The sequence below is a fragment of the Botrytis byssoidea genome (genome assembly GCF_014898295.1).
Source record: "Botrytis byssoidea strain MUCL 94 chromosome Unknown BBYS_007, whole genome shotgun sequence".
NCBI classification, from domain to species: Eukaryota; Fungi; Ascomycota; class Leotiomycetes; order Helotiales; family Sclerotiniaceae; genus Botrytis; species Botrytis byssoidea.
The window spans coordinates 883,803-1,418,799 of record NW_024065848.1 but is presented as its reverse complement, the minus strand read 5'-3'; the positions used below and the strand labels follow the sequence as shown (position 1 = coordinate 1,418,799).

Sequence of the window (534,997 nt, the reverse complement as noted above, 5' to 3'; positions counted from 1 at the left end):
CCAACATGTCTGAGCAAAGTCATGAGTATATGGTTTATTCCGTAGTTGTAGCCCATAGAATATCTGTACTTTATCGGAACACTAGATCCGTATACAGGAGGGTGTAGAATGTGGATGAAACTCCGATTATATCCGTACTGTATAGGCCAATCTTTCAATACCTGGATACTGTTAAGTCAAATTTGGCTCAGTTTGAATGGAGTTTTGAACTCAATCAACCTTGGACGAGATCAGAAACCTTCGCAACAATAAGTTCAACTTAATATTGGCCAATAACACTAACGCTCAGAGCGTCTTCTCGCTAATATACTTGCAACTAGCAATTAACACACAAGAGTTACTCATTCCAATTCGACGCCGGAACTTAGCTCCAAGATTCCTACTGTCAGAGAAAAGCTCGTATCTGCCCTCGAGAAAGAGTTTCTTCGTTGTAACAAACAATGGAAAACAATTGAGACCTGTAGAACTCTTAGAAATATCGTTTTCCGGACACCTGCTCGAGTATTTGTTGGTCCAGATCTTTGCTGTAATGGGAATTGGCTCGACTCCATGATACTTCTTCAATCAGAGATGTACCATGTTCAGTAGTAATGTATACATAGTAGACTGGATATGTTGTATACTGCAGCTTTAAAGTATAGATAGATTGTGATGTGGAATTTTTCACCAGCTGGAATTCGATATTAAGTCACGTGCAAATATGTATTATTGCATCACATTCCTCCAATCTATGGGAATGAATAACAGAATAAATAGCCATACCATTCATTCATTACCTACCTACACAGATAAGCAATGTGGGATACCTACCGACCCATATTGAGTGAATGTTGTAAGGCTGTATACTCTTGAACTGTAGAACCATACCTTTGTGTCATTGGAGTAGAGATTTAATTTGGTACGATGACCGCATACAATTACCTAGGTAATTGTGCAGCACTCATCCGTTGATTGGATTCAATTTGACCGTATTACGAGTAGGAGTAGTTGTTGCAGTAGCATGGGGACGTATGTATATTGAATGCCTCAGGAATCAAACAAATCAAATTTCTCTCCTGCCGCTTAACATCGCGCCGTACAGACATCAATTTATTTACATAGTCGCCATTTTCTTTACAACTCGAGTCTCTTCTATTCTATCCCCATTCTATTCACAATTATTTCGACAATCACGATAAAAACGCGACATCTCGTTTTTCAATCAATCTTAGGTCTGAAGAATACTACATGCTTAGATAAATTACTCCAAGTCTTCGCAGTCGCCCACATTTTTTCCCTTTCCCATGCGACATCCTTAAATACCCAATACTCATTTGATGACAACTTCTTCATCTCGAGTTTGCGCAATATTCTGACAACACTTCCAACAATCTCGCTTCCCTGCCGATTCAAGATTTATCGACTCCATCCGAGAGGACGCGACAATCATTGTAATCATTGATCCTCGGTCCTGTCGATCACCAAGTCGCGTCATCTAAATTCTCAGCCTTACCTTCGCGATGAATTCGCCGCAACAAGCAAATGCTGCTCAGCTGGCAGCACGCACCATCAAGGCGAAACCTAGAGGCAGATTGGCAGGTCAAAAAACTAGTGGCTTCCCACCAATACAAAACAACAACCATAATAATAATGCTGCCGTTGGCGGTGGAAGCAGTGGTGGTCTGTTTGGTGGAAGTGTAGCTGCGCCCGGTGCATTCAACTTTTCAGCGCCGGCTGGAACACCATCTTTCAGTCCTTCATTTGGAGACTCGACGCCAAATCCGTTCGCACAATCCGCTGCATCAACCAACCACGATGACCCACGTGCAGATACAACAGGTGAAGAAGCTCTACGAAAAAGCAAGGTATTCAGCGGTGGCTTTAGAGCAGCTGGTGAAGATGAGGAAGCCTTATTTGCTTCACACTCTCCATTCCATCATAACAATCAACAACAGCAATCAAATACTTTAGGTTCTTCCAATAATACACAACCACAAAATATGTTCGGTGCAACAAACGCGACACAGTCGAACGCAGGTGGATTCCAGTTTGGATCTTCAACTTCGCAGAATCAAACATCAAGTTCAGGTTTCGGTGGCTTCAATTTTACACCTACGTCTCAAGCGGCAGATAATAGTAATTCTGCTTTTGCCTTTGGTTCCTCGACACAGGCTCCAGTGAATAACAGCACGCCAGCCTTCAATTTCGGTGCGACAAATTCAGCTTCGGCAGAAAATTCTTTGAATTTTGGTGCAAATTCACTTTCAAAGGCACAAAATCCTCTCGCCCTTGAAAACCAAAAAGCAAGTAATTCTTATTCCGATCCTTCTCAAGTTCTCTTTGGTTCCAATAACACCCCAACAAACTTTTCTAATTACCAACCCGACAATTCAACCTTTAACCAACAGTTCATTCATTCAAACAAAGACGCTGGAAACATGTTTGGCAACTACAAAGTCGAGTATTCTTCAGAAGCTGGGCAAGCGCCGGTACAACCTACTCAAAGTCACTATCCAGTGGGCCATCTAGGATTGTCCGCCGACATGAATTATCGTGGAACTTTCTCAGCCAGACCAACGGATTCCCTCTTTGGCAATGGTCATATGCTTGCGGACTATCGTGCTAACCAGAATCAATTTGTACAGGAAAATTCGAGTACCTCATTCGGACAGAACAAGACCAACAATTCTTTTGGTGCGCAAAACAACTCATTTGGCGGTTCCTTTGGCGGTGGCTTCGGTAATCAAGCCAATACGAGTTTTACCGGTCTCAGTTCTACCAATGCTGCACCTTCAAACTCTCAGAGCTTGTTCGGCAACACTACTGCAACCACATCTGCTCCGTCTTCCTCTTTCACCTCATCTTTCCCTGCAACTTCAGCTGCTCCAAGCACCACGAATTTGTTTGGAAGCACTTCTGCTTCATTCCCCACTACATCAGCACCAACCACAACCAATTTGTTTGGCAATGTCAACTCGTCATTTCCTCCTGCGACTGCCTCAAACACTCCACTTTTTGGTGCTGCTAAGCCTGCCGATGCTACCCCAGCTGCTTCGAGCAACTCATTTTTCGGTAGTGTCAAACCTGTAGAGTCGACGCCATCCACTTCAAGCACTTCCTTCTTTGGTAGTGTCAAACCCGCTGAGTCAGCTCCAACAGCTCCAAGCAACTCAATGTTTGGTAGCCCTAAGCCTGCTGAGTCGACTCCTTCAACTTCAAGCAATTCACTCTTTGGTGGGTTCAAGCCTACTGATTCGAGTACGTCGAATCTTTTCGCCAACCCCCTAGCAACGCCTGCCTCTTCAACACCTTTCACCGGCTTTGGCAAACCAGCAGAATCCACTCCAAATCTCTTCAACCCTAATAACCAGGCCAATGGCCAAAGCAACAATCTATTTGGATCAAAATCTGCAGAAGAGCCAAAAGACAAGCAAACTCTTGATCTGTTCAGTCCCAACAGACCGGCCGGCCAACAATTGTTCGAGTCAAATGCCACGAACAGTTCGCCAGAGAAGGCATCTGCCCAGACTCCAAATGCTCTCTTCGCAAGCTTTGGCAAGCCAAATTCTTCAACAGAACACCAACTGGGTGGCGCAACCAAAGAACAAGCTGTAAGTTTCTTTCCTGATTCATCGAATGATGAATCAATTCAAGCTAACATTTCACAGTTCGCTGCTCCATCCACTAGCCAATCTGAATCTTCATTCAAGATTCGCGGCACCGCTGAGACGTCTAGTTTCAACAAAGCTTCTTCTCCTTTCAAATCAGTAGACACCCCAACAGACGCAGCACAACCCGTTACAAGCAACCTGTTTGGTGGCTTCTCTTCCAAATCACAAGATGCTCACCCCTCTAACGGATCTTTGAGCAACGGCTCCGATTCAAATTCAATGGCTCTCACTGCTCCTACAGACTCATCTTCGCAATCTCCACCCTCCAACAACAAGGCACTTGCTCCTGTTAAGAGAGCACTTGCTCCTGGTAGATTGTCCGATTTTGAGTTCCAAGTCTCTGAACCTACAGACATGGAGATGGATACCAATATGCCTGTCAACTTTAACACGGTTCAAAGAAAAGAATTCAAGGCACTTTGGCGCATTGCATCTGTGCAAAGATCAATGGCAGCTTACTTCCAACATTTACCTCCTGGAGCAGACCCATCTAAAGGATTGGCATGGATGGAAGCCAAAAAGAGAGAGATTCTTGCAGAATATAACATTGATCACATTTCCAACAAGCGAGACAGAGCACAAGCTGATCTTGAGAATGACGAGAACCAAGAAAACATGAGCCCTCAAAAGCGAGTTAGACAAGATAGAGAACGCTCACATCGTACTTCCAGCCCAGAAAAGCGATCGCGAAGTACTCGTAGTCCAGAAAGACAACGCTCACGTGCGATAAACGATTCCGAGTCTGAGATCAACGGCAATTCGGTATTGAAAGCACCAAAACTTCAGCCCGGTCGTTCATCCAGTCCAGGTAAATCGCCTTCCAGAAGTGCAGCTCCAGAACCAACTCCAAGCAAGAAGAGAAGAAGTGAAACTCAATCTGAAATTGGTGGAGAAAGTAGTGGGCACAAGAAGAGAAGACCTGAACAGTTGAACAACAACGAAGGAGTTAACAGTGGTAACAGCAAGAAGAACGAGGAAGTTGACACTGGTAGCAGCAAGAAGAGAAGAGCCGAGGTTTATTTGACTCAAAATGACCCTGAAGGTATTGAAGATGGCAAGAACAGCAATAAGAAAACTTTAAATGGTTCTAGTTCAAGCACCTCTAATATGTTCAAGAACATTTTGGACAGCCCAGATAAATCAACGAGATCTATCAGCCCAGAGAGAAAGACTCGGGCATTGCCTGGAGCTACTAAGGAAGCTGCATCAGTACCACCAGCAGCACCTGTTTCAAACCCATTTGGAAATTTGGCAGGTGCTTCTCCCATCAAGTCTAATACCGCTGCAACCTCTACTACGCCAAGCAAGCCTCCAGTCTTCACATTCGCACCTACATCTACCACGCCTACTACCTCTCCAACCAAACCACCTACATTTACTGGTACTAGCGGTATTAAACCACCTACCTTTGCCGGCGCCCCTACTGGTGGTATTAAGCCACCAACTTTTGGCAGTGCACCCGTTAATTTCCTGGCCCAATTTGGAAAAAAGGCCGTTGAATATGCAGAAGACAACGAAAAGATTTTGATGCAAAAAGCTAAGGATGAAGATTTTGATTCTGAGGACGACGATGAGGCTGAGTGGGAGGCCAAGTACAAGAAGAAGAGAGCTGCGGAGCTTAAAGAATTGGAAGAGCTTGCACAGGCCAAGGCTCCTTCTTTCCTCGTCAAATCCACCGATACCCCAAAAGCCACCGAGCCCAAAGAGACTGTAAAACCAGCGGCTACAAACATGTTCACACCAGTCGCCACCACTACTTCTACCTCATTATTCGGACAAACTAAACCCGTTACTGGCGTTGCTGAGAGCATTTTCAATTCGGCAAATACCTCGAGAGCAACCACTCCTAACTTGTTCTCTAGCACTGGATCCGTCCTTGATGGTGCTGCAGGTGCTCCAGGAAAGACCCCTTCATTTTCTGGTAACCCATTTGCGCACCTCTCTGATGCAGAATCCAAGAATCAGAATGACGAGGACGATGGAAGTTCTGATGGTGGTTCTAACAGCGACGGAGAGGGTGAAAAGAAAGATCCAAGTTACCAACCAAACCAAAGCAAGGCCACTACAAGTACACCTAGTATTCCTGCTTCTGAGGGTGGCTCTAACATTCTCTCAAAAACAGCACTTACTGAACCACCAAAGTTCAATATTTTTGGTTCAGCTGCCAAGACTGATGCCGCCACACCCACTCCTGGTACTGGCGGAAGTCTTTCTAGTCGTATGAGTTTTGGTGCTGCGCCGGAAGAGAAAGAGGATTCGGCGTCAAAGCCAGCTACAAATATATTCGGTAGCTCTTTTGGCGCAACTTCTAGTACTCCTGAAGATAAAACCTGGAAACCAAACACACCAATCAAATTTGGTAGTGATGCACCATCTGCGCCAGTTTTCAACTTCACTAGTGCTACACCATCCTCTTCTACCCCAACTAAACCGACAACCAACTCATCGGGGGGACTGTTTGGTAGTTCTGGAACCTCGGCTTCTACTCTCTTCGGTGGATCTACCAATACTACAGGATTCCAGTTCGGCGGTCCATCATCTGCCCCAGCTTCTTCATTCCCTTCAGCAGATGCATCTCGGGCTAACTCACCTGGTGCGACTACCGATGGCGCTGATGATAACGATCCTGAAAAGGTTCATGCTCAGGTGAACCTTTTGGAATCTAGTCCAGGTGAAGAACATGAAGACGCCGTCTATTCCGTTCGAACTAGAGCTTTAAAGTTCAATCCAGCAAAGGCCGGTGAAGAAAAATCTAGTCCTTGGGATACCAAAGGTGTTGGACCATTGAAAGTCCTTTGCCATAAAGAGACGAAGGCTACTCGAATTGTTTTGCGAAGTGACCCATCAGGATCTATCATCATCAATAGATCACTTCTTTCGCAATTCAAATATGAGGCCAGTGGCAAGACTGTCAAGCTTAATACTGTTGGGGACGATGGAAAGTTGGAAACATGGGTTCTTCAACTCAAAAATGTTGAACTAGCGGAAGAATTTGCCAAGTCGTTGGAGGAAAACAAGATCAACAACAAGTAAGGGTCACTTATATCACTTTATATCATACTTTTTTTCAGCGGGAAACGATAACATGTTCATGGAAATAATTTGGGCGTTTGCATTGCATAGCGCGGAATGGGAAAAAGAAGATTACGATTGTACTTGTATTGCGACTTTGATTTTGTTCTTAACTTTCTCCTTTCAATATTCTCAACGTTAATGGAAATGGAAGGAAGGAGGAGTAATTTATGAGCATATTATTCAGCGGCTCCAGTCTATTCGAAACACTTCACACATTTTCGTGCAATGGATAACATCACTTTGTGGGTGGGGAACTACGACTTTGGGATTTTGATAAGGGTTGTATATTGATTGGGCTGTGACCCCTTCTCTTTTCAAAATTTCCATGGGGCATATAGAACCTTGATATTGATGGACATGTGGTTCAGGAAACTCGAATCTGATCGGAAAGGATTGTAAATAGTATAGGGTCAACCTTCAGTACATTTGTACGAGTATATAACGAAAACATTAAATTTTATTTGTTCATTGCGTTTGTTGGTGTATGTGTGAGTATAGTTTTTTCATTCGGTATGAACGTAATAAGTATATGGCCTACTATTACTCCCTCCAAGGAACTTCTCTCTGTCCCTTAAAATTGGAGAAAATTATAGCACAATTTGAGTATGTTAGCCAAAAAAGAGGCTTACATTGAAGTTTCAACTCGAGGCAGGTCCTGGAAATCTCTCACTGGTTCAATAGTCTGCTTTCCTTTTGCTTATTTTTTGACACCTAGATAACTTCTTGTCCTCCACCATCAAGTCTTTGTGGGCACCACCTCCTAGGACTATCCTGTTACACTTTTGTCTTTAAGTGATTCTTTTATCTTTTTCATTGTATTTTTCATATCAAGGAGCATAAGCTCCGTACTTACTAGGTTTCTAACTTACAAAAATATCAAAGCACCACGAGCACGACTAATAAATTATCAACATCGCGTGGGGGCATAGCACGTGCTGTAATACAAGTCCACCTTCATCAAAATCCTCTCGCAGTCGAGTCGAATACTATACTATACAACGCAGATAAGCCTCCCAGATAATTCCTACATCATATGTTCAATCACGAATGCACAATCTCCACTCTCCCAGAATTGTTACATGGTGGCTTGCTCTCGCATGCAAAAGCGAGGCACCAATGTCGTCGTCGCTCTGCGGTAGAAATTTCTCGAAATGTCGCGAATCTTTTTGTCCCACCTGTTTTTGAATCCCCACATCTTGAGGCTTCATGTGTTCCGTGATAATGGATTGTGCTGTGTCCCCCCGTTTCTTCTTGATATATATAAAGAGATGAGCTCCGATGGATTGGGTTGTGTTATGTATGGTATTGATCGACGAGAAGGTTGTTAACTTTATTGGTTTCTACTGATTTTTAGACGTCTGCGACTAAATTTATTATTTCTATGATCTTTTGTTGCGAGTGGTAGTCGGTGGCTGTGTTGCATATCAGCGACTGGACGAGCTACCATATTCTTATTCGTATTTTCATCGGTTGAGATATAACATACATTTTGTTTATTGCTGAAGAGAGAAACAATGTCTTCAGCACCGTCGGATCTCTCTCTAAACCCGGATCAGAGATATGATAATGATCAAATGATTATGGCTTGGATAGCGGCTTTGGTCGCTGCAGGATGTCCACCTTTCGCATTGGCTTATGATACGACATCCTCGACTTATATGTCAAATCCTGAGGGAGAAGAGACGGTGTAGGCTACCCTAAAAGGTGGGCTCTGTGTGAGTATAATATTAGATGTTAGGGTTTGTGTGGGCTGAATTGATGCGCTTACGGGAATCCGATTGAGGAATTCTGCAACGCTATTTTTTGTTTATCGCAATTCCCTTTGTTGGCGTCGGTTTAGACATAGGAGCTTGACATGGAGGCCAACTCCGCTTGGTCTATTACGCACTTTCTTTTTCCTTCTATTCTATCGGCTTTCGTACGGATTTACCGGCACTGCAGCACTTGGTTGCACCAACGCAAAAACCATCACGACTTATGAATCTACATACCTCCACTTTCGCATTTAGGCATCTGGGAAAAGAGAGATTAGTTGGAGGCTGGTTCCCTATCGCTATATCCCGGCCGAAGATCCACAAACGAGCAAGTGGAGAAAGCATCTTGACTTCAGATTTACGTCTCGAAATCTCAGAGGACCCCTGTATGGGGAGAAGTACAATGATCGTAGATGCTGCCATCCAATCAAAACCCTTGAGTGGAAGAAGGGTAATGCGTATGCCAACTTCAATTTATTGATGTATTAGTAGTACTGAAGAGAATAGGGCTTTGTGGGATCTCCCCGTCAAAAACGGAGGATAATACAGTATCGGCTTGGGATTTCAGAGGTTGATGTCTCATTGCAAGACACGCCTCTCCGAAACTCCTGAGAAAAGGCTGATTATTTCTTGTGGAGGGTGTGAGGAAACTTTTCTTGCTCAAAAACCGCACACATACATATCTGGGTATGAATCTCATCTGTCTCGCCTATGTAGGAAAAAAGGGAAACATGGTAATGAATGACAGACACAGTACGGTGGAATCCTTTAAACTTCACACTTCGTCATCCAATCCCAAAATCTTTCACCCATATCAATATTCATTCATGTACTATACATAATATTATTTCTCAATGCACTATGCAAGTAATTATGCAATAAAACACAATAAATACACCATGACACTTGTCACTTGTCACTTGGCACTTAACACCTCCGACCTAAAACCTGACCCTGCCCACTCCAGAAACGATCATTTGATAATAAGTAAGGTGACTGGATAATGAGCACCTATCTCTTCTCGCAAAATACACACTGTATCCAGGTTTCGCTAACGTAACCTACCCCCTACCAGCGAAATTGAAGAGTCGGTCGTCCATCCATCCATCCGTTAATCCATGTCATATCTAGAATCTAGATAGAGCAATAGCAAATATGATGTATGTTGAGGGATTGTCTTTCGTATCCCCTTCTCTCCTTCTCTGCCTTTATTTGTGAGATCCTGCATACCTAATAAGCTGTTGGCTAGCTATAAATATGAAAGTTAATGGTATTATTGATGCCGCTAGGGGTATGGCGAGGAAGAGGGTAGCATGTTTAAAAGTCATTGATTGAATGACTTTGCTAGCTAGGAGTGGAGAGGGACGAGAATTTGTATTTGATCGTGGTGATGTGAGGAGATTTTGATATGGATGTGCTTGATGGATAGATTAGATAGATTGACTTGTCCTGTTTTGAATCTTTGATTTTGGGTTTGCAATAATGTATACGGTATAGTAATGCAAGATCACGTTTATTCCTACTATCCCACACAATCATAATGTGGTGATCAACTGTCTCACTAATTGAAGAGAAACCACAATGAGGAATACGTATCCTTACAATGAATGCCCATCAGACGAAGTGACGATTTGACAAATGCTCAAGAGATCATATGTGTATATTTTGTATATATTTGGCACGAGTACATGGATAGTGCTAGTGATTTCAGACGTTCGGATAGAGAGAAGCAAGCAAGCCTTCAAGCGAATGTAGATACTCCATCTCTATCCATGAATCCTTAATCTCGTAGTATACAGTTTCTGTCGATCAAATGTTGTATGCTACATACGAGTACTGTATCCAGGGCTCCTCAGATTTATGAACCTTTCTATTTGCACATTTTCATTAGCCAGTGTTCTCTCCACTTGCTCAATTGCCCCCAAACAAAGCAATGAGTCGACAAACAACAAAAGGGGTGAATGAAAAAAGGAAGGAAAAAACTCACTCCACCCCTCTCATCCTCCATCCCAATGACCGGACCCATCTTTGCCCCCTTTGGAAACTCAATCTGGACCTTCTTCTTCTCCTCCTTACTCTGTCCACTGGATTTCTCCTCTAATCCCGCACTGCCACTATCGCCCTTTGCTCTCTCCTCCTTACTCTTCTGCGACTGATCATGTTGCACATTATGTTTCTCCGTCTGCTCATCCGTGCCGGCGTTTTCGGACGCGGGACGACCTGTCCAAGGTGTACGGTAGGCGGTACTGGTGGAGTAGGAGCGACGACGTGGAAGAGAAGAGGCGGCTCGTTGGACGGAGGATGCTTGGGTGCGAGAAGTAGTGGGAGTGTGGCGGAAGAATTGGAGATGGAGACGGGGGCTGGGGGTTAGGTGACGGATGCGCGAGGCGGGGGAGGTGGAGAGCGCGGGGGACATGGTGGAGTGATTGGTGGTGATTGTGGTTGAGAGAGTTGGAGATGAGAATTATGGATGGATGGATGGATTGATTGATTGATTGATTGATTGATTGATTGATTGATTTGTATTAATAAGTATTGCAAGTATGAACCAGCCAGATACGTGAATTCCTTTATCTCGAGAATGTCGAAAGAAAATGTGAGAGGAATACTCGAAAAGAAAAAGAAATTCCAGATGCTCAGAATGCGATTGTGCGAGAAACCATATAGATAATCTACCTAGCGAGAAGAGAAATGCTATTACATAGCTTCCACAGCTTAGATCAATAGTTCACTATGGAACTTTCTCCTTCCTTAGCTAATCGATCAATTCTGCATTAGTGTTTACTTGGCAGACGGTAATTGTATTGGATTGGACTTGATGGGTCGATCAGCTCAATCGATGTCGTCACAACTCTTTATCGAGATCTAGAATGCGGGGTATGTGTTGTGGAAACGTTCGCCTCCCTTTTACCGGATGAATTAATTATGACGATTGTGGTTGACTGATTGGTCAATTCGTGCTTGTACTATCCATATATATATATGCCTTAGGATCGGAGAATACCTGCCTAAGTATGTAACAAATATTATAATTTTTAAGCGATCGTTTTCTAGTATGGAGACTTAGAGCTGAGAGTTTAAGCTAACACATGCAGTTTCTTGATTGTGCTAGAAAATATCGTGGAAAGGTAGAAATGATCAATGGGTATTGATCCATTCGCTTATGGATTGTTGAGATATTATTTACTGCTAAGGGAAATCTGCGGGTATATAATCTCATGACAACAATAATTTGGCACAAATTCAATACCTGAACGAAGGAACATGCTTGACGTATGTCAACAAGACATAACTCAAGAAAATCTCAAATATATTCAATCTTGAATATGACCTCATGAACGCCATTTGCTATGCTAGATCCTTCTTCCTAAAACGCCAGGCCCATAGCACCATGAATATATTTTGAAATGAAGATTGTAAGCTTCTCATGCTCTACCGACTCTGAAGGAGAGGATCTGGTAGTTGTTAGTGAAGTTTCTTTCAGCATAAAAGGGAATTATACGCACATCATTATGACCAACAGAAACAATAGCATCTTCTGAAACTCTTACTCCACCAGCTCCTTCAACATAAGCCAAAGGAGCATCCCCCATAACTTTTCTCGCACACTCCGCGACTGTAGTATTTTTCTTCACCAATACACAATCCCTGAATACCTTTTCACTTCCAGATCCACCACTTCCTGCTATTAAACTTCCTACGTTCCTTACAGGAAATACTGGTACTAAACCTAGTAATTCTGCTGCTCGAGAAAGTACTTGTACTACTCCCGTACTTCCAAATCTGTAAAGAACCATATCCTTCAAATTCTCAATTCTGTTTTTGAGCTTTTCATCCAATTCTTTCAGACCTCCTCCAGTTTCATCGCCATCGGCGATTAAATCCTCCCTCGTATCCACGAACTCACTTCCCTCTGTATACTTCACAAAGCCTTGTTTAGCCAATCTCCTCAAGAAAACCTCCGAAACAGCACTGCATAGCACTATACTCTTTGGATCCTGCATCTTTGCAATCTTACTTATGTTCTTATCCGCATCCGCATGGTCAATCTTATTGAGCGCAATGACCGTTGGGAACTTCTCATCCGTAAAAGCATTCACCACTAAGTCAATTGTTTCATCAGACCAATGTTCCAAAGGCTCCTTCAACGCCAGTTTATCCAGCGTCCGTGCAACCACCGCACTTGTACTTCCATATCCAGAGAATTGCCCCTGTAATGTCTCGACAGCCGTAGCTTTCACAGCGACGTGTCTCCGTTTTATCGATCCCCATTTTTGCATCAAATTTCCTCGAATCCATGCTACTATTTCTGAACGCAACCACACAATGTCATAACTAGGGTCATAGCCTCTTGTTGCTTTTCCTTCCGCATCGGTTGTACCACTTACGTCTACGACATGAATGAGTGCATCTGCATGACGTAAATCGTCAAGAAACTTATTTCCGAGACCTTTTCCTTCGTGCGCGCCAGGGACTAGACCAGCTACATCAAGGAGTTCGATAGGAACGGAGCGACGACCATCAATACAGGAGCCGTAGTTGGGTTTGCAACGTGATTGAAGATTATAGCGAGCGCAGGCGCAGTCGATTTGGAGATATCCGATTGCGCGTTGAGGGTCGATGGTTGTGAATCTGGAAGTGGCTCAGTATTTTGTCTTTCTCTCTCTGATCTTGTGCGATTGCTCTAGTTTCTTGTATGGGATGGTGGGTATTTGCGCATATAGTTAATAGAGTGAGTGCTTACGGAAAATTGCCTGTACGAGGGGAAAATGTAAGTAAATGGAGGGGTAATTTTGAGTCGGATGAAATGATATGGGGGGGTATTTACGTACCAACTTTGGAGGTAGCATCTGTAAGACTGTTAAGTGTCGTACTCTTCCCTGAAGAGGGTTTGCCTACGAGGCCGATGAGAGGATCTCGTGGCATATCGTGTGGTGGTTATGAGATGGGATGAAGAGGATGTTCTTTGGACGTGCATAAACATAAAATTTGTGTAGGGATACGCCGAGCATGGTGGGGTGGAAACCTAAGGCATGATGAAAAGGTCATCGTCACAGGACAGGATAGCTCTCGGATCTGTATATTATTTTCTACAATTGCTTCTTATCATTAATAAGTTATGTACTAGAAACTTCTAACAAAGCTTTACAGATTCAGGTATCTTTCCTCTCGGGCTGAGAATCTGTTCAGTCCAGGCCATTAAAAATCCCAAGTATTATATTGACATTTTGAAGATTGTATGTTTTTAAAGTACCAGTCCAACTAAAGGGTCGGATGAACATCTTTGAACTCCAAGCCTTCATGGCCAATGGCAACAAGATGACATTATTAGTATCGCCCGAGGATGAATAGAAGAACGCTCATCGTGTATCCCAGGTTACCATATTCACTTGACAGATTGATATTTCCAGACCATATCTTCATCCAAGACCCAGCATAGGCAATGATGTGTGCTTGTACCCTTCAGCCCCAACTTGATACATAACATGGATATTCATATGTCTCATACGAAACTGTACCTAAGAAATGTGGCTCCTTGTTCACTTGAATGTGCAATACAATTATTAGGTTAGTCATGAACTTCTCAAAGCACTCGTGCATAAGCTAAACGGTCGAGATCTTTCTAGAACATTGTGTAACAATTCAGTATGATCTTGGGGGGAAGGGGTTACTTCGACTACCTATGTGTAAGTACAGTCAAGCTACAATGAAATGTGAATCAATGCATCTTCTCACAAACCTATTATGTGCGATCTTTTGTGCTGATACCGTGACACCGTTTGTGCTAATATTCAGCCACATAGCAGATCAAATAGACCAAGCTTTGTAAATGCAGGATCTAGAGTCTAGACATCGCTTTGACTCGTGTAGCCTTATACAGCACCAATACGCACCAATAAGCACCAATACGCGTTTACCCAAGAAATACTAGGATTCTTTCTTTGCAGTACACAACCCAGCCTCGTCATTTCATGGTGGCTTTGAATTTGGAAAAAATCGGGATTCGGAACATCGAAGATAATCAATTGGAAGAATCGATCAATCACAAGATGAAGTTGACAGCCAAGAAATTCCGAATGTTCCATGTACATAACCTTTGCCGTGTATGCGGCTTAGCAAAGTGTAGATGAAAAGAGAGAGACGAATAAGAGACTGAATTTACAATCACATGAAGTTATTCCCCAAACCGCCACAGCTCAGCCACAGAGCCACAACTGAAGGTCCCCGCAACAGAAAAAGAAACCAATCGGGATGCATGCGGCATTGAGAAAAGTCAATTTCCGACACTCCCGGCAACTACCATGATGCTACTTCGTACTTTATGTTTTGTCATCCATTATTGTTGAATGGTCGCAAAATGCACGAGAACCATACAACCTTGGAAAATCTATTCGTTGAACACAAGAATTTTAATTTTCATGCAGGTTCCTAGATGTGCATTTATCATGCTTCAGATTCAATTATTTCCATAGGTAAGATTGGCTGACTGGTGTTTTAATTTCCCCTTGGAAGACGAAAACCCGTGATGGCTGAAGCAAGTGAAGCAAGTGAAGCAAGTGAAGGGAGAAATGAAAAAGATATTATGACGTAATGTGGTTTAACAATTTACTGGTCACAGTGGTTGGTCTTGCAAATAGAATTTCTTGGTTGGGCCACACTTCACCACAATTCAAAGGGATCTAATCTATTTTCAGCCATGATAGTGCCAACTCTTTTCTTGCTGGTTAATAATAAGAGATGAAATAAGGTAAATTAGTGACGTTGTACTTCCGACTCAAGCAAAATCGGGAAATCGTACCATTCAAGTTCCACAAGTCCAAAGCCCAAAGTTCTTCTCACTGCTCATACATAAAGGTCCACTTTCCCTTTGGTTAGCTACTTTCTTCTGCAAACATACATTCCAATCTTCTCTACATTACATCGAACATCGAGCATCGAACATCAAGACAAAGAATAAGAACTCTTCGTTTTCCAAGACATCCATCAACCTTTTACCAATTAAATCCAACATCATGCCTTTCACAGCAAGGTAAGAATCATTCTCCATCCCAATCACTTTAGACTTTGTCGCACGGCAATCTAGTCAATCATACCAACGATGATCAAATACTAACATTCCACAACAGCGATATCTGCAAGATTATTCTCGCCGTCATCTTACCACCTCTTGGTGTATTCCTTGAGAGAGGTTGCGGTGCCGATTTGCTCATTAACAGTAAGACTATCCATACATTGCGATTGCAAATAATCAAAATACTAACATGCTTCATAGTCCTTCTCACCATCCTTGGATATATCCCCGGTATCATCCACGCTCTATACATCATTCTGAAGTATTAAGCTTCTCACGATAACGACTTTCCTCAAACTCAAAATAAACGATATACCGTACTCGACTTCGATCACACGATACCCCAATCTTCCTACCTCTTTCACATCTTCCCGAAATCAGGCCTGACCAATACGGTTCATGCTCAGACATATTAATGAATAATCAACTTCTTGGCATCGGAAGAGTCGGCTGCTGAATACTTCTCGGCTTGAAATCATGATGGCTCGGGAGTTAGACATAAACGTGCATGGGCATGGGTCATTTGGGAAGTTTTTGATTTTTTGATTTATACTTTTTCTTGCGCATTTCATACATGGGGTTTTTATGGAATGGTTCTTTTCGTCGGGTTTTTGGCAGCATGTCTACGGACTTGCGGTGCAATATGGGTCTTCAGGGGGGGAAATGTACAGAGCAATGGGGTGGATGGATAATATAATGAATGATTACAATCCGATTACAATCATTTTTTAGAGCATGAAATATTTGGGAATATGCACGTCGTGATAATCGCTGTGTTGTCAACTTTTCAATACAATCATGTACCCGTTGACCGATTGAGGCATACTAAGGTGGATTGAATGTTTTATATTACTCTCACCGACATGAAAAATGCAGTAGCCAAGCCGTTGTAGCAAATTGAAGCTTCCCGCTCTTGGAGAGATCGACTTCATGAGTACTTATTCAATACCTAGCTGGCCTAGCGGGTTCTTCATGATGAACAACAAATGCCGAACCTGAGTAACTTGACTATTGAAGCTTCGTTCTCCACTTTCAGCCCTCTCAAATAGATGCCTTCTTATTGAGGCACGATTCCTTGGGAGTGAGCTCTATATTACATAATCGATAAGCGACTCAAACTCTTGGCGGCCCACACAGAAAATTTCATATTTTCGAACCTCCTACTTCAATCCTCATCAACATTCAACTCGGCGTAGGATAACCATTTCTTTGCGACCTCACGAAAATCAATCAAAATGCCTGCCAAAGTACGTCCATGAATAAGAACCGCTTTGCTGTTGGCCCGCTCTACCGCAGAGTTATGGCGTGATACAGTAGGCTAACTTATTTTCTCTCAAATAGGCCGGAAACAAGAAGGGACCAGTCGTCAAGCGCAAGTTCGTTATCGACTGCAAGCAACCTGCCAACGACAAGATCTTCGATACCGCTGCCTTCGAGAAGTTCCTTCAAGACAACCTTAAAGTCGATGGATTGAAGAGCAACTTGGGCGACAAGGTCACCATCGCCAAGGAGGGAGAGAGCATCAAGATCGAGACCTCTGTCAACTCTGGTCACTACCTCAAGTACTTGTAAGTTTTATCCTATGAATTTTAATTCATATCTCTATTGGCCCGAGAATATATACTAATTCGCGGCGATGATAGGACCAAGAAGTTCCTCAAGAAGAACCAATTGAGAGATTGGCTCCGTGTTGTTTCCACCTCCAAGGGCGTTTACGAATTGAGATTCTTCAACGTTGTTGGTGATGAGGCTGAGGAGGATGATGAATAGATGGTTACATATAACATCTAGGATTGATAAATGATACCCATGATGGACTGGACTACGGACCAGAAGATCGTGAGGAGGGTTGGGATCTAGCAGTGGTAGAAATAATCAATGCTATATTACTGCTCTCTCAATCTGTTTGACTTTGAATATTGATGTGTGACTATGAGGTTCTCAATGTTGCTATTCGATTTTGGTGGAATTACATGCGCAGCTTCGGATCTATCGAAAAATTGTGGTCTACAGCGGAGCAGTGCTTTCTTTCTCGCAATATCCCTTTCAACATGCCGTGGAAAGTTCCAGTGTATAATACACGATGAACTAAGAATGAGGCACAACTCAAATGACATACACGAAGATGCCTTTCTAGTCCTTGGGAAGTATTCTCTCATTAAGCAACAAGGAAGAAAGCCATGTCCTCTTAAGCTAAATTTCATTCCTATCAAATATTCTCAAGCTTCGTAAAGCCCTTTCGCTAGAGACGGACAGTCCTTGTTCATTGCTACAGCCTCCCGCAGTGAAAGTCCTATCTATCCATTTCGGCTTCCACTTAAATCGAGCGAATTACTAGTCGTGCAATTTGTGAAAAGTCTAGGAGCCACATTGTTGGAGGCGCTTTTGATGATGGTCAAGAAATATGGTGTGGGATGTTTGACGTCAACTTTTGATTCTTCTTCTTCTTCCTCATCCAGGAACTTCACTTGTTCATGACGGTTAACAGAGTCTGTATTATTTAAAAGCAACAGAATTTTCTGGGCTACCGCAACAACCCACGTCCCATAGTCTCTATTCAGTGCATATGCACGGTCAAAGTCACCCCAGCATCAATGATGATTCCCGTGCCCGTTACATAATATGAATTTGCAGAGCCCACGTTTAAAATGACTCCGCGTCCAATATTTCGCTCGCCGCTTCGGCTCGTAATCTTGCGAGTTTCTTGCGCGAGCATGGCGTTGATTTCGGCGCGCACACATAGCATTAGGCCTTTGGTATTGACACTCATCACTCTATCGAAGTCTTCGATTGATGCTTCTGCGAATGGTTCGTTGGAGAGATGATCGATCTTGTAGTTTGGAAGTTGTTAGTTCATATATGTATGTATGGATGGATTTCTTCCTCTTCCACACTCCCTGAGATCGAGGAAGTACCAAAAGAAAGAAAAAGAATAAGAACTTCGTACCCCAGCCCCATTAACAGCATAATCAATGCGTCTAAATTCTTTTACCGTAACATCAATCATCTTCTGCACACTCTCCGCATCTGCAACATCGACCTCGATAATCAGCGTCCGAAAATCAGGGTGAGTGGCATATTGCCTGGCAGTCTCGGCAGCCTTTTGGGAATTTCTTTCATTGATGTCCGCGAGAGCTATAGCGCGGGCTCCTGCTTCGGCAAAGGAGTATACGGCTTGTTGGCCGATTCCTCCGCCCGCCTGTGGGAAGGGGTGAATGGGTTAGCTTGGTGATTATGAATGTTCGTAATGATGAGATGGGGTGAGGAGATGAGAAAGTTGTTTACTCCAGTAATGAGAACTACGCCGTCGATTGAATTTTTTGCCATGGTGGGAAATTTGAATATTTGAGTTGGAAATGGTGGGAAGTGTTTCCGCCTTTGACAATGAGGAATAGAATGAGACGACGTCTGGGAAACACCGAGATATATCTGATAACCTCTGAAGTCCCAGATCAAGTTTACAAGTTGAGACTGTGTCGCTCGTCAGATGTGAAGTGAGCTCATCCCACACCGGATCAATATTCCGAAACAACATGAATACCGTGTTATGCATGGAACCAGTGAACTTCGCGGTAGACACCTGCGCTCATGTGGCGCGGAGCGGCGGGTGTGCGTTGGATGGGGAGTTTGGAGATGGAATTTCTGCGGTTGTGAGGCGCGGCTGGGATTGTGCTTTTGGGGTTGGGTGTGTGGTTGGTGGTATGGTGTTGCTGCCTCTTTGAGTTGTGGACTAATGATGTCTGATTTGTAGGGTTGTTTTGGAAGAATATTGATGTAGAATGCATCAATCAAGGTCGAAATGGAGAGGTAATATTTGGATCAAAGTTTGATATACCTCAGATAGACAAATTTATAACATGGTGGCAGCTCTATCACCTCTAAACCTTTGCTTTGAAAAATTCAGATGCGCACGCTACAGAAAGTTCTTCATTCATGTTCGATACTTAGGTCAACTCGCGGTGCGATATTTATGAACGCGATTCGAGAAGCTGGGGTATTAAATACCTGCCAAGTGGTCTAGGGAAATCTCTCCACCGAACTGAAGAACTTTAAGTTAGGTCCACGTCAAGATTTGCGAGATCTAGCTGGCAGGTAGAACTTTCAGGTTGTAGCAGTGAAAAGCTCTGGAACTTCGATATACTTGTCAGATAAAGTAGGGGATATGTTAGAACTCACGCTGAAATTCACTGGCTAGTTAAGGCGCGGACGCAATGGATCTGGTCTGATGGACAAAGGACTGAATGTTTCATATGTTGTTCCTGAATACCAACTCAATCTTTCTCTCCCTTCGTAAAGATAGTGCAATGAGCAAGCTTAGTATCCCTTGACGCTTTCCTCTTTCACTCGCTCGTTTAATTGTCTAACATGTATTCATAATTGGTGATGGAAGAATATAGTGCAGAGACGTATCCATCTATAACTGAATACAGAAAATAGCTCGGCTCCATAGCATCGGATAACTTCGAGTCTTTGCTGCTTTAATATCTTAAAATGGGGGCTTCTGACTGAAATCTAAAGTTTTGTATCGAGATCTGCTATTCATTCATCGAAAATGCGTTATTTCGAAAAGCTACTATAAGGCTCTCAATGGCTAAATAAAATCTTGCTATCACACAAAAGCAATACTAAAGATCATTTCCTGCGGAAAGCTCAGATGACTGAGATAGTTAATTGTGTTGCGTGTATACATACCTAGGTAGTCAACATTATTTGCAGTGATATACATGAGGGCCGAAAACAATTGAGACGAGCTCAAATTAGAGAGCTAGTTAAGGTGATATGTTTGTTCTCACTGGATACCTTGAACACTCTGCTGGTTCCTCAAACACATGCAATATAGACGTCGCGAAGCTAGTAATGCGGCGACGTTGACCGCACCAAAACGATAAATTGAATTCGATACTCTGGTAACTCACGCCCAGTACTGGGTATCATAAAGCCAACAATTGCACTTCATCTCAAAAAGTGGAACCAAAACAAGTGAATACAACACTCATCACGTCGCGCACGAAAAAATCTCAAGATCAAAAACGAATCAATCCCAAACCGAAACCATCAACTCTCCAACTACACCACCCCATCACTCACCTTCCACTTCATATAGTCTCCTGCCCTTCAGTCTTCAACACAATGTGTCCAACCGGTCTTTATGGCCGAGTTGGTAGGAAAGCATAACGTACTGGCGAGTCCGAGAATGTAGGACGGACCTTTGCGGGCCTTCATACAGGTATACTGAGGAAACTGTAACAACCTACGGGTGAGACCACGGCGCCTCGGGGGAACTTGATCGCTATGATTACCTTTTTGCCATTTTGTTCTTTGGGAGGAAGGTGTGGTGAGGCGCGGCGCGGCTTTGGTGGGTTTAGGGAATGAACAGAGGAAGTGAATTAATATCATTGTTTTTGAGGCTTTGGGATGAACTAAGTTGACGCTGATAGCTTGATTGCGCCCTTGCACAATCGCGCATTAAATCATCAAGTCTTCAACAGAAGTACAAGAAATGCAGAGTGAGGAAAGGAAAGGAAGCCTTTCATCTGAATATCAACTCAACGTTTTTGTTTTATTGCTCTAAACCAGATATTCTTCTTATATCGAATTTGCACTCACCTTACATATGGAATTCAGGCAATATAACCAAAAAACAAATCTTGCAGGAAATAGAGAGGATGGAGGTGGTTGCATGCTAGGTAGATATTCGGCAGTGGTTTGCGCGCGCTCGCGCGGTAAGTAGAGAGCGCTTCTTGGTGTTTAAGTGGGGCTCAAGGTCACACCGCGTGATTTGTGGTAGAGGTTTCATCGACGGTGCAAACACTTTTGAGATCTTTGCAAGCTAGAATAAAGCTGAACTGGCTGTCTGATGATAACTTCATAACGTTTTATCGCACCGCGGATCTAGGTCGCTATTGAATAAAAGAGTATCACACTCATTGCCGCCTTGAACTTCGCTTTCCATCAACTGATCAGACTGCTATGGCTGATAATACATATGCTGTTGAAGTTCATCAATATGAAAAGTGGACGATTATAACGATGAATCAAGTATTAAGTTATTTGTTCGGGGCTTTGGAGCTCGTTTCGAAATACAATACCTACCGAGAAATCTCAAGGCATCATCCTATCAGTGGGCACAATACGAGAAGTCGTTGAGAATCTTGGCACTCGGAGATATGGGATGTAGTAATTGGGATGGATGTTATGAATGTGATAGAGGAAGCTAATAAACTCAAAGAACCATTCCGAGCTTTGATGGATTTTCTATTAATCAAACAAGCGACACCGATACCACCATATTGTACCGCTCGCGATTACCTACAGGCGACAGTATATGTCCTTGAAGCCAAGTTTGATGAAGATACTAGAAAGACTGATGCCCTTTTGCCAACTCTTAAAGGACTATTTCCCCGACAGGTAGTTTCTCTTCCCGGTCCACCTCTAGAGCCCATGGGTGGTTGGTCCATGGCTCATCGATTTTGAGGGCGGTTATACACCAAGTTGAGCGGAAAAGGAAAATGAGGAGACACAAATGGAGATTGGCAAGGGGCTCAGAGAATCAAGGAGTGGTTGTTAGAATGTAAAGGAAGACCGTTGAGACGTTTTGTCCATGTCAATTGATCTCTTTGATGACTTCATTTGTACATAGGAAGATGTAGTAAGTCTCGAAATCGAACGTGTTGACTTTTTCATTTGTGCACAGTAACTATCAACTATTGATCCAACTGTAGCACTCCAAATGCTCATAAGTTCGTCTGCGAATATGCGCTAGTTATTGATATAGGATAGGTAGGTAAGAGAGAAGATCTGTATTTTAGGGGAGGAGGGGGTTGATCAGTTTTAGCTAATGAAGAGTGAATAGATGATCCTCATATACACGTTTTGGTTGATATTGAATTTGAACATCGCTTTTAATAAATCTCACTCTCTTAAAGTTCACTATTAACCCTCACTATTAAAGCTCACTTTCAACTAGCGCGATTCTCCTAATAAAAACCCCCTCCATCTTGGCTTCTTGTTGCAAACTTTCTTCTCCTCTAAACAAACAAACACCAACTCAGAAATTCAACAGATTGTGGTTTGTATTTACAATTCATACATCTTTTCTTACCTCGAGATCGAATCAGAAGCTCTACAACACTTGAGCTCTTGTTCCTTTCATCCAAGACTCGAAACGAAAAAAGGACCTCTCAAAACCTCTCCCTTTAGCCTCATATCAAGCTTCAAGACGGAAAGAGGCGCAACGGGTCACCCAAAGAGTTCCCCCTCACTGCTTCGTCTCTGTATTGAGGTTCTACAATTCAAAAGTTTCTTCCAGTTTCCAAGCACGTTAAAAAATAGTAAGTAACTCTCGTATTTCTTGGTATATCAGACACTCTATTGCTAGCGCTGCGCTTTCTTGAGTGTATATGAATCCAGGACATTCAGTTCTCTTCTCACATATTCCCTCTTCACTGAATACTAACTTGTAAAGATCCGATACAATGAACGTCTCACCATTATTCGGACAGCACCAAAGCTTATGGACAGTCTTCCTTTTACGGACGGCGATCGACAAGCTGGCCAGAAAGAACTACAACATCGCTCGAGCCAGACCAGGGGAGAGTAAGCAATGCCTCTACTTTCGACTCGAAGCTCTGCAACAAGAACTTACGCAAGAACAACTTGCTTCTATAATTGCAGAATTCCGGGCCTGCCAGTATGGACCTGCAGATGTGGGTTGTGCCCCACAGCAAGAATGCAATCCGCAGGGCCAGCAACAACAACCCCCACCAAAAAATGCGGAGATTGGTGCAAGGAATGATGAGGCACAGGATGATGATTCGAGAGACCGCATGTTAAGGCTGGAACTGATGTTTGAAGATTTTCAAGAGCACGCCTTAGTGCAGGAAACACGAATCGAGCGCCTTGTAAATCGCAACACAGAGTTACAAGCACAATACAATGAGTCCCAGAATCTCGTCACAGAACTGAGAATGCAAAGCGATAACTCTGAGACTCGCGTCACAGAGCTAGAGGCAAATGTTACCCGCCAAAACGCTCGTCTGGCTAGACAAAGGGTCCAGCGTAGGATTCGATCGAACAGGAAAAGAGCTCGTTTGAGAAGAGCAGGCCGAAGACTTAGACGACAGAGTCAACGGTTGTTTGATGCAGCGCAAGATGTACACGGCTTGGCTGATGGATGGAGATGGATCTGATCACATGATTCGTACGATATTATGGAAGATGATAGGAGCGGGGGGGATGGGTTATAACTGGATGAAAAGAATTATCACGTGGAAAGAGTGAAGCATTGGCGAGTTTATCAATCGCGAGATGCAAAGGTCAAGAAAGTGTCGATGCCAGAAGGAGAGTATCTATCGTACAGTGGGTGAATCGGCCATGCAATGATTCCATGAGGGTTTATATCTATGAGTTAGCTCATTAATTAGTTTAGCGTTCATTCGCAATCAAAAGTGCTTTCATCGATAATTGAAATTCCATAGTGCGTATAAAAGGGAGGTATTAAGTGTTACTAGATAAACTTCATATTTAAGTATACATATATATGCAAATATTTAACAAAAAAGGTTTCCTTATACCCTCCCCAAAAGAGAATCAGCTTTTTCTCAGGAGTTCTGTTATGAAATCATCGTTTCTGGAGTAGGCGAAGACAGGACAGGTTCTAGATAGGATATCCGTGTATCACGTTGTCCATATAACCGATATCCCTACATCTTGCACAACCCTGCATCTTGCACACTTTTATTTCTTTTGAAAATAATATTCTAAAAATGATATATAATCAACCAATCATTGAATTCTATTAAAAATAAAAATGAGAATACTATAATATTATTTCTTTTATATAAAATAATAAAATTATAATTATAATTGATAATTGAATAGAAATCTCGATATCAAAACTATTAATATAAAATTATTATATATTAATTTATTTAATAATAGAAATAATAAAAGTTTGTTTTTAGAATATATTCTATAAATTTGAAGATTTTTTAATATATGGAATCAAAAAAAGTGTGACGAACCCAACGAGCGTTTAGAGATCAATCTTAGAATTAAAAGTTATAGAACTAAAGAGAGTGTACTACAAACTATATATATAATCAGCTTCGAGCTTAGTGCTGTATTAGCCTGATTGAATGTGATTATATGTATATTGTGATATTACCCTTCCCTTTTGAAAAATTTACTTCAAATTTGTTTTAAATAAATAGCTTAAGTATAAAACATAATTAGTAATTATTTTCCTTTTTATTATTAATATTATCATTTTCTTTATTATTTTTATATAAAACACTTCGAAATACTAAGTACATAATAATCAATTGGAAAGTATTACAAGAAATATTTGCATCTTCTAAATAATCTTCAAAGTATCAGCTATTGATTACCTCATTTAGATCCTTACCATTATTATTATTATAATTAAAGTCAATAGAAATAATTATAGTTGCAATAGGTTCTTTTTGGTTTCAAATACTTTGGTATGAATTAAGTGGGTAGATTTATATTTAATAAAAAGTATTTTTATATTAGATATATTTGTTTTATTTGTGTAACAAAGTTTTTTTAATAGGAAAAAACTTGGGTATATAAAAATGAAATAGAATTGGAATAGAATTGATTTAAATTTTAAGAGAATTAAAGGTATTAATAATATTAAGATTATTAATATTCATTGGATTATGGTTTTAAAAATGAAATGAATTCTATAGTATATATAGAGTTTTAGGTTTATTAGAATGGAATGATATAAAGAATTTATTTGTTATTTGTATAACTAATTATTGTATAATTTAAACAAAATTGGGATAAAAGTAGGGAAAAAAAAGTTATTAAAAAAAACGATTTTTAAGAGTTATATTAAATCTATTATAAAAGGTTAAGATTTTATTTGAATTGGGTTAATTCTATTCTTTGATTTTATAAAAAATTCTTTTGAATTTTGTAATATAAGTATATAAAAAATCGATTTTTTATTTAAAATTAAATAATTTATTTTTGGTTTTCTGAATTTTATTTAGATTATTATAGATATATATGAGTTGGTTTAGAATTATTATATAATCTAAGGAAATATTTTGATTAAAAGAAAAAAGCTGAAATAATATTATAGTTTGTATATAAGATTCGAGATTGAAATAAATATAGTAAAATTGAGTTATAGAATTATTAATCACAATATTATTTATTTATAGTTTTGCTTGGATTGAAGATAATCATATATCAAATTTCTAAAAGCTATTATTAAATTTTTCAAAATCAGAAAAAAAGGATTTTAATTAAAATAATATATATAATATAAAAAAGCATTTAAGGATTAAAGAATATAAAAAAAAGATTTTATTATATTATTAAATCATTTTACTACAAAATTCCTCAATTATATAAAAAATCTCAATTTTTATAGTTAAGAAATTAAGAATAAAAAAAAAAATAATACTTTTAATTAAAATCAAGAAGATTTATATATAGATAAGAGAACAAAAGTAGTATATTTAAATAAAAGTAAGTGAAATATATATAAGAATTTTATTTATAAATATATACAGATATTATTCTATTTTTTATTTGAAAAAGCTTTTAATAATATAACAAACCTAATAAGTGTTTAGAGATTAATCTTAGAATTAAAAGCTATAGAACTAAAGAGAGTGTGCTACAAATTATATATACAATCGGCTTTAAGCTTAGTACCGCACTAGCCCGATCGGACGCGATCACGTGTATATCGTGATAAAAAGCTAATTTTAATATCAAAAATTCGAAATTATATTAATATATAATAAGAGTTTTAATAAATAATTTGTTTTAAAACAAAAATCTTTTATAACTTAAGTATTAATTATATTCTGAATATAATTTAATTATATAATATATTATTTATATATTAATATTGATAATTAAATAATAAAATACTATATTTTATTATATATTAATATATATAATTATTTATTTTAAAAATATTAATATTTAAAAATTAAAATTATATAATCAATAATAAAGAATTTTTATTCAAATATTTTTTGAAAGAAAATCTTGATTTAAATTTAAATTTAAAACTAATAATTAGTATTAAATATTATAAAATAAATTTGAAATTGAATATAAACTATAAAATTCTTAGAAATATTATAAAATTTAAAAACTTTTTTTTAGAAATAAAATTCTTTTAAAAAAGGAACTACAATATTTTTGATTAAAAAAAAATATATAATAAACTTTTCAATTGAAATATAAAGATTAATTATTTTAATTATTATTTTTTCTTATTTATATTATTTTATAATATAATTAATTATAATTTCTAAATAATATATTATTTTAATATTATTTATTATTATTATATTATATATTTTCTAATATATAAAAATATAGTTTTATAAATTAAATTAAAATATTAATTTTACTTTTCTAAAATCTCGAAATAAATATTTTATCATATTTTAAAAAGTATTTTTAAATTATTTTCTTTTTTTTAAAACTATATAAAAATTTAAAACTTAATATAAAACTTGATTATTGATATTTTTCGAAATTTCAAACTTTTGATTAATAATAATAATAATAATAAATACAAAAAACTATTTTTCAACTATATACATTCACTCTAATATAGGTTTTTATTTTATTATTAATATTTTAAAATATTATTACTCAAAATCAATTAATATTCAAGTGAATATTTCAAATCTTTCAAATTCCTGAAATTATTTTTTAATAAATATAAGATTCTATTATACAAATTTTAAAATCATTATAATAATATTTGAATTTAATATCGATTTTTAGTTTAATAAATCAAATTGTGCAAGATACAGGGTTGTGCAAGATACAGGGATATCGGTTAGCTAGGCACCACTTCAAATTTTGCGCTACTGATCTGATTACACCGAAGTTTATCCATATCAACAACATCGAAACCAAGTACTGGTTCTACCTAATTATAAGAGCTCTAGTTCAAGATATCTTGAAAGTGTATGTTGAGCTAGGAGCAATTCAAAAGTCCTATCTCATTTGTTTTGGTGAAGTCAACATACAGTTAGTAAAGTACAAGTTAGCTGCTATCTGTATACCTACACTAGGTAGATGAATGACTATCAATCGAATGGAGCTTCCGTGAGTTTCTACAAGCATTTCCAATAGTAGACGAATCAAATAAGTCTTTATATTTTCATATCAAGTTTTCTGGTGTATTTATGCATATCTTCATATTTCATCAAGATACTTAGAACAAGTAATTACTTCTATTAAGAAATCACATTAAATCGATAATCCCTCTGAGTTTGATATCATTTCTGTCGTATGAATAGAAATGAACTTGGGATTCATGCTAGGTTCAGATATCTACGCATGCTCTCGCAATTCTACCTTTCAGCGAATACAATAGCCCTGGAGATCTATGAGCACTCCAAGAAAGCTTCATTCAACTCCCCCGTTTTTCATCTAATATAGAGTGGCAAACTACTGGCTAGATAGTTCTGTGGTCACAAGAAATTTGAGACGCGACGACACTACATAACTGGCACCCTCTTCTTCTAGGTGATTGTGACATAGTTTTGCAACGGGCGTTGAGGAATTCGTCTAGTGATCGAAATGGCAGAGTGACGATGTAGCTCCAGTATTCTCCGGTTCTTACAGTCTTTCCGATCCGGGTAGATTTTACATCGAACTTTAGAATTATTTCCGACTACTTGTGTTACTGAAGTCACTATGATACATACTATCAATGACTAAAGACATCATTATCTCGATTACTCATTTCTTCTTCACATACATAAACATCCTTTAAGTCTTTCCAAGCGTGTGAATCGTTAAGATCGCCATTCCAAAGAGAAAAATAAGTTGTGTACATATGAAATCTACATGATCGGAAGCATCCAAGAAGAACGAAGCAACAGAAAACACCCAAACCCCATGCACTTGAACTTTGTGAGAACATCTCCCTCATCCAACCAGTCAAACACCAGAGGAAGTATCCGAGAGAAAAAATCAACAGAAAACACCCACATCCCATGCACCTGAGCTTCGTGAGAACATCTCCATCTCCAGATATACTTGATAGGTACAAGTCCTAACATAAAGTTCACACCCAAACAGACGACTTTGCAGCGAATCAAAAAGCTACGACGTGGGAGTTTGAAGGTGCAGAAGCATGTATGTAATATGGAGATGTCTGGAGACGACAATAAGATAACTTTGCAGTATTTGACCAGATTCGCGATAGGCAATTTACTGAAAAAGTACTCCATGAATTCAGACAATGGGATTAAGAGAAGTAAGAAACCAGAGGTTTAATCATTCCACATCGAATAGAGATCGGGAGAGAGTAGAGATCCCCGCCATGAAACATGAGCGGCAACTCAACGATCAAATTGAGTGGGATAACTCAATTGAATTTTATCCAGAATTTCATCGCTGCATGAATCCCGCAGCTGCGTGGAAACTAATGGAGTGAGCCAAATGAGCATACATAAGCCAGATCATACGAGAAAGCCCCCCTTTTCTTTTAAAGAGAGGAAGGGAAACAAGCGAGTGAAGTTGAGATGCACTTAGTTGGATGCGGGACAGAATTACATGGACCTGCATTTTCTAGAATTAAGCAAATGTGTGAAATAAGCAAACTATGCAAAATTCAACGCATCGACTTTCAATGCTATCCAGAAGAATCGTATGCAATAGTAGAATAACAAAACAAAAACGATAACACATCTCTCATTCCCTGTCTGAAGATATCAAAACAAATATGGTTCTACTAGCCAAGTCTTCTCACCCGGCAGATCCGCACGCATTCTATCCTGCTACCAAAAGTCAAAACTAATCTATCCAAGCCGATTCTCGTTTCTCCGGTCGAAAGGTAAGCAAGAATATCGCTTCAAATCAGATCTATCGACTCAACATCTAACCCCCCATTACAAAGCGCAGAAAACCCGGGCTCTCATTCTCCGTCCCCTTCCCCATTCACACCAGCACCCACCCATCTACAACTTCGCCTTCACACCTCCTTGCGCCTTCTTCAAAATCGGCTCCATCTTCGTCGCCTTCATCACATCTCCCTTGACCTTCAGTTTTCCCCCCATAAAAAGTCTCTGAGCATTCGCCTTTCCCGCGACCAATTTTCCGAAATCCTCATCGCTCAGACTCAATGTGACTGTTGGTTTTTCTCCAAGTCCTGTTCCGACTTTGCCCTCCTTCTTCAAATCGATGTGCCAGTCGGCTGTTTCGCCCGCTTTGTTCTTGAGAGTGAAGGCAAAGACGGCATTGCCTTGTTTGATGGCGTCGGCGCGGTCGGTGGGAGATGATTCGAGGGAGGAGGAGATGGCGTCGAAGGCTGCGGAGGAGGGGAATGCGTCTGCAGATTGATGGGTTAGTAAAGGGACAGTGTGGAAAGGTAAGGTCCGGAAATGAAGGAGCTTACCGTTCTTGAGAGACATGATTGTAATTGCTGTATTGATAGAGTAGTCTTGCTTTAGTTTTGACTTATTTCAACTATGTGATGTAAGAAGTATCGATCGATAATTTGAACAGATTTTTAGATTCGCCAAATGGTAAATGATATAATTGTATTCAACAAATTCAGGTACGGGAGTAAGGTACTTAAATGAAGTCCGCAAGCAGTAACGGTTGTTCACGAGTCGCAGGGTCGCATCCACACTAGCATGTGATAATGACCGAGGTCCGGCGAATGACACTAGTCTTGTTTCGGTAAAATCCGGGGAAGCTCATGACATGCGCGATATTCACGAGGAAATTTATGATTTGAGATTCCAGTTGGGATTGTGGGGAAGAAAGTTCGACTATTTAGGAAAGTAGAAACGTTTAGTGTCATAGACTTTTCGTGGGTAATATATATAGGGCCGAGGTGCATGTATCATTCGTGTTAGAGGATTGAGCCAATAGACATTTTAAGGAACACATTAAATTTTAGCGAGCCTGGTTTGAATTTTAGTTTGATATTTATATTTTCTATCTAGTTTCTAAGTACCAATCTATCAAAGTTGGAATAAGCACATAAGTGCATGTAGCTCCGAACTAAGTGCACCAAGTGACGTGAGTACCCCAAGTAGTAACGAAAGTAGCTATCGATCATCAACGCCTTAACAACCACCAATTCTTGCCCAGACCACGCCAGCCCATTCATAGGATCAAATTGTAAATCTCGCCCCTCCCAGTATTGAACGCCAATCTCACACTCATGTGGGTATTCTCGAGACACAACACAGCATAACCTCTCCCATAATAAGACTAACAAGACGCCAAGGGTATTCAAAAAGACGAGTGCTTAAGAATACTGCATGAGTTGAAGTATGTATTCATCACAATGTGGCAATGACTCGTGTATGTACTGTGTGTTTCCGTTCATTCCAAGATCACTAGTGGATAGTTCGTCACCGGAACTATGACTCTCCCCACTAAAACTTAATACACTCTGTGCAGGTCCGGGATTTGTCAAGGGATCGTGAACATTTGCAGAAGCCATATCGTCCCAAAAGGTAGTTGAAGACCAATCCTCATAACTCGAATTTGAAGGTGCACTTTGAGTCGTCCCCGTCAGACTAGGCGGTGGTCCACCATAGATAGCACTGTGTATGTTGCTTTCACCACTTTCTAGGGAAGCGAGTATAGCCCATTCGTTTTGTTGATTATCAATCTTGCTGTACATTAGGTGAGAGCTGTGAGAGCTTGATACTGGAGGAGCAGTGCGCGAAATCGTTGGTGAAGATTGTTGTGAAGTAATTGGCGTATTGCTCAAGGATAAATAATCCAGATTCGGTGGTTTTGTATTTGTGTTATATCGAGGCTTTACTAGTTGGGAGAGGGAGCTGCGATTTTCGCGTTTGGTCATCGGAGAATCGGTCCTTGTTCCGTCATAGGATGATCGAGCCGATGCCTGGTTTTGTGAAGTGTGATTGTATAAATTTGGTAACGTAGCTCGTCGAATCTTCTCTTGTTGTGCTAATATGTCATTCTCGCTCATGCTAGCATTAATATGTGTATATGGGTGTTGTTGATTATTTTTTCTTGGAAAGACCGAGGTGGATGGTGTTGGCTTTGAAATTTTTGGGGCAGACATAGCCGAAGAAGTGCGTAATAGTGCCGACTTGGTTCTACAGTCTAGACTTTGACTGTCCAAAGTAATCAAAGACGAGGCAAGTCTCTTAAAGTCGGTTGCACCAGGAGCATTGGCCTTTTCTAGGAATCTGATAACCGTTTTGATGAGTCGTTGACTTTCTTGCATCAGCTTACCTTCCTGTTTAATATCGAGACCTTGATACAGAAGGCTTAGGCCACACAATGTAAGCATTGCGTTTTTATTTATGCAGAATGAGAAAGTCATATTTCTTTCTTCGAGGAGCTGTGTGATTTGTATGAGATGTTTGCTAGAATCAGCCAAAGCAATGACGGATGGTGAAGTTTTAGATCCCAGGGAGGAACCAATAGCAGGGCGGTGAATCAACGATCGAATATAATAAAAAGCAAGAGACTATGATTTGGTTAGAGTAAACTCAAATTTACACGCCATTGTTTGACTTACCAATAAAGCTGATCGACTGCCTGTAATATCTGTTGATGGTTTATCTTGAACAAATGTAAGCTTCAGATGAGTCGGTAAACTATCAGACCATTCGTTCAAGTCAGCCACCAGAGCAAAAAGTGTCTGCAACGATAGGTCATGAGTTGCAGCTGAGGGATAAATTTGCTCCAAGACTTTAGACAGGATGCGTGAGCATCGGAACAGAGCAAGAGCACTAGAAATTCTAGTAGGTTCCCCTGGAAGCATGGGTTGATATCCTTTCTCATTCATATGTTCATCATCTATATCCGAGGGATACTCCGCGTAGATATCGTCTTCCCTTAACAATTTAGGGAGGCCAAGGAGGGAAGCAGAAAAGCTATAGGAGATTAGCATTGCAATACAACCTCTAGCATAGTTCTTACCAATCAACAGTATACAAAGTCCAAAACACCCTCTTTCTCGTCTCAGCAGTCAACAAATCAAAAGAGAATCGCTTTTGACTTTGATGTAAACCGAGTCTGTGCGAAAGACCAACAGCAATTCCTTTGTAATGCTGTAGGCTATTATAGTCCCCCTTTTGAATGCAGTAAATAAGTGCTAAAATCAAACACTGCAGTGTTGAGATGTTGTTCTCCATCAAAATAATGTTGAGCGCTGTGCGCCATTGGTTCTCACATAATGATATTTGTTCCTTATCGGGACAATCGGTAGAGAGACCAGCGATACTAAAGACAAGGTGTAACTGAGCCAATTTATGTTGGTCTTTCACTTGATGCGGATTTGATGAATATTCATCGTATAGAGTTAAGAAACTATGTTTGTGTATGACGGGAAACAATGGTGCCCATTCTTGGAAAAAGACGTTTAGACATTTGTCTGAGAATAAGCGTGGGGGAGCGAAACTTGAGGCAGGTGTAATCGTTGATAACGAGGTGGATTCATTTTGGGGGTTCAAAAATGTTTCTGTGTCAAATCCTACGAAAGACTTGCCGCTGTCTTGGATTTTACGCTTGCAGATATCTAGAAAGATATTAGCGAGGTAAACCTTACATGATTTTTTGAAGTGATTTCCTACCGACAAAAGATCTTCCACTTGATGCTCCCATGAAATATAAGTTGGAACGATCGCCTTCCAATAAATGGGGTGAAGCTTGGACCTTAAACATGTCTTCCTTCGGAGGTGATGACTCTTTTCGACTTTCGACAGGAGGTGAAGCTGACGTTGAAGACAGTGAAGTACGTCGATTGTCGTGCATCTTCGAGAGCATATCTATCTTCTCATCCTTTCCATCAAGTAATTCTTTCATCTCCCTTATTTCTCCCTCTAACGTACGAACTCTCTCCTCTAAAGACTCAGTACTACAAGACTGGAAGTCAGCAATTGTGGACGGAAGATTGTTCATAGAGAAGGAGGAACCAATGCTATGCTAGACAATCAAATACCGAGAAAGATATGGGTAACGACCGTAGGTATGAAAGACGGTTAAACTCACTATCCTCTAGGAAATGCTCGTCGACTCAATTTATCGCTTGTCTTACATTCGAACCCAACACCAGAACACTGTGAACAACATGGTCGAATGCCATCGCAGCGTATCTTTTTGCTTCGACATCTATCGCAGGCTTGGGCAATCCGACTTTGCGAACTCGACGAGCCCACCTTTATGATCTTCATGGGCAAGATTCCGGGCATTTCGAGGATAATTTTCCGCCCTCTTTCAATGTTGTGTTGTTGAGCAAGAAGTGGTAAATGTTATTTGCGTCTTGAAGAATAGGTTTCGGTACGTTTTCGGCGATGCCGATATGCTCAACGTTGGTATGTTCAGCTTATCTTTTTTTGCGATCGGGGGTCAATTATCCAATGTAACATTGAGCGGCTTCGTGATAAACCTTAACATTCATTGAGAGGACTGATTTGCCAATCGTGAATGGAGTGGAGATAGTGGAGATGTGATACCTGTATGTGATGTTCTAGGTATGTTCTATGTCGTTAGATGAAGAAATACTCGCTCGGATAAGAGGGTGAAGGGGTTGCATATAAACGTGTTTGAAGGCAACTAAACTGAAAGGGCCGGATCCTTATAACAAATGGGCATGGAGAAGGGATCTGGGGCAAGGTACTTTGGTACACTGTCGGTGTTCATTCATCCGTCCAATAACAAACTACTTTATTGACGGTCGTATGATTGTGATTGGGTGGTAAAATGATTGACTGCATAACCGGCCGGTGGATTATCCACAAAGTCAGAAACCCTCAGACTAAAGAGAAAGTTTTTTGCGGGGATGATCTGGAGGAAGGTACGCACAGAGGCACGGTACCTACAGGGTGTACAGGTAACACGATGGGTCATCTTGGCTATCACCAAAGCGGCCAAACGAGCATGATGATTTCCTTAGATCTGGGTAGGTGACCTATTTTGGATGTGTCGGTTTTGCATGGCTTGCGGTTTGGTACAATCTTGAAGATTTGCGAGAGGCATCGATATAGATACCAATGTCTACATAGGTATATTTATCAACTTTCTTCTTGGCGATCGTTGCACTACAACGACTTGAGCACTTAGCAGTCACTATCGAAACTTAGTTGTACCGGTACGTCAACAAGCACACATACCGATTGAAGAGAAAAGAAAAGTATTTGAATTCAGACTTTTCAAGGTGGACTAAACGTACCAAAAAGTATTGCCATCGTTCCAAACTACCTATGTGAGGTTAGTAAGTTACCCCAGAAAAGGTTATTCGATTAGTGTTATAGGTCTACTGTTATATCTCCTCGTAAATTTCTTTGCGGGGTTTATAGCAAGATGTTAATGCGAGGGTTCCGACAATCATACAGTCCTTCGCTAGCAAGATTAGGTAAGATATACTACATAACGTCGACGTTAACACCCGAATTTCGGACCTCATCACCCTATCTATATATTGAACATCAAGAGGCGGCTGATTACACCTTGATATAAAATAACAATAATACAGAGTTATTACGATTCTCCCCCATATTCTCTAATTAGGCTAATTGCGTCATATCTCAAACTCCGAAAATGTTAAATACCTGTTAAAAGAACAGCGTCATGTGAACCATTTGTTGACCCTTCATTTGAAAATGAACTTTGACTTTCATGGCTAGTAAGGAAAGATCAGCAATGCCCGAATCCTTGGGAACATCATTAATGGTACTAGTTTTTAGTTGTTAAGCAATTGGCAGGTTGGCAGGCTAGCAAGGAGGCACAGAGGAAATAATCGCACACGCACGCTTATCTTATACGCTTTACAGATGCCGTCTTGTTCCAACAATTATAGATGTCCGCAGATATCTCTTGGTCGAGCATTAGACAAATACTCTCGTAATAATTGCCGACGCCTTGACTCGTGCTGATATTAGTTGGATTCGGCGATATACGGAATTGATTGCGCCTCAAATCCCACTAATCTCACTAGCATTCAAATCATAGGCCAACTCGTGCTCCCCGAAATCGAGGTTCTGGAATTCTTCTCTGATAATTGGTACAAAAATGCGGTGTATTTACCGCATTTTACTACTAGTTTACATATATGATACGAATGCTTGACCCCTCCGGACATTATCCAGAATCCGAACTATAATCGTATATTCACCCTTCGCACATAAACGTAAATCGTTCCGAAAGAACAATAATAACTAATTGGATTTCTATCCAATAAAAGATGTCTCTATCTCACGTCGTTTGTCGAATTCACAGGCCCTTCCAGGATATATTTCTCAGCATGCGGGAGAACTGTAGTTGGGAGACAATGTGTAACTTTTTCAACTAAAGTCGTCCTCTTCGTTGCTTTCTGCGCTGGGATCATCATGTTTCGTATCCACTTGCACCGATGTCAGAAGTTGAGAAATACTTGAGACTTTGGACAGATTTGATATCTATGAGCACTATTAGCATATCTAGAAGACAACAAACACAAACAAATACAACAAACCTCTTCATTGATAGCCCCATAAGCAACGCCTAATACGTCGGTCTCTATCTGTCTCAACTCCAATGCATTGGCTTGAGTATTGGGGTCGACCGTCTCCCCGTCCAATAATGTTTCCACTATTTCTTCGCTTGCTTGAAGACGCTCTAATTGCAATTCAATCCTATCTCGCATCAAATTTAGCGCTCGAAACTTGAGAATATCCTCGCGTTTGTGACCACTAATTAAGCTCTCAAATTTATCAGTAGATTCTGTGACGTCTACATCTTGCCAGAAAACCTTCAACGATTGTGAGCCATCAACTTCCTGCACAGTTTTGAACTCCAAGCCGTCTTCTTCGTTCAAACACGCAAGGTAAACAAATGGACAATCCCATGAAGTTTCTCCGTTCGAATGGCCAAAGATACGAACGGATGGGCGTTTTCCAAATGCAGCAACCTTCGCTACACGCAAAGGATCAGTTGCTATTGGCTCTACGTCCAGAATTAATGATGTCAAGGGAACTTCTGAGTCGATAAAACCATAATTGAAGAGATTCTCGGCATCACTCTTGACTCCATAACTAATGGTTATTTCACTTCCTTCATCCAAGAGTATATCTGATGCAAGGACAAGTAAGGCATTGCCATTCGTCGTGTGTTCCCAATGTGCATTGGGTGTGAATGAGTGATTAACCATGTCAAGAACAGGCACCATCACTTCTTCACCATTTTCAATTTCTAGACTTCTTGATCTGTACCAAGCATCAACTCGTATCCAGTCTGACAGTAGTAACGGTTGTAATGGACCATCTTCTTTCCACCAACACGAGTGACACCATGGTATTTGGATGGTCTTCTCGCGCAGATTTTCAAAATCTCGTGATAACGCGACCATTTTGTTAGCAAGAGAGTTCTGAGAAAACAATTAGCAAGTCCCACGATGGCAATCATTGTTCGTTTTTATCATACTTCTAGAGACGTTCCACTCAAAAAAGTTTTCTCTTCTTCAGTCCACATGGTTGGAACTGGGATCTTCTCTGGCAAGAACCTTATATATTCTGACCACGGATTGTTCACCCCGACATTGAGGGCAGTTGCTGACTGCACATTCGTATTATTCCTTGCAATAGTCATCTGTAGCAATAAGAATAACCTCGCGTCTTCTCTAATCGACTTTCCCCCAACTGCTTCTCTCAACTGTTTGAAATGGAGATCTACCCTCTCCATTTCTAACAGAAAATCTTTACCTAGGATAAGGTCACTAGGGATGTCGAGTAACGTGGGCAGATCATGCGCATCTACTGAGCTCAGCGTTTTTGTAGTGATAATACCATTTGGCAGGCTGGTGTTTTCTCCTTGTATGCATATCTTAGATGAGGAAACAAGAGTATCGAGGAAATCTACATTGTTCAACTTGCACCAGGCAGGTAAGGAAGAAAGAGGAAGAGGAGCAAAATGCATTTTCGCCGGACGTGTATTTAACGTAGCAGTAAAGTTATTTGATAGCAATTTGCTTGAATAACTTTCATTCGATTTCTGAAACAATGAAGGACAGTAGTCTAGTGCTTGTTTGTTTGTTATAGTATTGCAATTTCTATCATTAGAGTGTTCCTGCCGCCAAAATCTCAATTGTTTTGCCAGAAGGCGGTGAAATGGCTTGTTCTAATTCCTCCACTCCAGATTGGGACAATTGATCGTCTCCAGGGCTCTCCGCCGTTCACCATCTTCGACGAGACCTGGCAAGTAGAAAGTATTCATCAGCATCTATATCGATCGGCTACTATGCAATTCTCCCTCCTATACATCTCATTTGTGCATCAAATCATCCCATCCTCACTCAAGCTTACCCAGCATCTCTACTCTCATAATACGATAGTCTAGTACACCTCATTATCCAACAATCTCATGCTCAGATCCTTTCAATCAAACACGCCCCTCTATAACACTCTCCTGATAGTGACTCGTCCAAAGAATGAAACGACAATCACTTCCCCGTCCGAACCTTCATATCAATACCCATGCACCTTTTCCCTCCCCCTTCCAGTTCACTAATCCTTCTTATCCAAACTCATCTCACCCCCCCAACTCCAAGCCTCTCAATAAGTGGCCTTCCACGACGAGCCGCCCAGCTCTACCCCTCATCAACAAGCCCGCCACTCCCTTAAGCGTAGTTCACCAATTCACACCTGGGCAATCCATGGCTCCACAACCATCATCACCTAGCCGAAGCCTTCGTCCAAGAAAAGCCACCCGCCCAGCCCTCAACGGGATCAGCACAATGGAGAATCTACTTCTCGCTAGGCCTTTCCTTCCCCGTTCCGCCCCCCATGCAGGACTCGGATTGGAATGCAGTGTCGTGTACGTAGAAGATGACGAGATGTTGAGATAGATGATGCATATCAAGTAGAAAAAGAATTCATACGTATTTCCACAACTCTACTGTGTTGATTAACCCCCAGTGCTGCTGCAGTCAAGCCTTTCATTTTCTTTACAAAATGAAGACCCAGATGTGAGGAATTCGACTTTATTCGGAGCCCTCTCCGATCATCTTGCCATCACACCTCAAATTACTTTCCCTTCCCTCCTCACCTCTCCCAAGCCCAGGCCGAAGCCCAGGCCCAAGCCTAAGCCCAAGCAATGCCATGTACGTATCTAATCTCACCAGACCAGGCAGAAGCTTTAAAACACATGAGTTTCCGCTCTACCCGAATTTTGAATTACTTATCCCGCGATACTACTATATGCAATGTAACAGTACTGAATATGCAAGGAAAAATGGCAGGTATGGTGGACCGTTGAGATAACATAAGGTATGATAAGCGCAACAGGGTTAGTTGCAATGAGGAATGGATAGACGTGAAAATTTAGATACTATGATACAGAAACGACATTCAGATGGACGCATGAGTAATTTAAGATAATGATAAGTACTAGGTAGTGTATGAACTAGACGAGTGTAGAGAGCAGAAATTCTTCAGGTCTGAGTGCTTCAATAACCATTGTAATCTGCAATGGTTTATTCAGCATTGATAGTAGATGTGGACCCCTCAAACCGTATCCAAATACCCAAGTCAAATTCTCGTGCCAGATCACGTCAGATCTCCCATACAAAGTATCTAAATTGTATTTTCTTCCATTTCTTTTCCATACGCCCATGTAAGTGCGAAAATAACCTAAACCTCTCTATCCATCACCATCATATCCCAAGCGCCGCCCCTTGTATCGTATAATATACCTTCCTATTACCCCTACCTCTTCCCCTCACCCTCTACTCAAACTCAATTCTCTTTCCCCTCAACCCCGCGAACCCTCCAACAAACTTCCCAACCACATACCCCCCAAATGCTCCAGTGACAACGGTAACAGGCCATTTCTGCCATTCCCTATCCCAATCCAAAGGAATAGGTACTGCACCCAACCAAGCACCAAGCGCACATCCTAATGCCGCACCGAAAACTTCATCAATTGGCGCATACAATGATGCTACTTCGAGCCATCGAACTGAATCCACACCATGGATGTAGTAGAGGGGGAAGAGTGCTAGAAGCGAGATGTGGGCGGAAGAAAGAAGTGTATGTTCGATGTGGGTGGTGAAGGGAGCGCCAAAGAGGATTTGCAGAGCTGTGACGGCAGGGACGGTTGTGGCTGTTAGAATGAGAGCGAATATGGTAGTCTATTAGGCAAGAATATTAGTAATTGTACAATCATATCACTTGCAGCCAATATTCAAAAAGAAAGACGTACAAATATCTTATGATTATACTCTCCGCCCTCCAATCCCTTTCGCTTCTCTCCCGGCTTCAATTTCTTCGCCATATTTGACCCAGCAGCTGGTAAACATACAACGGCATAGGCTACCTGCAACAATGCGACAGGCAACAGCGAGTGTAATAAGGTGTGTACTGGGTCTGCGACCAATGCATTGAATCGGAAATAATATGCAGATAAAAGGATAGCTGGCTGGATGTGGGTGACGATACGAGCCATATCTGAAGAAAGGAACTCTGTGGGGAATGATTTGGATTTGGAGGTATCTCCAGATACTGGGTTGATTCCGGACATGGTGACAGGATCGATCAATGGCATTTCTGGTGTTGTCAATTTCGAGATGTAATTTATTTTTGGGATTACGAGCTTCGTGTTTTAGAGCTCCGTCACTAGCGTCGGCATTTTTCGGTAGGGTGCCGAAGAAGTTTTAATATTGGAATTTAAATGCACCATAAAGTAGGTACTAGTAGGTAGTAGCTTGGAGATATTGTAATTTGAGAATATTCATGATTTATTCTGGCCATTTTTTATATTTTTTGGAAGCTTTGGAGCCAATGTTGCGACACTCAGGCAACCCTTTGCTTCTTGACATAGCTCGTAACATTCGTAATAGCAATAATTTACCCAGCTCCCTCCCTTCTCGTGATATCGCAGAACCTTACAAGTAATCTTGAAGTACTTCTCCCTACTCTCAAGATCTTGTCCATGTATAGCAACTTCTTAGCAGCAGGAATCTTCAGATCTGCCTTCTTCTTGTGATATCGAGGAACCATCCAAGCAACATTTCAACCGATCATCCATCGCTCAAGATGAAGATTCAGGTCTAGCCACCAAATTTCTCAACGAAAGATCATAGACAATATCCTCAATCTTCTTCACATTGTACTTGATACCATCACTTCTTCTCCTCAGAACATCATTCTTCAAATTGAGAATCTGGAATCCTGCATGTAAATCCTTAACGAATTGACTGATTTGTAGAGGTCTCTGGTAATCTCCGAGAGTAACGGAATTGATAGCCAGTCGTGAAAGCTCTTCGATCAAGGAAATGAGGGAGAGGAGGTATTCTTCGATACTGATGTGGAATGCGTCTCGGTCTTTGAGGTTGACGGGGACTATTATCTCGTTAGCTGTGCTATTCATAGAGAATCTGTGTGCAAAGTACCTTGGAGAATCTCTCCTACTTCCTCAATGGTGAGAAGTCTTCCTGACCGAGCAGGCTTTCCATCTTTGTTCAAACCCCCCAGCCATCCGCAGAGAAGAATGGCAAAGATCACATTCTGCACATCTCTTGTCCAGATCCCATTATACCTATTCTTGTTAGTGAGGCATTTCATCGTAGAATCCGCAGCGCATACTTGTAATATGGATGGTTTGAAGCAATGCCCGCAAGCTTTTGAATACTTTCAGCTTCTTCCTTTATGGCATTCTCTGCAGAGACAAGAACGGGCTGCACTATGAAATATTAGATGAATGGGTTTTAAACAGCCAGCTTGGGAAGACTTACAGTGAGAAGCAGGTGTGGAATGAGCTCGAGATAAAACTGACTGAGCATTTCTGCATTGCCTCTCCAATGTTTGTAGAATAGCTTTCAGTTGATCTCTTACTTCCGCATCTTCATCAATCTTAGTTTGTAGATCTTCAAAGATCTTTGGGTCAACCATTCCATTGAGATCCGACATTTTACTTGAAGATTATTGGAGGGGTAATGTGGTGGGGGTTTACTTTGTAGATTTGCTTGAAAGGTTGAGCTTTGAAGAATAAATTTCACGTCACACAAGCAAAATATTTTACCATCAATACGAATAGTACATTTCACAACGCGTCAGTCATGGCATCAATATCGCGTACGCGGGTTTGAACGCAACGCAACGCATACGATAGAGATAGAAAGGTTCAAGATAAGATTTATCATGATTCGTGATGATATTAGATTTTACATGCAACTACAGCTACGAGATTCAACACATGCCAGTTGCCAGAACAGCATTTGAACCCACATAACTGATCAATAGCGCGCGTCAAATAATCTCATTACCGCGACTCTTGATAGAAAGCATTCTATTCAAAAGAATTTACCACTTCCATAAACACAGCTGAAGACCAAATCACTAATACTCTTCTTTACAGTCCAGGCAAGCCCAAATTTGTAATGAAAAGAAGTTGTTCGCTTCACCTGGAGGCAGTGTAATACCAGGGAAACTGTGGGAATGATCATGCGCAAGCACAGCGGACCAATCCCGAGGGACAAAAATAAGTATAATCAATGTGACCGTCTATGACGATCTTTCAGAGATTAAACTGAAAAGAACAGATACTACACTTGATCTAAGCCTATAGAGAGAAAGTCTTGTTAGCAAAAGACTCATGAATATGAAGAAGAGTGTAAAAAGTAGGGCGTTACTTACCAATAGGCAAAGAGAGCTAAGGAAAAAAAAAAAAGATGAATCAGGGAGAGAGAAGACGTTTATATAGATGCTGGGTAGTGGCCTGTGCGCACTAAAGAAGAGGCCAGTTGGTGCAAACATGTTTGACGAAGTAACAAATGTGACAAACAGCCTTGACCGCCCGTTCTGCCGTATGGACGTGTATGGTGCACGTACTAGGCAGCAAAAAAGACCTCTTTCTGTCAACAACCTTTGGTCAACCTCTCCATTCGAAATGATCCGCTTCGTATGTGGTGTAATGAGAAAGTTATACTGTATGGACTACCTCATGTGTATACCTAGGCCCTTACTAGGTAAGTAAATCATGTTCAACTGAACTGCTCAAGAAGAATTATACAACCTCATTCATTCTACTCGATTTACTCCTTACGAGCCTACTAGTAGTTCAGCTACAAAAACCGCGATGAAGCTGGAGCTCGTAGTACCTATTTGGATGCAGAGTCCTTCGAATGCGCATCCCCAGTCAGATGATATATGAGCTTCACGTGATTAAGATTGATGGAGTCCACATCTACAACAACCTTTGCATGCAGACTTTGTACACTGCTTATTAGATAAGTTACTGATGAATATCCATTTCAATTTCATATGTACGATTGATCTGTTTCCGTAAAGTTGCTCGCCAGGAGGCTGCCCAGTTTGATTTCATTGGCGTAAGGCAGAGGTAATATCTATTGGATTTGCAGACACCATAATAAAAACTAATCTCTGTCTCAATTGCTCGTTGCTATAAGCATTCCGATACCCGCAGACCAATTATGCTTGGTCATGATATTCTATTTTGTATCTATCACCTTCATCAGTTACAAAAAGAGTTGTCTCTCGTCCTTTTCAAAATGATTTGATTCGCATACCTTCTCAGATTCACCAGCAAAGCGTCTCGACCTCCCCCACTTCTCCGCTACCACGCCTAGTATCTTCTTGAAGATGTGTATTAATATTGGCACCATTATATCTCTATTGTCTTCTTCTACTTCATGAATCCCGCTTTTCACCTTCCACATTCTCCCACTCCAGATTTGCTTTCTTTCTATTTACCTGGCACATTGAAGCCAAACTCATCTCGACGTTGAGATCACGTAGTTCTCAACCGGACTCAGACACTGCATTAGTTGAGACGCTAAGTGTAGTAATGAAAGTTGGTATCAAAGGTTGCTGGTCACTTTGCTCTCTCCACGTTCAACACCTATCATATCTCAATGCGTATTTCCAATGGTAGCCTTGTTAAGTGAAGAGTCAGTCATACTTAGGTAGATTCTTCATAAGACATTTCGACCGAGAGATCGACCTCTTCCTCTCCAAACCCCGCAGATTTCCAATAGTTCAGGCTAGCGGGCTGGGTAACCCTCTCCACCAGTATGAGCCACTGCAACATCCAGAATCTATTTGGAGTTTTGTTCGGTCTGAATATTGGAATTAAATTCAAACATTGAAAGTCATCGATTGTCGGACTGCAGCCTGGACCCTGCTTGTACAATCGCTGCAGTAGTTCTTGCATCTCCTTCTATATTATTAGAAGTAGGCGTTGATGGAATTGATTTTATAATCTCCATCTTTTCGTTTTATATCGTCGTATGACCAGCCATGACAAAATATTTTCTGAACTTCTCATGCTTTCATTCCATATTTTGGTTCATTCCTTCCCATTATCTCGCCCGTTCTCAATTTCACCTTTCATAACACTTGCTTTGATAGGCTCACTGTGTTCGAGTGTTTTTAAAGGTTTCTGTCAGATCAGTTTTTGGTACGATGCCAGATGTAGTACTCATTCAAGAAATTGCATTTTCTTTACTATCAAACCTTCAGCTCTCCCAAGATAGCATCTTCCGTTTCCAGTGCTATGAAAAATTCTATTCTTCTGTCAATTCTAGAAGCATAGTTTCATACACAATCAAAAGTGAAAAATGCATAATTATGTTTACTTCCGAGGGACAATCGTTCGCCAGTCACCCTATTTAGATTATTCAGAATAATTTATTTCGACTTATTGTCTCACTGGTTGACACCGAGATCTGGTTATATTTTCGGGATTCACTTTTACGCAAATGAGAATCTGGAGAGCTCTTGAGGATGATAGGGTTGATCGCTAGTACTGATAATCAGGTAAATCAAACCTCATTATTTCGTCTTTTTTTATATTTCGGCTATTGCAATTTGAAGTCAGTTTAGCTCGAGGTTTCTACGATTGATTCATCATTAAAACGAAGATATATGCTTTATCGCTTATCACACTCTATAATTTATAGTATGAGTTTTTGAACAAATTTAAAACACAAATCATTAACATGAAATCTGCCGGTGTTATCGATGAGTTTCGGTTTGAAAAGACGTTTGAGTTGACGGGCGTTTTTAACAACCTAGGCGGAACCAATTAGGATTCGAGCAGCTGTGAAGTAGAATTCCATGAAGAATTGAGAAAAACTCTAAGGATACTCGACCTCAAATACTATACGCTAAGGGTGACATCTGACATCATATAACCTGAGAGGCCTCGCTTCCCAATGCGTCTCTGCTGATAGCAAGTCTGATCGAGTAGAGTACAGATGGAGCAGCACTTACGCCTAAATGCCAATACGATATGATACTCTGTCCAGAGAGCTACTCTGTGGATGTGTAGGGTTAAGCAATCTTGGCTCAGTGCTCTCGCTTAGTCTACTGAATAAATGGCTCAAGGAAATTCATCTACCTACTTATGACATGATGATTTTCTCTCTACCTCTAGGGAATTTATCGTTGAAAGTGATCTATATATCAGGTTTCATCAAACTTCACTTTCAATCAACTCAATCTTTCAATCATGAAATATCCCTCATCAGTGAACCCATTTACAAAATTTTCATTAGAAGTGGATTTGAATATCACTTTCAATCATCACTTCGGTTAATCGAATTTTCCTGCTCATAAATAGCCTTCCCTCTCTGATTTCTTTTCACAAAATTTCTTCTCCTCTACACAGACAACCATCGATCCAACAATTCGATTGATCGTGGTTTGCATACACGACTCATACATTCTTCATCAATTCGAGATTGAAAGAGAAGCTTTTGAACACCTGAGGCCTTCTCCAATTCGATTCAAAAAAAAATCTGCAATCAGGACCTCTCTCTTTTCTGGCAGGTTTACCTCAATAACAAAACTAAACGTCGAAGAAGGCTCCTCGATAGTCTTCACTTTCTTTCAGTTGCCAAGCAAGAGAAAGATACATCCAGTAAGTGTCTCTTGAATTTCTTTTAACAAATACTCTTCAAGTAGCGCTATGCGTTAATGAGGATGTTGGGGTCTTAAATCTTCTACCTTTACCTCATTGCTTATCGGTTGCATACTAATGTTGCAAACATGATAGACAACATGACTTCAGAAATTCCTTTATTGCTCGGCCTTCCTCGAGACCGATGGACTCTCAACCTTTTAAGGGGCACTATTCAGGAGTTGGCCAGAGAGAATTACCGTATCGAGCTACATCGGCTAGGGGAAGCGAGACCGGTCCTTATGAGTCGGCTGGACAACCTACTGGACAGACTTAGACCAGATACTGTCAATATGCTCACCGAAAGACATAGGCAAAGAAACTGGCGTCAGGAAGATATCGTCAGAAATAGACGTGCTGCACGACCTATTGCTAGAAGAGTAGTACGTCGTCGTCGTCGTGTCGCAGTTAGAGCCAACAGACTTCAACCGCGAATCAGATTGAACCTTAGAAATAAGGAACCGCCTCTACCAGCAGGGGCTGGGGTACTGAACAACGCGATGCAGAATCCTTGCGCACAATCGGAGCTGTCTCTAGACGCACAGGCAGCGCGCACTTCACAAATACTACGGGCTGTTAGCGGACTTGTCGAACAACTTAGGGAACGCATCTCGGAGTTGGAGGCGATGAATGATAGATTGACGACCCAGTCTGCTTCTGCAGCCACGGCACGAGGAATAGAGGCTGATGGATTGATGGGACGTATTTCATAGTTGGAAGCGGCTAATAATAGATTGACAACCCAATCTGCAGAGGCAGAGACGAGACGAGCAGTAGAGAGGCCTATAGATTGATGGGAAGCATCTCAGAATTGGAGGCTGCTACAATCAGTATGCAGGAAGATAATATGCGCTTCGACGAGGGGACGGTCGGTGTTTCGGAATCCGCGCTGAGGGAATTGGTTGAAATCAATCGAGAGAAGAACGATAGATGGGCATTGTCTCGAGATGTGTTGCGTGGGCTTCTCAGTGATCGAATAAAAGTGCAATTGCTCGATGAGGTAGTCCGAGAATGGAATAGGGCTATTGCTGAGAGAAACGCTCGGAGACAGAGGGGACACCAGTAGTCGATGGGTCACGGGAGAGTGACTCAGTTCGGTCGATGAAGCAAGCTTTGGCGAGTTTATTTCAGCATTCATCGAGATTTTCATTATTGCATGGCTGGTCATTATGCTTGTTTACTAGTAATACAAGCAATGACTAGCTGGATAGATATATCACGTGGTTCGCTGGGTGGAATTTCTGCTTTCTGTCTCCTCAAGGGCTGCGAAGGATAGGTATGGCAATATTATGCACAAAAAGGAGAGTTTATATCATACAATGGATTAATCGCATCGACGATTTATCCACGGGAGCTTATATCAATGAGTTAGCTCGTCTATTAGTTTAGCTTCCAAGTTTAATAAAAGTGCTCTTATCGTTAATCGAAAACTCAAGATCAATTACAAATTATGCAGCTCCGAGTTGAAAATTCGGGTCTACCCCTCGCTGACTCACTTTGAGCTAAAAAAAAAATTAGTATTACTGCGTCTACCACGATACTTCAGGCTGCAGATATAGTCAGACTACCCGGTTCATCGATATTAGAAGCCTGTTGAAATCATCCATGGTGTCCATAGATCTCCTAAGCTTATCAAGGAATGGAGCACCACAGCCTACCTGGACGTTTAAATACAGCACAGATCATAAGGTTGTTTCATGCTCGGGCAACACAGCTAATATCAAGTTTGGCGAGAGTGTAGGTTTATACGACTACTTAATGGAAGTAATCATTCATTCTAAGCATTCTAAGGAGACTCGGACTTGAAGACGCACAGATTTGATTTATCTACCATTGGATGCGGTCGTAGAATCCCCTGGAAGCTCCAATTGGTCTCCAGTCCACCCCATTCTTGCATAATCCAGCTTCCTCGACTGTCGAGCTTGAATACCCTGTTTAAAATCATTCATTTAGTAACTATGGTCGAAGCAAATATTGTGATAAACGAACCTTTTCCACGGTATCCTCTACAATATATCTGAATATCTTGACATCCCTGTTCTGACCAATTCTTTGAACCCGGGCGATCGCTTGAGCTTCAACCATTGGATTCCACTGTGGCTCTAGTATGTATACATAATTGGCGACTGTAATATTGAGACTATGAATGTTAGTCTGCGGAGTTTACTCGGGAACCTAGAGAAACATACCCCTCTGCCCCTGTTCCAGTTGTCATTATGAGTATCCGTATATTTTCATCTGTGGTGTATCTTTGTAGGACGTCATATCTTTGTGCACGGGTACAACTCCCGTCTATTCGTTCGAAGGGCAGCCCGCAGAGCTTAAGATGATGCCCAACAAGGTCTAGCGATGTAGTCCAACAGGAAAATATGATACTGATGTTGTGTTAGTTCTGCATTTATACTGGGCTAGGTCGTCTTTCATACCTCTTGCCTCCTGTCTGATTTCGGTTTACATCCTTCAGAAGTTCTTTCATTTTGGATGCGATTCCCGTGCTCTCGAATTTGCTTGATGATGTCAATGAATGAGCCTTGCGTTTGTTTCCGACCTCATCGGCAAAGCAGACATTGTTGATCAATATCTGGGCACATAATGAACAACGTGAGTGAATATCATCTTTATCTGTAATGAGGGAGTTCCTGTATACAGAAACACAATCAAAGCATAAAAGATGTCCACAAGTAGTGAAGCGGCCACGATGGATGACACTACTGCCGAAGCCTTCGATCTCTACACTGCAATAGTGGCATTTAGACTCGTTCTTCTCTTGCAATAGTCCAAGGGCTTGCTCAGGATCAAACTGCGTATCAGTTTGAGAAATGGAAGAACATCTCTTCAGAAACGTGCCATGATTACAAAGCCGCCGCAGTTGTAATTGCAGCTGGAAGATTCCAAAGTAGCCTTTTTTATTTCTGCCTTGACTATCTTGTTGTTTCACGGCCTGTATTTCTTCTCGTCGCGTCGAATCATACAGCGAATTTTCTTCGAAAGAGAAGTAGACTGGCCGATATATCTCTACTATACTTGGTAGGTTTAGTAACTTTTTGGTACGTCGTAAGCAGATTGAGTCCAACAATGTTCGAAGATTGACAGCGCCTTCATCCTTTTCTTTCAGAAGTGGATTTATAATGTACTTCCGGAACACTGGAAGTTCATCTAGGGGCGAGGAACGAATAAAAGAAACCAAGGCCGCGAGGTCATCCAAACTGTTTTGAATAGGGGTACCTGTTAGACACCATCTTATGTTTGCAGAAAGTTGACTCATTGCTCGAAATAGCTTCGTCTTCATGTTGCGAATCCTGTGAGCTAAGAGATGGTAAATTAGCAAGAAGTCTACTACAGCCTGCCGGACATTGATCAAGTACCTTCGTCAAGAACAAGACGGAACCATTCAATACCATAGACTGGACTTTCTGGATCTAACGATTCCGCAGAGATTGTATCATATGTACTCAGTACGATGTCCGCTTCGATTAGGGGCTTACGGCTTGTCTCGCGCCCACGACCATGGTATATGTTAATGTTCACATATCCCCGACAGTGTCTATTGATTTAGCTTGAGTCTGGATGATTGAGCCCAGGTGATGTCTTACTTGGCGATTTCCTCTCTCCATCCATCGATGAGTACTATATCTATCAACTGGGGACAATTTGTGAAAGCAAAAGGTAGACGACATACAAGATGTTTGCACGATAACGAGTGTCGATTTTGAACGAACCTTGTATTTGAAGTTTTTGTCGTGCTCAAAGTCTCGAGGAGAATTATCAAAGAAGTCCTCCGCTTCTTTAGATGTCTGCATAATACTGGCAAGTACTGTCAGTGTCTTTCCGAGGCCCATGTCATCTGCCAGAATCCCCCCACCGCATTCGGTCGGACTATCGCCACGTTTGTGACCTGATATCCTGTGCTGATAACTCCAATATAGTTAGAATAGGAGAGGCCACGGTCTTATAACAACTTGATCAGAATCGGCTCACCAAATCTGGTTTTCGTATCTTTGCAAAGTCCACAAAGAATATTCATCAGGAATTGGACCAAGTTCCCTCTGCGCTATGAAGTCTAGTGCTTCTGCCTGGTGTCTACTCATTCGAACTCAATGATTACTAAAGGCAGTCACAAATAAAGGGAAAATAGCGTACTGCAGCAGGGGCGTTATTATCTTGATGCTTGCCTCGATCCTTTTCAGGTTCTGACCCCTTGTCAACGAATTCAAAATCTTTGTGACCTTCTTGTGAAGTTTTGGTTGAAGTCTATTATCGTCCCTAGCATCTATGTCGATGCCCAGAGAATATTCGTTTGTCGAATCGATAGCATGTGACTGTTCACTTTCCACAATCATGCTCCTAGGTGCCTTATCGAACCTCAAGAAATGGGGGTTTTGATATTCGGCATATTTCTCGATTTGTGTCGTCTCAGGATGCTGCAAGTAAATTTTTGCGGTCGACAACAGTGTACTAACGGCATTACATATATTCTTAGGACCAGCCACTGTGACATCAACATAAATATACATCTTTCTCTCGGCTGCTAATTCATGATTGAGTTCAGCTGTTGAAGGAAGTGTCTCAAAATGACAACCTAGATTTTTCATCTGGCAAAGTAGTTGGCCGGTCTTCTCATTGAGAATTGCAAAATCTGACTGGGAATATGATTCATCAAGAGCAGAGGTCGTCAGATAAACAACTTCACTCTCAGGCTGAAAGCGAAGCTTGAGCGACGGCGTATCTTTTGAGTTAGTGCCGATGGCATCACTCCCTAAAGCCTCCTGTGTCGTGGAATCGAGGAGTTTTGTTTGTATGTTATGAATCTGATTTTTCTCAACAAGACTCGCTATTTTGTTTCTTTCTTGTGGAGTACTTACAAGCCCAAAGCATGCGAGATTGCTATATCCAGAACTATTCCGTGTTCCTATAAATGAATTGGGTAGTGATATGGGGGGCAAGTCAAACTCTGAATCAGCAGCAAATGATCCAACATGATCAGAGTTCTCATCGTTTTGAGTCCCTGAATGGGAAACAGGATCTCTCCTTGTCTTTTTGTAGGAATGAAAAGCCCAAGTCCTACGATTTTTTGTGTTAGCCACCAAGTTATAGGTTAAGTATATAAACTTTATGTCCCTCTTTAACTTACGGTCCATCGGGATCAAATGAGGGTTCGAGGATATCAGGTAGACCCCTTTTATTCTTCTGATGTGAATGTGCCTCTCCATTGGGAGAAGACATTGCTGTGATTTATCAATGAGAAGGCGCTGTACATTGTTGTTATTTGGATGCACAGAACGAACTGACTATCTGATATTTAATAACGAATTGCAAAATACAAACACTCTGCAGAGGATTTCAAACAATTGAAAACCAAGAGCATGTGGTTTTGTACTACAATGCCGATGAATGCTGCGCCCCGACGAGGCAACGAGGCTCTGTTCAGATCACATGGCTTGTAGAATTGCATATGCAGGAGGTTAGGCTGATATTTTCATGAGATAAGCAAGTAATTTGGTATTCACAGTCATTGATTTGTTTTTGTGAAGGATGAGCTGCATTATGGGGCAGTGCGTGTTGATTTGAGACCAAGTTGTCAATGTTCTGGATTCGTGAGAGGGTTGGAATACTGTAGGTTGTCAGGTGCCCAGTTGAGGTGCAGAATACTAAGCCACATCCATCAACCAATTGTGGCTAAACCATGAATCTTACCTACCTACTTCTCTGACTTGTTACACGTCATTTTTCCAATCCAGGTCAATAATCTGGACTGTATTTTGACAATAAGAGGAATTTGGACCCTTTAAATCAATTTAACCACTCAACTCATCTGGAGCGTTGAATAGTTTTCGAACATTGACAGTTTCTTCAGCATTACAGTCATGGCCGACTCATTTCAAATTGCGTTGGCAAGCTTCAAAAAACGGTTGACCCAAGAGGAGCAGTTGCGATTTCAAACCACAACTCTGGACGAAGTAAAGACCGCAATACTGAAGATACAAGATGACCAAAGCCGTCGTAAAAGCATGATGAATCTCTCTCGTGTCAAAGCCTTCATCGAAGCGTTTGAACAATATTCAAATGTTGTCGAAGTTTTCCTCAACACGTCTTCAGTATTGTGTTTCATTTGGGGCCCTATGAAATTTTGTCTTCAGGTTGCAAGCTCATGGGCCGAGTCTTTCGACACACTATTGGACGCATATCAGCAACTTGCGGAAAACATACCTCTCCTCGAGCAATATGGTGACCTATTCAAAGGCAATTCGTATATGGTTAACGTACTTGCATTGTTCTATGAAGACATGCTCGACTTTCACCGAGCGGCTCTCAGGGTTTTCAGCAAATCAAGTAAGTTTATTCTGCAACCTATCAACTAACAACTTGTTTGAAATTTCCGAACGAAGCGCTACTTGATTTCAAGTGTTGAGATTATCTGAATCCTCAAAATACTAAAAATGATTTCTTATTTATAAATCTCCGAATATGCTATTGCCCCGTATCCGACCTTTTAGGTTTCGATCGCTTATGTCTCAGCGTGGAAACAAATATTTAGGGCGACTTGGAAAGACTTCAACAGCAAATTTCGGCATATACTAGAGGGTTTGGCCCGACATAAAGCTCTAGTAGAAAGTCAAGCGACGATTCTTCAATTCGAAAGGCAGCAAAAAGATTTCACCAAAGCCGAAACTTCGATTTCAATGATCCAAGAATCAATTATTCGTATTCAAGAATATCAGAGGGTGCACCTGAATCACAAAAAGCAGTTCGAGGCTATCGAGAAGGAAGATACCAAGCGTCAACGACTAGCTTTGCTAGATTGGCTCGCTTCCACCGATCCGATACCTGACCATGAGTTTGCGGTCTTTATGCGAGCCGATTATCCCTCCTCCGGCAACTGGATTTTGCAAGAGAATAAGATAAAAGCGTGGCTTGATCCTCAACAATTAACCGTCCCACTTCTCTGGATTAATGGTATTCCCGGAGCAGGTAAGCATTACAGAATCGCATAATACTAGCTTCATGGGCTAATTGAACTAGGAAAAACCATATTGACATCCGTGATCATTGGAGAATGCATGAAGAACAGCTCATCGTCGACAATATTCTTTTACTGCAAATATGACGATAAACAGAGAGACACTTTCATAGCCGTGGCTCGGGCTATGCTCTCTCAACTGCTGAAGCAAAACGAAGTTCTTCTACCTTACCTCTATAGCGAATGTATCAACAGTCATTCTGTTTCACTTGCCTCGCATGAGATGTGTACGAAGCTACTCGAGGTGTGCTTTGAAACTGTATCCAAATACGAAAGGACGTATTTGATAATTGATGGGCTGGATGAATGCGAGCCAGTGCAGAGGAGACTCTTGCTCTCTACTCTGGTCTCTATTGTACAAAAGACTTTGTACCCAGGAATGCTTCGCTTACTGATTGTCAGTCAAAATGAGCCTGATATAAAGAGACAGCTTCGGCAATGCTCAGATGTACGGTTGTCAAGCTCCTGCAACAGATCTGATATTGAAGTCTATTCTCGAGTGTGGGCAGAGAAAATACAGCAGAAGTTTTTCGTATCAGATGATACAAAGACACACATCATAAAGGCTGTGTCTGAAGGGGCAGATGGTAAGTGCTCTCCAGTACCTCACTGTTTTAATCTAACCGGTCTCAGGGATGTTCTTATATGCAAAGCTAATCCTCACTAATCTTTATGCACAAACATGCCGTGAAAAGCTGTACGAGGAACTTCGGCCGGGAACATTTCCAGTTGGCTTTGAGCAAGCGTGAGCGAAAGAACCTTGGGAAAAAATCGAAATTGTTTATCATTGCTGACAATTCAGATACTCGAGGATTGTGTGTCGAGTGTATCAGAACCCCAACGAGTCAGAGCGAGCTACCGCAGGAAGATTATTGGGCTGGATTTCATGTGCTAAGCGGCCCATGCGATGGCATGAAATGCAAGCTGCAGTATCAATTAACATGGATGATGAGGATGTGAACTTTGAGGGTACGTTAATTGATCAAACCCCCGCGCCCCTGTATGAAATCCATGATGGAATTATTTGTCTTGATTCAGGACCAAGTTGACCTTTTCAGACCGCCAGCTACGAGCTCATATTCAGGATCTATGTGGGTCTCTCGTGGAAGTCCTTCCAGGGGACCGAGTGCAACTCGTGCACAGCACCGCAAAATCGTACGTTAAAAATATATGACACAATGTGCTGGCTGAATATCTCCAAATAACTGATGATACGAGAAATAGTTACTTGGTTGATAAGAGCTATGTAAGAATTATTCTAGAAGAGCAGAAACTGGCAGTAATGTGCCTACGTTACCTACTTTTCCAATGCTTTGACCCGACTACACCTGACGATCAAATCCACCACTATGTCAATGAAGGTTATTATGCATTCCAGGAATATGCAATTGTATATTGGGTTGATCATCTAGAGTCTCTGATTGAAAAATTATCACCATCAGACCTTGAAAACTCAGAACTATGCGACCTTGGGTCTGCCATTGCGGAATTTTACGAGATTTTTGGGGTGCAAAGCACAAAAAGGTCGGATGTCCCCTCCTTCTTAGAAGATCGATGTACTCATCTTGTTGGGTCCGACCAACTAGATTCACTTCTTCTTCTGCTGAGCCATACTAGAAAAGTTCGGGCTGCTCAAGATGAACTGACAGAGCCAAAGGAGTTAAAAATAATTCTCGAGAAAGTACGATCGCACTTAACCAGACTGTCCAAATCAAAAAACTTGACGATTGTGGAAAAGCAAAAGCTCAATACTTATTACGGTCCAAAATGGATCAAATGTCCTCGCCATGCATGTTTCTACTTCCATGAGGGGTTTCCTGATGAATCTAGTCGTGATAAGCACCTTCTACGACACGAGAAGCCTTTCTTATGCACAGATCTAAGTTGCCTGAGGAAACACTGGGGATACAGTACCGAGAAGGAACTCAAAAGACACATATTATTAGAGCATCCTGATCCAGCAGCTTTCGGAGGTAAATTTCCGAAGGTCAAGAAAGAACCAGTGAAGCATCAATGTAATATATGCGGAAGCTCATATACAAGGTCATCAGGTCTAAAGATTCACCAACGAAAACATGATGGAACAAGACCGTTCAAGTGCGAATCTCCTGGCTGTTCAGCGGCATTTCTGAGGAGATGGGATCGGGATAGACATACGAGGTCTGCTCATTCAGGAATGGGAAATGCTAGTGGATCGCAATCACCACAATCCACGCCAGTTCAAAGTCTGCCATAGCTAAAGTGTTTCTCGACAACGTATTTGAACGAAAGACCCTGGATAACTTTCCTTCATGGAAAGCCAAAGCCGATGGGTAGAACAGCATCAACATTCTCTATTCTTGACTGGAGAATCTTCTGATATTGTATGACTAGGTTAATAGAGTGGATAATTGAAAGCACGATTCCTAGTATCATCATTCCAACTCTGATCCACATTCGAGTGCAGACTTTGAGTTACGCAGCCCTTCTTATCTTTGCAGTTGAAGACTTGACACCATTCGATCGGTGCATAGCCATAACATAGTATTGTCTTCATATCTGAGCCTTATTTATCTGCGTGGTATATTTTCTCAGTGTTCATCGTATGAATAGCATGACATTCGTCATGAGGATACCCTTAGCAATGATAGAAAGATAGAAACAGCATTGCAATTGCAATGCGAGGAATTTTTAGATCTCGTGAAAAAGAAATGATGCAACGGATTTTTCGTGTTTTTTATCCGCTTTTGCTAATGTCATATAGCCATATGGTGCTTTTCGGGGGCTCCTCATAATCGTGACTAAATAGAGTGGCTATAAATGATTCTAAAATATTCAGCCTCATCATTTTCCCTTAGGAAATTTTACTAGTACCCATATCACTTTTCATTTGAAAAGTCAAATATCAGACCGAACATAGATAGTAGGACGCGTGGTGATCGGCTCAGAAGGTTTACACGTGATACACTTACGTGCATACCACCAAATGCCTTTGCGGCTCTTATATTAGCAAGAAAAGATAATTTTCAGCTTAAGCAGGCTGAACGAGCGGTGCAAGAAAAAACAGGCTCTTCGTTGAGTAGTTGTCGCTTGATCTCCCAATACATTTCGTCTGACGGAAGTCAGACATGACGCTTTCCTTCTTCTGGAAAGTGCTCTCCACTTTGTAATGCCTACAATCTTACCGTTGTGTGCTATTTTGAGCTGCATGAATTGCGAATGGAACTAGGGTTGGGCAAATTATATAATCTGACTGAGGATTACATATTCTTATATTATAACGTTTTTTGATTGATATAAAATATTACGCCAAGATTATGCACGTGATTTGACAGCCAATCAATTCCTTAGAATGAATAAAAATGGGAAAAATTTGAAGGCATTCTCCGATAAATTATCAAAAAAGCTATTATGGATTTTTATATCACATGATACTAACTATCAGAATCATGTGATTTCAGGAAAAAATCTTATTTTCAAGGATTTCGACCGAATTTTTCTTTCAAATTTATTATATAGAAAAAATCGATATAATTTGTTGACCAATACATTCAAAAATTATATTATATATGCCCAACCCTAGGTGGAACCTATAAGAAATGGAGGACTTTCGGCGTTACTTATCTCATTCTCAGACCACGCGGTGATTACATAATTTGAAGCCTTGATTTCGAGGCAGGAGCCTCCCGAAGGTTAGAAGATGAGGAGATAAATGTCCCCCCGATCCCTGATTGACTGAAAAAAAAATCGATCATTAGTAAGCAGCCAACAACACCAATACCAAAAAGATCAACATATATCAATAAGAAACGTTCTATCGACGAAGAGGGTCTGAATATTGAGATAACGAATTTCCAAAGTGGTTAACTAGACGGAAAGCCTTTTCACAAAGTTCAGGTAGTTCCACTTAAAATGAGCATCATAGATCATAGATCACGAGACCGACAGCCCAATCACAGAGTTGATTCGCTGATTGGATGTGAATTTGGGAAAGACATGACACTGCATTCGCTTACTTGTCTAGGTAGTGCCTGGAATAGCCAGTCAATATTCATGTGAATAAGCAGTCCATTTCATAAGCAGCTCTATCGAAATTGCGACGATTAGACTAAGAATGATCAGTTGGAAATTCAGTTGGAACTTTCTTCAAGCAACGAACGATCCAATCGTTGTTTTTGTATTTGAGTGTGTTGATACCTCTCCCAACAAACGATAGATTTGAAAACGAAAATAGAGAGTAACTCTTTCTACAAGTCCCTTCCAGGCTTACATATCCAACCAGAGATCCAACTCTATGTCTCCCCATCAAGACAACTATCAACACTTGCCGGCGAATATCGGTGTGTTCCACTCCGAGCGCCTCCTCGACTTTTCTGACGAAAGTATCAATATTGGCGTTCAAAAATCACAGAAACAACTTGCATGCGCAAAATTTCATACCCAAAAGCTACGATGTGTTCGGAAGTCATCTGGTGAACATGCCTGTGATCGTTGCCAGGCTACCAACGTCGAGTGCGTTGCCAGACAGCTACAGCGTATGGGCAGACCAGCAGACTACTGTCGCCGCAAGAATCATAATGGCAGCGCCAGCATAAATGGTGCTCGGTACAAAAATAAATACCAATATGGCGGTGCAAGTCGTAAAATTGTTAGCACGACAAGTTCCGGGAGTGAATCGAGACATTTGTCCGTGGTGGATAGTGATTGCGGGGTTGTAGCGTTGTCTCCTTCAGCTGACGGTGACTCCACATCTAGCTGTAGGGGTGCCGGCGCTGGTGTTGAATTCGCTGAACTATCTCCGAATAATATTGGTGTTGCCATGTGCCCGCCTGTGGACGTATCTGTGGAGAAAAACAAAAACGTGGGTAAAAGTAGCAGCAATGATAGCAGCAGCAGTACTATTGTGACACAAATCACTCCAACCTCATACACGGGTTCGGATCTTGATATTTGGTCGTCGTGGGCAGTCCCAAATCAACTAAATTCTTATGCGAATTCTCCCTTTGCTGGGCTAGAAAATTCAAACTCTTTGTTCCCACAGTACAACGATTTGCCGGCAAGCTTCTTTGCTCATGGTGTTGATACGACTATCATCGGAGCAAGCACAGAACCAGATAGCATCACAGATTTACAGTCACAACTTGACGATACGCCCAACGATCCAGTCGAACAACTCACCAAGCTACACCTCGAATTATATCGCTGTCTCACCTCTGTCAAAGCCGTAGAAAACAGCTAAGAAAGATAAAATGCTCAATCCGTCCAAAAAAGATGGTAGCATTGACACCAGTTGGTTACAGCAATTATTCCAAACCACAGAACGATTCATCGATGCCTTAACAAGCTATGTCGACAAGAACCTACCTCCAAGCAATACTGAAGCCGTGTCAGCTAGCCTCATCAGCAGTTCAGATAACCAGGAGCTAATGACCACCGACGAAGCCGACACAGCCACAGGTCTCATGATCGTAAGCTGCTACAGTCAGTATAATCTGCTCACCAATTCCTGTGTTCTTAATACACTGCCTGTTCTCCGAATTGCATTCACTTTTCCCTTCCAAGGATGTATTCTCCTTTTGTTTTCTAACACAGCTTTATCTCCTCACTTTCTTTCAAGTCTTGCTACAGCAGGAAGTACTGACTCCCAGATCTTCCAGTGCGTCTCCTCCAAATTTTCGACGTCGTGGTCTTCATCATTGAAACCCACCGCGATTTCCAATGTCCAGGGAAGTTATGTCGAGATACGCTTTGGGTCTTTCGCAGCTAAAACTGATCGCATGCTCTCGGCCCGCTTGCTCGGTCAATATTTACTGCATCTTCTTTGTGGAATTTCTGAGGCAGTTAAAAAAGCTATCGCCTCCCGCCAGCCGTATGCTCGTGCGATTGTCGATGCGCGGAGAGTGGAGGCGAAGTTAAAAGAGCGCATTGCGATTACATTCCACGATCCTTGAGGGAAAAGAATTTGTTTAGACAAGCATCTCGTTTTTGGATCGAAGAACTTCCGTTGAGGTAGATCCAAGGACTTGAGAGAGGTTGAAATGTTCGTCAGATGATGCATCTTTTGCGCAAAGGGTATTCTACGGGATACTGCAAGGCCGAAAATGCTGGGAAGAGCGTAACATCTTGTTTAGAATTTATTTATTTCTACCTTTCATCTTATGCTAGTGCTCAACGAATTCCTAGGATTCAATCTGTTCAAATTCTATGTGATCTCAACCCATTTAGTTGTTATCAAAGTGCTAAATCACGTACGTTTGTGCCTATGTGATCTATCTTTTCTTCTATTGAAGTACTTTCCAACTTCAATCTGTTCGAATGTTGCAAGATATCTTGCCTTTTCTCCCCTGGAAGGATCCCCTAAACACCTCATCCTCACTTTGTTAGATTATTTGTGTCTACTAAATTCCACCCCATTCACAACTGCTTGGTTTGTTCCTAACATTACCGACAAGACTTGATCTACTGCGGCAGTAGTGACAGGAAGATTCAGTACCATGGACTGGATATTTGGAGGTGGAAGCTCGTCTGAACTCGGGTTGCTTCCCGCCTCTTTATCCAGCGGAGTCAACAATAGCTAAAAACGACGTCGACGATGAGACATCACCGTCAGCAGGCAGAGCATGAATTCTGGTCATAGATATCACTGCCCAATTGTATCGGGGTAGTTAGCCTTCAAATATTTAGGCCACTGCATGACAGGCGCTCAGCGAACTCGAGAATCCGGCGAGAGGTGCCGTACAGTCACGTGTTTGACTTCAAACCGTCACGTTTTCACGTCACATGAGATTTTCGAACGAAGTGAGGATCGGGGACTTGAGGGCATAGATAACTCGGTATTTTACACTACTATGCTATTTGCTCTCTTTCGGTGAATCAGATTGAGTTGCAAGGATAATTAATAATTCGGATACTTCCATTTTGGTAAAGTATCCGAGCCCGAACGAGGGCCGCAGCGTCCTTTCTTTTCCGAGCCTTTTAGATAGGTTATGTCCTCTCAATTTACTCCCGCGTCTAACTTTTTGTCGAGAGGCAATACTTTGGTCAATTCGAGATATATCTTAAACCCTCAATTTATTATCGATATAAATCCACATATGTTATTAGAACAAGGACTTATACATGGCTTCTATTACAAACGAGCCTCTAGATAAATCAGAGAATCTGATGGATCTTCACCGTACCGCAGACTTTAATAGCGATCGCACTAGTCCTCCAGCGCCTCGAGAGAATGTGCCTGATACTCCTGATATGAGTAAAGGCAAACTTGCTCTATGTCTCTCGGTCTTTCTCGCAGCCATAGACGCGGTCCTTATAACTCCAGCTTTGCCTGATCGCCGCATTATCGCACAGTGTAAGCATGCTCATAGCTGCACGTGCTTTGCAGGGGCTCGGTGGAGGTGGCATTATAACTCTTGTTGAGATTTCTGTAGGAGATATGTTCAGTCAAAGGTATGTTTCATTTGAACAGCCACGTTGTAACCAAACTTTCAATTCTTCCCCAATACTAGGGTGCTTGATCAACCTTTTGCTGATACATCTATCCTCCAGACAAAGAGGAATTTTCTATGGTATATATGGAGCTGTTTGGGCATTTGCAACTGCAATTGGACCTATCATTGGTGGTGCATTTACCGAATATGTATCATGGAGATGGTGCTTTTGGTTCAATTTGCCATTTGATGGACTATCCCTTATCATTACATTTCTCTTTCTCCATATCCACAATCCGAAGACTCCTCTTGTCGCAGGCCTCAAGGCCATTGATTGGATTGGATCGATACTCATCGTTGGCGCAACTCTCATGTTCCTGTTCGGCTTGGACTTCGGAGGCGTGACCTATCCCTGGAAGTCTGCACTTGCCATCTGCCTCATCGTTTTCGGACTTGTGACTTATGCTGTTTTCGGGATATACGAACGTTTTGCCAAGTATCCAATTATTCCTCGCCGTATCTTCGGAAATGTATCACTCATCTCCACATTTGCCGTTGTTTTCTGTCACAGCGCTTGCTTTATCGCACCTGTCTTCTTCCTTCCGCTATACTTTCAAAGTGTTCTTGGAGCTACACCAATTCTTTCCAGTGTCTGGCTACTTCCTATCGCTCTTTCATTTACGGCCTCTGGAATCATCATGGGTATTCTAATTCAACGCACCGGACAATATCTGTGGATTATCCGGGGAACAATGGCACTTTTGAATCTGGCACTTGGCATCATGATTACATTCGGTCCTACTCGCAGCTGGGGCAAAATCGTCGTCTTTCAAATCCTGCTTGCGTGGGGAATTGGCGCTAATATGCAAACTCTTGTAATTTGCGTGCAAGCTCTCGTCGCGCCGGAGGATATCGGGGTAGCAACCGGTACTTTGAATTTTATCCGAAATCTTGCTACTGCGAATAGTGTTGTGCTTGGTCAGGTGGTCTTCCAGGGCATTCTCAAACACCATAAGGGAGAATTGCTCGCAGTTGGTATACCTGAGGATAGTGTGTCAAAACTTCTGAATGGCGGTGTTATAGGTGGTTCTAATATTGCAAGTACTTTCACCTCAGCACAGAGTTCCGCTTACAGAAGTGTAGTTGCAGATGCACTGTCCAAAATGTGGATTTTGTATACTTGTATCTGTTTTCTTGGCTTAGTCATTTCATTTGGTATCCAAAAGAAAGAGCTCATGACGGTGCATGAGATAACTAAGACGGGCCTGGAGGCGGAGGAGGAGAAGAGACAGAAGAACTTGGGGGCTAAATCAAGAGAAGAACCTTAATTGAGATGTCTACAGCTATGCATATGTAAGACGGCAATGAATACGCTCACTAGTCTACTTTGCCGCATCAACTGAATGAAATCTTATATTTGAATTGCAGCTATAATCACCTCATAATCTCCCTTCGTAGTCAAAGGAAGGGTAGGCGTCGTCCAATTCCTCGCCTCGCCCATCATCCGCTCTTCAATATCCTCTGCCGACCGGTGCACACGGTATCTACTGCTCGGAAATATGACTAAGGTCAGAGGAACTTCATCTATCACCAAGGTTCTCGAAACCTGCAAATGCCTTCAATCCTGAGACCTCGCGTGATTCTGAGCCGGTCATAGCACTAGCGCAATTTACGTAGTTTCTGTGCAAAGAGAATTCACTGAGGCCGTCAAGCTTTAGAACTTTGAGAAGAGCCTTGGAAGTATCATCACTGATAATGTGTTCGCAGAGTGGATATTCGTAGACCTGGCATCTTCTGACCAAGGTCATTGTGATTTTCCGGGCCTAGTTAAACACACACACGAGCGTATTAGTACTTTGAACACCATCTGCTAGTATGGCGACCGCCATCTCTGGTATTATAAATCTTCGTGGCACTCGAGCCTCACCATAAGCTTCTTGTATCTAAATTTTTGACAAGTCGCTGGCACATTGTACGCTGCGCAAATGTCCAGAACATCTCGAGGATTATTCTACATCGTCGAGCGCTGTAGGAGCAAGCGGAACCTTGGGGAAATGGATAAAAAGGTCAAGTGCGTCCACAGATCGTTTTATTGCTGACAGTTGTTGCTGAAATAGCAGAGAAAGGTCTTCAAACATGATTCCTTCAAGCCACACTATGCCATCTCAACCCACCGGCTCTAAAAGAGACCTTGCTGCAGTGAGATCACTATTCTCCAAACATATCAAAAGGTCATATTTCAAAAGATTTCTTCTGCCACCCTGCAGTGCTCTTACCTCGTATTCCCAGTTTTTGAAAACAGCGGTTTCTCCTCTCTCAGGCTCCTCCAATAATCAGTCGACCTAAATAACCCCTCACAGCCCCTAATAACCCACGCCCAATTTCTGGCAAAAGTTTCAGTAACCTCCCAACCGCTCTCATCCCATGGATCTCGCCATACGATAATCCCATTTCTTCTCCCCAACTTCGCACTCTTGACTCCTCTCATTTCTCGACATAGCTCTACTTCATCAAATTGATTATTCCTCCGCAGTAAATTATCGCGTAGCTGAGGAATCGGTAAGAGATCTATCCACGGATGATGAGGAATCTCACGTTGAAGGGGTGTCGGGTGAAGAGATAAGGGCAAGGAAGATAGATCAATAGTTAAAGATGTTTTTCCTGCTGTGAGATCCACAAAGAATCGAGAGCACGCTGTTCGGGCCATAGAGGAAGTTGTTAGACCAAGAGTTTGAGCGTTGGCTACAAAAGCTCGGGCGGTGTTAAACTGGATCAACATCATTGCGTTATCCGTTGACGGGGATGAATGGAGGTAGTTTCGGTAGGCACGGGTGGAGAAATGTAAGAGGAAGGATTGTGTTTCCGGGGAGTCGGGTCGACATGCTTGAATTAAGTCGATGTCTTCAATAACAGTTGAATTTGTGTGTGGAAGAGTTTGAGGTGGGCCTTTTTGTTGTGCAGTAGTTCTGTATGTTTCGAGGGCTTGATGATCACCATGCGAGAAGGGAAATTGCCGTGATAGTTGAGTAGAGATTGGTTCGGAACCTCCATTGTGGAGTTGGGACTGCCCCTCTTTCTCTTGTACTTTAAAATTCAAAAGCTTCCGCTTTCCTGCAAGTTACCACCGCATTAGCCCACACGTAACGACCGGATAGTGAAGAAATCTCACTCGTGATCCTCTGATTCAACCGATCTTGAATCTTTTTTCTTCGGCGTTTGTCAGTTATACCCGTCCAATCATCTTCTACAGATAAAATGCCATCCTGATGAGGCATAAGCTGCAAAGGAATGAGATTTTGCTCCATATTTTAGGTCGCATGTATCATATGTAGTCGACTGACTTCTTCACTCCTATCAGACTGTAGTCCAAACCCAAGTTTCTGTGAATAATGTGAATGGAGAGTAGTTCTGCAGGGCTTCAGAATTGATTAAATAATCTGCAAGTCACTGACTTACACGCTAGCTTTACCACTTTTGAGTTTGCCTGGAATGCTGTATGAGGTTAGAACTGACTACTAAGGTACGAAGCATGGTGGTGAAAGGGTCTCAAGGTACGGCCCATAACCACCGAAAAATCATAGAGATCGAAAACATGGAAAGTGCCCAAAGCTCATGATTCGCTTAAGGCCTAATTAGCTTGAGGTCTGTGGATCTCACCCCACGTAACCTACAATAGAATTTGGCTACACCGGACTGGATATACTGGAAAAATTTCCTCATTTGATCACTTTTCATATAGCAATACCGGAATCTTAAGCAAAACCGAAATACCGAATTAATTTTTTGCAAATCTGATAAAAGTTTTGATAATAGATTTCACTGAATAAGCCTTTTCTTTTGATTAATAAACTCGATTATCTATAATCACATATTTTTATATAAAATTATTTAATCTCGAAATTCAACTTCAATATAAATTTCACTAAAACATTTGGACCACATGATTTATACCGGAATCCTCTTTATACCGAATTTGATTAATCTCATTCTGATATAACCAAGTTCTACTATACATACTATTTCTCGAGCGTACCGCATAGGACCGTTACTTGTACCGTTCGAATAATGTATTAAAGTTACTTGTGACGGCTCATCGGGACATGTGAACGAAGTTTAGTTTCCTCCTTACACTGATAGGTGATATTGGTTTGGCACGTCTAAGCTGAGGCTGACTACCTATAATTTCTGATAGGGGTATTTTGATCATTCAATTAAACAAAATCTATGAAATTTCTCCCAGAAGAGAATACCAGTCGGTACTTGAGATATTTCCTCCAGAGTGACGCCATGGTTCCCAAACAATCAATTGTAAATTACACATTCTTTAAAGTTTTATCATGATAATATGGAGAACAAATGTGGAGTCGTATCAATAAGTTTTACGCTAATGCAACTGACTGACAACTGCCTACTCTCATTTTAGCTAGGAGGTAAGTTTAACTCCGCGCGACATAACTCCGTGCTTTCTTGCAATATCTGCTGATGATGAAGCATCACGGTTGTGCACACATGAAGCACTTCAGGCGGTGCTCTAGAATTCAAAGTGCCTAAACACATTACAACCCCCCAAAAGACTAGTTGAAGTGTCAATTTTTAGTAATCAAGTGTGATATGACGAAAGCAAAAGTATTGCAGAAGTGATACATTTGCATGATATAAGAAAGAAAGATTGTCGTTCAATTCCTTCCTTCGTGTCTTTAAATACCTAGATACTCGTCACATTAGCAAGAAAACTCAACGCTTCAACATCCCTCTCATCTCAATTTCTCTACCTAAACATGGCTCAAAATAAAGCAGCATGGATCAAGACTTCTGGCGCAAACCCATTGGTTATTGAAGACGCCCCTATACCTCATCCTGGCCCGGGAGAGCTGGTTATTAAGAATTCGGTGGTGGCTATCGTATGTTAACACAATCTTCTTTTGGTGTAGATAGAAGGATTCAATCAATAACAATTATTTGATGAGCAGAATCCTGTGGATTGGAAGATTCAGTAAGCTTGTTTATGCCAAGTGTCCAGCTTGTAAAGTATGAAGACTTCTAAGAAAATATAGGGATCATGGTCGCTATCTCAACAAATATCCATTCATCCTAGGAGAAGATACTGCAGGTACAGTTGAAGCTGTCGGCGAAGGTGTTGTAGGTTTCCAGAAAGGTCAAAGGGTTATTGCGTATGTAAACCACTCCAGAAAGTCTCAAATATCATATTTCAGCCAAATTCGGTGCACAAAGTGTCATGATACCTAACAAAGCACACACAGGCATTGCCACGGCCTTATGACTCGCGATCTCTCCCACTCCGCCTTCCAAAACTACACTGTTGTCACGGAAAAGCTCACTTCAGCACTCCCTGACTCTCTCTCTTTTGCACAAGGAGCAGTCCTTCCATTGGCTATTTCCACGGCATCAGCAGGTCTCTTTCAGAAAGATACTCTGAATCTTCTCCTCCCTTCCGCCACCAGCAAGATCGAAACAGACAACGAAAAAACAGTCCTAATATGGGGAGGAGCATCTTCCGTTGGAGCCAGCGCCATTCAACTTGCCGTCGCCGCAGGAGCAAAAGTCATTACCACCGCCTCTGCTCAAAATCATGACCTTGTCAAATCAATTGGCGCACAAATTGTGATTGATTACAAGTCCCCCAACGTAGTAGAAGAAGTAGCAAACACAATTCGCGGTAGCCAGTTCGCTGGGGTATTCGACGCTATCTCCGAGACCAGGAGTTTCGAAACCGTGCTCAAGGTTCTGGAGAATCTGGATGTGTTTCCCAGGGTAGCGAGTGTACTTCCGTATGACAAGCCCACGGAGAAATTCTCGCCCAAGTATGGTACGCATTGACACCTTTTTTGTCTTTTGAGTAGCATTTTCTCGACTAACTTTTTGATCTTCTGTGCTTTAGTCACCGCTTTTACGATTATTCAGGAACCGAATGAATATGTTGGAGAAGCTGTTTGGAAGAAGCTTGTACCAGAGGGTTTGGCAAATGGAAAGCTGCAAGCAAAGCCTGAGCCGTATATTGTAGGTTATGGGTTGGAGGACCTTCAGAAAGCATTGGATATTCAAAGGAAGGGGGTTTCGGCAAAGAAGGTGGTTGTTACCTTGTAAATTTAGTTCTTGATTAAGTCACGTAACTTTCAGTTTGGGCCTTCAGAAAACCAAATATAAGAGCAACAATCAGAAACGCATAAAATGGTTGTTAATATGAAGAAAAGAATGTGGTGCTAAATTGCTAGTATAGTAGTAAACGAGCTTACCTCCACCTATTTGAAGGAGATACTCTTGAGATATAGCTGCAGACTTCTGTTTACGACATCAAAAGTAAAAGTTATCAATTTGATCAACAATAAAGAACTACGTAAAGTGTTCAAAATGTTGTGTTACCGACAATAACTTCACCACTTCACTATATCTAAGCATTGAAAGTAGAAAACCCGATTGAACACTTCGGTTCCTTATCTTCATTCCGATAATTATCTGATCTGGTAACCTTATGTACGACGCTCAGTGGCAAACTTTCTTTATTCTTAACAACACAGCTGGGTTATTCAAAGTTTCACTCTAACATTGCTCGGGATACCTATAAGTAGATCAAATAATACCTGACTATTTGTCATCCAAACCCACTAAAAATAAACTATCAAGCCCCTTCATCCCAATAGAATCTACTCAAAACCCAAGCTTTGATCCGCAAGCGGAAGGTTCTGCAAAGTATGGCGTCTTAAAAACTGCTCCATAGTAACATTTCCCACTTGAGGATACTTGGAATTATCAAGATTACTGCTCTCTTCCCCTAAATACGCTTTTCCATTTGTGCACCAGAATGCAAATCCTCTATTGCTCTGATTAGTTTTTGGAAGATCATGCGTGGAGATCAGGGTATAATGTGGAATTGCTTACAGTGCGCCCCATTGGGATGTATCTTCGCCATGTGTTTTCACCGCCCCTTCGAGCTTCTGTTCGAGTTCAATTAAGAGTCCATGAGACTTTAGATGAAGCGGAGTGGAATAGACGGTTTGAAAGAGTGATTGGAGTTCACGGGGGGATTTTCGATCCTCTAGGACTGTGATTCTCTCTTGTCAGTTTGCTGTCTCGAAGGAAAACACAATTGAAGATGAAGTGGAAATCGAACAACATACATCTGAAAATCCCCACAGCATTTTCATCCAATGCAACCGCGGCCGTGTAATCAGCTGCGGTCTGATATGTAGTAAACTCCCATTTTTCATCGCCAGCTCCCCAGTACGAGAGAGTTTGAGAGGAGGAATCATATAGCTGGAAGAATTCCGCCCAGAAAGTCTCCATTAATGCGCCATTAAAAATATGCACCCCCTTAACTGTTTTCTTGGTAGAAAGATATTCCATAATTTTCGCAGTTGGTTTGGGGAAGAGATGAAGACGTGAAGACGGAATGAGCGTGTGATCAACAGAGAAATCTCCGGCTATGTAGCGGGGTACTTTTGCCGCTTCGCAGGCATTGATGAGGTATTTCTGGCTGTTGTTCATTACCTCTGTCGAGGCAAAATAACAGCATATGACGACGGAGGTACCAGAAACGAATTTCTGGATTGAGGTTATGTCGTCGTAGGATCCTGTCACGATCTTGATTCGGGGGTGAGTGGTCAATATCGTGGGAAGTTTGGACGCGTTGCGACAATAACCTTTGATATGGACTGATGGGTTGAGGAGGAGGGATTTGATTATACATTGAGCGAACTTGCCGCTTATGCCGGCGATGCCTATGGTTTTTGCTTCAGAAGAGGACATTTTGGATGCTTGGGTTGTAGAGAATTTAGACTTTAAGTATTAAGAAATTGGGTGATGATGTCTATGTTTGAGTATAAATATCAAAGATAACATTAGAAGGTGCGCCTGTAGGTGTATATATAATTTCAAAAGATTACAAACCAAGGTGTTACCAGGAATAAGTGATAGGACTTTTCTCTCCCTTAGAATAGGGAGAATATTCCTTGGATATATGATACTGAAACTAAATAATTCTATGTGATGATTTGTAAAATTACAACGTTCATCTTGCATTTCAAAGATTTAAGAGTTACTAGCGCGGTAGGATTGTCAGTCGCATGCAGTTGACTAATTTAGCGAAATCGCTTCAGGAGGCTAAACCCGTGCACTAAGAATTAGTGTTTCGGAGCTTTTGTTCGGAGCATGTAAGTCACTGACATGCACGAATTTTCTATCCAAATTTTGCTGCTTTATAATTCGTCCGGAAGTTATTTTCATGTACTTAGAGTTATTAACGTGGGCGAACAGCCCGGCACTTCGAGATAGTTAACTCCGGGTATTTGAAACTCAGAAAGATGCAACGGGAACCATAGTATAGAGAAGTCGAAATTAGTAGACATTGCTTGGTAATAGTAGATAACGGTCGAAAAATTAATTGCAAATTCAATGTCAGTATGAAGAGGGCAAAGAGAAACAGGTATAAATAGAGTTTACTTTCCACTTGAAGGGGGTACACTTAACATTCAGTGCTTAGGTTCACACGACAAATTGACAAGCAAATCTTAAGAATACTTTCCGTTCAATTATCTACTACCACTCGTTCAAGATGTCATCTCTCGGAACTGTGTATTCTTACCCCAACAACCCTCGTACAATGAAGGTCAGTCAAGGACCTGGAAGTCCGAGTACAGATACCTTATACCATACCCTTGATCTAACATACCATCTTCCAGATCCAAGCTGCAGCCGCCTTCAATAACAAGACCATCGACATGTTCCCCGATTTCGTCATGTTCGAAACCAACCGAACTCCCGAATTTCTCTCAGACTTCCCACTTGGTCGTGTCCCAGTATTCAAGGATGCCACCTCCTCTTTCAAACTCTTCGAATCGGATTCTATTGCCCAGTATGCCGCCGAAAGTGGCCCTGCTGTGAACCAATTACTAGTATCAAACATCAAAGAACGCGCGGCCATTCGTCCATGGATATCTTTTGCTAACAATGAGATCTTTGAACCTATCACCACGCTTATCTTTTGGAGATATGGATTTGTGCCTTTTGAGAAAAGAGCAGAGGATGAAGCTATGGGGAAATTGGAGATTGTATTGAACGTTTTGGAGAGTCAGTTGAGGAAGCATGTGTATGTGTCTGGTACGGAAGATATTAGCTTGGCGGATATTTCTGCTGCTGCTGCTTTGTATTGGGGATTTGATCAGGTCATCGATGTAGAGATGAGAGGGAAGTTCCTTAAAGTTGCGAGGTGGTATGAGAGTACTATTAAACATGAACATCTTAGCCCTTTCTGGGGAGAACAGAAGTTCGTTGAGAAGAGATGAGAGGGGGCGAATATCTAACCCTAACCCCAAATTAGATGAGTATGTAAATTGTTAATAATAAGCATGTACTAAAGTTTTCATAGAGAAGAGAACAGTGTAGGCAATAGTATACTACAGTAAAACTGTGGCGTGTATTAACATATTGATATTGCAGCTAATACGTTTAGAACGGAGATTATACCATTCTCGTATATATTTATATATCTGAAGAATACTAGCAATATATTGAATTCCAATACTTCAGTATATTGCTAATAATATCGAAAGTTTAAATAATATTAAATATCTTTAGTGGTATCGAATTCAATATTATGTACGTACATATTTCGAAAAAAAATCGATACGCACCACTAAACTAGCCCGTATACGAAATACGGGAAATACTATTGCCTACACTGGAAGAGAATGGAGCGATCTAATAACTTGTCTCGAGGCTTGAGACTCGATTTAAAGGAATATCGAGACTACTGGAATAGTATATAAGAGAGTAGTTTTGGTCAGTTGGACTCCAGCTGGAGGAAATCACTGGCACACCAAATTTTAATCTCGCCAAAATTCGAAAGAGTGTAAATCAATATCATTTCGACGTCAAATAATACCATCAAAAAAACATTTCAGATATACCTAAGAAAGTATAAATCATAAACTGCAAATTCGCTATATTTTTATCCATATAATAGTTCTAAATATCGAAAAATCAAATTAACAACAAATACCAGAAATCTCTTAACTATTCACCCACCAACACTCACAATCCAAGCCTCCAAATCACGAGACCTCGCGCAATAAAATTCCACTCTCAAACGCACAGACCACCCATCAAACTCTGTTCCTCCCCCTCACATATGCAAGAAAAGAAGCGCACATTCATATACGATTTTGAGTTCATAACCTAGTCATCCTCACTAGGTATCGACGGGTATCCAAGCTTTTCTCCATCCCGCCTATTCCAATTCTAAGTCCCTTGTCTATCAACGCCCCGATCCCGAGCCGAGTCGTCCGAGCAAATCTCCCGAGAGAAAGATTCACAATGGTATAGCTAATCACCCCTCCCAAACTAACACCCGCGAGAAAAGCATATCAGAACTTCATTTCTCTCAATTCACCTGATCAAAAAACGCCAACTAATGCTCCATTCCTAAACCCACAGGTACACGCCGACTCATCGACTTTCAAAGCCGATATCAGCAAAGCGGAAGCTTATGCGCAGGTATTAGACGAAGCGAGGGGATTAATCGATGGGCAGAGGAATTGGGTATGTTTTCCTCCTTCTTCTTTTCTTTGTTGGGAAACTGGGATCGTCGATATTGGAGGAGCGAGTAAAACGAATATGAGTAGGTACTAATGGTGTATAGGTGTGGTAAATATTCAAATTTTTCGATTCGTTATATCAAGTGATATGATATGATCTAGTCAGAAAACATATATAAGAACATTGAATAACGAAATGGACATAGTAATTTATCAAACGCAGCGTCATTACTATGGCACGCATATAAATCACTCCCCTCCCCCTCTTCAGAGGTAAACTGGGCTGGTTCGTCTCTCTCCTTCTTTACCTTTTCCCAAAAAAACACCAACTTACCTATTCCAGGATTCTACACTCTGGATCCCTCATCCACCTCCTCTAAGCCTTCCTTAATCCTCGGCCCCTTCCAAGGAAAAGTTGCTTGTCAAACCATCGCCTTTTCCCGCGGTGTATGTGGCACCGCCGCTTCGACTCAAACGACGCAGCTTGTTCCCGATGTGGAGAAGTTTCCGGGTCATATTGCATGTGATGCCGCTAGTCAGAGTGAGATTGTGGTGCCAATTGTGGTGGATGGGGTGGTGAAGGCGATTATTGATGTAGATTGTGGGGTCAAGGAGGGGTTTGATGAGGTGGATCGGAAGTGGTTGGAGGAATTGGCGGGGGTTCTGGCGGAGGGGTGTGATTGGTAGTTGAGTAGAGGGTTTGGGAGGTGAGGTTTTGAATTTGTCTATATTTTCCTGCAATCTTCTGGATGAAGTTGCACTGTGTTGTATATGGATATAGAATTTAGATGAGAGAAACATAGAGCACTTGCTGTAAATTCTACATCCGCCAGCAGGCAAATCTGCATACTTAGCAAGTAGATGAAGAATCATCTTTGAGAAAGAAAAAATATAAAGTTTCGAAATTCGAGGATGCCCAGATGTCGAGCCCTGGCACCGGGTGAGAAGCATTCTCTACTCAAGATAAATCGCAAGAGTCTGACATGACGAATGGGGGAGGAGAGGATTGACTGTAGAAGATATTTCAACCAGTCGGCCACTCCCCCCTCACTTTTCCCAAGCCGCCATTTTCACTCCTCGACTGAGGAAGGATAATTGAAACTACTATCTGGTAGTGACGCCTTTTGGTATACACTTCGTCGCAAATGAAAACACAGCGTGCGATAGTGATATCTAGTACCAAAAACCTGCTTTGAACTCCCATCCATCCCTCCATTCCACCAAAATTATAAAACCTCTTCAAAAGTTCAACCCACCACATTCAAAAACCATTTCATCCATGTCATAATCCAATTTACAACCCACAAACCACAAACCTCTTGGAAAGGAAAAAAGAAAAGGAACAAGAAAAGGAAACGAAACTTTGAGACAAAACAAACCACTTTTCATCATCATCATCATCATCATCATCATCATCATCTCCATTATACCCAGTAATCTTGTACAACACAACACAACGCTGAACTTCACACATACATACATCAGAAACCACCCAGCCACCCACTCACCCACCCACTCAATAAATCATCAAATGAAACCCCGATAACAATAACAATCAATCAAAGCACCTATCTACCTACCTACTTATTAGCTACTCCACACCCAGTACCCAGTATCCAATAATAGTAGCGAGTTCATCACCCGCCCGGTATGGTACGGCATGACATGACATAGCACGGCAGAGCACGTATGGTATACTTATTTATCAAGATAGGTAGGTAGATATCTGTATATCTTTCCAAACATCTTTATCTATCGATATATCTCTCATACATACAGCATCCATCATACCAAGCTTCCAAGCTTCCCTCCCCCCTCCCAACCCACCAATCCAACCTCCCAACCTCGCCTCCCAATCCGATCCAATCCAATCCAATCCAAATCAATCCAAAGCGAACCAAGAATATATTTTTCCTGGAATAGAAAAATTCGCTTATATCATATATATCGGGTGTAGATATACTTCCAGCTACCTCCAGCTATCTACTTCCAGCTATCTACCACCAGCTACACATTTCCAACTACATACCTAGATATATACTATACTAATAACTAACTACTCTGTATACTCTACAGCAATAGTAGTATCTAAATAGATGTTGTAATCATGAGATGCGATCGGATGAGATGTAATGAGATGTAATGAGATATATAACCTCAAGCCTACTCTACCCTCTACCTACCCTCTATTCTATCTACGTTATAAAAGATTGTAAAAAATATCTATATAGGAAAGATATAAAGTAGATAGATAGATATATAGAGTATGTATAGAATACTACTCGAATATTTATTATTCACTCATTCATTCATTCATCCATCCATCCACTCACTCACTCACTCACTCAGCACCCCAAGACCCCAAGAGAACCCCCAAGAGAAACCACAAGGCCCAAGAAAAAATCCTACAAACCCCAAGGAAAAAAAAAATCAAGGAACACTAATAAGAATGAGAATGAGAATTGTAAGAATCCTACGATAAGATATTCATGGGATGAATTTTTGTCTTCTATTTATTGATTTACTTCATTTGTAAATTGATTTTTTTCATGTTCTATCTATTTATATATCTCCTTGATTATTATTTATCTATCTATTGATTGGTATATAGACACCCACCCACCCACCTACCTACCTACCTACCTGATCATGTCAATCTCCATCTCCATCTCCATCGGTATCCAAGCAAGCCAAGTTTCATCCAAGTATATCCAAGGATATCCAAGGTAATAGGTAAACAAGCAGACAAGAAATTCAGTTCTTGGAGTACAGCACGGCATGATATGATATGGTACGGTAGGTATATATAGTAAGGTATTCATTCTGTGGACTTGCTTGCTTGCTTGGAGATTTGTAGTGAGTGTAATTAATATTGGTATTTACGATGAATGATAATGTTAGGTATTTATTATGGAGTGAGATAGATAGGCTCAAAGTAGGTAAATATGAAACGCGACTAAATCAAACAGTTTGTTGATCTTCATCTATGAGAGATGATTCAAAATCTCGTTGTTTCTTTCTTTCTTTCTTTCTTTCTTTCTTTCATTCTTTATTATTCATGTGAAATTTCGAATTTTCAATTTTGAATGTATTTGAGTCGCATGTACCTACCTAGCTGGTTAAGTAGTTTGTGTATAAGAATAGAAATCCGCTTCTAGAAGCCATAGAATATTAATCCTTTGATATTATGGCATATCAGCTCAAATCAAAATTAAATGATGGAGTAATCAATACGACCCATAAAATCAGCTGTTACCTCGTATCAGAGAAGTTAGAAAATCAAACCCCTTTGAAGATCGGAGGACGGAAAGGAAATGAACATGTAACATGTAACGTCAATCCTTTGCGGGAAGGAATCGGCAATTCGTTTATTGGAATTGGGGATTCGGGAGAAGGAGTAGGGATTGGAGTGGTTGGGTTGGGTTGGATGTGGAAGGAATATATATCGTAATCATTTTGTTGTAGGTTGTAATCAGGAATTTACGCGCTGAGAAGTATCATTTTGAATAACACAACCAACAGATAGGTACTGGAAGTGACCTTGATTTGATGTGTTATATTTGGCCTGTAGGAATTGTTTGTTAGTTGTTGGGGTCAAGTAGGATTATAAGTTTGTTGGTTGATTGATTTGTGGTTGAATTTGAGGAGTGAAATGATGATTGCCTTGTGGTGGGTTGATTTTGAGGTTTGGATGGATGGAGATGGGGATGGAGATGGAGATGAAATTGGAGATGAAATTGGAGATGAAATTGGAGATGAAATTGGAGATGAAATTGGAGATGAAATTGGAGATGAAATTGGAGATGAAATTGGAGAAGATGATTATCATTATGATTTGATGATGGAATGTTTGAGAATTGAGAATTTCAGAGTCAGGATGTGGATACCGAGTATGAGAGTGGAGACCCAATTCGAGTTGAATCGTTTGATGATTGATGATTTGATCTTGGATCCCGATGCGCTCTGCTTCTTTTCTTGGGGAATTATGGAGAGAAGAGAGAGAGAGAGAGAGAGAGAGAGAGTGTGTGTGTGTGTGTGGATTGGAGTGGAGATGAAAAGAATGGAGTCGTGTTTTATGTTTAGTTTGAAATTGAGTGATTGGAGTGATTGTTTGGTTATGATGATGATGATGATTGTTGTGATGATGATGTTCAATGCTTTGGGGGGGGGAGGCCAGATGGTTTGATGATGATGTGATGTTGTATGATTTGAGATGAAAGTTCGATTGATGAATGTGAATGGGAAGATGATGGTGACGATGAAGATAATGGCGATGATGGTGATGATGGTGATGATGTTGATGTTGATGTTGATATCTTTTGATAGATGATATGATATATTTAGAGAGGAATGAAACAATTGTATTTACCTAGTAGTCAATACCGTATATCATCAATACGAGAGATGGATTGATGAGTAATAATAAGTTAAGTTACTTTTGTTATAGATTATCAAAATAATCAATCAACTAACTACTACCTAGGTAGGTAATAAAACCATGATAATGAATACATACATCAATATAGAATTAAATTTAAGCTTCAATTCCAAAAGCGAGGCACGGAAGTATTGAGGCAGTGCTCATTCATTACATGAATTAGTTGTAAGATAACGAGAGACATCTTCTCACATCTTTTTACTCCGTATACCTCTCTCTACCTACTTCTCTACTTCGTACATAATAAATACTTTTTCACGCTTCACTCTCTCCCGTACGTACCCTCGTACCCATCTCTCAAAATAAACCTCAACCTCAACACGAGCCTTTCCCGACCCAGCTGTCCAATCAAAGTAAAGTGAAGTGATGATTGGCTGTAAATAATCCTGGCGCGTTATAAAGTTCGGACCCATTGAATAACTTTAAACCTTGAATGCCAAGCGTAAACTCCTGATTATCACTATGATCGGGAAAGATCTATACTTCATTGGGATTAGCGTCTCTCAAAAAGTATGGAAGGTATGGCCTTCGAACTTCGAACTTCGAATGGGAACGAATCCAAGCCCTGTTGCACATTTGTAGGTTCAGAAGTAGGTAATTAGGTAATCTTGGCTACGAATTATTCCAGATCTTCTGGACACATCCCTTTTTAAAACTCTCTTCTCTGTCTCTCTCTTTCCATTCTCTTTTCTTCTTCCATTAATACATCAACCCTTTCTTCTCCAACCTCTCCAACCTTCTTCCATTTACTTTTTGGCACTGTCGTTCGTTGTAGTTGCCATTTTCTTAACAATCTTCTAATTGGATCCTTCTTGAACTGCTTCTCACTCACTTTGGAGCATTCACCAAATCTTTTACACTTGTAACCATTTTTCCCTTGACCTCACTCGATTTCTCTTGACCGTCAACTTCTTTCGTATCTCTCCAACACTTCGACATCGAATCCATTCAAAAGATTAAATTCAAAATGAAGACTTTCAACACAATCGCTACTTTGGCCGCTGCTGGCTCTGCTTTGGCTGCTCCATCTCCAGTGGAGAATTTGGCACCAAGAGCTTCATCTTCATCTCTTACTGCCATCACAACCAAGGGGAATGGTAAGATTGTGTGGATTCCATGGACTCGAGATCAATTTACTAATCTGCCATAGCTTTCTTCGCTGGTAACGACAGATTTTACATCCGTGGAGTCGATTATCAACCAGGAGGATCTTCCAAAATCATTGACCCTATTGCCGACAAGTCCACTTGCACCCGTGACATTGCAAAGTTCAAGGAACTCGGTATCAACACTGTTCGTGTTTACTCCGTTGACAACACTGCCAACCACGATGACTGTATGACGGCTTTGGCCGATGCAGGAATTTACTTGGTTCTCGATGTCAACACACCATTATACTCCCTTAACCGTGCTACCCCAGCTCCTTCTTACAACTCCGTCTACCTCCAGAACATCTTTGCCACCATCGATGCGTTTGCCAACTACACCAACGTCTTGGCATTCTTCTCAGGAAATGAGGTTATCAACGATGACACCACCACCAGTGCTGCTCCATACGTCAAGGCAGTTACCCGTGATATGAGACAATATATCGGAAGCCGTGGATACCGTTCCATCCCAGTCGGTTACTCTGCAGCCGATGTTGATTCCAACAGATTGGAGATGGCTCAATACATGAACTGCGGTACCGATGACGAGCGTAGTGATTTCTTCGCTTTCAACGATTACTCCTGGTGTGATCCATCTTCATTCACAACCTCTGGTTGGGATCAAAAGGTCAAGAACTTCACTGATTATGGACTTCCTATTTTGTAAGTACTCGCTTTCTGATTCAAAAATTCCAAACTAACGCGGTGTAGCCTTTCCGAGTATGGTTGCAACACCAACACCCGTGCATTCGAAGAAGTCAAATCTCTCTACGGCACTGATATGACTGCCGTCTACTCTGGTGGTCTCGTTTACGAATACTCTGAGGAAGGATCCAAGTACGGTCTCGTAAAGATCGATGGCGATACCGTCACCGATAAAGATGATTTCACCGCTCTCAAGTCTGCTTTCGCCGGAACCGCCAACCCAACTGGAGATGGTGGATACAGCTCTACCAACAAGGCTTCTGACTGCCCAGCTCAATCATCTACCTGGAACGTTACCTCTAATGCTCTCCCCGCTATCCCATCTGGTGCCGCTGAACTCATGACAAAGGGTGCTGGTAAGGGTGCTGGTTTGACTGGTGCTGGATCCCAAAACGCTGGAGGAACCTCTACCGGAACTGCCTCTGCTGGATCTGGATCAGTCACCGCTGTTGCCAATGGTGCTAGCTCTGCTACTGGTACTACCAAGGCCAGTGCAGGTAACTCATTGAGCCCAATGGATAAGACCCCAATGATCCTTGGTGGATTGATTGCTAGTTTGACCTTTGTCGGTGCCGCACTTTTGTAGATTTAAGGTGGTGTGTATAATTTAATGGTTGGGATGGATGCATAAGATTAAGGTGAAGTTGGATTGGATTGTATGTTTCGAATCAGAAATTAAGTTTTTAGAGAAGTTGATAAATTGAGAGGATAACATATGGTCAGTCGTAGTATGATTGGTACCTTTACTCTTCTACATGATGGATGGGATAAAAGAATGTAAAACAAATTCTAAACAAAACACTTTATATTTCCTTTGTTTTCTATTGTTTTGGGGTTCTTGGTTTGTGTTTGTGTGCTTTTTTGTTTTGGATTGTATGGTAATTATATTTACTTTTTTGAATCTTGAATCTTGAAGTGAGAAGAAACGATATTTATTACTCTGGCTGGGGGATATAAGCCTCAATGACAACAGTAACAGTAGCAACAAACTTAAACTCAAATCCAACTTTGAGATAGAATCTAATGAAAGACTCTCATTGCTGGCGGAAAAGCAGGAAAGTAGTAAAGATGCTAGATGGTGAGTGAAGTCTAGGTAGGTTAGATAGATAAATGATTCAAAAAAGGAGAGGGTTCTTTTGATTGGAAGTTGGGGGAATGTTGATGGGGTTGGATGTGATGAGGATGTGAGGGTTTGATGAGAGGGGAAGGGGAAGGGAAGGAGAAGGGAAGGGAGTTTTTATTTTATTTTTTTGATTGTTTGGGTTTGTGGATGCTTTTGTTTTTTATTTTCAAGGTTAGTTTGTTTGTATTGTTTTATTTTATTGGGAGAGATGGGATGGGATGGGATGGGATGAGATGAGATAGAAGGGAGGGTTAGGTTTATATAAAAAAGAGCTTTATATTGGATGTGTATACTGCGTGGAGTTGTTGATGTATTTGTTGGTTTGTTGGTTGATTTGTTGGCTGGGTGATTTGTTTGTATTTTTTAAGATGTAGAGTTTGAAAGGAAGTTGGGGGGCCGGTGGAGAGGTAGAGATAGGCAGAGATAGGCAGGTAGAGAGAAGTTGAGATAGAGGGAGAGGGCTGTTGTGAAGGGGGGAGAGGGGAGATGGGGATGGGGATGCGGATGCGGATGAATGGAGGGGTGGGATGAAATAGAGGGTTGGGATGGAATTATGTGAGCTAGGTCTTGTTTCTAGGATTTGATATTTGATATTTGCTTCAGATTAGGTAGCTAGGTAGGTAGGTAAGTAGGTAGGTAGGTAGGTAGGTAGGTAGGTAGATAGGTAGGTAGGTAGATAGGTGGGTATGTGTGATGATTTATATCTCGTGAGAAAAGAGAAAAGAGAAGAGAGGTTGTGGATAATCCTCATTTGCGAAAAACGTATGGTCTGACTGTATATTTATGTATGTGTGTGTGTGTGTGTGATATGCATTTCTGTATGTGTATTTAATATGCATTCTGCGCAGTGGAAATTCGAGTTATGGATTCGTTTAATCTTGATTCTTTAATAGTAATGATTTTCTGTGTGTATTCTTGTGGTTTGTTGGGTTCGGGTTTGGGAAATGGTTTATGTGAATAAATGAGGGAGGATATTTCTGAGGGGGAGCGGGAGGGGGAGGGAAAGAGAAAGAGGGAGAAGGGGAAAGAGGAGGAGGTTTGGGATAGAAGGGAGTTTGGAGGTGAGAGATGAGGAGGAGGGGCGTGAGGACGAGGGCAGGGGAAGGAGGAAGAATTTTTTAGATGAATAGGTTTACAGAATATGTTGGTTGGAGAAGGATTTGAAAAATGCGAATTGAGGTGGTTTTTTTTAGGAGGGGGGTTGTGATTCTGGGTGTGGTTTGAGTAAGGGTGAGGGAGATGTTAATGAAATTGAGCAAGAGGGGAAGGGAGAGGAAGGGGGAGATAGATGAGAGAAAAATGTTATTCGAGGTGAAGAATACCCAAGAAGGAGAAGGAAATGAAGAGGTGGGAGATTGAAGATAGAAGAACTGAGGGATTGTAGCTTCTTTTTCTGGAGATAGTAAGGGAGGGGAGAGGAGGGATAATATCGATTTAGGGGGTATTGTGTTATGCTATTTGTATCGCTATTTGTATCGCTATTTTTATTGTTATTGCAATTGTTATGTTGAATCAGATTATAATAGCGGAATGAATATCACCTTTTGGGTATATGAATGTACGTACAAAACTAAAAACCAAAAATAAAAATAAAGAAGAGATGAAGGGAGTATAATTGATTATATTTTCGAAAAATAAGCGAGAGATGGACTCTTCTTTCTCTAAATCGTCTATCTATCGAGGTGTAGGAAGTGAAGAGGAGTTTTGCCTTTTGATAGGTACCTAGGTATGTGGGTAGTTATTAGTTGAGTGACTATTCGCAGAATTTATCAGTTACAAGTGACGAGGTGATTAGATGTGAGAATGACAATGAGATTGTAGAGCTAGATGTGTTTTTGAATGCAAAATAAGAAGAACAAATATCACATGGAGATTCAATAAAATCATAACGTGTTTTATCACCGAGTGAATTATATTACTGAATGAATTATTCAATTTATATACAAAATTCGTCTGTATATAGCTATACATTTTCTTTATTTATGAATAAAATCTTTTAAAAATTTAATATATAAAATCCATTTATAGAAGTATTATGAAAATCTAATTTTTTCTCGAATATTCAAATTAACATAAGAATTATTATATAAATAGTTTTTTTGTAATGAAAATTGTGACATTTTTAATTTTTTATTGAATATAAAAGAAATATTTATATAAAAGTTGAATTTCTAAGAAATTGAATTTTTATTATTATATAAAATCCTGTTAATTTTCAGAAATAATAATTTGTTATTAAAATAAGAATATTTGAAAATAGCTAATTTTGATGTATTTTTAAATGATCCGCTCGCTGATAAACTACGTTATATTATCTTGCTTAACGTGGTTTATTAGTGAGCAGGTTATATTAATGAATAGATTACTTATTTTAAATACAAAATTCATTTATATATAACTATACACTTTCTTTATTTATAAATATAATTTTCTGAAAATTTGATACAAAATATTTGAATATAAAATAATTTTAAAAATCTAATTTGTTTTAAGAAACTCGAATTTATAAAATTATTATTATAAAAATAGTTTTTTTGTAATAAAAATCGTAATAATTTCCTTTTTTTTAAGAAAATAATAAAATTATTTTATAAAAATTAGATTAATAGAAAATCTATATTTCAATTATTTTTTAAGATCTTTTATTCAAGAAAATAATAATTGATTATTAAAATATTAATATTTTAAAAAGCTTGATTTAAATAGTTTTCGAAATGATTCGTTTATTGATATAACTCATTCACTAATAAACCACGTTATATAAATCATTATCAGTTATTAATCTGAGCCTATATCTCATTAAAATTAAAATTCCTAGTCTTATTCTTTTATAAATCAAATTCACTATATACTCATGACCTACGATAGTTTTTATAGATACTCCTCATTAAACCAGGCCATAAAGATTGGAAATAGTTAAACTCACAATGACTCTGCTATTCAATCAGCGATGGTCTGGAGTACTGAATTATGCCGCATTAGTCGCGGTTCTATGTAAACTAGACCGCTGGCCAAGCCGCTCAGTATTTACACCCCCGTTCTTTTACAACCCCCAAAATTTGCACTTCATCAATCTTGTGGTCTTCAAAAGTGGTGACTAAAAATGAGCTTGATGTATTGTGATATTATTAATCGTTAGTATAACATGCTTTCCAGATTGAAAAGATTGTTGTTATCAGCCCAATCCAATATTCCGTTTGTAGTAGGGGCTGTAAGGTACTATTATACAACCATCCAAATCATCATGCAAATCGACCGATTTGAGAGTCGACATGTGAGAAAATTCGAAACGGTCATTCGCACTGCTCATGATCGAGAAATACTACTGAGATCGGTGTATTCTGATGAGGGGAAGTGCTTGTAATGGTTGTACTTGGGTATAATCTGAAATGAGAGTTGTAGGACTGACAATTTCAGTTTTGCAACTACAAGGAATCATTTTATGGATAAACCGAAGCTGGGCGTATTCTTTGTAGTCAGTATATTAAAAAGAGGGCGATGATATAATATGTTCATTAATATACAGAATGTACTACCGTATGCAGCATGAAGATGCGTGGGATCGGATATCGAGTAGGGTTTCCCGAGGTGGGAATGCTGACATGGTACGGATCTACTACCGAGGCTAACGCTAAATAGTGGGACGTTATAGTAGTATCAATTACAAATAACAATCAAGATATTGAAATAATGCTTTCATTTAGTTAATGATTGAAATTTGGAAATATATAGTTTGAAAATCTTTATCTTATCCTATGTATTTATTACTTTTTGTTCAGTTCAAATTGACTTCAATAAAACAATTTAAATGATTTCGTTAATTATTCTTTACGTTTTACTATAAAGTTGAGGAAGTTAATATTAGACTTGATACAAGGTAACGATTAGTATAAATATAAGCCTAGAATAAGACTTTTCATTAATTCCTTTAAACCCTTTTTCTGAAATTATATATATATATATAAATTCTTTAGTATTAAAATAATATTAGCTTAATAATTGTTGGTTCGAGTAGAATACGGAAGACGTAGCACCCATGTGTTCGTAGGTCCTATATATCTAATTATATTCTATCTGAAGAGCTAGCTATATAGGAAAGTAGTAGACCTTATATAGACACTATTGAAAAAGCTAGTTTCTTTTGTATTTGCTTATTTCCCTTTAATACAATAGTTATTATATTGAAGTCATTCCCTTGAAATAAATACTCTTGTTTATACACTCGGAACTCTTTTTTATGACTTTGAATATAATAGTTTAAAAGAAATTTATTAAATTATTAAAATCCTCCATCTATTAATTTAAAATTCCTAATCTTTTATTAATAAAATCAATTCCTTTTTTAATCCTTTTTCACCCATTTTATTACTTTAATATCAATTTTATTTGTATTAATTAGATTAGTAAAAGCTTGGTATAGTTTTTCTTTTATTATTATATTAATTAAATTAATTAATTTATTAATTCAGATCATCTCAATAATCTCTTTTTACTTATAGAATTAATGTAATATTATAATATCAATTATTAATTTCTTCTCACTAGTTGTTTCTGGTTTTGTAAGTAGATTATATAGTAATTTAGAATTAGTATATAAAACTAATAAAATCTCTTTATCGAGAATAGTATTAATTATAAAAATAATTACTATATCAATATTAAATCCTTAAATTAATTCGTATAGCTTTGAGGCTAGAATATTATATATAACTTTCTTATATTTGATAAATAACCAATAAATAATATTAATATTATTATATTTATTTATTATAACGATTATATAGTCTATTTGGAAGAAATAGTCCTTATTATTTACAAAGAAGATATCAGCAAAGATAATAATCTTAAGTGAATCCGAATCAAATAATATATAATTAAATCTTCTAGTAGAGTTTTGTTTTTACTATTTAATATATTTGTTTAATATTATAATATTATTCTTATTAGATTAAATCATTTATACTATTATAGACAAATCAAAAAATACCTTAGGTTAATATATAATTGTAATATAGGCTTTATAAGCTTGTTGTATAATATATTACTTATATATAAAAGCATGTTTCCGAATCTTATTATATATACTATATATATCTATAAATCCTATTGATATTAACTATAAATTATTATATTATTTTTATTAATTAAAATAAATATTATCTCCTTTAAATATAAAAGTGATATTATTAAATTTTAATGGATAATCGAAAGTTAGTTTTTCGTAATTCTTAGCTATAAAGTCTACTTTCTTAAATTACTTATCTTTAATCTATATAAACGCATTATCCCTAATAATAAATATATCATTTATTTAAAACTTTATAATACCAAATTTAGTTTTTTTATTATTAATATATAAAAAACAAAAGTTATATATGAATTATTATATTCTAAGTTTTTTATAATAATAAATATAATATATTTTAAATTAATAATTTTCTATTTCTGAAATACTGTATAATAATTTAATAATAAATAGAATTATATTAATTAGCAAATCTATTTTTTTTTGGAATATGGGTATAAAAAGTATGATATAGATTCGAAATTGATTGAGTATATACTTAAATAATATTTTGAATATATATGCCTATATTATTCTTTTAAGTATTTATAATAAAAGAGATTAAAATATATTAATACAATTATTGAATTATTAATAATTATATCAAAATAATTGTTTTATTAATATTATTATATATTTAAATAACTAATCTTGATTTATAGAACTTAATACTCATATTTTCATTCTTAATCTCATTAATGAATTATAACTTGAAAATATATATACCTAAAGAAATATCTAATAATAATATAATCTCGAATATATTTTTAGTTATTAGTTTATTAATCTCCTTTTTCCTAAATTCTTTATATATAATTGAATTCTTGAAATTAGTAACAAAATAATTAAAATATTAATTTTATATATAAGCTTGAATCTAAAATATAACTATTTATAAAAAAAAATATTAATATAAATATTCGATTATTTTTAGATAAATTCAAAAGAGATTCTTTAGGATTTATAGTATATATAATTAGTATATTAAAAATGGATGATTGATCATTACTAGATCCTAACAAAGTTATCTTAGATTAACCTGAAATTTAGTTGATTTAATTAATTTAATCAATTTAATCATATTTATAATATAATTTTATTAATATAAATTTAAATCTTATAGATTCATAAAATAAATTAAATATACATATCTTTTCTTCCATATTAAGAAATAAGAAAAATCCTTTTCATTCCCTAATAGTTATTTCATTACCCTCTTTCCAAATCAAAATAATACTATTTAATAGCAAATCATAAAGTATAATTATAAAAAAACCATTATATATATTCAAAGTTTCTCATATCTACATAAAGCTATATAATTTACAGACTTCTATTATAACTTTAGAAATCATAATAACTCATTATTAAATAATAAATATTGAAAAACTGTTCTTAATAATGCAAAGGAATATACCAAAAATAAATAAGATAAATACTAAACCATTTAATTTAGTAATATTATTAATAGCTTTTACAATTATTTAAAGTATAATCACTCTATTAATATCTAATTTATAAACTTTATCATAAATGATTTTATAAGATCTATATAATAGTATATGAAATCTCTCAATAATATTAATAGAATAATATACTTTTATAGAAACTATTTTTATTTAAATAAATATTAATATAACATATTATTAGAATTCTTTTTCAACAAAATTGATATTAGTATCATAAATAATATATTCTAGTGATTCTATATATATATCAATTCAGTATTCATAAAGCTTATCCCATATATATTTCGCAAATATATTATTTAATCATCAAATAACTTAAAAGCGTATAGCTTTATCAATAATATATAAAATAAAATCGTTTTTGATATAAAATATATTAATAAATATAATATAATTGAATTCAAAATCTTTGTTGAATAAAAAAAACTTGAATTTGTTAGGTGACTTATTATAAACTTAATAATAATGATAGAATTTGATAAGTTGTTTAATAGCCTCAAAATCCTTATTATATTCAAAACATTTAGTATCTTATAGAACTTATAGGTAAATCAATAATCAAATCAATAATGAATTTATTATAATTCGATTTCGGTAAAATAGTATTCTCTATTATTAATAAAATAATTAATCAATTTCTAAATATTAATATTTTATAATAAAAATGTATAGTCGAATTATTAATATATAAAATAAATACTTTTAAATATAATAATAATATTATTAAGATTATTATATTTAAACTTGAATCTATTTATATCTATTAAATAGAGTAAAAATAGAATATTAATCTTTATTATATTCTATTTTATATTTTTGAATAAAAGTTTTATATAAAATAAATTAATCAAAGTAATTATATTAATATTATATTAAATTATTATTTAATTAGTAGTAGTTTTATTATATTTGATATTCTTAATCTTTTTCTATACTAAATATTAGTTGTATTCAATAATCAATCTCTAAATTATACCTATATTAATTATAATATCGAAGAACTTATTATTACTATATTATTTATTATTTATAATAAATACTTTAACTATTAGTATATAAGTAATTATAGTATTATTGAGATCTGTTAAAAGATCACATATGAGTTGTATTAGAGTAGATACTAGCAATGAATCAACTAGGTGAAATATAGCACAAAGACTTTTCATTAATTCTTCTAAACTTATGAAAACTATACAATTTATATATGTGTGCGGGCTCCCTTCGGCACACGGTAGGCCCGAGGGCTTACTATCACGTGCCTAATGGAGCCCTTTAGTCCATGACCGTGACAAGTTGGTGGAAAAGCCTTAATATTATTAAGTTCTACATAGAGATACGATATATATGTGTGGACTCGACAGAGTCACATGCGGGCTAATCCCGATACAGCATAGCGTAGTATGCGGTATAAGCACCTTTTCTAACAAGATCAGCTATTATTGAAAAATCATTATAAATATTTATTAATATAAAGAACATCCTGGAAATCTCTTTAAAACTACTTATATCAATAAAATATTAATTAATAAAATAATAATAATTATTATTATTATTATCTTAATTATTCTCTTATTCGATATCAGTAAGAAATTAATTATATTATTTTGTAAAACTTTTATTATCAAAATTATTATACTTAATATAATAATTCAACTTAAATCAGTTTTTTTTCTTTTATATATACTTATAATATCTATAGTTCTTTTTTTTGTAACCAAGGAAGTAATAATTATTCTTGTCTTTATTAAATAATATAGAAAAGAATTATCTATTAATATATTTATTATAAAGTTTTTGAAAAAAGAAATTTAAGAATCTCAAAACTTTATTATTATAGAAATATTGATTTGTAAGAAATATTTTAGTTAATATATTTTATCTTAAAAATATCTTTCAATAAAAGTCAATAATCTACTTAATTTGATTAATAAGATCTGAAATATTCAAATAAGGATTATATATTACAAAATAATATTCTGGGATATTATTATAAATAAATAAAATCTTGATATAAAATAATTGAGAATTATATATAATTATAATTTTTATTATTTCTATTATCTTTATTATCTTTATTATCTTTATTATTTTTATTATTAAAAGATTGAGTGGAAGAGGCCTCTATATTGATTATATTGCTATGCGTGTAAGTATATTGATCCTCCTATAGTATTATATAAAGGGATTAATATATCTATTTATGGTTTGTTTAATCTAGTCCATTTAGGTAATTGTATTATTAATTATTATATATGTTTAGTATTGATAACTTTTATTCCTTTTAATATTCTCTTATAGGAGTTATTATCTTTGATTTTCTTGATTTTCCATACTTCTATAATCTTAATCTTAATATATCCTTAAATCTTTCGAATACTATTTTTGTTAAAGGTTTAATTATTTCATTTGTTATTATATTTAATATATTAATATAATTAATTATTATTTTTTTCTTTTCAATAAGATTTTTAATAAAGTAATAATATATATCAATATACTTTGATTATTTATATAAATATAAATTCTTGATTAAAACTATTATTCCTTGATTATTATTTAATAATTGAACAATATCTCCACATATAAATACATATTCTATCTTTCTAAAATCTTTGAGTATTTGGGCTAACTATCTCCTTTGTTTAGTGAATATTGCTATTAATATATATTCGGATTCAGTATTCAAAATTACTACTGAATTCTATTTCTTATTAGCCTACAATATCAATTTTTTATAAAATATAATAACTCTCTTAGAAATACTTTTTCAATTATATTGATTATTTGTTTAGTTTGTATTAATAAAGATTTTTATAATATTTATTAATAAATTATACTCCTTTACAATTTAGTATTATATTCCTTCAAACCTATATTTAAATTTCTAAATAATCATAATTCTTAAATATTACATTAAATTCTTTATTCCTATTCTATAATATTTCACTAGTTTTGTTATATACTATAATAATCGGCTTAGTATAAAAAAGATATTTAATCTTGTATATATTATTAAATGAATAAGGCTATTTATAACTTATTGATATTCAATAATATTAATCAATTCATTGTTTTTTATAATTGGTTGTAGATATAAGTAATTAATAACAAATATCTTTTTAGTATAATATTAAACATATAAGATTCCGAATTTTATAAGCATAACTTTCAGATATTCTTCCTAATCCAATATGAGTAATCTATTTGCTTAATCTCTTATAACCCTAATACCTAGAATCTTACTAATTTCTTTTAGATTCTTGATATTAAAACACAAAAAGAGTATTATAAAAAATCAATTAAATTAATCTTTTGAGATCAAAAAAATTATTATATTATCAATATAAACTAATAAATTGAATTATTAAATAATATAAATATACAAATATAAATCGACGAAACTTTAAGTAAAGCCCCAATTGATCAATTCAGACTTTAAAAATTGATTTTAATCTCGTTTAGTTTGCTTAAAGCTATACAAATTCCATAATGCATATAAGATATATCCATTTAATATATTAACTTTTTAAGGTGGTGTAAAGTATATCTCTTTTTTAAAATAGAATTCTATAAAAGTATTCTTTATATCGAAATGCTAGCACTCCAAGTTTTTCTTTACAATAATTACTAAAAATAAACAAAATATATCGAGTCGTATTATAGAAGCGAAGGTTTTATTATAATTTTTTCTAAGAATTTAACTAAAACCTTTTATTATTAATTGTACTTTAAATCTCTCAATCTTATTGTTCTTTGTTTTTATTATGAATATCTATTTTATTGAAATAAGATTCCCTTTTTTCGATAAAATATACTTTTTTCAAATATTATTTCTGATTAATAAGCTGATTTCCTCTTGGATAGTTTACTTCTATTTTTCACTATATTCAGAATCCGAAACTACCTAATTATATATGATAAAAATAAGGATTCCTAGAATCTACTCTATAAGAAAAACTATATCCTTATTTATAAAGCTCCCCAAAATCATTTAAAGATTTTCAAATATTTTTATCTTAACATTTAAATTGATTCTTAATATAAGGGATATAGAGATTATAATATATTCAATAGTATTTTTATTTAGATCTATTAAAAGTATTATTATTATTACTCGGATTAGTTTTTGAATATACTCATTTGACTTATTATTATTTCACTTACATTTTCGAAAAGAGTATTTTTTAGGGGGGTCTATATTTATAAATATAATTAGGATTTTTATTAAAAATTTATTAATTTCAAATATTATATTTAATATCTCTATCTCTTTCATTTCTAGAAATAGAATCAATTCTATAAATAAATTAATCTTTATAATATTCCCTTTATTATTTTTATTGAATTTTTGAATATTATTGATTTTGAATATATTAGAAATTATAATTTTTGGGGATTTAGAAATAATAATATTCTGTAAAAATTCAGATAAAGATTTTTATACTTTTAATATCTTATAAAATCTATCTCTAAATCTTCTATCAGAAATAATATTCTTTATATCTTAAGGTTCTAATACAAAATTTCTTATTCTCAAATCTAAATCTCCCCTTCTTTTGAATTCATTTATAATCACTTAGTTTATTTATATAATATAATCTAACTCTAGCAAATACACTCTAACATACCTATTAATTATATATAAATATCCCATAAAGATATTTATTCAAACTATATCTCATAATTTATCATACTATTAATCCTTTAGGATTATCTTTGAATTAATATATATATAGTATTTGCTTTCCCATATTCTATAATAATTAATATTCAGGATTGATCCTATAAATACTTCAATCGAACTAATAATATTGTTATTAATAATTGGTTTAATATTTATTCTATTCCTGTAATATATATCATATTCAATAGTTTTGTTTTAGAATTCTAATAGTAATCTAATTTCTTTTAATATAATTCTCATATTAGCTTTGGTAATATTAATATTTCTTTTGACAACTCTATTTTAATAAAATGATGCTATGGTAGTCAATTCTGATTGAATCCCAGAATTCTATTCTTTAATAACTTAAATTAATTTTAATATATTATCAATTCAAACAACTATTATTTTATCACTAATATCAAATTTTAATTTAGTTTTTTATTTCTTTAATCTTAATATAACTTTGTTTTTTGTTTTCAAAATCAAAATCTAATTTATTTTTGTTTAGCTATCTATAATTAATAAAAAATAATGATTTCCTTGTAAGGATTTTGGGAATGGATTAGTAATATTGAAATAAATAAGCTTTAATCTTTTTATTTTATAAAAACTAAATTATTTCGAGATTAAATTCTTTATTTTGATAAATATATATATTTTATATATAAAAATCTTAAATGGAATTTTGATTGGTTTTTCTAATATTATAATTTTATAGAGATTCTATATTTTCTTTAAGTCAAAATAATTGAATTATTTATATCATAATAAATAAATTTCTAGATCCTTTTTAATCTTATCTAAAAAGATATCTAAAATGATTTCATTTGGCTTAATATTATCAATAATCTTTGTACTCTATAAAACAATATTTTTATATTCTTTTACGATATTCAAGATTATATAAATTCCTTTATCCATTTTTGTTTTAATAATATTTATTTTATTCTTTTGAAAGTATATATAATCTGAATTAAATTTATTTTTAAATTCAATTTTTTAGATTTTCTTATTAAAGAGGAAATTGATTTCTAATCCTGATATATACAATATTTTTGAGAATAAAATTATACTACCATTTTTTAGTTTTATTATAATAGTATTTATCCAATCACAATATATAACTTCTTTATTGATTTTTATTGTTTTTCTTTTTATTTTTTTGATATCTCTAAGAAAAGAAAGTTGATCAGATATATATGAGGAAACACTAATATCTATATATTAATAAAAAGGAATAATTTTATGAATAAGCTTTTTGGATATATAGTACTCTTTATTATCAGATTTTTCTTTGCTTTTTGATAAATCAAAATTAATTGGAAGGCTCTTGCCATCTACAAAATAAACTTAATTGCTCTTCTTAGAAAATAATATTTTAATTGTCTTTTTAAGTATTATTCTTTGTTACTAGATTTTATAATATTTGTGGATTAGAACTTATACAAATAAAAGATTTTTATAATCGCATAAAAAATATCCTTCTTACTCATACAAATGATAAGCAAACAACTTTATATTATTATCTTGTTTTTGTTTTTCAAATAGATTTGATTTTTTATATTCTTCTTATTGATTCGGGATTATATATTTTCTATTAATAATATAAACTTATTCTGTTTTTTTAATACTAAATTCTTTAACTATAAAATACTTAATTTTGTTTTTTATTGTTAATATACTTTGAATGTTTATAACATCAATTATTATTTAGTATTTATTTGATAGATTTTTAATTAAGATTAAAAATAGGGTTTTATCTTTATATAAATCTTTAAATATAAGATTAGCAATATTAAATTTATATCAATATTCTTTTAGTTTATCCCAAACTTCAATAATAATTATTTCTGAATAATTGATGGGTTTAAAGGTAAATATTTGAATTATTATTAAATATATATTGGTTATAATATTATTAGTTTTTAAATATTTTAATTTCAAATAATTCTATAATATCCATACTATATCATATTCGTCAATAAACGTTTCATTATTATTATTAAATAATTTACATATATATAATAATATATTAATTTTATTTTTTAAATATTTAGTCTTTTTATCAAGATTGAATTTGATATTTATGATTTTGTTTCCTTTAAGAATTGGGAAAACTTTAGTATTATCAATTTCCATTCCAATTTCTCTAATTTTAGTATATTTTTACAATATGGATTTAATTATATAAAATCAATCTTTTTCTTTTAATTATATTTTCATTTATTGAAATCATTAATTATAAATCTCTTAAATAAAATTCAGAATGTTTTTTATTTGTTTTTTGGTTTTGTCCATTTTGATATTTATACAAAGAATTTATAAGGTTTTCTTTCCCTTTTTCTATATAAATAAATCCATATAGATTATAAATATAAATATAATTAGTATTATGTACTTTTTTTTGTACTATATATATATTTATTTATAAATAATATTATATACTCTTTCAACTCCACAAGTTAGTGGTAATAGTGATTATAGTATTGTATACTATTTATAGAGTAGTATTGTGTATTTTTCAATTCCATAAATTGGATTATAATAATAATTATATCAATTATATTTAGAGGTTGTGTTAATTGGGTTTTATAACCTATTAAAAGATTAAATGAAAAAAGCTTTTATATTGATTATATTGCTATGTGTATAAATATATTAATCCTCTTATAGTATTATATGAGGGAATCAATATATTTATCTATGGTTTGTCTAATCTAGCCCGTTTAGATAACTATATTACTAATCACTACACATGCTTAGCACCAGTAAATTCTATTCCTTTTAACATTTATTATCTTTATTATTTCTATTACCTTTTCTACCTCCATTACTACTAATATCATTTCAATTATTATTAAAGTTATTTAGATTATTATTATTATTATTATCAAATTATTCTATAGAAATCTTTTGGAATAGTATTTATATATCCTTAAAGTATATATCGAAAAAAACAGAAGTAATTAAATTAATTAGATAATTATTTGAGCTATTATCTAAAAATTTGATAGAAAAGTTGATAAATAATTTGTTTTACGGATCCCTATTAAATTCAATAAAAAAATTGATTTATTTTATAAATATAAATAATTATATCTTATTAATCTAATATTCTAGAAATTATTCTTTAATTCATTTATAATATTTCTTATACAAAAATATCTCTATAAGAATATTATTAATATTTAAACTGGGATTAATATATATCTTATAATATTATAGGAATCTTTCAAAGTTGTATAATATTAGCTTATTAGTATTTTTGATTTAGAATTATTAAATAACTTTAAAGTTATATATAATTATTTTCTAAAGGAATATATTAGTAACTCTTATTTTTGAGTATATAATAATTCTATACTAAAAGTAACTATTAATATAATACTTAATTATAAATCGAAATATAAATTCTTTATAAAACTATTTAATTATAAAAAGATCCTTTAAAAAGAAAAAATCCTAAGGTATTCTTTTGAATTTTGAATCTATTAAATTATTCTGGAATTCCCTTTTGAACTTTGTATCCTTTTGATTCTTTTTTCTCTTATTATTATTAAAAGAAAAATAACAGGAGACACTTATTATATTTCTATAAAGAATATAATTATTATTTTATAATGGATTAATATTCTTAATATTGTTATAGAATCCTATAGTTTTAGGTATGGATTTGTTAGATTATTTTCTAGCTTGATTGAAGCTAATACTAAATATAATAGAAAAAAAAACAAGAATAAAAAGGGTTTTCGAATAATTGAGTAATTTATAATATTACTAATTAGTATTAATTCGAATAGAATATGAAAAATATAGTATCTATGTATTAATAGATTCTATATATTTAATTATATTTTATTTAAAGAGCTAGCTATGTAGGAAAGTAGTAGGTCTTATATAGACACTACTAAAAAGAGCTAGTTTTTTTTCGCATTCGCTTAATCCCTTTGATACAATAGTCATTATATTGAAGTCATTCCTTTAAAGTGAATACTCTTGTTCACACAGTAATAATATTAAATCATATAGAATTGAATTAGAAATAAAAAAGATTTTAATTTTTTAATTAATAATATCAAAAAAAATTATTATGAACTACTGTTTAAGAAAAATTCAAGTATTTATCTCTTTAATTGAAGATTTATCTCCTTTACATTCTTATTATTTACGAGGATTATTAGTATTATATATATACGCGAAAAAGAAAGTTTTGCCTAGCGAGACTCGATTTAAGCGATATAAATATCTAGTCTATACTATTTTAACTATTACGAGCATCGATGTAGAACCGGTATCGGGCCGATATTATTCCGATGCTGAAGAATTTTCATATATATATAGCTTCAAAAAGAGGTTTTAAAGAAATCAATAAAAAGTCTTATTCTAGGCTTATATCTATATTCATACTAGTTGTTATTTTACACTCACTCTAACATTTAAAGAGAAGAGCTTTATTATAAATATTGATATGAAATTATTATTGTGTAAACAAGAATATTCACTTTAAAGGAATGACTTCAATATAATGACTATTGTATCAAAGGGATTAAGCGAATGCGAAAAAAAACTAGCTCTTTTTAATAGTGTCTATATAAGACCTACTACTTTCCTATATAACTAGCTCTTTAGATAGAATACAATTAGACATATAGAACCTATAATACGTAGGTGCTACGTCTTTTATATCCTTCTCGAATCAACAATTGCGAATAAATTAGCTTTAATATTCAACATCCTTGTCATTTTGATGATTCCTTCGAAGAACTGTCATGCCTAGACCCCTGTCTAGTGAATGACGAATAGATAGTCACGTGATCAACCCCTATATAGAGGTTTATCCATTAGGAAGGCCTTTCCTCCTTAGCATAGTTCTTTTATCTGATTGTTGATCTTTGAAGCTATTCCCATATTTCCTCTTGTGAGACGTGTGACAAGAAGAAAAGGATTCCTATAAACTCGTATCGTTGATACTATTCCAGATTTGGAGACAGCGAGGCCTATATACACGCGATGTGCGCTAGCGCACATCGCGTGCACATCATTGCATCGCAACAACAACATATACTAGTGTGTGAGCACAAATTAATACAGCATTTGGAAATGAAGAATCACTATGACAGATCAAACTCCTGACACAGCAGAGTCATATTTGAAATGGGGGAATGATTGTGGAACTACATATTTTTTGAGAGGGGATAAGACCTAATAGGCTTGGATGCATACAGAGCTGGGTAGATTAAGAGAGAAGCAACAATCTTGGATTCATATGTAAATAAATCGATATCACGAATGAGATACTTGATACAGCAGAATTAGATTTGAAATACGAGGTTGATTGTAGGACTACATATTGTAAGAGGGGATAAAACCTAATGGAGTTGGATGCGTGCGGGGTCATCGGGATAGGAGAAGAGCAATGGTTTCTCATTGGGATGTGCTCGGGTACGCAATATGTTCTCCCATCTTGGCAGAGAAATCAGATGGGCTGGTTGTGAAAGGCGTCAACGTCAACAAGGTCAGATTATCCAGAGTGGCATTTTATTTGGGTACATGTTATTGTTACTGTGATACTCTCAAAAAGGAGAAAGAAAATCCATAACATGTGAATACCATATCCTGACATCCGTCTTTCTACATATAAATACCTGAATTCACTCCTTCAAAATATTATTACTTTTCCTAACCAAGCGAACAGATCCATCTCATTACCCATCCCAACAAACATCATATCCAAATCAAAACCCAAGCTTCCTTACAGAATGCCCAACCAAACCCGCGACTATGGAGACCTGAGAGTCACCATGACGGCAGACTACCATTGGGCTTGGGACAATAATGAATACGGAACCCATCGAGGATGCACTTTCTGGAACCCTACACCACAGGGAGATATGCGTACATTAGGTACAGTCTGCGTAAACAAGCAAAATTACTGGGCGAGAAATTGGAGAGCTACAATATTGTTTGGACCCAACCCAAATTCGACGAATCCAAATCCGGCAGTCAAGAGACCGACTGATTATACTAGATTGTGGTGGGAGTCTAATGATCATTCTTGGCATATGGGTTCTGTCTGGCGTCCGTAAGTAATGTCTTTAGCCGTCTTGATTTTGTTTCTATTCTGAAGCAAAAGGTGGCATAAAATGAGGAGTAATCATACACTGACTCGGTCATTCACTTTCATAGAATTGCTCCAACTGGCTATGTTGCCCTTGGAGATTTAATGGTCAACAGTGTCGACAAACCAAGTCTCGACTACCTCTGGTGCTTACGAGCCGATCTCGTCAAACCCGCCAACTACTGGCCCGCTGATATATGGAATGACCGAGGATCCGGAAGATCCGCAGACATCTCTATCTGGGCGGTAGTCCCTGAGCCTTTGGGCGTAAATGGCAGCGCAAAAATTCCCCTCTTCGCCGACACATTCATCCACTCCAATAACTACAGTCCACCTCACACCGGACTCGCATTCGTACCGGTCCTAGACCTAGGGAACGAATTCCAAGAGTTTGATCAATCCGTTCCCACTTTCTCAAAAACTTCCATCCCAAACACGGGAAAAACTTATGCCGTGGTTGAACAAGCCGCCGTCACTCTCCCCATGCGCTGCTTCTTCTGGTCCGAAGACCCCCGTACCATTGCCCAGATTGAAAAGCCTTTTATATCAATTAGCAAAGCGATCGCCTGGTATGTTGAAGGTGTGTACGAAAACGGTGGGAGTGGGAGTTTCACACGCGAACAACGCATCAAATCCGGTATCTCCAAAACACAGACGGAAACTATGGAACATCAAGTTGGCATTACGATTACTGCTTCCCATGGTTTCAAACTCGCCGAAATGTCAGTTACGTTGAATTATCAGTTTACACATACACAATCAACGAGTTTTACTGAGTTTACGGAAACGGAGATTACGCAGAGATTTGAAGTGCTACCCAAAACTTGTACGGTGCTTTTTAGTAAGCATGTTTATATGAAGGGAACGATGAATAACGGCGGAACTATTTTGAGTGAGATTGAGGCGGTGGCAAATGAAGATGTGCATCTCGGTGGTTGCACTCTTTGATAGATTTATATGTGATGGTGATGGTGTATGGCAGTCTGTGACTTGGTGAGTTATTTCTATCTCTTCTCCAAATTCCTCAAAATCGTCATTGCTAATGGTCTCATGGAAACTCAGATCATAGTCAGCAAGATAACACACACCCAGTATTTCCTCTCTCATTATTTCCTTTCTTTTACTACCACTTGTTGTAAGCAGCTTCATAGTTGTTATATCATATCAAATCGGATCAGATCAAACAAATTCAGGCTAAGCGGGAAAAAAGTCGGAAAAAAAAGTCGGAAAAAAAGTTATCGTTTTCTTCTCAAGTATTCCTAGTATTGCATTAATCTTTCAACCGAACGGTTTTCTATTCTTAACTAGTTATCTTGCCTGGACAGATTGAATACAAATGCTTCGCAACGATTATGTTATGAGATCTTCTTATGTGACTTTGATTTGCATACAAACAAGTGCGTTTCAGGTGCATATAACGTTTTATGTCACACTAGTTCGTTTACTTGCTTTCCGACATCGCATCTTCTTAGTACACACTTGTATCTAGATTCTCGGATCCTTATGATCCTCTTGCTTCCTTGCGAACAACTTGTCAATTCAAATTATTATCGTCGTGTCGTAGTCTCATGATACTTTTGTATGTCGGCCAAGTCTGAAGAGGCTCACTTGTTACAAGATGATCGGTTGACGGCCCAAATTAGATCTGCTTGCTATTTGAACCCAAGGCAGATAGCTTGTACATGTGTATTAGTGAATACTAGTATATAATATCGTTGTTAATAAGCAGACTTTGTAAGGTGTACCTAGGTATGTATACATGTAAAATATGTAACATGATTTATCAGCGAGTCGTCACTATTAGTAAATCGCTAACCGATATTTCTAGTTGCGATCTAAATTGTAAAGCTCTTATCTGTATTTCTTTCAATTTTTTTAAGTCAAGATAAATGTTCCTTCCACCATTGAGGCTTGTCATCGTCATTTTTGTTCCCCAGCCTTCCATCTTCCATGTTTCAAAGCCTAGAGAGTATTCCTTTTTCATTAGAAAAATAAGTTCCATTCAAAATATAGGATCATACCTCCATCGGATCTCTTCTTTTTCAAGAATCTTATCATATTGATTTCCAAATATCCTTCGCAGCAGCGACATCTCATATTTATTACCCCAAACACCAAAGCTCGCGTGTGTAAATTCCCAATGTTCCGGCTTAAATCCAGCGCACTCCCAATCAATGATACCACAGAATCGCCCCTGGTCCACCAACAAATTGGAATAGTGTAAATCGGAATGTGTAAATACTGACTGGTAGCCATGAGGTATATTTTCTTCCCCATCATATATCTCTGCAAGTGATTGACCCTCGTCTACCTCACTGTACATATATGTGTGGAGATCGAACTCGGTATTGAAAGGACCGCCAATTCGATTCGGTATGAGATGATCATACATAGGACCACCCAGCGTGTCAGAAAAAAGATAAGGAGTAGTCTTTGGGATCTTCCTTAATTGTGTGACACAGTTTCCGATATCATCCATAAATTGATTTCTTTCCGCATATGACATTAGATGAAACAAACGTCGAAAACTCTCCCCGCTTAGGCGTGTCATAACTAAGAAGGTAATACCTTGGCTTGAGTCTTCCACAACATCGACGCTTCGAGGGGCTGGGATAGAGGTGTATCGCTCAACCATATTGAGAGCATTTGATTCATTCCATGAGGTCCCCCGTGTTCTTTTGATATAAAGACCGAAAGGAACTCTTCTGGCCCATACAACCATTTTCCAATGGTCCACATATGACGATAACAGCGCAATCGTATCGAGTCTGGTACCCACAACCACAAATTGTGAAAAGTTCGTTTGAAAGTTGTGATGGGAGATCTAAATACTTTCTGTAAGATGCTACTAGTTTGCTTAGGCCAGCCACGACGAATTTGATCCTCGATGCTGAAAAGGTGAAGAGCAGTGGTGAAACGGCGGTGGATATCGAAAAGAAATTTGCTTGGCAAAGGAAGATCCGTAGGATTTGTTGTAGATATCTCAAACCATTCTAGAGATCCGGAAAAGTGAAATCCATTTCCAAAGAAGAGATTTTTGAGTGGCTCGGGATACTTGTATGCCAATTTATACTAAGATCAAAATCAACAATTACAATAAACTCGTGTTCAAAATCATTCTACTCACCATCTCCAATTGCATAGCCCCGGTATCTACGTCTTCAGAATCGTCGACACTCTTCCGCACTTCTATGTGACCAGCCCGAAAAGCCTTATGCACACTCGGTGAAAGTAACCAAAGATTACGCAAAGCAATTGCATTATTTTGAATCTGACTAGAAAGCAATGTGTTCAACCGATCCACATTAGGTGAAGAAACAAAAGTTTCAAGGATGCGAAGTAAGCTTCCCTATAACTAAACATGTGGAATTATTTTACTACACAATTTCCTTTCACAAACTCACCTCTTCCGCGGACTCGATGTCTCGAAGAAGAGAGGGTGGTATCACGTGAGCAGACTCAACCGATGTCGGCACCGGCCTTGTATTGCCTTCTCGAAACATTGACATGGTGCAATATGGCCCATCTCTTTCTCTAACCAAAGCGTCAAGTGGCTTAGAGATAGGCTCAACAACCGTTACTATCAATTATCAGCATGGTTCAAAGACTGGTCATCTTACTAACACCGGCCAGCCAACTTTCTCCAATCTTTTTTGAATCGGCGTAGATTGTTCTCCACATTGCTTTTATCTTGGTCAACTATTGACTTTATGAATTGAGCAGCAAGTTTGGGCTCAACTGCTTCTTCGATAAAATGCTTCAGTAGTGAATGTTCAGTTGGTTATAGATCTGCAGACGAGATTGCGTCTAAGGCAGAATTGATATCAGCCATAGGTTAAGACGAATTGAAGGACATCTAATATATATGCTCAGCGCAAAGCAGTTGAATAGAATGTGAGAGAATTGGAAACCGTTGGTGGTTAATGATAGTTGAATTGTTGACAGTTCTGTTAGTGTGGACAAAGTAGATAATCAATTTATGGAGGAGTCGTCTATGGCGGCTAGTTGCCAGTGCACAAAACACCTTGCGCGTTAGTGGGGCTTATTTCTGATCAAGTAGTCACACCTTCTCTCGGTATCTAATGAGCAATGGTAGATTAGCGCTCACTGAGATTAGATCATATCTGGTGCCACCCAAGTTTCGGTTTAAACATTTATTCGTTTATCCATAGGCTATCATAGGACGCTTCTAACTTGGGACTTGAGTGTCCGAGTATATTGCTGTTGGTAATAATGATCATAGAATACCCAGGCACCTTGATATAAATAGGAAGATATTCTCCAGATGAAATTGATTGTTTGGTACAAGTATATCTTACATTATTCAGACCGAACAAACACTTTCATTGAAACTATCTCATTACATTTTAATTCAACTTTTCTTTCAGCACTTGTTTTGTCGAATTTACAACTATTTTGTCTGAGCAACTCTTATCAAACCCATTAGACTTATCCTCAATACAGCACGCCTCATTCACCCAGATCATCCTCCATTGTTTCACCACCCGTGTCATTAGATAATTCAACTCTAGGAAAACCATATCTTTCTCAAGACTTGACCCATTACCACTGGAGCCCGAAAGCTTGTATATCACACTAAGCGATATCGGTGACAAGACTGAATTCCATTGGGCATTATATCTTGCCAAAAATCCTGAAGCAGAGAAGGATACGGGCTTTCCATATCATGCTACTAACAGGACTGTCTTGAAAAAAATTCAGATTTCAAGTGAGGCACGATTACAATCCCAACGTGTCTGTAATTTTTCTCACAGCAGTGAGAATTGCTGTTATACACCCAGACCTTTGGGATAGCCTAGGAAATGTATTGAGTCCGCCAGATGAGCATTCAGATGGAAGTCTTCCCATTGACGAGTCAACTACATGTCGTACCTGGGTATTCAGGGCACTTCAGATCCTTGATGATTTTTGATATATCAAGCTGAAGGACGATGCTCTCCAAAAAGTTGAGAAGCAATGCTTAAAAATTGCACAACAGAATCTGATCGGGAAAGATAGAACTGTTCAAAGAAGCTTTTACAGTATTGCTTGATCACCGATGCTTGTATGGGTTCTTAGAAAGCGGGAAGGGGGAGTTTTCGCGACTGGTTCATGCGCAATATGTTTTGGAATTACAGATTTGAAAACAGCTTGGATTGTTGAATTGAATTGAATTGAATTGAATTGAATTGAAAGTTGGAACAATTTAGGAGACCAGATATCCTTATGATACAAATTTGCCAAAATATTAGTAGTAATAATGAAAGCTTTGAGTAGGAAGTAGAGGAGACCCTACTTCTGCATTGTTGGCACATACTTGTCTTTATTGCATTTGGATATAGAGCGAGTAGCTGCAAGGTTCAAAATGAACCCACGCATTTTTCAATAGTCTGCTGCTCAATGTTAACATGTGGTAGCTGTTGGATCTTCCGCCAACAAAAATTGCCTAATTATCAAGATTTCAAACCACTCACGAGCACCGGGTTGCCTCTCAAAACCTCACAGGTAACTTATCTTAGGTTTCCAGCTTCAGAACCCGACTCTTCAAATTTAACAACCAAAAGGGGTCATCTCCCACAACTTCATTTCGGCCTTCAATTCGTTCTCATACTTGTTCCCAAATGCCCTTCTTATAAGTTCCATCTTATCCTTGTGCAGCAAGATTTTATACATAGCCTTAGTAAACTCCCAATATTCTGGCATAAATCCTGCGCATTCCCAATCTATAATACCAGACAGCTTTCCTTGATCTACCAAGATATTCGACCAATGAAGATTTGAATGTGTGGATACGGAACGATGATTTCTCGGCACATTTTCTTCCCCGAGAGCTCTAGCAGGTATAGAGTCTACGTGACTAACAAGGAAATTGTTAAAGTCGGCTTCTGTATTAGAAGGACCTCCAATTTCATTATTGGGAATACGATGATCGAATAGTGGGCCTCCCAATGTGTCACTTATCATATATGCCGTAGGGTTGGGAATCTTCCTTAACTGTGCAACATAATCGGTCAAGTCATCTGCAAGGCAATCACGTTCAGTGTAAGACATCAAGTGATAAACGTGTCGAAGCAGTTGACCACGGACGCGTGTCATCACGAGATAATGGTCATCCCCGTGTTCTGCGACATCGACGAAACGTGGTGCAGGGATGGATATAAACTCTTCAATAAGTTTGAGGGCATTAGGTTCGTTCAGGCCAGAACGTGTGGTTTGCTTGATGTAAAGCCCAAGAGGGATTCGAGTAACTGATATCGCTCCAGTGGGTCCATAAAGCCATCCCCCGAATCGTAACAAGTAGTGATAGCAGTATACACGGGCTGCAGACGGTAGACGCAGCCATAAATTACAGAAAATCTGCCTGATTGGGGAAAAGGGAAAATCTGAGAGTAATCCCAAGCGCTGACCCTTTGGCCAACCTTTAGAAATTTTGTCATCAACAAAAAATTGATGTAATGCAGTGGCGAATCGAGAATGAACCTCAAAGAGATGACAGCTCGGTAGTGGAAGGCGTTTCATATCTGGTGTGGATATTTGCGTAAGCAATATATTATCTTCCCATTCTGTGCCATCTCCAAGGAAAAGACCGTAGCAGTCTTCTGGGAAGAGCCTGTACAGCCCGTACTGTTTAACACATCTCAATACAGAACTCAATTTGTGGATATTATTGCTCACCATCTCCTTTTCTTCAGCTCGCTTGACACTCCGGTAGGTCTTTAAGTTCATTGCAACATGTCCCCCCCGAAAAGCCCTATGCATACTCGGGGTGAGGAGCCACAAATTTTTGAGATAGCTTTCGTCATTTTTCACTTGGTCTGAGAGTATGTTACGCAGCCGTGCCACATAAGAAGGTGACAGAAATGCCTCTAAGATTCGAAGAAGGCGTCCCTGATGCTTGTTAGCAGTGATATGTGATTTTTTCTAATCATGAGTGTAGTAACTGTAACCCACTTCATTGGCGGATTCAATCCCGTCAAGCATGGTTGGGGGGATCACGTGCGCCGATTCTACAGGTGAAATCGAATCCTTATGTCGCATTTTGGTCAAGGAACAGCGGGAACCGTCTCGCTCATGGAGCAGATCTTCAAAACGCTTAAGTATCGGATCAGATGTTGTTATTGGATGTTGTCAGTTCTATCAAACAAGGGGAAATTGTTTTACATTGGGACACCCACGCCTCTGCCAGCTTTCTCCAGTCCAGTAAGAATCGAATAAGTTGGGGCTCGACATCCTGATTAAGATTCAGTATCGAGATCAAATAGCTTGCTGCTAATTCCGAATCGACTGCCCCTTCGATGAAGTACTTTAGGAGTAAGTGGTTGTTTGGTGATAGAGTGCTTCTCGATATTATTTCAAGCGCATGGTCAGTGGCCATTTTTTGAAGTCGGAGATATATGGATCTTCCAGGCGATGAAAGCACAGTCTAATAAAGAAGTCGCAGAAGATTGGTGGGTTTTCTTTTTGGTATCGATTCTAGTACTAGCTTGTGGATTTCAATTACTTTGTTAAAGGTACTGGTTCATGAGGTTGTCCAGGCGTTGTACAAGTGAGTGAAGTTTGACACGAAACTCGCATGCAAGGTTGACAGGACCGGTGAAGTGGGGCACGGTGAACCCTATCACAAATAAAGTAGAACTCTATTGGATATGCGCATATGGGAGAATGCCAGCATTAAATCATTTATCTCAAGTTGACTAATTATCTGCGCACGTATGATGCCACGCATCTACCTAAGAAAAGGATATTTTCCACAAGCGAAATCAGTATTGATTCAATAGCACGCAACATTCCACATAAACCTCACAACCAGCCCTGTGTCTTTGCTCATTCAATTTCTCGTACAGAACAGTCGGTTCGATAAATTGACATGTCACACATAACTCTTAGAAGCATCAAGGACCCTCAACGAGGAAGATCAAACAGGAGGCCTTGAATCAGACCAATGAAAGCTCACTTCGGGAGGACGTGACAATTGCCGCGAGGGCCTGAAGCCAGATGTATCATACTTAGTCTTTTGAATGGGTTGATTTCCGAGGTTGAAGCTGTGCGGGCGATCTTCAACGTGGTACTTATTTGGTCATTAGTAACCTTCGAGGAATGCATATGTAACATCCCGAGTATGGCAAACTCCGTCGGATCCAGAACTTTATATACTGGGTAGGCAAGGAAAGCTGCTCTTACGAATCGGAGTATAGATAGCACGCCAACCCCATTAACTTTAGGCACCGGCTACTGTAGGTGCGCCCGTTAGCAGCCGTATCGTATTTACTAGTTTAGTCTGATTGGTCCTTTGTGTATAATCAGCTAAGATGAGAACAGCATCACAGCCATCAACAACAATAGTGAAGTAGATTCCACACTCGATTACACACATCGCGTACACGCAAACATGAACATAAATACAGATCGAGGTGAAGGAGTGCCTTCTTTGATACACAGGGCGTTGGGGACATGTCAGTGCATAAAATGGAAGACATATTTTTTTACTTAGGAATCCTCGTGTTATCCACACAGGCTCAAACTGATCGTCGAAAGAACATAGATAAAAAGCTATGATATGCAAAAATCAAAATGAAACAAACAGAAAGAATGAAAAAAATGAAAGTTAATGTAGTCTCCCGACTAGGCATAGAGAACTCCGTTTAATTTGCAGGCATATACGTCTGTGGATGCTACTTCCCACCCACCTGGTTTCTCGTTTGATAACGAGACCACTCGAAACATACTGTTCGCTGCAGAGCGCTTCTTCTGTTCAGCCATTCAATTAGGTACCAACGTTTGGCTTGAATTAATCGTCGGATATGGTGTCAGAAGAAGCCGCCATCAAATGAACATCTCATCCTGTTTGAGCTGATTGGTTTGAGGGGTCGTGTGTAGTATAAACCTGAAGGCTGGGTAACGCCAAGAATTTTCCGTTTGCTGCGTTACGCGTTTGTGATTCCGCCATGTGCGCGATGAATTCGTTCAATGATCCGACACCAATTGAACTTATTTGTGTCTCACGGGCTTGCAAGTGCCGGGAGCCTAACATGATGAATCGTAAAGCAATTCGATGAGACCCTGGTCGACACTGAACCCCTACTCCCACACTCTTCATTTTGCTCCAAAAAAGCAAGTCACTTATGTCTTGCTGGAACTTTCATGAGGCGTCCATAGTAGTTGGATAAATAAATAGAGCAATCCAGTCTGTGCCAACTGGATCTAAACTGATGGCCGAACCATATTAAGGTAAAACTTGAAACCTAGAAATATTTGATACTTAATTATCTTCATGATGAAATCTAAGGAGTTTCCTAAAAACTTTCTTTTCGGCAGCCGTGAAGATTACATCCTCAAAACACAACTTGAAAGCATATCTGCCCAGAGAGAAGGAAACGTGGAATTCACCGCCCAGAATACTCAGTCGATGCATTCCACCTTAGCCCCTCCAAATACTCCTTGGTCCCCCGAAGGCGCATCTCAAGATCACCAAGACTCACACAATTGTCCAGAAACCCGTCAGAATATTGAGAATGGACATCATTCAAGTATCAAGTCCCAATCTAGAATGGCTTCATTCTCGGAAGAAAGTTTTGAACACTGGAAAACGATCGCCATCATCTCTCAGAAAGAGAACGGGAACCTGAAGTCTCAGCTTATCGAAGTCAAGGCCCAAAACACAAATTTAATCGATGCACGGAACCGACGAGAAATCAGCAAAGGTTCAACTGAGACCATTTGGTACGCCCTTCTACAGCAAAATTGGCAACAAGTTCAACGAATCAAAGAGTTGGAGAAAGATGCAAGCTTCAGAAATCTGGGCGGGCAGCTTGAAGTTCGACTGAGTTCCAAACAAATCGATTCATTCATGGAAAAAATGAGACTGGCCTTGGAGTCCATAATGCACAAGAACGGTATCATCCTACGCACCAATATGGATATTAGAGACATCAATACTGATCTCCAGCATCTTTTCCATCTTTTATATGGTGCCGAATCGAATTTACGAATTGAGAAACTCATGAAGAATCTAGATCCACAGCTCTTGCTTCGTGGTCTCGCATTGGCAGCGGTGAAGCAGTGGGTTTTCATGACAGACTTTCCAGTATTCAAGGAAAATCGCTTGTCATTGGCGCAAATGAAAGTTGTCTCACAAAAAGGTATATCGCGAAGTCCCCTTCATTTATTGCAGCACGCTGATCGGTCAATACTTCAATCTTCAAGGTGACTGGAAATGTGCTCGCAAACTTGCACTGGAGAGCTACATTAGTATAATACGGGATCCCTCTTTTTCGGAGAATGACTTGCGCGAGGAAACACAGAATCTTGTATCGAGATTTTCCAAGGCCATTGCTCCTCTTTGCAAACCTCCACATAATTCTGAAAAAATTCTCAGTAATATATGGGTCGATTCAGAAGGCACAGTCGGAACGTTGTTTATAACAGCCTTGACGTTCAAGGCGAGTACTGTTGCCACTGGACAGCAGTATGAACTTGTTGTATACCCACCAGGAACGGCAACAAGTGAAGCTATGCCGGTTTCTAAAGGCATTGTTGCATCCGAACAACCGGGAAAAGACTTGACTTGCGAAGTTTGGAGACATGCTTCTCTATTTGTTTATGAAACAGAGACTGCTTCAAAATGGAATGATCCTGCGGGTATGATGAACAAACCAAACAATTTCATTATCCATGAAGCGGGAGTGCGCGAGAAGAAATCTTGCCTCACAAGTGAACTAGTAGTTTCAAAGAGTAAGACAACAATCATTTTAATGAAAAATCATGGACAGGGCTGACAACTGCTCAGAATTCGACGAGATCCGTTGTGATGCCAATGAAGAAATCATTTTACGATCGAAAACTGGACTCGGGAAAAAAGAAAAAGCCAAAAAAGATGTAAAGGGCCATCAGATCACTGCAAAAGTGGGTGATGCGGCAAATATTAGGAACTTCTCCACGAAAAATGGATTGCAGCGGGGTATTGGACCATCAATAATTGACCAAACAGGTAGATATTCTCAGGAATCACCAAAGAAGTGCGGTGAGACGCCTAGAGATTCATCATCTCATTGCTCGACCTGCTTGAACTTGTACCCAGAAGCAATCCTCGAAGAGCACCTGAAGAAAAGTAAGTTACCTTGTGTTCGAACTAATAGATCTAATAGAATGCAGGACCTGTATGGTGTCAATCTCCTTGCTCTATATGCAGTGAGAAATATACTCGAATGTCGGACATTGCTAAGCATAAACAACACCAAAAGAATCAAAGATTCGATGCAGAATTCAGCGGTACCAAAAAGATAAAAGCATCTCCCCTTGAATTTTTAGTAGAAGTCGCAAAAAAGAAAATTGATGCCGATCGGGTGACAACAGTTGCGAAAGCAGGATTGCCACAAAAGACGTCTGGTAAATCGAGACAAAGATCCAACAGGAGATCAACGCGGCTGAATGGACAAGAAGGCGGAGTTGTTGAAGTAGAAGATGAAGTGCCACCCGAAGTGATGGACGACAGTTCTCCCAAGACGAGTTGCAAAGTTCCTCTTGACGTGGAAGCTGAGGATCTCTGCGACACCTCTGCAGTCGACGAAACTGAAACAAGACCAGTGATACCGGAGTTTCCAAGTTGTGAAAAGTGTGGGGCGACGTTGACATCTCGTGAGGGCGTCGTCAGACACCAAAGAATGAAAGGTATGGTAGAGCCATGTACTATGTTGAGCCATGAGCTAACCAACGAACTTAGTTTGTAAGGCGTGCCCTGCCTGTGGAAATTGGTTTGGCCGCAAGCAGTTGCTCAGACATAGTTGCAACCAACAAAAAAACGTAAATCCAGACTGCGACAAAACGGCCATTACTGAGCCCCATGGGCTTGGTGGGGATGAAATATCTGCTGCAGCTACGCAGGCTAGTCGTCAATCGTCAGAAGATCCGGAAACAGAGAGCCTGAAAATATCAAATGACGATTGCCATGAGTTACAAGTAGATGCAATTTGTAGCCAAACAAGCTCTCTTCTCTCCGAGTTTGAAAAGTCTCCTGTCCTTGCAATAACTCCGGCACGAGATCCACCAAAGCGACCAAGGCTCCATAGTGACCAAGATACAGAAGAGCTGCAGGCACAGAAGGATATTTTTGGTTCTGGAGAAACCGAAGACATGCGGTCAACTAAATTGCGTAAGTGAAAATTGATTGTTACGAAAACAATAGCTGACAAAATCAGGTCGATTGGATGCCACGCATGAAGCGGCTACAATGACAAACCTCCCAAGTTTCTCCGATCAGAAAACACTCGAATTCAATGGCCATCATGTACAAGCACCGATTCCTTCTCCATCTACCACTTTCGAGTTTGAAAAATGGCAGACTGTTACTCCCATGGAATCCGATGAGCGGGGATCGGGATCGGATTTTAAAAGTCTCAACTTTGACAACTCTGCAGGCCCTCGGAACGCCTGGGATTTTCGAAGCGATTATATTGCCTTCGATTCTCATCACGATACTTTCTTGGGTTCACTGGAAGATTGCCAAAATCCTTTCAGCATCCCTCAGGACTTCCACAATAACGATCTTGTGCCTTCCTCAAGGTCAGCAGTGTGTGTGAACGGGTCTCGAGCTCTCAATTTTCCTGCCCAGCCCCTTGCTTATGAAAATCATCACACCGTACCGAGAAGACAGCCCCAGGGATCAACACACCCGGCGGTATACAATGTGACAAGAGAGGGAGATTTTGGTAATCCTCAGCAAAAGTCTGGTAACGCTATTGCCGATATTCTTAATGCCGACCTTTTGAATGCCGAGGGAATCAGCTATAATTATTGATCGGGGGCTCTCATATGTGTGCAAGCGAGGTTGTTGGCAAACAGTCAGTTTCTTGCTTTATTTGACGTGCGAACTGAGTTGAGTTCTATGTGTGTACGACCCAAAAATCTCCACTCCTTATTATGAGGAGCTGTGAGGAAAATTGCGGAGGGAAAAGACATTATCAAGCAAGCATTAATGATCGGCGATGGACACAAATCTTTGTACGTCTAGTTGTATACTTAGGTATCTATGCTTTTGTCTCCTGCAACAAGTCGCTTACCTAGATAATGACTTGAACTTCTGTTCTGAAGCGTGATAAACAAGTATTCTGTCAGATAAGATTGAGACAAGAGTCTTATTATCTTCGGGGCACCAACCTTTATGCATCAGGTCAGTTTCGAACGGACTTGTGAAACTGCAACAAAGCCATATCAGGTCCAAAGATGCGTAAGCAGTAAGCATAATGAAACAATAGAAGTGATGGATGAGATGCAAAAGCCTGAAGTTTTGTAGATAGGAAAATTAAGCTTTTCGCTTCTGGCAATGCTTAACTTAACGTGGCAAGGTTTATATATTGTTGATGTTTGTATGGTTCACGAAGAAGATAATAAGAGATCTTCAAGCAGTGCAGTCAAACATGAAAGCATACTAGGTAGCTGGAGGTACTACTTCGTAGGTAACTCCATTCTTCATGGCGGTTAGGCCAAGTCTGGTTACATCCTCCGCATCCATGACCACGACCACGACCTCTCTTGCGCCCAAGTTCCAAACCCTGTCCGATAAGACAATGCTGACATCTTTTGGAAAGACTTCATAAATCCATATACCACACTCACACCCACAGGTGCAACAATCCTTAGAATCAATAATTGACATTAAATAATTGATACATTTACTATGCTTCTTGTTTGTTTTGAATTCGAGAACAAAATCGGCAGTTCGTCGCATTGATTGATTCCTTCTCACTTTATTTATCTATCGCGGTCAGACAATACTAACAAACATATACGGCTCCCGCGCCTACTTTCACATCTGCGGATCCCATCGTGTACTCGATTTAATTGAAGGACTACCTAGGTGGATTCTGTACATCGCTGCTACCTACCTCAGCACTATTTCACGCATTATTTGGAAACTTGTTGTATACGACTGTTCCATCACATACTGCCATTCTGGGGTTTGGAAAATTGAAAAACTGTCAGAACTATCTATAATATCGATCACCATTCCTTCTGAAGTCTGCGAAAACGAAATTGCTAAAAAACGTGATCGTCTTATCGAATTACGATATCATCACTCATGTACATGGGTTGCCAAAATTCAAGCTCATCACTTATCTTCATCCAGGATTAAGGTTTTCGACTTCCTGCAACGACTTCCTGTATCGATTGAAGCGGCCCGCAGTTAACACTACACATCTTTGCCATTCATATCTCAGCCTACTGAGTATCAATCTTGCGAACAACTTATCTGCAAACTTAGAATTGGAAAACCACAAGCTTTGTCGCAGGAGAAAATGGAGGTTCCTCATTGTAAGTTATTTGCTTGAGGATCCTCAGAATCATGGCTAATATCGCGCAAGCAACTTTCACATTAGCCAAACCGGATCAGCGCGGTCGAACATTCCCGCAAGCTATTGCACACCGAGGGTACAAAGCTGCGCATCCAGAAAATACAATGGGCGCATTCAGAGGTGCTGTCGAAATAGGCGCGCATGCGATAGAAACCGATTTACACATTACAAAGGACGGGGTCTTGGTTATCTCACATGTGTGTTGTAACCTTAAGGATGACGTTTCTCGCTGAGAACGATGGCTAACACGCCTCTCAAGGATCCAAGCCTTAAGAGATGTTTTGGCAAAAACGCAAAGATTATAGATTGCGACTGGTCATATATATCTACCCTTCGCACTGTCCAGGCCCCCCACGAACCTATGCCTCGCCTTGCCGATCTATTAGAATACCTCACTACACCTGGGTTAGAAGATATATGGATATTGTTAGATATCAAGGTAAATTTGCCGCTATAACAACGTTAGGAGATAATTCGAGCTAACGAGAGTAAAAAGCTGGATAATGATGCAGACCAATTGATGAGTTTAATCGCTTCATCGATTAGAGAGGTGAAGCCAACAAGACCTTGGAATCAGAGAGTTCTACTAGGCTGCTGGGCAGTAAGTCATTCATTTATTCCGACTCAAACCTTTCCTTATCAATTATCTTTCTGCGCATTTTGTAGGGTTACTGACGGACATTCATGTAGGCCAAGTATATTCCTCTGTGCGCTAAATACCTTCCCGATTTCCCCATAACGCACATTGGATTTTCAATAGGGTATGCGAGAGAGTTTTTATCCATACCTAATATAAATTTCAATATGCTACGGCAGATTCTAGTCGGACCTGGTGGTTCTAAATTTATGGCCGATGCCAAAGCTGCAAAACGATCCATGTTAGCGTGGACTGTTAATGAAGAGCAATGGATGAGATGGTGTATCAAAAATAAGATAGACGGGGTTATCTCTGATGACCCCAAGAAGTATCTGGAAGTGTGTGAGAAATACGATTCTGCAAATTCGAAGGAGCCTGGATTCGGGCTCAAAGATTGGGCATTGATTATATGGTTTAATTTATTGGCCATGCTATTTTCAAGGCTATTCAGGTACAGGTATGGCTTTAAAATAGACAAGAAAAGGGTTAAAGAAGGCTACGAGACATCGAAGCGCAATGCGGAATTGTCTTCGTGACATATCAACTCCAGAATATCTCGGAATTAAACAATACGCACGAGTTTTTGCCGACTTTTCATCATAATCTGTCGAATGACGATGGTTGGCTCGAGATGTTCTGCCTGACGCCATTGGAAACGCGAAATGTGATTCAATATCAATAGCACAAGTGTACTCGTTCCTTCATTTGCATCTATTGTTATTGGTTTCTTTACAGCAAATGACCCTTTACTCTTTGAATCACCAGTCTCCCAGATCCAATCATCATTTCTTTTAGTAAAAAATCATACTCGCGTTTGAATATATGTAATTTATCACTTGCAATATGTCTTCAAACTCTTCTTCTTATTTAATCTACGCAAGAACCAGAGATGTGCAATACATACACGATAATTCTAAAGTGTAACCACAAACAAAATTACACTTACCGCTGTCCCTTATACCTTAGTTCACCTCAACAAAAGTGCGTTAAAACCCCTCCAACTATTGCTCATTACTTTGTGAGCTGCCGCAAGTGCCGGGGCCAGGATAGTGACGACTTTGTGGTACACTGGGTGGAGAGGGAAAACGAGTCTACTAGTGATACTGTTGGTGGAAAGGAAGGGACCTGGAGAAAGGGTGAGGATATCAACTATATGTTGGCCATAGGGACCTTTGAAATTGTGGCAAATGGAGATGACACTGGCAGGGTGAAGGGCGTTAGGGTATATGAGAATGGAACGGAAGAGGCACGACGCGAGAAGAAAGGGTTGAAGAATGTTTCTCTAGATCTTTCTGGAACAAATAAGGCAAGCTTTGACGCTGGATCATCGCACGATATATACGATCAGAAAAATGCAAGCACGCAAGAGCTCAAGCTTGACGGGTTGAGAACGCAAAATCTTTCGATAAAGGGCAAACCCAAAAAACCCAACGTATTTGGTAGCTTACGGAAAATGATCGTTCGGCCGAGGAGTGAGCAGGACACCGCAGCAACAGGTGAGCATAAATCGCCCACACAGGGTACTGTCAAAACAAAACTCAATAGGTTCAATACGATCACTGGCGGTTTCCGAGGAGGCAAGAAGAGCGAAGACATGGAAGAAGAGGGTTCTCTGTCTGCATCGGCAGATGATTGGAGGGTTGATGATGCTACAGGGTACGAGTATCTTACGCCAAAAGAATTTCTCGACCTTCATTTTAAAGGTGTAGTTTCAGGCAGCAGTGGTACAGATGCTACGGTATTAAATGCGATTTCGGCACCTATTGATATACCTCTAAAACGTCAAGGTGATAGATCACAGAAGCGGACTGCCGAGAAGCGTGCTGGAGAATATATGAGTGAAATCGGTCGAAATCCCTTTGCGGACAATTCAGCAGTTGTCGACTCCTTCGTCAGGGACTCTGCAATCTCTGACGTTGAAAACAGTTACCAGGAACGGACATCAGATCGATGGAGCCATGATACTCACTCAAGTGGACGAGGAAGAATGAGCCTGGAAACCGAATTTTCTCAGGCCGATGAGGAACGAATGGAAAACATCACCGAGGCAGTCGATGGAGATACAATTAATATAACGCCGGGCAATATCGATGATGTACTTGCAGTTTGGAAAGGAAGGTTTGGCACTTCAACGGCTTCGTCACCTATTCGCATACCTCCTCGGCCTCATGCTTTGAGTCATTCGGTACACTCTCGCAGTATTGAAGCTTTGCCGATCTCTATACCTTTTCGGTCTCAAGGTTCAAGTTTAGATGTCACAGGCTGTAGTGCGAGCTTACCAAATACTCATGGGGACGAGAAGAGAATCATCAAAACTCAGTGGGTGCAAGAGAATGCTTCCGAAAAAGTATCTTCCTCGCCTTGTGCAACGTTACAGCCTGCCGTGGAATTTGTTAAGCCGCCGGGGTGTTTTGATATGCAGCAGGAAAACAACACGATGAAAGAACATTTTCGGGAATTTGCTTTACCTAAGAGGAGCAATACGGGAGATGCACCACATGCTCGATGCCCCCCAGACCTATCAGAGGAATTTCCTTCTCAGGGTTTCGCTTTTCCCAAAAGAAGTAATACAGGAGATGTACCATATCCTCGACAACTCTTGGACAAGACGAATGAACTTCCACACGGTTTTTCTTTCCCCAAAAGGAGTAACACAGAGAACGGTCCACATTCTCGACATCCTCTAGCTCATGAAATCACCCGCAACAACACCCTCACCAGTAGCCCCCTATCTCCAACAAGAAACCAACCCGCATTACCAGATATACAAGAGCCTGCACAGGAAACCATCGCTGGCACACGATACTCTTTTCTGCCCTCATCTCCTACGATTGTATCCCCACCCCGGAAAGGCAAACAAAGCGAGCAAGGTCGCCAATCACCTCGAATCTGGAATAGGAAAGGTACACCCATATCAAAGTCCGAACCTCGTACTAATCTACTGGTACCAGAGAGAACAATCGACAGAATGTCTACCATGACAACGATTTCACAGTTCATACCTTCGCGAAACGAAGGGGCTGATGAGGAAATTACGACGAATTTTGTGTCTCCTTCTAAGACCATTATTAAAGCGCCTCGACGACGAATGGGCAGTCCAAATGTGCAGCCTCGTCTTCAAAATCCTATAATATTTGTTCCCGAAGTCCCTGCCATTCCAAAAACATACGCGAAACACGTCGCTGTTCTTCCTAAGATTGGTAGAGATGCAAGTGGCAGATTTTCCGTAGAGCATATCAGAGAAGACGAGCCAGCGCACACAGGTGGTAAGGAGGAACTTGGAGAAGTATTAGAGGAAAAACAAGGAGAAGATTCGGTAGATATATACGCGAACCACACGATAGGGACTTGGGATGCTGTGTTGAGGAATAGTCCGGGCGATGTGAGTCCTCTTAGTTCGTGCGAGGATTTGAATAGGGTTGTGAGTCCGGTTAGTCCTGTTGAGGGAAATGTGGGCGGAAAGGCTCGGGATGGGGAGGGGAGGGATGGATATCTGAGTGGAGAGATGTGTGAAGAGAGCCCGGGTTTATTATCACGGCTTATACATCCGTCTACAGTCTCTCCCTCTCAGAATCTACCTCTCTCTATCCTCACTCCGCCACAATCTCCTCAGTCTCTTCACCCACCACAACAACACCTCCACTCTCCCTCTCCCTGTCAATCTCAATCTCCACCATTTCTAAAACGCACTCCCCAGTCAACCCTCTCAAACACAATCCCCCCCATTCCCCCCCTCCACATCGACCCCAGCGTCCCCCTCATCCGGCCTCTCCAAATCAGAAAAAAGATCCCAGCACCTGCATCAAGGAGAACAGAAACGGAGAATTTGGAAGAGATCGAGGCGCGGAGGAGACAGAGAGAGCGGATGGAAGAGGAATTTAGGAGGGCGGATGAGAGGTTGAGGAGGTTGAGGGATGGGAGGGGAGGTTTGTGAGGGGGTTTTGGCTTGAAACTGGGAGTTGGGAATTGGGAGTTGAAGGATTGGGTAGCAGAGAGGATAGTATATTATGATATTATAGATATGATATTTGGCCAGGAGAAATGTGTACGGGAGTAAATAGTCAATAATGGCAGCTTGGGAGTAGATCACATCCGATCCGATCAGATTGGAACTGGAATTGGATACTGGGAATGATGGTTTGGTATACATGCTCAGGATGTAGGATATTGGAATACGGTGTTATGAAGCTATGCAAGGTTATGGATGGATGGATGGATAATATAATGATATTGCTACTGCTACTGCTATACTGGCTGGTGCTGACCGGAGTGGATGATGTGTTGGTTGGTTGATTATTTTTACAATGGGAATTTAAATTTGGTCGAGTTTGAGTTTTTTGTGTTTTTGCTGCGTGGATTTGGGTATGTGAGGTGAAGTAAAGTGAGTGCAGTGACACGTACGAGACTCTTTTCAAGGGGCCAGGAAAGAAAACTGTGGTGCTATCTATGGGTTTGGTGGTGGGTAGATAGATGGGTAGACAAGTGGATAGATATATGAGTGAAGAGATGCATACAAATCGAGTCCTTGAAATGGGAATTTACTTCGAAATGCCATGTACTTTGTTACAATTACTTCTTAAATACAAACTGCAGTATTGTACGGAGATTTCCCCATCAACATCGATTATTTACACTACATGAGTGTTTACAAGTAGGTCTGGCTGCACGTACTGAATTCCACGTTCGATGGATACTGGAATGATGCATATAACATGCTTCTCCATCCTTTCAATTCGAGTACTTTCGATTCCTGATTCTCAACCCGTAGGAGCGATCCCACTAAGGAAAGACACAAAGACACATGAGCCATAAGCACACAATCGCGATTTCCAATACTATGAATCCCGCCTTGGAAGTTGGCAAAGAGTAAAATGTCACTTGCACCATTCCTGTGATAGCCTATGGTTTCCTAGTCTCTCTAGATCCATGAAATACGTATCTAAAGAAGCAATAGAAGTACGCCACGGCTGCTTGCGCTGAGAGGTGAAGAAAATATACCTAGCTAACTTCCCGTGCAAATCAAGTGTATCAATCCTTCTCGCCACCCACCCACACCATCCTTACTCAGACACATGCCACAAACTTAGGATGACACTTCATCAAATCCCAAACCAAATTCAATAGTCAACATCCAACATTCAACACTTGACACTTGCAAGTCATTGAGAAAAGTGAAACATCGTAAATCGAGAACATCTTTGAAGAATCAATAATTCCGCGAAGTGGATGGGAATATTCTCCAACACGATGATAGCCTATCCGCAAACGAATCTCAAGTAAGTGGAGTGAGTACTTCACCCCGATCCCCTCGCTACATTTCGATTTGAGCGAGCATTTCCCCCTGATCAATTGCACCTTCCATCGCCACCCGAAAAGTTTCTCGAACGGGAGAATCCTTGCGAGCTCTTTGGGGGAATGTCTTGGGCAGGAGCAGCAGGTGAGAAGTTGGGTATACATGCGGTGTACTATTCCTGATTCCTTGTGGAGAATTGTACGAGGAACTGTGCGAGGACAGGAAAGAAAAGGAGTCACCGTCTGTTAGGTGTGCTGGAGATTTGAGTTTTCGTGGTCTCCATTGTCGTCGTCAAAGCGTTCAGCTTCGAATAAAGACCGATTTGCGAAACAACAGCTGAGATCCATGCCAAGTTTTCAACAACACATCAATATTGGAACACTAATATCCATTCAGATGTAATAATGTCAAGGGTGAGGAAAGTGTATTGACCAAAAATTCATGTCCTGACGTTCCTTCGTTCATTTCCTTCGAAGTGTGATTATATTCTTCTCATTGCAGGTTTAGCGGCGTCTGCGTGGTGGCATTTTGCATATGGGGTGTGTGAATAAAGGGAATTGAGAGGGAATTATAAGCCATGCAGAACAGTTAAAAAAAAGGGAGCGTGGTTGATCTCCCATGCCTGTTTAGGTTGATTATCGCTTTTCCTTTCAGGTAGCGGGGAAGAAGCAGTCTGTGCGCATATTGAATGTCCACTTGAACACTAATCCATAGCTAATGATGATCGAGAAAAGATGTAATCAAGCCTTCTTGTAAACTTTGTGATTGTAACTGTGATTTAAGTACTCCGTGTGGTTTAAAAAGCTTAATTAGAAAGACTGCACGTACCCATGAGCAAGAGAAGGGTCCGCATACTATACGACGTATAACTAGGTGGATAGGTATGTAGGTAGGTAGGTAGGTAGGTATGTATCCAAAAGCTGTGACCATCAATATTTCACGCCGACTATTAGTAAGCCCCTGAATATCAGACTGATATTTTGTAAATATTTTGTAATAGACGAGATATATGAAATACTACCTACCTATATGGAGGAATATCCAATTATTAAAAATACTTTTGCACTTAATAAATATATCAATTTGTTATACGGAATATTTGATCTGAATCCCCAATTGTAACTTGGAGTGTAGGTCGCGAGCCGCGATGTACTCTTGGTGAACTGAGCTCCAATTCTCAGCCCCTGAATTATTCCACATTTTGTACCCCGGTGACCTACGGATCTCCATTGATACATTCCACCAGATCCGAAGAATTTGAATCTGTGAAACTGGTTAACATTACTTCCGAGCAATTATTCCTAGCAAACATTATCGCCATCGAACTTTTTCAAGCAATCGACTCCTAGCGATCGCTAGCGGAAGCTGAACAATGTCCGTCGATCGACATGGTGTCTCGGCAGTAAAGTACCACTAGTAGCAGATCCTTTCTCCACCCTTCAGGACCCTAATCACACTTTATCTGAATACATATGCAACTAGAAAATACGCTCGTGACTCAGAATTCACGCGGCTGATCCGCACTCGCGAGGAACAAGATCTTTCTATTGATCGGTGTACAAGATATGCAAGGAAAGATCATCGAAGGATGAAAGAAGTATTTCTTGAGAGTTTTCAGCCACGCAGCCACGGAACAATTATGAGACCATTCGGAGGTTTAATGTTTTTTATGTCCTGCACACAGTGTCATCAAAATATTGAAAATAAATATTCTTTGAAGTCGCAATTTAGGGCGGCAAGCTCATCAAAGAGAAATGGATTTTTGGACGAAGGGTGGAAGGACGCAAGGAGAAGAGGGAAGGAAAATTGTAAAGGCTAGACATTTTGAAACTGTTTACAATCCGGAAACTTCCAGACTTGAACAAGATCAAATGACATGATGGTTCTTTTTGATTGAGTTCAGCCTTTCGCTGTTCGTCCACGCGTCTAACGGTTTGAACAACGGCTTGCGGGCAAGACATAAAGAGGTACGATAAGAAAGTATACTTTCGAACTGGTGTCAACGTTCTCTTGACTTGAGACACGGGCCCGAGAGAATCATGCAGGCGGATAAGAGACAATATGATACATTCCTGACATCGTGTCGTGAAGCGCTTAATAGCGAGACATTCGTAAGCCACCCTCGGCAAAAATACTCGTAATCACATGAAATTGGCATACGGACTTTTCATATGAACAACAAGAGCCAATCTTTGAACAAATCTGATGAATCCAAGCCCTCTACTCTAAACGACAGACGGTCCGTCACGAGCTTCCTTGCTTTAATCATTTTCTTGAGGAGAAAAAGAAAACATACCGCACGGTGGCGTTGCCACGATGATTCTTTCATACGCCACAAAACGTGAAGACTCACATATGCCACCTTTGTATTTCCCTCAACGTCGTGTTCAAAATACACGTTTATATGCATCTAATAGTTTGAAAGCTGACTGAACCATTCTCGTCCGCACACATCACTTGACATTGCTAAAAATAGAATTTCTTTTGTCGACGTTTGCTACCGGTGAAGCTCCTGTATTGGGACGAGAATGCAGATGAAACAATTCCGTACCTACCTATATCACACACCTTAAACTTTCAGATCATTCAGATCGAATGATTAGCTACTAGGTACCTAGGTAGGTATGTAAGTTGAAAGCAATTGAAAGACTCGCGGTTATTCTTCACTGAATCGTGTCGCAATTTATTGGAAGCTGGCAGGAAAAGAAAAAGTGATTACAACGTGAAGATCCAAGAAGCAAATACGATGGCCAACTAACTTGGCCTTTTGGTGCCACGTGAGGCTTTTTTCCCTCCTTACTGCGGAGGTTGAACCTTCCGTATTCTGCAATCGTGCCGGACTTGATGTGATGAGAACCAGTAAGGTGATACAGTATGTCATTGTATCCCTCGTAAATCTAGGCGCATAATTGCGGAAGTACAAAAGTCCGGTTTATATAAGATGAGATGGTAAGATGACAGGAAATCTTTGAGATCTTAATCTGTTAGATACCCGTTCACCCACACCTGCAGATGTAAGCGCGAGACAATCTTCCGCAAAGGTAATCTTTCACATTTTTAGTATAACGATGCAATCGGGTGATGATACACTGTGAGGGGTGAAAAGGGCTCCAGATGATATCTTGGTAAGCTAGTCAGGTAATATGCAATATCCCAACCATGATCGTATCAATGGATGGAGGCTGGGTCATCTATCAGAAAGTAAGCACATATACTTGATTTTGGGTGATCTTCATAGATGGATTTCATCTTGACATCAATAAACATGGGGAATCCAGTCGAACCCCTGGTCAAACTGCGGAATGGCCCATTCAGATATGAAGATCGATATTTCAATATTCATTGTAGGCTTCGCCCAATGTCATCCTGTTATCCTCTTGTGCTGTTGTGCTCTTGTGCTGCAGTGCATATGTTAGGGCTCTGTGAGGCTGGTACTGGTAGTTTGTTGAAAAGCGGAACTAAAGGTGGGATTGGGGATTGGACCACTGTACGAGCCAAACTCAGCTCGGTGAGCAGAACCCCGCAGGTTCTAAGCATATATTCATTATCTCAAGTCTACTCTTTTTGCGCCCGTGATTTACCTGCAGTGTGGGAGTTTGTCGAACCCGAGTCAAGAAGGAATACAGGACAGGGAGCTAAGTTGAAGATGAGCAGATCTTAGATGAAGCTTACATCTCCCTATGCGAGAGTTTTGCGAGGGCCAGGATATAATCAATTCTGTGGTTTGAGGTTTCTGGATAATGAAAAATCTGCATGTCTCTAGATCCTCGTCTGTGACATACTTGGGGTAAAAAAAACGGCTGCTGTGCCGTAAGCCACAATATTAATGATTGAACGGCACTGCATTTCAATATCGATATATTGGGCCACCAAATCCGGATAAGTAGAGACCCAGTTAGATATCATGCCACGCCCAGAAATTTCATTAGATCTGATGCTTCGTAGGATTGATTTAATGATAGCTCGCGCAGCGAAATCACTTGGAGAGTCTCTACAACTCCTGGTCACTTTCTGGATTCCTTTACTGGGGTAAAAGTCTCAAGTGGGGAAAACAATGAGAAGTGATTGTTTCTTGCATGCACCACAACAACCAGGATTTCTGCGTTGCAATACAAGGCTAATAAATGGTAGTGTCGTATAAACAATTCTTCCGGGAGAATGATGCACACCGTCCGGCCAGGTCGTGACTTGAATGGAGTACCGATAGAAGGGTTCGGTCGGAAATCTCAAGATCATCTTAGCAATATCTCCATGGGAACAAGACACTATTCCAAGCAAGCATCATGGTTTCAGTATGCATGAGATCGGTCGATTATCTTTCCCATTTCGATGCGATACGGTGTTCTCGCCTCGACTTTTTAGGAAATATGGAGTGTAATATAGGTTGCAACTTGCAATAGCTTGTGGGACGGTGATGGTGATGAGCAGCAGCGTTATAGTGTTCATGTGTTTATCTTGACCGTCAGATAATAACTTGTTATTAGATCTTCGACAAAAAGGAATTGCCCTAAGATAAAAGGAGTAACACTCCGAAATAAAGATACACAATCGAGGTGACGATGCGGATATGAATGAGAAGATCCGCACGCAAAAGAATGGGGAGGCTCGAAAGGGAGCTTGGGGAAACTGACTCGACCTAATCGGTAATTTTCTACGGAGTATACGGTAACGGGCACAAAGATGAACTCGCTCGATCGACGGATTATTAGACTTTTTCGAATCTCACGATCTATTATCTTAGTCCTTCGTAGATTCTTGCTGACCACGGTGACATGAGTCAACAACTTTTTTATCATACGTTGGCGCTCCCGCTCCCGCAAGCCTCAAACCCCTCGGTAAGGAATAATCGTACGACTTCCCTCCTTTCACCAATAATTTAAACATTCTCTCCGAACTCTAGATAGATCATTTGAAGTCCCTTGTCATATCAGAAGTCTCGAGCGCTTATAAGGTTGTGCGACCTGAATTAGTTGCGATGTTCAAAATCTCCGTACCTAAGACTGATTGGGCTTAATTGTGACTAATTACTGTGACGGGAGAAACAACTGTCAACTCAATGAACTCAAAAATTCAGGGAAAGACCACGTGAAGGGGCAGTTTGAAACGGGCAAACGGCAAAAGCCCTTTGCTAGAAGCCTCGATGGGGCCCACCAATATACAATAAGAAGTTATATCTGACGAAGATCCCGTCCGAGCCCAAGCATCCACTATATCATTCCTGGCTTTGGTGTCCGCCTTGTCTAAATTTTGCCAAATGAGACGCTTCATGTGTGTTCATCTCGGAGGAAGTTTTGAGATGCAGACATCGATCGAGCTATAAATGTGGCTGACTTGACTAGGAGATTTCCCCATTTATTATCCTGAGTTATGGTTAAGCCACCATTTGATTTAGTGGATAAAATTCAGCATTTGGGTATCAACGAAAGACTACCTTGGAAACAAAAGAAAGAGTTTCGAAGGCCCGTATTGAGTTAAGAGGTGGAGAGGAAGGTTCTTTGACAGTTACCTCTATCGTAGTCTCCAAACTACTGCGAATATTAACATTTTGACTAGAATCTCATCGTAATCTGTGTAATTTAGGTACGCATCGTGTTGTTAGTACAAGCACTAATCATCCTTTTTCTGTGAATTTTTCTGGATCCGACACGGTGGGGAGGATTTAGATCTTTGTCTACGGGGCACAAGGGTATTTATTAATCGGCGATCCAGTGGCCTTGTCATCCATGAATGATGCGTGTGCGCGACCGTAAGATTTTGGGGAGTCGAATGAAAGTGTAAGAAAATGTGCAACGATGTGCATGATCAGGGGGCCTTTGTGCATCGTGAAGCTCAACGAGGAAAGTTTGCTCCGCTGTCTTCATCAACGAGGAGAAGGACAAAGTCGTACCAAGCAAGTCCTCAGTGAATATTATTGTGCGTCTATCGAACATATCTTATTATTAAAACAAAAATACTAGATACTGAATCCTAGCAATCATCCCATTAGACTCAAGAGAAGAAAACCGTTGCGCTTGTAGCAAGGCCTATCCATGATTTTCACGTGGCGATGATGAACCTCCTTGTTCTGGAAAGACATAATCTTGGATCTGGATGGGTCTAACTTAAAATCTCTGCTAAGATTATTCGAATCTTGGATCATTCCGATGGGATCAGTTCGTGTTCGGGGAATATGTCACCAGGAGGATCATCACCCATTTTAAACCCCCCCCTGGTAATAGCAGTCCTCATATGATTTCGATCTTCAGAGCAGTCATGATTGTAGACATGATTGCATCCTGTTTTCTTATTGTTTTATTTTATATCAAAAATCGGGACAGTCTCAAGTCTCAGGTCTTGCATGATGTTGGAAATGTTGAAAATAGTTCCAGAATTATGACATAACATTGGTCTTGATGTAGTTTAATGGCTCGCTCATGTTCTATGATGATGCAGCGTTTGATCTAAGCCACTAGGGTTCGCTTGCCAACAGAGAGAGCCATATATATCATGCTCACCGAGTCACCAAAGACATACGTGCGCATCGAATTCTGCGAGCGTAGACGTTGAAATCCCCACAGGCGGTAAGGTAATGATGGTGTTGGCCAAGACTCAAGAGGGAAGACTGTAGATGGATGGATGGAAGCGGATCGCTTGGATGTGGGATCCCGAAACATGCAGCTGTCAAGATATTTACTGGAACCCTCCAGATTTCTCAACTGTTTGAGGGCTGTTCTGAAATGAGATCTGAAGGTATCGTCAAGGATTTAAATTGCTTGAGAAGAGGGAGAATATCCAACATTCTGAAGCAACACTCTGCTGGAATTCTGGGAGGGATCCGAGCTCTGAAATGTTCAACGTTTTTCCGTAAATGTGGACACTTCGACAGTTCAAACTTCATTTTGGGTTCTTTGCGGCACAACTATAAAGTTTGACTTCCAACTTTTGGATCAACAAGCTGAATGAAAATCCTTCTGGATCATCTTGGCAAGGGAATCTTTTGGGCACCGTAAGAGGCTAAACTTGCAGTATCTCCGTCGGCAAAGTACCTCGATGCGACGAATTGGGATTATTAGACAGCAGCACAACGATACCCGTGGCCCCAAGCTATCAGGGGTGAAAATATGCCGATGTCTGAATTAGGAAGATCTTCAATGCAATCTCTGTATCATCAAGGGTTTGAATACCAACAAAGGGAAAGAACTGTTGGTGTCGAGTCCCAAAATGGCCGACGTGTTATGGGAACAATTTTTCTTAGTGTATGAGTGCATGAGCTTATGACTGCCGTGATAGGTTTCATCGAAGCAATCAGTATTTTTGAGGTTAATAAGTAGCAGTATGCGAGTATAGCACCTTAGAACCTGCAGTTAATTAGTGAATGTCACACATTCGCCCTCCAGATTTAGTGAGAATTCTAGGCTATGGCCCATGGCCTCATCCCTTTTTTCTATCAGCCGACGTTTTCTTAGCAAAGCTCTCCGTGAGACCATTAGCACTGAAAAGCTTGACGGCTGTAAAGGAAAAATTGAAGTTAGCAACATCATAAATGGAAGTGATCTGCCGTGTAGCCTTGTAGAAATTGACCTCTATTCTGCAATTAATAGACCTAAGAGATTTGGGGGGATTTCGGCTTAAAGGGGACGAGCCACTATGTGCTCCTCAATCGAGAATCCAGAATTCACGAGAACAAAGGTTTTATTCTGTAGACATACATGTGGAGGAGAAGATTCAACGTTCCAGCTTCCGTGAGATTAGAAGGTAAGATGAACAAGATTGAACGAAGTGGGCAAAGGCCCCGGTGGGTTCGTGTTCCATGGCAATGGTGAAGGCGGCAGGTTGCGGCAGGATATGGCGACTACCCGAATCTATGATGAAAGAGAAGTTGGTAGCACAAAGGCATGACAAGTTGTACAATATGCAAATTGAGGATAAATAACATGCACTTGTGATTTGTCCGTCAGCATTTGATACGGATCATGCAGAGGTTACCTCCTGGATAATTAGGTAAAGATAATCACGAAAGGGTCGACAGAATACGATACGTATCGAAGTGGGGACAAGCAGCAAAAAGTCACTGTACATTATAATCCAAGTAACACGATCTCATAATTTGTGGCCGCGTATCTGGATACTGCACGTGGTGCAGTAGGAGATGTGGGAGCTGTGGGAGGTGTAGGAATTTGGGAATTTGATAGGCAACAATGCCAACGATATAAAATACCGGCACTGCTTGCTGTACGATGACCAGATGTAGGTATCATACTTACGTGACTTCTATCTCATCGAGAGATGGCCACGAAGAACAGCCAAGTAATTGTGAGACAGAAAAATGAGTGCATCATCCAGGGTCCCGATCTAGGGTGCATTAGTCCAGTGTGATTTGCTGGGGCCACCCACGAATAAATGGCTATTCCGTCTGTACTGTAGATTTTAATACTCGTAGCGAGTTGCAGGCTGGTAACGATCGGAAAACTTTAAACTGGCGACGGGATTATCGCAAGTAAAATGGGATTCATGATAGGTAACAACGTGAAGACATATATGTACAGTATTTGTAATGATGAAACTGGCGATCGGCCCCTGAATGTGATCTTGAAGTACAGATCTTAGTGATGATCTCGGCGATGTGATACGGGGACTTCTCTGGAGATTTGATTTTGTTCCCGACGGTTCGTGCCATAAAGATAGGGAGGTACTGTATCACTAGTATCTGGTTAGGTAGATATGCTTGAACTTGAGCTACGAGATAACGCCACGGATTTACTCCGATGTTGTCATAACAATAAGCGATCTTGATCGCGAACAGTTAAGGTATGTAGCGTATACATATATCACTTTGGATTTAACGTCAAATCCGGTCTAAAAATTGACCTACCTCGCCTACATCAGATCGGACTTCATCAGAGAAAACTCTTGTCTTAAGCACTATGGCTAGATTCATTATTACCCCATGAAGACGTTGTTCTATATCATCTATATTATGATCACAGGGCGATTAAGTTACTAGAGAGAAATATACTTGGATTCCACTACGATACTTATTTTTCTATAGGGCTATTGATTGTTCGTCCTACGCGAGCAAAATCTACGAATGAAGGGGCTATGGGATGGGGTCAATCTATGGAAGCCAATCTATGGAACATTTAATTAACTTAAATATTCTCTCTTCTTGTGACTGTTAATATTCTTGGTCTCAGTAAGCCCTAAACACTTTCGCAGCCATTATCATTTTCGTCCTCGAGACATCTATACCCTATGTCAAATCCCCTACTAGTTGGATTTGTTTCATCACCTTCTGCTATTTTGACCACCCCACGACCCACAAATAAACCCCTCCCATCTATCTTTTTTCTCTCCCAGACCCTCCAGTCACCCATTACTTTGGAGATCCATTTTAGCAATATGGGCCGACCCATGGTGAACGTATACAAGGATATGTAGTCTGCCACATCCACGTATCTTATTTAGAATCCCTGCTGGCTCATCGTAAACTCGCAAATCTCAAGATTAGCTTGCCCCTCGTCTGGTCCAAAGATATCCGGATTTTATTAGATGCCATATCGTTCATCCACTTTGAATAACGACCCACCGGCGATTCAACCTAGATGTTGATTAATCTGTATCTAGATACAGATTGATGCAGATTTGTAAGGCTAGCTCATCCATGGTAGTCCGAGATACTACTCGATATAGATCTGATTTTCTCTCCAACTAGCTGCTGCTAGCTGGTGCTAGCTGGCAGATTTTACCTGTAACAAATCACAATACTAATAAAAGAGAATCGATATGATCCATACCACCCACCCATCTCCCTTGTCGATAGTGCCTTATTCTTTCCTGCTTTGCCGCTACTACCTTGATCCTTGGCGACGGTTTGGGTTTGCCTTAGCTACGACTCTGTATCTTCCTAATCTTCGATCCATTATTATTATCATTGATATTTAGCCATGACATTATCCATCTCATAGTCGAACCTAAAAAAGAAATTATACCCAAGTAAAAGTACCGGAAACTAAAAGATCTCCTCCCTTCGACTAGCTGACTAGCTCTATAAGGCTAAGAATCTCACGGTCAAACCATCGCTAGCTTGACAAGTGACGGCTCGAATCCGCTCGATCAAAAGTTAGTAGGTTAGAACTTAGCAGGCTGGCAGGTCGCACAGCACGATGCTGCCGCTTCCTCCCACTCATCCCGCTCCACTAACTTTACCTCTAGTCACAACTTCAACTACGACCACAACTACAATTAGTCCTACTCTTCTCATAATTTACTAAATATTTCTTATTCAGCAGCTCAACCAAACTTGTCTTATTATTCCCATCTACATTCTTACTTGTTTCTTTTTATCTTTGCTGTCTTCCCACCCTTTGTGCTTCTTATCTTATACTCCTACAGTTATCCTATCATTTGCCTTACCAAACTTCGAGAAGCTCACCTGCCCTGTTGTGTACCTCGTTCCTCCTTCCACACTTCCACAAGCTTTTACACCGAGCGAGACCCTAATCAAGCAAAAAGTTAGAGCAAGCTACAGTCTACTGCTTTCTTCCTTTCTTCACTCCTTCCATCCTTCAACATCATCGAAACATTGATCTCAATCTTTGCTCACGAAACATACCGTGCGATCTTGCAATCCTCATACTTGGAATTTTCACATTCAATCCGATCAACACAGACACAGAGTCAATTGGATTATTTTTCACCTTCAGTTTATGGACGTCGAGCTTTTATCTAAATTCTAAACCTCTATATAGCTACAGAAAACTTCTGGTTCAAATCGAAAAAAAGTCTCACTAGAATTAGACGGGCTTTTCCCCTCCAATCTCCCCTCTGTGTAGTTCAGCCTCATTCTGGTCGAGTAAATATATCGGGATAGCCGCGCTCAATTCAAATTCTTGGAACGAATCTGCTGGACGTTCTCACCATTTCCGCCGCTCAAAATAAACTACATACACAAAAATCTGTGGTTGGCGAAAAGGCCCACTCACGTAACGCATCGATTGCCTCACTTTGAGACCTTTGATGGGACAGTCGACAGCAATCGATCGAGTGTATATACATAGCCACGAGCCGCAGAATACAAATTCAACTTCTTTTGATAATTCGATCCTCAGTCGTCAAATTTTAGCTAGAGCAATCTGGAAGGCTTAAATCCTTTCTTTCAGCCGCACTCCAATTAGTCGTTCTGCCTCTTCATCCTCATCGATTTGCATTGCGGCCAGTGCTCAAGCAACACCAAAGAAATAGCACGGAAATACTCGAGCTGAGGGAGATTCGTAGATGCTTAGGTGAACAGGTGTTACGGTAGCACAAACGTCGGAACCGGAAGAGCACGATATCATTCCACGCATGTTCCCAAGCATCTAATCTGTTCAGATTCGAGCGAAATATTCCCCAGATCTTGCAATGGAGGGTGCGGAAAGCGGCAGTAGGTCAAGGTCAGTTTTCCTTTTCTCATTCAGACCACTGCGTTCTTTTCAAGCTAATGCAAGTTCAACACAACACAAGCTGACATTCATATAATATTAGTGGCATCCTCTCCATCATGAACCGTGAACACTTCGAGCGCATAAATACAGACACGAGATATATACAATCAAATCCAATGGCTGCACCACCAATTGCCAGTCCTGCGTCTGCTCACTACCCAAACGGTGCACCATACTCCGCAGGATGGCCCAGTACTTCGCATAGCGGCTTGATATCTCCTCCAGAGTCGCGGAGGACGTCGAATGACAAAGCGCACCCGCATCCGTTGCAGACCAACACTCATCGACAATCTTTACCATCGATACAGGAAGCTCTGAGCAGCACTTCTACTAAGCCCGGTCCTTATGCTTCGCCTGTATCCGCCTCTGCACCGCCATCGCATCCGCAGAGTTCCTATGCACAATCGCAAGTGCTGCCACCACCACGAACACATGAGCAGGGCGGAGGATTTCAGTCATCTCGATCGCGGCAACCTTCACCTCCGATGCCTATTCAACCGCCGCCTTTCTCACGCCCAGACTTAGATTCAAGGAGCTTTGCGGAGCCAAGGAGACCATCATTGTTACATCCTTCGATTCCACAACCTCCACCTGCAAACTCATACCCACCGCCTAGATATGAGGCTCCTAGGTATGAACAGGAGCCCAGGGCCAGCGAAAGATTCGTTGAGAGGTCAATGAATGACTATGGCCAACCATCTCCTTTACACAATCAACATCCATATGGAAACGCTCCAGCGCAACCGGTTCACCCTTCTCATCCTCCACCTCATGGGCAAGGTTACCCTCAACCACCTTATCCACCACGGGATGAAAGGGATTTAGGCGGTGCTGGGTTTAAGAATTATAAGACTCAACCGGAGCCATTTAATCAGGGCTTAAAGCGACAGCTTGAGGTGTGGGACGTGGATAATAATTTAGCTCAAGTTTGTCATCCATTCTTTTTATTTTAGTCAAATTCGCTAACTTAATGAACCAAAGATCAACGTTTCTAGCAATGCTTTACAGGATTGGTCGCGTCATTTCCACGCAATAAGTCAAGAACAACCACGCTCTCACATTGCAATCCCGGAAAGATCACCCGACCGCAGGGCCATTGAGGAGATGTTGGTTCACGGTAATCGAGTTGTATCTTGCCTTCACCGCATGTTGGATACTGTTGTACAGCAGCAGCATGCAGCCGACGAGCAATCTCGCGGTGCCAGATTAGCTACTGACTACGATGATGAGAGCGTCTATGGCGACGATAGACACCATCAAAATTTTGGTGGACCGGATAATAAAAAACGCCGAGGAGTATGTATTCACTTAATTTGCCCTGTACGAAAGTTTCTAACAATTGGATAGCGCGCTGCTCCACCAGGCAGATGTCACAGCTGTAACAGAGCGGAGACTCCCGAATGGAGAAGGGGGCCAGATGGAGCCCGTACGCTTTGCAACGCATGTGGGTTACATTATGCGAAACTTACCCGCAAAAATACGATGAAGCAGTCACAAGGTTCAACCGGATCATCACTTCGCCCCAAATCTTCGGAAGATCACTCACCACGGTCATAACCTTCTTAGCAGTACCTATAAGTGAAAGATATCACCAAAGCACAAATTTAATGTATAAAGTATTCAGCGTTACAGAGCATGAAGATCTTTAGCGATCTTCATCATGGAGTTACGGAGAGTTTTGATCGGAGGATCACGGGAATAGGAAAAGTCGCATAATTACACGTCTTTCAGGGCGGAGAGAACACATATTGGCTTTGTTCGAGGGTCACGTATACCAGGGGCATTTTGGCATTTTGGTACTCAACTTCAAAGAAAGGCTTTTATTTAGTTTTGGTAGCAGAAGCATAAGGAAAATTTGCTTCCAGGCGTTTTGGTTTGATTTTGATAGCTACGGCTATGGGTACAACAACGAGCTTTGAGACTCTGGTTTGGCATCTGCATAAGATGGCGTTTTGTTATATTCCCTCTTACCAGATGTGGATTTTTGAGTAGCACTGAAATATGTGGATATCTCGGATCGTGGGATCTGGACTTGGGCTGGGATATCATTTTATACCATTTTGTACCATTTTTTTATACCTATTGCTTTTCTTTTCTACAATATATGATTTTTGGCACCCGGTTTCTGGAAGATGCGCACATTCTGTTATTGGATTTCTTCCCAGGGGAGTCATCACCATGTGGATACCTAGGCACATTTATCAGGATCGAGCTGGGCTTACGGTGGAGGCGGGAACAAAGCCAAGTAAGGATACACATTGTGGAATAGGCTGGGTTGGCTTGGATACTTCAAGAATTGTGAGATTTGGTAGCAGGGGGGGAGGATCCAAATCCAGCAAAAAGGCATGCATCTCAGCGGACGTTGTTCGGAGGCGCAATGTAGAAATGGCTGGATAGAAGGGAACGGAAGGGACGGCTGATCTTGCATCTGAATCTGATCTGATCTAACTCTGATCCTAAGCTCTTAATTGCTTGTCAGATGAGTGGTCCACGGATCGTAGATGCTCTTGGTAGTGTACAAATATTTTTTAATCTAGTTACAATCAAATCGGCTGGGATAAATCAGGAGATAGTATTGGACAGAGCAAGACAAGACGGCAATGAAAGAAATTAAGATAATACCTGCAAATTTTCCGCTGCCTCATACATTTTTGTGTATGCACTATGCGCTGTGCGCTGTATTGTGCTGTGTCGTGTTGTATTGTGAGTTTTGTTTGAAGTTTTTGTGCATGGGATGGTAGGGTGGGTATCTGTTTGGTGGTGATTATACTCACTGGCCTCGATCGTCAGCATATGTGAGACAGGGCCACAGATCGATCCTTTTGAGGCGTTGGGGGATGTGCGCATCGTGAGTACAAAAATGGAGCCAAACTCGGGGGACAGGACCAAAGCGGCGGGACCTAGTTCCTTTGACACTGGCGTACATGCAATTTCGCCGACTGGGATGGGTATGCAAGCTTGCTTGTTGAGAAGACCGTGAACAAACATGTGAAGCTAAGAAGCTAGGATGGTTGTGATAGTTGTGATGAGATAGGCGATGATCACGTGTGGGCGAGGGGGGTGGAGATCGAGAATTTTGAACGCGCAGGGTATGGCAGGGGGGTGATACAAATTCTGTAGAATGGACTCCGTACGGAGAGTTATTAATATGTTGTAGGTACCGTATATGGTTGCTACCTGCATGCGCTACGCTGGTCGGATTCTGCTGTTTTTCTTCGGGGAAATGAAGATGGTCGTGTGCATGTTGATTGCAGGTTGGGCTTGGATACTACGTCACTTCAGTCACTAAGCTGTGCGGTATGGTGAGAATGTATGGCTACGATAGTGGCAGGGAGTTAGAGCGCAGTGTAGTGATACCTAGATATCTGCAAATTTTGTCAGATGCATTGCAATTACTTGGCTGTGAGTGAAATGTTATTTGTGTACAAGTAGATATCTGAATTTCCTGATTTATAGACACGATTGGTGGAAATGATCGAAGTATAACATGTATACTAGATAGCATCATCGTGCAGATTCTTCATTGCCAGATACTGTGTGTTCACGAATGAATACGTATCGGTGGACTTATAGATATCTGTTTTGACGTTCCATGACCACTTGAATGTACAAGCATGACCAGCCAGTTGAGAAAAGAACATTCTGACTGAGACCAGTCTTTTTCAAGGAGCCATGGTTCTGTGATACTTGAGTGACATTCCCATATTAAATCGAGAAGGCATTATAAGTATAATATTGACATGCGTACACGGCATCGTGTTGGAGATACCATCATGACGATAGTAAATGCTTGATATGTACACAATTTGAATACCACTGCACATGCAGTTTTAGCTGTGCGTGTGACGTTGGGTTTCGAGGATATCGGTATATACATTGGTAAACATGCGCATATCCGGATGATGAGCTGCAGAAACGGAGAGGCGATAAAGCTTTATTTTTCTGATGTATGTAATGGGATCGATCGGATCGGAGAGGAAGATTCTGTGTGAGGGATGTGCTGTGGTTTTAATGTTGTGAAACGGTCTAGTAAGGTTAAGGAAAATAGGTGAGGGGTAGAATGGTAATTGTTAATAGGAAATTATGTAGTGAAGGGCTATATTGGCTTGTGATGAAGGAGAGCCAAAAAGATAAAAGAATTTTGGGCCTTGTATTCGCAATTGATTCATCTGGATAATATGGGAATAATCAAAGCTAGTGGACAGGAAAAGTTCGATGAAAATGTGTACACCAGTGGTGGTTTCTTCGCACTTGACATTCAGGTAATTACCAATCAGAACTTTTTCATGGAACACTTCTCAAAGTGCGATAAACACCAAACAAAAAGAGTTTAGGGTCTCGGATGTGGAGGTACACAGCATACCTCGTACCTGGGCATATCTACTTGGATAAGCCACACTCGGCGAATCTATGTAAACTACACCTGAGACTACAGACACACTCGCGTATTATATCCGCACTCTTGCATATGCTTTGCAACTTCAGGAAATTAAACGTGATTCTGTAGGCTCTTTGTGTGCAGATGCAGATGAACACGAGGTTTATCGTATGTGTAGAGACGGTTAGGTGCGAAGCCGGCAATCTGCATCAGGTGGGAACACGTGTCGATGGAATTTGCGGAGACTTCGGAAGACTTTGAGATCGGGGATCTGAGTTCGTGCCACTGAGCGTTGTACAGAGATACGGTATGTTTGCTGGGCTGGTGATTTGAGAGGATCAAACTGAGTAATGAACATACTCGTGATCTACTTTGATAGATGTAGTGGATTTTTTTCGGAGATCTAAAATTTACACTAAATCATGTATAGATTCTCCGGGTGCATACATCTAGCGGTTGCGTTGAAGCCAATACGTAGGTCGATCTGAATGTATTTCCCGCAGAAGATCAGTAGTAGCTGACAGAAGCATTCTGGCGGGGCACCAAATCCTTTTCTGGCCATGGATCTTCGACTCTGAAAATTCCATGATTCATGGTAGTACACAGTGTATCTGAACGGTACAACTTGATCTCTCTAGGTGTCAGTATGATATCAAGTACCTAGGTAGTTGAAGTCAGGTTGCATGTTTTTAGACAGTTTTCTTGCTTCGGTTGTCTCCGGCTCTTTCATGTCCTCGAATGCTCCCAATCTCGAAATTGTGTAGATTTAGTTTTAGATTGTACCAGATCTGCATGTAGTACTAGTGCTACTTTGAAGGTTCCTTCGCCTAAAGTTGATTGACTCTTCTTGTCTTAGATCGTTTGTCTCGGATCTAAGACTTCGACGTGAGTAATTGTTATTCCCATCGTTGAGCCAGGAGGGATCTAATCTATCATAGTAATATGTATCTTGGATACACCCTTTGAACTGGCTTCAAGGGCAGCGACAGCTAGCAACCCCAGAGCACTCTTCGCATATTGGAGAGGAAGCATAACAACGGTATCTGTCGCTGCGCCATCTTCGATTGCCATGGGTAGCTTGGGAAAAAGTTAGGATTGACTCAGCATCATTTGAAATTGATGATGTTGCCTTCCGAGACATTATCTCCGCCTCATCTTGGTACTTACTTGCAGTTGGTTGTACACTAAAACGATTCAATCTTCAAGGTATCGAGATTATTTAGACGTGAATTCCAAGGGAATGCTTTGCCAGGAGAGTACATCCGAAATTCTTAGTATTTAAGTGAATATTTTCTAACCCGATTGATATATCGCATCGTGCTGAGAATGAACAACCTGGAAAGCGTCGATCATCTGGTTCATCTTTAACACCAGATTTGTCAATACACTAAATCCCACCAGGCTGGAAGCTTCCGTGTATACTAGATGCTGTCAAACACCTGGGCTGTGGGTACCTGAGACATCTTTCGATGCTTTTCTGAGCCTGATTTACCAAAAGCCAGTTGGAAAGAAGAGTGATGGTTTCGGGATTACGAAGTTATGATTAAATGTGTAAAACCAACTGTTTTGATCACTTAAGATTTTAAACATGGATTTAGGAACTACCCACACATGAAATGAATCATGCAGGATTTTCCCTGGATTTACACGAACTCCAAATACCGCTGATTGAATGCAAGATCGGTATCAGAAAATGAAATTTTGGCACAGTGAGCGCCGAAGTTTTATGGAAAATCAATTCACGGTACGTGTTTTGAAGCTTCTGCCACGAACATACGCCAGAGGCAGTGATTAAAGCCTGTCAGGAGAGATAACTTTCAAACATCACTAGCAATGCCCGTGGCGGTTGACAAAGAGCGGCGTGAGTTGCGCGCGAGTGTATAGGAGCATATGAGCTGAGATTTCCAAGTGTGTGGACAACGCAATCGCGCCGTACAGATGTGTACTCAATGAACTAGAACGATCAAGTGGGTAAAGATTGCTCGAGTGACAAGGCTGTAAGTGGTCATTTTAAGCTTGAAAGACAGTCGAAGTTTGAATGACGATCATATCAACAGATGAGATAGATATTCGCGGGGCTCAGTGCTTCAGATCATTGACTAATGAATTGATGAACCATGAAATTTGACATGATTTTCGGTTCTAAATATCTGCTATCTCCTCGCGTATGTCAATTCGGCTATAATTTCCCAAGGTGGTTCTCACATGTCGTACTTGGCATGTACTGCCTTTTGAGGCTGATGGGAAAAGATTCAGGATTGATCCCTAATTTTTCTGTTTTAGAAAATCATGTATGCCGTGCTGTCCACTCTGAAGACTGTTCAAGCGTGATATCATGGGGTAAAACCCAACTCTGCAGCCTAAGCACTTGCCTGGGGGTTAGAACAATCATAAAATCAAACGAAAAACCCATCGTTCAATTCATAGTTCAAGGCGGAGTCACCAGCAATTTGCCTCTTCGGTTGGCAGGCATAGACGGAACCAAAAGCCTGAATCTCGAAGAAACATCCGATAATCTACATCGTACCATCATCATGACGATGCGTTGGCGGATTCGAAAGGCCCAGAGCCCATAATTAGCTATTCTCTGATAGCTAAAAACGTAGTGAACACCTGTAGAGCTCGTACTTCAAGAATCTCGATTTGGGCTTGAACGTCTCAGAAAAACCCCTATACCATATCGCATCGACTGAAGAGGAAATCGCAATCTTGAGTATAGTGGTCGAGAGTCGAATTCCAATAGCATTTCGACGCCGTCCTAGTTCCTACTGGGTCAAGACGTAAATCAAAACGTAGATTACAAAGTGATATGAGTATCTAGTATCGAATGGCATTTAGAAGGGATTCGATGGTACCGTAACAAGAAGCGTACGATGTATTCAATTCTTGTAGTAATGGCACCTGCAACCAATTGAATTTGATCTTCCGTTGATTTGAAGCATCAGCCACACTAGCCACAAGAGGCTCACGCGACCTAACCTTATTCAAGCTGCTACAGCACATCTGCCCAGACTTCGAGACCAACACCCCACTGTACCATCACAATTAGTAAACAGCCTTACAAATACATCGTACGCTAAACTGGTCTCCCGTTGAGGCTGTAGAGTTTTTCTTTTGGAAAATCTGTTGGAAGCATCGACTAGGAGAAAGAAGTCATTGAATACCTTTTCTTAAGGGCAAAGTTCGAGTCCGATATTGTAAATTTTACAACTGATAAGGATTGAGGGGATCATGAAGCTGTGATAACGCCATACAAAGTGGGGGCATCGAGTCCTAGACATAAGGATATAAGGAATATCGCAACGCATTAGCAATCGATTGGGAGTTTTCCACTATCCTGACAAGTTTTACGTGTGTCAATCGAGTCTTGAGACATGGGTCTTCTGTAAGTATTCGCGGCACAATACTCAACATCCAATTGATGCTAATATGTGTTATAAGTGCATTAGGAACACCACTTGAGTGGCCGGAAGCCAAACAGAATGCACAAATAGTCAGGGAATGGGGCATACAGGTACGACTAGAAGGGCTGGTTACATGGCGAGAGACTTTGCTCATAAGATTCAATATAGCAACTACTAGCGATATGGAATCGAGCGAAGGGGAAAGAGCGAGATGCCCTACTATGGGGTGACGAGGTCAGCAGATACTCATTCATTCATGGATGGAAGATGGTCGCTAAACTTTTTCAGGTCGAATATTTGGTCGTGAACTACAAGGATGATGATCAGAAAGTAACTTTGTCCTTGAGACAGGCAGATATCCTGACCGCGTTAGCCCAAGACGAGAAACTGCGTACGAATGGAGGATGCGTACCAGCATTACAAGACGTCACTAATACCAAGTGGGTCTATCAGATTGAGTTGAGGGAAACCGCTAACAATCCCAAGGGGTAGCGCATTACCGGTTTTCCATCCCGAATTCGGACGGTTTATGCTTGAAGCTACACCTGGAAGACCTTGGGGGATTGGGTTCAAGGATTTATTGGACGTCGAACCTAACATGAAGTGGAGGTGTGTTATATAAACTTGAAAGCGAGTTGATGGAGCTGATGTTGTGAAGGCGTAAACTCGCTAAAGAGCACATGAATGCTGAAGAGTATCCAATTACTTTGACAACCTATCCTCGATTAGGATCACCCGGCATATTTACGTCCCCTTTCTTCCCACCTTCTGGAGAGAAATTACGGTCACAATTCGTTCCTGATGAGATTGCTAATCCACACATTCGATTTCCTACTCTGGCAGCCAACATTCGTGCAAGAAGAGGCCGGAAAGTTCAGGTAAATGTACCTGTATTCAGAGATGAAAACACTTCATGGCCTTGGAAGGATCCGACTGTCAATTACGACATGCACAATTGGCCAGAGGATGATGATGTTCGGAATGGTGCTGCTCCTGACAATTTTATTCATATGGACGCAATGGCTTTCGGCATGGGCAGCTGTTGCTTGCAAATTACCTTTCAAGCCAAAAATATCACAGAAGGAAGACGAATGTATGATCAATTAAGTCCTCTGGCTCCGATTCTCCTCGCCTTAACTGCAGCAACTCCAATCTACAAAGGCTTTTTAGCCGACACGGACGTCCGATGGAATCAGATCAGTCGGGCTGTAGACGATCGAACTCCAGAAGAGTTAGGAGAGAAGGTTAGTGGAGCTATACTCAATGCATGTACAACACTAATTCTAGTAGCCCCTATTACATGATCGATGGCGCATACCCAAGTCACGCTATGCCTCTAATTCTACGTATATTTCGGAAGATTCGCGGTTACGCAAAGAGTACTTGGACCCAGATCTTGTCACCGATCCCGAAGTCAAACAAGAGCTGATGAATGGAGGCATGGATGACCGATTAGCTACCCACTTTGCCCATCTTTTCATTCGTGATCCGATTGTCATTTTTGCTGAAGATTTGAAAGAACTTGACCTATCTAAGACGGATCATTTCGAAAACCTCCAGTCAACTAATTGGCAACATATGCGCTTTAAGCCGCCGCCAACAGGAAACGACATTGGTTGGAGAGTAGAATTTAGGCCAATGGAAATTCAGATCACTGATTTCGAAAATGCTGCCTTTTCGGTATTCATCGTGCTTATAACGCGAGCTATCCTCTCCTTCGACCTCAATTTTTATATACCTATCACCAAAGTAAGTGAAAATATGGAAACGGCACATGCACGAGATGCAGTCTTGGAAGAGAAGTTTTACTTTCGAAAGAATCCATTTCCAACTCGTGCGCCGCGACCATATTCCTCGAATGGTGGAGCGTCTGGTAGGGCATCGGGTACCAACACTCCGCTCAGTATTTCAAGGCCATCCACACCATCTGGCCCCGTGGAAGATGAATATGCTCCTATGTCCATCGACGAAATTATGAACGGCAGCAAGAGTGATTCAGAAAATAACTTCCCAGGCTTGATACCATTAGTCGAATCATATCTCGACAGTGTCAATATTGATGTACAGACCAGGTGTGAGCTAGCCTCTTATTTGGATTTGATCAGAAAAAGGGCAGACGGAAGATTGTGGACAGCAGCGAAATGGATAAGAACTTTTGTTGCGAGTCATGAGGATTACAAGAAGGATAGTGTCGTAAACGAAAAGATCAATCATGACTTGATAAAGACAGTCATTGAATTAGGAGAAGAATGCACAAAGGGCGTCAAAGATGTGGAGAAATTTCTGGGTCGAGAGAGATGTGGAAATTGCTGAAGAAGCAGACAGTATAAAAGCATAAATAGCATTAGAACAATAGTCTTTGGCAAGAAGACATCTGGTCACAATTATTGAGGATGGCCGCCTCCACTAGTCGAAATCCCTAGGATTCAATTCATTTCTTACTACACCTAACCTAAATGCCTATCCAGCACGCAACAAAAGTATATATATCATTTTGAGAATGTCAATTTTCTGTGTTCAATGAGGTATATCTCAAGTGCCAAATCGGACCGAGAACCCCCATTCAATTTCTAATACATCTCTTTAGACGAGACACTAATAACAAATATACAACTCGTAAATTACATCTTTTTAAGTTTCTGATGCTCAGAATTGATACCCACCAGCTACCTACTTGGATTAGTCAGCTGACCATCATGAAACTTTCGCTGCCGGTATAGACAACATTCTTATTGGCATTGAGAATGTCGCACAAATGTAAAAAATGACAAATGAAGGTCCATAAATTCCCAAAATGGACAACTCTACGCGGAAACAAGAACCCCCGGTCGCAAAAACGAACACCTCATCCCAACCACGACTCTCCATCTCGCAAACCCACATCGCTCTTCCACTCCTCGTTACTTCCAGTTAGGTTTTTTAGTCTAACTAATCGTTTTGTCTCTTCGGTTTGTTTCGGGAATATGGAATACCATTCAGAACCTGACACTGACCCGAATACTGGTGATAGCCTTATTGATGGTCGAAATGGGATTGAAGAGGATCTGATTGCTTCGACGTCTGGAGAAGGACTCAATGAGACTGTAGAGGATTTATGTAGTGACACTTCAGAGTCGAATGTTGGAAACGAGGATGATGAAAGCAATGCAGGGGAGAAAGGAAGAAACGTGATAGTAACACCAAGAACATACCAACTGGAAATGTTGGAAGAAAGTTTGAAGAGGAATGTCATCGTTGCGGTAAGTATGTCTTATAGTGTTGGTAGCACCTGGTGCTAAGAGTCGTAGATGGATACAGGAAGTGGCAAGACACATGTGTAAGTCTTTCTTACCTTGGAGTCAAGATTGGAATCTATGGAGAAGAGATTGAGTTCCAGCTATTATACTATAGACAAGGTCTTTTGAAATCGAGTACTGGTAGACGGTGGTATCTACATCATGAGTCACAGGCATATTTTCTTCCGGAAGCTTGTCATAACCTGACCATTCAATCATTTAGGGCTGTTCTCCGAATGCTAGCAGAACTCGAGCGGATGAAGCCCGACAAGGTGGGAAGAAAGTTGTAATTCCTCGTTTTTCTCTTCCTGATCTTGTCATTGCAGATAATATGGTTTCTTGCACCTACCGTTGCGCTCTGTGCTCAGCACCACGAATATCTCCAGCTGAATATTCCCTCGGTTTTGATCAAAATGCTTGTTGGCGCTGATGGCGTGGATCGATGGACAGAGCAGAGACAGTGGGATGCGATCTTGAAAGATGTTAAAGTAGTCGTATCTCCCTATCAAGTTCTCTTGGATGCCCTCACGCACGGGTTCGTACGCATGGGGCGTCTCTCCTTGATCATTTTTGACGAAGGTGAGTATCATGCACGTCACTACTTGCTGAGCAAGACATCTTCTCAAACTCCGCTGAATGATTATAGCACATAATTGTGTAAACAAAGCTCCAGGAGCTAAGATTATGAAATCTTTTTATCATCCGTATAAGTCGACATCCCCACTTCCTCACATTCTGGGCCTTTCGGCCAGCCCTGTCATGAGATCTAGTCCGCAATCTTTGAGTGATATCGAAGAGACTTTGGATGCCGTTTGTCGCACGCCAAAGTTACATCAAGCAGATCTTCGACTTCGAGTAAAGCTGCCACTGCTATCTATTATTTACTACACCCCAGTGTCAAATATCATCATGACGAAGACTGTGGCGAGCCTAAGAAATGTTGTACAAAGTCTCAACATTTTTGAAGACCCTTACGTGTTGACACTAAAGAGGAGTGATAGCGAAAAAAGCCAGCGTGAGCTAGCAAAAGTTCTCAAGAGCTTCAAGACATATAGTCAAGTTCAATTGAAGTCAATTAACAAAACTAGCAGTGAGATTATCCTTGTCGAGCTAGGCCCCTGGGCTGCAGATTACTATATCTCAGCAGTGGTGACGAGATACTTGAAGGCAGTGTCGGCAAAAGACACCTTCGCTATTGAAGATTCACCAGCTGCCGAGAAGCTATATATCGCCAAGGCTCTCAGACAAGTCGAAATTTCCCCTTTAATTCTCTCAGACACAGACAAAATTTCTAACAAGGTTAAAAAGCTACTGGAGGTAATTGTGCAACAGAAGCCCCCCTTTTCTGCTATCATCTTTGTCCAAGAAAGAGCTACGGTCTCTGTACTAGCCCATCTATTATCGCATCATCCATTAACAAAAGAGCGTTTTAAGATTGGGACTATGGTAGGTACATCCTCAAACAGAAATCGTACAGACCAAATAGGAGAGCTTGTAGATATTAAACAACAAAAAGACACTTTGTCAAGTTTCAAGAGTGGAAAGATTGGTATCCTTATAGCTACGAATGTGCTGGAAGAGGGAATCGATGTTCGTGCCTGCAATCTGGTGATATGCTTTAGGTAAGTTTAATGGAATATCTGACATGTCACTCCTAGACATTGTGTGTAGACCCTCATCTTTCGCGTCTTCTTCATTCCCCGCGCAGCCTTGGTACCGCATTGTACCCCGGAATATCCTTTCACGAGCAATTACTGACTCCCTGATGAAATAGTAAACCAGCAAATCTCAAATCTTTCATACAAAGAAGAGGGCGGGCGAGACAGCAAGACTCCAAGCTTATTCTGCTTGATGCTTCAGGCGATAAAGTGACAAATTGGCGCGAGCTTGAACGAAACATGCGAGAGGAGTACGAAAAAGAAATGCGAGAGTTAAAGCATATCTACGAAATAGAGACAGCTGATGAACAGTCGGAGGATGATAGGGTTTTGCGAGTAGAAAGCACTGGTGCTCAATTAGATCTTGATAGCGCTTTGGCGCATCTCTATCATTTTTGTGCAGTCTTGACTACAAAAGATTTCGTTGATCTCAGGCCCGATTTTATCTACTCCTCCAGTCTGGGATCTAAATATGTTCGGGCAAAGGTCATTCTGCCCGGATCGGTTTCTCAAAGTCTGCGGGTTCATGAAAGCCGCGGAGCGTGGTTGAGCGAGAAATCAGCTGCAAAGGATGCAGCTTTTGAGGCGTATTTAGCGTTATACAAGGGAGGTTTAGTGAATGATAACTTGCTACCCTTAATGGTGCACGACAAAGTCATCGATGACTTGACTTCAAAGCCCGTGGATACTCGCGCGTCTCTCCTGGAGGTGAAGGAGAGATTGGATCCATGGTTTGACATTGCTAGAGCATGGCAAGAGGCAGAACACCATGCTGGAATCGTTCGCACATCGGTTATGAGCTTTAATGGGATGAAATTGGAACTTTGTCTTCCCATTGAGCCACCGGCAATACCCCCATTAAAACTTTACTGGGATTCTGATACTGACTTTTTCGTTGACTTTACAAACGATATCGAGATCGGTACTAGCGAGAATATGTTGGCGCAGGCGTTGAACGATACCAATCTACTGTTATCAGATCGTGGCCGTAAAGTTCACATCCAGCCACGTCGAACAGTCGTGCAATTTCTTTTGCTTCAAGATGTGGGCTCACTCAGCTCAGATTGTGTTCCAGTTGATCTTAATGGCGATATTAAAAATACAGGATTTATCAGAGAGGTCGGCAAACTAGAATCGCCCTATGTTTTTGAAAAGTGGTTGCCTAGTAAGCCAGCGATTAATCAAGTCAAGAACCCTTATCCAGACTATTCAGATGCCCCGGAACATGTCCCACATCTAGCTGTGGTTAAAGTAAGTCGTCGTGTAGACTTTATGCACAAGGTACAGAATGCAAACCCCTCATCATCTTCGAAACAATTTTCCTCTGTGCTACCTGCTTCGAAATGTGTGCAAGATGTAATGTCCGCACAGTTATCTCAATTTGGAATGATGATTCCTTCCATCACACATCACATTGAGGTGCAACTCGTCGTAGATCGCCTATCCAGAACCATCCTCAGAGATCTTGAAATCAGCGATCGGAGCCTTATTCAGACCGCTATCACACATGCTAGTTACTCATTAGACTCAAACTATCAACGTCTTGAATTTCTAGGTGACTCGATTCTCAAACTATGCACGTCGGTACAGTTGGTTGCAGCGCATCTAGATTGGCACGAAGGATATTTGTCGGCTATGAAGGATCGTATCGTATCCAATTCACGGTCATCAAGAGCAGCGGCCGAGCTCGGTCTAGACGAGTACATAATGACCAAGAAGTTCACCGGCGCAAAATGGCGTCCAATGTATGTCGAAGATCTGGTCATCGCAGAACAAAAAACCAGAGAAATGTCCTCCAAAATCCTTTCCGATGTTGTGGAAGCACTCATCGGCGCATGCATGGTCGATGGCGGTATTCCCAAAGCCCTCAAATCTCTACAATTATTCTTCCCCGAACTCGACTGGCTCCCTCTAGAAACCCGACAGATGTCTCTCTACCAACAAGCTCCCGATAACCTCAATCTCCCCATTACTCTCCGCCCCGTCGAACACATCCTCGGCTATACCTTCACCAAAAAATCTCTCCTTATCGAAGCCATGACGCACCCCTCCTACACCAGCGGCGCGCAATCCCTCGAGCGACTCGAATTCCTCGGCGACTCCATCCTCGACAACATCATCGTTACCGCCATGTGGTCCCACCCCGTCCCCCTCTCCCACTTCCACATGCATCTCCTGCGCTCCGCGCTCGTCAACGCAGATTTTCTCGCTTTTCTCTGCATGGAAATGAGTATCCACCAAAACATCACCCATCTCATCGAAGGAAACAACCACCACATCCACGAAACCCACTCGCGACGCCGCGTCTCCCTCGTGAGTTTCCTCCGTCACTCAAGCGTATCTTTCTCTATCTATCAAAAAGAGGCTCTGGCGCGCCACGCGGAATTGCGCGAACAGATTCTCGAGGTGATATATACTGGGGATCGATTTCCCTGGGCCCTATTATCGCGATTGGATGCGCGAAAGTTTTTCTCCGATATGATTGAGAGTTTGCTGGGCGCGGTATGGATTGATAGCGGGTCGATGGAGGTATGCACGCAGTTATTGGAACGAATGGGGGTACTTAAATACATGCGACGAATTTTGAAAGAAGGAGTGCGGATTATGCATCCGAAGGAGGAGTTGGGTATCGTGGCCGATGCTGAAAACGTCAAGTACGTTTTGCGGCGTGAGAAGATGGGCGGAGATGATACGAATGCGGATGATGATGCAGATGGAGAGGTGCGCGCGGAGTATCGGTGCACGGTATTTGTGGGCGGGGAAGAGATTGTAGAGGTGGGGGGCGGAGTGAGGAAAGAGGAGATTCAGGCGAGGGCTGCGGAGGAAGCGGTGCGAATTTTGAAGGCAAGGGGTCACGGGAGGGGGAATGCGGGGGAGGGGAAAAAGAGAAAGTTGTTTGATGGACAGAGGGTATCTGCAAGGGGAGGAGAAAACATTGAGGGGGAAGACAAGATGGACCTTGATTAATCCATTTCTTGACATCAGGTTACCAGTTGTGAATTACGGTTGACACTACTACTTGGGTATGTTTTCTTGGCTTATAGTCAATCACAAAATAGATTATCAAATGAGATAGTTATTTCGATTGCTTAATACTTAAAATTAGTTGAGTAAAATCTCAAAAATTCTGAAAAGCTTCCGAGCTGCTAAAAAGTCACCGGGACGAGAATATCACGAAGAAGCCAAGTCTTCACCTGGGAACTACCTAAGATCAACAAATGATCATCATGTTACACTATCATCTATGCGGTAATCATGCCAAGCGAGCCGCCAGTTCTTGGGGGTGGAGCGCTTGGAATAGGGGGCCGGATTGCCATATCCCTATCGAGATCTAGATGGTATCGATATGATACATTAATGCAATGAAGGTTTTGAAAATGATATTCCACCTGATTGATCATTATTGGCATGCACGTTCCTGCGGGATCATGGTAAATAATTGTAACATATAGTCTATATATTTAGTAGCTAGCAAGGAGACGAATAGTTCAAACGCATTCCGCCTTCTCTTTACCATTCTCCTTCTCGTGTCCATGTATCATAATTGCAAAGAAACGATGTTTCTTGGATTGTGCTAAGAGGTCTCCAGCTTCGACAGCCAATTGATAATCATCATGGCTTGAACCATTGCAACTTTTTCCCCATATCTTTCTCCGTCCGTACTACTTGCCTGTATTGTCAGATTCCAAAGTCGAAGGATATCCATGTGTTTGTCAGGGGCAATTCTGTTTAGCTCGTCTTGATACTTCCATATCTCCATATTTCCCTCATTACCGAATTCCTTTGAAACGCCGTAGGCAGTAGGACCAAGAAGAAGTATTGGAACATTGCGCTCAGCGCCGTTGGTGATACCTATCCACTCATTTATTGAATCGATGGAGAACTTCATATCGTGAGAATATTTATGGCCAAGAGAAAAGATAACCGGAGTAGGCCGCCAAGGATCTGGTTTTTGGTATGCTAATGACTTAAAGGTAGCTATAGCGGCGAACGAAGCAGGCGTGGTCGTGAATGGTATGTAAGCATGGGGAATTCCTAAATTTTATGTTAGAGTGCTGTCATACAGAATATTCAAATTACCCTTACTTTGACAAGCGTATGGGCTTCCTTTTGGATCATTCGCTTCATTTTTGACAACTTCCTCGGAGCTCTTCACAGAATATCCGAGACAATTGTTGTCCAAGAATTGAGCGTCGCATTTACATGCAATCCGCTCATCATCTGTCATCAACCATTCTTGGAGGCCGCCATGCGATATATCTTCTCTTAGAAACACATTGAGAGCAGCATATATAGTTTGCGCAGTCTCATCACCAAGGAAAACAATAGCGCTAAATCTTTCGAGTATCATGCATACTTCGGAAGTCGAAAACCATCGATATGTGCAACCTATCTCGATGAGCTGCATTCACAAACATGGGCAAAAGTGTATTCTCACCTTTGCCAACATATGGTTCATCGAATCCGTGTCTACCTCCACTGCTCAAAGCTTCGAGAAGTGTTGCTCTGTTTTTGCAGAAGGGTGAGACGTTGGATTTGGTGGGGTATGGTACATGGTAGATATCTGATTGTGTGATTCCACAGTCTTTGCTTCCTAGATACTGTTTGATGGCACTTCTCGTAGTTAGAATAGCTATATCCTTGCTCAATTGAAGATATTACCTCTCTCCAGGCTCAATCACCTTCGATTTAGATGAGACCACGACATTCTCAGATACAAACCCCTTGAATGGAGACCAGACTGCATAAATGAAGACAAATACGACTAGACATATGCCTCCGAGACGGTAGTTGCTTGAAGAAATCATTATCAGCTTAATTAAACTTAATTTATGGAAGATATTTGAAGCTGCAATTGACGATAATTTCATCGAAGGGGTCTTGTCATTCTGGTACAGTTGGGTTTTCGCTCAAGAAAGAAAAGAAAGATTGATGTTGAAGCGGGCAGATCAGCCAGCGGGTAGTTGCATCTTCCTGATTGAGTTATCAAATCGCTCTTTCCCCGTTTGTTGTTTTTGTGACACGCCAAAAGGTCGTCATGTTTCGTGGTCGAAGATATCAAATTCATACTTTCGATAAGGAATATGGTTTAACAGAAACAGCCAAAACTTTGGATGCTCATTTCATATACCGGAATTCCTTCATCCTTCTTTCTTCAATCTTCATTCTCTGTTCTCGATATGCTTGTTTTCCATTCTCTAGTTTTGATCAGGTCGATCTTGCAAAATAAAGTAGAAATATCAAACTGTACCAAGTCGCTCTTTACATAGAGCGACTTCGATGCAAGTCCTGAATTCAATACTACCTCATCTGTCTTTTGCTCTTTTGCTCTCTTGCTGTTTTGAAATTCGCAGATCATATTGGCGTGAGAGTCCAGACTGTAGATGTGTCACGTGTTTCATGCCCCTCCACTCATTTCGACTTATCCATCTCCACATCAGATGGAACCTCAGAAGAGCCCAAGGAAAAGTTGAGAGAATAAATATGAATTCCAAGACTCAGCTCATTCACAAAGTAAAAGTTTATCTGCCTACCAATTTCTTGTCAATTTCTTGTCAATTTCTTGTCAATCCCTTGCTATTTATTTTCTCCGCCAATGACAATTGTCAGTATCCTTCCCGCAGGTATCCGTAAGATTGAGTTTTCCGGATTGGTCCATGGTTTAACATCCGAGGTAATTGTCGATGCTTGATGTATAGAATATGGCGACATGCATGTTGCGAAAGGAAGATTGACATCTTCTTCCCAAGATTATTAGGTTGACTCAGCTGTCAATGCCAATAGTGCAATACCAAGAATATATAGTAAGACGGACACAACATAAGACCATTCTAAGCAAGACTGCCGTATAGGAAATTGAGAAGATCGTCGTGACTCTACACACCCATAGCGTCTATTGTCATTTTGCAGGTTTTCGGCTAGAAACGAGCAGGACACAGTATGTATGTACCTAGTATAGACGGTGTAGTTGAAGATGGTGTATGTTGTTGAACGTGATGTGTAAGTTCAGCAAGCCAGAGAAAGATCCGAATTACCTTTCTAGCAAGGGCGGGGAAATGCTCAATGACAAACAGCGTTGCAACGTGGGTGATATATGGTGCATCGTCGGTAAGGTTATCTCGGTCGTTCGGAAACAAGGGGGATGATGGAGGAGCTTTCGGTACTCAGAGACACACATCCATACAATACATACATACATACATACATACATCCATATATCCATACATGCCTAGCCTTTCTTCCATTTGCTGCAGATTATCTTGTACCAGTAATATAGCACTTTTTTATACGATGAGAACTTGACTATTTTTCATCTAATCATTGTACATGTGCACACGATCAATTTTCAATTAGAGAAAAATAAGATTTGCATTTGTTTGCAAACAATCAATTGATAACGATTTCTTTCTTCCTTCTCTCTATCTCTCCCTCCTTACCTATCTTTACTATTTCCAATTGTCAATTCACCAATCACCGCCTGCGTTTTGCCTCGGTAGCATTTGGTTAGCTCTGCGTCATCTGAGTAAAGGTACTCACTCAACTCCCAGGATATCACGAACGCGGGGAGAAAACTCAACAATTATTCAAACATCGTAAAGATTTCAATCCCGCCAACGACACCTCATGTTAGACTGAAAGACGAGATATTTGAAGGGGTTAAGATCACATTTTAGGGGCCCTAGGGCCAAAGGAATTAAACAAGATGTCGTGGAAGACAACTGAGATGTTGATGGATACCATCAAACATTATTCACACTTCCCAGCTACGGGTGTGAGTCTGAGGCAGATGGTACAATTTGGAGAGAGGCCATCTACAGGTAAGCTATTAGATTATATTCTAGGGACTAGGGGGGGGTTCTGCCATTGTTCCTAAGCTAATAAAGTATTGCTCCACGAACAGGTACACTTTTCCGAGCATCACAATTCCTCTCTGAAGAACTACCAATACGACTTGCGCATCGAGTGCAAGAACTATCAGACTTACCAGATGGCCTCAATGAGATGCCCTCCATCAAGAGGGTGAAGGATTGGTATGCACAGTCATTTGAGGTATGATTCTTTATCCACCCACAAATGCCGACGTGAATTGACATGTGAAAGGAAATTACCACACTCCCTCGACCACAATTATCATCAGATGTTAAGGAAAGACTTATGAAGCCTGCGAAAATAAATGGAAAGCAATCCAAAATTCTTGCCGAAGCAACACAAAACCCGAGCGTAATGAGGGGCCAGTACAGCTCTAATGGAAATGGAAAAGAATCAAAGTCAGCCGCAGCAAGAAGATATTTTGCCACAGTAGAAGATAGTACAGACTGGCCCCCAGAGCTTCATGATTATAACCAGAGATTTGCACAAACCCTTAACCACATCAAGAGGCGGCACGACGGAGTTGTCACAACCGTTGCGCAAGGAATACTCGAATATAAGCGGAAACGGCAACGCATGCAGATCGACAATAACATACAATCCTTCCTTGACCGTTTCTACATGTCCCGTATTGGCATAAGAATGCTGATTGGACAACACATAGCACTCACAGATCAAAGTCACGATAAAGATCCTAATTATGTAGGAATTATATGCACGAAAACCAATGTTCGAGATCTTGCGGAAGAAGCAATCGAGAACGCTAGATTTGTCTGCGAAGACCATTATGGACTTTTTGATGCGCCAAAGATTCAACTCGTGTGCCCTCCAAATCTCCATTTTATGTATGTACCGGGCCATCTTTCGCATATGCTCTTCGAAACTCTCAAAAATTCCCTTCGAGCTGTTGTCGAAACACATGGACAGGACAAACAAGATTTTCCCGTCACAAAAGTCGTCGTTGCGGAGGGAAAAGAGGATATTACCATCAAAATCTCGGACGAGGGTGGCGGAATACCTAGAAGTTCTATACCTTTAGTTTGGACCTATATGTATACCACCGTGGACAGTACACCCAGCCTAGATCCAGACTTTGATAAGAGTGATTTCAAAGCTCCAATGGCAGGATTTGGTTACGGTCTCCCAATTTCAAGATTATATGCTAGATATTTTGGAGGAGATTTGAAGTTGATTAGTATGGAGGGGTACGTTTGACAACTTTTTCTTTAATATTCCTTTTTCTACAAATATGCAATGAACTAACCAGCACTACTACGAAATAGCTACGGAACAGATGTATACCTTCACCTAAACCGACTTTCCTCGAGTTCGGAGCCTCTCCAATAACAATCAGCAGTCATGAGGGATACCTGGAAAACACAGTCCCCTCCCGATATTGGCGGCGCGCGCTCAAGGGGGGGAGACGGTATATCCCGAGGATTGACGCTGGGTCTAGGACATAAACAAATGAATTTGAAATTAGGCAAAGGAAAAGCAGGAATGGGAATGCGAGAGGTTTCGGAACGCAAACAAGTCGGTGATGCGGAAAGTATGATTAATGAGGGAAGAGGAGGGAGCGGAATGGAAGGAGTTTTTATGGGTGAAGGGGGGGAGGTCTAGAGAGAGAGAGAGCGAGAAGAGAGAGAAAAAAGAATATGGTGTTGTAGACAAGAAAAGAGGTGTGAAAACTTGCGGCGATACTAGATTGAGCGGGTTTAGATCGGATAGCATGGGATGGGATGGGTGGAATAGGGGAAGAAACAGAAATGATGGAGTTGGTTGGAGACTTTTGTATATATTTGGATATGCACAACACTGTGTTCATGTCCCTTTCGTCATGAAACGTGGATGATTGCGAACCTCGAAACTTCGAAACTTGAGAGCGAGAGCGAGATGCGCACAAGAATGAGGATGAGAATGGGCATGAGAATAAGCATGAGATTGGGTGGATGGCTGGCTGGCTTAATTTATATGTTACGTATGTACCTAGGTATGGATGGTATGGTATGGTATCGATTATGAATAAAATAAAGTAAATGAGATAAGATGAGATGATATACTATAGAAGATGAGGAGATGAGATGGCGTGTGACGATGTGATGATTTAATGAGATATATTAGTTTGAATTGCATTGGATTGGATTGATATGATATATGGAAGGAGAAGTTGTGATACAGGTGCCTAGTGATATCGATATATATATACATGGCTCTCTCTATATATATATTTACATATACATTATATAAATAAAGCAGAAAGCAGAATTTCCTTATATCCACCCTCTCTCCCCCCTCCATCCTCCATCCATTCATCCATCCATTCATACATCCCCCCTCTTCTCTTTTTTATTTCCTCTACTCGCTAGCTAGCTAGCCCCTCGCCTCTTCCCAGACCTCCCTCCCAGAACATAACATCCATCACCCATAAATAAAATCATCGCATGCCGAACCCCACAGCTATATGTATGTAGGTATGCATACTATAATATAACACGATATAACACGATACAAACTCCGCATCCCAACACACACAAATGACATCATATCCATCCATCCATTCACATCGCATCACACTAAATCAAATCTCAAATTCAGAAAACCCGAAACCAAAACCCAAAGCCAAAGCCAAAGTCAAAAAACATAAATCTCATAAAATAAATTCTGATAATGGTATCGTACTTGCTAACCTGCATAACCCTAAGAACCTCAACGCTAAAAGACAAAAACACATACATCCAATATGAATTGATAATGTTACCAAGAAACCATTCCATTCCATTCCATCCCTTTCCTAGCCCCTAAATATTCAAAATCCAAAAGTCCATTTCCTAATTCCATATCTTATCCCTATCCTTTGCCTATAATAGAAGCGAGAACCAGTGATTTTCCAGATCCAAAAACGACCGCATCCAAACATAAAGTGACAACGTCAATATCAATCCATAAACTTCATCTCTCATCTTTCATCATCATATGATATCATATCATCAATAAAAAATCATTCGTTAATATAATCCCCAGAAGTTTCAGTACTTCCCCCACGATACATCAGTAATACATACTATTCCTCATACTCTTATCCAGCCCACTACCTCGATACCAATCCTCGTAATCAGCGCCAACTGTGGGTTCCATATACGAGCTCCTAGTTGTGTGTTCGCTATATGCGGAGCCCGTAGATTTAGTGGGACGATCACGGTCATAATCGCTACTTCTTGAATCTAGTCCTTCGTGTAACCTATCCCATTTCTCGGCATCTCTCGGACTTGAGAAATCATTGATATGGGTAGTACTTGAGAAACGATCATCTTCTGCTCTACGGTGAGACCGGTCATCACGTCGCCTATCTCTCGAGTCCCGAATATCTGAAGAAGGTGGCGGAGGGAAGGAATTAGTCGATCCATATGAAGAGGGTGCGAAGGCGGGTGGGAAACTGGCGGGCGATGGCACATAAGTACTGGATCCATTATCAATATTGGTAGGTGTTGAATGACTGTAGCTTTTGAATTGAGGGCTACGACTGCGTTTCGAAGACGAGAGTGGCGGTGGCTTATAATTATCCTGGCTTGCATTACTTTGCCTACGGGTATGTCTTGACCGACTACGCTCACGTTCTTGCGGTTCTTTTACGCGACTAGTAGAATTCGCCCGTCCAGGCCTGTTTGGGAAATTAGGATTACTGGTTTCGGTGTGAGTCTTGCCACTACCAGGCTGGGCGGAATATGGTTTTCTTTCGCGTTCAATCGGTACACTTGGTCCCTCGTCGACGCTTGACGACTCAGATGGGGCCGAAGGGGCTCCAGCATAAGGCATGCGTTCTCGTTCTATAGGCTTGCTAGTGGGGCCTGTGTATGAGGAGGCCCTAGGTTGAGGTGTATCATCAGAACGGGATTGCGATCGATCAGTGGGTGATGTCTGACGAAGTGGTACGCTCGAGGTTGTTGGCTTGCTTCTGCTGCTGTTATGAGAAATCCCAAGTTCATCAGAGAAGTGAGATAATGAAGTCCTCATAAGTTTCTCCAATTCACGATCCCCGGTGTTAGGTAACAAGTGGCGTGATATCTGTTTTGGTAAACGTTCCGGTTTTCCATCTACCATTTGCCCATCGGCATTAATCGGTAAAGCTAGGACAACTTTTCCTAACCTCTCGGATTCTTCGCTAGGATAAGCGGAAATCTGAATCGTCATCCAATGTGCAAATCCAAGTGGAGTCAAGGCCGGTATCGTAGGAGCCGAATGGAAATCTTCTTGGACGAGGTGATGTTGACATCCAAGATCTTGGTATAGCTTCGATATCTGTGTATTGGACAAATTTTTGAAGATAGCTAGATCTGTGAGCACGGGTAGAGCTAAGGTATAGATTGGGAAATCTTACAAACATATGGATGGATTTCCTTGGTGTTAATCGGGTACGAGCTATAATATGTTGCCATTTTCGAAGGTGTAATCACAATACTCCTTTTGGGCGCAAAATCATCGACCTGTGAAAGGTGTCAGTAGGACATTTGACATAGCCTCAGATTGGAATGAAAATAAAATGATTCGGCGGAAGCCTTGTCACACCGAAATGCCTCGTCGAAGGATAGGAAGACTAACAATATGATTCGCAAGTCCTCTCAAGAACTGTCCCAATCGTTCCGTAGGCCGAGAATCATTATCGAACAATCGACCCCATTTTTGATCAATTGTAGATAATTCCAAGGTCGAGTATGTGCGGTGAACTTTCTGCGCCGGTCGCTCATTATAAACACGATCACGATCACGATCACGGTCATTAAACCTCCCGGAAGGTTTGTCCGAGGAAGGACTTGCTGGAGGAGATCTCATAGGTTCTGTAGGTGGAGGGGAAAAGGTTGGTTTGGTAGTGGAAGTTGGTGAAGGAGGAGTGTAAACTCTGCGGTTATCTAGAGGGGGAGGAGATTGATTTGTAGAGTTGGATTTCTCAGAATATTCGCGTTGCATATATGAGGCTCGCGGTTGGTCATCAATGGAGCCTGTTTGCTTCAGATGTTCGAAGACTAAGTGAATAGGTTTCAGTAAGCATGGGCGACTGGTGAGGCTCAACAACGCTCAAAAATGACAAACATGCAACGAAGAGAAGTACAACATATACTCACGTTCTCTTTTGACCTTTTCCGTGATTGCGGCAATTATCTCCGGCGATACTGCATCGTGATCTACAGCAGTGCCACGGTCGGAGCCATATGATGTTCCCATATTATTATTGTTTGATGGGTATGACTGTTGTGGTGAATGTGGTGGTACACTTGATGTGCTTTGGGAAGCATAGGGTGAATCTCGAGATTCGGTAGGATATCTATTCGAGGTCGAGGGGATTGAATAGGCAGGCATATGCCTGTTGGGATCATTGAAATTGTAGGTCTCGTAGGTCTCATAATCATATTCCGGCCCTGAATCGCCTCGTAGAGGGCGACCATAAGCGTCAAAATGGGCCATCTTCAAAGGCGAGGCTATGTTATTTTGGCGTTTGCTACTTCATAAAGGTTGAGTGAGGGGTTGAGTTTCGGCTTGGTATATGTTATTCTTGTGTCTTATACTATGCTCGTGATTCGAATGGAAGATGAGGTTGGATTTGACACAATATATGATCCACGGTTTGTAAGACGAGATATTCAATTTGGGATTCGAAAGCTCTGAGTCTGAGGTTATGTATGGTGGGGGATGTCACCGTTTCTCAATATGTGCAAAAGCTTTATTGGGAAGATGTGAGAAATATCTCGAAGAAAGTCGTGTCGTCCCCAGTTTCCGATGAAGTTAGCTAGGTAAGTCAGTCAGCTCCATACAATACCTTATCACTAGGTACCTACTCGGTGCAGGTGCAGAATCCGATGCAGAGCGGAAGAAACAAAAGAAAACAAGACTTTTTTTTACTTCAGATACTGCAATGCAAGTCGAGCAAGGACTCTTCTCTTCTGTCGCTATACGTCCAATCACATCCTAGTCTATGGCTTCCATTGGCTTATTTGGCGTCAAGAGTCCCACGAGATAATTTCCAACATACATATATATCGGGCAACGGCTATGCGGAAAGTTGTTTTTTCTTATTGTTTTACTCATCAATAAATGGATGGATGGGTGGATGGGATGGGTGGATGAATGAATGCCCAAAGTTCGAGAGCAGACCTGGGCACAAAAATGTATTTGATACAACGATTACGATTACGATTAGAATTGAGATCTACCAAGATGACATACTAGGTAGACAAAGCTCAGTCAAAATACAAAATACGAAATACAATACTTTGTATTGTATCGTACATCATCATCATAGGTGGTTTTGGCATTATATATAAAATTCCTTGTACATTTCCTACTCACCTACCTAGCTAGCTAGCTAGTACTTATTATAGCTAGTAGGTACATATACTTTACCCAGTTTATCTACTCCGTATCTATATTTATATATACTCTCTAGTTACAACGGCGTAAAAGAATCTTGATGACGCAAATCACAATTCATCAATTGATTCATCCAAGATTACTCGTACAACGTAGAAAATTTCATGGGTGATCATCATCGACATCATCATCACGCAACATGTTATTCTCCAGCATCACCTCTCATAAGTCAATATAGGATGATCCCTCTTTCAAACTCCTTCTTCGGGAGTTCTCCTCATTGAGTTTCAACCGAACAGGCTTCTACTTCGTAAGTCTTATCGTTCCGACTACCTACCAACACCAACTCATCCTCTAGTTCATCGCCTCCCCTCCCTCACTGGTCTCCAAACCCATCTAAGCCAATCTCCATCCTTCATGATGACAAAGCTTCCTCTCCATTATCCATACTTCCCGTTGACTACGCATTAGCTTTCCACTCTAACAATCCAACCAGTGAACAACTGAAATCATCACACCACTATCTGATAAAGTGACCACGTTTACACCCACTAATAATGACCATCGTCCCTGAACTAACAATTAGACTGGCTCACTGGTCCATTTCTCCATCTCTAGTACATCATACTACAGAGCTCTGTACATAGTACGTACTAGGTACATACATACATACATACATACATACATACATACACATCAACACAGCACTACTGTAACAATCTTAAACGAGAATTAAAGTAGGGGTACTCGAGTAAAGGAAGTAAATTATTCATAGGGCTTTCATAGGGCTTTTTAGCTGTCTAATTAGTATGTATCTATCTATCTATCTACGTAGTATCCAACTTTATCAACCCACAATCAATTCAATTTCAATTCTCAATTAATCTTTTTAAATCAAATTCTACGATAGATATTCGATCTCCAATTCTCACACACTCTCTCATCCCATCCACACCTCTTCCTTCCCCTCGCTCCCCCACCAAAATCCCATCAAAACAGGGCGTAGCATAATGTAGCACACCAATACCACAACCATAATAATACAACACACATGAATATCTTCCCCGCGCCACGTTTCACTCTGTTTCAATTCATTTAATTCATTCAATTCAAACCATTGATTTCATTCAGAAGGCTACCTACCAGTACAATACAATACAATACAATACAATACAATACAATACAATAATCATCATCAACATACCATAACATACCCTCCCATAACCCAATTTCCCTCCAATTCGTCCATCCACATCCAACGACCTCATCCTCTATCCTTCATCACATACTAACATAACAAATCCATCCCACCCACTTACACTCACACTACATTAACCCACAATCATCACATTCCCCATACATACATACATACATACATACATACATACATACATACATAATATGAGTAACCTAAAAACCAAATCACCACGAAAACTCTCCTGTTCCATCTTACATTATATCATCTAACCTTTCATATCATATCAATTCAATCGCAATATCAACAAAAAAAACTAATAAAATATGTAAACATTCTATCTACTCATCTAACCTTTTATACCAAATCTCACATCTCACATTCAACATCTACAGCCACCACCCAATTCCTACATCCAAACATTCCCGAGGTCATATACACATAAAAACAACCACAACCTTCCAACTCTTATTTCATCCCATCTTATCCTATCTCACTCTCATCCTCACCCTCATCCTCGCTCTCATCCCCACTCTCATTCTCATTCTACACTTCACACACCCGACCCATCCGCACTCCCACAACTCAAAGTATCTCAATCCCCAATTCCCAATTCCCATTGTATATCTCTCTCTCATCCCATCCCATCCCATTTCATTCACACCAACACATCCCATAGTTACTCACTCATACTCCAATCCTAATGCACCCTCCCCTCTTCCCCTCTTTCCCCAATCCCCCAACCCAACGCATCATCACCCCTCCAAAAACTAACATAATACAAACAAAACCACAACCTTCCAGACAAATGAAATGTATACAAATCAACATCCACCCACCACAGATACAAACATATCCAAACACATCTAAACGTATAATCTCCTCTCCATCTCGGTATTCCCCAAGCTTCCCATGATGAAATACTACAACCACTCTATCGTCTACCTACCTAACAACCTAACTTCTAAGTCTTTAAATTAGACTCCCTCCATGAAAACTAGTCAGCCAATTCTGATAGTATAGGAATGTTCCCATGGAAGATCGAAGATTAGGTGGCAACTTTGTGTTACCTATCGTTATACATCCTAAGGATGAAACCTAGGATAGCTATTGTCTCATCCTTGAGAAATCATCCCATTGAAAACTTATATCAAGAGGGCTCATTGAATATGAACTAAGGAAACACCGAGGCCTGAGAGAACTTCTGTAACGAACAGAGCATACAACAGCATATAACACTTCATTTGTAAACAACCCACTTGTATTAACTAACTAAAGCAACGTATTGCCAATAATAAAGCTCGCTTGCCAGAATCTCTAGTCGAAGCCAAAGCCAAAGCCATGAAACCACCACATGTTGTGTACGGAGCCCGAGAGCAACGACAACGTTAAGAGTGTTCGGGGAGGATATGGCGAAGCTAGTATGTATCTGTGGAAAAGAAAATCAGTTTTTTGATAGAAATTCGCTCACTCAATTAAGAAGCCTCAATTTAATAAAAAAATCATAAAGTCGTGGCAAGTGTTCTATCCTCCGCAAGAAAACATGGTGCCCGGGGGAGCAACCGAGGAGATGCGCAGGCTTCGAACCTTCCAATAGTCATTTCATTCACATTTCATCATCGCTGGAGTCGTAGGCCGATCTGCGGTAACCCTCATTCGACTCTGGAGCCCATGCAGTGACAGTACCTGGATTGGCTGGTTGTGCAGTACGAGTGCCGATCTGAAAGTAAAAGTTTTATTAGAATATCTGATAACATTGCAAAAAAGAAAAAGTGATAGAGCCGAAAGAGTGAAACCAAACATTCATGTTAAGAGACTTACAGGCTTAGCCCAACCAGTGGATGGGTTAACAACCACACGAGGAGCTGTGACAGGTGAAGAGCGAGAAGCAGTGGCGGCTGGACTTTGAGTGACTGGACGAGCAGCAAGAGCGGGACCGCTGGCAACAGAAGTTACGCTGGATGCACCAACAGCCGAAGTAGCTCGAGAAGTCAAGGTCATTGCCTTTTCTTGATGATGGCGTACTCCATTGGCATCATATGCGTTGTATTGTATGGCAGGACCTGCACGACGTCTTGAGTCGCGAGTAGACCATCCATCTGAACTAGATTGAAGATCTGCTGTACGAGCACCTTCATAGGCATTACTCATAGATGATTGCGAGCGATTCTCAATTTGACTGCCAGCAGCTACTCGCAGATGTGGTGGCAGCTGGGAACCGTTTGAAGTGTTGCCAAGGGACAGCTGTAAAACGTTGATCAGTATGCCATAAATCACTTAGGGCTCGAATGCCACCCTCGGGATCGATGTATTCATCTGGTACAATAAAATTGAGGCTGGAGATACTTACACTCGTCATGCTCGCAGCATAAGAAGAACCTGTTGTGGGCTCGGGCGCATCACCGGTTGTATCAAGCTGCTCTAGCTCAGTGCCAGGAGCAGGTGTCGTAATGACTTCGGGATGGTGTCCTTCCTTCCATTGAACACATTCCATGCACCACTATAAACAACACGTTAGTCATTACACGCATGTAGTAGAAGCCACTTGTGGAAATTTTGCATATTCACCCCGTTGCCCCTAGATCTCTGAGACTTGCTAAACTGGTCCAAAGATTTCCACTTAGAGCATGGCCCCTCGCACTGGCGCTCAGAGACTTGTCCGCCCTTGCAGCCAATGCATCGTAGAAGTGATTTTACAGGGTCGAGTGTCATGCCCGGATGTTGAGCGTATTGATTTGCGTACGAAGAAATCTCTTTCTTTGAGAAGCAATCCTTGGTCTTGAGAATATTGCAATGGCGGCATTTGAATTTGAAGCTGTAGACAGTTGTGTCAGCGAGCTCCACGAAAGATAGCATGAAGAGAAGAATCATCTGTCGACGCGTGCGTATTTGACGTGCATGATGAGTATCGTTTGACTTACTTAGCTGGAATAACGCCTGCGCGCCTACAATTTCCGATTAGCTCGAACACACAGCAAGATTTATTGGAATACACACTCAGCAGCAGGAGTATAACGGTTGTTGCGGAATGACATCTTGAGTAGAAATTGACGAATAGATGTCACGGAGCGTGCTGATAATCGTGGAAGATAATCGAAGTTTAGGCTAAGCTTGACAATATTATGGGCCCTAATAATAAATTAGAAAATCTGCATAGGGTCTGAGATTTGATATTGTAATTTGTGAACTTAGTCAGTTTACTTTCTGATTTAATCTCCAGAAAAGGTGAACTATGGGAAAAGTTGTGAATTAGGACTCGAACAAGACAATCAGTCTGTTTGTATAAAGAGCAAAAGAGTCTGTGGAATGATTTGGATGCTCTCAAAGCTCGAGATGAATATAAGATAGATGAATGCTTGAATATAGCTACTCACTTGTTATCGTAGAAATATTGCTGTATGGGCGTAATACGTCCCGTTGTGAATTGTGAAGTGGGATGAAACGATGCTGAACGAAGGCTGCCTTGAAAGATCGGTTAAGAATCTGCAAATATGGCGCACAACTCGAATTTTAATCTTTATCAAGTTGAAGATTATCCAACGTATCAGAGGTTGATTTTGAATTTATGTTTTGAAGTAATATCAGTAGAAAGAGAAGGAGTTTAGTGGTGAGAGAAATGGAGTTGTTTTTGAAAGAAGGTTGAGAGACGATAGGAACTCTTTTGTAGCTGGTTGGTGTGCAGGCATCCGATCTATCTGTATCAAATGAGTGAATATGGAAAGAGGGGGAGGTAGTTTAGAAATTATGAGGAGGAGGAATATCAAGTTACCTCTCTCTCTCTCTCTCTCTCTCTCTCTCTCTCTCTCTCTCTCTCTCTCTCTTTCTCTCTCTCTCAAATGAATTTCCAAGCCTAAACTGAAAGCACCAAGGTAACTCTGGGTAGGTATTGCACCTTCCTTCAATGAACACCCGTCTGATATTTGAATTTCATCTCTTCAAACACCACGGTTTCGTTTGCTCGCTCGTTTATTTGTTTGTTTGTTCACATCTGCTAGGCACCCAAGTACTCATGATTTGGTTCATGCGCCAACGGGAACCTGCATCAAATCTAACCTGGAGCTTCATTTAGGTTGAGATCTTGCTGTCAGAGTTTTGAATTCTGCGCGCCATAGTTCATACACGTCCTTTCATATTCTACCTTTTTTCTTGTAGTCTTTCTAATTTGGATTCGCAGTACTTGCGTGATAGATCGAATGCTTGAATTTGGTTCCGCACAAATGATGTGATGACTATCAACATACACACGACTCGCAAATGGAGGCATGATGGGAATATGTTTCATCTCATTATGATCTTACAATAATGGAACGGTCTCCGAAATTTTGACATGTATTCAAATTGTCACCATGAAAGCGCCACTCTAGGTAGGTACCTGGGTACAACCAGATTGCAAAATACGACAGACAAGTAGAAATGTTATCATATACCAGAGCTCGATTTCGCAAGTTACAAATGCGCAGTTCCTTGCGAAGAACATCGATGATGCCAGAAACCTCCCACTCACTGATAACATGATATTTGAAGGTCTTGCAGTCACTTGATTGCCAGCTATCGCTACTAGCAATTCATCCTTGGCTTCATGGTACAGATTGGCAGACACAGCCAGTGCTGGGTGCCCATGGCTGAAGAATACTGTCTTCTCTACACATCAAACTTCTTCCTCCATATATCGACCTACTTTCAAACCGTGTGCAGTCATTCGTCACTTGTTGAAGAGTCATCATCAAATTTCATCATCTCATAGTCAGGGGCAATGTCCTTGTTCGACCTATACTTTGATCCTCTGCGATTGCAGAAGGATTACAGATCTTGAGAGTTCAAAATACTCGGTTGGTTCTAGTGCTGACTCTTGCATCAGATCCTATTCATTACACCAAATGGTTTCTTTTTGAATGAGGCCGAACGAGACCGATGAAGAGTCAGCTTTCATTTTGAATGCAGAATCTTTCATCAATGACCTAGCAGAGAAAAAGCGGTACGAAATATTATGCTTCCCCCAGATTTTTCATCCTATATCACACCGCTCAGCTCGCATATGCAAGCAACCGTTAGACTTGCGCTATCCTTCCAGCCTCGAATGAGACCCGATAGTGTGGATTACGGACAGGGTGAAACGTGTCAATCAGGATCTTCAGCGGAAGAAGACAAAACTAGCCCATTACCAGATATGCGAGGATATAGCAGCTAGCATGGCTTCGATATGCCCTCTTTGTTTTTTCCCTACCGTAAGGTCGCATCCTTCCCTATGGCATGATTATTTTTTGATCACGTTACATCAAAGAAGTCCGGGCACCACAATCAATCATGCCAATTCAACCGTACCATTCTGCAGGCGTTTTTTTTGTGGGATACAGATACAGGGGCATCATTCAGGGTCATTATCGACCAATATGACGATGAATAGACTCTACAGTTTTCACACATTAAAACCTGACTCCCAGCCTCCCAGCCTCCTCGAACAAATTTTCAAGCCAAAAAGCGTGCCGGCCCATCGATAGCTTTTGGAACCGTCGACAGCGGAAGCCGGGAGAGCTAAAATCGTAGACTCAGAAGACCACGTGTAGTGGGGAATGATACCCGAACCATATCCACAAGAGCGGGCAAGGATAGGGTAAGTTAATCGTAAAGACTAAGACAAAATGGGCTGTCAACTGTCACTTTGTCAAAAGTCTGAAGAAGGTTTTTCAAAATGGTAAAGAGAAGAAAGGGGCGCGCGCGGATGGTGTTACTGATGCCCATTGGGACGGGTATACTTCGTATAAAGCCACAGATGAATGATAACTAGATAGGCAGATAAAAATCTTACATGAAGCACGATGTATCAAGTGAAAGATTGCAACAAAGAGGCCAAAATAAACACAGTCAGTCCATTTGCCATGTTCATTTTCATTTTTTTCATGAATCCATGATACGCGCAGTCAGCTTCCGTCATGTTACTTGGGGAGAAGTAAAACATTCCCAGGCTGGATGCTTGGTTGAATTAGGTCAGTGTAATGGATTGCATACACAACATAGGGTGCACAAAACACCACTAGATCATCTTGTCTTTCATTAGATAGTTTCTTTTTGCCAAGGCCATAGCGGTATGAGAGTCCTAATTCTCTGAATCTTATCCAGTTAGGCATGTATACAACGAGCCTACTCCCGGACAGTCTTGCATTGATGGCACGAAACCCGATTTAACATGTATACGGCGTAGGCATGGGATTATATGGAAGATTTATACACGGGGCGGCGAAACACGACTCACGAATGGTCCAGATGATAAATTATGAGATATATTAGTGGAGTGGAGTGATGATTTATGACTGTACGCATTGTTCACCAATGGAGCAGGCATTAATAATATGAATCTTCCGACATTTTCTTCTCCCAACTTCCCACTTGTTCTCCGAGGGTGACGGGAGTTCCCCTATTTTTTGAGAAAAAAACTCTAACTGCAGGTGTAGGTAGGTATTCCCGATCAACATATTTGATCAAGTAATAAGTGGTGATATTTATTTGACATGTGCTCGTCCTTGATGGTCACAGCCCCAAAGCTATGCTTAAGTCCCAATTCTTCTAAGTATATTTCTAGAATAGCCACTGCAGAATCGGCAGTTGTTCCAGCGTGGCTTTGACACCGAAATGCACCTACGTGTGTGAATGGCTGGTGATAAAAATAAAGATTTTGTTTGGAACCTGTCATTGCAGTGCTGGGGACGCTAAAATGAAGGGGGCAGGTAAATGGTTACCCTAAATTGGGAGTGTAGCATTTAGACTCTGGAGCAGACAAAAAGAGGTTACGGCGAAATAAAATGAATGGTGATGGATGGAGGACTAAATAAGTTAATACAGAGTTGATTTGATTTGATTTGATTTAGTATAAATATAAATGGTATAATATGAAGAAGAGGAAGTGAAGAGTAAAACTGCATGACTCGAGGAGGCAAGGGCATATTTACGGTATTTGTCTGTACGATTGATTACGGAATTACGGAATAAGCACTGCTATCGACTCAATAGAACAACGGCTGCATTTTTCCCTCTCACCTGTACCGTATGGAGGAGGATTAGCCTAGTCAGTATCATAGGAAAGGTTAGGTACGGTATGGTATGCATTGACAATCCGAGTTTGGGGAGAAATATGGGAATGGAATCGGAATGAATCAATCAATCAGTGTAATCCAATCCCATCTCATCCATCCATCCATCCATCCATTTATCGAAATAAGTAAGCTTTGATGCCATGGTGATGGATTTTGGGTTTGGAGGGATGTGGTCGATCTGTAATTACAGATGGTCTTGTGATAATGATATGATACCCAAGTATGAAGTGGGTTGGTTAACTGGTTAACTGGTTAACTTTCTGAATGGCTTCCAATTACTTACCGTACTGTGAGTTCACCGGGTGGTCTGCAACTGTGGAGGGTTCACTTGACTGGAATGGAAGTCTTTGAATTAGAATATCTCTGGCTGAACTCAAAGATACTGACTGCTAGGTAGGTAGGTAATTACCACCGGGGCAGAGAGTAGTATTTTCAGGGCGGATGTTAAACAAAGGTAGCTAGCTAGCTAGCTGGGTAGGTAGGTAGGTAGTTATCGGAAGTCAATCTTGACACCTCAACCACTAAGCTGCTCTAGAAAGCGAAAGCTTCAGAAACTTTCACGATTCATCACACTTCACACTCTCTTCTCATTTGCCTCCCACCTCTCAAAGTCACATCCAACACAACACCGCACAACTTGCCTTTCCTTTCCTTTCCTTTCCTTTCCTTTCCTTTCCTTTCCTTTCCTTTCCTATCAGTGTCACCCTCCAACGCCTCGAATTTCATCGCGGCCTCACATTCTTTGGATCTGAACCGTATCATCGTATTGTACTTGCTGATCCCAAGAGAAAAGGCTCCTCCTTCGTGTGCACATTGATCATGATGGTTATTGAATTGTACATCATGAGATACTAGCTCAGTGCAATTGAGGGGGTTTCCTCTGCCCTTTTTGATCTTCTTCTGCATATCTAGGTATCTCTCGTTGGCTTCAAGAAAAACACTAAACACAATACACAAAACAATTAATAAAATGGCCCATCCATCATCCACCATCCATTATTTCCATCGCAATCCACTATTCTGATTCAAGAATCAAAACCCTTTTGACTTTCCTTTAATATAACCTCAATTGATTGGAAAGAGAAGAAGAAGAAGAAGAAGAAGAAAAGAGGACCCAAAGGCCGCCCCGCCTCTAAAGCCCCTCTTCATTCATTTTTCTTTACATCAAGATTCAATAATCCATTGATAATCCGTGGGCCATACTCGTACATGACAGAGAGATATTACTTGAAGTCGTTAGGTACTTCGAGGTATCAACTTCCCCGGGGCCACCAAGGGCCATTGATTATTGAATTAATCCGCATTCTCATCGAATCAGCATAATCACACTCTTTACTCGGCCGCTGTGTTGGCATCACAAGAAGCAATCGAAACTTTTTAGCCGATATCTATCAGGGATTCCAAACCAGCAAAGCACTGGCGATTTTGCTCTCTTTTCCTATTTGATTTACAGAATTACAGAATCACGGTGCGCTCAAGACTTAATTCAGCTAAACAGCGTGTTGTTCGAGACAAGTCCCCACAATCTCGCATGTAACTCGCAGTATCAGTTCCCACACGTACATACCATACCATACCGTACCTACCGTACACACGCACGAACGCACGCACACTCACACCTACACGCATAACCTCAAATAAATCCGTCAGCCAGCATAATCAAGCATCAGCAATCCAAACACTGCATTGCACAGGAAGAAGAGAAACCTCCCAAAATCACTCGCTCGCTACCTATTTAGTACATACAGTCCATGCATACTTCGGACCAGTTCCATTTGTACCATTCATACACACGCCCGCAACTTACAGACCCTTCATTTCTGACCCTTCTTCCTTCCAAACTCCTCCTCCCTCCTTGTTAATTATAACCCGGTACGAGAACAAATCAATCAATACAAATAATGCCAATTATCTAATATCCATTCGAGACTCACCCATTTCTGGCATCATATACCCCTGAAGGAACTACTAAAAGATCCAATCTACTGTTCGATGTCAAAGTGGATCTTAGCGAAATTGGTTATTACCATCACCCCCGAGCTGTTCATGCCCCGAAGATTGTCTTCTGGAAGAATTTGCGGAACTTAATAAAACACAAACCAGAGAAAGCGCGAAGCTTGAGGTCTTGCAAGTTTCCACGGTTCAAGGCCTGGTAGTTTCGACAATTCAAAGTTCATGCAACCCATGCCAGTGCTTTCCTTTTTGACTGACTCTCATGCGCTTGCGATATCCACCTACAACAAGCAAGCCATCGACTCCCCCACGTCGCACATCAAGAAACTACGAAAAGCCCTTGATCTATTACAGCTTCTCCTATCATTCAAATACTAACCCAAAAACGTCACGAGTCGTCCGTCCTTCTATTTGATCGTCGAAAGTCTTCTTGCTCTAGCGGGTCAAGACCCGCACTCCCGATTCTTGGTAACGGCTCCTTTCCTACCCTTGGACCCTTTCTCAGACATCCCATTACATCTCTCTACCTGATCAACTTCTTGATCTTTCAATTCGCTACTTCACTCATTTCCAATCTCACGGAGGACATCCAAAACATATCGTTATCATCTCGATCGTTACCTACTACCATCGACAGCTGCGTTACATGAATGCTCCGATTAAAGTAAGAAAGCTCTTGTAGAGCCATATACGCGGCAGCATTGGTAAGTCAAATCTCCTGACATTCACTATGGTTGACATCTGATGCTCGAACGTGACGAAAGTGCTTGCTAACATAGCCAATTTCATTCAGTATTCACTGTCGGTCATCTAATACGAACATTTATTATTCAAATACATATATACATTACTACAACACATACCTCAAACTAGATCTACAAACATGACAGTCGCGTACGATTTAACCCACCGAGGGTCTTCGACCCCTCAAGCTTCACAAGGACAAGCGTTGGAAGACAGGTTCGAAGTATTGAAGGATATTGGGGATGGAAGCTTTGGTAGTGTTGTTCTAGCTCGAGTACGTGGGGCAGGAGCCAGTGTAGCTCGACGTGGGACAATCGTAAGTTTAGACAGAGTCGACGGAGGAATTGTTAAAGCTGACGAAACAATTATAGATTGCTATCAAGACGATGAAGAAGACTTTTGAATCATTTCAACCATGTCTAGAGCTACGAGAAGTCGTATTTCTAAAGACATTACCACCTCATCCACACCTCGTCCCAGCATTAGATATATTTCTCGATCCTTTTACGAAGAAGTTACATATTGCCATGGAGTACATGGATGGAAACTTGTATCAATTGATGAAGGCTCGTGACCACAAGTGCCTGGATGTTTCTAGTGTCAAGAGTATCCTCTTCCAGATCATGCAAGGACTCGAGCATATTCACGCTCATCAGTTCTTTCATCGCGATATCAAACCAGAAAACATTCTCGTTTCCACATCAGCACAGGATTCAGGAAACTCATTCCGACGATACTCTGCTATGGTCACTCCTCCTTCCACACCACCAGCCTACACAGTCAAGATTGCCGACTTTGGTCTTGCACGAGAAACTCATTCGAAGTTACCTTATACAACATATGTATCAACAAGATGGTACAGAGCGCCAGAAGTATTATTAAGAGCAGGAGAGTATTCAGCTCCAGTGGACATTTGGGCAATTGGTGCTATGGCAGTGGAAATTGCAACTCTGAAACCTTTATTCCCTGGAGGAAACGAAGTCGATCAGGTCTGGAGGGTGTGTGAAATCATGGGTAGTCCAGGTAACTGGTACAACAAGGCTGGTGAGAGAGTTGGTGGAGGTGATTGGAGAGAAGGTACGAGACTGGCCGGCAAACTTGGCTTCTCATTCCCAAAAATGGCGCCACATTCCATGGACACGATTCTTCAGACGCCTCAATGGCCAGCATCGTTGGCAAAATTCGTCACGTGGTGTTTGATGTGGGATCCTAAGAGTCGCCCAACATCGACTCAGGCTATGGCTCACGAATTTTTTACTGATGCTGTGGATCCATTAAGGCCCAAGTCATCATCCAGGATACTAGGTCGCAAACATTCCGATCTCAGCTATCGTAGCTCAAAGGAATTCTCTGACGCCACACCGGCTGCAACAGCAAAACCTTCCTGGTTCAGAAAATCCCTCATCGGTCGAAATGATAATTCTAACACTGCAGCAATTCCAACAAAGGAGAAAGAGAACGTGGCATCTAAACCTTCACCGGTGCTTACAGCTACAATTAGTGAAATCCCCGTCGCTAAGACACGTCAGCCTGCGGCAAAGCGGTCAACATGGGCTTCGGGAGCTACTAACGCAGCGCCAATGCCGATTTTACCGACAATTAAACCAATCTCGCCAATCTCTGATACTGCAACAGCACAAGCAAACAGCAGAACATCATCGTACAATGATCTCTATTCTGGACAAAATGATAAAGGTTCGAAGAAAATTGGTCGTCAATTATCAGTTGCTTCGAGCACGAATCATTATGCGGAAATCCATCGACAGCAAGCTGAAATGGCACTGAATGGAAATTCAGGTCTAGTATCTCCTCCAAGTGGTCACAAGGAAAGTTTCTTTTCTCATTTAAGGAAACGTGCGAGAAGGTTCTCTGGTCGACAATCTACAACTCCTATGTCACCGAAATCAATGGACCTTGAAGCACAGGCTGGATGCGGACCTTGGTCGAGCAATAGATCGTCGATGGTATTGGATAGTAATCAGCCTGCGAGTCCTGCTCCGCAAAAAGTCGATTCTTCCGAGGCATTAGATAAGGCATTGCGTAACGTACAGCAAAACTTGGATTCACCACAAAGTACCAATTGCCCTCCTATACCACCAAGTCATCAAATCAATCCAAGTAGTGTTTTAAAGAGACATCACTCTGTGCCTCATCAACAAGCACCGCGCTCGACTGCCGATATTCCAAGGTCTGTTGCACCCATACCTACTAGGAACAGGAGGAGCCAAATCCCAGGAGTTCAACAATACGAGACTCCTGATGAGGAAGACGAATTGCTTGACGAAGCTTCAATTTCCACGAAAAAAACAGTGAAACGTGGAAATTCAGTACAGACCGATCATCGACAACCATCAAGACAATCACGTAGTAATACTGGTCTAAATCCATACCCTACGCCCTCCCCGTCCGCTAATGGTAATTCGGTACTCTTTGGCCAAGGTTTGAACAATGCTTCACCAACTCCAAAAAACCATGGATCTAGCAAGCAATCCTCGACACCACCATACGATTATGAGGAAAATGAGTGGGCAGCATCTGCTGCTGCTAGTATATTCGCGGCACAAAATCGATTCTAGACGATCCTCTATCGTCAATTTGTAAAATACTTGGAGGAAAAGTTTCGGGGTATCTACATTGCATGGTGTTTTGGGAGATATATGGCGGGGTCAGTTTTTTGTTCAAACGTTCTTTGTGACATCAGTTTACTATACACCAGCACAGCTGGGTCTAGCGAGTTCATCTGCGGCGTTTAATGTTGATATCGAAACCTTCTTTTGATTTTATTTTCCAGCTTCATACCCCTGAGCATCGTCGCGCCTATAGAAGCGCTTCTTAGTGTTCATTTTTTCTCGTCTTCTAAATACCCCTTCATAGACTGCACTAAATTCTATTTTCCGAAGATTCAATGGAAAAAAATTGCTTCACAGCACTCGAACAATATCTCATTTGTCATCAAATTTTTCTATGGATGTGGCCTGTAGCAAATTCAATTGAATGCCAGGACCGAATTATATACATGTTATTATTTTCCTATTTTTCAGGGTCAATGTTGATTCTCAGGCGAGCCACGTGGCGGCAGTTAATTGGGGGAAGTGAACCTGTTTATTCTACGTTGGTCGCACATTACTGTACAACTCACATGTTTTCAAGACCATCTTCACCAAAAAAATACGGGCACGGGATATGGGGAAAGGGATCTGGGATTTGCGGCTCTGGCGGGACGGGCAGAGGAAGGGGTTTCTAAGGGTATGCATATTTGTGGCGGGGATGATACATCTACTTAATTATAACAGTTTCCTTGTTCCTTTTGTCTTTCTTTTGTCGTACATATCTGGTTAGGGCTATCCTGGGACGGAACATTTAGAGATTTGCTGCAGGAAGGGATTTTCTGGGGAAGATCCTCGTTCCTGGATATCAGGAGGGAAGGTCCTAGGAAGAATTGACTGTGCTTTCATGCATGGTTGGAGGACTTGGAAAGAAAGGACGTCATCGCTCTTATGCCGTGTTGGCTAGTGAGGTTGGAAGATACCTCGATTGAAACTGCTGGGCGGTATGTCATTGTCATGGAAGAGGGAGGAAATGGCAGAGATTTTAGGGGTAGATAGATATGGGTGAGGTGTGTCGGAAGGTAGATGGATGAGGAAGAGATTTTCAGGATCGTTGGGGAGGGAGGTTGGGAATCCTGTATTTAGATTAGTGGCAAATGTCTAGAGGAGGGGAGGGGGTTCAATGGGATGATGAGCAAGAAGGGAGGGAAAGATAGAGTAGTGTGTCTTGTGGGTGTAGCTGGAAATCAAAAATTGGGCGTGATAGCGTCGCCTTCTTTTTCCTTTCACCTGATCTTATTGAATTGTTCATATCTTACTTGCTTGCATTGTACTATTTCATCTATTATCCGTGTGTGAATCAATGACGTGATGCAATGTCGTATGTGTAAAACCAGGCTTTTCCTCTTCCCTCTAGAGTCTATGGGTCTATGGATGATGGACTGAGATCTGGAGTCTGGATGGTGAACTAGATGGTGAACTGACTCATCGTATTAGTGTTGGGGTGGAATCATGAGTAGTATAGTATAGTGTAGTATAGCGTGGTATGATATAGTGTTGTGATATGATATGATATGATCGCCAAAGTGGAGTGAGTGAATGGGCAACGGGGCAACGGATAACATGGGAGGAATTCCGGGATGGAGGGATAGATGGGGAGGGAATAGGGAAGAGGGGAGGAAAAGGTTTGTTTTTGTTTGCCCCTCTGGATCATGTAGGGTGTAGGGGAAGGGAAGGGAGAGGGAAGGGAAGAGCTTGGGTGGATGTAGATGTGGGTGTTGGGGAGATCCTTGATCGATCTTGCATTGGGTTTCTTATTTCTTGTTTTGTGTATTGGGTATTGGGTATTGGGTATGGATGATATTGGATGATATTGGATATGGATATGGGTGTGTGGATGTGTGGATGGACTATGGGTATATCGTTCCATGGGATATGATATAGCTATAGGATAGGTTTCAGGGTATATAGCTAGCTATCGGATAGCTATAGGGAGGATAGGTTCTAGGATGAATGTGAAATGTGGAATGTGGAATTGGGAGAGATCTTCAGGGTCGATGATGGATGGATGGGTGGATGGATATAGTACTTGCGTACATATACATATGTATACCATACTTTGGGAACTGGGGAGTTGGGAGTTGGGAGGATGGGATGCTAGGGGATGTATTGTGGCGATTGAGGCGATTGAGGCGATTGAGGCGAGTGAGGCTACTTCAGGTGTGTTTGTATGTTTGTATGTTTTTTTTGGAGATGTCTAGATGTGTAGAATATGTAGTTTGATTCTGATTCTGATTCTGATTCTGATTCTGATTCTGATTCTGATTCTGATTCCAGTTCTAGCTTCTACTTTTCATAGAGTTGTTATACTTTTGGGGGGTTGGGTGTTGGTATGGATAGTTTGGTGTATCTTTAGGGTTGTTTTTGGATTTTGTAGTGTATGATTATAATACAGTGTTCTCGTAGTAGGGTGAGTATACAGTAGTAAATATATAACTCTTACTTAGACCCTAAACTCTAAATCCTGAACTCTAATAAATTCTTCTTATTCTCTAGACCCTTATTAGAAACTTAGGTACTATGGAGTACATACATAGCTTGTAAATAAAGCATGTACGTTCAATACATCGGTATCTATTACCATATAGTTTAATCTGTAGATACCTATCTATGTAATATAATACCCAGCACTTCCAGAATCTTTCATCCCATCATATCATACCATATCGTAGCATATCGTAAGAAGTATACGTGCCACCTAGCTTCTATCCATCGCGGGACATCTTCCATAATCCCTCCCTTGAAGCTGCCTCGTAAATCGCACATCATAAATTCCAACGGCCGGATCATTCCACGAAATGGAAATTCCCAACCACCTCCTTTTCTCTGTCTACGCGATATGAATATGATAAAATGATATGCCATGATGTGATGTGATATTACAAATCGACTACCTCCAGCTAGGTATCTAACTTCCATGTTGCTGGTTCTGGTTACATACATACAAATACATACATCGTACCGACGCGGCATTGATCTCCGGAACCCAAGTGGATCGCACCCTCTCATTCACGATGCACTTTTGATGATCCAATTTGCCTATCATTTTCTTCGTCTCGTATCGTATGTTTTGTTGATGTTGTTGGCTTGACAACGTGGGGAGCTCTACTCAATGCGAGGGCGACGGGGGACTGGGATTATCACAGACTACCTACAGACAGACAGACAGACAGACAGACAGACAGTACTTTGGACGGCAAATTTTGTAAAATGACAAAGCAAGCAATGTGCTTTGGAATTGGAAATAACGGATTGGAAATAAAGAATTGGCATGGGATCGAATGGACAGGGATCGGTTCATTCATTTGAGTATACGTACTAGTCGGCATCCTAGTCCTTGTTCTAGAATCTTTCCGAGGGTTTCGAAATGAACGCGAGATGAGTCTCGGAGGGGGGACGATTAGTTCGATGGTTAGTAATATGTAGGGAGATAGATACTAGGGTGATACGAGGATCGGATGAATATCAAACGTTCGAGAGGTGTGGAATGGATGGGCATGGATTGGTTAGCTGGTCTGGCTGGTCTGGCTGGTCTGGCTGGTCCTTGGCTTGGGTATGTATGTACTGTGTGTGTATCATATTGTATGGGATGGATGGATAGATTGATTAATCATTTACGATAGATAGATAGTGGAGTCGATGAAGTACTACTACGACGTACTGTATGGAAAACGGCAAGTAAGCAGCGAAATACCGACAGGAAAAGAGGAAATTGCCGTTGGGAAGTTGGGAGTTGTAACGGGTGGAGGTAAGCTTACTTTACCTTGCTTTCTTACCGGCCGGGGAAAGAGGAAGATGATGTTTGAGGCGTGTATATGATGAGTCGTTTTGGTTTTGGGATTGGCTCTGGCTCTGGCTCTGGCTCTGGCTCTGGTTTCCATTCTTGATTCTTTTTTTGATATTCATGGTTTGAGATGGTGAGGGCTGGGAGGTTGGGAATGGGATTGATTGATTGATTGATGAGCTGGTTGGTTGGTGGCTGCGAGGATTATCTCTTGGATCTTGGGTACCGAAGTAGGGTACCGAAGTTGATATGTGTCGGAAAATCCGTGTTTGTGATGAGTTTTGTGATTCACGATTGAGACTTCTTGGGGGAGGAGGTTCCGGGGAAGACGGAGGGAAAGAGGAGGTTGGATCAATGGAAATGGAGATGGAGATGGAGAAACCTGTTCTTTGGGATCTGGATTGGATTAGATTTGCAATTCTTTTTTTTCTTTTCTGAATCTTTATTTTTTATGTCTTTTCTGAATCTTTTCCTGTAGATTATTACTATAAATTCAGATCCTGTTTATCTTTTGATTTCTTATTTATTCCCCCCAAAGAGGAATAAATGTGATATTACCAACCTTCGAATTGGGGGTTCCAGGCTATACTTCGTAGGCTCGGCCTAACCGACTAGTCTTAGTATCTACCTGACACCGGCTCGAGACCAGTGACTAGTATAGTTTCCGTGCCGGCTGCTACCTAAGTAGGTAGAATGGATGATTTAAACTTTTCAATAAAGGTTAAAGGTTGGGAGAGTTAATTGCTTAGGGAATTAGTATATGTGCTAGAGCCTAGAGGTGTATACCTGTGGCGTGGTCAGACACTAGGAGTTTATAATCCGCTACGAGACATATCTGATGGATGGATGGATGCCCAAAAGTCTAAAAGTGTGAATCTGTTGCTCTGGAATTTGGGGAGGAAATTGGAAAGGATGGGCGGTTGGGAATGATGGATTGTAAATCGTGAGTTGTGAATCGTGAATCATGACGATGCTTGAGCTGAGCTGAGCCGAGCCGAGCTGAACTGAACTGGGACGGAACGCTTCTGTCGAGATTTTTCTGATTAAGGTTGAAATCAATCCCTGAGGCAATCATATGGATGTTATAGAACCGCAATCGATTGACTTTGGGAGTCTTGAAGAGGATGAGAGATTGGCATTTGATAGCAGAAATGGACATATGTCTGTATGGTTTTGATGGCGAATTGATATTCTCCCGCGCAAGTGCGTGTGTCTACATCGCGGGAAAGAGATATCCATCTACGACGAAGATATATGAATCTTGACTCGAAGCAAATCTCACAATGATAATGAACCATCACATCCTAAATCGATATCATAGAAACACAAATCTCAATCATAACATCTTACGACCAACAACGCATTGAAAAGACGTATTCACCGCAACCCCATTCGCGCTTTCTCTCTCCAAGTCCTCTACAAATTTCATCCCCATCCCAGTTCCCTTCGTATTATAAGCATCGATCTTCGCCATCACATCTGCAGTAGCAGTCATAGAGCTCTGTGACCAAAGAGGACGGAGATAATTAGGCCATGTATGCCGAGTACGGGATACATCCACAAGTCCTTCTTCTTCAAAAAGAGCTTTCAACCCCTCAACCCACCTATTTCAGAATTAGTATCTTATCTTAGATTAACTTTGTCTGAGAATTGGATTCTTCTCACCCATGTTCACTGTCTGGCTTCGGTTTATGAAACGTATTACAAAGTCTCTCCGACGCAGTCGTCGTCACCGATCCTTCCCGCATCACCACCACTTCCGCAGCCAGCGGCATCGGTTCCATCCACTGTAAATACCCCCCGAGTTCTACATCCCCACGTAACTTATCAGTTCACAAGACTCCACAAGCTCCCCCCGTTCCCAACTCCGCAAGTTCAAGACAGAAGCCCAAACACAATCCCAAACTTACTCAACAGCGAAAGCAATTTCCGCAACAGAGGCTTCGCATCCGGATCATTCACAACACAGAGCCAAGAGCGCGCATGCACAATATCATACCGTTCTTGCAACTCGCTCGCGTAGTCCTAAAATCCATCGTGAGTGTACAAGTGTACGTTGTGCGGACGGAAAACCCGCAGCGGGGAATTGCGCGGCCGAGATGTCGAAGCCATCGATTTGGACGGTGGGGGGAAGCTTGCGGGATATGTCGCAAGCCCATATTCTGGTGTTGGCGAGGGGGGTTTGTATTTGTAGGGGGGTTGGTTGGGGAGGGAGGGAGGGTTGTTATGCATGGTGTGGTGTTGCGTGATTTGAATGGTTTAACTACTTACCCAATTCCAGTCCCTACATCTGCGATTCGTAGACTGGGTTGATGCGTGGGGGTACTGGGATGAGTGAGGTATCCGGCAACTTCTTTGATCAGGAAGTGGTTGTAGTTCAATCTGGGAGTAAATTAGTGTCATATTGGGTGTCTATCAAATTATCTTATCGCATGGAGGATTTGTAGTCGCGTTTGAATATGTATTCTTGATTATTGTCTGGTTCTTGCTTATCCTGTGGGGGTTCTGCTTTGGATGCCATTTTACCTGGATGTGTAGATACTCAAGGAGTCTATTGAGAAAGATGAAGAAGAAAGAGGGATGTGAGTGATGAGAAGTATTTCACAGGGACACTCTTTTATACCTAAGTAAAGTACATAATAAATGTTTCTACACTAAAGTAAGATCCCCTGCGGCGTGATAATCTTACACTTGTAATCAGATAAACATGCGAGACACAACAATTTGACTTCATCTCCCCCTCTCGTAACTTTTCACGTCAGATACAACACTTTCTCGATCCTCATGACCCGGCAATCTGATCCGGTTTCGCACCTTTCGATTGCTGTACTATCAGTCCGCATCATTAGCGATTTTAGTCGCGCTTTCGAATATGGTGAAGCACCCACCGTCCATAGTATGGCTGTGGATTTGCTCTTTGAGCTACTGATTGCATCGCAGCTAGGATGGCAAGTGTGCTCTTCAATAATGTAGCGATGCATTGGCTTCTCGTAGAGCTAGCTAGCTATGGTTTATATATGATGCCCAGATTCGACTAAAGACTTGTAGCTTGGATACAAACTAGCGAAAGCAGCATCTTCTCACTGTTTGAGGAATACTTTGTAGGGAGTAGATAGCATCAAAAGGTCTTGCAGTGGGTTATGCATACCCTCTCCCCTCCACCACTAGTCATATAAATCACGATGGGTCACTCTACATTAATTTGCTAGATAAATCTGACCGCTTGGTATTGCTTTACTTGCGTACAATTGATTTCTCTATGAAAAGATATCGTAACCCCATTATACCTAAATGCAATTCCTTGATAATCCATCAAACTGTGCCTTGATTCAAACCCAAGGAATTCCTGCTGTAGCTCGTTTGATCATTGCCCATCTCCGAGCTCTACTAATCTGAGGGTATCCCTTAGCTTTATCACCTTATCTGGCGTACTTTCTGGTAAGGTTGCCAAGAATCCATCATCGTTGCTGCGCACAATGGAGTCAATCTCTGGAATGTAGAGAGTTGAATCATACTGAGTTCCATCAGGCCAGCATTGAAAAACATTGACTACCTCGACTTTGTTCCAGTATTCGATAGCATTTTTGTTTCCTTCTTCTGTTTTTTTGCGATATGATTCAAAATGTCTGTCGAAAAGATATCGCGCTTTCAGTATTTTCTTCAACACTTGATACCTATCATCCGCCTCCTCAGACGGAACTTGACGCCCGTCTGTATCTTCGAGGTCTAGCTTGAGCAAGTCTTTATCAATGTTAAGAAGTCGGGTAACAGGAGGTGCTTTCTCGTCGCAAATACGCGAGCCAAGAACACTGAGCCTCTTGAGACATGGGCATTGCGAATAAGTATCGTTCAATAGCTTGGTAATTTTGCCACTGGTCCAAGGCGTGCTGACGGATAAATATCCAAACCAACTCACAGCAATATGGGTAAGCCTCTTGAGATCGAGCGATTCGCCAAGACGATATAAAAGGTCAAAACGACTATAATTTACCATAAGGATGTCTTCTGAGAATCGCTTATAAGTATCGTTGAGAACCATATCGCCCCAGTCCTTGTAGCAGAAATTTTCGTTCGGGCTAAGATGCTGCTTGTTGGCCGTGTGCGGGTGACTATTCAAAAGCTGAATTTGGATCTTAGTAAATCCATCTCCAGAATAAACTGAGGCATTTGATGTTATGCATGTTTCAAGTAAAGATAACAGGCCTGGTGCCCTGGTTTTATTTACTCTCGCATGGAACCAGGTGATTCCATCCTCAGGCTTCGAAAATATCACTTCGAGTCCGAGATGGACGATGCGCGGATCAGGAAGTGCGAGTTTGAAGATCTTGATCTGTATTTCTCGAGGGAATTGGCCAAATCTATGGAGTGTTTTGGTATTTCCAGTGATAGACTGATGTTTTCTCACTGGGAGAGGTGGAGTCGTATTTACTGAGCTTTGTTAGTGGAGATATATATTAGAGAAGACAATTTGAAGCTTTACCTTGAATCTTCTTATCTGCAGTATCATTATCCTTGGGAAAATCCATGCCATTGTGTTGCGAGGCAGTTGTGTTGGCCGACATGGCGCTGAGTTCACAGTTTTTCTGTTGTGAAAGGAAATATTATGTCCGGTCTGGGAAAGTACCAAAATGCGATGGCGCTGAGTTGGTTGTTGTGTTTGTTGCTTGAAGAGTTATTGAAATGGAATGTCGAGTACTCAGGCAATTGCAAGTGGCTCTGACTGAGAAACAAATGAGTTGTGAGAAGAAAGCTTTCTCTGAGAAGTAGGAGAGGAATCTTGGTAGGTAGGTAGCCATTGATGTGGCTGACTATGAACTGAATGGTTGATTTCCAAGGTTAGTGTAGCGACTGTATTTACTCTTCGGATTTTGAAGAGACAGAGTGCCCTGCACATAACAAGTTACCTAGCATGACCGGTATGCTCGGATTCACTTGCCTCTCTTGAAACCATTTGAAAGATTCAATATTAGATTAGGCGATTTACCCTGGCTGATGAAGCCAAGATTTTTTGACCATACTTTGTTGGACTCAATGAGTCAACGCTACAGAAGAATAACTTCTAACAATTCATCTTCGAATTTATTCGCTCGCATTCCATCTCCATGACACTGTAAATTCTGACAACTTAGCCTTATAAATCCATATCTTTGGTAACACCCCTGGGGTTGATTACCCATCTCTTGTACCAATAATTCATAGTGTGTGTGAGACTGCCATCCTCCGATAAGTAGTACTTGGACAGTGGCCCCTGTGAGCAATGTATCACGACTAGCATTATGTAGTATGTTGGTGTCCGTCGAATGATTTGATCCAAGCTGATTATCAAGCCATACCCAAAAAGTAATGATTTAGTGGTTCCCCACCATCGCAATCAATACTAACTTCCCCTGAAAGAGGGAATGTTTCCCGAGGTCCATAAACCAGGTCGACTTGTATTATTGGAGCTTTGATATGAAGCTTCGAGTCGATGATGTCGGTCAAGTTTGTGTTCCCTGGATACGAAGGGAACATATGTGGATAGACATCATGAATATAGGAGTGCCAGTCACCTGTAGGAACATCTAAAAACTGGACCGGCCCATTTGAGGCCCAGCGCCAAGTAGGAAAACGGTCGTCCCTAGGTTCTACGGATACATCCAGCAATGCATCGTAAGGATCCCTAGGGGAGTAGTTACACGCAAGCACTTGAGCAAGATATGGCCGGAACACGCCATTAAAATATTCAACCTTGAGTCGCTCTATGATGAGACAAGCGATACCATGAATAGCGTATATTCGATCTTTGGAAAAGGTTAAGCCTTTCTCCGATAGCAAACGAAGTGAGCGGTGCCAGCCATCGTGGGCCAAGAGTTTTTCGTCAGGCATGGCTAGAATATCTCGAGGAGTGGCAGTAGCGGCATGATTATACGTCTTCCACTTCTTAGAACTTCCCTCTAGAAAGTAGGAAGATTGGCATTCGCGGTATAGCCCATTAGAGGTCCAATGAAGTACACGTGGTGGAAGCGAAAGCTCCTGTAAACACCACCCGCGTTTTGATAGTGGCGATTCATCAATAACATTCCTCAATATCGCGACGTTCTCTTCTGATTGCAGTGCTATAGATTGCCGATCCGGACCAGCAGTACCTGGGTAGGTTAGGAAAATAGATTGGATTGGGTACCGCCCAAGCAGCGTTTCTTTGAGCAATCCTTCCGCTGCATCATTAGCAACTGATGCAGCTATACAGCACTCAGCGTTGGCGTAGTAATTTCGCATTTTGCTCGCCTCCCTTTGGAATTCGCTATAGTCATCGTTATCTGAGGATTGAATAATGCGAATTGTATCGACCCATAGATAACGGATATTCATCATTCTAGTCAGAATTATTGCATCTTATATGGTTTTAGGAAGGTAAGCAATATTGAAGCTGCGCAGACGATCCTCAAGATTCCCTGTGGTCGTTTTTGCAACGTCGTTTCCTCTACCCCGGCAATAACTGAGAATCAAGTATGGATGTTTGTAGGGTTCCATGGAATCCATTGTTGTGGTGAGCCGAACGCTTTCGTTATTCATAGTTCCCACATCAATGAGGCGAGTTGGCAAGATATTCGTACCAATTACACGGCCGCAATTCTCATGATTCTCTCTGCGATTATAACAGACTTTAGTCAAAGGCTGAGTTTGCGTATTGGCCAAGTCTTTGAGATCCTCCAAGACTTCTCCTTGGGCAGATTCTGGAAGAAAAAAGTAAATAAGTATGGTTTGTGGCAACCCAAATGAGAAATTACAAGCGTTTGATATGTCGAGATTCCGGTTTCGCTTGAGTTTTCTCTTCGGTAGAGTTGAGCTCGAGGAACCACATATGAACACAATAATAACCGGCTGCCTCTCCTACATCTACCAACATGCCCACACGTTTGCCATATAGCACGCGAATATAGAAATTCAATGGAGTTTTGGTAGATGGTAGTGTAGTTCGCTATCCCATAAGCATCGAGATTATACGCAACCAGAAGTATTGGCAAAGTATACAGCCCTCATCAGTTGAGATTTGGAAAGAGCCGAAGATTCTGTGATGAGAAAATGGACTGCTCTGAGTTTCATAGCGTATGTCTCGTTGCCATGGAATAACTTCGCAGTGTTTGCAAAGTTGCGGGGAAGGATGTAAGAACGAGGGTTGATCTGACATATTGTCCAGCGACAAGATGTCGATGGGTTGACAATTATCGGTTTAAGCGTATGCCTGAATAACCATATGAATTTTATAGAAGACCCAGTCCATCAGAGAAGAAAGGATCTGAAAAACTTGGCGCAGCTTATTTCTGGGCCCCTTGACATAGAGACATCCCCGGTGAAGGATAAAAAGAATGCCCGAAGAAAATAATCAGTATTCTTTTATGAGGCTTCGTTCTAGCTCCAAAGTTTCTTAGGCAAGAGACGGCCTCTATATATACTCCTAAGTCTGATGCCTATAAGCAGCACTTAGCCACTCTTCTGTGGTGTGGTTTACAATCTTGGATACACAGCGGAGAAGATCGCACCACGAAAATTAAATTGGTAGTCAATTAGCTCACACTTGTTTATTTCACCTCTATTGGCCGTATCTATGACAGACCACTAGAATTGAAGTAGACTTAACGATAGTGTTTCAACCGTCATCAAGTAGGTACTCGAGGAAGTAAGTGATCTTTTCGTTACCTGAAACTTTTCAGAGACGAAGTAATCAAGTCTTACTGAGCCTCAACACGTGTTTTTCAGGCGGTCCACCTTCCTATTTAAGCGGCCGTACTATTGGGGCCGCAAAAGTATCAAGCTCTTAGGAAAGCTCTGGGGATAGATGCGATGAAATCTTAAAGAATAAGAGACAAAAGAAATAATTATTTTCAAACCATCGCATCCGATCTCTGGAGTAACAGGCACATTGGCTATCCTGGTGGTTGATTCCCGTCTCCCTCGGCCAGCATTGGTCCGAGGTCGTGGTTGCCACGAAGGAGAGGTGTTTCTCTTTGGTATAGGAGTATTTTATGCTCAATATGAAAATTGTTTATTCGGCGTATTTTGCGATACACTGATGGGAATTTGAGTGTTTGCCAGTGTCTGTCTACACTTTGCAGGATACATCGTGTGTGAGGGCGTGGGACGTACATCACAAAGCTATTTTGCATCCGGGATTTATCCGGAAAGCTACTATCATTATCCACCTCCCAATCAAGAGATCGTAAGGAATTGAAATGTCTTGTTCATTGTACTTGTTTTTCACATTGGAGAAATGTAACAAGATGTTGCAAAGAAACCTCGAAAGGGTTCAAAAATTGATAAAGAATTGATTCAGAACAACTGTAAAAGTCTAGATGTTCTTGATATCGCCAACATATGTGAATGCATGCAACGCAAATGATCATGGTATAATTCCAAATGATGCCCCCGATTTACCTTCATCCAACCCGCATATTCTCTTGATCCGTCTTCTCATATAACTAGCCCTCTATTGTGGACCATAAACTCATTGCTGATATCTACTCCTTTTCAATGAAATTCGACTTCCACTCTTCCATATCTGTATCCATCCACTTTCAACTCAAACGCCAACCCGGCGCTTTCAACCACCATCTCTAGAGTGAAATCTAAATTAAGAAATTCCACTCCTCTCGTGGTCGTCAATCTCGTATACAGACTCTTCGGTACGGCTCCCAGATCCGTGGTGAGTGTGCATACGCTTATTAGATCTCTCGTGAAGGACGCTGGAGGTTCGCCATCCGAATCGCAAGCAATAAGATCATCGGACACAATCAATGATTGCCCTGGGCGGAAATTGCGCGTATAGTGAAAAGAGATGGGAGTGTCTGTGTTGAGAGTATCACCCTGAATGGGATTAGTGGTGCTGTCGAAGCAAAAGGGGGAAGGGGGGAGTAAAATTCACCTTGTTTAGATGCCATTGCATCCTATCGCTGACCATCCAACGTTCCCATAATGGACTCCAATATCTCTCGCTAACGTTATGTTTATCCTCATCATATACCGTTGCATACGAAGTTCCATAATGCATCCGCGCCTTTCTGGACACCACCACGCTTCCTTCCAATCCTTTAAGAACCGCTCCTCGGACCACAGCAGTCCATGCATTGATAGGCTGCATGACCTCTACAGAATTGCTTTGTGCTAATGCCATAGATTGTGCGTGAGTTGGTCGTTCACTGTAAGGTGGTGGCGCTGCGCTGTTAAAATGCGATTTTAATCTTTTGTATAAATGGTTGCTTTGTCCAAATCCTCCCACAAGCACAATACCCGAGACGATGCCTCCTTTTTGTCTAATACCATCAACTTGACCTTGAACCAGATCACACACCTCTTTGACGACTGGCTCGAAAATATCTTTGACTTGAGCAGTTGTCATAATAAAAAATCCCCCATCCAGACCAGCATCTATATCATCTGCTAAGCCAGGAAGAGGAATATTGAACTCTGTATCGTTTTCCTCGTCGAAATCTCGCTTCACATATTCTTCCCAGTATTTTAGTCCCATTTGCCATGACTTCGCTTTCTTCATTTTCATCTCTTCAAATCGTGCAACTCCTATACGACTCTTGCAATGTTCCTCAAATCGATAATTGAGAAACGCACTTCCGCAAAGCCCCCCGGTACCCACTGCGGACTCTTCTACTTGCAATGGCTTGAGAGATATAATTTTGTAGGCGATGAGATCAACAGTGCCACCTCCGGCATCACATACTACAAAGTTATCACCAGCTTGTAGATGATTTGGTTGGATGGCTTTCAGAGTATAGACAGCAGCGGCTTCAGGCTCACTGATCATCTGAATTGCTGACTTATCGCCCATTCCCGCTCTCTCTGCAGCTTGAAGCGTGGTATTCTTCGCCGCATCAGACCAGACTGCTGGACAAGTAAGAACAAATTCGACTTTCGTGGTTGACATGAATAATTCTCCATATCGGCGAGTCAAGGTTTCCATGGTATGCTTATAGATTTGAGTCAAATAATCACTGACAGCATCGACAACATTTTTACTATGCTCTTTAAGCTGGTTAGCAGTTTCAGCTGGACTAACATAGAAAGGTAATTTTTGAGATCGGTCGAGAAAAAGTTTGATACATCGCAGTCGAGGTTCCTCGGGACGAAACTGACAGCCCCATTTTATCGTCGGTTCAGTTCCTACTGGCGATCCTGGAGGTTTGGAGTATCCAATTTCTGTTGGCACTTTATCAGATGTAATCCCATTACTTCCGGGCCAAGTTTTGATGATATCTACATCATCAGGATTCGATGTGTATACAACAGCAACACTGGTTCGATGTTAGCATTTGTGTAAGAATCTGAAGAACCTAAAATGCAAAGGCTTGTGAGAGGTGCTGATCTAATGAAAATTACTTCATCAAGCATTATAAGATCGAGGTTTCCAAGATTTATACACGTGTAGAAATTGTAGTATCGAATATGATAAGCACTCGAGTACAAACAGCCGACACAAGTATATGGAGTAATTATCCAGAAATACAAGATCCCGTTTTGGTGGTGCCACAAATGTCTTGGCAAAACAAGCTGTAAAAATGAACATACCCAGAATATGTTGTCCCGAAATCCAGTCCAACAATTAATCTTTCATTGACGGGTGCTGGTTCTCGTATTGGTCCAGCAATTGCCTCGGTTGAAGAGGTGGGAGTATAGTTGCCAGAAATATAGTGATTTCGACTTTCATCGTTTCTTCGACTAGCAGTCCGTATAGGTAGGTTGAGATTCATAGTGACCATTTATGATGATTCTAAATGTTTTGACTTGAAAGATGTACTATCCACGACGGTTTTCTACCCACGGTCGTATTTGTATCGAGACTGGGAGGAAAGTTCGCTTGATGCCCCTCAATTAAGCCCCGCCGAATCCCAAACCAAGCTTTTTGAGCAAAACAATCAACAGATAGAGGAGAATCAGATGTTTTTTTCTGCCTGTCTTTCTCAGGGCATGAAAAGAAAGATCTGGGCCAGCTATTCGGGAGGTATTGTGAGATGGAAAGATTTTGAAGCGTTTAATGATATTCCGATGTGAAGCGCAAACGTGGGGAATCAAATACAAAAAACAATTGCAGATTTTCTAGAACGATAAGAATAAATTTCGAGGCTATATCTTTTGGAACTTCAGAAAATATACACAAGAATTGAATGGGTACAACGATGGCTGATCAGGAACAATATTGATCGCTCGGTCAGGGCAGGAGTAATTAAGACTCCGCCATAGGCAGCAGTAAAATGGAATTTGGAAGCCTGAAGTAATACTGACGAATACCTCGGGGATAGATTTCCTATTGAATAGGATAGGATCGCCGGATGCAAAACAGACGGTTAACTATATTGGAATTGTTGGATATGATTGTCTTGACGAGAGCCTTGAATATATAATGTATATATATAAAGTTGTAATCGAAAGAAAGCGATGTTTATTTTAAGGCGATGGGTGGAGTTGGTTGTGCAGCATAATGTTAAGGTTATGGTTATGGAATGATCCAAATCACTTGGACATCCCACCTCAAGCCCACCTACAGATTAGCCGCACTCAGTTTACATTAGCGAACCTTTTACGGACGTACTCAACCCCCTTCAGGCTACATAACAGAATCAGATCAACTCTTGTCTTAGAAGGGCTGAATAGTTTCAACGCTGCATCTCTGCGTGATACGTGATCTAAGAATGGAGTTATGGGCATGTGGGTTCAATGCTTGGAATCAACTGCAATTCGAGGGAGATCTTCCTGATGAACCCGAAGATGTCCTTAGCTTCAAACGAGTATTAAGAGCAGAGGGAAGTATTAATATTCTTGAAACTTCTTTTTCGGCTTGTTTAGGTATGTTGATATTACTTTGACGGCCCTTTGTATTCTTTTGTTTTTGCGTTTTTACAGAGTGATGGATGTAAAATCACGTGTATATCACATGATTCGACATATCGATTTCATGAGTGAGAATAAAATGGCTCCAGCGAGTGGCAAGTCTGTTCAAAGAGATATGCTTAGAGTTCTAGTAAAAGCTCAAGGAGGGGTAAGGGTAAGCTACAACTTCAGAAGCCTACTTAGAATTGGACAGAGTCTTCAGATGTCATGAATATACATTTGCCAGAGCTTGAGGCTAGCCCTCATCTTCTTCATTAATCGGTCAAATAAATTATGAGAATGATTGAGGCTCAGTACATAGTATAGCTTTTTTCGTAATAACACATCATTTCATCAAATATGGTACTAATATACTTGCAATTCTAGCAGTAGTATCGAATGGTCCTTCAGGTCTCCACGAAGAGATAAAAGTTGCCGGTTCCCCAGATGGATTTTTACAAGCACAATTAGAACAGCTCACTGCAATGAATAGCACGCAACACTCAGAAGAACGAACAGACTGTAGAAGATACGAAGATGTTAAAAGCAAGGCAACCGCAGCTGGAAACGACAAGATTGCAGGTAACCTCAAATTCCACATTCTCGCCCATCAACAATCTACTAAATTCTCCAGCTTTCACACCGACAACCATAATCCAATACCCCTCTCTTCCAGCATACATCTCTCGAGCCAATCCAGACTTCATATCTCCCCTCCCCCACATCACGCAACTCGTCTCCAACACCACCACCTTCGCGGCCCTCACCCAAGAAGGAAACGTCTACACCTGGGGCGATGAACGCTATCCCTCCTGTCTCGGCCGCGAACCCACCTCTTCAAATCCAGCATCTCAACCCACCATCCTCACCTCTCTTATCTCCCTTCCCACCGGGCAAATTCGCAAACTATCTTCTTCCGGCCCCCTAACCGCTGCTCTGACCACCGGCCACGATCTCTATATATGGGGTCGTACCAATACTCCCTCTATAATTCCTGAACTCTCAGAATCTTCTTCATTTTCATCCTCGGATGATTACGATCCCATTCCACTCGATATCCACGGAGCCGACATCCTCGATTTCAGTATTGGTGAGAACCACATGTTGGTGCTGACGACGGATGGAGAATTGTATGTCATTGGAGAGAATGGGAATGGTCAACTTGGGCTTGGAGAGGGGGCAAAAAAGAGATGCGGGGAGTGGAGGTTGGTTGATTTAGGGTTTGAGGAAGGAAGCACAAAGAAATGTGTGGGCGTGCGGGCAGGGTACAAGTGTAGCTTTGCACTCGTGGAGGACCACTCTTCATGAGATTAGTTTGTGGATATTTCATCCAACGTTATATCGAAGCTTAAACATGAGTAGATGGAAAGACATTTCAAACAGATCTCACAATAAATTGGAGAGCAAGAATGGATAGAAGTAAATCAGTATGGTATCTCTTTGCTAATTTTGCCTTCTTATGCCATTCTATAATACATCATGACCTTGGGACTACGTTAAAGTTCATTGCTATTGCAGAATAAAATAAAAGCTGCTCATAGATTCGTAAGGTAATCCTCAATTTCTTGAGGGCTCAGTTTTCTAAAACGTGGGCCTTGAGCACCTTCGACTCCCTCGATGCCCATTAAATGATCGGCTGGTGGTCCTACAATACCTAGGAAGACGTTAGCGAAGTGAAATATACATCGAGATTCTTAAACTTACCGATCTCTACTGTGTCGCCATTCATCTCTCCTTCAATGGTCTCCTTCAACGTCAACAAAGCGATGTGTACAGCATCTTCCAACTCCAATCCCTCGGTGTATCTCTTCTCCAAGAAAGTCTTAGCTGAAGTAGCATTCTTTCCAATGGCAGTCGCCTTCCATGGGAAGTAACTACCACTAGGATCAACTTGGTATAACATAGGTCCACCCTTCAAGATACCACCAGTCTTGCCCGATGGCTTCTTCTCATCCGGATGCACTTCCGCACCAGCAACATCCTCCGATTCTGGCTCAATTCCATCATCCCAACCTGCGATCAACAAACTAACACCATATGGTCGTACACCTCCCGATTGCGTAGCTTCTTGCATCACCCGCGCAACGTCTTGTACTAATATACGGGTGGGTGGGTATTCGTTATAAATGCGCTTGTAGCCAGTGTGGGATACTTTGCGGGCCTTGTCGACGAGTACGCGGTAATCAGGTCCCATGCCGGAGTAGACCATGCCAATGTTTGGAGTGATAAGAGAGACTTTTGAGAGGGAGGGGGGATCGATGAGGGTTGAAGAGGACTTCTTCTCCGTGGCAAGGACGATGCCGTTGGTAGCTGATGATAAGTTAGCACAAATGCACATGTTTAGTGAGGATATGCGTGCACCTTTGATTCCTAATGAGGTAACACCCTGGTTGACGGCATTTAATGCATACTCTGTTTGCGATTTGATTAGTATGTAGAGCTGATGGGATATACCAACAAGTAAAATTGTAGCTTGGCGCATATTTGATATAAGCTTCATTCAATGGTACGAACCTATCTGAACCAATTTCCCACTTCAAAACGTTAGCAAAGTACTTCGGCATGTATTATATGTCACCCAGTAGGATCTCTAAAGCTTTGGCTGGTTCAATCGTACCTGGGGGAGAAGGTTGTCAAGGAGAAAGAATATCTATCCGCCATCGTTTCTGTTTATTTCGAAACTTGTGCCGGAGGGTTCTGGAGGTTCAAAATTACAGAAATGGTTGACGCAAATGTAAAGTATGGGTTGGGAGTTTAGAGAGTGAAGCTGTGTTTGGGGTCGTTGGACTTTAGAGCTACAGGCAGCTCTGGTCCACGACTACGCGATGAGAATTGATGCCTTATATATATGGCAGTAAGTCAGCTCAACGTCAGGCACCAAGCAGTATCTGGGCAAATATCAGAGCTCTTCAAGCTTCTTAATTTTATTCACGACACATATGTATTTTATATCATTTTTAACGTGCTAAAATTCTCCTACCATACCCCGAGTGAAACTCCAATGGTAAAGCTATTATAATGTAAAGATTTATTATGGTGAATTTTCGAATACATTAGATTCAATGAGCAATTTTAGGTAGGATTTTATTATGTTTTCAAGATTTCCGGGGATTTTACTAGCGCAACTTTTTAACGTGCACACACCTCAGAAATCTGATTCAAATCAAAATAAAAAAAACCAAACATTTTATTTAAAGATCATCAAGAAGCCACATCTCACCACTGTCGTCGATGTCTCTACATGCTCTCCATCCTTCTTTAATGAAGTTTTCCTTTGATTGATTTTATTAACTATCCGTTCACTGACTTTCTAGTACATCAAACACAGCTCTTATTGAAATTCTCTCTTTGTTCTTTTTTCTTCTTGAACAGCCGGAGGTTTCAAACACTTGCAGGAACCATTCCTAGCTAGCTAATCATACATCGGAGATCGGGAAGTCAATAAGTAACCTTCTCCGTCATCGCTATAGCTTTGATAGCTTTGTTTCTTCATTCGTTTCTTCATATCTACAAATCTCATCAGCACAGAAATGGCAACTCCACAACCCACTTGGTCATGGGATGATCTGTCTGCAGATTACAACTCGCAATCTTCTCACCAAAATCAGAACGACACATTCGCAGCGGACGAGCATACGCACCAAGAAGCACCTGTACCTGAACCAGAGCCGGAACCACCACGTCGAAGATATTACCCATCCCGACTATGTCGAATATGCCTGGAAACCGTAGAGCCGACCTTCGAAACTCCAACCGAAGGCATAGCTTCAATGCTCAATCCAACACCCCGAGTGGCATATAAATCGGAAGATCCTGAGTTGGGCCGTCTAATGCGACCATGCAAGTGCAAGGGAAGTCAAAAATATGTTCATGAAGGCTGCTTGACAGCATGGAGATACACATACCCCGGATCAAAAAATTATTATGAATGTCCTACATGCCACTTTAGATATCACTTTCACAGGATGAAGTGGGGCCATTGGATCAGTAGTGCTTTTACACAACTATGTCTTACTTTCGCAATATTATTTGTTACAATCTTCGTCATGGGCTTCGTCGCCGATCCGATCATTAACTTTTATCTGGACCCGTATGATACTGTTTTTTCATTCCCTTCAATGGGAGGGAATGGTCCAGCTCTACATATCGTGGATACGGAAGCAAATACCTGGGCCGAGCATCTATTAAAAGGACTGGCGTCTTTGGGAATGCTCGGATTTGTTAAGATATTCTTTGCAATGTCTCCGTTGAGTTGGTGGAATGTAAGACAGACTGGCCTGTTCGGTGGCGGCCGCGCTCGAGCTGGAACAGGTCGGAATCGTCTAGAGAACATCAGTTGGACTCTTGTCATTATTGGTATCGGTGCCTTCTTAGTTGTGAGTCACTACCCATCCTATGCTTATGGAAATCTGCTAACAGCCTTCAGACAGTTTGGAAATGGACCAGAAGCTGGAGTAAATCGGTACTCGAAAAAGCTGGCGAGACCGTGATCGATGTTGGAGGCGACGATGCTGATGAAGATGATGAACAGACACAAGCAGAAGTTAATGAGCAGGTGCATTCAGAAAGTACAAGAGGAGAACATCCTCCAACGACTGTGGATCCCGAAATCAGGAAAACACAGTGAAGACACGAGAGCAGGATTTACAAGCTTACATACGTCGTCACAAGCTTACCCCACTGTTTGTATGTCATTTTTTTGTTGAACCAGCGGCCTCCAGAAATGTGAGAACGAAACATTCAGGAAGTACCTTTTTCCTCCCTTTACACCTACACCTCCCGCACCTTCTTAAGTTGCCACGAGATCCTTCACAGTATCGTGTCGATTAGTCTGTGTGCGAAGAATAAGCCAACTCAGCTGGAGCCCAGAAATTCGAACGTCTTGTTCTATTTTTCACATACCGGCGTACCGCGAGTTTATCTGTCAACACCCCGCATCTTATATACGACCGGACTCTTTTGGGAATGGCTGGATTGGGATGCATCTTTCTGATTCCTTCGCTGCGGCACTGGTTGTGGCATTATGCTAGGATGGGGAATTGGAGGGGATGTTGATACATTGTCTTGTAGCTTCGAATGAATGGGATAGGGATCTGGGTATGGCTGGGTCGTTTGATCGGGATTAGCGTGTAATTATTTCAAATATTAATAATGGATCATATTCTTGAGATATTGCTTAGTATTGTGAATTATGTTCAGAAATCAACTCTGTCTCGTCTTATCTGTATCACGGGATGGCTAATTTTCTTCCACCCCGCTCCACGATTGTTATAATCTCACCTAGAATTGGCCATTCATTTCATAACACACTTCAGTTGAAACGAGAAATATTCTTACGATTGGATAGGTTAGTCTTGAAAGTGAGTATAACAATCTTGTATAAGAAAGTTCATATTGCTGCATTCTATATACTGTATTCTATAGTATAACAGACTATTATATAAGCAGTGTCATATCGTATTATATCATCCATGTCAACATCGATCATGTAGAACTTTGACTCCCTACGCTTCACAAAAGGCAATATGTGCCTCCAATCCCTCCTCAGCTTCAAACTCCAACTCGGTGCCTACTCCCACAAAGAATACATATCCTTCCTTCACCTCGAACTTCTCACCTCCCGCTTTCATAGTTCCTTCGCCACCAGTAACAACCATGATACTGGGCCCTCCCAGCTTCTCAATCGTTTCCTTATCTCCCTTCTGGAGCTCTAAGACTAACATGTCGAATTCGCTCATTGGTGGTGCTAGGACCTTGGTCTTGCCGTTCTTACCCTTAGAGCTTGATGTAGGCTTGAGTATACATTCATCCTTTCCGACGGGAGAAAATGTCAGCGCGGCGCTGAATAAATCGACAGAGTCGCGGTCAGCGCGGGGACAGAACCCGGTGTTTAAAACGTTATCGGAGCGTGCCATGCATTCTACGATGTCACCGGAGAGGTAGGCGTGGATACCGTCTGCGGGGACGTAGATGGCGTCGCCTTTTTGGAGGACGAGATAGTTCATTGTGAGGAGGGCGACGAGGTTGCCGGGGTCCGAGGTAGAGTATTGATCGGCGAGGCGAGGTAACAGAGAGGGAATGTATGGTGAAGTGGGGAATTTTGAGGATGGGGTGTCTTTGAGGGTGTTGTAGATGGATTGAATTTCCTCATCGGAGAGAGAGAGGATTTTGTGGACGATGGATTTCAATTTGTCTTTGTCGATGGTGTCGGATGAGGAAGAGAGGAATTTGGAGGTGAGAACTGGGATGCTGGTGAAGAGCGATTGGATATCAGAAAGAGGTTTCCATCCGACGAAAACCTCGAATTTGCCAAGGGCAACCGCAATTTCGGGTTTGTGGTTCGTGTCGCCGAACTTCTCGGGGTCTTGTTCATGAAGCTTAGCCGCAAGCTTCTTGTCCGGATGGATTTGAAGAGGTAAGGCTTTAGCTATTGAGAGGATCTGGAAGTATGAGGTTAGTATGAACATTTACATGTGAGTATGGTATAGAGAGAGAGGGGAAAATACCTTTGGTAAATATGGTAGATCTGCTCCAAATTTATCGAGTATTGGTTTCCCAATCAGCTTCTCCTTGTTGGCATTGAGATGCTCTTGTAAGTCTTTGCCGTTTGACAAGATGAGAGATGGTGTAGTCGGATAAGTTCCCATCCACATCTCTGCGTATTCTTTACTCTCATCAAGCTTGAATTTGCCTCCTGGAGTAGAAGCTGCATACTTTGCTGCTAAAGACTCTTTACCTTGACGACCCCATGGATAGTTGTTGCATTGGCACTCCAATTGGATGACTGATGAAGATTCTGACATTATGAATAGTTTTGTCTGAACTGAAGCGTATATTTTCTGTTTTGACACACAATTTCTGGAATATGCGGAATATGAAGCAAAAGAATAAACAATGGTAATAATGAGGTTGAAATATAGGAAAATTGATACCTACCAAGCTTTTAAAACGATTCCATACTCTATCTGGCGCCCCGGAGGTATGTCCTATACACTTACATAGATAATGACGTTGGATTTTGAGCTTTGTAAGTTCACTTGTTGTTACATCATAATACTTAATTTCTGTGGATGAAGAGGGTTCTGTATGTCCGGCGGACACGGATCGAAGAATCAATCAGATTACCATCGCTTGTCTTCTAGACCCCCACGGTGCCACTCTGACATTTTAGTGTGCATGTTCGAGGCATCATTGCATGTTGCATGGTACAAAAAGCTTGGGATTGACAGCACAGGGCATACCGAGCTCTATTAATAAAATTAATAAGAAGCTTAAAGAGCCTTATTTTGGAAGAAATGGCTGGACGCAATTGTGGAATCTTCTGATGAGATGAATGTACGAGCCAGAGATGTGGAATCGAAAAGTAGTTGTCCAGTATATAGATGTTTGTTTTGATGAGTATTGCCATCTCCTTCAGAGCTTCCCGGAGAGATTGAAACGAATATGTCGATGTCGATGTTGAAGTCGTCAGATGTTGATAGAATATTGGGTTCCCCCTAATCTATACGTAGAACGTCTCGTCAGATGAAGAAATCCGGAAACGTTCACGGGATATTTGAGGTAGGTATCATATAGGTATACTTTTCATCCCTTGGGTGGTTTGTAGAACAAAGAAGAGGAAAGAGAGGGATGAAATATAAATGATTTTATATATATTTAATCTTATTTTCTACTTCGTTATCTGTTATATCCATCAAAATTAAGATTCACAAGGGTTGAAAATTCGAAGTTTGATTACATCTCATCTGAGAGAGTGAGAGAGAGGAGAGGAGAGGAGGAGAGAGTTCAAAATTACCTAGTAATCATTTTCTTAAAAACTTCCACTCAACCTCAAGCCAAGAACAAATCTCCTTGAAATAACCTAATCTAATTTTCTTCCTACTTTCACAAGGACGGCAACGACACTTTCCTTCCTTCTCATCTCATTGTCCCATGAAGTTGACGTTGAAGCATTCTCTTTTGTGATTGATATACTACCTAGGTATTTTATTTTCTCGTAATAACCTTAATCTCGATTCCCCAAAGGACCCTGCCATCAACCTGGTATCTCCACTCATCGCGCCAAGTGTTCACCATAACGGTGAAATACTAAAGGACACAGCGCAACAATTTCAGCATCCTGTGCATCGCGATCAACTGCTATATAAAAAAAGTCCCGTACGACGTTGGGGCTACAATTATTGCCAAAAGCTGTAACGATTGTAGCAGGTGCCTAAGGGGTCCAGAACATACGACATAATGCATTTGGCATACCCCTCGAGGAAAGCCTCGAACCCTCCAGCATATTTCGCGCCACGGTCCTCACGTTTCCCAATGCTACGCAGAAGTAGGGCGAAGACGATAGTTCTAGGTGCCTGTGCCGTAGTGGTGGTATTCTTCATACTTTCACGTATACTTGGGGGAGCAAATGGCGTACCATCGGGAACTCCACCGGTTGTAATTGTCACAGTATTGGATACGGTGGGATATAGTAAAGAGTATCAGGACAGCGTAAAGGAAAATCGTATTCAATATGCCAGGAAACATGGTAAGCAGATGCTTTGCGAATGGCTACAACTTGCTGTTCTGGTTTTCAAGCAAGAATTGAATTGACAACTGTTAGGATATGCAACATTTTTCCCCAGTATTGGAGACTATGATATTCAAGGATCGCCGAATTCATGGTCCAAAGTGCCCGCAGCACGACACGCCTTATCAAAATTTCCACATAGCGAATACATTTGGGTTTTGGAGCAGAATGCTCTCATCATGAACCCTGCGCTGAAAGTCGAAGATCACATTATGGCTCCAAAGCGCTTGGAAAGTTTGATGATCAAAGATCAATCTATTGTGCCTCCGGACAGTGTTATCAAGACGTTTCCCAATTTGAAAGGCGAGAACGTTGATTTAGTTCTCACTCAGGATAAAGACGGTCTGTCGCAGGCTAGTTTTATTATCAGAAAGGGGGAATGGAGCAAATTCTTCCTCGACACATGGTTTGACCCTCTGTATCGTTCCTACAACTTTCAGAAAGCAGATCTTCATGCATTGGTAAGTGGACCCATGTTTTGTTGGGCAAGTTCAAATTCTTATAATAATTAGGAACACATCGTACAATGGCATCCAACGATCTTGTCGAAGTTGGCACTCGTGCCGCAGAAAATAATGAATGCATACAATTCGGATGAGGCGGAAGGGTATAAAGATGGAGACTTCGTTGTTCGATTACCTGGTTGCGACCAGTCAGGACGAGACTGTGGAAAAGAGGCCGAGAAATACACAAGGCAATGGCGGACTGTCTTTGCATCACGATGATCCAACCCTTTACTACGATAACCAAATCAAATCCTCATCATCAACATATAAGCATAGTTAGGGCTATAGAAGCCCTTATGATCTACGAATAGCGGGCAAGGCGTTTGCAGGCGTACAACACAAGAGCATGAAGCATAATTGTACAATACCAGCGATGACGTCTGTAGGAATATGGACATCGCTGATGCTGGCAGATGTAGTTTTCTTGGGGAAGCAAGACTTTGTCTTCTGTATATTATTTGAAGCATACATACCCCGGCAGTCAATGTACTGTATTTTCAATACTTGCGAAGTTTTCGATATAGTTTTGTGTTCTATAACGATTTCAATCTATGATGTAGGAGGCCATTGAAGTGTGTTGTTCTCGTCTGTAGCGTTGAATTAGCACCTCCAGCACCTAGTATATCCATGTAGCATTGCAAACATAATCATCTGATACGTATATCATCAAATACTCATAATGAAGAAATTTGACAGATCATGTCCACTTTTTAATGACGATAGATCATATATTAGATATCTTTGAACTCTCCAGAAATAAGTTTACAAGGGCAGACCTTAAATGGAGCATAAAGAAGCAAGCATGTGATGAGTAACATCCTCGGCATCTCCATCAATTGAATCAAGGAAAATGAAACCCCCGATGCAGACGACGACTTTTGGCCTTCTGCCTTTTATCTTACTCTCCCACCCCAACTTTTATCTTCCTTCTCACCACTCACCGACCATCCGTCCCGCAAGATGCCCGGCAGTTCGAGAATGCCCGTGAGCTTGCGCAATAGCTTCACCGTCAAAAAAGGTTCATCGAGTAGTAGCCAGTTACTGGCTCTAAACATTGATTTGTATGTACTTATTCTATGCTTCTGGACCCACCGTATATGCGATAAGCTATGCAATGTGCTTGCTTCTTGTGCCTGATGGAACAACCTTTGCTGATAATATTTCTGGTAATGCAGACTTCGAAATATCGTATTCTTTTTGTTCTTACTGAGATGGACAAGGAAGGGTCTTTTGAAATTGAAGGGAAGGGGGCTTTTTGGTAGTTTCGCAGACGCATATATCTCAATTCGCAGAACACTCTACGGATTATTCCTACGAGCACCCGGTGTACGATCTCAAGTACAAAAACAGGTCTCAGAAGCAATCACGAAATTACAAGACAAATTGGTGCCGACAGGTCCAGGCGTGGTAAGATATTTGACGCTGCCGAAGGAAGGATGGTCTGAAGAAACGGTTATGAAGGAATTGGAGATGTTGGCCAATATGGATCATACCAGATGGGAGGATGGATTTGTCTCGGGTGCTGTGTATCATGGAGGAGATTCTTTGATGAAGCTACAGACAGAGGCATTTGGAAAGTTTACAGTCGCGAATCCCATTCACCCAGATGTGTTCCCCGGAGTGAGGAAGATGGAGGCGGAAATAGTAGCGATGGTTTTGTCGATGTTTAATGCTCCTCCAGGAGCTGCCGGAGTTACAACTAGTGGCGGTACAGAGTCTATTTTGATGGCTTGCTTAAGTGCAAGACAGAAGGCTTATGCCGAGAGGGGTGTAAAGGAGCCGGAAATGTTAGTAGATCCATGGATATGCCGTTTGCACTTTTGTACTAACCAATATTCAGGATTCTGCCAGAAACGGCACACACAGCATTCCGCAAAGCAGGTCAATATTTCGGAATCAAAATTCATCTCGTCGCTTGTCCCGCTCCCTCTTATCAAGTCCATCTTCCAAGCGTATCTCGCCTTATCAATAGCAATACTGTTCTGCTTGTTGGATCCGCGCCCAACTTCCCTCATGGACTGATTGACGATATCACCGGTCTCTCCAAGCTCGCCGTCAAACGTAAAATCCCACTTCACGTCGATTGTTGTCTTGGATCATTCCTCGTCCCCTTCCTCGAGAAGGCTGGCTTTGAAACAGAACTCTTTGATTTCCGTCTCAAGGGTGTTACAAGTATTAGTTGCGATACTCACAAATATGGCTTTGCCCCTAAGGGCAACTCGACTGTTCTTTACCGCACTGCAGCCTTGAGAACTTACCAATACTTCATCTCTCCTGACTGGTCAGGTGGTGTATATGCCTCTCCATCGATTGCCGGATCTCGTCCAGGTGCTCTCATTGCTGGATGTTGGGCTTCACTTATGAGCGTTGGAGAAACTGGCTACATCAATTCTTGTAACGAGATTGTTGGAGCTACCAAAAAGATCATCGATGCCATAAACGAAAACCCATCTCTTAACGCCGATCTTCACGTACTCGGTAAACCACTTGTTTCTGTCGTAGCTTTCACGTCCAAGACACTCGATATTTATGACATTGCCGATGCTATGTCAGGAAAGGGATGGCATCTCAATTCGTTGCAGAACCCACCGGCTATACACGTAGCTGTGACCTTACCGATTGTAAAGGTGTGGGAGAAATTAGTCGAAGACTTGATAGCCGTTGTAGAAGGGGAGAAGGAGAAGGAGAGAGTCAGAATTGTGGAAGGTAAAGGAGCAAAGGGAAAGAGCTTGGGAGATTCAGCGGCCCTCTATGGAGTTGCAGGTAGTTTGCCAAATAAGAGCGTGGTGGTCGAATTGGCGAGTGGATTTTTGGATACTTTGTATAAAGCTTAGAAGGCTAGTATGGAATATGATGGTTGAGATTGAGGAAGTGGTGCATATCATCAACTATAAATTTGCAAATATGTGAGCGGGGTCTTTCAACACGCCTTTTTATAGGCTTTTCCAGGTAGCGTTTCTTTTTATACCTTAGTTTTACAATCTTATAGTTCATCTTTTCCACTCTTCACTCGCTTCATTGTGTCTTCGTCCCCTGCAAAAGCTCAATCTGAATGTAAAGTTCCTTCAGATAGTACCTAGGATGTCGTGAAGATTGATTTAAGCGAGTTGTATCAACTCTAATAATAGTCAAGGCTGGCTGTAATAACGATCAATGGAAGTTCAAGAAGTGTTTGATTTGATAATCGTAGGTTCTTATATCTCGCAATTTCAGACAAAGGCTATAAGTCATTAGAACGGAGTAACAGACTAGGTATATATACTATAATAAAACAAGTCAACCTTCACAGACAAAGAGTATACTGAGTCTCGAGCCAAGTACCTATCTTTCTCTACCCCTTGCGCTAGATGGGTCTTCTCGTCTAGCTCCGGAGTATATCCGCATCGATCCACTTCATCTACTTCCTTTGTTCCACTCCACATTCTTCCCATTATATACTCTCTTAACTTACCTCGCAATATCTAAAACGGGCTTGTGGTTTAGTGGTATAATGTTCCCTTAGCATGGGAGAGGTCCGGCGTTCGATTCGCCGCTAGTCCATTCACTTCAAATGATTCTTTTTTTTGAATTCGCTTTTTGATGTATTTTCGAAGAGGGGGATTTGAAGCTTTTGATATTTTTTCCATTAGGGGTGAAAATTTTCGCGAGGAATGAAGGTTGTTCCGTTCCGGTGCACGTGTGTTAACTTTTTTTTTCATAGCCGTACACATGCCGTGGGAGAAAAAAAAGGCTAAAATTGATGACCCCAATGAACTTTATAATAAATCAACCATCATTTATAAATTTATGAGAGTTATTAATGACACCAAATGTTCCCTTAGATGGAGTTCAGTACGACACTATATAAATTTTAATTGTTTGACTTGAAATAAATCTCAGCTTGGTTGCTCCACCAGTATAGTCAAGGTTGATTTTCGTTCTTTCCGAATCTGAACCTTGATTTGATAAGCTTAATGATACCACTTTTCTCTTTAAACCATCGACTGTTTTCATCTGCAGTATTCAAGATCAGGTTGCACGTACAAATAATCATTAGAACCCCGTGGGAAGGTGAATTCAGGTCGAGTGCCTGCTGGTTGGTAAGTATTAGTTGATCAGTATTTGTCAAATGCAGCTGAACGTCGTGCGAATGAAAGGCTCAATATTTGATCCTGTTCTATTCCCTCAACGGTCCGACTTCTTTTTGTTTATATTGCTCTTGTGTTTTGTACTTGGTGGTGGAAAATTCGTCAATTGTAAGCTGTTGTGTTTGTTCGTTGGTGGTTGCTATTCCTCTGGAGCCTGCAGGCCGACACGGTCTATGGCACTTCTCTCTGTTGAAAGTATATATGCAAGAGATTACAGAGAAGCGAGCCCAGGGGACACTGCGTGTATTCCATGGTAGTGCCCTTTAAAGTAACCGAGTTCCGTTTTCGCCAGTTCTCTCAGCTGTTCACGCATGATTTTTCCGCTCTGTACATTATCAGCTTTTGGTCTGATCTAGAGAGACGGCTGGTGCAATATTACCAAATTCCGCGGGATACTTGTAATGAACGAGATGCCTCCAGAAAGATACTTATATGGGCAATCTTATCGGCCATGAAATGATGAACTTCAGTAGCGGACAATGTTGATTCAGGGGCGGTTACAATATATGCACGTGGTCCTTCATCTTGGTATCTGTGTTCAATTGTTAATAGCCTCCAGATGGTAAGATACGATCGGCTCACACCGCAACGCCGGTGATTCCAGCATCCACAATTTTTGGATGACGAAGTAGCACGGCTTCCAGCTCAGTTGGTGCTACATGGTTTCCGTTCACTTTGATCAAGTCCTATCTTTCATATCAGTTCTCGCTGCAATTCTGCTTCAGTTGGGTTCATATTACTTTTTTACGATCCACAATATACCACATTCCATCTTCATCAACATATCCGACGTCTCCGGTAGAGAACCACCCATCGGCTCCATAAGCTTCACTGGTAGCCTCTGGATTACGATAATACCCCGTGCTAAGGCTAGGTGCACGGATCCAAATATCACCAATGGTATTACGGTTCACGATCCGACTACGCTCACTGGTATCTGTTACCTTGCCCTCAAAGTTGGCGTGGAGTTCCCCAACCGATTCAGACGGCGAGCAAGCCATCATATCATGACCAGTGATCAATCCAAGTCTAAAAACGACCATTCATTGATCAGCATCTACACTGTCAGTTTCTTTGATGGGAAAAAATTTCATACTCAGTCAATCCCCAGACTCGGGTAACTCTCCCGACGCCTATTTGCTCCAGTGTTGTTTTAGTTAGTTGTCCCATTGGAGCTGCAGATGCCTCCACTCTCCTCAAAGAATGCAGCTTTTCTTCAAGATTACAAGCAGGGGCTTTCGCAATTTCCGTAAGCATGGAACTCCTAATTATTGCGTCAGAAATCTCAAAAGTTTCCACGGCGTTCAAGATATCCTGCAAACTTGGCTGGCACAGGAGATATAGTGGAACTCCAAGCTTTGGGAAGATAACACTATAGGATCTTTGACCAAGGATGTGGTGCATTCCGAGCGCGCCTAAAACACGAATCTGATTGATACCCTTGCTTATATTTTTCATCGACTGCTGCCAGTCAGGATGGAGAGATACTCGCTGCATATAGCTTATGGCAGCTGAAATATAGTTGCGATGAGAAATCTCAACACCTTTTGGATGCCCGGTTGTACCTGATGTGAAGATTATGACAATTGTACTGTTGTAATCAAGTGAGGATTCAACATTGGGATACTCCCAGACCTTCTCGTCTATAGAGCCCACCATTTCCTGCCAGTGAGGTACATTGAGGAATGATCTACCCGTGCTATCAAGAATGTCATCATCAAAAATAAAAATGGATTTCCTCTCTAAGGCTGGGCAAGTAACTTTATGTTCAGCCTCCGACAGGATATCCAGATGCGCCCGTTGAGTCAAAATTACCGAGGGCTTCGCAACTGTGAGTAGCCTTTCCAATTCTGAATGTCCGTAACTAGGCTGTCCAGGCACAAAAATACAGCCCGCCATGATGGTGCCCATCAAAAGAGCCGGGTATGTTATTGCATTACCTGAAAGACATAGAATTATATCCTTTGATTGGACCCCTAGTCGTCTCAAACCCACTGCAATGCGAACAGAGAGATCACGGTATTCTGCTAAGCACAAAGATCGGTCATCTGGGCGGAGCGTATCGATAATCAACTTCCTTGAGCCGAGATTTTCATGCGGAGCACCAAACACAAAATATGGCAGGGAGCTAAAAGGAATGGGGGCAGTCCATCTCGAAGTGACCAGCGATGGTTGATTCAAGCATTGCATTTTGATGAACAAATGAATTTGGAAAGGCAGATTTTAGCAGATCGAGATGAAAGAGATGTTCAGCTCCTTATGTTCTCTTGCGTCCTAAGTTGCATTTTAAATCTTCTCGGAAGCTGAAAGCTGAAATGGCGAGTCATGCGATTATTTCCATCGTATTTTCATCCGATATTCAAATTATAGATTTCAATCAATAACTTCTGAAATCAAATTACTGTAGATGAAGAAATCGTTTTGAACAAAAACCCCGCATGACACGTCATTCATGGCTTGTGAAGCAATTTTCAATGTCCCGATCCGGATTTGACAAACGAATCAGCTACTCGTAATACTTACTGACTGAAATTCTGACGAGTTCTTCAGGAAAATGGAGCTGAACTAATTTAGTTTGAATTTCAATGCCAAGTCGATTTCAGATAGGAATCTTATCAAAAGTTTCAATACTGGTAAAATATTAGATCAGATTTGGTAGTCTTTTTCAGAGTTGTTCCCTTCCATAGATCCGAAAGTTATATCATTAATTCAATATCCTACATAAATTTTCGTCTATTTCATTTATGTTGTCATGCCCTGGTCAGAAATTTCACCGAGTACGTAGTTGTCGAGATCTCGTGAGTCATGTCGCTTTTCAACATCATAATGAGAGCTGAAAACCAATTTTTTTTGGGTTACCGTTAGACAAGTGAACCTATCCAATAAGACATCTCTTTAGCAACCGTGAGATGTCGTGCTACAGTTATAGGTCGGGTGGGCGAAATCGTTCATTGCACTACTGAACTGCGGCTAATCGATTTGAGTTAGGGCTGATTTGAATAGACGCAACATTTCATGTGAGCTGATCTAATATGATATTGTTCAAAAATTTGAACTAAATTTTATTTCCGTTATAAGTATGTGACAGGTATCGAAATCGCAACTATGCCTAAGTATCTCGGTGAGGGTCGAAGATAGTAAATCGTACTGCTTTTGGTAGCTTAATATCAGATGTATTTGGCTTCGCGTATGATTCTACCTCGCGTATAAGTTTCCAATGTAGAGCTGTCAGTATAATCTAGCCTTTTCAAAACTAGACATATGTGACATTTCGTGTTATTTTACACAAAAGCAAAACGACCATAAAATAACACCCGCGGATGCGGCTAAGCTAGACGCAGATCTCTTTCAATCGTTCATGTGGTCTGCAGGTTTAATCCACCTTCAACAATTTTTGCAGAAAACATGTCTTCTGCAATTATTTTACCACATAATGACTTGGGGTGTGGCGAGCTATGGTTAAATTCCTGACATACGTACCCGCAGCACTAACAAGATCTTCGACGCTTGTATTCAGCTGTGCTACCCACTTGTGTGTTACAAGATAAATAATAAATAGGGCGTATTCGCTGTCTCAAGTCTATAACGCAGGAAAAATGTCTTCAGTTTCGCTCGTAACGCAACTTGATCCTCTTATCCAAATTGATGCGTTGCAATCATCAAAACCGCTCTATCATGTTTGTGTTCAAACTTCCTGACTATCGTCAAAGCTGACAAATAACTAGGATGCCCTCCATCATCTTAACACTCTGCGCACAAACTTCGAGTCACAACAACACATGATGAGAGTTCAAGATCGAAGCATTCTTTTGAAGCAAATGGAAGAGTGGTGTGAAGGAATAGGATATCAGGTGATGCCCCTCGTTTCCTTGCTATCATCTGATGGAACTAGAGCTAACAATGAGACACACAACTAGCCTGCTGACTTCGATGTGTTAAACGCAATTCACATTGCCGGATCTAAAGGTAAGGGTTCCACGGCATCATTTATCTTCTCGATATTATCCGAATATTTAAGCGATGGATGTGACCCTGGAGAGAAAAGACCAGCTTCCTTGAGAAAAATTGGGATGCATACATCGCCGCATATGCGTACTGTGCGAGAGCGTATTCGAATTCGACAGTCACAGTCAACGGCTTTCACCGATACCCCTCTTGAAGAAAAGAAATTTGTGCAGTATTCTTCAGAGATATGGGATCGCTTGGATTTAGATAGCCGAGAACCCACTCAGAGTCCACCATTTGGGAAATTTGTCACAATGATGAGTCTCCATACATTTATGCAAGAGAAAGTTGATACGGCCGTGATAGAAGTCGGTATTGGGGGACGCCATGACTCAACCAATATCCTCCGTCAACCTAGTGTCTGCGCTATAACTAGTTTGGGAATAGAGCATACCGATCTACTTGGTTCCACGATAGAGGATATTGCATGGGCTAAGGGAGGTATCATGAAAAAAGGAGTTCCTGTGTTTACGGCGTCACAAGAACCAGCAGCCATGGCTGTTTTGGAAGCTGTAGCAGTTAATGAAGGCGCAGATCTACATGTCGTTACGCCACATCCAGATCTTGAGTCCATCGAGCTTGGTCTTCAAGGTGATTTCCAACGCATAAATGCTAGCTTGGCGGTGGCAGTAGTCGCAAAGCATCTTTCCCGCATGGGATTTAGTGGTATTACAGACACAGCGACATTAATGCGGTCTCCACTACCCGAGAAGTTTCGTCGGGGTCTGGAAAAAGCACAATGGCCCGGGCGATGTGAGACGCGGCACAATCACGGAATCCGTTGGCTACTGGACGGTGCTCATACCTTAGAAAGTATTGGAGTTTTGGGGCCTTGGGTAGTCAAAAACATGACAGCACAGAAACAAGCTCGGCGTGTTCTTATATTTAATCAACAAATCAAGGATGCAAAGGCGCTACTCCATCATCTTTGGCAGGTCATGACGTCATCGTCTTCGCAGTTCGCTTGTGGGGAGCCGCTTTTTCATCAAGCGATCTTTTGTACAAATACTCTGTGGGAAGGGAATTCAGCTCCCGATATTGAACGTGTCTCTATGACATACTCAGGAGGTTCGATTCAAGATCTTAAAGTACAACATGAATCGGCAACGTACTGGGCTGAGATTAGTGGAGGAGAATCCGCAGTGACCGTTGTACGGACTGTCGAAGAGGCTATTCGATGTGCAGCTCATGGTTATGGTGATAACAATTGTGAAAGAAAATATGGTGATGAAGCGGTAGTGTTGATTACTGGAAGTCTTCATCTAGTGGGAGGTGCTCTGGAGTTCTTGGATACGTTTACTTGATTAGAAAATTACATAATCCGATTTTAGTGAGCTAAAGGAACATGGCTATAGAGTGCCTTTGGCGCCCTCTTTGATACTTATTAGACGTTGTGCAGGATAAATCAGCAAGCACTTTTTGAACAAAACTTCTCTGCCGTGTGATAATAATACCGTCACTGTTGGTTTGAGAAGGATACGGATGATGTAGCATCTACTATTGTAGGTCCTAAATATATATATCATACTTTGCCTAAAGAGATAGCTATATAAAGGGAATAGTAGTCCTTCCAAGGTTATTGTTGGTATCACCTCGGTTGTGATTATCATGTTTTCATAATAGGTATGCTGTATTTATTGATATTATGTCTCCTCTATTCTAAGTTCTAGAGCTATGAAAGCTATATGCAATACGTGCGTACGCTAGTGAGCTAGCGCTCACGTGCGTATATTCACTCGTATCGCAACAGTTATATGAAGGATACCAGAAAGAGCTAGTCTCTTTCGTATTAGTTTAGGGCTATAATACAGTAGCTATTGAATTTAAGTTACTCACTACACTCATATAGTCATAGTCGTCCGGAATATTTTTGAAAGCACCCTGGAAACATATTAAGCCTGAGGTAGGGTTTGTACTAGATCACTGTAGTATAACGGTGGCTCCTAATGAGCCTTTTTAATGCTATAGTTCGTAAATATGAAGAAGGAGGCTATAGACATTCAATACATCGAATCTTTTTAGGAATATGTGGACAATTGGGAATTCGATTAGAAATGCCCATTTTGATTCCGAAATGGACTAGGAATGCTCATTCCAGATTTAATTCCTGTATTCTAGTGATTTCTGGTGGTATTCAACATTGAAGTAGTATTGAATAGGCATCATTGGTGATATGTAGATCGACATTATCTATGTAAATTTTATCAAAAAAATCGATACATCCACTATACGAAACAACGTACGGAATACGAGTAACAATATTAAGAGCACTGGCTTGAGGCATAATGGAATAACATAAGTTCATTTCAGAAACTTTTAACAGTCTCAAAAATTTGGTTGTAGCATTAAGACACGCGCTTTACCTCCTCGTCGCCCTCCATCCTACTTACCTACTAGAGCACAATTTTCCAAAGCATGAATGAGCATTCACAATCCTACTCACTGAGCCCAAATTCTTCCTCCCACATTTCTCCTCCTTCACCTACCTATGAATCACTGAAGCATTCTCGCCTTGCCAGCCACGTTTCTTTCAGTCTACCGCCAAAACTGAAAGACAAAAACATACAACAGTAGGGATTCGCTGGTGGTCACCCACCCAACTACTAATCTACCGATCTGAGGCTTGTGTATGGCAGAGCGGACGGGATGCCCAATTCTCCTCAGTCTATGGTCGTATGTGTCGAAGTAATAAAGATATATGGTTATATATCACGTTATTTCAGGTTGAATACGGGTTATGAAGGATTTCGTTGAACAGATTGGCTGTTCAAGGATTTTAAATGCGATGGGAGTCTTGAAGGAAAAGTATATTGTTATAAAATAGGCAAATGCGTGATATTCGTATGCACATAAAAATCGATTTTCATGTTACAAACTCTTCCTAACCACGGAGTATCTTCAAACACTCCATACCGAGCTTACCCTGCAATGAGATTTGCCAAATAGAGAAATATCACCATAAAACCGAAGAGGGACCTCACCACTAGATTACATAAATTGGTATATTCCAGTAAGCGTATACCTTAAAAGACAACCCCACTCACACAAATCTTTTTTGCGCAGCCCATTCAGCGCTTTCGACTTAGATGTGAACAATTCGAAACCAATTCCGTAATACAGAGTACTACATACATGCTTTCCTTAAGTATCAGATTGTCGAGTTTGCCAGCCCGCCAGCCTGTACAGTAATAGTGCAAATCCTTGTAGCGATATAGATCCGAGGAAACAGAATAGACTTTAGGATAGAGCACAACATGATGGAGGCGACTAAAGTAAACGTTATAAGAGGCGATGATGATATCAATGGTGTCGCTATTTCGCTTGAGAGTTGAAAGTGGAAAGGTTGGTCATGCAAGATGTTAGTATCGATTATAGTGTTATTGTAGTATTTGATATTTACGATATTATATTAAGGAGTGGAAGAAGACAATGGTATATATCTTCTCAGAAACGGGAGTTTTGAGATTCGGTACAGCACTAGATATTCGTAGCACCTATTGTCGAAGGTGCGGAGCAAGCAACGATAGCGGAGAGACCAAAGAGAAGAGAGACGAAGTCTAGATAATCCCCAACATCGAACCAAAACACCAAGCAACCCCTACCCTCTCGCTCCTCGCTACAGACTACGAGATTCAATCCTGTGTAGGAATAGCCCATACATGATACATCTCAATCATTCCCAGCATGGCAGATATTCCACAGAATATCACATCGACTATCTCTCTTTTCTGTGTATATTACACTACTCGAGCTGATATTATACAAAATAAAGATACACCAAATTGACAGCTACAAGAATTGATAAATAGAATACTCAATGGCTTTGAAGAGTATTGTCATAGAACACAGATAATATTCTATGAACACTCTTCAACTTCTTGATCCATTCGTGTCGTTACCGCATTCCGAGACACGAGAATCTTTACATAAACACTACAGTCCATAATAGCGATCACTAGAAGATAGATTTATATATCCAATCAACTATTTCAAGGTAAACAATAACAAGAAACGCAATCCATCCAAACCCATCAGATCATTATTCGCTTCACTAAATTTCGGCCCCCTCCGCCCCCTTGATTAGTTCACCGAGCGCCAAGTCCATACAAACGAATGAGGCTGTGTATTATTCTCCACACACACTTAGAGCCCTATCGTCAAGATACCAAGTATGATTGGAAGAGAATCTCATGTTACACTACACGATGAAAGGTACCGCAACGAAAATTTAGAGGATTGGTGTGCTTCTAGAAGGTCTGACGTGTGAAGTCTGTGCATAAGGTTAAATGCGTGGCCGGGTTAAAACCCTAGATAAGTAGGCTAGGCTCGGGCAAAAAAGCCAGCCCGTTATATTTTGTAAAACTGAGAATAAGAAGCTCTGATAATCTGTAGACCCGATATCACTCAGCACGATCGTCATTTGTCAGTTGAGTATGGCTGGAAAGGCCATAATTTGGGAGGTTACGATGGCTTCAAAATGTCCACTTCGGGTGGCATGATGACAAGGGCTCTACCGCTAATACAGTATGTAAGGCTGTCGCTGTTCGCCCTACAACATAAGCTTCCCAAAAAATATTTCCCATGCATGGTTATTTGACGATCTAATCTATCCCAACACGTAGGTATGATTTTGAGTGGCTGGGATACTTTCCCAGGTAGGATATCGGAATGCACGACTTCCTGGACAGCGTTCAATATATCTCATTCATCTGCCTAGAAGGATGACAAGATGACATCCGATCGAACTATTTCCCATAGAATATCTTACCATTTATAGACACCGAAGAATGCTTAGCCCCACAAATATATGCACGATTGGCAAAAGACAAAAATTGCTGGTGAAGTCTATTTATTCATAACGACATCAACATAACTCATGAGAAGTGTTGTTTATCATCATAATCCAAAACGTATAGCATATAAACATATGCACCCCCGGGGAACAAAGAAAGAAGAGAAGGAAGAAAGAAACACATTTGGGTATAGAAATCGTTCAAGAGGCTTTTCGTTTCGACCATGATCCAGCATCGCGAAATTTGAAAATCTCAAAAGGGACAAAACAAAACTACCGATAAAACTCCAATGCTGCGCAATCAAAAAAGGTCATTGGTTGGTCCCACTCGGTGTCCTATTGGGTCAAGGTTACCGTGCTTAGGCAACGAGCAGATACGCCCTGTCGAAGAGGCGAACGGTGAGCGCCTGTGTTCCTGCATCAAAAAGGGAACCCGCATATGAATTCACTCATTCGGCGAGAGAACATTCAAATAACACAAAGTACGAAGAGCTCAGAACAACTGGAGAAATAAGTGGCAAAGTTCGCCCTCCGCACAGCCACAGAACGTTCGGGATCGCAAATATAAGAACGCATAGGTTCCCAAATATTCTCTCGGGATTGGAAGGACAGTCCTTTGCATATGTGTAGAAAGCTAGAGAATTCGAGTGTATTCTGAATGCTCGATCGCTACTGGCATATGCTTCCTTGGAAAAGTTGAGCTCTGTCTTTCTGTCCCTTTGTGTGCATGACGCGAACGTTTGCGATATCGCTCTTCCTTCTGCAGATCGCATGGAACTTTGGACTCTCTATCCCGCTTGAGTATTGATTCAGGCGTCTCAAATCCTTTCCGTACGAGACTCGGTACTGATGGACGTTCGGTATATTGTACAGCCAAAATGTAATCCGCTTTATCCATCAGATTATTCCTCCGCAAATATTCTATTACTAGGAAGTCTGGCCGAATGTTTGTTTTTCCATCAAGGAAATGATCACGACTATGCATCATTCTATCCCGCCAATTACTATGCGAATCGTTGGTGTCTTCGAATTCCTCATCACAGAAAAGGCACAAGCATCTCGATGGAGGAGCAAGGTGTTTGAAATGCGTTAGACTATGCGCAAGCCAGTTTTCGAAATCATCTGGACGGAATGTTACTCCACAATCTATCGATATGAATTCGCATGGAAGGACGATGGTAGTGTTGATTTGGGAGATTTGAGGTATTGGGAGGTTCCATCCAGCTACAGGATTGGATTGAATGGATTGTCGACTGGTAGCTGTTGTGTATGACCCTCGAGACTGCATGCTAAAAACACTTTCGTCGTTCTCGCTATAGGGCGATACGGTTGATGTGGAATCTTGGCTGATAGTTGAGCATGTTGAGGCATCGTACGCTTCATTTGCGAATTGTCGGGGAAGACGATGCTTACTTGAGAGGAGACCTGCGAAAGGATCTTCGGAGTCATTGAGGTAGCGGCCAATGGGTGCATCATCGTAAGTTGCCATCTTATATCAAGGTTTGCAGGTCAAGAAGTAACCTTCCCAACTGGTCACTTTGATGATAATGATCAAGGTTCTTCGATACAAATGATGGATTTGATGGATAAGGTTGACAGTGAAGGGAAAGGTGGAGCGTCGATAAGATAAGAACAGGCTTGTCGATCACTGGAAACAAACGAATGAACCCCTAAATTACATGACGAGTGTCAGGATCGAGGGCTTAAGACGATGAGAACGACGAGAAATAAAGGTTATGGGAGTAGCTTTTCATGTTCAAATAAAAAGCCGACATATACTGACCTGGAACTGGTAGTCTGATCTGAAGTTTGGTTATTTTGAGTGGTAGTTATCGCTTTAGATAATTATGCTAGGGATTGATAATGTTTCGCGATATTTGCGGGGAAATGTTGGGAATTGACTTTAACAAGCTCGGAAGAAGCTCTAACCAAGTGGCGTGGAGGTTTTATGGTTCCGGTTCTCTTCCCCAGATTTTGGTGCAACAAACGGCTGCTGGTCTTTTACGAAAAATAATCAACAACGAACAACTAAAATTGGCAACCCGAATCCGACAATTGAGGTATCGCTTTTATCGTTCGGGGGAATGAAGAAGTAAGGTATAGACGATATTTGGTCAAGTCGCTGACCACAGCAAATTGAAGGCGGAGGGAACACAAGTTATTAAAGAAGCAAGTCGAAATCTTGATCCCACCCACGTAAATATCTCTCTAGCATGGAGGCTCAAACTTCATGGACTTCCTTCGGGGCATTTCTCTCTTTCCGAAATTTCTTGCATCGCTTCTTTTCTTCTACGTCCTCTTACGGACAGAAAACAAATCGTTTTCCAGTAGAACCGTCACCTATTCGTCACTTTGCGAGCAAAGGTTCCATCGGCCCTTAAAGCTACAACACATCCGCATCCCACATCCCACGCTCCCATCCAAGGATAACATGGATCTTGGGATTGTTACACATCAATCCTGTAAGCAAAAGCGTATGCATACATACTTCGAACTCTCACCCAAACAAATGGATCATGCGAATTTGAATTACTGGAGCGATGTGATGTGATGGCATGCGACGCATTGCTCTTGCATTTGCTGCGTGTAGCTACCCGACCATCCTACAAATCTAGTGGTTCTTGAAAAAGGGTTCCACGATAGCTATCGATCAGTTCACCCACGCAACCCCACACCGCTTCTTGATTGCGCATTCACACTATGGAATGGGCATAACTCATACGAAAACCATGCTGTTGAGGAGGTGAGGGAAAATTGTTTCATGGAGATGCGGGATCATCAGACCACGACCAATTCAAACGAGCTACGGCAGCACATTCTCAACGTTCCTATTCGACGTTTATGTATACTCGGTCAACCTAGCATGGCTTTTGACTCATATTCAAGCGGCATCTATTCCATACCCCAATCGTTTGCCTATCATTAAAGCCAACCGGATTTAAGGAGTTCTGTCTAATGCTAACATGGTCGCTGGCTTCTATCTTTACTCCAAATACAAGAGGCTTCTGTTGTGACATGCCTTCCTTGCCACCATCGATATATGAACCCTAAATGAGTTCATACGTTATCGCCAAGATTTATTTCCAATGCACTGCTTTTCGAGGCAGCATACGACATCTGCAGTACGCGCTGCAATCTCTTGATTTGGGTCTCAAGAGACAACGATAGCAGCCAAATTGATGACCCGGAGCACTGCTCGGGAAGAACACAAATTTGGTATCAAGGCCATCGTCAATCATAAATCTAAAACATTGACGCAAACACATACGCCATATGTACAGTTGTGGGTAACTTCCAAGCATATACATTGAAAATTGGTTATCCTCGCATGGCTCGTTCCCTAACCCCACACTTACCAATGATTTTGAAGGATACAGGTTGCTTAGTGAGCAACAGAGCCTCAATGACCCCGCTTTCAGATTCGAGCTATGATGGAAATTGGAAATATTACTTGGTTGCATGTGAAGACGACGATCTTCGACGTTTAATCACGGTATCTGGTATTATGTGTGATCCTATATTGGGTACACGTATACATGCACAAGTATGCATGTTTGTTTGTTGGAATTGTCACAACTCTCCCAATATATCTGTTGGATTATAATCTGAAGATATAGCCCAACCTATCACCCAAGACTCTCCATGCCCATTGCATGACGGCATGAGTCACATGGCGGCGTAGCAGAGATTAATTCTCCACCCTCTTCCATGGGTATCTTTTCATATGTAATCGGTCATAAAGATGTGACTTTTTTCCTTAGCCATCAGTCAGGAGCGCAAAGCACCTTCATCTTCGCAACAACATTCACCAAATGGTTTCGTTCCCCGTTTTCATCCCCTGCCTTCATGATTCCAGGAAACGTCACGCAGCTAATTTCCCGCTCGTTCAAAGTATCTTCATCCTCTCCCCCAATATCTTCCATTCTCTCCTCGTCAAACTTCGTTTGTTGATGTTCCTCAATTATGGGCATCATTATACTAAACACTGCCTTTTGAACTCGCAGTAATCGTGAAAGATTAATAGCGGCATTAATTATGGTTTTTAGCGATTGGTCTCTAGCTTCAGTACTTTGAACATCAAATATTGGATCCAGCAAACTATTGAGTTGCGCAACAACGGTATTGACAACAGTGGTGGTCTCCGATTTAAGCTTTTCAGGAGCTTCTTTCAACAGAATCCCGAGCGTCGTAGATCGCCATTGATTCATTGCATCTTCGGGACCTTTACATTTCGATCAGTTCTTCTCACTTCGACTAACGATCAGATGGTTTTGCTCACCATAAGAACCTAAAGTCATTTCCGTTCTCGCAATTTCCATGGCTTGCTGCTCTGGAAGACCAACAAAATATGCTTGGAAGATATCAAACACTAATATAGTTGATACAAGGGATTGTATGAAGTTGATTTTAGATGATGTTGCTAGACGCTGATACATGGGTACCCAATGCTCCAACTGTTGCCGCGCCTCATGTGAACCCTTTTCTAAATCTGTTACAAGTCAGCTTAGTTTAACACGGTACTTTACCACATTTGTCAATAGAAGTACAATATTCACACATTTTCCTGCTCAACATGCGCTCAGAAATTTCTCCCAACATAACCGTGTCAAAATAAAGCTCCAAACGTACCAATTCTCCCCCTCCTGAAATTCGATATCACCCAATTCTGCAACGCATTCCCGATCCACTGCATCTTCTCTGCAACCACCTCATCTGTAACCTGTTCCCCTCCTACCCCACCCCGTCCACTACTACTCACCCACTCCTTCAATCCCCTCACCTGACCCCTCAACGCCATAATCTCCTCATCTTTCCGCCTCATCTCTCCCATCGTATCAGTATACGCTTCGCGAAACGCATCCCGATCCAACATCAATGCACCCACACGACTCTGCACCTCAGCCGCACTGGGACAATTCGCATGCGCGGATCGGAGGAGGCGCAACTGGGAATCGGTGGCTAGGTAATTGGTGTGGAGGGTAGAATGCGCAGTTTGTAGAAGATGGAGGGTTTCGCGCGTGTGGAGGAGTGTGGTAGTTAGGTTGTGGATTTGGGAGTCTGGAGGGAGGGGTTCTTCTTCTTCTTCTTCCGACTCTGATTCTTCGTCGGAGGTGGAGGAGTGAGGATGGGGGGGGTAGTCTTCTTCGTCGTAAGGATCGTAGGAGGGGGGAGAGGGAGTGTTGGAGCGTGAGCGTGAGCGCGATCGAGAATGTGAATGGAAATGGGTGGTTGGAATGGGTCTGTTACTTCTTTGGGGATCGGCGGCTGAATGAGTGGTCGATTGCAGACTAGAGTGCGAGAGTCGAGCGCGTGGTGGTGCGGTTGTTTCCGCCAAGGAAGATTGCGATTGCGATTGCGATGTTGTAGAAGTACAAGGGAAGGAATCGTAATCTCCGCCTTGCGAGTTCGTATTTGTAGACCTGGATCCAGATCCAGATCCAGAGATAGAGATGGAAGTGGATGCAGTGCGATGCGCAAGCGAATGCGCAAGATCGATTCGAGAAGATGAGTACTTCGGCGCGTGTTTCTTTTCTCTAGCGCTCATTTTGGCGGGTTGTCGTTGGGGAGGATGGAATCCACCTTTTATAGATGAATGAATGGATAGATGGGTAAATGGGAATCGATGAATGAGACTTGGTGTACCTCGTGGACAGGTACAGTGTTATACAAATACCTTAAATTTCGTATGGAGTTTTAATCAGATATCTAGATCCGCAGCTAGATGGATGCCTGCAGGTGTGAGAGCTGAGATGGTGAGAAAAGGTAGGTAGCTCCGTGTATCGCGTAAGTGGGATTTTTCAATCTTTCCCTCTTCACAGAAAACTAGTACATTCGCAAAAGATGAGATAGAAATGAAGAGGGCATATTGAGAATTAGATACCTGGTGAGTAGGTGGATAAATAGGTAAAGAACAACTCAAACCCAAATACCCTTTGCTTCTCAACAATCCTCGATAAAATCAAATACAATAATCTCTTTCTGAAAAGAAGATAATGAAGAAGAAGAAGAAGAACCTCTTCCAAAAAAGCAAACCCACGAAAAATTAAACAAACAAACAAACCAAATCACCCAAAAAGGAAATCCCGAAACGAAATGAATCCTCCCCCCTACCTTACCCACGGGGCAAAGAGAAACAAATGAATATTCATGTGGTGGAGAGAATTCATTCAGATTGCTCAAATGAAGGAAGATGAGAGGTTCTTATTCTGCTGCCTGGAAGTATGAGATGCGATGAGGGATGGATGGATGGATGCATTAATTTCCTGGGTAGATGTAGGTGATTAATTGTGCTTTGTATTATTTGTTAAGCGCTAGGTGCTAGGTTAGTAGGTTGGTTAGTGAGATCGACTATAGGTGAGATTGATTATGAGGTGAGGGGTTGACGGGAGATCTGCAGTGTGAGTGAGTTTTGTTTTGTGGTGGGTGGTAATGGGTGTGGATGAATTGATATCGGGATCTTGATTATTGAGTATATATATGTATATACCTACCTACCTACCTACCTACCTACCTACCTAGTGTGTAAATAACAAGCAAGAGCTCAAAAGTATATACATATATTCTGGAACACATTCTGGGGGAAGGTAAGAGAGAGTTTCAAATTATTTCCAATCCTTTTCTAAACCGTTATGAGAGAGGTTATCGTAGATATTCAAAGATAAGATTTCGACGTTAAATTCTGATTGTGCGTGAGACTGCGGGGTTGCGATCATAGGTCTGTTACACATATACAAGTACTACATCAAAATCGATCGAATCCCAAGATTTCTCCATAATCAACATCTTGGGAATTCAATTTTCCAATTCTCATTCCCATCACCGCACTTATTGATTACTTGGACATATCTAGATTAATCTAAGCCCTCCCCCTCCCTTCGTCCCCCTTTCCCTCTCCTCGTCATCTACTTCGCCAAAAAAGAGACCCTCAAAAAAAATCATGCCCCCTAAACCCCCCCGTCCCCGCTTAACGCATTTCCTCTGCATCCCCCTCACGACCCCCTCCTCCCATCCCCAACTCCAACACTCCCTCCGCACCTTCAAAAACGACGTCACCACGCCCCCCACCGACGAATACCCCAACCGAGTTCCCATCCCCAAAGATGCCATCCGTCCCCTCTCCACCCTACATCTCACCATCGGGGTCATGAGTCTCGAAACCCCAGAGCGGATCCAAGGCGCCATTTCCATTCTGCAAGGAATCTTCTCCTCCCCTTCGTTAACTTCCAGGAAAGAAAATGAAGGCGCCGAAAAAGACAAAACAGAAATAAAAGACATCCAACTCCCCAAAATAACACTCACCTCCCTCCACCCAATGCACCAACCCTGGTCTACATCCATTCTCTACACCTCCCCCCAAGATCCGCACTCGCATCTCCAAACCTTCTGTCAATCTCTCAAAGACACCTTCACAACCGCCGGGCTCATGCTGCCCGAGGAAAAAGGACGAAGCTTATTGCTGCACGCTACGATTGTCAATACAATCTACGTTCGCGGGGTACGTCAGGATTCTAACGCCGGCACGAGGGAGACAGGAACCGGGAATGCACGTGGAAATCGAGGGAGAGGGAGAGGAGGAAGTTCCTCGGGCCATGGCAAGCATAAAGCACGTCTCACGTTTGATGCACGGGATATCATTTCCAAGTATGCGGATTTCACTTGGATGCGCGATGTACGGATTGAGAAAGTGGCGATTTGTAGGATGGGGGCAAAGAAGAAGGGGGATGGGGATGAAGAATATGAGGTGGAGGCTGAGATCGAGGTACCTTGTATTTGAGTGGCTATTTACATTTTTGCTAGTGTTTATGGAAAGCATCTGTATTAAAATCTATAGCATTGGGAGTGGCGCCGAGGAATAACGCAGCTAGGTGAATCATTAAAAAAAATTGTGGTACTAGTGCTCTGTAGATTCTGCGATAAGTGGAAGTGCAAGAGAGGAAATACCAAGTAGCATTGTCTTCCAAAAAAGGTATTTGAGACTGAAAACATGGCTAGCCTCTCTTTCCTACATCTTATCTCGTGCCCCGCACCTCCAAATCACTTTTGATATGCAATGTACATCATTAAATGCCAAGGTCTCGGAAGAATTGAACCTTCTGATTTGATGCGTCTGTCGTGACTTCATGTGCTGAGTAACCATGACATTAAATCTGGTAAACCATCACGTCGTCACCTCATCTAACTAAAATTCCTCCCCAACTTCCGTCATCCATAGATAATCTTGAGGGGGAAAGGAGAAGCTAACAGGAACAAACAAAAACATTTCCCTCATGTGAACCAAGAAAAAGAAAAAGAGAAAACCACCATAAGAAAACCATGTATGCCATTTCCAGACAACATAAAGTATGTGAATGCAATCCGAGACGCCTGAGCTATGGGGAGCTTTGTTTTGTAAGAGAAGTATACTGCTCATGCGTGAACTTCAATGTTGTCACAAGAGCCCAGATAGGCAATACTTTTGGTAACTTCTGCCACATCAGATATCCTCAAGCAGGAGGACAATCTTCCATCATCGGGGGTTTTTTGAGGGGGTATGTGTGCATACGGCCATCCTTCAAGTGGCATAAAACTTCTTCAAGACCTTTTCAACCTCTTTGTACTCCTCCTTCACCGAAACCAACGTCTCCTTGATTCTTGCCAAACATTTCTCCTTGTCGGGTTCATCTGTTGTGCCAGCTTCGTCTTTCTGCTGTCCATAATGTTGAATCTTCTCACAACTGTCCTTGACTTTTGTCAATCCCAATGTTGCTGAGGAGCCCTTCAAGAAATGACCGAGCGATGAAAGCGTTGCTAAATCTTTCTCCTTGCTACAAATTGTTAGTACTTGCATTTCTATCTGCGTTCGCAGATGCCCATCTCCCTGAATATATTCCACAAGTCGACCGACACGAATATACGAGCCCCACTTACAGTGCATCATCCATCTTGACAAAGGTCTGCTCAGCCTGTTCGAAGAATCCAAAAACGATAGAACTGCTGAATTCCCGCTCTTCTTCATCATCGTCCATCTCTAGAATTTGTTCGAATGTGGCCGCATCGATATTCTCTCCGAGATCTGGTAGACCAACGGACCCATCGTCACTCTGTTTTGCGCTGAAGTCAGTTTCATTCTAATGAAATTAATAAACCTGTTGTCAGGCAATGCGCAAGGAAATGTTTACCCTTTCATCATCTTGTTCCTCAACGACGACTTCCTTGGGTGGTGGGATAACAGGAACGGGCGATTTTTCTTTGACCGGTTCGGGTTTAGGTGCGGCGACTGGTACCGTCTTTGGCGCTGGTGTTGGTGTAGGGGTAGCAGTAGAAGAGGACATTGTGAGGATTAATTTAATGTGCGAACGACAGAAGTTGTCGCTCAACAGATCATGAAATGGTGTGTAGCAATTTTTTTGTTGTAAAGTTGTTCAGTGAGTGGGTTTACTTGCTTCAGATCGCGATGGTGGGGTGGAAGGTCAAGGCAGGGTTGAATGAAATAGAAGACGGGTACGAGTACTCGTAGAATAGAATATCTTTCCTTCGTCTAATAAATCTTGTGCTTGCTAGAAGTGGGGATATGGGAGAATTCAAGGTCTGTAGGTGTAGGTAGTAGATAGGTCGATTTAATTGGTCATTGGCAATTCTTTTTCACTTCAAAGACATGAATGTGGATGGTAAGAATGGTACTTCGTATGTACAGAAAAGGTCTTTCTCGAATGTGAGTGGATGGGTGAATGTTAATTGGTGAGGTGAATATGTTGATGGATGTGGGAAAATGGTCCCTCGGAAAATCTAATCCCCACAACAAAACCCAATGTTGTATTTATTGTTGTAAAGGCTTGGAATCCTTGATATTGGTTGGGTATTGGTACAAATCTGGGTACAAATCTTGGAATGTAACAAATCAGACCGACTGGGTACCCAGGTATATATATATTTGCATCTTTCGAGCTCCGAATCACCATCTATCTGTCTATGTTGGTGCACAAATATGTTTGATGTGCAGACACCGGTAGTGAATATGTGATTAGACCTGACCAGACCAGTCCAGTCCGACCAAGCCAACCAGTCAAACAAGGGAGAAAAAGGATGAACCAGTTACTACCTGTGACAGGCAGACAGGCAGACAGACTGGAAGTAATCATCTACCTATCTATCTAGCTTCGGTGTGTTCAGACTTTGACTTTGACTTTGATTTTGGAGCATGGAGGATTCTATTAGGACATTGAATATTAGTTAATTTCTGTGGATGATTCATCAAAATCTTTCGATTTGGTGGACTATTCTTGGGTTTTTTTCCCTCCTATTCATTTACTGTATTCTCTTTCTTCTCTCCCTTCCATCTCTTTCCCTTCTCTCATCTCCTCTCCTCTTTGCTTTTCCTTCGTTGTTCCTTCCCCAAGGAGTCACGGAGAGTTGTACAAGAAAAGGGCGCCCATAGCCCGAAGAAATCAATATCATGACAAAAGGGAAGTTGAACAAGATGTTCCGGGGACCTTTCATTCCTAGAAGTGGACGTTAGGATGGATGGATGAATGAATGAATGAACGTAGTGGGTGATAGTGGGGCTGCAGTATTTCTTTTGCAACCCCCATTCTATTATTAAATTGTATGATGTGGTTGGTAAGGTTATCTCTAGATCAATGTAGCATGTAACATGTAGCATGTAGCATGTAGGGTCCTTCTCTCCTGAGCCTTTTCTCTCTCTCTTGTTGCTCACAGCATATTGACTCTCTGTATATCTATCATGAGAACAAGCTGGAGTGAAGTTTTGGCAGGACGGTGACCATTTGTTTCAAGTGCTACTTTGATTAATCATTGCCCGGTACTTTGATATATCTGGTAAGTGCGTCCGTAGTAGTAATCACAATAGCAAGGAGCCAGGGATTGTTCTAGACTCGGAACCAATCCGAATTCATTGTGATACGAGCATACTAAGTTCGATAGAAGAACCTTATCAAGAGCCTTGAAGGTTCATCCTTAGGAATGTTTCAGCTAAATCTTGAGACGCCTTTTGGCAACATCCACTCGGTCCTCAGTAGATTCCATGACTGACCAATTTCTTGTTGTGATCATGAAGGACATTGAGTGTGTGAATGATGAATAGCTAGGTATGCACCTCTGTGCTCTATTCGAAGAATGCTACTTATATCCCTACCTACTTAACAAAAAGTAGTAACCAAAATGATTAATCAGCTATTTTTGATTCAAGTAAACATTTATATACTTTGCTACCATAAATTAAAGCATAAAAGGGAGACAACATGAAGGTTGTGCTTAAACGAAAATTTATGAACACTATTTCCTATTTTAGGCAGTGTTACCGTATTGATGTCCAACTATGACGAAATATTACGGGAAAAAACAAGGATCGACGTCATTTTTCTTATGCTTACTAAATCGTTCGAAGAATATATTTGACCAATTAGAAAAATGATGGAAGATGAAAGATTACTTAATCGGGATACTTAGATGAAGCTACACAATCCATCGGATCTACCTAGGTAGGTACCTCTTGGAGTGAAGATTGTTTTTTTCCACCATCTCAATCATCTCATCTCATGTGATTCGACATGACTGGTCTTGGCAAATCAGAATCAATCTTATCGATATCCTTGTGTACATGTGTTGTCAAAGAAAAAGCAAGTTTTTTCCATCCAATTTCCCCCCCCCTTATCACATTATCCCACATTATCTTCAAGAATAGCCTTTTCCCTTTGATAATTCTATATCCTGAATATTTGTATCACCTGGAACCCTCATCAGCGTAAGAAGTCATTCTACTCATACGCCGCATTATCAAAACACGAGGGTTTGAATCATCAGTTCTAGCATCTAGATTCACTTAGATTCTCTTGGGCGTTGAGAAATCAGTTCATCAGACCTTACACGACCTTATACAATTTTCCATGCATTTAATTGACTGCACTGATACGGGTCATTACATGCAGTGCCATCATTTCCCGGCCATGTGGTCCTAAAGTCATACAAAATTTCCGAGAAACTTCATGATTCGAAATTCAAACATACCTACTACATACATCAACCCAAGAGATGAGACCTGATTACTAAAAATAAGGCAGATGTTTCTTGGTCATTGGTATCACTACCTATCAATACGGTGTGATATGTCATTCGCTGTTCCATATACTCAGTTTCTTCTACTCTTCCTATCACCCCCTACATATCAAGTCATCCTGCAAAGCGCCCTTCCGGTGGCTCCGAATCAGTATGGCAGCCAGATTTTAAATCCCGAAATGTGGCGATGTCAGATTAGAAATGATTTGCGACTCTTAATCCCTCTCGCCAATGGTTACTTCTGAATTGAGATGGGATCGAAGATGAGTTTCTTCACACATAAACGGCCTCGTCCCGAGATGTGAACTGGAAGCGACCGATCTGCAGGTATCATGTGCCGTGTTGCCGAGGTGTCATCCGAGCAATGTTTGAGGCTCTAAATTTTGGACTTACACCATAAATCTCAAGAAGGTTGACAAGACCATTTAACAAATCATACCACATCGCATGGAATTTGCAATCCGAAATTATCAGACACACAGGACAATTGTACCTGCACGAAGACAGAACATCATTTCCGTAGTTGGAAACATCGAGTGAGGTCTCTGTAGTATCAAGTCAATCAATCGCGAATCCCACAGGAGATGCCTAGCTGGTATCAACTGCATGGCTATTTTGTGCTTAAAATCTCTTGGGTTGGACAATACTCATTGCACTCATCTAATGATCACTACCAGTAATGTTCTAGCCGGACCTTGTCCCCTTCTTAGGGAGAAGACACAGTGGCGTTGCTCTGCAACTTTGCAACATATACATTCCATTCTGAGTTGTGAAACGTGCCCCCTCTTCGCTTAACCATGGGGTATACAGAGTTTAAAGAGCCGGACATTCAGCTCTCATTGACTGGGGATCTAACTCTCCAAGGCATTGTGACTCTTAAGTTGAAGAACACATCATTTACTAAGGTTTGGTATGGACTATCTCAAATGATCCGGGAGTCACCAAAGTCTGAATCTGGATATACCTGGGCCTTATGGATGAGGTTGTGATAGATACTGCTTAGCCTTAGATATAAGATTTGGTAATTAACACTATTGTATTAAATCGACACCACATGCTTTCACCTGGAAGCAGACCAATCACCAATCAGCGTCGAGGGTGGATAGTATGACAGAAGGGGAATGTCGTATTAATCCCGGCCGGGTAAGTATTTCCCCGAGCTTTTAGATGAAGCTCGTCGCAGTCACTGCTTAGATGCCACGTTTCTGGCATATGCCTCTTCCGCACTTCGGAGACACAACTAACCCCACAAGCGCAGCTTGATCTTACCCTTATACACGGACCTCCGCATCAGCAACCTGAAATAAGCCTTATGAGGAGCAATGAAGCGTGAATCTTGAACCTCAGATCCGCAGTGATTTGTGTATTCTCACCACTCTCAGCCACACAAAAGGAAAATTTACAAGTCTGAGTAAACACCGTCAAGGATGATAAATCTCCGTGGTATATGGCTCGGCTAGTAAGCGAAAGGCACAACACGAATGGCATCATCTCTAGCATCAGAACAAGACTCATCATTGACTTGAATGTAGTTTGATACCAAGTTGTGGCGAGACGCGCTCCCTCCTGAAGTTGCCTGCTTCAAATCATGCGACTGATAATCTCCACATTCAGTCCAGACTATCATTCACCACAACGACCTAGTGAACTCAAGCCTGTTATATACAATAGTCACCAGTAAATTGGAATCGACATGCAAAGACTTGGAAACAAAAACTCGGATTGCCATGGACGACGGTTAGGAGTTTCGCATGGTGAAGTCATCACATCAATCTCCTCCACAGCAGTCCTATAAAGCTTCAGATGAGTCTCACCAGCAAATACTACAAACACCCTCAAAGGGAAGCTATCGAATACATCAAGTTATTTGCCAGAGATTATATGGGTGCAAGTGGATCGATCAATTACTTCTCCAATGCCTACCTCATTACAATCCTTCTCTCATCCGAACTCATCGGCTCACTGGCTCGCTAGCTCATTTGTCAATGACATACCACAGCAACCATACATTCACTACTTCGCTCTCGCAAATATACTGTGACAATGCAATGACTTTCGCCATAACAAAGGCACCTAAAACGTCTCCATGCCTTAACGGTATGCGACTCGACTCGACTCGACTTCCGACAAAAAAAGAAGACGAAAACAGGCGCCAATCCCAAAACGAACGAACCGAGAGAGGAAACGCATATTCCTACGCATATCGCCGAAATCAACACCAAGGCGACCCATAAATTATAAGGAGGTAACTTGTAATTTATTAAAAATATAAAATATAAAATTAGCTAAGGGTGGATATCTTCGGGGCTGGTACCACACCGCGGCCAACCATGGATCCTCTTGTTGAATCCACCGTATTAGCAACCAGGTAGTCAGCCTTGGTTAAGATGTAGCCACTCATGTAGTCATGAGTGGTGAACTTTTTGCATTTTTCTATGTTGGATATCTATTGGAAAATAAGTTTGTGGGCTGATAGATAGATATCTTGCATTGTGGTACCAGGTAGGTTGTGTATTTGCGTATCTTTTGTATTTTTGCGTGTTATACTCACTTCTTGAGATGTCAGCATTCTGGGTTTTCGTCCCGTTCAATATTGACTTGTAGTTTGTAGTGTGACTGGCATATCTTGATAATGCGTATGCGACAAATGTTATTTAATTGTATGTATAGTATCTAGGTAAGAAGGATGGGTGAGTCAATATCATGTATTTTGTAATATATGAGATGGATTCCCCTGGGATGGCGAGGACTTGTGCTACTGGAATATCACAAATAAAAGCAAGATTATACCGAGGCTTGAGAGAGCGACAGCAACTGCGATGAGAAATATAGATTAAGTATGAGGGTCAAAAAAGCTTGCTGGTCTGGTCTATCACGATTTTCTCCTGTATCAATCAACATCCTTTACTACCTGTGTAAAAATATAATGCACATTTATCTATAGCGTACCTCATCCGTTCCATCGTCTAAATGTAATGTAGTTAAGATGAAGTTGCCATTGTATTTGTAATTAAATTCTGTGCTGGGCGTTTATATTTATTCTTCTCAGTGAGTGAAGAGATGGTAGATGATATGAACACGAAATGTAGAGTCTACTACGTTTTTAGATATTGAGATGCATAGATGTATGTATATACAACATATTCTCATGACTGACCGACTCATTTACTTGTTTGTTTGAGTGATAGAAGAAGAAAATGTATTTTCCATTGATGTGTATGTATTGTTACGAGAGAAAGAAACAGAGGGAGGTATACACGTGGTTCATTTGATGCTTGAACAGCGTACGAGAACAGTTTTGAATTTTTACCATCGTGCATGGGTGTTCGCCGTGGGAGGAATATGGAGAATAATATTGTGCGGTGGTTGCGTGATGGGGATTGAATATTAGGTAGCTAGGGAAGGGGATTGGGGTTGAGATGAATGGATAGTGAGTGGTTATATATATATATATATAATTTGTTGTATAGATATGTGGTTTTTTCGTTTATTTGTTAACTGGGCTGAGTAGCTGTCAAACGGACGGATATGTTTGTCAGATATGACTGGCATGCGAAGAAAAATCATACACACCATTTCACTCACACAAGAAAAGAGCCACTCTTTTGATGATTTACTATTCAGACAATTTAAAAACCATGCAATTTCATTCATGTATTCATTCCTTCATAACACATCGATCCGTCTACGGCCGTGTGATTCCCAATAAAAAAACCTAGTACCGAATCCTAAGCCATGCATGCATCGTCCATCTATCCATCTCACAGGGTATCAATCTAACCTCCCATCTAGCTTTCCATCCCCACACATCTACTTATTCTGCCTCTCCAACTCACTCTCCACCCCCCTCTGCTGCGTCTTCCCCACATCATGCTGTTCCCTCCTCGCCTCCTCCTTCTCCCTATCTCCCATGACTCCCGCGACCGCACCGCCCACGGTGCCCTGCACTCTATTCTTCACCCCACTGCCCAAGTCATTCAATTGTCCCTGGGCTTCCTGGCCCCTGCCCGCAGCATTCTGTTCGCGACCATCTTTCTTCATCTCCTCGCTCCCGAGGATGCCCCCGACAAATTCCTTGCCGGATCCGATGGTCTGGTTCCAGGATCCTTCTTGGCGTGCAGGGTCATTTTTGGTTACGGCGCCGGAAGAGGAGGCGCTGATGCCGCCGGCGGAGAAACCGGCGTGCGAGGCGTCGTGTTTGAGGGCTGCTTCGTCGTGTTTTTGGGCAGCGGCGTGCTGAGTGGTGGGGTTAGTATGGGTGTTTGTTGTGTTTATTTGGGAGTGGGAGATATGGAAAGGAAAAGAGATAGATGAGAGGGAGACTATACCTTATCAGCAGGGTTACCAGTAATGGAACCCAGCGCCGATTGAGCTGCGCCAGAAGCAGAATCAATGTATGATTGAAGAGTTGAGGTGTTCTTGTCAGACATTTTTGCGTTGATGTTGTAGTTTGTTTGTTGATTAATTTATATTTGTGAGGTTATGGTGAAGTTGTAAAGTTGCGAGTTTGTTAGGTTGCTTGTTGATGATGATGGGGAGTCAAGGGAGGTGCTTTGAGCTTACCTATTTATCCAAATTGAAACTTGTGATGCAAAGTTATGACGTCATGACCCTAAATACTGGATAAGGACCTCGGCAACTTTCCTAAACAAAACTTGGATCGTGCAACAAATCATCCACCGGAAAAGTGACAACTTACAAGAAATTCCTTAAAAATTCAAGTTGATATGATGCAATTATTAGAGACGTAATTCAAATATCAATAGAGAAATGTAGACGGTCAAATCCGGGTTCGTGTATCGTAGCTGGAGGTAACTTATAAGTAATAATAACCCTAGCCCTAAGACCCCGCGACTCAAAATAGAAACTTTCATTTGTACAACATGGGGCTTCTAAATTCGCACCCACCCAGTGCTTAGGTATTACATGCTCATTTTGTGACAGCTGGAGATCACTACAAGTTCAAGTTCAGAGAACGATAATCGCACTGTGGCTAGTATAGTATGTATGTGTTTATGTGAATTTGGTAAGCTATAGGCAATTTTACAGTCCATGGCCTTCATATGTCTTTGAATCCCCAAAGACCCCCGGCATCTGTATTGACCTGTGGGTATCAAGAAAACCTCACCAACCACTCATAACTCCAGATGATACGTGTTGAAAAAGGTAAAGATTCCCCTTGTGCCAGCCATAACTCCATATCTGGGTATTTCGAAGAGCAAACTCTCCGTCCGCCATAAATCCATTGCTATTCATCCATTCGTATCCTGAACCTTCATTTGGTATCGTAAATTCCGTAATGCCGTAATGCCGTATCATTGTAAGTGTATACAAGTCGCATACCTATGCAAATAACGAACTGCTAATCGACTTGAGATGAAGTATTATTGGCAAGTCGAAAAACGTGATATATTAGAATGTCCAGAATTTCTGATACTTTGAAGAAGAGGGTGTATACTCACTGTCTTTGCATTAAATATGTAAGTAAGCAAAATAGCAATGAAGACCGAAAGCATTGTAAAATACATATGGTTGTAATGTTGTTTCTGAAGATTGGCAATCTGCTCCTTGAGATCGATATTTCGCTGGTTAAGATCGACAATGCGCCGGTCATTTCGCTCGTCGAGATCGTCAATTTGCTGGGCATGTCGCTGCTTGAGTTCGGCAATATACATGGCATTGGTAATTACCGGCATCTCGTCGTCTTCGTCGTCTTCGTCGTCGGTATTTAAGGTGCTATTTCTAGGAGGCTCCTTTTCAGAGTTTGTCAAGGCTAATGACTGCATATTGTTAGGAGAAGTCATGATTGAACTGATTGCAAGATAGTTGTGGATTGATACATTCCTTGCTTTGTGTTCGAGAAGCTTGAGAGTTTTATGTTGTACTGAGTGTTGGTCTGTGCTCCTGTTCCTGCCTTTAAGTCACCTGATGAACACCAATACACCAAGAAGTCTTGAGGAGCCTTGGAAGTTCTAATCAGGAACGAAAGCTTTGACCACTAAGCCGAGCCCTATGGAGCAGGGACAGGGACACGCAATTTGAAGGCCAATCAGCTCGCATTCCAAAAATACTTGCACATGAACATGATAAATTCACATGTAGAGATTCATTATACTACAATACAGCAAGGAGTTCTGTTGATAATAAAGTTGAAATGGCTTAGATCACCAGTAGCCAATGAATCTTTCCGACTTCTACTCGGTAGAAGAGAGTCAGTCAGGGCTGTCGGGTCCACGGGTATAGGTAATCCATAGCAGCTGGAGTCTATCTGTCCCGAATCCAGCCAAGGTTCAATTCAATCGAGCCACTAGGTATCAATTGGATGGATTTATTTTGAATGTCCTTGCCCAGGTGTTGAATCATTCACCAAATTCTGCCCTATCTTCTACTCAATCAACGCTAGTTGAAGTCTGGTCTAGTATAGTTCCATTGGACCACATCCCATGCCATACCCCGCCGAGTCTTTCCTTCCCAAATATAACACTACGGCACAGCAGCTGAATTGACTTTCATCTCCCCATATAGCATCCGACCTAGTTAGTAGTTATCTAGGTACCGGACCTAGGTAGTCGTGATGGATCTCGCGGGAGGGATCATATCATATCATCCCATCAACGCAATGCGGGGTATGACATCATCATCATCGGCATCTTTCCTTTGGAACAAATCCCTGTTCACATGATCCATGCTTTACCTACGAGTAGTATTAGTAACTTTTACCAAATCATAAAGAGGGGTCTCAGACTAGCCAACCCCAAGCGCCCGTCACAAACAAGGCTGAATACCCAAAATAGAGAATCTCAAGGGTTTCCAGGATTTTGAGGATTTTGAGACTTTCTAGCGTCATTCGAATCAGCTGGTTGCGTTTAGTGTGTTGTGGAACTTAATACATATTTTATACTTATCATTGTGGGCTCTAGAAAGCTTGGTAGCGGGGTTAAGAAAGCTTGGTCGGAGTGACATTTCTCTCAACTAATGATCATAAGATCTACGAATTGTTACTAGGAGATGTCATTCGAGATGAGACGAATGATCTACTGTGGTAGTGTTTTCTTATTACATCATTTTTGGGAAGGTTCACTGTTTTAGTAATTCCTGAAAAGTAGATCAAGTTTATTCATTATCTAGTAGTCGTTACTATTTACAGCACATAATCCTACCCAACCCAATATTCAGACACTAACTTCCGTAACCATAACCCCTGATTCCCATCTTGTCACCAACGGATTCTTCGTATCATCCGTTTTCCTCATCCTTTCCGTATCCCTAGTCTCTATAGCCCTAGTCTCTATAGCCCTATACCTCTCCTTGTCCCACTTCCAAATCCCACCCCCACTTTCCAAACTCAGTCCCTCTAGACCATTCACTAATCGTTCCGCAACTTCATCCCTTCCCACCTTGACGAAAAATCTCCTTTCCCAAACTATTCCCTTGGCCTTTTCCTTCCTCCTCAATTCTCTCTGTTCATTCTCTATCTTCCCTTTCTCTTTCCCAATTTGAAAGATGTCGTTTTCATTAATAGCTCGTGTAACATGACGCCAGGCTCTTCTCGATTCGTACTCCTTTTGCTGATCGATCGGCTTAACTTTTAGCGATTTCCTCTTCAACGAATGCACATTGAATTGCGATATGCGTTTTCCACTTCTCATGTCTTTGATTTTGGATTCCCCACTCCATTGTCCTTCAGCTTTATATATTGCAGTATTCTCGCGTCCATCTTCATATATGATTGCGGAGAATGTGTTAGGTGTTCCACTGATCCAGCCTTTCGAGGAATATGATATTCGAGTTGTGAAACCGGATGAGGAACGGATATAGGATGTGCCGCTCAATTCAGGATTAAGAGAGCCAGACATGATGCCGACTATATGTACAGGCGGCATAGTAATTAAATGTGTTTCATTGTGTTGAGAGAGGGTTAGAAGGGAGTAGCCGTTCCGTTCAATGTGTACCGTTGAGCTAAAGTAGGATTGTGGAGCGATGGTGCCTTGGAGCTAGAGGGAGAGTGTTAGTGTGAGACACAATCAAATTAACAAAAGACAGGAATATTTACTTGTACACCATGTTTTTCGTTCGAGATATTATATGCTGTAGCTGGTGGATGATGACTATCAATTGTTAGTAATGGTTTCCAATTTCTCTTTCCAGATTGTTAAAATCTTACCTGACTTGCTCAGCAACCAAATCTGTTTTCCCGGTACCCTCCCCATCATCTTCCCAAGAACCCATAAAACACTCTCCTAAAAATGGATTGAGGGGTTTCATCCCCTTCTTCTTTCCATTTTCATCTCGATTACTATGCTGCCACTTCAATGTACTGATAAACCATTTCAATACTAATAATGCTCTTTCTTCAGCAGACTCTGATTTTGTGGGTGCGATGAACAGAGATGGGTGTTCTGCCCAGTAGGTAGGAAATTCGACGATTGATTGTGGAGAGAGGAGGAATGGAGGCGCTGTGAGCGTTGAAAGATCGCCTTTGAATGTTGCTATCGACTAAGGAAGAAATTGTCAGTATGCATTATATAATTATCTCGAGGGCAAATCTGTGCAGTGATACTATTCCTGCTGAACGCTAGAAAGCTCATGACGGGATATCGTCCATCAACGTACAGCTGAAATCTGTGCCGTCGATGTCCTGTCCACTGACCAGATATCGAGGACATGAATAATATGAGAAAGAGGATTTAACACACCTTGATGAATCCAAACCACGCACTTTTATGCTGTGGCGCAATCTTTTCTTCTGTGCACTTCTCCATATCTTCAGAGCCGACTATGCTTTGAAATGTATAATTCAGAATCCCTTCCTGACCAAGTTCTCAATAAATTCTGCAATGAAACTTCAATTGAACTCGTATACAAAACTGAAATCTACGAAGAATATAGATTCAGAAAAGCGACCCTTATTAATGTATGTCGTCTGAAGATGAAAAGATAAAAGTGCTCGGGCATAAATAGTTCCATATTCTATAATGAAAATAGAGCATAGCCTACCTCCTCACCTATGATCTGGGGTCATTGACTCGTAAAGTAGATTGCATAGCAGCATGGGATGGTTTTGCATCAAATTCGTCTGGAATGTATGCTTTCGAAACGGAATCTGCTTCATCCGAGACTGAAAGTCTGAAACTCTAACGTTTTTGCAGGCTGACATATCCGGCATTACCTGGTATTCTCGAGGTATTATTGCCTCGGTTGAAATTCGGATCAGACGATGACATTTGGAATTTCTCCGTATCTTTATTAATACGAAGTAGACTGCGATAATTATTGGTAGAGTGACATTCGTGGCTGTATTAATAAAACTTTCTTTTGATGTTGATGGTGGGGTAGTAAAAAGGAAACAAAAAGTTGCGTTAAGATAAAGATAAAGATATTCCCTGGAGAAGACGAAGCCTCTAATTTGCATGATTTCATGCAGTTTACCAACACTTCGCCTCACCGAGTATCACACAACATCTGCAAAATCATGGATCACATTCGTGAAGACATGTATGTAGAAATACATAAAAAGTCATAGAATTGAATAATGCTGCGATGAACAGCGTATGGGTATCAAATAAAATCCGGAAAGCCAAAGATCCTTCCTCCCCTCCTAAAACGCCATTTTAACCGTCTCTATCCTGTAGATATTCGATACCCATTCTGAGCAATCATACAATACCGCCGTCAAACCAACCACTCTAATGGGGTATCAATTCCTTCAGTTCTGTTATCCATTTCATCCTTCGATCTCAATGATCTCTTCAAAGACTCATGTCTTCGCTCCTTCTCCTCTCACAACTCCTCGTTCTGCGCTCCTTCAATTCTCTTTCCGTATCCATCAATCGTGTTTGAACCCATTTCCTGTATCTGATATCGCCCTTCACACTCTCACAGTTGAGTAGATCAGTCAAGGCAGTCTTGATTTGTTGGTTCACATCCTTCAATTTCTGCTCATCCTCCTCAATCACTTCAACGACTGTTTCATCTACAATTGCTGGTAGTGAATTGATCCTTTCCTCGCGGTGAAAATGTTGCGTGTGGCCGAAAGAGGGTGGAAGACTGCCCCTGCGGGAGCTGATATTTGGGACAGGCGAACTGAGAGGTGAAGTTGATGCATCGCTAGCAGTACTGGTGTCTGAAGAGACGGAAGAGACGGAAGAGTTGCGATGACGATCAGTATATCCGGTGGGACTCTCGGGGATGGAAGCAGTGACTTGGTTGATGTGCTTTTGGAGAGCATCGTGCTGAGAGTGGAGGAGCAGATATTTCTGCAGAGCAAATGCTCTTTCAGGCGACTTTTGCATTGTAATTAAAGGTGCCATTCTGTGTTGCCAGTTGTGTTGTGCTGTGCTGTCGAGGTTTGATGTTTGTTGAGGGTATATGTTCGTGTTGTGTATTTATATACTTGATAAGGGAGGGGCACAATTTTGAGTTCGACTTATCAAAGGGTCAAGACAATATCAAAGTGGCCGTGCTGCACAGTTTAAACTTTGATGTGAATAGAGAATAGAAGATTGATTTATTTCGAGGAAACCTCAAGTGAATGGCAGCAACATATATCTAAAACTTAATGATGTGACGTAGCCATTTTTTGATACATGTTACATCTTCCAACGAGAATCCTAACATGCCGGAGCAAAGCTCCGAGTGGGGTGGTCTTTCTTCATCTATTTCTTTGAAGTTTGTATAGTCTATAAGACATCCACTCTCTAGTAATCTAAGTGTAACGAATTGAGAGAGGGGTCAGCAAATGATCTACATGGCATTTGCGAGATTTTTTGTTTACCATTATTTCACCTTACACAATCCTCAAACTTCTCGACCAATGATAATAAAGGAGGATGACAACTCGGGCCACACGCACCGCCACATACGGACCGTTACCTGTGGCGTCATTTCCTGTGAGGTCAAAAAGATAACAAGTTTTCCCTTTATTTCGCCTTGGTAGTGGATCTTGAAGTATATGCATGACGATCACTTACCCGGTTTTTTTGTTTTCTTTATCGAATAAGGTTCTTTCGCCCTGGCATGTGGTCAACATTTCTTCCCAAAACATGGTCCTGGTAATTTTAGAATCTGTCTGATTAATTATATAATGTGTATTTCAGGGGAAGGATTTGCGGCGACACGTAGTAGATATGTAAAGCATCGATCGATCGCAATATGGTTCATCGAGCCTTCCAGCCCTTTTCTTCCGAGCGTGTCGCTTTTGATATCATTCAGGAGTAAACCTCCTCAAACTAGGAGCGAACCTCCACCGGGCTCCTAAAAAAAAATCCTTCTTAAAAAGTCTAGTGATGCACACTTCGGAGAAGAAGTCAAGACTCACGAGTCACAAGAGCTGAGTGTATCGTTATGATGTGAGCCTAGATGAACGGTCTGTAGATAACGACAAAAAGTCGGGGGTCTCACGAGTTCGAGACCTTGAATGTGAATGTGAATGAATGTTTGAGCACTTGTCCAATCTCCATAGTTCTTCTGCAGGTAGAAGCGTCGAAGCGTGTATGAAAGGCAGGAGACAGCGATAAGGCACATTAGCTGAAAGTTTAAAACCTGATGTGCTCTTCCTAGCGGTAACAATTTTACACCAAGCCTATTCGCGCTACCAGAAAGTATACAACTCCGCCGCCAAGGAAACCAGGTTAGTCCTCTTGTAGTTCATCACCTTGTGATATGTCCATGTAGCTTCGGAGTTGTATACTTTCTGGTAGCATGAGCATGTCGTAGGGCTACGTACTAGTTTTGATACCATCAAATCTATGATACTGAGCCACTTCTGCCCTCTACGGATAACCACTGGTGAACCTTAAGATATGAATTGTTCTGCACACATCTAGATCTGTCACATGGAAAGTTGATTATGCTTGCGTGTTTTCTTAGGCCAAATGTTATCGCATGTTTTTGCTAGAGTATTTTGCGAATTCCTTGGTATCTAGAAATACCACTACTTATGGAGCCCCTTCTAGAACTATGTCATCCTTCCAACCAATCTCAAGGCAAGAGGTTCTCTTCCAACTCTCACCACCAGATTGTCTTCCAACCACAAAGCTCCCTACACTATATTTCCGGCTCAATCCCGGCTTGATCCAAGATCAAAATCACTTGTCCTTCCATTAATCTCACCTCGCTCAGGTTCTCTCATTTTTCCAAGTTTGCAATTCCTTCTCCAACGGAACCACGACATTTCGCCATATTGCTTCTCTGAAATCAGGGGTTTCCAGACTTTTATTTACAGGCATAGGTTGGAAAAAACAGAACACACAACTACTGACGGCTTGAACATATCCTGCAGGCATATTTTCCAAACTTCCATTCTCTTTCACCCATCTCTCAGCCACAATAAGGTCGGTGCTTGAGTTTGGAACACCGTTAACCAGATCGCTGGAGATTCGATTAGTTCCGCAAACCAGAGTTCTAGGAGCATTATTCCGAGGCATAAGACACTAATGTTTGGGTGAGTGGGAGTGGGAAGCGAATTCTGCGGGGTAGGACTGGTAATACCGCTGGAAAAGAACTTATGAGCAAGTAACAGACGTGCTATATCTACAGGACGGATGTTTGGACTGCTTCTGTCAGACAAGAACAGAATCTCGCTTTTATTCCATCGCTCATTGAACCAAGGAGTGGCGTGGAGCTGAAGTAGTGATTCTCTCAGGTTTGAAGAGTGTCGTGCTACTTGTAGGATTTTCGAGAAGGATACACACCATGCTGTTCCCGGAGCAACTTTTTTTTCAACGAAGTTATGAATCATGTAGCACACATTTCTGGATATAAGGAGTTCCACATCGGCAGGAATAGGCAATGAGACTCACTTAATTTCTACGGGCAGCTATCTAGTATCAAGGCTTCGATCTATTATGCTAGAGAGACTAAAGAGTGGCCTGCGAGTTTCCTGTCTATGTATTTACGTGAGACTTCTCCTTTGATCTTATAAAATCGACAATCTTTAGTTTCGAATGCGATACTATTCAAATTGTATCCCTTGACACTACGAGAGGGGGAAACTCTGTCTGCAACGAATTTCACTATCAGAAAGACTGGAGATTTTAATGTAGAAGTTTATGAGAAAGGCAATATCCATGAGCCAGAGGACAGCTACCAATCGTCCATCCTGAAAAAGTAAGTATTTGAAGAAAATATCCTTCATATATGATAATGTATTTCAACGTATGTGTTCAGAGACGATACCGCTTTACGATTCTATTCGTTAAAATAATGTTTGATTGCCACTCCTTTTGCGACTAGTCAAATACCAATTATCTAGCCAATTTCAGCTCTCTAAAGTTAAAAACAGCTACTCTATCCTGCCAGCCAAATTGAAAAGGGCCCTCGTAAGTAAACACTACATCTTTCAACCACGCAAACATGTTTTAATCATCCTCTATCTCTTCGGGAAACATTGTACCATTACCACTGCTTGTTTGTTTTTCGATATCTCCTCCACCAATGCGAACAATTGCATCCGGAGATGAGAAGTTTATATCTGATTTCGATCCAATAAACGGCTGAGGTTTTGTGAACACGATTTTGCGATGTGGTTCTAAGAGAGATTTTCTCTGAGTTGTTGTTGTTGTTGTTGATGCATTGATCTGAGAACCTGAGACAGCCATCATAGAAAGTGAGTCAGTCTTTGGAGATGAAGATATACTGGCATTTGGGATTCTGAAGTTTGTTGAGTCTACTATAGAAGTTCGATTGTTTGAACCCGAATTCTTATTAGCTTGATCGTATTCCTCTTCGTACGGACATGGAGTACTCCTATTTCGGACCGCAGCTCCTACAGGGTCGCGATTAACACTGGACTGATAAGCAAACGTCGAGTAATTGGAGAACTGGCCAAATTCGTTCCTATACACGCTGCTGTTTCCCTGCTGTGGATCTTGCCATGTGTTGCGAGCACTCGCTTGCGCAACATATCTAGGTTGCAATGGACTTTCGGAATCGATTGAATTGTGCACGAAGGTTGAAAAGGTTGGCGAGGGTTCCCTTTTCTCGAGCTTGCGTCCTATGGATGTAGTCTTTTTCAGTACTGTATTCTCCTCTTCACTAGCATCATCAAAAACAAATTTCATCCAGAGTTCGTTTGGGTCTGCTTTCTTTTGGATAACTTGCGTGGGACAATCCTTTATTTTGCTGGAAGTTTGATCAGCCATGGAGATTTGGTCGCGGTTTGTTGCAGTCTCCTCAAATTCAGCGAGTTTTTTGTTGGCGATAGACGGCTGCTGAACCAGGAAAGTTTTGGAACAAGGGGTACTGAGAAACTTGCTGTGAGAATGCCTGGCTATGCAAGGACTTGAGCTCCTAGGAGGATTCCATGGAACGCTTGAAGATGTTCTCTGTGAAGATCGAGTGTTTTGTGGTTCGATCGTGATATCGTCCGAAGGAAGCAAATCTCTGTTATATACGGCAATAGACTGCTCTTGTATCATCGAGCTTTCACAGCCTCCCCAGGACTCGGTATGCTCATATTGTCCACCGAAATCCTCATCATTAGACCTTGAGCCACTGAAGGTCTTCTCACGAAAGGCTGGAATGGCACTTATTCCCGGACTTATCAACACACTCCTACCCTTCAGATGTTCTTCTTCTTCTCCCTCTTCTTCCCCTTCATCGTAGTAATTCTTGTGCTCTGTGTCTTCTGTGGATGGTGGTATCCATGCCCTCCACATCTCATTGTCCATCAATTGATCTTCGGAAACCACACTTCTCAAGCCCCCGACCTGTGCAAGCACACTACTGTTACATCTAGGCGAGCTTAAGTGGAGAACCGGATGCTGTGTAGGACGAATAGGCATTGGTTGCTTCATTCTAGTATCGCAAATCGATCTGACGACTGTGCGAGAAAATGGTGATGCTTTACCTCCAAACTCATTTGGAATTCCGTTTCTGTTGACTATGTCAAAGAGCGGTTCACGTCTTGTATTTGGATGCTTTTCTCGGTTTATACTTGTACCATAAATATCCGGGCCTCCGCTCGATGGAATTATCCTCGTCCAATTGTCGTCCTCTTCATTGCCATTTATTCTTGCTTCGAAAATAGAAAGAAATCTGGCACTATTCAAATCTTCCTGGTTCTCCATGGTATACTCATCGTCAAGCAACATATCATCCGATGACAAAATCCGATGCTTCATGCGCGGTGTAGACTGGCGGACTACATTAGTCGGCCGGGAACTCGAACTTATGCCTGGCGGAACAATCCTGCCACCAATCGAAATTCTAACGTCATTTTTCGGCAGCCCTCCTTCGATGTAACCAGCTTCTTGTTGCTTCCGCATTTGAATGTTTCTTACGGCAAATGGTGAGCTGATTCTTGTCTGAAGTTTGCGATATCGTGCTCTGTGCCCGGCCTTAACCTTCCTTCTTCGCCCAATATCTCCATCGTGTCTTGGTTGGTTGAACTTTAATTTCGGCAATTGATGAATATTTAGACCAGCCCAGTCTTTCTGATTCAATAGATTTCGTCTTCTTTCTTCCATAGATTGTTCTATTGCTTCTCGCGCCTCGTAGTTTCGCGGAGCATCTCTAAGCTCTGGCGATGCAGCATGCTCGCGCTTGATTCTCAATGGTGGAGGTGTTGCATTGTATAAGTCGTCGTCGGCAATGGAACTTCTTTGGACGAGTTCAAATGATGAAGAACGATTGTTTTTCTGCTTATATTGAAGCTCTTTGCACAGTGGAGTTGATATGAGCTCTTTGTGTTTGTAGAGATCAGAAAAATGTTCTCGCTCGACTTCATTTCTCCCTCTTTCCTGTCTTGCGCTGTACTCAGAATTGTTCAGAGAACCAATATGATTTTCAAGCAATTGTCTGTGTGGTTGTTCCACTACGATGTTGTCGAAGATTGTCCATTTAGTGGTAACATTCTTTTGACTTCCAGTTCTTAAGTTGGCCTTCACCTTTGCGAAGTGTTCCTTTTGTCGTTTGGTCAAGGCACCGCCGCTGCTGCCACGAGAAGATTTTCCAGAATGCCTTTGCAGGCGCCCTCCTGTCCAATTCATTAACAATAATTATTTGATTTATTCAATGAGATGATTGGATAGTTGTTGATATTACTAGGTATGTTTGGATGAAATTGTAATAATGTGTTGATGTTTGTCAGAAGTAACCTTGGAAAGCATTCATTGCGACAAATTGACATTGACAAATTGGTAGCGAAGTCAATTTTCCAGCTCACTTTCATTCAATTTTAATCCACTTGTATGTCTTATTGAGTACGTAATATAATAAGGAGTAAACTTCTTGAAGAAGTCGCTCAAATATCTTTTCAAATCTCCGACTCTAAATAAACTTACTTAAAACTTTGAAGAGTTGTCAATCTTTATTCTCGTCAAGTTCCTCTACTACAACAGCTCACCACTCGGATCGAACTTCTTCTAGTTGATGACTTTTGGTTATCTGCGACCAGACTCACCTCTATATTGGTTTGCCAATTCACACAGTCAGTATTATTCTCTTGCCAGGTTCACTTTTTCAATACGCCTGCTATTCCAATCTCACAATCCGAATTACTAATGTGTTTCTTATAGATTTTTGAAAAATGACTTCTGTCTCTGCTCCCGTTGTATCCGATCGCAATGCGACATTCTATTCATTCCCACGGTTACCCTTAGAAATTCAACGAATGATTTGGAGAGCTGCACTTCCTGGACCAAGAAATGTCGCGCTGAAACGTTTCTGTTTGAAGGCTCCCGAGTATCCTATTGTTCTGTAAGTCCTGCTTCGCCTATGATATCGAGTTCTTGGACCTCGCTATGGTTATGTCACTTGCTAATTTAAAGATCAAAACCCAACAGGTGGCGCACCTCCCTTGACCAGGATGCAGGAGCCATTAGAGGGTATGCGTCCAGAGACTCAAATCCAACAATTTTCTACACTTGCCAGAGAGTCATTAGAGGTTGCTTCCGAGACCTATACGCTTACCTTTGGCTCATTGGGAGTCGGACCGCGAACATGGTTCAACTACGACATAGATTTGGTTCATCTTGACATGTCATTCATCGGTATGATCGTAAAAAACGTCTGTGACAACATCGCCAACGTTATCGGCATGCCTGCGGCGACCATAGAATTTCTCTCATTAGACGAAATTGACGATCTAGACGATGCCACCGAAGGGGTTTTCGTGAAACCAGAGGTAGATGGCATATCTCCTTCAATGCGTCTTAACATCGACTTGATGAAAAAGTACAGGCACTCGTCCTAGATCGACTACCTGCAATCGCATATTTTATAAATAAAATGATTTCACTATGAATGGTTTCAGTCACAAAATTTTTTATGGCCAGTCCACGATATCCGAAGAGAGGACGGCTTTCATATTTCAGAACCATCGCATCAAAAGTTGTTTATAGGTCATATTTATCTCGAAAATTCGCTGGCTTCAGTGACTTGATACGGAAATATTGGGCTAAAGACAATGGAAGGACACCACAGGCTTTAAGAATCTGGTATCTGGGCTCTCGAAGCATAGTCAAAATCTCAAATGGAACAAGAACATTTAGTTGTCCATGGGAGAATAGCTAGACTAAACAGAAAATACAAATCGAATTAGCCCTGAAGCACGTTGTCATATGTCTCTGATTTTACTCTCCATTGATCAGTATTTCTTTCTGTGTGGCTCGCTATATATAACGTCACATTTTAAAGTCTGGAATCATGGTTCTCGCGAAAATATTGGATTGGCGTAGAGTTTCCTGTCTTCTGTGTCGTGTCTTGTCTTACTTGCGTTGCTTGTGTGAAAGATAAGATGTCAGCTCTATACATCTCGCTACTTTAGAACGACTATGGGTAGGACTACATCCGCAGATTTTCCGTTGCACTATTATACCTAGGTTAGCTTTCTCTCATATTAGACAATAGGTAATTCTCATCGAACAATTAATTGAGCAAGCTCTTTTAAGTAGGTGTTGATACCGGATGATGTTGATATGACACTGGAAGTAAAAACTCCTTGAGATCATCAAAAGTTCAACTATTATTGCCAATTGAGAAAACTGATAACTCAGAAAGCCACAATTTCTTTTCATACCTAAATAAACGTCATCAACATACACATCCAACTCTGCACTGAGCCTTCCACGCAAGGCTGAACAAGACCCCAATCTCGGCACCCAAACCCCTGCATAAACCCTGCATATGCCACGCACGAGCCCCATGTCTCAAAATCGGACCCGCAAACAACCATTCAGGAACCACGCGGCTGAGCTACTTCCAAGACCTCTCATCATCAATCTCACTGTCAACGGCTAGCAATCATTCAGCCCTCAACTTACGATATGTGAACTCGAAGTTCACATAGCTCACGCTGGCATCTTCAATAGATATTCCACTCGAAACAATGGCATCTTCTACCGCCGAAGAACCTCTCTTGTCAAATCAGTACGGCGAGGAAGAGGAGAATGAGGTGGATGACGATGTCTCATTACTCCTTGAGAAGAATTTGAGCAAACCTGGGCTGTTTGTTTGGTTACTTGCATTCTCGGCAGGTATTACTGGGCTATTATTTGGATGTACGATTTCCTCTCTATTTCCCAGACTCCTTTCAATTCACATCAAAGTTATATCCGGAAATATATCGTAACTAACAATATATGAACCAGACGACACTGGCGTAATATCCTCCACTCTAATTAGTCTCCATACTTCTCTCGGTCGCCCCCTAACAACCCTCGACAAATCCTTAATAACATCATGCACCTCTCTCTTCGCCCTCATCATCTCTCCCCTTTCCGGCGTCCTCGCTTCCTCTCTCGGTCGCAAACGTGTTGTCCTTCTAGCAGATCTAGCATTCGTTCTTGGCGCACTCATCCAAGCGTTTACAACCACATTATGGGGCATGATACTCGGGCGAAGTATTGTGGGACTTGCAGTCGGAGCAGGTAGTTTTGTTGCTCCGTTGTATATAAGTGAATTAGCACCAACTATGTGGAGAGGCAGATTAGTGGTGTTGAATGTACTGTTTATTACATTGGGACAGGTTGTGGCTTATATTGTCGGTTGGGCTTTTGTAGAATGGGGGAGTTTAGAGACCGGGTGGAGGTGGATGGTCGGTTTGGGCGCGGTGCCTGCAGCGGTACAGATCTTAGTTATGCTGTTTATGCCGGAGACGCCAAGATGGTTGATACAGGTTGGGAGGGTAGATGAGGGAAGAAGTGTCTTGAGTAGAGTTTTTGGGAAAGGGACTGAGATGCAGAAGGTGGTAGATGAGGTTTTGAAGGGAATCGAAAGGGAAGTGAGAGAGGAAGATGAGGCAAAAAGATTAAGAGAGATGGCGAGGAAAACTAAGGGGTCGGAGTACTCTTGGATAAGTGACGCGAAGGATAGCTGGGAAGAATTGATAGGTGTTGGAGGAAATAGGAGAGCTTTGACAATTGCCTGTCTTCTGCAAGGTCTTCAACAGTTATGTGGTTTCGTAAGTACAATCCTTCTACCCAGTACAAACTTAACTGACCCAAATCTCCTAGAATTCCCTTATGTACTTCAGCGCCACAATCTTCACTATTGTTGGGTTCTCGTCTCCAACCCTTACATCTCTCTCCGTCGCACTCACAAATTTCATCCTAACCTGTGCCGCTCTCATGCTCATTGACCGCATCGGTCGTCGTCGTATCCTCCTCATTTCAATACCAGTAATGGTTATAGGACTCCTCCTCTGCTCCATAGGGTTCCACTTCATGGATCTCCCTTCTACCCTCTCCTCGACTACCACTACATCCTCTTCCACCTCTACCTCTCGCATTCCGCCTCTCATAATCCTAATAGCAATAATGCTCTACACCGCAGCCTTTGCCCTCGGTCTCGGAAACGTCCCATGGATGCAATCCGAGCTCTTTCCCCTCTCAGTTCGCTCCCTAGGCTCTTCGCTCTCTACTTGTACAAATTGGTCGGCAAACTTCATCATAGGACTTACATTTCTGCCAATGATGGAGCAGCTCACTCCGACGTGGACGTTTGTTGTGTATGCGGTGGTTTGCGCGGTTGGATGGTGGGCGATTTGGTGGGTGTATCCGGAGACGAAGGGATTGGGATTAGAGGAGGTAGGGTTATTGTTGAGAGATGGGTGGGGTGTTCAAGGACAGAAGGGGCAAGAGGGAATGAATGATGAAGAAGAGAGGGAGGAGAGAGGGTAGATGAGTCTGGACGAGATTAGACAAGATCAAATGGGTTTTGGCGCTTATAGCTTTTGATGGGTTGATGAAGATATTTCTTGCAGGCATAGAGTATATAAGACCCTTGACAATAGACATACTAAGTATTCGAACTAGCAAATTGCACATAATCATGGTTACACAGATCAAGGACTAGAAATTGGTAGTTGTGACTTCTTGTGATTGCAAAACATACTTATTGACTAAGCAAATGTTGACTCACTAGTTTCATTTCCCATTATTATTTGTTAGATTTCCCTTAAGACCCCACCCCCTGAGCCCCCTAAATAAGCGACCTAGCTATCCGTCCTCCCATCAAAAGCAGATTAGCCTTGAGAAACCTGTCTGCTGTTCATCCGGGCAAATGCCAGCTGCAAAAAATCCATACATGCAGAAAATATGGGTATATATGCCCTTCCTCGCACGCAACAAAGCAAGCAAGCAATCCAAGTTCACACGTAACACCTATACCAGCAGAAATATGCGCGCTTCAATCCCATCGGCTCTTCTACATGATCAAGAAACTTGTTTGGGGATAGGAGGTCTACCTCTTCCTCTTGCCGCAACCGGCGATTTCAAGGTTGAAGTAGCCGCTGGTGATGTACGGACATGTTTAACAGCTTTAACAGCAGGAATGTCATCATCTGAACTCGACCAACCTTCCTCATCTGATTCTTCGCTGAAACTCTCCTTCCTGACTGTTTTGGATAGACCTGAGTTTTTCGTTCCCAAATCATCATGTTCGGATTCTGACTCTGATTCTGCTTCTGATTCTATGAGTCGGACGACTGTGGGACCTTTCTTCGCTGGCTTGTTGTTGCTATCGTTATCAGGACGCACGACTGTTGGTCCGTTCTTGACAGGCTGTGCTGAAATACTCCTATTGCTTGATGACGAAGCTTGGCCATTAGGAGCAGGTGAGATGTTGTCTTTCAATGAGCTGTTCTGGGCATCTGTCGCTAAGTTAACCACCGTCCCGGGAATCTCATTATGGCTTATAGATTGTTGGCGTGAAGGTACAGTTGAAGATGTTCCGGAGACAGTATTTGGTAGAGGAATTGAATCGCTAGGATATGTATCATCGACGGGAGTGAACAACGGTGATTGTTGGGCTGAACTGACCAATTTGGATGACGTATCCTTGGCGCTTGGTGTGGCTGATTGTCTTTGCTGTTGCTCCTCCATCTTCTTTTGCTTGGATTGTTGCGAGACAATCTTCAACTTCTTTCCTTTGAGAGCAAGCTTCTCACGAAGTGAGAGGAACTGGTTAGGTTTACCGACTATAGAATTGGAGCCGCCGGGCGGTGGAGGCGATTTAGACGACGATGGCGATCGCAATTCGGGCATTGCTTGAACGGGGCGTGTATTTTGCGGCTTCTTCGGCGGTCGACCTCTTCTTTTCTTGACAACTAATGGCTCTTCGATAGATGCACGAATAGACTGCTCCGATGATCTTGTTTTGTTAGTTTCTGGTGATGTAGCATCATTGTCAGAATTCTCGGCCATTTTATCATTTGTTTGGTCTCCACCTTCAGACATGTCAGGGCTGACTGGACTAGCGACATGTTCTGCATCGTTTCCAAAACGACTACCATCACCGATTTCCCGGCCATAGTCGTTGCCAGATTGTTCAGACTCATCATCTGAAATATCAACGTGCAACTTCGACTCTCTTGATACCATGTTTTGACGAGTTGCTCGCGTCTTCTTAGGCCGGTCCTCAAATGGATCATCACTATCTGCTTCGGCTTCGCTTTCGTCACCGGGAGCATTAGCAAGAGTTCGTCGAGTAGCTCTAGACTTTCTTTCAAGTGGCGCACTGTTGCGCAAGGTTCTGGTCCTCGTGGCTGACCCTTCAGAGCCATTATCTTCCTGATCATCAACGCCATCGTGTCTTGAAAGCCATTTAGATTTTCGAGGATGTTTGATAGATGCAGGTGACTTTGATGGCTTAGAAGAGGAATCCACACTAGGAGAAGCCGCTATTTTGGATGCGAGGCTTGGACGACCACGCTTTCTCTTTCCATTGGTCACGGGTGTAGAGCCAGCTGTCTGGGTTGTCTGTTTTCTGGCAAAATAATTCAAAGCCTTTGCAGCGAGATCGACATCATCTGCTACCTTACCAGAGCTGCTAACTAAACTCTGCAAAGTTGGCTGTGGTTCGTCGTCTTCCTCCGAGCTTGTCAAATTCTCTACATCCGCCAATGATGGCTCAGTATAATCCTGTCGCTTGTTGACACGCGAAGGGCGATGTTCAGGTTTAGAGATACTGTCTTGCTCTTTTTCTTTGTCAACCGGTTCCTTGGGTTTGACCTTTCGTTGACGCTTGGAAGCAAAGAATTCCACATCTTCCTCGTCATCCTCAGGGATGCCTTCAGAATTGAAGCGTTTTCTCTTTTTCGTAACACTACGGAACTGATCAAGTGAAGCTAATAGTTCTGCAGGATCAACAGTTGGCACATCAGCTGGCTCTGAGTCAGATTTCGGAGAATCATAGAGAATGCCGTCTAGCCCAATTTCTGTTGGGTAGTAATCACCACCCATCATGTTAGCAGGTTTAGGTGTTTGGGGATTAGGTAGCGGAACCTCCCTAGAAACCATAGGTGCCACCGGTGCCACCGATGGTGCCAAGAGTCTTGATGGGTATTGTGCTGCTCTACTGGGACCGTGCATATCGGCATGGTAGTCATCATCTAAATCATGCTGTGCATCAAGAACTCCTAATTGCTGATGAAGCTGCTCGTCAATAGTATATTCACGGGGCTCCTGAGTCTGATCCCAAGGTGGATGGAATCCGTTGATTTGATTTTGGGCTGATTGATTCAAGTCGTCACGAAGTGAAGGATCGATATCTGCCATATCGTTAAAATGGCTATCCTCTGGTTCGTCCGCTCGATAGAAAGCTTCTTCCTCATATCCCAGGTAACTATTATCAATAACATGCTCCTGTGCTTTATCTTTTTCAGCTTTCTCACGCAACCTCCTCATTCTCCCGGTTTCTTCAGAATTCGGCAGATTTTCATCTTCGTGCCTCAACCAAGTAAGGTTTGTTTTGGAAAAGTCAACTAGACTCTCAACACTCCTGTAGTCAGCCACCTTTTTGGTATCATGCCCAAGAAGTGTTCCCTTGGGAGTATATGGTGTTTGTTTCGCATCTCTTCGACATCTTGCGCATGAGCACATCTTCAAGCATTTTGGACACTCCCAGTTTTCCATCTCCATTACCGTTTGAGGCATCATGTCAAAGGCTCGCCATAAAGTTCCATAGCAATAGGATGAGGGGCAAGTGGTACAATGCGCGGATTGCCAATTCCAATGATGATTGCAGCAGATATGACAAGCACTTGTCTTGTTCTTAGTGGCCTGGATTCTACCTCTTCTAGAAGGCTTTCTATATGGTTTCTTTAGGCGCCCTTCATCGTCAGCTTCTGGCTCAACATCCGACTCACCATCTAACGGCTCTATTACATCTGGCTTCGTGATGTCTTTCCATGGCCGGATGGCAAGTTGTTCTTGACATATTTGAGCAACAGTTTTCTTGCCAATTTTATCTCTTTCCTCCTCTAAAGTTTTAGGCGAATCTTCGTGAAGAGGTTCAAAACTTAATACCACACCGCGCCATAATTCATAGTTTTCTTTGAGTTCAGTCTCCTTCCATTGCTCAACCCACTCCAAACAAGAGATACAAGCACATGAACGACCCATGGCGTAACACTCCATACAAATATCATAGGTATCTTCCTCACCTGTAGGTGCTGTGAGAATACATGACTTGCAAGTCAGGAAACGATTGAATATATTGCATCGGCAATATGAACAAGTAACATTTGAATCGTATTGAATAAATTCAACGTTCTTCTCAGGACGTGAGCGAGAAAACAGCTCACTGACAAGGATTTCTGTGTATAATTTAAACAAGCGTTTGAAATCTTCCATAACCTGTCGGATTCGACTTCCAGGTCTCATCCACATCTTCGGCTCCACCGTGTCTCGTGAAAGCATGCGATAATACTTATCTAGGGTGTAATAAATGATAGCCTTATTCTTGTATTGTTCATCGCGACAGACGAGACGGGCACGAGGAAGAGCTTCGTGGATGGCAAGCTCAAGCGTATCCACAGTGGTTCGATTCCATGCAGCTTTCATTGTCCGAGTTCCACGGTTCCAAACTTGGTGAGGAGCAAGAGGTGGAATCAGAATTAGATCACCAACCTTTTGCTCCGTAACCCAGACATTAAATGGGGCTTTTCTCCAGGCGTTCAGTTGTGCGAAATGCTTCTCAACTTCTATATCGTGGCCAAGTTTGGAAACAAACCATTCCGATACCATCTCTCTTTCTTTGGATTCCGTCATAAACCAAATCGAACTGCCAGGGATCTCCCCATCACTTCCACCCGAGGTTTCAACCATAAGATTGTGTCCCAAACTTGCGCACATTTCTCTGTGAGCTGGAGTGTAAGTACCTTCGTGACCAATATAACACATCATATTCAAAGCTCGCATATCTGTCGGCAGACTGCTCATTAGGTCACCTGCAGGCGCAACTCCTTTTCCAAATCGCATCTGGCCAAATTCATTAGGTTCGCGGATCGCTCCATCACCACCAGTCCGCGACTCGATACAATCGTTTAGGTAGAAAAAAGCTTCCGGCAAGACGTCTTTCAAATTTTCTTCCCATTCAGTAGGGCAATCAATATCTTTTAGGTATAGTCGCTGTCGTTTTGGGTCCCGGTAGGTCTGAGGGGTGAATTGATTCGCCAGTTGACCCATGGAACGTAGGTAATGTCCCATAGTCATTTGAACATCAATGCCGCTGGTAATATCTCGAACCTTTTGTACTGAAAGCAAAGTTAAGCTTAAGAAATGTTTTACTGAAAAGAAAATCGATCTACCTACCCTCTCTGCCCAAATTCTCCTCTAGCCATTGCGACGAGTATAGCCATGGTGGCATATATGAGCCCCATCCTTCAAGAATTAGAGGTCGACCTTCTTGGACAACATATGAATATACTAATTGTTCCAAACTTTGTACAGTGTGTGCTTCTAGATCAGACTGAGGAAGTCTGCGGACGTGGTCGAAGCTCGCATTATCCTCGACTAGAGCATCGAGATCAATATTGGGTGAAAGAGGTACGAATTGTGCTCTTGGATGCTGTTGAGAAGGCATTGCGACAAGCTATATTGAACCGTAGTTGTACGTCTTAGATACCGCGAGATGGACCCTATAATAAAACCAGCTGGTGTCGCATAGTTATCATTGCTCGATATCTGGTGTATAATGTATGCTCGGACAATATGGACGTCGGTGGTGATCGATGCTAAAGTCAAGGCCAGTCGCGTTCGTATCGACAAATCAATATCACAAGCTTGATAACGGGCGAAAGCAGCTGAAATAGGTATCCTGTGCGCGAATTAAAAAACAACAACTCAAGCCCCTTAGGAAATTCAGTTGAAGCTGTTTTGTAAGTTGTGTGAAGATGATTACGAAGTGGATTATAAAAAGTGGTAGCTATTCAATGTACCAAATAGGTATGTGGTTGTCGCGATACGAAATTTATGAAGAGTTCCAAGTGTAGGGAGACGCGAGGCTGCTCTGAGTTTCCTTGAGATAACGCGCTAGTGGATCAATTCCACCAATTCCGGCTACAGTACAATCAATCATTTATCATTCATTGTCATTATTTGTCAGAATTTCGGGAAATGGAAAATTGGTAAAAAGTGGATGTATTGAAGATAATTACATTAGAAATTGGTATTGATTGTGTTAAGGTGAGTTTATTCATTCAGTTGCAAACAAGTTGCCATTTTTGTTCACCAGCTATCCTCAAGTCGTGGGCTTATTGTAGGAGTGAGAAACACCGTTCTGGTCTTCATTGAAGTTCAGTGTATCAAGTGATATACATAAAGCTCTAGTTTGCGTACAAGAAGTAATACACCTTTATCTATCTCGAAGAGTGCCCAATTAAGATAGCATGGAGTTTACCATTGGCTTGGCGAACCTGACAAAAAATTCTTCGCCCTGAGCTTCAATAGATGTGTCACCGTACTTGAGATTGACAAATTCGAGTGTGGTTTCAAGAAGGTTTCCTCGCTGGAAGCTACAGGAGAAGCAGTAGGTTTATATCAGACTAACGAACAGTAGTGGTTATTGCCCATCTCAGTCAATGATGTCTAGAAATGGCGTATTCAGCTTGCCAGGAAGCTGCCGGAATGCATTCTTTCAAAACATTTCCTGGAGTCAGAGACCCTCGCTCAAAATTCCAATCAGCTATTCCAAGATCACCACCTCCTCATATCTTAGTAGGAAAGAAGCAAGAAAGAATGTCGAAGCTCGATATGAAAGATATCACACTATCAAAGCACATGCCATTCCGACGACTTTAAACAATACAAAAAATTCGAACACAGATGCCGCTACACCATCACCGGTTATCACACCTTATGTACCGCCAACTACCGGCCTATTATCAAAACTTCCATCCTCCTGGGTACCATATGCTGAGCTCATCAGACTAGACAAGCCTGTAGGAACTTATTATCTATTTTTTCCATGTCTGTTTTCAACTTTATTGGCGGCTCCATTAACCGACCCCATGGTCTCGCCCCTGACCGTCATGGGAACCTCTCTTTTGTTCTTCAGCGGCGCCTTAATCATGCGTAGTGCGGGATGTACTATCAATGATCTTTGGGATCGAAATCTTGACCCCCATGTTACTCGGACTCGACTACGCCCTATCGCGCGAGGAGCTGTCTCTCCATTCAAAGCTTTAGTCTTCACTGGAGGTCAATTATTTGCTGGCCTTGCGGTCCTTCTTCAATTCCCATACCAATGCTTCTTCTACGCTACCCCGAGTTTGCTTTTCGTGGCTTCGTATCCACTAGCTAAGCGTGTTACTCATTATCCGCAGTTTGTCTTGGGGCTGACATTTTCCTGGGGCGCAATCATGGGATTTCCTGCTCTTGGAATCGATTTACTGTCCAATAGTGCCGCTATGACCGCAACCGGATTCTTGTATGCGTCGAATGTAGCATGGACAGTTTTGTACGATATGATATATGCGCATATGGACATCAAAGATGATGCTAAAGCAGGAATCAAAAGTATAGCATTACGACACGACGCTCAAACTAAGCAGATCTTGACCGGGCTCGCCATAACTCAGGTTGGATTATTGACAGCTGCCGGCGTTGCTGTTGGTGCAGGACCAGTCTTCTTCGTTGGTGGATGTGGAGGTGCTGCTGTTACTTTGGCTGTCATGATCAAGAAGGTTAACTTGAAAAGTGTGAAAGATTGTTGGTGGTGGTTTCTTAATGGATGTTTAATAACAGGCGGTACGATTTCCGCCGGCATTGGAGGAGATTACCTGATTCGATACGTACAGAGGGCTGACAATGAGGTACCCGGGGTTGAAAATGAGCGAAGAAAGTCATCATATACTATACTCTATGACTACCTGTTTTAGTATGTAATACGATCAATGCTACTTCGCTGGTTATCCAGGGACATAACCTAGGGGAATGGTAGGGCCCGAAACTTGTTCTGCTTACGGTACCTATTAGTTTCTACATATAGGGCAAAGAAAGATATGTGTAATACCAGCAGGATTAAACAACAAAACAAAATCTTACCCAATCCTACCCTCACCAAGCACTGAACTCCTCTTCGTCTAGAATGCTCGAGACTCGAGATCGTGGCTCGGCAGCAGAGCTCCGATCAACGATGATCACAGCAAGTTGTCTGATAAGCTTTGAGATTCCCACAAAAAAAAGGGGACCAAGTTTTCATGCAAACCTCCGAGGGTCCCGAATATATCTCGTTTTTGCACTTAGCACTTACTGTGTTAGTTGGCTTGAGAAGTGTTTTTTCTTCTCACGAGAAATCCTTCTTCTAACCAGCTTGACCAATGAATTTATGTTTAAACTTTTCAAATGACATGCATAGAAACAGCCTACAATATAGCATTAACAAACCTGTTTCAATTATATTCATACACACATTCATATTCCAATAATCGAAAGATCCAACCATCAATCTCTTATCAGCCACCAACGTCAAGGGTATCATAACTGCCGAGAGACCCATTGCTTCCTCGCGTTCTCCAGATCTTTCACCCAATTAATGATGAGAACGAAGCTTGGACGATTTCTTGTTTTTATACTTTCGTGAATCCATCGGAACATTCTTACCGTACAGACATGCAGGTGGGGTGGTCTGCGCTCATTCGCATCGATGAAATCATTGACATTCACGACATTGTTGATGGAAACAAAGAAGAGAGAAGGATTATTATTTAATTGGAATGCACTACACTAGTTGGGTATATACACAACAGGTGAGGGGATGTTTTCAGCGAATGGAAATGTAGAGAGAGAGAATCTCTCAAGAAGGTTAGAATTAAGTTGGTATCACAGTTTTTGTTGCTGTACGAATGAGATGTAAGAACAAGGTTGCTGTAGGGTAGGTAGTGAAAATATGACGCCACATGAATGAGGGGAATTCGGACGTACACAGTCAGTCAGTCAATTGCAGTTGATTTCTTTCAGTAACTAACGAAAAAGACAAAAAATAAAGATTCATTCCATGGAATATTACAGAAATATCCCACATCCCCTCCCTTCCTCCCTCCATTCATACATAACAAAATCCCTACTCAAGCCATCTTCATCCATCTCTTATTTTCTTTGACACTTTCAATATCATTTATTGTGTAGTAGGTAGCTATCTAGTCCCTACCTATCAATACCAAATCCAAATACTCCACCATTCCGTCCCTCCCGCATAATCCGGATCCTACCCTTTCCACCATTTCCTTACGTTAATTAATATTTCACGCTGTACTTGATCCAGTAAAGCTTTCTTCAACAATCGTCATAGTCTCTTAGCTTCTTCACCAGTGATAACTCGGTCTTGTGTTGGTCAAGGAAGGTAACTTAGGAAAAGGCATCATTGGAGATTTGACATCCTTGGAGTCATCACCGATCATCATCGTCACACGAATTACAAACTGGATAGCGTAGAGCTTATTCACAGCTCTCATATACATTAAACTCCCTCTCCCTGAGACTTTGCTTCTTCATCAATTTACTCTTTTATATCGACAAACAGCTTTCGTATCAAAAGCTCTCAAGACAGAAATATCAACATATACCCTTCTCGCCCCATTCAACACCACAAAATCATTTCAAAATGTTTTCACTACCACAATTCGTTTTGAGGTTTCTCCAGTTTATCTGCGTCCTCATTGCCCTCGCTCTCGTCGCTGCGGCCATAGATGACCAGTTTTTCGGCAACTCAAGTGTGAACTGGGCCATGTTTGTCGCCGTTTTCTCGATGATTGTTGTTTTCTATGGAATGGCAGCCGCATTTGTAGAGTCGCTAGCACAGCCCATGATCCTGGGTGCTATGGACGGTCTCGCTACCCTTTTTAACTTCATCGCTGGTGTTGTTCTTGCCGCCAGACTCGGTGTACACAGCTGCAGTAACAGAGTAAGTTTGATTTCACAAGACGTCTTCGTAATGATCTTTGCTAATAAACATCTAGAGGTACCTCATCAGCAACAGCCTGACACAAGCAATGGGAGGAAGATGCCGGGAGCTCCAGGCTGCCACCGCATTCTTCTGGTTCGCTTTTGCTTTGTTCGCTGCGTCCATCGCCATGGATTTCATAGGTGGAGGTTCCAGCATGGCTCGTCGTAGCAATGTTCGCAAAAGCGCACCAACCATGTCCCAAGTATAAGCAACGAACTGGCAAACAATGGGTTAGTACTCTCCTCCATTTCAATCTTTCAATACTTCATCCCGTACTACCTATCGTCACTGTGTATCTCAACTAACAAATATATCAGATCAAGTGGCAACGAAAGCTTACTACTCGCGGTCAGGGTAATAGGATAACAAGTAGGGCTGAATGCCCATTTTGAATTGCGTTCAAGCGCAAAGCTATGCAAACGATGTTTATGTCTTTACGAGTTTAGCATAAGAAAGGCAGAAGGGGTTTTGGACGCTGTCTTTTGCTGTGTACAATATGTTCGGGAATATGGACTTAATAATACCATACTTAATAATAAATAAATGTATTCGATGTCTTATGATATATCATCCTGCAATCTACCATTATGTGTACAGCATCGAGCAGTTGACAGTAGGGTGTGTTATTTTTTTGTAACGAAGGAATATTGAAATAAGATGTGTATAGTTTGAAATGAACCATCAATCAAAAGCTGCGACTACTTCTTTCTATTTGCATGGAAATAAAGCCACTTCTGAAAAATGTGTTGATTCATTACCATATGTACTGAGTGAACTAAATCATATACACTTCCTGCTTGTCCTCAAGCGATCCTCTTTATGCAGTGTACCCAGCCGGTGTACCACATATCGGCAATATACCCCATACATCATCTATAAACGCCAATCCCAATGCCATGCTCGCCGTAACTGAACATATCCCTTATGATGTACCAAGAACTTTCTTATTGCGTGAAATATCCGATGAATGGTGTCTGATATTGCCCCAGTCCACATGTTCACCTGCCCACGAGCCTTGTGTCCATAACTTCACAAGAAAGTCTTTTTCGAATCTGCGACTTGCATTCGTAAATAAATCCCCTCTGGTACTGACTGGCTTCATATTCGCAGGCGTTAAGGTCGCTAGCTCACAGCCCACAGCCCACTCAAACTCCTGGCTCTACTCATAACGTAGCTGCGGCTTCGATAGCTCCGGCACCTTTAAAGGTAGGGTTACTGGTTATTTCGACAGTGACTGGATACTTCCACGTCATGTACTTTGCCCAACCTATTCGCAAATACATGAATTGATTAGCCAACATTCTTTGCCATCTGCATGCCCAGTATTCGAGAAACGGAGATGGTGTAAAATCCTCCCCTCATCTCCCAATCAAAACCTATCAAAACGGAAACAAACAGAACAAAGATAATAGCAAAAAAAAAATAGGAGAACATACTCCAATAAGCAAATTTCCTTCCAAAGTATTTCCCACACCATGGTACAATCACCATCGTAAGCATCATTTCCAACTGCTGCAAACTGGCTTCCCATTCTTTCTGTGCATCGGATTCTTCTCCGTCGTCTGAAGAGGCATAATCTGAGCTATCGACAGAGGAAGGCAGAGAATCTAACTCGTGGAGTTCGTCATCTTGAGTGTGGGAGGAGGCATGCATATAGGAATCTGAGGCGGAGATGGACATTTTGGGGTAATGGAGGGTTGATTGAACGGCGGTTGAGCGGACGAACGTAGAGGGTTAATTAATTTCCGAGGAAAAGCATAGAAAGAACGTGAGAATCGCTATCGCCAAAGAAGAGTCTGGCGATGCATTGAAGTGTGAGAAGAGTCTATAGGGAAGGCTGATAATTGCTTAACTATCTCATACTTGGAGCTTGAAGTCGGCGCCGATTTACTTGTGGCGTTGAGTCACGTGGTCTAGCCTTTGATCTTTAATTTTTAAGGCTAAAAGCTGGCTTTTGAGTCTATATATCGAGTGAGTGCGGGCAACTTTTATTTCAATCACACACAACCACATTACATTTCGAACAACAACGCAAAAGGAATATTATAGGATTACTCCCATCAGAAGACAGTATCGAAATAATCACTAGCGCAATCATGGCCGACACAGTAAGTTAACAATCGCTCTATGCTTTGTGAATCAATTTCACCCCACCTAAATCTTGATTGTTCTCATTTCAGGCCCGATTTTAACAACGTGCCATAGGAAGTTGACTCCAAACCACGCAAATCCGTCGCCTTCACCGAAGGAACTACGATTGTAGATGAGAACGGGGAAGTCACATTGAAGGAAGACGGACACGACGATACTAAAGAAACGGCGCAGTCACATTCACCTAGTACGCCGCCACTTTCTCAAGCTTTGGGCGCATTTACTGATCCTTTCCAAGGCAATGGCGACGATGCGACCGCAACCAAGGAAGATGATGGATTGGGCGATTTGTCGTTGATGAAGAAAAAGAAGAAGAAGAGCAAGAAGGTTGAGGAGGGCGAGGAGGGAGGTGATGAAGCTGCTGCAGATGGTGGTCTCGATCTCTCGACAATGAAGAAGAAGAAGAGAAGCAAGAAGCCCAAGGATACCGAAGATGATTTCACAGCCAGACTTGCAGCTGCAAATCTCAACGACGAGGGCGAGGGTGAAAAGGCGGCAGAGGAAACCCCGGTCGATGATGGTGATATGATCAAGGGAACAGGTATCTGGGCGCATGACGAGACCAAAGTAATTTCATACGAACAACTCCTCTCCAGATTCTTCACCTTGCTCGCAGCCAAGAACCCAGACCACGCATCTTCCGGTTCCAAGAGTTACAAGATCCCTCCTCCACAATGTCTGCGTGAAGGAAACAAGAAGACCATCTTTGCCAATATCGCCGAAATTTGCAAACGTATGAAGAGAACTGATGAGCACGTTACTCAATATCTGTTTGCTGAATTGGGTACCAACGGTTCCGTTGATGGTAGCAGACGTTTGGTCATCAAGGGTCGTTTCCAACAGAAGCAAATTGAAAACGTTTTGAGGAAATATATCAGTACGTTTGGTTTCTTATTTCTATAGGCTCTACTAACAATCTTCACAGTGGAATACGTCACCTGCAAAACCTGCCGATCCCCAGATACCGAACTCAACAAAGGAGAGAACAGATTGTTTTTCATCACCTGCAATTCTTGCGGATCTAGACGTTCCGTCACTGCTATCAAGACCGGTTTCTCTGCACAAGTCGGAAAGAGAAGAAGACAACAGGGTTAGAGTGTTGAGGCGAAGACTCGGGGGCGTACACGAATTACTAGCTAGCTACTGGATCCTCTGCGCAAGCTGGCAGGAGAAAAAAAACAGATATAGAGAGTACTTAGGTCGAAAGTTGGGATTTTACTTTATGAGCTTTCCTTTGGTGTTTTCAATCAAGATTTGATAGTCAAATGATCATTTGGGGTTCAAAATTTCACATCAGATGTCCTGAACAAATGGTCCTTCCAATTTGACTACCTTTCAATGCTCCAACCCGGATCTGAAGATTTTATAACTGATGTCTGTATCCCGCAAGACGGGGAAGTATAGATAGGTATAATGACTGATAAACAAACAATTTGAAGAATGCCAGAACAACTTGAATTTGGATTCTCTTTTTTAAAATCTAGCTTGGGGGACTGTTTGTACTCTTATTTGAATTAGTATGTCTTAATGGGAATGTCGATGGGTTATATATATATAGTATAGATTTTTAGACCCCGTATCAAGTTAGAGAAGCTAGTTAGAATAAAGTTTTAGGGGTCATCGTGGGACGTGTTGAGGGATCTCTACCCAAGAGTAGTAGTAGAGTACGCGTCGTTTATCGCTCAAATCACCAATGGTTAAAGATAATCAACCGATAATGGATATATAAGGGCATTTCTTTCATAATTGTGTCTCGCAAGGGAGTGAGTTTATGGTGGTTGGACGAAAGATGCGCGGAGGGGAAGTGTGGTGTGTGTGGCAAGCTATATATGGGTTATAGATTGGGATGACTTTGTGATATATACGTACGTCTTGGTATTTGGGTATGCAATTATGCGCCTTTGTGTTCACTAGGTATGTAGGTAGGTGAAGCAGAAAGAGAGATTTATATTAGGTGGTATTGATGTAGTATAGATAATGGGTATCTTTCAGAAACAACATTAAGAAACAATAGATTCTCTGCTACCAACAGATGAATGACCAACGAAAGAATCTGGAATCTAGATCTACAATATCGATATGTCTGATTAGTCTCTATACATGTCATACCTAGATAAACAGCACCGAAAGCATCCATCATCTAGTCTCCTCACCTCACCAAATTGGTGAAGATATAATACTTAAGCGCTCGGGAATTTTTAGGGCTCCATTTTTGATCGATATCAATATCGCAAAGTTCAAGCTTCTGTTCACATCCTGGAGAAATGATTGGTACGCAGAGGACAAACGAAAATAGCACAGCCCGCACCAAGAACCGCGCTGGCCAATCCGGGGCGTCAGGGCGTGAGATGAGGTGTGGGAGCTTGGGTGTGAGATGCATGGGAGTTTGCATGGGAGAGGAGATGCGTGATGCGTGGGTTTATATGATGAGAGGGAGCTGCTGTTTTTTCTTTGGATTTGCGATGAGTTGATGTTTTGAGTTTTTGTTGATTTATGATTGATTGATTGATGTTCTTGTGGACTTTGTGGGTTATTGAGTATTGAATATTGGATTTTGTTGGATTTGGATTGGTGTTTCAACTGGTGAGTGAGTACTGCATATTGAAGGGTCTGGATGGGAGAAAATAAGTGCGGGGCAAGCTTCAGAGCTTCATGAGATACAATAAGATGGGCTTATATGCTGACTGAAATTCAGCTCTGTAATTACAAGAACTGAAGCAAAGCCTGATATAACTTTGGGTCTTTCAATTGTTTGTTTGAGATTCTTTGATTCTTGAAATCATTCAAGATGTCTACATATTATCCTCGTAAGTATTTCTGGTCAACGCGCGAGAAAATTCAATCGCTAATACTTTGATAGCTCCTCCTGGAGGTAATGGAGGTAAGGGAATCGCTCATATACTAAGAATATACCTCTGACTCTCCACTACAGCTCCTGCTCCCGCTCCCCAACAACAACAATATGCACCTCCACCGACCTCTCCTCCTCCAAACCAGACATCATTCCAATACGCTGCTCCGCCAACCTCTCCACCACCAAATCAAACCTCATTCCAATACCCTGCTCCACCTGTTTCTCCTCCAGCTCAATCCTCGCATGCCTACTACCCTCCTCCCCCTTCTACCTCCACAACAAGCTATACCCCTCCTCCAAACCCTCAACCTACTCCTCCCCAACAACAACAACAGTATGCGCCTCCCACAAATTTCTCTCATCGTCCCTCATATTCCGGCGGCCAACATACTCTTCCCATCCATACACCACCACCCCAACAATCCCAAGCCTACGCCTCTTCCTACGCCGTTTCTCCCCAGGAAACTCATCACCCCAACTTTACACAACCGAGCTCCAACCCCACTACGAATACATCAGATTATCCGCCCGAAAAACCAGCGCTCAATACGAGTCTCACGACGAATTTGGATCATGGAGCGCCCAGCGCAGCACATTTCGTAGGAGCAAGTACCACGCAAGATGATGTGGGAACATTCAATGGGGGAAGTTATCGTGTTAGTCATAGAGATACGAATAGTATTGTGACGATTCAATTAGCGATGGGATGTCCATTGACTGCTAAACCTGGTTTGTTTTCTCTTTTTCATTCTCTCATCGGATAATGGGATGTTTGTTTTGCGGGGACAGTAAAAGCAAAGAGAATAAATTATGGCTAACTCAAATAAAGGCGCAATGATCGCAATGACCCCCACCATAACCCTCAAAGGCGCCATCAAATTCTCCATGAAAAAATTAGTTATCGGAGGCGAATTGGCCCATTCGACGTTTACCGGTCCGGGAGAACTTCTCCTTGCTCCCTCGGCTCTAGGTGATATCACGAATATTCGACTCACGGGCAATGAACAGTGGAGTGTGGGACGGGATGCGTATTTAGCTTCCACACAAGGTGTTATTAAAGAGTATAAGAGACAGGGAATTGGAAAAGCGATGTTCAGTGGAGAGGGCCTGTTTGTTTATAAAATTAGTGGAGTGGGTTTGTTGTGGATTAGTAGTTTGGGCGCGATTATTAGGAAGGATGTATGTTTTGCCCCTCCTTTTTCTCTCGTCTCTTTCATTGCCCTGACTTGTCTTATTTTCTTCTTCTTCTTCCACATGAGAACTAATACCACGGAAATAGTTACAAGAAGGCGAACGATACATAGTGGATAATGGACATCTCGTCGCTTGGAACACTAAATACGTATTGGAGCGCGTGGCTTCGGGAGGAATCATTAGTGGATTGAGTAGCGGAGAGGGATTGGTATGTAAGTTTACGGGACCGGGGACAGTTTTTATTCAGACGAGAAATCCGGCCGCGTTTGGTCAGTGGATTGCGGCGCATTCGGGTGCTTGAATAGGGAGAGGATAAGTAGGGGTGTGGTATGGGCAAGAAGGGAAGGGAAGTAATTGTGGATTTCGAAGGTTTTCTGTGCGTTTGGAGAGTTTCGAAAGCCTGAGGGCATACTGTTTGATTTGGTTCGATTTTATTTTTATTCTATTTGATGATACCTTGTCCTTCGTTTTTGACGACTTTTATTTTACGAATACTATTGGGGAGCTGTCCCTCGAATAACAAAAAGCAACATGATATTTGTGTATATTCATCTTTCTCTGAAGTAGATCTAGGTGATGAAGATATGTGAAAACATGTGTCTCAAACTGCTTGCCGTTCAATTGCTACTTGGCTGTATCTTTGTTGTGTGAGTGAGTATATTGTAGTTAAGGTTATTCTCTCTTTATCGAAACGTGATTGGATGAACAACCAAGACGGGAAAGACATAAATGCGAACGTTGATTGGCAGATCAAAAATAGGAACACTTCAAACTCCAAATCCTAACTGCTCCATTACCTCTCCCTCGGAGATCCTTCCTCTCGCACCACGAAGCCCAGAAAAAGCTCTCTCCCTCTCCAGGAACTCCCCCGGACTCCCCACCTCCACAACCCTCCCCCTCTCAAGCACAATAATCCGCTCGCTATCCATAATACTATCCAATCTATGCGCCACAACCAATATCGTATATCCTCTAAACACCTCTCGAATAATTCTCTGCATCATCTCGTCAGTTTCCCGATCTATATTACTTGTTGCTTCATCCAGGAGCAAGATACCTCCTGTTCCTGATGTGTGCGATGCGGCGAGAATAACGCGCGCGAGTCCGAATAGTTGTTTTTGTCCTTGGGAAAGGAAATTAGAGGGAGCGATTGTAGCGAGACCGTTGAGTGCGGAGAAGAGGGACCAGAGATGAACTTTTTGAAGAGCGGCGATGAGTTGGGAATCGGTGTATTGTGCTAGAGGATCGAGATTCTAGCGGATGGTTTGTTGGATCAAAAATACATCTTGAGGGACAGTAAGGAGTCGTTCGCGAAGAACTTGGTGGTCGATGTTGGAAAGGTCTATACCGTCGATTGTGATGGATCCGCTAGAGGGCTCTAAAAGTCGGAGAAGAGAGGATAGTAAGGAACTTTTGCCGCTGCCATCCCATTTTCTCGCCGACGTGGATGGAGAGAGTGATGTTGTCGAGTGCGAGTGTTGAGGGGGGGTGTAGCTAGCATTTAGGTTGCGGATTTCGATATTGCCATGTACGGGCCAGTAATGCGGGAGGGTGATGGGAGAGAGGGGTTTGAGCTCTGAGGAGGTGCGATGTGCGAATTCTCGGGTGCGTGATATGGCGCCGAGTGAGACTTCTAGTTGTGTCCAGTATTGAAGGAGGAAACTTAGGGTTTCGTTGAAACTTAGGACGTTGTTTAGAGAGAGACCGAGAGATCCTGGGTCGGTGGATTTGCATAGTTTGATGGCTAGTGCTATGACGATGATGGCTAGAGCGCCGACTACTAGATCTAATACTAACTGTAGCCATCTTTGAGCACAGTAGAAAAGATAATAAGGGACTTGAGATCTGTCGACCTTTTCAATCATCGAATCCGTGAATTGTTCTTGCCATCCCAAAACTCTAATGCTTGAAAGTCCATTCAGATTCTCCATAAAGTGAGAATATATTGGACTTCTCAATTCTAGTTCAATTGCTCGAAGCCGTCGAGATGTTCGGAGGTAGACACGTTGAATGCAGATAAGCGTCATGAATACTGCTGGAATTTTTATGGCCATCCATGCTGAACCAAGAGATATGAGACACAGAGATCCAATTGTCCATAAGCAATACATCAAGGTACACATAACCCCAGTAGGTAGTTGAGACTCGATAAGGGTCATATCTTGACTAAACCGATTGAGTATTGTTCCGATATCAGTTTTTGTGAAGAATGAATAGGGCGCATTCATCACCACGTCGAGCAATATCAGGTGTGGATTCGCGGCTGATTCAGGCACTAGCTTGAGAAACATAATCCATGCAGTACACCCGTACATGACACCATTCCCAATAGCCAAGATGAGGTATGTTGGGAGCCATTTTTCTTCATTTGAGCCATGGTCCGCTGCCCACCAATTGAGTATTGCTTGAGACATGTAAAGACATATAGTCTGTGCAGTAGCAGACAAGAAAAGTGTCAGTATTGTTGGCCATCGAATACTTCTGAAATAGTATACATAATCTCTTGAATCACTCTCGTGCTGTGGAATATCGACGATGTGGGCCTCGCTCACCACCTGAGTCTCTGAGAGTCTACCAATGCTGGCATCAATTGCTTGCGAATTTTCTCCTCCAGATGGGTTTTCGAAAATCTGGTCTGCGTTTAAATTTTCTGACAGATTCAAATTCATAGAACGACGCGAATCGAATTCCGTAGCTAAAACTTTTGCTTGAAGACGAGGGATATTGGAGCTTTTTGTCATATTACCAGACCCATCTAACATGATAACATTGTCTGCAATTGTTTCCCAGCGTGTTGAATGAGTCACAAATAAAACTGTAGCTCCAAGCTTTGATAGTAAGCCATCTCTTCCAAATAAACCAGTCATGACTTGTATCTCGGTCTTCATATCCAAGGCACTGAGAACATCATCAAACAGAATCAATTGTGGCCGGTGATACAAAGCTCGAGCGATATTGAGCCGCTGTTTCTGACCACCACTAAGACCAGAGCTCTGCCCTTCAACGAGAGTATTATCACCGTCTGGTAAGCCAATAATCATTTCGTCAAGTACACAAGCGTGCAGGACAGATTTGTACCAAGCTTCATCGAATGTGTCCACTTCTAAACCACAAATATTCTGCCGAATAGTACCCGTAAACAGCCATGCAGTTTGAGGACAGTATGCTATTCGACTGGGATCAATTGATATGGTGCCGCTGTACTTTGTTTCGCCAAGTATCGCTCTTAATAATGTTGATTTTCCGGATCCGCTTGGGCCTAAAATCATAGTGAAGCTGCCTTGAGAAGACACCAAGTTAAGATCGCGCAGAAGATGACTTTCACTATTGTTCCCTGAAATACTCACACCCGACAAACACGCGACAGGGACGGCCAAATCCCGTCCATCTCTAAGGTTTTCCTGAATCGGATTTCTTTTAAGATTCAGAACTCGCTTCTCGTGCCGATGTGGTCTTCGCAGGTGCTCTTGAATTCTCTCTACGCATCCAAGACAAGAAGCTGCAAATGGAAAGGAAGTTATGAGCTCTGAAGCAGGAGATGTAACAAGATTTATCAACGCAAGACTTGTGAAGACTTGAGAAATATTGAGTGAGCTAGAATTTGCCACGCGCGCCTTGATTGCGTATACGATGAAAGTAACTGCAGGAGCAAGGGCTGGCGGCAAGTTTCCTGTGAGAAAGTGTTAACTTTTGACTCTTCGGATAGTTTTGAATTTAAATAAGATGTGGTTGAAGACAGTATGTAGACGACTTCTACATAGTACCAACTTGATTTATTATGGCAATATGTTCAAGCCTCATTATACGTTGTGTATGAAAACTAACACCAAAACCATACAAGAGATTGAGACACCGACCTAGAGTATTCAACCATACTGTGGACCACCGAAATTTTGCTTGCAGTGCAAGCTCCTTCTTTCTTTCTTTTTGCAGCAGATAGGTCAATGGCCTTGCCATGCCCAACATCTTGACGCTTTTCATTGAAGATAAAACATCAGCTGTCAGGGAAATACGCTGCTGGACGGCATCTGACCAAATCTTGACTTTACCCCCAATCAATAAAGTGACTCTTGAATCGAGTATAGCACTGACGAAAATCACGGCCAGCGGCATGGTACAAACCCAGCCTATTTGAAAGGCCAATAGAACGATTCCAATAATCAGTTCTAAAGGTCGGGACCAAAGATCATGAAGCATGACCATACTTTGGCAAATTCGGTCAACATCGGTGCTCATAAGTGTGAGAGCAGACGATGGGTCGTCCATCTGGTCCTCTATTGACAAGCTCTTAGTATAAATCAATGAGACGAGCGATCCTCGAATCATTGTTACATTTCGATAAATATGATGCCTATACAAGGCATTCGAGATCTGAACATAAGTTAGTTATACTCTGATTAGAAGAAATCGGGCTACCATACTTACCGCTATTCCGAGATAGATACATGCCGTCGCCCCAATAAGCCCATAACCAATATCTTCTTCCAAAACATCACTTGGCTGACTCAAATAACTGATTGCTCGCTCAATAAGGAATGGCTGGGCAAACAAAAACCCAGAATAGCATAAGCGAGGTAAGACAGGCAATAAGATTGACCATCGATGGGCTTTCCACAGACTTCTCAGCAGAGGCTTCTTGGCCTCACGGTTTTGTTGTTTCCATGAGTCTTGAAATCTTTGGTGCAATGCTGCAGACCCAAGATTGCTGTCAATTTGGCCAAGATCTTCAAATGATATCACCTTGCTGTAACCACGCTTGAAAAGCGCATTCATCCAAAGAAAAAGGCTGTTGCTAAAGATACCACCAGTTACCTCGGCAGCTAATGTCTGATACTGTTCCATAAGAAACACCCTCTTATCCCATACTTCAAGGCATAGTAAGGCGATTCTCGCCGCCAAGCTAAAGGAGAAAACGATTGCAAGGCGTAGCTGACCGGGAACATTATACAATGTGCGAGCTTGAGGGATATCAAGACCTGCCGAAAACGCAAGATACAAGCTGATAAGAGTTGATGGCTTCACAGAACGATATTGTTCAAGATGAGAGAGGGGTACAATAGCTACAGCAGCCAAAAGATTCAATGTAGTTGTAGGTATTGAGAATTGTGTTCGAATTGTAGTTGACTGAGTATAGAAAACTAAAAGTGCTATTTGACCCGAGATTAATGCCATGGATGCTATCGGTTTTGCGATCGACATCCAGCTCGTTTTTGTTTTCTAACTGGTCAATCGAAGAAACCAAATTCTCCATGGTAAAAGCAGTAGAAAGATGGCGCTTGGAACAACTGAAAGTATAGCTTGTTCAAAGAACAGTGTAAAGTCAAAAGTACGAGCACATGCCGCTATAACTGGACCAAACTTCTTGTCGGCATCGAATTGACACCCCTCAGTATTGTACAGATCCATCACGATCGTTTGATTAGAGGTCAACATGGAGGCAAAGGTATGTGAGCCTCCCTAATTTGGGGTATTGTGGTAAGAAGAGTTTCTTCAAGATCCTGCTAAGAAAATAGAACTAATTGTGAATATTAATTTTATCCCAACTGTTGGGATTTTCAAGCTCCGACTCTTGACGGCATATAACGCAATCACACTGCTACATGGTAGATAGTAGTGATGTCAACTGCAGAGAAACCTCCGCCCGCGGCGGAACCCTGCTCACACAACCGAAGCAGGAATAGGCTGGTCGAATTCCGGGATCCGAAGCTGCGAATAGTATACCTCTGAAATATTTCACAGACTTCGGATCCAAGATTTCAGTTTCGATTTCATGGCTTTGAATTCCATGCATACGTCTCGTACACGTAAGAAGTAGTAATCTGTAATGGATGACGCAATTTGTTAAACTGATTTCATGCTAGAGTAGTAGGCCGCAATGCTTGATTTTCTGATGCTGATTTATTGTATTCTTTGTTTTATGGGTATCACTAACCCCTCTCTGCTTTCAAAAGTACTGATTGAGTGTACCGGTTAAATGTAGAAAACATTTCCTGATTTATGCATTTCTTGTGTATCTGACCAATTGATGATGCGGAGAAGAACAATTCTTGTGAGCAATTTATCGAGATGCCAGAGAATATATTTAACGTGGTTAGTACGCAGATAGAACATCTACTTCAAGCTCAATCCGTAATGATACCTTGAAATATTGTGCCTCACGTTCGCATAACATCCTTATCTTTGACCATACGTTATCTCGCGCGTAAGCGGCGTTCTACACGTAAGACTTCTACTTGCCTAGCTAGGTAGGTGGGCAGACGCCTTGCTTCCATTTGCACTTCATCCCTAAAACCCGCATCTGAATCAATGGATGACCGTGTAGGAAACATGAAAAACAGGGATCGGGAAAAACGTCTACAATGCGATTGGTTACCAGTACGTTGGGACATATTGACATAAGATTTTACTTCGACATGCTGCCAGCGCTTTGAGTTTGGGCATTTTGTACATCAAAACAATGAAGTTTCTACAGGTATAAACCCTAATTCGTGACTGTGTGGAGTCGTATATGAATACCTATCAGCGCTTCGACGCTTCTGTTCACGCAGGCCTAGATGTTGGGGAAATGGAAAGATCAAGAGCTACAAGTACTCTCGAAGCTGGCCGGGATGGCTCAAGTAATGGTTTAAATCCGGCGTCATGGTGCTTGTGAGTATTGCGCAACAGCTTGTCCCATCTCCTGGGACATGTAATGAATCATCTTGATTGCGAAGGTGTTTTGCCAGCCATGAGAAAGACACAATCGCCGAAATAGAGACATAGTTCCAGAATCTGTTTGAGTACATGCTTCATGGTATAATAAAGAACATAGGACATTCGCATCTAGGAGGTTGTATGAAAATATCGAAAAGCTTCGCAGCAATCGGAGCAATATAACAACATGTATGTAAAGGAATGAAAATGAAGATAAAATGACTGTACATATTGTAGGCATCTAATTCTACAACGATAAATTTTTCAACGTTAGTTTGCAGATCACAGCGCAACACTTCACGATATGTCTCTTCTTACTCGCGGCGTTTTGGCCATTGTCATCAGCACGCTTGCGACGATCACGAAACAAGCCGCAGACACTATAAATGGCAACCCCTGCAACACTCTGTCTAAGTCTAAGCTCAATGCAAAGGCGTAAGAGTATGCAGATCCAGAGAAGGTACCGCCCACGCTCTTTATAGTAGATATCAATGTCGTAGCAAAAGCGGCACGCTCTGGTGGGAAGATTCCCACGAAGATAGATCGCAAAAGACTGCTGAGACCAATTCCGGTGCCAAAAACACTGATACCTATTCCAGATGAGTCACTCTCAATAAGAGCAGTAAGGTATACTGTAATCACCTAAGAGAGCAAACGCAACATTTGGAGCGAAACTTAATAGCAATGCCCCAACAAGAGATAGAGCGCTGCTAATAAGAGCAAGTGCTATGTCTCTGTAGCACGTGTTGAAGCTCCTCCGAAGCAGAATCAGGACATTTTCCAATAGCAAGCCTATGAAAAGCACGATTAAATTTGCTACGTGATCAAGAATGATAAACGTATTGGCCTGAAGGCGAGAGACATCAGCACTTGGGATTACAAAGCGATATGAAATGACTCACTTCCGAGAAACTGATGTTGAACTGCTCTGGCATGTATTGGAGAATTAAAATCTGAACCCTCTGACCGAGTGTAGCGAAGAGCCCAGCAATTAACAACGAGATGGCACCTCTGATCTGTAAGAGATTATGAAATGATTTGATCACCGCGTGCCTGCTGCCAATAGGCTGCGTTCTGGATCTTGAGATGTTGGTATATTCTGAAGCAGAATCAATCTCCGGCTCAGAATTTGATGACTGAACTACTTCCCCCGTTGGTAAAAGGAGACTTGAGCATAAAGCTAAGGACATCAATGCGAGACCAACCAATTGTGCGGCAAAGTTCTCCAAAGATTTCATCGTTGCCGAACTCAGTCCAAAGCCCAGGATTGCTGCTACCAAAGCTATACCGTGTATAGAAGAGAAGACTAATACTCTTTGAGTTGATGGTGTGACTGCTGCAGCACTCGTCATGAGAATAGCAAGGGGCACACTTGCCCCGCCCCTAGTCAAGGTAAATACGGGACCTATCCAAACGAATTTTAATGGAATTCCAGGAACAAGCCAGTCCACACCAGTAGTCCACATTGAGCTCATTACCAATCCCAGATAGCCCAGAAAGAGAATCGGTCGCCGGCCGTACTTATCTGCCATGCTGCCGCAAACGCCAGACAAGAGAAGCATGGGTAGGCATTCCAAAAGTTGGAAGACGCCTAAAATCAGCGCCAGCTCACTTGCAATTGCATGATCTTTTTGGCAATTTATTATAAGTTTGTGTGCATCTTGAGATGCCTTGGTGCATTATTGTTCTTTATAAGATGCGATTAGAGGAGTCGTTCGCATTGCCACACCAGTTTCGAAAGAGAGTTCCCGAATACCAACCAGTCCCCAGACCAACCACTTGAATCTCAATCTTCGAACAGAAAATGATGGAGGGTCCTGCGTCCCAGAAATTTGCAAAAAAGGAGTTTGCACATCTTCTTCCCCTGTTGGTTGCAGCTGCCACGCATCATGTGTTTCTCTGATCTAATAGATGAGGTCTTGAAAAGCGACTTGTGAGCATAGGTATATATCGAACGGGAATATGAAGTTTAGATGTATGGATACCCGTAAAGCACCCAACGAATAACTCAGTCCAAAAACTGGCTATACATCCGCTAGATGGAATGAGGGTCGCTTCCCGTTTTCCGATCTCAACCAAACAGTGACAAGGCAAGCAGGCTCGGCAGACAAAACTTCATGTCAACGGGCCGAGTATTGCCCGAAAACGTAGAATAATGTGGAATCGAGTAACGTGATGAAAGCAACATAGCTTTCATGATCAATGAATAAAACTCAATCAGTCAAGCTTCTCTAAAGGAATTCAAGGCTTGATATCCATCAATGACAATTTTGATTATAAGCATATTTACGAGTATCAGTTCAGACATGTGACGACGTCATCCTCACGTGACCTTCAAATGTAGAGAATACGGAAGGCACAAGCGAGTTGAATCCAGCACATGCAAACTAGTTCACTAGGAAACAATACTACCATTTCAGGCAAGCAAAGGCAAACACGACCTCAAAATTTTCGCTCTTCAACAGCTTCACAGATCATAACATTAACCAAAAATTCTACCTTCATCCATAAATATCAGAAACTATTGCAGAGAACACAAATCTTGATAGTCAGAAACGGTCACATCAACAAAGCCACAATTACATATGGCGACTTCCGATGGGGTTGCGGTGGAGGTGCACGGGACAACTCAGCTTCCAAATTCTATTTTGAGTTGGTACGATGAGACTCGTCCTATGTGGATTGACCTTGTAGGAGATTATGCTGGAAAAGAGTTGTTTCTTCTTGAGGGAGACTCTCTTTTAAGAGAATGTTTCGCAGATGAAAGGATTGATTTTCAAGGTAACGATTTTATGTTCCTATTGATGTTCTGCTCTTTGATTCCCCAGGTATTGATTCCCTTCGGAGAATTTCATATCGGGGATTTTAGCAAGTGCTTGGAATACGTGCTTTGAGTACAAGAGATGTGCAACATCATACACCAAGGATGAAAGTTTCATCTTGTTATGAATTCGACATCAAAGCGGCATGGATCTCTAGCAATCACGTTATCCAAAAAAAGGACTATGGGCTAACAATATCTTTCAGATGGATTTCAATTGCTTCATGCCGTATACGTAGTGGAGCGATTCCTTGAGAATTTAGTCAAGAGACATTGCAACTTCCACATTGCTTTCTTCGAGGGTATGTGTTTCCCCTCCAAAGCTATGCTCTTGATCTGTTGAATATCATTCAAGAATCCAAAGCCTTCGTTATTCCGGGGCCGATCGATAATTCTAACTTGAATTGTAGAGAATCGGCAATTATGTGTACCACCAGGAGTGAAATCCACGCATCGAGCTCGGTATCTTCTCGCTCGAACAGCAATTCGACAACATTTACACCACAAATTACCATTATCACATCCAGAGATTGTGGTCAATACTTTCCCTTCATTAGAGAGTGAAGAGTTCTCCAGTTATCTTCATGCTACACCAATACACTTTGTCATGTCGCATGACGGGGCTGCAACGGCAAAGCAACCTCGCTCATCGAAGGAAGAAAAGGCCATCCTTCGAGGATTGATATGGTTTTTCAATTCCCACAAGCTCAATATTGCTCTCATTAATCGCATAGAGTTCAGAGATTCAAAGGTTTTCACCATGATCGTGGAAAGCATGACTGTCTCAAGCCAACGCAAGCTACTTATTAGTTCTAAGTGTATCAAGGATATTGAAGAAGCTCGTGTGGAGTTTGCCAAAGATTCACAATCGGACAACTCTAGTGCAATGCCGTCCATTGACGACGAAATCACCCAAAAGTTGTCTGCTGCGTCGGCAAAGACTCACTTGAGTGAAAGATCATGCGTTTCTGTTCTTTCTGCTTCTCACATTCTGAAAGAAAACACATCTGACATATTTTTTGCTTCTGCCCTCATTTTACACAGCGTTATGCTTAATCAAATCCCTCTTTCAAAGCGTCGATTTCCATCTGTTGAATTCGACGATGACTTCGAAGAGGAAATTACTAGTTTCTTGTCCTTATTTGCAGATGTTGCTCAAGTTATTCTAAACAATCCAACATGGAGCAAATTTGTTGAAACTAATGAAATCACAAGAGATTCTCATGATCTTGTCGATGGCCGATTATTTCGGGTCGTCATTCAAGCTATGTGCGACGAATCAATAGACCCCTTTCCTCAGTCAATTCAAGACGAATGGCTCGTACTTTGCAATTTGACCAAGGAGCTTTCAAGCCAAGAACTTTCCCTGGACAAAAGCATTGATTTATCCTCAGTTAAAGTTACCCCGTGCGAAGATTCCGACTCAAGCTCGGATGATCTTACAGTTTTACCCTTCAGTAATGCTGTCTTCAACAAGCATTTGGAGTGTATCCATGTTAAAACAGATTCATCTCTATCTGCACAATTTGGTACCATGAAGCTTTACAGAGAAACAAGTCATTGGCATAATCACAAAAAGCCTCTCATTACAAAAGCTCCTGTGGCACAGAAAGTGTCCAAATGGCGGTAAGTAACACCAATCCAAGCTTAATCTCTAGATGCCTCAATTGCAGCAAAAATAGGTACTAATTAGTCTACAGTAATCCCCTTCGAACAAATCAATTCTATATGAGTGAAATGACATCATACGCCGCGAGTTTGACAGGAGCAAAGGGAAAAGCACTCGAACCGGAGACAATCGTGGTGGGACCCAAGCAACTGGTCAAAGTTGCTGAGGAGAAACCATCGAAGACGAATAAAGCCGAAAAGCCAGCGCCTAAATCGAAGAAAGAAGCCCCAACTGATGTATGATTCTTTTGCACTTGGTCAATTGAATGAAGCTGACAATAATTTCTAGAACAAAAAACCTGCATCCAATGCTAAGAAAGGTACTAAAAAGGGTGGTGGACTTTCAGCTGCTGATCAGATCCGTGCTGCAAATCTGGAAAAGAAAGGGGATACAGAGACTGATAAAGCTTTCCTTACGTGGTCTATGAAAATGAAAGATCTTGATTTGATCTCTAACGATGAAAATCGCTATCTCCAGGCCAAACAATATCTTAACAATCTTGATAATGCCAGAACAAAAATTCTTGAGGGAGATATCAACACTTTCATCCTCCAATGTCTACTGTCTTGGTGGGCAGGTTACTGTAAGCAGAACAAGAAAACTAATGGCTACCACGTAGTCGCACTGATTTGGACTACTGTAAGATCTATATGCACTACCAATGCACCTATCACGAAAGAGATCATCCAGCATGTCGAAAAGATATGCAAATTGGTTGGTATTTCGGACGCGTTTTCACCGCCGGAAGTCCTTGGTGCTGTTCGAAAGCTATCTTTTGCCTTCAAGTATCCTCCCCCAACTTTGTCCCTGAAAATTGATATTTCTCAATCAGAATTTCAGCTGGAACATTGCGGTCCTTACATGGACAGAATGCTTGATGCAAAGCCAGATCCCCGTGTTTCTAGCTTCGTTCCTGATGGTTGGCAGAGAGATGTGCTCGATCAGTTAGATGCCAATAAGAGTGTGTTTGTAGTAGCACCAACTTCTGCTGGTAAAACGTTCATCAGTTTCTACGCCATGGAACAAATTCTCAGAGCCGATAACGATGGAGTTCTGGTTTATGTTGCACCAACAAAGGCACTTGTGAATCAGATTGCAGCCGAAGTTCAGGGTAAGTACCATCGCATTTATTTTCCTTTCCTCTCTCTCAACTCTGTGAGATTGAAGAGCAAAAAAGAGAACTTCCTCATTACAGTTTTTGTATTTTTACGAAAGTCGCCGCTAACAATGCTGTCTTCTAGGTCGATTCTCTAAGAGATTCCCGCAAGCCGGTAAAGGAGTGTGGGCTATTCACACTAGAGATTACCGTGTGAACAATTCTACAGGTTGTCAAATTCTTGTCACTGTACCCCATATTCTTCAGATTATGCTTCTGTCACCAACGAATGCGAAGTCGTGGGCTCCAAGAGTGAAGCGTATTATTTTCGATGAAATTCACTCTATTGGACAATCTGAAGATGGTGTGGTATGGGAGCAACTCTTGTTATTATCACCATGCCCTATCATCGCTCTTTCTGCAACTGTGGGTAATCCCGAGCAGTTTGCCGATTGGCTAGGAGAAACTCAAAAGGCGAATGGATCCGAGTTAAAGATGATCAAACACTCAACCAGATACTCCGATTTACGAAAGTTCATGTACGAGCCACCTAAGAAATTCGACTTCGAAGGTCTCGGAGACTCATTTGGTCTAGGTTTAGGTCTGGATGGTCTACAAGGCTTCGAAGCCTTTCACCCTGTGTCTAGTTTGGTTGATCCTTCAAGAGGAATGCCCGAAGATCTTGCACTCGAACCTAGAGATTGCTTATCGCTATGGAAGGCCATGGTCAACCATCAAAGCAAGGATTATAGTGTCCCTGAATCATTAAATCCAGAAAAGGCATTGCCATCCTGCATTCGAAAAGCAGATATCTTTGCATGGGAAAAGAACCTTAAGAAAGTATTGCTTCAATGGATGGCAGAGTGTCAATCACAATTTGCCAATGTAGTAAAGGAACTGACTCCAGAAAGTCTTGAGACCAAGAACGACGTTTCAATCGACAGCACCTCGGATTCTGAGACTGAACCCATTGACCCATTAGATCTACAAGCTACAACCCTGCCATTACTATATCAATTGCACAAGCGTCGTGCCCTACCCGCTATATTGTTCAACTATGACCGATCTGCTTGTGAAAGCATTGCGAACACTTTGTTGAACCAGCTAGTTCAATCCGAAGAACAATGGAAGAAAGGATCAGCTTGGAAAAAGTTAATGGAAGGTTATGAAAAGTACCAGGAAACGAAGGCAAAGAAAGGGCGTAAGCCGGTCAAACCATCCAAGAAATCTACCCAAGATGACGAAGGTGGATCAAAGATGGACCGAATGCGTGAGGATGCAACAGATGGATCTTCTTTCTACGATCTCTTCGATCCGACTGCCCCCCAAGATGATTTCTCATTTGCGGATCCAAAGCGTCTACAAAAAGAGGAACTCGATGGTTTCATCCGACAACTTCGTCGCAAGGAGATTAGAGAAGATTTGATCGATTTGCTGAAGAGAGGTATTGGTGTGCATCATGCTGGTATGAACAGAAAATACCGACAGTGTGTAGAAATGTTGTTCCGTAAAGGTTTCCTGAGAATTGTCATTGCAACTGGTACACTTAGTTTGGGTATCAACATGCCGTGTGCCACTGTTGTATTCTCCGGAGATTCTGTGTTCTTAACTGCCTTGAATTTCCGTCAAGCTGCAGGTCGTTCAGGTCGTCGTGGTTTTGATCTACTCGGTAACGTTGTATTCCAGGGCGTCTCTAGAGAGCGGGCAAGCCGTCTTCTCAGTTCTCGACTTCCTGAGCTTACAGGTCACTTTCCAATCACGACGACACTGGTATTACGATTGTTCTCCCTTTTGAACGATTCTAAAAACTCGCCATATGCTGTTAGAGCTATCAACTCCCTTCTTTCTCAGCCTAGATTGTATCTTGGAGGTCAAAGTTTCAAAGAGCAAGTTCTTCATCATTTAAGATTTTCTATCGAGTATCTACGCAGAAACGCACTTCTGGGTCCCGGCGGTGAACCCGTCAACTTCACCAGTTGTGTTTCGCATCTTTACTTTACCGAAAATTCGAGTTTTGCATTCCATGGTAAGTGTCCCTTCTACTTCGTATAAGTTCAGTGAAAAAATGATGGTACGCGAGTGCGACCTTCCGTTTTGATCAACATCTCTTTTCGACTGAGATTATGCGGTTTTGAAATTCAATTGCAATTTGTATACTAACACGTGCCAGCTCTTCTCAATGGAAAATACTTTCATAAGCTCTGTGCAGATATTGATACCAACTCGGACGAAGTCTTGCGTACAATGGTTCTCGTATTGAGTCATCTGTTTGGTCGTAGAGTTGTTAGAGAAGTCGATGATCCCGAAGAGGCAGAGAAAATTCACCGTTCTCCATCGAACGTATACCTCGACCCCATGCCAGAAGACGCAGCTAACATACTTCGCGGTCATAACAAGAGTACTTTAGATGTCTTTTCGACATATGTAAAGACATTTGCCGAGCAACACATTACTGAAGACGAACATGCTTTGCCATTCACCCAAAGTCCAGTCGGTCCAAATGAAACAACCAAGACGAGTGGAAATACGGCCCTTGATTTCCTTCCTTCTTTGCCTAGTCCGCAAGCTAGATCGCCATTTGTAGCTCTGTCTGGTCTGGGTGACTCTTTCACTACCATTGAGGATCTTTGCAGCTCCACTTGTGAAGGGGTCTTCCTTGAAGCAGCGGTAATTCCACATCTGGAGCTTCACCCTGATGAAACAAGATCACCTTTAAATTCATATCTTCTTGATTTCTTCAAGCACGGTTCTCTACAACCCCTCGAGGACGCCAATGGTATCCGCAGATCGGACGTCTGGTTCGTACTTAATGACTTCTCTATGGTACTAGCTACAATCGCCACGTCCCTTGCCCTACATCTCGGTCTAGGTCAAGATACAGATTCAGAACTCCTCGATGTAATGGGAGCAGGAGATTCCGTTGAGAATGAGAACGATGAGAAAATGGCTGAAGATTCCATTCCTCAAGCTGTTTCTGGACCATCCAGTGAAGTTCAACAAGCTCAGCCAGTACGTAGAAAAAAGGTAGTCGATGATTGGGATGCTGGTGAGGATAGATTGGCTGCTGAAGAGGATTATTTGGAGAAGGAAAAGGAGAGTGGTGCGGGGGCAACAGATGATGAAGAATATGAGAAGTTGATGAATGTTTATCGAGCATTCAGGAAGTTGAAGACGGAATTTGATGAGAAGTTTAGAGCTATTTGGGCTTAAATGGGTGAATTTATGGATGGGATGTATGGATTGGTCAAAATTATCTTGATAATAACGAGAAAACACATTCCTGGTTTGAAGTTTCTATCAGTTTGGATAAATTGAAAAGCTTTAGATGGAGAAAAAAATTGGTAGAGTCTCCTTTAGTGGTTTACTTTGGAATAGCATCGTTTGATTGCAAACTACTACAATAAAAATGCGCAATTCAAACATGCCAGTGTCTTTCTCTTGAGACTTATATCAATTGCTCGTAAGAACCCCAAAAGAAGAGCAATGTTTTCTAGAATTCTCACTTCTATTGTCTAGTTTCATGCAAATGATATCTACCGGTGTTGCAACGTATCTGCAGTGCATTACCTACATGTTACAATGCCAGGGGATCGTAGCTTGAATTGTAACGTGATCTCGGCCAGAGAAGTTTCTTTCGCCATACTGACTTCAATGCGGAGCACGCCGAAGAAGCCAGCCAGAACACAACACCCGCACCTATAGTGACCCTTGTATCGATAATATGCACGGAATATAACACGGTAAAGATCCGATGGGCTAGACACATTTTGATATTGACCGAAGAACCCCTCGAACTCGAACTATGTCGAACTATCGTGCTAGTGGGATTGCTGTTTTTGACAACTAGTATGCGGGCACATTCGTACCCCACGTTTCCGGGTGAGACTAGGCCTTTCTTTCCAACTTTATTCTTAAATTTCGCCGAAATCCTTTAGATACAGAACTATTGACACTTGAAGCTTATTTTCTTACTCTGTACGGTGTAGTCTAACGTTGTGATCAACAACAGAGTCCGGACCCCTCAACCTTAATATGACGTCTCATCTACGTAGGGAAAGAAGCAGGAATGCCATTATACTTTAGGATCTGGATGAACTATTCGATCTCGACTAAAGTTGCCTTGGGATATGATCCCGGATGTTATAGTTACCTGCCAAGCCACTCTGAACTCGTCGAAGTAACTATTCGGGAATAAGGTCACTAGACTTCTTTCTGCAATGAAGTCTAGAGCTCTGTTTGATAATTTTCAAATATTGACGACTGTTGCTCATGTCAAAGTCATAGTAACCGTCAATCAAAAATCCAACAGTGATATTTCTACTATCAATAGTAACTTTGACCTTACCCGACAAATGCTCACCACCGGATTTCGCCGTGATCCGTGACATCTTCATGGTTGAAGTGGAATTTTTATCTGAGTATTAAGAGAGCGTGTCACACACATATTAAGTTATACGGTACAGTACCGGTACATCAGTATCAAGCTTCAATATTACTCCCCATGTTTGCGGGGAGTTTTTTAGGGCACGCGGGGAAAGTTTTCTTACATAAGCACACTATTATGGTGTTTGCTTGGCCCTCGGCTTTTAACGGATATGCAAGGGGTGAAGCCTTATTATTTGCTGTTTAAGCTTTCTCCAACTTTCTCCAACTTTTACACCGAACCAAAACTGCCGAAGTTTAGAAATTCCCCAGTTTCTCGAAAGAAGAAAATCCTTGAAGCATCATCACCAATAGAATATTATTTCTGTTCTGCATATGGAGAGTCTATGACCGAGCCAAGAGAGTTAAATTGGATCCGTTGCCATATCCTTTGGAGAAGTCACTCAGGATTTGCGCACCACCTTCCTAAATCGTTGACAATGACCTTTTTTAGTTTGTTGTACAGTATCAAGAGAACCATCGGTGGTAGCATGAGGTTTCTTTCCTGCTTAGTTCCAGTGATGTATACGAAGTATAAGATGGGTGAGATCTGCTGCTCATAGGTCTTTTTCATTTCGTCTCGTTTGTCCTACTCTACTCTTTCTCATTTCCTGTCCCTACTACATATAAGCATATATGATTGAGAGGTATCTTCCAGCATCTCAATCACATATATCAACACACGCGGAGTGTATACTGTACAGTATCAGAACTTCTCGATCATGGCTTTCGGTATAGGTAGAAAACGCGAAAGATATTATGGCTACAAGGGTAAATCACTGAATCGTTTGATCACCATTGTTTCTGGGATAGATTTTTTGTGAGTGTTTCTTCTTTTTCCTTTTCCTTTTCCTCTTCCTCTTCTTCTCTTCTTTCTCTTTCAGATTTGGCATGACGCAGCAAAATAATTACTCAAAATCTGCTACTGTGCAAGATTGTGGAGACGGACGGCCCGCTCTGGAGAAGGCGGAGGCGGAGGTGGGGTTGAATGCTACCATCGAAGGTTACCTTCCTTATGACGAAGACGTTACATTTTCCGATGTTTTTCCGATTGGAGTTGCGTAACAAGAATTCACAGCTAATTCATTCATAGGCTTTTTGGTTATGATCAAGGTGTTATGTAAGTTTGCATTTCAAAACAATTCAATTCGTCATGGGCGAATTAAATGGCACATCAACATGAGATCTCAAGTACATAAGCCTCAAGGACCATTTGATGATTGAATCTGATGTGGTATATTGTAGAGTATGCTTAGTCTTAAATTCAATATTGGTGTGCGGTTTATTTCGTCCATGATTTGTAATCTGACAGAAGCCCCAAGTAATTGAGCTAATGCTTTAACAGGGGAGGATTGTTAACTCTTCCATCTTTCGTAAAAACGTTTCCGGAAATCGATACCGTTAATAATCATTCATACCGGACAGCTCTTGATCAGGGTTTAGTAGTGGCCTCTTACAATCTGGGTTGTTTTGGTGGTGCCGTTATTACTATCTTTCTTGGAGATCGTCTTGGTCGTCGTCGGATGATATTCCTTGGTTCCTCAATCATGATTGTTGGGGCTCTCCTTCAGGCAACTTCCTCTAGTCTTGTACAGTTCATTGTTGGGCGAGTGCTTACCGGCTTTGGAAATGGCATGAATACAAGTACAGTCCCTACATGGGCTTCAGAAACGTCGGAATCACACGAAAGAGGAAAGATGGTCATGTTCCAGGGTGCTATGATTACAGGAGGTATTGCTTTATCGTATTGGCTCGACTTGGGAACATCACGGGTGGGAAATAATAGTGTGGCTTGGAGATTTCCAATTGCTTTCCAGATTTTACCAGCGCTCATAATACTCGTGTCCATCCTTGAGCTTCCGGAATCCCCTCGGTAAATATTAACTCCTATGTCTGGCCTTATTAGATCTAATGAATCTCTTAGTTGGCTCGTCCTGAAAGGTGACATTGAAGAGGCTAGAGCTGTCCTTACAGCACTCGAGGTCCCTTCCAAAGAATCTAGCGATTCTCTAGCGCAAGTCGATGAAGCGGCTGTTGAGCTTGAAATCGCACATAGAGTTGAAATCAAATTGAAGGAGATCACTAGTCAAGTTGACGAAGCGGCGAATTCTGGCTGGCGTGATATGTTCACCATGGGCCCAGATCGTAACTTCCATCGCGTCTTACTCGCATACTTTGTCCAAGTCATGCAACAAATCTCTGGTATCAATGTCATCACCTATTATGCGGCTACAATTTTCGAGCAGTATATCCATTTGAGTAGCGAAACTTCCCGTTATCTCGCAGCTGGAAACGGCACGGTATATTTTGTTGCTTCCTTCATTGCTCCCTTTACAATCGAAAAGTTTGGTCGTCGTAAATCTTTACTGCTTGGTTCAATTGGATTGATAGCAAGTATGGTCATTCTCGCTGTCATGACACGCTTGTCAGAAGAGGGTATTGGTGGTAAAAAACCGGGAGTTGTCTCCACCACTTTCCTCTTCGCCTTTAACATCTTTTTTGCAATTGGATGGCTCGCAATCCCTTGGCTATACCCAGCTGAGATTGTTCCCCTCGGAATCCGTGCACCAGCTAATGGTTTATCCACATCTGCAAATTGGATTTTCAACTTCATGGTTGTGATGATCACACCAGTTGCATTCAATTCGATTGGTTATAAAACCTACATTATTTTCGCTGTTATCAATGCTGCCATGTTTCCGGCCGTCTATTTCTTTTATCCAGAGACTGCGTTTCGATCCCTGGAGGAAATGGACACGATATTTCAGAAAACAACTGGTTTCTTTGATGCAGTCAGCGTTGCAAAGAATCAACCACATAGATATGGAGCCGATGGAAAGTTGTTGGTTGCTCCTGAGATGATAGAAGAAATTTCGGGTGGGGGAGTACTGGTACATAATGATTTTGGAAAAGAAAACGAAAATGGGACAATAGTTCATAGGGAGAATGTTGCAGATGATAGTGGAGGAAGTACGACAAGCCCAAAGAATGAGCATGGGGTTGACGTAAGGTAGTTTTGTAATTCTGGTGGCTGGATTAGAAAGTCGAGAGGGAAAGTGGCTTTCTTTATTATATACCCAGGTTACAGTCGCCGGTGGTTTAAGGTCAAGAGCTATATTCTTTCTGTTGCCAGCTCTTTATTTAGACATCTAAAGATGCAAGACTTATTAGAAAATAGCAATGGCGTATGGAGTACCCGACTTTCGTTGAAGTTTTTGTTGATGCTTATGATTGAATGGAATTATATAGTCTTATATACCTTCTCCTATTACTGACCGCGAAACGGAGATTCATTTGTTGCCTCATCAAGATCCCCAAATTGACTATCATCAGTTCAGTATCTATCGTAATTGAAATCCCTGTATTTGCCTTTGTAGTCAAGCCCCATAGACTAATTACCCACCAGATACTCAAAGCTCAATCGCTTCGAAATCCAAATTCAAACTGCTAGAAACGTCTCCTCAGATAATGATTCGAGGATCACGCCTACATAGAATCACAGATATACTACTCTGAAAACGACACAAATGCATACTCTATTAAATCGTTGCATTCCGAGGACGGTGAGCTATGGGATTGTAAGCTGTCTGATGATGATAATCCTAATTCTGTGTAGAAGAGACTTTGAGATGAATACCTGATAAATAGTATTCGTAGGTTACTGTTTTCGATAATTGATAACAAGTCGAATAATTGGGATTTGGAATGAAGATTGGGGAAATGTTTAGATAGTGATGAATTATTATTTACTGTATACCGTATACGAAAATTGTAAGGGTGAAACCATACCTAAGTACCTACTGAAAGTAATGTTTTCAATGTAAGATCTTACAGTTCTATCTATTACTCGAGTACTTGCCTTGCCTTGGAATTCTTGAACTATACTATGTTCCAAGACTGCCGCTCCACCATCCCGCCATCCGAGGATTATCCAGCACATACCCCGCCCGTACGCCTCTTTGTTTTGATCGATATATCCATACAAAACATGCTCTCCCCCATCAAACACAATAGGTGGTGTGGTGTAATGGTAGCACGTGACGTTGTGGCTCATCCTTCACGGGATATATCACGAATGATCCGTTTCAATCTGGGTTCGATTCCCAGCACCGCCAAACTAGCATAGTTTGGATTGAAAATTAATAAGATGGTTTGATTCCATCTAATTCCTATACTTTTGGCATTTTTTGGTTAATTTTTGGTGAAGTTGTGTGGGGTTGGTGGGGTAGATGGGGTAAGCGAGAAGGTGTGTTTTTTGGGTGCTGGTGGGAGGAAGGAAGGAACTACACGAGTGAAAAGATTGGAAATTGATTAAATTGATAAGATGACGATTCATTGTGGATTTGATGGTTGATCGTAATCGATTTAATCTGGATAATTGTTTCACAGAAAGAAGATCACAATAAAATGAGGCAATTGGTGTTACTACGAGCGGGGTAGGTGTTTGTTCATAGGAAAATCTATTTTGAGTCTGTGAGGTGGAGTTTTCATTCATTCTCGGCGGTGCTGGGAATTGATGGAGTTCAAATTATGAGTGTTCATCTATATTCTAAGATTTCTTGATTAGGTATATTCTAATAAGATTGATTAATTCGAAATTTAGATCTACTAATCAATTTTTGTTCTTGATCTTAGCTCTGCGATCGGATGTGAGTGTTCCTGTTATAGACTAGATATCACGGTGCAAGAGATAGGTACTAGATTAGATATATGATATTCTACAAGGAGGTTAAAGGTAGTGCTATGTAAGTGTGCCATATATAGGCAAAGATGACTAAGCATGTACTACGCTAGTGAACCCGTGACACTAGATGTATCAGCATATAAGCTACCCCTTTTTGCATACAAAATTCGTCTGTATGTAACCGTGCACTTTCTTTGTTTAATAATATAATTTTATAAAGTTTGAAAATTTAAAATTTTTATTATATAAATATTAGAAAATTTTAAATATTTATTGGAAAATGGAATTATTATAGTAGTTATTATAGAAATGATATTTTTATAGTGAAAATCGTAACAATTTCCACTTTCTTTATAAAATAATGGGAATTTTTATATAAATACTAGATTTAGAAAAAGCTTATTTTTTATTATTACCTTTTATTCTTTTTTTTCTTCAAAATAATGATCAGTTATTAAAACAAGAATATTGAAAAAGGTTTAATTTTGGTGTATTTTCAAGTGGCCCACATGCTGATATGGCCCATATGCTGATAAATTACGTTATCAGATCATAATTAGTCAAGTCATGTGATCATTGTCGAAACGTGGATAAATACACACCCTCGACACCTCCATTCATGATTGCTGAATGAATCTAGATTCAATCAACTCAGGAATTCGTTTGATGTCCGGAATACCCTCACAAAACGGAGAACGGCAAACGGTAAACGGATATAACCCATGATCTTATTGATTAGATGGCGGTCACACCATGGCGACGGAACTTTCCCTTTGGCTTGATATCCTGCGATCAAAAGAGTACGTTAACTATTCAATCTGAGGCTTACAAATAAGGGTCTTCAAGCCACACGGGACAGTTTGTGATCGCAACTCGAGTACGCTTAGAGTTAGCTCTTCTCGTTAAGCCTTTCTGCATAATAACCTTAAATACAAAAGTAATTGGATTTGGATCAAGAAACATCGATTTTCGCATGGGCATTCTTTTTTGGGTGTTTGTAGTCAGCAAACCAACCCTATTAAAATTCAAACAACCACGTATATTCGAGAATATTGCTGAGTTCGTCCAGAGTTACAAGGTTATAAAAGTCAAATAGATGAGATGATAGGATCTTACATGATCATCGGATGCTTGCGAAGGTCAATTGAGATGAATACGCGATTTGCGATTATGCTCTACCATGACAATGCAAACAATCTTGTCGCCAAGAAAATCTGGAGCATCTCTTTGTCAGCATTTTTCTCCTTTCGTGGGCTGATGTTTACAGATTGAAATATGCATTGGAGTTTTACGCAGTGAAATGAGTGATATAGCCAAGCGTTTTGGGGGAAATATGCTCGCCGTCAAGAGTTTGGAAAAAGTCAAGTATATTGTTTGCAGTGGACAAAGTACTATCTGCCAAGTGTACAGCCTTTGAGAACCCTTTTTCCTCGTGTCGAGATAATGCTTTACGGGATGGAGACATTGGAGAGGACAATGTCCGAATCTTGATGGGATTCTGGACAACATGATCAAGTAGGTCAACAGTATATAAGGACGATGAAAGTCTCGAGGTATTCTAACATCATCACTCATCAACTCATCTACTCATCCATTCATCACTCATTCACTCGTTTTCACAACACAGCTTACACTCAAGCAAATCAATCACCAACGCTCCTTCTAAAGTTATATCAATAACTTCATTTCAATCAATCATCATGGTTTCACTCAAGACCCTCGCTATCCTCATGCTCTCTGTTATCGCAGTTGATGCCGCAGGAGTCGTTGGCAAAGCTGAAGGTTTCGCTGCTAGTGCCAGGGGAGGTGGAAATGCTCCTGCTTTAATCCCAAAGGACATCAAAGAGCTTGTTACCTGGCTCTCTGATAACCAGCCCCGTACCATTGTCCTTGACAGGACCTGGGATTTCACCAACACTATGAAGACAAGAACAGAGAAAGGCTGCACGCCCCTCTCAAACACATGCACCAACGGTGCCGGACAAGATTCAGTCGATATCAATGGCTGGTGTGAACAGCCTGCAAATGCTAATCAAGCTCTTCCCAAGCCAACGATCACTTACGATGTCGCCGGTATTCCTCCAAATGCTATCAAGCTCGGTTCTCAAAAATCCATTGTTGGTGTTGGAGCTCTTGGAAAGATTAAGGGTAGAGGTTTCTACATTGCAGGTGCCAAGGACATCATTATCCAGAACGTTGAGTTCGTCGAGATGAACCCCAAGTACATTTGGGGTGGAGATGCTATCTCCGTTGATGGTACAGATCTTTTGTGGATCGATCACGTCAAGATCTCCAGAATTGGTCGTCAATTCATTACCATGGGACCAGGTGCTTCCAACCGTGTCTCCATTACCAACTCTGAGTTCGATGGTACTACTCTTTGGTCTGCTAAGTGCAACAACCACCATTACTGGACATTGTACTTCACTGGATCCCAGGATACTGTTACTTTCAAGGGTAACTACATCCACAACACCAGTGGTCGTGGACCCAAGGTTGGAGGCTTGCACTCATCAGTCACACCAAATGTCTTCCTCCAAGCTGCCAACAACTACTGGTCAAATGTCGCAGGAGGAAACGCATTCCAAATCGGCGAAGGAGCAAAGGTACTCGCTGAGGGTAACACTTTTGAGAATGTTGGCACACCTGTTGTCTTCGACATCACCAGCAACCCTCTTTGGTCTTCAAGCAGTGGCGTTGGAGGATGTGCTTCAATCCTTGGCCGTAACTGCCAAGCTAACAGCCTTGTTGCATCTGGATCTTTTGTTGGAACCAACACTAATGTTTTGACTGCTGCAAAGGGACTCACTCTTGCTGCTGTTGCTGATGTTTCAACCACCAAGGCTAATGTTCTTAAGAACGCTGGTATTGGAAAGATTTAAGCGATAAGCTGGAGAGGATAGATTGGAGGGGGCACAGGAGTAGAGAGTGAGATGGGAGTGATCCAGGCAACATATGTACAGGAGTCGTTATAATTAGATAGTTTGTCCTTTATTTGAAAAGTAGTTTGGAATTTAAGTTATAAGTACTGTTTTATATACTGAGTCTTTAAATGAATACATAAGTGAATATGATATGTTTTTTATTGAGATGAAATTTACTAATAAGAATTCAGATATATCGAAAGTATATTGGATGGGGATTTGTACTTTAAAGAAATAAAAAAATATAAGTTTTTTATAAGTTTTTCCAATATATTTTCCCAACAAGTTTTTTCAACAAGTATTTCTAATGAGTTCTTCTAATAAGCTTTTTACATAAAATTCTTTAATAACGTTTTTCTAAAAGCTTTTAAAATAAAAAATTTCATTAAGTTTTTCATTGTGAAAAACTTTTGATTTTACTTCATATGCTCTCGTTCTTCTATTTCTAAGTATATTATATTACTCTTTTAAATAAGACATTGTTTCAGCCTTCAATATTACCTTTAAGCTGTACTTCACGAGTAGAGAGCTCAGCGTAATAGCTCATGGTTTCTTTCTAGTTACGAAATGATAAGCAAGCGAGGGTTCATCAAGTTACAATTGGTAATATTTATTGAGATAGGTCGTCAATCACAAGCTAGTGTAAGAGTGTGCTAGGGATTGTGTTGGCTGATGCTGAGTTGATGTAATGGCTGGTGTAATGGTTGGTGTGATAGCTGGCATAACAATGTGATGACTGTCATGCATGGTTCTTAGTAGTGTGACCTGTCAAGTTTATTCAAAATATTATGGCCATTGGTAGATTCCTCGAGCTTGAATGACCCGAGGGTTTGGTTCAAGTTGTAGAGACGAACGACTAATTGGACACCTGCATGTTTATTCGCAACAGTTTGAGGGTGCCATGCATGCGTTCGATCACTCAAACATCTGCGTTGAGTGGTCAGAGATGGGCGCCAAGCAGGTTGATCGCAATGACTTGAACAGAATATATGATCTCTGTCTACTTTGGGCATATCATATTACGGCAAGGTAGTACTCTTACTGACGAAGCTTGTATTTCCTCCGAATTAGATAGATATAAGAAGGCAAGGGAAAAGCAGCTAATGGTTGAGTGCTCGCACTTAGCATTAGTTTTCCTACCTCCACAACAACACCGCCCAGGCCAATAAAACACCAAACAATTACACACAACTATCACTATCCACTCCCAAGTTCTTCTTCTACAGCAACATGACGGATCAAAACTACCCAGATCCAACTACGGTTAATAGTTCAGTGGACTCTAGCCAGACCCAGGTATGCTTGCCTCGTTGCCATCTCCTGTATGCTAAATTACTAATGAATACTCTATAGACGCAAGCCACGGCAAAGACAGTATCTGCTGATCCAGTTCCCATTTTCGAGAAGGCAATCCACATTAGTGGTTCTACAGCTGGCTCAACTGTCAAGGCTAAGATAGGCGGCGATGATAACAACGTTACTCCAGTCGACCAAACGTGGAGAGAATTGCCCTTATTCGTATCATTGGAGAGCATCGCGGAAAACATAGAGCTCTCACAAATGCGACTCTTAGAAAGATTATCAGATCTAGATCATCTATCATCATTGATAGCGACCATGCCCTTACCAATGAGTAGAATCTGGTCTGAGCAACTTTCTATGCTCTACAACGGAGTACAGCAAGACCGTGAGGCTATGAAGTCATTTATCGATCGCGTATGTCGGGATGTAGATGAAATAAGAGGTGAGGTTCAAAGATGGCATGACGTTGCGAAATCATTGGCTACTTGTCAACAGCCTGAGTGAGGCTTTGAGTACACGCCCAACTTCCAACTCTTCCCTAACACTCAACCTCTCTCAACTTGATCATTCACATCTCTGAAGGTTCAACCCTTGATGCAATATTCGGGATAGGTAGAGTCATACGATCCATGTGTTCTTGACGTATTCTGCAATTTCTATATCTTTCCCCTGTCTTTCTACTTTTTCATTCCGATGGAACCTTCGAGTCTTTTTTTATCCGTAAAATTTTGCAAGTTGGATTCACGTTTCTTGAGCCGCACAATGGAGGGAGTAAGTTTGTTTGGGTTGGTTAAGTAAAGTTAATCGGAGAATGAACTGCACGAAATTTTGAGATCCTATGTTGCACATGGCAAATTGGGGTGAGCTGTGAATGTGTCGAAACCAACATTCTCTCAAGTTGAGCTGGTGATGAGGTTCTTGCCTCGAAACCCCAAGCAATCGTCATCTTAGAAACGTATAATTTCCACCATTGATATTCTCAGGTACCAATACCAGTCATGTAAACTGTGCGAAGAATGCATCTAATCTTTCTTCATCGTTATGATGACCATGAACGCCCCACAATAAATTCACTTGACTCACGTCCATCAGCAACAATAACAACCAATCTGTACAACTTCCGCAAAATACAGAAATACACCTTCAAGTCTTCAAGTTTCCTCTGAAATGAAGAAAAAAATCTTAGAAGAACAAAAAAGCAAAACCTCACTAACCCCTTAGCTAGCAGGAGAATACCGCCCCGCGAGGATATTTTTACTCGTTCGATCTTGGCGTTTTACCACTCTACCACCAGACCGCACCATCTATGCGATCTGGTTGATGGGTTGGATCTAGATCGGTATACATCAGAAATGAAATCCGGGCAATGACAAGCATAAGTGGATTGGAATGAAAGGTAGATGTCAGTTTGTGCGTTTGCTCACTAGTATAAAGCTACATCTTGCATCATATCATGTCACATTTCTGACAATCTCTATAAATCAAAGGCTCTTATATCCGCTTATTTTGAGGGTGGATGCAAAAGTAGGTGGAAAATAAAAGAGGGGAGGGTTACTTTGATGTGGTTCGTAAATTATGATATGTTCAATGTTGACCCCAAAACAACAAATGCTATCTTGAAACATTAAATTTTAGAAAAACGCCAGGAATATTCACGAAATTATATTTTGTTCAATGTACAACGCTGGCCAAATAACAACAATGTGGTCAGTGATGGTAGACTTTTAAATAGTTAATTGTATCACTATTCAAGAAACTAAAAGAACAGGTAGAAATGCCAACTAGACATTCTCGATGTGAAAAAAGTCTCTTTCTTTTGCTTGCTTTGTGATGCCATATGCTTCAACCATAATAGTACAATTTCTCCCAACTCCAGTATTTTCCTGCGGTGCCTCGCTGTTCAATAATTTGTATGACCATTACTAGAATTCGACAGTCTTCAGGGAGCCCATCCATCGAACGCATCGATCTGCACCATATTCTCATTCTGCTGTCCTTTGAACACGAAACAAATCATCCGTATGATAATATCCTTAATAATTTACGTGCCAGTAATTCAACCCTGAACGCCAAAGTCCACATCATCTGTCCATTTCTCAACTCTGAACATATACCACTATCTGTCTATCTCCTCTCGTCCCGATTTCCCCCTGGTGGAGGCATGCCCGGAAACCCTTGGCCACCCGGTGGTGGCATTCCTGGGAAGCCCCCTGGTGGGGGAACTGGGAATTGGAAATTAGGTGGCAAGCCGCCTGGAGGAGGAAATGGCATTCCAGCAGGCATACCAGGCATACCCGGGAATGGTGGCATAGGTGGTGCACCAGGTTGTCCAGGTAAAGGAGGCATTGGGAAACCTCTTGCGCCTGGCGGAGGGAATGGCATACCGCCTGGACCAGATGATGGAGGGAAAGGTGGTGGGACGCCTCCAGGGAAATTGGCTGGTGGGAAAGGTGGAAAAGGTGCCGAAGCTGCTGGATTGTGGAGCATAGGGTTCGAAGAAGATTGACCTTCGGCGGCATAGGAAGATGTGATGGAATCGATTACAGATTGGGCTTTTTCGTGACCGATTTCTAAGATTAGGACAATGGATTAGTTTACTTATACTTTGGTGATTGTGGAGAGGGAGAAGCATACGTTGATAGTAATCGACAACATTGCGCAAGTGATTACGTCCACTGTTATGAGCTTTACGCACACTCATCGAGTCGTGAGTGAGGTAGACATCGCAATAATCGCCTTTAAAGATGTGTTAGCAAGCTGTTCGCGAAGATGGAGATGGAGCTCGAATAGTCGCAATTCGCACGGCGCGTTGATTTTAAACTTACAGAAGACTGTAAGAGTAGTTAGCACATGAAATAGAGTCGCAAATGTTCGTAAACTTACAGAAGAATTTTGGCATTTTGGCGGTACTCAATATCTCAAGTATTGTTATTGTCGTTGAAGTTAAAGGTTCAAAGATGCCCAAATCCAAATCTAGAAGTTCAAACTTCGACGACACGTGACTCAAGATTTCACATCCCTGTAGAGTACCCCGAACCTTACACGTCGTCTAAATCTTTGGATTACCGCGATCTGGTTCTTGAGTCTCGAGAGCTCCATTTACACATATCTTTCGGAGCCCCTTGTTTTCCACTCAATCGATTCGGCTTTACACATCATGGCATACACAAGGACATTTCTGCAAGCACTTTGCAGTTTCTTTCTGGTACTAGCAGTTGCGGAAGCACTGAAATTCGACATTGACGCTTACCACAAAGGAGACAAGAAGGCAGAGAGATGTATTAGGAATTTTGTGGCTAAGGATACTTTGGTGGTGGTTACTGCTACCATTGATGGTTCAAAGGGGGATGGCATGCAAGTCGATATGCATGTACGTTTTTATGCAATTGGTCGAAGAAGGTCTGGACGCATGCTGACATGAAGGATAGATTAAAGATGCCGTTGGAAATGAATATGGAAAACCAAAGGATATTGTAGGCGAAAAGAGAATGGCCTTCACATCTCACGCCGATGCGTCATTTGATGTTTGCTTCTACAATTACTTTACAGCCTGTTCGTTGCCGCCCTTTCTTCATTCTCATCGCAGCCAGTACTAATTACATGCAGCAAACCGTGTTAACAATCCCCGCCGCCACGTTGAACTCGATATTGACATTGGAGCCGATGCCAAAGATTGGTCTGCCGTTCAAGCTACAGAAAAACTTAAGCCAGTCGAAACCGAATTACGGCGCATTGAGGAAATGGTCGCAGAAATTGTTGCGGAAATGGAATATCTTAGACACAGAGAACAGAAATTGAGAGACACAAATGAGAGCACGAATAACAGAGTTAAATGGTTTGCATTTGGAACTATGGGAATGTTGGTATCATTGGGAGCTTGGCAGATTATCTATTTGAGGGCGTATTTCAGGTATGTTTTTGAAATTGTCATGGAAAAGTTATTTAATGCTAATAAACTGGGAACAGATCAAAGCATCTTATTTAGACACGAGTATTATGGTTGTTATGAGGATGGCGGCTTTTGGGTTGAGCTTTCTCAGCAAATAAACCCCTGTTTTACTAGAATGCGAAGACATCTGTGAAATGAAATACGATTATTAAAAAAGCTATCCATAATCTCAGCAAGAAGCTGCTCCTGTTACTTGATTTCTGTCGCATTTTTCATTTTGGTTGATTGAGAGAAAGTCCCCAGAAGTTTGAGGTTCATATCTCCCACGTATTACTCAAGTCAACTGCTATTTTGGGTAGCGTCATCATCTTCACGCAGTAGCAGATACAATCGAAACGGCACTGCTTTCATAATAGAGTCACAAGTTGTTTGATTGTCTACTTTCTGATCGCTTTTGATTTTGCACCACGAAAAGGGTAGCAGAGGACGCAAGTCTCAGAAGAAAAGTTGGGGTCAGGGATTAAGGAGGAAGCATATTATTTCAGCATGCGGTAAAAATTCAGATTTACAGTCACGTATCACAACTTTTAATTGGATTTGATATCAAAGTGTAAACTCTGATCAACTTGAAAATGAGAATCACGGTTTAGGCCGGCTTATCTTGAAAGGCCATGGTTCCCCGCCTAGTGCAACCACACATTGATTGCTCTATCCGGGTACCGATTCGCTGATATTTAGACTGAACTATCACTTCTGCGAGTGTATTCTTTTCAGGCAACGTGCAGATCTTTTGGGGTGAAACTTTGGGGTTCCCTCGCAGATCAGATTCTCAGCCCGAGAAGGTTAATTCCATCTGTTTTGCGCCAAGATCCAAAATTTCAGAGCACGAAATTCTTAGCAACGGCTAAAACTGTTGCGATATTGTATGCAGCTCTGGTAGCTACAAATATAGAGTAGACATACAAAATCAATAACCACAAATACGAATACTTTGAAGGCTCCATAATCACCACCGAGGCGATACCAACAAAACAATGTCCAAGTGTATGTTGCATAACTGATACACTGGATGTCCTTCGCCCGGGGCTGGGCGCATTAAGGGACAGAATTCAACAAGTTTATGTACAGTGAAAATCGATAGCACTCAGTATACCTGTAGTGACGGTAAATCTGCCCAGAAGGCCAGTGGCTAGCTGATGAATTTTAGTCGGTAAGTGGCTAGAAATGCAACCCATGAAGATGTAAGTTGCGTGCTGCTTTGGTTCGGTTGCTTCGGATAATGTCTGGTGGTGTTACTGAAATCGGTAGCTATTGCATATACTGTGTTTCGTAGTAGCATCGTCGCACTATTCATGACTTACCAGAATGAAAAATGCCTTCATCTTGGCTTCGTAGCTTCCACCTGCCATTCGACCAGCCAGAAAGTTCTCTGCTTAGTTTTTGTATTTGCAATTCGCAATTAATCGGACGGTCGTCCAAGGTTCAACCACAGCCTTTTGACAGCCCAGAAAGTTTCCTATCTGCGTATCAAAATCCCTCATATAGCCGGAAATTCATGCCATCTATTATGCAGGGCCAAGGGAAAAAATCATCGGAGGCGTTTGAATACAGCTGAAGATCAGCTAGAAATCGTGGGGTACAATGAGACATAATGGGGGCTTTGATGAACCAAGTTAATGCATTACCCATTGAGAATTGTCTATAAGAAGAGTGAAAGTTTCCGAGCTTTTGAACTTGATTGCTTCAGCGGCTCCTCTTACATTGACTTTCTCACATATTCACATATTCACATATTCACATATTCACATATTCACATATTCACATATTCACATAACATTAAACTTTTCAATAGGCCACCTCGAACTCCTGCTCAAGTAGTCCAAGACCTCACCAAACTGCCTGCTTATGGCGTTCCATATCAAGTTCCCACTGGGACAGTGGCGTTATATCAGGATCCCAACTACACTGGTGCGAGGTCCGACCTTCGCCTCAATGACTACACGCCCAACAAGCGTCATGTAGTCCCAGATGCCCAGTATAACAAGACCAGTAACATATTATGGAACTTACCAGTCGGTGTGCTAGTCACTTTAGTTCGTGGCTGGGCTCCAGGAGAGGATGGGAAAAAGGTCGTCGACCTAAGCTATGGCAACACATGCCTTGGTCTCGTCGGTACCGGAACAACGGAAGGATGTGAATTATGGACTAGTGGTATCAATAACGACCTATCCTTTTTCCTTTGGAGAAATGTCGATCTAAGCATTGGTGCCGTCGAACTCTTCGCCGATGGCAACTTCACTGGAAGACGTACGACAATTTTCCTAAGCGAATGGTAATCTGGAAAGGTCCATTCGTTCAGAAATTGGGGAATGAACAATACTTGCTCATCACGTAAGTCTCATAGATTCATAACCCACACTCATCGCCCGGTTACATTCCTCAGTCTCTTACTTCAATTTTATATTTAATTTTTGGTATTGTTTTCTCTGCAGACATCTTCAATTGCATTTTCTTCATGGAAACCCTCCTTAACAAGCAATCACTAACTTTCCTATCTTGCAGTCCGCTGGAAGTCACTTGGAGATCGGCAAACAGTCACACTGTATGATGCCGAAGACGGTAACGGCACTGCATACAATAACGTCAAGGGCTGGGGCGATATAAAAGAGGTCCCATTTATGTGGGAAGTCCGCTTCAACGATTGCATCAGCTCTTTCCGATGGGACAGGGTTGTTCCCAAGAAAGAGATTATCGCCCCATTCAACCTCATGACGAGCAGTGCAGACAACGCCTCAGGCCTCACCTCGGTTTCCTAAGGAGTCAACAACAGTACCGAGGTACAGCCCATAGCTGTATCGCTTAACAATTCGAATTCACAAACTGTCACTGTGGAAACCTCAGATCAACATGTTGCAGGCATCTCGTCGACATTCTCTCAGACGTTCTCTGCAGGGGCTGAAGGTATTGCAACATCTTCAACTCAATGGTCGGTATCGGTCAATTATTCCTATACGCGAACCAATACTTCGACCAGGAGTCAAACTAAAACTGTCGATTTGAATATCACTCAAACCGTCAACGCACCCCCAAAGACTAGATACAAGGCTACTTTGCTGGTAACGATAGGCCAGCTCCCCGCTACGGAGTATGTAACAACAGCTCAACGCTGGTATGAGCAGCCGGTTGCCAACTCACAGATTGATTACGCAAATAACAGCTGGTATAAGAGAACTGAGGAGGTCCGACTCACTCTTACTGGTAGCTTGGCATGCAGAACTTTCGTGGACATGCAGACCACGCCACTCTAAGTTACTTAGACCATGTAAGCTTTACTTGAGTGCTCATCCGCAGACTTGGAGACGTGGAGGATTGAATGTCTCGTACCCTCTTTTTTCATTGGTCGAATAGTCTTGATTTTGTTCTCTTTGAAGGAAATAGTGAACTGTTGAAGTTGGACCACACAAGGAAAGTTGAACATTTGGAATCACCTATATGGATCACGCTCATTTTTACGCTCAATTAGTTATTCCGTAGTTTCTGCAATGCCATTATCTATTGCATGCATGGCTTTTGCTGGCTTATATGGATGGTAGTTTGAAGACCCTCCTCCAGATCCTCCATTGGAGATCGTCTCCGTAAAGGTCTACCCTCCCTACTGGTTCACATTGAATACACTCATATCAAGTTTAGCAACACCATACCCCCGGATTATTGAGCAAAAATATCCTGATATAGACTTCTGTCATTCTAGCGCGTCTTTCACATCAAACTTTTAACCTCCTATCTCGATATCTGATATGATGGCCCCGAAACTTTCAAGTCGCACCTGTGTTCCTGCAATTCATAATAGTCTCCTCTCATTTTACTAGTTGATTCCCATCACCTCATTTTCTTTCGCACACATCACTCTATCTCCAAACCCCCTCAACTTCAATATTCACCCACACTTCGATTCGTTCAGAATCCGACTGTGTGACTGCCGATAATACCCTATTAGCGAATCCTTTTATGCAATACTTATACCGAAATGTATTCACTCCTACTCAAGCAAACAGGCCATCGAAAACAAAACGAGGTAAGTCGACGAGGAATAAGATCCAGAGGTCTCATTTACTTCTGAAATACAAATAGCCAGTCTACCAAACCATGCGGAGGGTTTCGAGTCGTCCAAGTTTGGTGCTGAGTGCTTTTGCTGAGATATTTAATTGAATGAAAATGGTGATTTCATTGCTATCAAGGAGAAGTTCGATATAATGGTTCTTCCAGATGCAAGATGAGACAGTAAGATGACAGTACTATGTCAGATTGATAGCGGTATTAACGATAGTGATGGATATAATAGTAATGAATATGAATTAATTATATATCGACGCAAATAGCTTCATCAAAAATACCAACCATCGCATCATCATATCCTCCTTAAATGTTCTCCAACAAACAGAGAAATCCAGTACATATATACATACGCAAAAGCTCCCAAGAACAAGTTGAACAACCAACTCATCTGATTAAATTCATCCAGAAACCATATGCGTAGGGTATATAGAGATAAGCCACAAGCAAAAATCTTTCCTCCCAACGACAAAATCAAGAACTAGTTCTTGTAGATACACATTCTCTTCCGGATTTGGAATACACACATACATCTCAATCCTATCGTAATACTCACAAATATGAAATACCAAGTATCAAGCAAGCAAACATGCTAATAATCCTATTTTGCAAGTATGACATATTATATATAAAGAAATAGAAATAGAAAATGAAAAGGAAACACTCCTTTAAAATTCAAATGGGATTTATATGTATCTATCTTGTATATATTTCAATGTATTGACTCGTTCTTAGTCTTTACAGTTCTACAAACTTGATGTAAACCCTTTTTTCCTCTTCCTCTTCCTCACCTCTTGTCACCTCTCCTCATCTAATCACTCCATCTAATCACTCCATCCAACATTCAACATCCAACACCTTATACCACACAAACCTAGTAGAAACCATTCATACATACACAACCTCTATTACATATTACAACTCCAAGATTTCCATTCTTACAAGTAAGTATAACCTTGGAAATCTCTAGAACTACATTCATATGATACTTATTGATATAATAAAGGAATATACTATTCTCTAGACTTATTATTATCATTATTCCCAAATTCCGATATCTGGGAATTTTCCTATTATTTATCGTATCATATACGTAAATACAGAAATAGAAATAGAAATAGAAATAGAAATAGAAATAGAAATAGAAATATAAAGATTCGAGATCCAATATTCGACACCCACCTATATATACACCCATCTCAACTGACTAAACCCAACACAAATGCATCATTCTAGAATTCCCATTACTAATAAACACGTAGTGAATCAAAGATATACACATATACATATAAGATATCAGACACCCCAATCACAAACAATAATTCGCTCAGATCATATCCATACAGAAATTCAAAATAAGCATCTAGTATTTCCTAATATAAACGAAAAATAGAATTGGTAATATAAATTCTCAATTTCTCAATTATAGGGATTCAGGGGTTCTATACCGACCGCTGTAATATTACCTCGTGTAAAACAGTCGTTTATCAAACCTCACTTGGTAGAACGTGAGGTGTTTTATTAATGTGCTATTGAATGAATACTAGGTAGGTATGTGGTTTAGTTGAAAAACGTTGTGATTGTTGTGTTATTATTGATTATATTACTAGTTGAATTGATCCTTCGAATTATATCGGATCGATAATAAATTAAATATAGAATGAACAAACAAACAAGCAAGCGAATAAACAAACTCTATCTACCAGCCCTTCGCAATTCACAATATCTCAATAAATAAGTCGGTCGTCCATTCTCGATCTGCTTCTTCAAATCGCGTTACGCAAAAATTGTACATATCTTGTAAAGTCGCGATTACGTGCCATACCTACTGAGCGGAACCAACTACCGAGTGGGATCGTGCAGAATGACAGCGGGCGGGTACGTAGAATGGATGGGCCTGCCTGAGACAATCTTATCAACGGAGGGGAGCCGCATCCAGGGAAATCCGAGAGCGGAGACCCTCATCTTACCATCCATCGATGGGGTAACAGGGTTGGTGGAGGGAGAGATAGCAAAGCACATCATTGATAACCCGCTTGTAGCCGCACTGCACTACGCCAATGTTGATGTGTGTTCGAAAAGAGTATTTATATAAGTTTTCGTTTCACAGAGTTGGAGGTGTATTTTGCTGTATGGTAAATTGTAATGAACGAGGGAAGAATAATCCATACGTTCGGCTTTTTGAGTTCGTGAAAAAGGAATACGAGATCGTATCAGAAATTCGTGAAGTGAAAATTAAAGTATGGAGCCGTTGGACGCCCTGAGCCCCCCGTGGTGGAACACCATCTGTCGCATGCGAGTTTCTAGAAATACTCTAGAAAAGATACGGTATCACCGATTCAAATTTCACAATATGAAAAGCGCAGGACATACGTTGGAAGTGTCGAGACTTCAAGACAAACGACAGACCGCCATGAATGCGGAAAAACGGTGTGTGTACTGAGAAACAAATACCAAGCAATATTACAGGATACTTCCACGAAATGTTGGGTATGATTTTTCCAGGCCCAATGGCAAGCTGCTGGTCTTGGTACCTGCGTGAATAAGGTACAGAAAAGCGTTGAAACCTGCAAACCGACTGATTCCGACAACTATATGGTAATGAATGAAGGCAAATGGACAAACAAAGAAATGAGTCGCGAGCACACCCGAAAAGTACGACCTCGCCTGTTAGTCGGTGTCAGAAAGGGGCTTGGCCTCGAGGATGGCTAAATGCAGTTCTGTCATGTAGAACCCTAAGAATATTGAGTTGAAGGAGATGCCGATTTGAAGATGTAATTCAGGTACCATTGCCAAGATGTTGAAGATTTATTCAGGGGAAGGAGATGTAAGATGTTACTATTGAATCCATTGATAATAAACTTTTCGAGGAATGCCACGAAAGAAATCTAAAATGGATGAAAGGGAAAACGGGTTAATGTCTCAAGGACTTTTCCCAATGGGATAAATTTAGAGCCGGATTGTAGATCACATGATGAAACCCGACAAATTGTATTTCCCTCCTATTGGATTCAATTCATCCAACCATACGAAAGTAAATTCTGATTCTTATTCTTCTTCTGGAAAAAGCATAGGCGAGATCGGACGACGGCATCGATGATTAGATGGGACGCTTACGAACTGGGCTTAATCAACCCAATCAGATGCTAATCTTCTTATCAGAATCCATGACTTCTGTTACTCAAGATCTCGGCCAGACCAAAGATTCTTTGACCTTGAACCGAATCATATCATCCCAACATTCCAATACCTCCATCCTTTATCCCGTAAAAAGCAATCTATTTGTAAAGCCACGCCATAGATTCGGCCATTTCCACTCTTTGTTTGGTCTCGAGAATCATGAATCCCTCTTACGGTCTTTGATAGCGTGCGAGCGTGGGTAGTATCAGATAGAGGCAATGATAAACCGGGGGAGGTTAAAAACCTTTTTACGTTACTATTGATTGGCTATAGACAGATTGGGCGAGATGTGCATGGTGTTGTTGTTTGTGTGGGGGACCTCTTCCACGGTTCCCACGATGGATGCATGCATGTAGTCTGTATGTGTTCGATAGAGTCGAGAGACCAGACCTTTTTCTTGCCATCTCTGCAATGTCTGGGTTTGTCAGACCCTGTTTGCGTGGTTTTCGGTGGTGAAACACGATATCAGGAAAAAGAGAATTCCATTCGAAAGGGCAGAAGATGATGGTGAGACATTTTCACCCATGTGAACGGTATGGAATGGCTGAAAGCTGGCTGAAAGATTCTCCCGTCTTGTACCGTCTTGTCGATACGATATGTATAGTATAGTATATCAATTTGCGTGGGATTTGACTTGCCTGACTTGATTGACTCGATTGGGTCAAAAATGATAATCACGATAGTTGAACCGGCTCGGCGACAGCGATAGCATGATGGAAACACGGATTGAATTTTTTGCAGATCCTTTGAATTTGTATGGACGGACACATTTGACCAAGCTACTTTTTTGCATTGCATTTCATTCTCGGACCAGGAAATGTACTACACTCGTACTAGGGAGACGGACTAATATAGTATGCATTGCCCCTGGATTGTGACGATGCGGAACAATTTGCGAAAAGGGAACGTCAAGATGCAAAGAAAGAAGGTAGGAATTGTTTGAGTATTTGGTTCCAGGAGGATTATTTTTGCGGTTTTTTTTGGGTTTTGACTTTTTGGATTTTCACACAATTATCTTAATAGACGGTGATATGAAGATGATTGCCACATATAATTTTACATCATACTAGCTAGTTACATGATACCTGATACCTGATACCTAAAGACTGGATGACAGGGAATGTTTCAAGGATGCATCTTTTAGTCTATAGAGTAATATATGCCTCACAAGTTGCAACTTTGTACGGCGGATATGTATCCAAAGGGATTGATGGTAAGATACATGGGATGACCATAAAGGGGACTGGGGATGGATGTAGATGTAGTCTAAGACGGTAAAAGTAACAAACAAACAAACAAATAGATAGTATATTATAATGATAGTACATTGTATATTAATGTTAGTTCATGGTTGGTATTGGGGGGTGAGTGAGTGGACGGGTGAGTGGGTGAATGAGTGAATGGGGGATTTGAACGAAGAAAAGATTGATATCCATATCGATATCGATATCGATATCAGATATGGAGGGAGGAGGGAGGAGGGAGGAGGGAGGAGGGAGGAGGGAGGAGGGAGGAGGTAGGTGGTAAAGGTAGGTATCTAGATTGTAATGAATAAAGGAATCTCTTTCAACTTGTATAGTTATTGTAACCAAATGCATCTCATTCCTTCAAACACCTGTCCCTGACGCCCAATATCAAGAATGAGAACTAAAATCATCTTACAATATATGACCACCTACCTACTTTGTAATGTACATACGTAGATAGTAGATACTACTGTAGATAGCAGATAGCAGATACCAGATACTAGATAGTAAATAGCAGATACTAGATACCAGATACCAGATACTAGATGGTAAATACCAGATACTAGATAGATGAATCTTTCTTGACATCTTTCCCTCTTATTACTCCATATGAAATCATCCATTTCATAAGCCCATCCACCATCCCATCCACCACCCGCGCAACACCCCCCTCCACAAATTCCACAATGTATCTTTTGCTCCGCCCATGAGAAGCACCAAGAGTCATAGTTCCAATTTTATTTCATTTGCTTGATTGAATTCTGGTGATTCATTTGTTTCTTTCCATTCTAATTAGGTACTGGATACTCTATTGATTTACTTAATTGCTGTTTAATCTTCACCTTCACTATTGCAACGCCTCTCAATCTTTAATCCGACCCCTGGTACATTATTCATTCTTGCCATCCTCGCCATCCTCAGCCATTTTGACCCAGGTATTCACCGTCTGCAGCCTGCAGGGCGTAGGTGTATGAGCCACGAGCGTCGAACGTACAAAAAGTTCTTCTTCCTTTAGCCGATACCTAGGTAGTCCCCACTCTTATCTACGCTGACAATCATAGCCAATTCTATTTCTATTTCTGTTTCCATTTCTGTTTCTATTTCCATTTCCATTTCCCAAAAATCTACCTAGGTAGTGAATTTAAGAAAATCACACACATACATAAACATTCCCAGTTCCTCCTTCATACCTTTTCTCTTTCTCTCTCTTCCCCAAATCCCCCACACTCTTCTTTCCTACTCTTAGGACTTTTTAAGTCTATCAACAACAACCACAAAACAACAACAACAACAACAACAACAACAATCACCACCACCACCACTTTACATCTCTCGATTCTTTGCTTTTGAAGCATTCTTCTCTATTTTTCTCTCTTTATTTCTCTCTCCCATATTCTCATAATAAATCCGCAATCATGGCTGGCTCAACAACTGTTTCCTATACGGCGAACGTAAGTTTTTCCATTCCTACAAAGATAACCCCAATCTTGGTGCTGCACAACCATACCCCGCTATCGGCGCAACAAAACAGATCACTAACCTGCACTTTTAAATCTTACAGCTCATGAAATACATGGCGCTCGACCAGAAGGGATCTGCCATGGCAGAGTAAGCTAATTAATGGAATACTTTTTTCCCCTCTTTCAAAATCTAATCCTTTACAAAGGTACATCTGGATCGATTCCACTGGCGGTACCCGTTCCAAGTCAAAGGTGAGCAAAATAAATCCAACACACACATACCCGCGGCTTTGCGCCTCAACTCAATCCTCAATAAAAATTTCAAAAAATACCTCAAATGAGTCATGCACTAATATCATATTTCTATTTACAGACTCTCACCAAGATCCCAGAGAGCGGTCAATTCACTCTCGATGATCTCCCAGAATGGAACTTCGACGGTAGTTCGACAGGTCAAGCCCCCGGTGACAACTCAGATGTCTACCTCCGTCCCGTCGCAATCTTCCCAGATCCATTCCGTGGTGCCCCAAACATCTTGGTCTTGACCGAGTGCTGGGATCCCGATGGAACCCCAAACAAGTTCAACTACCGTCATGAGGCTGCCAAGCTCATGGAGGCACACAAGTCACACGAGCCATGGTTCGGTTTGGAGCAAGAGTACACTCTCCTCGATATGTCCGATAGACCTTACGGATGGCCAGTAAATGGTTTCCCAGGTCCTCAAGGCCCATACTACTGTGGTGTTGGTACTGGCAAGGTTTTCTGCAGAGATATTGTCGAGGCTCACTACAAGGCATGCTTGAATGCTGGCATCAAGATCTCCGGTACCAACGCCGAGGTTATGCCAGCTCAATGGGAGTTCCAAGTTGGTCCTTGCGATGGCATCGAAAGTGGGTACTCCCCTGTTTCCAACATCAATCTGAATAATCACTAACTCTTGTTTTAGTGGGTGACCACCTCTGGTTGGCTCGTTTCCTCCTCAATCGCGTCGCTGAGGAATTCGGCGCCAAGATCTCTTTCCACCCCAAGCCAATTCCAGGTGACTGGAACGGTGCTGGTCTCCACTCCAACTTCTCAAGTGCTGAGATGCGTGTAGAGGGAGGCATGAAGCACATTGAGGCTGCTATCAAGAAGCTTGAGGGTCGCCACAAGGAGCACATTGCAGTTTACGGAGATGACAACGCCATGCGTCTTACTGGTAGACACGAGACCGGTTCCATCGACAGTTTCACTTATGGTGTTGCCAACCGTGGTGCATCCATTCGTATTCCAAGAGAGTGTGGTGCCAAAGGCTACGGATACTTTGAGGATAGAAGACCCGCTTCAAATGCCGACCCATATCAAATTACTGGTATTATGATGGAGACTGTAAGTTTAATTTATAATCAAGTGGCAAATGAATTCGACTAACCAAGTTATAGATTTTCGGTGGACTCGATGGTACTGAGGTTAAGAAATAGATTGTTTTTTGCGTGTAACAATGGTTGGGTGGGAGAAAGTTGATAATGGCTTGGCGATATGGTCTATTTTCGTTGCATTTTGAAGGTCAAATCCTTCACGTCGATCTTGCTTTCAAGTTAGCAAGATGATTACTTTTTAGATGGTTGACCTAACTGGGAGAGAATGAAACTCAGATAACATTTATTCTATGCTCTAACACTTTTGATACTTTTTGACATGCTGGCCTGTGCCCATCCCTATCCACCCGACCCTGTCTTTAGCTAAAGCTGGGGATGTTCTAATCTTACAGTAATTACCCCACAACTTCTCCGGATTTCCCTTCCCCAGATAGATCCTCATTATGGTATAGTATGTCTATGGAGTAGAGTCGCGTGATAATGGTAATGCATAATATACATACTGGCGCACGTCGTCGTCATCGCCAACCATCCTGATGATCAATCTTTCAACGTTCTCGTCGCGCTTTCATGTCTCCATCTCTTCATCCCTCCACACGCCCATATATACAAAATTCATCATTCATAACCCTTGTCTATTCTCCTTCTCGTCATTTTTGGAGATATCTCATAGTCCAACTTAACCAACTCCTCAAATATAGTTCTCACTTCCTCCTTGCCAACCCCTTTTTCACTTCCATATTCCTTCTACACCCCTTCAACTCAGTTTCCATTGATCTTCTTCTCCTCCTCCTTCAACGCCTCGACCAATTTCCCCCTCAAGAAATCCGGTAATCCAAAGATGCCCTCACGGGTGACTATACGGTAGGTTCCTGAGTCTTGCCAATTTCCGGGCGCTTTTCCAGAATCTCCTTCGACGAATTGTCCGGTCGCGTCGACTTCGAGAGATCCGAAAATGTCTTCTGGGTAGGCGATGCGGCCGTAGTCGGGAGGCGCGCGGGTATCTGAGAGGTGGATGTAGCCGCCGTGGCCGCCGGAGCCGGCGCCGCCTTGGAGAGGGGTTAATTATGGACTCGGGAAAAGGGTAAAGGGAAAGAGAAAGGGGTAGTGTGTAGTAAACGAAGAGGGAACTGGAGAAAATACCTTGACTAGCACTAGGTGGCGCTCCGGAATCTTTTCCTTTTGAGGACTTCCCACCCTTGTTTTGACGGTAGGATGATGGGGGTGAGAGGGAGAAGTGAGTTGTGGTGGTGGCGAAGGCGGCAGCTTGCGAGTGAAGTTGTGGATCGAGATGGGCGTATTTTTGGAGGATGGTGGAGAGGAAGGGGAGAAATTTAGGGTTGGGAGTGAATGATTGAGGGGTGATGGGGAGGGTGGTGGTGGTGCCGAGGGAGAGGGATGTGGTTGGTGGGGTGGTGGGAAGGAGGGTTAGAGTGTGGGTTTGGGGAGAGGAAGAGGTGGGTGGGTGGATGTACTGAGAGAGGGTTAGCTTTGTTGAGTTGGGAGCGGGGAGAGCAGAGATTGGATTAATTGGGCTGGAGTTGAGAGAGGGGGAGAAAAAGGGGGGGGAGGGGGGTGTGGTCCCAATGAGAGGAGGGGTAACCAACAATATTAGGATTTTCCTTTAATGTTGAGACTGAGCGTTGTATATTGGAAAATGTAGTTGTGTGGGATCGAGTTATTGCGCGCAATGTATGCGGCAATGCGCGAGAGGTTGAGAGTAACATTTTTGTTGGATGATGAGAAGATGTTTATTAGTGGTGAGGGGTGAGGGGTGAGAGCTGGGCATATAAAGTATTTAATTTCTCGATAACTAAGATATCAAGATGTGAATTGCTCGATTAGGAAATTAGCTTGAGGAATGATTAGTAAGCGAATGGACAGAGCTGGTAGGTATGGTTTGAAGTTGATACTATTCTGTAATCATATTATAATTGTGATCATTACTTGGACTTTTGGGTCTAACAATTCTTATAGAGATGATCGGTGGTATCTGAAAACTATGTGAGAGGACAGTTCAGTTGAGTAGAGTTACTCAATAGTTGGTAACTTTACATTGATGCTCGTACGGTACAATCGCAAGACTAATAAATGTTGAAGTGGAGGGAGCACAATCAATGATACAATATGGATATCGATTGATTTATACAAAGAATAATATGCTAATAATCGCCATTATACCTACCTAGTTAGAACGAGTGGTTACATATAAATCCTAATATATGACGACATAAATATCACCAAAACTTTCTAAATTCACTCGAAAAGTTCATGATTACCAGGTATCCAGGTAGATTTTCTTTCTTCTGATTTCGTCATAATTCTATTACGTCGCTAATTCCACGTGTGATTGGTATAGACTCTGGATGAGTACCGATACATGTCTGGCTACTATGTAGGTTATGCTAAAGGCTGAGATGTAGGTATCTCATACGAAATGTGAAGTCACTGATTGCTATTGTATGAGTGAATTAATTGCTTTTCTATACCTAGATACCTCTCGATGATTTGACACTATAAATAGGTTGGGAGTTTTACCTCGTGAGTTGGGTCTCAATTGTCGATAGAGTGAAGAGTTCTTGTGAATGATATTGTAGAAAAATACTATTCAAATTAGATACTCGGGTACTATCATCTCAACATTACCTACATCTCCTCAAAACATGAAGTAAATCGGACGAATCATATGTGAATATATATATTAATTTACATAGCTCACTTACCTACCTGTTATGTTTACTTCTCCTCCTCCTTCTCCTCCCCCTTGCACTAATCCAGCTTTCAATGTTACACTACTACGGTCCCCTTCACTTCCCCAGATATCGCTAAAAGTACCTACCTAGAGCTTCCCGCATCGACCACCTCTGTCGGATTCTGGTTGAGAACGGGAACCACAAATCAACTTTTCAACGGAAGACTCTTTCAACTTATTCACTCAATAATTCTTATACCCCTTTGAAAATATTTCTGACTCGTTCACTTCTGACTCTTCAACTATTACTCACAACAAGTGATTCACATTTGATTTGAAGCTTCCATCAACCTAGTACCTGCTGAAAGCCACCAGAAATCATCTTTGGTGGGGTTGAAGCAACGACAACGGAACAACTACCCCGAGTCAATAAACCACCAGTCGACCACATTGAAATACCTGACAAACGTAGTCATGAATCGTTACGATGACGGCGAGCTAGAGATATCTCTGGCACCATCCGCAAACGCTCGCGCACAACATAGAGCCTCGGACGCCGGCTCACACTCACGTCGGGATTCGCAAAATGGAAACAGCAGGAGGATGGAAACGGTTCCGGCACCACAAAGGAAGACGGAGCAGCGAGTAGGCGCATACTCAGTCATACGTACGCTTGGAGAGGGTTCCTTTGGAAAGGTTAAATTGGCGGTCCATCGAGTCACAGGTCAACAGGTTGCGTTGAAGATTATTGGGAGGAGGAAGTTGATCAGTCGTGATATGGCTGGGAGAGTGGAGCGAGAAATCGAATACCTTCAGCTTTTGAGACATCCTCATATTATCAAATTGTGAGGACTGCCCATGCCAGGTTTATTTACTTGCTAGCTAACTATACTTTCCCAGATATACCGTCATTAAAACCACCTCCGAGATTATTATGGTTCTTGAATATGCCGGCAATGAGTTGTTCGACTATATCGTACAACACGGAAAGATGAGAGAAGATGAAGCCAGGCGGTTTTTCCAACAAATTATTTGCGCAGTCGAATATTGTCATAGACATAAGATCGTACATCGAGATCTAAAACCCGAAAACCTTCTTCTTGACGAAAACCTAAACGTCAAAATCGCCGATTTCGGACTTAGTAACATCATGACGGATGGAAACTTCCTCAAGACAAGTTGCGGAAGTCCAAATTATGCCGCGCCCGAAGTCATTAATGGAAAATTATACGCTGGCCCCGAGGTCGATGTGTGGAGTTGTGGAGTCATATTATATGTTTTACTTGTGGGAAGATTACCTTTCGATGATGAACATATTCCTTCTTTATTTGCGAAGATTGCTAGGGGTCAATATAATGTCCCTAGTTATATGGGTCGTGAAGCTGCCGCGTTGATAAAGAAAATGTTGGCAGTCAATCCGGTCTACAGAGCTACCATTGCCGATATTCGAGATGATCCTTGGTTCACTACAAATCTACCTGCTTATTTGCAACCCCCGGTGGAAGAATTCATTGATACAGGTGTCGACCCCGCAAAGGCTATCAATCCCCGAGCAATTGCACCTCATGCGAGCCCAGCCATCCAGGAGAAATTACATGTGCAAGTTACTGAGAAAATTAGTAAGACCATGGGTTATGGTATTAAAGATGTTCAAGAGGCTTTGGCCGCGGAAGAACCTTCGGCCATTAAAGATGCGTATCTTATTGTTCGGGAGAATAAATTGATGCAAGCTAATCGTAAGTTGTCCATTACTTCAAAAGTTCCGGTGTTGGCATAAATTAACAGTCAATCAGCAAATCTCCTCGATGACAAGAACCAACTTCTCTTCCAGATTCCTTCACCTCCAGCTTACGACTCAGCAATTCCCCCCTCATTACCTAATTCACCTTCGGTTGCTATTAAGGAGCGACCCGGCAATATTCAACCAGCAGTTGCGCCATTTCAGCCTCGACCTAGTCCCCTTCTTGATGCCGTATCACCGAGATCTAGTAGCTCCATTGGAACTGATAGATCATTTGGTCGACCATATGTTAGCAAAATCGGAATATTGCCAAGCAGTATTCCACAATACCATAAAGAGTTTATGGAAACGCACAAGTCTGGCCATCAGGAGAGTACCCTGTCGACATCTCACTCAGAGGCCATCGAACCATCACCTCAAACAGACGCCGAAAAAGCCGAGACAGTTCGTCGCTTAAATCCACATTCTAGAACTCTGGCGAAACTCGATGAAGGCAAGAAACCAGCAGGTATGACTCCAGTTCCATCGAAAAAATCAAAGCCCACGAAATGGCAATTTGGAATTCGATCTCGAAATCAACCTCTTGAAGCAATTGGATGCATTTATAGAGCTCTTCAAAAGCTTGGTGCTGAATGGTTAGTTGGTGATGAATGGACACCTGGTCAGAATGAAAGTAATGGGAATAATCGCAACAATAACAACAATGACAACGATGATCCAAATGGAAGTGGCGCCTCTCTGCATCGCGAGACTTCTATGAATGATACTTCATCGAAGAGAAATAGATTCAGTGGTATGGATAAGCAAGGAAACCACAAGTTACCGGAAGATCCATGGGTGCTTCATGTCCGTTGGAAGAAAACTGGTAAGTGATTCCTTGGTCATTTGAAAACCTCTTCTAACTGTTGATAGATATCCGACGTCATTCCATTGCTTCCCTGAACAGTTCTACTTCTAGTCCCGCACTCCCCTCCTCAATGCCAAAAGATGACGAATCTGAAGCCAACGATGCAGGCGTCATCATGCATCTCGATATCCAACTCTATGAAATGGAACCCGGTGTCTATCTAGTGGACTTCAAATGCGCAGGATATGAAACTGCAAAGGGTATGCTTTGCGAGGAAAAAGATGTTACTAGTCCTTTCCCTTTCTTGGATTTGGCTAGTAAATTAATCATTCAATTAGCAGAAGCTGATTAGATGGTTTGCTAATTATTCAATGGTCGACTCTCTGTGGTTTGATGATACTTTTCGTGAAAGATAAAATACGGATAACGAGCAATGAAAATTCTATATGATTATTTCCTTGGTATGGGGAGTGAGCTTGGAATGTGGATGTGGACGGAACTGGCTTCGGAGAATCGGATATTAAAACTATGGCAAGTGGGTGATTCTATACCTTACTGCTACTACCTCCACTCAACTTGATTGGCATACTGCCTTGTGTTTATTAAGAAAGGACTGGCGAATTACATGGACTGGAACGGATCGCAATGGATGATTGAATTGAAAGAGGAGTGGTTGGAGTTCTATGTGGTTTCGCGATTAACAGGGTTGCCTCCTTATTTGTTTTATTATTATGGAGGTGCTTGCTATTATTCAGGGAACTTTGGGAGAGAAACATGTCTTATTTGTGGCTTGCTCGACTTCAATTTGGGAGAGACGACAGTTCAGAGTGAGAGTGAGAGGGAATAGTGGAGAGTGGAGAGTATGGAGGAACTTGAAAGCAGACGTACCTGAAGATTGCTAAAATTCAAGAGTGATGCAAATACAAATGTAGCTGAAGAGAAGAGATTTAGATATTCGAATCTGGTTTACTTGGTTGTTACAGTTTTACAGATGATAACATGGACTCGGCATATGGGTGTGAATATGAATATGAATATAAATATCATTTTTGAGACTTGGTTTCACTTCAGGGCTTGAATTGAAATTGAACTGCGCATTTCACTTGATGATAGAAAGACTTTGCGATGAAGTTGCGAGCGTTGCTATGAAGAGACTTGGCAGTGTTCTGAATGTGTGGGAGAAAGCAAAGCTTGATTGCGAGTGCTACGAGCATGATGATGTTTACTTCGTTGCGATTCAAAGGCAGTGGGTGTGGATGTGGATGTGGATGTGAGGTTGAGGGATGAGAGGGGGAGAATGGCGGGGGAGAGTGTAATGAGGAGGATGGAATGACGAGGATGGAGGGGTGAGAGAGGGTATCTGAATAAGTGGTTTGTGTGTTGTGTTGTTACCGCGTAAGTATTTTTGGTGAGATAAATGACGAGTGTGTTTTTGGAATTTCTATCAATACTTGGACATACTCGTTGATTCTTTTTCAATTAGTCCACGGGGAAATAAGAGATTCAGACTCTCGGAATTCCTAATTTCGGGGTTTTACTCTTGACGATATTGCTCTTTTACTCTCTCTTTCTCTTTCTCTCCCAATTTTGTTATATTAGAAATTTGGGTCCACCATTTCACATCACTTGCATGATATCACACGTACCATTAGAACGAATCAAATGAATCAAATGAATCAATAAATAGATGGTAACTCGCTGGGTATCATACACTCATATACGTCACATCTTCTCCTCCATCCTATCCTCATGCTGATGATCCACATCCACACCCCCAAATTAAAACCCATCTACAATCTCCCCTTAACCCACTCAACCCAAACCCCCAAATCCTCACAAACCTCCAACATCCTACCCAAATCATCTCTAGTCAATGTTCTTGCCTTCCTTTCTTCTCCCATTCCATCCATCACTTCATCCTCTCCCATTCCATTCAGAATATTCTCCTGTACAACCACCACTCCGCCATTCCCCTGAATTTCGAAAATCGCATTCGCACTCCTCTTCTTGAACTCAAATACTATTTCCACCCTGGGTACTGGGGTTAATGTTAGAGAAACATCTAGATGCGTTGATTCATTTCTCTTCTCCTTTTTTGGCTCTTTCAGAACCGGCTTTGGCGTCGGCGATGTAGTGAAACTCTTCATAAAGTCCTCAAATTCCTGTTTCATCGTTGAAGGGTTTATAGTATCCGCTTCGGGAGATTTCGATATTGTTTCAGATTTGGTTGGTCCTTTCGATTTGGATTTTGAACTTTCCCCCGCTTCAAAACTTTTCCTCAACACAGTACTCAACAAAGCAAATTGTCTTAAGCATGGCAAAATTTCCACCAATTGTCTAGGGTGACTAAACGATACTTCTTCTACCTTCCTTCCATAATCAATCTTCTCGATATACAACGTATTAATATGTTGCTCTACCTTTTTTCTTCCCTCTCTATCCCAAACCGAGATATCTTTCTCTGTGGTGATAGTTCTGGCTTGTGTCTCGTTAGTCTTCAAAGCTTCCTCCGCACTCAACGGAAACATAAGTCCATCAAACGTTGTGATTTCTGAAAAATCAAAGGGCGTTTGCGTCGATTGGTATATCTGCATCGCGATAGCATATGGCACTATGATCGGAGGATCGAATTTCGCAACAAACATTGCCTCTGGGAATTTTTGCGTCTCGTTGTTCAGATCATTTGTCTTGATATCGGGATTTGTCGGTAAAAGAGTGTTGTCGGGTTCCAACCAATGCAAGATCGGTCCCCCTTGCAACTGGGCTGCTCGGAATAGATCATCGACTGCCGGATTAGCTTGCTGAACTTCATCTGATATCCATTTATCAGAAACGCGCAAAGGAGTATATACACCCACCACCAATGAAGGTAATGGTGCAACCTCTACCAATAACGACCATGTCTTTCTATTATGTTTCTTCCCCTTTGTTGGAATCCGTCGTTTTTCCTGCCAATAATCGAGACTTAACCCTAGTCTCTCTCTTGAATGCATAATTGGTATGCCACTCCTGTTACACATCGCAGCCCTCAGGATATCCTCATCCTCCATTCCCAACATATCATTCTCCTTCAATCTTACCATCTCCCAATTATGCAACTTATGCAAACTGCAAAAGATTCCCGCAACCGCCTCATGACAATTGAGTCCAGGTATAACACTCAATTTATCCAACATAGTTAATCTCTCTAAGTTTGCCGCAAACCGGTCCAGCATTTTGGTCAACGGACTCTCTCCAGCCTCAAATTGTAAATCCCTTAACAATATGTCTGAAGCTGTCTTCTCATGTTTGGTTACTGATTCCGGCGCATCGGGAAATGAGAGTGAAACTTTCTGGACAACATTATTCGCAAAATCGATGTCGAGCGCAAGAGCATTCCCTGCTATAATAAGTGTGCGTCCATTACTGGTGCTTCCCATCATATCTTCCCACAAACATTCTAATCCAACTCTGCGTGCTAATCGTTCGAGCCCTGCCTCACTAAGTCTTCCTTTATTAGGCTGTACAAATTGCATTAGCATTGCCCAAGCAAACCAATCATGAATAATATCCCCTCTACCTCCACCACTTTAACCCGACTAAACTCACTTTTAAAATCTCCACACAGCCCATCAACCTCCTCCTCTTCTCATCTTCGTCTTTCCCCGGCCCACCACCCAACACCCCAATTCCTTGTAAATCAATGCCCAAATCCCCAACGACATCCGCACCCATCCCCAGCGCCAACGCTGCAGACGGACTATCGAATCCCACCATCCCCATATTATATGCTTGATTCGACATTGAGGTTCCTGCAGGACTAGATTTTTTGATTTGAGAGGGAGATGGCACAACAGAACGCGGTCCATGGGGAGAAAACGCTAGATGGGATGTAGAAAATGGGGTTGAGACGGGAGGTGTCGCTGCTACACCGGGGTACTTTCCTGGCGTTGGAGTCGCCATTGTGATGGCGGTTTATTAATAATGTACGATGACTTGTCGTGCAAAGAAATATATTCTTGTTGAAACGGAAGGCAGAAGGGTTGAAGAACAAAGTACTTGTAGCTTCAGAGCTGTGATATTTCATACGGTCGCGATTATACTAATGGATTCAACATGAATTATAGTCGCATATAAAATTTAAGCTGGTATATGCGACTTCGTAACTTGAATAACTTAGATAAATGTATCGTAGAGGCCGCTCAATGAACCCATTACGTTTTGAATGAACAAAAGATATTGAGCTCATGATGATATTGAGCCTGGTGCGGATATAGCGGCCGCAGTGCCCGCTTCCATCCCGGTTGTTGGCAACAAACAAACCATGTAATCGAGGTTACTTTCGAGAGGTTGTCCTCATTCATATATTAAATATCTTGACAGTTACGAGATCAATCGAGTATTGATGAATCTTTCTAGAGCATCAAGCAAAGATAAGGAAGTTCATATCACGCAATACATATTATTAACAAACATGCAAGCATTGAATCGCAAGTCGTAAAAAGGCTAAAATTCAAGACTACTACAACTCTTAATCATACACAAGGACTTTCTGCTTCTCTGCTCTGCTTTGCTCTGATCTGCGTAAGTATCGCCGCTATCTCGAAATAACACTATCATCAGAAATAGTAACATACTATCATAATCAATGCTTTCGCTTTTTTTTGATCCATTATTCATTCCGTTATCAATTGTTTATTGATCACTCAGCAAACTTCGAAGTCTCAGCTCCTCCAGGACCGGCTCCCTTTGGTGTACGAGGCTTAAAAGTTGAAGAATTTGCAAAAGCCTTCTTTTCCTTTTCTTGCAACAAAAGGCGTTCAAGCTCCTCTTGAATCTCTGCAGCATTCTTCACGGCGGCTGGAGGAGGTGAAGGTGGATTTGGACATACTGTACCAGTCAATGGATATTTATTGTAGAATCTAGTAAGAAGTGGCCCTGCTAGACGAGGGTCCATTGCTTTGGCTACTCTTCCTTCATCGTCTTCATTTGGTGGTGGATCCAGGGTCGTCTTGACTGGGACCTTACGACCGACATGCGCCTTCAATGGAATTGGAAGACCTGGCGGTGGTATGAATTTCCTTTGCTCAGTCTTGATCCAAATAGGTTCTGTTGACATTAGGGGCTTCGGGTAAAACATTGGTAACATTTCGTTTGAGGTTGGCGTCATTTCTTCCTGTAACGAAAGACCTCGCCGCTCATGGTGAGCGCGGGTAATATGAGCTCTCGCAGAACTAAAGTTTTTGAAACATGCCGCCTTGGGGTTAAGACTGTTATTAGAGCTAGATTCTCTTTCTTTTCTTGGGCTGTATTCAGTAGGGTAGGTAGTCTTGAGATCCTCGATAGGCCTGGCATCATCTTCATCATCAAGTCTTTTCAGAACCTTCAATAGCTTGAGAAGAACTCTACGATCTCCCTTTTCCCATGTAGCCAGAGATTTAATGCAGTCCTCGAGTAGATCTGCCTTTCTATTTTCATTTGGGCTTGTAATGCAATCCTCGTTCGACACCTCTTGCACTGTAACATAAGCTTGCTTCTTAGGACTGTCAACGTATTTGTCGATAATCTCAATCGGCTCTATGGAAGTTTCGCCCTCGGTGGTTTCTGTCAAAGGTGCCGATACCCTGGGTATTTCCTCACTTTTGTTAACTTTGTATTTTCCATCTCTGATGGGAGGCTGTGTCATTTCTGGTTCAGAAGCCCCACCCGAGCGATTTTTGACAGGGTGTCTGAGAGGTTTGGGCGTCGTCTCTTCATGATTGCTGAGAGACTGAATGGGGTATCTCTTGGCAGATTTAGGGCTTTCGCCAGAAGACTCTACAAAGTAACCAACGATTCTTTTGGTAGGAGTGTAGTCATCTTTGGTCAAGAACTTTGATCCCGGTTCGACCTTGTACGATTGTGGATTATCTCTTCTCTTGGGTTCCTTGATCACAGAATCGACACCTCTGTAGGTCTGAATTTGTGGAGAACTTGACCGTGGCACAAGTACTTTGTGAGTTGGAATTCCTGTATTTCTTTGAACTTTTGGAGGTGACGAGCTGATCAAAAAAGGTGGTCGTGAGAGTTCTCTACTCATTTTGACTTCTTCAAAGGGTTGCGGTTGACTGAAAGGATACTGTGGTCTGTGATGATAAAATGGTATTTGTTGCTTCAAGGCTCTCCCGCATGAGACAATCGAAGGATCAACCGCCATTGGCCTGTTGACATATTCCGGGTCTGGACAATCTCGAAGGAGACCAGAACGAGCAAGCTGCTCTCGAATACTAGCCTCAAGACTTCTGTCAATTTGGGGACAAATCGAGGTATCAGATGCCACACTGACGCCACGTGAGCTTAATCCAAAAGTATCTCGAGGATAGTGAGAATGCTGAGTATAGTGTGTTTGGCGTTCAAACTTTTCACGTTGTGCACTTGGTCTAAGAGCTTGCTGCATCATAGTGCGTAAAGCAACTCGTGGGGACACTCTTCCCGTGTGGTCATCCCGACGCTCCTCGAGAACGGGAGTACATCCAGCATACATTCCCTCGCCTCTTTCAGGACCTCGGCCGTTATGGGCATTCATGTTAAGATGATGATTCCTTGCATCAACTATTTGCGATGCTGCATGACTAGGAGGCATATTAATGTTTAGCGGAACGTTATATGCCATTGGTAGTTGAGATTGAAAAGTAGCATATGGCAAAGAGCTAGGGACCATATTCTGATATTGACCATGATAAGGTTGTGGAAGATAGGTTATTTGCAGTGGTAAGTTTGCTGCATTGTCGCTATTTGGGAATGGAGGCTCTTGTCTTTGCTGCCTTAAAACTAACCTTGGAGGATCGGCCATTCTAGGTTGGGTATTTCTAAGTACCAGCCGCGGCTTTCTCTGCTCATAATGAACCATTGTTCTTGTTATTTTTCTTCTTGATCAGAGTAGGCGCCTGGAGTGAGTATTCTTCTAGTAACCAGTCTGTTAATTCCAAATCAACGCCGTTGTACTCCTTATGTAACAATGCCGCCCACAGTTTTGTCCAGGCGTATTGCAGAAGAGCCAATTTGGTCGTATGCTCTGAAAAAGTGCTCGTCTCGCCTTGAAAGAATCAGCCTCTTAATCTCGGGAAAAACTGGGAAAGTGAAGGTACTCACCAGTGCTTTCTGAATTATCAATCCCAGATATCTGTGAATAGTCGTAGGTGGGTCCTTCTGCAGAAGAGTCACCGCCAAAAACCCAACGCTTTGTGCCGAGTTTGGTTTGTAAGTCAAGTGTCAAATTCTCCAGTATGGCCTTCTGGTCGTTGTGAAATTGGAAAGTTTCCTGAGCCAGTGTCGAAGAATCTGAGTTTCGTGTGGAAGGTAAAGGAGTCAAGGTGAAAGAGTCCGATCCAGATACAGGTTTGAGATTAGAATGAGCAGCGATATCTTTGAGGAATGCTTCTCTCGAGTATTTCGGAAAATGCACAATGCCTGCCAACAGCTCTTCCTTGTATAGAGTGAGGGGATGCGAAGTGTTGAAAACGTGGTATGCCAAATCTGAAGGCTTGACACCGATCTTCATGGGAAAGGAAGTCTCAAGACATGTGAAGGATTGGGGTGAGAAAGAATCTTTGTGGCAAAGAGCAAGGGGTAGCTTATGTTTGTTGTAGAGAAGCAAGAATTGTTTGAGAGTGTGTCTGGTGGCTGTGGTAGGTTGAGAGAGCAAAATTTGTAGCGATGTTGCTGTGTGCTTGATTGTTGGACGAGAATTGAAAGAGGATGACAAGAAGAGGGCTTTATTTGGCGTGAACATGTCGGTACAGCATGGAAGGAGTAGACATGGTTCATTCTGATGTTAAAATGGAAGGCGTGAAGTTGTCTGTGTCGTTCGCTGAACTTGGAAGGAAAAAACAAAAGAAAATATATGACCTACTATATACCTACAGACGCCGTTATATTTGGAGGTTAGAAGACAAAATTGTGTATTTATGAAATCCCATCTTTTGAATAGATCGGGTCTCCCCACATATCTGAATCACTTAATCTTTGAGATCTGCCCCGACCGATCCGTTACTAGAAATTATGAGGTTATAGAGAAGAGAAGATATATGTTTATAACCCTTCGGATGTTTAGACGTCAGCGCTCAAAGTGTCTTGTGCACATCTTTTGGGTCCTAGATATTCTGCAACGGAACGATTGTATTGTGACTTGAGGCTAAGCTTGAGGAACAGCAGAATATAATTATGATATGAACATAAATTATATGAAACAAAAGTTTGTATTTGAAATTGTCCTCCAATAACTCCAGAAGACAACACGACTTTTGACGTTCTCTAGAAAAGAGAATATAATTTTTCACCTCATCTACCAAGGTAGCCACTAAGTCAATTTCTATTTGCCTCAAGACAACAAGTGGTAGAGACTCGACTCAATGCTCTGCCTTCGAATGTGTTGTAGTAATCATGATGGCGAACAAGTCAAGAGTCAATTGCCATCAACTTAGAAGCCTTTGATATCCTCGGGAGCCCTGGAGTAGATAGTAGCTGGAGGTACCTAGGTAGAGATAGAAGTGGCTTGTGTACGCTATTAAAGTGGCTCAGTGGCTGAAATTACCAGGTACGTAGTTTTAAGGTTAATTTCCAAGACCAGGAAATCTAGTCAGTGATTACATCCATAATTTTATGTTCCACGCCGCAAAGTTACTGAAACAATATTGAAAGATGCTCAATCCTTCGATATTATCGACTCTTATTAATCTTCAAGATTTTATGGACTTCCACTGACTTTAAACCCAATTTCACATCAATATCTTATATACCATTACGGACACGCTTCGTGTGCAGTGACCGACCATTCAGAACAACAACGACAGCAGGCGACAACATGGCAAGTATAACTTTGCGCAAGAGATTAGCAGTTCTATTTACTGTTTCAATCTTCACCATCGCTCTGATATATTATTGGAGACTTCAATATTCACCTCAAATCTCAGAGGAAAGATTGCGTCCAAAGCCCATAATCCCGGAAAAGCCTGGCCTTATCAAGGAGCCACCTGATCATGATGGTACAAAGCTTCAATACTCAACAGCCTCCATTGATACAAGCACATCAATCAATACCATGGCACAAACCTCCGCTACTCCAACCCCTTCCTCCATTATTTCGTCAAGCCCGAATGTTACAATTCCACAGGGAACGTATATAGGAAAACAAACATCGAAATACCCACAAGTCCTTGAAGAGTTTCTTGGAATTCCTTATGCATTGCCACCAACAGAAGATCTTAGGTTTCGACCTCCTGTCCCGGTGAATGCATCAACAGCAACTTTTGACGCCACAAAACCCGCATCAAGATGTATGTCCGGTCCAGACAATCAACCTCAGAGCGAGGATTGTCTTCATCTGAATATTCATCGTTTCAAGAGCACCACGAATTCATCAAACGAAAAATTGCCAGTTTTGGTGCATGTTCATGGAGGAGCTTTCAATTTTGGGTATGCAAATGATAGGGGAATAGCATCTCTGGTGGGTTGGTCTAAACAACCTTTGATTGCAGTCACATTTGAGTATAGAGTAGGGGCTCTGGGCTTTTTGCCATCGAGGTTAATGGCTGAAGAGAAGGCTTTGAATTTGGGCTTGAAAGACCAGAAGTTGTTGTTGGAATGGGTCCAGAAATATATTTCAAGCTTTGGCGGTGATCCAGAAAACGTTACTTTGATGGGTCCCTCGGCTGGAGCTCATTCTGTGAGTTTTATTCCTGTTTTATAATAAGCGTGATTCGCCACTTCAGGAAAACTGATCCCAAGCCGGGCTTTTATGCTCACTCTAATAGTTTGGAGTTCAGCCTGACGATGAGGCTTTCTGAATTCCTGAAACTGTTTGAAGCGTTATGTCTTTTTGCATTATTGTTTTGTTGGGAATGGGATATTAGTTGTCAAATTCTAGCCAAAGTTTTGCAACTTTTTACTCCTTGGAAGTCCTGTAGTCCAGGATAATGGAAATAATGGCTACGCTGAAGACTTAGATGCGATCAATACATCATTGTGGGTTCTAACAATGAGTCAGATTGGTCATCATTTAATGAACAATGATGACTCCCCTTCCCTCTTTGCTAAAGCAATCATTGAATCTGGGGGACCAACAGCCCGCGCTGTCTATTCTTACGATAACCCCCTCCATGAGACTCAATTCTCAGAATTCCTGGATAAACTTGAGCTTTCTAGCACCCCACGTGCCGATATTCTTTCGAAACTTCGCAGTCTTCCTGTTTCATCCATCAAAGCTGCCTCGCAGCAAATCTTTGAATCTTATAATCCCTCTCTTCGTTGGCCCTTCCAACCATGCATCGATGGACCTGGTGAAGATAGTATCATTCCAATGCCCCCAATTGAGGCCTTTTTAAATAACACATACCGTCACATCCCCATTCTTACTGGTTACAACACCAATGAGGGGTCTATTTTCGTCCCTAAAACCGTTGATAAAGCAGGTTCCTTCCTCGATTTCTTCCACGTACTCCTACCCACTCTCCCTATGGAAGATCTCTCAATTATCGACTCCCTCTACCCAAATCCTGAATACAACCCAGACTCTCCATACGCCTTCAATAACACTGCTCTTGAAGTGGGGAATCAATATCGACGCCTTGATAAAGCATATGGAGATTATGCGTACATAAGTCCTGTGCGTCAAACTGCCTATTTTGCTTCCGGGGAACATTCCTATGAGCACTCTCCCTCAAATTCAAGTTTACCTAAATCAGCACCAGTCTATCTCTACGAATTCTCAGTTAATAGTAGTGTCCTTCATGGTGCCTCTCACGGTTCTCAATACCCCTTTCCTGCATACGCATCCCAGGTAGTCGATAAATCCACAACGACGAAAGAAATAGCAGGCTTGATGCATGCTTATTGGACGTCCTTCATAATATCTCCGACAGGAAATCCAAATGCAATCCCGGGTAGATATCCGACTCGTATGGTGTGGCCAGAATACAAGGGTGGGGAAGGGAAACGACAAAAATTGATTTTCGGAAGAGGAAATGATGAGATTGCGGGGGGTAAGGAAAAAGGCGTGGTGGTAGAGATTGAAGAGGATAGGAAGGAAAGAGTGGAGAAGGAAGCTTGTGGATTTTGGTGGAAGAGAGTGAAGTTGTGGGAAAGTTGATTTTAGAGAGGGCTGGTGTTGACAAGTGTAAGATGTAAAAGATGGATTGTTATCATACTGTTTCGTATATGAAAATTGGGATGCTTGGAGTGAATTGGTTCTGTTCTAAAACTTTTTGTCTCCGGGACTGGGAACGTTTTTGTAGTGCATGTTACTTAGTTGCAAACCATGTTGTATTATTTAACAATATCACCTTATTAAATCTAGCACCTCTAAGCTACAAGTTTACTCGTTGCAGTGAATGAGAGACTAACATTCATGATTCATCTACCTAGGTAGGTGGGTGGGAATACTAGCAACAGGCGCTAGCGAACTCCACCTTGAAACTTATTATTAGCATCATTCTCTAGTGTTTCTCAAAATGAGTGAATCGAGGTAAATCTAGATCCTAAATACCACTTTGTTGCACATCTGCTTGATCTCGAAATTGACGTCATCGTGTTGGGGGAGCCAATAGAATCGCGAGCGCAAAGGAGAGAGTATCGAGGGAGCTAATACTTTATTGTTAGTGTTAGAAATATACTTTATAAGGGATACTAGTGTGTACTATAATGCAGTATTATGTTATGGATGTCAAGAGGATTAGCTCTTTGCCCTGGTACTAGCGCAACGTGTATTACTAACACGCATATATTAGATAGGTAAATAGATCAGTTGTTTACTTCGAAACTCGTGTGCTTGTAGTGAAATCTTGATTTCACACAATGAGTAATTCGATGCCCAATTTCATTTCAAGGCTTAGGAACAGATGAGTGAGTGAAATATTAGTTGAGGATATTCTCGCCTCTATATCGCTTGGCAAAGCATTTACTCACTCTTTTAGGGATGTATATGTAATCTTAAATTATACTAAGCATCACAGCTTCTGTTGGAAACGATGGAGTTTCTTAAATGTAATTCGTATGTGTCAAGATGATGCCCGCGACAGAATGGTCTGCTTGTAAATTCATGTCCCGCGCAGACAGGCCGGCGGCATTGCGCAGTCCAAGTATTGCCGGCCTGTGTGAGCATCCTCGAAGACCTTTAGGGCAATGAAAGAATGATCGGTGATATGATTTGAGATATATTTGATGTTCTGATTCTTTACTATAGAAATAGTAAATTGGCAGTGGTTGGTGAAGTCGACCACTTGCAAGAATTTACCAATGCCAATATACTTCTTTGTAAAACGTATGTTCTGGATAACTGAATGAGTATAACATTATTCTCCACAAATTATCAGAAAAAACGATAATGTACATGTACTGGAATCTGCCGGTTTGGAAATACGCAATCGAAATTCCTTGAGGCCAGCTCGACGGATTTAGGCCGGCCAACCGGGAAGGTCAAACACATGTTCATAGACATCCAAAATATTATTTAAATGCCTCCCAATCCAAGGTTTATCTCACATTTATACGATAGTCTCAGATTCTTCATCTCCTCTCAACTAATAGCCACACGACTCAATCTCAAAAGCAGAGTGCACACCTTTTTGAAGAAGAGCGAAAATCGCACAGCATAAAGGACAGACCCGATATTCTGGAAATATCTATTCCGACGTAACACTGTCCAATTCCGCGCCTAAATATGAGGAGGTCACCCCACCATTTAAGTTCTCGTCCCAGCACAGATTCGTCCACTGCACCACTCTTAGGTGATAATGACAAGGGTAACAAGTCAAGTGGAAGACATAGGGAAAAGATATATGCGATCGGGTCAGGAAGACGGCATCAAGCGACTAGTACTTCTGGAAAGAAAGAGGAGAAACCTCACAATTCCGAAGATTCCTACAGACGCATCAAGACATCCGACCAAAAAGCCCATGAAGAAGAACAAGAGTCCTCCAAAGGCAAAAAATATCTCCTCGATCCCGTTACGTTATTGCGGTGCAAAAGTCATCGATCCGACATAAGAAGTAAGATCAGGTTAACCCAACGTTCTATGGAAATAGAAGAAAGAGAGAGTATTACCGGAAGAAATCCGTGGGAACACTGGAAAGGATACATCGATAGGCTTGAAGAGCTGCATAAGAAGATCCTTGAACTTGAAAAGGCTGGTTATTCACCACGGAAAGCCAACCGGGAGTTAGACAAGCTTTTGGAAAGCAACAAAGATCTTTTCGCACCTTAGTGGAGTTATACGTGATCGGTGTATGATATATGTACTATAGAGACTATATAGGATTGTATAAGCTACCTAGTTTATATAATAGAAACCTTTTGAATATTTTTATACTCTATAGCATACATACAATATGAGCTTTTTTATGTAAAAAATTTAATATAGTATGATATAGATTAGGAATAGTTTCAAAATCAAAAGAATTTTCAATATTAACCTTGATCATTTGTTAAGATAGATAATCAGGATTAGTATTGAAAGATCTTATTTCTCTCTTGACTTAAAGATATATATATTACTACTATACTATAGAGAATATTACTTTGAATATAACAATATGGTAATTTTAAATAGTATTTATTAGATATTACTTAGTAAGTTATATAGAAAACGCATAGAAAGTATAGGAAAACTTACACTATATAAGCAAATTGCATCGCATAGAGAATTCTGTATTGCGTATATACTATATAGATTCGCTATATAATATAAATACATACCACATGTTACGTACAACTCCACTAAGGAATACACCGACTAGTTCCTGAAAAGCAGATGTTCCAAAAAAATAAAGGTCTATATAATCTGGTTGATCTCGGGATTATCATAATAATGTGAATACATTCACATTATTGTACTCCTACTGAATCCAAATACATACCTTGCTTTAAGATCAATAACAACTGACAATTTTATATCAAAACAACAGAATCTTATGTACCAATTCCTTATTTCGATACATTCCTTTTCAGAGGTACTAGAAAAGACATTTGCTTTCAGAGGATGCCTGCTCTTCCCGATCAGAAACTAGTCAACTGCTTGGAAGAGCCGTCTTTTACAAATGTAGCTCTTTCGAGGAGCCCTTGAGAAACTGATGAAGAGGAAATAGATTTAGCGAATACGATATGGGATGCACTTGCACTTGCAAAGTTTGATATTGTTATTGTAGCTTAGGTTGAAGGTTTAAGGCGGGCGTCAAGCTTGAGATCTAGTATGTGTTTGTAAAGTTTTGTTGTTAGAGGCGCACCGATTTAATTGTATTTTGTCTTGATACTCTTAAAATTTGTTTTCGCATTATTTGTCTGAATGAATGGACCTTTAAATCCGTCGCGGGGCACCATAATACATTGAACTCATACCATGATCGAAACTCATGTGACTTTCCTTTCTGTCTTTACATGGTATCGTTTTCGAATCATTCAACTTGACTCGGATTTTCACAGCTTCAAGAAGATTGAAGCCCTAACTGAATAATCACTTTCATTCTTCAGTCTGTATGGTATTATATCCATTCTTATGTCCTCCCAAGTCATCCGCAATGGACTGGTTCGCCTGATATCTATATACACAATCAAATAAAACAAAGAAAAAATTGAAGACCGATATTGTATCATTTACCTCCATGTCTTCAAATTGGCAAAAACAAAGCGCACCAACAACTCCTGATAATGCCACCAAACGAATCTTAAAACTTTGAATGGGTATTTGACGTCTAATGATGATCAATACATAGACTGTTCGAAAATCGGCCGCTAATTGGATATGCAGAGATACGATGATGGTGGTTGATGAGAATCGTAAGCCAAGCGGAGGGTACATATCCCTTTGAAGAATCCATCATTCTTTCAGGACATATGCCTTATTAACGCCATTTGTAACTCCTTCGACGTCGTCCATGAAACCTCCTGACGTGTCTTATATTCGATATCCATTTCCGTTCGCTTCATGCCGTATTTTATCTCCTGTCTCGTCGCACATTTCCATCACTCTCCTGCCAAATCTATCTCGGGAGATGCATCTTCTGCTTTCAGCACGTCCAACTCAAATCGGTTCCCTGCCTCATCAAAATTCTACTCGACTGTCACATCCCTCTAATGACTTTTCTCAAACATCGCGGTAGGCAAAGCTCTCTTGGTTTTAACCGTTCCCACAGTTCCTTGAATGGTTCCTAATCCCACACTGCCGACCAGAGGAGTAGCTCCGATCGCCCAAGTTCCCAAGGCTGTTTTTGCAAAGGTCTGCGTATATACTGGTATGTATGAGACAGTCGTAACGCTACCCACTGTGTAAAGTGATGGAGCGGCAACAGTCGTGGTTGCCATTTGGGTGGCTGCTGAGGAAGCAGTCACACCACCTAAACCTGCTTGTGCATGTGTGAGGGCTGGAAGAAAGGCGAGGAGGGATAACGTGTACGTCGACGAAAGATGCATTGTTGTGATGATGGTGGTCTTGAGATGCAATAAGGTCCGGTAAATCGAAGACGGATCGTTTTCCTATGTCGGAAAGGCGGTAATGAGTCTCAATTCGAATCGTATCGTTAACGTGACGTATCGCGATATCGAGATTCTTAGATGTCTGCTGGTTTGCTTTCGCTGTGGGTTATCTTAATCAATCAATAATTTCGTGTCCGTTAGTTAGGAAGTTCGTAATCTCTTCGTAAGTTGTTATGTCGCAAAATGGTACGAATCTCTAAACTTACTAAACTTACTATTCTTGGAAGGAGCTAACATGAAAGGGGGCAAAAGTGGATACGTAGCCACTTTTGTGCAGTTGCCAATCTTAGGTACCCGTAGACCCGTCCACGGGTGACCTGACCAATGTGGCTTTGTAGATTGTGGCGCATGGCAGTGGCGTTTGACGACTCCTCTGAACAAGGTGAAAACCGATTTAAATTCTTATCATCAATCATTATCTTGATTTTCAAGTTGAAAAAGATATAATCTGAATATATATTGAATTTTTAAAAGCATCAACATATAGAGTACCAGTGTTGTTCAATTTGAGAATCACTCAAGGCCGTTTTCGTTTTTAGGGTCGCGAAGTATTGTCGATGTTAAATTGTTAGATCTTCATCGGATTGCTTTTTAATCAGACCAGTGGCTTATTCATATTAGTTATGTGTATATAAGACATTCTTGCTTACTATCCAGAATAAAGCTCATATCGCAAACCACTTCTTTCTAACCGCGATTTAAGAGTCAAGCAATTGAAAAGATGTGATTCGATCTTGAGAAGGATAGCGGTGCCAAGATCAATAGCTGCAATGAGGGCCAAGCCATCTGAAGTTTCAATCGATTGCTGGAAGCAAGCTCTACGCAGGCATAGCTTCTGAGATTTTTCTTCCGTTTCAATGGTATTTTGACCCAGAGACGTTTAGACCCTGAACTCTTTACAAACTTTCAACTGCCGTCAAGGCTTTTAGTGTCTATATATCAGACCTCTAGCTGAATATTAACTCTACATAAACCGTTCGAGGTGGGATCCTATCGAACTTCATGGCTTGATATCTCCAAAAAGGTTATTATAGACACGTAGGATTGTTCTGAATCTCATAGCTTTTGAGAATATTGAAGGTAAATTTGTCTGTGGAAGATTCGATAAGTGTGTGTATATCACTTTTCGCTCGAGGCTTCTAATCCCCGAGTGAAACAGAGGACGCCAGGGGAGCAAAGCGTCCAAGTTTTCAAATGGCTATATGGTTGCTATTGCTCGTCGCGTGGATCTCTCGAGCGAGTAGTCAAGCCGTCATCTTCAATACAGATAGATTGCCCAGCCTTTGATCTCTCGCTCTCAATCCCTTCAATACTAGCTGAACATCGAAAGCAAATACGATGCAAGCAGAACAAAAGAACAATGGAACGAATAAAAGATTAAGCAATAAAGGTGGAGTGGCTTATTAGTCTAGATCATCTTCGACTAGTGGGAAGCGAAACCATATATTTGACAGATAGTTATGAGATTTAGTCAGATACTTAGCTTTGCAACTCGTTTAACAGTCTCTAGGAGTCACGTCAAAACTTCATAAGAGGCCTTTTTGAAGGGGTCATGATAGTTTCTCCAGCTTTGCAAAATTACAAGTAGTAGGGGAGAGCTTTATGTTCGCATGAGCAAAGTATACGAGCATTTTCTAGGCTCCCTCGCTGCTCATCGAGTGTCCGATGAGCAGATGATGAATGACGTAGGATGATCTGCAGAGAGACCGCAGAGATTGAAATCATAAAGCGCTATATGTTTCACATATATCGAAAGCCATCAATTTTCATGTGAGCCCCTCTACCCCTCTTCAATTCATTCAGTAAATGTTATTTACCCCGCCCAGCCTTACATTATTGGAATTTGGACGTGTCTCACCATTCCGAGTTTGCCGTTTTCGTACTGGGTATATAATGCAGAGAGCAAGTTGCATAGCCACAATCATGAATCTGCCTCGTCCTGCCTTACGAGAGAGATAAGTGATATGACATGCTGAATCATAAATCGAGCTTAGCTCTGCTTGCGCTTCTTTCGTGATAGCGGGGTGGATACCTCAACCCTTGCAGACACCTGCCGTAAAGGGGATCTAGTCTCGAGCTAGTTTACCATTCTGTGGTACGTGCTAGTTGATCCGAGTTACCCGTCAGATAGGCGCCAGGTGGGTTAAACGTCAGATATGATATGTAGCTGAAGCTACGAGTGTTCAACATCGCTCTCCCGTCTGTGGTCTTGTTGTAGCTTCCCACAAGACTTTACATTTGCGGCTTCGATGTCTTCCAGCTAGGGACCTTAGAAATTCAGTGCAAAGGTGACATTCTGATGTTTTGTTGCTATAAAATATAAACTACCATTTCTGAACCTTTAGCACATTAGACGCCGTTTCAGGAGGCGAGAAATGTGTTGATCTCGGTTGCACTCGGATGCATGTCTTGGATAAGTATGCGGGTAAGTACCAATGAGGGTTGAGCCACTCTCATTCACGAGTTCCGGCGCCTGAAATATAGCAAGAGAACAGAAAAATGTTGGAGACGTGGTGTGACTTGTGTGAATCGTAATGCTGTGGTGAAAAGAGTTGGAATTTAGTATTTAGTCAGGGTTAGCGTATGTCTATCGTCACTCATTGCAGATTGATAAGCAGTAAATTTTTCGTTTTAACCTGAAGTCTTCTAATCAAAATCCGTTTGAACTCCAACGAAATATAAGCCTCAACCTACTAATCATAAGGCTAGCTACAGGTATGTACTTCGCAACAGGCCAACAAGTTATGGGTCTAAAGCTTTATTTCGTCACTAGCCGTGCCGTGAACCCTACCCTTAGGGCTTACTGGAGCCACTTAAAAGCTCAAACCAGGAATGACATTTGCAGCCCAAGTTTAACGGTTCCACCCAGATAATTAGGAATTCACGCTGGCTCGAGGCTGTCTCGGCTGTTCACAGTTTCGGGTTTGAAGACCGACCTCCAGCAGTTGACCCAGAAAATCGATGCTTGTATACTCCGCAGATTTCCCGAATATAGCCTAATCGCCTAGTCTTTCGATCAGACACTGGCAGAACTGACATATTAATGTATCGCAATTCCGCACATACTTTACAATCTTCTTTCCTCAGATACACCATCTCAGCCACATACTATCACAATGCCGTTGACCATGATATACCGTAAATTCATATCCCTAGACCGACCGACTGACCTTGCCGGTCATTTGAGGAGATAGATACAGACCATGTCTAATTATTCCATAGAGAGTCCAAATTTTTAACCATATACCTCAAGGTCGACCGGAACCTGCCGTACATAAGCGTGCTTGTTCTCCTCGGCTCGCTCATGCTGCAGAAAGTGCTTACTGTTGACGTACCAACTGCAAACTTATTGCACAACTCTTACATAGTTTTGACTGCTTACCTGTGCGACCGTGTCTTTCGACGGTATGTTTTTCGCTTGCTGCTTATGTAGAAAATCAAATAATAAGACCTGTGTGATTAGTTTGGACCTCCCACCATACCCTTTACCAGAGTCACCAGAGAAGAAGTGAATTGATCGAGGGCCAATTTTTCAACGGCATTTTGAGGCTTGATAGGGAAGGGGGAACTTACATTCTGAGCGTTATGCCGCGAGAGGGAGGCGAGGAGTGAAACTTTGTGATTGAATGGCGGTGATATATAACTTTGTACTTACAGTGAGAGCATCATGATGCTCGTACGTGCCATATTTCTACCTATGTAGCTCGTGGTTAATATAGACAACAGCACACATAAATTGAATGAAATTTTCAACCTTAAACCAACACAGGGAAGTTATATATACAACAATATATTGATTGTGCGTGAGTAATCTGACTTTCGAAATTCTTCTCAGGAACTTGTATGCAACCACTAAGTTCGGCCCAAGCTTGACCACACTTCGAGGTACTTGATCCGTGGAAATTATTGACGCGATTGTGGGGGCCGCAAGCCTTCAATATATCTAGCCCACCAAAGGTGATTAGCCATGTTACCAAGGAACCCATGTCCCTCGACCTTCCTTTTGAGGCCGTATCGAAGGCTTTATGAACTTTCATTAAGTTGTCAAATGCTTCCGACGACCAAGCTTTTTCTGCCACAGTTCAGTCCCTCATTGATCCAATGCTAAATGCCACGAAAACTAGTGGACACCGGCCCAAGCTATCTGACGGAAGGGTATACACATCTGCGACCATCTCAAAAACTCCACTTTATATTATAATATATTGATTGGCAGAACTTCTCAATCTTAGGCGACAATGCGACTGACCATGCTAAGTTTCCTTGTCAACTCTCATGCAGGTCAATTGACATCGAGAAACCTTTCACTTGTAGAAATGAGACTAGATAGCTTCAGCTTCTGAAGAGCTACTCTAGTCGCTATTCATCATCCTGTCAACAACAAAATGCTATGCTGATCGTAGCTCACTGAGCTTGAAGAGCGCCTATAGGCCAGTCTTAAGCACGTGATCATACACGTGTGCAGCGAGCACGTGAAACATCAAGTGCGAGCTCTCGCCATCGGTGACAGATGTCCGCGAGCAGATCGACAAGCTCGTACTATATTTTAATACCTCGTGTTTCTATGGTATAAAATAGTACAGGGCAGATCGTGTAGATCTCAAGGGCTCCCATTGTACTTCCTTCGTACGATGTGAAATTGTGAACTGTCGAAGCTCGTCCTGCCGAGCCCACAACAACCAAGTGTGTGTTAGAAGGCGAAGTTTGGCTTTCTGAACTATTGCTGCTGAGAAAAGTGAGTGTACAAAGTATATCTTGATAGCCAATACTTTCAGGACGTTTGCTCTTTCATTCAAATTTGCCAAAAAGCAATTAATGGTCAGAAGCCTGGTTTTATTGCTATGTCTTGATATCACTCTGAGGCCAAATGCTATTGAATCGGCTTCTCCGTTATTACCATATTTTTTAGACAATCAATAACCCATCAAAGGTACCCACATGACTCAAGAGACACGCACGATACGGGATCTTATCCGCTGGTAGACCTTCTCTGCAGCTTTCTAGAAGGTCTATCCATATTGTGATACATGATAGGCAGTGATAGGCAGCCTGCATGTAAAAGCTTGGGGCAATTGTTGCTCTGATTCGCTGTACTTTTCGATAGGCGGCTCACACAAGGTTGCATTTTGAGCATTATCGTCGTCATCTTTTTGCAAACAGGCAAGCTTCGTGCATGCTCCGTACCATTTTAAACCTTTAAGGTTTTGTCTTCAGCCCTGTGTCTTCATCTGCGTTTTCTAGTTATCTTGATGTTCAAGACACCTCATGAAGGGTTTCGGAGGAGACTGCCTCTTGAAGAAGTGGCTTGCAAGAAAAAGGAAGTTCACTTCCGTGTCCTCATTTCCTAAACTTTCATATCCGAAGGAAAGCGAAGTTTGTCGTCTTAAGCACAGTACAATTATAATTGGATTGTTTTCGTCCGAGAGACTGGCTGTCTCGTTGTGTAGCGCTGGCTTTTCGACTTGTAATCGGATCTACTAACTGATCGGGTCATTTGAGCCGTGTTCTTCTTCGAAACGCCCATCTACTCGTACCTGCTGCCGCTCAAACCTAAATACCAAAGCGCCTACATAGTACTTCCACAAGTGGTTTCTGTACCTACTTGGTACTCTTCGTACCCAATCATGCATTCTTACCCAACAAGTGAGTACATTTTAGTTGAGCAGCAGAGTAAGTTTTCCTGCTACTCTGAGCTTCTTTGGCTGGACTTGCATGGTGTATTTTAGGATTGTTTCAAACTTCTTTTCTGCTCTTTGCTCTCGTTGAAGTCTGACTCTGGACCTAGAGATATGGTCGTTGGCACTTAATCTACAGTGAGAGAAATAGTCAAGGCGAGTATGACAGGTGATAAGAGGATCGAGCACAGCATATTTGACAAATGGACACAAGAGCCAATTAGATACAATTATCCGTAAACATTTCACAATCACCAGAATCCTAGACTAGAAAAACAAACAAAATTCCAGTTTGCTGGGAATGGAAATACACACTAGGATTCTCCTTGGGTCATTATGGATACTACCAAAGGGGGTGCACGGAGACGCCATACTCACTCACCAATCATATCCTCTCAAAATTCGTTTTGCCACATTTTAGTCTCCCGGTCTGCAGCCCATCGTCCCCTTCAATTTAATCCCTGACTTCAACACCCAGATCCAAACTTCCTAGGGTAAGCCCATCGAGAGGTCTAGTACAACTAATCAGGCTAAGGCTGAGTGATGTACCATTTATTCGCCCGACTAAGGGTTTCTGGCCGGGAGATCGAAGCCTTCTAGCTTTCAAGGTCTCCCTTTAAAAGGACCGGCCGATTCTCCTAATGCTTAAACGGCATATAGAAGCTTCGTCTTAGAACGTCTAAAATACTCCCCTTCCCTCTTGTTGATTAATATTCACGATTTAAGTTATCAACTACTCTCTTGGTTTGTTTATCTTTGGTTACTCAAATCCTTCAACAAACCAACATCCAACACAAGCTTGCTCGAGTCAAGCCTCTTCGAGATATCACCATCAAACATTAGTTCATCCACATCGAAATTACATCACGACTCATTCTCGAAATTAGTTCTTGGGCCCGTTAACTTCTTGGTAATTACGATTCGGTCCCCTTGAAGCTCACATACTCCACGTCCATTGATGAACACATAAACACGACAATCTTCCCTTCTGAGACCAATCTTTCATAGCATTGATCTTCACTCCTCGCATCTTCACCATGTTCGAGAATTTTACTTTCGGCGCGGCTCCGGTCAATTTTGATCAATGCGATGATGATGTGCAACCATCGCCAAGGGACGACTCTTTTCCTGCATCATCATCACCTGCCACCAGCTCATATCCCTTCTTCGAGGACTACAATCCCTCGTCGCCGCTTGATGATATCATCAATCAGTTTCGAAAACAATCTCTTTCCTACGAAGATGCAAGAGATATACATGCTCGCCAATGCGCATCTCCAACGCCTTCCTTATCAGCAGATTCGGAAATGTCTTCTCCATCCAACTCCACACGATCTGTACCAACTACGCCTACTTCCCCTTACCGGGCAGGGGTATTAGCCTGTCGGAGGCTACAACGTCAACTTAATGTACAACTACAATGCTCCACCACTCACGTTCGCGATATCAGCACATTAGTCGAAGATATGCTTAGCAATAATTCTCAGTGCAATTTGCGCAAGTCACCATCCAAAACCAGCCTTGTGTCTTCACCCATCTCGGCTCTGGTAGTCGATCATAGTACACAGAATGATTGGAATGCCATTGAGATTGAGAAGGCGAGGAGAAGATGGTTAAATACTGTCATTAATGACGTTGACGAGGCATACATGGAAGAAGACAGCTGGGACAAGGAAGAATGTTCTTTGTCACTTAGAAGAGCAAGTGCCCCTAGTGGAATTAGGAAGCAAGGCTTGAGGTGCAGGACGAGCATGGAAAGTGTAGGAGGGAATAGAATGAAGGTCGCTAAGGCACCAAGAATGAGGATAAGAAAGGGACAGACTGGGAGACTAGCTTAGTAGTGGCGTTTTATACCCTGGGATATTTTGGATGTGTTTGAGGGTTACAGTCAATTTCGTTGAGGTTCAACTTCTAGGTTTTAGGATTGGCGTTTGAGGGATAGGGTAGGATGGGATGAATACATGGCTAAGCCACACGACCACTTATTCCAAGGAAAGGAATGGAATTCGGAATGGGTCTAGGAATTAGGTGGATGGACCAGACATCTTTTCTTAATCACCTTGCTGGCCTGGGTCGCTTAAACATATACCCCGGGATTTTGGAGACAGCGGGAACACTGTTTAAATGGTGTATATCGCGGAGTAGACTATGTATCTACCCGCACAAATAATTTCAGATTCTTACATTACTACTTTGGTGCAATTAGCACAAGTCAATGAATGGAAAATTTTCATAAAACATATCTTACCCATGTGCAGCAAGTGAGAGAGACCCTTCCCCGCATTTCCTTGGGAATGATCATGTCGAGAGACAACTGCAAACATTGTGTCATACCATTACCACATTTTCATACGAACTTTCAAGATCATCATGTTTCATGTCTAGGTACCTAAGTAATTATGGAAATTTCATTATCGGGTACTTTGTGTAGTAGATCAATTACATATTCAATCCACATCTTCTAGCTTGGCCTCAATCACTCACTCAATACGTCTCTGTCTACTCTCGGTTACCGTAAAATTTCTCCAACCCAATCAATTCAGCCTTGCCAAAATTTCATGGCCTTGCACTTCATTTAGCATTCTCGTCCTCCGACTACTAGGAAATACAACACCAATGCGAATTCGACAATAAGAAGCTCAAGCGGAGCTCTATACAACACTACATCTCTAAAAATGGCAGCGTCTTTACGCGCCGCAAGTTCTAATGTCTCCAACCGCACAGTTCATGTGAAAATATTCCCCTCTGCCAGAACATTTGCGGAGAGAAGAGAAGTGCTGAGGGTTTTGGAGAGGTTTGGAGAGGTTACTATGTTTAGGAGTTTGAAGGTTTGTATTTTCGTTTCCAATTCGTTTGTAGAGTAAATGTAACATATTCTGACCCGAATAAAAAGCATCACCCAATATCTCCTGTCCAGAACGCATTCATATCCATCTTCAGCTCCGCGACAGCTGCACAGGAAGTTATCAATGCAAGCCCTGTGCGATATCGATTGGTTGTCGAACCGGATCCGCAAGCCTCTCCCACGGTTCCTTCTGATGGAAGTACGTCTCCGCAAAAACCAAATGAAAAGGTCTTCTCTCTTTCTCTAAACATTACTCGCTACACCCATGACCAATATATTTCTCATCCGCTCACCAACCCTCTCTATGGCCCATTCAAACCTATTGATCCGAAAAGATCGGGAATCACGGCGCATTTGAACAAAGGCTTAGAACCTAGTATGTGGAGTAAAGGGTTGGCGGATTGGGATAGTGATGCGGGGAAGAGGAGTGCATGGAATGACGAGGACAACGATGGAAGTGAAGAAGGAAACAGCTTAAAAAGGAGGAGGAACGATTCGTCAAGTTCGAGTGTGCCTTTGAGATTAGTTGAAAAAGATTTGGAGGCTCGGAGGGAAAGAAGGCCGAAGGTTATGGAGGGATTAGTGGGGTTGGTTGGAGAGGGAAATCGCTGAATGTCAATGAGAGAAATGGCGTTCTATTGAAGTATAAAATACAGGCTGCAGATACTAGCCACGGCCTTGTGCTAGGAAGGAAGTACTTCCTATTCAGGTTTTATGGGATGAGGATGAAGATGATCGGGACAACAACTCAAGTGCTGAGGTAAGTCCAATTAGGGGAGTCGCCAACTGGCTGGCATTCAGAGGTTGACAGGGAAAAAGTACTTGCAAGAGAAGCAAAATGCTTCCTGTGGATAAGGACTTCCCGAGTTATATCACGTATATACATGTATATTGCTAGTGTTCTTTGGGCCACGAAAGAGACATATATTTAGACTATAAATGCCTGTCGCGGTATATATACCATTGCCAATTTGGGCGTTATGCGTCATGAATCTGGACGATAAGTAACCAACTGTTGCAATTAGTCTCCAGTCAATTGTTGGCCGAATTTTGTGAGATAAGTGGCATGAAAGATCCCTCAATTTACCTATCTCGAAGAAAAAAGAGAACCACAATTCAGCCTCTCAATTTTTGTCTTCTCCAGCCAAGATTCTCTTACTCGTGGCGACTATTTCTGAGTTTACTGTAATCCTCAACGCATACTTCACATCTCATAATCTTCAATCTTCCAACCCCATCTTTTGATATTTTAGGACCAACCAGAATTTTCATTTCCCGACAAGAAAACGATGTCTCGAAAGCATACTCAGACGTTCGTAATGCCACTATGGAATTACAAAAATTGATGCTGGGACCAATTGCTGCATTAATAGGAATTTCGGGTTGTATATTTCTACTTGGCCTGTATCAAGAAATCTGATAAGAGACTGATGAACGGTTTGAGTTGGGGAATGTGGTGCAAGGGGATGTTTGATAGAAGTGCTTTGGAATGAGAATAGCTGTCGTTGTATTGTAAGGGTAGTATTCGCATGGAGCTTAGATAGTTCGCTTGATACCAAAGACAGAAGAACTGAATCTAGGGCCTAAAACCACAAATTTAGGTGGTGAAGTCTGCTATTCTGATAATCTGGAGCCCAAGTGTAGAGTGGCTTTTCATAAGAATAATGGAATCTCAATGTAGAAGTTCTACTTTCTATCGAACGCGTTAGCTAAGCAGCTAAAATGGTCGCTGTGTGGAATAGAATTTAATGGCAAGATTATCAGAAATACTAGGTGCACATCTTTTAAAATTGCGATCCCAAGAGCTGAAGAAGAAAGAATCCATTCCATCGCTACCTATTGCTATTTATTATTCTATCTTTTGTTTATAACGTTACGGATTCTCGATAAATTACAAAAGAAATGGTCTACAAAGCTTTATCGATCAGCTTTGGGATAGCTAAGTTGAAGACATCATTGGGATCGTACATCCACTTCAACTCAAGCAAATTACCATAATTCGGACCATAAATCTTAGACAGAGACAGCTCGCTTTGTCGAGTTAAAGAAATATATGTTCCCTCCAAAATGTTTTCGGGGCTTGTTCTTTTAACTTCTCCTAGGAAGTTTTCCCCCCATCTATTTGCATCTTCGAGGTTCTTCATATCGGATACTATTGGCAATATCTCAAGCATGAAATGCGGCTCTCTTGCCCCAAAAACAGCTGTGAGATCTGTCTCTGTCGATATTCCACGGAGTTCCTGCATGGAAAAGCCCAAGCAGTCCCCCGGCAATCGCTTTGAATTCCTAGCTAAAACTATCGCAATCTCTGGTGTTATACTCCGTACATTTATTGTAAGAGGCTTACCATATCCACTAGTAGGGACTCCAGTATTGGAATCCATCCATTGAGAAATTGTAGTGTAAACGACTTCATTTTGGCTGACAGGTGCAAGTGATTCGATACGAGCCAGCAATTGACGTCCAGTTTCAATGTCTTCAGAAGCCCACATGAATTGAACCACGAATACCTGTCCTTGGGAGCTCGGAAAGATTGTTTGTTGGACTGTCAGTTGTAGAGGTAGGCCTCGCGTGGATAGCTCTCTGAATCTGCTGTTGAAGATTTCTACTGTCTTTGATATGTCTTCTGATTTGAAGACGATCTTCCCGGCAAGGATCTATCAAACTGTCAGTTTTATTTCTCAGTTTCAACCGAAAAGGATGAAAAGACCTTTTGCAATGGGTAAACTTTGATTCTTAGCTCAACAATAATCCCCAATGCGCCACCCCCACCTCTAACAGCTCTCAATAACCCATCTTCCCCTTCAACACCAGAGTCTCTGATCTCTCCGTCAGAATCAACAACTTTCACACCAATAATCTGGTCTACACCTATCCCATAAGCAGCATTAAATGGACCATAACCACCATACATCGCCCATCCCGCGTAGCCCATGGATGGAATAGCTACTACCGGCGTCATCAAGCCTTCTCTGCTCAGTTCACGAGCAAGATCTCCTTGAAGAACACCTCCTCCAATGACTGCGCAATGACGGGTGGGCGAAACACGGATTGATGCAAGACAGCGAAGATCGATTGCTAGAGCGGAGTAAGAAAATTCGGAACCAAAATAAGAATAGCCGCCACAACGTACTGTAATTGGGATCTGATGGTCTGTGGTAAAAGATATCAATGAGGATACATCCGCGATCGTTGCTGGTTTCACAATGGCAAGTGGAATGGTAGCATTGGATAGACAGAATGTTGAGCGCGCAGCTGCATATTCTGGAGAAGAGGGTGTTACCAGCCGAACATATGGGAGACGAGTTTGAATGAAATCTTTAAGGATAGAAAGATGGACTGATGATTGCGACATCGCGAAAGTTGGTAAGAGAAACGAGAATAGAAAAACCGGAAGATATCACACTCGGAGAAGACTTTGTCAAGCTCATCTTTCTACGAGACTATAAGGGAACATATAGTTTCTTGCACCTACGCTTGAAGACCTCATCAATACTACGCAGGAAGCTATGATGTACACTCTTGGGGGCTTCAAGAGCTCGCTTCAAGCTTCAGGTGTGCTCCTCGTATCTCACAACTAACCCAACGGAACATTAGCCTACCACGTGGATGCATTCCTATCACATCAACTTCAAAATACAGCAAGTCTCATAAGAAATAGGATGCAAATAATCATCAACATTCCTATTGTTGGAGAGTCATCTAAGATGGTATTAATGATTGATGAAGAAAATTGTAGGAACAGAAATAGCACGTGTCTTACATCAGGTAGGGCTCCATGCTTACTTTTTTATCTCGAAGATGACGATATTCGTATGCGGCACTTCTTCGCTCCTATTTTGAAAATTTATTAATAGCCTCTTTGCCGCGATGATGCAGAAAAGTTACGGTTCCATCTGATTGCTGCCCGCTGCCCGACACCAACTCCATCAGGCTTCAATTTTGATCGATCAAAACAATGTAACTTCCGTGCAGTGGGATCACGTTGGAATAGCAAAGAATGTTTCATATCGTATCGGGTATATATTTAACATCTAGCCATGCTACTACCAACTATAGCATGTCCTGAAACCCATTCTTGAACCAACGCATCCGCAATATTAGCTATTCTTGGTTAGGAAGATGTATACGAATATGGAGGATCATAGAGGAAGAGATTGAAGTTGGAGATTGCTGGAAGATATCGGTATGAACAGATTGTCTCTTCACTTAGACAAGCAGACTGGATGAAGACTTTTAGTGCCGAAATTAACCAAACATTGGAGTTCGCTCATCACTTTGAGCGATCTGCTTGTTTCCATTAGACTTAGAAAGAAGGACTTCTCGTTATCTGTCTACATCCCGGACTATTGATAATCTGGGACTGAAAAGGTCATTGGTCTCCCTTTAAATGTTTTGGTTTAGAGCCCCAGTGGATAAAATCATTCACTTGCCATGATCACACCGCCGTCGCGGATCAGATATCAGATATAGCGGCCCCATAAGTGCGAGGTCTAAATCAATCTGATCTTCGATGTTCTGCGAAATCTTTTCGTTGTCTCATTCGAGTCGAGATATTGACATGTGGAGGTCTTACTTTACCAACAGAAGGAAGCTTAGTAGCAGCTTCTGTTGGAAGTTTCGTGACAAAGGATATGGATCGGAGAAAGCAAACATCAGTCAGGCATTCTAAATCACCAATCTGAGCATGTCTGGTGACGACAGAATTTTTTTAATTTAGTCTTTTATTTCAATTTGTTTCCGCGACAACTTCAATCTCCACTTTTGCGTCTTCCTTCGCCAATCTCACAATCTGCACACAAGTGCTTACTGGAAATGGTTCTTTGACCCATTCACCCCAGATTCTCTCTACTGTTCTAAATTATGCAAGTCAGCAGAAGCTCCTTGGCCATCCTCTTCAATTCTCCAACTGCTCCTCATACGACCATAATCATCAAGTCTTTATAACTGGAACTCACTTCGAATCTCCCATATCCACCAAAAATACACGTCTCTGTACCACCTTATCCAATCCGCTTCCGCTAGCTGCCAAAATAGCTTTCAGATTCCTCATAATCTGCGTAGTTTGCGCCGCTACTCCCCCAGAAATTATCCGTCCATCGCCAGGTAGCTCCCCCATCAAACCACAAAGATAGACTGTAGATCTGTTTGATGGAATTTTGTTGCTATGAGAATACTTTCCATTCGGAGGAGCGATAGTTGGGATTGTGAGAGCGGTACGAGAGGGTGCGCGCTCGTGGATTTTGCTGGAGCTGTATGAGCCGGTTGTGGACGACATTGTTATTACGACGATAATAATTTGTTTCGTCTGAGTATGTTTGTTATGTTTTCAAATGTTCAATTGAGATTGACTTCTGAGACCTTGCATGTTCTTGTATGTTCTAGACCCTTGAAATTGATATGACGTCACATTATAAATTGTGGTTATTGGCTTCTTCACACCATCCAATGCTGGCAGTTTCAGCTGCTGACACATGATTTCTTCTCGGGTACATGGGTATGCTATGTTCCAGTGATTGATAATCTTGATTTCTTTTCATGGGAAAGTTATTATCGACAACAACAACAAATGCCAACTATTGTAGGTATCAATCTATTGCTGTGCCATTCCACGGCTTTTTAGTGTTTTCCACAGTCGTCATCCAAATTCATAGTTGGTCTTAGCAAGGCTAAGATTGCGCCTTCGATGCCCAGGGTTGCAATATTACAACGATATCTAGTCCATGTATCCAAGTCGTGATATGGATAGATACTTATATTGAGGAAGAAGAGGTCAAACACAACGGGCGCAGTATGACACCGTCATGAAATGAAGAACACCTGTACTTCCCCGAACAATCCCGAGGTTTATCAATCGGGTTTCAATCAATACCTAGGGATAGGTTACCTAGTACTCCCCGAATCATCACCACAAAATATAGCCGAAGAAGCCACTGTCGGTCCGGAATGGTCAGGAAACAGTACCATTTTCATGTTGTGGGCGTCAGATTATTTAGAATTCGGGCCGCTAGTATACTATTGGAACTAGTTGCTTATTGATGCGATCATTCTTACCAGTATCGTTGAGCTATCAAGTACTTGTAGTATCACATATGGATTCATTGATTGAACAGGCTCGGAAGAGGGCCTTGAATCGAAGCCGTTGGATGAAAACTTCCTTGATTTGGGTTTTGAGTTGGAGATATTCATGGAAGGCATCCTTGCGTATCTGTGGAATCCCAGAACTCTAGTGTTGGGTCCGTTGATAGAAGAGTCCCTTGATCTTAGGAAGGACTGAGTATCCTTTTGGGGAGGGGGTTCACGATGAGCTTCAATGCTCGTTTTTGATATCTTTTTCTCCTGACATTGGTTAATGTAATGGTTTTTTGCTGAGAGCAGAATCAAAGTACTATCGGATTGGAGGGATTAGTGTCATGTCTTTTTCTCCGTGTCTATCTTAAGCAATTGGACTAAGCTGGAAATCTGATCTCGAGAGAAGCGATCAAATATGCTGTGGGGGTATCAACAATTCTCGCAATCAGCTTGCCAGGAATTCAAATATTCTTTGGTTCTCAGGGTTTGGAATTGGAATCAAACTTTGTGGCAGGAAAGAAGGTCATCCAGGCGATGGAGAATCCCCCGCTGTCGTGGCAAATAACAACCTCGACGAAGGTTGCTTCATAGAAATCTCTACTAAAGGGCATTCATATCCTCTTGATCATGAACCCTGCCACGAAGAAAAATGGTGTTGATTTTGTTATCGGTATTGTTGGTATTCGATCACGTTCAACCATTTTCGATTCGCCAGATTGCAGTCCGAGATTCTGGGATATTCCAGCTTGATTTCTTCTGGAGCATTATCTCTGTTCAGGTGTCCTATTTCTCTTGAAGAATTGAACTCGCGTGAAATATTGGATACATTTTAGTGTTGAACCGCTATCAAACTTTGGCGGGCTACATTTATTAGTCTACCAATGTGAACTATTGGATATTCGGTCTCTAATTACTGAAAAAAGTAATGTATAGTTCTATTATAGAGTCATCGATCATTCCCGTCACATCATCGTCAGAATTTGCGACGATTTGTTCAATTCTTGTGTCTATGAGCCTAGTATAATTCTGAACTCGGCCATGGAACTCAAGTCGATAGCATTACACACTCCGAGCAAGAAGTGATTTATTAATAACAAAGAAGTTTAGAATGCCATCTTAAGAATCGTCAAATTTTCACAAGTGAATCTCTTCTCGCAGCGTTTCTGTACCTAGTTGTAGGTTGATATTGTACAGTGTTATCGGGATGGACTTCTAGTCCATGGGTAGTTATGCACCCAGAGATTTTGCGTAGCTACGTCTTTGTGTAAAGTATTATATTGCTGCTCCCTGTTTCTGAGCCAAAATTAACATAGATGGAAATGATTAACAAAATTCAAAATGCGATAAATACATTAGCTCAATTCCTCTGAGCCGAATTCATTCATTCAGTCATTCATCTGTCTGTCTCGTAGCGAGGAAGAAAATGTTAAGCCCGTCAGTGGAAGATAATCTAGAAACACAATGAACCAAAAAATGTGAGGAAATTCCTCATAATGCCGATATGAGTACTTTCAGCAATTTTTACTTCCATCCTACAAGCATGCATTGTCTCAATCAACTAACCCTCGAACTTCGGCGTGTCGTGTAAGGTCTTGCATATTCTAACATGCCACTCGAAGATTCCCAAGTAGCTGCATATTCTTCCAGAGGGTGCAGAAAGTGAAGGAAAAAGACAATGTAAATTATCTACACATTCTCTAGGCTCTGGAGCGACTCTTACAAGTATATGAGCTGCCAGCTCGCTCAGAAAGCTTGAGCTCTTTGGGAATTTCATGTCCGCATTTCGAACTCTGGAGACTTCGCATCGCCTTTTGTAACCTCATAATGGTTGAATCACCTTCAAATAGGCCACCATCCACTATTGTTCATTTAATCCGTCATGCTTCGGTACGTACTATCTCTACACCCTCTCCTGTCAAAGGTCGTATTGGCTAACTCTTAATAGTCGAACCACTTGGAAGGTGGACTCGACTTTGGCTTATCTCCTAAAGGAGAACGCCAATGTGACGAGCTCTACGAGAGTATGCGAAAGCACGCAGGTTACATCACTCACATTTTCTCCTCGCCTATGAAACGTTGCTTAGAAACTGCTCGCAAAGGTCTCCTCGAGGCGACAAACAGGGGCACCAGAATCCAAATCATGCCTGCTCTTGCCGGTCGGAATCGCTCAGCACCCTGGAACTTACGAGAGGAAAACCAGGAAAATGATATCAGTGGTCCTTGGGTCAGTGAGGTAGCAGATCCTAGGTCGAAGTCCAAGGATGCTGATTTTGTTATGAAATGGTTGACAGGGAAAGATTTGTCTGTGCAGGCGGCTCAAAAAGTGTTGGAGGTTGTGGTTGTGAGTCAAGCTCAACTATTGAACGATTTATTATGGAAATTGAAAGGAGGTATGTTATATAATACCAATATATGAGCCCGATCCCCAGAATTTGTCTACTCACAGTCTGCAGGTAACCATGGCTGGCCCAATGCAACAATCGTCACCTATATTTTGGATCGCAACGGAAAGTGGACTCATTGTCGGCTCCAGAAGGCTATTGACAAACAAAGAAATTCTCAACAAGATTGGAAAAAGCAAATTGTAGAAGCAGCTAATGAAGAGCAAAGAAAACGAGAGGAAAAAACCAAGAAAGAGCAGGAAGAGTCTATTGACCTCGAAAAATCAGAGAAAGAGAAATTGGCCAAACAAAAGCGTGAGTTACTAAAGACACAGGTCCGTTTTTCCTGTTCCATTGAACCTAGGGCTTGCTCAAGCAAGTGGCTAATACTAATTTTTCAGGATTTCATGCTCGTGGTTGATCGCGAAACCGATGAAATCGTTACATTCAGGAGGTTCCAAGAACTACTCAAGGAGCGATATGCAAAAGAATTATCATCAAGAGCTCAGCCTGTCATAAAGAAATCGAAACCCGCTAAAAGGAAAGGTAAAGGAAAGCCTCTTGTAAAGAAACCGAAGCCGGCTGCGAAGAAATTGAAGCCTATTGAAGGGAAAGTAAAAGCGAAGACTGATTTAGAGGATTCCGAACCTGCTGCTAAAAAAAGGAAACGAGGATGATAACAAGAAGGCGTCTGTTTCACTATCTTGATCGCCACTTAGCCAATGACTGGCCAGACAGATACTAGTTCCTAGTGAGCTCGAGGTTGCTCGCAATTGTCTCGAATACTAGTGAGCTTGAGTTCTATTTATAACTTGGGCGGTTGGTTGAATCCGGGGTAGCTCTTGATCTTTTGGACTCCCGGGTGTGATTTTCAATTGAACTGTACACTGTTTAGATTTTCACAATACCTTAACCTTACCTTCGGTGCCTTTTGGGTAAAACACCAAAGAAATGCCAAACACCATACTTTGCCCAACATGAGGATCATGAGATTTAGTGATAATTACCTATGATATGTGAACTGCTTAGTTGTATAGTTCGTGGGGTAAGAGGAAGCAAAGGGTGTGTCGTCCAAATTCTTATGAGTCGGTAACTTTTGCTAGCACCAAGCTTAATTTCTAGCCACCAAGCGCTAAAAAGCAAGCCCCGGAAGCACTAGTTCAAACCTTAATATCGACCATTCACTCATAGGAGAAGAATTAATCGGAGATTATAGCACCATGGAGCGTGTTACAATTACCTCCAGCTACCTACCTACCTACCTACAGAAGCTTTAGTAGAATTAGGTATCTTATGGTCCTAATTCACTATATACGCGTTGCTACTCCAGTGTGAATCCTTTAAAAAAGGGTCTCCAAGGATACATATACGGAGTTACATCGACAAGATGTGATGGAAGCAGACGGTATGCATTGGATAGTAGGTAACGGACATCATTATTCGAAAGCTTGGGAGTGGGATCCTGTGCCACGACAGTACCTTGGGGCTGAGTGTGAGCTTTTTAGATTCGTTGGAGGCTGATTCGAGCCTTTGTAATTTCCTAGTGAGTGAATGGTAAGCACTATGTTTCGTGGGAGCGGCTATGCGTAAAGTTTCGCATGCGCTGGATTTATTCTTGGGGGCGAAAACTGTTTTTCTTTCTCTTTTCCTTCTTACTATTCTGTCTACAAACTCTCTTTTATTCTTCCAAGTCTCTTGAGCTTTCATACGTTTGTTTGAGTTTTCGAAAAAACCTATCGTTCAGTATGAACACCAACGCTCGTCGAAGAGGTGCGAAAGTCGCACCATCCCACTATCCCCGCATCGCATTCCATGGATTACGTTTTGCACAGTTGATTTCGGCGACGATTGTGGGAGGTATTATGGCATACTTCATGTATTATTTGCGTACGTACATATGTATATATGCATCGCCTTGAGAATCAACGTGAGAGAAGAATGTGTGCTGACAAGCGTCTAGGAGCTGAGCGAATTCCAATTCCATGGACTTTTATTGTACTCTTCTCGATATCGCTTGCGACGATCGCTGTCCTAGTTCTTACGATCATCCTCTACAATTTTACATACTTGTCGCCAAAATTCAATTGTTTACTCAATGGTACGGTGTCAATCTTTTGGATGTTGGGCTTTGCATTGTTGAGTTGGAATCTCAGTAATACGTTGAAGAAGAGTTGTGATCTACAGACTTGGAGAAGTGGTGTAGCAATCAGCGTCTGTAGGGAATATAAGGCGCTATGGACATTTACTTTGGTTGGAACCTTGTCCACGCTGGCGGCACTGGCCTTGGACATTTGGACACACAGGAAGACTACAGAGAGAGGTGTTTATGTCTTGCCTGAGGATGATAAGAATGCGGCCATGCTGAAAGATGTGAATGGTAAAAACAGTAAGACCAAAGGGTATGAACCCAGTCGGGGAGGAGCTTTCGAAGAGGAAATTGATATCGCTTACCACAATCGATATGGCGATGACGCGTTGGAAAGTGTGGGATACCATGATAGAATGCTTCAAAAATAATTGAGGGGGCAATCCGGTGTAACGAAGATGATCAAATAGGAAAGAGGTTGTGTGACCACTGCGTAGCTTATCTCATAAATACTAAATTGCATAACTTCAGAATATACTTCATTTTGGTGGGACTGCGTAGCCTTTGGCGTAGGATGACTTCTTGCAAAATAAAAGACTGTGTAGAATGTTTTTGAGTAGTGCGGCCGCGCAAAAGAATAATAAGAAAATAATATCTATTCACACGAAACGGAAGGCTGGCTGGGTTCGCCTCTCGAGTTTCCCCAGTACTCGATCTGAGCATCTTCTAAGGCTCATCTAAGCGTTTCTCACATACATGTTCTATTCATAAGGAGATAATAAAAGCAGCTTATGTTCCACTACATGTCTCAGGAAATGAACTCCTCCATGGGTATGCGGATGATTTTGACCTATCGCTAGCCGCGGCATCGTAAACCTTCAACCAACAACCTCCATCACGGTGAAATTCAACCCGAGAGTGAAAATCGTCCCGAAAAGGCTTGTGTCGAGTAAAATTCTATTGTCTTCCATAACCATACCTATGTACCTTGTCCTGACCCATTGGGCCAAGTTGAATACTCAAATATGAATTGCCAATTCCGGTATCTTACTGCAAGTGAAGGATGCGATTTCAATCGAGCATCAGTAACAAGCTTCATCAATGTAAGATTTACCTCGCATTTAGGATCTTCGACCGGTGTCAAGGGCAGGAGCGGGGAGCGGCGTGCCGAGAGCGCTCCATTTTACTGTTCTAGGCCTACAATCATTTAGCATGAGATCAACAAGTGTCGGCACTTGATTGGAATTTGGAAATATGCAGATGAGATTGATATATTGGAAAGTTAGAATAGTGAGATTGGCACCCAATTCACGTCGTAATATTATAGAGGCATCCATCGAATGTACCATGTTATCGGCCAAAGAGAGGCTCCGAATCACAGGGCAGGTCACATCCAAAGCGAAAACTAACTTGATTCGCTGGTGGAAATCTCACGAAGAAGGATAAGACTGCCGGCGGAGACCTTCCGCATTTTCTATAGGGCTGCGACGTAGCGACAGAATAGGATTGTTCTCGGTGGTTACTAGAATCGATTGCCCTTCTATGATTGGGCTGTTCGGGGTACAAAGGCAAAAGAGAAATTGGCATCATGACAGGATGCATGCGCCATATGAGATCCACCACTCACGAGTCTTCAAAAACGGGTGATGTTTGACAATAGGTTACCAAGATATCGGATCACGTTGAAGAATGAATAATTGAGCCGTCTTACATCAGTAAAAACGGTAAGCCATGGCCGCAATTAAACTTTCCATCAGGTGAGTGGATGCGAAGCGTGAATACCAGGTATGTTGATCAGAGTAGCATTATATATGCTTAATTGCGCCTGTGTAGCTTTATTCTGACAACTTGATGGCAAGATTGACGATTTACTTTGACTACACATAGCATGGGGGGCGAAGAAGCCCTAGTATTATATGGTGGTCAGCATTACCTGCACAACCTTGGAAGCCTATCCAGGTATTCAAAGTGACGAATTTACACGAATGACAATAGATATACGATAGCTTCAGGAGTTCGATTGCTGCACAATTGTTCATACCTACCACAGGTTATACTCGCCCTATATCCTTGAGAATCATAAGGTTCTATACTGAAAACATCAGACCTTCACTCATAGATCCCCTCTTTTTGCCAAGCACAGATAAGCTCATTATCTATAACAATTCACCCCGATCAAGCATCTATGTCCGACTACTCCTCATCAACAGGGCCTGGAACGGCAAAGTCGTCACAGGAGGCTAAAGCAAAATCACCACATCGATATAGAATATGCGGAACACCTGTTCGAACCGGCTGCAGGACTTGCAAGTAGGTGAACTCATTATGGAACTTCCTTGAGAATTTCACTCACATGCATAACAGAATTCGTCGAGTCAAATGTGGAGAGGAAAAGCCATTTTGTAAGAGGTGTACTTCCACTGGACGGCGGTGTGATGGATATGAGATCATTACAGACTTAAAAAAAAGAAACACGGCAAAGAAGGAACCTTCTATACCTTCGGATGTGCAGTCTAATACATTCGAGGATCCTTTAGAGGCGACTATGCTGGATTTCTTTCGTAAGTACACAGTAGCCGAGTTTGCTGGAGACTTCTCTACTGAGTTTTGGGAAAGGAGGATTTTTCAAGCTGCTACAATCGAGCCGTCAATCCGTCACGGTATTCTCGCACTGGGTGCCATCCACAGAAATTACACCGAAACCTACCAGCAACCTCCAACCATAGCAGAAAAGCCAACACCGGCACAGGCTTTTGCTTTTCGCCAGTACACAAAAGCCATTCAAATTTTGCGTCAATCAATAGTCCGCGAGCCCCACTCACTAGACATGACATTAATTTCGTGTATTCTGTTCATCTGTTTCGATTGTCTCGTTGGCGATCAAGCCGCAGCACTGGTTCATCTTAAGTCAGGACTTAAGATTCTCGACGATATACATGCCACAAATGCTCCCTCCTCAACTGCAGCGCAATGCGCACGGGACTATTCCCCACTATTGCTAGTACTAGGAGGTCAAATTGCCGCATTCATCAATCCTAAAGCTGGAGTAGACAGAGGAGCATTCTGGGCAGCGATGAAACGAGCCGGTTGCTCAACTTCACAATTTACCCCTTTCCAGTCATTGGAAGAAGCGCGCTATTCATTGCGAACGCTTGGTGCAGATATACTGCATGCGCGTCACACAAATTGGAACTACGTTACAGAAGAAATAGTCACGAGTGAATTTGGCCCCATGGTACGAAGCCATTACGTGGCCCTAGAAAATTGGTCAAATCGTCTAAACGCATTTATTGAAAGGACTTCAAGCAATCAAGAAAACACAGCCGTTGGCTCGACAAGACCAATGCGGATTCGCGGCGTATCATTACTCAAAGCCCACCATCTCTTATTCTCCATGAACGCCGCAGAATCGCATACGCCCAGGTCCAAGTTCGAAGAAATGATCGATTTATCCGAGGCGCTGGTTCTAGAAGATAAAGCTTATTGGAGATCGCAATCCATGCCCAGGTTCATGGTCGATACTGGATTAATTGTTCCACTGGTGTATACAGCAGTTCGCAGTGCTGATATTCAACACAAAAGAAGAGCAATCGAGATCTTGGCACAGGCGCCTGGAAGAGAGGGATTATGGGATACACAGTGTGCGATTGATATCGTAGAGGGAGAGCTGGCTGCCGCAAGAGGCCAAAGTCCGAGATTGCAGATTCCGTACTTTCATGATTAAGAAGGCAAGAAATGCAATAGCAATAGGTCATGTTTTCTGTGTGGGTTACAGAGTAGGTCAATCTTTCATATCACATGGATGATTGGTCGATCGACCAGTAAGCCAATAGGCCGGAGATACTTTTTTCAGGTGCGTGATACCTGTCACTGAACATATTCATCTCAATTGAGGTACGTGTATTGATCTGAATATGGGTGGAAGGATTTCAGGGTGCATGTTCGTAGCCCTCTGTATTTTTCTTTGCGTTTGTAAAATACCGGTGTTATGTTATAGATTTCACTTGAAATGTAGATTTCAACAATCTTTTCTTCGTCATCTAGCAAGGAAAGTTTACCATGTGGAGATAAATCTCGTTTTGAAGTATATACTCGTGGTAGGGTATCTGAAGGTGTATGAGTGTCATATTGAGCCCTTACGAAGTATAACCCCAACTTGAAGCCAAGCGATAAAGCCCCTAAGCCACCCCAACCACCAAAATTTCCACCGCATCTTGGCAGCGATACAGGCTCGAAATCTTGATATTCAACCGCATCAAAACAAACACAACACAAATTCCTATTCTCGAATCCTCTCAAACTCAAACCCCCATGACGATAACAGTACACTACTCTGTGGACTACCGGAAGGACCCTTGGACCTGTGTACTCGTCTGCCTACAACGATCTCCATTCAAACCGTAACTCATTGATTTATCAAGAATGATTTTACGTAGGGTTGCTGGGTTTTCAACAGGGGGATGAATGACAAAGGGGTGGGATTGGTAGATAAGCTTAAAGAATCTGCAAGGTGATATATACTCCGTAGGGGATGTTCCTTGATATAGCCCGCAACTACAAGCTACCGGTACGTAGAAGTGCAGCACACTTGAGCTTTGAAATCTCCAGCTTATGGAATTTGTATCGAGCCGTCAATTGAAGACTGCACACTGCACTGTAGGTGAGTTGTGTCCGACCTGCTTGGTGCCTTCAAGAAGAGAGTATCTCGAAAATGGCTATAGCTAAAGAGAAAATTAAGAACGATAATACTATACCAATAAATAGTAATCGAGTGCGAATACTGTACTTTGCATTTCAAAAGAGAGCTATCATATTGTTTCTTTTAGATAACGTGGTTTATCAGTGAACAGATCATTTCGAAAATCATTTAAATCAAGCTTTTTAAAATATTGATATTTTAATAACCAATTATTATTTTTTTGAATAAAAGATTTTAAAAAATAATTAAAATATAGATTTTCTAATAATCTAATTTTTATAAAATAATTTCATTATTTTCTAAAAAAGAAAGGAAATTGTTACGATTTTCATTACAAAAAAACTATTTTTATAATAAAAATTTTATAAATTCTAATTTCTTAAAACTAATTAGATTTTTAAAATTATTTTATATTCAAATATTTTGTATTAAATTTTCAGAAAATTATATTAATAAATAAAGAAAGTATATAGTTATATATAAACGAATTTTGTATGTAAAATAAGTGACTTATTTACTGATATGATCTGCTCACTGATAAACCACGTTACACAATCTACAGCTGCGATATGCCTGACTGTGAATCAATTTCCCAATTGAATCAATTGAAAGAACATGACGATCCAATCATCGGGAATTTCTGACGGGGATCCTAGTTTCAGTGTGGAGCTACGCCGCGCAGCACCCTCGCTATAACGTGTTTTGGGCCCTTGGCGTGGTATCTACAGATGCAAATTTCCAACAATAGCTCAGAAAAGGTCGCTGGCCCTCAATTTGTTACTGGCAAGAGTGGAATTCGTGTGGACAAAATTGAGAGAGAGAGAGAGAGAGAGAGAGAAAGATGGAAGGATTCGATTGTTTTCTTGCTCAGCTACCATGTACTTTCTTTTCGACCAGGAAGCTTTTTTTAGCCTGCAAAATTAAGAAGCCTGTTTCATCATGGAGTATACCTCTCTCAGCCTTCAGCCTTATCGCTATCGTAGAGTTACGTTGCGATTCTGGTATTGCTGATAAGGATCTAGAATTGTGATTGATGTTTGAACGCGAATTGGCAGCTCTAGAACCACGCGTCTCTCGAAATGGCGGCGAGGTTTTCGAGATTGTTTGATGATTGGGATCAGGATCATAGGGGTATAACTATGCTAGAGTATGGATAAGAGAAGCTTAAATTTTTCTTTGGTTTTAGCTTTCGGCGCATTGACTGAGGAGAGCAAACTGTGATCGGATGAACATTATATTGGAGATTTGTTTGCTAACACTTGAGTTGGCGGTTTAACAGCCCTGATGTTAATAATTCACCACCCAGATATCATTCTTCGCAGAACAGTACAGAATATATATCTCCATCCGCAGATCTATCTGAGAGACCAGACCTACCAGAACCAGTCCTCGAACCTACAACTCCTTTCTCACCCTTCGACGATGGAATCTCAACTCGACGTTTACTGGATGGTAGAGGGAGTTATGCCTCTAGTTACAGCCCATCTTTTCCCTCCGCACACGACTACCAAGCTCTGAAAGATGTAGGTCGAGATAGTCTTATCGATGATCCATCTCCAAGTGAAGCACGTCTACGAAATGGTTCTGGCATGACTTCAAATATGAAGAGAATATGGAGCAAATCGACCGCTTTTACAAAACCACGTCCTCAATCTTCATTTGATGGGCATTTTGCGCAGGGGAAAGATGGGTGGTGGAAAAAACAAATGTTAGTCGATCGAAGTCTAAGATCAATGGCAGGGTTTACGTTTCTTTGCGCTATTATCATGTTCATCATAATGGTTGCGTACTTACCCGCGTTTAATTCTCGGTTGAATAAACAGAGTACGAGTGTGGGTGGAAAAGATGGGGAAAGCTGTGAGAGTATGGAGAGTAGAAATATTGTGAGTAGGATTGTTATATACAATGGCTTGGCAAGCTTGCTAATGGGATATTTATGTAGGCTGTTCATCTTTTTATTAATATTGCGGCGACGATGATTCTGGGTTGTTCGAATACCTATCAGCAGTTAGTAACTGCCCCGCTAGTTGAGGAGATCCCATTCATTCTCTCGAAAAAGGGTGATGCAAAATGCGGTACAAACTCACCCTGGAATATCAATGTTAAAAAATCGGGAAAGTTAAAGGCTTGGGGATCATGGCTATTACTTATTTGCACGTCAATTGTATGTTTCAAGCGAGCTCTTGATAAAGGGGTACTTTTGTTGATTGTTCTACAGCCAGTTCATTTTCTCGCGAATTCGGTCATTGGCCCTTCGTTTTATGTGGAGATGCCAACGAATGTCACGCATTCATACAATGAAACTTTCTCCCTGACTCCCTATCAATCGCACTATTACGGCCCGGCTTACAATTCAGATTCGTATGATTCTGCATGCGTAAGTAACAGTTCTTTTTGGACCTTTCTAGCACTACAAAATAGAAACCTAGGATTTCAACAGACTGGACTGTGATCCTACAAGAAAGAAGCCTTTTATTATGAAAGCCAAATGAAATGTTCAAATCAGGCATGATTGACTTGGTCTCGAGATTCGTTTCGTATATTGAAGGTCCATATCCAGTTTATTGATTTAAGTGTTGCACATCCAGACCTAGATCTACAACTAAGCTTCCCCGGATTTTCCATTTTCCAGACTAACAAAGCTTGTAAATAGTGGACTGCTTTTCGATCCGGGTTATACGTATTACCGAATAACATGTCTCAATTAAGTGGCCAATACAATATTGATGTTCTAGGAAATTCGAGTAAGTACTCTCAATTCTGCTTGTAGACTCACGCACAACGCTCACAAGTGACTTGTAGCTTCTTTCAAATCCGTTTCTGTCACCTACAATCAGAATTGTACAGAATATAAAGGAACAGCTACTGTTGATGAAGCTCTAACAGAGGTCAATTACACCGGCTCGTATGTTTATGTGGGCCAATATAAAAAAGGGGATTGTGCCTTGCGATCAAGTGTTTATTGCGTATTGGAAGATGAACAACCAAAGAAGTGTCGGCTGAATGTTCGAATGCAAGCTTGTTTCAGTACGTACTCGCTTTTGTCCTAAATTTATGGTCTCCATGTTCTGACAGATATCAGCACTTTTTGGCTGTCTTCTAATCAAAGCCATATATATGATCGGTTTGAATTATCGAGCAAGACATAGGGTTAAGAATCATTGTTTAACATATGGAGATGTGATAGTCGCATCTGTCATAAATCCGGATTTAAAAATTCATAATGAATGTTTACTTAATTCTGGAGATGGTTATCGACAAAAGGTATCACATCAATGTCATAAACATTGTAAAGATCCGGTTCCTTCGACTACTGGTGATGATATAGGTCACTGTCAGGTAATGTGATCTTACCATTACCCTTTACATTCTACTAAACTCGTCTTTCTACAGAAATGCAAGAAGTTTAATGATACTGATAAAGCTGCTGGTGAGCTCTAATAATCTAGTCTCCGTGATTTTGTGTCTAATACATCTAGATTTGCCACATCCAACCATAGCAATCAAATACAAACGCTCACTTCTCTCCAATCTTGGCTCTACCGCCATAACCCAGATGATAATCCTAATGTTTTGTTCCTTCGCCATGGTTGGCGTCTCCATCATGCTCATTACTCTCATGGTCAGCACGACATCCGACTACAACCACTACTGTCGCAATCCCGCTTACGATCGGGAATCCTACAGCGAGTGCCAAATCTCACTCTCCCAAACCCTAAAACGAAACTTCGGTACCTGGGGAGGTTTCTCTTCCAGCGCCACATTAGCGTCTCTCCCATCCGACAGAATCAGCAGCGAACTAATCGCCTTTGCCATCTCCAACGGCGCCCAATTTCTATTCAGTCTCCTCTATCTCCTCCTCATCTACAACATCACGCTCATATCCATGGAACACGAATGGGGCACCTTTGAAACCGAGCGCAAAAAGCCCCGCGCGACCATCGTCTCTGGAACCCCCTTCTTCCAATCCTACTTCCTGCAACTCCCCTCCAAAATCCTCACGCCGCTCATGATCTTCGCATCCGCCATGCACTGGCTCCTCGGCGAATCCATCTCCACCGTCGAATCCATCTACACGGATCCCGCATACGGCGTCGAACACTCGGTCTATTTCGTCACGTATGCAGCATATCCGATCTTTCTGAGCACGGTGCTGATGATTGGCCAGACGGTCATCTGTTGGTGGGCTTTTACGTATAGGAGAGAAGGATTCATTCCGCAGATGTATGGCAGTATTAGGGCTTGTTGCGCTAGTACGAGTGAACTTGAAGATTTTGGGAGGGAGGGGATTCAATGGGGGGATTGTGAGTTTTTTTCCCTTCTACTTTTTTCTCTCTTGTGGTTTCGCGATGGTGCGGAATTTTTAACTAATTCGTTTGCGCGTAATAGTGGGAATGGGTGAAAGATTTAGACATGCTGGTTTTTCGGCGGATGGTTAGTATCTTTCTCTTTTCTCTTTTCTCCTTTCTCCTCCTTCCCTTCTCCAATATTTCGATTCCTATTCTCTCATTCACCTACACCCCCTCAGATTCATCTACCCACCCACCCATCCACCCATTCACCCATCCATATATACTAACTCTCCCCTCCAGAACCGGGTAAAATTATCCCCGCAGAACTCTACTGCGGTCGTGACTAACATCCAATACTCAATACTCAATACCCAATACCCAATTCCCATGTATAAATATAAACATAAACAGACCCACGGGCTTCATGTACGATACGAATTACGAATTTGGAAATAATAGATGGGCGTTTCGATTTCGATTTTGTTTTTGTGCGGGGGATCATTCATTGATTTGTGAAGTGAGATGACTTGAATGATTTGAATGAGATGAGATGAGATAAATCGTATACCCAGATAGGGACTTTGTAATTACATCCATCCCATATGCATTTAACCATAACGATAAGGAATCGAATACAAGAACACAAGAATATCAAAACACGCAACAAATTTGCGAATTTTGAAATAGTGGAGGTGAAGAAAATACAAATGAATACTCCGTATTGTTGTTGTTGTTGTTGTTGTTGTTTGATCCAACGAGAAGAGAACTCTTCCTTTTTCCATCTGATACCGGTACTTCTCTTAAATTTTATAATTGGGATCGTTTGAATAATTGGTGTGGATATCGAGATGAGAGTTTTGGTTTACTATAATATAAGTTCTAGTTATTACTCGGTGATTGTTTGGGTTTTCATTGATTGAGATGAGATGAGATAAGGGAAATCTCTATTTCACTTAACTTAATTTGGTTTATTGTAATTTTTAAAAGTTGAATGAGATATCTGTCGCGGGATATCCTTATGGATTTGGATTTGGATTTGGATTTTATTAGGAGTGATTGATCTCATTTTATAAAATCTGAGCACTATTGATACCTAGGTATGTGTGTATAAAACATGAGTTAGCTACTAGGTAGCTGGATAGATATCGGAGAATAGAACTTGGATTTATGAGTGTGAATTATTCGCTGAGGAGAAAAGCCAAGTTACAATGGAAATTCAAGTTCATAGAAAATATTCATTATTACTGCGATCTATATCGCTGCTATGAAAAGTACGCAAGTAAACTAGAGTACACCAAAGCGCCAATGTGTAGTATGGTATCTCGCGCGTGAAAAGTACAGATGGTATAAAGGAAATGGAATGTCGTAGCGGTCGTGTCATTATGTAAGTCCTCCTCTCCTCCCCTTTCATTACTAGATTCGGTTTCATCTAGTCAAACTGTTCACTTCTTCATCCTCCTTCCATTTCATCAAACCTCACTCCAATCGACGTCAGAACCAGGATATCCACCTAGTATCTGCTACGTCTCTGCCAAAAGTGTCTCTTAGCCGGTCTCACACCCCCGACATACCCCTTCTCTCCAATCGCATTCCTCGTCTTCTTCTTATGCATTCTCTTACTCAAACACGTAACGAAGACTACGACGGCGCCCAAAAATCCCGCAATCATCGCCGCCAATATACACCAGATACCCACGCTGAAGTACGCATGACTTCCACTTCCATCTCCATTAACATGGTTTTTGATAATTCCAAAGAGTGCAAAATCGCACGCCATGGCGACCAATGCAATGATGAATGCGATGCTAGAGACGAGAGCCGCGAGGAAAGAACCAATGAGACCGGCGCCGAGTGCGAGGAGAAATGCGATAAACATGACTCCGCATGCGACGGGGTGGAGAATCATCACGCGGGTGAGGGCTTTGGTGGTGTCTTCGCTGGCGGTGCTGAAATCGGTAGATTCGATTTGAGACATGATGGAGGCGGGGTTGTAGCCGATGTGTTTTTTGGTGCAGTAGTCGTTTCCATTTCTGTTTTGGGGTAGAGGTTAGTGTGATGTTTTTTTATTGGGTTGAGATCTTCTCGTGTTCTCAATGAGATGAGATGAGATGAGATGAAAGGGAAAGGGAAAGGGGAAGGGGAAGAGGAAGAGGAAGAGAGAGAGAGAGAGAGAGAGAGAGAGAGAGAGAGAGAGAGAGAGAGAAAGAAATGAATATCAAAACTTACGAATCAACATCCAAAACACAATATCCAAAAGTACCAAATGAAACCACGGAATGGTGGGAATCGGTTCCGTTTGTCAATTTAACCTTCATGATTCCGATATCATTGATGACGGGAGCGGAAATGGTGGTTATGAGGAGGAGGATGGAAGATGCGAAGAGGAGGAATGTACCGATGTGGTGGAGGAAACCGGTCGCCATCTTGAAGGTTGGGTATTGAATTGATGTTTGAGTGTTTCGTTGGTAGATGTGGAAAAGTAAAGAGAGAGAAAGGAAGATAAAGTCCAAAGTCAACTAACTTTGACTCTTCTTCAAGTCTTGATAGATGGATGAGAGATGGATAGAAATTTACGTGTAGATAGATACTCTATCTAAAAAAGAAAGCAAAAGAAGGGGTCTCTTACGCTTTTAATATACTACACTAGCTATCATGTTCTTGTAACCAACCCAACCTACTCAAGAGAAAGTGACATATGAAAGTGGTGCGTTGGTCGCATATCTTGATTCTTGATTTGAGACCTATTGGAAAGAAAGAGAAGGAAAAAAAAGGTTCACAAACAAGGAAATAAAATGTTTCCATGGGTCAGTCAGCAGGGTCAGTGGTGATATTGATTGATTGATTGATTGATTGATTGATTGATTGATTGATTGATTGATTGATTGGGAGACTTTTTCTTGGGTGGCCCATCGTCATAGCTTTTGGCCTTGGTGTGGATGGGATGGGATGGGATGGTGTTGTATGTACCGAGATGCATGTTGGGATAATACTACGTACTAGGTAGGTACCGAGGATGTGAATTATGGGAGTGAAGCGTGATGTGAGTGAATGGAAGGTATAAAAGGTACCTACCTAGGTAGGTATTAAAAAACAGAGAAGTGTGATATTGAGTTGTTATTCTTGAGTTGTCTAGGGTAGCTTGTTTTGAGTGAAGTAAAGTAAAGTTTCACATCATCCCAACCTTTTCTGGACAAGACACCAGTTTATGTCATCATGTCAATGTCACTGTCATACCTAACCTAGTAATTAAGGCCTTAAAATGTCAACTATTTTAGCCGATGCTGGGGAAAACTAAGGTAAAGACTTGGTACAATGTAGTCGTAGCGTGAGTGTCAGGTAATAGTTGAACTTCATATTTACACTATGAACATCCCATTATCTCGTGAGTACATATATAAAATATCTACTCAAAATACAACTTGTCTTTATTCTCTGAATCGAAAGTATATCTTCATATTCCCATCACTATTTAATTCATTCATTTCATCATTCATTCATCCATTCACTCATTACTAGGTACTTGCCCGTCCGTCCTACCAAGTGTCACCTAATTAAAAATTACAAAAAACTTGCCGGCCCCCCTGTAAGGCTGTACGACCCCTTTATCAATAGAGGATAAGATGATGCTAAATGATAGATGACGTAGCAAATTCAGGGGTTCATTTAGTGGCGTGGTCCCTACAGAATACCTAGAATCTAGTAGTTAATTACTCTTGTCTAGTTACCATTCGGGAAAGTCGAAGAGTTTGAGGCTTTATGACTTGAAGAGTTCAGAAAAGAAGAATGTAGAATGGATGAAACTATTTCTTAATTGATGATGCTTACTTGAAAGTAGTCTGATCTGGGTAGGAATTTGGGAATTAGTGAATTCTCTTTTTTCAATATTGAATAGGTATGGAAAGTTCATGCTATGGCCAAAATCGTTGGATTCTCTACCCACCGGGCACAACCTATTCGTCAGCCAGCGGTTCTATTAAACTCCATCTGCCGTGTGTCTGTTTATATGTGAGGCAAGAACGCTGGCTGGGTCACGTGATAACACTCAAAGCATCTCATGCCACACCTCAGCACGCTCAGCAATGGATCGCCAAGATCAATTTGCAATTAAACTTTCGTGCTCAATCAAATACATCATCGTGACAACAGTGTTTTTTTTTTTGGGCGATGGAGAGAGTGTGACAGTTTCTTCCTTTGATCCCGTTTTTATGGATTCTATGAATTGTGTGGAACCACATCAGCCTAATATTATAACCTTACTCGAATCTCATTCCTAAAGTTGCGAATCAAATCCGAAGGAAGCAATGCGAATTGGTGGAGCTTTTGTTTTTTTTTTGGTCCATAAGAAAGACGGTACCATTTCTACTGTTCACACTACTATTAAGTATTGCTGTGCCTACTCGAGGGAACATTGAAAGCTTTTCAAACAAGTGGAACAACAGGCAGTTTACTCGCTCCACATGATTTCAAAGAATACCATCCCCATACGACCAGACCCTCAAACCCATAGTAAATCATCATGACCCGCAAGGCTTAGATCAATCTATGAATTAAAGCTTAAATCCAAAGCCAAGACTGAGGACCCATCAAAATGAGAAGTTTGATAGTCTCAACCTCAGTGGGAGTTTTCAGCAATATCTTTCCATTCCATAGTGTTTGTGGGAGACCAGTGGATGAAGATTCGTGTGCAAAGCGGGTGAGTATGTTGATTACTTTTGTATACGGCTCACTGAAAGCGTTGTTGTCGTATGTCATATAAAACATGGCACCATTCGATAATAAGTCTTTTTTGGACAATCACATACTTTTCTATTCCATCAAGGCTCAGATACTATCATCAACAGTGTCGGGTATGGTCAAATCTCGCTTCAAAGTCTTATGTACAGAATGAAAATTCCTCATTGGAATCAGTCGATACACTTCACAGTATCTCTCTCGCTCACCAAATATTCAACCACACACCACCCTTCACCAACCTTTCTCAACTCAAAATTTACAGCATGAAAATCAATTTATGTACAAGAAAGCCCCGAGTCTCATTCCCTAGGTCAACTTAAGAAGCGCTTTCGCATTCTCGTATGCCAACTTTGTCTTGGTAAGTGTGTTCATCTCCAAACGGTCAAACCATCCCGCAATCTCCACCGTATCCTCAAATGGATAGTCCACACTAAACATTACTCTATCCTCTCCCGTTCTCTTGATCGTATCCACCACAGTTCCTGCATCTTGTACACCTGCAGTTGTGACCCAGAAATTGCGGACCCAGTACTCTTCCATCGTAAGCGTGCTGTTGAACAAATCTTTATTGAAATGTCTCAATCGCTGATCAATACGTGGAAGGAAAAATGGGAGTCCCTCTCCACAATGGCCGAGCACAATTTTAAGAGTAGGGTATTTATCCAGAGTTCCTGAGACCATAAGACGGAGAGCATGAGCACCTGTCTCGGAGGAAAATCCCCAAGGAGATGAACCCAAGAATTCGTAGCCTTTGACGCTGAGAAGTTGGCTAGGGGCTGGCATACGGGGATGCAAGTAGATAGGGACGTCTAGCTCGACTACTTTTTCGAGGAAAGGCTCCATGCTTGGGTCGTCGAGATAGACGATATCATTTGCGGTCCCGTTGATACCTCCATTGTTAGTGTAGCCTCCGACAAAGGATCCAACACCTCCGAGTTCTTTGACACAGCGTTCAAGTTCGGTGGCGGCCTTGGAGGGTTCTTGAAGTGCGTTGCTACCTATTGGTTTTGTTAGTCTCGTTGCAAGTTTAAGAAAGGTAGATGTAGGTTACTCACACCAAAACTCAAATCTCCCAGTGTAATTCGCATTATTCTTATAATTCTTATACAAATAATCATTCACATATCCGGCGGCATAAGTCGCATAGGTAGCATTGAACACTCCTTGAATACCCGGGCCTCCAAATGTCAAAACGGAAATGCTAATGTTCGCAGCATCCATATTCGCAATGCGCGAAGGAATATCGAGCATTTTCTCACCTACATCGGCGATGTAGACGGAATCAGAGTATTGAGGTTCGTTGGTGTTGGGATAGTAAGGGACGGTATAGAGACCATTCAGGAGATCATTGCCAACGTGTTCTTCGAGGGCAATTTTACCCGGAATGGATGTTGAAGCATCGTAGAAAGTTGGACGACCAGAATTCAAAACGGTTTCTTGGGGTGTGTAGTCCGTTGCTGATATGGGAGAAGGAGTGAGGAAAAGAGTTGCCAGAGCAGCTTTTCCAAAAGTACGAACGAACGACATGATAGCAAAGATATTGAACAAAAAACACACTTAAACTCAAACTCAAACTCAAATACTATTCACAAACACACAATCTCTCAAACCCAAGACCTCTAGAAAATCCTCATCTATTTATCTCTCTCCCCCTCTCACCATCGATCTCTCGCCCCCCCCCCCAAACCCTCAAATTACAACCCGGAACCACATTACTCCATCCGGACGCGTCCACCCTCATCCCTACTCCCACCACGCCCCTCACTTCCCCATACGCATATTCTGCACCGCCCTTTCCGCACCTATTTCTACAAATGCTTCATTCCCCGGCTGTTTCCCCCGATACCCGAACTAGCATCTTCATCCTTCCCCCTCTCTAATTTGAGGAACTGTAAATTATTCAATCTTATTGATTTCGTGCTTGCCACACGTTTTATGCGGATGCAGATCGCAAATCAATATTTATAATATAATATATAGTATCTGGTCCTCTCATACCTAGATAGGAGTGCATGTTTGTGAAATTTGAAAGTTGAAATTTGATACCAGGCCGCGGAAACGAACATAACCTGCCTGATCCACATCTAAGAAAAGAAGCTTTGGTCCGAGTGGATGGATTCGTTATTTACGGTGTAGTTCGATTCATTGGATCGGTCTTGCATTGATCGAGAACAGGCCGGTTCTGCTTCGTTTTTGCGGATCGCATCTGGACCTCTCTCTCTCTCTTTCTCTTTCTCTCTCTGAGTATTTGCATTTTTGTTTGTATTGATTATGGTATGGCATAGAGAAATTATCGATATCTCGAAATGCATAGTTGAATTATTCTAGTATTGTAGTGTGTGTGTTCTATCCGGTTTTCCCGAAAAGTGGACGGCGCTTATTTTAGAAATTGATTAACCTTAGTTTGATATCTGAGGAGATTATTTGAGGGGAAATCATTTGTATGCTCAGGTAAGTAAGTAGCTGTCGCTTTTGATTGATGTGGTACAGAGTAACTGTATTTTTGAATTGCGCATTAATGTTTTCCCATCGTTGTATGTACGGAGTAGTGCTATGAAGGTTTTAATGATTGGTATGAATGTTTGATTGGGATGTAACCTCATATTTCATTTCCGATTATGTCTTCGGGACTAAGAAGCTCAAAGAGTGTCTGATAATGAAGCAAGATATCTCGAATGTTCAGGATAAGAATCGATGACAAGAAAGGAATGAAATCGACGATTCCGGGTATAGAAAATACCGATTGGCCATGAGTATGACTGTCGTTGCCCTTTCATGCAAGTTGCTTTGGAGGGATATCAGCATATCGCTGCCTTGTTAGGTGCCAGCACATTTGTGCTCAGCCAATCCTCTTTGATGAGTATGTTGCACAACTTTCATATACGTAGAGGGTTGCATTCATAGGACTGCACCACGTATCTACGGATTTATTTATGAACTTTCTCTCACTTCTTCTTCAACGGCACATATACTTCTTGAATGAAGGATTGAATTGCAAGTGCACGAACATGTCGAGCTCTCTGCCTGAACCAATGTACTCTATTCAAGAGGTCTCAGGTAAGGGAAAAGGACTCATCACCACACGAACAATCCCTATGGGCACATGTATCCTTGCCGAAGAGTCCATCATCAGGATCCCGGAGGACGCTTCTGATACAGCAGTCTTGCGATCATCTATACGCAAACAAGTCGAAGCGCTCACTGCAACTAAACGAGAAGCTTTTCTCTCCATGCACAATATCTATGCCAACGACGCTACCTCGCCACACCTAGGAATAATCCGAACAAACGCTCTACCCTTTGGAGATTCTGTACGAGAAGCTGGGATATTCATAAATGCGTGTCGCATCAATCATGCCTGCGATAACAACGCGCAAAAAGGCTGGAACGAGAACATCAAACGCCACACCATCTATGCAAAACGAGACATTGAATCGGGTGAAGAAATCACAATTTTCTATCTCGGGGTCCTCAACAAGCGCGAAACTCGACAGCAGAGATTGCGCAGCAAATTCGGATTCACGTGTGCATGTCATCTCTGCTCCCTACCTCTCGATCAAAGCAAAGCGATTGATCGCAAGCTCGAGGAAATCCTCAAGCTCGACGAGCTCATCAGCCAAGATGGCATGATGGGAATCCTCTCTGTCCCCTTACTTAAATTCCGCTACGTGGATCAGCAGATTCGTCTGTACAATGAACTAGGACCCAATGATACCGGTCTCCCCAGAGCCTTCTACGACGCGGCGCAAATCTGCATCGCGAATGGCGATTTAGCCCGCGCGAGGATTTTCGTGGAGAAAGCGGTGAGTGGATGGACGGTTCTTGGGGGTGAGGAGAGTCCAAGTGTGGTGCAGTATAAAGCACTGCTGCGAAATCTGGAAAAGCATGAGCTGTATGGGTTGTCGAAGCAGTGGAAGACGGCGGTGAATGAGGTTCCGACGGGGCTTGAAGAGGAAAAGTGGGAGAAGTGGTTGTGGAGGAGGAAGAAGAAGACTAAGAGGGCGGGAAAAGCCTCAGTTGTGGCCCTAGATGAGAGTAACTAGAGGAAATCCTGGGCATCAGGCATCTGAAGTGAGGAGGCTCTGCTTATGTAGCTATTTCCGCATTTGGGTGTTTCGAGCTGTCACAGTTATTTGACCCCAAGCGAAGCTTTGTCCATATTCACTCTATCATTCATCCCCATCAAACCGAACGATCAAATTGTAGAAAGATCAATATACGATTCTACGAAGTTGATGCTAGTCTCATCTCGTAGATTCGTAATCCTAACGCGATGCATATAATCCGTGCTGTGTATTCCGAAATGTTGCTGCAAATCTTGTCTGTGCATTTCTTACTCTGCATACGACGTTGATCATTGATTTCATGGTACCTTGGTAATTATATTCGAGTCTGTGACTTCTTTGTACGTTCTTGGAATTGCTGAATATGTGCATACATGTATAAGATTACATACATCACCTCCTGATTTCGTCCCGAGAAGTATGCCATCACATCAATCGATAGTACCTACCTACCTACATAGAGAAACCTTGAACATAATTAAAGATTTTTCAATGGCGATGCATGAGATAGAATAAAGAATGAAAATAATAAAGTAACGATAGCAGTTCAACCTCGATGCCATTTTTGCATTATTAGTAGAATATTTAGGAGAGGAGAAAATTATTATCAGATTAATTATTCTTCAAAGTGCGCCGACCGTATAATTTCATAAAAAGTCACTGCGTGTATTGGATTGCTATGTGCGATATAAATCGCTATTTCAAGGGCTCTGAGACTTGGGATTATTTTCATTAATGTATTTCTACTACGATACATAGTATAGCTATATCACAGCAACCTCGTCAAGTTTCTAAATACAACTCGATAAATACTTATATGATAGCGATGTTTGTTATTTGTTCCTATACGATATAACGAAGTTCAAAAGCCCTGGGTGCTCAGAGAGATCAGAGATAACTTAACGTTAAATATCTTTGTGTTCTCATACAAGCCGTCAATATTCTAGATCCCTTTTTTCAGAAAATTACGCTCAGATTCTAAGATACCGCCCTCGCGCTTAAACTCACAAATAGTGCTTGCTTCGAAATGATATAGTAGATTTACTGAAACACGGCTCGAGCCTAATAGTTCCAGTGCATTTTAGGTCGTCTCATCTGAGTCCTAAGGCTTTACTAGATTACTAACCTCCCTAGTAATATTATTGCTGTTATGGCACGAACTTTGTGAAAGATTGTCTCGTGCATAGTCTCTGTACTGGCTTGGAGATTATAGCATTTTCGCTATTGGGATTGCAGTTGCTGTCGGTTGTAAATTTGAGAGGCTTTTGTACCACAAGCTGCCAGGCTCATCTTAGAAGCCATTAGCCTCGTTTATAACGATTGTTTTCTCAAAGTCGCTCGTTGGGAAGCCTTGAGAGTGGAGTTGGTACGTAGCAGTTCAGATTGCTGAGAGCACGGTATTATCCATCGAAATTGCAGCCTCTGTGTAACGTATGGATTGAGACTTGAGTTCTCGAAACATTCCGGAGAACATGGTAGCGTTTGTTTTTACTCATTCTTTAGAAATGGAGCGAAAACAAGCATATTTCTAGAGCTAGAACTAAACGCTTGCTGTGGATGCTTGAGAAGGCTTCTGACATCAGGTAATCCCAAACTTTTCGCTCTTCTCTCTCCGTTGTGATTCAGCGACCTCGTTATTCATAAATCCATGGAGATAACAATTTCCTACGAGCTCCCACTGCTCATCTGGTACAAATACTCGCTCTTTATTAGGCGAGTACACGGGTGGCCTCGGAGGCTGATCCAGTAGGACTGGTCGGAGTACGAAAGGCATCCTGAGACCATCAAATATAGCCACAATACCCCCGCTCTTCACAAGTAATAAACCAATACCTATGTGCCCTGTTTCAGTTATGATAAAATTCCCCACTCTCCGATCACACCTTATTGGCATGTTGAGGCTTTCCAAACTGACCGGAAGGTTCGGGCTATCAGTCTTGTTTGCGTTGACGTTTTCGAAATTCATCTACCAAGTATAGAGACCTTCCAAACCATTTTCCACTTGTGGGATCCCCTGTATCGACCCCAGAAATGCCATTTCCGAAAGTATCGTTCCTAAGAAATCCTTTGTCACGTCCTCAATAAGAAGTGGCTTGTCGGTCGGCAAATGCTTCAACAGAAAATCTTTCAGGTTTATAAGCTGTGCGGGATGAGACTTCCAAATGTCCTCTAAAGAGTGCAAATCATCTCTATCAGGGAAAGTTGTCGATAAATCGTCGGTGATGAAATCAACCCTTACACCTCCAAGTCCAATAAAGGGTAGGCTTTCCTTATCGTAAGAGAGACATTTCGGAAGACTTGTGGCTGATTGGAAGTTTTCGAGTGAAAGTTTACCCTCCGAATTAGTGCTGCACCTCCAGTCAGGAACCCAACTAGGCAGTCTGACAGTCATACCCTGACGAAGATGACTCTTACTATCACCTGTCCTAAGAGCTTCTTGGAGAAAAATTTCAAGGTCAATTGATTCCAAGGCTTTGAGTGCAAATTCGAAGTAAACGCTTTCCCCAGTGCCTTCATAGTTCACCTCGAACCCAAAATCGTCATTGGATTGTAACCCCAGTAAGCCAAAGATTCTATCCATATCATTATAACAAGCTTTCAGAGGTGAGAAGTTGGCCACGATATGGAATAGATTGCATTCGATTAAACGAGTCTTGTTTCCTCCATGACCAGTCAAAATGCTGTGAAAGTTTTCTCGGAGATCACTCAGAAAAATCAGAGGTATCCAGACCCTAGAGAACTCAAATTTAGAGCTATTTCGAGATAGCATAATAAAAACCTTCAAAGATAGTATTAATGTATCTAAATCCAGAGTATCACGTCCCAAAAATACTTTGACTTTGCACGGAAGCACGGACTCCTGGATGATCCAAAGGCGTTCAAACCACGGTAGCTGGAGTAAAGTAATAATTGCAGGGCTAATAGCATAAGCAAATTGCAGGAGTTGAGATCCAACTTCATCCTCAGGAGGTACGACTCTAAGCTTTTGAAACACTTCGAAAAAGCCTTCATCTCGATTGATTTCAAAGACTTGATGTTCAGCAGCCAGCCTTTCGAGTGTACCGAAAAGAACATGGGCATTTCTGCGCTCTTTCCCTAGCCAAGCCAATGCACGCTCGGTATTCCGATATAACTGAGACATCAATCGGACTTGGTGTCCTTTCTCAATATCATTCTGCTGGTTGATGCATACAGCATCGACCCATAATTGTCACCGACGATCGGGATATCTGAAATGGCGCAGAGCAGCAGCAAGGTTCGTAGTGATACTCAAGTAACCGGATGGAAGATATAGTCGTTCAGGGAATACTGGCGGGCCCCAAGCATACGATACAGCTTCTTATAAGGTTTATCCTCCAGTTTTGCAACGCTCAACGTGCAGTGTAATGCGTCAGGGTTGGAGTTTATAGGTGGCAGGAGATTGAGGATCCTGACTTCTGTCCTTGATCTGATTTGGCAATCAGAATACTTAAATTTTATATTGTCTTCAACCTCAGGTGTTTGTTTGAGGAGTTCTTCTTCCATGGCTAATGATATCTGAAGAGATGCGATATCGCTGCTTGGAAAGCGTTGACGATTCAGAATAAAGGGGTGTCTTGATCAGACTTAATTCAAGCCAGCAATTTGTATCATTCAAGAGATGATGCGTCGTAGTAGTAATGAGTAATTTTACTTCTCTGCGTCGGCTCTTTGCTCCGCGCCGAGCCGAGCTGGACAGTCTCTCCGTCATTTCGACGTAACATTGCTTCAACATAGTTTCAGGTGATTTTCTTTCCATGACCGCAGGTGAGGACATGTTCAAGATAGTCTTATAGTTCTGCCTACAGACCTACACAGCCACCGAGATTGTTCATATTATGTAGGTCATCCATGGATCTCCATTTTTGCCGATCAAGAAGCATGGGACGAGAATCGTGAGCGAATCCGGGAAGAGACTGAAGAGGGATACGAGCGTTTGAGTCGACGAATAGTGTTAAATTTTTGATGATCTTCCCAATGAGGTTTTGAAAGATGCATCACCAAATCAGTTGAAGGTCAAATAACATTAATGGATTGTTCTCCGGAGCTCTTGCCATCAATCGACTTTCGTATCCAGCTAAACTCCGGCCATCTCATCAAAGTCAACGAAGTGGAGATTATACCAGGCTTGAAGACCAAAAACAAGTACTGTCTCCATTTACACATGCGATCACCATGTGTGCAGCTGTGCAAGCTAAATTCCACGACTAAACAGGCAAGTGCGATATATGGGATGATAGGCGCGACACAAAATGATCACTACCCACGGAAATTATCATGCCGCTCTCATCACGCTATTACTCATACAAACGATTAAATATCAGAATACGACACCTCGGCTACTTTAACGTAGATGTTGATTGCCGAATAAGCGGATTTTGTCGAAGTTGGAAAATAGGCAAATGTTACAGACGTAGAAAGTGCTTGACAACATAGGTGAAAATTATCGTAAAAGGAAGACTATGGTATCGCAGAAGTGGTCAGCGGCTATGACAAGGTTATCTCTAGATTGTGATTGCAAGTCGTAAGTCACACTATAGAGATTGTTGGTCCTTTTGTCACATGACTAAGCCATATATTCGACTGAAACATTACCTTTGAGATAAGATCCTCCATAGCTAACTCTCACTGTCTTTCTACCGTCTCTCGCAATTATTCTGCCTGTCAACAGATGGCTTTCCCATTGAGTGTTCGTTTGCTAATCCGTTCTGGAAGTTTGCGAAATAAGTCACAATCTACAACAGCAACTTCGGTTTTGAGTCTTCTCTTACCAAGAGCTCTAATATGTTTGCTTGGACAATAGGACCCTCAAAGCTCTGGTCCCAAGGGCCATGGCAAAACATTTTTCCATAGCTTTCGAGTCGGACGAAGTTGTCGCACATGCTTTAAGAACCTAAGTTTTGCCCAATATCAGGTTTACAGAGGACTCAAGTCTGACACTTTCGAATTTAGAATCGGAGATCAAGACCACAGCGCCTACTTGTGCGGCAGATTTCAAGGGTTACTTTACCATAGGCAACGATAGTGTGATGCCCAAAACAATCACGGCAGCTGTGGCTGCCGAAACTTCTGCTGCCTCTAAAGGTTCTGATTTCGATCTAACAGCGAGCCAGGGTAATAGATTTCGGGATTTTGATGGTACGAAAGTTATTCATATGTAAAAACGCGCATCTTAGAACAAAATCAGTATTGGCATTGGTAGTTCTTCGGTTTGGTTCGCGCGTCTATTCTTTTTCCGGATATCTGCTCATTGTGATATTGAAAACAGATCGAATGGCCTCCTATACTATACTAGAGGCATAAGAAAGCTTGCTCGAATTGGGAATAGTACGAGCAGTTGTGAGTACTTTCACATCCAGTAAAGTAAAGCACTGGATAATTCTCAGTGAGCTCTCAGCCATGCATTGTGGTTATTCTGATACATCAAGATCAAGCTTTGTACTCCGGATCCGTGGAAAATCAATTTGTGCTCTGCTCCGTACACTGCTTACTTTTCGCTACCCCCATTGTTGGCCCAATGAGCTAACTTTCCGCCTTACAATCGCTAGCTGATTAATATACGCTAACCTCTTAAGGCGATACTCACGACGTGTCCCGTCATCGCCCCATATTTATGGAATTGAAGCCGCTTTGCTTGATAATTGATTTTGAATCTCACCTTTCTCATCCTTCACATACCATTCATTATGGTCAGTTTGTCAAAAAAAGAAATCAAGTGATTTGTCAAACCGAAAGACTTTACTGCTCAAGTGGGTAGTGAGGTAGTTTATTGCGATTGATGAGTGGTAAGCATGCATAAGTTCATGTTCGGATCGTCAAAATACCGGCTCCGTGTGCATAAATTCTTCGGAACTTGTTCATAATTACTTTAACGAGGTCAGGGGAAATATCATACACAATACCTCATGGCAGCAGTCACGACTATATAAGGAGGCCAGTCGCCTTGAGCAAGTGTTCATTCAAACATTCAGGAAGCACTCAAGCATCATAAACATCAACAGAATTCAACTCTCGCATCTCAAACATCAATCTCTTAAAAACAAATCACCTCTCACAAAATGGGTCTCAAACTCTACGGTATGCGTCAAGCAACTTGCACTCAGCGAGTACTCACTACACTCGCCGAGAAAGGCGTTGATTACGAGTTCATTGTTGTCAACCTTATGACAGGAGAGCAGAAGTCACCTTCGCATCTTGAGAAGCAGCCTTTTGGAAAGGTTCCCGTTCTCGACGATGATGGTTTCTTAATCTACGAGAGCAGGGCTATCTGCAAGTATCTTGCTCGAAAGTATGCCGATAAGGGTACTAAACTCATCCCCGCAGAGGGGGATGTAAAAGGCTACGGTTCATTTGAACAAGTAAGTCTCTGGTCAACGTTTTCAAGAAAGCAAACTAATACTTCTTTAGGCTTGCTCAATCGAACAGTCTTACTTTGAAACCGAAACCTTCGGTCTTTGGTTCGAACACTTCATCAAACCGTAAGTTTTTACATCACATTTCAATCCAACATAATATTGACAAAATAACAGTGCCAAAGGATGGGGTGCCACTAGCCCGGAATTGGTTCAAAAACATCTCCAAACGCTTGACAACAATCTCGCTGTTTACGACCAGATCCTCTCGAAGCAGAAGTATCTTGCGGGAAATGAATTCACCTTGGCTGATTTGTATCATTTACCACACGGTACACAGGCATTGAAGTATGGATTTCAAGACCTACTCGCAAAGTATCCCCATGTGAACAAGTGGTGGGAAGGAATTCAAGCTAGAGAAAGCTGGAAAGAAGTAGTTGCTGCTGCTGCTTAGGTTTATCATGTGTCTCTGCTGTGGCACACAGTTGTTGAGGGCCTGCCAATCATCCTAATGCATTGCGGTTGACTGCATTCGAGTTGTACGAAAAGGTAGCACTGCCACTATTGAAAAACTTATTATCATCTTCCCAAGCTCTCTTCATCATTATGCGTGTTTAATAATTGATCTGGCCTTTGACATTCGAGATTCTACTTACTTTTACCTTTTGTTATATATCTACTTGATTGCTCCCGAATACTGAACTGTATAATGGCCGAGGCTGCTGTTGCTGCCGTCAGCCTTGGTGCGTTGGTTATAGGCTTCATTGGACTGACAGGTCAAATACTTCAAGGCTGTCAATATATTTGCGACTGTTTCGATGACATTAATGGCGCACCGAAAGAAATACTAAACATACTTGAGCAGCTTAAATGTTTCGAGAAAGGGCTTCGAAACTTTCGATATACCCTCGAAAAGGTGAAGCAGTCCACAGACATATCAGAGTCAGAAGACGAGATCAAACTAGCCCTGGAGCTTAGTGGGCTTACTGTCAAAGAACTTCAAGAGTTTGTCAATAAGTACAAGCGTAATGGGAGGAATGATTGGTGGAGAAGCTTTAGATTCGCCAAATATGCCAGCAGACTCTACCAGGCGAAGATCGATATCATCGGCATACGATCCAGATTGAATCTGTAAGGAAAAAATTGTACCCTCCCCCCAAAAAGATAGCTGCTTACAATATTTAGTATGATTACCAGGGACATACAACAGATGGTAATTGCAACTGCCACCACAAAATCTACTACCAGTGCCTCGACAGCCATAATAACTACACAAACCATCCAAGCTTCGAACAGAAATGAAGTTCTTATTCGTGATCGGACCTACGAAGATGTCACATATGCCATTCACAAAGATGTTTACGCTGGACTTGACCCAATTTTAGCGCAAATGGTCAAGAACACTGTCAACATAGCTCTAAAAGACTTCAATTTCAACAATCGGTCTGATAATGGCGCTGAAACCGTAAGCAAGAACTCGCTTGGAAACAATGAACCGTTGCCGGTAACCAGAGATTGTGGTGGTAGCCTCTTAGATGGGCTTACCAATTCTAGGGTTGTGAAGCAAACTACTACAAGAAGCACAATTAATGCTTGGCTAGCGACGATAGTTATTTGATCAACAACAACAATCTTAGAACAAAGATTTGGAGATGATACTAGCAATTCAGAAGAGCCCCTAGTAACATCAAAAACCACCCACAAGATTGATATTCGTCCCAATTATCTTATACAAGCGCGGTATCTTGTGTTTATCGATCAGCAAAGGAGGGGTTCAATTTTTGGATGTTCTGATATGCGATTAAGATGCTATAATAACGTCCCATCGGATGCTCCAATTGCTGAAGCTTGTCGTATGGGTGACTTATCCATGGTGTGTAGATTACTTGCGGAGGGAAAAGCTAGCATTCACGATATGACATCGTCCATCGAGAATAAGACCATGTCCTCATTACTGTTTTATGTTTGGGAGCAAGTTTATTATATCATCACCATAGTCAAAGAAGAAACCGTCGTCCGCCTCAGTAAGCTTTTCAAGGTTATGGAGTACTTGATAGAAGCAGGAATAGACCCAAGTGATTCTACGCCAAATCATTCAACAGGAACAACACCATTGTTCTGGCGAGTTATACACCGACTATTTGGGTGCCACCCCTTGATAATTCCTTATCTCAAACAGCTTATATGGCTCATTCTCAAGAAATCGATTCATGACCCATTTGAACACGATGGAATCCTGGAACACCGACTTCAGGATGGCCTTCGGTACTCAGTTACTTCTCAATTCATTCCCTGTGTCCAGAATCAAGAGATCTGGCCGTTGACAGTTTTAAGGTCCATAAAAGATGAGTTAGAGTCGTCAAAACAATTGTCTTGGCATATGCATTCTCAGAGAGCCTCCGTGGGCCCTTCTTTACGACCCTCAAGGTCTATATATCCAGAGAGTTCTTCAGTCCTTCAAATTCAAGGACTCGACCTTGGAATCCTACTGCATAGATATCTTCAATTCTTTCATCGTATTGAGCATGGAGCACGACCATCTTTATCCAAGAGTCAGGGAAACAATTATTCAATGCTTGAAAGCTGGTATGAAAATCAATCACGCCAGTCATCGCAACCGTATATATTATGGCAAGACACTCTACTCAGCATATAGAGACATAGGCGGAGTAGAATTATTGAGGTCAATTCTACACGACGCTGGTTATAAAAAACTCGAGATAGATGAAATATTCAAACAAGCGAGCAGCATCATGCTTGAGGCATCACTCAATTCAATCCGACCTTCTATAATCATAGAAAATGGTATACTTGATTCTAATACTTTGGAAATGACAAACCCAGGGCTCTTGCTAAGCCAAAATATGTTGACGCTCGACTCTGGATACCAGAGATTTCTCCCCGGTGAACCCATAACAGACCGGACTTCTGAGACTCTTGCTAGGATGCACAAATCTGGATCGCTGCGCAAAAGAGAGGAGCAAATATTCAACTACTACACAGTTACATGGGACACAGAAGATGATTACATACTTATCTATCTGCTACCAGACGATACCCAGGCTATGTTGCGTCATAGTCTTAAACTTCATGACTAATACAAACTACGAAGACTCATGATAGATATTACATGAAATATTGCCACACAATGAGCATAAATGTAATGTCAGTTAGTGATCTTGCGCAAATGCCACATTTCGATTCGTTGCATAAAAAAGTCTCCTGCTGATCCTCGGCGGATAATCCGTGAGAAACACGACTTTATTATCATTTATTCATGAAACAGAGGGCTTCTCATCCAAAATTCAGTGAAGTAAATGCTCATTCCCAGAATCAATCGAGGAGTTATCATCTGACAATACAAGGATAAATCATTTTTAGCTCTACCTCTTTTCATCTATCTATCAACTTTCAAATGATTTCTCTAAAGCTAGCAACCTACTATTTCACATGTCAGTCGCGCATCATTGTCTGGTCTGGTCTTCTTCAAAGCAAGTTACATATTTTTTCATTTCTTCAGAAGTTTGCGCAAAATTCTCGTGATTTTTTGGTTTTATAGGCTCGCTAATCTTTGAATCCATATTGGATGAGGTGTGAAATCGTTGGGTCTATTCTCTTGGATTATCTAGTATATTGTAATCGATTGTAAAGTAATACACTAGAGATTAATATATTGCTTTTTTCTCAAGTGACTTACTAAGCCTGAGGTCTTCCACTTGATAAATGAGTCGAGTCATTATGCATAAATCCAGTCATGAAAAGAAGTAACTGGACTGTGAGAACAAGCGATTTAAGAAAAAACAAACAGGATCATATCATTAATCCTTAAAGCAAACGCAATAGCAATCTAACTATAATACAATATCAAAAACACTTCATGAGAGAAATTCGTGGTAATCTTATTATAATATCAAAACCAATACTGCTTCAAATTTTTCAGTCCTTGAGCACGTCAGGGGGCTATAGTCGATTTAAGAACCCTGAATTTCTCGAGATTCTTTTGGGTAGTATCAAGCTGCAGTCTGTACCTTACTAGATCACTGTGGAGATTATCAAAACCCATGTTCCGCTGTTCCCTTACAGCCAGTAGCTTCTTTATAGTCGAAGTCTGTCGTTCTAAATTTGACTTTATCTGTAACGATTTGCGCAGTACTTCATCAGAGCTTCGTCTAAGCTCCTCATCAATCCTCATCGTTTCCTTGTCGTCTTCTTCCAAAGATGCATCTAGGACTCTCATATTTTCTTTTTCGAGGTCCGCAGTTCTGGATCGCGTTTCTCCAGATGCATGCTCGTTTCTGATATCGTCTGCGTATCTATCTCTGGATGGGTGGCTGAGAGGACCATCTAGGTCTCTGAGTTTAGTCTTTGTCATTTTCGGACTATACTTAAGTTTATCTCTTAAGTTATCTGTGAGCCTTTCTCTTCCCTTGGACTGGGGTTTGGAGAAGGATTCTAAATTCTTGGGGTTTCCCCCTAGCAACAAGTGTTGTTTTGATTCGGGATGCCTTTGAAGAGTACTCCTTGCATCTGAAGATGGTATTATGGTAATGAGAGTTCTAAATTGATCGAACTGCTGAGGAGAGATGCAGAGGTTCATGATGAAGTTGAAGAGTTTGCGATGACTTCTTTCGATGACTCTAGTAAAATGGTGATTGTTGTTGAATCAAATGGGGAAGATAGATGTGGCACTTAATCTGCTATTTAAACATAGAAACAGCCCAGTCCGATATCCAGCCCCTGTATCAACAATTCTCATTTTCAATTACCAGGCAACCTCTTTCTCAGTCTTCACCTACATGTTATCGACTACAGCCACATAACAGAGCGGCTATCTGATTACTGCGCATATGCAAACCACTCAGATATCTACCTGCGCAAAGTATTTACTATATTTAAGGTATTTCTATCATAGGATTAAAAAAATGAATATAAGTAACTCTATATTATAAATAGTTATTGTCTTAAATGTACTATCAATATTAGGTCATTGTAAGAGTTGTGGCCCCGGCTTATCGCACACCACCTTATTTCGTAACAAAATCCCTGCAAAAATATCGTTTTCCTATATAAATTAATTTTTTTTTAATTCTTTAATAAATCAAAGATATAATTTGAAAATTGGTTATATAAATATTAATTATTATTAATTTCCTAAAAAATAAATAAATAATTTTTAATAATTTTTTGAATAAAGTTATAAGTATTTAAAATTAAAGATTTTCAAAATCTTTAATATATAATTTTTTTTTTATACAAAAAAATCTCTTTTTTTTAATTTTTTAGAAATTCTAATTTTAAAAACCTATAACTTTCTATAAAAAATTATCAAAAATATTTTATTCATTTTTTTGAATTATTTTATTGATTTTCTATTATTTATATTAGTTTTAATAATTCAATCTATTTATATATCAAAATAATATATAATTAAAAAGTTGAAAAAATGAGGGTTTTTGATGTGTTTTCGCTAAGTGTGCGATAAGCCAGGGCCATAACTCTTACATAATATCTAGAGGGTTGAACTACCTAGTATAGAAGAAGCAATCATGGGATGAGCATCACTACAAGACTAACGCCCTCGATAAATCTATAAATTAGTCTGATTCAGTTGGAAACGAAAATTTTAGGCTTCAAGAAACAATGAGGCAGAGCCCTAAGGATCCTTGTACTGATACACACCAAGCGCTAATTGTGTTATTTTGTAACACGTGATTATGTACCTTCGCTCCCAGATTAGAGATCATATATGGAGATCATATCGCGTTTGATCATTTTTGATTGTGATTGGAAGACCATTAATCTAAAATTATTACATCTTTGACTGATCAAATCGTTTCAATCATGATTTTTCAGGGTGCTTGAGCTTGGATCGTCTTACATGATTTGTGCACTTCGTTGAATCATCCGAATTGTTGGATGGTTGTGGACTATAATTTCTTTCACTGCCCAGACGGGCATATCGTAGAGCTATTGGGCTGAGTAACAATACTTGGAATGCATTCAAACACTTTAGAAAGCACAAATCCTTGCAGTCCAAACCAAATTGATAGTCAATGAAAATCCCTCTTATAGTCGATCAACCGGAAGCCACTGGGCCATAAACCTCTGCCTCTCCTGCCTCAATAATGAATGCAAATGGATCTTTATCTACCTTCTTATCGAAAGTGCCATCTACGGTACTTTCTTCGTCAGACTCGCCAGTCTCATCTCCAAAAATCTTTGATTGATCAACGACTTTAGCATCGCCGAGCTTTGCAGAACCCTCAGGATTGCCTGGGATTTCATTGCTTTCCACGCCATTTTCGGAATCTAGCTGCTTTGTCTTCTCTTCACTATCTCCATTGCTTGAATCTTGGCCAATTTCTGGTTCCTGTCGGGAGTTGTCATCGGCGGTGTTCTCCCCAGGATCAACACGGATGCTTCTCGTAGACCCTTGCTCCATATGCAACTTAAGTGCTTTAGAAACCACTTTTTTAACATAGGTAGCAAAGTCTTACGAGAATCTACCAGAGCTTGTGTGAGAGCAGGCGCCTTGCCACCAATACCTGCGGCTTTGGTAAACTTTTCTGTATCTGATATCACCTCATATTTAAGACTCCAGGTAAATGCAGCTAGAGGTCCAAATACAGGAATGAAACCAATTCCTATAGCGATGAAACTGACAAGCAAATCTTTCATGAACTTGTCACCCGGCTCATCCTGTTCGTATCTCAGTCTGACACCCAGGTCTTTTGTCTGTGCTGCAGCCAGATCAATAGCTTGAGCCATATCGAAATCCGCGAGAACCTTCGATGCTTTGACAGCACTCCTTTCAAACAAAGCAAAGCAAGCATATAAATCTTTTTATTCGGCTGTACGCTTGGGATATGGTATTCGGATCTGACATGCCAACTTGAAAGTATCGATTCGAATAGTCCACTGAGGCCGCATCGTTAAACCGGTTATTTCATCTCCTTGTGGGTTTTTCTTATAGCTGGCCTCGGCATATTTTTCGCTTGGTAGCTTCTCAAGAGTTTTGATATACTCTGGCTTGAGCCCAGGCTCTTGTATTGCTGGGCCTTTGGTACCGATATCTGCGAGCCGATTTTTTAGCCGCGCGTATACATTGAGTAGTGTTGCTTGCTCTTGTCTCCACTTCCAGTTGTGAGGGGTCCAGTCATTCCATTCTTCGACAGTTCTTCTGCCAGATGCCAGTTCTTTAGCAGCAACGCCTTTTACTACGTACGCTTTTGGCAAACCCTCCCTACCCCGAACATCGAGTCGGGTAAAAATTGCGTGTCCCTGATACTGGGGATGAGCAGTGAAAGCGGCTGGGATCATGAAAGCCCTAATAGGATACGTGAGATCGATCCAAATGAACCGTTCCTTCGTAGTCGGTAACGGAACTGCGATGTAGCAAACGGCAGAAGAGCCTAAGATGATCGAGAAGTTAATAATGACAATGAAGGAAAGATTTCAAAATCGGCTGACAGCGCTAGATATGGAGGTAGCAAGATTCATGAACCGATGACAAACATGTTTGGCGACTTAACTGCCCACGGCTAATGCTGCTTCTGACGCGATAAGTTCGCTTAATGTCCTCAGCACTTGGGCTGTACATGACAGACATATACTCATAGCGGACGTATCCAGTACTGAATAAGTTGCCAGGAAAAACCTGCTGTCCCGTTCTTGGGTGGCCCGGGTACCATAATGGTGGGGGCCATTGATAAGCCTCATCCTCAGTGTTGTTGTAGATAACCTCGAGAAGCATCCACGTGTAGAAGTCTTTCTCTTTTGAGCCATCGTAACCCGGACTCTTAAGACTGGATTTCAAGAACCATGCTGCTCCTTCACGTGGTGCCGTTGCCATCTTGCTATGTCAATTGAAACTTCGATACAATTGAATCAAAATTGAGAAGAAAAAAAGTAGAGTGGATTGCATAGTATGAACAAGTTAAGTGGAAGTATTTTCAATTTAAGAAATCACAGCTTGATGCTTATGTCTTATGGCGTCAGGCTTGGCCAATGATCAAGGCAAAAAATTTGATATTGCTCTCGTGTCTAATTCCGAATCACGATCTTACACAAGGTATTATCAATGCTGTGATGTGCATTCAGAACTACACTCCTACAAGCATGTTTCGGATCAGCTGGTAGTTTGATGCGCCAAAGGTGTTCTCCCACCTGGAACTTCTGGCTATTAATGCCTTATACAGAAAAATGTGCATACTCCTCCGCACTTCGTGTAAACCGAGTTACGTTCAGATCAGAATCGGACACTTTTCTTGGAATCCAATGATCTTATCAATCAATCAATGTTCGTGTTTGAAATTGATATATCACTATTGAATAATCTACAACTGATACATTTTCTATAAATCATTGTATCTCGGAAAGGCTTGTTATCGATATTCTAAGCCTGAGAAGAAGTGTGGTTCAAGATTCATTGGTTTTGGTGATGGTTCATGTGCATACAATTTCGACCATACCAATCTCCGTATTACAAAATCATCTTCAAATCGAGATGGCTGCCTGTAAAGCATGCAAAGACCTTTGCATCACACAATTTTAGATTGCTTTTTGAATTAAAATTGAGTTGAGTATCGGCAAGCTTCTTGGAGATTCCTGAAATTCCTATGAGGACTAAGATGATTTGACCAATTTGGTTATCCGGGCATCGGCACTGCTTGGGTATAGGTATCACTTAGGCAATATCACCATTTGAGCTGATAAAAGATGCATCTTGGCATCGACTCGTGCTGTGCGACTACATAACTTGGCACTTGATGGTGGCGAGCTGAAGGAAATTTTATCTCACTTTGATTCCCAAATCCGGGGAACTTTGCATGTAGATAATAGCTCTAGCTGCACAAAGATTAATTTGTCTTGGGCGCAGAGCGCATATTTCACTGGATCACCACGTCATTTGATCAACTTCCATCCCCGCATTGTTGATCACTTGAGTCTTACGGCATACCTCCTTTGTCTGGGACACCTGGATAACACATTAACTTCATGTTGGGCTTGATTATAACTTGAACTTCTTGTGTACAACACGCAAATTCTAGCTCCGGTATAACTTTGAGAACTCCCACGCCATCTTCATGTTACCATTCAGCTATATATGCAACTAACCTACCTGTGCATCAAACTTGTTCAATCTAACTCTACCGAGCCTCTTCACTCTTACCCGACACCCTTCAGATAAAAGCATCAGGCAAAAATAATCATCATGGTTCGTCTAAATCTCTGCATAGATTCATCCCGTTACAACGTTTACCATTATGCTTATTCCAACCCAATTAGTTCGGAACAATCGACAACGTCACAACCGGCAATAATCCAGAAGATCGAGTCCAGAAGCTTGAAACACAAGTCTCAGATCTCAGGAAGACCGGTAGCTGATCAGGAGAAGCGTCTAGAAGAAATGAAGAAATCAAACCTCAAGAAGGCTATAGAGGACTTGACCAAGCGTATAGAAGAACTTGAGAGCTGGCCAGGTATTAGCGAAGATGCGCCTATGGAGGTGAGACTTCGCAGGAGGAAATGCTTTTAGTGGCTGTTCAAAGACTAACTGACATACTCTAACAGTTCCTTCAAGATTCGAGTAATGATGCCGAGGGAAACCTTCAACAAAGGGGCCGTCTGATCCGGCAGGAGAAGCTGAACCTTCGACGGAAGGCTGATTGGTTTCTTCAATTACCAATTATTACAAAAGCCGAAGAAGGATATGAAAGAACATGCCAGATTGTTTCTTCACCTCACGTATTTCGTTGATCTATGCGAGATGATTGCTTTTGTGTTCATGTTGAATTGGTCATCTAGGTATTTGAGAAACAATTGAATAAATTTATGCCAACGCAGATCCGTTGACTCACTTCAAGCCCCAACGACTACATTTCAATGTACAATATTCTCATCTCATTCTATAGTTTTCTCCATTCCAAATTTTCACCTGATCAGACAACGAAAAACTTTAAACGACGACACCACCGTAATTCAAATTCCTCTGAATTTCTAAACTTTCTAATCGCAGACTTTAGACCAGATTCGCGTAATCAATCTCGCGTAATTATCTCCTGTTGCCCCGCCGCCCTCTCCTGTACACTGGTACCAATGCACGACATTGAATTCTCCGATTGTACAACACATGCTTTTCTTATCTTATCATTATCACTCGATCCCCTCGCCTGCTGATTTAATGAGCAATTATCGCTATCTTTAACTGGCAATCTTTAGCGCGCAGACCGATCTTGCCTCCCAACCTGTCGTATTGTACTACAATAACCCTGGCAAGGCAACACACTAGATATCAGAACCCATAATGAGATTGAGGTTTGATAAATCTGTATTTCTTTAAGTAGGTATTCACTAGGTTCTAAGTAGGTAGGTAAAATTCATAGGATCCAATAACGCTCGCTTCCACTCATACATCTGACTGTTGTTTCACAACCCAGAATTGCTTTTCATCTTCCGCTCTTTCTTGAGGACGTATCATCCACAATCTACAATCTGCACTCTGCCATCTAAAATTGACACCGATTCCATGCTATCCCATGCTATCCCATGCCGTTTTCAAGCAACGAATCCCGCCCAGCTTGTCTAAACAATCTGTACATAATTTGCCGGTACACTCTTGATATGCCCTCCCTTCTCAACTTCCATCCATCCATCTCCAGGATCATCCTTAATAAGAACAAAGCGCTCACCTTCCACCATGTTATGTTCCGCGTCAGTCCGCGCCGTATACTCATAAAGCGCTTCTACATATTTCAACTTTTTGGCTCCTCTTTTTGGTGCCACAACTGGGCCCTGTTTTTTACCAGTAGAGATAGAGGAACCAGAGGTGGAAATTATAGAGATGGGTCTATTCGTAGGATTCGGAGGGGAAGAAGGGCGTAGAACTTCGAGGTAGGCGGTAGGGACTAGACCTTCCTTGGAGCCATGTTTGATTTTGGTCCAGCCGCCATCTAGCATTGGTTAGTGATTAGTTGGAGAAATAATAGCGGATCCACTAACCATCTGGTTCTAGTATTGTAACTTCTTCGCCTTCGCTAACTGTGACTTCTTCACCACCATTAGCGTCATACGCATATAACATTCTCCCTCTCGGTTCTTTTGATGCCGATCCATCAGCCACACTGCTACCTGGTAATTCGCTAACATATGCTGTTGGCGGGGGAGCCACAACTCTGTTCTTCTTTAAAAGTCCGCCGGGCTTGAGACTCGAAGATATGCTTCTCCTTCGATCAACCGCCGCATCTGGAGGTGATTCCTCGGTTGGAGATTTTGCCGAGATGGATCTATGTGCACTAGCAGCATAACCTGAACTTAATGAATTCATAGTATTAGATCGACTCATGGTTGGAAGTTCCGCAACGCTATCTGCAAGACCTGTACCTGGAGCTTTAACCGCATTGGCAGCTTCTTGACGTTCTGCTTTCAGTTTCTTCTTCTCGTCTTTGGTTTGTTCTCCTGGGCATTCAGCTGGCACCTTCATCTCACATTTGCTGTGGCACGTATAACCACAATCTCTACAATCAAACCCCTTTGCTGAAAGTCCCCAGATGCGTTCACCGCACAAATCGCAATTAGTGGGTATTTTGAAGGTTTGAGATTTGAAGTTGTGACTCTTCGAGCCTAACGTAACATCTCCCACGGCTTCCGTAATTGTTGATGTTTCAACCTCTGCAGTCAGCCTCTTGTGATCAACCTGATGTAGTTCTTCTTGTAAAGCAAAAATGGCTCTAACAACTTCAACCTCGTCCCGCTTATCTTTACCCTCCCTGATTTGCTGCTTTACACGTTTTGTGCTCTCTACTTCCCGTCGTTTCAAATCCACTTCTCTTCTCAAATCGCCAAGTTGATTTTTAGATTTACTAAGAACGTTTCGAAGAAAGACCTTAGCTGTATCTCCCACCATCATCGCATCATCGTCGTGCCACACGGGACTTGGTTCGAATGGCTTATCCGGAGGCTCTTGCCAAGTTCCTACGTTGTGTCTGACAAACATCATGCAATCTAAAGAAGGCTGATTTCTTGGAATCTCAACCAATACGTGATTGACAAACTCTGTGCTACGTTCCAGCATCCCCTTTTCTAATTGCGCCGCTAGCGACCATATAGCATTGAGTTTAATTGTGCGCGATTCGTAAAGGTCCTGTAAGCTGTCGAGAAGGTCTGGAATATACTCATGATAATATTTCTCCTTTTGTTTATTCGTGACATTTATGGCGATCAAGTAGCTGTTTTTAACGTTGTGCATCTCGAGGATCTGTTGTTGGTATGCATTTTGTGCTTTTGTCTTTGAATAATCAAATGAAGATTCCGCCTTCTTCCGTTTGTTTTCGACTTCCTGACATGCAGCATCATATTTGCCTTTCATCTTGCGCAAATCCGCATATGTAGCATCTCTCTCCTTTTCCAATTTCTCCGCATATTCAACGTGGCGTTTCCTTATCTCGTCGTAACGTCCTCCAAGCACCTTCAGTGGTTCTGCCACTTGCGTTATCAATTCTCCTCCAAAGCGATCATGCTCCGCTGCGCGAGATTCGAGAGTGGTGAGTTGTGTAGTCCATGTTGTTAATGACGCACTACATGCAGTTGGTCAACAGTTGCACGCCAATTTCTAGGTACAGTATCTCAAACCTCTCTAATGATCCAGGAGTCATAACAGGTGTGTCGCCGACACTTAAACTGCTCGACTTCTTCGTCTTCTTCTCATAATACTTCTTTGCCAAAGCCGCAAGCTTTGCGCTGTATTCCTTCTCTATGACGCTCCTTTCGCGATAGAATCCTTCTATATCGCTGCCTATCCAGTTGATACCGTTGGTTACCCAAGCATTTGCCGATTTGAATCCATCCTGTGAAAGCACCAAAAGTCAGAAAAGGCATTGCGAACATGCGTGTCTACTAACCTTCAACTCAAGGCCGAATTGGGGAGCAATGTCAACCTCCGCCATGATTTGTACCGCAATAATATGTCAGTAATCTAAGTATCATGGACAACGTGAAAGAGGAAAAAGATTCATGTTAGATTGAGAAGCAAAGAATGAGAGAATGAACATAAAGGTTGGATCTTGGACATATGTCATCAGGACAATAACCGTAATGAATAACCCGTACGCATAAATGCCCCGCCAAATTACGGAGTATTTACCTTATTACTATAGTTAATAATTATTATTATTATTAGTTGGGCTGGCTGGGCAGATTGGGAGATTATCAGATTCGGGCGGAACACACGGGGGTGACCGAAACGTTTTCTAAAGCAGCGAAACATGCCTAACTAAGGAAGCTGGAGCCCGGAGGTAGATGATCGATTGTGGCTGTAAGGCTGTGTATGTGTGGCTGTCCGCTGTTTGCCCGCGGGTCCGTACGATTTGCTTGTTGGAGGTTTGATCTCGAATCACGTGTAGATTAGCACATCTCAGTATGCACTAGGCGATTATAAGTTAGTTCAACCCTTATCGTCCTCTCAATATCTCAATATCTCTACCAGGTAATCCTTCACAACAAATCAATCAAACATCTTCAGAACAAAACAGTTTACCCCTCCCCCGCAATTAAATTATTCATAAAGAAGAAATATCATATTCCCAGCATTTCAATCTATTAGACTAACACAAAATTCCAAAATGTCTGAATCCAAGAGCACATCTTGGGCAGATGAGGTTGCATCACCCACTACTGAAAAAAATGAGGGAAACCCTTTGGAGGAAGCGCAACTTGATGGTGCTACTGAGCCTTTGGGAGGTGGTACTCTTCAGGACGGTCAATATGAGGTTGAGGTTAAGCTCAGCGATATTCAAGGCGATCAAACAAGTCCCTTGTATTCTGTAGAGACATTCGAGCAGTTGGGAATGTAAGTGTGAGCTTCACTTTTGCAGAGTCTGAGCTGATCTATCCTACTAGTGATGCCTCAATTCTCAAAGGTCTTTATGCGATGAATTTCAAAAAGCCTTCCAAGATCCAAGAAAAAGCCCTTCCACTCTTACTTCGTAACCCGCCAACAAATATGATTGCGCAATCACAATCAGGCACAGGAAAGACTGCCGCGTTCGTTATCACTATTTTATCACGTCTCGACTTTTCGAAGCCAACTACTCCCCAAGCATTATGTTTAGCACCAAGTCGTGAACTTGCCCGCCAAATCGAAGGCGTCATTAGAAGCATTGGACAATTTGTTGATGGCTTGACTGTACAAGCAGCCATTCCAGGTGCGGTGGAGCGAAACACCAAAGTAAATGCAATGGTTATTGTAGGGACACCTGGTACGGTAATGGACTTGATCAAGAGAAGATCGATCGACGCATCTCAGATGAAAATACTATGTTTGGATGAGGCAGACAACATGTTGGATCAGCAAGGTCTCGGAGATCAGTGCATGCGAGTTAAGTCGTAAGTTTGGTCTTTTCGAAGTTTGTGTTACGTATCCTAATCTGTTTTAGGATGATTCGAGTCGAGCAGATCCTACTCTTTTCCGCGACTTTTCCCGATGAGGTCTACGGCTTTGCTCAGGATTTTTCGCCTCGTGCCAACGAGATCAAGTTGAAACGCGATGAACTCACCGTGTCTGGAATCAAGCAGATGTTTATGGATTGTCCCAACGAGGTCGGGAAGTATGAGATCCTAGTCAAGCTTTATGGTCTAATGACGATCGGTTCCTCAATCATTTTCGTCAAGGTATTTGATGCTGAATGTACTTTCTCGATAATGATACTAATAAAGATTACAGCGAAGAGATACAGCCAGTAATATTGCTGAACGTTTGACAAAGGAAGGACACAAGGTTGTTGCGGTTCATGGTGCTTTTGAAGGATCAGAACGTGATCAAGTACTTGAAGATTTCCGTCAAGGGAAGGCCAAGGTTCTCATCACTACAAATGTTCTTGCTCGAGGTATCGATGTTCAATCTGTCTCTATGGTCATTAACTATGACGTCCCTATGAAGGGACGATCGGATTCAGAGCCAGACCCAGAAACCTACCTTCACCGTATCGGTCGAACCGGAAGATTCGGACGTGTCGGTGTCAGTATCAGTTTTGTCTTCGACAGAAAGAGTTATGATGCACTCAACCAGATCGCAAATCATTATAATATCGATCTTATCAAGCTCAACCAAGATGATTGGGATGAGACAGAAGAGATTGTGAAGAAGGTCATTAAGTCAAGCCGTGCTGGTACCAACTTACAGTCTTAATTTCTATGAAGTCGAGCTTTCATATGAATCCTTCAATTATCCACATCTTTTTCTTTGAATTTCAATTTGCACAACATTGGGAGAAAAAGCAGGCGTTTGCATATATGCACAAGCTCATGTGGAAAGGGGAGGCTCAAATTGCTTACGAGAATAATCTTCAACAATGGATTCGCTACAGCGGGGTTATTCTAGGTTGCATACACAGCCGCGAAACATGCTCTTAAAATCTAATCGTGGATGAATCACGAAGAAATGACCATAATGAATGATTTCATAAACAAAATAGCTGCAACAAACTGAATTTCAGAACGCAGTGAAGATAAACTGCAACAAACTTGGAGATAATTAAAATTTGACACGTACAAATGCAATGGATCGTTGAACAACCAATATTACTAACGTTGTATTCCCATCTCAGGCTCGAATAATGAAACATGAAATTGTTGAACGGTTTCCACGACACTCGGTAGCTTAGACCTTTACCAATCTTTGATGAATTGAGAATAGGCAGGTCTGCATTGGGGTCCCCAGTCGTACCGGAACTTAAGTGGGTAAAGTGGTTCGAGAATCTACATCGTATAATTTTGATGATTATATATAGCAAACGGCCTCGAGGCAGGCGTAGCAACTATCTCGGATGCAAAATGTCATTGTCTCCGGTGAAATCTTGATCTACTCACTAGGTACTTCCTTTCTTGAAAATGATCTACTCATATCGAGGAAAGGTGTAGAGATCAGAGACGACAAGGGAACGAACATATTTCTGCTGCACATACCTACTTCCCACAATTACAATCATCGTTTCAATCTAGTCTAGTCTACGTCAGGTCACGTGGACATCTAACCTTGTAACCGCCAGGGTTAATTTCTTCAGCGCTTACTTGCAGAGCTAGACAACCACCACCATACAGGTAACGAGGCTTATCATCACATCAAACATGGGGTCAACTATTATGGCAGCGGCTATGTATCTTAAGTCCAGCGTTAGTATCATGCAGTCTCACACATCGTACCTGAAGAATTGTGACGCCATGTATATGGCCCATAAGCCGGCTGTTGGAAAGACCCTATTGGTCTTCAAGGTAACATTGCGGGGGTCGTCTGGTGTTGTGTGAGCATATCGCTGATTTCTCTTGATGGAAACTTTCTACATCATTATTTCATTTTCTTCCCTTCAGTTTTCTCACGTATTTCCTTGCCGTCGAGTTTTTTTCCTTGGTTTTTTCTATTCCCTTTCTTCTATCAGTATCATCAGTACCATGGGTTTCTTTGAAGTTCATCTTAGATTCGTGTTATAATGATGTATGAGACGCTGGACGACTCGGAAAGTGATTTGTTTCCATCTTTGAGGTCAGTAGAATCTATTTCTGGTTCTTTTACTTCACATACATATGCCACCTGAATCGAGACCATGAATTAGAGCTCTTGTGTCCAACAGATTGAGTGACTCGAAGAACTATGACCTCAACTCTTCTATCATCACAAGCATTATGAAGTTTCAAAATGTTCAGAACAATTTGGAAAATGTATATACACAAACAATGCTGACATCCCCATTCCTACAGTGTTTCCCAGAATGGCAATGTTACCATTGAGCCTCCTCATACTCATATATGCATTCTCGACTTGTGTTAATGCTGAATTTTCTTTGCCATCTCAAGTAACAGGTTTTATTCCTTCGTGCGCTCAAGTCTGCTTTGAGTCCTTTGTACAAGACAACTATCCAACAAATGTTTGTGGCGACACACCTACGTTTGACTGCTTATGTGAAAATGGTAGCAAGTCTACATACACGGTGGGGGAGGGGGCAGTACAATGTATAATGTCAGAAGCCAGCGTGGGCTTCTGTAGTGGAGATGACTCTTCTAGTAAGTCATTGTCGAGGGTTTGCTTGACGGAAGTTTCTAATTTGTCCTGCAGATGATACAGTGCTAAAAGCATACAATATGTGTAATTCCGACAAGAATGCACTGCCAAACACACACAGTACTCTTACAGCAACTCTCGTTCTACAATCAGGCTCCGCAAGTATCGTCCAGATTGCACCAGTGGCAACGACAAGTGCTAGTGATTCAGTAGCTACAACTTTATTCACAACTGCCCCTACAGCTACAGCTACAACTACAACTACAACTACTCCAAGTCCAACCACGAACTCAAAATCATCGTCAGGGGTACCACAACCGGCAGCTGCCACGAGTGCCTATTCATCACCGGAGAAGAGTAAGCCAGTACTATCAACTGCGCAAATAGCTGGAATTGTGGTAGCAGGCGTCGGTGCTGTGGTTTTGGTAGTTGGAGCTATATTGCTATGTGCCTGTATGAGGCGTAAAAGGCAAGCAAACCGAGATAGCGGGTATCTCCCATTCCAGCAAGAGCCTTCTTTGAGCATCAAATCTCAATCTCACTTCGGTATTACGAAGCCAATGGCGCCATCACCAGCTTCCATTTCAACCCGAGGACCAACACCAATGGGACCATTTTTAGGGGCTCGAATGCCTTCGAGGGGGGGGCAGCCAAGCCCCGATTCTTTTTCTCAAAGGAACGCTATCCCAGAGAACATCGGTCTTGCCATGACCTCCGAGAGCCCCCAAAACAATATGTTAAACCCCATAGGTTACACTGAAGAAGTATTCCAACGTGGCCCATCTCCACTTTTGCCCGAAAGACCAGCTCTCACCCTGCAGGTTCCTTTCCAGCGAAATCCCAACGAGATCCATACTGCTGCCTATCAGCAACCATCAAAATTCACGAGCAATATTCGGCAATCTATGGATACACAATTCGAAGATGAAGATTCATGCAGCACAGCTGTAGCATCCGAAGCACCATGGAATGCGGCCTCTTACGGATCCATATCAAATGAAAAGGCTCTCCGACAGCCTGATCCCGCATATTATCAATCACCTCGCCTCCAAGGTGAGCTCTCGCCAAATGAAACAGAACATATTATCGATTCCTACAAGGATCCTTCAGTAGAGTCTGACTTCTACGTACGCCCCCTTAATCTCCAAAGAAACTTTTCACAACCTCGTCGGCCCGAAAATGCAATGAAACTTTCTACTCAACGCAATCCATCTTTCAAGGATCCTCTTAGAGCAATCTCATCTGTGTACTCTGCAAAATCCCACAACCGTCGACCCTCTTCAAATGAAGTCGAGAAGTTAAACTCACTCATGCAATCTAACCCCTCATTTCGTCACGTGATAGGAAAATCCACATACAATCCCGTAGGACCATATGATCAAAACCGCACCTCTAGAGCTTCGATAGGATCTATGACATCCTTCGAAACCATGGATTCTATCAATCCTGAACCCCTAGAGCTTTCGGGCGACACTAATCTCAGCCCTGTCGTCGAATCACCTACTGACAAATCAAACGTGATCGGTAAATCACCAGTCAAATACCCCAAAATCAAAGGAAACCCAAGCCAGCGCCATTCTCGTACTCGTACCCGAAAATCGATCATAACCAATTTCCCCGCACCACCGCCAATATCTATCGAGTCACCCATCCGTCCCCCTACAGCACATAGTAATAAACCATGGCAAGAAGCCGAGATCGCCGCTCAGAAAACGCGCATGGCATCTCTAGGACTATCGCCCGGAAACTTTCTTTCGCCAGGCTCTCACAACTCGGGCATCACTATTCGAAAAAGTAATGACTTTTTCAGTCCCACCGATTTAGCTTCAAGAAGTCCTCCACCACCGATCCCGTTACCATTACCACCAACTTTTAAACAGAGGGATATCAGTCCAAGAACTACGAATGGAAGTGGGAGTAAAAAAAGCGCCCCGCCCCCTTCTTTAAGTCTCGCCACATCACCAAATTCATCACAAAAATGGAGAGTCCTTCCCGACACCAACACTAATATTAACACTACCAACACCACCACCACTCCTTCCCACCAACAAACCTCACCAACCGTCGTATCTCCACACTGGCGGCCACAAATACTCACCGGGATATTGAGAAAAGATAGCGTCCAGTCCTTACACAAACCCGCCACCAGTGTCTCTTCCTCCAACACTAAACCCTCTCAACCACTTTCTGTCCCCCTCCACACTTCCATGGACCCCGAAGTATCCTCAATCTACAGCCAAGAAACACGCAATTTCACATTCGATCCACGTCTTACACAAATGACTACCATGTCTGAAATAAAAGCCCAGGGACAAGCTCCTATTGGTTCTTCGAACGAAGATGCCAGTACAGCTACAGATACAAATATGAACGGTAGATCAGTCGTATATACCAAAGACGATGGGTCGGGAGAAACTATCACTATCAATATCAATGGGGATAATTCCAGTGGTTTACCAAAAACACCGGGTTGGCTACCGAGATTGACGCCCACGAGACGGGGAAATGATTTGTTTTTGAATGTGCAATAGTGTGATCCATATACTATTCGAAGAAGTGGGGATATGATGTAAGCGTGAAGGCAAGTAAGAGGAGGGCGTCGGTTCATTGTTTTAAAACATGATCAGTAGATATTCTCCTATCGTGCTCAGTTTCTTTTCCTTTTGTGGTTAATCTTGTATGAGTATGAGTATGAGTATGAGTATGAGTATGAGGTTATGCATCGTAGGATGAATAGGATAGAATGGGAAAGGATCGATGCTGGATTAGGCATTTTCAGGAACAGATCCTACATTCTTTATTTCTTTTGTCGAAGAAAATACCCAAGTTAGGAATGCAGGATATGGAGTTACAGAAGCATTGTAGGAGTCATAGCTTTTACAGGGATGGGCGTTAGTTTTGTTGTTACAGTGTACTTTAGGAAAAGGCCTGGGGATTCTTTGCATGCATTCAAAGCAAATTCAAGCTATGAGACTTGGGGGACATATTTGGGGTCTACTATATTATTAGTAGCTATTTAAATCTTGATCTACCAATGTGGTTACACTTCTCGTATTAATGGTATCGCTATCGATGTAGCTGTGGCTCGACGACAAAAGTAAAGCGAAGACATGAATGAATAAGAAACAAATTAAAATAGTTGCAATGGAGGAATGACAGGAATTATGATTATGATCCCGCGTGAAAACATGAATTAGAGAAAGACAGAATGGGAACGATTAGAAAGGGGGCAATTTGAAGTCGGATGACAACTTCGTGAGAGAAATACAAACGCAATTTGAATATACCGTCCAGATGCATTTACCGTCCCAGGGCATCTCTTATCTTCGTAAAATTCGGTACATCCATGCCAGAACCCCAGACTCCTGTATATTCGCGAAATACGCCAATTTCCCCGCTTGTACGCGAAAAGAGAAGAAATTATAACATCCATATTTCGATCGGCTCGCGGAGTACATGGGGAACGCAATAGAGACGTATGATCGGAATCGCTTGATTGACAAGTTAGTCCTGCCAGTGAGTAGGAATCACTGGCTCGACAGCCTACTTTTCCAAATATCTTATCAGTCTATCCATCCAATTTTCGTTCATTCGTTCAAGAATGTGCTTACATATTGGTCTGATTCGAAGGGGTCATCGGTAAATGGTAGCTCATTCATGATGCTTGGAATTGGTCTGGGTTTCTCGTCTGTTTCTTGAGATTAGCAATGTGCAACAAGTAATAAGGTGAATGCTAGTAATTTACCAGAGGAGAATACACGACGAATTTCTTGAATCTTCGATTGCAAGGTTTGTGTGTCAATTTTAATCTTTGGAGGGGAATTGGTAAGACGGAATTCAGCCTGTAGATGTAAGTGTTCAGGAGATTCATTTGGCAAAGGGGAAGTTTGGAGAAGAAATTGTCTCTCTAGATGCATGCCTTGATTGAGAGCCGGCAAATTAATCTCGCTTGGTGGGTCAATGTCCTGTACCGTTACAAACGTAGATTTTGAAGAGATGCTTGAGCGCTGGCTAGATGGGACAAGCATAGGGGAATCATTGAGGAAGTCTTGTCTCTCTGGGTGTATGCCTTGGTCTGAAGCAGATAAAAGGGCTTCGCTTTGTGAGTGCATTTCTTGTGATGTTATGGGCAATGGAGGAGTGCTTGAATGCTGCGCAGATGATTCGAATGATTTTGCAAAGCCAACATCTTTCTCCACATCGGTCGTGACTTTCATCTTAGATTCAGTCGGTGGTATTTGTCGAGGTTTTCTCATGCGAGAGTACAAGAGGGAGGATATTTGGTGCTGGATATCCAAGCCCTCCGCTTTGCTCTGCTTTTTTCTCTTAACCAACAATGATCTCACATCTGTGACGGGGCTGACGGGGGTATCTTTTGACACTGACGCCGATTGTTCCAAAGTTATTGTTTGCTTAAGGGGTTTGGATTCTCCTACGGAAGTAGCGAGCGGAATATGATTCGAAGTGGTTTTGTTAGCTGCTTTAATTGCCATTGATTCTTTATGCTTACGACTAGCAATTTCCACCCATGATTCTTCAATTGGGCTTGAACGCTCAAGAGATTTGTAGGCAGGTTCCACAAATTCTCGGTGCTTGCGACTGGAAGATTTCGTCCACGACTCTGTCGTCAGTGTCTTGAAATGGTTAGAAGCAGGAACTTTCAATCGCATATAAAAGGGGGCGGGTAAAAGCTACCTCTTCGTCATCTAGTGATTTTCTAAGAATATAAGTTGATGCAAGAGAAAGGGTTCGGCTTTTGTACTCAGAAAACATACTCGCATCTCGGATGGAATATGATGGTCTATAGTAATCACTATTTTGAACGCCCCGATCCGTAGGAGTATCTCTGTGAGGAGACGGTCTGAAAAAAGAACCTCTTGAAGCGCCAACATTAGCAGAAGAGCCTCTTCGAGAAGATTTTTCATAGTAGGAGCCGTTTCGAGTGTCTTGGTCTCTATGATATGGAGATCGAGATCTATAGGAACTGGAGGTTGATATCTTCTGGGCCGAAATAGAGGAATTAGAGCGGCGGGACTGACGAGACTTGTGCGGGCTTTGACTGATATAGGAGCTTTTGGGGCTTCTGGAACGCGGTCGATAGTGATTGTAATACCGGCGGGTTCTGGGAACGGAACGATAGTGGACGTCAGGGCTTCTAGAGCGGGACCGAGAGCGTTTACGACAGGCGGGCTGATGAGTTTCCAATGGGGAGCGGGAACGGAAACTATACTCATTGTCCCCTTCTTGCTTGATCGATCCAAATATGTCAGACAAGCCTTCGGCACGAAAGTGAGGAAGGTCCTCATCGTTCTTTTCCTGCTTGATTGGACTGGAATTATGAGTTGGAATTTTGGTACGAGAACCCAGAGGCTCTTTATTGGCATCTCCAGTCATCCCCTTTCCCTTGCCCATTGTAACTAGATTCGATTAATAATTCTTTTTTTGCTAAATGCAAAACTGCTGTTAGTAGGTAAAGTAATGGTGATCAAAGTGGCAGAGAGCAACTTGAATTTAGCACTATATCTCCTGGGAAAAGAGAAAGCCAAGATAGGTAATCTTGGAATAATATTTGTAACAGGTTATTAAAGACTGTTTGTATGACTCTGAAAGAATTTGAACATGCTGTGGAATTATTGTGTTTATTCTTGTTTACAAATGTTGTGGAAGAGATCTTGGTGTAGATATCGGAGGTACTTCGGGTAAACAAGGGCTTTTCTTTTGTCTCTGTCTCTCGAGAGAAAGACCTCTCCTCTCTTATGGCTGTGGCTTATTTAAGTTTTTCTTTCAAAATTTAAGAATACTAAGCTATTCACCAACATGAACATAAAATTTGGTATCCAGCAATTATTATCCATCTCATCACTACCAGTGTCTAATAATGATATACCTTTCAAAAAGTTTGGTCAAGAACCAATTGTAGATTGAGCAATGTCAAACATCAAGGCCTCGTTTACCTACCTATAGGGGAAAGGGAAGATTGTCATAGAGCCTCAACTCATATATCTAATAGAGTACCTGGCATCTACCTACAAAGTGGAATCTGACATAATATCCTGTCCGAATCTAAATCGCATTCCACCAATCAATGTATTCTTTGGTAACACTCTACCTGGATCAACCTAGGCTACGGAAGCGACTTGCATGAATGATCAATGATCAACATTTTATCTCTTCAGCCTTACAAAGAACTCCACAAGATACCGACAGCTGTCACAAGCTGCTCGCAAACTATCCAATAGAGTTTGCATACCTAATACCCCATTTTATGACAGAACTTTGGTATTTTGGATTCTTTTCATTATGGATTTCTCGAAGCCCCCATCGTTACCTCTATCGCTCGCCCCCAATGATATTCATGGATATGAAAGATGCAAGGCTTGCTTTCAAGTAATCTTCGTTTGGCAACATTACCATCCTCTGGGGCCCCCAGGATCTTCCTATTCTGCTCTCCGAAGATGGTCTATATTTGTGGTTGTCCAGTGCTGCCTTTCCTTTCGCATTTTTCACTACTACTCGGGCATCTGTCTGACCTGCATATGCCCCTCGTAAATGCTTCTGCAAGCCTCACATGTATGCTTAATGGTGGAGATGATGCGAAGATTGCGTATCTCTCGTTTCCTGTGGCTAATACCGGCCAGTGATAGCAGCAGCTTTGTCCTGGTTTGAATTTTGGGCATCCGACAGGCTTCTCAGATTCAACGAGGCCGGCGGTCAGTGATCCATCATAAATCCGGATTAACTTCCTAAATTTACCAAGATGGAATGTACCAAGCGATACTTTCTACAGGCGTTCGAAGGCTGATTTGGCTGAAGCCTGGTCACTCCCACATCCCAGCGATACTTTCTCATGGGGAATCGCACATTTGGTGGGAAAGAAAAAGGCCGGGGCTCTCCCACACTCTTTGAGTTTGAGTGTCATGATTTCATTCAGCCCTTTACAGTCGGATTTACATGGCCTGGTATTTGCCGGCATGCAGATAAGGATCAGACATCAAGATCCGTGGGAATGTTTTACGTAGATGTCTTCACCAATTGTACCATAAATTGCGTTTCGTGCCAAATTTAATGACAGCGGCCACATCTGTGGTAAGATCTATCCTTTTTCTGGAGCTCTGCCGGCTAATTCTACATCAAAGTGTCATCATATTCAAGTCTTCCCGCTCCTCTTATGCCCGTGGCCACAGATCTATGGTATCTGGCCAACCGCAGATTCTTGGAACGGATTCTAAGAGGCCTAAGGATAATTTATCATGCGGGCAAAAATCCTTTCCGTCTGAGGATTGACCCTTGAAATCGAACTACCGCTCTTATTCCTGGACGGCTAGCTTACCCAAGATCCCGGTGTACCAACTTGCCACCTGCATCACCCTCGTGGTCAGCTATTCCCTCTCATCCTGTAATGCTTTCTTAGCTAATTGCATTGAACTCCTTCTGAAAATTCTGGGTAAATTGCACAGTGCTCGCGAGTTAACACAATTCTATCCAGTCGTATCAAAGATAATTTTTTGACTCATAAAGCGGCCTAGTACTTTCTCTATCATCATGGCTAGCTACCTCTTCTGGCTACAGGATTGTCTGGTCTTTCGTTTTTACTACTTTTAATACATTTAACGATTTAGAATCTAGTTACAGACTTGAGTTCCTTCTGGGTACATAAACATGGTAACAATTGACAATGAGATGGCAAACAACATGATGAGAATTGCAATAGCAGGCTCGGGCGGCTTGGCCCAGATTATCGCTCATGAGATTCGCAAGACTGTACATCCATTCATCATATTATCGAGACAGGTCAGTTGACTCCAGCACGTCGACATATCTGAACAAGCCTAACCATTATCTTTAGGGACAACCAGATCTAGAGACACACGGCTATCAAGTGGCTGTAGTCAATTATGACGACCAAAATAATCTTCGCTTTAATCTTCGAGGAATAGATATAGTCATTTCCACGGTATCTGGCAACCCTCAAATCAACCTCATCGATGCCGCCGCGCATTCCCGCGTTCAACGTTTCATCCCTGCAGAATACAAAGATAAGCTAGGCGGGCGACCAACGAATGGCCCCTCAGACCGTGGAAGGGCTGCAAGCATTGAAAGACTTCGACACTGGGCTCACCACCCCCGTCATCAAATGCAATATACTGTTTTTGGATGTGGGGTTTTCTATGAACGATTCGCCCTAGGAGGCCTAGCTTCAATGGGCATCAGCACTTCAACTGCACTCGGCTATCAAGGTTCTTATCTCATGAATATGGAGACAAACACAGCAGAAATAGTGGAATATAATACTATGGGTCAGGCAATTTCAGTATCGATGACATCTGTAGGTGATGTGGCGCGGTTCATCGCAGCAGCTCTGTATTTAGATCAACGGATATGGCCGATAGAGTTCAGGATGCAGGGAGACCGGAAAACTGTAAGTGAAATTATGCAGTATGCTGAAGCTATCAAAGGACGTAAGTGCTCTTCTGTTTATCTTTGATTGCACCTCTAAAGCAAATGCTAACAAGAATAGCAGAGCCATTTGCAACAACAATAATTGTAGCCCCGGAACTGGAGGCAAATATTCAGGAAGCAGCTTATTACCAAGATAGTGCTAGAGTTGGCCGCTTACAGGAGTTATCTGCTACTGAGGAGAGAAGATACGACTTCTCGCAAGTCAATCTGAATTCATTGGTCAACATCCAGCCAGTTTCGTTTTGGAACTGGCTACGAACCCATTGGGCACCTCGGTGACCTTTACGCTAGATTGTGATTAAGGACGTATATACAACATCAAGATACCAAAGACTCCAGCCTCAGAAATGTCATTATGTGATCTGACATGTAGGATAATACTGCATGGCGATTTCGCCCAGTCTCGGAATACTGGACCTAAATGGATATAAATTATGAAGGCAAAGGAAGTGGATATGAGATCACGAGGACCGAAGAATATTGTCGCAAGCGAGGATTGCATGCTGATTCACTTATGTCATGAATACTGATTTATTTCCTTCATTCTTTTTAGTTACTCGAATTGTATTTCGGGCATGTTACTCAACTAGACAAATCTTCTATTTGGAATATGACGAATATGATCAGCCTTTATGTCCTCGCACTTTGATATGCACTGTGTTGTATATAGACAAAGCTCTTGAGCTATTTTCCTAACACCAGTATCTTGCACATTGGAAAATCACTCAAAAATACAAGTACCACAATAACAATGAGATAGATGAATAGTATTGATGGGATATTGATGTTGTGTAAATGGAATGATCTCTTTCATGCCTTTCTCCAGAAAATGTTGACCTTGAGAATTGTTCTTGAGTGTTTAGATCGAGGTGGATGGGGCTGTGAGAATTGACACAGGCGAGACAGGCCCTCTTTTGACGGTTTGTGTCTGTTAGGGGGATAGATCATAAGAAACATTGGAGGAAGAGATCATTAAATTCGTTTTCTCGTAGCAGCAAAAGGAGCAAAGAGCTTAGCAACCGTACTATTCTAGTGATAAGAATATATTTATGTAAATTTGCAGACAGATACATCAACTCACCGTAGTAATTGTTCAAGAAGTTTTTGAGCGAGGCATAGGATTGGCTATATGTCACATGATCTGTATAATTCCGACGCTAGCGAAACGTAAACATTGAAACCCCCATGATATCGCCAACCAAACCAACGCATTCAATCACTCAACCCAGCAGCCCGCGATCTCCCACGAATTCCCCTCTCAAACAATCCTAACTCTAATACCAATATTTGTCAATCAACGCGACGATACACGAGATAACCACGCAAAATAACCACGCGAAATCTACCTCGATCTCCAATTTTAAAGCGACAATCGCCCGGACAACAAGAAATCCAAGGAAGCAAATGCGCTACTAGGACATCAATGACTACCCTCGTACGAGCTCGAAATCCTCTAGAAACTCTGAAAATGAGCCAACAACCGGCGACGCGAAGAAGGAGTAAAAGATTGGCTAGTGGGTTGCGATATTTCTTTTTTTGGGGTTTGCGATTATGGGAGGGGAATGCTGGAAGATGGATTTTTTTTGGAGTGCATTGGCCAGAAAGTTACTAACAGAAGTATAGGTTATGATGAAGAAGATGGAGATTTTCAATTCACGCGTGTATCCAAGAAGGCCAAAACTACTGTATCTGTTCCAGATCCAATACCAGAGGCACCGCCCGTAACGACGACGGTACCTAGGAGGACTAAAAAGGCAGCCCGCGAGCGCGAAAGCCACAATGTTGCACCGGCGTCATCACCTCCTTTCAAGAAAACGAGAGCAGCACCCAGAACAAATCTTTCAACGCCGAAAGAATCGAGGGTAGAGAAGGTACAGAAACCCAAGAATGAAGTCGAACCGAAACGGGCAACTAGGAAAAGTACGCGTTTATCGACGGAGAAATTTCAAAATGGGGACAATAATTCAACCAATGGAAGCCGGGATTACGACAACAGTATTGATATGATTGGTGGTGCACCTCAACCAGAGGAATCGAACAGGTCAACTATAGAAGCTCCGAATAACACACACTCTACGGTCATTGCCTTGCCATTTAGCGATACCCCAATTATCAATCGAAATAAGGAATTGCGAAAGAAAGGTGGGACGGGTCAGAGGAGGAGTAGCTTGGGTATGCGTGGGAGGAGGGCGAGTTCACTCATTGACAGTGGATATAGCGCAATACCCCACAAAGAGGTCGAAACCTCACAATTTTACAAACATATTGAGGATGGACTACCTGAGCCGAGAAGGATGAAACAGCTCTTGACCTGGACGGGCGAAAGAGCTCTGCCGGAAAAACCTGCGCATGGCGATCCGAATAGTGGTGCAAAATTAGCAGGTGAGTACTTTGGTCAAATGTAAGGTTCAGAGACAGGACTGACGAGTACAGCGAGAGCAATATCTGAAGCTCTTCTCAAAGACTTTGGGACTAATAACACATTTTCGAACTGGTTCGATCGGGAAGAAAAACAGCCGACCAGGATAACGAAAGTGGTCAAGAAACCCAATCCTAAGAACCTCGAAGCAGAAGAAAACATACAGGCTTTAGAAGCTCGAGTCAAACAGTATGGGTTGTCTTTTCAATACTCAAGATATGAGCTAACAACCACTAGACTAGAAATCGAAAAATCGCAATGGATATCCTACAAAAAGCCCACTGCCCCTCTTCCACCCCTCTTCCCTGATACGCATGACGAAGCAAATCCGCTTTCCCCCACTCATATAGATCCTACTCTTCTAGACCCCGAACAATCTGCCATTCTCTCCCTAATAACGTCCTCGTCATCTTTGTCCCTGCGCGACAACGCTTCGGAAAGACTCAAGGATATTCATCAAGAAATCGAAGGGAAAGTAGATTGTTTCTTGGACGGCATACACAAAATTGAACGATATGCGGAAACAGTAGGAAGGGTCGCGGATAAGATATTGGCTTTGAGTGCGGTGAGGCTGGAGGAGAGGGAGAGGAGGGAGAGGGAGGTAGTGGGGACGAGAGATGTGCCAATGGTAGAGGTGCTGAGGAGTTTGAGCAGGATTCTTCCCGAGGGGAGCACGAGGTAATCTTGCCTGTGATTTATCGATGCAAGTCTCGATCCATTTGCTGTGTAATGGGAGATTTCATAATTACAGGGGGCTCCGTCCCGCTTCACTAGAAATTTAAGGCTTGACAAAATATATGGGTTCAATGGCCAAGCCCAGGAAACGCCTTTGCGAATGGAGATTTTAAGAGGGATGGGAAATGAGTAGAGCGAAGATGGAATATTCAATGAATGATGATAAAGCGACTTTTGGCAAACAATTTGTTTTCTTCTTCACCCGTTTTTGGCTATCTTGGTCATTGTGAATTGGAAGAGTAGATAGTAGGCTTGCTTCTTGTTGATTTTTTTTGTACAAATGGATGGGTCAGGGTGTGGAGAACGCAATTCTCATGGAGTAAAGGGAATGTATTGGGGCATAGGGGTGTTTATGGACAATGGCTGACATTGGCAACTGCATTTGAACATTACGACGGTGACGGTTGTGACGGTGGATTTGATAGAACAAATTAATCAACCATCAAGACATATGACGGTCTTGACAAAATTGTTGCTGAATTGTTTCAGAAATGTGGAATGTGCGGGGTATGTAGTGTGATGTGAGATAAAGGCGAGCTCTTAGCCTCTATGTCTTCACCGTCTATGAATTACGAACAATTTTAATATCACTGATAAGTGTCAGGAACTATAATCAAATACTTGTTTCGTCATTGCAATGAATGTAATTATATCGGAACCTACGAGTAGACTTGGATCGTATACAGTGGAGAAATACGATGGTAGAGGTATCAGTAGGGAGATGGTATCAGAGGCTGCAAAACTGTTTAGTCGAGAGTATGACGTATGGGGTTCGTTAGCGAGTGAGAAAATGGGAGAGGGAAAGAAGAAAGGTAGGTGAGTTCTTCGTGATATGATTAATTGTGTAGTTGTGGTTATGTATCTGCATGATTTGGGTTGTTGGGGACATTCAATGGATTTGGAGTATTGAATTCAGTTACGACGTTCAACTGCTTTGTAATATCCAAATCATTTCGTACATTCGATTTACTGGAAAGCTTAAATTTGCTGAAGGCATCAGTTCCATCTAGACATTTGCTATATTCGTATATTATACACACAGTGCTGATCAAAATTCAAACCCCCACAGGCTCACGAATCAAAATGTCAAGTGAAAGACTCATCACCCAAATATTACCCCCTAAGGCACAAAATACATACTTCCGCGTCCTAATCGACGGCAATTTAGCAGGCAACGTTTTTGCTGTCCGCTGGCAGCACAAAGATCTTTCTATCCTGTGGATTACACAGCTCTGCGTAGATGGCAAATGTAGAAATCGGGGGGTGGCTAAAAGGATGCTCGGACATTTAAAAGGGGAAGAAGAAATGGTGGGGATTTTTTCCAGTCATCCATTTGCGTTGATGGCTGTTTTGAGGGTTTGGGGGAGGGGAGTAGAAGATGTTGATAGGGATTTGGAGATGATGAAAGGAACTGTGAAGGGGGTGATGGAGGGGTGTCCGGTAGGGTATGTGAAGGAGGCGAAATTGAGAGGTTCGCTGTTCGGAGAGGGGGGCGGACGAGCAGTGGCGTGTGCCGATACGCAGTTTTGGGTCGATCATGAGGAGCCGCTTGAGGCGTTGAGGAGAGTAGAGGAGAAGGGTCTTGTTTGGCCTTGTGGAGAGTTACCTGATGGTTGTGAATTTGTGGCATTGGTGGATGCTAATTACGGTGACTAGACTATCTGAGCACTTCTCGATTACAAGGTTCAATTCGGAACAGAAAAATCGTTTTGCTAATATTGATTGTTTGTTACGAATTGTCTTCTTTGTGTTATCTGTCCATTTCAGCTCACCGGGTGCGGAAAGAATCGAGAGCATTTAGCAGAATCTCATTGGAATGCCCAATTCGAACACAGGATGACAGCTCCACTTGATAGTGCAAAGATGAAGGACAGACTAACACTGTACCGTAATGAAAAATAGCTGAACACGGATTGGTCATCAGCGTAGGGCATACACTCGTGTATTTGTGTCAGGAATATATCAATTTGCTATTAGGAGCCGAAACTGGAATTGAAATTTGAACAAAAAAGAAAGAGAGGTAGGATTCAGAGGAGCCATAACTGAGGTCATCACAGGTTGTTTACCAAAGGTTTGAAAGAAATCGCGAACGTTGCGCAACATAGCTCACCGGGCAGGGAAGCCTTTTTGTTCCGCAGTCGAAGAGTTCAAGAGAATTCATGAAATGGGGTATCAAGACTTTTTTTCCTATTCAATTTCTCTTTTACAGGCCACACCGCTATTCATGCGATGTGATGTAATGCTATTATATGCATAGCGCGTTCCGCCGTGTTGCATCGAATCACCTAACAACTGATATCTCCAGAATCATATTATTCCCATACACATGATGAACGCCTCTAACCACCCCGGAATTCCCACGCACGCATTTTCGATTCTTACATCCCGTCTTTCAACTCATTCATTCTCACAGCATCTCATCCGATTCCCTCAACCACGCCCTCGCCAAATCCTTTGCCAATCCTAACCTCAATACCCTCAAGATATCCACATCTGTCATGCCCGCATTAATTCCTTTCCTCCAATCCCACCCCCTCTTAATACTCCCCTTGTTCTTCAGAATTCCACTCGCCGTAACCGATTTATGAAATTGCGAAGCCATCATTGAACTTCCTACCATTGAGAAGCTCCCAGAAGTACCCGATGACGATTGACTCAATAAGTCCATGGGATTAGAGCCCTTTAGACCTGAAGCGTTTTTAATGACTGTTTCGAGAAAAGCGTTGCAGACGGCATAGATACGTGGACCGATACCCTGGATATCTTCGATCGTGCGGAGGAGGATATCAATTTGAGAGGTGCTGAGGAGGGAATCGGGCTGGTTAACGAAGGGCATGGCTTCGCCTAAGAGCGCAAGAATGTAATGAACAGGGATGACGGCCCCACGATCTTCATCGTAGATACCACCGCGAATGTTGTCGTCGGAACTGATTATCAATGCTAATAGAGCATTGGCTGCTTCCGACCTTCGGGTGATCGCACCCATTGCTGGTTTAGAACCTGGTGATAACATGACTTCTTGGTCTCTCAGGGTATAAAACCTACGGAGCGTTGCGTATCCGCTTAATGAAGTATGAACAAGTTCTGCAGCTTCGAGGTCCATACTAGACATTTCATTTAGAGCGTTCTTTGGAGATGAGATTAATCGCTGCAAATGGTCATCAAGGTCGGCCTCTGGAGGATAGGCTGTCGAGTATACCAAACATAATTGAATGAGAGTATCAAGGACATCCTTAACCTTGGCGGAATTATGAGCTAAAGCATAATACCATAAGGCTTCACCAGGAGAAATGTTGTCTCGGGCAAGTGAATCGGCATATGACTATAGGTTGTTAGCTGACTGTGTATATTGGTGCATCAAAAGGTCATATAACACATACCATTGCGATGGCTTCGGCTTGAGAACTCATATTAAGATCATTGAGTAATCGCCAAAGTTTATCGACAATCCCAGCACTATCTAGCTTAACTGTTCTCATGATTTCACCCACCATATCTTCGGATCTCTTTTCTGAATCGAGTCGGCCCAATACAGCGATCGCTAGTTCCCATCCTTCTTTTGTTATCTCGGCGTGTCCAATCACTGCAGTCAACTCCGGCAGCTCTTGTAATGACCTTGCATATGTAATAAGAGTAAGATCTTTGACGCCATCCTGTACTGTTGGTGCGCCAAGATTGATAAGATCAAGGTCTTCTTGGTCAAGTTCGCCATTTGCAAGCAGACCTTGAGGTTCAGTACGAGGAAGCCACCCAGCCAACGATGCGACTTCAGCTAAAGCGGAAGATACAGGGCCAGACCAAGCGCGCAAAATACAAATGAGGGATTCAGTGTCACCTTGAAATAGGCAAGCTAATCCAACTTCAACCATATCATTGCTGTTGACATGAAAGTCGGTATTGCTTGCAGCTACAACCTCAAATGCTCGCTGAAGTTTGCGAAGATCATTTTCTGACTCATAATTGATTGCAGAAGCGCGAAGACTATTGATTGATCGCCCCGGAGCTAAACGTCTGTCGTCTTTCTCCTCGTCATGCCATACAAGTAGACCGATAGTTGCTTCACACCAATCCTGGGAATTTTCAATGATAGGGATAGACTCCCCCATAACCAAACTATAAAGTGTAAGTAGGTTCTGGTAGATATTCCATGGTACCCTACTTGCAGCCCTCTTTGCAAGCTTACTATAGTCTCCACCTAGACTACTCCTCATGGAAGACTTTCCAAATCGATTTGATTCATGGCGAGTACCACCTTCTGCGAATTGTTTTAGATCCTCTGTAGCTTGTGATATCCGAAGCCGAAACAATTTCCAATCATTTCCATAGATATTCCAATCTCCATTTATTGCCGGACATAGAGAGAGAACATTGGTCGCATCCTCTACTACCTTTTCGACATTAGTCAGGGCTACTCCAGTAAAGCCGTCCGCCCCGCCTTGAGCATTGATGTCATCTGCATCAGACCACGAGTACCTCCAACCAGCACTTTTGAGGCAATTAATAACAGCTACAAGTCGCCCACGAACGACATTATTAAGTATAGTAGTCCAGAATAAGTGATGAGAAGCAGGGCTCGGTCTGGTCGCCTGAACTTCTTCAAGTTGTTGTGGAAAAGGATCATGAAACTCCTCCAGCCAATCTAGCATGATTTTGGGAAGAGGCTTAACCACGGTTGCAAATCCCTTTTCAACCGGTTTTGAGTGATGGATTTGCATTGCAAGATGAGCCAGGTAATTAGCCTTTGCAAATTCTGAGGCTGCTGGACCTGGGCCAATGATCGAAGCGTACTCTTGCTCATTGTAGACTCCACTTCGTTCACTGTACTCCTGCCAAAGTGCCGTTAATTCGCTCGGTATGAGTGCTAAAGCACGTTGAAGTTTTTCTTCATTGTCTGCCTTTCCCACACCCTGTTCGTAAAGTCTTGTAATTATTGCCTCCGTCTTCAATATTAGATCGTCTTCTTCATCTACGGCTGGTATTCCCTGGCTTTCAGATAGGGTTTTCGCGATTCCAGCAAAATCCGAAGCGGGCACCCTTTTACTTTGTGATTGCGCCAAAGATGCCTGAAAGTCTATCGAATCGTTTCCCATACTCTGTCGCATTTGTCCACCGGATGTGCTTGCAAACCGAACCGAATTGCTGTGCTGATTAAAGATGTTGCGGTTCATTGACTTTGTTCCGCGATAGTCGTCTAGGTCATCGTCCTCGTAGCTGGCATCTTCACTCTCCATATCCTGCTCCTCATCATAAGAATCTGCGAAGCGATTGCGAGTCTTTGTATCAAACCCAGCATCTTCTTCATCCTCATCATCCTCCTCCTCCTCGCTTCCCGATAGCGATCGTAAATTCCTTTGCGACTTTTGAGATTTGTTGCCAAATACCGCTCTCTGTGGTTTTGATGCCGGTCGTGTGAAGAGAGGAGAGGAGAACTGTGGGCTCTGGAGCTCGGAATGACCGAAGTCTGATTGAGAGTGACCAAATTCCGATTGCTGTGAGTACTCTGAATATCCAAAAGCCGACTTGTTTGGGGTTGGGCTTCGCATAGTGCTCTCCAAAAATGATGATGGCGCAGGTCCAGCGGGAGTATAAGAGCCGGCCGATGAGGGAGGGGCTCCAGCAGGTGTAGTCGATGGATTATTTGAAGTTCCAAAACTGAATCGACTATTGGTGCTTCTATTTGGTGTTGAGGGAGGGCTAGAGGAATACTCAAAGCCAGGCATCTTGCATTTAGCTGACCGTGTTCGACAATGGTAAAAGGTTGTACTTATTATGCGATTTGTTTCTCAAAGCTGTATTCTTTAATTGACCAATTTGAGCTTTGTCGGCAATGTTAATGAAGTTTTTGTATACAATTAATACCTAGGTATTCATTTATGAAAGTTCATCTACCAACCCCTGTCCAACCATTTTCAAAGAGCTATCGCGATAACTAGCGCATAACCTTATTTCACGCGTCGACAATAAACAATTTCCAGAACGTCAATAATTAAGATATCTTGGAGTTAAATTGCAAAATACTGCGCATCACAGCTGTATTGTTTCTTTGATGCTTCAGTAATGCCAAGGTAACCAATTTTCCATTCTTCTATACATCGCGGCCGCTGACTCTATTTTGTTAACAGAGAAATAATTACGGTCCAGGCCGGCCAGTGCGGCAACAGCAGTCAGTATACCCCTCGTCTGGCCATACAAGATGGAGGAGATTCTAATTGGGAATTTGGGTAGTTGGTAGTCAGTTCTGGCAGCAGTTGTGTCAGGAACATGGCATAAGTCAAGATGGTAATCTTGAGGAATTTGCGACAGAGGGAGGAGACAGAAAAGATGTATTTTTCTATCAGTCGGACGACACACGATATATCCCCCGAGCCATTTTGATCGACTTAGAGCCCCGTGTATGTGCTTCTTGATCTTCTATGCTATGTGTTGGTATATTTGGGGTGTTAATTTGTGGTTATCAGGTCCTCAATGGTATCCAAACCGGTCCATACAAAAATATCTACAATCCCGAGAACTTTTTTGTTGGAAAGAATGGTTCAGGTGCCGCGAACAACTGGGGAGATGGATACCAAACGGGCGAATCTGTGCATGAGGAAATTATGGAAATGCTTGATCGAGAAGCCGACGGTAGTGACTCGCTTGAGGTGGGTAATCGAACAATTTACACGAACGATTAAGCTAATCTAAGCAGGGCTTCATGATGTTACACTCTATAGCAGGTGGTACTGGTTCTGGATTGGGATCTTTTCTGCTCGAAAGACTGAACGATCGCTTCCCTAAGAAGATTATACAAACCTACTCCGTATTTCCAGACACTACCAATTCTGGCGACGTTGTTGTACATCCATATAACAGTTTGCTATCCATGCGAAGATTAACACAGAATGCCGATTCAGTTGTTGTGCTTGACAATGGAGCACTGTCTAGGATCGCTGCGGATAGATTGCACGTCCAGGAACCTTCGTTCCAACAAACTAATCAGCTGGTCGGTATTCCCCCTTTCGGAGCCAGACTTTGCTTTATTAACATGTACAGGTTTCTACCGTTATGTCAGCTAGTACCACTACACTCAGATACCCAGGATATATGCACAATGATCTCGTTAGCATAGTTGCCTCGCTCATCCCAACTCCTCGTTGTCATTTCTTAATGACGGCCTATACCCCATTCACAGGAAACAATGTTGAACAGGCGAAGACCGTACGGAAAACTACAGTTTTAGATGTCATGCGAAGACTGTTGCAGCCAAAGAACCGCATGGTATCTACAATTCCTGGCAAAAAGAGTTGTTACATATCCATATTGAACGTCATTCAAGGAGACGTTGATCCGACTGATGTCCACAAGAGTCTTCTTCGAATCCGGGAGCGACGACTTGCGACATTCATTCCATGGGGTCCGGCAAGTATTCAAGTTGCGTTGACCAAAAAGAGTCCATACATACCCATGAATCACAGAGTCAGTGGTCTTATGCTGGCAAATCACACAAGTATAGCAACAGTGAGTGTCTTTATAGCTATTTTGCCCCAAAATATTGACATATTATAGCTGTTTAAACGTATCGTGAGACAATACGATGGAATGCGCAAGCGTAATGCCTTCATGGAAGGTTACAAGAAAACTGCACCCTTTGCTGACAATCTCAATGAATTCGATGAAGCTAGGGAAGTAGTAACAGATCTTATCGCGGAGTATGAAGCTGCAGAAGACGCAGATTATCTTAGCCCTGATTCTGGAAATGCTGCTTCAGCGGGAGAAACAAGTGATAGAAGGCTTCCTTAATTGTCTGCACATTTACAGCAGATGGGTATGATAGCATTGTTGGAGTCGAGGATTAGGATTCAGGATGGGACGAAAGGTGTGTCTAGGAGCTGAGGGTACATCGAGTGTCCTATCTACTGGCGCCTAAATATTGAGGACATTGCAATTGGCGTTTTTTACAAGGATGATTAATGATACCAAATTATGAAGAAGTTTCTAGTATTTTTTTTTACCATCGAGATTTCCATTTGAGATCGAATTCTACCGAATCAAATAATTCAATTGACGTTGATTTCGGTTTGTTCCCGGCGGTACCTAGTGTCTTATTAGTCATGTCATAGGAGTTTATGCCCCACCAAAGTTTGATGCTTGACATGATCGACATCATAATTACATCACATCTTTTAGAGCCCCTCAATTTCTCAATTATCTGATGTTCCGGAGCGAAATCTCCAAACACAACAAGGAATAATTTAACTATGCCTTGGTACAGTACCTGAGTAAGGTGGAGTATGATTTTGTCATAGAACATGACTTCGAGAGTTTGAACGCCTTTTTAATCCCCCGTTTTCCCCCTCATTTTTCCTTCCTTCTTCATACTACAAAACAAACATCACACACAATATACCAATTCGCAACGAATACCCTCACAAACAACTACTCTAATTCACAAACAAACAGTGAGCTTCCCTTCATTCAACGTTTTACTCGGTCTCATCTAACATATTTTAGAACACACACAACCTCACACATATATCAACATGCCAGAACAACAATCCAAAGCCGACCTCATCGCTGAGCGTCAAGCCAATCTCCCTCTCCCAGAAGATCCTCCTGTCGCCAGCGACTGGAACTCTGCCGATGCTACCAAAGTCAACGTTGGATCAGGAAGAGACGTAACTAGCCAAACCTCAACTGGCAATGCTCAACAATCTGGATTGGAGGGTGCTGCTACTGGAGGAAGCGGTGTTAGAGAAGCTGGTGGTGTTGATATGAGCAATATTGGACGCGAAGGTGTTGAGAAGAAGAACTAAGCGTTGGACCATTTTGAGAATGGGTGTATTATATTTTTTAATCATTGGAATGATTGATGATGGGTTATGAAGGAAAAAATAGCATTGATGGACGGGATGGGTGGGATGAGATGCTGTATTATACGCATCGTGTATGAAATAGACATGAACTAGCTCTGTAAAGGCTACGAAATACAAAAACTTCATCAAATTCTTGGGACATACTAATTGAAAGTTGCATTGTGTCCAATTCGCATTATTAGATAGTGTGTTTATTCATCAAAATCCCTTATTATTCGCCGAGAGCTCGAATTTTTATTTTATGGATGATTCAGAAGCTGGGCGCGCCTGATTTGTATCATATATTGGAGGGACTCGAGAGTTTTAATCTTCATGTGATTGCCGCGTACACTCCTTCCTTGATAATGAGTCTTCTGGATTAAATAGAGATGAAATAGCCGTTGCATTTTTATCGCTACAGGTTGTACTTGAAATCTCAACCTTATGGCCTCTTAATCACTCGACAACAGCAACAACAGGTAGAGCATATGGGAACCGCTAACCGTGAAGCAGATAGATTGCTTGCTGATCTGATATCAGGTGATAAAACACTATGATTCTTACAATCCAATGACCATTATGAATAAGTACCTTCAAAGCTCGGGGGGGCCCTAAAACCTGGGGAATGATTTCGATGCTTGACATGCAGTCAAATGCTCAATCGGATAAAATCAGATTTACTTGGATATTCGGCATCAACTTTTCAATATTTATAGATCCCACTGCTTAAATTAACCATTCCGTTTCACACTAAAGATTTCGAAAGCATGTGGAAAGTATGTCACCAAGAAATATCAGGGACACCTTTGTTACATGAAGCACGTGATGAATTACCCCTCAATTTCCAGAGGCTTATCGCTGACGTCGTCCGAAATGTGCAGAAGTGCCACCACTATCTTTAGAATCTCCACAAGTTTAAAACATTCCTATGAGTTGATTGACGGGAACGTGCTCGGCGCCATACTTATGTAGTAGAAGTAATAATAAGTAGTAGAAACAGGAAAAGATTCGATTAATGTGATTCTTTGAGTTTAAGAATGATGTCATGAGAGCGCCAGCTGTATATCTTAGGTTTGAAACAAAGCACTTCCAGGAATGAATTAAACAATCAAACAACTTGTCTGTATCTTCAAGTCGTGAAGAATAATTGCTTGAATCTTCTAACACCAAGTTTCATAATCATCGTTTCACATTCAAAATGTCTGGAGCTGGTACAAAGGTAAATACTTGCTCAGAATCTTTCATGTTCAACTCCATGTAGTTGCGTTTAATAGCTATCCCATGAGGATTTTGTTGGGGATTGCTTGCCTCATACGACTCAAGTTCTATCATGATTGCTAACACAACTTTCAACAGGTCAAAGATCCACACTCAATCATCAAAGAGGGTGCCGGAGCAATAGCATCAGATTCCCTTGCAGCCGAATCTACGAGAGCTGGCGGAGACTTCGCTAAAAATCGCGACGGTGAACCGTTAGGCGTCGCAGGCGCAAACTCTACATTTGCAAATACCAATACATCTGGAGCTACTCGTCTAGATCCTGCTTCCGATGCTGAAGCACGAATGGCGACTGAAGATTGGGCGGAAGAGAAGAAACTTGGAGTTACTGGTTCATACCAGAAAGATGTCGGCAACCCCAATGTAAAAGAGAGCACAAGTAATGCGGGGGTCGCACCGAGTTATGTGTCCAATCAATACCAGTCTGGCGGCAAACCGAAAGGAAAGAACTTGACGGAAGGGGGATTTGAGAGTAATGATGCAAAGAATGCGAGTTTTACTTCAGAAATTGGATCGAAGAATGATCCGAGTCGACTTGCTGAGCAGAAGATGCAGAGAGAGAATGCTCAGTCAGCAAATGATGCAGGCTTCCCCAGGGATAACAACGCAACGGGTGGAACTCCATATGATGCTTTAGGTGGTGATACCGCAGCTTAAGGGATTACAATTGATAAGTTCAGGAAACAGTCTGAGGAAATTGTTTGGAGATCGCTTTGATGACATGATGTGATGAAAAGAAATAAGTTTTGTATATGATTCTACTTTTGATGTCTTTGATTGTTTTATTACAGACTTCATACATCTGAGTGCCAATCGAATGACCCATGTATTATCACGTGATTCGGCATGCTGAGGGGGAAATTGGCTCAAGCAGTTACTTCCTCTGATAATTCTCGAAGACTAGCAGGACTTCGTGGCAGGAGCACTTGTCTCGCTGGCTTATGATCGAATATTATTGCTCAGTAAGAGATTGATTGATTCACTGTGCCCATATGATTCAATCGATAGAATGATTGAATTCAACACTCAAAACTGATCTGCTCGGACTTGCCCTACAGGAAGATGTGCCTGAAATTTAAGGATATAACTGGAAGGATTCGATCAATTCAAGTCAACCATTTCCTATCAGGATCAGATACTTGTTCTTCCCTTTTGCCATCAAAGAAATTTCTCAAGTCCTCAAGCTGTTGTGGTAGAAGAAATAATTTTTCGAGTTCTAGGTCAGAGTCCATTATTTTTGGAAGTGGCGCTAGTACCACCTCGCTTAGAAAAACCTCCCACCACAATTTCTCAAATATTTCCAACCAGCACTGTTACCGTTGCCATTTCGCCCATCCTTCAATTCTCCGTTCACCAGATCAATACTCCAACATGGCGGAACAACTTATCCTCAAGGGCACCCTCGAGGGCCACAGCGGCTGGGTCACCTCTCTCGCAACTTCTCTTGAGAACCCAAATATGCTCTTGTCTGGTTCCCGCGACAAGTCCCTCATCATCTGGAACTTGACCCGGGATGAGACTTCATACGGATACCCAAAGAGATCTCTCCACGGACACTCCCACATTGTCTCTGACTGTGTATGTTAAACCTCACTCGAAAATCGGTGGCTCTGGGAATTATGAGCGCAATCTGCAAATTACAATTGAATGCTGAGACTTTGATTTCTAGGTGATCTCTTCCGATGGTGCTTACGCTCTTTCCGCATCCTGGGACAAGACTCTCCGCCTTTGGGAGCTTGCCACTGGTACCACCACCCGCCGATTTGTTGGACACAACAACGACGTTCTCTCCGTTTCCTTCTCTGCCGATAACAGACAAATTGTCTCCGGATCCCGCGACCGCACAATCAAGTTGTGGAACACTCTCGGTGACTGCAAGTTCACCATCACTGAGAAGGGACACGCCGATTGGGTTTCATGCGTTAGATTCAGCCCTAACCCACAAAACCCAGTCATTGTCTCCTCTGGATGGGACAAGCTAGTCAAGGTAAGCTACAATCAGTCTTTATGGTATTTCAAATTGAAGTTGTGCGAAGTTTTCATGATGTTCTACAAAGTATTTGCTACTTCAGAGCTTGGGAGACCTTGCCATGAGACAATTAACACTATTTTTCTGAAAATTGTCTTCGCACAATTCATTTGATACCAAAATTACTTACTCAGAAAATGCTAACATTCAATTCTTCAGGTCTGGGAGCTCAGCTCTTGCAGATTGCAAACCGACCACATCGGACACACCGGTTACATCAACACCGTCACCATCTCCCCAGACGGATCCCTTTGCGCTTCCGGTGGAAAGGACGGAACCACCATGTTGTGGGACTTGAACGAGTCTAAGCACCTCTACTCCTTGAACGCTGGTGATGAGATCCACGCCCTCGTGTTCTCCCCCAACAGATACTGGCTTTGCGCCGCCACCTCCAGCAGCATCATCATCTTCGATTTGGAGAAGAAGAGCAAGGTTGATGAGTTGAAGCCAGAGTTCCAAGCTGTTGGCAAGAAGAGCAGAGAGCCAGAGTGTGTCAGTTTGGCATGGAGCGCGGACGGACAAACTTTGTTCGCAGGTTACACAGATAACATCATTCGGGCTTGGGGTGTTATGTCGAGAGCGTAAGGGGGTGGTTAAACAGGCGTGTGTCAATTCATCTTGAGGTTTTACGGCTTTTCCGGGGTTTGTGGTTCCTTGTCGATTGGCAGGATGTACTTCAAAAACATGGCATAGCAGAAGGCTCATGGACATGAAAAATCCAAACAACGTAAAAAGTAATTTCCATGCATTATGATCATCTTGCCGTGCGCGTGAAAATGCTGTGTTGACCCAGGTATTGACGAGTGATTATACATGATTGGGTATGCATAAGTTGCGGGGAATAATTATTGACAGGCAAACTAGTGCCACTTTAATATGGACTTTTACGGGCGCGTCCCCCAAATTCTAAACGCGTGTGTCGAAAGCCACTTTGTGTGATGATCATGAACCAAACCTATTACTTAGAGTCAATCTCCACCAATTGCTCAGCATGGTTGCTTGCCCCATTTGCGAAAAGCAAGTGAAAGCTAAAGACATTAATAGTCACATTGATTCGGGATGTGAAGACTTCATTGACACAGTCTCTCCTCCACCTACTCAGCAGAATGCATTTGTTTCGCAGAAACCAGCTTCCACGCAGAAGCCTTCCGTCTCCAACTTCTTTTCGACACCTGCGACTAAGAAGACAGCATTGCATCCTACCCCAAAGATAGAACAGAATTCGACGTCCAATTTTCAGCAGAAAGTGCAAAATGGAACAACTGGGAAGCGGCAAGAAGATGGGAGTGCGAGTGGATCCTTGACTTTTCAGCGGAAGAGATCATTTGACGATGCCGAGACAGAGTTACAGAGGGAAAATGATACTGTCGATCCACCGGCGAAGAAGATTAAGACCAACGCCTTTCAAAAGGTCGCTCCGTTAGCAGAACGAATGCGTCCGAGAAGTCTAGACGAAGTGTGTGGACAAGAGTTAGTTGGGCCACACGGAGTTTTACGCAGTCTCATTGAACAAGATCGTGTCCCATCAATGATACTGTGGGGTGGCGCTGGCACAGGTAAAACTACAATTGCACGGTGTGTGGCTGCAATGGTAGGAAGTCGGTTTGTCGAGATCAATAGTACATCTACTGGGGTGGGCGATGTGAAGAAAATATTTGCTGAGGCAAGAGGGGAACTGGGACTTACTGGGAGGAAGACAATAATATTTTGCGATGAGATCCATCGATTTTCGAAGAGTCAACAGGATGTATTTCTTGGGCCTGTGGAAAGTGGGCAGGTCACTCTGATAGGAGCTACTACCGAGAATCCGTCTTTTAAAGTCCAGAATGCTCTGCTGTCCAGATGTCGGACATTTACATTATCGAAGTTGACGGATGAAGACATATTAGAGATACTAGAAAGGGCTTTGAAGACCGAGGGGCCAAATTATACTCCTACAGATCTTGTGGATACAGAGCTCTTGAAGTATCTATCTGCCTTTTCTGACGGTGATGCTCGGACGGCCCTGAATCTCCTAGAGCTAGCCATGGGCTTGTCTACAAGGCCCAATGTCACTAAGGAGGACATCAAAGCTTCTCTTACTAAAACGCTGGTGTATGATAGAGCTGGCGATCAACACTACGATACTATCTCTGCTTTCCACAAGTCGGTAAGAGGTGGTGACGCAGATGCTGCTCTATACTACCTTGCAAGGATGCTTCAATCCGGGGAAGACCCTCTTTATATAGCTAGGCGGATGGTGGTTATGGCCTCAGAAGATATAGGACTGGCCGACAACACCATGCTAACACTCGCAACCAGCACATACACCGCGTGCGAGAAAATCGGTATGCCTGAATGTCGAATCACAATGGCTCATGCTACTGTGGCTCTTTGTCTAGCGCCCAAGAGTACCAGAGCATATAGAGGATTGAACAACGCATATTCTGCCCTGAGGGAACCTGGAGTAGCCAGTTTGAGCATCCCCATTCATTTGAGAAATGCACCTACGAAATTGATGAAAGAGTTGGGGTATGGAGATCAGTACAAATACAATCCTAATTACAAGGAGGGCAGAGTAGTTCAAGAATACTTACCCGATGAATTGAGAGGTAGGAAGTTTTTAGAGGATAGGGATTTGGGGACAGAAATTGATCCGGGTGCTTGGCCTTGAGGTCACATAGATGATTGTATTGGGTATACCTGGTGCATTGCAACGGTGTTTAGGTCTATGATTGGCGTTACAACAAGTCCATACTCTTTTACGAGGATTGTTCATTGAAAGTACCTAGGTATGTTGATTTGGTAAGGTGTATGTAAAGTTGCGCATGAACAGCAACGATTTATGTACATTTACATATATAAGGAAACACCTCTCGCTCCTGCCAGCGCCCGTCTTTCATTGAGCTACCGGCTCCCAAAATGTGATCCTTTTGATTGATTCGACCCCAGAACTCCTCGCTGATAATGCATTCCACCGCCCATACCTGAGATTCCAAACCCAAATTATTATTCGTATCTTTTTTTGTTATAATCCATTCCCCTACGGCTCTAAAGACACCAAATCCTCATCCATTGGCGAGGGTGGAGGTTGAGGCTGTGGCTGCGTTCTCCTTCTTGCCGGTGCACCTTTTCTGAAATACTGCTTCTCTGCATTAACTACCATACTGCGATCATCTAGCGCCAGCCTTGTATTTTCACTCCCCCTTCCACTACCAGAATTTGTAATTCCCAGTTCCAACATGGTACGTTCCCACAACGCGTGCCTTTCCTTACTCTTCGGATCTCTACCAGCCATTCGTTTCATTTCCCTATCTTTGCCCACCTTCCCAACCTTCACCAGCCGTCTCAGAGCCTCCTCCCCCATCTTGGCATTCTCCGCAGCCTTCTCACGGATTTTTCGCGGATCCGTTAAGCGTTCGCTCTCTTTGGGCGTCCATTTAAATGTATGTTTACTAGGAAAGGCGGGGAATCCTTTCGGAATATATGATTTCTGTGCCTTTTCCACCTCACCATTAAGCTCCACACCTAATATCCTTATGACATTCTTTGTCGTAGGGTCTTCCTTTGGTATGGGTTCTAATTCTAATTCAAGCTTCGGTACGGAAATTGGAGGTCGCAGATGCGGTTCTAATGATGCGAGAGGTAATTGATACCGATTAAACGCGTACGATATATCGAGGGGTATGGGAATATTTCTTCTCGCATTATTCATCGAAGAAGTGACTTGAGCAAGTAAATGCGTCGTATCTTAAATCTCGTCAACAAAAGGCTTCTCAGCCCACAGGTGAGGATATACAAACAAGTATCGACTTCGGCACACATGGCCTCCAACGCTTCTTCCGTCGCCCGGTCAAACCCAACGTGTTCCAATGTCTGACAAATTGATCGGCGCAATAGCATCCGCACATTGCTGTCGAAAAGTGAAGACTCCATTTTATCGGGACGCGACAATTCGAGCTCGGGCGGAGGGGTTTGCGGGAGGACGGGCGACATGCGTTGCCTTTTTCGATAAGGCTCCTCCATGTCGTCGTCGCTGGATGTAGGTGTCGATCGTTTTCGTGACACTGGGACCATGATCGCAATGCTTTATTGTATGTATGTTATTTTTTTCGCACCCACAGCAAGCTTTAAATAAACAAATCGCGGGTATGGGTGTGGAAAGAATGATTCATGGCCGTAGTGTGAATTCAATTGAATGAACGTTCCGCGTTATCGAAAGCGTAAATTGCTGCTTGTGAATATCAAAGGTTCAGAAGTATCGATCACGTGGAGAAATCGAGTTGACTGCTGCGGATTTAGCGTTGCTGCCTCAGGTATTAAGAGCGCGCTAAAATTGGACGCTCGGCGAGCGTGGGATGCATCATGCGATTTTGAATCTGAGCAAGCAATTAAGAGATACAGAACCTAATATTCTTCCCCTCGAAAGAAATATACAAAATGGCCATCAAACCAATTACTGGAGTACGTCTTCCTCTCTGTCTGCTGTGGGAAAAGTGAGGAGCTTGGAATTGGAGTTGGAAAGTTGGAAGGACATAATTGAATTGGGTGAATGGAATTGGAGAATGAGCTGACCTTTTGTACTGTAGATGCTCCGAAGAGGGCTCGTCCTTGACCTTAGCGTCGCTTTCGGTATGTGGTGAACAGATGTCTTGTCGAATGCGAATGGAGGGAGAGCATGAATGGAGGCAGAGAGTCTGCAGATATCGCAGAGGTGAAGCAAAGCAGTCAACTAACACGACCCACCAGGTCTCGGAACCACATTCGGATATGCCTTCTGGTAAATCTTTCCATGTTTAAACGGCGTCAAGACACATAGTATTAACATAGTAACAGGTACGGATACCACGTCCCAGCCGTCCGCAAGCGCGATGCATTCTACGCCAAGTTGGAGGATCAGAGAGCTGCCAATGCTGCTGCATGAGGAATGAGGATAGACAAAAGGACATAGATTGGACTAGGTGTCTCGGTATGGTGGATGGTTGAAACAGGCAGAGGTGGAGGGAAGGATATTGCATGCTGGGAGGCTGGAATGGGTAGGCAAGCTGTACATTACCAATATCGATGATGCTTTGGCAATGCATGCATTTTATTCTCTTCGGAACTGTGAGAAATCCTTTTGGGAGAAGCATGTGTCTATTTGGAGAAGCCATGTGATGGGCGGATGAGGCCTTGGGTATCTTGCAACGAAAAGCAGAATGGGGTGCAGTGGTTTTCATGAGAAATGCATTGGATATTCGTGGCCTATTTGTTTGCTTGGATTCTTTGAGAGTAGGAAAATGCGCTTGAAATATACACTGTATCGAAATTGGGGTACTGGGTGGTAAAGCCGTACCGCGCTCTTTTGATTGATTGCTTCATTCAAGCAAAGCAAAGGTTTGATATTCTTGCCATTCCCATAATATGTCGGACAACATTTAATACTACTACACATACAGCACATAAAAAGCCCTCCCAACTCAAGGCTCTCTCCATGTTCAAATTGATGATACGCATTGCGCATGAGCATGGCATCCCATCACGTGTACTATGCTCCATCTTAACGACCATTGTAGAGCTTAAGGCAAAGCAAATCCACGCTTCACCGGCATTCCCAATGCAGATTTATCTTCTCCCTCTATCCCAACTTCCACACAACCTCCCCACCCTTCTCCCCCATCCCTCTCCATCCCTTCCCCCTAGCAACCTCCTCCCTCCTCTCCCTCTCCTCCAACATCTCCTCCACACTAGCCCCCATCCCAAACGCCCCAACCTCTTCCCTCTCCACCCTCAACCACCCTCTCCACCCCATCACCACCTCCGGCCTCCCCATCCCCCTCAAACTCCCCATATCCACACCCTCTCTCCCCTCAACCCCAAAAAGTATCGTCCCTCCAAATTCCCTCCCATAACTGTCATGATTCCCATACAACATATATTCCTCCACCCCCTTCAACGTACTTTCCAGATTCTGAGCTGAAGGTCTAAAGATATGAAGATGTTTAAGATCCGACCTCCTCAATCCATTCTCCTTCAGTCCTGCTTCAAGTCCCTCATCTTCTTCTCCATCATCTTGAAATACTAGAAACGAAGGAGAGAATCTTGAGTGCACATCAATCAACACAACGCACTTTCCTACCTTTCCATCCTCATTTCTCAGAAGTGCGGTTAATATATGAATTAGCAGCGGTAACTGTCTCCCCGAAACAGACAGTCTCGGTTGGTTTTGATACGAATTAGACCACAGTTCATCTAGAGAATGTATATGAGTTCTCGACGGACGGGGATTCAATGTATTTGTAACAGTGGTTAGAAGCTTGTGATATTTATCAGCTTCAATTTCTTGTCTTGTGTGAATTTAGTTGCCAGGAAAATAAAAGGAGGGAGGGGAGATTCGTTATCGATAAGCAATGAGATGGAATATCCTACATACCGATTCCAAACTCTCTTCGCTCTCATCAACTTCTCGTAATAATCTCCTGCCAAATACCTCTTCGCTAGATCTGCTATCCATTTTACCCTCACTCTTCCCTGTCTTCTTTCCCGATCTTCAATCCTCAATCCTTCCCCCCAAACAAAGAACAAATGACACCACCTCTCCTCCCCTTCCCACCCAGTGCCCTCCCTTTCGAATCAACCCTCACGTCCAAGTCCCAATACCGAAAGGGTTTCGACGGGAAGCTCAAAAACTGTGAATTACTGGAATTGTGGCAATACAATTGCGATTTGCAAAAGGATAGGGATGGGAAGGTTGGGGAAAATATTGTTTGTAGACCCGTGGAACGACTTTTTCGTCGGTGAGTTTTGTTTTCTTCGGGAGAGATTTAGTAGGAGTGGATATTGTGTCTTGAATGGAGGATGAGTAATGGATGCTGATCGGTCTATAGGTGTAAAGATCGAAAGGGAACTTTTATGGTGGAGACGACAGTTTGGGAGGGAGAAGGAAGTGCAAAGTGATAATCGCGGATTTGGTGTTGGATGCTTGTGGTTAGCGTGAACCCTTGCTTGGTGAGAAGATGATACTGCGGAATCGAATTGGTAGATGGAGAGGGCATTACACATGATTAAATCGATGATAAAATTGATTGAGGTTTACATAAGTTATTAACCTTTTTGCTTTAGAAGCTGTGCATATTTTCAATTCTCTACAAACCGTGAGACATTCGTTTGCCCCTAAATGCTTCCAAACACCACCATTCCATGACCCATCTTTGATACCAACTCCTTAAGCATCTCATCATCACTCCTGATATCTATTGACGAAATTACAACCTCGAAATCGCATCCAATAGCTCTTCGATCTCCTTGCTCTTGCTCTTGCCCGTCTCTTCCTCTTCCGCTGCTAAAGGAGAGTGGTCCTCACCGTCCTCCTCTTGCAAAGCCTCGTTATCCAAAGCGTTAAGTTTCTGCCGCACCGCACAAATCTTAGCTTGATCCTGCAGCGCCTCCAGGTTTTCGTTTGGGAGAACCTTCCAAAAACTCTCCGTCTGAACCATCATCTTCCAGTAAACTGCTAAATTTTCATGTGCCATACGATCACCCCACACCTTACTGACCGACTCAAATACCGGCATGATTGCAAAATCTGCAAGACCAATTTCATCGCCTGCTATGTATTTTGCTTCTTTGGCGTAGCTATCCCATTTAGCGAGTTCAGCACGGAAAGGCTTCACGCTAAAGGGAACTGTTCTCCAGATCTTGATTAGGGTGTTGGCTTCTTCGAAACGGGTATAATGACGGGCGAAATGACCCGGGGATTTATAATTCGGTGAAGGATTATAGATAGCTTCAATATAAAACATGATTGGCATGCATCCTTCAACAGTAGTTCTGTCATGATCATTGTCAATAAACTTGATCACTGGTGTTTCTGGTACAAGCGTATCGTCAACTTCAAGATCTTCTCGTTTCCAATGGAAAGGTGGCGAAACAGTTGCTTCTATCCAAGGGATGCCGTAGTGGTTGAGCATGAACTTCACTCGGTGGTCGGCGATGGGATCTCCCGACAAGAAAAGCTTTTTATGGTTCGACATGTGCAGTACGTCGAATCCTTTGCCGTAGATCTCCTGCCAGTCGAAATCGCTGTCATGATTCTCTTTCCCGAAAGCTTGTAGCATTTCTTGGGTTTGTGGTGTATCTCCATTGATGATCTGCACGGCGTCTTCTTTCCTGTTGGCAGTTGCACCTTGGCCCCAAATCTTTTGTTGACTTTTATCCAGGTATGTACCAATATGTCTGAACGTCAAAGATATACGTCCACAATCATAAGCCAGTTCAGCCTTGGATTTCTCACTTGCCATTCTCTTATCTGGTCGAATGCCATGTAACCACTTCTTATTGGTTTCCAAGCCCATCTTACACAATGAATTATGTGGCAGAGCTGCCCTGCAAGATTCTCGAGGGACGCTCTGAGATTCTACACATACCGCGTTCTTCACAGGTTTCTTTGTACGGAATACCATCGTCCGTTGAGCTCCAAGGCTTACATTAGCAATGAAAGTATTAGGAATTATATCCAACGTCTTGTCACTATGTTCGGAAATATGATCATTTCCATCTCGATAGAACTGAATCAGTACGTGGTTTAGAGAATGATCAAGTCTTTTCTCAACTATCTTCTTAATAGTTTCAACTGTAGGTGAAAATGATAGGAGAGCAGGCGATTCATCTGCCGGGTGACGATATATCGGAGTACTGCCATCTTCTTCAATTTGACCCTGGACCGCTACAAGCCTTGGCACCTCACCACCCTGGTGGCCCATCTTCTGCCAAAGGACCTCGTCCCGAATTTTCTCAAAAATCCCGCTTGCCAACGTATCGGGCAGAAGGTTTTGGATGACCGTTGTATCACCTTCACAAATAGCAGCCCTGTCGGTCAATGCATTATCTTCGTCTTTTGGTATCTCGTCAAGAGATTTCTCCTTTGATGAAGGTTTTAGTTGGATTTCCTCCTTCTCGATTACCGGGAGCTTTGAACTAGGCAAAGCCACCTCAGCTAGATTTGGCGAATTTAACAAGTCAGGTGACGTAATTTTTGAAGATGCTAGACTGCGTTGCTTTGATGGGATAGAGGGGTCTTCTACTTCCACCGGCTTTGCAGTGTGTCGACGTGATTTCACTTTCGACTTAACCTTTTCTCTCTTTTTAGCTTCTGCTTCCAGTTCTGCTGGCGGTTTCGCTCGCCGAATTTGTGATCGCAGGAGTTGACTAGTGATTTCGAAATCGTCTTCGATGGCTGCCGTCGATAGGGCTTTGATGGTGGTGACCTGCGGGTCTTCTGCTTCTAGCTTTAAGTTCCCCATTAGATTTTCAATCCCAGCATTCCGAGATTCTTTTGGCTGTAGCTCTCTAGGTTTAGGACGAGATTTCTTACTGGAAGTCGTTCTCCTTTCAGCGACCTTCTTTTGCTTCTGTAAACATTCAATGAGGTCCCCGCTGCTTATGACATCGCATCCCGTGTAGGCTCTGAGCTGACGTAAAGCTTCCTCATGTCTAGCTCTACTCCTGTACCCTAGACAATCCTCAATGATAGTTATGGCATAACCGTGGCGGGCAGCGTCCATTGCCGTGGCAAACACACTGATGTTTGTAAGAGCTCCAGCTATGTAAATCTCTGTCACAAACTTGCCCCTTAATTTTTGGACCAGACTACCATCTTTGAATGCGGAATAGTATGTTTTGTTGAATACCAAGTCTTTCGTAGAGATGGGCGCAAATGCACTTGAAATGGCTGAACCTCTCGAATTGGGTTTTAGCATGCGTGCTTTGCCTTCGCATTGAACTGTCAAAAAAGCCTCTGCTGCATCCCCCTCACCGCTAGCTACCGAAGGCTTGCTTTCTTCATTGGACACGGGCTCACTTTCGGGTGTCACTTTGTCGCGTCGACGTCGTAGAAGCTCGTTATCCGTTATGATGGCCTCGCTATCATTGTGCGGTTGATTGACTATCCTCGAAACCCCCTCCGTGGTAATGCTGCATATCCATATTATGTCACCAGAAGGACGGAAAGACTCGATAAGATTCTTTATATTGTCGACATAGCTCGGGGGGGTTTCGACCGGCAGCAGGCTCTCTTCTCCTATGAAATCGTTCTGCAGATCTAGGAGTAGTAGGGCCTGTCGCGTTCGTATGAACGGTATGGTTTGTTCGTCAATTTCAAACATTTGGGGCAACCTATGATGGATATCAACCAAAGTGTTTCCAGACGAATCGACTTTGCTGGATATAGAAGATTTAAAGATTGGCACTATGTGCTACGGGCTGCACGACTCTATATGTGGTGTTTACTAGCTAAGAAATATCCATTGCTTACATTGGTCATTATTCGGAAAGACCGCCGAGAGGTAGGAGCAACGTCGATGCGTATGTAGCACCGCATGATGCTGTAAGATTCCGAAGGCAACCGGCACTGCAAATAATATGCACGGATCTGGTTTCAATCGAATAACAGACAATGTGACATTGGGTAGTACATAGGCGAATGCGAGAGACGAAATCCTCTTGGTTAGTCGATACGATGGAAAAGATTATTGTTGTATGGATGGTTTGGATCTTGACATTTAGAGTTAGAGTGGAAATGGAATGTTTCTGTTCTGATAGAAGAAAAAAGAGGATAAGGAACACGGCCCCCCCGGCAATGATGATAAACTAATCCATTTACGATCATTTTACCAACATTTTGATGAGGATATACTAGGTATCTCCGACCTAGTAGGTAGGTGCTAGGTGATTGAGACATAACATATCTACTAGGTATCTGACAGACATGGGTGACACATGGTTAGAGTAAAAAGTAGGGGAAGAAGGAGCGAGGAAAGAAGTTAATTGATTGGGGTCTTGTCTTGTCGAGCTTGTCTTATTTTTTCCTTCTTGATGGATCGATATTATATTATCCATATCTTGGCGTACACAATTAGATTGATCAACCGTTGAGAAAAGAGTTAGCCGTTGACGCTGATCTTCCCTTCTCCCCTCCACTCCTCTTCCCTTTGACAGTGGGCTAAGAGAATGAGCTAAGAGCCCTATCTACTAGGTCCTATCTACGATATCTACTAGGTAGTATCTGTAGACAGCTATTAGACACTAGTAAAAAATGACTTCAAAGGCTCACACGCTCAACCCTCGCAACATAGCGAGCATAGCCCTTTTCAACATCGGCCTGTTTCTTTGGCTTCTTATTTTTCCTGCAGATCAACGCATGTGGAATGAATCCCATGTTGCATATCAGCATTGTCATGCCACTCGCATCTCTCACCTATAGCCATTGACCAACGGTACGGAGAACACACACGCAGAAATATGTACTACAGCATATAAGCAAGTTGCATAACCCGAAACCCGTACCCAGCCCACGAATCATATCATCTCGTGAATGAATCTACACACTCTCTCCGTAAATCCATTCACCGTCATACAGACTTCAATCAAACCGTGAGATTTCACGCGGTCTTGTGTGCGAACGAGCATTGTAGTCTGTACGTTCGTAAGGAAGAACCTCGGAATCCAAGTAGCGGAGATCGTAAGTGAAAATAACGGGGTCTGATTTGATACAGCAGGGGGAATTTGTCCGACGGAATAAAGCGAAGCGCCAAGAGGAACCTTTCGATGATACCGTTAAACCATGTATTTGATAGGGGGGCGGGGAGAGGAAACATCAGTGAATATTGATTGGTTTCGTATTGTGAAGTTTGTGCTTTCTTGCATTGCACCGGAATCCGTTTCCTTTGCATTATAACACGCACTTCTATTGCGCATGTAGCTTGTAGGTACCTAGGTATAGTCACTTCATACGACAAACCATCTTTCGAGGTAAGGTGTTTTGTATGTATGACGGATGTCTAATGGAAAAAGAAACACCCCTTCAACACTACCATTTATTTCTCTTCTCCATCTCATTCTCGTTTCTCTTGTCCCACAACTCAATGATACCTTTACCTTCGCAGCTAGAGCTTGAGCGTCAAACCGTTGAGAAGTCAAGAAAACCCCTTCAACACAGCCGTCGGAAGTTTGAACTAATCATCCAAGACTCATTTGATAGATGATAGTTAAAATCCCCCCCCCCCCACAAATTTAAATAAAAAAAACTAAACAAAAAAATCCATGCACTTACGGTCTGTACAGTGTACACTGAAGCATCCTCAGCATCATATGATCAATCAATCATCAAGATTTCATCGAAACAATTTCATTATGATCTTCGCGCTACTGCAGTGCTGTTGTCGATCTACCTGCAGCTTAAGTTACGGGGGCTCGAGCGGGGGGCAAAGTGTGGTGTGGATGATACTGGATATATGTGGATGGTCATTGATATGATTAACTTTTGAACATATTGGTTCATTTGCATGAAGGTTCGACAGGCACAAATGCTTATTGCCAACTGTCAAAACTACTCAGCCGTCCTCTTGCATATATCTCGTCGGCTATCTTCTGACAATCGATTGATATGGAAATATTTGCCTTATTTAACAATTAGAGTTAACAAGCGTGAAAGACCAGGATGAAGGGTGAATGTGTTAGTGGGAAATAAAGTATCGCCAACGTTAAGAGTTTATTCATACCAGAAGCCTCACATTTACCTGCAGAGTCGTATTCGGGGACCAAACGGCTCAAAGGGGACCTTGAAAAGCTAGATGTAAGGTTGCAGTGAAGGGACGTTTTTATGCTTTTAAGTTGGGCATATCACTTGATATCGACATGAATTTTATATCAATTCTCTTGGCTGAATCTCTCAACTTGAGGTGTCAAACTTCTTCCTCGATAAAGAGGGGGACGAGCTTGAAAAGCTACCCCGCGAAAAGACGGAAAGTATGATCACGTGCTATCGAGCTTCGAGATACCGAGGCTCGGTGATGTTGAGGTCAAGTTGGCCGACCATCTATCTCAAGCTTCAGTATTACAATTGCAGTTCTCCAAGAGCCTATTGACTTACAACACTTATCTCTAAAATTTCATACCTAGAAACTTACATCTATCTGTATCAAGCTTCTCTAGAAGTATATCCTGCAAGTTAGTAACTTGACTAGCAATCCAATCAGCAATTCAAAACAAAAGCAAGCAGCAGAAGCCTGCCCATTGCCCTCCCCAAGCAAACAAAATGGCCTCTTCAAACCCTACCTACAAATACTTTCTCGTCACATACCCAGCACCATACATAGCACATGTGCAAATCAACCGTCCCGAGAAACTCAATGCGTTTTTCGAAGCAATGGTAAAGCGCCCCTGATCCACAGCCCGCACTCCTACCTCAATCATTCGCTAACCCCTAGATCTAGTGGCTTGAATTCCGCACCATTTTCGACACCCTCTCCTATTCTCCCGATGTCCGCTCCATCATATTATCAGGCGCCGGCGATCGTGCATTCTCAGCTGGTTTGGATGTAGAGGCCGCCGCACAAGATGGCGTTCTAGCCGAAAAAGAAGGAAGAACTACAGATGTAGCGCGAACAGCGCAAGCTATCAAACGACACGTCGAAGAATTCCAAGCTTGTATAAGCAGTGTCGAAAAATGCGAGAAACGTATGTTCCCCCCCGCTCCCATTGTCTCCTTTCTTGAGATGAAAGTTGAATCAATCTAATCCACCAAATAGCCGTGATCTGTGTTCTGCACGGCTACTCCCTCGGTCTCTCAATCGATATATCCACCTGCGCCGATATCCGCATCTGCACCTCGGATGTCAAGATGGCCGTGAAGGAAGTAGACATCGGACTCGCCGCCGATATTGGTACCCTCTCCCGCCTTCCAAAGGTCGTCGGTTCTTTCAGCTGGGTCAAAGACGTATGTCTCTCTGCCCGCGTCTTCGGAGCTGAAGAGGCACTGCGAGTAGGTTTTGTGACCTATGTTGAGCCTTCAAAGCAAAATGCTATCGACAAAGCGCTCAGTATTGCGAAATTGTTGGCGGAAAAAAGTCCGGTGGCAGTGCAGGGTACGAAGGAACTTTTGAATCACGCGAGGGATAATCGATTGGCGGATAGTCTGAGGTACACGGGGGTTTGGAATAGTGCGGCGATCCAAACGAAGGATGTTAAGGACGCGATGTTGAGTGGATTGCAGAAGAGAAAACCCACTTTCGAGAAACTTTGAAAGGGGTTAGAGGGCAACGGATCATAATAATTTGAAAGCTTCAAATTCAGGAATAAGAGGGATGAAATTATTCCACTCGGAAGCTTTTCGGGGGCGTCTTTCCGTTGCTGTACCAAAAGAATGGACATAAAATGCAGCACCCAACCCTACAATATAGCACACGAGATAAATCTACAATATATGAGCTCTCAAATGAGAGTTGAAAGAAGCAAGAAAGATATTATATAGAAAAGCACACTACCTACATAGACTCATTCAATCTCACATTCACATACCACAAAGCCACAACGCTGTATAATCTTTCCAAAATCAAATGCATACCTAGGTAGATAGCATCATAGTATTGAGACCGTTCAATCTATTTCTCTCCTTTCTCCACTGGTCAAGCACTCTTCTCATTTCACTACCACCCCTTCTCCTATTCCCGTTCCTCTCGCTATCACACTCTCTCCTATTCCTCTCACTCTCTCCTCTCACTCTCTCCTCTCACTCTCTCCTCTCACTCTCTCCTCTCACTCTCTCCTCTCACTCTCTCCTCTCACTCTCTCCTCTCACTCTCTCCTCTCACTCTCTCCTCTCACTCTCTCCTCTCACTCTCTCCCTCTCATCCCAAAATCCTCACAAGACAAGTCTAGACTAACCTCCTCACCATTCTTCGTCTCTTATCACATTCACACCCCCATTCCCCATCCTCCATTCACCAGCACCCAAACAATCTCACAAAATCAATCTCATCAATATCGCTAGTCTCACTAATATCACTAATTTCCCTCAAATTGGTTTCTGTTCCTAATGAGCTACAACATTAGCTCCAGAGCCGACCCTTTTATTAGCCACTGGTGTTGCGAAGAACTCTCAGTATCTCTCTCTCTTTCTCTCATTTCTCAAGAATGATTCCCTTGCACAACTATGATGCCCCTTATTTCAAATGATTTTGCCCAACTGTCTGTTTTTTTATCCAGGATATCTCTAGAGATGCTACTTTTATCGAATTTCGTTCTTTGTTGCTTGCCTGTCTCTTAGGTTGATCATTATACTTCCAAGTTGCTTGTGTCAAGACTCAGGTGATATCATTTCATTTTCTACATCCAAAGAAGCTTTAAAAAAAAAGATATATATCTTTTCGAAAAAAAAAAAAAAAAAAAGGCTCACAAAAAAATCATCAAGTCACTACTGCCAAGAATACTCAATCCTTTTGTGATATAACCCAGCTTTCGATTGTTTCTCGAATATCTAGGTACTAAGTAGCTATCTTGTTTGAAATCTCAAATCGCAGCAATATCTTTTCAATTCCGTCCTGTCCTATTATAACAACCATGTGCTTTCATCGCTTTTTTGATGGTATCCCTGCCTAGCTGAGCACAAGTATCCATGAACGATCGCAACCAATGAAGAAAAAAAGAGAATCTGAACCAATACTACGATAGCACCAGCCTTTTTACCTGCGTTCAACAAGAGAGTGTTCATGAACTTCTTCATCTGAAACCCGAAACTCATCCCACCACGCCGAGGAGTAAGTGAGACAAGCAAGCAGCTTTCCTTGAGAGAAGTCTAGCAAACTTGTCATCTACCAACCGGCGCCGCCTGCAACCTCTTGACTACCACCAGTAGCCCAGTTGTCGTCATCGCCACCAGCAGCAGGAGCAGAATAGTCGTCGTTAGCCGCATCGTCACCTCCATAGTCACCGCCATTGGCTGTGGCATCACCATCACCGTAGCCGTTGGCATGGCCAGCAGCGTCCTCCTCGGCAACTGGCTCCTTGCAGCGAACTTTAGTGTGACCCGCTAGTCTACGTTAGTATATCACGAAAAACAAATACCCGAGGAATGCAAAGATTAACTTACTCTGCTTGCAGTTCTGGCATTGAACTCGAGAATAGTCACGAGGCTTTGGGCATTCCTTACCGGTATGTCCCTGTTGATGTCAGTATGCTTTCTCAAATTAGATGAAAGGCGATCAAAGGTATCCAACTAACCTCTGCGTCACAGTTGCGACAGATCATGACTCGCTCATTTGTACAGTCCTTGGCTATAAGCAAGAAAATTAGCACACTCGATAGCTAATAATGAGTTGCTATATGATTTACCTCTATGACCGGGTTGGTTGCAATTTCTGCAGAGACCGCCGTCACCGCCACCACCAGTTGGGCAGTCACGAGAGAAATGACCAACTATGTTATGTTAGAAAGATTGAAATATGAGAGGAGGTTGAAGAACTTACTCTCATTACAATTCTTGCATTCAACACCCTCGGCGGAGCGTGGCTCTGGGCCTAAATTCGATGTTAGCTTTCTTTATGAACCGCGAGTACATTGCTGAACTTACATTCCTTGGAACTATGGCCAGATTTCTTGCAGTTGCGACAAGCGAACTTATCCTCACGAGGAATTGGGCAATCACGAACACGATGGCCACTACTCCAAAGTTAGTATGCTTAAAGAATTCAAGTGTAAGAAAGCTTACACTTCATTGCAGTTGAAACACTGAACTTGAACACGGTCACCTTCAACTCGCTCTTCGGTGCAATGCTTTACGGTATGGCCAAGCTCATTGCAGCGGGAACAGAGAGGAACACCACGATCAACAGGCTCGCCAGCATTGGCAAGTCGCTCCAAATTTTCCTCTGGGGTAGATGGCCAACTCTCCTTCTCCTTTGGACGACTGTGTTTACTCGACTTGCGCCAAGAAACAGAATACTTGCGATCAAGGTTACCTTGCAAGTCCATGTTGGTGTAGGTCTGGGTGAGTTCCTTCTCCATGGCAATGAGATAGATGGGAATGTTTTGAGTACGGAATGCATTCTCCAATTGAACATAGGTAGCATCTGGAGAAGCCTTGATGTATTTCATGACCTCATACTTCATGTCGTCGAAGTCACCTTCTTGAGATTGCTTGATCAGATTCTGCCAAGCAACTTCAGCTGCAACATCTTCGACGTCGTTGCGCTCGATCTTGCGAGGATTCTTGCACTCAAGGATTGAATGGCCTGCAATAAGGGTTAGCCTTAGTGAAATTGTCTAAGAGATATTAAATTTGAACCTACCTTCCTCCTTACAATTGTTGCAAAGCTTGGGTGGAGCAGAAGGGCATTCAGATGCGCGATGACCCGATTGCTCGCAGATGCGACAAGTGCCAGTGAATTCACGAGCAACTGCGGGATTAGTACAATCTGCCTTCGTGTGCCCCTCCTCACCACAGTTGTAGCATGGTCTGGCCTTTGGAGGTTGTGTACATTCGGCCTTGGAGTGACTGACGGAAAGTGAGTTAGCGGAGTAACAAAAAACTGAAACATTAGGAACAATACCCTTCTTCACCACAGTTGAAGCAGCCCCCACTGCGACAACCACCACCGCCTCCATTTTCTTCACCACCACCATATCCACCATAGTCGTTACCGGCGTCATCATTGAATTCATCAGCTGCATGGTGTTCGGAAGAACCAGTTGCAGGAGCGTCATCCCACTCTCCACCACCACCACCGACTACTGCAGTGTCTCCAGTGTCCCAATCATTGCCACCGGCAGGAGTCTCCCAAGACATTTTGAAGGACCTTGGTGTTGCAAAGATTTTATTTTGATCTGTGCGGAAAGAAAAATTAGTTGGGAACTGAGAAAAGTGGAAAAAGGTGAAGAAATGCGCAAGATGTGCCAGCTTAGGTATTGCTCCAACTCAAAACCCTTCTTGAAATTGGTATCAAGAAGTAAATTGAGAGACGAGTAATAAATTAAAGGCTCAAGAAGTCAATCCAATAAGCAAGACTACACCTGCGGACGCGAAAGGAGTGTTAATAAAAAGAGAGAGAAGAGAGACGAAAAACTTTGTAGTTGTGAAGGAAAGAAAGGTTGAGAGGATGAAAGCAAACACTTAAGAAGGTGGGGTTCAACTCAAGTGAATTGGCTCCCAATCAGGAAAGTGCGACTTTGATTTCTCCCCTCTTCCAATCGATCTTGTGTGTCTTCAGGTGAGTACGCACTTAAAGAATCGTCAATTGCGTTGATTGAAAAGAAAAGAGGGCACTTGCAACAAGTCAAAAGTGGCTTTGAAGTGTACTGTTGAGTGAGTTTGAAAGGAGAAAGGAAGGAGATGGAGATGGAGATGATGTTGATGATTGTGGTGTTTTTCCTTTCCCCGAAATAAAGATCGAGAAAAAGATGCTCGTGATGAGAGGAATACATGCTTGAAGGTATATAAGATGTGATAAAAGAATGGATACATGAATTTCTTGTATGTGTTGTATGTGTTGTGGGAACGCGACGTGAAAGTTTTCTGTTTGAAGAAGGAAATATTGGAAAGATGATGATTCACTTACAGATTTTGGTATGAAATAACAGATACGAAGATTGTGAAGGACTCTGCGACCTCAACATCAATTAAGGAAGGAGTTATCTTGATAATTTCCTTTTTTTTGGATGGGAAAAAGAGAAATTCGAAGAAGCTGTTGTTGTGGGAAGGAAGGAAGAGGAAAATGCAAAGAAGGAGCGCAGATGCTTTACTTAAAAAGGCGGCGGGCATCTAGCGAATATGTTTCCAATCTCTTCCAATCAGAGGTTCAGATGAATATCAGAAAGGAAGCTAGTCATGATTTTTCAATTCTTATTCGAAATTGCAACAATCAAGAACTTGATCCCCGCAAGAGTATTGACGGGGTACACCTTGAGTCGAAGTTGTGATAAGATTCTACCATAGATCATGAACATGAGACTCAAGAATGGCACTTTAAAGTCTTTGTGGCCCCCTTCATCATTGAAAGTCTCCTTACTTTTTCGGTTCGAGGGCCAATGAGCAGCTTTGCCAAATGTGTGATATATTTCAGACATACCACTTCACCAGCACTATGTGTAAGCACTTTTCATTGGATTTTACTAGATTGTATTAAATCTTTGGACCTTTACAAAGATACATAGAAGACTTCCTTTTACCTTTCTGTTCTTCCACCGGTGTGTTTGAGCAAATGAAATAGTGTCAACAGATAAGTTTTATTGCTTGAGTACTCAAAAGGATTGTTTGACAAGATATCTATAAAGTTCCTCTGATCGCAATTTGCATCGTTACAGAAGTACAATTGAACTATAAATTTTAAGACAGCGTATCAAGAAGTCTCAACCTTTGATGCCTAAATTTCATGCACTGAATGCCTCCATTTCTTGTTATCCTGTCACTTCGCTGGCTTACCTTATTATTCAAGTAGAACAAAGCCTGTCAACGAGATGACATAGGAACGGGGGATAAGGGATACCGCTGGGATGAGATGAAAGAGTCTTCAAGCTATAGAACGCAGCAAGTATCCTCAATTCCCTTCAAGTTTGGAATGTGAAACCAGCAATGCAGTACTTATTACGCGGAGAAGTTTTCCTTACAAAATCTGATCCTAGGAACTACCAATTGAATCTAAGAATGCTTACCTCAGTACTAACACTCGAGGTAATTGCAAGATTTTGAAAGACTCTTGATGATTAATTGATGCCTCATCGGCTTCCTCAGCCATTCAAGAAAGAGATTCTAACACTGTCATAGCAGTAGTACGGAAATCGCACTAGACTTCAACATTATTTCCTACATCTCTTTGCATATAAATAAATTCCCTACTGATCCTTCCAGACAGAACGCACAATGACCGACTTTGCATATCTAAAGTCTTCGCATTCCATCCGCGTCGTTGAACTTTTCCTTCTCGCTTCAAGCCTGCTTATGATTCCCGAATGTGGAAACCTGAGGACATAGCGAGGAATTGCGAGGGACTGCGGGGAGCTGGAACCTGACTACATTACTCAGTATTACTATATGTGCTCAACAGATACTCTAAGTTTTGTCGGCTTATAAAAACGAACAATACGCTAGTGATGTTGTGCAGCGGATTTTTCCCCGTAGTCTACCCACCTCGACAGTTTCCGGTCAGCATAGAGTGCCCATGAGTTGATTGTGAGTTCACCAGACGTCCATCGAGGTTAAAAGAAGGTTTCAACCAATTTCGACGCCGTTCCTAAGATATGTGGAGCTCATGACTAAGATTCGTCCTCCTGTCAGTCACATTGGCTCGATTGGCTATTTGGTTCAATGGCGTCGGTGCATGTTCATCCGAACAACCTGACGGCTAAAGCAGAATCTCGACGCCCAAAAACTGATGACATTCATGAATTGATCAAAATGATAGTATCTGTCGTAGGTAGCCATTGATCATTACCTAGGCTCGGAGCATCCCACTCTTCGGATAGCGATAAGCAATTGGACCTAGGTAAGTTTTGATATCTGACAATGAGAGAGCCCCGCTTCGACATGCCCCCGCTATATCACGACATCTTCGAGGGGTAAATATTTTCTGCAAATTGGATTCTGTTTCTTTACACCTTGAAGTATTCTCAAGAATCTCTGAATTCCTCTCTCGCTTTTTCTGTTTTTCCGAAGAAATAACACAATCATCCTTCAAAATTGTGCCAGTTCCAGAAGACCTCCCAGAGATGGAATACAGATACCTAGGCCGATCTGGTCTCCAGGTATCTGCCATTTCCATTGGTGGTTGGCTCACATATGGTGGCCATGTTGAAAAAGGTATAGCTTCTCAACTTCTTTGGGCTCATTGCAGAATTAACATACCTCAGAAAACACATTTGCATGCATGAAAGCTGCCTATGATGCTGGGGTCAACTTCTTCGATTGTGCTGAAGGTTATGCTGGAGGGGAGTCTGAAAGGGTAATGGGCGAGGCCATCAAAAAATTTGGATGGAAAAGAAATGATCTTGTTATCTCAACAAAAGTACCCCTCCATACCCCTACATTTTTACCCCATGAGCTTACAAGAGTCAAAATAGATTTACTGGGGTCAAGCCCATGGCGATAGACTTGTGAATAACATCGGTCTCTCCCGCAAACGTATCATCGAAGGCACCCACCTCGCTCTTGAGCGTCTCCAATTGGAATATGTAGATCTCATCTATGCTCACCGACCGGACCGCGCTTGTCCTATGGAAGAGACCGTCCGGGCATTCAACCACCTCATCAACACCGGCAAAGCATTCTACTGGGGAACATCCGAGGTAAACCCCACAAACCCTCAAAGTTACTTTCCATTCCACCCCCAGAACTAACCTCCCCCCCCATAGTGGACCGCTGCCGAAATCGCCGCCGCCCACGCCGTCGCCCAACGCCTCAACCTCATCGCCCCCATAATGGAACAACCACAATACAACCTCCTCGCGCGCCAAAAAGTTGAGGGCGAATTCCTCCCCCTCTACAATGAATTCGGTCTCGGTCTAACCACCTTTTCCCCCCTCAAATTTGGATTCTTGACCGGAAAGTACAATGCCGGTATTCCTTCCGATTCCCGTCTCGGAACATCCAAAGACGCTTTCGCCGACCGCATGAGAGCTAAATCCGGCGACGATTCTTGGAAAGAAGACATTGCCGCCGTCGAAAAGCTCATGCCTATTGCGGAAAAACTCAACATTAGCATGGCTAACTTGGCTATGAGTTGGGTGTTGAAGAACGAGAGGGTTAGTAGTGCGATTGCCGGTGCAAGTAAACCGGAACAGGTATTCGAGAGTGTGAGGGCGTTGAAGATTAGAGAGAAATTGACCCCAGAGATCATGAAGGAGATTGATGATGTTTTGGGCAATAAACCGGAGCCATTGGCCAAGAGATATGTTTAGGTCAATTCATGGGAAGGCTAGGTTAGGAATTTGTAAAAGTTATATAGATGATGATGAGGGTGTGAAATGATAGATAGCGATATCTCATACTACACATTTCCTTGTTCTCCCACGTGGACACAATGCTTTGGATAAACATGAACGACCCAGGTAAAAATTAAATGAATCTTTAAAATTTATGGTATTGCCTATTTCACATGTCATTCGGTTTGGGTACCAAAATCTACCTGAATATGTGCAAGAAGTTGCGAATAAACTTAACTGGGCCATCTCATCCATTTCGACTCCAAATCATGTCCTGTTGCTTCATTACCTTCACCACTCTCGCACCCTGCAGATACAATCATACAGATCAATAATTATACACCACCAGAACCTCTCCAGCAAAACTCTTTTTTTCAACCCCTGAGATGAATCAAAATTCCCCATCAAAGTCTTCCATCCACCCATTTATTCCTTGCCCTTCTTTGCACTAGCACTCGCCTTCTTGGCTGGCTTCTTCTTGGGTTTCTCCTCTTCCTCATCTTCATCATCAATCATACTATCATCTTCATTACTCTTAGCCTTCTTCTTCGCTGGCTTCTTGGCCATCTTCTTCTTAGGCTGCTTAATATATTTATCTTTTTTCAAATCGGCCTCTTCATCGTCATCGACTGGTTCTGCAATGACTTCTCCGTCATCTTCTTCCTCGAATGCTTCTTCCAAATCTGGTTTCACGGCGGCGACCTTGGCGGGCTGGAAGGCGTTACTTGCTTTCATAAATGGAACAGGATGTGAACGTGCGTTATAGCTTTGGTTCGTTAGTATTGTTAAATTTGAGAAGACTTCGTGGAGACTTACGATCTTGTAAAATTGGCTTTGGTTTGGGTTTCCAATTTGATACTTTCCATATCTTGTTCTCCAACGCCCAGTTCCATTATATAGTCCCAGTCCTCTCTGGTCAAGAAATAACTGTCCATGAGATCGATCACATCTTCCACGGAGTCTCTGCCCTCGACATCGAGTCGGCGAATGAGTTTGTCCCAGAGAACGGGTAAATATTGTTGACGAATTTCATGACGGTCTCCAGAAGATCGCAGTCGCATGTGCGATTGGATTTCCTTCACATAACGAGATAGCTTTCCGTACTTGCTGTTGTTGCCAAGCCAAGATGTGAAGTTGGTTCTTCCGATCATCGAACCAGATATAAAGCTTGATGGCCGAACTGTACTGAAGACTGCGTGAGTGGGCATGAGAGACCATTGTTGTTGGGACCCATGAATCATTCTATCAACTAAGTCACCGTCGCTAATACTCTCTGCTGCTTGGTCTACAAGCTGAAGTACTTTGAGTCTGTGCTCTTTAGGTGTATCGGAGCTGTTGGCTAGTTGTGGCTTGGTATTCAGGTAGTTTTCTTGGATCATCAGGGGTGTAAATTCATGATCGTTGAAGTAAAGCTCGATCTTGTCGTTCAAGGTAGATTTGCTAGCAGGAGAAAACATATGACCACCAAGGAGCTGACTAGTGATGTCCCATGGCTTAAGAACAACATGCTTTTCCCAAGCTTTTGACATTTCCTTGCCTTGGTCAAAATTCATGGCTGTTTGATCAAGTTTGACGGTAGATATCATATTGATGATCTGTCGGATATCCTTATTACTGCCCTCGATAAGAGCATCAATAACTTGGACAGGGAGCTTCATGCCTTCTCGATGACAGATGGTAGCGATACGTGAACGAACCATATCGACCGTTGGTCTTCTGAATGGCATGTCGAATGTCACAAAGTCAAATGGTTTCATTTTCGGAAGCTTTCGGTCATTACAGATCAATATCATGGGAATATCGGTCGTCTTGCAGATTTTGGCGAGAGCTCCTACACCACCTCGATCTCCAGACGACATACCATCAACTTCATCCATGATCAAGACCAATTTCTTCTTGGTCTTATCGACATCTTTCCCGTCGCCTGCGAAATAACCTAGAACGGAAGTGTTGTTCAGTACTTCACTTAGCCCAGTTTCAACAAGCTTTTTGCTTCGAACATCACTAGCGTTTCTCTCTAGTATATCATAACCAGCAAGTTTGGCAGCCAAATGTGCCGCAGTCGTTTTTCCGATTCCTGGTGGACCATGGATAATGATGGCTCTATAACCTCCAAGGCCATCCGCACCCCTCTTCTGAAAATTATACTTGTGCGCAGTTTCCCAGCCCTTAAGCCAAGCCTGGATCTTCTCAACTTGACCTTTATTACCACAAATTTGATTCATTTGCGTTGGTGCATACTTTGTAGTCCACAATTGCGATGACGTTGGCACTATCGCTTTGCGGGGAGCTGCTGATATGGATGATTTTCCTTTTGCTGCGGCAAGCTTTTGAGCTTCCTTTTCTGCTTTCTCCAACTCTGCAGCCTTTCTCCGCTCCTCTCTATCCATCTCAGCCGCATCTTCTCGGATCTTCTTTTCTTCAGCTGCTTTCTTTTCGTTGTTCTTCTCCGCAGCCTTTCCGTCGCCACCATTGGCAGGTAGCGTTCTTAAAAGGTGAAATAGGCCATTTTCGTCAATGGTTTTAATTTTTAAAGTTTGTATCTTTCTAAGTTTACTCGGACCAGCATCACTTCCAAGTACAACGAAGTTTGTTTTGCTGCTTGGTGCACCGGTGATTTTGCCTCCATATCTCTTGACGAGCTCTATTCCCTCATCTCTTGAGATTGTCTCAAGCATTCCCGTAAAGACAAATGTCAAACCCACCAAACAGTTTTCGGCACCTTCAGGAATTTCGGCACAACCTGCAGCTGGCGGAGCGCCTGAGTTGCCACCGCCTCCACCAGCTCGCCAATCATACTTGACACTATCATCTTTCGGAGGGGGGGTTGGGGCTCGAACTGTTGGGACGCTGTCTAGGATTGCCTGTATACTCGAGCTCTCTGGAGCAGATGCTTTCCTGGGCGGAGCACGAGGTTTTTTGGCGGGTGGTGGCTTTGAGCTCTTGCTGTTAGAGGCCTTCTTAGTAGGAGCAATATCTTCCTCGTCCTCGGATTCTAAATCGATAGATTTACGCTTCTTGCCATTCGCAGCAGAGATACTCCCTGACTTTTCAACTATCATCATGTCGTCATCGTCATCGCCGACATCTTTCATTTTGATATCTTTGTCCTTTGTGGTTGGCGCAGTTTTCGACTTTGACACAACTCTCTTGGGTTTTGGTAAGACCTCTTCGTCGCTGTCAATTTCGACATAACCGTCATCCTTTCGCTTGCCTGTCTTTTTTGCATCTGCTGCAAATATATCATCGTCTTCATCGTCTTCGTCATCGTCCTCGATCACTTTGTATGTTGCAGACGCCGTTTTCCGAGTAGAAGATCGAATATTCGCTTCAGTTGGCGGTGGGTTTGCCTTTACAGGTGTCGATTTTACTTGCTTAGCTTTGGGTTTATTGCTCGAAGCAAAAAAGTCATCCGCGGTCGTTTCCTTTCCTTCAGGCTCTTCATTTTTTCTAGATTATCTGGTCAACAACGTAAAGAGAGGAGGACCTGGACAATCATACACTGGTTTCTTAGGCGCAGCTTTTTTGGGTTCGGGCTTTTTTGGCCTGGAAGACTTTAGTAGAAGCTTAGCAGGATTACTTTGGGAAGCATACAATGGTCCTTCGTCATCTTCGCTATCTTCAATAATCTTGCGACTTTCTATATTGTATTAGTATCATTCAATAACCCAAGCAATGTGAGCAACTTACTGCTCTTCTTTTTCTTAGAATCTTCCTCCTTCTTGTTCTCCTTGGCTCGGATGGGTGTAGCCGTAGAAGTTCCAGGTTTACCTCCAAAGAAGCTTCTAATATCCGCAGGCATACTGGGCGGATTTAGCAATAGCCCGCTTTAAGAATACTACGAATTTTACAGAAAATTTTTTCGTTGATAGAAGCAATTGCTAGAAGAAAATGTTGCTGTGAAGTAGCTTGGATCTTTTTGGTTACATACAGTACGGAATACGCGACGACCCGACGCGGAAGTAACGCGTTGCCACTTTAGATTGATTTTACCAAAAAATTACTGCTGCCTCAAATATTAGGTAAACATACTGAACCATCCAATTTGAGGATCTAGGATTTCTTTAGGTTTGGTCGACAATAACGTCCATAGCCATCCACCATGAAGCCTCAAAGTTTGCAGAGCTTCACGGCTCAATTTGGGAGGCTTTCATTAGCCTCCAACACAATCCGACCTCTTGGTCCCATCCTAGCCCAAGCCTCAGCTTTCTCCGCACCTTCGAACCACACTTCCCCTCAGTCTCATCGCCCATTTTCTAGCACAGCCGTCAATTCAGGCAATTGGCTTCTGCCTACTATGCCAGAAAAAAAGAGGTCACGGAAAGGAAGACCCCGTGTGCCGACAGGAGGATCAGCCAGAGGTACCACTTTAGTATGGGGAGAATATGGTTTGCGAATGTGCGATCATCATCGCCGTGTTAGTGCGCAGCAATTGAAAGTTGGAGAGGATGCTATTAAGGTCAGACTGAAGGGTATGAGATATCGATTGTATAAGAGAGTTGCTGCCCAAATTGGTGTATACAGCAGTGGTAACGAGGTAAGCACATGCGCCAGGGATATATTTAAGATCACAAGAATAGATACCTAATGGTTTCACAGGTTCGTCAAGGTAAAGGAAAAGGTTCCTTCGACCACTGGGCTTCCAGAATTGCTGTCAGCAAGATTATATTTGAGTTGAAGGGAGATGTGCACGAACAGGTCGCGAGAGATGCGTTTCGATTAGCAGGCAACAAAATGCCAGGTCAGTAAATATGAACCTCATATTCTTCTCACATGCTGATTTGTACGAATATAGGTCAATATGAGTTCGTCAAGAAGGGGGACCCTCCGGTTGTTGGAATCACAAAGTTAGATGGAGTCACCATGGAGGAATTGAAGAGACCAAGAAGAAAGATACCTTTAGACTCCATACCTGTCGGCTCTACTGCAGAGACTTTACCATCTAGTGTGTCGACGTCGACCTCACCGGATGCGTAGGACGAGGAAATGTATATTGTATCATAGAGCGTATTGGCATTTCAGTCCATAAATGAATGGAGATGTACAAAATCACACTCCAGATTGTAGTAAACGTTTGATCAGAGTAAGGGTATGCAGTTTCATGCAGAGGTCTCAGTATATCATTCGCCCTAGATGATTCAGAACATTCGACGTCCTCTTTTCTAGACTTGTCAAACGTGGCATGGCCAAAGAGCCTCAAATCACAATATCGAGACGTACTGGCAACTCGGGGCATCCCAAGAAACAGAACTACAAATTTGTAAATGTCGTTGGGGTGTTAATGAAGATCGTTTTTGATAAAGTAAAATACGACATCCCAAAAGCAAAAAGATACCCTCAATAATCAATCGTATTAAACGCCACAAAACCTTGTCTGACGCCAGTACCTTTACCCCAACGTGATTCTCACAGCTCTATTCAGATTCTGATTCATCCTCAACCTGCGTCTCCTTAAGTGCCTAGGAATAACCAAATCAGCACATCAAATAGACCATAAAAGTAAAGGCACACATACCTTTTCCAGAAGTGCCTTCAAATGTACTAACTTGCTTTCTTGGATAAGCAAAGTTTCATCATCTAGATCCTCAACGATATATTCATGATGCGACTCTGCATCTATCTTGACAATGAGAGACTTGATAGATGGATCGCACTCCACAAGAGTGCCTTGATTTCTTGTTAGATTGGTTACATTTGTGTAATTGTAAGCAAATTTGTACCAGACAAAATGCGCACCTGCATCATCTGTCGGTGTATACTCTGAAGTGTTCTAGAACACTGGCTGGATGATCAAGGATCAAAGGAGCAAGCTAGTAAAAGATAGGCAAATGATAATGGTGGAAATTTGCTGAATACATACCTCTAATAGCTCGTGTCATGATGAATATCTTGAGCGCTTCTTTTTCTTTTGACTTCTCAGATGCCTGAATCCTCGTGATGTTTTATGTGCCTCTTTGATAAATGATGAAGGTCTGTATTGATATAAAGCAAGTCGGTTGTAGTTAGTGGCCCGTGCAGACTGTGATGCACCTTTCCCATTACGTACTTTTGGGACAGTGCGCAACAGGAAACTTCGAGTGGTTCTAGTCTGCAATATGAATTTACCAATTTCATAATAGAGTTGTGTGAATACCTGTGTAGGAAAACCTAAGATATTAAATCGGATCGGTATACTGTACCTACAATCCTCCGTGAGCACTTTGGCGAATTCTAGGGTGTTCGAATTCAGGCTACATGGTGGTGGCATTGTGCTACCCTTTCACAACGGATAAATTTCTCTATAATCTACTAGATACGGTCTCAAGCATTGAAAACGAATATTTTCCAGAAAAAAAAAACTTCATTTTCACATCAAACACTCCTTGCGGTTTGGATTACCAGTCGGCTACGAGAATTGAGTACCCAGATCTACAAATCAAAGTATCCTGAGCTGATGAATCTCGGTAATCTTCCCCCTTTTACATGGTGTACCAGTTACACCTACTTATAAAAGCTTAATGATAGTTGTGCATTCTTTCAACAAAAATAACTTGCATGTTTGAAGAAGACTTGAGAGGATATTCCGGCAATCATTCATACTACCAATGTATAATAATCTCCTGCGTTTTTCTTTTGGCGAGGACGAAAAAGAGGAGGGGTCTTTGGCTCTCATCTTATGATTATATGTCACTATTGTAATTTGAACCTGCTGCGAATGTCCATCGGAGCATAAAATCAAAGCTTGATGGATTCACGAATTTAATTCTTAAAGAAGATTCAGCTCGCTGATGGACAAAATCTTTGACCAGTTGACCCAGTCTATGCCAATGGTTATTCGATCTTGCATAGTTGCTGAATTATGAATGACCAAATACGTCTTCGATATCAGAGACATATCGAGGCCAATCTTCCATAGGTATATTCGTAAAGCATCACACTTTCCATGGCCAGAACCAGACCTTCCAGTCACCCAATAGTTTGAAAGCCTTGCTCGAGACACTAGGTCTCCTAATGAACCTCCCATGCGGCCTTGCAATCTAGGTCTCTCACTGCCGATAATAAAATAATGTGGATTTGTCAATATAATGAAGAATTTCCGCTTTAACATTACTTGTTTCGTCACTCGGAGTGTAGGGCACTCGTCAACGGATGTACAACATACCCAGGGAAATATAGGTCATGAATGCTCGACATCAACCTGCATTGATCATTCCTTGATGAGTATTTCTATCGACAATTGATCATCAACAACCGGTCGTCGAAATCCAGCCTCCCAATCAGTACCCACAAAAACATCGACAAAACCTTGAGTATGCCCATCAGCCCCTCTTTGGAAGTTGGAATCCTTTAACCCACAATGACCAAACCCCCCATTGGCCCCTCTGTATTCCCCTCATGGTCCCCTTCATGGTCCCCTTTAGTCTTTTTCTTCTCTTTATTGCTTTCACCGCGTGCCTAATTCCATGCATATATCCCGGCACTTCATCATCCTCAGCCTCACAACCCCATGTATGCACTGCCTTCACAAAATCACGCCCGACGAGCACAGCAAAAGTATCGCTATGCCAGCTTCTTCGATCATTCTTCATCTCTTTCAAAACTTCTATGACTCATTGCTCGAGTTTGTTTATTATCGATCCGCTTTACATCTCTGTGTTTTAGCCTTCGATGTTGAAACGTCTGGCTTCGCGATTGCCAAACCAAATTCATGACACTTGTCTTTCAATTTATGGGTTTTGGAACTTCTTCCACTTGGAATTACAATGACAACGAGCCCTAATTTTGAATCTCTGACTTCCTTCTTATGTTGAAGCGTAGTGTAAAGTAAGATACTGAAAGTTCTTTGCATATTCTATTTTATCTGGGAAAAATAAAATCGGCACGGACAGAGCGGAACACACGCCGAGCCCGTTTATCCGAGAGCTGTTTCCGCACCTCTCTTCCAATTGGTTAATCCCAATACAAGCTTCCTAGCCCACCGTCACCGGCTATTTCGGAAAAGGAAAGACCAAGACACAAAGACAAACTGACACACTTTGAATCCATTTTGTCTAGAATGTACGGGGTAGCAACAGCAGAATGAGGCGTAGGTAAAGTGTTAGGATTTCTGGTACATATTGTATTACGTATCTTGGGTATTCAAATATCCTCATTTATTTCTTTGTTGTTTATAGTATTCTTCTTTTTCTCCTTCAGAAAAAGTATACAAGCAAGCAAGGCTTACTATCTTATCCATCCTTTCTTTCTTCTCACCAGCGTGCTTGTTTTTGTTGGAATTCGTACTCGTACAAAAGCGCGGGGATACCTTGCTTTCCACCATTTGCGACTGCGAGAAAATAGCTCATACAATTGCAATTCTTATTAATACAAAAGAAGGTTTTGAATGACGAGTCTACCTTAACAGAGCTATACTCGTATCTTTCTATCGTCCAGGGCGACTTGGTTCCTTTCTTACTCAAGATAATCATCAAATATATAGATATGCCATCAAGATATCAGAAAGATGTCTGCCATTGTATCAACAGTCAACCTTTCTACTCAGTTCTCGTGTTATCGATAATCTTTCCCAAATTTTCCTACGCACAGATCCCAAACGCAGTGTCAACGACATTCATCACTTCGGCTACCCCTCCTTCATCCACCCCTCACATCTTAAATGTCCGTCAACTCTCCTCCAGTACAGATCCTGACGGCGAAGAAGCATCAAGCCATGTCTACAACTACTATTTCGTCATAGTCGCTGTTTTCGTAGTTATTGTTTTCTTCCTTCTCCTGTATATTACCCAACGACGGAAACGAAAGGCACTACTCATACGACATAATGGTCAAACTGCCTTGGCTCGCGATGTACAATCGTTTGCAGATTTCAGAACGAGATTTGGACCGAGAAGAGCGGGAACGGGGCTGATGGGTATGACGATGGGATCGATGGGCGCACATAGAGAACGACAAGAGGGGTTGGATGAGAGGGGTGAGGCGCCCCCGGCTTATGTGGAGGGCGATAAACCGCCGAGTTTGAGGAGTGAGGATGGGGTTACTATGGTCGTTTCTCGTGAAGATCATGCCAATGAAAATGGCGCATCTAGCGTGCCGGCTGTGGGGACGGAGACTATCAACAACTCTATGGAACGAAGTATATCGGGTGTAGAGTCGAGACTATCTGCGGAGCTTTCTCGACCTACCGCTACGACTGCGAGTAATTCAGCAATACGGACATCGATGGGGGGATCATCAACACCAATCACCAGCGCAGCAGATTCGAATGAAGAGGTGGAAGCGAGGCCATTGAGTCGAAGCACATCAGCGCGTCCACCGCTAGGACCGCCAACATATTCTGAGACTTATCTAGGCGCGCAACCTGATATAACGAGACCACCGGCCGCGGTGACCCACAATTGATTCCATTCGGAAAGGAGATTGATGAGTGAAACTAGAACCTCATCTGGAATGCGATGTGGAAAGTGTTGGAAGCAGGATGACTGAATTAACATACGAACGATTTTTACATTGTGCATTTTATATGGGTTATCATAGAACGGCAGGCCGGCTAATGAGGATACGGACGGCACGGCTGGATTGGACGAGGTTTTGGGTATGGAATTGTATATGGATATCCACAGGATGTGAGGGCTTTGCGAAGGCGCATCTTTACGATTATGAATATCAGTTATATATGAAGGATCATTGCGATGTGGTTATTGTGTAATATAGTCGGATCATGATAAATATGTATATCAAGGTCAAATATTTCTTATTTTAAAATCAGTTAATGGCTAGAAGCCTAATGGTTGATGGTGATGTCATTCGCATATTCTAAATTCGCTTTCTCTTTCTTCCTCTTTTGAGGATAAAACATCTCACATCTCACAGCCCCCAATTGAACAGATGAACCAACTCCCACACCAATCCCCATAATCCAAATTTCAACCCCCAACAAACCAAGATAACAAATACATTTGACCCCGATATATAATTTCACAGCGTCTCTTATACTCTCATACTCCCAAATTCCTACAATTCTACACGAAAAGGCTTGAAAGATGTGACAAATCTGAATGGTGGAGATTGAAACGCAGTGGAATGGATGGAATGGGATGGGGTGGGATTGACAAGGGGCGGAATAGATAGGCGAATAAAGGGGGCGGGGAAGTGAATCCTTTGCGTGTGTGGATTTTGGAAACGGGATTGGGAAGTGTGAATTCGTTTTGGAAAGCTAGATGGATGGAGGGAGAGGTTTGTGGGATGTATGGGTTATGCGAAGTAAGTGAAGTGAGTGGAAAGTGGAAGGTAAGGGGTTGATTATTAGGTATGTTGGATGTTGATTTTTAATGGGGTAGGTTTAGATGTTGAATTTTGGAGACGAATTGGAATTGGAATAGCATGGTTGGGTGGAGTGGATGGGATAGCGAGATGTTTCTCGGGGTTTTGGCGAGTGAAAATTTTGGTGGTAGGAGGAGGGGTGTGTGTAGACTGTATTGTAATGCGTTTTATGTTTAGATAGGGGAGATGGAGCAGTGAGTTATGAAGAATATGGGCGGGGCTCTACACCCACCTAAGACAGGGTATCTTTCGAATGGAGGAATGGTGGTGCATTTATGGATATGGGAAGGTTCAATATATGTGGCAAGGAGAAGTGATTCTCAAGATATCGTGTGTGTTTGTATGGATGGTTAAAATGTGTGGCTGAGGTTATATGCCTTTCACTTCAGTTCAGCCAAATAGAATCATATGTATGTAGAAATTTAGGTACATTCATTGAAGATTATAGAACTAGCTAATTACTGGAAACGATTCGGTTGTTAGAGAAGAGTGTGCATTGAATATGAGTATTACAGATGATGCTATAGATGATGCTATAGATTTTAGATGAAATCCATGAGATGCGACTCATCATCATCTCGATCACTCCACTCAAGGCCTTGAGAATCGAGCTCTGCAAATGTTGCCGCTGCCTTGTGAGTTTGAGCCTTCACATAGGAGAGATAGTCCCGCCAAAGTACACTTGGGGTGAGAGAACATTCCTTCGCCAAAAGATTCTTGTGGGTAAGACGATCTTCGAGTAATACTTGAAAGACGAGGCTACGGTACTTATGATTCAATTTGACCTGGCGGTCGATCGATTCGAAGCCGGTGCGCACAAGGCCTGCCAGCCAAGCGAAAGAGACTGTTTCAAGGGTCAGATGAATCATGATTTTGTCGAAAATATCTGCCCAGTCGGCGACGGTTCCTTCCAAGTCACAGTTCGTGAGTTTTAGACTCCTTAGAGTTCTAGCATGCCTCTCAAGAAACTCGGTAAGGGATGATGGCTTGCCCCCTATATTTGAGAATTGCACGCTTTTCAAATATGGCAGTTTTAAGCCCACTAAGACAACGTCCCAGTCCATTTCCAAAGATCCAGCGGCATAAAATCTTTTGTCGATGGATAGATGTTCGAGGTTCGATGTGGCTCGTAGTAATTGTCTTAGTCCGCGATTGAAATTCTGAGAAGTAGAGTTCATTCCTCTAACACTAAGATAGCGAAGATACCGAGCATCTGATCCATCTGGAAATATGTTGGTGCTAATCGAGGCTCCCAGTAGCATGTCAAAATCCACCACATCGAGATCAAGATACTCCAGCTTCGTACCAGCGGTAGCAGCAGTAGCAAGAAACATTAGAGCTTCTTCTCGACGCTCCTCATAATAATTCCCACAGCCGCGGTGGGTTGGTATAGGGCTGGAATCCGATCTTAAACGATCGGATTGCTCGAAATCGCAGTCTGCCATGATAAACTTTTTCAGTGAGCTGAAATTTGGTAGTACTTGTGAAAATACCCATGTACTAAATTTGCTCTTCGTCATCAAAGCTTGTTCTTCACGAATCTTTTTGTGAGCTTCGAAACCACGGGCTAGGTCGATCAGGTACTCCGGGCTTGGGTTGGATTCCTCTAGGGTATCTGGAAAGATAATTGGAGCCGACATGTCGCCATATTGATCTTCACTCACTGGGATAAATTTAAATGGGTCATAGTGTATTGCCATGACACGCTTCGATATCTCAGGGTGATTTGAGATGTTAAGTAGTTTTTCAAAACTCTCTCTGGTGAATATAACATATATATCTTGGACGAGACTATCCATACCAGCTCCGGCACAGATATGATTCGCCAATCGAAAATTCACCAGATCTTCCTGGTGCAGATATTCACAAACAGCCTGGATCATTTCGACAGGTAGAGCGTCAGTAAGCGAAGGTCGAAACCTATTGTTGGTATTCGTGCTCATAGTGGCTCCTAGAGAAGAATCAGTAAAGGTAAGCACCAAGATGGACGAGAGTACTACCATTAGATATGGTTTCTAATTTTCTGCCTGTTGGCAAGACATTCATTCCTTGAACATCCATTGTGCGTATGTCTAATTGCCGTTCTTAACTCAAATACCTGATAAACTCAGAATGGGAGATGAGGAGAAATGTGAAGTTTGGTATAGGAGACAACAGAACCTTAATGAGAATGACTATAATAGACAAATAGTACTCAAAGAACTTTCTCAGCTGGATAGATAGTAAAAGAAAGACACTCGTACTCTTGTGATGGCCTTTAAGTTATAGAGGAGGATGTAGTCTGTCTACTTTTGGGAGACTCATGTATAGGAAGAAAATCTACTTAAAACTTCCTACCGTGAATGGCGCAGAAGTGAGACCGTGTGAACGAGGTGAATAATTCATTGACTTCTTTTGAGTATCTAATCACCCGCAACGTTCAATTTTAATGTCGTCAGACCATGGTTCGTATCTGTTTGTATTCAGAGATCCATTCTCGTTGTTCAATTTGTATTGAATGATTTTACGAAGGCTTGAGCCCAACCAACAGATATCAAGTATGTGAATGTCGTATGTTCATCTTGAAGCTATTTCATGAGTCCAAGTACCTAAGTACCCATTGATCGATGCTGGAATCCTGATAATCCAAACTTCAGCGATTCGTATTGTTATGAAATGGGAGGGTGAGTCTCTGCAAAGAGTTAAAATATAGAGCTCCCAGCCCTACACAACTTTTACAAAAAGCATTTTTCATGATTCAGCATATTGATAAAGTTTATATAGTCCAGAACATCGTCGCCGTCGCGAGTGAGAGATGAGACAAATATTGATTGACACCGCTTTCCGTAAGTATATTCTGCCACTTGATCAAAACATCCATGTGGAGGGACGTGAAACGTTGTGTAACCAGAAGTCATTGTTTCTCAGAGTGACTCATTCACTCTCATTTTTATTTTCATTTTCCTTTTCATTCGCTTATCCCTTATTCTCTTTCGACCGTCATCTCCGCCGAATCTGATTATTTGTTTATCATCCTCTCCTGCCGCACTTCGGCGGAAACTTGACCATGACCTAAAACTTATCATATAAAATCCCATTTATCTTATTATCCTTTCTTTTTGATACCCAAATATGCACAAGCATGCTGACTACATGTAAATCAAATAAGGATTCCTTGACGAGAACGGTAAGTTGAGGTCTGTCAGATGTAAGCGCTTGAAAACTTGGCCCAATGGGTAAGCATTCGTTGAGGTATGGAATGCAATTTCGAATGTTCTACAAGATATTGCAGTATCTTTGATGAGGTTTTGTTAAAGTTTCGTTGTGATTCATCGGCGGAGTTATTGCAGAATATGTCAGCGCGTATGTCGATTACCCTGAGTGATCAGTATGAGATCCAAGCCGTCTCCGTCACACCATCTCCGCAAGGCGGTCTTATGAAAGGGGTTAACGTCCAATACCCGAGCGTGAGTGCGTTTGAGTGAGATGAGGAAAGAGGCTTTCTATAAAGGGATCCCGGTTTTGCTATGATGAAATAAAATAAATTTGAATATTAATCGCGTTCACTTTTTACTATTATACTTTCTCATTACTTCTTCAAATATTGATTGCGATTGCTTTGCGATTGTCTATTCTACTTTGATCAAGATAACAAAATAAGTTTGATGTCTCAAGACGACCGAGCCAACATGGAAACCTCAAGGCCAACAACTTTGGTATCTGATGCCGAGTTGGTAAAGAGTACTGCGCTTTCGATCAATGATTCAATATCGAGAGAGAAAAAGAACAGCACAGATGGTGCGGACTTAGAAAGTGGAGAGGTAAAGAATAATAGCCCAGGGGAAGATGGTTTAGAGTATCCAAAGGCTTTTGCAATGGTGATGATTGTGATTGCTTTATCACTCAGCATCTTTCTTGTCTCTTTAGACATGACGATCGTGGTATGTATATCTTCTCTCTCTCCCTTTTGCTTTGCGACCAGGAATCACAATATATAGTCGAGTGTATAGCTAATATAATTTCAGGCCACAGCAATTCCTAAAATCACCGACCAGTTCCACGGCTTAGATCTTGTCGGCTGGTATGGTTCTGCATTCTTTCTCACAGTCGGTTCCTTTCAATCAACATGGGGAAAGGCCTACAAATACTTTCCACTAAAGATAACCTTCCTCATCGCCATTTTCATCTTCGAACTTGGGAGTCTAATCTGCGGTACGTTGTCTCAAAGTCCGGATTATAGCAAACACTAATTTCGAAAACTCATAGGCGTTGCTCCAAATAGTACCGCTTTAATAGTAGGCAGAGCCATTGCAGGACTTGGTGGTGCTGGAATTGCCTCTGGAGCATACACAATTATTGCATTCGCAGCATCTCCCTCCCAACGCGCAGCTTATACGGGTATTCTGGGCGCATCTTATGGAGTAGCGTCCGTAGTAGGGCCACTTCTCGGAGGCGTGTTTGCAGATAAACTGACATGGCGTTGGTGTTTCTACATTAATCTGCCGATTGGTGGACTCGCAGGGGCTATCATCCTATTTCGTGAGTAGTTGATCTGTTCTTCATATTCTGTATCTCAAACAATACAAGTGCTAATACGTCGACTTTCTAGTGTTCACTACGCCTAAAAATGCGGTACCAACTCCTGCTACCCTCAAGGAAAAGATCTTACAAATGGATTTCCCCGGAACATTTACAATCATGGCCAGTCTCGTCTGCTTCTTCCTGGCTCTTCAATGGGGTGGCCAAACGAAAGCCTGGAAATCTGCCGATGTCATTGGCACTCTCATCGGCTTCGTCCTTCTCCTCATCCTCTTCATTGTAATCCAATATTTCCAAGGCGAGCGTGGAGTTATTGTCGGCCGTTTGTTGAAAGAACGTACAGTTTCTGTAGGAATGGTATATGTATTCTTTCTCTGCGGCGGATGGTTCCTTCTACTCTACTATTTGCCTTATTACTTTCAAGTCGTCTCTGGAGTTTCGGCTTCTCAATCCGGTGTGCGAAATCTGCCAATGATTATCGGTACTACTATCGCAACCATCATCTCTGGTGGATTAATATCTGCATTTGGCCATTTGTAAGTTTCATCTCAGCACGGCATCTTCCTCGAGTCTCAAACTTACTAATACATTCTCCTAGCGTTCCATTCATGATCATCGGCGCAGCCGGCGCAACAATAGGTTGTGGACTTCTCTACACGCTCGGCGTCGATTCCAGCTTCGCACAGTGGATAGGCTACCAAGCGCTCGCCGGTCTCTCCACCGGCTTCGTTTTCCAAATCCCCGTCATCTCCGCCCAAGCGACCGTTTCCCAAGCCGATCTTTCTTCCGCGACGGCCATGGTGTTATTCCTGCAAACAATCGGAGGTGCATTCTTCATCTCCATCGCAGAAGCGGCTTTCGCAAACCGTATCTTACATGTTCTTCCCCACTACGCACCTTCGGTTTCTCCAGCCCAGGTATTGTCAGTAGGGGTTAGCGAATTAAGAAATGTGTTTGGAAAAGAAGGAGACTTGATCGAGGGAATTATAGAGAGTTATTTGCAAGGTCTAAAAGTTACATATGCGTTGGCAATCACTTGTTGTGGAATTGCAATGTTTGTCGCTTTCGGAAGTCACTGGCCGTGGAAGAACTTGAAAGGGAAAGCATCGATGGGTGGTGCTGCCTAGTTCGGGAACTTGTGAGTAAATTGTACGCAGTGGAGTACTTGCCAAGGAAACTTTCTATGAAGCTAATAGACAAATTAATGAAAAGGACTGGGAAATACAGAACTGGGCAGACATAGACTGCTATCGAGTAACAAATGGGTAGCTCTTTTAATTCAAATTACATAATGATGTAATATTTTCTCCTCTCAAAATCCATCTACACAAAATCTATAGCTACTAGATACCTACTAAGTAGCTACTGATGGGAATTTCTCCACTATTTTCTACCTTTTAGGAATTTCTGAGAGCTGTCATGTATTTATCAAAGCACATTCGCCGAGAGACGTCACACAAGATTTTAGACTCTAGACGGCATGAAGCTAGTAAACAGCTCCAAGAATTTGAAGGTTTCGCTTCTTCTCTTCCACGAGCTCCAAATCCATAAAAAAAAAATATCGATTCCATTTATTCGTTCATTTCTATATCAAAAAACTCTTGAGCAAGGAAAACTTTTCTTACCAGTTCGATTTATTCATACATCTTCGTATCAGATTCCATCTCAGACGATCATATAAACTCGAAATACTACAGCCCAATATAGAAACCCAATCTATATCGAATACGGAGAGCTTTCGAGACATCGAAATTCGAATTGAGATCATATTCTTCATCCGAAGTTCGAACAACCATACATATAACCATCATCAAACAACTTTCATAACCGAGCCGACGAGAAACCCATCTCCGTCGAATCCTCATCTCGAAACCGAAAAAATGAGCGAAACAAACGGTTCCATCCCGGTCAACAACCCGGATAACTCTATCCGCAGTCCCCGGGCGGTATGGTCCCTCCGATTCAACCGATACAACCCCCTCATCGAAGTAGACGCCTTCGACGTCGCGCATCCCAGCTCCCCTCCCCCACCCTACTCCCTCACTCCCCCACTCGACGCCCCCGCTCCTCCACTGGAAATCCCCGATCCACCCCCTTACATCATCTGCTCCTGCAGCTCGCACGAACACCGTAAAACCCTCCTGGATCTCGGTTTCCACTCCGAAATCTCCCACGAAATTTGGAATAAATGGCAGCTGCACAAAAGCCAACACCCAGAGGTCTACCAGAACCCAAATCCGCGGTTGCTCCTCTATTACTTTTTGTCCTTTGCCTTCCAAGCCACACAACTCTCATCCGCGTTCCCGGGGTACGACCCTCGTCAATTTAACGCGGGAATAGGCGCGTATTTGTTTAGGTGGGAAATACCTTATACCGAGTATTTTACACGAGAATGGGACGAGGCGCAAAGAATAGAGAGGTTCGCTGATGCAGCGGCGCAATGGACGGTTTTAACTGTGACCATGCACTGCTTGGGCCACCCTCCACCGAGATATGTTTGGACTGAGGTGGATAATCGTCGATTCATTGACTTGTGGTGTATGGCGAGAGCTGTGAGATCGGTACTATGAGGAGATGTTAAGGAGCTTGCACATACTTGTGAGATAAATCACCGTCTCATCAACGGCAAATATATCTAATACCTGGGTAGTGATAGTCGTTGTAGTATTGTAAATCTCCTGCGAGCGCTACGACTGTAAAGATTTAAGCTATTGGTCGTTTAACATACAAGCCAATATGGAAGTTTGCAGTCACAGCCGCTACACCCTATCATATTAGTGACGGTTCAATTTGGAATGGGGTCAACCAGACACCCATATATTTACCAAGCCAAAGCAGGATTAGATACAAGGTTGAAGCATACCCGTGGCCATGTGGAAACTGCGTCGCTTATCAGCAAAGACTCTTCCGCGAAGGAAAACCAATTCTCTCCTTCACACCTCGTGTCGGCACAAGCGGTCCCAGCGTCGTATCCCATTGTCTCAGCCAGAATCCGACGGTCGAAGCCTTCCAATACTCGAATCCAATCCGAATCCTCAAATCATCCGAAAGATTGAATGCATTTCGAACATCGATCCCTTTTCAAATACTCAAGTACCCCCATACATTGAAAGCTCCTAAATATCGAACTGCGATACGGACTATCGCGAGCGGACGCCTATAAATAGTTGTAGCCCTATATATATTGGAGCTATCAATGATGCTGGGAGCTGGAGTATATAGAGGAACGTTATTGAAATATATATATAACAATACGAGATCCCGGGGACGAAGAGATTATAAGAGGAGGGAAGGAGGGATCTCAAGAGATGAACCCGCCGAGTAATTATATATCGGATGGATCTGGACCACCTCCTGGAACTATATCTGGGAGGCGAAGGAGAAGGAAACCGAAAGTTCTACTTCGTTGTACATCCACTACATGTTTTTTTTAAAGGTACTAGGTAGTTGGATGCAACGAAGAAGAATATAATATAAAGAAGGGAAGGAGAAAAATGCAATTAACAGATTCCTACTTCATTGTACATCCACCACTTGTTTTTTAAAGGTATTAGGTAGTTGGATACAATGGAACAGGAAGGAACGAAGAACATAATTGGCAGATTCGCGGACAGAGAAATGGATTAAGAGCAACGAGAATGATATAGAATATGGAAATAAAACCAAGACATTGAAAAAAAAAGGTTGATAGTATCTTCCAAAAAGCTTTTGAAGAGAAAAATGCATCGTGTAGCCCATGCTAGGTTCTCATTGTCACTCGACAACGGGTACCTAGATAGGCATATCTGTGTTTGCTTACCGAAAGATGAATGGATCACAACTCATCTCGTATACAAAATCTCCATTTTGTCTTTCATTTTAATCATTTAATCATCATTATATCATGTACCCCAATCCCCCAATACCCCTCCTTCAGAGTCAAAAGCAAAAGTCAAGAAACGCCAGGTATAAACAGTCTTTTCCCCTCCCTCTCCTCACCCCCTAACTCTCCACACTCAGCGCCTTCGCTCCAACCAATCTCCCCCCTTCAACCCCTACAACCCAATACTCAACTCTCGCTCCCTCCCCTGACACCTTGTAAACCCTCACATCACTCCCCTTACTAGCATCTCTCACTGCATGTACAATCTGCTTATATTGTCCCTGCGGATCCCACTCCCCAATATCCATAATCTGTATTTCTTCCGCTGCGACTGCGGGAGTAGGATGGGCTATGAGCTTCGCGAATGTTTCTATTTCTTGTTAGTATATATACACCAATGATTTCCCAGAATTCTCAATAGAGAGCGAGAAACAAACCTTCATCTGGCATTCCTCCTTCACATTTCAGCGCCACAACAACAAATGGTTCATCGGCATCACTGGTGTACCACGCATCCTTCGTTGCTCTAACCAACACGCTAGGTACATCCACATCATCATCCATGGTCTTGAACTCAGCTTTTTTATTACTGCTCGTAGCTTTCGATGTGCCGGCACTGGGATCCTCGTTGGCCTTATCGAGGAACGCCATATAATCTTCGTCTGATCCCATTTTGTCTGTGTAGTTATTCGTTCGTTTGGATGATATTTGAGGTTGTGTGCTTGTATTTATTTCCTTCGGACTTTTATTCTCCTTAGTATATCTGAAGATCGCAGAGCTATGCAAGAAACGCTGCTCAATTCTAGATCTCTCAGACCCAAACTCTCCAATTCGTCCTTGTCGAGAAAACAAAGCAGTAGGAATCGCAAGCTTGATTTTTTCGTCTACGCAATAACCTCTACCTGCTGTGTAGCGTCCAACGCAAAATCTCTCTGCGACGTCGTCCTTAACACCGTCGAAAATTTCTGCAGCGAAGCCCCTTCGATTTCTTTTCCCTTTCCCTTGTTTACTCCCTTGCCCAATTCTGCCTCCAATTCTGCCCGAGGCGTTTCGAACGATGGTAAATAACCTAATGATTGCGATCTTCCCTTCTCTGGACTAACTCTTCCTTCTAATCTCTCTGTTCTTCGTGTTCTTCCTCCCGTCTCACGATAAACACTCGGTGTGCGACTTCCCGGTGCAGATTTTGTTTGTTTATTTACTTGTTTAATTTTGTTCTTCTGCTTGCGACTTTTCTCAATAGATTCTTTGATGCTTCGATAAGGAATGGTGAGGACGGCGAAAAGTGCACCCATTGATATTGACAATGTAGTGAAACTAGTAAATAAAGCTAAGAAGAGAGGGGTTAAGGAAGGACCAGAGGATGTTGTGTGACTTCGGTGACGTGGGGTAATGGGGAATCTCTCTTTTTCTTGTTTGTGCAACTTAAAAATTTATATACAGGGGTGTTTGATGAGATGACGATTTTCACAATTGAAGAAAGATAGGGAGATGGAAGAGAAGGAGAAAAAGACAGAAGAAAAAAACAGAAAATACTTAAGACGGATTGACCGATGCAAAACAATGTTAGCTGTCTTGCAAAGAGAAGTTATATGAGATCGAGTTATAGAAAGTCTGATTCAAGTGATTGCTAATAAATCCAACTCATAAATTGCTCCTAGGGTCTCCGTGAAAGGTCTGTTGAAATTTGTTGGAAAATACAAGGAAAAAAGGAGTCAAGAGGACGAGAACGAGGTCCGTCAAGTGCTAGCCGTAAATATAACATGATAAAGACCAGCTTGGAAAATTCTTTCACTGTATTGAATCCAACGTTGCGTGGATCACAGCTCTCAGTTCTCAGTTCTCACAATTGGCTGGGCTTGCCAAAACATTATCATAAGTTAAAACATTATTGAAATTATTGGATATCATTGACATTTCTTCATTGATGGAATGCTAGTATATCCATAGGTAATCATGGACTGCTTTATTGCACATATGATACCCCCACCGACTACACCTATCGAAACGTAAGAAACCCAGAATGCGAAACCAATTTTTAGATTTATGAGGATTGAGCAATGTCCTTCTTGAGGGTACCCAAGAATTGGTGCTTCTCCTCGGCGGTTTGGTAAGCACCGTGACCGAACTTGGAGGATGTATCGATCCATTTCAACTCAACCTTCTCCAAGGCCTTCCTTGAGGTGTGAACGAACATGGATTTTCTGAGAGTCATGACACGCTTCTTAACACCTGGAACGGAACCCTTGAGCATGATGAAGTCGTTCTTGACCTCACCATATCTGACAAAGCCACCCATACTAGAATTATGTTAGTCAATGCATCACTGAAAGTAGTAGACTGCTGAAACTTACGGGGTGATGGCCTTCTTGGAGACATCGAACTCGGTGGCGGCGTTGTTGGGGTCGTCACCACGTCCGATACGGTAGACCTTGTGGTTGCAAGAGGTACGATGATGGTATCCATCTTGACCAGCACGGGCAACAGTCCATTGGACGTGGGCTGGATGCCAGGCACCGATACAGGCGACCTTACGGAGACCCTTGTGTGTCTTTCTAGGAAGCTTCTTGGTTCCCCATCTGCTGGTGACACCAGAGAAACCGTGACCCTTGGTGACAGCGATGACATCAATCATCTCATCTTGCTCGAAGATGGAGCTGATCTCAACTGGCTTCTCGAAGAGACCGCTAGCGAAGTCAACCTTCTCAGCGACGCTACCTCCGTTAACTTGGATCTCCATCAAATGAGCCTTCTTTTGCTTGAGAGGGGTCTTTCTGATTTGAGTGTGGGCGAGGACACGGACGACGGTGCAGTACTTCTTGATACGCTCGAGTTCGCGGGTGATGGAAGATCCGCTGTTCTCGGAGTGCTTCTTGGCGTACTTGGTGAAAGCCTTCTTCTTGCTCTTGTACCAGTTCTTGTAGAATCTGCGCTTAACTTCGTCGCTCAAATGTTCGGCCCAGACAGTTGTAAGGGATCTGAGACCACGAGGAGTCTCAATGTAACCCACTAGACCAACAACGATAACCTAAAAAGATATTAGCCATTGGCTTAAGCCAAGCGGGCTGCGTTGCTCGTACCGGTGGTGTTTCAATGACAGTCACTGCCTCAACGACCTCCTTCTTGTGTGTCTTCGCACCAGGACGGTCGAGGTCGCGGACAATGGTAGTCATACCAGCCTTATAACCAAGAGTGGCAGTAAGGTGGACTGGCTTGGTCTTATCATCCTTGGGGAAACTGTTTGCAATTGAGAAGTTAGTAAATGTGATCTTCCCTCAAGAATTAAATTTGCAAACGGATGTTGATAATTCGTAGAATCCTCAAAAGTCGCAAAGAATGAAAATTGGGGTAAATGCTTCACCTCTTGACCTTTCCGCGGTGACGGCTTGCTCTCTTTCTTGGGAGATAAGCAAGGGATCCGTGACGGGGAGCTTCGAATTTACGGTGCGACATGTTGGCGGTGGTCGACTTCTTTAGGTGTTGAGGTTCAAAAGTTCAGAAGAATTTCAACGAGAAAAGTTCACGAATATTGAGAGTGTGCGATTTCTCGGTTAGAATAATCTTAGTGTCCCAAAAGTGGCTTAGCGTTTAATTGAAAAAAAAAGTTCTGAATATTTGCCCCAGCGAGTCTTGGCATCAATAATCGAGACCCTTGGCTACACGTGATCTGAATTCTTGGGTTTTCTAAATCTCATGAAGCCTTGGAGAAGTCTTTTTACAGGTAAATTAGTACGATTGGTCCTGTGTATCGTTTATGTATTATACTATGAAGTTGGAGAGTGAAATTGCGGCCATTGTATATATAGCCCGTGTTTCTGTGTCTTTTATGTTCATCGTCTGCCTGTCTTGACTTTCCACAGTCTGATTATTGCAATCAATAAGTAACAGCTGGAGTGTGGTAGTTGAAACATTATAAAACATCAAAGACACGCGAAGGGGCCCAGTGAAATATTGTTGAAGTCTCTTTACTATCGTGACGTTTGGTATCGGTATTGGTATATAGGTACACCCTCTGAAGGTTTCCACTCCTAGCTCCTCAAATTCGCTCATTGCCTCACAAACTCTTAACCCCAACATCCATCTCTCTTCCGAGTTTCTCTTAAACACCCATCCATTTAACTTCAGCCCAGTCATTCCAAAATAATCATATCAAAGTCGATCAAAGGATCCCACCCGCATTGCGAAATCCAATCAAATACAACATCAAAACCAGAGACCAAGCCAGCCGAGCCAAATCAATTGATCCAATCCAATCAGTTAAGTCAGTTAGTCAATAAAGTCCATCCATCCAGTCATTTATCCTCACTTCCACTCCCCGGCTCCCCCTGCCTATTTTTTTTTTCTCGGTAAGGATACCCATCCAGAGCTCCGTTATCTCTCTTTCTAAATTAAACACAATAATCGAGTTGTGAAGGTCACTCCATCTATCAACTCAAAAACTTGAACCGAAAACTAAAAACGTGTAGACTATGAACCAGTGGTATTTTTGTACAACAGCGATAGCACAAAGGCTTCAAGATGCACTTTGAACATAACTAACAACAGTTGGCGTGAAGCTAGAAAGGCAAATCAATAAACGTGCTTGATGCTGAAAAGTATGAAACGCCGACGCCGCTATGCAATTGTGTATTTGGAGGCGAAGAAAACAAGATTAATAACAGAAACGCGCGCTCTTTTGTAATATTCGGTTAAAGAAAAGATGAATCGAAATCGCCAGGCGCCGCCATGTCCGACCGCCGTCTATATGTCCTTTGGCGCGTGAATATTCGTGCCACGTCTCGAGGGGTATATGATTCGCTTTTGCGCTTTTGCAAAGCAAAGTACGTCCTTTATACAAAAAGTTTGTGAAAGAAATTAAGAGCACTTGTCGACAAATTGATTTGTAGGCCACGAGTAACCAGCGTCTGACCAAGACGTATGGTTTTGATTTTGCTAAATCAATTAGCATGGTACTTTGAGCGAATGAAGAAGGGATGAATAAACTTACATATGCCTTTGGGAACTTTTTGATGTATTCGGTGGTTGGGTATCCTTCAGGGTCACAAGTGATCGATTCGGACCCTTCTTCTTGATATATCCGGATGTAATCAAAACGCATGGTAGCGGGGAATAGGGTGTTCAAATTAGGCATCATGACTTGGGAGAAACTGGTACCCATTCCCAAATTCATGATGACAGCCATAGGCTCCTGCGGCATCGTTCTTTGGCCAATGTTTCCATTTGGCTTCAATGCACGGGCATCCATTTTCCAAGTGTACTGATCACCAACGAACCATGTCACCTCTCCCTCGGATCCAGGAGTATATTCAAATCCATACGTTTGATATCCGTTGCCATCATACCAATCATTGTTCAGCCAAGTCACTGAAGACATAGCTTGTTGATAACTTCCACCTCGGTAGTTGTTCACAGAAGTCTGTTCGTTGTCATAAACCTCAACATAGTTGTAATCTGGCATGTAGAATATGTCGAATGGGGCAATCTGGTAAGACTGAGATGCGGAACCCGTAGCTGTTCCCCAGTTCTCCGTCATGAATGCAATAGTGGCTTCTAATGCATCAATTTCAGGTGCTGATCGAGATTTGCCTTTTGAAGGATGCGTTTGGCCGTCACACGTACAAGACGGCAACTTCATACCGGGTAACCAACTAATACCGTCCGATGAACTTTGATTTGCCGTGATTCCGTAATCGCATTCATCCCAATAACTGTAGGGCCACATTCCCTCTGTGGTAGCTAGGTAACCGGGTCGTCCCAAATTGCCCATACTCCAGAAACCGGGCCAGAAACCGGGCCAATCTCCTCGGCCAGGTAATGAAATACTAGCTTCCAAACGACCACCCTTAAAGCACAACTTATTCCACGATTGGACCATCCCAGAGCGATAATTCAAGTTGTGACTTTGGAAAGCGTCGAATTTGATGTTCAAAGTGCCGTTTCCGGTCGTTACAGCATCGGGATCGTACCATTCCAAATCCTGAGTAGCACCATACCAAATATCCACGGCTTGAAAGAATGGGTCATCGCCATCGTAGAAAGTTCGTCCATCGGTATTGAATTCGTCGGAAAACTAAGATCATTTAGCATTGTACAAAACTCCATGATGCAAGAAACCATACCACAAGCTTCAATTTGGTGCCATCTTGAGCGGTCTTGCTCTTGACGGAGTCTGGAGTATCCGGATCTATGAGACCCGTTCTCACGTTCTTAAGAAGGGAAGCTTTATCTGATAAACAATCTGCTGCTGCTGCACAAGCACCATGAGTAGGATCGATTTTGTCTTTCACGAATGTACTAGACAATTGTTAGCAGAGATTTTTCCCAGCGATCGATTAATCACATACACAACTGGATATGCAACGAACAAGGCCAGTACGCCCAAGACGATGAAGATCAATCCTCCCACGTTTGTAAGAGCTCTTCGATTCCATATATCGCACTTATCCAGGTCTTTGTCACTTGGATCCGGGTTGTGAAGGTAATCGTCTTTCTCAACATCTTCTGGGAAAAGCAATAATCCTGCAGATGGCATGATGTTATATTTTTCGGAAACAGTTTGTGTATTGATATTCTCATCATCGCTGTCGCCGGCTCTCGAAGAAGCTCTCGAGTCATCAAAAGGTGAGCCAAATGGCCCTGCTCGACTGTCTCGGCTTCCTGCCTCTGAGCTCCAACTTGTTCTGCGTGATGAAAACCCTGATACTGAGGGAGATGGTAAAGGATAGTCGGAGTATGATGATGATTGATTGTTCGCTGCAGGCCGTGATCTCGAAGGAGGAAGTAGCATTTCATTTGACTGAGCGACATCGGGTGAGCCATATACTTGAGGGGCAGCCATGCGTGACTGTTGCGAGCCTGAAGTCGGTGGTCGCGGCGGCGGGATCAACTGCCTCGACTGACCAGGAGTTCCTGCCGTAGAAGGGGAGCTAGTAGATGAATTGAGCAGATCTCCACCACTGCCCGAATTGACTGTTATGTGAGGGGGCCTTCGCCCGGAGCCACTATAGGAGTGGTCCATATTGACGATGAAAACGAGCCCAACTTAGAATCTTATGAGTGCAATAGCATATGCTACGTCAGCCAAGGCGGGGGTGGTTGATGTTCTGGAATGTGGAATTCGAAACGGGTTCGTAAAATGGAAGAGTGAAAATAGATCAAGAACACGCTCAATTCCTCTCAAAGTTCTCGGGCGGCAATCAGCAGCAAGCTCAGATCAAATCGTGAAGTTCGAAATTCATAGAATATTATCGTTAAAGGTATCGAGTGTCGTTAGTTTTAACAGCTGAGAAGTGAAGGATGAAGATTGAGGTCTTGCAGATGGCCAGCAGAATCTAGAAAGAAAGGAGGTGTATCCAAGAATCCTTCTTGATCGAAATAAGAAGGGAGTGTGTACAAACGAATGTCGGGATTAGAATCAGGATCGAAGTTCGAAGTCGATTGTTGGATTAAACTTTTTTGATATCCTTTGGAGAATATCTCAAGTATTGATTGTGTTTCTTGCGCTGGATGAGATTGAGATTGAGATTGAGATTGTGGTTGTGGTTGACAAACTAGGGCGTTCAAATCAACATGAAGTAGAAACTTTTGGCGTTAGATGAATGAATGCTGGTTGGGTGGGTGGATGGATGGTGGCGGCGGATGAGAAGGAAATCAGCAGGCTTCGGCTTTGAATCAAGTTTGCTTTCTTTAGAACATGCAGAAGTAGAAAATGCGCAAGGCCAGGCAAGTTGACCGGGAAGGTTCAAATGCAGATTTCTTAGGGTTTGTTTGAGACTTTTGAGATGTTCTTAGGTTGTTCTTTTCCTCGCACGTTGTTACGTTGGAATCTTTGAATCTTTGAATCTTTGAATCATTCAATCTTTGAATCTTTCAATCTTTGAATCTTTCAATCTTTCAATCTCGCAAACAGTCAATCTTCCTTTCCTAGCACCGCCTGGGTATGTAGGTATGTATGTAGGAGGTACCTGGGTGATTGATTGTCGAGTCGAGTCGAGTCGATTTGATTTGATTTTTGATGGGTGGATGAATGGATTGATTGATTCAGATCAAAAGTGCCCAGGTAGGTGGTTTACGCAACAATCAATCCTTTTTTCCCTTCCCCAGTTCACTTATAACTTTTGATAATTTCTCTCAATCCAGGACCAGCTTGTGCCGCTAAACAGTATTGGGTATGTTATGTTACAATCCATGGGTACATGCGGGTGCAATTTATTATCCAGGTGGTATCAATTTATTTATTAGTTAGAAGCACATTCATTCATTCATTCATTGCACAAGCAAGATTGCTGATTGCAAAAGATTAGCTAGGGTGGCTAGGTTGTTACCATATCCTTAAAAGGGGGTCTCTCCCTAGAAGGAAAAAAAAAAAGGAAAGTCCAAGGGTTTTTTTCTTCTCATCACCCCCAATCCTGGACTGACTGATTGAAGAAACAAGGGTGATTGGGCCTTTTTTATATGGAATGAAATTGTCAAGAATTAGAATTAAGGTACCACCAGTACACATGTGAAATCGAATCAATACGATATATCCTCGAGTACTGGTATAGAACATCCAATTCAAACTATACTATCCCATCCCATCCGGTACCCTCTTGGTGCTAGGTTTTCAATCGTGAATCCGTGAACCAAATCCATCCTAACTTCTAACATACCCATGCCGTCCGTTTTGGTGCTATGTCAAGTCTGTTTCCAGGCCCGTTCCAATGCTTTCCGCATATTGGTGAAGCATAATCGCCGGATCTATTCTCAAAAGCTCCTGGTCGATCAATAAGAGGCTTCTAGTGATTTTAGTTTGATGAATCTGACCAATTCTCTCTAGAGAATACACTGTAGTCTCATCCAGAATACCGACATCTCACGCTTCCTCACGCTTTCTCACTTCGAACTAAAATGTTAGTGTGTTGCCTAGGTACTCTAGGAATCTAGGATGAGTGATCTTTATTACAGGCGCAGGTTCAGTGCCCTCCCTCCTCTTTCCTTCCTGTTCATCGCTTTTCTCTCCCCTTAACGCTGGGAAGGTAGGATGTTCTTGTAAACCTCAAACGACTATGTCGATGCCCAATAGCATTTGTCGACTTTTCGAGCCCGCAAGTCATGACTTCCTCATATTCCTCATCTTGGCTGCGATGATCGAGTCAATTCCCAAGTAGAGAGCGCCGCTCTTTGTTGGCTGACTAGCATGCTGGCCATAAGTATTCTTCGATCAATGCAAAAGGCTACCTATCTAGGTAATGCTTTTTTCTATTCATGGCTCTATTTTCAGTGATCTGTTACTCAGCTGGAATCTCAAATAGTAGTTCTATTGTACTGTACTCCAAACACTAACAAAAGATGACCAACCTCACCGAATAGTGGCAACCAACTACGGTCTACCATCTCGTCCAGCAGTCAGTAACCCTATAGCTTATCATAGGATAAATCTGTCACTCACAGGCTCACAGCCTCAACTTGTTTACGCGTCCAAAATAATTTAAGTGGCACCTTGCCCTGGCTATCTATTAATACCCCTAGCTACTTTCAGAATTCAGTATGGCTCGCTTCGTGACCATCGTTCGCTTTACGCGATTAGGATTAACTTGAAATGCAGCATCCTGGAAAGCATGCATGTAGAGAGTACTTTGGTTTGAATCCCAGATATCCTTGAGCAATGGGCATGCTGCAATCTGAAATCCCCTTCATGACCTCATCAATACCGCCGAATACAAAACTCTCTGCTGACTTGTCGTCTTTGCTGACCTCCTTTTTGCATTCTCGACCAATTACTTGTTCTCATTCTCTTGCTTCTCAAGTGAGCAATATCCAGTCTCCAGACTTACTCAGCAAAGGACAACGGCGATCACAATAACGGTTTTTCCATATCCACTTCACTCCAATTCTGAAGATCTCATGGAAGATCCAAACTGTCTTTTCCACTCAGAAACATGAAACCCCAATTAATTCCGGTGAAGCTTACCTGGCAAGCTTGGCCGGTCGTTACAATTCATGGAGTACAAAACGGAGTATCGTACTCGTAGAGTCTTTTGAGTTCAACTCGTTCACCAGGTTGCATTTGCATGATGTATCAATTTCGGACCAATTTCCCAAGGTAATCCACAAATTATCATCAGACTCCAAAGGCGCCTTCTTGCACGTGATAAATTCATCTATCAGGATGCCAAAAACTAATGAGATCCACTGCTGTGATATGATATTTCTGTTATCTCTCATCTTTTCGTGTAAAGCTTGGCGGCGCAGGTACCGATCGGGATGATGAAATGGGTGACCGTCCCTACATGCGTATTTGATATCATGAAAAGCGTACATACGGAGTTCCAACTTATATCGGTAAAGGGGTGTGATTGAAGGATTCGGGTTTTACATCGGTTTTGCATCGGTTTTTCCAAAGAGTCTCGTATAAATATTAACATGTACCGCAATTTCAGATTCTAGTGCCGGAAAGCTACCTAGGTAATGGTACTTGTAATTATAAAGGATTGAAGGAAGCTCTGGGGTCTACAATAGTTTCATATTCACGAAGCTACTACTATTGAAACGTTATAATCTGCATGTTACTGACATCCAGTACAGACTATATAGTACTTTCCTCCTCATCAACGGTACCTACCAATCATTATACTTTCTTTACAATTTTACGCCTACTTTCTTACTTTATCTTCATATATCAGCCATCTCCAAAGCTTCAAGAGTCAAGACATTCGATATCTAGGTACTTGAGCCTCACAGTCCTCTTGCAGAACCGTGAGAGTCTCACATTTCCTCAAGTAAATCATTTATGTCATCATACTTTGTTCAATCATCAATCACCCAAATGTCAAGGATTTCTCTTACCTCACTCTGATCCTATCGGTCTGGACCAAGTGTAAGGGTATATAAATTGAGGATCTACCGTAGATTACAATTTATAAAGATTTGATTGAAAGCCAATATGGTGGGCTTTCAAGACATATGAAGCATCCAAGTGGCATGTATATATTTTGTTTCATGATTTTTTATGTCGATTACTTTTGCTGCTCGTATCGAGGGAGTTAGTGTAGAGGCTGTGCAAGGGAAGGCCCGTTTTTACTCTCGAGTTGAGTTGATTATATCGCGGGTGTGTGCAAGCATAAAGTTATGCTTGCAACGTTGACCCACGAGCTCCATTAAATCGTTTGGCAAGGAAATAATACAAAGTTCACTCTGCATATCAAACTTTCAAACGGTTTACCAGAATTGTCCTTCCATTCTGTGGAGCGCTTTCGTCCGATGTAAATACGTACACTCTACGGGCGTACCTATTAATATATTCAAAATTGTTGTTACCAGATTTCGAGTTCGATGCCCGGACATGAAGGGAAGAGAAACTGCGACAATTTGGCAGATTCTGGACATCAAAGGATCGACGAAGAATAGTTAATTATCTAGCAGTGATTTATTGTTTCATAGTAAACAAATTGTCACCGCTTTCTTGGCAAGTGCCTGTGTTTACATCAGAGATACTGTTTCATGCTTCAGGCAAGATAGGCTTCACAGTTTAGATTTGAGATATCAATACCAGATGTAAGAGTTTCATACCTTCTGTCAGACTCAATAGACTCTTGTTCTTTATCTTCAATAGTGCGTTTGGAGAGCGAGGTTTCAATTGGAATTCATGATGAGCAAGAGTTACAAAGAGAGTGGCGATGTACACTACAACCGCTTGAATCAGTACACATTGAATTGAATTACAGCTCAGTAGAATGGATCTGAACATCGTATCTACAAGTTTTCAGCTTTTACAATTTTGGTATACAACTCTGATCATATGTGTCCACCCAGAGTTATTTGCGTTGTTCATATACTCTTTGCTGGTAATTAGTTGCGAGATTTCCTGCGAAAATTATCGGCAGTTTGAATTCAACGAGAAAGCGTACAAGACGACGAGGAAATCTTCGAAGTGTAGGCTATCATTTCAATAAATTCCATCGCTCGTTTCTGTTGAGATACCGGGTTTAGACGCAAAGAACCAGAGCGAGTTTCTGGAAATTCTAGGTACGCTCTCAACTAAACCTGAAAACATCAGAAGAATACTTCTATATGTCGTTTCCGTAATTTCTACGATGCTTACAATCAATCTAGCACAGCAATGGGTAGAGGCCTAGCCCCAAAATATGTGCCCCAACGTTCAATCCAAGTAGATTCATATCACACAGGATCGCATGAGACAGCGAGCCAAAAAAAACACGCATATCATCCAAGTCCACAGCACCAATTCAACAATTCAATAAATAGTTAATATTATTATTTGGGTATCCAATTTCTACATCCATAAAGGATATTAATCATAAATTCATAACTGATCCATCATGCCGCACCCATGGCCGGATTGGCAGCAGTGCGATGCTTCTCAAGGTCACCTTGATAGTGCTCAACGTCAACCCCGTTCTTGTCGCTAATCTCTTGAGCTCTTCGCTCGATATCTGCGGCGTAGCCAGCGTTGTACGATGCTTTGTCTGTTCCAGGAACCTGTTTTGCTGTTAGGATTTGGGTTTCTTGAATAAGTAGTCAGAGTTAGTGATAAAAAAGAAGAACCTACGAGAATGGGTGCATGAGTAAAGAGATAGTTCATTTCTTCCAAAGGTTTTCTCGCGGTTTCGGGCAGGAATAGGTAGAAGAACAGCGCGTTGGTGAAATTGCAAATGATGAAGACGAAGTAGAATTTGTATCCAATGTTTGTCATAGCCATGTCGGTAATTTGACCAATCAGTGTGTTGAAGGCGAAGGAAACCATGGTTGCGATCGAGACACCCTTAGAACGGGTACGGGTATCAAAGATTTCGGCAGGAATTACCCAAGAGAGAGGCCCGCAGGTGCAGGAGAAGGAGAAATTGTAGAGCCAGGTCATGATGATGAAACCCCAGGAGGCGCCAATGTTATGGTTAGTGGCGGGCGGGAAGCTGGCGATGAGGACACAGGCAATGAGGAATGTGAGCTGGAGCGATTGTTAATATTTTATGATCTTACATGTAGAGAAAGTGAGGAATTGGATGACTAACCATATTGAACAGATTGCCCCAGATCAAAGGCCATCTTCGTCCCAACTTATCAATGAACAAGACACAACACGCTTCTCCGAGCAAAGCAATGATATTGTTGATAGCTTGATATTTCAAGGCATCACTTCCTACAATGCCAATCTGTCCATAGATCTTTACGGAATAGTATTGGATTGCGGAAACACCAGTCATTTGAACCGAAGCCTGCAAAGCACACGCGATAAACAATCGACGGAAAGATGACTTGTTTGTGAACAATTCCAGGTAAGATTTTGCCTCATGCTCGTGCTCATACGTAATGCTGTCTTGGATTTGATCGAATTCAGCGCGGACCCAGGGATCATTTTCGTCCCCGTGGGCGTGCAATCTGGCGAGCGTCTTGAGTCCCTTGTCTGGGTATCCATGATCGATGAGCCAACGTGGAGATTCGGGAAAGAGGAAAATGAGACCGGCGAGAACAACGGCGGGAAGCAGTTGGAGTCCCAGTGGCAGGCGCCATTGTGCAGAGTTGCCTTTGATGCCGACGTATGTTCCGTAACTGATCCATCCGGCGACGAGAGCACCAATTCCCAACATGAATTGTTGCAAGGATGTGATGCGACCTCGAATGCTGGGATGTGCGATTTCGGCTTGGTAGAGGGGAATAATCATAACGAGGAAACCAACTAGTGAATTGTTTGTTAGTGATAGTTCGTTGGGGTAGAAGGCTGGGTTTTGATAGCTTACCTCCTAATCCGGCAATCCATCTACCGGCCCAGAGATAATGAATATGCTGTGCACCGGTTTGGAGACCGCCTCCGAGTATAAAGATAAGACATCCTGCAAAGATGGTCCATCGACGACCGAATCTATCTCCAACTGGACCTGCAAGACCGGAACCACAGAATGCTCCACCCGTGAAGAAGGAGACTACAATACCACTGAGCCAGTTAGTTTTGTATCGTATCACTGGAAGAGTACCTCTTACACTTCTGTTGAAGTTGGATGAAATTTTTCGACGAATGTTTCACTTGCAACGACTTCTGCGATAACACCTAATTTACTGTCAGAGCTGGTATATAAAGTTTTGAGTATACAATCTACGTACCTAGATCATAACCGTAAAGGATAGAACCCACAGAGGCGAAAACACCCACGAGGAACTGTGATTCAGTATTAGCAAAGATCAAGAACACTGAGTTTCAACACATAAATCTTACCTGGTAGACTTTTGGAGACAGAACCATGGCTGTAACAATGCTCGAAAGCTTACAGTATCAAATAAGAAAATGTTCTCAAGAAGAGATACTGATCAGAAGGGATCAACAATTGCATGGGAAATCTTCACATCTTATATTCTTCACATCACACATCACAATTTACCAACACCAACAACATGCCATATGATAATACGCTAGTTATGCGGGGATCCTGGGGAAATGGCACCTGGAAGCTCTCGACATGGCACTCTACGATAGTCTTCTAGCTCTCCGCGTTTGGGAACCAGCCACTCCCTTGATGTGATTCGTTCATGAGCTTGACCAATGCATCTTAGTGTGCATGGGTGCTTCGGCTCGACCACGCCCATTGGTACGCATCTGCATGTCCGATTAATGGACGGCCATGACTTCTTCTCTCAAGTTTCCAAGCAATCTTTTGGAGATTGACCGCGGGTTGCTCTTGCTCTGTTGTGGACGGCGTGAGCAGACCAGGGTGTCAAGTTCCAGCGTGGGGTGCGGAGACGTAGAGTTTCGCTTGTTGGTGGCTTGAGATTTTCCATCCATTCAGAGGGGCTCGCTTGTCGGGAGGGCGCGTGCAGCGTCGGATTAAATGGTCCACTGGCTCGGAGCAATGTATATGCGCGCCAATGAGCGCGCAGTGTGGTGACCGACTACCCGCACGTCTTCTTGTTTGTGCGTGTGGATTTGTGAGTCGATATCGTCGTATCAGGTGGATAAGGTGGAGACGGGAGACTGTTCTTCAGGTCTTGTCAGATGCGCTTCCGAGGTTTATTAAGATGGCAGGATTCCTTGTGCAGCGCTTTATGTTGTTTGTTTCATCCCGTGAGCCACGGAATACTACTCGCATCTGAACAAGGGAAAGAGATATTGACACGATGACGACGTTTACGAGAATACCCGATGGGGAGACGCCTTCGATTAGTATTGATGCGTCGAGGAGGTTGTCGAAGATCGGTATGTCTGAGAGAGCTTCATAAGTTGTTTGATATGAAGGTATACTGACTTTGAAATAGACCCTATGATATATGGAGGGTTTATGGAGTGAGTAGTACTTTTTTATATCTTCAAAAGTCTGGTGTCGTTTGACCACTTGGCGGCATCCTCATGAGGATATATTTGATCTCTTCTAAAACTAGAGTCCTTATCTAAACTCGTATGGTTTGTGCTTGGAATTAGAAGGTCTCTAGATGGTGGTGCTCGCTGAAAAGTTGAAGCGAGAAGCCATCGTGTGGATTATACTTTGGCTGTATCTCAAGAGATATCAGATATCAAAGAATGTCAGAAATGTCATTCTGTGCGAATTTTGTCATCTACTGGACATTAGACCTTCTCGGATGGGAGATTCCATGAATATACCACAACCAGCTGAATACGCAATGTCGTTTTCACAACATTCTACTCTACAATACCTGAAAGTTCCCCATATCACGAGCTTGTGGTCTGGAGATAGAATACATACATCTCAGCTTAAAGCCATTACACCTGGCTGTATATTTGCTCACACGTAGTAGACATATGGGCCGTTGCATTTACGGTGGAATATACGATCCTGGTAACCCTCTCTCCGACAAACATGGTTACCGCACAGATGTCCTCGGTGCGCTCCGCGAACTCGATATTCCTGTGATTCGCTACCCTGGTGGAAATTTCATCGCTACATATCACTGGGAAGATGGCATCGGGCCTAGAGAAAATCGACCGGCTCGACCTGAACTTGCCTGGTTAGGAACTGAGACGAATGAATTTGGTACTTGTTCTTCTCATTTTTTGCTTTCGCTTGAGCTCGGAAGCTAACAGTATCTAGGAACTGATGAATTCATGCATTATCTCAGTGTTCTCTCAGAAGGAAAGGAAAAACGAGTCGAGCCCTATTTCTGTCTCAATATGGGAACAGGAACATTGACCGAAGCATTGGCATGGGTAGAGTATTGCAACGGTACTCGAAATACCTACTATGCCAATCTTCGAAGAAAGAATGGACACGAAGAACCATACAATATCAAATACTGGGCACTAGGGAACGAAGTTTGGGGACCGTGGCAAGTTGAGCAAATGACTGCTGAAGACTAGTATGTTGAATCTCCCACCCCAAGAATTCAATGCTAAATAAATCCAGCGCCAAAAAAGCCCTTCAATGGTCCAAAGCTCTCCATCTCCTCGACCCATCACTTCAGCTCATTCTGTGTGGTGAAACAGGTCTCTCCCCCTGGGATCTTACCGTGCTACTACCCAATATTCACCACATAACCATGCACAGTATCCACATCTACAGCACCTCATCCCAACATCTACCCAACGCCCTTTCACCCCTGCAAGCAGAAACCGCCATTGAATCCGCCGCCTCCCTCATCCAAATTGCACGCATCCAAGCCAAGATCCCTCCCTCAGTACCTGTCCCCAAAATCTGCTTCGACGAATGGAACGTCTGGGATCCATTGCGCGCACCCGGAGAAGAGGGCGCTGAAGAAAAATATACTCTAAGCGATGCTCTAGCTGTCGGTGTATGGTTGAATGTTTTTATTCGACAGAGTCGCTATGTGGGGATGGCAAATTTGGCTCAGAGCGTCAATGTCATTTCTCCATTGATGACAAGTAAAGATGGGATTATTAAACAAACGACTTGGTGGCCATTATGGCTATATAGTAAGTATATGCGCGGATGGACTCTGGGATTACATGTGAGAGGTGGGGCGTACGAAGGGGTTCAGGAACCAAAGTGGTTGGGCAGTGTAGTGGGTGAACAGGGAGGAGCAAGCTGGTTGGATGTAGCGGGAAGTATAGATGAAGAAGGAGTGATTAGTTTGTGTGTTGTGAATGTGAGCGAGGAGGAGAGTTTCGAGACGGATTTATTGGGGGTGAAGGGTGAGGTTGATGTTTTCACTGTCACTGGAGATAATGTTAAGGTGACAAACACTGCGGAGAAGGAGGAAGTCGGTATTAAGGAAAGTAAATGGGACGGAAAGGGTAAATATACTTTTGGAAAACACTCTCTTACGATGTTGAGATGGGCAACGGGAGAGAAAGTTGTGGAAGTCAAGAGGGGTGAGGGAGAGAGATTGGATACGAGAAAGTTGGCGTGGGCGGGTGATAGGGAACTTGAGAGATCCTAAGTATATTATAGAAATATAATTGTGAAAAGAAATTCGTGCAAGAAGTCTAATGATCTGTACACTAATGACTGTTGATAATACCTCCAATTATGTATACCTGAAGAATCATAGGCCTTGCCAACTTTCAGACATTTTCTCTCAGTCTATTTTTCCTTTCTGACACAAAAAACCCACTTTCGTAGAATTTACACGAATATTGTTATGACACAAGCAATGGCTTGGGAGGCCTAGGTGCCAGTTCCCTGCCAAAACTTTTCATTGATCCACTAAGGTGATCTGCGTGAAATATTAACCTTGGTTTTCGAAACAAGAACGGAATCGATGATGAATCCGATGCTGAAATAGTAGTTGTAGCCGTGAAAACCGGAGTAGGCGCCGACAATACTGAAGCGATAATAACAGGCAAGAAACTCCAGACGAGGAGTCGTGAGATAGGTTTCATATTCTTCCAAGTATCTGAGTCTTGACCTCGGTCTAACTCCTATTCTGCACTTCAGGAAGTCTAAACTTTCAGACTGACTTGGAGAGGACTTCGGACTCGGGATGTTTTTGAATATACGATTGTTTATTTGCCACTAAAACTTTCAGTTCGGTAATCGAAACGTCGAGAAATAGAAGGTAGTTTCGAGGACTGAGTATGCGATTCGAGATCGAAAGCAGGATTCTTTGGATAAATGCGAATGATGACTGGCGGGGTAGAATCCGTATATATGCGGCGCGGGGTGATATGGTGGCTCTTTATGGGTAGACGTGTTGGACCGACTGTTAGGAACAGGGAAATCTGTATCTTGAGTACATTTACTCGAGAATGAGTAACAACTAGAACTTCTACCAAAGGCATCCGAGAATCTTATATACGCGAATGTGTATTCAAAAGTAACAGAAAAGATATTGCGACAAGAGAAATATATTCGCAAAATCGCAAGAGATGTAAGATTACATGTGTTCGGTATAACTAAACACATACTTGCTAATCAATGTATCACTGAATGAACCTTTCTCATCAAAAAATCAAGAAATATAACTTCAAAGAAAAATGAGTGGAGAGGGGTAGAAACTGTTCTAGAAGAAGAATCCTAAGCCCTATCAGCAATCAAGAACGATCGAGAGCCAACGCATTGTTCTTGGCTGAACACCGACCAAACGAGGTCTTGCATACATCAGGGATGAGATGAAACGAAACAAAAATAATTCCATACAACTAGGCTAGAAATCAAAAGAAAATTGTGAAATGAATCATTTGAATAGGGTTGATAACGGAAGCGAAAATCAAGGAGGAATATGACTCCTGAAATGTTAGAAGCAGAAAATTCAAAATAGGTATTGGCAATGAACACATGCGTCACCTTTATGCACTTACCAGGAGAGACAATCAACTCGAAAGTAGAATGAAGTCCGATGTAAACACGGTTTTAAAGATATAGAGAATGCAAAAACATAAGTCAAGAATAATTATCTGTTATTGTATTAATTTTTGTAGCTACCTGTTGTACCTTACTATTCTGCTAATTGCTGCATAATCCTCTGCTACGTCTCTCTCTACAAATAATATTTGCTTAAATCAGCACACCATTTGAAATGAATCTTGAGATTGACTTTCCACTATCTGAAATTCTCAGAATCTTTTTCTGAAAGTTTTGGTGTTCAGAGAAGTGGTTGTTGCACCTCCCAAGCTATTACTTCCTTGTCTCTTCAATCCTCTCAAATTACTTTTCGTCTTTGCTCCCCATCCTGCCTCAAAATCTTCATCTCTCTTTGAGCCTTCGCCGTTCAATTTTTCATTCTCAGGTTCGGGCTCTAAATCGCTTGAAAGGGTCAGATCCATGTATTGCGAACTTTGTGGTGCTTTAGAAATTTTGGGCGTGGTCTGATCTTCTTCATCAGAAGACGGATCAAATGCAGCAATGGTCTTCTTTGGTTTGATTTCAGCTCCCTTTGGTTCAAGCTCGGCTCTCACCTGCACTGCATCCGACTCTGAGTCTGAATCATCAAATGCCACGAACGCTTTCTTACTCTTATCATCTGCCGGGATTGCTGAAGACTGCGTATCGTCGAATGCTGCCAAAGTCTTTCTCGTCCTGGTGACAGTCTGCGGCTTTTTTGGAGGAGGCTGCGAAGCGTTCTCCTCAGGCTTCTTCAAAGACTGGGAAGGCTGGCTGAGAAACTCTTCAACAGTTGGAAAATCATCCGATGAAGGTACATCCTTATCGTCGTTCTCAGTAGGTTTGCTAGTCGAATTGGATAGGTGTGGAGGAAGTTCGGGCTCATCACCATCCTGTGTTGCCATATCCATTGTTGTAACATCTGTTTTGGCGTCATGAGATTCCTGGTTTCGTATGTTCTCAAAACTGAAATCTGGTTGCCGTCCATGATCAGTGACCAAACTTGCGAATGATGATTGCCCTGATAACTTTGGGTCTGTTGCTCTACAATCTACCTCAATCGTGTCAAGTGTTTGGTCTGTCTCAACTGGACTAGATGCATTTTTACGTGGCTGAAGGGCTTCCCACGATGCCTGAGCCTTGTTGACATTGACTTTCTTGGTGGTTGGCTTGGTGTGAATGCTGGGTACATTTGGAGTTACTTGTGGCACTCTTGTTGTTAAGTCCTTTTGAATAGTTGATTCAGCTTCTTGATTTGCAGCCACATCCGGTTTATCGTGGTTTGGACCGCTTGAAGGTTCTTGAGATCCTACAGTGTGCCAACTCGATTGTTGCCTGTCAGGAGAAGTGATTGACTGTGGTTGTCGGGTCGGGGAGCTCGAACCGAAACCATTGAATTTTGGCGAAAACGAAGTTTCGTCAATTTCATTCATTCCATCGTGCTTAAGCGCTTCTTCACCCTTTTCCAAATCGTTGAGAGCAAAATCTCGGACTATGGAGGAGGGTACATTAGAACGAAAACCAGCTTCCTTGATAAGATGTGAAATATTTTCCTTGGCACTATCAGTGATTGATTGCGGTAATGCTTCAGCTTGCAGATACTCTAGCTTCGAATTACGTGGCGTACTGATCATATCTGCAGTTTCGGTAGGAGCTGGTGGGTCTGTGTCATAATACTGCGTCTCTGTGACATGAGAGCATTGTGTTTCGTCTATATTTTCGTTGCTTAAAGTCACGGATTCATCAGTCGCCATGCCATTTTTGGAGATTTCGGTAGACAGGCTTACTGGGGCAGGGGCGACAATCTTCGGTTCGACAAGCTCGTAGAAGGTGATGATCATTTCTCCATTGTCCTCTTCCTCTTCATCCTCTTCTTCATTAGGCATTTCAAACTTTCCCCAAATCCTCTCTCCATTTTCGTCGTAATGCTTCACTGGGTAATCTCTGTCTCTTCTTGCCAAAGAAACTGTGATATCACCGTTGTCGTCGACGGAAAGAACGGAGGCTGTACGATAAGCTGAAATTTGTGGTTGCCATTTTGTAGATTCGTCCATAAGCATTTGCTTGAAGGCAATGATCATCCCAGATTGTACCGTGTTTAGTTCTAGATTTGGCAGACTAGCTGGATCTTCTGGGAGTTCGACTAGATCAGGGGTGTCTTGGACAGGATTTCCCATTTCGGTCCTGAGCTCCACACTCTCAACCTGTCTCGCTGGCGGCTCCGTCGATTGTGTCTCCGTGACATCTTCCTCGTAGCTTGGCTGGTATGATTCGTCAAAATACTCCTCCTGTTCTTCAGAGTAGTTTTGCTTTCCATTGCGTCGCTTTCGTTTCTTCGAACCTTGTGAATCTTCATTGTGCCCTTGCGCCTGGTTCTTCCTCTTGCCACCTCTATTATTTTGCTGTTGAGGATCCCATCGCTGAACGAATGGAAACGGTGGCTCGCTCAATACAACACCATCTTGACAACATTCGACCGCTCGATAGACAGCAACCTTATCTCTCCATCCATCGTTATCAACAGCGAGAATGTCAGTCTGCTGGGCGGGAACTTCTTCAGGCGGATTGACAGTCTTAGAAACACGGACATCTTTCATCAAGTCATTACGAAGCTTGTCCTCGTCCTTCTTCGTCTTAGGATTCTTCATACCAAGTGCACCAAACAATAATCGACGACCGGCACCCACGTCTAATTTCGCTCGTCGTGACTTGGATCCTTGATTTGCACCTGTTGGCATGGAGTCAAAATCCTCTTGTGGATCCACGTTGATGAAATCGGAATCTTCAGTGGGATTCTCGGATGCATCTTTGCCAGTTTTAGGAGCACCGCTTACCATTTCTGGAACATCGGCATCCATAGTATCAACCACAGTTTTGCCAGTTGTTGGAGATACCTCGATACCACCGGACGCAAGAGACGCAAGCAATTCACGTCGCCGCGCCTCGAACTCGTCAGCTTCGGAGAGTGCTTTTTTTGATCCATTCTGAATTTTGACGGAGTTGGCGTTGGCTCTCAATACTGCTAGCGCTGCAGATGCGTCTTCGGGAGAAGTGCTATCATTGACTTCTAGCTGATTGAATTCAGATACTTTAGTGTCCTCTGGAAGAATTCCTCGCTCTTTCAGCCTGGCAAGAGCAATACCCTGTTTACGACGCTGATTCCTGGAGTGCGTTGCTTTCTTGCCCTGTCTAGGAGGCACAGGAACTCGTGATTTTGGAACAAGTTTGTCGGTAGATGGGTTAGGTTCTTGCTTAGCAGCTTCAAAAACTGGCACAGCCTGTTTACTCGATTTGACTTCCGGTGCTTCATCATCACTCGAAGAATCGCTATCACTGTCACTATCAGACGATGAGGATGATGCGTCAGCAGCCTCACTAGAATCGTCTCCGCTGGATGAGTCATCGCTATCATCACTACTGCTGCTTGAATCAGCTTCGGAAGACGATTCTGAGGACTCGTCACTATCAATAGATATTTCATCATCATTGGGCTTAAGATCTATTGCTGGTGTAGAGGTAAGCCCGCTGCTCAAACCTCTACCTGCAAAAGTGCTACCATTACTAGTAGATATCGCTGCAGGACCGGTTTCAAACTTGGTATGTTTTGACTTTGAGTCGGGAGCACCCTCTATAGCTTCAGCCATATAAGATAATGCTTTGCCTGAAGCAATTGAACCTGGCGGCAAACCGTGCTGATCATAGTGTTGAAGTAATGGATCTTCCTCCTCCTCCTCCTCACCGGATTCTTCATCGTCTAAATTCATATTATTAGTTGACGCCGGACCATTTTGCTTGGATGTGATTCCTGCTTCACTGCCTTTAGAGACTTGGGATCTAGACGAGACCTTCGGTGATTTGGGCTGATTAGGAGATAATTGTAAGATAGAGCTCTTCGGCTTAGCAGGAACGTATCCTCGAACCAGAGCCTCATAGGCGTGCGATATGTCTCCATCAGAACCCTTTAAGACAAAGTTGACAACGGACATGGAGGCGTTGGGAAAAGCAGTATGCAATTTGCAAATTTTTGCTCTTGTTGATGGGTTCTTGACACTTGAAAGGACAGCCCTGTCGGCAGCAGATAGCTCGTCAACATCGCCTGATTTTTCCGTTTCATTGTCGGGAGTGGTTGAGTTTGGCTGGTCATCTTGGAACCCCTCAAAATCTTCCTCCTCATCCTCCGAATTTTGCTCCTCCATTCCTAGCTCAAAGTCTACATCGTCCTCTTCGTCATCATCATCAAAATCTGCATGAAGGACGAGTTGTCGGTCGTCTGTGTTCTCAACTTCCTCATCACTCTCTTCATCATCATCCTCAAAATCCGCACGAATAACTAATTGTCGACTTTCTTTATCTGCGACTTCCTCGTCGCTTTCTTCCTCTTCTTCTTCTTCCTCATCCTCGTAATTTTCTGCATTTGGCTCAAAATCATCGTCGTCTTCATCGTCTTCGTCTTCGTCAACTTCTGGTCGGAAAGCAATTCTTTTAGCTGCTGGCTCATCTTCGGCGTCCTCTGAATCCTCGTCTTCATCGGTTGTAATTCTGCGTCGTTTGCGAGGGGGGATCTCAATTGCTGGGCGGTTTATTGGTCTCCTTAACATAGGTCTTCCAAACGCAACGCCGTCAACCAAATGTCTCCCATCCGCCGAAATTTGGTGCCTTCCAGATATTCTTCGCGCTCGCAGATCATTAGTAAGAAGTGGGCGAATGCTAAAGAATAATTTATTAGTATACGTTTCTCGCAAATGTGTAATGAATGCAAGCTCAAACTCACATTACTTCATCTTCTTCCTTCATTACTTTGTCAACAGGCTGAAAGTGTAAACATTCATAGTTAAGCCCTCCCTTCCCCTTCACCTCAACAGCATAATCCTCCATCCCCCATTCTGTAGATTCGATTGGAATTACATCATTAATTTCATTTAGTAATTCTGACACTGTAGGTGCAGATGTCGAGGTATTGACATCCCAGATGATGGGACAGTCAGGAAGATTGTGCCTGCGCACACTTAAACGTAGTCTCATGTCGGCGATGAGGAATGTAAATCGATCCGACCCGTTTGAAGCTTCTAAGACTTACCTAGCTAGGAAATGCAATGCAAAGAAGGTGTGGGGAAGAAAGCACGGCGTATGACGCGAAAATAGTTTCGCGAATTCCAAAAATAAAAAAGAAGGTACGGGCAATCACGTGATAGACTTAGATATTCATTTCCCTGGGATATTGCACCTGGTAAGCTTGATTGACGATAAGTGCACGAAAATACCTCTCTGAGATCGTTTTTGGTGTCTTTAAATGAGCCATTCGATATTAAAAAACTCTCACATGTTGTACAGATTTTAGGACTTGTATAAACTGGTAAATACACATAGAGTGCATCACGCGTGAGTTTTAGCTAAGATAGTATCATTATGAAGAACCCTGGTATCCACTAACGCCATATAATGCTCAGAGAACACCTCAATCTCTTCGTCTGTGTTTCTTCCCTGTGTCCACTTCCGTGGCAGACGGTTCAACGGTTACTCCTAAGCTAGTTGCACCAAGAGCTTTTGCACCACCTAGACGTCTACCGGCGTTGTCTTTATTTCCAACTCTGTCCTGTTCGGTTTCCAACAATCGCATCTCAGCCTCCTCATCTAACGTAGTTCCGTCAATTGTCAAGAACCCTCTCTCCTTATCATGATTTGATTCAATCTCCTTGACTCGGAATTTCACGGTGCCTTCAATTTTCTTGCCCTCTCCATCCACATAATAGCCAATTCCATCTTCAGCGTATGTTGCGCCTTCTTCAGCTTCGGCTTCCACATCCTTCTCTTGGTCCTCTACACCGACCCATCTCCATTCTTTTGGCAATCTTGCCCTCTCGATACTTGCATTGAAAAGATTCCAACAGACTAAACCAAGATGCCCTTCATTTTGTAAATTGATATAACCCTCTAACCAAGCTCCCTTTTCCGGTTTGAAGAGAAGAAACTCAGCAGTCACCCAAGCCCAACTGACCGCATATTCGTCCAAGTTTTGTAAAAGAGTAGAATCTCCGTCGTTACCAAAGGCTTTTTCGGCGAATCGTGGGTTGCTGTAGGAAAGAATAACTCCATTGAATGGGGGATAATATGTGAGAATGAGTGGAGAAAGGTGTTCGGCGCATAAACCTTCGAGAGGAAATTTCTGAGATACTGGTGCTAAGGGCAAAAAGATGGAAGATGTCTGTAAATGGAATGGCGATATTTCAGCTGGTGGCTGTATCGAGGAGGAACTAAGTGTAGCCGTCTTCTCGGATCTGTGTTTCTTCGATCGATGTCCTTCTTCCCCATTCTCACGTTTTCGCTTTTTCTCGCTATCTATTGATTTGTGCTTCTTTTCCGACTTGCTCTTATGTTTTTTGGGAGAAGCCCCGGCGATTGTTGATTGTGAAGGCATTTCAATTGACGTTCTGTTGTTATTGACTTTCAAGGCTATTGATTTTTTTCGTGAACGTCTCCCCCAGAAACTTTTGCTGCGGCCGCTAGCGTGTTCCGATAAGATAAGCCTTTTGTCGCAAACAAAGGATAAGTGGCTTTACTCTTGCCGATTGGGATACATTTCCAATACATAAAACCTACACAAGGGACTACAGTTTTCTCTTCTTTTGCAAGTCCATGTCTTCTATATCCTGAAAATACAATAACGGAGCGGGCAGAGTTCTAAGAGATGTCTAATAATCTTCTTTCTTTAGCTGGTTGGACGTTCCTCCCTAATGTAAGTTGTCCCCTAATACCACCATGCAATTCATATAGTGCTTCCTAACACGATTCTCCAGTTGGTTACGGGTTGGGTCCAAACTTTATGGTACGGACTGACAATACGTGTTGGCGATCCAAAACCTCAACCTGGTTCTCCAAAATGGGTCCTACATCGCCGGCGCATAAACATATTAGTCATATCTACATATCTCCTATACACAATCTACGAAGCCGACTGGGACATTCGCAAAGCAAGAGATTTTTACCAAGATCTGGGAGTCCCTCATTCGGCGACTGAACGAGAAATTAAGTCAAGATTCAGGCGGCTGGCAGCCATTCATCATCCTGACAAAGTGTCATCATCTTCCCCTTCCTCTGAGGGTTACTTTGTCCATTTGAAATTGGCACAAGACACACTTCTTAACCCCGCGAAACGATTTGCATACGAAAGATTCGGGCCAGAAGTAATAGGATGGCAACATTGTTCAACAATCAGAGACTACCTTGCCCATGGCATGCAGACGATCGCGCCCTATTACGGCATCGCTGGGATATTCATGTACGGATTGAGCCTTGCTGGCTACTTAGACTGGGGCAAATACTGGCGCTGGATCACCATAATTATGCTCTGCGTGTTTGAACTGCACACAGTTTCGCGTCCATACTTCCCCGTTCTTGCAACGAACATACTAAATCCAATCCTCACGAAATTCACATCACATCCGCCATATCTTCCATTTCAATTAATACAACTCGCTCGGAAAGCGAGTCTCACATTATACATTGCGTTTTCCCAACTTGGCCCATTATTACAACCACCCACAGCTCCGCAAAATGGAACCCCAGAAACTGTGCTGAAGCAGCAACTCGATCGATTAGAACAAGCTGCAAAAGCTGCAGAGGTCGATGCGTCTCGACTTCACGCATTAGAAATGATTCCATTCGCCAATGATCCACAGGCGATGAATGATGTAAAGGGGAAAGTCAAAGAATGGCTTGTACAAAACACTATAAGGTCCGATCCGGAGGTGAGAGATGCAATGGGGACTGTATTGAAACGTAGAAGAACGGATGCCCCAGCTGGCGCAAGGGGTAATCGATAAACTCATATTGGACTGATGTCTAGCTAATAAATAAATTTCACGGTACATGTTCTCAACCGGGTCCACGAAAGTTTCGAATGCCATGTTGTTCTTACATACACCATGAACGGCATTTCCAGATGTTTTTTTTCTTTCTGAATCATTCCAAGTTGAGCCGAAATACTACCTTCTTCTTCCCAGTATCGGTGGCCGAGATGCCCCTTCCTACTCAAGCGAGTGGATCTTCTGCAAATTATTCATTTCTGCCCCCTTACCTCATCATCTAATGATCTTGTTTTGTTGCACATCTACTCAAGCCGCACCTACATTAGGTCTTCATTACATGGCTTTATATGACTGCCACGTTTTTTTCATGTCGACAAAGGGCACCTATCACTCGGTATGTTGGAAATTTGTTGCACATCATAGCAGGGACAAGGGTCATCCCGTTGTTATTCTAGTCGCATATGCCGGTAGCCTTGCTTTGTTTTAAGTGAGATGATCTGTCCCTATTTTTTGTTGTTGCTTGTCTACCTCTGCCGTGTCCACGTGGCTGGATACCCCTGTGCTTAAAGCTCGCTTGACAATGATGTCGTTGTACTAGTTTATTTTCTTGAATTTAGTATCGTGATTTCCGATTTGTGCGTTGTCTTTTTATTGACAGGGGAACAAACCCTAGAACTGGTTCTTTTGGGATGTGCCCCCGTATTTGAATATCTTGAGCTGTCTTCAGTCAAAATAAGACTAGGTGTCGACAAATTAAAGTGTTGAGCTCCTTTGCTGCTGCAATTACAATGTTTTTTTATTCCATAGGGCTCTTACCAGTTTCCGGTTCGATTGAGCTAGGCGATAAGCTTCATGAACACTACGCCCATCGCTACCCGTATATATAGATGCGCATTCTAATATCCATATGTATTAAGGGGAATCCACACATTGATGTCAATCAGACCTTGAAACTTCCTGCTAGTACCGTAGACACTCGAAGATATGGCTAACCGGATATGATGATATGAATAAAAGTATGGAACTCGTTCGAACTTCAGCCCAGTTCAGTTCACGCTATTTACGAAACGACGACAATACAGCCTGTGGCCAGCACTATGTTAGAACCACCGGTAATTCAGTAATCTAATGTTTGTATGAATTAAAGCCAAAACTTCAGCAGGCCCTTTCATTCACAATAATTGTCCACTGTAGTTCATTGACAGGCTTGCGACAGCTTCTGACGAACCACTCCTGAGTCCCCGCTCAAATCAGTCTAATGCTACCAAGCTCCTCATCACTTCCTGGTCTCTTCCATTCACTTTCTGCCACTTAATCTAGTTCGTTTTCTGCATTACCTTCTATATCTCCTCCTGTGTCGCGCAAACCCATTATCCTCCCTCTCGATATTTGTCCCTTCAGCCCATTCACACAGGCCAATCCCACAACACTACATCCCCCAGATATATCCCGCTCAGCGCAAGACTCAACGAACGGAGATGCGCACTACATTGACGATGTCATCACCTCTCTCGTGAACTCCAATGCGAACGGGAAGACAACAAAACAGACTTTTGTTTTAGAGCCTATGGAGCGCAGGTAGTTTGGAATGGGTGTTAGTTATACGTGAGGTCACAAATCCCGAGACCGCAGTGATTTATACGAGCTTCGATTCTTCGACGCCAGACTGATACAAAACACTGCCAAAAAGACAAAGTCCAGTACATAAATCATTCCCGACCGTTTCCGACTCAAAGTATCATGTCCAAATAGAATTTGATCTGAGAAGAGAGCGTTTCGCAAGGCAATACTAAAGCTACAACGAAATGACTATAGACGGGATCAAGCAACGAGGTTGGTCGATCCGAAGACTAGATGACAAGGCAGAGTGTCATTTGGTCATCTTTAGAATGGTGGAAGCTAGGGAAGGAAACACAATTGGAGTGCGTTGTAGTACCTAGTCATGTAAGGTTTATTGATAATAATAACATCTAGCTGCGTATTTTCAAGACGGGGTTTGGTGACCCTCAGTGACTTCTGTGGCGATAGAGTAGAGTGCGTGATTTGAGAAGGATTGTAATATATTGTATGGTATATCCATCTACGTACCAAGTATCCATCCACTCTATATTACCTATATCTAATATAACATCTCTCATTCTAAACCCTACGTCCACTCCCATTATACTTCTCAATTCTCATTCCCCGACCCAGAGTTCTTCAAAGATTTACACAATCATTCAATCCATTATTCCATCTCATACCTATCTAACTCCCTCGTAACCTTCCCTTGCCCATTGTACCACAAAAAAAACCAAACATAGCTCATCCCACAGTATCCATACATTAATGTTTTTTTTTTGGTAACAGACTTTGTGTCTTCATCCGATGTTTCAAAAATTACTTGCATGTCAGGATTGAGATTGGATAGTAGAGTATTAACGTGTTCCTTGCGATGTGCGAGGTGGACAATTTATTTGAAGGATTAATTGTGGGAGTGGATTCCAGATTTTGGGATGGATGTGTATAAGTCTTTAGACAGTGGTGAAGGTAGTCGAATCATCCCAACGGGGGAGGTAAAATGGTCTGGCCTTTTGTGGGGCGCGGGGGGAATGTGAGTATGCGGAGTGTAAATTAGGAATGTGATTGTCAGGGAAAGTATAGTTAGACGAACGTGGAGCATATGGATCAGGGGGGCTTTACCATGAATGTAGTATAACATTAATGGCAGAGTTGATGATGAGTCTGTACATCACAAAACAGTATCTCACTTGATCTTTTTAAAGATTAAATTAATATATAATTTTACTGATAATTTTGGAAATGTGATTCTTTAAATTATCTTCCAGACCGACCTTATATCATATCTACTATATTCTCGATGGGTATATAACTATGTAGCAAAAAAAGAAGCTTACTATACGATATTCTCCGCATTACTTGTTGTAGTCATAGGGTCATTAGTCACCCCTGATTGAGAATTGGCCGCCCTCTCTTCTGCAGTCTTAGCGTTAGATTTTGTTATCAGACCTCCAGTCCAGATAAAACATGGGACAGCACCAGCCAAACTGAATAACCCCAACGACAAGGACATTGTGCCCCATCCTGCAGAGTCTTGGACATAACCTGCCCAGATTGGTCCGATGAGAGTACCAGCCGCAAAAGCAGTGACGAAGAGACCATACGCTTGTGCATATGCTCCGTTCTTTCCAAATCGGCCGGGTATCTGCTTCTCCTTGGCTTCAACAATATATGTAATCTCGGCCATTAACCCTGGCATGACACATGTCAAGGAGACACCAATGAGCGCTAGCAGTGCGCAGAGAAGAACTTTCTGGTTTAAAGAGTTATACGTAACGAGTCGTAGGAGAATCCAAAATGGTACTGCGAAACAAAATCCTGCAACACATGGCCAACGTGGGCCATAACGATCACATGCCCAACCGACAGCAGGTGCGGCGAAATTGGGAACCATCAAAGCAAGAAAGACCAATCCTGCTCCAACAGAATCCCAGTGAAAAGTATCTTGGACAAATAGGGGGATAACAGCGTCAAATGATGACATCAGAGATGCTTGAACCACACAACCCCACAGTCCGGCACAGAGCCTTCTGGACTTCAGAAGAGTGAACATGGCGGGCCATTTACTGATCTGTGGGAGGCTAGTCGGCGCGGCTTCGGTAGTGCCCAAGGGCTTGCTCTGTGCTGCCTTCTCCTCATCCGTGTTTGTGACGTTTTTATTTCGTGCATCTGTAACAATCGCATCCTCATTACGATTAGGCGAGATTGTTAAATCTGAACTGCTGCCAGAATTGGGCACTTCATCGTCTAACCATTGCCGAGCCATTTTCTTCTCGATCAATATCAAGCGAAGAAGAATGTCCAAGACTAACAATCCAAAAGCCATGTAGAAAACGGCATAATATCCGGCTTTCTCATACACAATTCCTCCCAACAAGGGAGCCACTAGAATCCCAAGAGTCATACTCAAGCTCACATAACCTAATATTTCTCCAATTTCGGCTTGCCCTACGGTATCGACCAACAAGGCTAGTCCCACGGTCCACACAATGGCGGCACTCAGCCCTCCGAATATGCGTCCCACAATCAACAATGCGACCGACTTTGCCAGGCACAGCATAACCGTAGAACCAACCATTGCGACCAAGCCTATCAGTAGTGGCAGACGCCTTGATGATGAGTGGTCGGCGTACCATCCTGAAATCGGGCTTCCAATGAGTAATGCTGCGCCATAAACCGCGAGTAGCACAGATATCCAGCTCTGGACCGAAGATTCATGCACACCTGCGCGCGTGGTGAGTGAGAAAGGTACGACCGGTACGATGATTCCGTAGAGAAAGATGTCGGTAAATACTGCGACACATATTGTCGTAAGGATAAATAGTTTTGAGGATCGAAATTTCAGTAGATGAGGTGGCGGTGACGATGGGTCGACTCTCCTGCCTGAGATGAAGTTCTGTATACGGCCCATATTCTAAGTTCGAAGTCGAAATCTTTCGAAATAATCTGCGACATGTTGTTCAACGGTTAGTATTCTCTCGCGATGATGTTTTACCTATATACGTCGTAAGTGATAGCAAAAGTCGCCATCAGGGGAACGAGTCGACGAGTGACATCCCATTTTTTATTCAACTCCGTACAGTACGTAAGATAACGGAGTTCGGAATGGCTCGCTTCGAGAGTTGGAATTTTTTACGAGGGACCTAAGAGGGACGTACGAGGGACCCTTTATCTTAATTCCTTCAACAGGGGTCTGACTCTTCCAGATTAGTGCTCATGACTCAGACAATAACTCTCTGGTACGGATGCGGAATCGAGTGTCACGTGCGCTCTACGTCGTATGTGCTATGCTTATTAATGATTCGAACCAATCAAAGATCGAGATGGGACGGTCTTCTCCTTCGATGCTACTGTCTCGAAATCAAAGCCTAAATTATGTAATCACCGAAGGGTCTGGGGACGAAATAGCATTGAGAATTTCTGTATTGAGTGAGTGCTGGAGCAGCGTTTCTCATTGGCCACTCCACTAGCCCCCGCTAGCACATACCAATTCCGAAACTATAGCGAAATAGGAAGGTCCAGTCCTTTTCTCCGCGGGCACTATTAAAAATTCCCTAAGCTTGGTTCACAAACTTACAATCTACGATACAACTACGGAGTATATATCATGATCTCCTTGGAATTATTTGAATGCTATACTGAATATTGAATTCATCACAAAGACATATCCGATATGTACCAGGAAACTCCATCGGACTCTCAATTTCAAAAGTCTGAGTGAGCCGGGACCACATTGTGAAAGCCAGTAAGAAGGTGAGGTTGGCAGCTTGAGAAATCTCGCTTTCGAAGAATGATGCTATTCACATGTCCATACGTCACTAAGTAGAGATGGCACTATCGATACTGCTCGGGTACGCTTGGAAACACTTTTTTCAGTTGCGAAATTGTCCTCCTCATTTTGACACCAGCGAAGAGCAACCTTGGGATTTCTTCTTTTTGAGACCCCTTTTACCTTCTTCTGAATCCCGAGCTTCTTCTTGGCGACGCAACTCAATCTGGCCGATTCTGTTTTCATCCCAGATCTGTGTTGATTGTGGACATTGGAAAAGTTACCAGTGCCTTTGATAGCGCGGCTCTGCTCTTATCATCTCACCGCCTTGTAAACCGTTCGATACGATGGTCATTTGAGAATCACTCTTCCCACTTTCCTCGGGTTAACCAATCCATGGATGGATTTCATTGCCTTGTTTCTATCCCGATTCGATACACTAAACTGACTCTGCTCTTTCCAACCGTTTGAACTTGAGCCTCAACAGATAACTACACCATGTTCCCAACGTGTCACCCGGTTACATTTCCGAAATTGTTTGAAGGCACAACCGACATTTACAGGCATGTAGGTCAAACTCGATTCGTTCCGCATATCACTTGGCTAGTGTAACACACTGTCTCCTCCGACTCAGCCTCCAGATTATTCCATGGTTGTTTTACCCCTGCATTCATTCCCACATGCTAGACGAGGCAACGAGATGCCTCGTGGGTACTTTTACAAAAGCGACACTTCATCATGTGTGCGTACATTTGTATGTATATGTGTTCCATTTTGCATATGTAGAGGTCGCTCACCACAAGATAACGAGAGATCAGTAGAATTGACCATATGTCCTTTTTTTCGCCCGATTCTTGAGATGTAATTTGACGAATTAAGAATCTGGAGATACACGGAAAGAACATTGCCGCAAGAGCCTCAAAAGCAAGTGTAGAACATGCATTTTATTAGGCGAAAGGATGGATGATCGCCTTATAGTGTCAACTTAATTATATCCTTGCTGTTGTATCTGCAACTAATGCCTAGGTAGTGAACCTAATTAATTAAGAACGATGGACTATGCGGCTCTTCTCGCAACGTGCGCGATTTGTTTGTATTCCATTTCTACTTTTGGAATGGTTGCAGTACAATGAATGATACGAATATCCCGAATATCTCGTATCACTATGAGGCTCTTCTGAGCCCGCCCTATAAGTGCACAATCACGCAGCGTGCTTGCTTGTAAGCCCGTCAACAGTCTTTTTCCTCCGGATAAAAAAACATCTTTCTTTATCCCGGCCCTTTGATTTTCGTGCGCAATTTGCATGTACGTATCAACTGCCCCATTGTCCTTGGGCCGAAAGCTAACATCGATTGCGCAGCTAAAATCCCTAGCGCCTTTGCGGAAAATATCTGATGTTTAATCTGCTCTCCCTTCCATATGAAGTCCTATCCAATATTATAACAAACATCAATTTCGACGATGTTTTTAATTTGGGCCTCTCTTGCAAAGCATTGAAGTACCTACTTACTGAGGAAAGCATATGCAGATTAATTGTACAAGTAAGCTACCCGCTTCGTCATCAACATGACTGTGCGTGCCACGTAGGTGGCTGACAAGGACCGTATAGAATAAGATACCCTTCTGCAATGAAGCGTTGTCAAATAAGCATACTGCTGGTCTTAGTGCATCGGCTCTTCGGAGAGTTGCGAAGCGGCGAGAGGCTTTCGCTACTGTCAATCCGTACTCAGTAGCAACTATTGGTTTCGGGGATGCATATCTTTATTGCAAAGGTGTCCTGTGCTACACTCTCGATGACCAACTGAGAGTCTTGAATCTTCATGATTCGGCTTGCTGTGAAGCCGTTGTCAGCATTCCAGGAATGTTGAGTAGTGCTATCTCAAAAATTGCTTGCAATACTAAAGGTGTATTCCAGGTGTTGTATTGTTCAGACAGTGTAATCTCATGTGTCTACAAAACCTCAGGAGTAGAGGCAAATTCGTGGCTCATTGCATTCAGCATTGAGACTAGTGAAGTTCTTGTTGTAAAAGAATTGGACTCTACAGAGAGATTGTTTGTTCGCCATAATGGACAATATCTCTGCTATGGTACACATTCGGAATTGGGCTCAGACAATCACAAGAAATGGGTAATACATGGCTACAATCTTACCGAAAGAGAATGGTTCAACCACAAAGTCCGCCTGCCAGATATGGTAGGGTCGGAAATCGGATCAACTGTCTGTTTTGAGCTTAATAACGGTTACTTCTATGCACTCTCAAACCAGACATCATTTGAAGTTGAGGAGATAGACTGGACTTCATTCTATCATTGCATCAGATTCCCTCTCGCTTCCCCTTGTGAAGGGTTGACCGAGAGAACTAAGAATGAGAGTATGTGGCGGCGTCAGCACGAAGAAGGTCCAATCGATGACCGATGGACTAATCTTCGACTTGATACGGATGAGAATACCGGAGAACTCAGAATTATTGAGTCTCGAAAGGAGTGGTATCATGGAGCAAGCAGAAGCCAGCGCACTTACTATACTACCCCTATTATTTTCCAGTCAGAATTCGGTGATATGGATGATGATCTATATTTTGCGACAGACACCTCTCCTTCAGAGACAAAAGCATCGTACTCCGTTGTTTCAGCCGGCCCCTCTTCATCAACAAATACACAATCAAGTACCTCGGAGGATTGTAACAGTTACAATGACCGCGATCTAAGGGCTTACCCCGACGATCCTCTTTTACGACTACTTGTAAAAGACGACAATCCAAATTATATGCCTTCGCAAAAGAGACTCCCGCAATTTGTTCATCCAGGTCACGATGGATCTTCTAATCAAACATTCACACTTGCCAAATCCCGAATTCGATATTACGACTCTTCTTCGTCCACATTTCTCGACGTTGTGGATGACCCTCTTCCCACCGACTGGCAAGAGAAACAGAGATTACGGCTTCGCGCCGGATCCCGAACGATTGGCCCACCCCTCGTTTACTCTCAGAATCATCCCTCTAAAGCTGGACTTCTGTGCTCACCAACTGATGTTGAAGACGCCCTAAGCCAAATGTACAAGCAATCAGATGTTACGTACTGGCCCCCGGCGCAGGACCCCGAAGTAGCAAACGAAGCTTTGGACGAGCTCTACAAGCTGTTAAATCCGCCGACGCATCTCGGTAATGTGGAAGGTACTGCTGATGAGAGAAGTCTAGTGTATGTAACAGGGGGTTATGATAGTCCTCAAGCTATCATTTTTGTCAGTTTCGATCCGGCAATCAAGTTGACGGGGCTGAAGAAATGGGGTGGGATGACAAGGAAGGGACTGGGTGAGGGGCCGCATATTGATGGGAGGGCTACTGGTCATACGTTTGATATGAGTGCGCAGATGGAGGATGCGAATCTCCACGATCCTCAGATTATGTACAGGGGTGTCATGGAAGCAGACATGACAATTGAAATCGAACGAAGAGAAAAGGGCAAGGGCAAAGAAAAGGGAACGGAAACGGAAAATTGCTCACACACGACGGTAATAGCCGGAGCTGCTGATGCAAGTGGTCATACACATCTCAACATACATGAAACTTCCAGTCCCTCCACTGCAAAAGCATCATGGATCTGGCACGAGAAAGCCATGTATCAAGACATTGGACTGGGATATTATTTTGGAAAGGACCGAAAACCGGCAGTCCTTAACGGTGGGGAAAATGGGAGGCACACTCTTTTTACTTCTTAGTTCATATCTAGGGGCGTACATTGCTGGCGTACATCATACTCTATACATATCTAATGCACATTCCTATTTGATAAGTACAAACATTAACTTCCGCTTTTGTATGTTGAGTCTGCAGTGTCTTGAAGAAAGATCGACACATCAAATTAAGTTTCAACGCGTATGGCGGAGAGTGTAACTTCGCATATCGCACATCGGACATGGATCTCGGTGAACGTATAGACGTTGAGTGAGGGGTAAAAGCCATATTTCTTCAATAGCATGCGGCATATACATATTGGCACCAACATTACACATGTGCCGGGCGAGGCAAACAGGTCCAGGTGGTGTTGCGAGAATGCGGGGATGACGTTCTCGATCTATCGAGCATGTCCGAGACATGCATACTGTCACCTATACCTAGCCAACTAACTGAAATATCCTATCATACCCCTCCTTCCCCTCGCTCACTTCTGTCCAAATGTAACATCGCAGTGTGTAAATCGTGCATACGGATACAGCATCATCACACATCATACCCTATCTACATAATGACAATGGCAAGGCAGATTTTGCCTATATGACCTATCCTCACGTTTCATACGTGCAGAACTTCCAGCCTCAGATATAGGTAGCGAGCATCTAGATTCGCATCCCGAAATAGGCGTATCTATAATCATACGCATACGCATACTCATATTCGAGCTATCCACCCATCTATCCACATCCACGAACCTAGCTCATGCAGTAAGAAGCGCACCCTTCGATCTCCATAAAAATCGGGCGTAGAGCTGCGCAGCTTACTTGTATGCATATATGATATTATATTATATCATATCGTACTATGCTATCATCTATCTATCCTCGTGCATGAAGTATCGGGCCCCTCCGAAAAGAGCTATCGGTAGGTAGGTATGGTGTGGTATTCCCGATATTCAGAGATGGAAATGAGATGCAATAAAGTAATAAAGTAAAAATAACGTGTTGTCGAATATCTATCTGATCATTCATTCATTCTAGTTATTACTAGGTACCTACCTAGATAGACATGACATGCGATGCGGTATTTAGTTAATAACGATCGCGAATTCGTAGTTAGTTACCTAGCTGGTATCTCTACCCCTCATTCCCTACCATAGCCATCTGTAATCTATAATCTGCAATCCGAAATCCGAAATTCGAATTCTAGTCGCGGACGACGCTTGATTCTCCACGCACACACGACACGACGAATAAAGGACTAGGTGTTCGGTGAGCGGATCTGGGAATGAATCAAATCAGGGGTCCTGTTCAGTATATGCAGCAGGGTGGGAAAACGTAAGGTAAGGCAGTAGAGTGGTAGCTACCTGTGTAGCCAAGACTCAACAAGGAGGCTCAATGTACAGGTGCATAATCTTTGTCTACTCATGATCATGATCAAGATCATCACATCATGACATACCAAGCACCACCCACTAACCATAGCATACCATGACATTCCTCATCTTCGTCTTCGTACACCTTCAGCCTCTGTCGATTTACGTAGAGAGAAGAAACCCCCCCCCCCCCAAAAACAGTTTCGGTACATCATATCCAATCTAAGAATAATTCACAAGTCATCTATCTACCTAGGTATCTACACAACATTTTCATCACACAAATAAACTACACTACATAAGCCTCCCAATCAATCATCATACACAAATAAACTACACTACATAAGCCTCCCAATTAATCATCATACACAAATAATCATACACAAATACTCGATTTGTATCTACTTTTATTTATATACCTGCCATTACTCATTCGTACCACACACACACACATATCACAGACCTGCGTTGTAATTTCAACCGAAAAATGATTTCCGCATATGTATATCATATCATATCAAATCATATCAAATCATGCCGTGTAGCCGTATGTCGTGTGCGCCCAGATTCTCACTTACACAACACGAATGACCGAGCCGAAAGTGATCTTGTATAATGAATGCATATGCCGATGGCGGGTAAGATATCCATGAAAGAATACCGATCCTGTTTAATTTCTTGATAGGTATGCTTTTGACTGTTCTTGTCTGCAGCTGTTCGACGTAATTGGGGCCGAAGCGTTTTCCGCAACACTAGCATTCTCTTCGTGCATATTGGTGCTGCTCAAAAGGCCTCACGTAGAAAGATGTCATATCAGCCAAGAGGATTTGACCGCAAGCTCTCAATTCATTGATCAAAAAGTAAGCATCGTATTAGTTATTTGGTATGTAAGTACATGCTCAGGTTCACACTCGTGTCTTTATCCGTCGATTCCTCTGCTCCGAAGTCCTACTCCGATGCACCGTGTTGTTTTCAAGTAAACAGTGTTACTTGTCGTCTAAATGCGCAATCCCAAAAGGTCCCCGGGAATATGATGATTCAAAAGTTTTGCCATGTAAGGGTATTGATAAGAATTATTGTTTTTCAGACTTATAATCTTAGTTGACTTTGACATAGTTTCCTAAATATTTGCGTTAACTCTGGGCAATAAACATGTGAGTGTTCCGGAAAGACTTACCAGGGAATTGTCCTTGTTTTCCGTGAATTTTTCCAATCCACCACTCATTCTCATTACTAGTTCTCGTCACAATCTCAATTGTCTCTCCAGCACTGAAGCTTAAATCACCCTCTGCTTGTGCCTCATAATCATACAATGCGGTAGCAGTCTCCGCAGCTGGCGCACCGCTGAGCCTCGATGGCTTCGGTTTTGGTGGTGGAGGTGCCGCTTTCTTCGCTTTAGCGGCAGCACCCCATGAACTACCTGTCGACGCCGATCGCATTACGCTGTTACCAGGATTCGTAGGAGATAACATCGAGGAGTAGGGTGGTGGTGGCTTTTCCGACGATGAGAAGTCGGTGGATGCGCGGCGGTTTGGAGTCGTAGTCAGCGCTGTGGATGTAGATGGCTTGTTCTCAATGGCAAGACGGTTGGGTCCGCCGAGAGCAAGAGGTTTTGGTGGACGTTTGGCACCTGTCGTCTTAAACTTCACAATGGAAAGAGCTTCTGCCTGATCTCGAATATCGCCTCGTTTCGCCTCAAAACCTTCCTCGATATCAAGCTGGAGATTAAAGTATCCAATATCACATCCTTGCATCCTCTCGTGTAGGGTATAAAAGACGTTCAGTTGCATATAGTAAAACGATTGAAACAATGGACGGATAAACTCGCGCTCCAACGTAAAAAGTTTAGGTAACTCGTCCTTCAAGAGGTCATTATAATAATTGAACTCTTGAGTTGCTTGTTCAACATCGTTCTCCGCTTTATACATGGCTTTCTCATCCTTCAAAGTCTTCTCTTTCTTGTCTTGTAGTTTCTTGAGTGTAGCTCGATGTCTGTCATAATCTAATTGCTTGTGTTGGCGTTTGAGCGCAGTCTTCCTGATCACCTTGATAATCTCTAATAATTCATCGGCAGGTCGAATCACTCTTGTCTCAATCATTTCCAGTTCTGGTTGTAGAGTCGCCAAGAGGTCCTTGCAAATTTCTTCGTATTCTTCGCATGCCCTGATTCCCTCTGGATTTCCTTCTTGAACCAGGGAATCCGGATCGGACATTCTTCCTGAAATTGGCTTGTATATTTCGGCGATCGCTTTAGAGAATTCAATCTGATGGTTCATCATGCCATTAATAGCTTCAAAGTATTTTTTACTCTCATCGTGCAGCTTTTTCGTCTCGGTTTCCAACTCCTGGAATCGCCGTTCCGCATCAATATAGACGGCATCTTTTGTTTGTTCCCCTAGATTGAACTTGGCTTTGAACGTTTGAGGCGCCTATCAGTCAGTCAGTCAAAATTGCAAGAATCCCCGCGTTCCGGCTTGAAAATGTTCATTCATACTCACTCTGACCAGGGATTTTTGAAAGCCCTTGAAGGACATTTCCCAATTTTAGCTTCCAAATCTAACAAGAAAAGGCTCAGTGTAAGGTTTTTGAGTTGTTTAACAGAAGGTTTTGTTTGTAGAGTTGTATGTTTGTTGTGATGAGTTGTGATGTTTAAAGTAGAGAAATGCCTCTGGTGGTATTTCAGGGTTGTTTTCTGTAGTACAGACGATGACGAGGAGTGGCTGAGCAGATCTTGTTGACGGCGGTTTCTATCAGCCCTGATTTGCTTGGTATCTTATTATAAGTACCTAGCTATGCTATAGGAAGTAGGATTCTCAATCGATAACAGCTGATAAAACCTAGCAATGGAGGCCGAATAGGTCAAGAATGGGTAACAATAATAAAGGAAGAAGATGAAGGTATTCCCAGGTCTAATATGTCGTAGTGGAAGAAAACTTGCTTTGGAGCGCATTCAAAAGTCAAAATGTTCATGAATTGAATTTATGGAATCGTCGGATCGTTTGCATCAACTCACATGGGGGGGCACATAACACGGCATTCTCAACAAGCATGGGCCTCTGAATGCCAGGGTAAGACGGAACCAACCTGGAATGCATAAAAAGTTTATGAAGTCATCCCAACCTTGGAATTTTAATGATAATTATGAAAGAACCTTCCTGTCCACGGGTCTTCCAGGTTGCTCTGCCTGCCACTGCCACTGCCACTGCCACTTTTGGATTTGATTACTCAGCAGATAATTACATCCCTTCTCCAATCTTGATTGGTTGTTTTTACAAAGAATAAGCCGAAATCATGCTTTCATGCCTCATATCTCTGGCCAGAAAGCCCGTCAATCCGACATCCCGCTCCCGCTCTTTTTAACAAAGGTGGCCAATTATATTGCAGATTCCTTTCAATTTTCGGTGATTCACAAGATAGCACGGAGTTAGGATGAAACCTAGTACAAAGAGAGTTTAGCTTTATTTTAATCCGGTAGAATTTCAAATTCAAAAGTCTCCAAATAAGAAGTTCAATCATTTCCCCTCAGTGGAATTGCCTTCCACTTTGATATCATCAAATTCACCGTTTATCATTCATGATAATGTCGAGTTTGGCTTCAAAATCATTGAGGCAGGCCTCGCGCCTTTGCCTAAAACAATCATCTCCGGCTGCTGGGCTGCTGAGAAGCTCCGCGTTTGCTCGGGTGGCGTCCATATCAAGGAGGGGTTATGTTTCCGAGACGAAGAAGGATAGCGCTCAAGTTACTGTTGATACTGCGATCCGATCAGAACAGAAAGCTTTCTTCAAAGAGACTGGCAAACATGCTCAGGATCAATCCATATCTGGAACTTCCGTAAATGCTGATGCGATGATGAGTCCTATGGCTGGTAATTGCCCCTCGCACAAATTCGTATGTGAAGAAGCTTAACTGACATCGGCTTAGGTGTGCTTAAGCAAGCTACTGTTATGGACGAAGGTAATAGACCAATTTACTTGGATATGCAAGCTACCACTCCGCTAGACCCACGAGTACTGGATAAGATGTTGCCTTTCTATACCGGCTTATACGGCAACCCGCATTCGAGAACCCACGCCTATGGTTGGGAAGCCGACGTGGCGACGGAAGAGGCAAGAGAGCACATTGCTACACTGATTGGAGCTGACCCAAAAGAGATTATTTTCACGAGTGGAGCTACTGAAAGTAATAATATGAGTGTTAAGGGTGTGGCGAGGTTCTTTGGCAGGGCAGGAAAGAAGAGGCATATTATCACAACCCAAACAGAGCACAAATGTGTATTGGACAGCTGTAGGCATTTGCAAGACGAAGGCTTCGATGTTACATATTTGCCAGTGAAGCAAAGCGGCCTGGTTGACATGGCCGAACTTGAAGCCGCTATTCGACCCGAAACTGCCCTTGTCAGTATCATGGCAGTCAACAACGAGATTGGTGTTATTCAACCGCTTGAAGAAATTGGTAAACTCTGCCGCTCAAAGAAGGTATTCTTCCATACCGATGGCGCACAAGCTGTTGGAAAGATTCCTTTGGACGTCAATGCGATGAATATTGATTTGATGTCAATTTCATCTCATAAGATCTATGGACCAAAAGGTATCGGTGCATGTTACGTGCGCAGAAGACCTAGGGTCAGACTTGACCCAATCATCAGTGGAGGTGGGCAAGAGAGAGGTTTGAGAAGTGGAACTCTCGCCCCTGCGTTAGTAGTTGGCTTTGGTGAAGCTTGCCGGATTGCAAAGGAGGAGTTAGATGTAAGCTTCGATATTTCTTTTCCCTTTCTTGCTTACATGATGACCTACTTTACATATGCATGGCTTTCCTAGTGGCCTCCTTGCTTGCAAGTTGAGGCTTCTTTGACGACTCACAGTACCTTGTCTGATTTGCTACTCAATTACTTGAATCGCAGCCCATTAAAGTTGGATTTATGCTGACAATACAATAGTATGACCATGCTCGCGTCAAAAAGCTTTCGGACAGACTCCTCAAGGGCCTTCTCGCAATGGAGCACACCACTCAAAATGGTGACCCAAATCATTTCTATCCAGGATGCGTAAACGTTTCTTTCGCTTATGTCGAGGGAGAATCTCTTTTGATGGCACTTAAGGACATTGCTCTATCATCAGGAAGTGCTTGTACATCTGCCTCCCTCGAACCCAGTTATGTCCTCCGGGCACTCGGTAGCAGTGATGAGAGTGCACACAGTAGTATCAGATTTGGTATTGGACGTTTCACCACCGAGTCCGAAATCGATTACGTCTTGAAAGCAGTCGAAAACCGAGTCACATTCTTACGAGAGTTGAGTCCACTTTGGGAGCTCGTACAGGAAGGTATTGCTTTGGACAGTATTGAGTGGAGTCAGCATTAAATAATTGCTAAGAATCAACTGAAATTTGGCGGGGTATTGGCGTTTTGTGATATCACTTCAGCGGGATGGAGGCTCTTTTGGGTGTAACATAGCGAATGATTGGGCGAAAATAGTTCCCTCCATGTATACTGACTAAATGATAATGAATGCAACAATAGCATATCGAATTCAAGTACATCTCACCTTTGAGTTAGATGGTTTTAAAAAAATCCGACGCCTTCTCGTTGTCTTGAGAGGTCTTGTGAACTACACAATGAATCCATGCATGTATGTTTCACCACAGTGCAAGACAGACGTCCGAGTCAATGATGATCGCCCACCATTCCCCTCCCTAGCCCTAGGTTGTTCTAACCGACACGTCAACCAAGCCCGCCAAGTGAATGCCCAACTAGATCCACATCACAACCCCACCACGCAGTGGATTCCCCACTTTCTGTCTGACTTTTGGAATCTCTCCACTTGTTCTGCAAAAGGTACATTGCACACACACACTCTCGCTCGTGCGATAGATAGATAGACTGTCTATTTCCCCGATCTTGGAGCTCGTATGGTAGAGAAAAGCAGAACGAGGTAAAAAGAGCAAAAAACAAAGTAAGATAACGAGATGGGTCGAATCCGTCCGGGATCGAACCCAAGAAATGCAAAAGAAAGGGCCTAATCCGGGATCGAACCGGAGACCTCTTACATTTTAGATTCGGAAACCCAAAGCAAGAATTCTACCACTGAACTATCAGGCCGATGAGAGATGTTGGTCTCTTTGGTGGAGGAGGGGTGGCTATGTAATAATATAAATAAATGATAAATGGGTGTAGAGAGCTCTACTTAAGCGAAATAAGACGCGGAATATAAATAGAATCTGAAAGGAGTCCAATCATTTGAATTTCTTTTTGATATTATATGAAATATATACAGTCTTGATTATTCATGTAAAGAAAGCTCGAATTATGATTTGCTCTTCTCAAACTTTATTTCTTGATTTGAATTGGATTCGTGATCTATTAAAGAAGTTCTTTGAAAGGGTACTCAATTCCCGCCTCTTGTTTTGATTATGTAGAGGTAGGGGAGAATAGGATTGGTGGGTGAGCGGATGGGTAGTAAAGCGAGGGTAGTTTGTCTAATTTAGTACAGTTATCTACCGCTAGTACATACAGTATGTGTAGAAATTATACGATATAGGGTAGGAAAACTCAAGACGTATATACAGAAACGTATGCTTAATCTCTCGGCTCGTATGTAGATACATAGATGCCTTTGAAGGGACATCTAATTGTCCATCCTGGATTTGAATATTGTGATTGATGTTGACATTTTACAAATTCCTCTTTGTTGAGATCACCAGTCGATACATGGATTGACAGGACACTTCTCACTTTTCAATTCTTTTAATAAATTCATTCTTCAATTGTTTGATATCAAATTTCATATTTTGATTGTTCTATTTCTAATAAACAATTGTGATAATTCCTAAGATATATAGATTGATGTATTAGAAGATATCCATAAGTCAATTTTTTGCAGTGTCCCGTCAGCCCGCACACCCACTGGTGGATCTCTTCAGCAGTATCTCGGGGATTAGATGGGACAGTCAATAATTCTTGAAAGGGGGTAAAGGTAGGGAGGAGGAGCATATCTGAGTAGGTATACGAATGAGAGAACGGGTGGAAGCGGAGAGCCGGAGTTTGTTATTGAGTGATAGGTAGATGGATGAAGTAGAATTGAGATGTATGCCCTGACAAAGCAGATATGAAATATATTTAGCATTTGTTTATGGTGGTTCGATAGATTTCATGGGAAGTATATCATACTGTAGAATGTGGAAATTTAGCAGCTTCAGAATTATGAATATGTCAATATCTTTAGCGAAGCTCTATCTTGAAGGTCAGCACTCTTAGGGGGCAGAATAACGATACTTTATAAAAAGAATAACTAGATTGTGGATGCTTTAATTTATTGAATTTTGATTTTTTTTTACAATTAATTGTTTGGTTGCCTACACTTTTGGAATACTCCTTCCAATTTATACATTAGAAAGATATGACCAAGGCAATTTCCATCAAGTCAAAAATTCCACCAACGTTCCCAGCATATCCTTCATCAATTTCTCCTCACCATCTCCCTCTTCATCTCCTCCTACCAGGGTATCCAATTGCTCTTGTATCGTCTCCCTCAATAAATCCAACCCCTCATCTCTCTCCGCCAACAATTCCCGAATCTTCTTTTCTGCTCCTGCATCCTCCGCCACTAACCATGCCAAAATAACATCAACAGTCTGCAGACAAAACAATCCCGCGTCCATCCTTCTCGACAACCATTCGTCTGCCATCTCTTCTCTCTCCTCCGCGCCAAGTCTCGTTTGTTCTTTCCGGATTTCCGTATCTACAGCCGATACACGTGCTGCATAGTCTCGACGAAGTTTCACAAGCTTGCCTATCTTTTCATAGTCTTTCTCTACAAATTTGGCAAGCGTACGAATCCGACCGGCTTGATTGGCAGGCAGTAGACGCAGTAGACTTGAGAATATCCCTAGTAAATGCTCGATGGTTTGACCGTCGATTTTCTTCATAAACATTCCGAATACTACCTTAAGACCCGCCGCCTCTACCAGTTTTTCACAAACTTCTGCGCCAGATTGTCCTCCCAATGCATGGTCTAATAGTCTAAGTGCGCGTGATTTACTCATTTTGCCCTCTTTGACCATAATCAAACAAAGTTCGACACCTTCTGCTTCAACAAATTTTTGTTTTCCTTCCGGCTCATCAACACAGCAGGTCAAGGAGTCGAACACGTTTTCTACGAATTCTTCTTCCTCAGTTCCTTTGATAGGATCGCGTTTTCTGTAAGCTGCCAATATTTGAAGTAGGAGATCAACACCGTCTAGTTCGCAAAGTTTCCGTCGATTCAGTGAAGATGATTGAAGGAGAATTGCCATGACTTCTGCCGAGTATTGCTTGTTCTGGCTCACCGGCGACTCTTTTTTCGGTATTCGATTCAGTAACCAATTCAGTATGTTTGTCTCCTGGCCAATCTTCTCCGCAAGCGTTATTCTCGACGCCAAATTTTCCAACACAGACAATGCATGATATACACCACTCCTATCCGATTCATTGGTTTCATTGAACCTCGCAAAATTCGAGACCAACAGATCTAATAAATCTGCCTCAATCATAGCATCCACGATTTGATTCCACTGTTCTTGTTCGGCCTCCACGTCTTCGTCAGTAAGTTCGCTGATGATCTCCACGGCATCAATCGCAATATCTGTGTTTTCGTGCGCCAGCAACCCAACCAAGCTTCCAACACAACCTAGCTTCGCAAATTCTCCATATAATTCAGGATGTTCTGATAGAATACTTAGAGCTTTGATATCTGCATCTAGGTCCGCTTCGCTCCCCATAAACTTTTGCGGATCGCTTTCAAATTTAGCTCTCAATTCCGCGTTCTTCGTGATCTTCTTCTCAAAATTCAGGGCCATTTTCCGTAACCAGGCCGAGTCGATTTTCTCAGGAACGATCTCCGCGCTTTCTTGTCCATCCATATAATCTAATATTTCAGATTCATCTTTCGTGATACCACCACCGAAAAATCGACCCTCTTCATCGTCCGGAATATCTGGTCCATAGTCTTCTTCGTCGTCATCAGGCGGAGGGGAAGGTCCAGCTTCTGTATCATCATCCTCTTCTACTGCCGGTTGTTTGCCATTGCTTTTCGCATGGCCGTTCGCGGATAATTTCGCGGATTTATAGATTTCATCTAATGGATTGCTTAGCAATGAGTTGGGGTACGAAAGAGAAGGGTTGCTAACTAGGATCTCGAGTAGGTTCTAATTTGCGCTTATGGCTGGGTAAAGCTGGCTTCTGCAGAATGTTAGACGGGATAAAATGAGCCTAGAACAATATATGCGCACCTTGAACAAATCATCAATACTTGACATTGTAACGGATGTGTTCAACTCGAGGCTGTACGTTCGTAAGCGTTTGCCAATGCGATTGCGATACGGTACGGACCGCAGGCGTGTGTAAGATACGCTTCTCGAATGATTGGGCGTAGATTCAATAGAATTATTGTGGAATTGGAGTTGAAATTTGTCTTTTGTTTGTTTACTTGAGAAATTATAACTTTGGAGCTCCTTGAGCTTAACCTAGGCCTTGCTTAGTCATTGCGTTCTCCATAAGGCTGACCGGAATTCACGTCATCCTTTTGACCTTGATACTGATTCTATAGCTACCTTTGTTGCATCTTGACATTATTCTCTGTGGGGAATATTTCATCCAAGTCAGGACTAATACGGGTGTTGAATAATCTCATTTCCGCTCTTAAACTCATACCACTGAAGAATACCTGACTTTGATTCGAAATTCCTGGATTGGCCATACATTAATACAATTGCCTTTTAACACTTAATTCGTTTGAGAAATTTGGATTCGCCAGATAAGTTTAATAAACATGGATCCCTCAGAATCAGGAGGGTTCCTTCCAGATGCTCTTCCCTCCCCATCCCCAAGCACTACTTCGGTCAGCTCCACCTCTTCCAATTTACCACAGCCACGTGCGAAACCTCTTCGTGCTGGTTCAGGGAAAGAACAAGCTGCAAGGCGCTATGTTGAAAACCGACTGCTCCACATCTCGAGGCGATACACTAAGAAATTCGAGGAACATGAAGAAGGAGATTCGGTAGTCGGCTATGTGAGTATGAAGGAGGTAGCTAAGGACCTTTCCGAAATAATAGATGTGTTGTGGCTCTCAAGTACACGTACGTACCTTCACTCATGTATGATACTCGGAATCTTAGCCTGACTGGAGTAGCGAACTTACAGATTCCGTACTTACTAAATGTGGCTCTGGTAATGACTACATATCCGACCAAGTTCCCACCAGCACCGGTTGCAACTTTTGCTGTTCTGAGAAAGCTGGATCATGCATTCGCTAGCTTACTGAAAGGAGAAGACTCGATTACTGGAGAGATTTTACCGGGATTTCTAGCGGGCAGGAGAGCTGGAATGAGCCAGACTGACATGGTTAGATGCAGAAGTATAGTCGAAGACACCAGAGTGATGATCGTAGACGTCATGAGTAAGGAAGTTGAACCAGAGCCCGAACCTGAGAGCGGCGCCGACGATGATGGTGAAAACAGAGCCGACGAAATGAATCTGGACGAGGAGGACGACTCGGAATATGACAATGATGAGCTTGCCATGGACATTGCCAGAGTCTATGAGGCAACCATCATGGAGCTCGGCGAAAGGCTAGAAAGTGGTCCTAACATTGGAATTGGGCACAACGATTCATGAAGGGAACAAATCTTACAGTAACGAAAGGTTATTAGGGCACTTAGATGAATTCTACTAAGCCAAGTTAGCTAAACTGTCAAAAATATGAGGAGCTGCCCCAAATCGGCGATACTTTCCGTCGTTAAGGCAAAAGCTCCGGTGGGATGAAGTATGCTTCTCCTATATTTGTGGCCACGGATGTGAAGAACCAAAGGAAGAAGTATGTAGTTGGCGGTCTGGACTACCTCTGAAGACCCCAGTACTCGTAAAAGTGGAGGAGCAACCTGACTAATGCTACTGCGATAATTCGGCCTGCATGTCAATAGTTCGTGGAGGGAATTGCGGAGATAAAAGGAAGACTGCGAAGGTATCCCATCGAGGAAGAAGACATAAGCGCGATATCAGTGGATCTCAGAAATGGAGAGATGGGAGGAATCATCGACCTATGCGGCCTTAGGGTCTTACATAAAAATGTCAGTCTCCTTTGTTCAGGAGCCTGCACTGTACTTATAACACCGATCGGCTGCGTTTTAATCAATCCTGTTGGTACCATCCAATATTGATCTTGCCTGCAAGATTACCGACTTACATAATTGCGTGTGCCAATTGCTCATCTGTGATATGTACTCAAGATAAAAGTCCTATATCGAGTACCACCCTCCGGAAAGAAAATTTCAGATTTTCTCAGGTTCTTTTGCCTTTCGTGCTTGTTAGTTGGCATGATCATAAATCGCTGTCGTGAAGACTATCATACTAAGCCGGACATTCCCAAAATCAGTACTTTTGTTGAATGTCTGGAAAATCTAACAAGCTAACTATTCGGGGAATTAATGAAATTGACTTTGAACAAAACCGCTCATAAACAGCCAATCTTGCTCTTTCCCTTCAATCAACAGTCCACTTCAAGCTATCATACAAGAGACATGTTAGGAGGGACACGAATAGCTCTGCTTGTAATGACCAAATTTGCTATTTACCAGATTATATCGCAGTTGTCTAGTCGTATCGCACCTCCTCTTTTTCACTTTCCACATTGAGTTTTCCGAACCCAAAGAATCTCAATCCCCTCCCCCAACTCTCCGTACCACGGCCCTTCCTGTTCACTTCTTTCCGCTACTTCAAACCCTACCCTCTCCATTTGCCACTGCTTCTTTTTACACATCTCTACAAATATTGCATACGTCTCGGCGTTACGTACCGTACTCGAGATTAACACTTCCACTTGTGGATACAGATCAAAGAGGTCTTCAAGCGTTGCAATCAAAGAAGGAATTACAGCGGGAGAGTAAATTACGTCTGCAGCAAGAATTAGATCCAACGGAGTCTGGTTTGATCCGGCGGTTGACGTTGGGTTGGATGATGGGCATTTCGATGATAGAAATTCGGGAAATGTTTCAAATTCCCCAGTTGGAAGCATGTGGCCCCAGATAAGCTCGCATGTGCTTGTTTTGGACGTTGTATTTTGAGATAGCGTAGGAGTAATGGCATCTGTTAGATTGTTGAGAAACAGACTTGTGTTCATCAGAGTCAACGTTTCAGAGCTTCCATCGGTAGCCAGAACGTGCTTTGCGGAAAGATATTTGGCGCACAGGATTGATATAAAACCAGTGCCACAGCCAAGTTCTAATATCGTTTTGTTGGAGATAAGATGAGGATTGAGAGATATGTAAGTTGAGAGGTGAAGAGCGGCTTCCCATGTCCGAAGCCCTGTGGTTCCGGAACCAGATAGAAGGGATGCGGATTCGAGGATGGTTATTGTTGGAGTTTGCGAAGCTAGTGAGGTAGAGGTAGAAGAAATAGGAGGAAGAGAGGAGAGGGTATAGGTCACATAAGATTGTTGCTGAGCAGCTGTAGCTTCTGAAGGAATAGGGGTAGAAAGAAGAATAGAAAGTTGGCTCATGAGATTATCTGATATTCCCTGGAGAGAAGAAAGACATTGTCAGAAAATTTGGAAAAAGAAACGACGAGAGCTTTATGTGATTTATTCTCACTTATAGAAGGTACTGAATACTTGTATTAAAGAACAACTAAACTAAAGAAACTGCATCTTATGCATACCTACTTGTTCTTCCCAATCGTGAATACTGTTCTCGATTCTTTTGGTGAGTTCTTTCAGAATTTTCAATTGATACCTCTGAGGTGGAGGATACTCCAAAACATTTTCCTCAAATAGTCTTGAGTAGATAGCTTCCTGGAAAGCATCATCCCGAAGATATTCTTCATCTGGGTATTCGAGATTTTGTAGAAGTTGAAGATATTGACGACAAAACCTGTCCAATTGATGGTCCTTGAAAAGAATAGGCATTTCTGATTTCTGTCTCTTTGAATTTTGAATTTGACTTTGAACTTGAATTTGTCAGAATATTTCACAACTTGATGAAATACTGTATTAAAGACAATCACTGGATTATTTGAGGATGGATAGATCCTCGATATTGAATGACCTTGGGGTGTTCAAGGACGGAGTAACTATTCCACCATAATATTAAGGCATCAACCTAGGGTTTCTGACCTTTCGGATCCACTGCTTCGCACATTTTCACTGCTTACTAATCAATTTGGCTAATCTTAGCGCAATTTGACTTACCGAATCTGAGAGCCACTCAAACTTTTTTGCAATCCTCCTACGACAGCGACATCCATCGACAATCTATATCACGACAACTGTCTCGAAACATCGCAGACAGGCTGATCGACTTAGATAATCGCAAAAATGGCCGACAATAACGCCCCAGTTACGCTGCGAACGCGCAAATTCATTCGCAACCCTCTCCTCGGCCGAAAGCAAATGGTCGTGTAAGTCAACATCATTCTTATCGAATCCGCCACCTATTTCGAACAATTACAGTATTGAAGGAACACTATTCAAGTGTCTTTGGATTACAATGAGGGGTACGAATATTTATGAATTGGAAGACTGATGATGGATTTTTTTAATATAGTGACATCCTTCACCCAAACCGTGCCAACATCTCCAAGGATGAGCTCAGAGGCAAACTCGCCGAACTCTACAAGGCTAGCCAAGACCAAGTCAACGTTTTCGGTCTCCGAACCCAATTCGGTGGTGGAAAGACAACCGGTTTCGCCCTCGTCTACGACTCCCCAGAGGCAATGAAGAAATTCGAACCCCACTACAGATTAGTCCGTGTTGGATTTGCTACCAAGATCGAGAAGGCCAGCAGACAACAACGTATGTTACAGTCCTTGTCCTGGTTTGCGGAATTGCTTGGGTGGAAGTGAATTTAACCTGCGAATTGATACTGACATGTGCTGGAATTTAGGCAAGCAACGCAAGAACAGACAAAAGACACTCAGAGGTACTGCGAAGGTCAAGGGTGCCAAGAAGAAGAAGGAGTAGAGCACTCGCTTCATCTTGGGGTGGGAAATGGTTGGTGTTGTTGGACCTGGGGATTGGCTATGTGCTTTGTACGCATCTGCATCGATCCTCCATCGTATCATGCTTTGGTGTAATTAGGGAACGAAAATAGAGGCATGATGGCATGAAACCTCTAATCGGTCTCTATTAGGTCCACACTTCAAACTTCAATCACGGTGTTTTGCTCGTTCATTACGAAATCTGGTTTATGTGCAGCATGGTCATGGGTGATATAAAATGGAAATATGCGTTTGCAACCTGGAGGTTGCTATTCCTCAAATTTTACTTTTTCTCACATGGCTCTCTCCCACCTCCCACGTCACCATTTCATCATGGACACAAATATTCACCTGCAAAGATTCCTTTGACCGTTTCTGCAAGCGCTTTTTGACATGTCATTTTATGCAATTCACCTTCTGTCAACAAAGTTTGCCTCGTGCGCCACTACAAACTTTATATCGACATTTCAAGCTGAACTGCCCCAATTTTCCCCCTTTTGATGTTACAAACCACATTGCGTCCTGCAAGCAAAACTATGTTAGGTAGGTATCTCTCCGTATTTCATTTCTGCCCGTACCTTCTTCAATTGCTGTTTGAGTCTCGGTCTTTGTACATGTTCATCTGCATTGGTTGTGGAGACGACGGACGTCTCTCTGTTATACAAGCACTGGTAACTTCAGCTAGCTTGTGGTTCTTTGCGTTTCACATACTTCTGGAGATGAGATAACAGCATATCTCACATGCTAGGCGAACACAATTGACTTATGTGATAAGAAAAGAATGACATTGCCAATACGAATGAACACAAAAAGAACGTTCTGGATCCAAGGCGACAAAGGTTCCTATCTCATGGACCCAAGGCTCGGCTCGTGGGCTTCCCGAATTGCTCCTCGAGGAGGAGATTTCGGAAGTCTGGCCTCATTTACCATGAGGTCCAGACAAGTTACAGATGGAGGGTAGTAATCTAATCTTTAAGCTTGAGATATCATACATTACTTTCCTACCGATGACCGAAGTGCATCTAAAAATCAAGTATGGCACTATCTCATATAGACCTTCAGCAACATATCAATTGTGATTGATTTAGATAGTAGATAACAGTAAATGTGATTGAGAGATCGGCCACTGCGCGAAGCAATACCATTACCATGTTGGCACCATGTACTGTACAATGACATGAAGTTCATCCTAAGTATCTGCTGTGCTTCGCTAGTACTGAGAAACCCCAGAAATGAGACATCGATTGTACAAGTAGATGCAGTGCTCATCCGGTCTTCAACGTTCAGCTTTCCCTACCATGACCCTGATTTCTCCCCCAGAAACAGAGAAATTTAAGGGAGCCAGGCACTACACTTTATTCTTCACCGTACCCCAAATCATGAGGGTGGGTGGGGTCTATTTCCTGCCGTGTAACATTTGTGATACCTATCATGTAACCTTAACTTCTACTTAAATGCACTTTTTGTGGCACGAGGTCGCTTACCCCTCGCAGATTGCATCTTTGAGATTTCCAATGCCGTGGCAAGGTCAGTTCATCTGTGATTGGTTCAGGAATGATATGTGAGTTGCACCCGGAAATCTTGCTTTTGCTCTATCAAAACGAAAAATGCAATAGTCTGGTATGGATACCATTGCCAAGAGCTTAGGATCGTCTCGTTTCTTCCTGCTTTGGCACTTGGAAGGCTCTTTGCATCATGGCATAAGCAGGGAAAATATTTTGGGTCGATATTGGTGATTGCGACCAGGAAACACAGTCAGAGACATGGTCAATTTGGTCAGTTTGGTCAATTTGGTGGATTAACTTGGTCAATCTGGTCAATGTTTAGACCAGACTGGTCGAAGATTGGCCAAAGTTGGAAGGAGATATGATATTTGAATGGTGATTATTATTATTATTAACTCTGACTGCTATCAGCGTGTTGCTGTGACTATCCGATAGTACCCAGTACTGTATAGTGTATCCAACACCCAAAACTTAAATATTGAACGTATTGATACCAGTATCGTACGACAAACACTCTGGTCACCGTCAACCACAACACAATAAACCCAAAAGTTCTGAATGTCAAACAGCATTTGCAAGTGAGCTCGAGCTAAAGACGATGCCCACATTTTCTCTTCCATCTGCCATAAGTCTTTTACCAGATATTTTGTTGTCTCCATGAACGTATTTGTAGATCAAAAAGAAAAACATAGGATAGGATAAAAATAACGGGGAAATATCGACAAACTACTTCTCCCTCGTTTCTGCTCACGTTTTGCGTCTTCTTGTCTTGTCTTGCCCATTCGCCTCGAATTAAGAATCAGAACCAAAGAAAGTGTTTTAGATAATGAAAAAATAAACACAATATAGCCACACATATTTTCACTGCCTACTAATCTCCAGTTCTTTGCTTCTCCTTTGAAGTAAATACTGCCCCACCGAGAGATCCCCAACACACTTGCCCTAAATCCAAAAGAATGTGCACTCCATTCCCAGCTCAACGTAGTACGCGCGAGCCAATTCGATTCAACCCCCAACCGTACCAGCGATAGTACTCGAATGCCCATCTATTGCCTCCATTTACCACTTATTCGCCGTTTCCCGCTCGTTTCCCCCATGACCCTTTGGCCTGTAACACTAAGCGCTTGTTGGCGATGATTTATTCCCCTTTTCTTCCAACCCGTATTATTTTTCTTAACCGAATTCTTCCATGCATCGTAATGTTTCTTCCTTGTCCAACACAACTCTCATCTCACAAAGAAAACTCAAATTTGCTGGATATCTGTGATTGAATCGAAAATGAACCCTGCAAGCAACAAGAATGAGCGCAATTGACCAAGCCGCTCCTAGTGAGCGATCTTTGAATATATGAACACAATGCACACAATGAACAGTCGATAAGAACAGAGAAGAAAACGCCTGTCCTCTTCCACCTCCCACCGATTTAAACCCTATCCTCCTTTTTGAAAATATCTTTTGTCTTCTCCCCATTTCGCCATTTCCATACCAAACAAATGTGACCAATGAATAAATACTCGCACGATTTTAAACAAAAACGAAAACAAAAACGAAATAAAATAACTGAAAGGAAACAAATTAGCTGCCGTGTTAGGCCCCGTGTCGGCAATTTTTATGTCTTCGACATTTAATATCCTCCATTTAATCAAAATAGGGGTTTCCGGTGGAAAAGTAGATTCAAAGCTTCTTCCTTAAGTAGATCATATTCTGCCTATCCTTTGAACAAACAATCCATAGATCTGAGCGTCGAGCAAATTCCCAAATTATCTCGATGAAAGACTTGAGACATATTCTCTCGAGGGCGCTGGAAGGCCATCATGTGAGACTGGGGGCATTTGTGGAGGGAGTTGCAAAAGCCCATGATTCTGCATCTGAGTGGGTAGGTTTGGGGTTGGATAATGACTGGATGTGTGAGGAACATACGTTTGTCCATTGGCTAATAGATTACTTCCGCTGCCGCTAGACTTTCGGTTATTAGCCGGCCATACATTATGGGTGGTGTCGGTCTGACTGTTTTGTCGACTCTTGCTCGGCTCGCTTCCACTGCTTGTTCCATAGTGGCTTATGTCCGTAGTTGAGTCATTTGTCTGGGTGTAGTATAGATTGCCGTTCATAGTTGATGCATCATACATTTCTGATTCTTGCTGTGATAAAGAAGATTGTTGAGACGATTGGTAAGCTGCAGTAGCAGCGGCTGTGGTGATTTCGTGAGGGCTGCTTGTGGAAACACTCATATACGGATTTGTCAGGGGCATTTGAATCGAAGAGTTAATTTTTGCAGAGCTGCTCATGTTTGAGCTCATGAATCCATACGGCTGAAGTGAGTTCTGTGAACTAAAAGCACCGTCGTTTGTGGACCCGTACTGTCTGTTTGGGTATGGGAGTTGCCTTTCGGCGGTGGTGGCAACATTGAGGGCAGCTTGCGAAGATGTGGTGGCTACACTTGCAGTTCCATAGGATGGAATACATGTGTTGTTTGGGACACAAAAATTCTTTGATTCCGAGTCAACCATTGAGCGCGCATTATAACTTTGATATGCAGAATTATAATTGGCCGTAGCTTCTGGATCCATATACATTGGCGCCGGAGGGGTTACGCGTGTACGCCCGTTGCTCTGTACTGGATAATTTGACACAGAAACAGAATCTTGTGCTGCCACTTGATACGGGGTTGAACTTGACAGATTGAATTCAGCAGGTTCTTCGGTGAAGTTATCATAGGAAGAGTTGAGAAACTTCGGTCCTTGGAAGCCATAATTGGAATAACTTGGTCGATAATTAATACTATCGGGACTCAAGTTGAGGGTCTGTAACGTCTGATAGTAATTGTTGTTGTATGGAGCGTTTGAAGGCATTCGGTACATTGGGCGCAAACTATCATCAAAGCAATCAGCCGGAAGATCCTTTGCTTGTTCTAGTCGCATAGCCGTCACCTAATTTACTTGAGTCAGTATTTGTTGTTTTGAACAATGGGCTGGTCGGACGTACTCTCAAAAACTCGCATGGTTCTGAAGAGGACTGTTTGCAGTGGTAACATGGTCTGCCATTGTCTTCGCCGCTACACCGAATCTTGCGCTTTCGGCATCTTTGACACTACGAGAAAGTTTGATCAGTAAAAAAGCAATGGAAGGTCCACAGTGCGATAAACAGAAGTTTGGGTGGCATACTGCTACTTGGATTCTGCGCCTCATTTGATGATGTCCCGGCTCGGTGTTTTCTGGTCCACGATCATTGCTTCGTCCATCGCTATACGTCCGAGATGGGTATGAGTGCTCGGAACGTTCTTGAGCCAGTGCATAGCTTTGACCGCGCGGACCGCATCTACGGAAGGTAGGCTCCTCCTCTACAAAGTATCCTCGAGTGACCATCTGAATTCGATAAGTAAGAGATCGGATGTTATTTAGACCTTCATCGGTGCACTGCCTGGCTTACCTTTAAAAGATCTTGGGGAGATTTGAGAATTTGAAAGCGGTTGGGTTCAACTTGTGTACAAAAACAAATGTGTCAAGCTTCAATAGGATCCGAGATGAATCAAGGACCTGGGGTTTATCAAATCCTGGGGCTGTCAGGCGAAAGCAAGCATATTATAATGGGTACAACAGAATTTGTGATGTTTGTCTTTATGAAAGATTTCCTGCATACTAGTACTGTTAAACTTGAAATATGATTAAAATAAACAGAATAAATGGTTTAGCTTTGTGGTGCCTTTGCGGGCTTATGCATCTGCTATGTAATTTGGAAGATCGACAAATACTTCCGGCACTTAAGCAAACAGCATAAATCCTGGGGTATAGATTCCAGCTTCCTGGTTAGCTTTCAGGGTTAAAATTTCTCAGAGCTTATAGTGGTGGATGCAAATATTCAATTTATGATGAGACTGTCTCGATAAATGAAACAATTTCACCGTAGAACAAAGAACTCATGAGCCTCAGTAAGCTCATCTTACCTCCTATTTAGGTGGCATATAAATTTGGAAACTCATGTAGCTTTCCGTATTCGCCCCCATATGTATTTTTTTGACACCTACCAGGCTAGGAGCAACTTTACTCCTTCTAGACAGAGCTACATATCATTGTGAATGACAGATAACGACATTTGCGTCTGGTAGCATTGTAATGAATTCAGCAAACAATTGAATAAAGATACGAATTATGGAACAATTATGAATCTGCAAACGATGTATCACCGCTGGTGCTTGTCATACTCTGCTCCTCAAATCTTGCGCTACTTCGCTCCTCAATTCGTTACAGGTAAAAGAGTCAATACGCACCCAAATTTTCAATACGGGGTACGTAACACTTATTTTGATGCAGGAGAGGAAGGTCTAATCAAGTCCATGTCAAAACCTTGGAAGTCTAGCACTATTCCAGCACCATTGGACTGAACGCGCCACTATCAGAGAAGAACCTCAAACCCTCTGAGTTTAGCTCTGATTTACATGATCATTCAATCACATTCAATCAAATTTTGCTCCTTCTAATGGAATTGGAGCAAACAAACCAAGCTTAACGAATTTTCATTCTTAGTTTGTTTGCTTCTAGCCGAATTCTGGCCACAACCAAGCAATGTTGTATGACTTCTTTCTGCAGTATGTTCCATTTTTCTTTGGAAACCGATTCAAAACGGCTGGCAGGGTATCTGAGTTTTTTTTTTCAACAAGGCGATGCTCAGGCGATGCAACGTGACTGGTACGAACATCAGTTTAATTGCATCAATGTAAATTCTGGTATCACAGATGGAATAGCACAGATGAAGAGCTTTGCGCTCAGACGCTTGAGAGAGACTCCGTCGCTTCGCACAATTTCCCTTTGCGCCAATTCGAGTAGCAAGTAAGTGAAGTCTTCGTTGTACCGATGATGATGATGTGCGAGGTGGTGTAAGAGGAGTAGAGCCGTACCAGTTAGTCACTTCAAATACTGAGAGAATGCAAGCCAATCATCGATATGCCGATGACTACGGGCTTCCATTCTGTATCTCGAAGCAAAATCATCTTCCCGTACAATACGTATATTATGGGAATAAAGAGCTACATATCGAGATAGCTAGCAGTTGTTAGAAGTGTCACCAAACCAATGGGTACCCCCCAGGCTTTTGGTGTTAGATCTATTTTGATAAGATACAGTCCGGCCGAGCTGTAAACTCGTGAGGATCGGGCCATCGAAGCCCTGGCATGGGCATCAGATTTCGGCTTACTCTTTTTTGATTCTATAATTGCGTGATATTAAAATCATTTATAAGAAGACGCGGCGGGAAAAATACTTCCCCGGGGTGGAGTAAATCATGGGCGTGCATACCATGCAACGTTATGAGAATTATGGGCAGTTATTGATAGATCATAACGGGTGGCTGCTTCGCGTGCTCTGCCAATATGTGCGTTATGCGCCTATCCGTGATGCATAGCTGACGAGGGCCAATGAGAACCACTGAAGTCCAATGGCCTGGTAATGGATGTTTCTTCAAATAAAATGTGGTGATATGTTACGCCTTCCAATGCAGGCTGAAAATCCTGAGTAGACAGTAATAGCCACTTTCCTCGAAGATGAAGGCCAAGACGTTGCGCTGCCTCGATGGAAGCCAAAGGGACTGGTGTTTGCACGGATCGCATTAAGGAATGTAATCTATAGTACCGAAGTTACGGTGCAGCCGTGCTGTGGGAGCTGCAGGAAGCGATCGAGATATAGATGCCCTCAGCATGGAGACCTATCAATGGCTTCTCGGACGTTTATTCTCATCTACCCGCCCCTTTGTCTGCAGCCCTTTCGGATACGAAATTTGCGAGTCCAATAGGAAGAACAAATCTTTTAGCGACAGGACGTTGACCAACAATTGACACCTATTATCTTCAAGGCTGCGCGAATATTGGATGAATACTCGGCGCGCATAGTCTAACATACAGAAATCTGCGCATTCTCCAAGACAGAAGGTACGGCAGTGGCACGTGATATGTGAGGCAAGCGTGTCTCCGTCGTTTCTGTTTTCTTCATCAGATGAAAAGCGAGTTGGAGGATGTACATCTCACTCACTCAGATGATCACTCGGGCATTGATTCAATTGATTCGATTGATTCAATTGAGCCGTACTTTATCAATTGGCTAGACTTCAAGTGATTTATGTAATGCTGGATATGAGTGGAAAAATCTTCCTTCCTAGACTCAACACAATGTTTGAGACCATGGCTGTCGAGGGCGAGGAAAACATTTAGATGATGAAGTTAATAAATATGATATCGAGTGTACAGGAGCTTAGTCGCCCACTTGAAGCGGACTGTTATATGTATGTAAAAATAAAGAAGCTAGACCGCCATACTGCTGTGATTGGTGATTTGCGCTTTTAGTTTCGCAAGGTGGTGACGATCTTGTATTTTAGCCGCGGTTCCGCGCTTGTGCGATGATCAACTTACCTGCATTACAGCTTCACACCCGGCATCGGTATTATTCAAAAATCATGAGTGTCCTTCTTGAGACCTCTGCTGGTGATATTGTTATTGACCTATTGGTCGATTATTCCCCTAAACTTTGTGAGAAGTAAGTCTTGAATCTCAATGCCTCCCCATGCCTTATGAAGTAGCTGAACACATAGATACTAAGATGATCGCGGTAATCTAGCTTCTTGAAGCTCTGCAAAATCAAATATTATAATTTTTCTCCGATCTATGGCGTGCAGAAGAATTTCTCGTGCCAAGCTGGCGATCCGGTAGGACCTGATTCGAAAGATAGCGACGGGGGAAGCTCAATATGGGGTTTATTAGAAGGACCAGCGAAAAAGACATTCAAAGCAGATTTTCACCCAAAATTAAAGCATGCAGAAAGGGGAACTGTTAGTATGGCGACCGCGCCATCAACGAGGGATCCAGATGAACGTCTCGCAGGCAGTCAATTCATAATCACTTTGGGAGACGACCTAGACTATCTGGATGGCAAGGCAGCTATATTTGGCAAAGTGGTAGAAGGATTCGATGCGCTGGAGAAAATCAACGATTCATTCTGCGACGAGAAAGGACGGCCGTTAGTAGACATACGAATCAAGCACACGGTCATCTTAGATGATCCTTATGATGACCCAGCAGGTCTTGTCGAACCATCAGAAAGTCCTGTACCTTCCAAAGCGCAACTAGCTACGATTCGCATTGGCGAAGATGATGATTTGAATGAAGAAACAGATGTTGAGGCTGTTGAGAAACGGCGACGAGAGCGGGAAGCACGAGCGCAAGCCTTGACTTTGGAGATGGTTGGAGATCTTCCTTTTGCGGAAGTCAAACCACCGGAAAATGTTCTTTTTGTGTGCAAGCTTAATCCAGTTACTACAGGTAGTTTACATGGTTTACATTGATTATCGTTATGAACGCTAACTTTCTCTTTTCAGATGAGGATCTCGAACTTATTTTCAGTCGCTTTGGTAAGATCCTCTCTTGCGAGGTGATCAGAGATAAACGAACAGGGGATAGTTTACAGTATGCTTTTATCGAATATGAGGACGAAAAATCATGCGAACAAGCGTACTTCAAAATGCAAGGCGTTCTCATAGACGATCACAGAATCCATGTCGACTTTTCCCAAAGTGTATCAAAACTATCTGATACCTGGCGAACGGCAACAAATTCGAAGCGAAGACAAGGAGGTGGTGGCTTTGGTGGTGTTAGTGGACTGGAGAAGAAGAGGCAGTATAGAAATGCAGAATATAGCTCGGGACCAAGAAGGGATAGATACGGTATGATTATCGATGAGGACGAGCTGAGGAAGAGGCACGAAAGGGAAGGAAACCCCGATGAGAGTAGGAGAGAAAGAAGCAAAAGCCCACGTGAGGAAAAGAGAGATTATAGTTCTCGGGACGACCGACGAGATGGTGGTCGCAATAGGGACGGTAGATATGATGATAAGGACCGGAGGGACAGGGGCAGATATGACGACCGTGATAGGTATAGAAACGACCGAGGCCCACGGGATGACTACAGACGGCGATAGTGATTCTTGGGAAGGTTGGCAAACCTGGCGTTTTGGAATGTCTAGAAGACATATGGAGGAAGGCTCACATGATCCGTATCTATATTGACTATCCCTTCCGTTTTCAATATCTTGACGGCAGACCAAAAGCTCAAACACATACATACATAGTCAATGTTAATCCAATAACTACCTAGAAATACTATACCGCGGCATGCTACCCCTCAAAGCACTCACAATTTGATGTCATCTGAAAATACACCCACTTCACAGTATCACTCGAAGTGGAGATCATTGAAGTGATTGAATATAGATATGAACGTAGATGGATTGGATATCTGCATGTCAGTATTAGATATGATATCGTCTTATTTTTCACCTATATAGCTAAGTGGTTTTGGAGTTGGGTCAAGTTGAGGTAGTCCTGTGACTATAACTTCTGGGAGAGGAGGAGGTAAAAAACAAGGGGGATGGATCGAACTAGATTAGATGGAATGAACAACGGGAAAATGCAGGTGTGAAAGTATGTCTAGATATGCAAAGAAAAAATCGTGCATGAGATTCACGTAGATAAGTAAAAATATCTGGATATGCCATCTTCCAAAATCCTGTGCTATTTATTAGTGTTTAAGTGCTGTCAATGCCAAACATTCCCTCAAGTTGAACATTTGAAATGTCTCCCAATCCTATCTATAGTAGAAAACTAAAGAACCCTACACTTGTAATCCATATATATCAAGGATTTTGGATTTCCTTTCTAAATATAATTCATTGTTAATTAACGTCTCCTCTCATCTCATTTTAACTTCCGCTTCTCCCCACTCTAAAGCTGTGCTGGTTTACCAGTCTGTCTGCTCTGTGAATTTTCCAATGCTCTAGGTATCATCTCCTTCCTTGCCATAACAAAGCATGTTTACATGTCTCCAATTGTTCTCCCTCTCGATAAACCATAAATATTCTATGACGTATCGGTAGTGCGTGACAACTGCATTGTTGATTGATATCGCTGGGCATTGGGCTTTATATACTTTGCTCGGAGCTCAGAATTCTGAATTACGACGCAATTTAGTAAGTAGGCAACCAGAGCTTTTTGCTTTGGCAGGTTATTAGACACTAAATGATTCAAAAATTTCCTCTACGCCTGAATTAATCGCTTTCTGTCACCACTGAGAACGAAGGGGCGTTTAACCATTTCCACAATATCAGCCTGTACGCGAAGCCTCGCCCTTTTGATGCCCACTACTCAAGCCCCCTTTCTCATCAATACCGGGCGCATTCTCGTTCGTAACGCCACTATACGCAGGTCTCGAAGTACCATTCGCTTGGGTGATGTCTTCCGCTAAAGCATCTTCATAAGAAGGCGGAGCATCATCTAGAGCCGGTGCCCCTGGCGCTCCAACTTGAGGTGGAAATGCCGGATCAAAAGGCGGTGGTGCTGTGTTGACTGGAGGTCTTACTGGAATAGGGGGATGAGTTGTCATGGCGTCTAGAAGTGCCGCTGGTGGTTCAATGCCAGAAAAGATTTCAATTTGGAATCTAAGAGGAATTGATATTGTTTGCGACTGAATTTGTTAGTTTTTATTCACGTAATCCTGAAGTAATTCATTATAAGACATACCTGAATCTCTCCTGGGTAGCCATAACCTAATCCAATCCTCACCTCAAGCTCATATCGACGAGCAAGATTGCAAGTGACAAAGGAAGGTGCAACAGTATTTGGCAAAGGAATTGCATCCCATAATTTACTATCTATAGCTGTCTCAGTACCGATCGGATCGTCCGGTGATCCAATAGGAATGGATAGTCCAGTCAAACTCATCACGACCCAAGTACTTGTTTCAATTCTAATAACATCTGCAGCCTTTACCTCAGTGGTCCCAAGAAGGTTTACTTGCAAAGACATGAGGAATACATGCTCAGGGCTTGTGTTAGTTCTTCTAAGAAGGATCCTCATTGGTAAAGGCTTATTGCAAGTCAAGATGGGAGGACTAGGTAGTCGAGCATCGACTTCTCCTTGCGGGGACGTATTTGATAACTGCTTAGCTTTCTTCGTGAATAGACCCTTTTTCGCATAGGTTGGGCCCCCATTTTGGAACATAAACGGCCGTTTTGCAAACGCTTCATTTGTGGTCTTAGGAGGCCTTGGAGCTTCGATCGGTAGAAACTTAAATCCAATTGTTGATCTTCTATTCTCCTTAAACATTGAGGGTCTTTGTACAGTGACTTTGACATAATATCTTATCTCGGCTTCCCCCGGAAATCCAGTAAGTGAAGGAGGTAATGTCCTTTTAACGTGTGTATACTGCATCTGTTGTATGCCCTGAATTCCGAGACCTCCAAACCCACTACCAGGACCCATTTGTTGCGATGCCGGATCATGGCAGCCATTGTTAATGGGCAACTTGATGCGGAAAGGATACTCATGTTGCCCTGCTCTGAGTGTATATGAACTGACGATTGCCTTGTTGGGAAACACTTCTGCGACCTTGTATAGAATCTTGTGGTTCTCCTGACATATTTCCTGTCTGTCTCGCCTCGAATAAAGTGCAGGAGGATTGTTGGGACCTTGTGTATATAACATTTCTGGTGGTCTCGATAGACGGGTTTTGCTCTCCCCCTCGATCTTCACAACTATTCTACTAACCGCTTCATCGCTTGTAAGGTTCAGAATAACTCTGCCGCTGATGAAATCGAGATTCGTGTAAAAGCTATGAGGGTTGTCGAGTTGTATTCGAACAGACATTTTTTGGTCACCAAATTGTATGGTGCGAAATAACAGTTTGAAGATTAGTATCTGACAATAGGAAATGAATAATCTTTGAAAGCTTTCCAGCGGCTTCGTACTGTTCGCACTGTTGGATGATTTGTGGCTAGGCAAGTTTCAAGTGCTCAGCCTCGTTGCCCTTGCTTGAGACTGCGCGTCCGAATTGTTTTGGTGTTCGTAGAAGTTTCGTACGAGATCCGAGAACTCCGAATACGCTCGTTAGTGGCCAATTAATTTATGTACGGAGCATGTATGTATGGAAGAAGATCCATCCATTCTTCGAAGAAAGCGATAGTTCGCACAGCCCTGTGCGCTATGCGAGATGATGCTGTTTTAGGAATGACGTTCAGCTCACCGGGGGGTTTCTTGTAGCTTGTCCGTCAGCCCACATTCGCCATCCCTGCCATTTACTTTAATCAGACTTCATCCCGTAGAGGTCATTGGACTGTTATGATCGATGTAATATTAACGAATGCAGTGGCAGCGCAGAATTATAAAGACTTCAATATCATCTATCAAGCCGCGTAATATTCTAGTCCAATCTTCATTGAGATTGGACATAGGAAAGAATTATGGGCCATCGAAGCTGGTAATGGAAAGACTGATAGAGATCAGAATGTTTAACATCAGGTTTTTGCAGTTACATGGTCAAGAACCAGGCTTTCTATCGCCGTGTGGTACATTCAACTCGTGGCACATCGAAGTTATTTCGTACGTTGTATTCGTTCTACATAATGAGTACACTTGGTATGCGGGGGCTGTCTCCTGTACCGTGCAACCCTCTTACAACGACTGTCTATTCTGCGTTTCTATTCTCAGACAACACATAGCCAAAAATGCTACAATAATCAAACTTCCACTGATGTAAATAGGGATTTTTGGATTGGATGCTCCAACATTCGCTGCGATGAGAGGGGCAATTATTCCACCAAGTCTATTCAATGAGTGGGCAATACCACAACCGGTTCCTCTACTGGATCCGGGAAAGGTTTCTGGAGTATATGCACTACATGTTGTTAGTACAACGTAACAACTTGCACGTTGATAAAGCTGATATACTCACTAAAGAATTCCAAACATGATGTTCTGGAAAAATGATGCTGCACAACCAAAGCCAAGCTGGAAGCTGCTGTCGCTATTAATGGTGAAAAGGAAGAAGCATACTCCGGCAATCATCGTTGCAAAGGCCATTGGTCTCCTACGACCAGCCACATTGACAATATAGCAAGCCAAAAGGGACCCAGGGACAGCGGCTGTACTTATTATCAAGTAATTTCGATAAGTGTCGGATTTGCTTTCAGTTTTATTGCCACCTTTCAAGTATTGTGGTAAGAAGGAATTGAACAATGGATATCCTATTCCAATACAAAGCCAAATGATCCACAATAGAACCTAGATAAAATTAAAATCGGAGAATCAAAATACTGGGTACATAACTTACAGTATTTATACCCAGTTCAGCATTTCCAAACAGTGGAGATATCTGCCTTTTTGTCTCTGGTCCGAAAGATGTAATCGCTTGACGTACCCGCGCCTTGATGCTTGTATCCACTACATTGGTTACCTCTGCTGTCCCTCCTATCTCGTCGAGAATTTCTTCGGTGAGCCACGTTTTGGTGCCGTTCTTATGCGCCAGTGCACGAACAGATCTTACAGCTTCTGCTTGCCTGTTCAAAGCAAGGAGGAATTTTGGCGACTCTATACTTTCAAAAAACCAGCGAGAGATAGCCATTGCCAAAGTTATTCCACCCATGGTATATAAGAAAAATCTCAGACCACGTCTTGCTTCAAAATTTGATCCAAGGAATAGCCATGCAAAAAGTGAAGCCACAACCTGCCCAATCGGCCACCATACAGACAGAAGTGTTAAGTAAATACGGTCTTTGTGTGGTAGAAATTCAAGCTACTAAGGCATCAGCAAGCAGCACTATGGAACATCAAACAAATACAATGTCTCGAGCTTGAGGGGGGACTCCATGTTGAGAATGTCGACGTACAAACATAGTTCCATCTACCGGCAGGCTACCTCCTACTCCAAGTCCAAGTACTCCGAGAAAAGCTGCCTCAGCGATGAAATTTGGTGCAATTCCTGTCATGAAGGCAAATATTCCAGCAATAACTAATGTTGAATTGAAACCGAGTCTTCTCCCTATTTTGTCCGATCCAAAACCCCAACCAAAGGCGCCAAGTGACAATCCAACATTCAGGACGAGAGTGGCATACCGAACATGTTGGTCAGATACACCATAAACAACAGAGGAGGTAGGCAGGATTAACGCTACTCCCTGGAGCCAGAGACTATTTTTTATCAGGTTCTATCATTTTCAGGAAATGGGAGGAGCAATATACTTATCCGCCGCCCATCCCATACCACATAGTACAAACAAACACCATTGATACTTTCCCATGCCAATATCACTGATCGCAAGCTCTAAAATTCTAGATTTTACTATTGGGGAGTCAGTATGCATGTTCTCTCCGATAACTTATGAGATTAACGACACACATTCTAAGTCCGAAACTGATGACCCAGTTCCTCCAATCACATCCCTCAGCTCTTCTACTGTACGTGCGACTATTGGTGTCGAGCTATCTGGACTTTCCTGACTGCTCGCACCAGATGGCAAACTTCCATCACTTCCTTGTCTGCTCAGGTCATCCTCAATTGATCGACTCTTTCTCTTAGGGGCATCAGGGAGCTGCTGTATGTGATATATAGGCTTAGTAGCATCCAGATATTCGGGCTTTGGTTCCCCAATTCGCAGACCTAGAACCTTCATTTTCACTCCGAAGTTGTGTGGAGATTGCTAGGGAAGTGGTGCTTTTTGGTTGATAGATCGATTCGCGATGGTTGCTTTTTGGGTTAATGCTTCCGATCGAAAGAGCGAGTAGTGTTGATAGCTGCTTAGGATTGGTTGGATTTGTGATAATGCGAGTTGCTTCTGGTTGATTGATTGTGATTTTGCAATATGATTTTTCACACTTTCACCTTGAAAACAGTATCCGTATCTTGGAAGATAGAAACGGGTCTCGATTGATTGATTAATTGATTGATTGCTGCTACTATCCGAATTCGAAGTTGTTACTGTCGATTATATTTGGTGGATGGTTTATTGGGTTCCCATAACGTGGGCAACTGTGTATGTTTTCTGTTGTTATGTTTTCCGTATGCATAAAGGTCCAATAACGCAAGTGTTATGGGCTTTGAATATGTGGAAAAATTTGTTGAAGGGAGGGCTATTGCAGGATTGGGGACTTACGTTATATATGTGAAGGTAGTTTGATCTTTGTATCGTGGCATCATCATAGTGTTATGTCTACGTTACTTTAATGACTATTCTGCAAGTCATTAGAGGAAGGTGCTAGCCTGAATAGGCATATAATGTATGATTATAACGATGCCAGAGCCCTAAGGGGTATAGCTGGTTCAATGGCAACCAGATCCATTACAATGGAATTCATTTTTCTTCATTTGGTTACTGGACTCCTCTTGGCGTGAACTAACACTTCACGCAAGTCTTATTAGCATGAGGAACATTACATGTGCTATTGAAGATTCAGTATTTTTTTCCAGATGTGATCTTGAGGGGAAATTGAGCCTTTCACAGACTCTAAATATATGATATCTGGGGGAAATGAGTTTAATCTTCACGACAAGTCTAGATCCTTTGCGGCTTGCGAGGTGTAATCAAGCGAAGCCAAGTCACATCCTCAACCTTTATTTTGTATTGATTTTCTGTTCTTCCCGTCCGGCGAGTGATTTAAATTGGCTTGACTTAAAGATCATTTTGACGGACTGTACTACGGAAGAAAGCAATCAATCAGAGTTTGTTCTATCCGGAGAGGCACTTCTAGCATTTTCAAGGTGCCTCTGTGAATGATGTCAGTATTAACTTTCCAGGCATCTCAAAGCCATATCCTTGGATTAATGGCACTTCTCTATCCCAAAAATGATTATGGGCAACTGAGTTATATTGAAAGTTTGTTCTAAAAAGCTTATTCGTATTAACGAACAAGCTAAATGCACTAGACCTCCTCATGATCGACGACGATTTGGAAAGAGTGGCTATCATCTCATCTCCCACTTTTTTTCTGCTTCGGTCTTGAGGATTTCTTTTCCTCTTTGGTTACTATGGTTAATAATTTAATAATTACAAGCATGCAAACTGTCTTTTGGGTTTCACACTACCGTATAATTTTTATCGGGGGGGGGGGGGGGGGACTGGAGGGATATTCTACTTACTCAGAGTCGTGTTATGTCGTATTATGTTTTGTTTTCTAGCTTTTATTTTAGAGTGTTTAAACTGTAATCTAACGCAATACATCAACATCATCAGGTACAGTAGCTTATTCATTCTCTTGGAGTTTCCTACCATATACATACCACAAGTAAGAATACGATGCGTTACTACGCAGTATTTGACCCTCTTCTTTCTATTAAAAATCTAGAGCCTAGAAATCACAACTTTCATTGTCTTCCTTAACAAAAACTGACTTATCCTCATACTTCAAATCATGAGCAGCAGTTGTCATACATTGAAACGCTACATCCAACCCCCTCAACCTATGAGAAGTATACATAGACGTTACGTGCGTGTATATTTTATAGTAGATTATTCATAACGAAAGGTGTCACATGAATAATATAATATCGAAATTTGGTCTCTATCTATACTTCCAAGTTGATTTTCCGTGGCTAGTCCTTAAATCAACCATTGATCAGGCATTTCAAACAATGCTTATCGAGTCCCCCTTGCTGATACATTACACATTAGCTGATATATTCTCGCTGGTATACATCTCAATAATGCACTCTTATCCAATCTACACCCCTCTGCACACATCACTCTTCTGCACATCGCCTCATCACCATTCTTCCTCCTCCTCTTCCTCCTCTTCTTCCTCCCACCCAAAATAATAAAACCTTTCATCTGTCATCTCCAACCCCACAAAATCGCATAACCTGTCAGCCGAGCTCTATACCGCGTAAAAAAATTAGCCCCAGATATTCCAACACGATATGTTTTCGCACATACATGATTCGGACCGAAGTCGTCTTGATGATTTTCATTATTGTTTGAAGTAACAGAGGACAGGAAAAGATAAAGGAAGAAAGAAGGTGAGAAAATGAAGAACAAGGACAAAAAAAACTAACCAATACAACCTCCGCAACCCCAGAAAGTACCGTCACGGAAAGATTCTCAAAATTATAATCCAGCATGAAGAAAGTCCATGTGGAGGCGATGACCAGGACGCTGAAGAGGGTGATTATCATGGTGAGCAGGTAGAGGATGCTGATGAAGAGGTTTTGGAGGAGTTTGTTGGGGCGGAGATTGGAAGCCGAGGTTGGGAGGGGGGGCATGATTGTAAGAGGAAGGAGAGTGAGATGCTGGTTGTTGGTTAATGGCTTAAAGGGGAGGAAGGGAGGGAGGGAGGGATGCTGGATTGCAGATCCAAGCTTGAAAGGAGGGATTCGTGATTTTGGATAGTGAAATTTAGAATCTGAATATTATAACAACATCGGTTTCGTTGAATTACTTATGATCCTGAGTAACAGCAATAGTAATAGCTATGGATATTAAAATTATAGTAATGAGCCAGAAATTCCAATGATCTTTGTATCTATCTTCCTTCCTTTTCTTTCCCTTTTTTTTCCTTTTCCTTTCTCTTTCCTTTCCCTTTCCTTTCCCTTTCCTTTCCCTTTCCTTTCCCTTCCACCCGTTTTCCCTTCTGCTCTTGCCCAGCGCATTGTGTAGGAGTCGAGAGATTTTCCTTCCTTCCTTCCTTCCTTCCTTCCTCATCAGACACGAATGGAGTTTCTTCATACCTTCTCCGTGTTTGTATTCATTTGCCTCTGAACTCATCATATCTTATTGTATCCCACCTATCCTGTTAAGTACCACCCAGAAAGCAGAAAGCAGAAGTCGGAAAGCAGAAGAAAAGGAAACACCCACCTATCTACCATCTACCATCTACCCACGGCCTACTGCATACATAACACCTCCCGAGGTCCCTACAGGTCCTCCTTATCTATACATCCTCCTTCTGCTCTCCTCCCTTTACTTTACTTCCAGCACTTCAAAAAGCAAAAGCAAATCCTTCTCAAACCCCATCACCTCCAATTCAAGTCTAAGTCTGTCTCTAACTCTCAGTCTAATTCGTATTCGAAATCTTCAGAATCTAGTTAGATACATATGTATTTATATATATATACATCGATCTATCTATATAATCCCCTCCCCTTTTTCTTTATATTATTTCTCTCATTATTCAATCATTTAATCATATAGTATATAAATACATACATACACATTACAAACCACAAATAGCTCCTCCATTTCTATTATAAGAGTTGAGGCCCCGGCTTATCGCACATTTAAGCAAGATTAGAATAGTCACCTAATTTTACACATCTTATTTTAAAAATTCAATTATTATTCTAAAATTCATTATTTTCAACTCAAATTCAAAATAGATATTGAATATAATTATAAAAATAATAGTTATAAATTTTATCAAAATTGATATACTCCTTAATATTCTAAAGTCATTTAAATTAGAATTAATGGAAAATCCTAGAAATAGATTATCTCAAATTTAGGTATATCACAATCTACTATAAAAAGTATATTTAAATCTAATTCAATTAAAAGAATTCGAAAAGGAAAGATTTATCAAAAGTTTATAATAATTATTAAAGAGATTTATTGAATTATAAAAATAATTATTAAAATTGAAATAAAAGAAGAATAACTTTTAAATAGATTAAAAATGTATTTAGTATTAAGGGTTTGATATATACAATTCAAAAGGAATTATATTAATATAGATATAAAAAATATATAATATATTCTAAGCCTTTTATCTTAAGAATATAAGCAAAAAAGAGATTAGATTTTGTATATAAATATTATTAATAAAAAATTAATAATATTGTTATTGTTAAATTAAAAAAAAAAGATTAAAAATTAATTATATAATTGAATAAAAGCATTTTTGAATTGAAAAAAGCGAATAGAATATAGATTACTAAATAAGTTAATAAAAAGAGATATATTGATTATATTAACTCAATATATCAATTAAAAAGAATATTAATAATAATATAGAATACAATTAACTAAAACTATAAATCTCTATTGATTTTTTTAGAAAAATTTAAAAACAATAAAGACATTATCTCCAAAGTATATATACAATAAGTCCTTAAGCTTATTATATTCTCATTATTTAATAAACTAGAATCTAAATATATATTTATAAAGAATAATTCTAAGATGCATTCTAGATATATCTATAAAGTTTGATTGAAGTATAATATACAAAACTTTGATTAACCACCCTTCTTTTCAAATTTTAATTCAATTAAGAAAATATAGTAATAAATAAAAGAAGAATTAAAAAAGCTATTATTTGTATTTACTTTTATAAAGAAATTGAAATATAAATTATAAATTCTCTAGAATAAATGGATCCCTTAGATTTCAGGTTATATACTAAGAGATTAATTTGCAAGATTGAAGATGTAATTGAAATATGAGAATTATTTACTATTTATTATATAATACTCAAGTTTTATAAGATTGTATTATATAGTTGATTTATTATTAAATTTTAAAAAATTAGACCGAAAAATGAGTGGTGTGCGATAAGCCGGGGCCTCAACTCTTACAATAATAGTATCCGAGAAATGTCTAGTAGAATGAAACAAGTAGATAGATAGAATGAAAGAATACTTACTTACTTACCACATATCGTGTAGTAACCTACCTACCTCCTACCTACCTAGTAGTAAGTAGTAAACCAAACCGTATAAGTTCGCACACCCAGCACACCCCTAATCTCTCGCCAATACTAATACTAATACCAATACTATACCAATACCAATACTAATACCAGAGTCAAAAAAGACCTAAAAATTTAAAACATCACTTCCTCATAACATCACTTCCTCACAACCTCACCCTAACTCATCCCACAATTCCCATTCCCATTCCAACATTTCAAAATTCACAAATTCAATTCTCATATATTGTAATTACTTCACATGAATGCATCCCAAGTCTTGCAGCCAAATATCTCAGCTCATTATTACAATGTACACATTCCATCCATTCATCCATTTTAGACCTAGTAGTCTATTACCCGGTGCAATAAATTAGTCCAATCCCTGATCATCCATTCAAATTTCATGATACTCATGATCTAGAGGTATTTTTTCACTGTGAAAAAAAAAAAAAAAAAAAAAAAAAAAAAGCCATGCCCTACCATATGCCATCCTTCCATGCCATGTTCTCGCATGCTAAGAAAACCACACCCTACGCAGCCGCGTTCAACAGATCATTCATACGCCAAAGCCATGTTGTGAGATTTCCGAAATAAGTTGAGAACGCCCTACCATGAAGAAGTAGCAAAAATTAATGTACGCCAAACGATGGGTTGTGCTCGTCCTCCATCCATTTTCCCTAAAATCAACGCCGCTAATAAGCACCTATGCAAAGAAGCTAATCCATCCAACCCAAAAAATAGCTGGTCAATTTTGCAAAACTCCACGCCGCATTGTGCTCGTGTATTCATGTGTGATCGTAACGAAAACCAAGCAAAGAAAAGTTTAATCATCGTCCAATTCAATTATCTCTACCTCGGCATGCTTAACGTCATTTGTTGATTTCTTCCTTGGCCTTTTTTCATCTATCAAATCGTCGTCATCGTCATCAGTGGTAGACTTTCGTTTATGTGAAGGTTGCGACTCCATCTTTGGACGCCAAGTACCATCCGCCGCGACTAGAATGGTTTTCACGTCAAGCTTATCTTGTTCCTGTAGTTTGTCTCTCACAGAAGCTAGGAATTCATCGTACCGGAGGCTGTATGGACGTGCATCCTCAGAGCACAGCGGGCACTTCCAAACGTCAACCATACAAGGTTGATCCGGTCGTTTCGGCTTGCTTGGGCGTGTCGATAGGAAGGTCGCGAGATCAAAACATTCCCGATGCAAACAATTCTTACCGCGAACGGGAATTTCAAAGATTGTCGAGGTAAAAGGATCGGTAAGACCAATGGAAAGATCAGTGACTACTATCGAAAGCTCATCGTCATCCTCCGTCGGGCCCGCAAGCTTCTTTTTAATCTCTTCAACGACCGTTGCTGCAGGAATGCTTTGTTCTTTACACCTGTCCATAATTTCATTGTGCTGTAAAATCTCAATCTCTTCCACAGCCAGAAAATATTCCTTTTCTTTAGTTGTTGTAGGTAACTTGGGCATCGATATTGTAATCTCGTTGGTTCCAGGATTTACATAAGGCGTGATATCGATTGGAAGATCTCTCCCATGGTGCCATTTGCGTCTAGCCTCTAACTCGTGGCTATTGATATCCATGAAGATCATTTCGGGCCACACCGTATCCGAAACAACCCATCTCGAAACTGGGATTTCATTTGCATCTGCGACAGCTGATACACATCTCAGTCGAAATTGAAGAGACCGCGATTTGACTTCTCGAACCATTAGACAGTCTTTGGCAACAAATTTATCACAAGAAATACGCGTCAATACGTCGGCAGAAATCTGAAACTCCAATCTGTTGAGTGAGGATTCGAAGGGGATCTTCGTTGGAGCCATAGGAAAGTCTTTCACAAATTGATAATACCTGCGAGAGACGCCATCACACCCAAGGTTAGGTGTATCGATAGTAACAAGACGAGGACTGCGAAGATTTGCTTGATGAAGAGCTTTCATATCTGGATCTGGAATTCCTTGGGGATGTATAAAACCAAGGGGAGGAATGAAAGATCTTTTCATAGGATCAGGCATGTTGCTGTCTTGTATGCACTCTTGCTCTTCAATGGTCATCGGCCTTGGGTGCGGAGGACCTTGGTTCCCTTGAGAATTATTTCGAACATAAATATGACCACTCACCAACGGAGACATATGCTCGCCGGAAACGCTATTATTTCTGGTACTATTTCTGCTAGCATTTCTTGATAAAACTTGCTGCTGTTGTTGCTGACCATTGATTGGATGGCTATCTCTTCTCGGATGAGCTTGACGCTGCAGTGCTAAAGCTTGATGTTGGGCTTGCTGCTGTTGAGACATCTGATGCTGTAGCCAATATTGCTGATGTTGTAGATGCTGCTGATGCAGTTGAATTTGTTGCAGCTGTTGAGAACTCATTTGTTGGGTATTGTTTGGGCCATACTGTGCTGGGACATTCGCCTGTTGCATATATGGTTGTGGATAATGTTGTTGTTGTCTAATGTCGAATCTTGGGTCAAAACTATATTGGCCTTGAGGAAGTCCCCGAGTTTGTCCTGTGATTGGTGATTGAGAACCATTACTCTGCAAAACCGATGGCGGGAATTGAGAGCCATTACCACGCATGATAGGTGACGAATACTGAAATCCTTGTTGGACTGGCGACCCCATAGATAAGGCTTGTATGGGAATTGCACCAGGTGTATCTACACTTGTACGTGGTGTAATACTTTGATGACTGCCGGTCGCACTTGCCATCATTAAAGGTGATGAAGGTCTAGTGGACGAGGTTCGTATTTGACTTGGAGTTTGACCAGTTTGACGATTCTGAGCATGATTTTGCTGAGGAAGATTCTGATTGGAATTGAAACTCGATCCCATTAGATGAGGGTATGAAGCATTTGAAATCCTTGAAGTTGGGCCGATGCTCGAGAGAGTCGCTGGTGCTGCTGTTGAAGGTTGCGGAGCAACGTTTGTCATCATCTTCTGGCGCGCTTTCAATGATATCATCAAATGCTTTTGTACTATGGTTTTAGTTCTCTCTTGAATCTCCTTTTCCGAAGGTGGTCGAGAAGTATTATATCGAGCAGTAAGTTCTCTATGTCCGGCCCTATCTTGTTCAAACACTCTTTCCATTTCATTACCATATTCATCATCCACAATATTGAGATTGCGCCTAGTCGCAGTGAATACAATATTCTGTAAAGTCGGTGATAACAGCCCTAATTCATTAATCAATTCATCGACTAGCGGCGGGTGACCTCTGCTAGTACATATCCTCGTTAGTTCCGACCAATTAGAAACCAACTTTGACAGAAATGTGCCGACTTCTTGAACGATTCGTCTATATGGCTCGGAATTTTTCATCAAATCAGCAAATGGACTTGGAAAATTAGCGAACCATCGAAGGTGGTTTGGTGCCATGCCTTCATTATCTCGTATCAGCTGACCAAGTATCCGAAACGCATGAGTTAAAGTCATTGAGTCTGGAAGCTCAGTTATGCCTGTAATATCTTTACGGCTTGTATCCCACACACAAAACAGCTGATGTGTTGCAACATAATGGGCATCATCAGACTTGCAGGCAGTTTCCATCAAACTGAATCTTGGCTTTTCAAGCGCAGAATTTAGGCTGGCCATACCCCCATATCGTTCAATATACCTCTTTACCATTTCAGCACGGGGCTTCAAAGAAGGCATGGTAGCGCGACATGACGGTTGCCGTTGAGGACGCTGTGCATGAGAAGAAAGCATTGTGTGATCCCCTTGACCCTGGACGGCTGGTAATATTTCTGAATTCCTTTTGATAACAGATGGTACCCGACTGTTTATATTTGGGTCTGAAGAGGACTTGGGCAGTGAATCCCGGGATGAGTTTCCAGTCGAAGTGATGTCGGCTGAGCTCTGCAGTTGGGAAATTTCTTCCGACAAAGGAGGCCTTGCAGATATTGTCACTGTGCAAGATTCGTCGGGGTCGCCTCTCGCTGCATCAGGGAGAACTCGTGGCTGGGCAATATCGGGATTTGAAGGTGTAATACATGCTTCTTGCAGCGCTTGACTTGTTGCAATTGTGGCATTCACTCTCGAAGAACCATGCGTGCCGGAGAAGGAAGCGGTGTGTGTGTTTTGAAGAGGGACAGAATTTTGCACCAGTTCGGGACTCGATGATTCGTTGCTTGTTACTGGCGAAAGTAAAGTAGTGGTCGAAGTTCTGCAGATTACAGTAATTAGCCTCAAATCATTGAATGGAGCTTTGTTTGTGACGTGTGCATGATACAAGCAGGCACTCAAGGGTCGCAAACAACATCTGGAGATAGGGCCAGGATACCTGGCCCATGGCAATGATGCGAACTTCTAATCAGTGTGAAGCCCACGGGATACCCGTCCATATCTATCTATGAATAAGTAGCCCTTTGCGCCAGCCACTTGATACAATATTTTTGTGCTCGAGTGTGTGGTGTTCCGTCAGTGAATTAGATGTAGCGTACCTTTGAGGATTGTTCGCATTGCTCTGATCTGACGGTTTAGTGATGCTAGGACGTCGTGGAGTCGGTCGAACTGGTGCCCCTCCTGCGATCATCCAAGATTTTTGTCGAGACCCGCCCAAAAAGGCGTTTAATGTGGCATTAGAGGAGACAACATCTCGTTCGGTCATGGCAGAATTGCCCTCTTTATCGGGCGGTCGGCGCATGTCTCAAGTTCGACGCTGTCGAGAATTCATTGAATTCGTCTTGGTCACAATTCAAGGTAGATTTGAAAAGCATTAGAGACCTTTCATGTATGAAGGTGTATTGAATATTTTCTCCTCAATCCCTCGCCTTTACCTTCACCCACGTCCACACCCTCTGTTCCAGATCTCGAGAAGTTCGTTTTGTGGAAAAAGAAAAAGGAATCAAGCCCTGTCTTGTACCATACTATGGTATGTGAGATGAGATGTTCTGAACAAGGATTGCCGTAAGGGACATGTGATATTTGCTTTCCTTCTTTCTCTCACTATAGGAAGGAATTAAATTATGACAGGAAATATGACAACAGAATTCAAAGTAAATTGAAGAGGTTGCTTATCAAAAATTGTTGTAGTGTGAAGCAGACAAGTCGAGGTTGGTGAATGGATGTTTGGTGAGGTTCAGTATCAGTATCAGTATCAGCATCAGCATCGAGAAGGCAGTATGTAGGTATTGATAACAAACAACCTCAAAGGTGAATGAATGGATAAACTCTACAAGGTAAGGTCGAAATCGATAATAACCAATGAGGATGAGATGAATCTATAAGTGCTATATTATTAGAGGATGGGAATATATTAATCACGATGTAATGTTTTCATTCAGATTGATTGAGATGAAAGAGATGAAATATCATCAATTAGTAAGTGAGTTTATTGAAGAATGGGTTTTGGTATTGATTTATGTAGGTATTGAGATGTTTAGGTACCTAGGTCTACTGGATAGATGACATGAACAGAAGGACAAGAGGGTTGAAGTATAGGAGGATAGAAGAAGGACAGAAGGACAGAAGGACAGGACAGAAAGACCGAAGGAGAAAAAAGACATAAGAATAGAAAGACACAAGGATAGAATACCTACCTAGGTACATAGCAGTCAGTCACTTCCATAGTAATATAATTCTTCTTGAAAAGTGTCAAGATTCAAGCAACGATGGGTTCATGACATGAGGGAGAGGTTGAGGGGGAATGAGGGGCTACAAACAGACATTAAGGTTACAGACTCTACAGCCATTACAGATATTACTACTCACTTTACACACTTTATGATATAGACTCCACAGACTGTGAAGATTATTACATTGTATAGTAAAGGATTTATCTAATATGAACAATATATAACCCGCTCACCTCTTTCTAGCCTGCTTCCATTGCGTATTAGCTCGTGTTACTTCGTATTAGCTCGTGTTACTTCATATGTACTTCGTAGAATATATCTATCTGCCTAGAGAGGAATAATGCTGTACACTCTTGCGTGCATAATTGGAATGATATTATGTAGCATTCAAATTGCGAAAAATGAAAAGCTGGAGGCCATAAGAAGTGATTTGGTCATGTGGCTATGATCCTTTCTGGATATATTGGTGGCACTACTAGAGCGTAGATAGCATACGGGATAGTATTCCCTCGTGACTACTATGCTATGTATTGGAGGTTTGAGGCATGCATTGAGAACTTGGAAGAAGCATGGATTCGGGATTGAATCAATCACAATAGAGGTAGAGGGGACAGACACACTTATTAATATCTACAATAAGTACTGCACCAGTATAATAGCAGATAAAGAATGAATCTTTTGATCTTTTTACCCACCACCATAAGTCCAACAAGTATTTGACATCCACGTGGTATCTACCACATCATAACTTGAGAAAGTCGACTATTGGTGGCAACGCAACGCAATGGCTTTCTTTTCGAGACTACCGGGAAGTGGGATCACAATTCCCCTCCCAGGATGATGAAAAGACTGGGGAGGGGAGAGGAGAGGAGGGGAGGGGGGATCAAGTTGATGGAAGAACTCATTCATATTTATAGGTCTCCGGTTGGTTGTTGTAAGCGGCAAAGATTGTGGGTAAGGGTCATGGTCAATTGAATGAATGGTACAGACGACTCCAGAGTCCAGAGTACAGGTTGCCTTCCATGTCTTGGGCTCTAGCTTCTACAAATAGCTTCTACAAATCAAGATACAGATCAAGATGGATACTAAGTACGCACTAGGTAGGTCGATAGAGAGAAGCAGAGAAAACCTAGAGATAGAGTGAGTAACCTTACAGACTCCCGTCTAGAATACTTCGTACATAGCAGGTAATTCCAAAAAAAAAAAAAAAAAAAAAAAAAAAAAGCAAAACTACCAGTAGACGCGTGGGTGAGATGATGAGAGTGATGGATACTAGGTATATAACACGCATCCGCCAATTGGGTTCTGACATTGCAGATGTATGATATGTAACTAAGCAAATCAGTCAGGTGAGGCTAAGTCAGCTCTTTCTCCAACCAAGCATGATGCATTATTGCTCCGTAGCGGTATCTAGGATGTATTATGTATTATGTATTATGTATTATGTATTATGTATTATGTATTATGTATTATGTATTATGTATTATGTATTATGTATTATGTATTATATATTATATATTATGTATTATATATTATGTATTATATATTATATATTATATACTAGGTACCTACTACCTACACTTCCAGGTTGTCACCCACTTTCCCAAAGCAGTGAGTGAGCACTCTCGAGGCACTTCACTTACCTATCCTATCCTATCCTATCCTCACTTACCTATCATCTATCTACCATTCTGCTCATTACTTACCAGGTATGTATTCATATTCATATTCATATTCATATTCATATTCATAATCCAATGCTCTACTCGTAACAGCTGAAAGTAAATGTCGAGCCCAATTACCCATACTTTTTCTTCCTTTTTTTAGACTTCCCTTAACCTCACAGACCAATATTTCAACAAATTCAAATCTCTAATCCCCAAAACTCACTTAAATCATACTCCACTTGCTAAACTAAAAGAAAGAAAGAAAAAAACCATAAACTTATAGAAATTTGATATTATATAATATTATATAGTTATAGGCCCTTGATATATATTATACATACAGCCAACTAGTAGCGACGAAGTACATACATTACCAGGTACCCTTTGCATTGCGATACGCCGACAACTCTCAACTCTCCAATCTCCAATCTCCAATCTCAACTTTCGACTTTCAATCCCCTCCCCTCCCTCCCCTCCCACTACCACTACCACTACCACCACCACTCAATTCTCCATTATTTTTTATTATCATTATCACACTTCTCTTCACTCACTCAACTCACGCATCTCAACTCAACTCACTCAACTCACTCACCTCACTCACCTCACTCACTCACTCACTCACTCACTCACTCCTTACCTTACCTTACTTCTCTCCAGATAACATTCATCCACTCACTCACCCATCACTTCAATCTCTATTTTATATTGCACGACTCAATTATGTCCCCCTGATTCAAAGATACCTCCAAATCCACTTTATCAGGACTTTATCCTCTATCCATTCCTGTGCTTTGCACATTGTGGTGCACCAAACACCCATCCAGCTAATAAACCTATCACTGGTTGTACTATACCTGCTACTCATGTTGCGACAACAAATTCACTTTTGTTGTTGTTAATGCAACCCGAAAACACACCTCTGCAAATAAAATTCGAGTCAACCATCCTTCAAATTTCAGACGATCGTTCTGCGACGACATCCGGGCTTCAATCAATAAGCATATATCAACTCAAAAGATCCATACCACAAACGAGTTCCGATGGTTATTTTGTAAATAGTAAAGGATCCTTGGGAGGACAAGAAATTATTGAAAGAGCTGGATAGATAGAATTGAACAAGATGGAACCCCCAAGGACAATGGAGTCCAACCATCGACCAGATGCAATGCGACCAGAGCCTGGTTCAACTTTGATTGTAATTCGTAAGTTATATCTACCTTGGTTATCATGGGGGAGTGGAAGTATGATGGATGTGGAAGACACATACAAAATTGCTCCAATAAATCTTCATGTAAGGGAGTTCTGCCACTAATGTTTAAATTAGATGATTTTTCTGCCCGCAGTTCTGATGAGCTCAGCTTATCAAAAGGAGATCGGGTCGAATTAATAGAGAGAGATGACGAATTTGGGGACGGATGGTACCTTGGAAGGAGTTTGGTGAATGGTTCGAGTGGTTTATTCCCAGAAGGTAAGCTTCCCACACAGGAACTGATGTCGCATTGGGTATCGAAACTGATATATCATTAAAAGTCTATACCCGATTAGCTCCTCGTGGAAACCCTTCCCATCCAAATTTTTCGACAACTTCGATGTCTCAACCCGGAGTTCTGCAAAATCCGCTGCCTCAACCATCCCTTCAAAAGCCTCTTCAAACGATTGCGCAGAATCCTTCTGTTGAGACGACAGCTCTGCCCGAGACTGCAGGAGATATTTCAGATATCCTGTCTGCAGGTCGATTATCCTCATCTCCAACTTCAATTGAATCTCCAACAAACGTCACCCCCAAAATAATACCACCACTGAGCGCAGTGAGTGCGAGTTCGGCTGCGAAATCTCATGTCCACGGTCAGGATAGTCCAGTCATGAACGAAACTTTGAGTGTGATTGACGAGCACATAATAGATATGAACCATATCGTTGGTTCTGTACCGAAATCGATCAATGATTCGGGGAGCGAATATAGTAGCCATCACAATGATGCAAGAATGTCATATATCAATGGTGAGGAAACGGATGAAGAAGAGGAAGACATACACACGCTCGACGAGGTTAATATATGGACACCCGAGCAAGTCGCAGAATACTTGTTTACTGTAGGAGTTGATAAGAAGCACTGTGAAGTGTTTCGAGATCAAGAAATCACTGGGGATGTTCTTTTGGGCATGGACCAAACATCGGTTTTCTTAAAGGAGTTTGAATTAGGTTCTGTTGGACGAAGACTCAAAACATGGCAAAAGATAAAAGCCCTCCAAGACGAAGTAAATGGTGAAACGCCAACAAGAAGGAACACTGGTACATATGCTGTTAGTGAAATTGGCTCTGAAGATGGCGGCCGCCGCGTTCGTAGTGGTGCTTCATCGACAATGCTACCAAGAAACCTCAGTCTGAGCAACCGGCCCGGGTCATCATCAAATAATGCTCGGCAATCTCATCAGCGTCCCTCAAGAAACGACTCTGTCACAACCTCATCTCCAATATCTCCCAAAACCCCGCAAGGGAGTCCAAGAGTTCCAGGGGAAAAGAGACCTTCTGCTGCATCAATCAGGGATTTACATCACTCTAGGCAAAGTTCGGTTGGTGAATTCAGTACCACTAATTCACTCATGAGTACAATCACAGCAGATAAACCCCAAGGTGTATCTTCACACCGGAAACAAGCCTCATTTAACAAAGATTGGTCACTTGGTGATGCGACATCCGCCATGTCCCAACGACCTTTATCCTCGAATCGCCCGTTATCGTCGGCTGGTCTCACGGAGATTACCACCAAGGGATCTGCTGATCAGCCATCTGAAATTATAGCCCCCCCAACTAATTTAGATATTGATCGAGGATATTTCTCGGGTGGTGAATTGGAGGGTCGGCAGAGGAACGTGCTACGTAAGAGAGGTAGCACAGCTGGACACTCTAGAAATTCTAGTTACACTGATGAGCAAAGATTAAGGACTGCCACAACAAATTCAAGACATTCAAGATTTGGTAGCGTCGATTCAGTGAGAGAGACGACACCACCTACCGCGGCACAAAAGTATTACGGCTTATCTGTAAATGGTCGTCGAAGAACTCCCTCTGAAAGTTCCGTCAATTCACCTCCTCGACCAGTACCACCCCCGAAGGACGATTTCCCACTCGTTACCAGACTTCAACCAGAAAGATCTATGGATAGTATGATGTCGCCCAAATCACCAAGTCTCCAACAAAATTACCCTAACGACCGGCTGTTACCTGTTAAACCAACAGGATCCTCTAGCCATTTCAGCATGCGCGCAATATCTGATGCTGTCACCGGCCGTGAGAAATCCCGTATCACTTCACCAACAGACACGGTATCATCCTCAACAAAAGAATCACCGCTTCAATCGCCTTCAAGAACTGGTTCGAGCACACCTTCAGCCGGCCCAAGCTTTGAACTTGATCCTGCAGATGATAAGACGGCTATGATTAATCCCAAAGCATCGAGAAAGAAGTCCAAGAAGGAAACTAGTGCCTATACGCGGGGGCTCGAGAAGAAAACGCCGCAGGAACAGATGGTCGGTGCAGATTACAGTGGATGGATGAAAAAGAAAAGTTCAAATCTCATGACAACATGGAAGCCTAGACTTTTTGTGTTGAAGGGCCGCCGGCTGTCATATTACTACTCCGAGACCGATGATCAAGAGAAAGGATTGATCGATATTTCATTCCATCGAGTCTTGCCAGCCGACACTGATCGCCTTACTGGTCTTCATGCCACTCTCACCGGTGCAACGAATAGCCCTACAAGCCCTATTAATGCACAAGGAACTATTGCATCAGCGGAGGCAGATGCCGAACCAGAATCCACGTTGAGCAAAAGTGGCGGTGATTCCATGTTCATTTTCAAACTCGTTCCACCACGAGCTGGTCTTTCCAGAGCTGTCAACTTCACCAAACCTACCGTGCACTACTTTGCAGTGCCGAATATCAAACAGGGTAGATTATGGATGGCTGCACTGATGAAAGCTACCATTGACCGAGACGATTCCAAACCTATAACTACAACTTATCAACAAAAGACTATCTCTCTTGCAAAAGCCCGACAGATGCGACACCGTCCTCCAGCACTGATGAACCTTGATGAAAAGGTCGAAGAGGAGACTTTGAAGACTCCGGCAAGCGATAAGCATGGTCTAAATATACATGGTATCATCTTCGATCGCGACGAGGGTGATAGTGGCGTCTCTGGGGTTTCGAAGCGAGAGAGTGCGAATACAGGGACTAGTCATGTACCGGAAAGTGCGGGCATAAGTAATACCTATTCGCCAGATATTGATGTTGCAGAACCACAAACTGCTTAAGGTGGTACTTCGGAGGCTGCACGAACAATGATGATTGAGATGTTCGCACGCATTCGATCGATTACGACTGATGTACGAACACAAAGGAACACATCGAATCTTTTATCTTTTCACTACTTCACTTCACATTTCTTCTTTTTATCTAATTTTTTCATGCAATTCTCCGTTGCTGGCTCAATACCAATGACTATCCGCCGGGACGTTGAAAAATGCATACAACTTCAGATATCTATATAATATACCCCATTCTAATTCTGGTGTGGTGTGCATATGGTGGGAATTGGGTGGTGGGATGTGGGTCGCTTTGATAGGGAAACGGAAGGGAATTTAGGTCGGGTTAGGGATGGTTTGAAAGATTGGAATGGGCGAGGTTGGCGGGATGGATTGGGGAAACAAAGCAACATCAGCATTCTTTTCCTTTTTTTTTTCTTTACAACGCATATCGGCGTCACGCATACCCTCTTGATAGTTGAAGAAAGTTACTTGAATGGGAGACAGATATGGATGGATTGATGGAGAGAGAATAAATCATTGGCACGATAGAATGATAGGATTGATGCTTCGCCTTTTGGAAAGGTTGCATTATCAACGTTTGTGAAATTTGAGGGTGGAGAGAGATGAGTGTAGAATGGAGAGGGAGGAGATGAAATATGAAAGGCATGGAGAATGAGATTTATGTAGCGAATTGAAGCGGAATGAAATGAAATGAGAAGAGAGAAAATTTCAATTTGAAAGCTACATTTGGGCATGGGTTCAAGTGGCTGAATATGATTATGAATTTAAATGTGATGATGAAAGTCAGAGTGATGAAGTATTTACTTGGGCAGGTATCTCGTGAAGATGGAAGGAGAGAGGGGAGAATGAGGATGCATGGATGTGAAGCAATATAGATATAGTATGGGGGGGGTTATTTAAGCAAGTTACGGAGGCTCGCTAAACTCATACAGATGGATAGTGACTGCGTGCGAGTCAATTAGTCAGTCAGTTGGTTGGTTGGTTGGTTGGTTGGTTATAAAAATGTGATGTGTTTTTTTTATTTTGTTGGGAGGTTATTTGGGAGATTATATACTCTATCTATCAAGGTATATATATATGTATATGTGTACAAGAGATCTGAGTCTCGGTCTGGGTCTGGGTCTGGCGATTTACAAACAGATTCTAAGTTGCGTTGAGGACTCCTTTCTTCTTTGTGGGTTGGAGAGTTGGGGAGTTGGGGAGTTGGGGAGTTGGGGAGTGGAAGAGTGGAAGAGTGGAAGAGTGGAAGAGATTAGATATATTTTCAATGCGTAGCTGTAGCCGTAGCCGTAGCTGTAGCTGGACTTGGACTTGGACTGGGGTTGGGGTTGGGGTTGGGGTTGGGGCTTGAACTCGATCGGAATGGATTGGAAAGAGAGTGAGAAGTATCTTGTTTCTTTCGTGGGCTGGCGGGATGGGTGGGTAGGTAGCTAGGTAGGTAGATGATATATGGGTAAATCAGTAGCGGATTTTATTTTTTACTTGGTACTTGGTAGTTTCTCTTTCTCTTTCTCTTTCTCTTTCATCAATAACTCCAGAAGCGAACATCAAAGAACATCCTATACATACGTTTTCGGTTGGATAGTGAATGGTGTATATTGAGCATTAGATATTTGGTGGTAGGTATATTGTTATATATATATAATTTTATATAATTTGTAATATAGATTTAGTTTTGGTTTCAGTTTGGCACTTATAGGATGGGGGTGTGGATTGTGAGATGTGAGATGTGAGATGTGAGATGTGAGATGAGATGAGATGTATGGAAGGTTGGAGGAGTATCTATCTGGTATCCTACGAGGCTGGTGTTCGTGGTGATATTTGTAGATGTAATGGATTGGCATGGCAGGTTGGGATGGGGGGCTGGGTTGGGTTGGAGGTCGGAGGTTGGAGAGAATGAGATTGAATGAAGATAAAGTTTGAAGAGATAAATAAACAATTAAAGATATACTTATTGAGTAGATACCCACTCTACTCAAGTTTCGATGATAAAATAGAACGAGATATGATATATAGAGCGCGATCGAATCGTCGGGATGACAGAAGACGATTTTATGAGTTAAACTATCGGTTCATTATGAGTAGTGCAGAGTCTTCGGATGGTATGTGGGCGGGAAGAGTGCCGGAATTGGATGCTTCGTGTATGGAAACAGAGTGCTAGCTTTGAGCCTAGTCGAAAACCTCACTCGCGATTGTTTCCAGGACGAGCTTGATGATTATGCTTTTGTTTCAGATTCGTAGGATTATGATAGACAGCGTGAGGATGTATAAGATGAATCACTGGTAATATAACCTGTGATGTGAGGTTACTGATTGCCCTTCCCATTATGTCACAAGAGTTGTCTGGATTTCTCAGACTTGGGTTTCATAAAAGCACTTGCTTTCATTACCATATTGAATTCTATCCCAGTATAAATCAGTACCACTTTCAGCATTACTCACTCCATAGACTTATAATTTGCCTCGCCACTTCCACTCTTCCCTCCTTCCATGAAAACAATCGCACCTAGCCCCTCACCTAGCCAAATCACAACCACAAGCACATCACAAGCACATCTCACAAGAAACTCCAATTACAAATCACAATCGCATCCAATAATAGTGTATAGAGGAAGTAGAGATCCATTCATAATAAGTATCAACGCCTCGTTTCCATCCCGATGTATACAGATTCCGAGTTTTCTGGACCATCCTCGCGATATCACATCCCATCGTTTTCATATCCGTCCTTCATGCATCCATCCTATCATACATTTCTTCCACCAACTGCTGTATTTTCATCTGCGACCTAATCCATTGTACATTGTTGTCGTCATTTAAGGTATCCCCTCTCATCATCATCTCTCGCCTTTCCCATATCGATTCCGCATATCGATATTTCATTCCCATAGCATTCTCAATCGCCATCGCCATTCATTCTTTACAAACTACACCGCAAATTATTAGCCCAACCCTGTCTCAATCCCAATCCACATCTAAAGTCCCCTCCCCTCCCCATCCCATCCCACCAAAAACAAAAAAGAGAAAGAAAGTACTCACGGCGGCAAAAGATACTCGCTCCAACTGCTCGAAAAAAACGCAACCGCAATGCCAAAAACTCCAATACTCCTAACCACACTTGCATTTTCCGGCGCCGTCAACGCAGTATACGTGCTTGCGAAATAACCTTTTGGTTGAGCGGGGCGACGGCCGGCGCGCTCGACGACAACACGTTGGGCTTTTGGTGCCATTTTGTGGAAGTTTTGAGATCGTGTGGATGTGGAGTGTGTGAGATGTTTTGAATGGTTTCTATGCGCAGAGAGGGTGGATTGGAGGGGTGTGTGTTTGAGAGGAAGAACTTGTTGCGGAGCGAGCTTGAATATTCTTTGATGCTAGTTGGGTATTGAGGAGTTTTTGGTTATGATGATGATTAGTCAGCTTATGGATTGGACACGTGATTGGCGGGGAATGCTGGGGTGAGGATGAAGATGTGAGTTTTTGTTTTGAGAAACCTAAGGAGTGTTGAGAGTATTTTGAGGGAAGATTCCCATACGAGGGGATTTGTAGTTGGATATATTGTCATGGTTCCCCTCGATACTTCAAATGGGAAATGAAAGCACCGTTCCTCAAGCTTCACCACTGCATCTTTAACTTATTACCTATCTCCTACACGGTTACGATTACACGTAGCACATTCAAAATCTCTCAATCCATACAGCATCAAACTCCAGCCTTTCAAGAATCAAAACCAAAGCCAGCTTTCCTACAATCCCAGTAGTAATGATCAAACTCTTCACACAAGCCTAGCCCAGAGACAAAATCTCTAATCGTCGCCATGAGAGCTTTACCAGCAGAGATATCAGAAAATCTCAGCCCTCTTACAGACTCCATAAATACCGCGATTCCCATTCCACCACCTACTAAAATATATATACTTACTTGAACATTCACCAAACACCACCTTTCATCCCCCTGGATCCAATTCTAGTATCCTGGCTCTTGACCCACTCAATACCTCATAAAAATATGAATATTCTGCTCTCCCCTTCCTTCACTAGACTCCGAAAGCTATTCAGAGATGGAGTTTCCAAGAAGTGCCAAAAACAAAGAGTAGAATAGAAACTCACATTTAAAGACGAATACCCCCCCTCTTTATCCCGAGAACGCGTAACCTCTAATATCACAATCTTCCTCATCACCCCCAAATCCCAACTTCATATCCACAACATCATACCTCATCCACATTACAGACATCTTCAAGTTATTCCCCTCCTGTTACGCCTCTCTCTGATCCTCGAACCTCCCTCGCCGATTCTCAAATCTCTCCTGTCCTCTCCCATAACCCCATCCCGCAAACACCACTTCGCCCTCCCAACATTCCACTCCAGATCTAGATCTTCCACCAACCATCTTTGCATCTCTCCATCCCTATACCTCTCTCAGAACCCCATAACCCTATGACCCCAGCCCCTCCCCATCTCCATCCATCCAACTTCTTACCCTCATCCCACACATGAAATCCCCTCGGGAAATCCATAGTCCAAATCCAAATCCAAACCCAAATCCAAACAACATTACCCCTTATTCCTGATCTCTTCTCGCACACATAGAACAAGCCAAACAACCCCCCACTATCCTTCCATTTTCTCATTCATTCCCTTCATCCCCCCCCCAAATTCAAAAGGACATCATACCCCCTTTCCCCTTTCCCCTTTCCCCTTTCCCCTTCCCTCTTCCTTTTCCCCTCCTCAGAAGAACAAATACACACTCATCCAAACATTCCTCTCCTCCATCCCTCCCTCCATACCTCCATTCAATGAAATACAATCCCAATCCACAAAGATAAATATAAACATCTCCATCCATTCTCCCAATTCTCCCAATTCTCACACTTCCATCACCATACCAACAACACCAACCACAAATTTCGAAAATCATAAACAAGCAACAACTCCCGATCTCTCATCTCCTTACCATAACATAAAATGTTCTAATCAGCACACTTGTATTCCCGCCAAATAAGCACATACAACGAACAAACGAAGCAAAAAAAGAGTGGGCAAAAGTCATCCAAAAAAAAAATCTGCACTGTGCTGCACTGCAATGCATGCATAGCACTCACCCACCCACCCACCATCCCCACTACTCCAATATAATCCGTGCTGCACCTAAGCAGATCAATCTACAACTTTTGCATTACCGAGCCCCTTAATATGAATGACCCTTAAGCAAATTGCGACAAAAGTTAATAGTTGATACTCCCTTTCATCTTCAGATATAATACAATCACTCTACTAAAAAAAACATTCAATCATTGATAAAAAAAAATATGTTAATAGTCTTACTCCAAATTTGCTTTGGAAAATAAACAAACGTCTTCTCGAGTCTCCTAGTGATAAAACCCGCCCTGTAATAAAAGAGAGAGATAACTGGACCCATCAATGATAAATACACAGGATTCCTCCCTTTCCCCAAGAGATCCCAATATCCCTTCCAACGCAAAAGAAATATGGTGGATAATAAACAAGATAGACTAATCATTTAAACAAAGTAACGCCGGTTCCCATCTCATAACTTTGCCCAGTAAAAATATGCCGAGAAAGTCATAATATGAGGCAAGTAATTAAGTACGTCCTTTGACTGATCAAAAGTATAAATAGCGTAAACACAAAATGAAAACCACTCCCCTCCATTGATTCCTATCCAACGTCACACGATCGTGTCATGTCTTATGTAAAAGGAGTTTTTTTTTTTTTAAACACTTGCAACAACCACTACCCCTTTCTAATCCTTTCTGAAGTTCCAGATTCTTTTTCACATTTGAGAGTCCATGCGCCAGGAAAGCTCGAAGTGGTATGATCCGATAAACGCCAAAGTATGCTCGAAAACGCCGGAAAATTGACCCTATGCACCTGAATTGCTTCAAACAGTCTCGGATATTTCATTTTCTCCTAGATAAGGATCAAAGTTATAATTGTCATCTGCGCCACCAGTAGAATCATTCAAGAATGAATCAAAGTCAAAGTCGGTAAGAACATCCGAATTTCCATTCATAGGATTGTTGAACTCGAGCATATCAAACTATTGAAATTTTATTAGTGGAACCTAGAAGAAATGACATGTGATAGGCATACCGGTTGATCATTCATTGGGAATGCATTCAGAGGATCAGGCTGCGACGATGCAACTCCAACGTTCGGGGCAGTCGCCATAGGTTGACCGTTGACGGGCTGAACGGCACCGTTTGGATTTGGAACATTGTTGAAAGTCTTCGTGTGAACCGGGGTGATCGGGGTCGCTGGGGTGGGGGTCGCGGCTTCTTGGGTTGGGTCGGCGGAGGGTGTAGCACCAGCGTTGAGGTTTGCGGCGGATCCTTTCTTTGTAGCCCGCTGTTATCAATGTCAACATTTCTACCAAAAAATCCATTAAACGCTAAGAAATTTACCTTTGTTTTTGTTTCCTTGGTCTCATTCTTCTTCTTGGGGTTTGCCTTATTCGATTGCTGAGGCGTTGGAGGTGCAGCAGTGCTACCTTGAGGGGACGATGGTTGTGTTCGTCCGTTCGCGCCGGCGTTAGCGGGAGCTGCTGGTGGAGGCATATTTCGTTGTTGAGGTGTGCCCATGGCTTGTGGGGGTCCTTGGGAAGGGTTGGCAACCATGGGAGCACCGCCGTTTGGACCATTCTGCCAGTTGCCTGCTTGCTGTCGTGCCATCATCATTTGCTGCTGTGACATTCCTTGTGGGAATCCGGGGTGGGAACTAGGGGGTCGCATGCCGTTTTGCATCATATTACCATTCATATCGTTCATCTTGTAGAATTGTGGGTTCATGCCGGCATCCATTTGCCCAGGCTGTCCCATGTTGAAGTTCATTGCGCTTGGCGATCCTCTGTTTTGACCTTCGGGTAGGGGAGATGGAATGCCTGGGTTGTTCATGTGAGGTGTTCCTCGCTTCATCTGCTGCTCGCTTGGGTTTGGCGAGTTCACTGATCGAGGACCGCTTTGTGGTGAGGTTCCTTGTGGGAAATTGGGTCCATTGGGTCCCATGCCAGGTCCTCCGGGGCCTCCTTGGCCCTCAGCGGCACCCTGTTCTTGGCGTGCCATCATGAGTCTCTTCTTATTTTGTTGCTCAAGCAACATTAACTGCATCTGATAGTCTTGCAAAGCATGGTTACCTTGTTGGCCACTTTGTTGGCCACCTGGAGCACCCCTTACACCGTTTTGACCCATTTCACCAGCGCCGTAACCATAAGTAGTCATTGCATTAACATCAGCACCTTGCGTCATCATGGGCGATCCTTGGTTGGGAGGGCCTCCAGCGGCTGCGCCAGGCATTTGCTTTTGTTGCTGATGTGACAAGCCAGCCTGATATGCCTGAAGATTCTTTTGTGGATTTTGATTTGGGAAACCCTGGAACTGCTGCGCTGTCAGATTTGAATCGATACCATTTGAAAGTGGCAAATGAGCTGCTTGAGCAGTAATGCTGGGGGCGGTTTCTCCCACCTGTTGGCCTGGAATTCCAGTAGTTTGTCCTCTTCCATTAGGTCCCATACCACCTGGTTGATTGAATCCGGGTCCTTCAATTCGTGGTCGCTTGGATGGGGATGGAGCGTTCTCGGCAGATCCTCCTGGCGATTGAGCTCGTTGTGGATGGTTGCCGTCTGAAGGTTCTCTCTGCATTGCTTGTTGTTTCTGCATCTGTTGCATTTGCTGCATCTGTTGCATCTGCTGTGGAGTGCTGTGGCAGTGATTGATTAGCTTTGGTACGACAAGCAAAAATGACTACTCACGGTTTGCCTCTACCCCCGTTCATCAATGCTTGTCGTGCAATTTCATTTTGCATTATAGCTGGGTTCATACGACCATAGGCTGCACCAGGATGCATTCCATTTGGATTGAGAGCACGAAGCGAAGCCTGTTGTTGCTCTGCCTTTTGGCGCGTTTGCTATCGAGAATTTAGTTAATGCTTCTAGTGAATCTCCAATGGTTGACATACCTGTGTATGAGTGACATAGGCAAGAACGGTACGTGATGATTCCCCCATGTTACGCTGAGCATTGAACATTTCCCAGAAAAGGCAAAACCATTCGTAGAGAAAACAGCCACTTTCAGGAGATTCCCTGGGAAGGTTTGGTAGAGGAAGATCACTGGGCCTCTTTGAATCGATATCATCTTTGGAATCATCTCCCTCTTCCGCGTCGCCCCGATTAGGGCTATCCTTCTGGACGTTAATTTGTTCATTCAACATTGTTCTGGCGCAATCAAACATGCCACTCTTGAGAAAATATTCGTAAATGTAAGTGTTAAGTTGCGATCGAGGGCTAAAAGTGTTCCCATCTTTCATCGTAGGATGTCGAGCAGCTCCACCGGGTACCCCATTATTCATCATAGGGATACCAGTTCCAACAGGGCCACCCATATTTGGCATACCAGACATATTGACGTTATTCATCGTCGCAGACTCTGAACGCGATCGAGTAGTGATAAGCGAAGATGAGCGTGGATGTTACAATCCAACACTCGTGTAGAAGAAGAAAAACCGTCCGTCAGCCACAGCTCTCTGACGCGAAGCGGTTGTAAGGCGAAATGTCGCACGGCAGAACGGTTTGAATTGAACGAAACCGAAAACTATCGTTTGAAAAAATTCCCACTTGTATGTTATTGTAACTGTACGTGGCGCGCCAGTTTGATGTAGATTGAATGGGGTTTGAAGGTGTGAATTTTGGTGTAACTGAGATATCTGTGTCTGCGTCTTGGGGGGGGGGGACCTTTTTTAGTGGAAGCCAAATGCGATAAACTCCGGGGGCTTGTTTGATGCGAGAAGCAATAGCGTCTGGAGGTTCTTGAAGGACCAAAAGGAAGAGGAAGATTGAAAAGCTCTTGTTTGGGATGAGATTGCGCAAGTGAAGATACTCACCATGCAATTATTAAAGGTAACTGATACTGATACCGTGGACGAGGCTTTTCAATTAATCGAAATGGGGTGGGTAGTGGTAGTGATTTATGTATGGGTTGTAGTTTGTAGTTGTAATTTGTATAAAGTTTCCAAGGTGGGTTTCTGGGGGGTGTGTTGCAAATAATAAGAAGAAGAGACTGAAAAATACGCAGGGCGTGATGTAAACTACTTTCCGAGAGGAAGGTGCGTTTTCTAGGTACCGGGAGTGTTTCTAATATTTCTTTCCTCTCTCACTCTGGCTCTCTCTCTCACTCTCACTCTCACTCTCACACACACACTCTCTCTCTCTCTCTTTATTTATTTTCTGGTATTCAAAGTTGAATGGTCGGAGCTGGAAGAAAGCTTGAAGGGGGGGAGAGAATTGAACGAAGCAGGATTCGCCACAAAAAATAAATAAGGAGTGAAGAGTGAAGAGTGAAGAGTGAAGATTAATAAGAAAAAAGGAAGAAGTAATAGATCAGGATAGGATAGGATTGGAAAAGTAAAGATATTAAAGAGATATATGAGTTAGTCGATTTCGAATCAGATGATAATTGATCCCCAATTCTCTTCCGAGTGGTCACGGAACGAGGTGAAGAGTGAAGAGTGAAGAGGGAAGAGGGAAATATAATAAGAGTAGTAGAATTGGGAGAGGAATAATGATAATAAGTTGGAGAGGGGGGGGGGAGAGAGAGAGAGAGGAGAGGAGAGACAGAGAGGTAAGGTTCGATAGAGAAGAGAGAAAAAAGTGGACGATTTGAATTTGAACCAATCATATCAAGAATTTTGATAGACTAATCTATAAGTGGCCTTAGCCTCAGCCTACGACTGATGCTGCTTTGTCATATGTAATAGATAGCTAGGTAGGTATGCAGAGAGAACTTTATATCTTCCATCGAGCTACAGTACTAGGGAGGTATCTGGATATCTATCTATTATCTCGAGTACTTTTCATTGATTGCAAATAGACTTTGAAAATCCCTGGGTAGCAGGTAAAATGGAATGATACGGTGAAGTGATAAGTAACCTCGAAAACATTTCATTTCATTTCATTTCATTTCACTTCATTTCTTCTTGCTTGGTATCTTTGCCCATCAATGATTACCTAGGTAGGTAGTATATTGCAATACCTATCTAAGAAGCTGTGTGATCTCGTTGTTTTGCCCCTTCAAAGGTATACGAGTATTCGTTGGTTCTTTGGTATTTATGGTAGATAGAGATAGAGATAGATAGCTTGTAGATAGTAGATATGTACTAGATATCTTCACCTGTATTTCGCAGTATTTCATTCTAGAAATCATCTCATCTTTTATCAGTACCTACTTAGCTACCTACCTACCTACCTACCTACCTACCTACCTACCTACCTACCTACCTACCTACCTCCTCCCTCCTCCCTCCGTATCTACTCGAGTCCCTTCACCGACGTTCATCTTACGGAAGCAACAACAATAAGAACAACTAAAATCCACGTTGGTAAACTACGGAATACTGGGTAATCAACTTCCATACGATTCTACTCTCCTCTACACTCCAAAATATACATCTTTCATATCTTAGCCTTTGCTATAAGTCATTCCCTCGATCAACCATCATTCGACACAACCATCCAACTTTCGCTTGCTAAAAGTGGCATGTAAAATAAGGGTAAGTGTGACATGATTTCCATCATCACCAGCCCTTCCATTTCAGATGGCCTTGGATGATCTGGAAGATAATACATATAACATACAATTCTTTTCGATTCCATTCACGCAGGTGTATCATCATTCTGAATGTAGGGAAAAGAATGATTCTAATCAAGAGAAATCACGGTATGGTCACGTGATATTATTGACAATGGCATGGATGATGATCAGTGTATGCTTATTAGGTCTGTAGGTAGATAGTATGTAGACTAGATAGAGTATGTCATGACATTGCAGTTTGTCATGTCTTGTTTCCAAGGTTCTGATGTCTAGGTGCAAATCATAGGATACATACATTGGATACATTGGAGTGTGACATCCTAACTATAAATTAGAAGATGGCATGAAACTAAGAGCATCTATTCAATTATTGGGGGCCCAAGTTTCAAGGGATCAATCGATCAATCGATCAATCAAACTATCTATCTACCTACCTACCTACCTATCTACCTACCTACCTACCTACCTACCTATCTACCTACCTACCTACCTACCTACCTACCTACTGTACCTAATCAACCAAGCACACCCGAGCTATTAGGGACATCGATTTCCGAAAGTTTGGTTCACTGTCTACTCGGTTATGGAAAATGGAGAATCCTAAATTAACCATTGGAGAAACCATTTGAGTAGATATGTGTATCTATGTTGTATGCGTATCAAAATCATCTTCTCATCTTCTCAATTATTTTCACTCATCATCCTCATACCTGATATCAAAAGCTTCTGCTAATCAATCAGAATCAATTAAAACCCCCTCCCTCTCTCCCCCAAAGTTCCAACTGTGCCGTCCAACGGTTCTTAATCTGATGAATATCTGTTTCACCCTTTTAATGCTCCTGCAGTGGATCGGTAGATCATCTTAATAGGTTTTAGATATACTCCGTACTCTATTACTCTCTGAGCCGTCCGCCCCCAAAAGTTACTCTCGGAGAATATTACTCAGGCTTGGGTGCGGGGTCCAAAATACCATCCATCCATCCATCCATCCATCCATTCATTCATCGGTAGATAGGTAGGTGCAGCTGCATTCAATCTTTCCCAACATTCCCCCAATCTTCCCTTTGCCCTTTTTCCCAATTATCAACTCTACTCTTCTATTAATATCATACATACATTCATTACATACATTTCATTTTATCGGTCAAGTAATAAAGCATTTCAATCTATTTATACCATCTCACAATGAGGAATCTACAAGTTGTAGAAGCCAGCTTGTTCAAACATTAAAATTGTCTCGTAACGCACGGAATGTTCAAATTGAGGGTCACTTCAGATTGTCAAGTAACATGAAAGATAAACAAACTTCTTTCTCTAGTGGAATCGTTCAACTGGATTAGACATGTCTTCACATCTAATATCTCACCAGTCAAACAACCTCCCTATCCACCCCGCAATTTTCTCCTAGGGCTGTAGATCCCCTCGGATCTCCCGGAACGTTGGTGATTCATCTCAGGGGTACCCTACCTGTACTCGATACTGAATCAACCATCTCAACTCAAATCAGTTCGAGTAAGTAGATAATTATTGGTACTTCTGTTCTGCAACGGAGCTGAATGGTTACTCGGTGTGAAGATGTGTATGGGACAAGAGACAAAAGTCTTTGCTGTCTAGATACGTGAGATATTTCATCCGCGAGTCGATCCAAGTATAGAGTTTTGCTATTCTCTCAATAGGTGTCATCACATTCAGTTCAGCCATCTACACTTCAATGTTGCATTCCTTAACGGTATAAGAAGAGTTTCCTCTGACTATAAACGTGTAGGTATCTCCTCAATCTTCAATCTAAATTCTAGTAGCTATCAGTTGAAGTTTTCATGTACCATCACTTTTCTATCTACCAACTATTCCTACCTATGATCAATCAATCTTGTTCAGAGTTCCATCTGCAGCATCTACAGATAGAATCGAAACAGTTTTCAATAACCTTCTTCGTAGGTCAGGTTCTCTATCAACCTGAACGGATACTTTCAAATAACATCCCCAATCTTTTGAAGTCCGTGGATTATAATATATAAAGTTATACTAAAGGATATTTCAATTTGAAGCTCGATCTAGACTCATAGTTTCATATCTACATATTCAGCTTCCTATTGTAAAGGCATGCTTAGGATTGAATCTCTTCATCTATTCGTTTATCTATTCTCGTCATTCAATCTTCCATCTTCCATCTATCCATCTTCCACCTTCATTGATCAGTAATCGCTTCCTCAAATCAACCATCTCTACCTCCACTTAAATTCCTGTTTATGTCTTCAAATTCGCATACAGAACCTCTTATTCATCCGTCTTCACATCAAGGCCAATAACAATCTTTAAGAATTCCATCTGTTTTCATTCCACACATCATACACATATACAAGAACCCCCCAGCTTCCCAGACTTGAGACAAAACATGATGTTAGTATTCCAAAATAGAACGATGGTATTCACACACCTATTCATATACATACTTCCACCCGTCAATTCTGCTCGCAAGTCTTAATCCTATTCGCTACTTTATAAATCATATCATGTTACCGAGGTATTCATATAGAGAAGATATCTAAGATGTGAGTTTAATGTTCTTATAGCTTTGTACCTATTCTGGATCTCGTAAGTGGTCTAGATATCTTCTTTTCGTTTATCTCCTCCTTCTCCTCTATTATTCTTCAACTCCTCAAATTTTTTGCAATATCAACAACTCATATCCCATTAGCATTAACCCCTCTTACTAAGTCACTCCTTACACCCTTCTCCTTTATCCTCTATAGTTTATACTACCATATTACATAACTATTCGAAATTCTCACAGTTTATAAATCCGACTCTTTATCTTATTCTTTCCCCAATCAATGTCTATATCTATATCTACTATTGATTATATTACATATTGCGTCTCTATCTAGTAGATATCTAACAATTGTCTAGTCTTTTGGTTTTCGATTTTTCTTACTTACTATCACTATCACGGTTATGGTTATGGTTATAATTATAATACCTTAAATGTTCTGATAATAATCGATAGATAGACAGACAGACAGACAGATAGAAGATATATATATAAATATATAAACAATCCTCAATCAATTCTCAATTCTATCTACATATATATAAACGATATATACACCTCTCTATCAATCACTTATTTTCTACTTATCCCTCTCCGATTCCTACAAAAAGAATACTCATCTACTAACCTAGTACTTCTCCTCCTACACATTCGTCTCCACTCATCTCAATATTCCCTCGAAAATATAAAATATAAAATATAAAATACATATCAATCAACATATCCCCCATCCCCCATCCTCCATCTCTTAAATAACCTGGAACCACTAAGTACTAGTAGGTATAACTTATACCTTATACTTTAAAAATCTCAAAGCTATCAATTCGTTCATTCGTTCATTCGTTGATTCACTAATCCATTCATCAACACTTTTCTTTCTTTGGACACTCAAATCTTAGGGTTAGACTCAGTTTAGTTCAGTTCAGTTCATTTCAATCTAAAATCTTGATCTTGCATTGTAATATTGTGATATTGTGATATTGTGATATATATTACAGAGGTTTAATAAATAAATCAATACATCAAATAATAATATAGTATATCAAATACCTATACATAGGGAGAAATCTCGAAATCTGGAAATCTCGAAATCTGGAAATCAAAGAATCGAAGAATCGAAAAATCTAATCCTACAACATATCTCCAAACAATCCATCATCAATCTATCTTTATATTCCAATTTTCCCGAGTTTCAAGAATACAATTCAGATAGACAGAGACACAGACAGACAGACCAGTTCAAATCTCAATCATTTATTCTCTACTATCCATCGAAAACTTATTAGAAATGAAAAAAACCCCCCTTTTTCTTCTTTCTTGTCCCCTTTCTCTTTCTC

At 42.1% G+C, this 534,997-nt stretch overlaps 169 protein-coding genes across 169 annotated transcripts; 87 read left to right on the top strand and 82 right to left on the bottom strand.

The window, feature by feature from the left end:
• Window positions 1-1,499: 1,499 nt before the first annotated feature.
• EAE97_004481 (uncharacterized protein) lies at window positions 1,500-6,683 on the top strand (the record flags this gene model as incomplete). Its single annotated transcript, XM_038874993.1, has 2 exons — window positions 1,500-3,590; window positions 3,648-6,683. 2 exons carry the CDS (start codon window positions 1,500-1,502, stop codon window positions 6,681-6,683), a joined length of 5,127 nt encoding a protein of 1,708 aa, XP_038734437.1.
• Window positions 6,684-10,337: 3,654 nt separating this feature from the next.
• Window positions 10,338-10,895, bottom strand: EAE97_004480 (uncharacterized protein; the record flags this gene model as incomplete). The annotated part of the gene is made up of 2 exons (XM_038874992.1): window positions 10,338-10,349; window positions 10,467-10,895. 2 exons carry the CDS (start codon window positions 10,893-10,895, stop codon window positions 10,338-10,340), a joined length of 441 nt encoding a protein of 146 aa, XP_038734436.1.
• Window positions 10,896-11,904: 1,009 nt separating this feature from the next.
• EAE97_004479 (uncharacterized protein) lies at window positions 11,905-13,405 on the bottom strand (the record flags this gene model as incomplete). The annotated part of the gene is made up of 4 exons (XM_038874991.1): window positions 11,905-11,934; window positions 11,986-13,111; window positions 13,224-13,233; window positions 13,312-13,405. 4 exons carry the CDS (start codon window positions 13,403-13,405, stop codon window positions 11,905-11,907), a joined length of 1,260 nt encoding a protein of 419 aa, XP_038734435.1.
• A 1,566-nt stretch (window positions 13,406-14,971) lies between these two features.
• Window positions 14,972-16,327, top strand: EAE97_004478 (uncharacterized protein). The gene is made up of 3 exons (XM_038874990.1): window positions 14,972-15,509; window positions 15,607-15,695; window positions 15,753-16,327. Exons 1-3 carry the CDS (start codon window positions 15,493-15,495, stop codon window positions 15,818-15,820), a joined length of 174 nt encoding a protein of 57 aa, XP_038734434.1. The 5' UTR covers window positions 14,972-15,492; the 3' UTR covers window positions 15,821-16,327.
• A 341-nt stretch (window positions 16,328-16,668) lies between these two features.
• On the top strand, window positions 16,669-17,467 carry EAE97_004477 (uncharacterized protein). The gene is made up of 3 exons (XM_038874989.1): window positions 16,669-16,798; window positions 16,893-17,119; window positions 17,195-17,467. Exons 1-3 carry the CDS (start codon window positions 16,787-16,789, stop codon window positions 17,319-17,321), a joined length of 366 nt encoding a protein of 121 aa, XP_038734433.1. The 5' UTR covers window positions 16,669-16,786; the 3' UTR covers window positions 17,322-17,467.
• Window positions 17,468-18,108: 641 nt separating this feature from the next.
• Window positions 18,109-18,878, bottom strand: EAE97_004476 (uncharacterized protein; the record flags this gene model as incomplete). Its single annotated transcript, XM_038874988.1, has 3 exons — window positions 18,109-18,381; window positions 18,499-18,750; window positions 18,837-18,878. The coding sequence occupies 3 exons, from the start codon at window positions 18,876-18,878 to the stop codon at window positions 18,109-18,111; spliced, it is 567 nt and encodes a 188-aa protein (XP_038734432.1).
• A 2,859-nt stretch (window positions 18,879-21,737) lies between these two features.
• Window positions 21,738-22,025, top strand: EAE97_004475 (uncharacterized protein; the record flags this gene model as incomplete). The annotated part of the gene is made up of 1 exon (XM_038874987.1): window positions 21,738-22,025. One exon carries the CDS (start codon window positions 21,738-21,740, stop codon window positions 22,023-22,025), a length of 288 nt encoding a protein of 95 aa, XP_038734431.1.
• Window positions 22,026-23,026: 1,001 nt separating this feature from the next.
• On the top strand, window positions 23,027-23,740 carry EAE97_004474 (uncharacterized protein; the record flags this gene model as incomplete). Its single annotated transcript, XM_038874986.1, has 1 exon — window positions 23,027-23,740. The coding sequence occupies one exon, from the start codon at window positions 23,027-23,029 to the stop codon at window positions 23,738-23,740; it is 714 nt and encodes a 237-aa protein (XP_038734430.1).
• Window positions 23,741-29,530: 5,790 nt separating this feature from the next.
• On the bottom strand, window positions 29,531-29,983 carry EAE97_004473 (uncharacterized protein; the record flags this gene model as incomplete). Its single annotated transcript, XM_038874985.1, has 2 exons — window positions 29,531-29,901; window positions 29,968-29,983. 2 exons carry the CDS (start codon window positions 29,981-29,983, stop codon window positions 29,531-29,533), a joined length of 387 nt encoding a protein of 128 aa, XP_038734429.1.
• An 848-nt stretch (window positions 29,984-30,831) lies between these two features.
• Window positions 30,832-33,760, bottom strand: EAE97_004472 (uncharacterized protein; the record flags this gene model as incomplete). Its single annotated transcript, XM_038874984.1, has 5 exons — window positions 30,832-32,034; window positions 32,086-32,443; window positions 32,490-33,087; window positions 33,143-33,426; window positions 33,561-33,760. 5 exons carry the CDS (start codon window positions 33,758-33,760, stop codon window positions 30,832-30,834), a joined length of 2,643 nt encoding a protein of 880 aa, XP_038734428.1.
• A 2,091-nt stretch (window positions 33,761-35,851) lies between these two features.
• On the bottom strand, window positions 35,852-37,460 carry EAE97_004471 (uncharacterized protein; the record flags this gene model as incomplete). The annotated part of the gene is made up of 3 exons (XM_038874983.1): window positions 35,852-35,965; window positions 36,022-36,912; window positions 36,969-37,460. 3 exons carry the CDS (start codon window positions 37,458-37,460, stop codon window positions 35,852-35,854), a joined length of 1,497 nt encoding a protein of 498 aa, XP_038734427.1.
• Window positions 37,461-39,267: 1,807 nt separating this feature from the next.
• Window positions 39,268-40,085, bottom strand: EAE97_004470 (uncharacterized protein; the record flags this gene model as incomplete). Its single annotated transcript, XM_038874982.1, has 2 exons — window positions 39,268-39,672; window positions 39,744-40,085. The coding sequence occupies 2 exons, from the start codon at window positions 40,083-40,085 to the stop codon at window positions 39,268-39,270; spliced, it is 747 nt and encodes a 248-aa protein (XP_038734426.1).
• Window positions 40,086-40,149: 64 nt separating this feature from the next.
• Window positions 40,150-41,580, bottom strand: EAE97_004469 (uncharacterized protein). The gene is made up of 4 exons (XM_038874981.1): window positions 41,275-41,580; window positions 41,126-41,222; window positions 40,933-41,078; window positions 40,150-40,882 (listed from the first exon to the last, which is right to left on the bottom strand). Exons 1-4 carry the CDS (start codon window positions 41,447-41,449, stop codon window positions 40,572-40,574), a joined length of 729 nt encoding a protein of 242 aa, XP_038734425.1. The 5' UTR covers window positions 41,450-41,580; the 3' UTR covers window positions 40,150-40,571.
• Window positions 41,581-45,562: 3,982 nt separating this feature from the next.
• EAE97_004468 (uncharacterized protein) lies at window positions 45,563-46,174 on the top strand (the record flags this gene model as incomplete). The annotated part of the gene is made up of 1 exon (XM_038874980.1): window positions 45,563-46,174. One exon carries the CDS (start codon window positions 45,563-45,565, stop codon window positions 46,172-46,174), a length of 612 nt encoding a protein of 203 aa, XP_038734424.1.
• Window positions 46,175-47,284: 1,110 nt separating this feature from the next.
• Window positions 47,285-50,684, bottom strand: EAE97_004467 (uncharacterized protein; the record flags this gene model as incomplete). The annotated part of the gene is made up of 11 exons (XM_038874979.1): window positions 47,285-47,392; window positions 47,451-47,601; window positions 47,651-47,836; window positions 47,888-48,767; window positions 48,827-49,005; window positions 49,055-49,088; window positions 49,141-49,376; window positions 49,440-49,541; window positions 49,602-50,269; window positions 50,324-50,522; window positions 50,593-50,684. The coding sequence occupies 11 exons, from the start codon at window positions 50,682-50,684 to the stop codon at window positions 47,285-47,287; spliced, it is 2,835 nt and encodes a 944-aa protein (XP_038734423.1).
• Window positions 50,685-51,146: 462 nt separating this feature from the next.
• Window positions 51,147-55,804, top strand: EAE97_004466 (uncharacterized protein). Its single transcript, XM_038874978.1, has 6 exons — window positions 51,147-52,430; window positions 52,482-53,066; window positions 53,113-53,224; window positions 53,282-53,448; window positions 53,538-53,634; window positions 53,704-55,804. Exons 1-6 carry the CDS (start codon window positions 52,142-52,144, stop codon window positions 54,713-54,715), a joined length of 2,262 nt encoding a protein of 753 aa, XP_038734422.1. The 5' UTR covers window positions 51,147-52,141; the 3' UTR covers window positions 54,716-55,804.
• A 948-nt stretch (window positions 55,805-56,752) lies between these two features.
• On the top strand, window positions 56,753-58,689 carry EAE97_004465 (uncharacterized protein; the record flags this gene model as incomplete). The annotated part of the gene is made up of 3 exons (XM_038874977.1): window positions 56,753-57,682; window positions 57,759-57,926; window positions 58,116-58,689. 3 exons carry the CDS (start codon window positions 56,753-56,755, stop codon window positions 58,407-58,409), a joined length of 1,392 nt encoding a protein of 463 aa, XP_038734421.1. The 3' UTR covers window positions 58,410-58,689.
• A 1,126-nt stretch (window positions 58,690-59,815) lies between these two features.
• On the top strand, window positions 59,816-61,216 carry EAE97_004464 (uncharacterized protein; the record flags this gene model as incomplete). The annotated part of the gene is made up of 2 exons (XM_038874976.1): window positions 59,816-59,907; window positions 60,007-61,216. 2 exons carry the CDS (start codon window positions 59,816-59,818, stop codon window positions 61,214-61,216), a joined length of 1,302 nt encoding a protein of 433 aa, XP_038734420.1.
• A 944-nt stretch (window positions 61,217-62,160) lies between these two features.
• On the bottom strand, window positions 62,161-63,608 carry EAE97_004463 (uncharacterized protein; the record flags this gene model as incomplete). The annotated part of the gene is made up of 5 exons (XM_038874975.1): window positions 62,161-62,999; window positions 63,058-63,166; window positions 63,230-63,296; window positions 63,345-63,372; window positions 63,560-63,608. The coding sequence occupies 5 exons, from the start codon at window positions 63,606-63,608 to the stop codon at window positions 62,161-62,163; spliced, it is 1,092 nt and encodes a 363-aa protein (XP_038734419.1).
• Window positions 63,609-64,666: 1,058 nt separating this feature from the next.
• On the top strand, window positions 64,667-65,993 carry EAE97_004462 (uncharacterized protein; the record flags this gene model as incomplete). Its single annotated transcript, XM_038874974.1, has 5 exons — window positions 64,667-64,789; window positions 64,859-64,881; window positions 64,943-65,059; window positions 65,150-65,715; window positions 65,788-65,993. 5 exons carry the CDS (start codon window positions 64,667-64,669, stop codon window positions 65,991-65,993), a joined length of 1,035 nt encoding a protein of 344 aa, XP_038734418.1.
• Window positions 65,994-66,550: 557 nt separating this feature from the next.
• Window positions 66,551-67,652, bottom strand: EAE97_004461 (uncharacterized protein; the record flags this gene model as incomplete). The annotated part of the gene is made up of 3 exons (XM_038874973.1): window positions 66,551-66,719; window positions 66,786-66,948; window positions 67,025-67,652. The coding sequence occupies 3 exons, from the start codon at window positions 67,650-67,652 to the stop codon at window positions 66,551-66,553; spliced, it is 960 nt and encodes a 319-aa protein (XP_038734417.1).
• Window positions 67,653-68,457: 805 nt separating this feature from the next.
• EAE97_004460 (uncharacterized protein) lies at window positions 68,458-69,187 on the top strand (the record flags this gene model as incomplete). Its single annotated transcript, XM_038874972.1, has 2 exons — window positions 68,458-68,511; window positions 68,585-69,187. The coding sequence occupies 2 exons, from the start codon at window positions 68,458-68,460 to the stop codon at window positions 69,185-69,187; spliced, it is 657 nt and encodes a 218-aa protein (XP_038734416.1).
• A 1,030-nt stretch (window positions 69,188-70,217) lies between these two features.
• Window positions 70,218-71,125, top strand: EAE97_004459 (uncharacterized protein; the record flags this gene model as incomplete). The annotated part of the gene is made up of 3 exons (XM_038874971.1): window positions 70,218-70,220; window positions 70,272-70,521; window positions 70,782-71,125. The coding sequence occupies 3 exons, from the start codon at window positions 70,218-70,220 to the stop codon at window positions 71,123-71,125; spliced, it is 597 nt and encodes a 198-aa protein (XP_038734415.1).
• Window positions 71,126-74,093: 2,968 nt separating this feature from the next.
• Window positions 74,094-74,761, top strand: EAE97_004458 (uncharacterized protein; the record flags this gene model as incomplete). Its single annotated transcript, XM_038874970.1, has 2 exons — window positions 74,094-74,461; window positions 74,659-74,761. The coding sequence occupies 2 exons, from the start codon at window positions 74,094-74,096 to the stop codon at window positions 74,759-74,761; spliced, it is 471 nt and encodes a 156-aa protein (XP_038734414.1).
• Window positions 74,762-75,843: 1,082 nt separating this feature from the next.
• EAE97_004457 (uncharacterized protein) lies at window positions 75,844-77,315 on the top strand (the record flags this gene model as incomplete). Its single annotated transcript, XM_038874969.1, has 3 exons — window positions 75,844-75,973; window positions 76,027-76,687; window positions 76,736-77,315. The coding sequence occupies 3 exons, from the start codon at window positions 75,844-75,846 to the stop codon at window positions 77,313-77,315; spliced, it is 1,371 nt and encodes a 456-aa protein (XP_038734413.1).
• Window positions 77,316-94,811: 17,496 nt separating this feature from the next.
• Window positions 94,812-96,118, top strand: EAE97_004456 (uncharacterized protein; the record flags this gene model as incomplete). The annotated part of the gene is made up of 2 exons (XM_038874968.1): window positions 94,812-95,134; window positions 95,239-96,118. 2 exons carry the CDS (start codon window positions 94,812-94,814, stop codon window positions 96,116-96,118), a joined length of 1,203 nt encoding a protein of 400 aa, XP_038734412.1.
• Window positions 96,119-96,630: 512 nt separating this feature from the next.
• Window positions 96,631-98,851, bottom strand: EAE97_004455 (uncharacterized protein; the record flags this gene model as incomplete). Its single annotated transcript, XM_038874967.1, has 5 exons — window positions 96,631-97,145; window positions 97,192-98,242; window positions 98,298-98,519; window positions 98,575-98,750; window positions 98,809-98,851. 4 exons carry the CDS (start codon window positions 98,849-98,851, stop codon window positions 97,724-97,726), a joined length of 960 nt encoding a protein of 319 aa, XP_038734411.1. The 3' UTR covers window positions 96,631-97,145; window positions 97,192-97,723.
• A 1,869-nt stretch (window positions 98,852-100,720) lies between these two features.
• On the bottom strand, window positions 100,721-101,896 carry EAE97_004454 (uncharacterized protein; the record flags this gene model as incomplete). Its single annotated transcript, XM_038874966.1, has 1 exon — window positions 100,721-101,896. One exon carries the CDS (start codon window positions 101,894-101,896, stop codon window positions 100,721-100,723), a length of 1,176 nt encoding a protein of 391 aa, XP_038734410.1.
• A 2,545-nt stretch (window positions 101,897-104,441) lies between these two features.
• EAE97_004453 (uncharacterized protein) lies at window positions 104,442-107,963 on the top strand (the record flags this gene model as incomplete). The annotated part of the gene is made up of 6 exons (XM_038874965.1): window positions 104,442-105,309; window positions 105,374-105,901; window positions 105,957-106,277; window positions 106,322-106,837; window positions 106,890-107,318; window positions 107,365-107,963. The coding sequence occupies 6 exons, from the start codon at window positions 104,442-104,444 to the stop codon at window positions 107,961-107,963; spliced, it is 3,261 nt and encodes a 1,086-aa protein (XP_038734409.1).
• Window positions 107,964-109,508: 1,545 nt separating this feature from the next.
• Window positions 109,509-109,751, top strand: EAE97_004452 (uncharacterized protein; the record flags this gene model as incomplete). The annotated part of the gene is made up of 1 exon (XM_038874964.1): window positions 109,509-109,751. The coding sequence occupies one exon, from the start codon at window positions 109,509-109,511 to the stop codon at window positions 109,749-109,751; it is 243 nt and encodes an 80-aa protein (XP_038734408.1).
• A 5-nt stretch (window positions 109,752-109,756) lies between these two features.
• EAE97_004451 (uncharacterized protein) lies at window positions 109,757-110,691 on the top strand (the record flags this gene model as incomplete). The annotated part of the gene is made up of 3 exons (XM_038874963.1): window positions 109,757-109,957; window positions 109,985-110,119; window positions 110,335-110,691. The coding sequence occupies 3 exons, from the start codon at window positions 109,757-109,759 to the stop codon at window positions 110,689-110,691; spliced, it is 693 nt and encodes a 230-aa protein (XP_038734407.1).
• A 353-nt stretch (window positions 110,692-111,044) lies between these two features.
• EAE97_004450 (uncharacterized protein) lies at window positions 111,045-114,527 on the top strand (the record flags this gene model as incomplete). The annotated part of the gene is made up of 1 exon (XM_038874962.1): window positions 111,045-114,527. The coding sequence occupies one exon, from the start codon at window positions 111,045-111,047 to the stop codon at window positions 114,087-114,089; it is 3,045 nt and encodes a 1,014-aa protein (XP_038734406.1). The 3' UTR covers window positions 114,090-114,527.
• A 10,913-nt stretch (window positions 114,528-125,440) lies between these two features.
• On the top strand, window positions 125,441-129,535 carry EAE97_004449 (uncharacterized protein). The gene is made up of 5 exons (XM_038874961.1): window positions 125,441-125,546; window positions 125,640-126,859; window positions 126,951-127,836; window positions 127,892-128,206; window positions 128,258-129,535. Exons 2-5 carry the CDS (start codon window positions 126,828-126,830, stop codon window positions 128,465-128,467), a joined length of 1,443 nt encoding a protein of 480 aa, XP_038734405.1. The 5' UTR covers window positions 125,441-125,546; window positions 125,640-126,827; the 3' UTR covers window positions 128,468-129,535.
• Window positions 129,536-134,662: 5,127 nt separating this feature from the next.
• EAE97_004448 (uncharacterized protein) lies at window positions 134,663-137,005 on the top strand (the record flags this gene model as incomplete). The annotated part of the gene is made up of 7 exons (XM_038874960.1): window positions 134,663-134,673; window positions 134,730-134,802; window positions 134,861-134,926; window positions 134,981-135,132; window positions 135,179-135,301; window positions 135,351-135,936; window positions 135,983-137,005. 7 exons carry the CDS (start codon window positions 134,663-134,665, stop codon window positions 137,003-137,005), a joined length of 2,034 nt encoding a protein of 677 aa, XP_038734404.1.
• Window positions 137,006-137,463: 458 nt separating this feature from the next.
• EAE97_004447 (uncharacterized protein) lies at window positions 137,464-142,592 on the top strand (the record flags this gene model as incomplete). The annotated part of the gene is made up of 6 exons (XM_038874959.1): window positions 137,464-137,931; window positions 137,980-138,008; window positions 138,191-138,239; window positions 138,294-138,546; window positions 138,614-139,589; window positions 139,742-142,592. The coding sequence occupies 6 exons, from the start codon at window positions 137,464-137,466 to the stop codon at window positions 142,590-142,592; spliced, it is 4,626 nt and encodes a 1,541-aa protein (XP_038734403.1).
• Window positions 142,593-143,199: 607 nt separating this feature from the next.
• Window positions 143,200-144,433, bottom strand: EAE97_004446 (uncharacterized protein; the record flags this gene model as incomplete). Its single annotated transcript, XM_038874958.1, has 4 exons — window positions 143,200-143,660; window positions 143,712-144,014; window positions 144,064-144,239; window positions 144,288-144,433. The coding sequence occupies 4 exons, from the start codon at window positions 144,431-144,433 to the stop codon at window positions 143,200-143,202; spliced, it is 1,086 nt and encodes a 361-aa protein (XP_038734402.1).
• Window positions 144,434-146,328: 1,895 nt separating this feature from the next.
• On the top strand, window positions 146,329-147,842 carry EAE97_004445 (uncharacterized protein; the record flags this gene model as incomplete). The annotated part of the gene is made up of 4 exons (XM_038874957.1): window positions 146,329-146,443; window positions 146,527-146,675; window positions 146,727-147,700; window positions 147,779-147,842. The coding sequence occupies 4 exons, from the start codon at window positions 146,329-146,331 to the stop codon at window positions 147,840-147,842; spliced, it is 1,302 nt and encodes a 433-aa protein (XP_038734401.1).
• A 12-nt stretch (window positions 147,843-147,854) lies between these two features.
• Window positions 147,855-148,115, top strand: EAE97_004444 (uncharacterized protein; the record flags this gene model as incomplete). The annotated part of the gene is made up of 1 exon (XM_038874956.1): window positions 147,855-148,115. The coding sequence occupies one exon, from the start codon at window positions 147,855-147,857 to the stop codon at window positions 148,113-148,115; it is 261 nt and encodes an 86-aa protein (XP_038734400.1).
• Window positions 148,116-149,122: 1,007 nt separating this feature from the next.
• Window positions 149,123-152,366, bottom strand: EAE97_004443 (uncharacterized protein). The gene is made up of 4 exons (XM_038874955.1): window positions 151,613-152,366; window positions 151,092-151,513; window positions 150,871-150,976; window positions 149,123-150,820 (listed from the first exon to the last, which is right to left on the bottom strand). Exons 1-4 carry the CDS (start codon window positions 151,950-151,952, stop codon window positions 149,544-149,546), a joined length of 2,145 nt encoding a protein of 714 aa, XP_038734399.1. The 5' UTR covers window positions 151,953-152,366; the 3' UTR covers window positions 149,123-149,543.
• A 3,290-nt stretch (window positions 152,367-155,656) lies between these two features.
• EAE97_004442 (uncharacterized protein) lies at window positions 155,657-157,085 on the bottom strand (the record flags this gene model as incomplete). The annotated part of the gene is made up of 6 exons (XM_038874954.1): window positions 155,657-155,770; window positions 155,872-156,294; window positions 156,401-156,550; window positions 156,619-156,865; window positions 156,972-156,995; window positions 157,048-157,085. The coding sequence occupies 6 exons, from the start codon at window positions 157,083-157,085 to the stop codon at window positions 155,657-155,659; spliced, it is 996 nt and encodes a 331-aa protein (XP_038734398.1).
• Window positions 157,086-161,705: 4,620 nt separating this feature from the next.
• On the bottom strand, window positions 161,706-162,044 carry EAE97_004441 (uncharacterized protein; the record flags this gene model as incomplete). Its single annotated transcript, XM_038874953.1, has 1 exon — window positions 161,706-162,044. The coding sequence occupies one exon, from the start codon at window positions 162,042-162,044 to the stop codon at window positions 161,706-161,708; it is 339 nt and encodes a 112-aa protein (XP_038734397.1).
• A 1,930-nt stretch (window positions 162,045-163,974) lies between these two features.
• On the top strand, window positions 163,975-166,411 carry EAE97_004440 (uncharacterized protein; the record flags this gene model as incomplete). Its single annotated transcript, XM_038874952.1, has 2 exons — window positions 163,975-164,151; window positions 164,207-166,411. 2 exons carry the CDS (start codon window positions 163,975-163,977, stop codon window positions 166,409-166,411), a joined length of 2,382 nt encoding a protein of 793 aa, XP_038734396.1.
• Window positions 166,412-171,561: 5,150 nt separating this feature from the next.
• On the bottom strand, window positions 171,562-172,000 carry EAE97_004439 (uncharacterized protein; the record flags this gene model as incomplete). Its single annotated transcript, XM_038874951.1, has 2 exons — window positions 171,562-171,829; window positions 171,891-172,000. The coding sequence occupies 2 exons, from the start codon at window positions 171,998-172,000 to the stop codon at window positions 171,562-171,564; spliced, it is 378 nt and encodes a 125-aa protein (XP_038734395.1).
• A 1,328-nt stretch (window positions 172,001-173,328) lies between these two features.
• Window positions 173,329-174,787, bottom strand: EAE97_004438 (uncharacterized protein; the record flags this gene model as incomplete). Its single annotated transcript, XM_038874950.1, has 2 exons — window positions 173,329-174,653; window positions 174,706-174,787. The coding sequence occupies 2 exons, from the start codon at window positions 174,785-174,787 to the stop codon at window positions 173,590-173,592; spliced, it is 1,146 nt and encodes a 381-aa protein (XP_038734394.1). The 3' UTR covers window positions 173,329-173,589.
• Window positions 174,788-175,547: 760 nt separating this feature from the next.
• On the bottom strand, window positions 175,548-176,576 carry EAE97_004437 (uncharacterized protein; the record flags this gene model as incomplete). Its single annotated transcript, XM_038874949.1, has 1 exon — window positions 175,548-176,576. One exon carries the CDS (start codon window positions 176,574-176,576, stop codon window positions 175,548-175,550), a length of 1,029 nt encoding a protein of 342 aa, XP_038734393.1.
• A 21-nt stretch (window positions 176,577-176,597) lies between these two features.
• EAE97_004436 (uncharacterized protein) lies at window positions 176,598-177,308 on the bottom strand (the record flags this gene model as incomplete). Its single annotated transcript, XM_038874948.1, has 3 exons — window positions 176,598-176,920; window positions 177,084-177,183; window positions 177,210-177,308. The coding sequence occupies 3 exons, from the start codon at window positions 177,306-177,308 to the stop codon at window positions 176,598-176,600; spliced, it is 522 nt and encodes a 173-aa protein (XP_038734392.1).
• A 1,422-nt stretch (window positions 177,309-178,730) lies between these two features.
• Window positions 178,731-180,970, bottom strand: EAE97_004435 (uncharacterized protein; the record flags this gene model as incomplete). Its single annotated transcript, XM_038874947.1, has 3 exons — window positions 178,731-179,066; window positions 179,125-180,505; window positions 180,780-180,970. The coding sequence occupies 3 exons, from the start codon at window positions 180,968-180,970 to the stop codon at window positions 178,731-178,733; spliced, it is 1,908 nt and encodes a 635-aa protein (XP_038734391.1).
• A 930-nt stretch (window positions 180,971-181,900) lies between these two features.
• EAE97_004434 (uncharacterized protein) lies at window positions 181,901-183,386 on the top strand (the record flags this gene model as incomplete). The annotated part of the gene is made up of 3 exons (XM_038874946.1): window positions 181,901-182,054; window positions 182,466-182,660; window positions 182,713-183,386. 3 exons carry the CDS (start codon window positions 181,901-181,903, stop codon window positions 183,384-183,386), a joined length of 1,023 nt encoding a protein of 340 aa, XP_038734390.1.
• A 227-nt stretch (window positions 183,387-183,613) lies between these two features.
• On the bottom strand, window positions 183,614-184,739 carry EAE97_004433 (uncharacterized protein; the record flags this gene model as incomplete). Its single annotated transcript, XM_038874945.1, has 5 exons — window positions 183,614-183,732; window positions 183,783-184,388; window positions 184,440-184,490; window positions 184,593-184,612; window positions 184,696-184,739. 5 exons carry the CDS (start codon window positions 184,737-184,739, stop codon window positions 183,614-183,616), a joined length of 840 nt encoding a protein of 279 aa, XP_038734389.1.
• An 869-nt stretch (window positions 184,740-185,608) lies between these two features.
• On the top strand, window positions 185,609-186,705 carry EAE97_004432 (uncharacterized protein; the record flags this gene model as incomplete). Its single annotated transcript, XM_038874944.1, has 2 exons — window positions 185,609-186,454; window positions 186,505-186,705. The coding sequence occupies 2 exons, from the start codon at window positions 185,609-185,611 to the stop codon at window positions 186,703-186,705; spliced, it is 1,047 nt and encodes a 348-aa protein (XP_038734388.1).
• An 877-nt stretch (window positions 186,706-187,582) lies between these two features.
• Window positions 187,583-188,881, bottom strand: EAE97_004431 (uncharacterized protein; the record flags this gene model as incomplete). Its single annotated transcript, XM_038874943.1, has 2 exons — window positions 187,583-188,518; window positions 188,585-188,881. The coding sequence occupies 2 exons, from the start codon at window positions 188,879-188,881 to the stop codon at window positions 187,583-187,585; spliced, it is 1,233 nt and encodes a 410-aa protein (XP_038734387.1).
• A 1,253-nt stretch (window positions 188,882-190,134) lies between these two features.
• On the top strand, window positions 190,135-191,866 carry EAE97_004430 (uncharacterized protein). Its single transcript, XM_038874942.1, has 3 exons — window positions 190,135-190,605; window positions 190,681-191,108; window positions 191,160-191,866. The coding sequence occupies exons 1-3, from the start codon at window positions 190,317-190,319 to the stop codon at window positions 191,370-191,372; spliced, it is 930 nt and encodes a 309-aa protein (XP_038734386.1). The 5' UTR covers window positions 190,135-190,316; the 3' UTR covers window positions 191,373-191,866.
• A 247-nt stretch (window positions 191,867-192,113) lies between these two features.
• On the top strand, window positions 192,114-193,987 carry EAE97_004429 (uncharacterized protein; the record flags this gene model as incomplete). The annotated part of the gene is made up of 3 exons (XM_038874941.1): window positions 192,114-192,214; window positions 192,329-192,940; window positions 192,994-193,987. 3 exons carry the CDS (start codon window positions 192,114-192,116, stop codon window positions 193,985-193,987), a joined length of 1,707 nt encoding a protein of 568 aa, XP_038734385.1.
• Window positions 193,988-195,309: 1,322 nt separating this feature from the next.
• On the bottom strand, window positions 195,310-195,593 carry EAE97_004428 (uncharacterized protein; the record flags this gene model as incomplete). The annotated part of the gene is made up of 2 exons (XM_038874940.1): window positions 195,310-195,466; window positions 195,496-195,593. The coding sequence occupies 2 exons, from the start codon at window positions 195,591-195,593 to the stop codon at window positions 195,310-195,312; spliced, it is 255 nt and encodes an 84-aa protein (XP_038734384.1).
• Window positions 195,594-195,655: 62 nt separating this feature from the next.
• Window positions 195,656-197,470, bottom strand: EAE97_004427 (uncharacterized protein; the record flags this gene model as incomplete). Its single annotated transcript, XM_038874939.1, has 4 exons — window positions 195,656-195,812; window positions 195,863-195,966; window positions 196,021-196,309; window positions 196,377-197,470. The coding sequence occupies 4 exons, from the start codon at window positions 197,468-197,470 to the stop codon at window positions 195,656-195,658; spliced, it is 1,644 nt and encodes a 547-aa protein (XP_038734383.1).
• A 1,257-nt stretch (window positions 197,471-198,727) lies between these two features.
• On the top strand, window positions 198,728-200,670 carry EAE97_004426 (uncharacterized protein). The gene is made up of 3 exons (XM_038874938.1): window positions 198,728-198,957; window positions 199,006-199,131; window positions 199,198-200,670. Exons 1-3 carry the CDS (start codon window positions 198,877-198,879, stop codon window positions 200,587-200,589), a joined length of 1,599 nt encoding a protein of 532 aa, XP_038734382.1. The 5' UTR covers window positions 198,728-198,876; the 3' UTR covers window positions 200,590-200,670.
• A 4,041-nt stretch (window positions 200,671-204,711) lies between these two features.
• On the bottom strand, window positions 204,712-205,566 carry EAE97_004425 (uncharacterized protein; the record flags this gene model as incomplete). Its single annotated transcript, XM_038874937.1, has 1 exon — window positions 204,712-205,566. One exon carries the CDS (start codon window positions 205,564-205,566, stop codon window positions 204,712-204,714), a length of 855 nt encoding a protein of 284 aa, XP_038734381.1.
• Window positions 205,567-207,841: 2,275 nt separating this feature from the next.
• On the bottom strand, window positions 207,842-209,622 carry EAE97_004424 (uncharacterized protein; the record flags this gene model as incomplete). The annotated part of the gene is made up of 3 exons (XM_038874936.1): window positions 207,842-208,299; window positions 208,357-208,566; window positions 208,707-209,622. 3 exons carry the CDS (start codon window positions 209,620-209,622, stop codon window positions 207,842-207,844), a joined length of 1,584 nt encoding a protein of 527 aa, XP_038734380.1.
• Window positions 209,623-211,014: 1,392 nt separating this feature from the next.
• EAE97_004423 (uncharacterized protein) lies at window positions 211,015-211,851 on the top strand (the record flags this gene model as incomplete). The annotated part of the gene is made up of 1 exon (XM_038874935.1): window positions 211,015-211,851. The coding sequence occupies one exon, from the start codon at window positions 211,015-211,017 to the stop codon at window positions 211,849-211,851; it is 837 nt and encodes a 278-aa protein (XP_038734379.1).
• A 777-nt stretch (window positions 211,852-212,628) lies between these two features.
• EAE97_004422 (uncharacterized protein) lies at window positions 212,629-213,388 on the bottom strand (the record flags this gene model as incomplete). The annotated part of the gene is made up of 3 exons (XM_038874934.1): window positions 212,629-212,881; window positions 212,985-213,184; window positions 213,236-213,388. The coding sequence occupies 3 exons, from the start codon at window positions 213,386-213,388 to the stop codon at window positions 212,629-212,631; spliced, it is 606 nt and encodes a 201-aa protein (XP_038734378.1).
• A 6,550-nt stretch (window positions 213,389-219,938) lies between these two features.
• On the bottom strand, window positions 219,939-220,558 carry EAE97_004421 (uncharacterized protein; the record flags this gene model as incomplete). The annotated part of the gene is made up of 2 exons (XM_038874933.1): window positions 219,939-220,364; window positions 220,457-220,558. 2 exons carry the CDS (start codon window positions 220,556-220,558, stop codon window positions 219,939-219,941), a joined length of 528 nt encoding a protein of 175 aa, XP_038734377.1.
• Window positions 220,559-221,252: 694 nt separating this feature from the next.
• Window positions 221,253-221,932, bottom strand: EAE97_004420 (uncharacterized protein; the record flags this gene model as incomplete). The annotated part of the gene is made up of 2 exons (XM_038874932.1): window positions 221,253-221,471; window positions 221,591-221,932. The coding sequence occupies 2 exons, from the start codon at window positions 221,930-221,932 to the stop codon at window positions 221,253-221,255; spliced, it is 561 nt and encodes a 186-aa protein (XP_038734376.1).
• A 1,306-nt stretch (window positions 221,933-223,238) lies between these two features.
• Window positions 223,239-225,422, bottom strand: EAE97_004419 (uncharacterized protein). Its single transcript, XM_038874931.1, has 4 exons — window positions 224,825-225,422; window positions 224,293-224,624; window positions 224,182-224,236; window positions 223,239-224,122 (listed from the first exon to the last, which is right to left on the bottom strand). Exons 1-4 carry the CDS (start codon window positions 224,888-224,890, stop codon window positions 223,301-223,303), a joined length of 1,275 nt encoding a protein of 424 aa, XP_038734375.1. The 5' UTR covers window positions 224,891-225,422; the 3' UTR covers window positions 223,239-223,300.
• Window positions 225,423-225,877: 455 nt separating this feature from the next.
• EAE97_004418 (uncharacterized protein) lies at window positions 225,878-226,438 on the bottom strand (the record flags this gene model as incomplete). Its single annotated transcript, XM_038874930.1, has 1 exon — window positions 225,878-226,438. The coding sequence occupies one exon, from the start codon at window positions 226,436-226,438 to the stop codon at window positions 225,878-225,880; it is 561 nt and encodes a 186-aa protein (XP_038734374.1).
• A 3,048-nt stretch (window positions 226,439-229,486) lies between these two features.
• Window positions 229,487-232,117, bottom strand: EAE97_004417 (uncharacterized protein; the record flags this gene model as incomplete). Its single annotated transcript, XM_038874929.1, has 1 exon — window positions 229,487-232,117. The coding sequence occupies one exon, from the start codon at window positions 232,115-232,117 to the stop codon at window positions 229,487-229,489; it is 2,631 nt and encodes an 876-aa protein (XP_038734373.1).
• Window positions 232,118-232,656: 539 nt separating this feature from the next.
• EAE97_004416 (uncharacterized protein) lies at window positions 232,657-233,322 on the top strand (the record flags this gene model as incomplete). The annotated part of the gene is made up of 2 exons (XM_038874928.1): window positions 232,657-232,826; window positions 232,935-233,322. 2 exons carry the CDS (start codon window positions 232,657-232,659, stop codon window positions 233,320-233,322), a joined length of 558 nt encoding a protein of 185 aa, XP_038734372.1.
• Window positions 233,323-234,456: 1,134 nt separating this feature from the next.
• EAE97_004415 (uncharacterized protein) lies at window positions 234,457-236,248 on the top strand (the record flags this gene model as incomplete). Its single annotated transcript, XM_038874927.1, has 3 exons — window positions 234,457-234,628; window positions 234,719-235,530; window positions 235,583-236,248. 3 exons carry the CDS (start codon window positions 234,457-234,459, stop codon window positions 236,246-236,248), a joined length of 1,650 nt encoding a protein of 549 aa, XP_038734371.1.
• Window positions 236,249-236,782: 534 nt separating this feature from the next.
• On the bottom strand, window positions 236,783-241,433 carry EAE97_004414 (uncharacterized protein; the record flags this gene model as incomplete). Its single annotated transcript, XM_038874926.1, has 2 exons — window positions 236,783-241,104; window positions 241,163-241,433. 2 exons carry the CDS (start codon window positions 241,431-241,433, stop codon window positions 236,783-236,785), a joined length of 4,593 nt encoding a protein of 1,530 aa, XP_038734370.1.
• Window positions 241,434-242,433: 1,000 nt separating this feature from the next.
• EAE97_004413 (uncharacterized protein) lies at window positions 242,434-243,729 on the top strand (the record flags this gene model as incomplete). Its single annotated transcript, XM_038874925.1, has 1 exon — window positions 242,434-243,729. The coding sequence occupies one exon, from the start codon at window positions 242,434-242,436 to the stop codon at window positions 243,727-243,729; it is 1,296 nt and encodes a 431-aa protein (XP_038734369.1).
• Window positions 243,730-244,785: 1,056 nt separating this feature from the next.
• Window positions 244,786-246,355, top strand: EAE97_004412 (uncharacterized protein). Its single transcript, XM_038874924.1, has 3 exons — window positions 244,786-245,753; window positions 245,809-246,025; window positions 246,113-246,355. The coding sequence occupies exons 1-2, from the start codon at window positions 245,454-245,456 to the stop codon at window positions 246,001-246,003; spliced, it is 495 nt and encodes a 164-aa protein (XP_038734368.1). The 5' UTR covers window positions 244,786-245,453; the 3' UTR covers window positions 246,004-246,025; window positions 246,113-246,355.
• An 8-nt stretch (window positions 246,356-246,363) lies between these two features.
• On the bottom strand, window positions 246,364-247,759 carry EAE97_004411 (uncharacterized protein). The gene is made up of 2 exons (XM_038874923.1): window positions 247,232-247,759; window positions 246,364-247,062 (listed from the first exon to the last, which is right to left on the bottom strand). The coding sequence occupies exons 1-2, from the start codon at window positions 247,473-247,475 to the stop codon at window positions 246,959-246,961; spliced, it is 348 nt and encodes a 115-aa protein (XP_038734367.1). The 5' UTR covers window positions 247,476-247,759; the 3' UTR covers window positions 246,364-246,958.
• A 132-nt stretch (window positions 247,760-247,891) lies between these two features.
• EAE97_004410 (uncharacterized protein) lies at window positions 247,892-249,859 on the top strand (the record flags this gene model as incomplete). The annotated part of the gene is made up of 3 exons (XM_038874922.1): window positions 247,892-247,903; window positions 248,001-248,823; window positions 248,872-249,859. The coding sequence occupies 3 exons, from the start codon at window positions 247,892-247,894 to the stop codon at window positions 249,039-249,041; spliced, it is 1,005 nt and encodes a 334-aa protein (XP_038734366.1). The 3' UTR covers window positions 249,042-249,859.
• Window positions 249,860-250,388: 529 nt separating this feature from the next.
• EAE97_004409 (uncharacterized protein) lies at window positions 250,389-252,596 on the top strand. Its single transcript, XM_038874921.1, has 6 exons — window positions 250,389-250,529; window positions 250,642-250,753; window positions 250,807-250,827; window positions 250,879-251,529; window positions 251,630-251,979; window positions 252,080-252,596. Exons 2-6 carry the CDS (start codon window positions 250,735-250,737, stop codon window positions 252,293-252,295), a joined length of 1,257 nt encoding a protein of 418 aa, XP_038734365.1. The 5' UTR covers window positions 250,389-250,529; window positions 250,642-250,734; the 3' UTR covers window positions 252,296-252,596.
• A 165-nt stretch (window positions 252,597-252,761) lies between these two features.
• On the bottom strand, window positions 252,762-257,166 carry EAE97_004408 (uncharacterized protein; the record flags this gene model as incomplete). Its single annotated transcript, XM_038874920.1, has 4 exons — window positions 252,762-253,247; window positions 253,278-255,664; window positions 255,852-256,365; window positions 256,420-257,166. The coding sequence occupies 4 exons, from the start codon at window positions 257,164-257,166 to the stop codon at window positions 252,762-252,764; spliced, it is 4,134 nt and encodes a 1,377-aa protein (XP_038734364.1).
• A 1,729-nt stretch (window positions 257,167-258,895) lies between these two features.
• EAE97_004407 (uncharacterized protein) lies at window positions 258,896-260,738 on the bottom strand. Its single transcript, XM_038874919.1, has 3 exons — window positions 259,590-260,738; window positions 259,330-259,534; window positions 258,896-259,277 (listed from the first exon to the last, which is right to left on the bottom strand). The coding sequence occupies exons 1-3, from the start codon at window positions 260,247-260,249 to the stop codon at window positions 258,985-258,987; spliced, it is 1,158 nt and encodes a 385-aa protein (XP_038734363.1). The 5' UTR covers window positions 260,250-260,738; the 3' UTR covers window positions 258,896-258,984.
• Window positions 260,739-261,272: 534 nt separating this feature from the next.
• EAE97_004406 (uncharacterized protein) lies at window positions 261,273-267,483 on the top strand (the record flags this gene model as incomplete). Its single annotated transcript, XM_038874918.1, has 7 exons — window positions 261,273-261,468; window positions 261,715-261,810; window positions 261,919-263,134; window positions 263,209-263,413; window positions 263,466-264,288; window positions 264,419-266,299; window positions 266,444-267,483. The coding sequence occupies 7 exons, from the start codon at window positions 261,273-261,275 to the stop codon at window positions 267,481-267,483; spliced, it is 5,457 nt and encodes a 1,818-aa protein (XP_038734362.1).
• A 1,934-nt stretch (window positions 267,484-269,417) lies between these two features.
• Window positions 269,418-271,709, top strand: EAE97_004405 (uncharacterized protein; the record flags this gene model as incomplete). The annotated part of the gene is made up of 4 exons (XM_038874917.1): window positions 269,418-269,515; window positions 269,789-269,815; window positions 270,041-270,568; window positions 270,620-271,709. The coding sequence occupies 4 exons, from the start codon at window positions 269,418-269,420 to the stop codon at window positions 271,707-271,709; spliced, it is 1,743 nt and encodes a 580-aa protein (XP_038734361.1).
• Window positions 271,710-275,079: 3,370 nt separating this feature from the next.
• Window positions 275,080-276,261, top strand: EAE97_004404 (uncharacterized protein; the record flags this gene model as incomplete). The annotated part of the gene is made up of 1 exon (XM_038874916.1): window positions 275,080-276,261. One exon carries the CDS (start codon window positions 275,080-275,082, stop codon window positions 276,259-276,261), a length of 1,182 nt encoding a protein of 393 aa, XP_038734360.1.
• Window positions 276,262-277,344: 1,083 nt separating this feature from the next.
• Window positions 277,345-278,724, top strand: EAE97_004403 (uncharacterized protein). The gene is made up of 2 exons (XM_038874915.1): window positions 277,345-277,599; window positions 277,657-278,724. Exons 1-2 carry the CDS (start codon window positions 277,534-277,536, stop codon window positions 278,107-278,109), a joined length of 519 nt encoding a protein of 172 aa, XP_038734359.1. The 5' UTR covers window positions 277,345-277,533; the 3' UTR covers window positions 278,110-278,724.
• A 1,005-nt stretch (window positions 278,725-279,729) lies between these two features.
• EAE97_004402 (uncharacterized protein) lies at window positions 279,730-280,504 on the bottom strand (the record flags this gene model as incomplete). The annotated part of the gene is made up of 3 exons (XM_038874914.1): window positions 279,730-280,175; window positions 280,240-280,341; window positions 280,489-280,504. The coding sequence occupies 3 exons, from the start codon at window positions 280,502-280,504 to the stop codon at window positions 279,730-279,732; spliced, it is 564 nt and encodes a 187-aa protein (XP_038734358.1).
• Window positions 280,505-280,762: 258 nt separating this feature from the next.
• On the top strand, window positions 280,763-281,590 carry EAE97_004401 (uncharacterized protein; the record flags this gene model as incomplete). The annotated part of the gene is made up of 4 exons (XM_038874913.1): window positions 280,763-280,975; window positions 281,034-281,157; window positions 281,212-281,515; window positions 281,572-281,590. The coding sequence occupies 4 exons, from the start codon at window positions 280,763-280,765 to the stop codon at window positions 281,588-281,590; spliced, it is 660 nt and encodes a 219-aa protein (XP_038734357.1).
• Window positions 281,591-282,718: 1,128 nt separating this feature from the next.
• EAE97_004400 (uncharacterized protein) lies at window positions 282,719-284,802 on the top strand (the record flags this gene model as incomplete). The annotated part of the gene is made up of 4 exons (XM_038874912.1): window positions 282,719-282,735; window positions 283,347-283,801; window positions 284,057-284,272; window positions 284,345-284,802. The coding sequence occupies 4 exons, from the start codon at window positions 282,719-282,721 to the stop codon at window positions 284,800-284,802; spliced, it is 1,146 nt and encodes a 381-aa protein (XP_038734356.1).
• Window positions 284,803-287,960: 3,158 nt separating this feature from the next.
• EAE97_004399 (uncharacterized protein) lies at window positions 287,961-288,319 on the top strand (the record flags this gene model as incomplete). Its single annotated transcript, XM_038874911.1, has 3 exons — window positions 287,961-288,037; window positions 288,077-288,092; window positions 288,113-288,319. 3 exons carry the CDS (start codon window positions 287,961-287,963, stop codon window positions 288,317-288,319), a joined length of 300 nt encoding a protein of 99 aa, XP_038734355.1.
• Window positions 288,320-291,449: 3,130 nt separating this feature from the next.
• EAE97_004398 (uncharacterized protein) lies at window positions 291,450-292,954 on the top strand (the record flags this gene model as incomplete). Its single annotated transcript, XM_038874910.1, has 6 exons — window positions 291,450-291,485; window positions 291,596-291,642; window positions 291,701-291,746; window positions 291,868-292,384; window positions 292,441-292,862; window positions 292,916-292,954. The coding sequence occupies 6 exons, from the start codon at window positions 291,450-291,452 to the stop codon at window positions 292,952-292,954; spliced, it is 1,107 nt and encodes a 368-aa protein (XP_038734354.1).
• Window positions 292,955-293,171: 217 nt separating this feature from the next.
• EAE97_004397 (uncharacterized protein) lies at window positions 293,172-294,922 on the bottom strand. Its single transcript, XM_038874909.1, has 3 exons — window positions 294,460-294,922; window positions 293,996-294,326; window positions 293,172-293,901 (listed from the first exon to the last, which is right to left on the bottom strand). The coding sequence occupies exons 1-3, from the start codon at window positions 294,577-294,579 to the stop codon at window positions 293,615-293,617; spliced, it is 738 nt and encodes a 245-aa protein (XP_038734353.1). The 5' UTR covers window positions 294,580-294,922; the 3' UTR covers window positions 293,172-293,614.
• Window positions 294,923-295,440: 518 nt separating this feature from the next.
• Window positions 295,441-299,291, top strand: EAE97_004396 (uncharacterized protein). The gene is made up of 4 exons (XM_038874908.1): window positions 295,441-296,389; window positions 296,445-297,280; window positions 297,338-298,150; window positions 298,198-299,291. Exons 1-4 carry the CDS (start codon window positions 296,019-296,021, stop codon window positions 298,482-298,484), a joined length of 2,307 nt encoding a protein of 768 aa, XP_038734352.1. The 5' UTR covers window positions 295,441-296,018; the 3' UTR covers window positions 298,485-299,291.
• A 631-nt stretch (window positions 299,292-299,922) lies between these two features.
• Window positions 299,923-302,074, bottom strand: EAE97_004395 (uncharacterized protein; the record flags this gene model as incomplete). Its single annotated transcript, XM_038874907.1, has 2 exons — window positions 299,923-301,632; window positions 301,721-302,074. 2 exons carry the CDS (start codon window positions 302,072-302,074, stop codon window positions 299,923-299,925), a joined length of 2,064 nt encoding a protein of 687 aa, XP_038734351.1.
• Window positions 302,075-302,813: 739 nt separating this feature from the next.
• Window positions 302,814-304,943, bottom strand: EAE97_004394 (uncharacterized protein; the record flags this gene model as incomplete). Its single annotated transcript, XM_038874906.1, has 1 exon — window positions 302,814-304,943. The coding sequence occupies one exon, from the start codon at window positions 304,941-304,943 to the stop codon at window positions 302,814-302,816; it is 2,130 nt and encodes a 709-aa protein (XP_038734350.1).
• Window positions 304,944-304,986: 43 nt separating this feature from the next.
• On the bottom strand, window positions 304,987-305,882 carry EAE97_004393 (uncharacterized protein; the record flags this gene model as incomplete). Its single annotated transcript, XM_038874905.1, has 2 exons — window positions 304,987-305,186; window positions 305,243-305,882. The coding sequence occupies 2 exons, from the start codon at window positions 305,880-305,882 to the stop codon at window positions 304,987-304,989; spliced, it is 840 nt and encodes a 279-aa protein (XP_038734349.1).
• Window positions 305,883-306,953: 1,071 nt separating this feature from the next.
• Window positions 306,954-309,236, top strand: EAE97_004392 (uncharacterized protein; the record flags this gene model as incomplete). Its single annotated transcript, XM_038874904.1, has 2 exons — window positions 306,954-307,814; window positions 308,136-309,236. 2 exons carry the CDS (start codon window positions 306,954-306,956, stop codon window positions 309,234-309,236), a joined length of 1,962 nt encoding a protein of 653 aa, XP_038734348.1.
• A 1,569-nt stretch (window positions 309,237-310,805) lies between these two features.
• EAE97_004391 (uncharacterized protein) lies at window positions 310,806-311,348 on the top strand (the record flags this gene model as incomplete). The annotated part of the gene is made up of 1 exon (XM_038874903.1): window positions 310,806-311,348. One exon carries the CDS (start codon window positions 310,806-310,808, stop codon window positions 311,346-311,348), a length of 543 nt encoding a protein of 180 aa, XP_038734347.1.
• A 1,862-nt stretch (window positions 311,349-313,210) lies between these two features.
• EAE97_004390 (uncharacterized protein) lies at window positions 313,211-313,549 on the bottom strand (the record flags this gene model as incomplete). Its single annotated transcript, XM_038874902.1, has 1 exon — window positions 313,211-313,549. The coding sequence occupies one exon, from the start codon at window positions 313,547-313,549 to the stop codon at window positions 313,211-313,213; it is 339 nt and encodes a 112-aa protein (XP_038734346.1).
• Window positions 313,550-313,749: 200 nt separating this feature from the next.
• Window positions 313,750-314,028, bottom strand: EAE97_004389 (uncharacterized protein; the record flags this gene model as incomplete). The annotated part of the gene is made up of 2 exons (XM_038874901.1): window positions 313,750-313,808; window positions 313,872-314,028. 2 exons carry the CDS (start codon window positions 314,026-314,028, stop codon window positions 313,750-313,752), a joined length of 216 nt encoding a protein of 71 aa, XP_038734345.1.
• Window positions 314,029-316,655: 2,627 nt separating this feature from the next.
• EAE97_004388 (uncharacterized protein) lies at window positions 316,656-317,390 on the top strand (the record flags this gene model as incomplete). The annotated part of the gene is made up of 3 exons (XM_038874900.1): window positions 316,656-316,750; window positions 316,835-317,017; window positions 317,076-317,390. The coding sequence occupies 3 exons, from the start codon at window positions 316,656-316,658 to the stop codon at window positions 317,122-317,124; spliced, it is 327 nt and encodes a 108-aa protein (XP_038734344.1). The 3' UTR covers window positions 317,125-317,390.
• A 2,934-nt stretch (window positions 317,391-320,324) lies between these two features.
• EAE97_004387 (uncharacterized protein) lies at window positions 320,325-321,125 on the top strand (the record flags this gene model as incomplete). Its single annotated transcript, XM_038874899.1, has 1 exon — window positions 320,325-321,125. One exon carries the CDS (start codon window positions 320,325-320,327, stop codon window positions 321,123-321,125), a length of 801 nt encoding a protein of 266 aa, XP_038734343.1.
• Window positions 321,126-321,962: 837 nt separating this feature from the next.
• Window positions 321,963-322,744, top strand: EAE97_004386 (uncharacterized protein; the record flags this gene model as incomplete). Its single annotated transcript, XM_038874898.1, has 2 exons — window positions 321,963-322,115; window positions 322,181-322,744. 2 exons carry the CDS (start codon window positions 321,963-321,965, stop codon window positions 322,742-322,744), a joined length of 717 nt encoding a protein of 238 aa, XP_038734342.1.
• A 1,295-nt stretch (window positions 322,745-324,039) lies between these two features.
• Window positions 324,040-325,487, bottom strand: EAE97_004385 (uncharacterized protein; the record flags this gene model as incomplete). Its single annotated transcript, XM_038874897.1, has 2 exons — window positions 324,040-324,789; window positions 324,843-325,487. The coding sequence occupies 2 exons, from the start codon at window positions 325,485-325,487 to the stop codon at window positions 324,040-324,042; spliced, it is 1,395 nt and encodes a 464-aa protein (XP_038734341.1).
• A 1,374-nt stretch (window positions 325,488-326,861) lies between these two features.
• Window positions 326,862-327,410, bottom strand: EAE97_004384 (uncharacterized protein; the record flags this gene model as incomplete). Its single annotated transcript, XM_038874896.1, has 2 exons — window positions 326,862-326,988; window positions 327,091-327,410. 2 exons carry the CDS (start codon window positions 327,408-327,410, stop codon window positions 326,862-326,864), a joined length of 447 nt encoding a protein of 148 aa, XP_038734340.1.
• Window positions 327,411-330,028: 2,618 nt separating this feature from the next.
• Window positions 330,029-331,262, top strand: EAE97_004383 (uncharacterized protein; the record flags this gene model as incomplete). Its single annotated transcript, XM_038874895.1, has 4 exons — window positions 330,029-330,091; window positions 330,150-330,594; window positions 330,658-330,920; window positions 330,987-331,262. The coding sequence occupies 4 exons, from the start codon at window positions 330,029-330,031 to the stop codon at window positions 331,260-331,262; spliced, it is 1,047 nt and encodes a 348-aa protein (XP_038734339.1).
• A 1,068-nt stretch (window positions 331,263-332,330) lies between these two features.
• Window positions 332,331-333,291, top strand: EAE97_004382 (uncharacterized protein; the record flags this gene model as incomplete). Its single annotated transcript, XM_038874894.1, has 2 exons — window positions 332,331-332,472; window positions 332,546-333,291. 2 exons carry the CDS (start codon window positions 332,331-332,333, stop codon window positions 333,100-333,102), a joined length of 699 nt encoding a protein of 232 aa, XP_038734338.1. The 3' UTR covers window positions 333,103-333,291.
• Window positions 333,292-334,400: 1,109 nt separating this feature from the next.
• On the top strand, window positions 334,401-336,684 carry EAE97_004381 (uncharacterized protein). Its single transcript, XM_038874893.1, has 3 exons — window positions 334,401-334,721; window positions 334,777-334,981; window positions 335,036-336,684. Exons 2-3 carry the CDS (start codon window positions 334,857-334,859, stop codon window positions 336,393-336,395), a joined length of 1,485 nt encoding a protein of 494 aa, XP_038734337.1. The 5' UTR covers window positions 334,401-334,721; window positions 334,777-334,856; the 3' UTR covers window positions 336,396-336,684.
• Window positions 336,685-338,449: 1,765 nt separating this feature from the next.
• Window positions 338,450-342,009, top strand: EAE97_004380 (uncharacterized protein; the record flags this gene model as incomplete). Its single annotated transcript, XM_038874892.1, has 11 exons — window positions 338,450-338,517; window positions 338,650-339,253; window positions 339,313-339,534; window positions 339,589-339,747; window positions 340,024-340,114; window positions 340,173-340,397; window positions 340,453-340,709; window positions 340,764-340,800; window positions 340,850-341,674; window positions 341,760-341,804; window positions 341,963-342,009. The coding sequence occupies 11 exons, from the start codon at window positions 338,450-338,452 to the stop codon at window positions 342,007-342,009; spliced, it is 2,580 nt and encodes an 859-aa protein (XP_038734336.1).
• A 1,163-nt stretch (window positions 342,010-343,172) lies between these two features.
• On the bottom strand, window positions 343,173-344,085 carry EAE97_004379 (uncharacterized protein; the record flags this gene model as incomplete). The annotated part of the gene is made up of 2 exons (XM_038874891.1): window positions 343,173-343,692; window positions 343,889-344,085. 2 exons carry the CDS (start codon window positions 344,083-344,085, stop codon window positions 343,173-343,175), a joined length of 717 nt encoding a protein of 238 aa, XP_038734335.1.
• A 2,617-nt stretch (window positions 344,086-346,702) lies between these two features.
• On the bottom strand, window positions 346,703-347,923 carry EAE97_004378 (uncharacterized protein; the record flags this gene model as incomplete). Its single annotated transcript, XM_038874890.1, has 2 exons — window positions 346,703-347,394; window positions 347,452-347,923. The coding sequence occupies 2 exons, from the start codon at window positions 347,921-347,923 to the stop codon at window positions 346,703-346,705; spliced, it is 1,164 nt and encodes a 387-aa protein (XP_038734334.1).
• Window positions 347,924-349,404: 1,481 nt separating this feature from the next.
• On the top strand, window positions 349,405-350,439 carry EAE97_004377 (uncharacterized protein; the record flags this gene model as incomplete). Its single annotated transcript, XM_038874889.1, has 1 exon — window positions 349,405-350,439. The coding sequence occupies one exon, from the start codon at window positions 349,405-349,407 to the stop codon at window positions 350,437-350,439; it is 1,035 nt and encodes a 344-aa protein (XP_038734333.1).
• Window positions 350,440-352,426: 1,987 nt separating this feature from the next.
• EAE97_004376 (uncharacterized protein) lies at window positions 352,427-353,602 on the bottom strand (the record flags this gene model as incomplete). Its single annotated transcript, XM_038874888.1, has 1 exon — window positions 352,427-353,602. One exon carries the CDS (start codon window positions 353,600-353,602, stop codon window positions 352,427-352,429), a length of 1,176 nt encoding a protein of 391 aa, XP_038734332.1.
• A 351-nt stretch (window positions 353,603-353,953) lies between these two features.
• EAE97_004375 (uncharacterized protein) lies at window positions 353,954-354,256 on the bottom strand (the record flags this gene model as incomplete). The annotated part of the gene is made up of 1 exon (XM_038874887.1): window positions 353,954-354,256. One exon carries the CDS (start codon window positions 354,254-354,256, stop codon window positions 353,954-353,956), a length of 303 nt encoding a protein of 100 aa, XP_038734331.1.
• Window positions 354,257-354,941: 685 nt separating this feature from the next.
• Window positions 354,942-355,640, top strand: EAE97_004374 (uncharacterized protein; the record flags this gene model as incomplete). Its single annotated transcript, XM_038874886.1, has 2 exons — window positions 354,942-355,003; window positions 355,394-355,640. 2 exons carry the CDS (start codon window positions 354,942-354,944, stop codon window positions 355,638-355,640), a joined length of 309 nt encoding a protein of 102 aa, XP_038734330.1.
• A 785-nt stretch (window positions 355,641-356,425) lies between these two features.
• On the top strand, window positions 356,426-357,513 carry EAE97_004373 (uncharacterized protein). The gene is made up of 3 exons (XM_038874885.1): window positions 356,426-356,837; window positions 356,887-356,957; window positions 357,009-357,513. The coding sequence occupies exons 1-3, from the start codon at window positions 356,538-356,540 to the stop codon at window positions 357,283-357,285; spliced, it is 648 nt and encodes a 215-aa protein (XP_038734329.1). The 5' UTR covers window positions 356,426-356,537; the 3' UTR covers window positions 357,286-357,513.
• A 27-nt stretch (window positions 357,514-357,540) lies between these two features.
• Window positions 357,541-358,449, top strand: EAE97_004372 (uncharacterized protein; the record flags this gene model as incomplete). The annotated part of the gene is made up of 2 exons (XM_038874884.1): window positions 357,541-357,962; window positions 358,017-358,449. The coding sequence occupies 2 exons, from the start codon at window positions 357,541-357,543 to the stop codon at window positions 358,447-358,449; spliced, it is 855 nt and encodes a 284-aa protein (XP_038734328.1).
• Window positions 358,450-359,695: 1,246 nt separating this feature from the next.
• On the top strand, window positions 359,696-359,929 carry EAE97_004371 (uncharacterized protein; the record flags this gene model as incomplete). Its single annotated transcript, XM_038874883.1, has 1 exon — window positions 359,696-359,929. The coding sequence occupies one exon, from the start codon at window positions 359,696-359,698 to the stop codon at window positions 359,927-359,929; it is 234 nt and encodes a 77-aa protein (XP_038734327.1).
• Window positions 359,930-360,783: 854 nt separating this feature from the next.
• On the bottom strand, window positions 360,784-361,428 carry EAE97_004370 (uncharacterized protein; the record flags this gene model as incomplete). The annotated part of the gene is made up of 1 exon (XM_038874882.1): window positions 360,784-361,428. The coding sequence occupies one exon, from the start codon at window positions 361,426-361,428 to the stop codon at window positions 360,784-360,786; it is 645 nt and encodes a 214-aa protein (XP_038734326.1).
• A 1,479-nt stretch (window positions 361,429-362,907) lies between these two features.
• EAE97_004369 (uncharacterized protein) lies at window positions 362,908-364,683 on the bottom strand (the record flags this gene model as incomplete). Its single annotated transcript, XM_038874881.1, has 4 exons — window positions 362,908-363,279; window positions 363,339-363,639; window positions 363,724-364,243; window positions 364,347-364,683. The coding sequence occupies 4 exons, from the start codon at window positions 364,681-364,683 to the stop codon at window positions 362,908-362,910; spliced, it is 1,530 nt and encodes a 509-aa protein (XP_038734325.1).
• A 1,362-nt stretch (window positions 364,684-366,045) lies between these two features.
• EAE97_004368 (uncharacterized protein) lies at window positions 366,046-366,590 on the top strand (the record flags this gene model as incomplete). Its single annotated transcript, XM_038874880.1, has 2 exons — window positions 366,046-366,339; window positions 366,405-366,590. The coding sequence occupies 2 exons, from the start codon at window positions 366,046-366,048 to the stop codon at window positions 366,588-366,590; spliced, it is 480 nt and encodes a 159-aa protein (XP_038734324.1).
• Window positions 366,591-367,143: 553 nt separating this feature from the next.
• EAE97_004367 (uncharacterized protein) lies at window positions 367,144-369,961 on the bottom strand. The gene is made up of 4 exons (XM_038874879.1): window positions 369,731-369,961; window positions 369,462-369,676; window positions 367,833-369,406; window positions 367,144-367,783 (listed from the first exon to the last, which is right to left on the bottom strand). Exons 1-4 carry the CDS (start codon window positions 369,773-369,775, stop codon window positions 367,416-367,418), a joined length of 2,202 nt encoding a protein of 733 aa, XP_038734323.1. The 5' UTR covers window positions 369,776-369,961; the 3' UTR covers window positions 367,144-367,415.
• A 489-nt stretch (window positions 369,962-370,450) lies between these two features.
• EAE97_004366 (uncharacterized protein) lies at window positions 370,451-372,015 on the top strand (the record flags this gene model as incomplete). Its single annotated transcript, XM_038874878.1, has 4 exons — window positions 370,451-370,677; window positions 370,728-371,213; window positions 371,264-371,498; window positions 371,551-372,015. 4 exons carry the CDS (start codon window positions 370,451-370,453, stop codon window positions 372,013-372,015), a joined length of 1,413 nt encoding a protein of 470 aa, XP_038734322.1.
• A 1,194-nt stretch (window positions 372,016-373,209) lies between these two features.
• Window positions 373,210-376,582, top strand: EAE97_004365 (uncharacterized protein). The gene is made up of 3 exons (XM_038874877.1): window positions 373,210-373,365; window positions 373,581-373,883; window positions 373,936-376,582. The coding sequence occupies exons 2-3, from the start codon at window positions 373,592-373,594 to the stop codon at window positions 376,410-376,412; spliced, it is 2,769 nt and encodes a 922-aa protein (XP_038734321.1). The 5' UTR covers window positions 373,210-373,365; window positions 373,581-373,591; the 3' UTR covers window positions 376,413-376,582.
• Window positions 376,583-377,385: 803 nt separating this feature from the next.
• Window positions 377,386-379,293, bottom strand: EAE97_004364 (uncharacterized protein; the record flags this gene model as incomplete). Its single annotated transcript, XM_038874876.1, has 4 exons — window positions 377,386-377,424; window positions 377,493-377,569; window positions 377,627-378,515; window positions 378,577-379,293. The coding sequence occupies 4 exons, from the start codon at window positions 379,291-379,293 to the stop codon at window positions 377,386-377,388; spliced, it is 1,722 nt and encodes a 573-aa protein (XP_038734320.1).
• Window positions 379,294-381,540: 2,247 nt separating this feature from the next.
• On the top strand, window positions 381,541-382,620 carry EAE97_004363 (uncharacterized protein; the record flags this gene model as incomplete). Its single annotated transcript, XM_038874875.1, has 3 exons — window positions 381,541-381,672; window positions 381,728-382,340; window positions 382,403-382,620. 3 exons carry the CDS (start codon window positions 381,541-381,543, stop codon window positions 382,618-382,620), a joined length of 963 nt encoding a protein of 320 aa, XP_038734319.1.
• Window positions 382,621-383,764: 1,144 nt separating this feature from the next.
• Window positions 383,765-385,442, top strand: EAE97_004362 (uncharacterized protein; the record flags this gene model as incomplete). Its single annotated transcript, XM_038874874.1, has 4 exons — window positions 383,765-383,855; window positions 383,965-384,723; window positions 384,775-384,949; window positions 384,998-385,442. The coding sequence occupies 4 exons, from the start codon at window positions 383,765-383,767 to the stop codon at window positions 385,440-385,442; spliced, it is 1,470 nt and encodes a 489-aa protein (XP_038734318.1).
• A 1,136-nt stretch (window positions 385,443-386,578) lies between these two features.
• On the top strand, window positions 386,579-387,151 carry EAE97_004361 (uncharacterized protein; the record flags this gene model as incomplete). Its single annotated transcript, XM_038874873.1, has 1 exon — window positions 386,579-387,151. The coding sequence occupies one exon, from the start codon at window positions 386,579-386,581 to the stop codon at window positions 387,149-387,151; it is 573 nt and encodes a 190-aa protein (XP_038734317.1).
• Window positions 387,152-387,902: 751 nt separating this feature from the next.
• Window positions 387,903-391,215, bottom strand: EAE97_004360 (uncharacterized protein; the record flags this gene model as incomplete). Its single annotated transcript, XM_038874872.1, has 2 exons — window positions 387,903-388,817; window positions 388,876-391,215. 2 exons carry the CDS (start codon window positions 391,213-391,215, stop codon window positions 387,903-387,905), a joined length of 3,255 nt encoding a protein of 1,084 aa, XP_038734316.1.
• A 240-nt stretch (window positions 391,216-391,455) lies between these two features.
• Window positions 391,456-393,274, top strand: EAE97_004359 (uncharacterized protein; the record flags this gene model as incomplete). The annotated part of the gene is made up of 7 exons (XM_038874871.1): window positions 391,456-391,560; window positions 391,618-391,658; window positions 391,721-391,887; window positions 391,954-392,136; window positions 392,184-392,477; window positions 392,528-392,992; window positions 393,041-393,274. The coding sequence occupies exons 1-7, from the start codon at window positions 391,553-391,555 to the stop codon at window positions 393,272-393,274; spliced, it is 1,392 nt and encodes a 463-aa protein (XP_038734315.1). The 5' UTR covers window positions 391,456-391,552.
• A 740-nt stretch (window positions 393,275-394,014) lies between these two features.
• On the top strand, window positions 394,015-394,287 carry EAE97_004358 (uncharacterized protein; the record flags this gene model as incomplete). Its single annotated transcript, XM_038874870.1, has 1 exon — window positions 394,015-394,287. The coding sequence occupies one exon, from the start codon at window positions 394,015-394,017 to the stop codon at window positions 394,285-394,287; it is 273 nt and encodes a 90-aa protein (XP_038734314.1).
• A 1,237-nt stretch (window positions 394,288-395,524) lies between these two features.
• Window positions 395,525-396,261, top strand: EAE97_004357 (uncharacterized protein; the record flags this gene model as incomplete). Its single annotated transcript, XM_038874869.1, has 2 exons — window positions 395,525-395,545; window positions 395,683-396,261. 2 exons carry the CDS (start codon window positions 395,525-395,527, stop codon window positions 396,259-396,261), a joined length of 600 nt encoding a protein of 199 aa, XP_038734313.1.
• A 714-nt stretch (window positions 396,262-396,975) lies between these two features.
• Window positions 396,976-398,218, top strand: EAE97_004356 (uncharacterized protein; the record flags this gene model as incomplete). Its single annotated transcript, XM_038874868.1, has 3 exons — window positions 396,976-397,182; window positions 397,274-397,591; window positions 397,793-398,218. 3 exons carry the CDS (start codon window positions 396,976-396,978, stop codon window positions 398,216-398,218), a joined length of 951 nt encoding a protein of 316 aa, XP_038734312.1.
• A 406-nt stretch (window positions 398,219-398,624) lies between these two features.
• On the top strand, window positions 398,625-400,286 carry EAE97_004355 (uncharacterized protein; the record flags this gene model as incomplete). Its single annotated transcript, XM_038874867.1, has 1 exon — window positions 398,625-400,286. One exon carries the CDS (start codon window positions 398,625-398,627, stop codon window positions 400,284-400,286), a length of 1,662 nt encoding a protein of 553 aa, XP_038734311.1.
• A 231-nt stretch (window positions 400,287-400,517) lies between these two features.
• EAE97_004354 (uncharacterized protein) lies at window positions 400,518-401,916 on the bottom strand. The gene is made up of 2 exons (XM_038874866.1): window positions 401,416-401,916; window positions 400,518-401,362 (listed from the first exon to the last, which is right to left on the bottom strand). Exons 1-2 carry the CDS (start codon window positions 401,687-401,689, stop codon window positions 400,656-400,658), a joined length of 981 nt encoding a protein of 326 aa, XP_038734310.1. The 5' UTR covers window positions 401,690-401,916; the 3' UTR covers window positions 400,518-400,655.
• A 61-nt stretch (window positions 401,917-401,977) lies between these two features.
• Window positions 401,978-403,250, top strand: EAE97_004353 (uncharacterized protein). Its single transcript, XM_038874865.1, has 4 exons — window positions 401,978-402,076; window positions 402,202-402,244; window positions 402,362-402,392; window positions 402,449-403,250. Exons 1-4 carry the CDS (start codon window positions 402,053-402,055, stop codon window positions 402,534-402,536), a joined length of 186 nt encoding a protein of 61 aa, XP_038734309.1. The 5' UTR covers window positions 401,978-402,052; the 3' UTR covers window positions 402,537-403,250.
• On the bottom strand, window positions 403,230-404,105 carry EAE97_004352 (uncharacterized protein; the record flags this gene model as incomplete). The annotated part of the gene is made up of 2 exons (XM_038874864.1): window positions 403,230-403,907; window positions 404,025-404,105. 2 exons carry the CDS (start codon window positions 404,103-404,105, stop codon window positions 403,230-403,232), a joined length of 759 nt encoding a protein of 252 aa, XP_038734308.1.
• Window positions 404,078-404,712, top strand: EAE97_004351 (uncharacterized protein). Its single transcript, XM_038874863.1, has 2 exons — window positions 404,078-404,388; window positions 404,479-404,712. The coding sequence occupies exons 1-2, from the start codon at window positions 404,177-404,179 to the stop codon at window positions 404,546-404,548; spliced, it is 282 nt and encodes a 93-aa protein (XP_038734307.1). The 5' UTR covers window positions 404,078-404,176; the 3' UTR covers window positions 404,549-404,712.
• A 144-nt stretch (window positions 404,713-404,856) lies between these two features.
• EAE97_004350 (uncharacterized protein) lies at window positions 404,857-407,754 on the bottom strand (the record flags this gene model as incomplete). Its single annotated transcript, XM_038874862.1, has 1 exon — window positions 404,857-407,754. One exon carries the CDS (start codon window positions 407,752-407,754, stop codon window positions 404,857-404,859), a length of 2,898 nt encoding a protein of 965 aa, XP_038734306.1.
• Window positions 407,755-410,684: 2,930 nt separating this feature from the next.
• EAE97_004349 (uncharacterized protein) lies at window positions 410,685-411,671 on the top strand (the record flags this gene model as incomplete). The annotated part of the gene is made up of 3 exons (XM_038874861.1): window positions 410,685-410,798; window positions 410,863-411,106; window positions 411,178-411,671. 3 exons carry the CDS (start codon window positions 410,685-410,687, stop codon window positions 411,669-411,671), a joined length of 852 nt encoding a protein of 283 aa, XP_038734305.1.
• A 1,567-nt stretch (window positions 411,672-413,238) lies between these two features.
• EAE97_004348 (uncharacterized protein) lies at window positions 413,239-415,211 on the bottom strand (the record flags this gene model as incomplete). The annotated part of the gene is made up of 9 exons (XM_038874860.1): window positions 413,239-413,456; window positions 413,517-413,586; window positions 413,648-413,700; window positions 413,759-413,842; window positions 413,893-413,943; window positions 413,997-414,085; window positions 414,135-414,657; window positions 414,715-414,920; window positions 414,976-415,211. 9 exons carry the CDS (start codon window positions 415,209-415,211, stop codon window positions 413,239-413,241), a joined length of 1,530 nt encoding a protein of 509 aa, XP_038734304.1.
• A 2,915-nt stretch (window positions 415,212-418,126) lies between these two features.
• Window positions 418,127-419,314, top strand: EAE97_004347 (uncharacterized protein; the record flags this gene model as incomplete). Its single annotated transcript, XM_038874859.1, has 4 exons — window positions 418,127-418,217; window positions 418,268-418,422; window positions 418,478-418,702; window positions 418,769-419,314. 4 exons carry the CDS (start codon window positions 418,127-418,129, stop codon window positions 419,312-419,314), a joined length of 1,017 nt encoding a protein of 338 aa, XP_038734303.1.
• Window positions 419,315-419,764: 450 nt separating this feature from the next.
• On the bottom strand, window positions 419,765-423,140 carry EAE97_004346 (uncharacterized protein; the record flags this gene model as incomplete). The annotated part of the gene is made up of 5 exons (XM_038874858.1): window positions 419,765-420,104; window positions 420,155-422,788; window positions 422,840-422,884; window positions 422,933-422,978; window positions 423,029-423,140. 5 exons carry the CDS (start codon window positions 423,138-423,140, stop codon window positions 419,765-419,767), a joined length of 3,177 nt encoding a protein of 1,058 aa, XP_038734302.1.
• Window positions 423,141-423,440: 300 nt separating this feature from the next.
• Window positions 423,441-424,315, top strand: EAE97_004345 (uncharacterized protein; the record flags this gene model as incomplete). Its single annotated transcript, XM_038874857.1, has 3 exons — window positions 423,441-423,875; window positions 423,938-424,079; window positions 424,134-424,315. 3 exons carry the CDS (start codon window positions 423,441-423,443, stop codon window positions 424,313-424,315), a joined length of 759 nt encoding a protein of 252 aa, XP_038734301.1.
• A 437-nt stretch (window positions 424,316-424,752) lies between these two features.
• On the bottom strand, window positions 424,753-425,217 carry EAE97_004344 (uncharacterized protein; the record flags this gene model as incomplete). The annotated part of the gene is made up of 3 exons (XM_038874856.1): window positions 424,753-424,797; window positions 424,854-425,005; window positions 425,199-425,217. 3 exons carry the CDS (start codon window positions 425,215-425,217, stop codon window positions 424,753-424,755), a joined length of 216 nt encoding a protein of 71 aa, XP_038734300.1.
• A 1,730-nt stretch (window positions 425,218-426,947) lies between these two features.
• On the bottom strand, window positions 426,948-427,166 carry EAE97_004343 (uncharacterized protein; the record flags this gene model as incomplete). The annotated part of the gene is made up of 1 exon (XM_038874855.1): window positions 426,948-427,166. The coding sequence occupies one exon, from the start codon at window positions 427,164-427,166 to the stop codon at window positions 426,948-426,950; it is 219 nt and encodes a 72-aa protein (XP_038734299.1).
• A 632-nt stretch (window positions 427,167-427,798) lies between these two features.
• On the top strand, window positions 427,799-428,716 carry EAE97_004342 (uncharacterized protein; the record flags this gene model as incomplete). The annotated part of the gene is made up of 1 exon (XM_038874854.1): window positions 427,799-428,716. The coding sequence occupies one exon, from the start codon at window positions 427,799-427,801 to the stop codon at window positions 428,714-428,716; it is 918 nt and encodes a 305-aa protein (XP_038734298.1).
• Window positions 428,717-430,179: 1,463 nt separating this feature from the next.
• On the bottom strand, window positions 430,180-431,698 carry EAE97_004341 (uncharacterized protein; the record flags this gene model as incomplete). Its single annotated transcript, XM_038874853.1, has 2 exons — window positions 430,180-431,588; window positions 431,638-431,698. 2 exons carry the CDS (start codon window positions 431,696-431,698, stop codon window positions 430,180-430,182), a joined length of 1,470 nt encoding a protein of 489 aa, XP_038734297.1.
• Window positions 431,699-433,305: 1,607 nt separating this feature from the next.
• Window positions 433,306-435,282, top strand: EAE97_004340 (uncharacterized protein; the record flags this gene model as incomplete). The annotated part of the gene is made up of 5 exons (XM_038874852.1): window positions 433,306-433,557; window positions 433,642-433,828; window positions 433,883-434,155; window positions 434,226-434,691; window positions 434,754-435,282. 5 exons carry the CDS (start codon window positions 433,306-433,308, stop codon window positions 435,280-435,282), a joined length of 1,707 nt encoding a protein of 568 aa, XP_038734296.1.
• A 753-nt stretch (window positions 435,283-436,035) lies between these two features.
• EAE97_004339 (uncharacterized protein) lies at window positions 436,036-436,725 on the top strand (the record flags this gene model as incomplete). Its single annotated transcript, XM_038874851.1, has 1 exon — window positions 436,036-436,725. The coding sequence occupies one exon, from the start codon at window positions 436,036-436,038 to the stop codon at window positions 436,723-436,725; it is 690 nt and encodes a 229-aa protein (XP_038734295.1).
• Window positions 436,726-438,136: 1,411 nt separating this feature from the next.
• On the bottom strand, window positions 438,137-438,689 carry EAE97_004338 (uncharacterized protein; the record flags this gene model as incomplete). Its single annotated transcript, XM_038874850.1, has 2 exons — window positions 438,137-438,387; window positions 438,455-438,689. The coding sequence occupies 2 exons, from the start codon at window positions 438,687-438,689 to the stop codon at window positions 438,137-438,139; spliced, it is 486 nt and encodes a 161-aa protein (XP_038734294.1).
• A 212-nt stretch (window positions 438,690-438,901) lies between these two features.
• Window positions 438,902-439,312, bottom strand: EAE97_004337 (uncharacterized protein; the record flags this gene model as incomplete). The annotated part of the gene is made up of 1 exon (XM_038874849.1): window positions 438,902-439,312. One exon carries the CDS (start codon window positions 439,310-439,312, stop codon window positions 438,902-438,904), a length of 411 nt encoding a protein of 136 aa, XP_038734293.1.
• A 749-nt stretch (window positions 439,313-440,061) lies between these two features.
• On the bottom strand, window positions 440,062-441,470 carry EAE97_004336 (uncharacterized protein; the record flags this gene model as incomplete). Its single annotated transcript, XM_038874848.1, has 4 exons — window positions 440,062-440,317; window positions 440,372-441,045; window positions 441,098-441,254; window positions 441,379-441,470. 4 exons carry the CDS (start codon window positions 441,468-441,470, stop codon window positions 440,062-440,064), a joined length of 1,179 nt encoding a protein of 392 aa, XP_038734292.1.
• Window positions 441,471-442,871: 1,401 nt separating this feature from the next.
• Window positions 442,872-445,035, bottom strand: EAE97_004335 (uncharacterized protein; the record flags this gene model as incomplete). Its single annotated transcript, XM_038874847.1, has 4 exons — window positions 442,872-442,949; window positions 443,005-444,087; window positions 444,137-444,311; window positions 444,362-445,035. 4 exons carry the CDS (start codon window positions 445,033-445,035, stop codon window positions 442,872-442,874), a joined length of 2,010 nt encoding a protein of 669 aa, XP_038734291.1.
• A 5,220-nt stretch (window positions 445,036-450,255) lies between these two features.
• EAE97_004334 (uncharacterized protein) lies at window positions 450,256-452,349 on the bottom strand. The gene is made up of 7 exons (XM_038874846.1): window positions 452,227-452,349; window positions 452,115-452,169; window positions 451,995-452,061; window positions 451,754-451,947; window positions 451,028-451,692; window positions 450,568-450,963; window positions 450,256-450,497 (listed from the first exon to the last, which is right to left on the bottom strand). The coding sequence occupies exons 1-7, from the start codon at window positions 452,251-452,253 to the stop codon at window positions 450,336-450,338; spliced, it is 1,566 nt and encodes a 521-aa protein (XP_038734290.1). The 5' UTR covers window positions 452,254-452,349; the 3' UTR covers window positions 450,256-450,335.
• A 773-nt stretch (window positions 452,350-453,122) lies between these two features.
• On the top strand, window positions 453,123-455,357 carry EAE97_004333 (uncharacterized protein; the record flags this gene model as incomplete). Its single annotated transcript, XM_038874845.1, has 5 exons — window positions 453,123-453,201; window positions 453,261-453,288; window positions 453,759-453,994; window positions 454,052-454,316; window positions 454,364-455,357. 5 exons carry the CDS (start codon window positions 453,123-453,125, stop codon window positions 455,355-455,357), a joined length of 1,602 nt encoding a protein of 533 aa, XP_038734289.1.
• Window positions 455,358-456,808: 1,451 nt separating this feature from the next.
• EAE97_004332 (uncharacterized protein) lies at window positions 456,809-461,838 on the bottom strand. The gene is made up of 2 exons (XM_038874844.1): window positions 461,511-461,838; window positions 456,809-461,446 (listed from the first exon to the last, which is right to left on the bottom strand). Exons 1-2 carry the CDS (start codon window positions 461,759-461,761, stop codon window positions 456,973-456,975), a joined length of 4,725 nt encoding a protein of 1,574 aa, XP_038734288.1. The 5' UTR covers window positions 461,762-461,838; the 3' UTR covers window positions 456,809-456,972.
• Window positions 461,839-462,194: 356 nt separating this feature from the next.
• On the bottom strand, window positions 462,195-463,154 carry EAE97_004331 (uncharacterized protein; the record flags this gene model as incomplete). Its single annotated transcript, XM_038874843.1, has 1 exon — window positions 462,195-463,154. One exon carries the CDS (start codon window positions 463,152-463,154, stop codon window positions 462,195-462,197), a length of 960 nt encoding a protein of 319 aa, XP_038734287.1.
• A 172-nt stretch (window positions 463,155-463,326) lies between these two features.
• On the top strand, window positions 463,327-464,794 carry EAE97_004330 (uncharacterized protein). Its single transcript, XM_038874842.1, has 2 exons — window positions 463,327-463,472; window positions 463,534-464,794. Exons 1-2 carry the CDS (start codon window positions 463,425-463,427, stop codon window positions 464,557-464,559), a joined length of 1,074 nt encoding a protein of 357 aa, XP_038734286.1. The 5' UTR covers window positions 463,327-463,424; the 3' UTR covers window positions 464,560-464,794.
• A 2,646-nt stretch (window positions 464,795-467,440) lies between these two features.
• On the bottom strand, window positions 467,441-469,015 carry EAE97_004329 (uncharacterized protein; the record flags this gene model as incomplete). The annotated part of the gene is made up of 1 exon (XM_038874841.1): window positions 467,441-469,015. The coding sequence occupies one exon, from the start codon at window positions 469,013-469,015 to the stop codon at window positions 467,441-467,443; it is 1,575 nt and encodes a 524-aa protein (XP_038734285.1).
• A 2,253-nt stretch (window positions 469,016-471,268) lies between these two features.
• Window positions 471,269-473,595, top strand: EAE97_004328 (uncharacterized protein; the record flags this gene model as incomplete). Its single annotated transcript, XM_038874840.1, has 2 exons — window positions 471,269-471,415; window positions 471,484-473,595. 2 exons carry the CDS (start codon window positions 471,269-471,271, stop codon window positions 473,593-473,595), a joined length of 2,259 nt encoding a protein of 752 aa, XP_038734284.1.
• A 2,428-nt stretch (window positions 473,596-476,023) lies between these two features.
• On the bottom strand, window positions 476,024-477,460 carry EAE97_004327 (uncharacterized protein; the record flags this gene model as incomplete). The annotated part of the gene is made up of 3 exons (XM_038874839.1): window positions 476,024-476,046; window positions 476,104-477,355; window positions 477,425-477,460. 3 exons carry the CDS (start codon window positions 477,458-477,460, stop codon window positions 476,024-476,026), a joined length of 1,311 nt encoding a protein of 436 aa, XP_038734283.1.
• An 873-nt stretch (window positions 477,461-478,333) lies between these two features.
• EAE97_004326 (uncharacterized protein) lies at window positions 478,334-480,574 on the top strand. The gene is made up of 3 exons (XM_038874838.1): window positions 478,334-478,792; window positions 478,849-479,672; window positions 479,864-480,574. Exons 1-3 carry the CDS (start codon window positions 478,501-478,503, stop codon window positions 480,284-480,286), a joined length of 1,539 nt encoding a protein of 512 aa, XP_038734282.1. The 5' UTR covers window positions 478,334-478,500; the 3' UTR covers window positions 480,287-480,574.
• A 1,765-nt stretch (window positions 480,575-482,339) lies between these two features.
• On the bottom strand, window positions 482,340-484,217 carry EAE97_004325 (uncharacterized protein; the record flags this gene model as incomplete). Its single annotated transcript, XM_038874837.1, has 3 exons — window positions 482,340-484,036; window positions 484,089-484,140; window positions 484,191-484,217. 3 exons carry the CDS (start codon window positions 484,215-484,217, stop codon window positions 482,340-482,342), a joined length of 1,776 nt encoding a protein of 591 aa, XP_038734281.1.
• A 229-nt stretch (window positions 484,218-484,446) lies between these two features.
• EAE97_004324 (uncharacterized protein) lies at window positions 484,447-486,106 on the top strand. Its single transcript, XM_038874836.1, has 2 exons — window positions 484,447-485,036; window positions 485,090-486,106. Exons 1-2 carry the CDS (start codon window positions 484,730-484,732, stop codon window positions 485,572-485,574), a joined length of 792 nt encoding a protein of 263 aa, XP_038734280.1. The 5' UTR covers window positions 484,447-484,729; the 3' UTR covers window positions 485,575-486,106.
• A 468-nt stretch (window positions 486,107-486,574) lies between these two features.
• Window positions 486,575-487,858, bottom strand: EAE97_004323 (uncharacterized protein; the record flags this gene model as incomplete). The annotated part of the gene is made up of 2 exons (XM_038874835.1): window positions 486,575-487,471; window positions 487,616-487,858. The coding sequence occupies 2 exons, from the start codon at window positions 487,856-487,858 to the stop codon at window positions 486,575-486,577; spliced, it is 1,140 nt and encodes a 379-aa protein (XP_038734279.1).
• A 297-nt stretch (window positions 487,859-488,155) lies between these two features.
• Window positions 488,156-489,997, top strand: EAE97_004322 (uncharacterized protein). The gene is made up of 3 exons (XM_038874834.1): window positions 488,156-488,349; window positions 488,496-488,743; window positions 488,835-489,997. The coding sequence occupies exons 1-3, from the start codon at window positions 488,267-488,269 to the stop codon at window positions 488,909-488,911; spliced, it is 408 nt and encodes a 135-aa protein (XP_038734278.1). The 5' UTR covers window positions 488,156-488,266; the 3' UTR covers window positions 488,912-489,997.
• A 2,196-nt stretch (window positions 489,998-492,193) lies between these two features.
• Window positions 492,194-493,798, bottom strand: EAE97_004321 (uncharacterized protein; the record flags this gene model as incomplete). The annotated part of the gene is made up of 3 exons (XM_038874833.1): window positions 492,194-493,363; window positions 493,419-493,523; window positions 493,598-493,798. 3 exons carry the CDS (start codon window positions 493,796-493,798, stop codon window positions 492,194-492,196), a joined length of 1,476 nt encoding a protein of 491 aa, XP_038734277.1.
• A 3,076-nt stretch (window positions 493,799-496,874) lies between these two features.
• On the top strand, window positions 496,875-498,391 carry EAE97_004320 (uncharacterized protein; the record flags this gene model as incomplete). Its single annotated transcript, XM_038874832.1, has 3 exons — window positions 496,875-496,954; window positions 497,036-497,736; window positions 497,793-498,391. 3 exons carry the CDS (start codon window positions 496,875-496,877, stop codon window positions 498,389-498,391), a joined length of 1,380 nt encoding a protein of 459 aa, XP_038734276.1.
• A 1,181-nt stretch (window positions 498,392-499,572) lies between these two features.
• EAE97_004319 (uncharacterized protein) lies at window positions 499,573-501,113 on the bottom strand (the record flags this gene model as incomplete). Its single annotated transcript, XM_038874831.1, has 2 exons — window positions 499,573-499,932; window positions 499,989-501,113. The coding sequence occupies 2 exons, from the start codon at window positions 501,111-501,113 to the stop codon at window positions 499,573-499,575; spliced, it is 1,485 nt and encodes a 494-aa protein (XP_038734275.1).
• An 804-nt stretch (window positions 501,114-501,917) lies between these two features.
• EAE97_004318 (uncharacterized protein) lies at window positions 501,918-503,914 on the bottom strand (the record flags this gene model as incomplete). Its single annotated transcript, XM_038874830.1, has 6 exons — window positions 501,918-502,140; window positions 502,198-502,526; window positions 502,576-503,037; window positions 503,132-503,432; window positions 503,484-503,583; window positions 503,641-503,914. 6 exons carry the CDS (start codon window positions 503,912-503,914, stop codon window positions 501,918-501,920), a joined length of 1,689 nt encoding a protein of 562 aa, XP_038734274.1.
• A 2,086-nt stretch (window positions 503,915-506,000) lies between these two features.
• EAE97_004317 (uncharacterized protein) lies at window positions 506,001-506,496 on the bottom strand (the record flags this gene model as incomplete). Its single annotated transcript, XM_038874829.1, has 2 exons — window positions 506,001-506,111; window positions 506,290-506,496. 2 exons carry the CDS (start codon window positions 506,494-506,496, stop codon window positions 506,001-506,003), a joined length of 318 nt encoding a protein of 105 aa, XP_038734273.1.
• A 3,249-nt stretch (window positions 506,497-509,745) lies between these two features.
• EAE97_004316 (uncharacterized protein) lies at window positions 509,746-513,577 on the bottom strand (the record flags this gene model as incomplete). Its single annotated transcript, XM_038874828.1, has 2 exons — window positions 509,746-513,097; window positions 513,375-513,577. 2 exons carry the CDS (start codon window positions 513,575-513,577, stop codon window positions 509,746-509,748), a joined length of 3,555 nt encoding a protein of 1,184 aa, XP_038734272.1.
• A 3,721-nt stretch (window positions 513,578-517,298) lies between these two features.
• Window positions 517,299-520,494, top strand: EAE97_004315 (uncharacterized protein; the record flags this gene model as incomplete). Its single annotated transcript, XM_038874827.1, has 3 exons — window positions 517,299-517,380; window positions 517,503-517,646; window positions 517,709-520,494. The coding sequence occupies 3 exons, from the start codon at window positions 517,299-517,301 to the stop codon at window positions 520,492-520,494; spliced, it is 3,012 nt and encodes a 1,003-aa protein (XP_038734271.1).
• Window positions 520,495-523,098: 2,604 nt separating this feature from the next.
• On the bottom strand, window positions 523,099-523,918 carry EAE97_004314 (uncharacterized protein). The gene is made up of 2 exons (XM_038874826.1): window positions 523,549-523,918; window positions 523,099-523,436 (listed from the first exon to the last, which is right to left on the bottom strand). The coding sequence occupies exons 1-2, from the start codon at window positions 523,737-523,739 to the stop codon at window positions 523,430-523,432; spliced, it is 198 nt and encodes a 65-aa protein (XP_038734270.1). The 5' UTR covers window positions 523,740-523,918; the 3' UTR covers window positions 523,099-523,429.
• Window positions 523,919-526,410: 2,492 nt separating this feature from the next.
• Window positions 526,411-528,938, bottom strand: EAE97_004313 (uncharacterized protein; the record flags this gene model as incomplete). Its single annotated transcript, XM_038874825.1, has 5 exons — window positions 526,411-526,569; window positions 526,623-526,877; window positions 526,934-528,224; window positions 528,277-528,431; window positions 528,483-528,938. 5 exons carry the CDS (start codon window positions 528,936-528,938, stop codon window positions 526,411-526,413), a joined length of 2,316 nt encoding a protein of 771 aa, XP_038734269.1.
• Between the last annotated feature and the right edge of the window lie 6,059 nt (window positions 528,939-534,997).

Bases quoted from the DNA above. Each gene is read 5' to 3' on its own strand.
- EAE97_004354 (XM_038874866.1), bottom strand. From the start codon at position 401,689: ATGGTCCCAGTGTCACGAAAACGATCGACACCTACATCCAGCGACGAC. The intron at 401,363-401,415 runs GTTTGTATATCC...ACGAGATTTAAG, and splicing joins GTGTGCCGAAGTCGATACTT to ATACGACGCATTTACTTGCT.
- EAE97_004324 (XM_038874836.1), top strand. From the start codon at position 484,730: ATGGATCCCTCAGAATCAGGAGGGTTCCTTCCAGATGCTCTTCCCTCC. The intron at 485,037-485,089 runs GTACGTACCTTC...TGACTGGAGTAG, and splicing joins GTTGTGGCTCTCAAGTACAC to CGAACTTACAGATTCCGTAC.
- EAE97_004330 (XM_038874842.1), top strand. From the start codon at position 463,425: ATGTCTAATAATCTTCTTTCTTTAGCTGGTTGGACGTTCCTCCCTAAT. The intron at 463,473-463,533 runs GTAAGTTGTCCC...ACGATTCTCCAG, and splicing joins GTTGGACGTTCCTCCCTAAT to TTGGTTACGGGTTGGGTCCA.
- EAE97_004430 (XM_038874942.1), top strand. From the start codon at position 190,317: ATGCATTTGGCATACCCCTCGAGGAAAGCCTCGAACCCTCCAGCATAT. The intron at 190,606-190,680 runs GTAAGCAGATGC...GACAACTGTTAG, and splicing joins TCAATATGCCAGGAAACATG to GATATGCAACATTTTTCCCC. The intron at 191,109-191,159 runs GTAAGTGGACCC...TATAATAATTAG, and splicing joins AAGCAGATCTTCATGCATTG to GAACACATCGTACAATGGCA.
- EAE97_004403 (XM_038874915.1), top strand. From the start codon at position 277,534: ATGACGGATCAAAACTACCCAGATCCAACTACGGTTAATAGTTCAGTG. The intron at 277,600-277,656 runs GTATGCTTGCCT...AATACTCTATAG, and splicing joins TGGACTCTAGCCAGACCCAG to ACGCAAGCCACGGCAAAGAC.
- EAE97_004412 (XM_038874924.1), top strand. From the start codon at position 245,454: ATGTTTTCACTACCACAATTCGTTTTGAGGTTTCTCCAGTTTATCTGC. The intron at 245,754-245,808 runs GTAAGTTTGATT...ATAAACATCTAG, and splicing joins TACACAGCTGCAGTAACAGA to AGGTACCTCATCAGCAACAG.
- EAE97_004332 (XM_038874844.1), bottom strand. From the start codon at position 461,761: ATGAGACTACGTTTAAGTGTGCGCAGGCACAATCTTCCTGACTGTCCC. The intron at 461,447-461,510 runs GTGAGTTTGAGC...ATTATTCTTTAG, and splicing joins AAGGAAGAAGATGAAGTAAT to CATTCGCCCACTTCTTACTA.
- EAE97_004334 (XM_038874846.1), bottom strand. From the start codon at position 452,253: ATGGTTCTGTCTCCAAAAGTCTACCAG. The intron at 452,062-452,114 runs GTACGTAGATTG...ACAGTAAATTAG, and splicing joins CCTTTACGGTTATGATCTAG to GTGTTATCGCAGAAGTCGTT. The intron at 450,964-451,027 runs GTTAGTCATCCA...CAATCGCTCCAG, and splicing joins GGGGCAATCTGTTCAATATG to CTCACATTCCTCATTGCCTG.
- EAE97_004353 (XM_038874865.1), top strand. From the start codon at position 402,053: ATGGCCATCAAACCAATTACTGGA. The intron at 402,245-402,361 runs GTATGTGGTGAA...ACGACCCACCAG, and splicing joins TGACCTTAGCGTCGCTTTCG to GTCTCGGAACCACATTCGGA. The intron at 402,393-402,448 runs GTAAATCTTTCC...ACATAGTAACAG, and splicing joins ACATTCGGATATGCCTTCTG to GTACGGATACCACGTCCCAG.
- EAE97_004411 (XM_038874923.1), bottom strand. From the start codon at position 247,475: ATGTCCATCTCCGCCTCAGATTCCTATATGCATGCCTCCTCCCACACT. The intron at 247,063-247,231 runs GTATGTTCTCCT...ATTTGCGAATAG, and splicing joins AAGGAAATTTGCTTATTGGA to GTTGGGCAAAGTACATGACG.
- EAE97_004396 (XM_038874908.1), top strand. From the start codon at position 296,019: ATGAATCGTTACGATGACGGCGAGCTAGAGATATCTCTGGCACCATCC. The intron at 297,281-297,337 runs GTAAGTTGTCCA...ACAGTCAATCAG, and splicing joins TAAATTGATGCAAGCTAATC to CAAATCTCCTCGATGACAAG. The intron at 298,151-298,197 runs GTAAGTGATTCC...AACTGTTGATAG, and splicing joins TGTCCGTTGGAAGAAAACTG to ATATCCGACGTCATTCCATT.
- EAE97_004381 (XM_038874893.1), top strand. From the start codon at position 334,857: ATGTCCGACTACTCCTCATCAACAGGGCCTGGAACGGCAAAGTCGTCA. The intron at 334,982-335,035 runs GTAGGTGAACTC...CATGCATAACAG, and splicing joins ACCGGCTGCAGGACTTGCAA to AATTCGTCGAGTCAAATGTG.
- EAE97_004367 (XM_038874879.1), bottom strand. From the start codon at position 369,775: ATGGCGGAGGTTGACATTGCTCCCCAATTCGGCCTTGAGTTGAAG. The intron at 369,677-369,730 runs GTTAGTAGACAC...GTGCTTTCACAG, and splicing joins AATTCGGCCTTGAGTTGAAG to GATGGATTCAAATCGGCAAA. The intron at 369,407-369,461 runs GTTTGAGATACT...AACTGCATGTAG, and splicing joins ACTCCTGGATCATTAGAGAG to TGCGTCATTAACAACATGGA.
- EAE97_004326 (XM_038874838.1), top strand. From the start codon at position 478,501: ATGATAATGTCGAGTTTGGCTTCAAAATCATTGAGGCAGGCCTCGCGC. The intron at 478,793-478,848 runs GTAATTGCCCCT...ACATCGGCTTAG, and splicing joins GATGATGAGTCCTATGGCTG to GTGTGCTTAAGCAAGCTACT. The intron at 479,673-479,863 runs GTAAGCTTCGAT...ACAATACAATAG, and splicing joins TTGCAAAGGAGGAGTTAGAT to TATGACCATGCTCGCGTCAA.
- EAE97_004469 (XM_038874981.1), bottom strand. From the start codon at position 41,449: ATGTCGGATCTCAATGGAATGGTTGACCCAAAGATCTTTGAAGATCTA. The intron at 41,223-41,274 runs GTAAGTCTTCCC...AATATTTCATAG, and splicing joins TTCCACACCTGCTTCTCACT to TGCAGCCCGTTCTTGTCTCT. The intron at 40,883-40,932 runs GTACTTTGCACA...ACGAGATAATAG, and splicing joins AGTAGGAGAGATTCTCCAAG to TCCCCGTCAACCTCAAAGAC.
- EAE97_004466 (XM_038874978.1), top strand. From the start codon at position 52,142: ATGATCCAAGAATCAATTATTCGTATTCAAGAATATCAGAGGGTGCAC. The intron at 53,067-53,112 runs GTAAGTGCTCTC...AACCGGTCTCAG, and splicing joins TGTGTCTGAAGGGGCAGATG to GGATGTTCTTATATGCAAAG. The intron at 53,635-53,703 runs GTACGTTAAAAA...TACGAGAAATAG, and splicing joins GTGCACAGCACCGCAAAATC to TTACTTGGTTGATAAGAGCT.
- EAE97_004477 (XM_038874989.1), top strand. The intron at 17,120-17,194 runs GTAAGTTTTATC...CGGCGATGATAG, and splicing joins GGTCACTACCTCAAGTACTT to GACCAAGAAGTTCCTCAAGA.
- EAE97_004322 (XM_038874834.1), top strand. From the start codon at position 488,267: ATGGCCGACAATAACGCCCCAGTTACGCTGCGAACGCGCAAATTCATT. The intron at 488,350-488,495 runs GTAAGTCAACAT...TTTTTAATATAG, and splicing joins GGCCGAAAGCAAATGGTCGT to TGACATCCTTCACCCAAACC. The intron at 488,744-488,834 runs GTATGTTACAGT...GCTGGAATTTAG, and splicing joins GAAGGCCAGCAGACAACAAC to GCAAGCAACGCAAGAACAGA.
- EAE97_004443 (XM_038874955.1), bottom strand. From the start codon at position 151,952: ATGGCCCATTTTGACGCTTATGGTCGCCCTCTACGAGGCGATTCAGGG. The intron at 151,514-151,612 runs GTGAGTATATGT...CTATTCACTTAG, and splicing joins GGAAAAGGTCAAAAGAGAAC to TCTTCGAACATCTGAAGCAA. The intron at 150,821-150,870 runs GTAAGATTTCCC...TCACAGATCTAG, and splicing joins GGAAATCCATCCATATGTTT to CTATCTTCAAAAATTTGTCC.
- EAE97_004426 (XM_038874938.1), top strand. From the start codon at position 198,877: ATGTCTTCAGTTTCGCTCGTAACGCAACTTGATCCTCTTATCCAAATT. The intron at 198,958-199,005 runs GTTTGTGTTCAA...ACAAATAACTAG, and splicing joins CATCAAAACCGCTCTATCAT to GATGCCCTCCATCATCTTAA. The intron at 199,132-199,197 runs GTGATGCCCCTC...ACACACAACTAG, and splicing joins GTGAAGGAATAGGATATCAG to CCTGCTGACTTCGATGTGTT.
- EAE97_004409 (XM_038874921.1), top strand. The intron at 250,828-250,878 runs GTAAGGGAATCG...TCTCCACTACAG, and splicing joins TCCTCCTGGAGGTAATGGAG to CTCCTGCTCCCGCTCCCCAA. The intron at 251,530-251,629 runs GTTTGTTTTCTC...ACTCAAATAAAG, and splicing joins TCCATTGACTGCTAAACCTG to GCGCAATGATCGCAATGACC.
- EAE97_004478 (XM_038874990.1), top strand. The intron at 15,696-15,752 runs GTAAGACTATCC...CATGCTTCATAG, and splicing joins TGCCGATTTGCTCATTAACA to TCCTTCTCACCATCCTTGGA.
- EAE97_004419 (XM_038874931.1), bottom strand. From the start codon at position 224,890: ATGGAGAAGTGCACAGAAGAAAAGATTGCGCCACAGCATAAAAGTGCG. The intron at 224,625-224,824 runs GTGTGTTAAATC...TTTCTTCCTTAG, and splicing joins CGTGGTTTGGATTCATCAAG to TCGATAGCAACATTCAAAGG. The intron at 224,237-224,292 runs GTAAGATTTTAA...AACAATTGATAG, and splicing joins TTGGTTGCTGAGCAAGTCAG to TCATCATCCACCAGCTACAG.
- EAE97_004397 (XM_038874909.1), bottom strand. From the start codon at position 294,579: ATGTTACTCTCAACCTCTCGCGCATTGCCGCATACATTGCGCGCAATA. The intron at 294,327-294,459 runs GTTGGTTACCCC...ACCCTCTCTCAG, and splicing joins TAAAGGAAAATCCTAATATT to TACATCCACCCACCCACCTC. The intron at 293,902-293,995 runs GTATTTTCTCCA...CCCCTCTCCAAG, and splicing joins GCCACCTAGTGCTAGTCAAG to GCGGCGCCGGCTCCGGCGGC.
- EAE97_004365 (XM_038874877.1), top strand. From the start codon at position 373,592: ATGGCAATGTTACCATTGAGCCTCCTCATACTCATATATGCATTCTCG. The intron at 373,884-373,935 runs GTAAGTCATTGT...TTTGTCCTGCAG, and splicing joins TAGTGGAGATGACTCTTCTA to ATGATACAGTGCTAAAAGCA.
- EAE97_004373 (XM_038874885.1), top strand. From the start codon at position 356,538: ATGGGTCTCAAACTCTACGGTATGCGTCAAGCAACTTGCACTCAGCGA. The intron at 356,838-356,886 runs GTAAGTCTCTGG...ATACTTCTTTAG, and splicing joins GCTACGGTTCATTTGAACAA to GCTTGCTCAATCGAACAGTC. The intron at 356,958-357,008 runs GTAAGTTTTTAC...ACAAAATAACAG, and splicing joins TTCGAACACTTCATCAAACC to TGCCAAAGGATGGGGTGCCA.
- EAE97_004449 (XM_038874961.1), top strand. From the start codon at position 126,828: ATGGAGGGTGCGGAAAGCGGCAGTAGGTCAAG. The intron at 127,837-127,891 runs GTTTGTCATCCA...AATGAACCAAAG, and splicing joins TGGATAATAATTTAGCTCAA to ATCAACGTTTCTAGCAATGC. The intron at 128,207-128,257 runs GTATGTATTCAC...ACAATTGGATAG, and splicing joins ATAATAAAAAACGCCGAGGA to CGCGCTGCTCCACCAGGCAG.
- EAE97_004314 (XM_038874826.1), bottom strand. From the start codon at position 523,739: ATGGCACCAAAAGCCCAACGTGTTGTCGTCGAGCGCGCCGGCCGTCGC.
- EAE97_004407 (XM_038874919.1), bottom strand. From the start codon at position 260,249: ATGCTTCTCTTGTCTGGCGTTTGCGGCAGCATGGCAGATAAGTACGGC. The intron at 259,535-259,589 runs GTGAGTCATTTC...TCTCGCCTTCAG, and splicing joins TCAACATCAGTTTCTCGGAA to GCCAATACGTTTATCATTCT. The intron at 259,278-259,329 runs GTGATTACAGTA...CATCTGGAATAG, and splicing joins TGTTGCGTTTGCTCTCTTAG to GTATCAGTGTTTTTGGCACC.
- EAE97_004351 (XM_038874863.1), top strand. From the start codon at position 404,177: ATGACACCACCTCTCCTCCCCTTCCCACCCAGTGCCCTCCCTTTCGAA. The intron at 404,389-404,478 runs GTGAGTTTTGTT...ATCGGTCTATAG, and splicing joins GTGGAACGACTTTTTCGTCG to GTGTAAAGATCGAAAGGGAA.